The sequence below is a fragment of the Pygocentrus nattereri genome, chromosome 15 (assembly GCF_015220715.1).
Source record: "Pygocentrus nattereri isolate fPygNat1 chromosome 15, fPygNat1.pri, whole genome shotgun sequence".
Taxonomy (NCBI): Eukaryota; Metazoa; Chordata; class Actinopteri; order Characiformes; family Serrasalmidae; genus Pygocentrus; species Pygocentrus nattereri.
The window spans coordinates 13,705,680-14,230,948 of NC_051225.1; the positions used below are offsets into that span (position 1 = coordinate 13,705,680).

At 40.8% G+C, this 525,269-nt stretch overlaps 4 protein-coding genes and 1 long non-coding RNA gene across 16 annotated transcripts; 3 read left to right on the forward strand and 2 right to left on the reverse strand.

The window, feature by feature from the left end:
- Positions 1–62,128: 62,128 nt before the first annotated feature.
- Positions 62,129–65,655, forward strand: zgc:162592 (uncharacterized protein LOC561993 homolog). Its single transcript, XM_017707233.1, has 2 exons — positions 62,129–63,065; positions 64,738–65,655. The coding sequence occupies exons 1-2, from the start codon at positions 62,264–62,266 to the stop codon at positions 65,028–65,030; spliced, it is 1,095 nt and encodes a 364-aa protein (XP_017562722.1). The 5' UTR covers positions 62,129–62,263; the 3' UTR covers positions 65,031–65,655.
- A 12,976-nt stretch (positions 65,656–78,631) lies between these two features.
- LOC108433018 lies at positions 78,632–79,453 on the reverse strand. 2 transcript variants are annotated; one of them, XR_001858266.1, is made up of 3 exons: positions 79,420–79,453; positions 79,200–79,326; positions 78,632–78,920 (listed from the first exon to the last, which is right to left on the reverse strand). It is a non-coding gene; the product is annotated as an uncharacterized LOC108433018 (long non-coding RNA). The 2 variants fall into 2 exon arrangements; XR_001858265.1 differs by having other exon boundaries at positions 79,200–79,446.
- A 20,470-nt stretch (positions 79,454–99,923) lies between these two features.
- Positions 99,924–106,784, forward strand: LOC108433019 (cytochrome b5). The gene is made up of 5 exons (XM_017707234.2): positions 99,924–100,228; positions 103,128–103,256; positions 104,504–104,530; positions 105,859–105,890; positions 105,993–106,784. The coding sequence occupies exons 1-5, from the start codon at positions 100,025–100,027 to the stop codon at positions 106,081–106,083; spliced, it is 483 nt and encodes a 160-aa protein (XP_017562723.1). The 5' UTR covers positions 99,924–100,024; the 3' UTR covers positions 106,084–106,784.
- Positions 106,785–112,838: 6,054 nt separating this feature from the next.
- dhx38 (DEAH (Asp-Glu-Ala-His) box polypeptide 38) lies at positions 112,839–138,625 on the forward strand. Of its 9 annotated transcripts, none has more exons than XM_017707306.2 (29): positions 112,839–112,989; positions 113,089–113,157; positions 114,418–114,496; positions 114,628–115,013; positions 116,940–117,160; positions 119,813–119,974; positions 120,075–120,237; positions 120,461–120,579; positions 121,575–121,651; positions 121,775–121,930; positions 122,043–122,204; positions 122,763–122,870; positions 123,074–123,192; positions 125,210–125,347; positions 125,453–125,639; positions 126,172–126,357; positions 126,571–126,711; positions 126,813–126,923; positions 127,082–127,198; positions 127,289–127,396; positions 127,518–127,630; positions 129,217–129,425; positions 131,054–131,208; positions 131,372–131,527; positions 132,316–132,450; positions 132,561–132,686; positions 134,104–134,199; positions 134,298–134,419; positions 137,153–138,625. In XM_017707306.2, exons 4-29 carry the CDS (start codon positions 114,685–114,687, stop codon positions 137,232–137,234), a joined length of 3,798 nt encoding a protein of 1,265 aa, XP_017562795.1. In that variant the 5' UTR covers positions 112,839–112,989; positions 113,089–113,157; positions 114,418–114,496; positions 114,628–114,684; the 3' UTR covers positions 137,235–138,625. The 9 variants fall into 9 exon arrangements, with proteins under 9 accessions (XP_017562795.1, XP_017562797.1, XP_017562798.1 ...); XM_017707308.2 differs by having other exon boundaries at positions 114,659–115,013; XM_017707309.2 differs by lacking the exon at positions 114,418–114,496.
- A 14,121-nt stretch (positions 138,626–152,746) lies between these two features.
- On the reverse strand, positions 152,747–471,668 carry LOC108433047 (trichohyalin). Of its 3 annotated transcripts, XM_017707312.2 has the most exons (40): positions 471,497–471,668; positions 464,961–465,048; positions 463,668–463,809; positions 422,227–422,298; positions 401,458–401,556; positions 372,667–372,813; positions 367,945–368,028; positions 304,007–304,057; positions 300,486–300,569; positions 298,475–298,621; positions 290,162–290,245; positions 286,996–287,166; positions 278,293–278,367; positions 236,739–236,885; positions 235,714–235,803; positions 232,174–232,236; positions 225,689–225,910; positions 224,173–224,352; positions 222,359–222,451; positions 219,494–219,619; positions 218,163–218,246; positions 213,078–213,245; positions 207,130–207,351; positions 205,382–205,612; positions 203,313–203,543; positions 194,167–194,289; positions 192,012–192,117; positions 187,790–187,947; positions 187,332–187,578; positions 182,690–182,879; positions 177,398–177,551; positions 177,030–177,197; positions 174,764–174,931; positions 172,906–173,052; positions 166,606–166,773; positions 164,562–164,734; positions 163,058–163,132; positions 161,365–161,458; positions 161,172–161,245; positions 152,747–153,639 (listed from the first exon to the last, which is right to left on the reverse strand). In XM_017707312.2, exons 5-40 carry the CDS (start codon positions 401,530–401,532, stop codon positions 153,558–153,560), a joined length of 4,902 nt encoding a protein of 1,633 aa, XP_017562801.1. In that variant the 5' UTR covers positions 401,533–401,556; positions 422,227–422,298; positions 463,668–463,809; positions 464,961–465,048; positions 471,497–471,668; the 3' UTR covers positions 152,747–153,557. The 3 variants fall into 3 exon arrangements, with proteins under 3 accessions (XP_017562801.1, XP_017562805.1, XP_017562803.1); XM_017707316.2 differs by lacking the exon at positions 278,293–278,367; XM_017707314.2 differs by lacking the exons at positions 463,668–463,809; positions 464,961–465,048; positions 471,497–471,668 and adding an exon at positions 422,703–422,926.
- Positions 471,669–525,269: the final 53,601 nt, after the last annotated feature.

Here is a 525,269-nt window from a genome sequence, read left to right on the forward strand (position 1 = left end):
CTGTTGATCAGATGCTTTTTGGGTGGCAGATCACACTCACCACAGCACTGGTACTGATATTGTAGCATATGTTGCGCTAGTATAAGTGTATCAGACACAGGAGTGTCACAACCCGAATGTTAAGAATGTTAAGAGCTATTTTGCCAAGTTTCAACCAAAATCAAACCACCTTGGGAGCCACAACATTTCATGTCCATTTTATTGAAGTAACATTTCAACATCATTTAGAACGATGTGTTAGAAAGACATGTTAGAAAGATGTGCTAAAACGATGTGTTAGAAAGACACGTTAGAAAGATGCGTTAGAACAAAGCGTTAGAATGATGTTAGAATGACGCGTTATAACGACATGTTAGAAAGATGCGTTTGAAAGACATGTTAGAATGAGGTGTTAGAAAGACGTGTTAGAACAAAGCGTTAGAAAGATGTGTTAGAACGACATGTTAGAAAGACCCGTTAGAAAGACGTGTTAGACAACGCATTAGAAAGACACGTTAGAACCACATGTTAGAAAGGTGCATTAGAAAGACATGTTAGAACAATGTATTAGAAAGATGTGTTAGAATGACATGTTAGAACGACATGTTCGAAGGATGCGTTAGTACGACATGTTAGAAAGATGTGTTAGAACGACATGTTAGAAAGATGCGATAGAAAGACATGTTAGAACAATGCATTAGAAAGATGTGTTAGAATGACATGTTAGAACGACATGTTAGAAAGATGCGATAGAAAGACATGTTAGAACGACGAATTAGAAAGACATGTTAGAATGATGCGTTAGAAAACGTGTTAGAACGACACATTAGAACGACACGTTAGAAAGACGTGTTAGAATGACATGTTAGAAAGATGCATTAGAAAGACGCGTTAGAAAGACGTGCTAGAAAGACATGTTAGAACGACGCGTTAGAATGACATGTTAGAACGATGTGTTAGAAAGACGCTTTAGAAAGATGTGTTAGAACGACATTTTAGAACGGCGTATTAGAAAGATGTGTTAAAACGACGTGTTAGAACGACATGTTAGAACGACGTGTTAGAACAATCAGCAGAGCTTTATTAAAAGGCAAAGGAGGATTATTTGATTATTATCTTGTCACATGCAGTGGCTCTGACCACTGAGAACGGGCTAAAGCATGGCTAACACAGCCTGCTTTAGCAGCTGTACTACAGTCCCTAATTGTACACCTGCAAGGTGGAGCCACAAGCTGTTTTTAATAAACTGGCCAATGAACTTCTGATAACAATCTACTTCACATTTACACAAACACGTTATGAATAATGCAGGACAACTTGGACACTGTTTTCTTTGAGCTGTGTTCATTAAAACTACATTGGCAAACAGCACATCAATCAGCCACATGGCTTTGAGATAAAAACACCTCCATCAGCGTCTTGGCAAAACGGTGTAATAACCAGCGATTTCATTTCAACATTTGCTCTTTATTTTCCAATGACGTAGATTAATGGAAGCATTCTGCCAAAGGGAAGAAAACTGCATGAAAAAAGAGAAAAACAGTCTGAAATAGCATTTTCAATTCGTTTGTGGAGTCCTCTGTGCTCTGACATTTTGGATGATTGACAAATGGCGATATGATGAAGGCTGAGGCTTACAGACAGAGCCTCAGAGATCTCTCAGCCTGAGAGATAGAGAACAAAACTGCTCAAGGCATCTTGCGTTCAGGGCTTAAACAACGTTTAGTGTGAGCACCAGGACTGTTAATAAATCTTACCGTTAATAACCTCACAAAGTGTCAAACGTCAAGTAAGACATTGTAACAAAATGGTCATAATTCATTTTGTTTCGGCACTTTTAACACTCGATGAACTCCAATTCCCAGAGCCCTCTGGGAGAACACATAACTGTGACATCATCCCAGTCAAGTTAATGACAATATGATTCTCCGGATTACTGACTCTGTTCACCTGTTATTTGTGATCTGGTTAGGTTAGCGAGGCTTTAGTCGTAGTTATTTGTGAGATACTGTGTTCTGTCCAGAGCAACTGAGCGTTATATCCCATGTATGTATTCGGTTCCGGTTCTGACTTTTATTCTCTGTGTTTTGGCTTTGCCTTTTTGCCTGTTTCCATTTGGATTTGGTTGCCTGATTTTGATTGTTATGCTTGTCTATTTTTGTATTTTATATTTGTTGGATTTGATCTTTGCCAGTTTACGATGATTTTGGATAAGAACGGGCTTTCACACGGAGCACACGGGAACGTTTTAAGCTGCACCAGACTGCTCTTGCTAAAGTCCAGCTTGCTACCTCACACGAACTAACGCACTTTAAGTGCTGTTTCAGACGGTTTCGGGGCTAGTTTCGGTCGAGGGGGCGTGGCAAACCCCCTCACGTACACACTACCACTGTCTGCGAGGCTCGGGGGCGGGGCTCGCGGCATATAAAGGCAGTCTGGTCGCGCTGATCTCCTAACACGCTAACAGCTGTTTGCAATTTACACTCCTATTTACCACGCCCAGTCGCTGAGGCGTCAGCCGTTGTGTGAAGACCTAACTCGGGTAAAGACCTGCGAGTCTACCTGCCTCCCAAAATGTGCTTCCAACACATGCCCGTTATCTGCTGTATGCACAGAAGGCGCAAAATAACACACAGGCGCCAGAACCATTCTAACTTAAGGCCACTACGGCAAACCACGCCCACTGCTGCCTCATTCTCAGTTGGGCTGTGGAACTGCCAGTCAGCCGTTAACAAAGCTGACTTTATCGCCTCTTATGCCAATCATTTATCATTACAACTACTGGCTCTGACTGAAACCTGGATTAAACCAGAAAACACTGCTACTCCGGCGGCACTATCAAACAATTATTCTTTCTCTCATACCTCTCGTCCCTCAGGAAGAGGAGGCGGGACTGCCCTATTGATTGCAAATGGCTTGAAACACACGCCACTGCTACCAACAAATACATACACCTCTTTTGAATATCATGCCACGCTGGTTAATACTCCAGCTAAACTTGGCATTATTGTCATCTATCGTCCTCCTGGACAAATAGGCGAGTTTACAAATGAACTTGATATGCTGCTTTCTTCTATCCCAGATCAAGACTGTCCCATGCTTATTCTAGGTGATATGAACATCCACCTTGACAGTCCGTGCTCCACAGACTTCATATCCCTCATGCACTCTTTCGATCTGGAGCAGGTTCCAAGCCCTCCGACTCATAACGCTGGTAAAAATCTGGATTTAATTTTTACTCACAACTGTGACCCCTCTGCACCTCTCGGATCACTATTTCATACAACTCAATGTTTGTATTGAGAAAAAACCAAAAGCTGCTCCAACTATGGTCTCGTTCCGCCGCAAACTTAGACACCTCTCGGCCGACCAGTACTCCTCACTGGTCACTGATAATATTCCTCCACCAGGCTCATTTTCATCACTCAATGTAAATGATGCCACTGATGCACTCTGCTCTACGCTAAGCTCATGTCTGGACAACCTCTGTCCCCTAACTACTAGAGTCATGCGCTCAAATAAACCACAGCCATGGCTTAAAAATGATACAGTCAGGGAACTGCGCTCCAGGCTCCGGGCTGCTGAAAGAAAACGGCGGGAAAAACATATACATGCAGACCTAAAGAACTACCAACTGCTCCTGGCTTCGTTCTCAACCTGCCTCACTACTGCAAAAGCTGAATTCTATCACAGCAAAATCAACTCTCTCACTGACTCCCGGAAACTATTTGCAACGTTTAATATGTTGCTCAATCCTCCACCTCCACCTCCGGCTACCTGCCTTACAGCCGAAGCCCTTGCCTCTTTTTTCACTGGAAAAGTGGCGGCCATAAGCAGCCAGTTCACTGATGCAACGTGTAGCGGTCGTACTACATGCTCTGCTCCTCTGTATCCCTCGACCAAAGGTGCCATCTTCTCCTCGTTTACTCCTCTCACTGAGAGCGAGGCACTGACTCTTGTAACATGTAGCCGTCCTACTACATGTCCACTTGATCAGATTCCTACCGACCTACTACAAACCATTGCACCTGCTATCATCCCAGCTATCACACACACCATCAATGCCTCCATAACTACAGGTGTGTTTCCAACTGTCTTTAAACAAGCCCAAGTCACACCATTGCTTAAAAAGCCTTCTCGCAACCCTGCGCAGGTTGATAACTACAGGCCAGTCTCACTACTACCCTTTCTTTAAAAACTATAGAAAGAGCAGTCTACAGTCAGGTCTCTGGCTTCCTCTCCCAGAATGACCTCCTGGACCAAAATCAATCAGGTTTTAAAAAAGGGCACTCCACTGAAACGGCTCTTTTATCTGTGATTGAGGCATTAAAAACTGCCAGAGCTGCAGGACAGTCCTCAGTACTCATTCTGCTGGACCTCTCAGCCGCTTTTGACACAGTCAATCATGAATTTCTCCTATCTACTCTATCAAACATGGGTATCTCAGACAATGCGCTACTATGGTTCAGATCGTACCTCACTGGGCGCTCATTCAAGGTGTCGTGGCATGGAGAGCTCTCCTCAGCCCACTCGCTATCCACTGGGGTTCCCCAGGGATCGGTACTGGGACCCCTTCTCTTTTCTATTTACACCACCTCTCTAGGCCGGGTTATCCGCTCACATGGCTTCTCGTACCATTGCTATGCTGACGACACCCAGCTCTTTCTGTCATTCCCGCCTGATGACCCGTCGATCTCTGTGCGGATATCGCAGTGCCTCTCTGACATATCCGCATGGATGAAGGAACACCACCTTCAACTAAACCTGTCCAAGTCTGAACTTCTGGTTATACCAGCTAAACAATCCATTCAACACAACTTCACCATAACCATCGACTCACTCTCACTCTCCCCGACAAAGGTTGCTAGGAACCTGGGGGTTATGGTAGATGACCAACTCTCCTTTACGCACCATGTTGCCTCGGTGGTTCGGTCCTGCCACTTTGCGCTGTATAACATCAGACAGATACGGCCGTTTCTAACACAACAAGCCACCCAACTCTTGGTACAAGCAGTGGTCAGCTCACGCCTCGACTACTACAATGCCATACTAACGGGCCTCCCGGCCTGTGTTGTAAAACCACTGAAGATGGTTCAGAATGCTGCAGCGTGTCTGGTCTTTAACCAACCAAAACGGGCGCATGTCACCCCACTGCTCATTGAGCTCCACTGGTTACCGGTTGCTGCTCGTATCAAATTTAAAATTCTTACGATTGCCTACAAGGTGTTAACAGAGCAGGCTCCTTCCTACCTGCACTCACTCCTAAAGGCTTACAGCACCGCCCGGCCGCTGCGATCCTCCAATGAACGTCGCTTAGCTTTGCCAAACATTCACACAAAGCAATCAAGACTGTTCTCATACTTGATTCCCAAATGGTGGAACAAGCTACCTTCCACTGTCAGAGCAGGGGCGTCCCTCGCTATTTTTAAGAAACTCCTGAAGACAGAGCTCTTCAGGGAGCACTTACTCTAATCGCCTCTTGCAATCTAACCACTACCAACCTCATCTCCTTCTTGCCCTCCTTCCCTTCTCTACCCCGCTATTACCCTTTGGCCTCCTTTAAGGCCTGACTATGTTTGTTCTATGTACCTCATTATTTGTAAGTCGCTTTGGATAAAAGCATCTGCTAAATGTAATGTAATGTAATGTAATGGATGATAAACTGATGGTAAAACTTCTTTAGCTCTTTTTATCTCTGAGCATCTGGCTGATTCTGTCCTGTTACACACTTGTGTATTTGAAAGAGCTCTGTTCTGATTGGCTACCCTGTAGAGTACAACAGTGTTTTAGGGCCACTGTTAATAAAAATAAAAATAGTGTACTTTGAGAATAAAATTTTTACATTTCAAGAAAAAAGTCATAATATTTTGAGAATTAAGTTGTAATATTTTGAGAAAAAAAGAGTTGTAATATTTTGAGAATAAAGTGGGGCTTACTGTAGGGTGGCTAACTGTAGGGGGGCTACCATAACGCGTTGGGGTCTCGGTTGCTGTCCTGACGCAGGAGCTCCACTCACTCCTGTCTCCTTGTCGATCATTTTGATCTTCATCCTCACTGTCTGTGAAACTTCATGCCCTCTTTAAATGGGGGTAGATGTAGCCCCCGATAGCTGTGTAGACTGCCCTGCCTGAGGGTCTCCTTCAACAACACAGACAGACAGTTTCCTCTGAGCCCGCCTGGCTCTTTATTCTAGATAAACACAGTATCCTGCTCAGTCAGTATGAAAGTATAACTCCACCAACTTAATTCTTGAAATATTATAATGTACGGTGCTTTTCTTGAAATATTACAACTTTATCTAGTCTACTATTTTTATTTTTAATAAAATAAAGTGACTCTAAAATGTCATAGTATAGTGTCTCATTCAAAAAAGCAGTCCAGGCTGAAACACTCTTTTATTACTTCAGGATGAATGGGCAGGGCTGAATGGCTGTAGGCTCAATATGCAAATACACTGTATAATCATGGGTAATAATATCGAGTTTGTCCCTCTTTGCTGCAGTAACAGCCTTTGTTCTTCTGGGAAGGCTTTACACTAGCTGCGTGGGCATTGCTGTGAGGATTTGATTGTGTTTGGCCACAAGAGCCTTAGTGAGATCAGTTACTGATGTTACTTCTGGATCACAAATGCCACTCCATGTCATACCAAAGATACTGGATGGAGCTCCATAACTCCAGAGAATCCAGTTCCACTGCTCCACAGCCCAATGTTGGGGGCTTAATACACCATTAGCTTAGCGATAAAAACTACTAGAATTCCACAGGGATTTTAGCAGTAGGTAGCCTGATCACAGAGGTGGATTTTTCCTCATGTTTTTACTCAGTTGACATGAAAGCCCAGCACTATTAGTCACTGTTTGCCACTGATGTACATGTGATGCACTTGAAGGATGCTGGTCAGGGCATTAATAGTGAGTTTGGGGCACATATTAGGGACGTATTTCTATATTGTGCTCTATTGAAACAAAGTTAGGTTAGTTCATCATTTATGTTGAACAGACTCTCTCAAAATTTTATGTTCCTGCGCTGACGTTGAACCGTGTGCTGCACTGGGTCGGTATGACCAACAGATCAAAACAAGCTGAAAACAAAGTGACCGCTGAGCCCTGATTGTTCATCTTGCTTTGCGCTTCTTTCATTTTGACAGGTTATGTTTTTATACGCACAGAAACCAAAAGGAATGACAGATTTCTCAAAATGTAGTGGAGGAAAAAGTCAGATATTAGACTTTGAAAGTAAAAAGTTGCCCAAAATGGAAAAACATCAGTACAGATACAGGAAAAAAAATAAATACAGAAACTAATTACATTTATTCAGTTACCGTCCACCTGTAAATAACAAATATGAAATATGTACAGTGTTGAAGTGATTCAGGTCAAGAGAGATAAAAAACTTTCTATATAAGCACAGTTGCATTGCAAAAAACTGCAAAAGTTTTGCAGAAAATAAAGGAGGAATATATGAGAAAAGGTTATTGATAACACTGTCAAAAGGTATGCCATCTATCATGTTTTGGTGGTATCTAATGAACTTGTAATGAGTGTATTTATTCATATTGTTTCTTGCCTCCAGAAAGCCATTCATTACTCCAACATGTCCTAGTTTCTGTTGTCTCCTGCTCAGATCTCTCTCCATCTTCTTCTTCTTTCGGCTGCTCCCTTTAGGGGTCGCAACAGCGCATCATCTCCCTCCGTCTTGCCCTATCCACTGCCTCCTCTACTTTTACACCAACCATATCCATGTCCACCTTCACTACATCCATAAACCTTCTCTGAGGTCTACCTCTTCTCCTTCTACCCGGCAGCTCCATCTCCAACATTCTTTGACCAATATATTCACTATTCCTCCTCAGCACATGTCCAAACCATCTCAACCTGGCCTCTCTGGCTTTATCTCCAAACTGCTCCACCTTCACTGTCCCTCTGATCTGCTCATTTCTAATCTTGTCCAGCCTTGTCACTCCCAACGAAAATCTCAGCATCTTCATCTCCGCCACCTCCAGCTCAGCCTCCTGTCTTTTAGACAGAGCCACAGTCTCCAAACCATACATCATAGCAGGACGCACTACTGTCTTGTAAACCTTCCCTTTCACTCTTGCTGCTATCCTTCTGTCACACATCAGCCCTGACATCTGTCTCCACCCACTCCATCCTGTCTGCACCTTCTTCTTCACCTCTTTTCTACACTGTCCATTGCTCTGGATGGTTGACCCAAGATATTTGAAGTCATCCACCTTCACAACCTCTACTCCTTGCATCTTCACCTTTCCACCTGCCTCCCTCTCATTCACACACATGTATTCCGTCTCATCTCTACTGACCTTCATTCCTCTCCTCTCCTCTCCAGTGCAAACCTCCACCTCTCCAGATTCTCTTCCACCTGCTCTCTACTCTCACCACAGATTACAATGTCATCTGCAAACATCATGATCCATGGAGCTTCCTGCCTGACCTCATCTGTCAACCTTTCCATCACCATTGCAAACAAGAAGGGGCTCAAAGCTGAACCCTGATGTAACCCTACCTTCACCTTGAAACCATTTGTCACTCCAACTGCACACCTCACCACTGTCTCACTATCCTCATACATGTCCTGCACCACCCTAACATACTTTTCAGCTACACCTGACTTCCTCATACAGTACCACAGTTCCTGTCTTGGCACCCTATCATATGCCTTCTCTAGATCCACAAAGACACAATGTAGCTTCTTCTGACCTTCTCTGTACTTCTCTACCAACACTCTCAATGCAAAAATTGCATCTGTGTTACTCTTTCTTCAGATCTCTCTCCATACTGATCTCTATCAGACACTAAACCAGAGACAAAGCAAAACACATAATTGTTTGATTCATGACTGTACAAATGTTCTACACCACCACATTCGGTGTTTAAATAGTGGTAGAATTGTGTTTAATGTGTTTTGGGCAGATGTTCAAACCTGGTGAATGTGTGTGTTAAGAGGCAGAGTGGATCAGTGCTTTCAGCGCTTTTTAAGGGCTTTTATTACAAATTGGCAGGAGGAAATTTTTACCACTACCCACCACCCACTGCAGAGTCAAAGGTCAGCTCACAAACAGAAACCTGTTAGCCACAGAGAGGCTGTCACTGTCAGCAAGAGGAAGGACACATATAACCTACACACACATACATATACAAACCAGGGGTGCAGAACTTGGATATCACAACCAATAGTCTTAGCAATTCTTTAGAAAATTATTTAATCCAAAATGTCACCATGTTTTGATTCTTTTGGTGTGACTCAGAATTATTTTTAAAAACATACAATATTTAAAAAAAACATACATTTTCCTGTGCAGCCCCAAAATTGTGGAACTGTCTTCTGACCTCTGTTCAGGACTCAGACACACTCTCCACATTTAAAACTAGACTCAAAACTAATCTGGTTGCATGAGCATTTTGCTGATATCAATTGTTTTGCACTATTACTCTCTCATCTCTCTCCATAAACTGACCTGTCCTGTTAATCAATGTCTCTCTCTCTCTCTCTCTCTCTCTCTCTCTCTCTCTCTCTCTCTCTCTCTCTCTCCCTCCCTATATTTGAGTCCCTGAGCAACACTTTGCCTGAGTCACCACATGGGAGCCAACCATGCTGCTAGAGTCACCAGATCTTCATCACTGTTGGCTGATTCAAACTTAAAAAGCACTGTAAAAATCTTTTTTAAAAAAAATTGAAAATACAAAGCAGCTGCAGCTTTTTAACTCACATTTTTAGGGCTGCATCTCAGTCAGTACCACAAGCAGTTTGAGTTGAGTTTACTTGTGAAGTGTATCAGGCTTGATAAAATGTTATATATGATATTGATATGATATTGGGCTCTAATATACATGTAGCTGTTTGCTGTTTGAAAGTACTATGAGAAGGCTCCATATGTTTCAACGGAGCCCTGGCTGAAAAGATAAGGCTCTATGTGTGTCAACGGAGCCCGAGCGAGGGGGCCCTAGTTTCAGGTCCCAGGAGAGAGTTGGGCTTCTCTGTCTTTCTAGAAGCTGAGGCCATAATAACAAAAACCAGATGTAAGCCATACCATAAGATGTTTTCACATGTTAATGTATGGATTTTGCGTTATGTGTGTGCGTAAATTTTGTTTAAAAAGCTGAAGCATCTTGGACTTGAGGGAGATACCACATTGGCTTCTGGGTCTCTGCAACAAGGGCTTTAAGCGCTATCTTTAATTTGAAATAAAGTTGTTCATGTTTAAAATCAGATAGTGTCTACAGAGCTTTCGTCATCCCACCTACACAACTGAGAATAAACAACACTTGCTTCATTATAAACCAAAACTTCATAAATTTCCGTTAGATCTTTCCTCACTGACCCACAGTTGAGGTTCATTGTTTTTCTGTCCATTTTCAAAATCTTTGTCCACATGAACAGCATTTTGAAAAACCTCTACATTCACACGAGAACATAAAAAAATGACTCAAAAACATTTGCATAAACATGCCAGCCCAGCAGACATAATACCCCATTTAATTAGATGTCACTCCTCAAGAAGAAGCCTGTATGCAAGCACACTGTACAAAATACAGAGCATGCCACAAAGGTAAAGCAAATATTTTCTAACATCATGATGATGATGGGTGTTACAATCACTGTGGACTTTGACCTGCAGGCCGTCAAACCTCCGCAATTTGATTCAGAGTCTGATTTGTGCTGGAAAAAATAAAAATTTTAAAAATGGAAAAAACTACCACTAGTTGTGGGGCTGTTTATTTTGCTACATTATGTTATACTTCCTACTCTTGAACTCCTGACCGCAGGTGGTTGTGGCATGACTGGGATTTGAACTAATGATCTATTGATGATCATGCAGTTCGACAGTTGTGCCACTCCAGAGCCACAATATTACTCAAAAATACACATTTCAGCACATTTCACTGCTCTTTATCTGACCACAGACAATGCTGTCTGTCTGAGCTGATTTCCTAAATCTTTTCATTCTTTCTTGAGTTTTACTCTCAGAATTAAAGGAACTGTCACCAGGGTGGGACCCTCAAGGGTCCATCTCAGTACCTTTAGTCAGGGAACATAACTGAACCATAATCCACTGAAATTATATGTTCTAAGCTGTACTGACTCCAGACACCCCATCTTGTCTTCAGGTTTTTATTTTACTGCTCTGTTTTAAAACATTTGGTTATGAAAGGGTACAAATACCAACTTTTCACCTGGAAAAACTGATTTAAAGTTCACAATCAGACCTTAAAACCACTGTAGAACCTTTGAGTGAACATGTACACTGTTTGTACCTTGATGAACGAAAAATGTACCTGAACAGAACCTTTATTTCTTAGAGCGTAGAGTGCTGCACCCATCTAACTCATGCAGCTTTAGCAGGTCCCGAGTTTCAATCCTGACAACACCACACTCTTCCTAAAGAACAATCTCAATGTCCAGTCTTTCGTGGACTTGCAGACTTATACATGTTTCCAAGAAAGTCCTCAGGACAGGACAGCCATCTTTCCAAGTCATTTTGCACCATTTTTTTACACACAATGTAAAGAACAACAGGCATTTTCAAATTATGTCAGTAACTGAAAAATGACAAAAATGGAGTTACGAGGTTTTCTTCCAACAGCAGTGATTTATTGACAAATGAAGAAGGTCTTCCAAAATAATATTCAAATTTTTATGTCAGTGTCAAGCATAGAAGTAGCTCAAGCTTAAGTCCCCTCATTGGCCTTTTTTATGTACTTGCAGATCTGTGGTCTTGCAGATGCTGGACGTATCATCAGGACACTGTAAGATTTATCTCAAGTGATCCCACAGCCCTCAGTGGCTGGAAGTCCAAGAAAGCATAACTGGCCTCACTCTCTCTTGGTGGGTATGAAGGCCTCCCCTTCCCCCACCACTGGCAGGTCAAAAAGATGCAGTGGCTGGCCTCAAATGATTCAGAGGAAGCATATGCTAGTCTTCACCCTCCAGCTTGGTAGCATCTTGTGTTTGGGTTGGACGTGTAGGTGGGCAGAACAGGCGATTACTAAGTCTAGGAGAAAATTGGTTTTAAAACATAACAAAAATGTCACATAGCATTGACCTGAAGTCTCTGAGACTGGATGCCAAGTCTCTGGAGATGCCCTTAGCCTTATGTCATAGGAGAAGTCCTAATCGGGAACTAGCAATAAACAAACTGAGGGGGAAGCAAAGATCAAAGAAAAATGTGAGGATTTTCAGCTTATCATGAGCCAGCATTCTCAATGCTTGTTTTTTAAGCTGAACTTACACTGGGTATGGGGGTCTGCACCTGGAAGTTGCAAACAGAGGTTAAATGTCACAACAGCTGTCCGGTGCCTATGTCATTGCTAAGAAACATGGGCATCCCAGCTTGTTTGAAGCTCCATATATTGAGGAGCACATTGGACATTGTTTTGTTCAGACTGATTCATCCTAGAGAGAGATATTACAGAATATTCAGAGCCTCTTTCGAGTGAATCTCCCTGTATTATAAATCAGTCATAATGGATTCCAATATTTCAATTCTGAATTGCCACCTTCAGATTAATGTATCACACTATATGAATGTATGAATACACACGTATACTTCTGCACGATCACTGCTTCATACCCTCTGAAGGACAAAGGCTTCAGTTAAGCTTGCATGAAGACAACTGAAGCTCATCTGTGGAAAACATAATCTTTTCTGAATCACTCTGCCCATTTCAACGCTGAAGTCAGTGAAGATTTGTGCTTTCATTTAGCTGCTGAGTTGTGGTCTTTTAATGGGTACATTGCCTGAGACTGCCTCAGACTGCCTGAGCACGCTGTGGGCTGTATGTTCCCTCATTCACAGTATAATTACCTAAAAATCCCCAAGAGACTGCACTGATGCGCTGTATCAAAATGAGCAGAGTGAACGAAAACAATCCAATCTACAAGCAAATGTGGATAAATCAGTAAAAAGCAGATGGACTGGCCTTTTCTCTCTCCAAAACAGCTTTCTTATCTTGAAATGCTGTTATAAACAAGCGACAATTTTAAAGGAAACTGGATTATTCTTCAAAAGAAGAGAACCACTGTGAGGTGCGCTATGGCCACCGACATAGCTTCAGCTTTCAGCTTCCCTCGGTTTTCTCAACAGGAAATTATGTCCAGACCCATAAAAAGAAATGACTCATCAAAACACATTAGTTTCATCTAAAGTTTACAGCAGGCTTTGTGTTTTTTGAACACTGGCTTTGAGGATGAAAGGATTCCTAATGTCAGTTTTGATACAACCAGAAGGTTGTGGGATCAAATCCCAGAATGTGGTTAAGTAGCAATATGACACATTTCTCTTAATGAATAAAGTACTTTCAAACACCTTTGAGACAACTGTTTATGAACACCATCTGCAATACTCTTGCAATACTGCAAGTTTGAATTATAGATATTCCTTGTTCTTGTCCCAAAAAGTTTTGTCTTTTTTCTCTGGAAGACACTGGTAATCAAATTACATTGGGCCAAAAGAGGCAGCTGTTGTTTCATGTAGTTATAGTCAGCAATGCCATGTTTTTGTGTGTTTGTTAGCTGCCAAATGTTTGAGGGTCAAGAGGGCTGGGGTCATGAACCCCATTTTCAAATGGTCAGAGAGGCTGAAAAACAGTGCAGACCACTGCCAACAGTTTACTGCTGTTGAGCCTGCATACTCTGAGGAGTATGAGTGAACTCAGTCTTGCACATCATAAACAACATAAGCTGGATTGTCTACTGAATTGATCGTCCTGCTCAACTGGCTCAGAGTCAGAGCTGAACACACATTTCCAACTTTTAACTGATCTTATTTTGTGCTGAATGACTTTAATTTAAGTGACTGTAATAAAGAGAACATTCAATTTTGTCACTACCAAAACAGTCATATTGCTCTCAAAACTTTACCAAATGTTTCAGCAGTGACCATTTCAGGCATTTTATCTAGTACATTCAATACACGACTAGCAAACACAGCTTTGAACACACAGAAATTCATAATATTTCACATTAAAACACAAAAACAATGGGAATTTGTTTAAATGTAAAAATTAGAGTGTATTTAGCTTATGACTATCTCAGTCAATGCCTTGAGTTTATCCTTGTAAATATCTGATCTATTTTTTTTTTTTACCCTGGGAAAGCAGTTAGGGTTAGGGTTAATTAACTAGGGTTAACTAATTCAACAGAATAGTTCATATACAGTGTAGTCCAAACGTCAGAGACCACAGATGAAAATCCATCAATGTTGTATTCTTTTCTTTCTAACAAAGCAAAATATATGTATTTAATATGATATTTTTTCATTACAAATTATATCAGCTTAACAATTTGAGTGAATTTGTTTTAATGTTTAAATGAATTTCATCATTTTTTAGTATTTGGTGTGTCCTTCTTTTCCTTTTCTGAGAGCATGCACTCGAGCTGCCATGGCCACCATAATCTGGGCAAAAGCCTCTGATGAGCAGATCAAATCCACCTGAGAGTTGTCTGAACACGACCCTGTTAAAGATTTTCTCTGAGGTAGATTTTTAAAAATACTTTAATGCAGCTTTCGTCACTCACAGTGTGAAACCACAGAATGCTTATTTTTCCTCTAAATATGTAAGAACCTTCCAGACTGAGACTGAAACATAGCTTCCATTCCCAACCTACCTGAAAACATTAAATGTTTTTTAGTCATTCTAGTGACCTTAGTATTAAACTATGTAGCAACACTGTTATTCTTATGTCCAGATCTTTTATCCACAAACGTAAGCAGAGTGATAAAAGATCACCATGTCTTCTTTTATCATTTCAAGACTATATGGTTGCTATGCATTGTTTGTATAAGAAACTGGGACTTAAATTGGTGAATATGTAAAATGAGATTATTAGTTAATGTTTTTGTACCCCCCCCAGTGTTATTATTTGTCCATGTAATATACAGAGAGATTCACTCGAAAATATTCTGTAATAACTCGAACAAGCTGGTACCCCTTCATATGTACCCCTTCATGGAAATCACTTCCAGCATCGCATGTAATTCAATCGATTACACATACATGAAGATATGTAGCATAATTTTTTGTTCAAATTGGTTCATCCTAATGGGAGTTACAACAGATAATTCAGGGCCTCTTTCAAGTGAATCTCCCTGCATAAAAAATAATATTAAAATTACTAGAATTTGAAAAGAAATCTGGCCCACTTTGTACAAACACTTTGACATGGTCTAAATTTGTACATTTAATTTTTTTGTCATGTATTCTGATCATACAAGATTAAGCATTTACAGGATTTTTCTAAAATATTTATCACAGCATGCAGAGAAATCCTTGGGAAAACAGGTAAACCAGAGCATCTCACTGTCCTAATGAGGAACCTCTACACTGATCAAAAAGCCAGTCATGACAGAAAGTGGACAAACAAACTAGCTCGACATCGGCAAAGGAGAAAGACAAGGCTGCCCATTATCACCATACTTCAATTTGTGTGCTGAACATATAATGAGGGAAGCAGGACTGGAGGTAGATGACAGAGGATTCAAGATAGTTGAAATAAACAGCAATAATCTTTGCTACGTATAAGACACGACACTCATAGTCAAAAGAGTGAAAAGATGAAACTTCAGCTCAATACGAAGAAAACAAAGACTGCTAACTTCACCATTGATGGTGAAACTGTAGAAGCCGTGGAAAGCTTTTGTTTACTTGGATGAATTATTAACAACAAAAGATCCAGCAGTCAAGAAAAACAACACAAGGTTAGCGCTCAGTAGCAAGGATGAAGGAGCTTGAAAGGACCTTCAAACGTAACATCCCTACAAAGATCAGAATTGCCCAGCTAGGGCTTTTCTGTGGTTCCTTATGGCTGTGAAAGCTGGATATTGCTGGGAAGCTGAATACAATAAAAAGTTGGCTTTGTATTTTGGTGTGGGTGAAGACTTTTGAAGGTACCTTGGATGGCAAAACCAATTAAATTAACCCTCTCCTCCCACTCAAAGCTTAGAAAACCAAACCGAAGCTATTATTTCAGACATACTATGAGAAGAACCAATTCACTGGAAAAGACAATTATGTTTGGAACAGCTGAAGGTACAACCTCACTTCCAAAAAAGTTGGGATGCTGTGCAAAATGTAAATAAAAACAAAATGCTATATTTAAATGATATGCAAATCATTTAAACTCTGTATTTCCCTGAAAATAGTACAAAGACAGCATATTAAATGTTGAAACTGAAAAATGTATTGTTTATTGAAAAACATTTGCCCATTTTGAATTTGATGCCAACAAAACATTCCAAAAAAGTTGGGACACAAAAAAAGTGTCCTATGGTCTAACGAACCAACATTTGAAATTCTTTTTGAAAATCATGCACACTGTCCTCCGTGCTAAAGACGGTGCACAGTTCAAAAGCCAGTATTCATGACTGTATATTGATGATATATATAGTGCATGTGGCATGGGTGATATGCACATCTGTGAAGGCAACATTAATCTGAACAATGTATACATTTTCACAACATATGCTGCCATCCAGACGATGTCTTTTTCAGGGAAGGCCTTGATTATTTCAGGAAGACAATGTCAAACCACGTATTGCTCGTATTAAAACAGCGTGGCTCTGTACTAGAAGAGTCCAGGCGGTAAACTGACCTGCCTGCAGTCCAGACCTTTCCCCCACTGAAAACATTTTGTGTATTATGAAATGAAAAACATGGCAAATAAGTCCCTGAACTGTTGAGCAGCTGAAATCCTTTATTAAACAAGAATGAGAAAACATTTCACTTTCAAAACTACAGCAGTGTCTCCACAGTTCCCAAATGCTTTTAAAAGAAGAGGTGATGAAACACAGTTTTGTTTGGAACATGTTGTTGGCATCAATTCAAAATGTGCATATATTTTTCAACAAACAATAGAATTTCTCAGTTTCAACATTTGTTGTCTTTATAGTATTTGGTAATGTGGTATATGTATATTTGTACATCACTGCATCCTATTTTTAATTACATTCTGCACAGGGTCCCAACTTTTTTGGAAAAGGGGTTGTAAAAGAGGAAGCGATGGCAAGCAAAAAGGCCATTATAAAAAGATTGTGTAAGCACAAAGAACATCATGGACTTTATGAATTGACAAATCTGCCCAGAGCAGAAATCATTAGCAACTTCTCACCTCCGAGTTTAAACTCGGAGCCTGGGCTAATTGGCCATGGCAGGTACTGTGATCCACATTTCGAGGCAGTTCTGTAGAGAAGTTGGCCACAAACAAGTCTGTGTCATTAGCCACAGTGAGAGGCCAGCATAAGGAGGTTATGAGGAGATCTATGTCAACACTCTGCCTGTCCCAACCAGCATCAGAGGGGGTCTCCTGTCACTTCGCAGAGTGAGGATAAAGGCAAGCCTGACCTTTGTGCAGCAATCAGTCACAGGACTGTTTTAAGGGCTTCTGGTCCATCAAGCTGGCCAGTTGAAGGTAAATGATTGTCTTTGGCCTGAGAGAATGTAATGATTACCACTTCGCTCTCTCCACAACCATTAGAGAGGACTCTTAATTAGAATATGGACTCCAGCAAATGATAACAGGTCCCTAACACTGTGGGAAATCTCAGGTGGAGGTGCCTAATGATCTAGGAGTGAGAATTCTTCTTAGAACAGGACCACACCACTCTCACCCTTCTGTAGTACCTTACCAGGTCATTTTATACTCACACATTTTACGGACTCACGCAGAGGTGGGCCTAGTTATGCTCGGCTGCTTAATAAGAACGCATATATTTCTAGGCAAATAGGAAAATTCTAGCTGGAAAAGGATCTTGGGGTACTTCAAACACATCCTTGAGATTTGAAGCTGCACTCATGCAGGCAATAATGTGTTACCTTAACATGAATGGGTATTTTATCTTCTCTGAGAGTCAGCTCTGAGATCTGAAGGGCCTGTCAGCTTTGGGCAGTGGGAACAGAAAAAAGGGAATAAGGAGGAGGGAATAATTCAGCTCTCCCTCCCGCCAGCCTGAGAGATGAGGGCATGATAGATCAGATCTGTGTGTGTGTGGGCATGTATTGAGCTCTGTGAGAGGACAAAATGTCCACAGCACTCTTCATAAATGGTTCTAGGATGGAAAGTTATACGATAAACCTTCAATTGTCTTATAGCCTTTACATTATGTAGAGGTTCTTTAAACTTTAAAAAGGTTCTTCACACTTACATGTCTCATTTAAAACAACGGTAATTTAAGGAAACCATCCACTGATTGGTTCTTTAGGGAAGAAAAAGTGGGTCTTTTATGGCAGTGTTTCCTAACCTGGTCCTCAGGTCCCCCAGATGGTCCACATTTTTCCTTCATCCCCATGAGTTGAAAGTCTGGGGGAACAGAGTTTAAATGTAATGGAAAACACACACACACACACACACACACACACACACATATTCTAAGCAACTAATCCTTCTGGAAAACTAATGGAAACTAATGCAAGACAAGTATTTGGAATACCTATTCAGAGCACAGAAGTCTGTATTCAGTCCAAGATGCATTTTGGAAAGGCACATCCAGAATACGGAGGGAGAACACTTTAAAAGAAACATCAGTGCTTGTTTAACTTTCTTAAAATCAGCACACAATGTGTAGCAAACATGCTCATTAAAGAAATGAACTCAACAAATGTCTTCCTTACAAACACTGAAGTTCCTGCTAAAGCCTGAGTAGACTGATAAACCAATGTGATGAGCCAGTTATAAATCACAGCGTTATTAAGGTCTTTTGAGGGATGATCAAATTAAACTGTCTTCGGGATCACTGTTGTACTGCAGGGTCTCTCATCTTGTGGGCCACGGACAACCTTTGGGCCACAAAGCACCCTTGAGTGGTCTGCGTGACTGTACTCAGAGGGAGGCAGTAGTTCATAGTGGGGTGGTGACGTCACTTATGTCATAAAACATAAGTGGACAAAAGATAAACTTAAACCTAATAATTCAAGATCAAAGAATCAGACATTTCCAAATAATAACTATAATATAAACATTAATAGAGACGAATACATAAAAACATTGCAGTTGCAGGCTAATTGCAGGCAACCTTGTTCTGTGCAGACCTATGAAGCATTTTTCTTTAGTTCGCTCTGTTTTGATGTGTGTGAACGTTCCACCCACATTTGGTTCTGCATCAAACAGCTCAACGGGTACGGCAAAAACCCAGGCCGCTTCTATTGATTCATCAATAGAGCCTTTTTTCTTCTTCTTCTTCTAGCAGCATGTCAGTGATGTACTGTCAGTAGAATGTGCCTATTTTCATGCTTGACTCTGTACAGACTCATTTTGTTTCAAAAGACCGCAGCTCCTCCCCCCTGACAAATGTATGTTTTTTTAACACACTTTCTTTTTGGCAACACTTTACTGTACAGTTCTGGCCACAAGGATAACCCTAACCCTAACCCTAATACTTACATAGGCTTGTCATGACAATGGACATAGCCCTACATGAATGTTTATAAATGCTTATTCCAATAAACGTGATTTATATTTACATTTACATTTATGGCATTTGGCAGAGACTCTTATCCAGAATGACTTACAACTTGATCATTTTTACACAGGTAGGCCAAGGTAGTATTAGGAGTCTTGCCCAAGGACTCTCATTGGTAGAGTATAGGGTGCTTGCCCTGCTGGGGGCTTGAACCTAAGTTTACAGCATAGTCGTCTGTCGTGAAGGCTACTTTAGCTAACTTTGATCAAAATTGACAAACCTGCTAGAATAAGCATTTATAAACATTCATGTAGGGTTATGTCAGTTATGTCACTTAACAAGCTTATGTAGATGTCATATAGCCTTACGAACAATATCCTCAGGTTTTCAGTGTAAGTAATTAAGAAAACTTAATTTGATTAAGTTAATTTGATCAAAAAATGATTTTAGTTTAATAGTCAAAAACAGGGGGGCCTTGGGTTGAAAAGATTGAGGACCCTTGTGGTTGACACTGATGGGGACATATGGCTGGTCCCCACGAGGAGTAATGCTTTTGTATATGTAGCTTAAATGTAAACAAGTAAAATACCAAAAAGAATTAATTTGGTCCCTGAGGCTGAGTTTAAGGATAGATTAGCTGTAACACAGCAGCATTTGAAGAAGTTTAACAGGAACATCCCACAAAGACAGAAATACAAACGTGTGTGTGTGTTGAACGCATGTGCAGGCTGAACTCTGAGGCCAATGTGTTGGCTGCTAAACACGTCGGCAGCTGTGTTGCTCAATGTCTCCTGAGTGTTGTCACTCTAACTAGATAACATCTCACTCTGTCGCTCCATTTTCCATTCTCGTGTCAGCAGTACAGACAGTAGGCAAGCCTGGAGAAACTGTGCAGACATTTCACCACCATCACAAGCAACGTGGAGGCAAAATATTGATCCTCCTGATTAATTTTTCAGCTACAAAGCGCAAATAAACTCAATCTCATCCAACTAGACGGTGTAAAGACACAGTTTGTATTAAACATCTCATGATTCTGCATAATTCTACCAAGTGGAAGAGAACACAGTCTTGTTTTAAGCGAATCAAGGCAGAAAGCGTCCGTTTGCGTCTGGAACAGGTGGGTGGGCGAATGCTGGTGGCTCAGCCATGTTGTCTGAGCAGCCGTTTCAAAGTGTGAGCAGAGTTTGGTGTGTACACAGCAATGAGCCTGATAGTGAGCATTCCTCCTTCACATGTGTAGGGCTTAATAAGTGTGAGCGTGGCTGCTGTGACGGCAGCCAGGAAGCAAAATTCCAACAGATTAGCCGTGCAGGCACCAGCTTAAATCAACAGTGGCAAAGCCGGAACAGGAGGCACTAGCTTGGTGGAAAATATGGAGGAGAAGCAGAGGCCCAGTAGGAGACAGAATGTGCTCAGCAGCAATGACATGTGTCTTGTGAGATGCTTCTGCAGTGGTCCATGTGATTTTTAAAACGGGTAACCTTAACAACCTCAACCTTGTCTCCTGTCTGTCAGTCACAGGATTCATTTTAAATAATTAATATAATCTTTTATGGGCACATATAGTGGAAAACAGAGTTTTCAGTATCTTTGTTTTAGCCCTCAGGTTTTTTTTTGCATATATTCTAAAAATTTGCCTTTGAGGGCACTCGCATAATATATATTCTGTTGTCAGAAGAAAACCTCGTATGGTAACTTTACAGGATAAGCAAACCTTTAAATTTTACAGGATAAGCAAACTTTAATTTTAATGTAAATCAATGGAACCAGAAGTTTTTTTTGGGACATTTTTCATTGTTAAATTTACCTACAATGTAAAGAGCAACAGGGATTTTCAAATTGTCAAAAACTGAAAGACGTCAGTAATGGGGATACGAAGTTTTCTTCTGACAACAGTGAGATAAGTGTTCAGAACAATCTCAGCTCTCTTTATAATGAGGCCATTTTGACCTGGAGCACCCTGTAAAGAGAAAATTAGGCCTGAAAGCTGAAAAAAATTAATCTGGTTTTAGAAATGATTAATATTGCTTGTGATGTAGTTTAGAAATGTAGTTCTCATATGGACAAATTGTTTTGGTGCTTGAAATTGGTTTACAAATGTACTAGGCTCACAAAAGTAGTGTAATATATGAATAAAATAGTAGATAAATAGAGAACCCTGGAAAGGCCATGAGCTGTTGCTATAATTTTATAAATTGTTGTCTTGAGATAACGAGTTAATCATCTTGTTATTTTAAGACCTTTGTAACTTATTGATTAACTGTTATCTCAAGATAACAATCCAGAAAATAACTACCCCAGTGTGTCTCCATACCTCTGTACATAAATGTTATCCTCGTCATTACTTTCCAAAACCGCTGCAGCAGCTGCAAACGTCTTTACACACCCCTCGCATCTATGTAGGAGGTGACTGAGTGAAAAAATAAGAAGTTTGATGTTACGGGTCAGTCCTTAGTGATTTCCCGAGTGTCTCAGTTTCATGCACAATATAGACCAGGGGTGTTTAATTAAAATTCAGTAAGGTCCAGTTAGAGAAAATTTCCTCAAGCGAAGGTCTGGTTACATCATGACTCAGTGCCATATACTGTTTAGTACAATTCAGTCACATTTCAACAATAATTGTCGGTTTTCTCTTTTTAGAGCATGACATGTGAAATAATCTGTCTCACTTTCTTCTCTGACTGCTGTTTCTCGTCAGTCACTCAAGTCTCACTGCTTATCATAATGCACAGATTTGATTGGCTGAATAGCGATTGGTCTGCAAGTTTCCTGGGCCGCTAAATCATTACATCGTAAAGTTACACTGATGAAAATAGGACTACCCCTTCAAAATTAAATAATTCTCCATAGTTTATCAGTTACAGGTCTAGGTCCGCAAAGGACACCGCCTGGGTCCGGACTCAGACCGTAGTCCACCTACAGTGGGGAAAAAAAGTATTTAGTCAGTCACCAATTGGGCAAGTTCTCCCACTTAAAAAGATGAGAGAGGCCTGTAATTGACATCATAGGTAGACCTCAACTATGAGAGAGAAAATGAGGAAAAAAATTCAGAAAATCACATTGTCTGATTTTTAAAGAATTTATTTGCAAATAATGGTGGAAAATAAGTATTTGGTCAATAACAAAAGTTCATCTCAATACTTTGTTATATATCCTTTGTTGGCAATGACAGAGGTCAAATGTTTTCTGTAAATCTTTACAAGTTTGGCACACACCGTTGCTGGTATGTTGGCCCATTCCTCCATGCGGATCTCCTCTAGAGCAGTGATGTTTTGGGGCTGTCGGCGGGCAGACTCCAAAAGTTTTCTATGGGGTTGAGATCTGGAGACTGGCTAGGCCACTCCAGGACCTTGAAATGCTTCTTACGAAGCCACTCCTTTGTTGCCCTGGCAGTCTTTTTGGGATCATTGTCATGCTGAAAGACCCAGCCACGTTTCATCTTCAATGCCCTTGCTGATGGAAGGAGGTTTGCACTCAAAATCTCACAATACATGGCCCCATTCATTCTTTCATGTACACGGACCAGTCGTCCTGGTCCCTTTGCAGAGAAACAGCCCCAAAGCATGATGTTGCTACCCCCATGCTTTACAGTTGGTATGTTGTTCTTTGGATGCAACTCAGTTGTGTAACGAGTTGTGTTTGTACCAAACAGTTCTACTTTGGTTTCATCTGACCATATGACATTCTCCCAATACTCTTCCGGAACATCCAAATGCTCTCTAGCAAACTTCAGACGCGCCCGGATATGTGCTGGCTTAAGCAGGGGGACACGTCTGGCACTGCAAGATCTGAGTCCCTGGCAGCGTAGTGTATTACTGACAGTAGCCTTTGTAACGTTGGTCCCAGCTCTCTGCAGGTCATTCACTAGGTCCCCCTGTGAGGTTCTTTGATTTCTGCTCACCGTTCTTGTAATCATTTTGACCCCACGGGCTGAGATCTTGCGAGGAACCCCTGATCGAGGGAGATTAGCAGTGGTCTTGTAGGCCTTCCATTTTCTGATTATTGCTCCCATAGTAGATTTCTTCACACCAAGCTGTGAAGTCTTCCCAGCCTGGTGCAGGTCTACAATCTTGTTTCTGGTGTCCTTCAACAGCTCTTTGGTCTTCACCATAGTGGAGTTTGGATTCTGACTGTTTGAGGTTGTGGGCAGGTATCTTTTATACAGATAATGAGGTCAAACAGGTGCCATTAATACAGGTAATGAGTGGAGGACAGAAGAGCTTCTTAAAGAAGAAGTTACAGGTCTGTGACAGCCAGAAATCTTGCTTGTTTGTAGGTGACCAAATACTTATTTCCACCACTATGTCTCTCATAGTTGAGGTCTACCTATGATGTCAACTACAGGCCTCTCTCATCTTTTTAAGTGGGAGAACTTGCACAATTGGTGACTAACTAAATACTTTTTTTTCCCCACTGTATTTGTGACCTCTGATATAGACAGACACACGAATATACCCATCACAGGTGAGAGGCAGATGACAGACACACGAATCCAACAGCGAGAGGCAGCTGGCATGTGTCTCAGCTTGTCTTGATTGGTTCATAACTCTGGATTATGTATGATCTCGCAAAGTGATGGAATTGAAAGGGCGACTCTACAGATTCAGGAACTGTTTGAATTGTATATCTGCACACTATTATTGCAAATATATTCATATAAAAACACAGGAACATCTCCTTTGACTCATTTAAATAAGAGTTGTAATAAGTATGTATTAGAAACATATTTCTAGAGTATCAAACTATATTCACTATTCAGTCCATATATGGAAACTAAGCAACAAACAACCTGTTCTGGATTTGTGATGTTGCAAAATGTAATGCTGGGGAGCAAGGAGGCGGATGCATATGCAGAAATAAGCGACTTTTATTCAGGGCAAACACAAGGTCGTAGTCAAGACAGTCCAGGTTCAGATATCCAACACGAAGCGTATGAGAGTCAGACATGATGAAATCTCAAAACAGACAAACCAATCCAATAGAACAGTACAAACAAAGCACATCAAACATTACAAACAAATACCAGCGACAACCAGTGGCAAAAACAGGGCTTAAATAATCACAGGGTAAATGAGGGACAGGTGGAAACAATGAGGGGTAAAGTCATTAAACGAGGGGGCTGTACTAAAAACCAAAACAACAGGAATACATGGACAGGACTGGGAGGGGCCAATCGTGACACAAAAAATTTACATCTATTCATCCATTCAGGTTACAGAGGTTTAGCACCACTTGTTCATGCTAAAGTTACAAGGAGTGTTTTTAGCCCACATTGTTTATTAAATAAGGCCCTATAAAGAACAGCCAATCAGAATAGCTTATTTACATATATCAGCCTTAAGGGCACAGTCTGTTGAAATCTAAGGGATAAAGAAATGATGGAAAATAAAAAATGAAGACACATATAAAATGAAGACACATAAAAACACATAGACACACAGAAATTGTTATAAACAGACCCCGGGTCAGGGGGAGTAGGATAAGAGCCTTTTAATAGTCTAGAATTTTAATAGTCTAGAACTTTACATTTTGAATATTTGCTGTGGTTTGCTGTGGCCATCAATACTTGTTAGATACAGTGGGCTAGATTCATAAACCTCAGTGTTAACCAGCCCACAGCATACAAAATGTGCAGCAGTGATTAAGTCCTATTCATAAAGTCACAGTGGCAGTGGCCAGCATGCAGTCCTTCCTCTCCCCTGCTGTATTTTCACATGATTTCGGAAAACCTTCCGTTTCTTATATTATCAGCTTAGTTCTGTTTGTTATTTTGGCACATGTTCTTCTCTGAAGTCATCCTTCCCATCCAGTTTAGTCTTCTGTCCGAACGTTTAAGACAATTAAAAAAAAAAGAACATGAGCTGGCTGTCCCTAGATGGGCTTTCCAGCTATGCTAACGCTTGAACCTTGAGGCTTCTAGGGACACAGTATGGTAATAAAATTATGTTTCGGTTTCCATAATTAGTTTTTACTTCACTGGATGTTTGTTTTTCTAAAAGCTAATTTAATAAATGTTAATCAATTATAGCATTTTTGGATGAACTCGACGTTCATGATAATTTCACGCTGTTGAGATTCATAAACATTTGGGGTGATATTTCTGTACAAAATTTTTAAAAAGCCATAGGAGAACGAGGCTGCAGAGGCTGCACACGAGCCGAATAATGTGCACTTTTCACGGTGAGCTCAAACATATTCTGGGTGATGAGCCCAGCTGTCAGTCAGTGAAGCTTCATGTTGTCTCCTGTGATGCTGGCGAAGATGAAACTGATCCTCCAGGAGTGACTGGTGTTCGTTTACCTCTGGATGAAGCAAGATGAAGCTTTGTTCTTTTGCTCATGCGGGTCAGTTTAGGAGCTGATCTGTTCAGACTAATGAGTTGCATACAGATCACATTTAAAAGATCATGTAAACAGCCAAACACAAAAAAAAACGGATTTGGTGAATTGGCCACTTTTACCTGCTGTGTGACCTAGCTAGTGAGTGGTAATTGGCTATGACTAAATTCCGATGGGGAAACCATAAATAAAATACTCCATTTTTGACTTGATTCCACAGGCATGTGTCGTATCTCGACACTTGTTCGATCACCTAGCTTAAGTTCTATCCATGGTTTGTAAAATAAAACGAATTCAATTTGTTGAAAGAATTAAAAAGAATCAAACAAACTAAGAAACGAGTAGACTAAGAAATACGAGAAGACTCTTCAGAATTCAGAAGTGCAGGTCCTTTATTTCTTGAGCATGGAGAATGTTTTCCAAAGGCCGTTGGACGACACACCCAAATATACAGAATTTGTACACATGTTTTATACCCTCGGTGAAGGTGGGGTGACATCGCCCCACCTCTTTTTTGTCATCTCCTTCACAAAACCACCATTATATTCAAATTGACCTTCATATGTCTTATCAAATAGGGTCTTGTGTGAACCATTATCTCCAAGTCTTGTCCGAATTCTTTTTTAAAAAAAACATTGTGCCCAGCACATGCTGGTACTTTTCCATCTCGGCTTTTTGGCCTTGAAAGGTTCACAAGTTCACTCAAAAGCATCTGTCCTCTCTCTTACGCCATACTGAGGTTATTTTAGGGCACTTATTCCAATGTGCTTAGGCCTTATTTATGATCTAGCCTGTGTAATACATGGCATTTTAATTTTGAGAATCTTTAATTTACATCACATGATAAGGATTTGTGGGGCACATATTTGTAGACCACTGCCCTCGCTTTCCCTCTTCCATCAGGTGCCAGTTGGGTGCTGTGCTTCAGCTTGTTAAAATGGAAAGATAACAAGCCGCCGGCCTGCGACTGTCACAGCACTCTGATTACCAGCCAAGCATTTTCATGCTCATCACTGATTAGCAAGAGGCTTTCCATACCTGACAGTGGCTGTTAGCCCAAGAGCCATATACCCACATTATAGCCTGTTAAATCACACACCTAACACTATAGATAACACAATTAGCAAATTATATTGTCTGATTGTTTGCAATTACAATCCCTTGTTCTATCCTCTGTATAATAATGGTTTTATAAAATTTGACAGGTAAAATCCTGAGTGTTGATTAAACAAAGGAGAAAATGACTCATTAGCCAGTTTATACACACGCAGGTAATTTGCACTGGATCGACAGCACACACAGCTCAGTCTAAGCATGTTAACATACTCGAGATGTTAGGGCTGAAAGATTCATTGATTTTATATTAAAATCACAATATAAAAGGGTGGTTTTCAATCACAGGAGCTGCAATTACCATTATAGTCTACATTATCAACTGCATTGTCTAAACAAGGGTGGAAATTTAATCTAATAACGTGGAGCTCATGAAATGTCTGTAATTCAGCCAGACGAATCAGCAACCTAACACGTACATGCTGCGTACATGACAACATAACCACAGCTAACTGGCAGCCTGACATGCTACATTCAGTGTTCAAGCATCAAGTCAGGAAAATATCTACGCTGGTGTTTTTGGCCATAAACAGGCCTAGATCTTTAATTTATGGAAAACAATCACAATTTAAATTGCAGTCACAATATTATAAACCACACTTGCAATTCAGCCCCAGAGATTCTTTCCCGATACCATCACTAAAACATTGTGCGTTGGCCGATACTTATATTGAGCTGATACATCTTCGTTAAAACCTACTAAGTTTTAAAATAATTTTTTTTAATTGAAGCACTTAACTTAAGACCCATGTGTCAAACACCAGGCCTGCAGGCCAAATCAGGCCCAGCACACAATCCGCGAAATTATTTTAATTCTCTATTCTTAATAGCCAACTGTGATGGACTGGTGACCTGGCCAGGGTGTATCCTACCTTTCACCCAATGACAGCTGGGATAGGCTCCAGCACCCCCGCGACCCAGAAGGAGAAGCGGCTTAGAAGATGTGTGTATGTATTCTTATTAGTCGTTTTTATCCTGAGATGCACTACAGTCCCCAGCATGCACTGCAACACTGTGCATTCTGACCACCAACAACAATCTATGGGCCGGTTCCACAAAAACATGCCTGGTGTCTAGTTGAAGCAAATAGGCAGTTTAAAAAATATACCTAAAACAATTTATTTTAATTTAGAATTATTTTTATTTATTTATTTATTTTGTGCCTGTTTTGCTGTTGCAGTTTTGGTATATTTTGAATAAACAATAGCCAGTTCAGGTCATGGCAAAATGTTCAGTAAAAATGATATAAAACACAGCTGGCCCACAGACTTCCTGAGATGTTTCAATAGGGCCCTTTTATTAGTCAAGTTCGATACCCTTGACTAAAGATCAGCATCTACATCCACCATGCTCAACACTCTGTTACACCACAGGAAGAAACACACAGCTAACCCCTTAGTGTAGATGTTACCATGACAAGAAGCATCACATAAGGTCCAGTCAGAGTGAGATGAGCAGCAGTGAGCAGTGCTTGTGTTTTTAATTACTTTAAAATGATGTCAGACTCAGCAAAAACGTCCTTCACATGTTCTTATTAAAGAAGGCTGAGAGGAAGACATCGTGTTCTGAGACACATGAGCTGGACATCCATCCCACCACCGTCTTTTACAGATCAGAGCATAAACTTTGTCTCCTCTGCAGACCAGTTTCTGCTCCATCATGTTGAACGGTATAAACTTTCACTATGACGTGATGCACATGCAGAACGGACTTAAACTTTCCAATAGGGAATGTAATTAGATACAGGCGTTTACACGGATATTATTCTTCTATTTAACAGAATATTTACAGGATTACCCACCTCGTTCAATCGGATAGAAACTGTATTCCAAATGGCCTCAATCAGACTTATTTGCTTTGATGGAGCCATTAGTTGGATTGTTAATGGATTATCAGACTGCATGTAAATGTGGCTATTGTAATTTATTGGTTGGATATATTTGTCATAATATTGGATCCAATTCATTTTATCCCCCTTCAATATCCGATCCAGCATTTTCTAACATAGAAAGAAATAACAAAGAATTTCCAGGGCTCTATATTCAGCTCCTTATATAATAAATTGAGGAGACCGATGACAAGGATCCCAAGGTCATGTCAGGGTCTTGAGTTCATCAAAGGTCACATAGGGAAGAAAGAGGGAATGAGGAGCAGTTCTTTTAATGGTAATAATAATGCATGTTGCCTTAGTTAGCCTAGTTTTAGAGAGCTAATTAGCTAGTTGAGCAAACTTCATAATTCAAACCATTTTTTGAAAAGTGAATTACAACATGAAGCTGCTGAATAATTGCTTTAGTGCCCTTCTTTTTGTTACCTTGATAAATAGCAAGTTAGCAGAATAAAGTAACTTACTTGAGGTGCTAATACAGATATCAGAGATAATTGTTGAAGGGTTAACAATGATGTTTAAAAACACTCCTGGGATATGGGGTAGATCTCATTTAGGATGTGCTCCAAGTTTCCACTGTTAGCACAGTTTTGTTTTGCATTGTTAATACTGTGATGTTGAAATGAAATTATGCTTGAAAACATTTAAATGCTGTCCGGCACTGAATTACTGCTCATTCATGTTCACTGAAATGCAGTGGTGGGCAGTAACTAAGTAAGTGTAATTAGTTTCTGTACTTAAGTAGTTTTTTGTGTATCTGTACTGAGGTTTTTCCATTTTAGGTGACTTTTTACTTTCACTCCACTACATTTCAAAGTCTGACTTTTTTTTTGTTTTGACCTGTTGGTCATACCAACCCAGTGCAGCACACGGTTCAACATCAGCGCAGCAGTGTAAAATTCTGGGAGAGTCTGTTCAACATAAATGATGAACTAACCTAACTTTGTGTAAATAGAGCACAATATAGAAATATGTCCACATATGCAGTCGTGACTGACGCAGCTTTTTTCTGAATTTATATAAACACCATTTCATTTTATAGTAAATTAGTTTGGGCTGGTTTATGTTTATGAACAGAGACCTACAGATCAACATAGTACAGGAACTCATTTGTGATCCTGAGTTTAAAGCCAGTTTTTCTTAAACTTAAACTTGGAACTAAGTTGTAAATAAATCTTAAACTGAAACTTTGCTTGTGTGTAAAAAGTGATTTCAGAGCCACTCGGTTCTCCCTGATGGAAACTGTTTACCTTCAGTGTTTTGTGCTTATGATCATTTTAATAAACATCAGCGTCACTAATTAATGACATTCTATTAAAAGCCTGGTTTACCAAGAGAGACACTGGAGGATTTTCACCTACAATGAGTTCATGAAGCCAGTCTTGTTGAGACATTAGAGCCGTAATTAATCTTTTAGTACTTTTACTTTTGAAACTTAAGTACATTTGAAGATAAATACTTTTATACTTTTACTCAAGTGGAGGTCTAAAGGGAGGAACTTCTACTTTTACTGGAGTAATATTTTACCTTGGGTGTCTCTACTTTAACTCAAGTATGTGGTTTGTGTACTTCATCCAGAGTGTATGCTGCCTTCTGCCCAATGACTGCTGGGATAGGCTCCAGCCCCCGCCCAAGGCTCACAGAAGGATAAGCGGCAGAAGATGTGTGTGTACTGAAACTATACAATCAGAATATGGATGTAACTCTAAATTCCATGCAGAAGAAATACATGTATGATTGAGGCAACATGGGAACACAGATTTTTCCATAAAAATTCCCATGAAACTGTTTCCAAAATTAAAGAGCGAACGCAGGAATGAGGAACATAGAACTCTGGGAATGCAAGGCCCTGGGCACATAAGAATGACCAGACTTTGGACTTCACAAACCTGGCCACTTACCATAGGTTACATGTGATTTTCCATGTCCTACACCTCTCCTCTTGTGCCTTTGATTTAGGAAAATGGCAAAATTTCATTTCCCTCACCAAACTCTCAGGATTCCAGGTATATGATTCACAAGTTCCCCATAGACAAAGCTGCAGCATACCATGCCTAGTTACAGTTGCTAAGTTACAACTCGTCAATCAGTGTTTAGCTAATCAGTACTCTTACAGAAGGCACTCATAGACAGCTTGGAAAAATGAGTACTCCTTAATCAAGCTCCTCATATGTGAGAATGATATGATACCTTTTTGCCCCCTTTTTTCAAGTGCCCTCTACCTAGTTCGACGATATGGACACACTGGGTCTGTACAGGACTGCTATCAAAATTGACCACTTATGAAGGACTTGAGGATGCCTAACACACATTGCGCACAAAAAGAAGGGCTTCAGCACCTCATTTTATACCAGCAAGCTAGTTGTTTCTAATAAAGTGGCCACAAGTGCTTGTGTATCTGCTCACGCTCAAGTGTAATTACCCTCTTTTAATCCATCTGTGAGATAAAATCACTCTGTACATTTACGATCATAGCGAAACCATCGCTTCAATTAAGCTCTTTGCATTTCACTAATGGGCCCACCTACATGAGGATCCTAAGTGCTGATAAAAGAAACAGAATAATGATCTGAATGTGCCTCCATCTCATTGGGACTCTCTCTCTCTCTGTCTCTTTTTCTCACGCTCACACAAAGTGCATCTTATTTGCTTATTACAGAGACCCGGTGGGCTTTAACGTCATTCTGATTTCTCCAAAAAAGGCAAAACAACAAAACCACACTCTGATAATAAAGCCCTGCAGCGCACCTGCTGTTCAGACACAACATGTACAGGAGTTGTGGTCGTGCATCATGTCTACTGCTTCTAAAAGAAGCCAACATCAACATGCAGGACCAAAGGCCAAGCAGCATGGTGCGGCAGTGGACGTCTTGCTGCCGATCGATAAAAAGAGAAGCGGAGTTTGTATGCACTCGCGGCTCTCTGAATAACATTTTCAAAGCTCCAGGGGCCGATGCACTACCATCAAGGCCTTTCTCGCTTGCCAAGTAATGGCAGTTTTGAAAAAGATTATGCACCCACTCTTTCCTTTTTCCTAAGATGAAGGCCTTGAGCTTTTATTTGACGTTGCTGCGTTACACGATCCATGCGTCAGTTCCTTCAGCTTGCCCTCCCTCTCTCCCCTTTGTTTTTAAGCGAGACATGAGGTTCAGATACATACAGCGATCAGGCATCAGAAACCCTGTTTCTACGATCAGTGTCTATTTAATCAGCTCCACTTACTATATAGGTGCACTTTGCAGTTCTACAGTTACAGACTGTAGTCCATCTGTTTCTCTGATACTTTGTTTGCTTTTACCCTGTTCTTCAGTGGACAGGACCCCCATGGACCCTCACAGAGCAGATAATATTTGGGTGATGGGTCACTACAGTAACACTGACATGTTGGTTGTGTGCTAGTGTGTGTTGCGCTGGACTGAGTGGATCAGACACAGCAGTGCTGCTGGAGTTTTAAAACACCTCAGTATCATTGCTGGACTAAGAATAGTCCACCAACCAAAAATTTCCAACCAACAGCGTCCTGTGGGCAGCATCCTGTGACAACTGATGAAGGACTAGAGGATCAACACAAACTGTGCAGCAGCAGATGAGCTATCGTCTCTGACTTTACATCTACAAGGTGGAACGACAAGGTAGGAGTGTCTAATAGAGTGGAAAGTGAGTGGACACAGTCCACTCCAGTTTAAAAACTCCAGCAGCAATGCTGTGTCTGATCCACTCATACCTGCACAACACACACTAACACACCACCGCCATGTCAGTGTCACTGCAGTGCTGAGAATGATCCACTGCCCAAATAGTACCTGCTCTGTGAGGGTCCATGGGGGTCCTGACCACTGAAGAACAGGGTAAAAGGGGGCTAACAAAGTATCAGAGAAACAGATGGACTACAATCTGTAACTGTAGAGCTACAAAGTGCACCTATATAGTAAGTGGAGCTGATAAAATGGACAATGAGCATAGAAACAAGGAGGTAGTCATAATGTTATGCTGGATCGGTGTGTACAGGAAACACAGTGAGTCATAACATTGGAAGCCATGGTTCTATAGTTTTAATGTCATAGTGATGGGATAGAGGGCAGCAGAGGCCAGGTTGCCTTGTTATTAAGCCTCCACTGCTGCATGTTGACCAAGAGCCTTGTCCTCCAGCACTGGACGAAAGCAAGGAATTCTGCTATAGACACGTCCAGTCTAGGCTACTTCGCTCCTGGCATTTGAATACGAATGTGCCAGGTGGAAAAGCAGTGTTTATTCGCACTGCAGAGGGCCTTGCCTTTCAACATATTGCAACATATTCGGCTGGCTGGCCTCTTGTCCACTCATACTGCTTAATATTTCCCAGCAATGAGACAGACAGTCTCATGGACATCTTCTGAATCAGATTTCCTCCCACTGATGCCCCACCGTGGCCCATGTCCTCTATGAAAATATGTAATGTATTAATGTTTATTTTATTCGAACTCACTGGTTGTGAAAGTGTTGAGTACATGCTTTGAGTTGAATGATCCTTGCACAGTCTTCTCAGGGTGACTGTTCTCAGTTCTGCTGTGCTCTAGCCCTTCACTATGGGGGTCAGTTTTGGACCACAGGACAGCTGTCAGCTGGGACGTTTTGGTTGGCACACTAAATTCAGAAAAAAAAAACTCCAAAAAGGCAACTTTACAGGAGAAAGGATGGAAGTAAGTGGAGAAAGTATTCAGTGAACGTAATGTAGAAAAATAAGACATGACAAAAATAGAGATATAAAGTTTTGTCCCAAAAGCAGAAATGTACAGATTCCATGTAGGTTTTTCAAATGTTTAATATTTTAACATTATATTATACAGACACGCCTTCTAAGCCGCTTCTCCTTCTGGGTTGCCATGGGAGCTGGAGCCTATCCCAGGTGACATCGGTAGGAAGGAAGAATACACCCTGGATAGGTCGCCGGTCCATCACAGGGCAGACAAACAGACATACACTTTCACACACACACCTAGGGGCAATTTAGTATGTCCAATTGGCCTGACTGCATGTCTTTGGACTGTGGGAGGAAACCCACGCAGACACGGGGAGAACATGCACACAGAAAGGATCCTGGTCACCTGGCCGGGGAATCAAACCCAGGCCTTTCTTGCTGTGAAGCAACAACGCTACCCACCGCGCTCCACCATTACATTATATTTAGTCAATAAAATACTTAAATACAAATTTAAAAGGAAAAATATGAATTGAATTAATTCTATATTGTGTAAAAATCTGCCTGTTCTCTGACTGACTAAGGGGGTGGGCTAAGTGTAACCTTCTAAATGGCCAACTTTTGCCCATAGGCCACACTTTAAGCAGACCTGGTCTAATCTGATCTTTGCCTTTTCATAGATAACACTGTAGAACTTCAGTGAGACATACTGAGCTGCCAGTTAAGTCTACAATTAAATTACTTTTACTTAATAAAATTACTTTTACATTTTTAGTATGTGCACATTGCAACATTCTGGACTGATATGTTCAGATTTTTTTCAAAACGATTATTTTACAATATTTAATATTCAAATCTAGTTTTATTGACCTCCCTGATGATGTTGCTACTGGCTACTATATTATGCAGTAACATCTTTGATGTACATGGTGGCACAAAATGATATATCTATTGTTTATTGTGGAAAACCCTTTTATACTTGATTTCAAATTTTCAAATTTTCATAATTTGTAACATGCACATTGCATCCATTCATTAGAGTTTTGAATGCTATTTCTGTTAATGGTGATTTAAACCCAGAAACAGTGCTGTGCTGCTGGTAAAGCAAAGCATTTCCATGATAGTTTTGTTTTCAGGCAGTTGCAAGTGAAAATGCTCATGGTTTTGACAGCATCTCACTCAACAAGTAACAAGTAGCAGAAAACAGTCAGACAAGTACTGTCTTCCTGGCAACTGCCAAACCCAGAATCGTCCATCGGACTGCTAGATGGAGAAGCGTGATTGGTAACTCCAGAGAACACGTCTCCACTGCTCTAGAGTCCAGTGGCGGCGCTTTACACCACTGCATTTGACGCTTTGCGTTGCGCTTTGTGATGTAAGGTTTGGATGCAGCTGCTCGTCCAAGGAAACCCATTCCATGAAGCTCTCTACGCTGTTCGTGAGCTGATCTGAAGGCCACATGAAGTTTGGAGGTCTGTAGTGACTGACTCTGCAGAAAGTTGGTGACCACACTATGCGCCTCAGCATCTGCTGACCCCGCTCTGTCATTTTACGTGGCCTACCACTTCGTGGCTGAGTTACTGTTGTTCCCAATCGCTTCCACTTTGTTATAATCCCACTGACAGTTGACTGTGGAATATTTAGTAGTGAGGAAATTTCACGACTGAACTTGTTGCACAGGTGGCGTCCGATCACGGTACCACGCTGGAATTCACTGAGCTCCTGAGAGCGACCCATTTATTCACTAATGTTTGTAGAAGCAGTCTGCAGGCCTAGGTGCTTGGGCTTATACACCTGTGGCCATGGAAGTGATGTGAACACTTGAATTCAATGATTTGGATGGGTGACTGAATACTTTTGGAAATACAGTGTACATCATAAGCAGCTTAGTGGGTAAATTTTTAAAAAGGCACTCATGTCTGAAAATCTTATCCACCATGTTGGTCAGTCAGCTATAAACAAAGCCATTCACACTGATTGGTCATAGCATGTATTTCAGGAAATTCTGGTTAAGGGCCTCTTCTGAGTTTGCGTCAAAGCGGTCCTCAGCATGTGCAGCATTAAGGGCTCATGAGCTCCCCTTCGAACAACAAAATGAGACATGACCTTGTGATCTTACTGGGCATATGCAATCAGGGACTAATTGTGCAGGCCTAAAGTGTGTGTGCACAGTTTGGTGGTATGTTCACACAGGCAGATGGATCACTTACAAACAGGAATGTGACCCTTCAAGGGAGAAAGAGAGGATCTGAGCAAAAAATCAGGGTTGAGCTTAAATGCTTGTAATGTGAACTTAGCCAGTCACTAACACAAATATGAACAGTCCAGGCAGAAGATCAAAAAATCAGAAGTGAGCATCAAAGGTTGTAGCCAATGTGAATGCAGAGCCCATGTGAATCAGTCCTTGACGGTAGTCACTTCCTCCACAGGCAGTAAACACTGCAGCAGCATTTGGTGACATGCCAACGTGTGTTTTTATTTTTTCATACCTAGCCGCAAAGGGCCCTTATTAATTTTTAATAATTGTTATTCTCAACAAAGAGACGGCGAGACCGCGCCAGCTATTCTTACAGCTCCCAGTGAAAGTACATTAATGAGGTGCAAATGAGCTGTTCTGTTATGCCGTCAGCGATGGCAAAATAATTTCAATATAGTGGTGTAAATCCACAAGGGGACTTGGGACGGCGTTTAAGTGAATTTCAAAAATCCCTGCACAGGGGGAGCCGCTTATGCCCAGGCCAGCAGCACAGGAAATGTGACATGAGGCAATTAGGCAAATGATCCTCCCTGCCTGGGTGTAGTTTGCGCTGTTTATTCAAAGTCTTGAAACAGTTCTGGGCTGACAGAGGCTGAAAGTGGGGAGCTTTCTGATAAGGGGGAGGTCACAGGGCTTGTACTGAATGGAGATTACATCGGCGGCATGGGCAAGCTGCTTTCCTGCGCACCAGCAAGAACATGGAGATTCTCCACAGGTGGAGGTGCCTAATAGAGCCTCATTACTGTGGCTGACAGCACTCATGGGCCTGGAGATTAGAAGTTGTAGCAGAGCCCATTACAGAGATGCTGCTTTTGATCTCCCAGCACGGTCTGTGGGACCTGTGATAAACCCGCATAATAACGGCTGCACTTTCAACTCTACAAATCAGCAGGAAGCTGCTGGTACCAGTGTTCAGTGAGCCGTCAACAGTGGCGCACAGTTAATAAAATAAATAAACAGTAAATAAAAATAGAATAAATAAACAAGCCAGCTTCTCTTTAACACTATATTTCAGAAATATCAGGTTATTATGAAAAGGATGCACAAATACATAACCTACTTTTTTTAAAAAAGGAGTCACATCATGGAGAACCAAACTTTGCGATATTTTGAAATAAAACAGTTTGCTATACACTGATCAGCCATAACATTATGACCACTTTGTAGTTCTACAGTTACAGACTGTAGTCCATCTGTTTCTCTGATACAGTTACCCCCTTTCACCCTGTTCTTCAGTGGTTAGGACCCCAATGGACCCTCACAGAGCAGATACTATTTGGGTAGTGGATCATTCTCAGCACTGGTGGTGTATTAGTGTGTGTTGTGCTGGTCTGAATGGATCAGATACAGCAGTGCTGCTGGAGTTTTTAAACACTGTGTCCACTCACCGTCCACTCTGTTAGACACTCCTACCTTGTCAGTCCACCTTGTAGCTGTAAATTCAGAGACAACAGCTCATCAAAGCTGTAGTTTGTAGTTCTACAAACTACAGTCTGTAACTGTAGAACTACAAAGTGCACCAATATAGTAAGTGGAGCTGATAAAATGGACAATGAGCATAGAAACAAGGAGGTGGTCATAATGTCTGATCGGTGTAAAAGAAGCTCCTTTAATATGGGAAAGAATCGGCAGAATACAACCCATGAAAATTCATGCCTCTGCATTTATACTGTCGTTATGTACACACAGAGCATCTGTTATGTGCACACACAGCACATAAGCTGAAGCTCACGGTTTCAAGTTTCCTCACACAGGTGTCCTCCAGACTCATGGCTGGGAGGTGGATTTCTCTCGAATGTTCTGAATCTCGGCAGTCATGGGCGCTGCGGATAGGTCTGCCCATGACTCTGGGCAAGTATGCTCACTGCCTCCTAGTGTGTGTGTGTGCTCACTAGTGTGTATGTGGTGTTTCACTGCACGGATGGGTTAAATGCGGAGGTGAAAATTCTCCGTTGTGGGACTAATAAGGGTCTCTAAATCAAGAAACACTGATTTAAAGATGGAAAAGATTGCAACGATGCTTCGCTGAACCCCGTGAGGAGACACAAAGTCACCGCGTAGGTTGTGACTGAATGATATGTAAGATGAAGTTGCAGGTTGAAGATACGATGACTCTGAAATGGTGAGTGATTTATTTACAAACGTGCAAGACATAAAAAAGAAAAACTGCAAATGAAAATAAACGGTAGTTAAAATGTTCACCGGACTCAATGGCAGTACAGGTAAGTATATTTAGTCCTAGATTGCAAAGCCACCGAATTATCCTTCGGGCTTGTTCTACTCAGCTGCCTCTCAGTCTCAGGCGAGTACCATCGAGCTAGTCTCTCTTATTGAACCTTTCCACCACCTCTTATAAGCTTAGCCCTGCCCCTGCATCACCTGAGCCAAACCATTCCACTCCGCAGGAGTGTTTCTGTCCTCTCAGATTGGGTTAAAACAGAGGTAAATAAACTCACAATCAATGTCATAAGGCTTCAGTGTGTTTAAAAGATGTTTAATACAGTGCCTACATTTATTAACCTGTGTTACTCTGTTTTCTGGGACCTATGTTGGAGACATCACCACCTCCATGAGCTAGCCGTGGGCCCTCCGGCACACTCATGAGTGAGCTCCGCCTGCTCTGCCTCCCTTTTGCTGACTCTGCTAGGAAAGAGACAACAGGTGAATACTACAGGTAGGTATTCTGGTAAGTATCACACACATACACACTCTTTGGTGATGGGCAATGTGTTTGCCTCATAACAAAGATTGTCTACTCAATACAGACATACTTCCACAACCGATTAGTTAAACAGCTATTTCCTATTATAGGCTGATTTTTAAAGTAGTCTGCATTTGTGGCATTGAATTACTAAGAACCTTCACAGTGCTGAAACATAAGACTCACATCAACCATAATTCAGACAATGTGCATTCAAAACGTTTTTTTTTTTTCTAATTACATCAGCGATAATGTGCACTATCGGTTTGAAAAATGCAGCTCTTTGATCCATCTGCATCACTATCTCTCTCCTGCAAATAGTTGCTCTGAAGCCGTCTGGAAAGTAGCGCAAGACTCATATTTCACAAAATCTCAGCTCTGTCACTCTTACAGTATGATCTGATTAATTTCCCCATTAGGGCAAGAACATAAGTGACAAATTAGAGACAGGAAGACCATGAAACGATGGCTTTAGTGTCATCACAAGGAAAGGAAATAAAATCTTTGACTGATTTCATTCACACCATGACCACAAAAATATTAATGGCTTGACTCCGTCTTGTGCGTTGAGTCATCACACTCCTTCCCCTCTCATTTATCTTTAACTGAAGCACCGTTGATACAAATTTCTGAATGCTTCAAATTGACCATATCAGTGTTATTTCATTTGCAGAGCAAACTGCATGTTTAAATCACTGAACCACAACACATTCTTTCAGAAGAGGACATTTTATCACATATATTCTGTAGCTGGCTGACTTAAGCCCCATTTAAGGTGGATTCGTTTTACCAGAGGGGGTCCGGTACTGTAATTTGTGCATGATTTGACTGTCCAATTTGTACAGGATAAAGGATCTGTGTAATTTCCCCAAATTACCCCAATGGAAATATCATCACACAAGCGTTTACATCAGCATTATATGACAGGCACCATGCATCCGAACAAAAATATGTAGTGCAGCTGAATGGTAAATATGGTGCCATATAAACCCAAAATGCTACACTAGTTGAGGGAGGAGACTTTATATCTCATTTCATTGGGACAACTTCTTGCATAAGGTCATTTCATTTTCCTTCCCTGGATATACTCTAATTTGTATATACTAAAAACTATAATTTGAGTTATTACTAAATGAAAGAAATTCTTGATTTTAATCCAGTACAAATCTGTACTGTAAATCAGTACAAAGTACTGAAATATCCATAGTTTTTATCTACTGCTAACTAATCATTAATTAATAAATTAATAAATAACTAATAATCCCAGAGCAAATTACTTTAATTCATAAAATTCTGAGCTCCTTCAATAATAGTCATCCTGTTCAAATGGACCTTTCGATAAACAAATCCTGGTGATGTCAGCACTTCTGTTTTTGGTGGAGACCAGGAGACGAGACTAATTTTAAAATGGTGCTTGACATGGCACGGTTCCTTCATCATTCATCTCAAAACAGGACTACTGTAATCTGCGACATTTTTGCTCATGGTCTAAGACAGGGGTGCTCAATCCTGGTACTAGGGATCTACCACCTAACAGAGTTCAGCCCCAACCCTAATCTAACACACAAGGCAATGACGGCCTTCAGGAGACTCTGAAAATGGAGCCAGGTGTGTTGGATCTGAACAGGGTGGTAGATCTCTTGGACCAGGAGGGAGCATCCCTGTGAATTTAAATAGACACTAAAAAAACACTAGACACTAATGGTAAAAATCAAGCAAGCAAGCAAAATTTATTTATATAGTGCTTTTTACAACAGGTGTTGTCACAAAGCAGCTTTACAAAACAATCAGTATTACAGAGAGAAGAGAAAAGAGGGGAAAAGAAAATCCGGGTCCGAGCCCCCATGAGCAAGCCAGCAGCGACGGTGGCAAGGAAAAACTCCCTAAAGAGGAAGAAACCTTGAGAGGAACCAAGAAGGGGAACCCATCCTCCTAAGGTCGACACCAGATAGCAAACATTATTAGTATGAAGTATTATAGTAAAGTGGGAAAGAAAAGATCTGAGGGTGAGGACTGCACAGCGTCGTAAAGCAAGAAGCTCAGTGGTGGTCAAACCGGTCCAGAAGGCTGGTGAGCAGCGGCACCAATCAAGGCAGAAGAGGCAACAGCATCAGACGCACAGAACACTGGCTGCAGCGTTCTGGACTAGCTGAAGCTTGTTAAGGCTTTTGCTGGGACATCCAGACAGCAGGGCATTACAATAATCTAGCCTTGAAGTAATGAATGCATGAACTAGCTTTTCTGCATCCTGTAGGGATAATGCATTTCTTAATTTAGCGATATTGTGGAGATGCAGGAAGGCTGTTCAAGTGATATTAGTTATATGTGTGTCGAAGGACAGATCAGGGTCTATCACAACACTTCTTCTCTGCAATTTCCCCCTAGGATCAATAAAGGAATCTGAATCTGAATCTGAATCTGAAGATTTTTAACAGATAATTTTGATGCAACTTAGAGATTGTTAAGTGTTAAGTTAGACAGTTTGTTTCTAGCTAATTTTGAACCAAGAAGCAGGACCTCTGTTTTATCTGAGTTAAGTAGCAGAAAATTTCTTGACATCCAATCTTTTATGTCTTTTATACAGTCCTCAATCTTGCCAAGTTTAATTTTATCATCCGGTTTGCTTAATATATATAACTGGGTGTCATCGGCATAGCAGTGGAAATTTATGCTGTGTTTACTGATAATGGTGCCTAATGGTAGTATATATATCGTGAATAATATAGGTCCTAAAACAGAGCCTTGTGGAATACCATACATTACTTTTGTAAGAACAGGTGATTCACCCTTTACATTAACAAACTGATAGCGATCAGTGAGGTAGGACCTGAACCAGGAAAGAGCTGTTCCTGTTACCCCTACAAGGTTTTCTAGTCTATAGTAGGATAGAGTGGTCTATTGTGTCAAATGCTGCACTAAGATCAAGGAGGACTAGCAGAGACACATTTCCTTGGTCCATGAATAATAAAAGATCATCATCAGTTTTTGGGATGTATCCAAGAGTAAGAGAGGAGTTTATTATTGGTTGGTTATTTCTGGTAAGATTTCCTTGAGTAGACCTGTAGGAATTGGGTCCAAAATACAGGTAGATGGTTTTGCAGAAGAAACTATTTTAACTAGTTAATTTTCTTGAAGTAATGTAAATGATTCCAGCCTATCTGCAGTGACTGTAATATTCTCAGGGTCGTGACTGGAATTATAAGCCAGCAGGTTTGTGGAGTTTAACTGTGTGTTCAGAATTTTCTGTCTAATTTTTTCGATTTTATCACTAAAGAAATTCAGCTATAGGCTAATGGCAGATTAAGTAATGGTCTGAGACGGCTGTGCTCTGGGGGAGAACAGCTAAGTTAACTATGTCTACACCAAAGGTCAGTATTAAGTCTTTTATAATTTGGGTGAATCCCATGGAGTCTATGATAGACATGTCGTGAGGGTTGTCAATGTGGATATTAAAATCTCTGACAATTAATATTTTGCTTGAAAATGTTATTAGGCTTGATAGAAACTCAGAGAATTCTTGTAAGAACTGAGAATACGGACCGCATGGCCTGTAAATTGTAATTAATAAAAATGAATTTTTATTTGTTCCTTGCTCAAGTATATTAAGTAAAAGAACTTCAAAAGAAGAAAATATAGGTCCTACTTTCTGGCTCACGCCTAAAGCTTTAGTATGGATGGTTGCTATACCTCCACCCCGGCCGCTTAAACGATGGCAATGTGCATAGCTGTAGCCTGTGGGAGTGGCTTCATTTAGACTAAGGTACTCATCGGGTCTAATCCACGTTTCTGTGAGGCACAGAGCATCAAAATCATGGTCTGTAATAATTTCATTTACAATAATGGCTTTAGATGTCAGGGATCTAATGTTAAGCAGTCCTAGTTTTAGACCAAAGGTGCGGTCATTGTAAACTGGTGTAACTGGTCTGATATGAATGAGGTTACTAAGGCAAACGTTTCGAGGCTTTTTGATGTGTTGTTTTATTCAAGGGAACAGACACAGTCTCAATTGTATTTACACAATAAGCATTTGTAGAAGTGCTAGCAATCGGCTTATTTCTAGCAGTAACACTAGCATGATGAGCAGTAACGTTTCTATTTTTGCTGCTACTTACCGCTTTGAAGTCAGCGGATGGCCCTCTCGATGTTCCATGAGAGGACGACGGATCCCAGAGGACTAGGGTGAAGCCCATCTCTCCAGTAGAGCGCTGGCTGCTCCCAAAACGAGGACCAGTTGTCCACTTAGCCCAAACCGTTGCAGGCGCACCACACTCCTGGCCTGCAGCGCGAAGAGCCTGCTGAACCACTGACGGTCCAGCCGGGCCAACTCAGAGCTCAGGGCCTGGAGACCTCGGTCCAGGGAAGACACCATGTTGAAAGGGCTGAGGAGAACCTGTGTAGGAGAAGAGAAATAGAAAGAGAGAGGGAGAAAACAAAAAGAGGGAAAAGGCGTGAGGTGTGAGGGGTTAGCGGTCTGAAAGTGTTAATTATTGAAGTGAAAGTTGAACGCTGCTCAATCTGAAGTTCTAAGCTGTGGTGCTTTCTGTCACTTGCAGTGACGTGATCATTAATCAAAAATAAACAGTGATCAAAAATAAACATTAATTGTAGAAAAATAAAATAATAAAAAATAATATAAATGTAAGAGGTCCTGAAATGAACAGAAGGCACATACAGATTATGGTCTGTGGGTATAAATAGTGCAAATAGAAACAGTAGTGCAGTTAGAATGAGCTTATCGAACAGTTAAAGTGATGGGTGTGCAACAGTCCCTGAGAATGTCAGAGTTCAGTGTTGGGGGTCAGGAACCGGTGTTTTGGTCCAAACTTTGTGTGTGGGGGGCAGAAGGGGTTCAGTCCATATTAATGAAGACATAAAGAACAAAAAAAGTCACAAAAGGCATGTTGATTTTCACTTTCCCTAAATGGACACGAACAGACAGAGAGTAAAGCCAATCATCCCTATTTCAAGCCTTCGCTAGTTGGTGTTCAGTGCCAGGAGTTGCAGCTCTGATCTGGTAAACATGCTTCTAATGTGATACACGAGCTAAGGCACTCTATTACAGCACTAACCTAAATCGTTTTCAGACCTACCTTGGTCAGTGTGGACCTATTAAACTTTTTCTTTAGTTCGGTCTTTAGCGTTCACTCCATCCGTAATCAAGTCCACACCAAACAACTGAACCGCATTTCTTCACAAAAGAATTCAACACTAGAGCAAGTTCATCACATCAGCACTGTACTGTCTGCATAATCTGCCTGTTTCCTCTTGTGATACACATAGATGATAATCATCTCTATTTTCCTCAACAGAGCATTTGCTTCCCTGCTAAAGTAGTGCAGACTTCAGAAACTTAGGGTTTGAAAACAGCCTGATGCTCTTTAGAGTTGTTAGTTAGCCGAGTTTGACGAATTCTGTTCAAGAATAGTTTTAAAGAGACAAGTTTTTAGCATGACAATAAGTTTTCCCCACAGCTTTTGGAGGTGTGACTTTCCAGGTAAGAATTCCTAGCAGGTGACATTTCTTTTTTTTAAGTCAGAGGTCAGAAATTTGGAGTTACAAGCTTCAGTTAAACACAGCAAAAGCGACTTGGACGATAATGTAGTTGCAATTTGACAAGAATGTTTATGAATGAACAAGAATGAAACTGTTCAAATGTGCAAATTTTATTATATAACCAAAAAAACATCTGAGCCACTTATCCTTCTGGGTCGCTGGGGGGAGCTGGAGCCTATGGTAAAAAAATAAATGTGTACATTTTATTTTCAGCAGGTCTATCGTGGTGCTGGGGAACATGTATGTACTAGACAGGCCAGCATGCTGGGAAGGCTCAATCTCACATTTTCAGACTTTTCCACTGACCTAAAGTTATCTGGAAGCCTTCAATAATGCATAATTCATTGTTTGACACAATGCAACACGATCCATATGTATTTTTCTGTTTAACTTCGCTCTTTCATGTGGAAAAGAGGTTGATCTGTTGGAAACATGGGCCGACACTATCCCTGTTCACTCGCCTTTTAATGAATCATTATGAAAGTTTAATGCAAAGGACCTGCAGGCATTGTCCCGAAGAAGCTTGCGAGTGCAATGTAGCCTTTTTAAATTAGTATTCTTATTATTTTTAACTATCTCTCCCCACCCCCACCTTATCCTTCCCACGCTCATTGCGGAAAACATATGATTCTCATGGGCAAGGTGAAAGCACGAAGTGAATAGCAGCTCTTTGGAGGTCTGCCCACAGCTCTTCTATCTCCATTTCCCTTTCTCCCTCTTACAAACCAACAAAGTGCCGCATCTATGAGGGTTGAAGCACCCTTAGCGGTCTGACCGTTATGCAGTCCAGAGATATCAGTGAATGCAACAGGGCTCTTCTCTCCAAACACTAAGGAGGTGAGGTAAAGGGTTAAAAATCAATGTTATGGCACTGTCAGTCTTTCCAGCGAGAGGGAGAACATTTAATGGCAGTCAATAGCCCCTGCTGTTTCGCAGCCTTTCTGCAGAGACGAGCTCTGGTTATGTAACACTGAATTAATTTTTTTCTCTCCTTTGTTTGTTCACTGATAAAATTCTGTCCTGTGCCTTTTTGTCAGACTTTGAGAAAAAAGGCAAGTTACAGAACTGTCGAGATAAACTTGCCATCAGAGCTGCTATGAATTTGGTGATTGTCCTCAAACTGTTACTGAACACAGTAGTCGGACTGAAGTTTGTGAAGATAGCAGAAACTATACTATCTTCCTATATGACTTTCTGAAATAGAAAGGACCACATAGGAAATCACAGCAATACTGAAAGCATATATTAGATAAAGGCCTATTCAAGCTGCATTTATTTCATTTCAGGAAGTGCTATAATTTAATCTATTACCAAGAAGACCTGGAACTTTAGAGTTAGGATTATATGCAAGAGGATTTTATACAACAGTTATACGCAAGCTGGTTGGTTGAGAAACGTTCTAACCGTGCTGTTATTTCGCCATAACATCAGAGCTGGTTTATGAGTCTGACCACTTCTTATTAACCCAGTTTTATCAGAAACAGGACTGCTAAACAGCAGAGGGTGCCCACAAGCGAGTCCTCAATAAATGGGAGTAAATGGAGCTCAACGGCTAAAAATGAAGAGTTGAAATAGCTTCTAATCATTTGACCAGAATGTTTACTTAATTTTAGAAAGTAGAAGGATGTATTTCACTAAAAACAAAGAAACCTTACCGATATATTTCCCTTTTTCTACAGCCAACGGGCAGCAGGAGGCAGGTATTACTGCCAGAGCGTGATGACTGATTGCCGAGCGGAGCAGCTCATTGGCTTTTAGCCAAAAGTTTAAAAGCTCTTGAAAATATAACCGCTGTGTTAAAATGTTTTATGCTGCTCTGTGTTCAGGAAATGATTGCATTCTTTTACATTAAAAATGTTTAAGCCTTTATTAACTATAATTTTGCTCAAATGTTCCCTAGCAACCCATTCATTTTGGACTCGCTCAAGAGTGCCCTCTACCCGGAAGACAGAGAGTGGGAATTCTCTCTACAAGTTCTCTGATAACAGCACAGGTCTTTCACAGACACTATCACTCCGCTGAGACGCCGTTGCCAAGCAACGACTTTGATGGCTGTAGAAGACGCTCAAACCATCTGAACTGTTTTTACTTCTTACTTTGCCATAAACAGGAAACGGACACTTAAGATCACATTTGACCGACAGACGATTTGGTCCGTCTCTGAAGATGAGACAACACTAAATTCCCAAACTACCAGTTGGTCTGTGTGGAGCTGGAGAGGGAATTGCCGGTTGTGCAGTGAGTGGGCGGAGCTCGTTGCTCTGATGTAGCAACAATCTGCTCGTTAAGGAACTATAATATGGAGGAAGGAACTAAACATTAAAACACATTAAATTAAAATAATCTACTGATCAAATATTCAATATGCAGTGTCAATATCTCCCTTGTCAATGTAGTTCTGTTTGAATTGACCTCACAGTGATGTAATAGCAAATAACAATAAATAACAATAACAAAATCTGTTAACAGATGTATTGCACGCTGTTATTGTTATAGACTTTTGCACCAGTTGAGTGCAGCAGTAGCACGGCTTGCGCTCAATCTTCCTAACTTCACTCATGTCACTCCACTGCTGCGCTGCCTTCATTGGCTTCACTGTAGCTGCATGCATCATATTTTAAAACCCTTATGCTCACAAAGCCAAAAATGTACCAGCCCCTCCTTGATAGAAATGGTCAAAGATTGAACTGTACCTCAAGACCTTCAAGCTTCGAGTACAGCTCAGCTTAACCCGCCATCCTTCAAGACGCCTGGAAGACAAGCATCAAGACTTTTCTCTGTCCTGTAGCTCAGGTTGTGGAATGAACTCCCACTGGCTGTCTGAACAGCAGAGTCTCTCAGTCTTCAAACACAGACAGAAGACTATCTCTTTACACAGCACTTAAATGAGCACTGAGTAAATTACTCATTGAAATGCACTGCATGTCTAATTCTGTATCTTTTCTTTAGGCATCAACATGGGCTTTTGTTTTCTAGTAGTATCTGAGCTCAGGAGTAGCTTTCTCTCTAACCTATTCTCTAACCTCTGAGTTGAGAGCAAAGCACTTTTGTAAGTCGCTCTGGAGACGAGCGTCTGCTAAATGCTGTAAATGTAAATTGAGCAATGGTGAAGAGTTACATTTCATTTTTTAATTTTGGGGAAATTACACAGAAGCCTTATCCCATAATAATCACCCAGTCATATCCTATACAAATTACATTACATAACCTCCTCCCATTAAATTCAACTCGCACTGACCCACATCTTGAAAACATGCATTTAGCAAACTATACAGTACTGTGCAAAAGTCAGAGACCACCCCCCCGTTTTTTCATTTCCAGTCAAAATGGATATGAAGTACTAGTTATCCATTTTTCAGAAGATATTTTGAGGAGATCAGATTTAAGATCCACCTGCACACAAAAGGGAAAAGTCAAAGGAAAGTAAGTGGAAAAAAAGTGAAGTATAAAGGGAAAATGGGACTGCTAATACTCCTAATACTAATAGCTAATACTTCTTTTGGTACACTGGTACATAAACAGGCATTTTCAAATTATATATATATATATATATATATATATATATATATATATATATATATATATATATAATGTGTGTGTGTCATAGGTTTCTGTCCTGCTAGGTCTGACCCGGTCAACTGTAAGTGGAAATGGAAGCATCTAGGAGCAACAACAGCTCAGCCATGAAGCTGTAAACCTCACAAACACTCAGAGCAGGGTCATCAAGCACTTAATGATACAGCACATAAATATAGCCCATCAGTCACAACAGAGTTGCTAACCACCTCTTGAAGCAGGATCAACACAAAAATGGTGCAATGGGAGCTTCCTGAAAACCTGGCTTTTGAACTTTAGCTGGGAACAATCTGCATGGTGCTTTTCTTCTGTGGCCCAGAGAACATATGGTCCATTATTTCCATTAATAATCTGGAAGGTTGAATGGTCAGACCACAGTACATTTCAGCCATTCATTAGTCCATTTCAGATGAGCTCAAGTCCAGAGAAGCAGGTTCCAGTTCTGATGAACAGTATCTATTGACAGCATTTTGTTTTCCTAAGGTATTCCCAAACCCATATGGTGATATCCATCACAAAAACATGCCTGTTTCAATGCTGTGCTGTTTAAGGACATTCAGTTAAAATTTTACGTACCTAATAAATTGGCCAGTGAGACTGTGTGTCCTGTTCTGTCCATATATATGTCACCTTTCCAGTGCTACTAGTAAAAGCAGTGTGAAAATTGTACCATACATTATACAAAATGACTGATGGACTCACTGTGTTCCTAACCTACAGCTTTTAAGCTAATTTGACATATTTATTGTAAACATTGATTATGTAACAGTGAAAATGACATCAATTTCCTGCAGGAGCGATTTAAAGCGAGTAGTTTGTGAGACATTATAGGTGAAGGTTAAAAATATCCAGAGGGACACAGGTGTCCATTTGCAGAGAGGAGGCAGCTGGGAACAGCCGCCGACATCCCCCTGAGTTCACAAACAAACAGTTATTTAAGAGATTAAATAAAACCACACACACACACACATATACCCAGAAAGCATGACGGATGGGTAGACAGATGGATGAGGCGATGGATGAGGCTGAAAAGAGACAGCGAGAACAAAACGGAGACATCATTTTATGTCTTGTTTGATGTGTTTCATGATTGGCGGGATTGAAAAGCTTCTTTACAAAAGAGGATTTGCGACAATTGGACTTCACCAAATTCTAAATTGTTTGTCTATCCTCAAATTCTGGAGTGCTAATCTCTGTAAACTGTGTGCACTGAACAAGGCTGCTTTGAAAAGTATTAGTTCTGATCATGAAAACAAATAAAAAGAAACTGAAAAAGAAAGCAGGGTCAGCAACCCCATTGGATTTCTCTGTGATCCGCTGGGGGTGCCTGTCAGAGTGGTTTTCTTATAGTCAGAGCTGTCAGTCAGCATGTGTCATGCAGAGAGCACAAAGCTGGTAAACTCATAGTGTAATAATGAAAGCTTGCATTAGTCGTTTCTTCATATCTCTTCATACCACCAAGGCGGCTGCTATCTCTCTTCAGTGACTGAGTGTGTCAGGGTTCCTGGCCACTTGGGAAATAGATAGAAAAAGAGAAGCAACCTTATTGCAAATATTTGTAATGTGTTTAGGGTAACAAGCATGCATATTATCACTCAAATGCATGTAGACTAGACAGATAAACACACAGGCTCCCTCTAAACAACCTAGGATACTGGAATAAGATATGACCTCAGCACTTTACTCCAGCACTTACTGACTCTGAGATACTGATACTGAGTTTTTTTTTGTTTAAAATTTATATAATAACTATGCCTATATAATAACTGTTGCAACCTAATCTTATACTGTCGCCCCAAAAAAGTATTTGGATGTGTGTACCACAGTGTACTGTTTATGTTCCAAGTCCCTACAGTCCATATATGGAAACTAAACGGAAAAAAAGCCTGTGTTGAATCCATTCTATCTGGGATGTCACAAGAAAAAGCTTTTTTACTTACACAACATTTCCAAAAGTATTCAGTCACCCATCTAAATTGCTGAATTCAGGTGTGCCAATCACTTCCATGGCCACAGGTGTATAAAACCAAGCAGTTAGGCCTGCAGACTACTTCTACACACATTAGTAAAAGAATGGGTCGCTCTCAGGAGCTCAGTGAATTCCAGCGTGGTACCGTGATCGGACGCCACCTGTGCAACAAGTCCAGTCATGAAATTTCCTCACTACTAAATATTCCACAGTCAACTGTCAGTGGTATTATAACAAAGTCGAAGTTATTGGGAACAACAGCAACTCAGCCACGAAGTGGTAGATCACGTGAAATGACAGCACAGGGTCAGCAAATGCTGAGGCTCATAGTGCGCAAAGGTCGCCAAACTTCTGTGGCCTTCAGATTAGCTCAAGAACAGCTTAGAGAGCTTCATGGAATGGGTTTCCATGGCCAAGCAGCTGCATCCAAGCCTTACAACACCAAGCGCAATGCAAAGCATGGAATGCAGTGGTGTAAAGTGCCACCACTGGACTCTAGAGCAGTGGAGGCGTGTTCTCTGGAGTTACCAATCACACGTCTCCATCTAGCAGTCCGATGGACGAGTCTGGGTTTGGCAGTTGCCAGGAGAACGGTACTTGTCTGACTGCATTGTGCCAAGTGTAAAATTTGGTGGAGGGGGGATTACAGTGTGAGGTTATTTCTCAGGAGTTGGGCTCCGCCCCTTAGTTCCAGTGAAAGGAACTCTTAATGCTTCAGCACCAAGACATTTTGGACAATTTCATGCTCCCAACTGTGGGAACAGTTTGGGGACGGCCCCTTCCTGTTCCGATATGACTGCGCACCATGGATGAGCTCCAAAACACATTCCTGCAACATCTCTGAAATGGGTAACTTTACATAAAAAGGAAAACTATTCTTTTAATAGACATCTCTTTTTAGACCATTGTGACTGTTCCGGTTATGAAATTTTGAGAAAATACAAATGTTTCACTTTTGCTTTACAATCATGATCAAAGTTGTAAAACTCATGAGTACCATTCAGTTGACACACTCAGTAAATACAATACTAATCAATACAGAAGAAGGACCAGTTGCAGGTTTGAATCCCAGTGGAGCCATGTGCTCGTCTCTCATCAGTGTCTGCAAAAACATCCTGGGAAGAGGCGTATCCAGCATTTGCATTTTGATGGCACTGATCTTGATGCTGATGGACCCAGTGGGAACTAAATTCTGCAAAATGCTTGAAATAAAGACAGTCAGACTAATGAGACAGAGCTTTGAAAAAGGATGCTGAACACTGATGGTCTCTAAGGACACATCTAAAGAGATTCCAAGGTTAAGTGTCATTGTCAGAGAAGCATTACAGCAAAGAAGGATGTCAGGAAATAACAGCAAATTATGACATTACCCAGATTTGCACCCTATAATCTGAAATTAATTCCTCAAGACAACACAAGAATGTTTAATAAGGTTGTTAAAATCCCTTCTCCAACAAAGACAGTTTCAAGTTCGGGTCCTCTGCAGATAATTGCATGCATCCAGATGGTAGATTTTAGCAGTCATAATCAAAGTAGTCCCATGGCCAGTGGGTGAGGAATGACATAAAATGTGTGTGTACTTGTTGGCGAAGGGTTGCATGAAAACAGGAGAACATTACCAGCACAAAATACAAGCTATAGCAGAAAAAACATGCAGAGCCTCCTTTACTGGGCCTTTCTAAATTGTGGAAATATTGATGAGTCCCTCTTGGTGCCATTTTGTCTAAAAATAGGTGGTGGCACTGTGAGAAGTAATTGCAGGCACAAATTGTTCCATCATTCTTTCATCTTGATGCAAGCGCAATCAGTGCATCCACTGGAAATCCCAGCACTCCCTATCTACATGACAACAGATGCATTTGTGTTCAGCTTTCAAATAATGCTTCATGGCATGAGTACAAGTACATCTGGAGTGGTATTTTGAAAGAGGGCTGTGCAGAAGTGGTGCATATCTCAGAATGGGCTCAGGTTGGATATCTCAAAGCTGCCAATCGAACCTGTATTTCCTTTTTTTATCAAGTGCAGTTATATCTTCAAAAAAAAAAAACACAGCACAGGGCTCAGAGGTGTATGTCCTGGAGATAGTCCATGGATTTTAGCATGCTCTCATTGTCCATAAGTAGTTCCTCAGGGATTGATAACCAGATTGTTCCATAAACATAAATGAATTGAATATACATGTTTCACAGTACTTTTGAATACATTTATTTGTGTATACTTACATACAGAGGGAACTGTTTCATTTAAACATCTGTTGAAAACAAATATGTGATTACTGAGGACCATTTAGTCAAGAATTCATCTGATCTTAATTGTAGCCCCACAGTTATACTTTCCATATAGTAAACATTCTTAACCTTTTCCCTCCAGTGCATTGCCGTGGGGGGCTGAGGCCTCAGCCATAAAACCGTAATCATCTATTTAGCAATTAGTAGAAGGGCTCTCAGTAATAATGTATTATTATTATTTCCTACATTTTCTGGTAATATTCCTAATAAAAAACAAGATGGTTCTAAGGGCAGTTCTATATTTAGGCATTTTTTAATTTCAATTTGTATGTTTTGCCAGTATTCTGATAACTTCAGACAGTCCCAAAATATGTGTGTATGGTCTTCTACCAGGCCGCAGTCCCTCCAGCACTGATCCGACGTACCACTAAATTTTGATATGACAAGAGGAGTCCTGAAAAATCTCATCTTAACTTTCCATTCGAATTCCTTCCAAGTTGGGCTGCTAGTTGTTCGAAATCCCTCTCTGCATGATGATTCCCACTTTTTGTCAGAAATGATGGTGTTCATCTCCAATTCCCATTTTTCTTTAATGTCCAAACTATTATCCACTAAATGTCCTTGTAATATCTTATATATATATGTGATATAATCTTCTTTTTAATTGTCCCTTTAATTGTTAACAAAAAATTGTTCTATTTTGGATGGAGGCTTACATAATTTATCCCATTCTCTATGTGTCTGTAAGTAATGCCTCAACTGCAGGTATCTGAATAAGTCATGGGCTGGAAGATTATATTTATGTTGAATCTGCTCAAAGGACATCAGGTTACCTCCTTCAAATAATTGACCATACATGATTAAGCCTTTTTCTTTCCATCTTTTAAACCCTATTTCTAGCTGAGATGGAAGAAAATCACTGTTATGTGCAATCTTCATGGTTCTAGATATTGACATAGGGAGTTTAAGATTTTTTTCTCACATTTGACCATATCTTTAAAGTATTTTTTGCCCATTGATTACTAATTTTATTTACTCTCCAAGTTTTCTGATTCATAAATGGGATTGTATCCAAGTACATAGTTAGGCAATCTCTCTGTTCCATCTCCACCCATATGGCATCTTTATCTTGGGATATCCAAGCAACCATTGATCTTAGCTGGGCCGCCCAGTAATATTTTTTCAAGTTAGGTAAATCTACCCCACCATGTTCCTTTGAACATAATAATCTTTTATATTTGATTCTGGGTCTTTTGTTCTGCCATACTAATTTAGATAACCATTTATTTATGTTTTTAAATGTAGAAGTAGGGACTTCTACGGGTAGAGATTGGAACAGAAAGAGCAGTCTTGGTAGTATGTTCATTCGTATCGTCTCCACTCGTCCTATTAAAGACAAGGGAAGAATTTCCCATCTTCCAATGTCAGTTTTTATTGCACCCATTAGTTTCCCATAGTTGGCCTTATACAGTTGTGATAAATCAGAAGTAATAACAATTCCTAGGTATCTGAACCCTTGACTCGACCAATGGAAATCAAATCTTCTACTTAGTTGTGCTGGCCAGTGCCCCACCAACATCATTGCTCTGATTTTGATTGGTTAGTTTGGTAACCGGAATGCTCTCCATACTCTTTTAAGTTTCATATCAGTGCAGGGACTGAGGAAATTGGATCAGTGATATACGTCAGAACATCGGGTCTTTCCCTTCTTTGTGAATCACTGATATAATGGCCTCTGACCACGTATTTGGTGGGTCGTTTTTGGACAGAGCGTAATTGAAGACTTTAACTAACACAAGTACTAAAACATCCATAAAGCATTTATAAAACTCCCCATGGAGACCATCTGTGCCTGGAGATTAGTTATTTTTTCCATTTTTTATGGCTTCACGTATTTCTGTTTGTGTAATGTCTGATATCATTTGCGATGCTTCTTCATCTGACAATGAAGGTAGATGTAAACTGTTAAGAAAGGCATCAAGTTCATCATTAGTTGTTTTTGATTTAGGCTCTTCGTATAAATGTCTGTAGAATGATGCAAAGGCGTCCGCAATATGCTTTGGGTGAGAGAGAATTTTTTTTGATATAGGATGAACAATCTTAGGAACTGGCCTGGGCTTTACCGGAGTTGAAAAGCTAACCGGCGACTGGCTCTGTTCCGCATCTCATAGTATCTCTGTTTGGAGAATCTTAGAGCTCCTTCTGCTTTATATGTGAGGAGCGTATCCAAGGCCTTCCTAATTTCTTTTAATTCTAACAAAATATTGTGTGCTCCTGTAGTTTTATGTTCAATTTCTAATTGCTGTATTTTATTTTCTAGTTTCGTTTGCTCTTCCAGTCTTATTTTTTTTAGTCTTGATGCTATCTGAATCATTTTACCCCTTATGACCGCTTTAGCTCCTCCCCATAAAATTGATGGGGTTACCTCCCCATTATCATTTATCGTAAAATATTCTTGTAAAGTCTGTTTCAACTTTTGCACTACTTCTGTGTTAGTCAATAATGAGACATTTAATCTCCAATATTTAAAAAAAAATGTCTTTACCTAGATCTATATTCAACACAATAGGGGCATGATCACTCAGTGTTATCGGTTCGATATGGCAATCTCTTACTTTATATATATGTTGTTGGGAAATACAAAAGAAGTCTATCCTAGAATAACTATTATGAACATTAGAAAAAAAACTGAAATCCATCCTTTTAGAATTCTTAAATCTCCATGGGTCAACTAGTCCTAATTGCGAAATCATATTGTTAAGTGTCTTGGTTTTTTTAGTTTGAGGTCCTCTCTCTGTTGGTGTTCTATCTAATCTGCCATCTTGTACAGCATTAAAGTCTCCTCCTACTACTATCATGCCCTTAGCATTGTCAGCAGATACATTTGCAATTTCCTCAAAAAAGTTGTGATCATTTTCGTTTGGGGCATACAAGTTTATAATGGAGACCTCCACCTCCCCTATTGTGCCTACCACCATGACAGATCTCCCCAATTTATCCTCAATAATTTTTTCTAAAGAGAAGGCCAGTGTCTTGTTAATTAAAATTGCAACTCCTCTTTTTTTACCAAATGAAGCACCTTGTACTTGGCTCACCCATTCTCTTCTTAAGTTTTTATGCTCTCCCTCTGACAAGTGAGTTTCCTGTAATAATGCAACTGAGCATTGTAGTTTCTTTAACTGCCTATATATCTTTTTCCTTTTAATAGGATGATTCAATCCATGGACATTATAAGTAACTATGGTCAGGTTATTCATTTGAATCTCGCAAAGTGTTAATATTATCCCACATTTTTGTTTTCAATCCGGACCTCCATTTCAACCCAATGCACCTGTGAAGTATTTGAGCACAACTTGCGACTGCACATCTGTTGCAATCAAACGTAGTGGAAAAACAAAAAACAAACTTTCTACATAAGAAAAAATAAGAACTGACTTCCAAACACCCAACACCCACTCTCCGGGGAGACACACGCAGTGCTACCGCAACTAACTTACAGCAAGTATGCTGTGTTCCAAGTTGCCTATATACTACAATAAAATAAAATAAAATAAAATTATCTTGCCTACATCCTCTGGAGAGAAGCCCTTAAATTGTTGTTACATTTTTTTTCCCTTCCTATACATAAACCAGCCAAATTTAACATTTTGTTACAACAAAAACAGAACCAGCACTCCTGTAAGGCGGGTATATAACCATCGCCATCTGAGTTTCCTGCCTACCTACTTACAGCTGTTTACTATTCATGTTCACCTCAAACGAAAATCCGCAAATCGGCATTCGTCAATGTTGATATGCCTGCTCTGCTTGATGTTGATGCCAAGACCGAAGAATTACGCAATAACTCCCTCTGAAGATTCTCCCGATCATCCACCTTGACATGAATTCCCATCTCCTTAAGAGTGGGTGCCGCATCTGCAAGGGTCGTGAAGGTCTTCACTCTGGAGTCCAAATGGACTTTTAGCTGGGCAGGGAACGGCGACTGGGCTTTCACTTTTTTCTCTTTGAGTTGTTTTATTACCTCCCGCATCTGCTTGCGTTTCTTTTGTACATCCGGCGTGTAGTCCTGATCGAAGAAGATCTTCTGTATATCACTCCTCGCTTTTTCCAGGCTTGTTGGAGTATCATTTCCTTAACTCTATAGTCAGAAAACCTGACAATAATGGATCTTGGAGGGGCGGAATCATTTGGTTTCATGGTCAACGAGCGATGTCCTCGCTCCACGCATAAGTCCAATTCTTCCGGTAGTTCAAAAGAGGTACGCATCAAGTTGGTTATGAAATTAATCGTATCACTTCTTTCCTCACCCTCTTTCACTCCATAGATGCGCAAATTGTTCCTTCTTGCTCTAGACTCAAGGTCTTCACACTTGGCCGATAGTTTAGCTTCTCTGTGAAGGAGATAGCGAATGGCTCTCTCATGTCACTTTATCCCTTTTATTTAGTACATGAGTACTTTATCCTCCGTACAACTCACTCTCTGCTCCACATTCACTACTTCTTGTTCTACTTTTGTCGTACGTTCCAGAACATCACAGAGGGTGGACTCCACCCTGGATAAGGTGGTTTTCGTGTCTTGAGAGGCCTCTGTGTGTTCCTTCCCTAGGTTGCGCAGTTCTGTGAGGACTGTCGCCATATTTTCTTCAGTGCCTGTCTCGCCGGTGTGTGAAGACGTGGCTATGTGGTCTCGTTTATCTTCCTTTTTGTTCACCTTGCCTTTCTTTTCGGTGTCTTTTTTAAAGTAGACATTGCAGATTTCGCTTTTATCAGTTTAAACTGGTTAATTAAACATGAAAAATGGTATGGCTAGTATTTTTAAGGGTTTCTTTCCACAACCAAAAAACGTCAAACGGCTACTCCTGTCATGACGTCACCGGAAGCCCCGAACCTTTATCTTCACACTACAGTTAACATACACCAGGCAGAACATTATGACCACCTCCTTGTTTCTACACTCATTGTCCATTTTATCAGCTCCACTTTCTATCTAGGTGCACTTTGTAGTTCTACAGTTACAGACTGTAGTCCATCTGTTTCTCTGATACTTTGTTAGCCCCCTTTTACCCTGTTCTTCAGTGGTCAGGACCCCCATGAACCCTCACAGAGAAGGTACTATTTGGGTGGTGGATCATTCTCAGCATTGCAGTAACACTGATGTGGTGGTGGTGGTGTGTTAGTGTGTGTTGCGCTGGTTTGAGTGGATCAGACACATCTGATCGGTGTATATCAGAGCTTGAATCTACCGTTGTTGCAGTACAACTGTAGCCTACTGTTCCATGTCATGGAGGAGGTCACATACAACACCGACTGCACTTAAGCTTCCTACTCTTTTCAAAGCTAATTATCAAGGATATTGTTGTACAGCTTAACTGGACAAGCCTGGACTGCCTAGCCAACCATTAACAGGCTATTCAATGGAGAACAAACTGAAAACCACCTGTGATGTATGCTCTTGTCAGAGTTCTAATGAAGATGTCCCCACAGACCCACCCAGCACACGGCCAGAATGTAGAGATGGCCTAATGTTTCAGCCATCCACACCACAACCCCCCCTAATAGACTAACCCTTATGGGGTTTGTGCAGATGAGCTCAGGTGTCTCACAACTGATCCTCTCTCATTAAATAATACCATGGATAGGCATGAGTGTACTCCAGCTCATACCTGATAGAATATAATCAGCACACTGCACAGAAGACATCTAGTGCTCTTTTTATAAGACAAGTAAAATCGAATAAGCCCTCTGAAGTCATGTCAGCCTGCATACATAAGGAACTCAGGGTCTAAGCAGTTTTTCTCTATAGAAAAATGAATGCTGGTTTTAAAAAAACACTGCTTTCACATCACAAAACAGGTACGTTGTGCCACACATTTTTTTGCAGATGCCACTGCATCCTCTGAATTACAAGGTTGGTGAAGAGATGAAACATGAAATGTGGCTACATGCAAACTAGCGCTGCTGCACACCAAACTGATATAACAAGACTGGCAACCTCACCAAAATATCCCACACAAAACAGCAAGTTTCATTAACTCTGGCAGTATCAGTCTACAGTTTGAAACTGGCTTTATTATACACACGATCAGATATAACGTTACTATTTGGATGGTGGATCATTCTCAGCTCTTCAGTAACACTGACGTGGTGGTGGTGTCTTAGTGTGTGTTGTGCTGGTACAAGTGGATCAGACACAGCAGTTGTGTGCCTAAGCACCTAGTGGAGTCTGAGCCAGATTTCTTCATTTCCCACAATGTCTATTCATGTTATAATCCCTACACTAATGTGTGGACTTTCCCTTTCCACTTTCCATCTATTATAGTGAAATAAAACATGATTAGCAGATGCTTAGAATTGCCTGTTGGGTGTTTCCTCAGTAATTTCAGTGTGCCATCAAGTTTCCTATGTCCTGTCTTTAATCTGGTTATAACCCTTCCTTCCTTTCTGCAAAGCACCCACCACCTACATTTAGCTGATATTATATAAACGCCTCCTGTTCTGATTACTGTCCCAAGTGTCCTAACATCTCTTCAGCACCAGTGTCTGTATTAGTATTTTAGCCTCACTCCTACTTCGCTGAACTTCCCATGTAAGGCCTTGTTTAAAGCCTTCTGTCGCATGCTCATTAACCTCTTCCTTTCACACCACTATGTGCAGAAATCCATTAAAAATGAACTGAAGTATCTGAATTTTGTAGTTCAATCACTGAGTGCACTTGCATGCACTTAATGATTCGGTAAGTGCCAAAAAAAAAAGATTTTGTCAGTAACCTGTTCAGTGCATTTATGTGCACTTTCATCAGTATAACAGGATAATGGGAAAACTCTGGGTCTACATAAGTCAGGCAATAATCGGATTTCCAGTAAACAAATAAGATTTTGCAAACCTAATGTGATGATGTGGCTTTTTAAAAAAAAAACACTGAATCACTTTAATGGAAAATATGAATATACATCATATAGAACATGATGAATATTTAAATCCTTAATTTCGTCAAGCATGTAGTTGGTTTCAGATTCGTGCCAAAAGTGTTTTGTTGCTCTCTTGCTGGTGCTGTGTTAAAGTCCCAGGAACACAATAACATATTGAAAATGTGTGTATGATAATAAACTTGAGTTTTATATTAAACATCCAGCAAAGCTTGAATGAAATATAAGATATGAATATGACAAAACATGGCTTAAAAACTGGTTATCAGACATATCCGAGAACTACACTATATATCCAAAAGCATTGGCACAAGTGCCTTCACACACATATGAACTTGAGCAATGTCCCTTTCTTAATCCACAGGGTTTAATATGATGTTAGCCCACCTTGTGCAGCTATAAAAGCTTTAGCTCTTGTGGGAAGGCTTTCCACAAGCGTTAGGAGGGTGTTTATGGGAATTTTTGACCGTTCTTCCAGAAGCACATTTGTGAGGTCAGACACTGATGTTGGACGAGAAGGCCTGGCTTGCAGTCTCTGCTCTAATTCATCCCAAAGGTGTTCTGTCGGGTTGAGGTCAGGAGTTTGTGCAGGCCAGTCAAGTTCTTCCACACCAAACTCGCTCATCCACGTCTTTATGGACCTTTCTTTGTTTAAAGCCATCATATATACAGTCATATTGGAGCAGGAAGGAGCCGTCCCCAAACTGTTCCCACAAAATTGGAAGCATGAAATTGTCCAAAGTCTCTTGGTCTACTTAAGCATTAGGAATTCCTTTCACTGAAACTAAGCAGCCGAGCCCAACTCCAGAAAAACAACCCCACACCATAATCCCTCCTCCACCAAACTTTTCACTTGGCACAAAGCAGTCAGTCAAGTACCGTTCTCCTGGCAACCACCAAACAGAGACTCGTCCATCATCGATTGCCAGACAGAGAAGCGTGATTAGTCACTCCAGAGAACACGTCTCCACTGCTCTAGACTCCGCTTTACACCACTGTATTCCACGCTTTGCATTGTGCTTGGTGTTGTAAGGCTTGGATGCAGCTGCTCAGCCATGGAAACCCATTCCATGAAGCTCTACGCTGTTCTTGAGCTGATCCGAAGGCCACAGAAGTTTGGAGGTCTGTAGTGATTGACTCTGCTCTGTCATTTTATGTGATCTACCACTTCATGGCTGAGTTGCTGTTGTTCCCAGTCACTTCCACTTTGTTATGATACCACTGACAGGTGACTGTGGAATATTTAGTATTGAGGAAATTTCACAACTGGACTTGCACAGGTGGCATCCTATCACGGTACCATGCTGGAATTCACTGAGTTCATGAGAGCGACCCATTCTTTCACTAATGTGTGTAGAAGCAGTCTGCAGGCTTAGGTGCTTGGTTTTATACACCTGTGACCATGGAAGTGATAGGAATTCAATGTTTTGCAAGGTTGAGCAAAAATATAGTGTATGTGGGCATGGCTAATGAGCTTGATTGACAACACTGTTCAACATTCCTAGTCTGCTCTGCTCCTCACACAGAACTAAAATCATTATCAAGCTTCATGTGATGGTAGCCAGACGAAAAAAAGTCACAGACCAACAGACGCGCAGACAGACAGCCAGAAGACGAATAAACAAGTGGATGGATGAAGTAATGCATGAATGAAGAAACAGACATACGAACAATGTTCACGTATAGATAACAAATGAACAGGCAAAAGGCAGCTACAGACAGGCATACCAGTTTACTAGCTTTTGGATCTGTTGGGTTAGCTTTAGCTCACTAAGTTTCTCTGAATCAAATTGTTGTGTGGGCGGGGCAAGAGAGATCAGCCTTGTGATTGGTCAGGAGAGTGCTTATGGAAGCATTACCCAAGATTAGATCCACCCAGTTTACAATGAGTGGAGAGAAATATAGTGAAATATATTAGTCATTTATTGGTCACTGGAACATTGGGCCTCATTCACTAATGTCTTCCCACATTTTTTATTGAGAAAAAATGTCTACGTCAGATTCATGACGTGTTCTTAAACAACAGAACAGTCCTCGCCTTTGTGCACTTGAGTGAGTGTAGATTCTGTTCTTAACTAAGAACAAATCCCAAATAAGAAAACACTGGGAAATATCAGAATCTTCATAAAAACTCCATAAGTGGGTTTTAAAGAGAACTTTCTTCTCAACAACGGTTGCTGAATGAGGCATACTATTCAGAGGATATACTTAGTACATGGTTACTGTACACCTGCCAGAGCAAGATTAGAAAGAAAACAGATTTATGCTTTCTTGGTATTTAAATGCTGCTTGCTGTTTTTGGGACAGTACTGTTTTCACTCATGTGCAGACTGAGAAAAATGAAAGAAATCAGACTAAGGGTACACATGCTTTAAAAACCTAACCCATGAGCTCAAATCTACCTCCCATTATCAGGCGTCTAGAGCTTAATCTGGTCTAAGGAATCAAAGCATGCTCTTTAAACCACTTCAATAATCATATAAATGATTAGCTGAAATCTGTTGATGATCAGATTATAAAATGCATATGAAAGCATGCATTGTTTCCTAGATTTACAAAACAAGTGACTTCATCCACCAACCTTTCTTAAGCAGAAATTTACTTCCACAGTTTTCAAGAAGATTCTGACGTTCACCAATGTTTTATTTGGGATTTGCTCTCTACACACACTCAAAAGCACAGAGACGAGAACAGTTCAGGAACACATCATGAATCTGATGTAGACTTTTTCTTAGGATCTTGATCAAGAACATATTCACCAGGGTATATTTTGGTTTATCTGTCTGAATTTTCATGACCAAATCATAAGGCAAATTATTCAGTGACTGCATGAAACAAATTTTTATTTCTTGTAAAAACTCCCTCAAATGAACAGAAAATGTTTTATGATCTACACATATGCTTACAATTTACTGCTGGAAGGAAAAAATATCACTCTTTGTATTATTTTCTAAAAATCATTTTTACAGAGCAGATCACTGAAGAGACGGTTTATAGTTTATAGCCCAGATTTGTGGAAAAATGGGTCGACTTTCAGCAGAAAAACAAACTGAGATCAGCTTCTTTTATTATAAGGGTTCAAAATAACATCACCATCTATCTGACTGGAGAGAAGACAGTTACAGCCTCGACGCCCAGCTTCTGAATGTAGCTTATGAAATATGAAAGTTATGAAGTAAACAATATGACGGAGTGCATTCTGGAACCACCGGTGGTCTACTGGTTAAAAAAACTTAGGAAGATATCGGAGAATGAGGCCCATTGATCTGTCTAACATGAGATCATCTGCAATCAAAACGGATTATTATCTCTTCCACACACCAAAGCCATTAAGATTACTGCCATTTCTAATGTGTTAGGGGTTAATTGTCTCTTTGCCCTCATGTCCACCCAAAAAGGCCAATTTGAGCCACGTGACTTGCCGTAGGCAGCCATGCTACACTGAATTGGACGGTTGTGTCATATGACCCTTCGCTTGATTGGTCTCAGGTGCGATGACTCGCGTTCTCCTTATACTATAGTGTTCATGGTGGCGCGTCGTTTGCCTTAAATCTGTGTTTTATTTCCCGTCTAAGGTCTCAAGTCTCGGTTTAATCGTCATGGACGCCACCAGCACTTCACTTCTTCGCTTTTAAAGGGCCACCATGTCTGAAACGAGCAACGGCTCATTTCCAGGCGACGGGTACAACCTAGACGTGCTCAGGCAGCTGGAAGCCCACCGGCCCATCAAAATGGCAATTATACTAGCGCTGGGGGTCATGATCACGCTGGGAAACGTGGCCGTGGTAATGGTGATCTCCTCAGCGGTGCCTGGCTGGTCTAGAAACTCCCGGTACTTCTTACTCTCTCTAACCGGGGCGGACTCCGCCTTCGGCCTCGTCGTCATGCCCCTGAACCTGTGCGTTAGCCTCGTGAAGGACTACAACGACGGGCCGGACTCGTTCTGCCATATGGTGGCGTTTTTCAACGCCGCCGTGTACTCGACGTGCATGTACACGCTGGCGAGCATCAGCCTGGAGCGCTACGTGGCCGTTTTCTACCCGCTCCAGTACGCCAGCCTACTGAACCGCAGGCGGGCGCTGTTGCTCATCGCGCTGGCCTGGGGCCTCCCACCAGTGCTGCTCGCGCCCGTCACGTGGCCGAAGGGCATCATCGAGGTCCGCTTCTCCGCCGCGTCGCTCGTCTGCAACCCGACCTACTCGAGCAACGTGGCCTACTCGCTCGCGCTCACCGCCTTTATCTTCTTCCCCTGCTCGGCCATCATGACCTTCTGCAACCTCAGGCTGTGGGCGGCTGCCAAGAGGCAGCGGCTGAAGATGAAGATGATGAGGATGAGGAGCCGCGCGGGCGGGAACGGGCCCGACGTGGCGTCGCGCGTTCTCGTCCCCGTGATGACCGTGTACTACACTTGCTGGACGCCGTGTATGGTCATCTTGATTTATAATGGTGAGTTTCGATGAGGCGGTTATAAGGGCTTCTAAGCTTCAGAGTAATTCAGTCAGTGAGCTGTAAAGCCACGCAGTGTGGTTTGATGTGAAATGGTCCTTTGTGGAGAAACTAAAGTGTCTGAAATCCTAATCAAATCATGTTTATTGTCGCATCACATTTGCACAGGTGTGAAGGTGAGTGAAGGTTTTGGGAGTGTAGCCCACTTGTAGAATGTTTTAATTTTTTTTCAGTTCTTGACATGATTTGAAAATGCCGGTTGTCTTTTACCTCGTGTGTAAATCTCGTGGTGAATGGACCAACAGAAACGGCCCAAAATGACTTGGGAAGACGTCTGGTTCCATTGTATCCTTGCATTCAAAGTAGTGTTTTACTTCCGACGGAGGTTTTCTTCCAACAACAGCGATAACCAACCAATGAGCTGATTGGCTGAGAGGCGTTCTAACTGTGCTGATATTTCACCATAACATCACAGGTTTTTCACCAACACTCACTCTGCTGAGACGCTGTTGCTAAGCAACGACTTTGACAGCTGTAGGAGACGCTCAAGCTATTTGAACGTTTTTACTTCTTACTTTGCCACAAACAGAAAATGGACACTTAAGATCACATTTGACCGACAGCCGATTTGGTCAGACTCTGAAGATGAGACGACACTAAATTCCCAAACTGTCAGTTGGTCTGTGTGGAGCTGGAGGATGAACTGCCAGCTGTGCTGCAAGTGGGCGAAGTTTGTTACTCTGACGTAGCACCAAGCTGCTCATTAAGAAACTGAACATTAAAACATATTAAACGCCGCATTCATGGCCCGGTTTATTCATTGCTTACTTTATTTATTTAACTGTTGTATTAACACACTCTGAGTGTTCTATTGCTTTATCACCAATAACATCACGGCTGTGATGATCTATGGAGACCAAATCACAGCTGTGATGTTTTGTGATCACGCACTCCCTCTCGTCTTCTACTGCTTTTTCTCCTTTAAACACGCAGTACTAACATTACTGTATGTACTTCTTTTTTGTGATGACCGGTACTTTTTTTTTCTTGTCTTCAGTGTTATTTATAAACTGTTCGGATCAGATTTTTTTTTTGTTGTCCTTTCTGAATAATCTGGTTGACCACAGTACAGCATGTTTGAGATAGATGTGTAAGTTGACATAACCATGCTATTAAAAATGCATACAAATAGTGTGGATTTGTACAAATTGTATGCTATATATATTTGCTGTTAAAGTTGCAGTAAATGATTTTGGAAAAATTATTTGAACTCAATAGCTGAACTCAATAATATTACACCCTTCCCTTCAGTGCTCCTCAGAAGCTCTTGTATCTCCAAAATGGTAACTTTACAGGAGAAGGGGAAAAAAACGGACTTTGCTTCTAATGCAAGTCAGTGGAACCGGATGTCACTCGCAACCCAATCCCCCCCACACACCCAGTCATTTTGTCTCGGTTATTTTATTCCATTCATAAAGAAATTTACATACATAAGGACAACGGGTATCTTCAAATTGTCAAAAATTAGAAAATGACAAGTAGAGATACAAGGTTTTCTTCCAACAGCAGCAATGTTATCATCTTTCCCTGCATATTCCTGCTCCTATATTTTCCAATGATTTATGTGCATCTCTATAACCCAGTAATTTACTCTTGTCATTTTATTTCTCAGCGACATCGGGCAGTGGTGTACCGGAGTGGGTAGAGTTTGTTGCTGTGTGGCTACCAACCTCCAATGGCTTCCTCAACTGTATCTTTTACTTCTGGATTAATAAAAGTTTCAGGAGGAAATTCCACATGCTTCTCCACAAGCTCTGTCTAGGACTTTGCCCCAGTGCGGAAAAGATACTTGGGTGCATTTCTGCAGCGCCTGTATGGAATAACAACAACTCTCTGAGCGAGCGATCGTCCAGCGTGTCTTCCACATGTACTTTGCTCACGATCGCTGCAGAGACCTACATCTGACATTCAGGTCAAAATGGCATCCAGGTGCCATGCATGCATTTATGAAGGTGATTTGCTATGCTTATGGGTCGTGAGCACATTCTGCAGGGCACTGACATGGAAAGGGTCAAGCTTTAGGTTTATGTTCGTTAAATATCCAACATTCTTCACTCTGTGTTGCATACTTTTAGCTCATGGGCAGCTTGTGCCTTTTTACCTTCACTGCGCCTATTGAACTAGATTCAGTCCTGCTTTGTTAGATTTTGTCTTTTATTTAGTGTTATTTTTTAAGTCCAGCTTTCCAAGCAGTTTGAAACACTTTGTCAACTTTTGTTTTACAGTCTTATTCTCTTAATATTGTCACCTATTGTAAAAATTACGCAGCAGTGCATCTGTTTTCCCTCCTCTGTTTGGCTTTAATGCCTTATGAAAGGCATGTTCTCTCGCCTTTCCTTATCAATGTCAACATCTAGCAGTTCAGAAAGGTTAACCTTTTAAATTCCAGTACTACGGTTTATGCAGACAGAATGTAATTAGGCACTTACATCACATGAAGGTCAGCTCGGCTATGTCTGTTGTTGGAAAGTAGTTCTCTTTTCTTTTCCTCTGTCTAAAGCGACTCTGCCAGGCCCATGCGTCCGCGATCCATCCCTTTGATTTACTCTGCGTTTGCTTTTGTGATTGTATAGATCGCTGGGAAAGCATTTTTCTGGAATGTCTTGTGTAAAGTAATGAAATTGTTGTAAAATTGTAAAATATATTTTTAATATTTTTGTCAGCACTTGTTGCCTTTCTAGAAAAGAAAAAAGATGGAAGGCATGTCACAATGTACAAAACTAATAGGGGTTGCTGAAAGTTTTTTTTTTTTTTTTTTTTTTTTTTTTTTTTTTTTGGGTTGTTTGGTAAAATGTGTAAAATATTTTTGTAAATAATTTGTGTTTGTAAAAAGGATCCTGTTAAATGTTGGTGGTGAAAGTTTGTGTTTGTATTTGTAAAATAAAGCTTGAAAGCCCTTGTATTAAATTTAGCAAAGAAAATGAGTAGCATGTCACGGTCATTTGTTTGGTAGATGCACCGATCAGGCATAACATTATGAGCACCTCCTTGTTTCTGTGCTCATTGTCCATTTTATCAGCTCCACTTACTGTATAGGTACACTTTGTAGTTCTACAGTTAGACTGTAGTCCATCAGTTTCTTTGATACTTTGTTTGTTAATGCTGAACAATATATACATGTTTTGGCAACATATGCTGCCATCCAGACAACGTCTTTTTCAGGGAAGGCCTTGATTATTTCAGCAAGACAATGTAAATCCACATTCTGCATGTATTTCAACAGCATTGCTCCATAGTAGAAGTCAGGGCACTAAACATCTGGACTGCAGGCAGGTCAGTTACCACTGAAAACGTTTTATGCGTTATGAAATGAAAAATATGGCAAATGAGACCCCGAAGAACAGGAAAACCTTTCATTTTCAGAACTACAACAGTGTCTCCTCAGTTCCCAAGTGCTTACAGAGTGTTGTTACCAGAAGAGGTGATGAAACACAGTGATAAGCACTTTTTTTAACATGTTATTGGCATCAAATTCAAAATGGGCATATTTAAAAAAATCAATACAATTTCTCAGTTTCAACATTTGATATGTTGATTTTGTAGTATTTTCCTTTAAAATATAGCTTACGTTATTCGCATGTCATTGCATCTGAGTGGATCTGACACAGCAGTGCTGCTGGAATTTTTTAAACACCTCAGTGTCACTGCTGGACTGAGAATAGTCCACCAACCAAAAACATCCAGCCAACAAGTCAAGTCCTGTGACCACTGATGAAGGACTAGAGGATGACCAACACAAACTGTGCAGCAGCAGATGAGCTATCGTCTCTGACTTCACATCTAGGTGGACTGACAAGGTAGGAGTGTCTACTTGAGTGGACACGGTGTTTCAAAAATCCAGCAGTGCTGCTGTGTCTGATTGACTTGCACCAGCGCAACACACACCAACAACACCACCACGTCAGTGTTACTGCAGCGGCGAGAATGAACCACCACCCAAACAGTACCTGCTTTGTGAGGTTCCGGGGTGGTCCTATCCATGGAAGAACTGGGTAAAGTGGGGGGCTAACAAAGTATCAGAGAAACAGATGGACTACAGTCTGTAACTGTAGAACTACAAAGTGCTCCTATATAGTAAGTGGAGCTGATAAAATGGACAATGAGCATAGAAACAAGGAGGTGGTCATAATGTTATGCCTGATTGGTGTATAATAATAAAGCACATTTCATGTTGTATCATGAATATTAGTAAAACATTAGAAAGACATGAATGCCACAGTCTAAATGAAGTAACAGCCCTGTTACCATCAAGGTAAGAAAACGAGCCAAACTTCTCTAGGCATGTACCAGATATAAACAGATGTATTTTTAATCTAGATCCCACTCACTGACCTCGTTACTCTACAGTTTAGATCAAGGATGTCCAGTTTTATCCACAAACGGCCAGTGTGGCTGCAGGAGTATAGAAACAAGGTGGTCATAAGGTTATGCCTGGTCGGTATATACAGTACTGTGGAAAAAGTCAAAGCAAAATAAGTAGGAAAGCAGGGGGGTGGTGGAAAAAATTGGGCTGAACAACTGCATGACATGGTAGACCATCAAAGCTGCCAGCATCAGATAAAAAGCGCTTATAGCTTTCAGCCCTGTGAAATGGGAGAAAAGCAAACTCCACTTGCTTCAGATCTGAAAATTCAATCATCTATCAGTTCACAGTGATCTATAAACCTAGATAAATCTTATGGGTTTAACTGAAATTTGAGTACTTTTGCTGTAATGAAGAGGTTGCACCGTGCAGACTAAGGACGACTCAGTGCTGTTATAAGAGGATGTGTAGCCTGTCGTCCTTACTAATAAAAGGAAATCAAAGAAGCTGCTGGTGTTCTCAGTGATGGACTAGGAACATCATTGAAATTGTTTAGGATTACTTGGATCCTAAAAAGCACAAGATGTAACCAACTTCCAAGACTGAGCTTTGGAGGTGTGGAAGCATATTCCATGTACAGGGTGATTCAAAAAGGTTAATCCGATTTCAAAGTGCCTTATTTTTTACAACCATTAGGCCTCTAGGAACCAATCATAATCCAACTGAAAGAGGGGGTCATAGAGTGTCAGTGAAAGATGGCTCCCTTCAGTCTGAGATGAGATGAGACCCCTGAGCAGAAAGCGTTCTCCGCTTCAGTAAGAGTGAATCCGTCATAAGCGCGATTTTCTTAGGCAGAGTGTTCATCGTTGGTTCCAAAACACTGGATGATCTGAGCACTGAAAAAGCCGTGAGTGCAGTGATGCCCAACATGCTCAATCCAGTATGAATGAATGGATGAATTTGACTATGGCGTTGATGTTGCCTGTACAGCTGGAGGAGGTTCATACTGAGTCCTTGTAAAATCACATAAACTTTATGCTCAGTCAAACCATTTACAGTTTACTGCATTGATCCGCAAAAATGTATGAGTGAAATATACATTTTGAAATCAGATGAATCTTTTTGAATCACTCCGTATATTTCTTCAGATAAACTGAAAGCACGTCTCTGAAAAATTATGGAAGCTGTAAAGGCAAAGAGTAGACATTAAATACTGAAAGATTCTGATTTAGTTGTCAAGGCTTCTGAGTAATTTTGTTATACACTTTGTTGCCTGTAGTTAATCACCGTTTGACTGTAAGTCAGATAAACAAAGGATGGACTTTATCTTTATCTTGTCACAATCCTGACTTGTGCAGCTTTCATTGGCTGATTGACATTTCAATATACCCAAAGGCCAGAGGCTGTACGCCATCAGACCACATCTGTTAAGATGAGGGAACATACCAGAGAAAACACATATTAATCACTTTCCTATCATCTAAGGCCTGAATGCAATATTACAACCTGCACAAATGTATTCTGGGTGCTTATTTTCTGGTATCTGGCATCTCTGTGAGATCTAATATCTGTGCCTCATGCTATCAGCTCAGAGCCATCATAGAGACGTTCTGGAGATGACAGCCTGGCGGGAGCTGCTTGCGTGTCAGACGAAATATCGCCCTTTCTTCGCACTGCTGAGGAGCGAAACGCATGAGCACTCAGACGTGTGGCCAACACCTCCAGAGCTGTGAGAGGCTGTTTTTGCAGGCCAGGAAAACCCTAGCAGAGCACACACAACTCAGGCTGCAGGAGATATCAGCTCTAAACCAGAAGGTTTGGAAAAGAGAGCTTAACATGTTGATGTTTTATTGGGAACTTGCACATCAACTAAATATGTTTGATTCAAAGCAGGTGCAGAACATAGAATAGAGGGATTTTTTAACCTACAGATAGGGTCAGCATTCATTGATTACCTTCTCAAGGTAAGTAGCAGTGATTATTCTGAATCTCCTACTGTAGGACACGCCCATTCTAGGTTTCTAAAGCATTTATTCCCCGGCTGTTCTACTAAGGACTCTTATTGTGAAGACAGGTCAGTCTAGCGCTGACCAACCTGTTAGAGACAACCCTACTTATGTGCGGCGTAACTGTGTCCAATAACAGCTACGTAAAGCACCACATGCAAAAGCTCTTTTAATAGCAGTAAATGCCACACAATGCATAAATTTTGCCGTGTTTACTTTGTTCATTTTTCTGTGCTTGTTTACTTATATGTGGTTAACCCTTACCCAACAAGAAATATATTAGTTATTTTAAAAATTTAATTAGCAATAAACAGCCTCAGGGTGGCACTGTAGAAAACTGGTTTTCCCAGTTGGTCCTGCATAGTCCAGCGACTGCATTTGTACTCAGGATGCCTTTGAAACTTTACAATATGCTGTAGCATACACCATTCAAACATAACATTATGGTTTTTAAACACTGTGTCCACTCACTGTCCACTCTATTAGATATGCTTACCTTGTCAGTCTAATTTATCGATGTAAAGTCAGAGACGACAGCTCATCTGCTGCACAGATTGTGTTGGCCATCCTCTAGACCTTCATCAGTGGTCACAGGACGCTGCCCACAGGATGCTGTTGGCTGGATGATTTCGGTTGGTGGACTACTCTCAGTCCAGCAGTGACACTGAGGTGTTTAAAAAATTCCAGCAGCACTGCTGTGTCAGATCCACTCAGATGCAATGACATACAAATAATGTAAGCTATATTTTAAAGGAAAATACTACAAAATCAACATATCAAATGTTGAAACTGAGAAATTGTATTGTTTTTTAAAAATATATGCCTATTTTGAATTTGATGCCAATAACATGTTAAAAAAAAGTGCTTATCACTGTGTTTCATCACCTCTTCTGTTAACAACACTCTTTAAGCACTTGGGAACTGAGGAGACACTGTTGTAGGTCTGAAAATGAAAGGTTTTCCTGTTCTTCGGGGTCTCATTTGCCATATTTTTCATTTCATAACGCATAAAACATTTTCAGTGGTAACATCTGGACTGCAGGCAGGTCAGTTTAGTGCCCGGATTCTTCTACTATGGAGCAATGCTGTTGAAATGCATGCAGAATGTGGATTTACATTGTCTTGCTGAAATAATCACGGCCTTCCCTGAAAAAGACGTTGTCTGGATGGCAGCATATGTTGCCAAAACATGTACATATCGTTCAGCATTAATGGAGCCTTCACAGATGTGCCAGTCACCCATGCCATGTGCATTAATGCCCCCTACACCATCATGAATACTGGCTTTTGAACTGTACGTTGATAACAACAAGCTGAGTGGTCTTTAGCCCAAAGGACACAGTGTCCATGATTTCTAAAAAGAATTTAAAATGTTTATTTGTCAGACCACAGGACATTTTTCCACTTCCCCTCGGTCCATTTTAAATGAGCTCAGGCCCAGAGAAGGTGGCAGCGTTTCTGAATCCTGTTTTTATTTGGTTTCTTTTTTGTGTTTTATAGTTTTAACTTGCATTTATGGATAAACTGTTTTTACAGACAGTGGTTTTCAGAATTGTTTCTGAACCCATGCAGTGATTTTCTCTACAGAATCATGTCTATTTTTAATGTAGTGCCGTCTGAGATCCCAAAGCTCACAGCCAGCAAATACTTTTTATTTTGGCCGTGTTCCTTACAAACAGATTTCTCCAGACTTTCTGAATCTTCTTATGAAAATATTATTATGTACTGTAGACGATGAAAAGCAGAAGTTCTTTGCTATTTTACATTGAAACTTTATTCTTGAATTGTCACCCATCCAGTCTTTCACAGAGTGGTGAACCCCTTTCTTTAGTGAACTTTACCAGCCTTTTGCTGCCCTCATCCCAAATTTTTGGATCGTGTTGTTGGCATCAAATGGGCATTTATTTTTCCAAAAACAATCAAATTTTTCAGTTTCAACATTTGACATGTTGTCTTTGCTATTTTCGATGACATACACCATTTAAACAAATTGCACATCGTTGCATTTTGTTTTTATATACATTTTGCACAGCGTCCCAACTTTTCTGGACATGGGCTTGTAGTCATCAGGCCCTAGTTTAAACATAACTGCATTGTTATTTATGGTACAGTATTAATATGATTTATATCATAAACACAATGACCTGTCAGTACTATGTTCCTTAGTTTATGTAATTAAAATGTTTAAAATCTTGGAGTCTTAACAGAGAATTCAGTTGATGTATGCACTCATTAGTGTGTGTATGTCAGGTGTTTTACAACAGCTTTGACTGTGGCTCAGCCAATCAGATTTCAGGATTGTAAATGTTTACATTAAATAACAGATATTTTAGGCTTGTTAGTTTACAGTAATTGTCAACTAATGATGGTCTGCTGTCTAATGATAGTCCAGAGTCTTTTAAAGGCTATGCATGATCTGTCAGTGTTAAGTCTATTATGAATAAACAAATAAATAAGTAAAATTACTCATTCAAATGTCTGCTGGATCAGTCTACTATTGAGACATCCAATAGTGACAGTTCTGTAGTTTATAGCTTACAGTTATTTTACAATTCCAGTTTTCTGGGTAACACAGGCCTACATAGTACCAGAAGGTGTACTTTACCAGCATGTTTACTTGCTTTCTGCTTACAATATTTTGCTATTTAAATATTTTGTTTCTCATTTACACAAGCACAGTGACAATAAGCCAGTATGACAGATGAAAATAAGTGAAGCCATGCTTTAATGTCACCCAGTGCCCTTTGCAAAATGGGCCATCCCGTGTGGTCAAAAAGACACAGACACTGCAGCACACGTAATCGCTCTCACACTCTGTTACGGCTTCTCAGGCCCACTGCCATGCAGTGCAGTGTGCATTATGAAGGCTTGGGGAGCAGTATCAAAGAGTTGCAGGGAAGGCTGATGAATTCAGCTCTCTTTTTTGGTCTCTATAATGGAAGAACGGGAAGAGATAAAGTCTCGGAGCCTGAGCTAAATCCTATTACTCTGGTCATATGAGACCAACTTCCCAGCCTCCTAGAAGGTTATGATTGGACTTAAGACTATTCAGCACAGGTCCTTGAGCTTTGGCTAAATGGGTTTGGAGATAAATCTTGTGGGTCAAACAGAAATTTGAGCACTTTTACCTCTTTTGCTGTAGTGAAGAGGTTACACAGTGCAGACTTTATAAGATTCAGGAAAGCAGCCGTTGTAATGCACACTGCTCATAAAGATAAAGGTGCCAGAGGGAACCAAGAAGGGTTCTAGGTAGTGATACCTTTGGAGAACCACTTTGGAGTACCTAAAGAACATGTATATGAGATGTGTAAGGTGAAGAATGTTTAAAAAGTTTAAATACCCACTATACCAGGGGTGTCATACTAAATGAGCCAGAGGGCCATATTAGAAAATCTCAACAAAGAGAAAAAAAAAGTTTTTATTAGATTTTTTAATTAATGTTGTGCTGTCAAGTCAAGTCAAAGTTTATTTATAAAGTGCTTTTTACATCAGGTGTTGTCACAAAGCAGCTTTACAAAAAAACCCCATGAGCATCGCCAATGGTGACAGTGGCAAGAAAAATCTCCCTAGGAAGAGCAAGAGGAAGAAACCTCGAGAGGAACCAAGACTCAAAAGGGGAATCCTCCTCTGGTGACACCAGACAGCAAACAGCATTAGCATAAAATATGATACTACATGCTGTGACCCAAACTGGCCATTGTTTATTCAAAATGCGCAAAAACTTCAATATTTAAATACAAACACTGGTAGTAGACTGAAATATTACATAAATACTTGAAATATGAAAACTTTAAATGTCCCCAGGAGCTCAGTCTTTTAGACCTACCTATTTGCCTGGAACAGACACCTAATCTTCGCTCATCAAGGCTTAGGCACAGTTTCTGAGCTGCTGAGCTGACGTTAAGTGTCTATATTGGTGGAACCGGAGCTGAAATGCAGTTAGTGTGTTCGGTGATTTGACTGGTATGGAATTGTGGTGGTTGGTATAGTGTAGTGGGTAACGCCTCTGCCTTTTACGCTGTAAACTGGGGTTCAATTCCCCCCTTGGACAAGCACATACACTATACCAATAAGAGTCCTTGGGCAAGACTCTTAACACTACCTTCGCCTACCTGTGCAAAATGATCAAATTGTAAGGCTCTCTGGGTAAAAGCGTCTGCCAAATGCCATAAATGTAAACAAATTGTCTCAAACTGAGGTTTCACTACTGTCCCATAGGCTGTTGTTGGGGTAGGACAGTTGGAGTAATCATAACATTGCAGTGCATGCTGGGAACTGTAGTGTAGTGCACTGTAAAACAAGCTAACATTAATAAAAAATGTAAATACATCTATGGGCCAGATAGGATTGTGTGGGTTTTGTGTTTGACACATGGGCTCTACACTCTCAGAAAAAAATATTTAACTGTCACCGAGGTGGTACATCTTCAGTGGCTTTAGTCAGGGAGCATAACTGTGCTATTTTCCATTGCAGATGAATTTTAAGCTGTGTTAACTCCACACATCCTGTCTCGCCTCCAGCCTTTTTTATTTTATTGTTCTATTTTTAAAAATTGGGTTATGAACTGGTACAAATACATATCTTTGCCCTAGGAAAAACTTATTTAAGGTTCACAATTAGACCTAAAAACCGCTGTTGTACATTTGAGGGTACATTTATATTATCTGTACCTTGATGATGAAGTTATGTTCCTATATTAATATGTCTAAGTCAATAACTATTTAGGCATTTTGAAGCAACACTCAGATATAAAGGCTCCTAAATGGTTCTTGGCCTGGACTACATTCTATAACGGGTGTAGAAGCTTTACATTATGATTGTACTTGTACTACATAGTTAGTAATCAATGTGCTGTGCAGGTACATTTTTCATTCATTAAGGTACAAACAACGTAAATGTTCCCTCAAAGGTACAGCAGCGGTTTTAAGGTCCAATTGTGAGCCTTAAATCAGTTTTTCCAGGTGAAAAGTTCATATTTATACCTTTATATTATTGAAGAGCAGTAAAATAAAAGCCTGGAGACGAGACGGGGTGTGTGGAGTCAGTACATCTTAGAAAATATAATTTCAGTGAATTATGGTTCAGTTATGTTCCCTGACTAAAGGTACTGAGATGTTCCATCCACTGAAAGATGGTTCTTCTATGGGATTGCTCCAAAGAACCCTTTTTGGCTCCTCTTTTTCAGAGTATGCTTATGAATGAGTGCACTCAAAAAATATTTAAGCCCAAAAGTTAAAACTTATGTATTTTAATTACATGTCAATTTTCCATTCAGTGTAAATTCATTAATCTGATGGTAAAAATGGTTTTATAATGTATGTTTCTCCATCATGTTCAATAAACCTCAATGAATTAAATAACATTTAAATTAGAAGTAGGATTGTAGTATTTATGTAATTCGTTTACATAACATATATTTATGAAGAGTTAATAGCACCTTCTGTATTAACAACACAGTTACTTAGACTATGTAAATGTTTTAAATGACAAAACATATTAAATTCACACACATTTACTGTCATCCAAACTGTATTAAACAGTGTTTGCTGAGGCTCATTACAGACCCATGTAAACTTTAAAGTGTAAAGTGAAATAAATAAAGATAAGTTTATAGATTTCAGCTCAAATTCCTTGGTTTAGAATAACTAATCACTCAAAATTGAGTTACTAATTAAAGTAAATATTTCTGTGCACAACATTTCTATTGAGGTGCAGCTCTCTTGCTAACCATCATGGCAGTTAGCCAGCTAACACTATCAGTCACTGTGTAATGCTGGGGAGCGAGAAGGTGGATGCATACGCTGAGATAAGTGACTTTTATTGAGGGCAAATCCAGGGTCGTGGTCATGACAGTCCAGGTTCATAGAGCCAACGCAAAGATATTGGGGTGCAGACATGGCAAACAAACACAGAACCTCAAACAAGAACCAAACAACACGAGAATACAATACAATACATAAATACAAACAACAATTCAAACATCAAACAAAGACCAACAAAACAAAGGGCAAAGCACAGGGCTTGAATACAACACAGGGATGACGAGGGACAGGTGAAAACAATCAGGGGTGGAGTCCATAAACAAGGGGGCTGGACTAAAAACCAAAACAAAGAAAACATGTTTGTTGAACCAAAACAGCACAAACACATGGACAGGACTGGGAGGGGCCAATCGTGACACACTGCATGCCACGGTAACATGTCGAGGTCACATACAGCTACAAAAACCATGAACTCTTGATTTCAATATTAATGGAATACAACTTTATATACAGCTTCACAATAAATCACTGCCTTTGTTTATTTAATCTACCTTTTGTACCCGTTACCATGACAGCAGACCTAGCAAGGATGCTAGCTAGCTAGTTCGCTGCTGTTTGTCTAGGGTTTCTCTCAAAATAAGCAAAATGAAACATTAATATTTGGTCAAAAACATTAAAAATAGAGATTAGGTTCATGTGCATCGCTGTTTCATTGCAGTTGCACTGAATAACAAAGGATGGCAGGAGATTGTAAAAATAAAAAGAGCCATTTCAAGTCCACCATGCCGGCTGAAGCAGTTTCCGGGCTGATGATCCATTTCCTGTTACTACTGCACATCAGCATGGCCTCCTAACAAGGTTTAGTGGAAAAATCTAAAAGGTCTTAAACTATTTAATTAAATCAGTTTTGGATTCGTCCAAATTGAATTTAATTGAAATGAATATAAATAATTAGCGTATATTTTTATGTTTTTAAAATAAGTTTTATTTGAAATTTGTGCTTAATGTTGGTGATGGCCATAAATTTTTGTGTGTAGGGGCTGTTATAAAAGTGTCACCTGTTCACCTGTTTTGGTATGGAAAACCTAAGTTGTTCAGTCAGAAAACATGCTTTTGATGTACTAAGTCCAACATTCAACACTCTAGTAGCTACAGAATTGTTATTGCCATGCCGTGACTGCACAGAGGATGTCTAACAATGAAATCTGCATATAATGATGGTACACAGCAGTGCTGCACTGGAGAATGTGTTTCAACTGCTCTTGGTGGAGGTTCGTTTAAGACTTCTACTTGATGCACCATGGCAGCCTCTTTCTGCAGGCCCTTGTTTTCCTTATAATGCTGTTATCCGGTGGTGGACAGTAACAAAGTAAATGTAATTAGTTTCTGTACTTAAGTAGTTTTTTCCTGCATCTGTACTAAAATTTTTACTTTCACTCCACTACATTTCAAACTCAAATATCTGACTTTTTCCTCCACTACATTTTGAGAAATCTGTCGTTCCTTTTGGTTTCTGTGTGTATAAATATGTAACATGTCAAAACAAAAGAAGCACAAAACAAGAGCACCAATCAGAGCACAGCGGTCACTTTGTTTTGAACTTGTTTTGACCTGTTGGTCATACCGACCCAGTGCAGCACACGGTTCAAGGTCAGCGCAGCAGTGTAAAATTTTGGGAGAGTCTGTTCAACATAAATGATGAACTAACCTAACTTTGTGTGAATAGAGCACAATATAGAAATATGTCCACATATGCAGTCGTGACTGACGCAGCTTTTTTATGAATTTATACAAACACCATTTCATTTTATAGTAAATTAGTTTGGGCTGGTTTATGTTTATGAACAGAGACCTACAGATCAACATAGTAAAGGAGCTCATTTGTGATCCTGAGTTTAAAGCCAGTTTTTATTAAACTTAAACTTGTAAATAATTTGTAAATAAATCTTAAACTGAAACTTTGCTTGTGTATAAAAAGTGATTTTAGAGCCACTCGGTTCTTCCTGATGGAAACTGCTTACCTTCAGTGTTTTGTGCTTATGATCATTTTAATAAACATCAGCGTCACTAATTAATGACATTCTATTAAAAGCCTGGTTTACCAAGAGAGACGCTGGAGGACTTTCACTTACAATGAGTTCATGAAGCCAGTCTTGTTATAAAAATGACAAGTGAGCAATGAGGCGTGAAACAGCTCACATTCCTCCACAAAGGCCACCGCACTGACATAAAATGGACAGCACTGCAGTTTTCTTCCTTTCAATAAATTTGTTTACAACTGTCCCAATAAGCTCTGAAAAGGACTTACTGTCCTATAAACACAGAGTTTTATGACATTTTATAAAATGTCCTTTGAGGCTTTTCACTATTGTTATCATGATGCATCATTAGAAATAATGGAGCCATCAAACACAGGGAGGCTTTAATCTGACATACAGTTTAAGATAAATCTAACAGGTCAAACAGAAACCAGAGCACTTTTAGGACTTTTGTTGTAGTGAAGAAGTTACATTGATATCTACACCAATTAGGCATAACATGACCACCTCCTTGTTTCTACACTCATTGTCCATTTTATCAGCTCCACTTACTATATAGGTGCACTTTGTAGTTCTACAGTTACAGACTGTAGTCCATCTGTTCCTCTGATACATTCTTAGCCCCCTTTTACCCTGTTCTTCAGTATTTAGGACCCCCATGGACACACACAGAGCAGGTGCTATTTGGGTGGTGGATCATTCTCAGCACTGCAGTAACACTGACGTGGTGGTGGTGTGTTAGTGTGTGTTGTGCTGATAGTCTGTAACTGTAGAACTACAAAGTGCACCGATATAGTAAGTGGAGCTGATAATGTCATTCAGTCAGAAGACATTTTTAATGCAATCAGCACAACATTCAAAACTCCTATCACAACAGCAGGTCTACAATTTTTATGCAACTCCACACAGTGACAACGACAACACAGAGAATGTCTAATGAGCAAATGTGCATGTCATAATATGGGGCGCTGCAGTGTTGGATTGGTGAATGTATTTCAAATCCTGCTGGCTGGATCATCTGAGTTTCAATCAGAGCTACCCAATACACTATGTTTAAGAGCTAATAACATGTAAGTTTATTGCTGTGGTCAGAAGAAAACCTTGCATCTCCAAAATAGTAACTTTACAGGAGAAGGAAAAAACCTACTTCACTTTTAATCTAATTCAATGGAGTTTTTCCAAGTCATTTTGGGCCATTCCTTTGGGTCCATTCTTCCTGAAATTTACACACAATATAAAGAGCAACAGGTATTTTCAAATTATACCAAAAACTAAAAAAGTTTTTTTTGCTCCAACAACATGATTGGTTCATATGATTGGAACATATGATGCTTCATTATCAAGTGGGACAGTCAAGCAAGCTGTTATATGGACCCAGGAGTCAGACGAACGCAGATAAGAAGGCAAACTAGGTTTAATAACAGGAGCAAAGATCAGGGTCAAAAACAGGCGAGGGTCAAATACCAAAAAAAACAGGCAACCCAAATCCAAGGAGAAGACAAAAATCATAGTCAATGAACAATCCAAAAGGGTCCAAGTTCAGAAACACAAAACCAGTTGGTGAAGGTTGTTCTGCCTTCACTGTGCGTCTGCGTACACAGCTATGCAGACAGCTTAACACTCTTCCTTAAGTGACCAAGACACGTGGTGGAGTCTTTAAGTGTTTTAATGGAAGAGGTGTAAAACTAGGAAAAAAATAAAAACCAGGAAACATGACTTTCAGTTCCAACATATAAATAAATGAACCACTTATCATGTAAAGCAAAAGATATCAACTGAATTGGCTGTGGGGTTGTTACAATACACTACAGTCAAGTTGAGGTATCACAAACACCAAAACACAGAAGCTAACAGTGGCTGACTAGCATAAATCCACAGATCAAACTATGCTATAAAACAAAAACAGCTAGCAAACAGAAGGCACAAAAAGTCTACAAAAAAGGTCCAATTAACTAAATACTCACAGATAATGCCTGAACAACAAGAAATAAAGATTGAGTTTTGACTGCTGTTTGCAAGCTCCTCCATGTTGCTCAGAATGCTGCCCAGTGTCACTGCAGGAACTGCACCACTAGGGGGGCAGTACCAATGCTAAGCATGAGTCAGAACAAAGGTACAAAAAGGGTGAGATCCAAAGGCAAAGTCAAAGAAACAAAGATAGGGTCATAACAAAGAATCACAGACATGAAAGAACACTCAGTATGCTCAGTCAGAAACAATACTTCACACTGACTCTATCTACAGCTCAGACTTAAATACTAACTAAGTAGGTCATCCTGAACAGGTGTGTTGAGTCAGTAATCAGGAGACTGTGAACGCTGGTAGTGAAGAAGGTGATTGCCTCGAGTCTTACCGCACAGCTCAGCGTCTCTGTCTGCACAGAAGCACAACAGGCCATTGACCTGAACGGTTAAGTCCGGAGTGGAGCTTATCATCCATGTCTCCGTCAAAATGAAAACACAGCAGTCCCTGAACTCACGCTAAGGGTGCCTCAAAGAGGCTAAAGGTGCCTACTCAAAGAAAATCCTCAATCATTTTCAAAACATTGCTGACAGACGGAGCATGTGGCAAGGCATCCAGGCCATCACCAACTACAAGTCACCTCGACCTGCTTGTGACAGTGATGCCTGCCTTCCAGACATGCTTAACAAATTCTATGCTCGGTTTGAGGCACAGAACGGCACAACAGTTATGAAAACCACACCTCCTCTAAGTGAACAGGTACTGTGTCTGTCCACTGCTGATGTGCGGAGAACTCTACACAGAGTCAACCCATGAAAAGCACCAGGATCCGACAACATACCAGCAGAGTGACCGGCTTGACCACCTTTGAACTTCTTGCTGTACAACGCTGTGCAGTCTTCACCCTCAGATGCTGCTGCTGCTGTTAAAATAATCTAATTAACCACCTGTTTTTCACGCTTTGTACTATACTTTACACTAACGCTGTTTGCTGTCTGCTGTCAACCAGAGGAGGATGGGTTCCCTTTCTTAGTCTTGGTTCCTCTCAAACACATAATCAAATTTACTGACAACACGACTGTGGTGGGTCTGATCAGCAAGAATGACGAGTCAGCATACAGAGAGGAGGTGCAGCGTCTAACAGACTGGTGCGGAGCCAACAACCTGTCTCTGAATGTAGACAAAACTAAAGAGATCGTTGTTGACTTCCGAAGAGTGCGTGGTGACCACCCCCCACTGAACATCACTGGCTCTGCTGTGGAAATTGTCAGGAGCACCAAGTTCCTTGGTGTCCACATCACAGATAACCTCACCAGCAGTGCCTCTACTTCCTTCTTACTTTTTTCACTGCTGCCATCTGACAGAAGGTACCAGAGCATCTGTGCCACCACTGCCAGACTCTGCAACAGCAGTTGTTTATTTAGTAGTAGAGTTATTAGTAGAGTTATTGCTTTATTACTCAAGCAATCAGGTTTTTAAACTCACAAGGACTGAGTTAACCCCTAACCCCCCCTCCCCCCTCCCCCCCTAGACATACTCTTTTGATGCTCTACTTGTAGTATCAGGAACATTGCTGCTACACTGTTTAGTTGTGTTTTCACTGTTTTACTCAGGTTTTTCTACCTCAGTAACTGCTGTGTTTATGTATGTCATCTGACTGCGTGACTCACAGATCACAGCATATTAAATATCTCTGCACCTTATTCTCACTACCTCATGTCCAGAATGAGTGCTGTGTTGGTGCCGCACTGTCCTGTCTGTGTACTGTGTCTAATGTCTGTTTAATTTATTGTATTTATTGTTCTCGTTTAATTTTTTGTTTGCACACTATGTCTGCACGTTCACACTTTGTACATTTTGTTCCTTGTTGCACCGTGTTGTTCCTGGAGGAAAGTAATTTCACTCCACTGTGTACTTGTACATAGATGGAATGACAATAAAAGCCTCTTGACTTGACTGTGGCGACAGTGGCAAGGAAAAAGAGCAAGAGGAAGAAACCTTGAGAGGAACCAAGACTAAGAAAGGGAACCCATCCTCCTCTGGTTGACACCAGACAGCAAACAGCGTTAGTGTATAGTACAAAGCGTGAAAAACAGGTGGTTAATTAGATTCCTTTAACAGCAGCAGCAGCATCTGAGGGTGAAGACTGCACAGCGTTGTACAGCAAGAAGTTCAAAGGTGGTCAAGCCGGTCCAGAGGGCTGGCGAGCAGTGGCACTCAATCAAGGCAGATGAAGCAACAGCATCAGACACACAGGGTGGGCAGCTGTTCAGCAAGGCAAAGAAGGAAAACAAAGAGAGTTAGTTCTGTAATGAGTGACTGATTAACAGAGCAGCAGAGACTCTGGCAGGTCTAGATTTGACCGTGAAGACTAATCACCAAAGGCTTGACTGTACAAGTAAGTTTTTAGCCTAGACTTAAAAACTGAGGCTGTGTCTGAGTCCTGAACATTAAGGAAGATTATTCCAAAGCTGGGGGGCTTTGTATGAGAAAGCTCTCCCCCCTGATGTAACTTTATTAATTCTAGGTACCAGTAGTAAGCCAGCACCTTGTGATCTAAGTAGGCGTGATGGTTCATAGTAGGAGAGAAGTTCATTCAGGTACTGAGGGGCGAGTCCGTTTAGAGCTTTATAAGTCAATAATAGAATTTTATAATCAATGCGAAATTTAACTGGTAACCAGTGTAGGGTTCATAAAACTGGGCTGATATGGTCAAACTTTCGGGTTCTTGTGAGGACTCTGGCTGCAGCTTTCTGGACTAGCTGAAGCCTGTTAAAGCTTTTGCTGGAACATCCAGACTGCAGGGCATTACAGTAATCTAGCCTAGAAGTAATAAATGCATGAAGTAACTTTTCTGCTTCCTGTAGAGAGAATGCATTTCTTAATTTAGCAATATTGTGGAGATGCAGGAAGGCTATTCTAGTAATATTAGTTATATGTGTGTTGAAGGACAGATCAGGGTCTATCACGACACCCAGATTTTTAACAGATGAGCTTGATGCAACTGAGAGATTGTTAAGTTTGTAAACTTAAATTGTTAAGTTTAAGTGTTGAGTTAGACAGTTTGATTCTAGCTGCTTTTGGACCAAGAAGTAGAACCTCTGTTTTATCTGAGTTGAGTAGGAGAAAGTTACGTGACAGTCTTTTGTGTCTTTTACACAGTCCTCAATCTTGCTACGTTTAATTTTATCATCCGGTTTGCTTGATATATATAACTGAGTGTCATCAGCATAGCAGTGGAAATTTATGCCGTATTTACTAATAATGGTGCCCAGTGGTAGCATATTGTGGCATGCGCCCACAATTTATATTGTGAATAATATTGGTCCTAAAATAGTCCCTTGTGGAACACCATACTTTACTCTTGCAAGGACAGATGATTCACTGCTTACATTAACAAACTGATACCGACCAGTGAGGTAGCACCTGAACCAGAAAAGAGCAATGCCTGTTACCCCTACAAGGTTTTCTAGTCTATCTAGTAAGATACCATGGTCTATTGTGTCAAATGCAGCAATAAGATCAAGGAGGACTAGCAAAGACACATTTCCTTTGTCAGAGAATAATAAAAGATCATTTACAATTTTTATTAATGCTGCTATAGGCTAATGGCATCTGGGGTTCAGTAACTGTTTTGTTCTCTGTTATTTTAGAAATTGTGCTAAATAGTAGTCTTGGATTATTCTTATTGTTTTCAATGAGAGAGGACAGATAGGCTGAGTGTGCTGTAGCAAGTGTTCTTCTATAGTCTATAAGGCTCTCCTTCCAGGCAGACTGGAACACTTCTAGTTCAGTCAGATACCATTTTCGCTCTAGTTGTCTGGCAGTCTGTTTTAAAGCTCAAGTATGACCGTTATACCAAGGGGCAAGTTTTTTTTGCCATACTATTTTACTTTTTAATGGAGTCACACTCTCTAGAGTAGATTGAAAAGTATCCTCTAAGAACTTGGCCATAATATCTAATTTGGTGGAATTAGAATGACAGCTGACAGAAGCTGATAATTGCAGAAGGTTTCTGATAAATCTACCAGCTGTGGAGCAAGTTATAGTACACTTAATATGATAACATGGTGATGAACGCACATTACCTACATTGAGATTAAGGAATGATCTGAGACTGCTGTGCTCTGGGGTAGAACGACATTCAAAACACTGCCATTATGGTGCAACCATTAGAAATCACAGAAGGAAGTCTTATTCTGAGTTAAAGAACCCAAAATGGAGACAGTTTAACATTGGTACATCCTCATCAGAACAAACAATGCAGTCACTAATTGCTTAGCTGACTCTTCCATTGTGAGTTAATCAGTTCCTGGACAGCAAACGTTCCATAAAAACAATTTTTCACCTCATTTTATTTGGTAGGCAGAAAAAAACACCTACCTCCAATGAGTTTTTAAAACAGGTTTTTGGAAAGCTTATGATTTATGACTTTTGACATTAAATGACTAAAGGAACCGGAGTTGCACCCCTTTTTTTTATCATAGTTGCTTTTTCTTTTCTTTTTCTCAAGGCAAGTTCAAAGGGTGGACTGGCTTAATTGCCACTGGAGGTATGCTTTTGGAGATCTGGGGAAGAGCTGTTCATCATTGTTTCTAATGATGAACAGCTTTTTGCTTAACCTTGCTTCTGGATAGTTTCAGTGACAGGACACCATCATTCACTGCTGCTTAAGAGAGGATTCAACTCTTTCTGTTGGTTTTGTTTCATGACAAAAAAAGGTGGCAGATATAGGAGCATTTTCTTACTTTCCCATGTAGGCCACTATAGGGGGACATGTGATAGATTTACTTGCATTTGTTTGTGATTTTGAGGTACCATCATGCCAGCCATGTCTGGTTTCTTTTTCACTCTGGCCTTTCAGCCCGCTTCAAGCAAACTCAATAGATATGAAAATCACTGTTTAAGTGCTATTAGATTTAGCCTTTACAATCTGAATAATATTCTACAGTATTGTACACTGAGGAACCTAATTCAACCTTTCTTTAGCCCACCAGAGTTTTATGATATTCTTCAGATTTTTAAAAAATTGTTAATTCCTACCATGTCTTAGCATGTGTTACCTAACATTTGTGGACAGCTCATGCAACATTTCTTAATAAATATGAAGCAAGGCTGTCACTAGAGTATTCTGTTTTTATATTTTAAAGGCCAAACAATAAAAATGGGCTTAACTGAACAGCAACATGCTATGCCAAGTATTCCACAGCTAAATTTCCTTCAGGATCAATAAAGTGTCTGTCTGTCTGTCTGTCTGTCTGTCTGTGTGGGAATGTTAAGGGGATTTCTTCCATTTTGGTAGTGTTGGCGTGAGCATGGGTTTCACCTTACAAAAATCGGATCAGACTCCAAGAGCCAGGCGCACACTTGAGCACTTTTATTTTCAAGTAGAGATGATACAAGTAGAAAAAACAAAAACAAACACTGAGCAAAAAGAAAATAAATAAACCAAATAAATTCAGAACTGATCGGCCTGCGCCAATCCGTGCAGTTCTGGCTGGTCTCCACCGGCATCCAGCAGCCAGCTAGTGTCGGTGGCCGCAAGGCCACTTAGACACGACCATTGTCCTCCCCCAAAGGAAAGGAGAAAAAAAAACTAAGAAAGAAAAATCCCCCTTATAAACCTCTAGCCCCACCCCAAACATTAGCATGATCCATTCCCGGGCTAGCAGGGGTTACAACATACAAAACACACACAACATAACACGATGGCCATCTTACACAAATAACAATAACAACAACAACACTACACAATCATGATATCTATCTATCTATCTTCAGTGCTTCATGTGTTATAAAGGCTCTATGTAGGTAGCTTTCAATAAAAGTGTTACCAAACTAAGGTGACAGATGCTTATTCTATTTATAACATCAGATCCAAGTAATGGAACTACAACCCCAGGTCCAATGAAGTTGGGACGTTGTGTAAAACATAAATAAAAACAGTATACGATGATTTGCAAATCCTTTTCAACCTATATTCAATTGAATACACTACAAAGACAAGATATTTAATGTTCAAATGGATAAACTTTATTGTTTTTTGCAAATATTCACTCATTTTGAATTTGATGCCTGCAACACATTTCAAAGAAGTTGGGACAGGGGCAACAAAAGACTGGGAAAGTTGAGGAATGCTCAAAAAAACACGTCTTTGGAACATTCCACAGGTGAACAGGTTAATTGGAAACAGGTTTGTGTCATGATTGGGTATAATGGGAGCATCCCTGAAAGGCTGTCATTCACAAGCAAGGATGGGGCGAGGTTCACCACTTTGTGAACAACTGCGTGAGCAAATAGTCCAACAGTCTAAGAACAACGTTTCTCAATGTGCATTTCATCGTCTACAGTCCATAATATCATCAAAAGATTCAGAGAATTGGGAGAAATCTCTGCAAGCAAGCAGCAAGGCAGAAAACCAACATTGAATGCCTGTGACCTTCGATCCCTCAGGTGGCACTGCATTAAAAACCGACATCATTCTGTAACGGATATTATCACATGGGCTCAGGAAAACTTCAGAAAACCATTGTCAGTGAACACAGTTTGTCGCTCCATCTACAAGTGCAAGTTAAAACTCTGCGATGCAAAGCGAAAGCCACATATCAACAACACCCAGAAACACCACCGGCTTCTCTGGGCCCGAGCTCATCTGAGATGGACTGACGTAAAGTGGAAAAGTGTCCTGTGGTCTAACGAGTCACATTTCGTTTTTGGAAATCATGGACATCGTGTCCTCCAGGCCAAAGAGGAAAAGGACTGTCTGGATTGTTATCAGCGCAAAGTTCAAAAGCCAGCATCTCTGATGGTATGGGGTTGTGTTAGTGCCCATGGCATGTGTAACTTGCACATCTGTGAAGGCACCATTAATGCTGAAAGGTACATACAAGTTTTGGAGCAACATATGCTGCCATCCAAGCAACGTCTTTTTCAGGGACGTCCCTGCTTATTTCAGCAAGACAATGCCAAGCCACTGATGTAAATTAAAGATTCCCAAAATTAAAATATCTTGTATTATGCAGGATAAAAATAAGGTACAATATGGCCTAGCACATTGGAGCAAGTGCCCTAAAACAAGCTTCCTTAGTAGGGCGTAAGAGGAAAGAAAAAACACTTTTTAGGAGGCGAGTGAACTTATGAACTTCTCAAGGCCGAATGGCCAAGATGGAAAAACACCAGAAATCATGCTAGGGTGTGTTAGGATGTGCCTGGTACAATGTCTTTTTTAAAAAAATGATACAGACCGGACTTGGAGATAATGGTTTCCACATGATTCCATATGTTAGATGAATGGACAACAATTTGGACATAATGGTGGTGTCATGAGATTAGGAGATAACAAAAAATGGGCAGGGTGACACCACCCCATCCTTACTGAGGGTATAAATTATGTGTACAAACCCTGTATCTGTGTGAGTGTTGCCCGAGACATTCTCCATACTCAAAGAAGAATAAATGACCTGCACTTCTGAAATCCAAAGTCTTCTCATATTTTTTAGTTTTTCTAAGCCGCTTCTCCATCAGAGTCGTGGGGGGGTGCTGGAGCCTATCCCAGCAGTCTTCGGGTGGAAGGCAGGATACACCCTGGACAGGTCGCCAGTCCATCGCAGGGCAGACAGAACGACAGTTGCTCACACACTCACACCCAGGGGCAATTTAGCATGTCTAATTGGCCTGATTGCATGTCTTTGGACTGTGGGAGGAAACCGGAGAACCCGGAGGAAACCCACACAGACACAGGGAGAACATGCAAACTCCACACAGAGAGGACCCTGGTCGTCCCGGGCGGGGAATCGAACCCAGGCCCTCCTTGCTGTGAGGCGACAGCGCTACCCACCACGCCACCGTGCCACCCAGTCCTTTAGTTTCCTTCAACAAATAGTTAAATTCGTTTTATTTTATCAACCATAAATAATACCTAGGCTTAGTAGTCGAATAAGTGTCGAGCGACGATATAGGTTGAAAAGGATTTGCAAATCATCATATTCTGTTTTTATTTATGTTTTACACAACGTCCCAACTTCATTGGAATTGGGGTTGTATTAAGGCACTGGCCTGTTTGAGAACAGTAGATATCAGTTCTATATATTTCTACTGCAGTTAATACAAAGTACTTTTGCCTTTGATACTTAAGTAAATATACTTATAGTGAGTTGTTTTGTCTGTTGTCATTGTAGACTAGACTACAATGACCTTTTCTTCATAAAACATCTTTCATCATCTTGAGATTACTGGCATAAGCAGTTCATAAATGTTCAAACATTTCTTACTAAATACTTTGTTTTAATGCTTATGTATGTGTTATGAAGTCTATATGTAGGTAGCCTTCAAATAAAGTGTTTCCTTGAGTTTATAGGCCCTTATATCAATATAATGTCATTTACTTAATAAAACCTCTTGTCATCTTGCGATTAATGGCATAAGCTGTTCATAATTACTGAAGTATTGCTTTTATTCAGTGCTGATGCCTGTGAAATCCTCATGCAGGTTAGCTTTAAATAATAAAATGTTACCATGATATTAATATCAATGCTCTACTGTTCATGTCTGTAGCCGTTAGCACGTTCATGCTAACATTTTGCCCTTTCCTAGCCATTCCAGTTTCACAGCCTGCGCAATGGACAGCCGGTTGCTGTCACTCCTTGAGTGTGCTTATGAGTCATGCTCCATTCAAACAGTCAATATCCCAAGCAGTCCAGCATTCAGTACCATCAGTAAAAGCCTGTCCACATGTCTTATCTTTGCACGCTCTGCTGCTACGGGCATATCAAGGGCCTGCTGACAGTAATCACAAACAGAAACGAAGGAGAACCAGGGATGGAGGAGGAGAGTGAGAGAGTACCAAAAGAGCAAATTGTAAGATGCCAATGTCTGGACGGTGAAGAAATACAAGGTATTCATACGAGACCGTAGCGCCGATTAAATGGTTCCAGCGACCAAAGCTTAACAGAATGCATTATTATGCATTAGCATTTGGATACAATTGTGGAACCGCATAATGATTCATTCCCTCTTAGAATGATCATAATGCGCCACTCCATATGGCACTGGGAGAAGAGAGAGAGAGAGAGAGAGAGAGAGTGAAAATCGCCACCTAATTTACTGTGTAAACACATCCAGCTGTCAGAGTATCGAAGATGCCTGTCACAAAAGGCACTATAATGGTTCAGAATTGAACCAATGCAGATGTGTATTTAAGGAACATAACCTGAGAGACTCTGTGTTATACAGTGATAAGCCTCCCTGACTTGCCTTGAACTTCCACTCTCAACTGAATATGATTTCTTCTTAATGTGCTTTGTTTGCTTTTGCACCATATCGTCTACTTTGTGCGTTTGTCTGAGTCGTGGGCTGGAGGTTAGGAAACCAGCCGACTGGAAAGTTGCCGGTTCGATCCCCTTGGCTGGCAGTCTATGACTGAAGTGCCCTTGAGCAATGCACCTAACCCCCAATTGCTCCCTGGGCACCGTGGATAGGGTTGCCCACTGCTCCGGGCAAGTGTGCTCACTGCCCCCTAGTGTGTGTGTTCACTAGTGTGCATGTATGTGGGTGTTTCACTGCACAGATGGGTTAAATGCAGAGGTCTAATTTCACAGTGTGCAAACACAGTGACAAATGGTTGTTAATTCTAATTTTAATTCCAACCTTCACTGATCAGTCGGTGCTCGTACCTCGGAGACGGGTGCATATATTAGTCTGCTGGTTTGAATATTAAATCTAAAGCACAAAATTTATTTGTTAGTGGCTCGGTTTGCTCAGAGCATCACTGAGACATGGGATTTCAGAGTAGCTGAGACAGTTCATGTTGCTTCATGTTGACACAAGCTGTGCTGAGTCGTACTGCCATCTAGAGCTAGGCCCTGCTGACACACTGACAATCGAACAGTTCACAGTTTTCTAAAACATGCACAACTAAGAAATGAAATGTAATCGAGAGGTAGAAAAGGGGGTTTGCATGTGGCTAAATAGGCCTTTTAGTGATAATTAACAAAGCTGTAGTTAGCAATACTGAAAAAGGAGTCATAGTGACACAAGCAGAGACAGATGTTTGCACCCCTGACCAAATTACATATTTGGTTGATTTTTTTACTTTTTAGGAATTGCCAATTGATGAGAAAGTGTATTAAATTCTCTGACTCTTCAAACCTTGGCCTAACACTCAACAAATCCACTCTTCTCTAAGCAGCTGGCTGAGGACCAGAATGATCTTGAATGCAGGCCAGAAAGGCAATGCAAAGCCCCCATATGACATCAATGGATCTGCAGGAAGGGTTAACAGACACAGAAGCGGTGGTACATCGTTTCACGATGCAGCCGTGTTTGCACAGCTGAGAAAGGGGTGTTATTAAGTACGTACTTACAAAGGTGTCTAAACCTTTGCATATGTCACAATTAATATTTTCTTTTCTTCTCTTGTTCAAGTCAATCAAATAAAATGTTTACTACTTTATCTTCAAACTGGATTTGTGTGTGTGTGTTTGTGTGTATATGTATATATACTATATAGGTCCACTTTGTAGTTCTACAGTTACAGACTGTAGTCCATCTGTTTCTCTCATACTTTGTGAGCCTCCTTTAACCTTGTTCTTCAGTGGTTAGGACCCCCATGGACCCTCACAGAGCAGGTACTATTTGGGTGGCGGATCATTGTCAGCACTAGAGTAACACACTAGAGACGTGGTGGTGGTGTGTTTGTGTGTGTTGTACTGGTACGAGTAGACTTAGAAGTGCTGCTACTGCACAGTTTGTGTTGGTCATCCTCTAATCCTTCATCAGTGATCAGAAGATACTACCCACAAGACGCAGTTGGATGGATATTTTTGGTTGGTGGACTGTTCTCAGTCCAGCAGTGACACTGAGGTGTTTAAAACCTCCAGCAGCACTGCTGTGTCTGATCCACTCGTACCAGCACAACACACGTCAGTGTTACTGCAGCGCTGAGAATGATCCACCACCCAAATAGTACCTGCTCTGTGAGGGTCCATGGGGGTCTAAAGAACAGGGGAAAAGGGGGCTAACAAACAGAGGGACTACAGTCTGTAACTGTAGAACTACAAAGTGCACCTACAGTATATGTAAGTGGAGCTGATAAAATGGACAATGAGTGTAGAAACAAAGAGGTTGTCATAATGTTATGCCTGACTGGTGTATATCTATATCTGCTATCTGTAAAGTTATTACAATATATGCCTGAACTGACACACTAAAACCTATGCATTTACAATGTGAAAGTTCTGACAATTTCACAATTCCAATATACTTGTAACACCACTGTAAAATATGCTGATGAAGCCACCTCAGTCTGCTTTAAATAACCCCAAATGATTAGCAAATGCATACATTATAATCAGAAAATCAGTTCACACATTTGCAAATTCGGATAATTTAATTCATTGTTTGTTTTTCCACCCTCACCATTGGTAAGGACACGTCTGGTTTATTCCACTTGCTCAGTGTTGCTCTGCGTCAAATGCTGAGTGTGAACATGCCTTCCTTCCGTCCATTATTAGGTGAGTGGGTGGTCTGTCTTTTATTCTTCTATTCTAAACCAAGCTTGACAAGAACATCAAATATAAGTGCGAGATAGATCCACAAAGGAAATGACCAAACTTGTTATGAAACATGTTACGTGCACATTTAAAGGACAGTTTTAACTACACTATATTTCCAAAAGTATTCACTCACCCATACAAATCATTGAGATCAGGTGTTCCAATCACTTTCATGGCCACAGGTGTATAAAACCAAGCACCTAGTCCTGCAAACTGCTTCTACAAACATTAGTGAAAGAATGGGTCAGGAGCTCAGTAAATTCCAGCATGGTACCGTTATAGGATGCCACCTGTGCAACAAGTCCTGTCATGAAATTTCCTCACTACTAAATATTCCACAGTCAACTGTCAGTGGCATTATAACAAAGTGAAAGCGATTGGGAATGACAGCAACTCAGCCACGAAGTGGTCGGCCATGTAAAATGATAGCGTGGGGTCAGGGAATGCTGAGGCGCATAGTGCGCAGAGGTCACCAACTTTCTGCAGAGTCAATCGCTACAGACCTCCAAACTTCATGTGGCCTTCAGATCAGCTCAAGAACAGCATAGAGAGGCCGAGCAGCTGCATCCAAGCAAAATGCAAAGTGTGGAATACAGTGGTGAAAAGCGCTGCCACTGGACTCTAGAGCAGTGGAGACATGTTCTTGGAGTGACGAATTATGCTTCTCAAACCGGCAATCTGATGGACGAGTCTGGGTTTGGCGGTTGCCAGGAGAACGGTACTTGTCTGACTGCATTGTGCCAAGTGTAAAGTTTGGTGGAGGGGGGATTATGGTGTGGGGTTGTTTTTCAGGAGTTGGGCTCGGCCCCTTAGTTCCAGTGAAAGGAACTCTTACTGCTTCATCATGTAGAGATTTTGGACAAATTCATGCTCCCAACTTTGTGGGAACAGTTTGGGGACGGCCCCTTCCTGTTCTGTGCACTAGTGCACAAAGCAAGGTCCATAAAGACGTGGATGAGCGAGTTTAGTGTGGAAGAACTTGACTGGCCTGCACAGAGTCCTGACCTCGACCCAATAGAACACCTTTGAGATGAATTAGAGCGGAGACAGCGAGTCAGCCCTTCTCGTCCAACATCAGTGTCTAACCTCACAAATGCGCTTCTGGAAGAACGGTCAAAAATTCCCATAAACACATTCCTACACAATGCCTTGTGGAAAGCCTTCCCAGAAGAGTTGAAGCTGTTATCACTGCAAAGGGTGGGCTGACATCATATTAAACCCTGTGGATTAAGAATGGGATGTCACTCAAGTTCATATGCATGTGAAGGCAGATGACCGAATACTTTTGGCAATGTAGTGTATCTTTGTCCATGCCAAATCACCCCTATGGAGAAGAACTGAAATGCAGTCATTACAGAAGCCAAGCGTGAAATGCCACACACACATGACATGTCTAGTGACAAGCTCTGTACATGCCAAAATGAAAAGCCTATTCCAGTGTTTTCATGTGACAAACAGCACATAAAGATGTGCATTTGTCAATCATTTGTGTTAGAATGAAATACCTCCTGGAAATGTATGTATTGGTTTCCACTGTGCAGTACTATGTGTTCATTTCTTTTCAGGTTTTCCACTGTAATGCGTGCATTTCGATTTGCCATGAATTCCTCTGCATAAAAAACACACATTACACACATACACACACACATCATCTAAACTGTTCATCCTTCTGGATTGCGGGGGGTGCTGCAGCCTATCCCAGCTGTCATTATACGGAAGGCAGGATACACTCTGGACAGGTCGCCAGTCCATCGCAGGGCAGACAGACAGACATATACATTCACACACACTCTCGCACCTAGAGGCAGTTTAGCATATCCAATTATTCTGACTGCATGTCTTTGGACTTTGGGAGGACACCGGAGTACCCAGAGGAAAGGACCCTGGTCGCCCGGCTGGGGAATTGAACCTGGGCCAACACTAAACTAATATAATTAAATTTAACCTGTATTGATTTTTTGACAAGGTACAATGTACCAAAGTAAATTTACCAAAATCCTGGTCCCTTTTCCCAGAGAGCAAACCAATGTGAAAGAAAACATTCCATAAGAATACATAAACAAAAAGACAAACCAAATGGACTCAATGGAGAACTCATTCCCTTATGGGCTGCTCTTATTAGTGGAGTTATGATCCAAACAGCACAAATCCAAAAATTTCCAAGTGAGATGAAGTTGAGGCAGTCTGATCATACAGAGGTGAGCCCCATGAGCCAATGACCAAACATTAAAGGAGAAATCCACTAGGTTAATCTCTGAAATGTAAACAAAGTCTTTCAGACTCGTTTGATGTGATGCTTCTTTACAATAGTAGTGATTGGAATCAGGGGTCGCCATGACTACAGCGCAAATATACAGTGGTGGACAGTAACTAAGTAAATGTAATTTGTTTCTGTACTTAAGTAATTTTTTCATCTGTACTTTTAGATACATGAAAAAGTACTTCTACTTCGTATACTTTTGAAGGCAAATACTTTTGTGGAGGTCTAAAGGGAGGAATTTCTACTTTTACTGGAGTAATATTGTACTTTTGGTATCTCTACTTTAACTCAAGCACATGGTTGGTGTACTTTGTCCACCACTGCAAATATAGCGATTTTATTTACTATCCAAAACCATCAGTGAACCTACACATACCTCCTGAGTTTTTATATGCAATGTTGTTGATGATATAATCAGCATAAATCTTAAAAAAAATTGGGGGTTTTTTTGGAGATTATGTTTGCCTTATAAGGCCCTGCATGACATCTCTGCCATGGATGGATATTAAAAAACACACTTTATGCTGAGAGTTTATCTTAAAACTACTGTAAAACGAGGTCTTGGCATCAGGCAGTGTATTCATAACCATTTCATGTAATGACTTTCTGTGAGGAAGCTTTTAGAGGCATTAAACTCTTCAAACATTTGGTTCTTATCACCACCATTGTAAACAATTCTGGCTGTAAATTTCTTTAGAACAAAGCATTTTATTTCAAACCACTCTGATAATAACTAATAATCTGATGATAACAACTAATATATAGGAAATATATATGCAGATATTTTGGGGGAAAAAACATGGGATTCTCCTTTAATAGTCAAAGATCTGGAAAATTAGGCCAGAACTGTTGAAAGAGTTTTTTTGTTTTGTTTTGTTTTGTTTTTTTTTTGGTACATCGAGGGAACAGGCAGGCACAAATTATAATTACGGCAAAAATGGGGGAGGGGGAGAAAAAATCAATAACAATAATAAAGTGGGGGGGGTGGTTCTACATCTGGTCAGAGATTAGTCCTTATGTTGAGTCTTTTGTTTTACTATTAAGAAAATGGTCCCATTTACTCCAAAGTTTAGAAGACCTTTCCTTCTGTAGCCTCAAAGATAGGGTTATGCGTTCAAGAGTTGAAACGCTGTGTGTCATTCTAGGTTAGGAGGTCTAGTAGAAGTTTCCAAAATCAAAACCTTCAGTGTTATTTTTGTCTTTTCTTGCTTTTGGACTGAACACTGCTGGCTTAATTATTCCACCTGCTTAGCCTTGCAACTCAGGCTTTCCGTCAAACACTGGGTGTGAACGCTCCTTCCTTCCGCTCTTATTAGACGAGTGGGTGGTGTATCTTTTTTCCAGCCATTCTAAATCAAGCTTGATGAGGCCATATAATTAGATCAGTGTCATCAAAAATAAAGACTTATGTTTGTTGGAGTGGAGGCCCAGCTGTGAGAGAACAGGGCTGAAGAGCTGCTGTAACTGAAACAGAAAGTCTGAATAGGGGAGAAAAGCATGACATGATAAAGTCATCAGCGATAAGTGAAAATCAAACTTAGAGCAGCCCATTTCAGAATGGGAGCTCTACATGAGACCGGAAAATGCTTGGCAGCATGTTGCTCGGCCATACTGCCTTACACAAATAGAGTTTTCTTCAGAGGTTCTGTAGAGCTATTAGCTCTAATTGGGCAGCAAGGTTTTGCAGTGGGTAGCGCTGTCGCCTCAGCAAGAAGGGCTTGGGTTCGATTCCCCGGCCGGGTGACCAGAGTCCTTTCTCTGTGGAGTTTGCATGTTCTCCCTGTGTTTGCGTGGGTTTCCTCCCACAGTCCAAAGACATGCAGTCAGGCCAGCTGGACAGGGTAAATTGTCCCTAGGTGTGAATGAATGAGTCTGTCTGCCCTGCAATGGACTGGTGACCTGTTCAGGGTGTATCCTGCCTTCTGCCCGATGACAGCTGAGAGCTTAGAAGAGTTGTGAGTTCTAAATGTTCTATAGAACAATTTTGTGCTTAAATGGTACAATTTTGTGGTAAAGGGTGTATGTTTTTTCTATTATTGTTACAACATCATGCTTTTAACAATAGTTTTATGTGGAACCATTTCTTGTTCATTTGTAGAATGATTTCACTGCAAAGAACCATTTCATCATGAAATGGCTCTATGTAGAACTCATGGTTCTAAATACCATGGGTTTACTAAGAAACCTCTGAAGAACCATCTTCTTTATGCATGTACATTTAGGCTATGTTCACATTACCAGGCTGGAAAAAGGCACAAATCCGATTTTTTGCCCTAATGAGCCTCAGATCTGATGTTTTCAGGGCAAATCTGATCTTTTCAAATCCAACCTGAGCCAATTTCATATGTGGTCCTAGATGGGAAACATATCCGATTCGTGGCCATGTGACCTTAATGTGATGCACGGAATTCATGCACTTTTTTCCACTGTGCCTACATTCAGTGTTACTGTGAGGAAGACTCTCCAGACTGATTAGAATCCATAATCCCATTTACTCCAAAACATAAAAACCAGAATCAGAGTCAAAAAACAGTCTGAAGGTCAAAACACTAGAAACATTCAAAACCAGCAAAAGCACCAAAGGGAGATTCAGAAGCGTCAAAGAGCACAGAAAAAGGTCAAGGCAAGCCAAAAACATCAACAATGAGGAGACAAGGCTTGATATGCAGGTAAACTGGCAATACTTTGCACTGATCCAGTGTATTGAAGGTCCTTAAATAAGCAGTATGTCAGTATTCAAGTGAGGCAGACCTGTGGTGACGAGGACAGGTATTACACCTGACAGTTACCATGGCAGCAGCGCCGAACAGAAGTTAAAGCCTGTAAACGGTGAAAAAGCAGCTCATCTCACATTTTTCTCCTTCATCGGGCTCTAATAATGAAGCTGAGAGCTGATCAGAGTTAATGATCTTCTCAGCGAAGCTCGTTTTGCTCATTAGTTTGTGCTGATGATGCAGTGATTCATTCACGCGACGTTACTGAGTTGGATGAGCTCATGCGGGTCATTTCACAAACATCAGGTTTGTTCACATTAATGGCAGAATTGAGTCACGTACCTAAACGAGTGTAAACAATTGTGTCAGAGAGATCGGATTTGAGCAAGAGATCTAATTTGAGCAATGAAGCTTGTAATGTGAACTTAACTGTAGTCATGGTGATGGTCATTCTGGCTCTTTTGAGCAGCTCAGTTGGCTCAACTCACAAGTAGCTCAATCCTTTGACAGCTTCATTCAGTAGCACTGCCAAAATTAGCCAGGTAATGAATACTTTATACAACAGTTAGTTCCAGCCATGCAACCTGATTGGTTGAGAAGCGATCTATCCGCGCTGTTATTTCACCATAACATCACATTTTTTCACAAATACTATCACTCTGCTGAGACGCTGTTGCTAAGCAATGACTTTGACAGCTGTAGGAGTTGCTCAAACCATTTGAACGTCTTTATTTCTTACATTGCCACAAACAGAAAATGGACAATTTTAAGATCACATTTGACGACAGCCGATTTGGTCAGACTCTAAAGATGAGGCTACACTAAATTCCCAAACTGTCGTCACTGAGCAGCTTTTCAGTCGGCAGCTGTGACAGAAAAATGTAATGGAGTTTTTAAACACTCTGTCCACTCACTGTACACTCTATTAGACACTCCCACCTTGTCAGTCCACCTCATCTGCTACTACACAGTTTGTGTTGGTCACAGGACACTGTTGACTGGATACTTTTGACTCATGCTATAATGTATTGTCTTAATTTAGACTTTTAAAATAACTTCACATCAGTTGTAAATGCCAAATAACGAAGTAACTGAGACCTACAGTGCAGAGCTGAACACCTGCTTATCTCCAGCTGAAAATCTATGCTTGAAGAGTGTGTGCACAGTGCCATCTTCTGTCACTTTTTGGAATCTCACAATAGTTTGCAAATCTATTGATAGACCCCCAAGTGGTTTTGCTAAGCGGGTATGGAACAGCCTACTGCTGCTGCCTATCAGCTCAGCCCACAGGGCTCTCTTTCTTTATCTCCACTAGATGTAGCATGATGATACTTGCAGGAGGGTCATCGCTGCTGTTCGTCAGAAGGCCTACTACAGATGTTTGTGTAAGATTAAGATTTAGAGACCCTTATTAGTCCCACAACAGGGAAATTCCAGCTCCGCATTTAATCCATCTGTGAAGTGAAACGCCACATACACACTAGTGAGCACACACTAGGGGGCAGTGAGCACACTTGCCTGGAGTGGTGGGCACCTGGGTTAGGCATCTTGCTCAAGAACACCTCAGTCATGTAAGGTCAGCTCTGGTGATCAAACCAGCAACCTCCCAGTCACAGGGCTGGTTCCCTAACCTCCAGCCCATGACTGCCCCACAGCGGGAACCCAACTATGTTTTATTTTATTATTATTATTATGTGAAAATAATGTACACATTTGAGTTAAGGAGACTCAGTAGATTTACTTTTTTAGATTACAGCAATAAAAATATAGTATAAGTATGCCACTGTTGTCAGCACAAAACCTCGTATCTCTAAAATGGTACCTTTACCTTTACAGGGGAAGGAAAAAACATACTTTACTTTTAATGTAAGTCAGTGGAACCAGATGGTTTTCCTGATTTTCTAAGCCGCTTCTCCATCAGGGTTGCAGGGGGTGCTGGAGCCTATCCCAGCAGTCATCGGGCAGAATGCAGGATACACCCTGGACAGGTCACCCGTCCATCGCAGGGCAGACAAACAGACACAGATAGACACTCACACCCAGGGGCAATTTAGCATGTCCAATTGACCTGACTGCATGTCTGGAAACCATAGAACCCGCAGACACAGGGAGAACATGCAAACTTCACACAGAGAGGACCCCAGTCACCCGGCCAGGGAATCAAACCCAGGCCCTCCTCGCTGGGAGGCGACAGCACTACCCACCGCACCACCGTTTTTGTCCGCTTTTGTCACTACAGTGTTAACAAAGCTAACCTTGGAATTGATGTTGTTATTTCAGAAACAGGGCTAGCATCAGTTTATAATAAACATATAAAAAATTAGACACTTGCCACTTGCATGAAATTAATAGATTTACAGTTTATAATACACCAATCAGGCATGATTATGATCACCTCCTTGTTTCTATGCTCCACTTACTATATAGGTGCACTTTGTAGTTCTATACAGTTACAGACTGTAGTCCATCTGTTTCTCTGATACTTTGTTAGCCCCCTTTTACCCTGTTCTTCAGTGGTCAGGACCCCCCCGTGGACCCTTACAGAACAGGTACTATTTGGGTGGTGGATCATTCTCAGCACTGCAGTGACACTGACATGGTGGTGGTGTGTTAGTGTGTGTTGTGCTGGTCTGAGTGGGTCAGACACAGCAGTGCTGGTGGAGTTTTTAAACACTGTGTCCACTCACTGTCCACTCTATTAGACACTCCTGCCTTGTCAGTCCACCTTGTAGAGTGTAAAGTCATAGATGATAGCTCATCTGCTGCTGCACAGTTTGTGTTGGTCATCCTCTAGTCCTTCATCAGTGCATGTCTTTAATTAGTGACGCTGATGTTTATTAAAATGATCATAAGCACAAAACATTGAAGGTAAACAGTTTCCATCAGGAAGAACTGAGTGGCTCTGAAATCACTTTTTACAAACAAGCAAAGTTTCAGTTTAAGATTTATTTACAACTTAGATACAAGTTTAAGTTTAATAAAAACTGGCTTTAAACTCAGGATCACAAATTTCCTTTACTATGTTGATCTGTAGGTCTCTGTTCATAAACATAAAAAGGCCCAAACTAATTTACTATAAAATGGTGTTTGTATAAATTCAGAAAAAAGCTGCGTCAGTCACGACTGCATATGTGTCCATATTTCTATATTGTGCTCTATTTACACAAAGTTAGGTTAGTTCATCATTTATGTTGAACAGACTCTCCCAAAATTTTACACTGCTGCGCTGATGTTGAACCGTGTGCTGCACTGGGTCGGTATGACCAACAGGTCAGAACAAGCTCAAAACAAAGTGACCGCTGTGCCCTGATTGGTGTTTTTGCTTTGCGCTTCTTTTGTTTTGACATGTTACGTTTTTATACACACAGAAACCAAAAGGAACGACAGATTTCTCAAAATGTAGTGGAGGAAAAAGTCAGATATTAGACTTTGAGATGTAGTGGAGTGAAAGTAAAAAGTCGCTTAAAATGGAAAAATTTCAGTACAGATACATGAAAAAGCTACTTAAGTACAGAAACTAATTACATTTACTTTGTTACTGTCCACCACTGGTAATTAAGATGAAAACAAAGTCATTCAGAGGCGTGATATAAAAATGCTCCATTCTAAGAAAAAAGTACAGAGTCAAACTTTTTCACTTCTTTAGTTATAGGAACCAGAATACCTCACAAACTTATTAGACCGAAGAGCCTGGGACATTGTTTAGTGTCTTATTCTCCAGGGTATATTTTGTTTTTGTCACAGATCACAGGACACTGCCCACATGACGGTGAGGTGTTTAAAAACTCCAGCAGAACTGCTGTGTCTGATCCATTCAGACCAGCACACACACTAACTGCAGTGATGAGAATGACCACCCAAACAGTCCCTGCTCTGTGAGGGTCCATGGGGATCTTGACCACTGAAGAACAGGGTAACAAAGTATCAGAGAAACAGATGGACTACAGTCTGTAACTGTAGAACTACAAAGTGCACCTGTACAGTAAGTGGAGCTGAGAAAATGGACAGTGAGCATAGAAACGAGGCGGAGATCATGACATACTCATGACGCCTGTTTCTGTTGGGGGGGGGTCTCATGATCCTCGGCTGTTGTTTCTGATTGGATGGACTAGATGAAGACGCTCTCTCTATTGGCCGCTTAGAGGGGCAACTGTTGCGCGTGCGGTGACGTTGTGTGATCTGATTGGACGGTTCCTCGCGGCAGGTTCCAGCGAGCCCGTGGAACTCAGCCAGCGGCGCTAGCGACGGTAGCCGGAGCTGGTTAGACTCGAGTGGGCAGAAGTTGCCGAATCCGAGCCAGGATGGGGGAAGAAACGGATAGATCGGTCAAGGCGAACGACACAAGGAAGGACGGGGGGGATGGAAATCACGTATCCGAGGCGGTCCAGGAGGACAGCGATGTTAAATATTACACGCTGGAAGAGGTTCAAGCGCACAACATGAGCAAAGACACATGGCTCATCATCCACGACAAAGTTTACGACATCACGACTTTTCTAGAGGAGGTGAGGCGATGGTGTTTAAAGCTTGCCATGCTCGTCCGTTCTAGATAGGCAGAACAGCTGGGAAGAACAGCTAACAGAACCAGACGTGGGTCTTGTTGTGCTGCACTTTTGATAAGCAAAGTTAGCTAACCTAGCTAGGCTAACTTAGCTAGGCTAGCTCTTTAGGACGTTAGCGTAGGTTAGCTTAGCTTAGCTTACGTTAGCAAGTGGTTAACTGACATTATGAAACGCGGCCTGGACGTTGAACTGGTTGCTTAACTGCCTTTTGCTTAAGGACCGGTTACTTAAGTCTCTCTTACACCACAGTTAACTACATTATGTATATGTTAAATCCCACCAAACTGGGTCAGTTTTTTTGCCAGCAAAGCTGTTAATTATGGCTAATTGCTGGTCTGATATTGACAGTCAACTACTTTGCCCTCCTAACCCTCTTATTCTCCAGGGAATGTTTTGGTTTGTCCATCTGAATTTTCGTGACCTAATCGTAATGCAAATTATTCAGTAACTGCATAAATATATATTTATTTGTTTGTTTGTTTGTTTGTTAAAAGCTCCACTCAAATGACCAGAACATGTCTTTTATGATCTAGACATATTACTATATGTTTACAATTTAGTGCTGAAAGCCAGAAATCTCAGACGCTCTTTGTGTTATTTTATTAAAAATCATTTTTACAGAGCAGAGCACTGAAAAGACGCCGTCTGTTTATAGTTTATAGCCCAGATTTGTGGAAGAATGGGTCGACTTTCAGTAGAAAAACAAACTGTGAGTTCAGCTTCTTTTATTATAAGGGTTTAAAATGACATCACCATCTAATTGACTGGAAAGAAGAGTTACAGCCTCACACGACGCCCAGCTTCTGAATGTAGCTTATGAAATATGAAAGTTATAAAGAATATGACAGAGTGCATTTTGGAACCACCAGTGGACTCAAAAGATGAGCGTATATATGAACTTGTACATTAGATCGTTATCGAAATTACATTTGTCTTACACATGTTCAGTTTGGTAGACAGACTCGTGGAGTAGGAGCGTTTAGCTGTCCTTAACAGTTCATTGGAAACTGTAATTAAATGCTCAGAATTAACTGAGTACCAGTTGATATTTAAATTGCGTTCCCCACTTTCTCACCCTGAGAAAGGCCTGTGTAGCATAACAGTGAAGTGTTTTCTACATTGTTTAGGGGATTATAGATTGTTAGAGGAGCTCACTACAACACTTGTGTAATTGCCATGGGGTATGTGCTTGAAGGGTGATTTTCACAGATTTTTCAAAATTTCTGCATAATTTGTACTTGAGTTAAAGCAGAGATTCCCAAGTAAAGGGAAGTAAAGATTCTCCAGTAAAGGGAGAAGTTCCTCCCTTTAGACTTAACACTTGAGTAAAAGTGCAAAAGTATTTGCTTTCAAATGTAAAAGTATTAAAAGATTAATTATGGCTCTGATGTCCTGTTATAATTTTTATAACAAGACTGGCTTCATGAACTCATTTTAGGTGAAAATCCTCCAATGTCTCTCTTGGTAAACCAGGTTTTTAATAGAATGTCATTAATTAGTGACGCTGATGTTTATTAAAATGACTTTAGTTAGGTTGGTTCATCATTTATGTTGAATAGACTTTCCCAAAATTTTATGTTGAACCGTGTGCTGCACTGGGTCGGTATGACCAACAAGTCAGAACAAGCTCAAAACAAAGTGACCGCTGTGCCCTGATTGGTGTTTTTGCTTTGCGCTTCTTTCGTTTTGACATGTTACGTTTTTATACACACAGAAACCAAAAGGAACGACAGATTTCTCAAAATGTAGTGGAGGAAAAAGTCAGATATTAGACTTTGAGATGTAGTGGAGTGAAAGTAAAAAGTCGCTTAAAATGGAAAAATTTCAGTACAGATACATGAAAAAGCTACTTAAGTAAATAAACCAATTACATTTACTTAGTTACTGTCCACCACTGGTAATTAATGTGTAAACAAAGTCATTCAGAGGCGTGATATAAAAATGCTCCATTCTAAGAAAAAAGTACAGAGTCAAACTTTTTCACTGCATTAGTTATAGGAACCAGAATACCTCACAAACTTATCAGACCGAAGAGCCTGGGACATGCAGTTTAGCCTCTTAGTCTCCGTGGTATATTTTGCTTTTGCATCAGAGTTTACATGACCAAAATGTAAGGCAAATTCTTCAGTAACTGCATGAGATAAATGTAAATTTGTAAAAGCCCCTCAAATGAACAGAACATGTGTTTTATGATCTACACATATTACTACATGCTTACAGTTTACTGCTGAAAGCCAAAAATCTCAGACGCTCTTTGTATTATTTTATAAAAATAATTTTTACAGAGCAGATCACTGAACAAATGCCATCTGTTTATAGTTTATAACCCAGATTTGGGCAGAAATTGACTTTCAGTTGAAGAGCTTGGACAAGTTTTGAGACAGGGTTTCAGCCTATTATGTATTTTCTAAAAGACAACCTACTCAAGGAAAACTTGTTTTTCCCAACTTTTACCATAAATCCACAGTACAAATAAAACATAAGGAAGGCACATTTTTTGTTTGGCTCATGAATTTACTGGTCATTTTCGATCAAAAATAAAACTATATTCTGACATTACAACCCTGGTTCCCATCACAAGATTTTCTACAATTAACATCATCTACACATTTACATAAAAAAAACACCCTGAGTGACTTTGTTTCTATCTCACTTATCTCACAGAATTGCTGGAATTTCCAATTTAATATATTGACAAGTGGAGGAAAAAAAAAATACTGAATATGTTGGAGTCCAAAAGGTTTTATCACCTGGAGCCGCTCCCTCTGTAGGGTAATCTGATGTGAACTGATTGATTTAGCGATAAGATCTAACTTAAATCATAATATTCTTTGTTTCGCAGCATCCAGGAGGTGAAGAAGTGCTTCTGGAGCAAGCAGGCACGGATGCAACGGAGAGCTTTGAAGATGTTGGCCATTCCACAGATGCAAGAGAAATGCTCCAACAGTACTACATTGGAGAGCTGCACATGGTATTATTCCCTTCGCCCGTGTTGCTTTTCTGCTGGGGTGTTCGATATGACTGTTGTTGATAGGTGCTTTTCTGAGCATATCGCTGCTGTTGGAAGAAAATCTCGTATCTCCATTTTGGGACATCTTTCAGTTTTTTAAACAATGTGAAAATACCTGTTACCCTTTACATTGTGTGTAAATTTCATCATGAATGGACTACAAGAAATGACCCAAAATGACTGGGGGGGGGGCTCTGGTTCCATTGACGTACATTGAAAGTAAAGTGGGTGTTTTCCTTCTCCTGTAAAGATACCATTTTGGAGATACAAGGTTTTGCTCTGACAGCAGCAATATTGTCGAACTTGCCACTGCCTAAAGAAAACTGACCTCCTGCATGTCTGATTGGATTTAATGCTGCAGGTGTGTGAAATATTGAGTGAAATCATTGATTTTTTTTTTTTTTTTATCTGCTTTTTTGGTCTGAATCAATTCATCAAATCTCAGTAATGGAAATATTGTCATGTACAGTACTGTGTGAAAGTCTTAGGCACCCAAGACACATTTTCTAAATCTATTTATTTCTGTGTAGGTTTATTTGCTGAGAAGTGTTTATATTTGAATAAACAAAATGTATAGAATATGAATTAATGATTTTATATTTATAATATGTGTGTGTGTGTGTTTAACCATTTTCAAACCTCTACTCGAGGAAGCCCAGTATTATATGTAGTTAAAAAGCAACTCCTGGTTTGACCAATCAGTGCTTCAGTAAATTGTACTTATGATGTAATTGATGTTTCTCTGTGGCGGCTGTGAAGGTGTCAAGGAAAAATATGAAATATGGACCCAAGAAATTCTTGTTACTTTTTATTGTTTTTATGTTTATTTGAATTATGGGTATGACTTTATTCTAATGTATATTGTGATAAATTCACTGCTGAGGTAAATTGTTTAAAATTTGCTTAGATGCCTAAAAACCATCATGAAAACATTGAAAAGTTGTGTACAAGTACATTGTATTCAGTGAAAAGCTGGCTTATCTTATCACTGGAAAAACTTATCTCCAGAGAAAGGCTTGACTCTGCCCGTCTGCGGATGTAGTGAGACATAGACTTTGAGCATGATAAATTGGGATCCATGATACAACACGCTATAAATAAAGTATTAAATAAAATGTTTAATATTTAACCTGTCAAAACAACACTTAACAGATGCATCAGTGTGAACTATTTAACCAAAGCATTGCTTCTTTGTTCTTTTTTTTTAGAATGACAGAAAAAAAGAGGCTAAAAAGGTAAGGAAGTAACAGCGCAAAATTAACAGCATAACTTTTGTCTAGAATGGATGTGATAAACTACAGTAGACCTGTGCCCAGTGGTGGTTAATCAAGTTGATAGTAAAGGTTCTTTTATCACAACTACCAAAAAAGTTTTGTTTGTTTATTCATTTTATGCAACAACAGTATGCTCATACATATATACGCTGAACTCCACACCACTCCCCGTATGTTCGGAAGAATATTTATTACCTGTAGCATTTCCATACAACAGACTGTTTGCTGTATGTTGAATACAACACAACTGCTTACTCTAACAGTACGTAACATACCCGTATTTTGTAATATTATATGCATGTATAATATCATATAGATATATTTGTAATTGTGTATATATCATTCATATAGTTATATATTGCATAATTATCGCTGCTGTCATTTTTTTCTTCAGTTTTTGACACAGGTTGAAAGTGCCTGTCGCCTTTTACATTGTTTGCAAATTTTATGATAAATGGACCGAAAGAAACAGCCCAAAATGACTTAGAAAAAAAGTCTGGTTCCATTGACTTACATTAAAACTGAAGTATGTTTTTTCCTTTTCCTGTAAAGCATTTTGGAGATATATTGTTGTTCTCAGAAGAAAACCTCATGTTATATTTATGCCTATTATTGCACATTTACCTGTTTTGAACAGTTGCTACTATTTGCACTTGTGGTAGGTGCTAACTGCATTTCATTGTCTTGTACTGAGAACTGTATAAACACGCTTGGTTCTGTAGGCAGAAATTATGTACAAAAAGTCATTCAGGAAAATCAGGTCTCAGCTCTCGTTAATCAGGCGAAACAAATCATTACCTCACGGCCTCAATCAAAAATGCTGCAGGGAAGAAAGCAGACGCCTAAGCAGAGTGGACACAAGCTCTCAGACAGTAAAGTTCATGTGACATTCCTGTCTTTTCTTGAGTAATAACAATTTTGTGGTGAAGTTGAAGTTGACCTTATACTACAACCACAACTTCTACTGCACTGCACTGTATTATTTTCTTTCATTTGACAAACTGTTTTCTTCTGCGTCTGCTTCAGTGTGTGTAGTCGGTGGAAAATTACAGGACATAACAGTAAAACAAAGGAACCAACCCAGTTTAACCATTTTCTGTGGTTATTTTCCACATGGTCGCCTAAATAAGGGGGCTCTGTTACGGGCACAGGCCTAAAATAGAATATGTGTAGGCTAGTTGTTCGTTAAGCAGTCTTTGCTTCATCTTACATAAATTCCTTGTGTATATATACATACTTAGTTAATCCTGATGTTAACATCTCTTAACTGTTTATTTTTCATTCTCTAGGAAGTTTACATCACAACTTCAAAAGAGTCCAGGTGAGACATTGTGCATTGAAAAGCTCTGTATGTATGAATCGGTACTGTCCATCGACCAGCGCTAACTTTTCACTTGGTTTTTTTTTTTTTGTCTTTGTTCAGCTCGTGGACAACCTGGCTGATTCCTGCTGTAGCGGCTGCTGTCGTGGGCATCATGTATCGTTATTACATGCTAGAGCGCAAATCATCTTGAGCACTACTCACCAGGGCCTGGATCATCATCGCCGTTATAGCGTAGTGTTTACTGTTTAAACAGTTAAGAAAATGGTCATAGAGGTACACATTCTAGCATCAAACGTCAATTGGTTGTGTCTTTAGGTTCAGAATTTTCAGAAGACCCAGGCCAGGGGAACTTCTCTTTTCTTTTTTCTTTCTCTCTTGTCTGGAGGCCTTGATTTGTCTGTCCGATCCCTCCCCACTACACTGGACTCGCAAGATGACCCTCATTCCCCTTTTTATGCCAGCAACTCTGCAGGAAGAGTGAGGAATCCTTTTGCCAGATTTTTTTCCCTTTGTCTCTCTATTATGCAGGATTAGAGCAGGATGAACAGGCCTTGGACCGGTCAGAATGTTTAAACGCTTGCTTGGCCATAGCTTTGACAGTTTACATGCAGCACTGAATTGGAATGTGGAGCACAATGTGCCTTGTGTGCCACCTTCTGTTAGTGCTTTATTTAAGCAATAGAACACAAGAGGGAGTGTGTTATCGCAAAATAGCATCACGGCTGTGATTTGGTTGCAGGCACAAGGTGAATGTGATATTATTGACGATAACACACTCCTCGAGTGTTCGATTACTTTTATACAACAGTTAAATTAATATAGTAAGAAATTAATAAACTGGGCCGTGAATGCGGCATTTAATGTTATGTTCGCAGTTCCTTCCACCAAATTATAGTTTCTTAACAAGCAGCTTGTTGCTACACCAGAGGCTCCACCCACTCGCTGCACAGCTGGCAGTTTGTTCTCCAGCTCCTTACACTAAATTCCCAAACGGTCATCACCACTGAGCAGCTTTTCAGTCGATAAGAAGAACCTAAACAGCCTGGAATTAGCCAGAAATGAACCCAATACCATTTTCCAAACATGTCGTCTGACATGCTCAGTGGTGATGACAGTTTGGGAATTTAGTGGCGTCTCATCTTCAGAGTCGGACCAAATTGGTATCCAAAACGTTCAAATGGCTTGAGCGTCTCCTACAGCTGTCAAAGTCATTGCTTAGCAACAGCGTCTCCAGCAGAGTGATACAGTGCTGTTATTGTGCTATAACAACGTTAGAATGCATTTCAACCAATCAATTTGCGTGGCCGGAACAAACTGTTGTATAATACAAAAAATGGATTATTCTTGCAAGAGATGTTGTTGCATAGTTTGAGGTTTCAGGCTTGGTTCATACAATTATAATGTGACCGTTTTACGTCAGAGGTCAGCCGTATTGGAGACGGTGGCTAATTAGTCATTAGATTTCTCATAAGAAGAATACTCCAGTGTTTTGTAGCTCCATTTCTGTCTGGTGTATCTAAAGTGTGTCGATAACTACAGCAAGCACTTATTTTCTGTATTTAGTAAAACAATAGAAAACCCAAGGATGCAAATGCATTTAAAATAGATGCCAATGGGCAGGTGCGTTAGACATGTGGAGTCTCTTGCACATTGTGTTTTTTGGGACCATGCTTTTCTGTTCACTCGAAAGAGGCCCTGAGTATTCTGTTGTAACTCCCATTAGGATGAAGCAATCTGAACCAAAAAAATGCAAAATGCACTACGTACTATGACGTATGTGTAATCGTTTGCATTACATGCGATGCTGAACATGGTCTCCATTTTCTGCCAGACGGGGGCAAGCTGCCCAGAAGTTGCAAATGGGGGTTAAATGTGGTGACTGCTGTCCGGCGCCTACCTCAGCATTCTGACGCAGGGCCATCCTGGTTTGTTCAAAGCTCTATATACTGAGGAACACATTGCATGTTGTTTCGTTCAGACTGCTTCATCACAGTTACTAGAGAATATTCAGGGTCTCTTTCGAGCGAATCTCCCTGTACAAGAAGATTATTGTCCATTGCAGTACACTGTATGCTACAGCGGATAGAGATTAGATGGTAAAATACTTTTAACATTTTTAAAATTCCACCTTTAAATTGCCGTAGGTTCACCCAAAGGCTGTGAAACAAACAAGTAGTATGCGATTACTGTCCTTATAGACCCCAATTTAATTCATTGTGAGGATTAAAAAAAACAAGGATTCCTCACTTTCACTCAACTGTTTAGACTGAGCGGCTCTTAACTTACACAAGTACTCATCCACATCCAAGCATCAAACGAAAGCAGAACAGTTTGGGTTCAAACTTTCTAAAATTGCTTACAAGCCTGACAGTCTGAGACATTTAAATTTCACTCTTTGTTCTTACTTGGAATCGTATAGTGTGGTACCTGAGGATGTTGAAAACAATTCCAACTCAGCCCTTTTGTATTTTTGCATACATGTTTATGGAGATGTAATGATAACAATAATTTATTTGTTGGAGGAACGATTTGTGGTTTGTGTTTAATACTTGAACTGTCATGTAGTCCATAAAGTCTATATATTTCATATGATACTCTATGCATTACACATTTTTTTCCATCTCAAAATTGCGAGCACTCGTACACAGCCTCAGTCAGATGTTGCGTCTTTCCCCTTCAGCTGTTATTTGTATGCAGTGGGTTCATTTTGTCTTGTGTTGTTCATGTCTTACCTAATTCATTGTTCTTTCCAGTCCATGCAATGTTTTTTATATGATGGGGTGGTTGAATCTTTTGCTTTTATGTACGTAATCTAAGAACCTTTAATCTGGTGTAACTGCACCCTATTTAAATTCTTATTGAGACTGAAGGAGAGCTGGGAGCAAAGAGATTCCAGCAGTCTGTAATCGCTTCGGTAATGTAGTGTCCTCTAAGGTTACGATCTCTGGTCACCGTTTGACTATTAAAATCAGCCAGTTCCACCTAGTAGAATGTGTAAATAGGTGATCATCCTTCTGTACCACAAGTGTTGCTTTGCTTTGTGTAAACATGGATGTTTTCATCATTTCTATATATTTTCTTGGCTGTCTGATATATTTTGATTTAACCAGATTTGACAGAGCTGTACATGTCTTTTGAATATAGTGGGAAGAGGAAACAAACTGGTTCCATCTGGTCATAACTTGAACATTTTTTTGCTTTAAACAACTATGATCATACACAGATCAGGTGTAACATTATGAGCACCTCCTTGTTTCTACGCTCATTGTCCATTTTATCAGCTCCACTTACTATATAGGTGCACTTTGTAGTTTGTGGCCAAGTTAAAGTTGACATTATACTACAAGCACAACCTTTACAGAACTGCATTGCATTATTTTATTTGGCTATAATGAAATATTGAGTTTTAAAAGTGCGTGGGCCGTTTCTATTTTAATTGAACTGGCAAAAGGGCAGTAATGGTCATGATCTCTTAATGGAGGTCAATAGTCCCTAATGTCAGCTCAAAAAAGTCAAGGATTATTGTATTTTCACTTTCTTCCTCATCATGAAGCTGAGAAATAATAGTTTTATTTATACATAGTCCTCTATTATTGTGTTTGGCAGCCTCCTCAGCCAAATCCCCACCACCACCAATGGCCAGGCAGGCACTTACTAGAACATTCATTTCACTCTAATGAAAAGCTTTTTCTTACTTTATTTTATTCTGTGCTCCTTTACCTTTAATCCTGAATGGGGTTCTTTTACCACCTTTACCACCATGCTGAAGCAACAGATGGTTCTGTATAGGCCTCCTTTGTAGATGGATTTTCTCAGCAGTTTGTCCAAACCCTTGAGGATAAATATACAGATTTATATACATCTCTTGCACACATCCAGTTATCACATGGATTTAGTAAGTCCGTCACCGACACGCTTGATTGAGAGTGAATTGAGATTTGATTAGCATTAAGAATTGATGAGCAAGCCCAAGTGTTGGATGAATACCACTAGTTATCCCAAGGAGTCACAAGGAAAACATGATGACATACCACTACATACTGGATTGATGTCATTTGACTTTATTCTAATTTTATAGATTTTTGAGAGTTAATAAACATGCCCAGATAAGCTATAACAGTGGTTTACTAAAAACAGTAGAGTTTGAGAATGAAGAATATTTCAAGAAAAAAAGTCATAGAATTGCACCATTAAAGTGGCCTTTGCGAAGGGAATCAGCACCTTGTCGTGTTAAATGAGGGGAGCTGGAGTTGGTGGATACTTTCATATAGATTCACCTATAAAGAAACACTCAGCCTCCTGCGCATCAGCACCAGCCTGGTATTAGCGTAAGAACCGGCTGAGCAGGAAACTGTTATCTGTATCTAGAATAAAGAGCCAGACGGACTCGGAGGAAACTGTTGTTGAAGGAGAACCTCAGGCAGGGTGGTCTACACCACTATCAAGGGCTACATCTCCCCCCATTCAAAGAGAGCACGAAGTTTCACACACAGAGAGGAAGTAGATCAAAATGATTCACAGAGAGAGACAGGAGTGAGTGGAGCTCTGGCGCCAAACTGAGACCCCAACGTGTTATGGCAGCCCCCCTACAGTTAGCCCACCTTATCCTTGAAATATGACTCTTTTCTCAAAGCCTGCTATTTTTATTAACAGTGGCCCTAAAACGCCATCATAATAAATAGTTTTTTAATCTCTGAGGAGATTAGATGTAATAGTTCACCTGCATAAGGAAGGAGAAGGTCAAAAAGAAATGTGACAACACAAGAATTCCAAAAAAGGAGGTAATCAAGCTCCGTTGATAAAGTCAGCAAGTGTTTGTGTCATCAATCATCAAAAATGATTTGTCCAGACATTTTGAAGAACTGTGAGAAAGAAAAAACTCTAAAAATAAGTCTCTTGAAAAAAAAAACAATGGACGCAGTAATAAAGGCAAAGGGTGGACACAATCACAGAAACCTTCCCCTAGTGGACCTCTAAGGCCCACTGTTATGCCGGCTGTGACGTCCCTACACGTGGGAACATGCCTCAAGAAATACGATAAATTACCAAATTATTCGGTCGTCTGCCTTCACACACATGTGAACTTGAGTGACATCCCTTTCTTAATTCATAGGGTTTAATATGGTGTTGGCCCACCCTTTGCAGCTATAACAGCTTCAACTCTTCTGGGAAGGCTTTCCACAAGGGTTAGGAGTGTGTTTATGGGAATTTTTGACCGTTCTTCCTGAAGCGCATTTGTGAGGTCAGACAATGATGTTGGACGAGAAGGCCTGGCTCGGTCTCCACTCTAATTCATCCCAAAGGTGTTCTATTGGGTTGAAACTCACTCATCCATGTCTTTATGGACCTTGTTTTGTGCACTGGTGCGCAGTCATGTTGGAACAGCAAGGGGCCGTCCCCAAACTGTTCCCACAAAGTTGGGAGCACGAAATTGTCCAAAATCTCTTGCCGCATTAAGAGTTCCTTTCACTGGAACTGGAAAGGGGCCGAGCCCACATCCCCTTCTCGTCCAACATCAGTGTCTGACCTCACAAATGTGCTTTGCAAAGAATGATCTAAAATCCTCATAAACACATGCCTAAACCTTGTGGGAATCCTTACCAGAAGGGTTTTATACACCTGTGGCCATGGAAGTAAATGGAACACCTGAATTCAATGATTAGGATGAGTGGGTGAATACCTTTGGCAATATAGTGGTATGTATATGATGGTAAATGCTCATCAGTGATCGCTTGTTAAAACTGAAGGGAGAATGGATGGAAAATATAGGGAGCCACGCAGACACAGGGAGAACATGCAAACTCCACACAGAGAGGACCGGGAATTGGACCCAGGCCCCCCTTGCTGTGAGGCGACAGTGTTACCCACCACGCTACCGACCAAGTCAATATTGTTGGCTTCCAAGGGAGTTGAATGCGTTTACATAAAGTTAATAGTAATATAATACTTACAATTAATGTAACGAGTATGAATACATAATAGTATATTTGTGTATTAGTATTTACACACCGATCAGGCAGAACATTATGACCACCTCCTTGTTTCTACGCTCACTGTCCATTTTATCAGCTCCACTTACTATATAGGTGCACTTTGTAGTTCTACAGTTACAGACTGTAGTCCATCTGTTTCTCTGATACTTTGTTAGCCCCCTTTTACCCTGTTCTTCAGTGGTCAGGACCCCCATGGACCCTCACACAGCAGGTACTCTTTGGGTGGTGGATCATTCTCAGCACTGCAGTAACACTGATGTCGTGGTGTGAGAGGATCAGACACAGCAGTGCTGCTGGAGTGTTTAAACACTGTCCACTCACTGTCCACTCTATTAGACACTACCTTGTAGATGTAAAGTCAGAGACGATAGCTCATCTGCTGCTGCACAGTTTGTGCTGATCATCCTCTAGTCCTTCATCAGTGGTCACAGGACGCTGTTGGCTGGATATTTTTGGTTGGTGGACTATTCTCAGTCCAGCAGAGACACTGAGGTGTTTAAAAACTCCACCAGCACTGCTGTGTCTAATCCACTCAGACCAGCGCAACACACACTACCACACCACCACCACGTCAGTTTTACTGCAGTGCTGAGAATGATCCACCACCCAAATAGTACCTGCTCTGTGAGGGCCCATGGCGGTCCTGACCATTGAAGAACAGGGTAAAAGGGGGCTAACAAAGTATCAGAGAAACAGACGGACTACAGTCTGTAACTGTATAGAACTACAAAATGCACTTATCGGTAATCGGTTTATACTATATTAATATAGTAGTATACTGACAATAATAATAATAATGCTAATAATAATAATAAGAAAAACAAGAAGAAAATATTATTATAAAAAATGGTGACAGTAACAGTAATAAACTTTTAATAAGAATGTTTATAGGAGGTTTTAGGGGTCAAAACTCTTCTTTTGAAGTTTCGTGTTTGTGTCTGAATCCTGGGATTGCAATGGCGTCTGCCTGTACCCGCTGTTGACGTCCTCGGTGTCGTATTTTCAGAGGAATTTCCTTCACTTTCTTAAACATAGCTGTTCTTTGGCCACAGTAATGTGATCGGATTCACCGGACGGAGTTCACTGAGCACTGGAGGGAACAGGTATGACTGTTTTTGGCGTTTTAGCTGCTCTTATTTCACACTTCTGTGTTCGCGGTTAGCCGGTTTAGCTAAAACTCACAGACTCACTGTTTATTTCAGCTTTAAACGCCTCGCGGTCAACAGTGTGGCTTTAACCGGGCTGGTGTTTCTAACAGGAGTGTGAAACAGGTGTGTATGTTGGTGTAATGGTAATTGAAATGATAAAATGGGCAGTTTTGTGCGGTGCGTTAGCTAGTTAGATAGCTAGCTACTGTAGCTTCAGTGTGGCTTCTAGGGAGCAAAATGCAGAAGGAGCTGCTGCCGCTAGCTTAGCTAGTTAGCTAGTTAGCTATTAGGGTAACTGCACCAACTCCAAACTGCTTTATTCGTTTAAAATGTTTGTTAGACGCCTAACGATACGAGATTTAGTTCCAATTGACCTAAATATGCTGTCTAAATATTTTGATGAATATGTCTTAATAAGTTGCAGCGGTAGACGTTGTAAGTCTTGTAAACTGATTGAAATTAACTGAGTCCCCACTGTTCTTTTAGTTTTAGCCCCATCGGAACAGAAATAAGAATTTCAAAAGGTTTCTCATCTACAGAGGACCTCTGATATCTGTCTGTCTATCTGTTTATCTCTCTCTGTCTTTCTATCTATCTATCTATCTATCTATCTATCTATCATATAGGACATATAGGATAAAAGTATTTGACTAAAGTTCCCTTGAGCAAGACACCTAATCCCAAACTGCTCCCCGGGTGCTGTGGATAGGACTGCCCACCGCTCAGGGCAAGTGTACTCACTGACCCCAAGTGTGTGTGTGGTGCTTCACTTCACAGATGGGTTAAATGCAGAGATGAAATTTCCCTATTGAGAGACAATCTATATCTTACCGTTACTACAGCATGTAACTATAAATGTAAAGATATCTCCATTAGTACAGTGTTTCTTAATTGTGGTCCTGGTGGAAGACCAGGACCTGGTGGAAGGTGGGATAATAAGGCAGGCAAGTGAGGTGTTAGAAGAAACGCTGGTCTGTGACGGTAGTTTCAGAGGATGGACTGTTGAATGTGATCATACCAATATATTTAGAAGTGCAATTCTAAAGTTTCTCACAACAAAAAAATAATTAATTAAACCACTCTGGCTGTATTTATGCCTTACTGATTTATTTCATGCAGAAATGCGGAAACATTAGTGGCATGTCCTTTAGGAGTTTAACCTCATAGAAGCAAACTAAATCTGTGGGTGGTTACCAACCCTGCAGAAAAGGTTACAGAACACTGTCTAGGATTGTGTTGCTTTAGCTTGCTAGCAAATGTTATTGTATACTAAACTGGTGTTAAAGCTTTTATTTGATCTTTTTGTTTGGTCATTCATCTTTTCCTTGGATAAAGCCAAATAAAGACTAGCGCAGGTTAAAAATATTTCTTTCTGAATTCCAGTACTAACCTCCTTGGCGTGGTATCCAAATAGAAACTGCCATCAGACCAATGGGTTCTTCACACCTCAGTTCTAAATAGGGTAAGTTATTTCTTCCTAGATTCAGATTCCTTTATTGATCCCAGGGGGAAATTGCAGTCATCAGTTAGATCAGTCATGGTTCCCTCCAATTCTTAAAAGGACCCTGAAGCTAAATATATTTTTGCCTACAGATAAGGACCTTTATATTTTGACCTACTACAGCAAAGGACCGTATACCCTCTAGAAAGATGGAGGATGACTCCTCGCTGCATCGTCTTGAGGGCAGTGACCCAGGTGCCCAGGTTGGAGGGCTGATAGTAAAGAAGAAAAGTGCTGCAGTGGAGCAGCACGTATTCCGAGCCCCGGCACCCCGAACATCTCTCCTTGGTCTGGATCTGCTTGCTGCTCAGAAACGCAAGGAGCGGGAGGGGAAGGAGCAGCTGAACTTGGACCTTGATGACCGGAGGTCAAAGAAGTCCAAGGTGTCGTCCTATAAAGACTGGGAGGAGGGGAAAAGTGACTCCGGGTCCGATGATGATGATGAGGGGGGTAAAAGCAAGAACGGGAGAAAGGAGAGGTGAGTTCATTGAAACTTATGTTGACCGCAAAGAATTATCAGTGTCTGATTGCCACTGGCATTGCATTTTAGTCCAGTTAAGTTAATAATAATAATTAATAAAAAAAAATGTACACTCACTGGCCAGTTTATTAGGTACTGTTGTTTGTATCAGTTGTTTGTTAACACAAATAGCTAATCAGCCAATCACATGGCTGCAACTCAATGCATTTAGGCATGTTGAGGTGGTCAAGACAACTTGCTAAAGTGCAAACCGAGCATCAGAATGGGGGAAGAAAGGTGATTTAAGAGACTTTGAACGTGGCATGGTTGTTGGTGCCAGACGGGCTGATCTGAGTATTTCAGAAACTGCTGATCTACTGGGATTTTCACACAGAACCATCTCTAGGGTTTACAGAGAATGGTCCAAAAAAGAGAAAATATCCAGTGAGCGGTAGTTGTGTGGATGAAAATGCCTTGTTGATGTGAGAGGTCAGAGGAGAATGGGCAGACTGGTTCAAAATGATAGAAAGGCAGCAGTAACTCAAATAACCACTTTTTACAACCAAGGAATGCAGAGTACCCTCTCTGAATGCACAACACTTCGAACCTTGATTAAGATGGGCTACAGCAGCAGAAGACCACTCTGGGTGCCACTCCTGTCAGCTAAGAACAGGAAAACTGAGACTACAACTCGCACGGGCTCACCGAAATTGGATAATAGAAGATTGGAAAAATGTTGCCTGGTCTGATGAGTCTCAATTTCAGCTGCAACATTCAGGTGGTAGGGTCAGAATTTGTCATAAACAACATGAAAGCATGGATCCATCCTGCATTGTTCAGGCTGCTGGTGGTGGTGTAATGTGATGTGGGGGATATTTTCTTGGCACACTTTGGGCCCCTTTGGGTACCAATTGAGCATCGTTTAAATGCTGCAGCCTTCCTGAGTATTGTTGCTGACCATGTCCATCCCTTTATGACCACAGTGTACCCATCTTCTGATGGCTACTTCCAGCAGGATAATGCACCATGTCACAAAGCTCATATCATCTCAAACTGGTTTCTTGAACATGACAATGAGTTCACTGTACTCCAGTGGCCTCCACAGTCACTAGATCTCAATCCAGTAGAGCACCTTTGGGATGTGGTGGAACATGAGATTTGCATCATAGATGTGCAGCCGATAAATCTGCAGCAACTGTGTGACGCTATCCTGTGAATATGGACCAAAATCTCTGAGGAATGTTTCCAACACCTTGTTGAACGTATGCCACGAAGATGAAGGCAGTTCTGAAGGCAAAAGGGGGTCCAACTTTTTACTAGCAAGGTGTATCTAATAAAGTGGCCAGTAAGTGTATGTAGCACTTTTCATGCTGGTGGCAACTCAGTGCTTTACAGACAGGTGATAAAACATAGTTGTACAAGAAATCATTAGTATTAATTAGAATCAGAAAAAAATGAAACATCAAATTAGAAGATTAAAAACCGCGAGACGTAGAGTTTTAATTAAACGGTAATTTTAAAAGAGACGTTTTTAGTTGCTTCTTAAAAGTGAGCCCTGAGCTTGACTGTCTAATAAAAGTTGGAATTGAGTTCCACAGATTAACAGAAAGTGTCTCCCCACGTTTTCTGTATTTTACAGAGGGTGTCTGTAGAAGGCTACTATCTGCAGATCTTAGATTACTTGCCGAAACATAAACAGACAGACACTCTTTTGTACAGTGTGGCCCATAGTTTTGTACAGTGAAGTTTTTTTTCTTGTCTAACCTCTTTTATTATTTATAAGAAAATTACTCAAGCGCTGATTACAAATAAATTCGTTACAACTATGAAACTAATATGTAAATTATCTAGTTATGTGAGTGAAAAATTGTTGTGTGGGCCTACATGTTGGGTCCGATGTTGAAGATTGTGATTTAAAGAACCTGCACTAATATTTTGTTACAGCCGCAAGTACCGAATGGCTGGCTCAGAAACACCCTCCAACCCTGGAGGGGTTAGTGAAGCTTTCCGGCGAAAACATCAGCAAAGGGAAAAAGACCGTTGGGAGCATGGAGTATACGCATCATCCAAAGAGGACAAAAGCAGGGACAGAAACAGAGAAAGAAGCAAAAACACAGAGCGGGACCGGGACAGAGAAAGAGACAAAGAACGAAAAGGTGATCGGGGTGAGTGAATGCTTATAATCTTCTGAATGATGATTTTGTCAAAATAAAAAGTAAGGTTATCTTCATTTTTAACGTTTCCACTCTGGTGATTTATTCCGAATTCTGCATGAACAGGATATTTTTTGATGTTTTGATTGTTGGTGGGTGTATATGTTAGGGACGCACATTTGGAGTCTGAGGTTTTTGCTCCAAATATGATCAAGCAGTGTCGGTTTTTTTTTTTTTTTTTTTTTTTTTTGGCTGAACTGTATTGTAATTTTATCCCATAGGAAATGTGAGTCAGCTAATGCTTATGCCAGCTTTATTCCAAACAACTTTTCAAGCGATTTCACTGTCGCAGACAAATATCCAGTGTCGGAATAAAATCATCAAATTCTTGTTAGAGCTGTGTCACACTCACGTCATCTCGGTCGTTTAGTGTAAGGTGGTCAAGATGGCCATCTTAAGTCAGTCTTTTTCTCGTCTTGATGTTTTAAGTCTTGCCTAATGCAAATAGTGACATGCCGGGGAGCATGTGCGTGTTTGCACGTGATGGAGAGAGAGAGAGAGAGAGAGAGTGACAATGCACACATGAGCGCCTGAAATCTCTGTAAAAATGGCAAATCTGGTCCACTTTAATATAATAATCATATTAACTTAAAATGTAAACTGACTGCTTTAATATTTCAGGGCTTTAAGAACGGCAGTATTGAAGAATCATTGATGTGTTATTTCCTTATTTTTGCTTTCTGTTACATTGTTTTTTTTTTTTTGTTTTTTTTTATGGTTTAGCTCATAACACCGAATCAACAACGCTGAATAACTGCATTTTGTGTTGATGGTAAATCTTTATGTCAAATTTTAAAAGTAATTGCAAAGTGATTGGGTGATGATCTGTCAGAGTGTATGGCTCTACAGTGCACATAGCCCCAGATCTTTACACGCCCAGCCAACATGTCTTCCTATCTGTACCACTGTAGAGTGGGAGGAAAAGGGTTTATCTACTTGTAAATTTCCACCAGGTGCGTGATGGGGAATAATCGCTGAAATCTAGTTGCAGTCTTGTAAATAGTGACACTGCAAGATTTTTTTTTCTTTGCAAAGTCAGTCTGTGACTGAGAATTGTGACACTGTCTTTAGATGTGAGAGATGTGTGTCAGACTTCAGTCTTTTCAAAGTCTTTTTGTGTACGGTTTGCGTTAAGACAGTATCAGAGTTTTTAGTCACAGACTATGATTTTGCAGAGACTGGGGCTCTTGAAGTGTCACTATTTACAAGGCTGCAACTAGATTTTTGAGAGTATTTCCCATCATGCACCAGGTAGAAATTTACAAGCAGAGAAACCCTTTTTCCTTCTTCACTCTGTAGTACTCATGGAAAGATATGCTAGGTGGGCATATAAAGATCTGAGGCTCAGAGCAGTTCATTGGAGAACTGTATACTCTGGCAGATCATCACCCAGGATTTTTAAAAAAACAGCCCGTAAAATGTGCAGTTAATTTCTTTGTGTAGACCTTAACGGTGGGTGGAGGAAAGACATCGGGGACAGGTGTGAAGACGCAGAGCTTTCTTTTATTGCCACTTGTACACAACACAAAACACTCAGCTTTTCAGCCCACAAAATTAGTCAAAGCTCACTGGGACTTTTCAGTCCTTTCTTTTCTCTTTTTCTAGTTCAGCTCAGCTCACCTGTGCTTTGCTTTCATGCCTTCACTGGTCTCCTTCTCTTGCTGTTCTGCCACCTACTGAAGGAAGAGATGACTATAAGTGGGCTGGCAGAAACAAGGCACAGGTGAACATCATCAGCTACTTAGCCCGCTGGTTCAGCCAGACCGGCTTCTCCATCCCGCATTCGATGCTTGGCCACGCCCGTTCTCCACCTTCTTATTTAACAAATATTTACACATCAACAAAACATGTAGTGATTCAGCATTGTCTATTAGATAGTCTGAACTACACCATACAAAACTAATAAACAAAATAAGAAACCACTGCAACAGAGAACCTAAAATGGAAAAAAAAACAAAAAACATTAATGCTTCTTCAGTAATGCCGTTCCTCAAGTCCTCTACACGTTTCTTACATTACTTTTATGTTCAGTGCACCTGAAATCTTAAAACAGCCAGCTTAAATTTTTAGACTTTTTAACCAGATTTTTAATATGATTTTTGTTGTAAAGTGGATCAGATTCACCTTTTTTTTCCCCAACAGAGATTTCAGGCAGCCGTGCATGCACTCTCTCTCTTGCACATGTAGTCGCCCGCTCACACTTGTGTGCCCCTGGCATGTCAGTATTCGCATGAGCCAAGACTTAAAACGTACAATAATATTAAACGCAGTTTATTTGGTCACAGCATCAAGATGAGAAAGAGACTGACTTAAGACGGCCATACCGAACACCTTACACTAATTGACTGAGATAACGAGACCGCGACATAACCCTAGCAATATATATATAACCCTAGCAAACTGGATATTTGTCTGTGACAGTGAAATCGCTTGAAAAGTCGATTGGTGTAAGGCTGGCATAAATGCTGTAACAATGTATTTGAATGTAGCATAAGTTTGCATGAGTCACTGTGTCTTCCAAATTGGCTGCAAAGAAAGTTACAGTCAGTGTGTTTTGTTCCCTTTATAACACAATTTTTTATGTTTTTGGATGTTTGGACGCAGATGATCGAGAGCGCATCCACAGCCGGGGTTCCAGCAGCAGTCGTTCAGAGCACGGGGACGGCAGTGTACGGAGCGAGCGCTCTCAGAGGGATGGCTGGTCAGAGCGCATCAGCCGCGGGAGCCGCAGGGATGAGCCTGAAAGTCCTCGCCATAGGCCCAGAGGTCAGTTAGTCTGGGTCAGTTTGAGCACTTAACTCAAATAAACCTTCCTTTTCCTAAAATTGAAAGTAAATCCTGAATGTTTTTGGATGTGCCCACACAGATGCTCCAACACCGTCCCGCTCCAGCTGGGATGAAGATGACAGTGGCTATGCCAGCTCACGACGCTCCCACTGGGAGAGCCCCTCTCCTGCCCCTTCACACAGGGAGTCTGATCGCTCAGAGCGCAGCTATCGCTCCTCGCGTGAAAGCGAGAGGAGAGACAAGTTAGAACCTTTTTATGCATTTTAAAAGTGAAAGCGAGAGGAGAGACAAGTTAGAACCTTTTTATGCATTTTAAAAGTGAAAGCGAGAGGAGAGACAAGTTAGAACCTTTTTATGCATTTTAAAAGTGAAATCTTTAGGATGCCGAGTCTTCATATTTGTTAGAATGATGTTTTGGTCTGAATGTTCTGTTACTGTTGATTGTTACATGTGTTTGTTTCTTAGGTCAGTGAGGGCTCGTTATCCAGAGGACACTCCTCTGCCCACACCCTCTTACAAATACAACGAGTGGGCTAATGACAGGAAACATCTAGGCTCCACCCCTCGTCTCTCCAGAGGGAAAGGTATTCATCTACTTCATCTCATTGTTTGTTTGAACTTGTTTAAAGTGTGCAAAGATGAACTTGTATGTTGTTTTAGATGTGTCATATAACTAAACCTGTTACTAAATAGTTCTGTTTGTTTACTGTAATTACAAGCTAATTTGCATCATTAACATGATTGCAGAGATTTGCAGCATTGCAGCATGATTGAAGATTCTGCACCCGTTTAGTCACATGTGATGGGACCAAACTTCGACGAATTCCACAGTTTATGTTTTTGTAGATGTGAGGTCTAATGGGGGGGGGGGGGGGGGGGGGGGGGGAGTGCTGGTTGTGCAGTCTAACAGCAGCAGGAAGGAAGGACCTGCGATGGCGCTCCTTCACACAGTTGGAGTGAAGCAGCCGGTCACTAAAGGATCTGCTTAGTGCTGCCAGAGTCTCATGCATGGTGTGGGAGTTGTTCTCCAGTGTGGATGCTAGTCTGACTGACATCTTCCTGTCTCCTGCACTGGGTCAAGTGGAATAGACATGGGACCTCATTCATCAATATCTTCCTATGTTTTTTTTTTTTTTTTTTTTTTTCTTTTTCTTAAATTTGTTCTTGAAAAATGTCTTGAGGAAAAATTCAGCCTTAGATTCATGACATGTTCTGACACCTCATAACCAAGTGCACCTTTGTGCTTTTGAGTTGTGCATAGATTCTGTTCTCACTCAAGAGCAATTCCCAAGTAAAAAAATATTGGTGAATGTCAGTCTTCATCAAACTGCGTGAGTGGGTATTAATTTTTTAATAATTCTTCTTAAGGACCATTGATGAGTGAGGCCCATTGGTTAGTTAGGGTTAAACATAACCATTTGTAAGATCAAGGTTCACTATAGCAAAATATATAATAACATTATATGACCAGAATGTATAAGTAAATTCCTGTGTAATGCAAATAATTCACAGATCATTGTCAAAGTGATTATAAATTAGACATCTGTTTAATCTTTAAATGAATCCTTTCTTGCTCTAGGTAGAAGGGAAGATGGAGAGGATGGCATTACTTTTGACAATGAAGAGGAGAAAGAGCAGTGGGAGGAAGACCAGAGGGTGAGTTTGTTCCTTGAAATTTACTGAAAGTATAGAAGGTGCTTATTTAATACACATTTTAATAACCTCGCTCCCTTAATCTGTTACTATTAAGGGCTTCTTATGTAAATTCTTTGTCTACAGCAAGCCGACAGAGATTGGTACATGATGGATGAGGGCTATGATGAGTTCCACAACCCCTTGACTTCAAGCTCAGATGAGTATGTGAAGAAGAGAGAGCAGATCTTACAGAAGCAGACCCAGAAACGAATATCTGCTCAGAAAAGGCAGCTCAATGAGGTACAGTATAAGCTCTTTAGTGTTGTACAATGTGCAGACATGAGCAGATATATTATCGGAGTATGGTTATGGTTATGTTTTATGCCTTAGATGTTCTGCTTGTCATCTTCAGGACAATGAACGTTGGGAGACCAACCGAATGCTAACCAGCGGTGTGGTGCAGCGGTTGGAAGTGGATGAGGACTTTGAAGAAGACAGTGCGGCCAGAGTCCACTTACTTGTCCATAACCTAGTTCCTCCTTTCCTAGATGGCAGAATTGTCTTCACCAAGCAGGTGAGGTCGCATATTACAGCTTTCACTGGAAAAGGGCAAAGTAATCGCAACCACCAGATTCTATAGTAGCGTTCCTTTCCAGTCTTCAGCTATGTTATTGTTTTCATGAGGCGACTAAACTACCCATAACCTCTTATTGATCAGGGTATATTTTGGTTTGTCTAAATTTACATGACCAAATCGTAAGGCAAATTATTCAGTAACTGCATGAAATAAATGTAATTAAAAAAATAATTTTATGATCTACACATATTACTATATACTTACAATTTACTGCTGAAAGCCAAAAGTCTTAGATGCATTTTGTATTTTATAAAAATAATTTTTACAGAACAGATCACTGAAGAGTGTAAAATTACATAACCCATCCATTTGACTATAAAGAAGACAGGTACAGCTCTCATACAACACCCACCTTTTGAATGTAGCTTATGAAGAAATATGAAAGTTATGAAGAATATTTTGTGCGTTTTGGAACCACTGGTGGTCTCGAGTTGAAATTTTTAGTTCTTATGTTTTCTTGGAATCACTAATGAAGTCTGTCTCCCCTCTTTGCAGCCTGAGCCAGTCATTCCCGTGAAAGATCCCACCTCAGACATGGCTATCATCTCTCGCAAGGGCAGCCAGCTGGTCCGCAAACACAGAGAGCAGAAGGAGCGCAAGAAGGTGCTGTTTTTATCACTTTTCACTTCTCATTCACAGAGTTCACAGAGATATCAGTCCTACCTCCCCCAATGCATACAGATACTAACTGAAATATGTTTTTCTCAGATTATTAATATATGTCCTGATATGCTGAGACAGTGTATATGCATGTCTACGATAAATCCATTTTTCATTGGAACAACAATCCCTTTTCTGTTCCTCAGGCTCAGCACAAACACTGGGAGCTTGCTGGTACCAAACTTGGAGACATTATGGGAATTAAGAAAGAGGAAGATGGTTCTGAAGGCAAACATGTTGGAGAGGATGGTGCTGTGGACTACAGGTACGGCCCTTTTCTTCTGCTCTGATACTCCTTCTTTTCAAGTGGTAGATTTGTTTTTAAGAAGTTCCTTGTGCTACTTATTTCTAAAGGGTGCATTGGTCCGAGGGCTGCAGCTAACTACTAATTGATAGTCGAATAATCTATCGATTACTAAAAGGAGAAATCGATTATTCAGATTATGAATCACTGCGTTACCAAATAACTTTTGCCAACTAGCAAACAAGACAAAGATTTTTTTCGTATCAAAGTTTAAAACCATGGATGTGCAAAGTAGTAGCAATAAAGTATAACAAAATGAAAATAATTTTATTTTAATAATGTAAATAAACAAATCAATCTGAATTTTAATGTTAAATGTAAACTGTCTGGCATCTGTCCTCTGCTGTGTGTCTACACTCCTTTGTAACTAAATTCTACAATCACAAAGTCAGCATCTTTCCATGCTTTTGAGAGTCTTGCTCTCCTCTGAGAGCAGGTACTCCCCGCTGCAGAGGAGACGCACTCTGATGGAGCGGATGGGAAAGCAGTGAACTTTTAACTTCTAAACAGTTAAATAAACAATTTTGTGTAAACAATTTCAGTGGTAAACCTTCATCCAGCTGCCTTGTATGTCTGAGAACTGCCTCCTGAAAGGTAGGAGCCAAGCGTTCATTGAAAAGGTAGAACTGTTTGGAAACGCTGTTCTGTGTTCACCGAATTTGAACACACCAGTTAAGACGATGTTGCAATGTTTAAAAGTGTAAACATTATCCGGACAGTGAACAGAGTTGCTGTGAATAATAGTAATCTGCTTCTCTGTTCCAACTCCATTAACAATGCCAGAGAAAATCAGTCCCAATCCCATTTCTTCTTTTTACCCTTTGTTTTCAAGTGTCATCCTAACCCCTTGGAGCTGAGTTACGAAATGGGACCCAGGGGAAAAAAAACATTGCTTCATTAACAGCTACTAGCGCCTGCTCTGTATGCAACCCAGCCCGTCTTCAGATGACAGCAGAGGAGGGTAAAGTTCAGCTCCTCACTGCTGGGCTTTACTTACATTTAGGGCCTCATATGACTTCAAAGAGGGGGGGCGGTTATTTATCACCCACCCCTAATTCTTCAGTGATATGAAGCTTAAGTCAGATGTTCGCCAGCTTCTTGTTTGAATTTTCCTGTTCCACCTTAAATGGTGCAGCAGTTACATTCTGGTGCTTCAGGCGTCAGAACTGCTGGACTAAGGTGGAACGGGAAAGTTAGCTAGCCAGCTACTGAGACGTTAGCATGCTATTAGCATGCTTATTACAAAGAAAAGGACCATAATACTTTGAAATTACTTTAAACTAAGAGAAGACAGTGGTTATTGTAATTTTTTAACTGAGAAAATTCTCACATTTGTGGGTTTCTTTGGTCGCTCACACAGCCACCTTGCCAGTTTTCCTTTTTTTCCCCTCATGTAGTCCGACCCAGACGCTGTCCTATGCGGAGCTAGACCTATAACCGATAAATTGTGGAGAATTATTTAATTTCGACGGGGTGGTCCAATTTTATTCGGCATAGCTTTTCTAGCCTTTACGGTACGGCTTTAGCAGCCTGGGAGACTCACATATTTATGTTGTAAATATCACATGTGACACTACTCAGCAAATCAGATATGTGCATTTTGATGAGCACTGAGACTCATGTGAGTGTGAGTGGCACACACACCAGGGAACGACGAAGTGAGACACAACAGATGGAGAAGAAAGTGAGACAGAGGGAAGTTATTTCACATGTCTTGCTTGAGAAAAAAAAAAGAAAACTGACAAATGTAAAAAATTTGACTGAATTGTACTTTATTTGATTTGATATTCAGTTGTTGACTGTATAAGATGTTGGTATTCCTACTGGGCTACTTCAGTAAACGTTATATGGCACTGAATCATGTTGAAAGTTTGACATTATGATGTTCTGGACCTTCGCTTGAGGAAAATTTTCTGTAACTTGACCTTGTTGAATTTCAGTTAAATACCCCTGCTCTATCCTATCAATCTCTATCTAGGGCAGAGCAAAAGTTTGCTGACCACATGAAAGAGAAGAGTGAGGCCAGCAGTGAGTTTGCTAAGAAGAAGACTCTGCTGGAACAGAGACAGTTTCTCCCCATCTTCGCTGTCCGGCAACAACTACTTAACATCATCAGGTACATCATCATTTTACAGCAAAACTGAAGTCAAGTTGTAGGTGCTGCAGCTGCCTTTGTGCATTTTTATCTAATGATTCATATTTTTTGTCAAAAATTTTACAGAGACAACAGCATTGTAATAGTAGTGGGTGAGACAGGTAGTGGGAAGACAACCCAGCTCACACAGTACCTGCACGAGGACGGCTACACCAGTTACGGCATGGTGGGTTGCACACAGCCTCGCAGAGTGGCAGCTATGAGTGTGGCCAAGAGGGTCAGCGAGGAGATGGGCAGCAACCTGGGAGAGGAGGTAGGCACTATGTAATGTTGCACATTAAATTAGATTACACAGGCTTTTGTTCTATAACTTTTCTTATTAGATGTTTATCTCAAGCCATTTCACATTCATTTTATGAGTGAATACTGTCACACAGTGGATGAACTGAGAATTACACATCTTTTAGATTTAATTTAATTTTCAGTGTTCTTTTCATGATCAATGAAAATTAAATTACCCAGAACTACAATAGAATGTCTGGTTGGAGTTTTAACAGTGTGATTAAACTCTATTGATTTTGCAGTGTTAGAATAAATTATGTTCAATAAAATATATGCATTTATTTTAGTGAAAATAGAATCAGGATATTTTCAAATTGTTCCCAAAACATGTTGGTGCATTGTGTATTTTTTAAAAAACATTCTGAATTGTGGTCAAATTTGAGATTTCATGCCCCATTTAATTATTTTCTGAATTATGTCTGTGGTATCTGGTGGTCTACTGGTGCTTATAAAGACATATTTTTCTATACCTAATATAAAGACTTGTGCTGATTTATATGTAGGTTGGTTATGCTATCCGTTTTGAAGACTGTACCTCAGAGAAGACGATGATTAAGTACATGACTGATGGAATCTTGTTGCGGGAGTCTCTGCGTGAGTCCGATTTGGATCACTACAGTGCCGTCATCATGGACGAGGCTCACGAGCGTTCCCTCAACACGGATGTGCTCTTTGGCCTGCTCCGAGAGGTCAGTTTCACCATTCAGTCTGTTCTGTTCTGACCTTATCAAAGAGCATTATTCAATTTTTTTTTTTTTTCAGTCTCTCTTTTTTTTTTTTTATTCATTGTACTTTTCAGTTTAAGTTTGATCAGATTTTCCCTGTTTTTTCCCCTCCCTTTTCTCATTTTTTTTCTCTTCCTCTGTGCTTTTTTTTTTTTTTTTTTTGCTCCTTTTAAAAAGGTGGTGTCCAGGCGCTCCGACTTGAAGCTCATTGTCACATCTGCCACCATGGACTCAGACAAATTTGCGGCGTTCTTCGGAAATGTTCCCATCTTTCACATTCCTGGAAGGACGTTCCCTGTGGACATCTTGTTCAGTAAGGTAAGATGTGTTAATGGCTACTCTAGTCTCTAATGTAGTTTCCAGCATCGGAAGGAGGCTGTGTACTCATTGAGGCTAAGTAAGTGTGTATGGGTGTACAGACTCCTCAGGAGGACTATGTGGAGGCTGCAGTGAAGCAGGCTTTGCAGATCCACCTCAGCGGAATGGTGGGAGACATCCTCATCTTCATGCCTGGTCAGGAGGACATCGAGGTGAGTTTTTAGATGAGAAAAGAAAATGTCTGATGTAGAAATGGCAGAAAGGCTTAAGTGGGAAGTTACTGTGTTTTATAGCGAAGTTTTAGATGCTACAAAACTTTAGGACCGTATTTGTTAGCTGCATCAACATCAAACCCTCTGTCTTGCTGCAGGTAACGTCAGATCAGATCATAGAGCGTTTGGAAGATCTGGAGAATGCTCCTCCACTTGCAGTTCTGCCCATCTATTCCCAGCTTCCCTCAGACCTGCAGGCCAAGATTTTCCAGAAGGTATGTTAACCATTCCTGTCTGTTCACTGGAAGCTTTTGAATTGCTTAAATGACTTGTGTTTTGAATTGTATGTCTGTCTGTCGTGCTAGGCCCCGGACGGGGTGAGGAAATGCATTGTCGCTACCAACATTGCTGAGACCTCTCTGACTGTCGATGGGATCATGTTTGTTGTTGATTCTGGGTATTGCAAACTTAAGGTACATGGTTGTAGGCCTTAAAACGATTGACTCATGTTTCTTTGTGGTTGCCTACTAGAATGTAACCCTCAAAAGCATGTCATCACAACAGTAATTTGTTCCTGTTGCCCTGTTTTCATAGGTGTTCAACCCACGAATAGGTATGGATGCTCTGCAGGTTTACCCCATCAGCCAGGCCAATGCCAACCAGCGTGCTGGCAGAGCTGGGAGGACAGGACCAGGCCAGTGCTACAGGTAAACATACTCATTTCTTTCACTTAAAGGCTGATGCTAGACGTTGGCCTAATCAACACATCTTTGCTCAGGGTCCTGAGACTGATTAGACTCCATTTCAACAGGGGGAAAGTGGGAGGGTGAAAATGAAGAGAGAGCCAGGGTAAGACCAAGAAACTTAATGGCAGCCTTGATTAAAGTAGTTGTTAGCCTGTCTCGTTAAAGCCTTTCTCTTCAGTGTGACCTACAGACACTCTGGCCTCTGTAGGGGATAGTGTTTTGGCCATGCATTGGCAGAAAATGACAGAGGGAGAGAATGAAAGAAAGAATGACAGGTCACTGTGTCCTTCACCATCAAACAGCAGAAAACCAGAGCAAAACCAGTACGCCACAGCCTCACCCTCTCATTTCAGTTCAGATCAGACATGGATTGCACATTGGGAACATTCTGTTCCACTTGGGTCTCTTCACACCACTCCAAGCTTTGAAAGCAAACTGCCATGGCATTACCATTAGTGTGTCTTTGTGTGCCAGCTTCCCTCCATTTCTGGAGGCTGTAGTTCATCTCAGCTTTGCATCTTTCTACATCTCAAAGGCTCTTGCCGATTTCCACTTCGGTCTTTGTGATTTGCAAGCCTGTCCCTCATTTATAACATCCATCAACCAGCCAAGAGGGCTGCAGAAAAGAAATAAAACCATAATCTTGACAGGATTTCATGCCTGTTCATTTTGTTTACAGCAGGGAGAATGCGACTCTGAGACTTCTCCGCCAGTCTTTTTCATAGTGACCTTTTCCAAATCTGCACTCTGGTGAGCATACAGGGACAGACGGTCTCAGTAGCATACACTTGTTCATGGATGGAATTGTTTTGCATCCATATTAATGCGTCTGGCTGCTCACGAGAGCGTGCCGTTTGTGGCGTTCTGCAACTGTGAACAATCTGTTTCTGTGAACAATCAGTTTTTGTTTGGGCGCCGTAGACTGTGGGAGAGGCCTCTTAGGGAAGTCGTGTGTGCGTGAGGCTTGTGGGGTGAATCCGCACCTCAGAAGCACCTTTACAAGTGCCAGCGTCACTTCAGCTCTGCTTATGTGGGGGAGAGAAAGCATACCCACTCCTGCTGAGCTATTCAGCATAATTCACCAACTTCAGTAGGATTATCCAATAAGGTGAATGGCTGCACAAATCCTGTGTTGGCTCAGACCTATCTCTGCGTGCCAGCGAGGAGAGCTGTGTTAAGTGCTTTGGATATTTTAAGACGCTCATAAGCAGTTTGAAAATTGCTCATTGTGGGGAAGGCTTTCTTTGGCTTCTTTTTAAGGTGGGAGTGGAGTGAGTCTGAATAGAGCTGAGACTTAGCGCTCTTTCAGGCGTTACTACATTAGTCATTCCTCAGCCCCCATGCAGAGTCTTTATTTGGAACCTTTTCATTAAATGACTCAATGTCTGTCCATGTGTCTGTCTGGGCTTTTCTCAACACAACTTTTTTTTTTTTTTTTTTTTTTTTTTTCCTTTTTTTTTTTGCTTTGCTCATTTCATAAACGTCCACCCTGTTCACATATTACAAATTAACGGTCACTCCTTTATTTGGCTTCCTCTCATTCCTAGGTTATACACTCAGAGTGCCTTCAAGAATGAAATGCTGACCACCACCATTCCAGAGATTCAGCGCACAAACCTGGCTAACGTGGTGCTGTTGCTGAAGTCGCTTGGGGTGCAGGACTTGCTGCTCTTTCACTTCATGGACCCACCGCCCGAAGACAACATGCTCAATTCCATGTACCAGCTATGGATCCTGGGAGCTCTGGACAACACAGGTAAGGTGCAGTGTTAACCTCAGCACTTCCATAGTCTTAAGAGGCAAAATGAGCCACTTACTCATATAGTCACTGATATACAGATCTGTGTTTAGGCACACCTGAGGTCCCCTGGCCAAGGGACATTTATTGATTTGTGAGGGGAAAAAGACATAAATACAATTTCTTCACTATTAAAAACTATTTAATAAATGAAATTTTCTGAATATGATAATGTACAGTTATTTCTTTAACTTAAAAATAGTACTTGTGGCACCTGCATACCCTTCAAGTTTTAAAGTCTCAGAACGTACATGACTCCGTAGGACTGTTTAGGTAAAGAATGGTCATTGGGAAATAATAGTACACCGATCAGGCATAACATTATGACCTTGTTTCTACGCTCATTGTCCATTTTATCAGCTCCACTTACTATATAGGAGCACTTTGTAGTTCTACAGTTACAGACTGTAGTCCATCTTTTTCTCTGCATACTTTTCTTCAGTGGTCAGGACCCCTGTTGATCCTCACAGAGCTGGTGCTATTTGGGTGGAGGATCAAGATACAGCACTGCAGTAACACGGACGCGGTGGTGGTGTTTTAGTGTGTGCTGTGCTGGTACAAGTGGATCAAACACAGCAGTGCTGCTGGAGTTTTTAAACACTGTGTCCACTCACTGTCTTCCCTATTGAAGCGGATTAAATGGACAATGAGTGAAGAAAGAAGGAGGTGGTCATAATGTTATGCCTGATCTGTGTATATTACAATAGTAATACATTATCTGACTCTTCAGGCAGCTGGATGAGAATTTGAATTAATCTATAAAGCATCAAACCAGAGTAAACACCCAACCCAAACCCAGGCTCTGATACCACAATTATATCAGCATCCAGAATCACAAACCCACCCAAGGCAGATGCATGTTCATTTTCATTAAAAGGGACACTCTGGCCAAAATGGGGAAAGTACTCCCAGCTCACAATTTCCACTGTCGAAATGGCAGATACACTGCAACCTCTTGCTATGTGTACTGAAGAAAAATAAACAATAAGGTTTCAGTATACACATAAGTTACCTGAATAATCATTGCATGTAGCATTTATTTCTCTCCAGATGAATTATCATTAGATTTTGAAAGAAACTATATAAACTGAAAGTACTATTGTCATTATTAGCATCATGATTACAATGACTACTTAAAAATCTGAACATCAATCTCTGTTTGTACATTAGAACCTGAAACAAATGTATATGTAAACCTGACCCGGCATTATGGTGCAGCAGACTAACGTTAAGAAACTAACAATCACACAAAGGGTTTGAATGTATTGAGAATGTGACTGATAGGTGCAGCATGTCCTTGAGAATTTCTGAAGATCTGACGGAAAGTGGGATTTATCTGTATTGCCCCTGCACTGTGTTAACAGCAGATAATCTCTGATTAAAGCTTACCTGCCCAAAGTGTCTGCTCAGCTTTTCTCTGCATTTTCTCCCTAAGCTTCTTAGAGTCTGTCATGTAATCATAGAAATCTGATCTTAGAAAATTTCTTAAAAATTCTTAAACATATAGTGTATTCCTACCAAAGTTATGTGTTTTGCCCTTCTATTGCTTGTTGTGTAACTGTCACTCCCTTTTCTTTCCCTATCAGGCGCTTTGACACCCACTGGGCGGCTTATGGTGGAATTTCCTCTGGACCCAGCACTGTCCAAGATGTTGATTGTGTCTTGTGATATGGGCTGCAGTGCCGACATCCTCATCATAGTCTCTATGCTGTCTGTGCCCACCATTTTCTACAGGCCAAAGGTCTGTGCATGTCCTTAATTTGTGAAAAGAATGAGAATCTGCTAAAAGCCATAACATTTGAAGTCTCTGTCCCTGTTTCTATTCATTTGATGAACCTGCATACAATGCATCTCTTCTGTTTGATTGTCGATGTAATTAAAATGTTTTACCATGCTCCAACTAGGGCAGAGAAGAGGAGAGTGACCAGGTGAGGGAGAAGTTTGCTGTCCCTGAGAGCGATCACCTGACCTACCTCAATGTATTCCTGCAGTGGAAAAACAACAACTATTCCAGCATCTGGTGTAATGAGCACTTCATCCACACCAAGGCCATGCGCAAAGTACGGCAACATCTCAGTGTGGTTCACTGGTTCTTTAATCAGTAGCCACGGTTACATACAGTCTAATAATCCATTAATAATCAGACTAATAGCTCAATCACAATAGAATACATCCATGTATACACTTAAATCTGAATCGTCTAGTCCTATTGAGGCCGTTCGGAATACAATTTCTATCTAGTTGAATGAGATGGTTAATCCTGTAAATAAAATGTTAAATAGAAGAATAATATCAGTGTAAACGCCTGTATCTGATTACATTCCCACTCGGAAAGTTTAAGTCTGTTCTGCATGTCAGAGAGAGTTTATACCGTTCAACACAGCGGAGCAGAAACTGGTCTGCAGAGAAGATGAAGTTTATGCTCTGATCTTTAATATACAGCAGTGGGATGGACGTCAAGCTTGTGTTTAAAAAAAAAAAAAAGGACATGTGAAGTCAATTTTTGTCTGACATTTTTTAAAGCAATTAAAATCACAAGTGCGCCAATTCAAAATCATCTCACTCTGACTGGACTCGCGTGATGTTTGCTGTTATGGTAACGTTTACTCTAAGTGGTTCTCCACACATGCACATAATTTTGGATCGGATTGCTTGAAGTGAGGATGTAAACGAAGATTTTCCATCGATTGTTGAGTAGAGTGAGCACCTAGAGTAAACACCTCAGTCTTAATCTGTAATTGGAATGTATTCAAACAAATTGGCAAAAATCTTTGCATGTAAACACAGACACTGTTATTCTCGAAACTTTTCAGATTAACTAGACATGTTGTGTACCTCTTTGTTGCAGGTGAGGGAAGTGCGAGCACAGCTCAAAGACATCATGGTGCAGCAGAAAATGAACCTGACTTCTTGTGGCTCTGACTGGGATGTGATCAGGAAGTGCATATGTGCAGCCTATTTCCACCAGGCTGCAAAGCTGAAGGTACACAACCAAATTCTGCCATCTGAGGAAAATCACTGTTGCATGTAAGCGGGAGTGCCGTGTAGCATTTGAGTGCCTGCATTGACTGTGTAAAATGTGTGTCTCTATAGGGTATCGGAGAGTATGTGAACGTACGAACAGGGATGCCTTGTCACCTTCATCCCACCAGCTCTCTCTTTGGCATGGGCTACACCCCTGACTATATCACCTACCATGAGCTGGTCATGACCACCAAGGTACTGTGCATCATCTCTCTCTTACTCAGTGTCTTTTGCAGCTCTGTGGTCTGTGTAAATGTTGTGTAAAGGGTTTTTTCTTCTTCTTTACTACTACCAGAGCCGTTACGAATCAGGTGTGAAACTCAGTGATCATCTCCTTCAGCAATGCTGAGTCAGAGTCTCATTCACAGACTTTTAAATGCACTCTCCATGGTGTTGAAAACATAGTGGTGACCCTGACACTTGATTTGCTATAAAGCTAAAGGAGAAAGGAAACAGCTGAATAAATGTTGTCCTCCTCAGATTCCGGCTTAGTGCGCTGTTGCTGATGATTCTGCATATTTATACTTTACCTTATTTAAATAGTGCTCTTTATGCTTTAAAATGCAGCTCAAAGTGCTTAACAAACACACCAACACCATGTCAGTGTTACTGCAGTGTTAAGAATGATCCACCATTAGTTGGACCTTCTGAGGAGGACCTGAAGGCAACGATGCAGTTATATGCAAAAGTTTAGGCACCCTGATCAAATTATGGTTTGTTGATTAAGTAAAAAACATGGACACATTCTCTACAGAGGACACACTTCTGCCCATTTTAATTAACAATTACTGTTTATTTGCTGAATTTGACTAATTTGCTTAATAAAGAAAGCTTTCTAGCTATCTGGCTTCCTTCTGCTTTTGTCCAGAAATGTGTGCTGTGTCAGTGCTGCACTGTCCTGTGTCAAATGTCTCTAATTTATTGTATTTATTATATTGTGTCTAGTTTAATTTTTTGTTTGCACAGTATGTCTGCACGTTCGCACTTTGTACTTTTTGTTACTTGTCGCTCCGTGTTGTTCCTGGAGGAACGTAATTTCACTCCACTGTGTACTTGTACATAGACGGAATGACAATAAAAGCCTTTTGACTTGACTTGATTAGGCCCACAATGGGGACATTTTATCTCTGCTTTTTTTTAACCAATGCGCAGTGAAGCATCACATAAACACTAGTGAACACACACATTAGGGTGCAGTGAGCACACTTGCCCAGAGTGGGCAGCCCTATTGTACAGCTTGTTCCCTAACCTTCAGCCCATGAATGCCCCATGACTGTGAGGGGAGAACATCTCTAACTGCTCAGGTCTCAGGTATCTGTCCCAAAGTAGTTATAGTTTTTCCAATCCTTCCACCTTCAAGATACATCATCAGAGCCATTGCCTAAGGGACTATACAATCATCTAGACTCACCACTGTAAGATGTGAGTAAGCCAGTTTATAAAAGATGAAGTGGTTGATCATTTTTTCCCCATTTTGGCCGGAGTTTCCCTTTTAATGAAAATGAACATGCATGTGTCTTGGGTGGGTTTGAAATTCTGGATGCTGTGGTATCAGAGCCTGGGTTTGGGTTGGGTTTTTGCTCTGGTTTGATGCTTTATGTCCATGTTGCAGGAGTACATGCAGTGTGTGACAGCAGTAGATGGTGAATGGTTGGCGGAGTTGGGCCCGATGTTCTACAGCATCAAACACGCAGGCAAAAGCAGACAGGTAAGACACGGTCATTAGGTTTACATGCTTTTTCCACATACTTGGCTTTCTGTTGAACATCCCTCTGAAATAGACTTGCCTCTCTCTCCCTCTCTCAGGAGAACCGGCGGAGAGCCAAGGAGGAAATCTCCAACATGGAGGAGGAGATGTCGCTGGCCGAACAGCAGCTGCGTGCACGGAAAGAGGAGCAGGAGAGGAAAAACAACGTTGGCAGTGCGAGGTACTGCTCTAACTTCAGTAATACAGTAATGGCGCACTCATGCGTCTGCATGTGGAAGAGGATTTACAATCAGTTCCTCGCTCTTTAAAGCCGCTGTTCATGCTTTCTCACAAAACCTTAATCATCCCATTTGGGAAATAGTCAGAAGTCTGCTGTGCTGAAATACTAATGTTGCAATTTTGGGAAGACTATTATCACCCCCCCCTTCCTCGAGCCCTCCTTTGCTTAGTCTCTCAGTCTGCCTCATCTCTCTCTCTCTCTCCTCGCCAGCCGTTCTTCTTGTCACCTCAATGATGAGCTTTTCTCACCTCTTGTCTCCACTGCAGAGGAAAAGAAATAATATTGACTCTTTGCTGACCCCCATTACTGTAGCAATTTAAATGGTGCCCATGCAGACAAGACAGTGCTGCCTTAATTTTCAGATTAATCCGAGAAATTAATTTCGCACACATCTGCCAGATCCACAAAAGAAAGAGATGGGTGCTGTAAAATAACTCATTATTAATTAATCAGTACATTTATCTCTAGATCAAAGCTTTTCTCTGGCTGACTGTTGAGTAGACATTCTGATGATCATATTTATGTATTGAGGTTTGATTTCCATGACTGGGAGATGTGATAATTAACAGGGTGGTCGTTTTCTCAGTCTTGGATGTCTTGATGATGTTTTAGATAAGTTATAACCATCGAGTCTGAAACAGAACACAGGCCAACTTAAATGTCCTCATTTTTACCACCGCATACATTGGTTACTGTTAATGTGGTGTGTAAGGAACAGGAAATAAGCTTAGAATTTTCTCTTAATGTTCACCTGAAAACTTACCTTGTCAGTTTATGTGGTCACTATTACACACAATTAATCATGTCATAGCAATAATATGATTAATTATTTCTCAATACTTTTTTGAGCTCAAACTTTTATCCAATCACTGCATTATTTCTGCAGCAAACATGTAAATCTGTGAAGAGCTTTTAAAATGAAGTGTGCGGCTTCTGTGCTATGTGGCAGGAAGCCGCAGTCTCCGACGCTTTTGTTTTTGCTGTTCACTGTATCTTTTAAATGTCACCTGCATTTCTTTCAAAATCTCTTCGAACACAGAACGGCTGTGACAAATGTCTTTTGTTTTATTTGTACAGAAACATCAGCTTAAATATTTGAGTCTCAGCAGCGCAAAATTATGGCTTATGTCGAGTTCACATGAATTCAGATCTGGCTGTTCATACTGAGGCACATTGCCGTAGATCGGATTTCAGCACCACATATGAAAGCGTCTCAAATCAGAATCAGTGTGTTTATCTGTTCACATATGAAGAAAAAGATTGGATTTGGGCCACTTTCACCTGCTGTGTGAACAATTTTCTGTGTCTTTTGCAAGTAGTTGCCTGCTTTGTGTGCTGGACTTTGTGCTGGACTGTGTACTGGACTGTGTGCTCTTTACAGCCATATGAATGGTGGATAAAAAATAAATTCACGGCATATCTTTACAAGATATTAAGTAGTTCTGTTTGAAGCACTTAGTAGCTTTTAAGCTAGTTATCCTGACGTGTTGGCCGAATCTTACTGAATTGTTTCCCGGCTGCCCTTACGCCTCACATTTGAACACCAGTCTGTCGTTGTTTATTTGCTTGTCAGTCAAATGTACGTTTACTGTCAAAGTTGGCAGTTCTGGACCCATTTAATGCCAGGAGTCTTGCTTGTAAGTGTTATGGATAACATGCTCACATTGCCAACAAACATTTCAGCTAAAGACAGTGCTAAGAGGTGCACTTAATTTTCCTGTTTGCTTTGACAGAATCTAACTAGGCTACATTTAAAGCAAGAAAATAAGATTAATAAGAAAAAGATTTGATTCATGTTGACTGTAACCTTACTTGGGTTTGTAAAATCAGAAAATGATTAACCCTGTAAACAAGGAAGCATGCATAACCAAAATGTATATGCACTTATGAAGTTTTGAACAATACAAGTAGTTGTCTGTAGGACATAGAGGTGGTGGTGGTGGCCCACTGGATAAAATAGCTGGTGTTACAGAGGGCAGGGCGGTTGGCTGGTTTTGTGCATTGGATCTGGGTGACCTGTACAGAGCAGTAATTAAAGATGATAGATCACTCTGCCACCCATGTCAGACCTGTGCAGGTCCCTACTGAGACAAACTGTCCTTTTCTGTCTCCTTTAGCCTTCCCACCACTGTTTACTCTCCTCTTTGCCCATCATTCTCAAGGTTTTTTTTTTCTTCTCAAATTAAACTGATCTTTGCTTTGAAAGTGTAGCCACAGCAGACTGTTCTACATCATACACCGATCAGGCATATCATTACGACCATTTACATTTACAAGGTGGACTGACAAGGTAGACGTATATAATGGAGTGGACAGTGAGTGGACACAGTGTTAAAGCACTGTTGTGTCTTGATTGTTGTTCTTTTAATGTATTACCAATAGAAGATTATGAGTAATATCAAGCATTTTGGGGTCATTCAGTTAAGGGGATTTTATTATAGTATAGGGGACATCTTATACTATACCTTTCTGGCACTGAGCTACTACCCTAAGTATTTTTGTGGTAGTGTCAGTGGGCAGTTTGCGGGAAAATGCCAACATTCATAATTCAGTTCACAAGTCAAAGTCTTTCTTCTATGCTCATTGGTATTATGATACCATTGGTTCCATTTTGATGGGCTTACAAACGCATAGTTCAGACATTTTTTTCTCTCTTCATTTTTTTCTTTACAGGTCAATAAAGATCTGCACTCCGGGCAGAAAGGAAGATGTGCCCATGACTCCAAAGCGGACTCCTGCACGTTTTGGCCTTTAGGTCAGCATGTGTGTCAACACAGTCAAGCATGTCATCTACTGATTTCAGAGATGGAAGAAAAGAAATCCTTTTCCCTGAACACTGAACATGCATTTCCCTGCTCAGGCCAGCAGTAGGAGCACTTGTATAAGGGATATAAGAGAAAAGGACTCTTGGATAGTAATGTTTTAATGCAGTTCTCTTTTTCTCGCTTTCCTTTTTGTTTTGTCTTTTCTTTTTAAACCATACACGAAGATTTCGTTTCATAAAGATGTTGTTTCTTGTCAGAGTCTTCAGGTTCAATGTAATTCTGTTCGAATCTTGTTTGAAATGTTTTTTTTTTTTTTTTTTAAACAAAAAAAGCAACAACAAAAAAAAATGTCATTTCTGGAAGTGATGTTTATTAGACACTGTGCTGAGTATGTCCAGTTAAGTAAAGTGTGGGGTCCCCTGGGGTTTATAAGTGTTCATACTTAATCACTCAGCAATCTGGTCTGTGCACTAGAAATGATCAGCACCAGCAGTTCTGGATTTCACAGGACTGCAAATCTTTGAAAGGGTCCATAGTGAAGAGTCTAGTTGCCAAATGCTTTCTTGTCTTTAGAAGCTGTAAATATTAAAAGCGTCAAACTATCTGTTTTTAAAGTCTTCCTGTGTTCACTCCCCTCTAATGTTGCATTCTTTGTATTATAGGTCCACCACTTGAGGGAATAATACATTGAGGGCTTTCATGATGGAGCTATTTTGTTGATGTTCATGCAAAGCAGTAATTTTAAAATATAAAAAATATGATTTTATGTCAGAGCAAGAACGGCGCAAAATTTGTCCAACTCAAATTTTGCACTTTCTCTATTGCATAATGTTGCCTCATTTTCCTCACTGTACAATAACGTCCATATTTAAAGACAACGACCGGGTTAACTGTAAAGGCTACAGTTGGCGTATGTCAATAAAGGCATGTTTCTGCTCATACTGTCTCTTATTGGGCAATTTTAAACCTCTTTTTAACGTTCAGTATCATGTTTTTTTTTTTTGTTGTTGTTTATGATTTTTTGCAGAAATGTGTTTGTTGCCTAGAAGCAGCAATGTGGGATGGATTTGATGAGTCACAAGCCATTTCAGGGCTCATGGCTGTATATCAGTTTTCCCGTTGTTGCATAATGTTGCCTCGAGACAACACCCCAAAATTACTCCTGCTCACATAATTTAAAAAATGTTTTGGTATTTCATAATCACGTTCATTTTATGCAAGCAAAGTGAATCGATTGATTTATTTGTTTATTTTTGCGCAGTAGAGGGTTAGCAAAACAAACTTTTATAAATGTAGTAGGTGCTTTAACTCACTATATCGGTGAACTGTATGGAACCACGTGGTAACACTGTAATGCACTGAAAATAAAGGGAGAACAATGTCTTGCTGAACATACACCAAAGTCATTTCAGTATATCAGAAAGCATGATTTGACATGGAATTATTTCATGATTACATCATTATTGTTAAAATATATTGTAATAATGTTGTGGATGATCTTACATTTGCTATCCTGTCTGGCAAGCTGGAACTTTCTGTGGAAATTGTTGATAAAGTATGTAAAAACTGGTCAGTGACAGTTATTCATGCTGACAAATGTTTGGAAGAAGAATCTCAGACGTGAATTTCTGGTGAAAATGTTTTAGGAGCTCTGCTGTTTCCCTCAGAGTAATTTAATAACATTTTCAAAATTCTTAACTCATAACATTCGGTTAAACACACTGTGTACTGCAAAAACACAGTTTTATAGTTACATATGGGTCATAATACAGAAACGTCCACTTTTCTGTCTCTCCATAGGAGTCACTAGTGTTACGCATCCTCATTAGTCTTCTTCTTCTTCTTCTTCTTCTTTCGACTGCTCCCTTTAGGGGTCGCCCCAGCGGATCATCTGCCTCCATCTTGCCCTCTCCACTGCCTCCTCTACTTTCACACCAACCATCTCCATGTCCACCTTCACTACATCCATAAACCTTCTCTGAGGTCTACCTCTTCTCCTTCTACCCGGCAGCTCCATCTCCAACATTCTTTGCCCAATATATCCACTATTCCTCCTCAACACATGTCCAAACCATCTCAACCTGGCCTCTCTGGCTTTATCTCCAAACTGCTCCACCTTCACTGTCCCTCTGATCTGCTCATTTCTAATCTTGTCCATCCTTGTCACTCCCAACAAAAATCTCAGTATCTTCATCTCCGCCACCTCCAGCTCAGCCTCCTGTCTTTTAGACAGAGCCACAGTCTCCAAACCATACATTATAGCAGGACACACTACTGTCTTGTAAACCTTCCCTTTCACTCTTGCTGCTATCCTTCTGTCACACATCAGCCCTGACATCCGTCTCCACCCACTCCATCCTGCCTGCACCCTCTTCTTCACCTCTTCCTTCACTGTCCATTGCTCTGGATGGTTGACCCAAGATATTTGAAATCACATTTACGACCTCTACTCCTTGCATCTTCACCTTTCCACCTGCCTCCCTCTCATTCACATCCTCATTGGTGTTGCACATAAAAGAAACACCAGAGACATTTTAATTAAAAAAATAATTTTACAAACTGGCTGTGATGGTGAATCACATGCTGTCAATCATAGACTCTCCACTAAAATATGTCATTTATTCCAATTGTGTTCTATTTTTTCCACAATGACCTCCACAATAAGTCAGTTACACCAGTGACTTCAGCTAAAAGCTTCATATGAAATCATGAGCTAAATGAGAAAATCTCTGAGAACTAAAAGACACAGTGGACTCACCATGTGCTTTCTTAGGATCTATGAAGAAAAACAGGGAAAAGGAAGTTGAGTGATGTTTCTTCCAAATATAGCCTCAGCCTTTACACATGACTGGGGACATGCTTTTCTGTGGTGCTTGGAGTTCTAGATGAGTGATTTAAAAACCAATATCGCTAAATTGAGGCTCAAGAAGGTGTAACTGTTAACACTTTTATTTTAAAATGTAAACTCTAGTTGTGACCCTAACATGTTTTTCAAGTGTAATATAGCTGTAAACGCTAAGGACACAAAAATGGACGTTTCTGTAGAATGACCCAACAATGCAGACACTACTCAAATGCACAGCAATGATTAGATGACATTGCCTGTAGGATTATTGTCAACTTTGAGGAAAGATGTGCAGATCTTTCCTGCAGGTGGTCTGTCTGTATGTCCATCTGCTCATCTTGTTGAGAACTTTAAACCTTTTTTAAAATTAAAAATATGATTTGGCAACACTTTCAATGAATGTCACATTTGTAAGCATCTATAAACTTATTCATAGCATGTTATAATGTGTTCATAAGGCATCATAAACATGGCTATAAATATTTATAAATGTGCATTATACTTAGTAAAATTTACTAAGATAAGCGTACTTAAAGTTAAAGCCTCCTCCAGTGTTGAGTGAAGTATTTACTGAAGGATTTACTGAAACACTAAAATTATTTATACACAGTAAAGCTCATTACAGGCTTCAAATGTCAGAGTTTAAACTAGTGCTACCATCAGTGTTTTACCCAATGTGGGAAAGTCAATGTACACTACTGGTAATGTTCACCACCGTTAGCCTGGCACTGACTTAACACTGCATATCCAATAGAATGCTAGGAAATGAGCATTACTGTACTGTACTGTACTGTTACAGAGTGAATGGTTCTAGCGCTTGATGTTAGAACCAGTGAAGGAACAAATTATAATGACAGCCCCTCCCGCTCCAGGCCTTCACTCCACAGTGACTTCCCACTCAGTGTGATGTCAGAGGCTGCACAACGCCCTCCAGGCTGGGACTGACTTTACTGGCACTGACAGTATAACATGTTATTAACACTACTCATAGTGCATTATTTTAACAATTAATAACCAGCATGGCTATAAAGTGTAATTCATTTTCATATATATTTATTTATATGAATGCATTCTAACATGTTATGAATGTGTCTATATATGCTTACAAACGTGACATTCATAGAAAGTGCTAGTGATGATTTCTATAAATAAATACACATTGAATGTGCCGATTACTGGATTCAATGAGAGAACTCTAATATTCTCCATTTTTGCGAGCACTCCTGCATGTTCACTCACACAAAACACTGGAACTAATTCAATTAACTCACCACAGCCAAGCAATTTTCAATCAGGGGCTGATCAGCCAGAAAGGTGGGCTGACATTTTCTAATTATAATGATGATCAATGATCCTCGTTGGTAAAACAAAGCCACGTCCTTTCCTCTCCAAATGCTACCGTTCGCCCGCATTGTGTGTGCGTCTTCCAGGATTTGTATTCATCTTATAAGCGGACAGCTCACTGAGAGAGGAGGCCAATGATGCATTAATGATTAAAAACATTAATGAGCTGAGTGTTGATGTGACAGAGCCAGACTGGAGGCCAGCTTAAGTCTCATTACAAAAAGCATCAGTGTTTTGATCTCATTGGCTGTGTATTTGAAGTAAACTATGCCACCATTTTATGGTTACCAAGTGATCAGGTTTCTGAACTATGTTGCCTCTGGTTTTAATTAATGTAAACCTTTGCTAGATCCATGTCTCCCACCTGATCAGGGGGCTTTCCTTCATTCACAGCTCTGCAGACACTGGCAGAAGCTCACTGAAGACACCTGTTAAAAAACAAAATGTTTATTCACACTTACCAGCACTAAAGTACTGAGATTATGATAATATGATTAAGATGATTTATCCCACCTTGTCTGAAGAGTGTACAATATTCCACATATGACATCAGACATTTAGAAAGAATGAAGTGACCTCAACTGTCCAGTGGTGAATTTCAGATACTGCTTATTTCTTTGGAAACTGGCCCAAGGTCAAGGCTGGTTCCTAGTCCAGTGCTGTTTTCTACTGCCTGCATGATTGTAATATGTTTTTTATTTAGTGATGCATGCCACGGTTGTCGGGATAAAACACTGTATTTCCAAAATGGTAACTTTACAGGAGAAAGGAAACTTTTTTTACTTTAAATTTAATGTAAGTCAATGGAACCAGACATCTATAAAAGGTGTTCTGACAGTAGCGATATGAAAATATGGATGGAGAGAAAACTTTATCAAGTTCTCCTTCTAATGATCATCTTATGAAGGCAAAATCATCTACTGCACAAACTTACCTGGGCCAGATCTGGTATTGGCTGACATTTTGAAATCCCTCTGCTGAGTGGCAGAGCCAGCCGTCACCTTTAGGGATGATTTCTGCTGAAGGTCTTTGTAATGATGAAAAAAATTAAAGCAGCCTGGATGTCACAGGGATGGGAGTGACTGGATTAAGAGTAAAAGCATACTTCTGCACCCCTCACAGCTGTTCACTCTACAGTATACTCTGGCACAGACACTTTGAGGGACCATGGGATTCTGTTCCCATTGACAGAAAACTAGGAATTCCAATACGGAATTGCTAGGGCGATAATGGATAATTAACACGTTGTTTCGACTGAAATTTTTGCACAATACATTTTTGTTTGATTTGCAAATAAGCTGCTCTTTTAACATGTTCTCATGTTGAAGAACCAGATGTCTGACCTCTTTTGGTCAGAGTTTCTAATCTGTTTAGTCCAAAGAAGGAAACCCAGAAAGACTGAAGGCTTCAATGAGTTTATCATGTTTGGTACCAGCTAAAAAACCCTTCATAAACACACTGTATTCATGCTAAACAATAAGTTTTGATACGACTAAGCGAGTGACGTTAACCGAGTTATCAGATCATTAGTATTTAGCTTCATTTAAGGCAGTGTCTCTTTAGTGAAAATAGCTTTAACTCCGTCTAATAAATCAATACTACATCACCCTAAAACACTAGTGCTAGCTGATATAGCGTAGTGGACAACATCGTGGGGCACATTATGAAGTGCAAAATATGATGAATAAGGCCCTGTATGATCAGCCAGCTGAAAACGTACAGGGCCCCAAAATTTTTTTTAGGTAAAAATCTGGTGTGCACCATCCATCCATTATCTTCTGCTTCCCCAGGGTTCGGGTCGCGGGGGCAGCATCCTAAGCAATGAGGCCCAGACCTCCCTTTCCCCAGCCATTTCCACTTTGAGGAGCTCAGGGCGGAGCCTTGCCACCAAGGAGCTTCTTAACTACCTTAGCAACTTCGGCCTCAGTAATGGACAAGCCTATTCCCATGTCCCCAGACTCAGCCTCCTCACTGGAGAACGTGTCGGTGGGATTGAGAAGGTCCTCAAAGTATTCCTTTCACTGCCCAATGACGTCTTCAGTCGAAGTCAGCCGCACACCATCTCCACTATATACAGTGCTAGTGGCACACTGCTTTCCCCTTCTGAGTCCCCTTATCTCTCAACCTTGCGCACCAACTCAGACTCCTTCCCCACCAGTAAGGTAACATTCCAAGTTCCAAAAGCCAGTTTCAGCAACTGAGGATCAGAACGCCAAGGCCCACGCCTTCGGACACTGCCCGATCTACAAAGCACCAAACCCCTACTACTGCCCCTTCCATTGGTGGTGGGTCGATGGGAGGGGGGACTCATGTAACTCCATGGGCTGGGCCTGGCCGGGCACCAGACACTCGCTGGTGAGCCCCTCCCCAGGCCTGGCTCCAGGGTGGGGCCCCGCTAACCCTGTTCCGGGCAGGGTACACAAGTTCTGTTTTTGTCTTTTCATAGGGGTTATTATGGATCACACTTTGTCTGGTCACCTAGGACCAGTTTGCAATGGGAGACCCTACCAGGAGCTTTTGCTCCAGACAACATAGCTCCTAGGATCATTCAAGCATGCGAACCCCTCCACCACGATAAGGTGGTGATCTATGGAGAGGTGGTGTGCACCAGTGTAGATATATTTCTTCTCCTTCTTAGAAATGTATATATATTTTTTGTAATTAAAGTCTATATGGGGGCTATGCATCTAAAATTTTCACTCACTTTCCACCTGTGTAAATGTGATGTGACAAACGTGATTTGATTTGATACTATCTGGTGAGCACCCTAACTATGAAGTCATCAGCAGATGGAGTAACGCAGTGAGCACCCATTACTTTCAAGTATCTATCTATCTATCTATCTATCTATCTATCTATCTATCTATCTATCTATCTATCTATCTATCTACCTACCTACCTACCTACCTACCTACCTACAGTACTATGTGAAAGTCTTAGGCACCCAAGACACATTTTCAAAATCGATTTATTTGTGTAGTTTGCGTTTATTTGCTGAGAAAAGTGTTAATATTTGAATAAACAAAATTCATAGAATATTAATTAATAATGATTATATATGTGTATATACACTCACTGGCCACTTCATTAGGTACACCTGTTCAGTTGCTTGTTAACACAAATAGCTAATCAGCCAATCACATGGCCACAACTCAATGCATTTAGGCTTGTAGAGGTGGTCAAGACAACTTGCTGAAGTGCAAACTGAGCAACAGAATGGGGGAAGAAAGGTGATTTAAGTGACTTTGAATGTGGTGTGGTTGTTGGTGCCAGACGGGCTGATCTGAGTATTTCAGAAACTGCTGATCTACTGGGATTTTCACGCACAACCATCTCCAGGGTTTACAGAGAACGGTACGAAAAAGAAAATATCCAGCAAGCGGCAGTTGTGTGGACGAAAATGCCTTGTTGATGTGAGAGGTCAGAGGAGAATGGGCAGACTGGTTCGAGATGATAGAAAGGCAGCAGGAACTCAAATAACCAACCAAAATCTCTGAGGAACGTTTCCAACACCTTGTTGAAAGTATGCCACGAAGAATTAAGGCAGTTCTGAAGACAAAAGGGAGTCCAACCTCTTACTAGCAGGTGTACCTAATAAAGTGGCCAGTGAGTGTATGTAGCATATGTATGTGTGTGTGTGTGTGTGTGTATATATATATATATATATATATATATTTTTTTTTTTTCAAAAATAAATAATAAATAGTGAATTTTAACCATTTTCAAACCTCTCCTCGAGGAAGCCCAGTATGATATGTAGCTAAAGAGAAACTCCTGGTTTGACTGGGGCTGGATCGCTGGGTGTCTTCAGTCCTTAAAACATATTTTAAGTGTTGTGAAAAGGAAAGATGCAGTGGTACCAAACTTTTTTGGTACTTCACTGCTTTCTGTTTGTATTGGCTTTTGACAAACTGTCCCAGCTTGTTTGGAATTGGGTTTGTAACATTAGGAATCTTGTCTAGAGGCTCTAATTTTTATAGAGGCATGTGCACCACTACAGTAAAATGAAACACAGGACCCCTGCGTCCCTCTGCATCAAAGCTCAAGGCTACCTATGACTTTGCTGTTCTGAGGGACACACGACTCGCTTCCATTACAAACCTAATAAGAGCACAAATAAGATTAATGAGAAAAACAAAGTGCCAGCTGCACTTTTAATTAACCCCAGCTCTGTAATGGTGTTCTGATAAAGACAATGAGAGGAGCAGAGCCCTTCTCCTTTTGCACTTCACTGTTTGTCGCCTCTCTCACTTTCAATAATAAACGTCCTTCTGGGACCTAATTACATCCCATGTCTACATCTGGATGGTGGAGACAGAACTTGAGCCTGTGCTCATCCCACATGTCCCCTGCCTGTCCCTGCTGACCACAGCTTTCGCTTGACAGAATATCAGAGAACCTTCCCACACTGCCTCCCCACAGCACAGTCCACTGCTCATCATACCACAGCACTGAAAAATGTTACAGTGAGCAAAACAATCAGTCTCACTTTAAAGTAAAACTAATTGTGCATATTTACAGTTACAAACTACATGTACATAAAGTGAAATGTGTAAAACCACACTACACATACTGTGTGTGCTCCATGCAGTGTGGTCTTTACCAGAGGTGGACAGTAATGAAGTAAATGTAATTGGCTACTGTATTTAAATAGTTTTTTCCTGTGTCTGTACTGAAGTTTTCCCATTTTGGGCGACTTTTTACTTTCACTCCACTACATTTTGAGAAATCTGTCGTTCCTTTTGGTTTCTGTGTGTATAAAAACATAACTTGTCAAAACGAAAGAAGCGCAAAGCAGGAACACCAATCAGGGCACAGCGGTCACTTTGTTTTGAGCTTGTTTTGACCTGTTGGTCATACCGACCCAGTGCAGCACACGGTTCAATGTCAGCGCAGCAGCGTAAAATTTTGGGAGGGTCTGTTCAACATAAATGATGAACTAACCTAACTTTGTGTAAATAGAGCACAATATAGAAATATGGACACATATGCAGTCGTGACGCGGCTTTTTTCTGAATTTCTACAAACACCATTTCATTTTATAGTAAATTAGTTTGGGCTGGTTTATGTTCATGAACAGAGACCTACAGATCAACATAGTAAAGGAAACTCATTTGTGATCCTGAGTTTAAAGCCAGTTTTTATTAAACTTAAACTTGTATCTAAGTTGTAAATAAATCTTAAACTGAAACTTTGCTTGTTTGTAAAAAGTGATTTCAGAGCCACTCGGTTCTTCCTGATAGAAACTGTTTACCTTCAGTGTTTTGTGCTTATGATCATTTTAATAAACATCAGCGTCACTAATTAATGACATTCTTATTATGTTTTTTAAGCCTGATGACAGATTAAAGAAAATAGAGGACTGTGTAAAAGACATGAAATGCTGGATGTTACGCAACTTCCTCCTGCTAAACAGTAACAAAACAGAGGTTCTCCTTCTGGGTCCTAAATTGACAAGAAATAAATTACCAGATTTAATTTTAAATCTCACTGACTTTCCAGTCACACCTGGCTCAGCAGCAAAAAATCTTGGCGTCATACTTGATTCAGACTTATCATTCGATCAACACATAGGCAGCATCACTAGAACAGCTTTTCTACATCTTCACAACATTGCCAAGATAAGCCCTGTCCCTGCGTGATGCGGAAACACTAGTACATGCTTTTATTACTTCCAAGTTAGACTAATGTAATGCGCTACTGTCAGGATGTACAAGCAGGAATCTAAGAAAACTTCAACTAGTCCAAAACGCCGCAGCCAGGGTCCTCACTAAAACTAGAACATTTGATCATATCAGTCCAGTGCTTTCATTGGCTGCCTGTTAAATTCCATATTGATTATAAAATTCTTTTATTGATGTATAAAGCCCTACATGGTCTCGCTCCTGAGTATCTTCAAGACCTTATTTCCCATCACGACCACTCAGATCACAGAGCGCTGGCTTATTAATAGTTCCTAGAATTCAGAAGGTTTCATCTGGGGGAAGAGCTTTTTCTTATAAAGCCCCCAAACTCTGGAATGATCTTCCAGAAACTGTTCGGGACTCAGACACAGTCTCAATCTTTAAGACTAGGCTGAAAACTCACTTGTTCAGTTTAGCTTTTGGTAGCTAATGTTCCCCCTTATATAAAGGCAGCAGATCCAGGGGTCCATGGACACAGGGAATTATAGTAAACTGAGACTCTGGTGTTGTCGTCCCGCTGCTCGCACGCGGTCACTCGGGTTTGTGGATGGTGGAGCGGAGGGATGCCAAACTGTTTGAGTGCTCCCATGTGTCCTTCTGGTTCTCTCCTTTTAGTTAAGCTGTCATAGTCAGATCAGCCGGAGTCGTTAGCCACATTCTGGAAATGTTCACATTCCCTGTTTTATGTACAAACAGACAGAATAAAACTAATTCCCACGCCCCAGCTGCCACCACCTGCCTTGGACTAGCTGCCCACCCTACACTCATGTTCTCATAGACTCCTAGCTATTACTACTACTAATACTACTGCTATTAATATTAACAGTCTAATCACTTGTAGGTAGTTTGACCAGAGGAGGATGGGTCCCCCCTAGTGAGCCTGGTTCCTTCCAAGGTTTCTTCCTCAGCTCTGAGGGAGTTTTTCCTTGCCTCTGTCACCCCTGGCTTGCTCATCTGGGGTTTTTTTTGTTAAAATTCTGTCTTTTCTGGAATTCTGTGAAGCTGCTTTGTGACAACATCCATTGTAAAAAGCGCTATACAAATAAATTTGATTTGATTTGATATTAATAGACTGGTTTACCAAGAGAGACACTGGAGTATTTTCACATAAAATGAGTTCATGAAGCGAGTCTTGTTATGAAAATGATAACAGGACATTACAGCCATAATGAATCTTTTAGGACTTTTATTTTCTATACTTAAGTACATTTGAGAGCAAATACTTTAGTAGTTTTTACTTTAGTGGAGGTCTAAAGGGAGGAACTTCTACTTTTACTGGAGTAATATTTTACATTGGGTGTCTCTACTTTAACTCAAGTACATGGTTTGTGAACTTTGTCCACCACTGATCTTAACTAGCTCTCAACTGACCAGTTCTGAAGATAGCATAAATAGCTTACAGGCTAAAAGATTCCTTTAGCAATATTCAGAGCAAGGCTTTCAGCTGGCATATTTATGGAAGAATTGTGTAAAAGATGTAAAACAAAGTTAAGAATGTTAATTGTTTTACAAAATTCAAATATCCTTGTATCCAGTAGAGCTGCTATAAGTAGTATTAAATCCAGCATGGAGAAGTAAATGTAAACCTCAGTTAGCTTTGCGCTAATGTAATATAGCAGAGACATTATACAGGAGGAGACAGGTCAATGGTTGGAAAATGACTCGGAGAGCTCACAACACTCAACATCTGTTTATGGAGGTCCCACATTTCAAGTAAAAAAGCCAATCAGCTTTCTGGTTACACCACAAGCAGGAAAAGCTCCCCCTCAGTTCTGCAAGTGTAGTAATCAGCCTGAAAAAAAACCTGAAAAACATTTTTTATGCTTTATTAGAGCCACACACTATAAACCATTTCTGAGATCTGTACTAGTGATTTTAAATATCTGCAAGTTCAAGTTTTTAGATCTCTCCCTGTTAAAAAGATGAAGACTGCCCTTGTATGACTGGAATAACTGGCAGCATGGACAAGGTGGTCACAGAAGGGACAGACTTCCTATAAGGACTTTGAATAAAGTGTTTTTAATCGAGGCCCTGGTGAAAATCAGGATTATGTTACAAAAAATGGATAAAACTAAATATTTTCATTAATGCATGATTTTAAGAAAGATTAGAAAACATCAAATTCTTTTAAAAAAATAACCTAAACCTAAACTAAATCAACAATCTCTATGGGCAACGATCGCCTTCAGTGCTGGAGCTGTGATTTCAGTATTACATCCTATATATCGTATTTTGTTGTTTTTCAGTTTTTGACATAAATTGAAAATGCCTGTTGCTCTTTACATTGTACATACATTTCATGAAGTATGGACCAAAAGAAATGACCCAAAATGACCTGGAAAGATGTCTGGTTCCACTGACTTACATTGAAAGTAATGTATGTTTTTTTCTTTCTCCTCTGAAGTTACCATTTTTGAGATATGAGGTTATCTTCTGACAACAGCACATATTCAAATGTTTTGTTGTTTTTACAAGTGAAAATAAATGAATTAACATTTCCTCGACAACAGAGGTGCTCAATCCTGGTTCTAGAGATCTACCACCGGTCGATCTCCAACCCAAATCCAGATGCGTTTGAATGTTAGAGCCAGGTGTCCATCCATCCATTATCCAAGCCGCTTCTCCCTCAGGGTCGCAGGGGGGTGCTGGAGCCTATCCCAGCAGTCATCGGGCGGAAGGCAGGACACACCCTGGACAGGTCACCAGTCCATCGCAGGGCAGTAGAGCCAGGTGTGTTCCATCTTAATTCTCTAGGATCAAGACTGGACAGCCTTGCTCTACAGAGAACAATGTTAAATATGGCTTTTTTTCACAAACTTTTGTGCACAATTTCTAATTGTTGAGTTTAACCTATTGGAAAAAATAAAACATGAAAAATAAAATGCTTTGCACAGGCCACATTTGATATTTTTCTTTTTTTACCAATGTATTAAATGAATCAGATTAACAGTAATTGTTTATTAAAATTCTTCAAAAAGACTTCAAAAATCATCCAATCATATGTCCAGGGACAGGGACCTATTATTCAGCAACTACACAGACTACACTACAAACTAGCTGAGCAATTATAGAATAACAAAAGTTTATTTATTTAAATCCTGGCCATTTATCATTTTATAAAACTGTTTTTATGAAGCTCTTATTGTCATGTGCTGCTTTCTATTTTATTAGCAAGTTCATAACACACAGTAAAAGTTCTGGACAAACTGGAGGATTTGACCTGATTTTCTTAATAAATGCTGTAGTAGTGTGTATAGTGACAAGTTTGTTTTAGTTGAGGGGGCCCAGGTTCTCAAAAAACACTGGCAAGGGGGCCTGAGGAGGACAAATTATAAACCCTTTTACTTTAAACGTCTTCAACTCCTTGAGACCACCGATGGTTCCAAAACGCACTTTGTCATATTCTTTACGAAATACATTTCATATTTCATAATCTATATTCAGAATCTGGGCGTCGTATGAGGCTGTAACTTTCTTCTTTCCAGTAAATTAGATGGTGATGTCATTTTAAACCCTTATTATAAAGAAGCTGAACTTCGCTTTCTGCTGAAAGTCGACCAATTTTTTCACAAATCTGGGCTACAAACTACAAACAGACGGCGTCTCTTCAGTGATCTGCTCTGTAAAAAATACTTTATAACACAAAAACAAAAAAGCGACAATAATTTACAGTTATTTCATGCAGTAACTGAATAATTTACCTTACGATTTGGGCATGTAAATTCAGATGGACAAATCAATATACAGCTTTGAGCATGAGTGGTTAAAGCTTTATGAATTCAGGCCACGATCACTAGAACTAGCAGGAGCTTCCTGCTATTTTGTTGAGCTGCTGGATTTTTGATCCAGAACTCTCAGCACACATTCACACCTTTCACCATCATGACCACTAAAATACTATACAACAACCAATACTGGGACTGGCCAGCCCAGGACAGAGACAGCCCCACCAGCACACCTCACTAATGAGCAATGAGGCCCTTATCTCGTACTCTCAGTAAGGGGGTATTCATTTAATGTAAAAAAAAAAAAAAACTAAACAAAAAAAACAACATAAAATACTGACTGCTGTTTTGGACCTTACCGGACTCTGTGATGACATAGCTTGGTCATCTTTTCACACATGATGTACACTCTGAAATGGATGTTGTTTGGAGAAAGACCTCTGCTCTGTTTTCTGACTCGTCTCATTTAAAACTGAAATAAGATCCAAACACGTCTCACAAAACACACAACACTGCTCCTCAAAGCCAGGCTATTTTTCTTAATTACCTGCCTTAATTAAGCATGAATGTGGCATATAATTATTACTTATATGCTGATTGAGGCACTAGTAGTGCAAAAGAATGCCAGTTACGCTGGAATTACCCTTAAAACCTGTGCCTGGGGAAATTTAGGGCATTAATAACAATTATTGGCTTTCTTTAGTTTTCACAGACACCTTAAGTGTTGGGTATTGACTGTTGTGCTGTTGAGAATGTTGCCTATTGATTTTGCCGGAGCAGCAAGATGGTCTTCTCATCCTGTAAGGCCAAGATTAAGGCTCGCACGCTTCCACACATCGAGCAGCTGGGGCTCAGTTTCACTGCCTGAGAGTGCAAAGAACTGCCGCTACACCCACCACAGCACTGCACACAGGGATGGACATGGTTAGCACAGCTACTAGATCTTATGGTTTGGATAAAAGCATTATTAGCACACGTATATACAGTACTGTGTGATAGTTTTAGGCATCTAAGCTAATTTTTCAACAATTTACCTCAGCAGTGAGTTTATCACAATATACATTAGAATAAAGTCATATACATAATTCAAATAAACATAAAAACAATAAAAAGTAACAAGAATTTCTTGGGTCCATATTTTTCCTTGACCCCTTCACAGCCACCATAGAGACTTGTTAATATCATCAATTACATCATGAGCACAATTTACTGAAGCACTGATTGGTCAAAGGAGAGGTTTGAAAATGGTTAAACACACTAACATCCAGAAAATCACTATTTATTATTTATATAATCATTATTAATTAATATTCTATAAATTTAGTTTATTCAAATATTAACACGTATCTCAGTAAATAAACTCATGCAACACAAATAAATAGATTTTGAAAATGTGTCTTGGGTGCCTAAGACTTTTGCACAGTACTGTATGACTGATGAAAACTGCTCTGAAGAAATATGTCAACTGTTTTCTATTTGACACTTTGCAAAATGTCATACTACCTTTAGTAATGGTGGCTACATTCGCCAAACTTTCAGAAGATCTGGTAGCATCTGTAGCATTTGTGCTAACAGACTAAACAGTTCAGTCATACAAAAGAAAATGCAGTAGCGTGTATGAAGACACACAAAAAAGCAGACGTTTGACATCCGACTTTACAGGAGAAGTAGAAAAATGACTTTACTTTTAATGTAAGTCAATCAAGCCAGACCTTTTCCCCCAAAGTCATTTTGGGCCATTTCATTTGGTTCATTCGGTTCATTCCTCATGAAATCTATACACCATGTAAGGGATGACAAGCATTTTCGAATTATGTCAAAACTGAAAAATTATTATTTTTTCCCAACAGCAGCCATATTTTCATGTTGAGGAATGAAACAAAAACAGCACCATCCTTCAGAAGATCAGGGAAACTACATGTTCCTCAGTTACACCTTTCCATCATTTCTTGATCTAAAAACACAGAATAGGTCAATTATAATTCTGCCAACAATGCAATTGTGAATTACTTTATTTCACAAATATGCCATCGTATTTAAGTAAACAAAAAAAACTATTTTTCCAAATGCATTCATGAATTTATCTCTGTAGAGAACAAATAAAAGCCAGCGGTGAAGATCACTGTTGTGCTTAGTAAAAATATTCACTAAAATTATTTTAAGAAAACGCTTCAAGTTTTGACCCAAACTTAAAATCTCATCACAGTTATCAGTCACACAGAAACTACTGCTACAGGAGCTGCTTTAACTTCTTTTCATTTCCCATTCTTCATTTATCTTGGAGTAAAGGTTGTATCATTTACAGTCAATTAAAAACGATACATCACGTTCAGTCGCAAACACAAATGCTTTAATATCTAAACGGGCAACATGTATTACATTAAGGTATTATTTATGAAAACAACTATTCAAGTTCAACAGGGACATACAAATCTTTGGGCATAAATAAATAATTTCATAATATACATTCAAAACTTTGTATAATGTATTGTTTAATATTTCAGAAAAGGAGTGTTTTTTTAAAGATGAGTTCCTAAGTGTCAGAGAAGATCCCTGAGATTATGCAAAGATTACTGCAGGCTCCATCCCAGCTGTGTCAGTATCTCCATGTCCAGCAGAGCCTGTGAAGGGTTCTCCTCTCCAGCGCCCTGCGTGCAACTCTGCGGGCCACCTCAGCAGCGAACGAGGGCTCAGGCACTGTCCGGCATTCGCGGGTCAGCTGAGGTCCAGGTTTATGGCCAGAGGCCTCTTTTTGCTTGGGTTCTCCCTCTGGCTGAAGACCTCTCTGGAGACCGATCTAGGACATGGCAAGAACATTTGAACCCACTGAAGGAGCGCATTATACTAATATAGAAGAGAAAGCTTATTTAGCCACCTGATCTATAAGCTTCATCTATAGATCTTTACTGCAGGTCAGCAATATCACAAACAAAAAAACATCACATTGCCCATACTTACCACTTATTTCACACAATGATTTTTTCCTCTTCAGGATTTAAACTCTCTAGTCTCCCAACAATAATGTAAAATTCTTCCATTTAAAAGCTTCATCTAAAATCCATTCATCTGATTTAAATTTGTCCAGAAAGCTTAATGTAAGGTCATCCATCATGATGCATTATCAATTATATAACCATCATTCCTTCAACACACAAACCACCACCCACTACAGCTTAAGCCTCCTTTCTTTTGTTTTTACTGGTTCAAAGATGCATATTAAAAAAAAAAAAACAAGTTATATAAGCAACTTCTTTAGATTGTCAACTATTTTGCTTTCCTTCTGAATTTTTTGTTTGCAAACAACATTTGTGAGAATTTGCTTGTGTAGGTTTCCTCTCTTTTAATAATCCACACAAAAGTGAATTGTGGAGAATATTCATACTCAAACATGAGCAAAATAATGAGCAAAATAGTTGAGTCCAGGAAAGCATGACTGGTCTTGCTCTCTCAGGATGGGAAGGATGGCCTTCCCTCTTCCCCCATTACTAGCATAATGCTAGTCATCTAGATGTAGCATCTGTTAGTAAGTAACTGGTAGTTGGCATTCTCCTCCAAGCATGTAGATCTCTAATGACTTTGTGTTAGTGGCAACAATGCGCTGGCTTCACAAGATTTCAGAGCTTAACCCTCCCAGCTTGGTAGTATCACATAATAGGAGAGGACCTATACTATATGGCCAAAAGAATGTGGACACCATCACATCCATACAAGTTTTGTTGATCATCCCATTCCAAATCCTTAGGCTTTAATAGAGAAGTTAGGCCCCTCTTTGCATCTTTAACAGCCTTCACTCTTCCAAGAAGGCTTTCCACAAAATTGTGTGGCTCGCAGTCAACGTTCCAATTCATTCCAAAGGTGTTGTAAGAGGTTAAGGCCAGGGCTCTGTTCAGGCCACTGGAGTTTCTCCACACAAAACTCATTAAAACGTTATTATGAATTTTGCTTTACGCTGTGGGGCTCATTTATGTTAGTACAGAAAAAGGCCTTCCCCAAAGTCTTTCCACAAAGTCTGTCTATATATGCTGTTGCAATATCATTACGATAACACACAACCTCGAGTGTTCTACTGCTTTTATACAACACTTAAATAAAGTAAGAAATTAATAAACTGGGGCGTGAACGCGGCATTTAATATGTTTTAATGTTTGCAGTTCCTTCTGCCAAATTATAGTTCCTTAAAAAGCAACTTGTTCCTACGTTAGAGTAACGAGCTCCGCCCACTTGCTGCTCAGCCAGTACTTCATTCTCAAGCTCCACACAGACCAACTGACAGTTTGGGAATGTGGCGTAGTCTCATTTTCAGAGTCTGATCAAATCGGCTTTCGGTCAAATGTGATCTTAAAAGTGTCCGTATTCTGTTTGTGGTAAACTAAGAAGTAAAAACGTTCAAATAGCTTGAGCGTCTCCTACAGCTGTCAAAGTCGTTTCTTAGCAACAGCGTCTCAGCGGAGTGATACAGTGTTTGTGAAAAACCCGTGTGAAATAGCATAGTTAGAATGCCTCTCAACCAATCAGCTTGCGTGGCTGGAACTAACTGTTGTATAAATCGCTCTAGCTGATGCTTGGACCTGTGCATAGTGATCACAGACTTGTGTGCAGCTGAACGGCCATGGAAACTCATTTCATGAAGCTCCTGATGCTCTGTTCTTGTGTTGACTTGTGGCAAAAGAGGCATCCTATGACAGTGCCATGTTTAAAGTCTTCAGTACAAACAGTTCTACTCTCAGGTTCTTTGGAGATTACATGGCTACGTACTTGTTTTTTTTAACTGTTAGCAATGGAGAAGTGTCCACTTACTTGTGGCCATGCAGTGTAGCTAGTGGGTGGAATAGCTGGTTAGTGTAAATGGGTGGACTAAATTCAGGAAAAACAGCCTTAAATTCCCCCCAAAAAATCTATTGTTCCTTAGTTCTTTTTTCCAAACATGGGTGAATAACATCTGTCCATCATATCTGATTACATCACCCTACTTCCCATCCATAAAAATAATCATATTGTCATATGGACCAATACTAAGCTCCACACATTATCAAAACTCAAGCTCATATATTCTGTCCATAGTAATTCTGTTGTCCATTCCTACATTAGCAACAAAATTAATGGTGCATGCCACTACAGCTGGACGTGACCATTAGCTTCATGTTGGCCTAACCTTTATTGTCCTGTCGTCATGTCCAGCACCGGCTGGCTCCTCTCCTAGCTTGCTCCTCCTCTCTACCTCCCTGCAGTACACTGTATCTCTGGGAGCAGACAAGGCCACATTACCACTGGGTGCAAATGGAGAAGGTCAAAGGTCATTTCCAAAGGTCTATGCCAGCTTCTTTAGGTTTAATGAGCTCTCTCTAGCACAGCCTGCTCATCAGGATTTTTTCCTCTTGGAAAGGAAAATCCAGCTTATTAACAAAACTAAGCATAATTTTCTTTGGCCCTGAAGGTCTCAGGCTGCATGTAAATTTCTCCTCTCATTTAAAAGAGAGAGAAAAAAGCCCTAAACCGTCACAGTCTCTTGTTTCTGAACTTGTCATCCTATCTGGCAGCTTTGCATACACAAAGGCCTTGTTGGATACTCCAGCGGCCTCGCTAATGCATGCCCTTTTGTGCCGCTTAATTCCGCTGAGATAAACAGGTTCCTGTATGCAAAATTATTCACTCGCACAGAATTAGCCAGAGAAGCAATCAGAAGTATGAATAACAATCCGCAGCGGTACACATTATAACTTTTGAGCGGGAGAATAAGGCGGCCTTGGATACCTAGGGAAGTGAGCTTATCAAATAAAGCTTGATAAATGTGCCCCGAATGAAATGAGTCAATCATTTTAATGTGCGCGAGGAGCCCTGAGGAGAATAAATAAGCAATCGCCACATCACGCAGAGAGAGCAAATGAGCATGCTGCACAATTAGGCAGGGTCACATTGGCACCGAGCTGCAAATGCACTAACGAGCTCCGCATCCATCAGAGAGGGAGAGGGAGAGGGAGAGAGAGGGAGAGGGAGAGAGAGGGAGAGAGAGAGAGAGAGAGAGAGAGAGAGAGAGAGAGAGAGAGAGAGAGGGAGGGGGGAGAGTACAACAGGAAAAATTTAAAAAGGAAAGAAAGAAAGAAAGAAAGAAAAGCAGAGACAGACAGAAAGAGAAAATGAGAGGGTGGGGAAAAATGAGGCGGAGAAAAAAAACAGCAACAGGAAAAAAAATCTGAAAGAAAGCTAATGCAAAAGAAACAAGCAAGAAAAAGAAAACATCCATAGAAGTATCAAGCAAAGAAAGAAAGACTGAAAAACAGCAAGCAAGTAAAACAAACAAGAAAGCAAGAAAGAGGAAGAAAGAAAGAAAGAAAGAGAAGGGAGAGGAAAAGGAAAGAAAATAGAACGATAAACAAACAAAGGAAAAGTGAGAAAGACACAGAAAGAAAGACAATGACAGATTTAGACAAGGAGAGAAAAAGCAATGGACAGAAAACGAGAGAACAAAACAGATGAGTGAGGGAGGGACATGAAGAGAAAAAGAGGGGGATAGGGTGAAAAAGAGGGAAATGGGTCAACTCAAGGTTTTCTGTAAATGCTGATTTAAATAAAGTAAGCCTTTAAAAAGCCTTTAAAAAGTCAAAGAGATGAAGCAGGACCACAGCAGGACATGCATGCGAGAGTCCAGCACACGCTCAGTCCCTGAGCGGCCGGGAGGTGCACTGACATGCAGGCATGGCGGCCAGACAGCCTGACAGGCCCCTGTGGCACGAGCTTTCAAAGGCAAGTCAAAGTTATTAAGTATTCAATCACATAAAAGGAGGTGAAGGCGTGAAAGGTTGCGGACCAAAGCACTTTTGCTCCAGTGCATTAAAAGCTGCCCGGCTGCTCCAGCCCTGCGTGAAAAGAAATAGATTGCCTCCCAGGAAGATGGCTGCTGAGTTCTGCCCCCTCTCTTTATTCCCCCTCCCTTTAATAACAGCAATCTGCTGTGAAAATCTAATCCCAAGTACCATTTACGCCGCATCTAGATAACTTCTGCTTGGAAAAGCGTACAATATGAATATTTCATTCCCTGATATCCAAATAAACATGGCAGGCTTTCTATCAGTCAGGGGACGCTGCAGCAAGTGAACTGGAAACAGCAAAGTGCTAATGAATAGCGAGGTTTCGGGAAAAGTGTGCCTTGTGAAAGCAATGTTCTTTTATTTCTCTTTAAAAATGAGCGCATTAGGGAAAAAGTGCCCGCAGCTCAAGAAAACAGTGATAAAACATCCCGATGATGCTTATGAAGAAACATAAAGCGATACGGCGTTTACCTCTCCGCTTCGGAATACGCTGTCAGAAAATCCATTCTGGACGGAGGAACTGTATCCATTATTACTCACTATCGTCAGTAATGTTCTTCATTTCCGAAAATCTGAAGCACTACATTTAAAAACTGCACTCAAACCACACAACAGTCTTCTCTCAATGTGAGGGGACAGGGGTGCAACCAAACTTTATTTTTTTGGTGCAACTGAACAAAAAAAGTCATATCAACCCCAACACTATATATTGTGTTCAGCTGTGCACTGTAATCTGTTGGAACCATTGCATGTAGACTACAATTATAGATATGAAGTCTGGGGTATTAAACAGAGTTCCGGTCCTAAAATCTGATTAGCTGCATTCAAAGCCATTGTAAAATACTTCATATATGCACAGCTATGGCTGTCTCATAACAACTGAATTCTGTATTAAAATACTAAAAGTTTCTGTGCTGTGAATGGACAGTCATACTGCTCTCATGGACCACTGAGTGTACTGACAGATAAATTAAAAACTAGCAAGTTCTTTTTTTAAAAAACACCAGGCTTAACGTAGCTGGTTAAACTTGCAAAAAGACAGCTAACAGACTAATTCATATTCCATGTTATGATGCTGTTTTAAGCCACTTGAGGCCACACATTACAGTGGCTTTACCACACCTAATATGGGGGTTAATCACTGATGTTTGTGTCATGCCAAAGAACACAATCACAGCGATGCATGGCCTCTAATGGCTTATGGCCTTGTTGTACTACTGTTCTGATATGTAGAAAAGCATTCTACATATATATATATATAACACGCTTAATTTTGTGATTTATTGCTTACTTATACAGCATTTATTATAAAGCATATATCTGAAACAATGGGGTTTCAATGTTTAATTTTCACTTTATTTTGCCAAACCATCTTGTACTGTTGCTTAATTACAGTGTGTTTTTTTAAGTTTTATTTTAAAATGTTAGCATTTACGATAAAACCTAAAAAAAGTTCAGAATGTCATTGGCTTGAATCGTTGCACATCGAGACAGAATGCATATCGCTGCTGTCAGAAAAAAAAACAATTTTTGATTTTTGACGTAATTTTAAAATGCCTGTTGCCCTTTACATTGTGTGTAAATTTCATGATGAATGGACCAAAAGAAAGATACTTGGAGAAAAGTCTGGTTTCCTTGACTTTCATTAAAAGTAAAGCAGATTTTTTCCTTCTCCTGTAAAGTTATCATTTTAGTGATATGAGGTTTTCTTCCAACAACAGCGACATGTAAAAGGTGTAATTCAAAGCACTGATAACGATTCTTGTGTGTCACAGGCAATGATCTTGGGACTGCTCTTGGCTCCCATGTGTGCCATAAAGAAACTAAATTTGAGATCAGAACGTTCCTCTTACTCTTCACTTCACTGCTGGCCCACCCATGCCATTCCATTCCACATCAACTTGTTTGTATTTACTCCTTCGTCTCTCCCTCTTGAGCCACTTACAGGCCTGCAGGCTTTCTGCATGTCCTGGAACATTAGCTGAGCTTCATTTAGTTACACAGTCGAAGCAAACGGACCGAGCGTGTGTGTTTCCTTTCCAGTGGTCCCTGCTTATCTGGCCTCTCTCACTCTCGTTTTCTCTCTCTCTCTCTCTCTCACACACACACACACACACCCACACACACAAACACGCTCCCTGGGTGATTAGTCAAGAGAACCATGGTCTCTGGGGCAATTATGCACTCACTGCTCCAGAAGCCCTTCCTGTCAACTTCTCTTTGCCTGAAACTCTGCAAATAGTGGAACTCACTAAAGTACAGTAAAGTGCAGCACTTTCTGAGCAGGTCAGTGACTCCAGCACTGACATCCACACGGCTAAGACTGCATGTTCTGATGGTGGGGTGGAAGCAGGTTGGTGTGTGAATGGTTTAATGTGAATGGAAGACAGGGGGTGATGGCAGCAGTCACTGAACCTGGCAGTGGGTCATAAGAACAAACATAGAGGGGAGACTGGAGGGCCTCATAAGAAGAGTCAACATAGCCTGGCTGATTGAGCTGATTCTCCACGCTGCCTGTGCCAAAAAGTTCCCTCAAACTTTCCCTTTGCAATTTCACATTGGAAAATCATATCACACCCTATTAGAGAAGATAAGCCTTCGCCCGCAGAGGCAGCTCATTGAGAGGACAGGCCTTATGGAATGAGGTGGCTAAAAGCGACACAGAGACCCTCTGTAACTAGCAGACACCTTTTCACTAAGGCTGATAGAAATATCATCCCGATCTCATTAGCCGTCCTGGTTATCACTTAGGAGGAGAGTGGGTGAGAACGATGAAGATGGGATTGAGGGAGTATGATATATATATATAGAGAGAGAGAGAGAGAGAGTTCTCATGGACATGTCAGAGGCTGGCAGGGCAGCTCTTTACTCCAGGAGCACAAAGTCTTTCAATGTAGGGAATGAGTTATGGTTATTCAAATATCTGCACTTCGGAAATGGACAGACTATGTGTTCAGATGACGCCTTTTAAATACACATCTCATGCTTAAAAAGAATAATGATGGGCTTCTAGAGTTGGGTTAAAGGGCCAATAAAAGCTACCTTATATAAAGTTATAACATTCGCTATCTTTCGCAATCTGCTCACATAGGCACAACACTAGAAGTGAATTGCTGCCCTCTTCATGTGAAATTGTTAACTCACTCTAGGTTGAATGTCACTTTGAAAATGTAAACAAAAAAACTGAAATGTCTGTTGATTTTTATGGTTGACATCCTCATATTATGCAGTGTGTGAAACTGCACTGTGTTTTTGACATACTGCCCACCCCCCACAATGCACATGCAATGCATCAGAATCAAGGTCCATGGAACAAAGGTTCTTTGAGCTGTATATTTGAGCCACAGCATCTCCCTGCAGCTCCTGGTAGAATTCTGTGATGTGTTTTGTACTTTACTATGCATAGACACACCTCCCTGCTGCTGTGCAGACCTGCTGATGGATATGAACACTGTCTGAAATGTGCAGATACCTTTTCAAAATTCAGAATATTCAGAAGCATCATGCTGGCATCTGTACTCACAACACAGAGGGCTGGTGGTTGGGCAGTTGAGCCAAGGTGTTCCTCTGGTCACTCGTACTCTGTGGTTGAAAGGCCTGCAACAAACCCGACTAGTCAAAACACTTGCGACCTTTCCATGAACTGCTCAGCACTGTGGATAAGTGTTCTTCGCTGCTCAGTGGAGTAAATCTTAAGGTAGATTCTGTAAACGCACCTTCTCCCTCTCCACCTCTATCCTTCGCTCATCCAGCTCTGCCTTCAGCGTCCGGATCTCCGCCTGCATCTTCTCCACGTTCTCTTGCAGGTGACTGGAAAAAGAGAGAACCTATTTCTTTATTGCACATTCTTTTTATTTCAATGTAGAGTTAAAACAGCTGGGTAAAACCCATAGATCAGCGAGACAAGTTCAGCAGCTCCGGTGGCTGATTATAGCTCTGCTGCTCACTAAACATTTCCAAGTGAAAGTTTAAGGTATGTCTTGACTAAGGTGGCATTTAGTGAGGTAAATTAATGCATTTATCGAGTTTTTATATGATGTCTTCTTTGCATGGTAGAATGTTAACCTGCATTTGTGGATGCAGCAACAAACTGTGTGAATCATGTCTGTATTCAATGTAATGCCGTCTAAGGGATCACAGCTAGCTAGTACTGGTTATCAGCCTAGTCCTTTGCATACAGAGATTTCTCCAGATTCTCGGAATCTTTTAATGTTATTATGTACCATAGATGATGGAATCTCGAAGTTCTTCGCTATTTTACGTTGAGAAACATAACTGTTACAATCTTTCACAGAGTGGTGAACCCCTGTCTCATCTTTGCTGCTGAAAGACTCCAATCATGTTACTGACCTGTCGCCAAGTAACCTCATTAGTTGTGAGTTATTCCAACAAATTCAAAATGAGCATATATTTTTCAAAAAACAATTCCTTGGTTTCAACATTTAATATGCTGTCTTTGTATCATTTTGATTAAATATAGAGTTTAAATGTTTTCACATTGTTGCATTCTGTTTTTATTTGCATTTTGTTACAGTGTCACTTCCCTTGGAAACAGTGTTATAAAACCACGAACACTTTTTGTCCTGACAGTACTGTTTATGCTATTTACATTCTGTTTTCAATAAAATGGAAATGAAACTAAATGTATACACTGCTTAATATTTGTAAGATTTACAGGTATGACTGTGTGTATGAGTGAGTGATGGTAGGAATGCATGTTTTATCTTATTTTACTTGATTTTATTTTACTGTATTACTGCATGTAAATGTTTGTCTGATGTTGTGCAATGTGAGCTCCTGTAACCAAAACTAAATTGCTTGTATATGTAAGCACATATGATTATGAACTCCTTTTTTGTAAAATACCCTCAAATTTCAGTCTGGAATGGCAAGAAATGCCCAATCCTAAACTAGTTGTCATTACAGCCAAAATGTTTTCATGTTTGGTGGAACATGTAAATGCTTTGATTCACCTAAACCCCCTCAGAAATTCTAAGGTTGGTCACAACTAGAGGAGGAATGACCTGATCCCAGGTATCAGTATCGGTCCAATGTTATAAGAAAATCATAGCAGTTTGAGCACAACCGCCTTCTTTTAGATGCAGAGTAGTTTTAAAAAAAGAAATATCGGACCAGTATCAGCATCAGCCGATTCTCCAAGTTTCACACATCGGCAAAGAAAAAATGGTACCGTGCCATCACTACTTACAACACAGTAAACAAAAAAAGACTGTAGAGTTGGTAAAGGCTCATTTGCACACTGCAGCCTTCTGTGATACTGCATTGCAAATGCCAATATCATGCTAACAATTCACAAACACTAAGTAAGCTTTGATACACTGTGCCACTTTAATATTCACACACTCATACACAGAGTAGGTCTCCGATGAAAGTATTCCCAGGGCTTACTCTTTTTCGGCTGTGAGATGGATAATCTTCTTGCTCTGGTCTTTGATTTTCAGTCCAAGCTTCTCATTAGTCTGCCTGGAAAAGGAAGCAGAGTAAATCTGTTACAGTGCAGTGCGTTATGCAGGCCTGCTGTAGCCCCCAGTACCCTGGCCATATATTAGGGGCAACAGAAAGTAGAAAAATATTAATATATTTGAGTGACAACAACATATTAGAAGAACAGGCAGTGATTCAGGTTCAGAATTAGCCAAGTGTGCAGCAGCTGTGTAAATCTAATTAAACTATTTTATTAGACAAGAATGAAGTACAAAAATAACATATAATAATTAGGTAATAATGAATAGATTATTATGAAGTTTATTTTTTAATTTGAAATGGAGATTTTTTTTGGTGAAAAAATATACTTTTATTATATTTAGTTATAAGTAAGGACCGAGCAATATTCAAATACTTAATACTGCTTCTGATTTTAGGAGCTAAAATGAAAATAACCAGTAATATCGGCCGATATTCTTTTATTATATTTTTATTTTAATTTTGTACCCAATAGCTGTAGTTAAACAGTGCTTTACTGGCAGATATAGTTGTCAGTTCAACTATCACACTTCTCAAACTCAAACGACAGAAACTCACAGTCTCACATAGCACAAATACTATATTAAAATATAAATAAGCACTGGGGGGGAGACTAGCCATATTTGTTTGGTGTTTAATTTTCTGTTAATTATCTCTTATTTTTCTTATTTGTCTTCAGTTCTTCTCATAAAAAAGGCTTTTTGGTTATAACAAGTTATTATCTTACTAAAGGTAGGACACATTTTACAAGTTTTTGTTCAATTTCATCAGTTCAGCCTGCATCAGGTGAAGTAGGCGGTGCCCCATATTAGGTTCCAAGTAGTACAACTAATTAAGGCTTCAGTCCATTATCAGTAGACTGTGAGATCAAATCCTTGCAATGCTGCAAACAAAGTCTGTTATTATCATGGATTTAAATACCCTAACACCAACCCTAACACCAGCAGAGACTTTCGCCTCTTGTTGCCCAGATAGCTGGTCGAGCGTATCGTTTCACAGTGACAGAGATAAAGCACTTACTATGCTGCTCAATGCTCAATTCCTATTGGTAATTACCCCATCACTTTGACCCTTATTTGCATAAAGTTAAACACTGCTAAACTTTATTGTGTCGCTGACTCTGCCCACTTCATGTTGCCAACATTTGCGCTGCCTCCTGTCACCGGAAATCCCCAGCTCTCATTGAAAATGAGCGACCTCCAGCCGCTTTGTCGCATTGCGCTGCTACTGGCATGAATGCAGGATAACATAAAAATCAGTACACTTGAATCGTCACCTGCAGATGCATTTTATACCCCTAATGTGCAGGTGCAAGTGGTTCCCTGCCTCACTGATATATAGCATAAATGATACAGAATATATGATGTGAAAATCATAAGGTGTATGTGTACACCACAGGACTATTTTCCCACTGGATATGTGATCTTACTTTTGCTCCTTCACCCACTGGTTTACATTGGTCACCACCAACTCGCTCTCTCGGTGCAGGCGGGAGCTGTCACAGCGAGCATCACCCAAAGCCTGCCTCAGCACCTCCACCTCAGCCACAGCTGCACTATATTGCTGCTCTATGGAGTCCATTTGTGAGTGTAAGGCCTCCACCTGCAGAGAGACAGAGTGGTAAATATGACAGGAGGAGAAAAATCCGTTTGAAACCATGTAATATAATTGAAATAATCCAGCTGTGTGAGCATAATGTGTGTGAGTGTGTGTGTGTTTGTATGATGGCTGCACAATATGTAAAAAAATATGAGCATAGCAAATACTGCTACGTACTATGATATGCCTTGCAATGTACAGAAAATACATTGGTATGCCAAAATAATTATGATCAATATCAGAACATCCACAAAAACACAAATGTGGAACAGTGACTTGTCATAATGTTCACTTATACAGTAAAAAACATACTGTGCAAAAGTCAGAGACCACCCTTTACTTGTTTCATTTCCAGTCAAAACAGTCAAAGTAGAAGCTTTTCAATTTATCTAGAGATATTTATGAGGAAAGTAGATAATCCACTTGCAACAGAAAAACAGGAGCTTCCAAAACTGGACTTCAAAGAAATTTGGGCTCCTTACAACTGTGCAAGACCTGGCGCCCCACCAAAGCTGTCAGAATTAGATTCACAGCACTTGATGCCTTCATCTTTGAGAGAGGAGAAAATCACAGCGTTTCAGATCCAGAAGTGTTTCTGTCCATCATTCCACTGTGAGAACATGAAATTATGATGCTGTCAAGAAGAACCTCACTGAGAAAAGCAAATAGATAAAAAAAAGAATATTTGCACTAGAACAACATAGGACTACGGAAGTCTAGAGCGACCATGTGGCAGATATCATTTTTTATTGTTATTTTGAGATAACAAGATAATCCAGAAAATTATAGTAACAGCTCATGGCTTCTTTGATACAGAGCCCTGCTTGTCACATCCTGTGTAAATAAAAAATTCCATGGCCACAATTTAGAAATGCCTGCAGACTGTTTGTACAAACATTAGTGAAAGAATGGGTCACTCTCAGGAGCTCAGTGAAGTCCAGCCATGAAATTTCCTCATTACTAAATATTCCACAGTCAACTGTCAGTGGTATTATAACAAAGTGGAAGCGATTGGGAACGACAGCAACTCAGCCACGAAGTGGTCAGCCACGTAAAATGACAGAGCAGGCTCAGCGGATGCTGAGGCGCATAGTGCACAGAGGTCACCAACTTTCTGCAGAGTCAATCACTACAGACCTCCAAACTTCATGTGGCACTAGATTAGCTCAAGAACAGTCTGGGTTTGGCAGTTGCCAGGAGAATGGTAATTGTCTGACTGCACTGTGCCAAGTGTAAAGTTTGGTGGAGGGGGGATTATGGTGTGGGGTTGTTTTTTAGGAGTTGGGCTTGGCCCCTTAGTTCCAGTGAAAGGAACTCTTAATGCTTCAGCACCAAGAGATTTTGGACAATTTCATGCTCCCAACTTTGTGGGAACAGTTTGGGAATGGCCCTTCCTGCTCCAATATGACTGTGCACCAGTGCACAAAGCAAGGTCAACGAAGACATGGATGAGCGAGTTTGGTGTAGAAGAACTTGACTGGCCTACACAGAGTCCTGACCTCAACCCGACAGAACACCTTTAGGATGAAATAGATCAGAGACTGCAAGCCAGGCCTTCTCGTCCAACATCAGTGTCTGACCTCAAATATGCGCTTCTGGAAGAATGGTCAAAAATTCCTATAAACACACTCCTAAACCTTGTGGAAAGCCTTCCCAGAAGAGTTGAAGCTGTTATAGCTGCAAAGGGTGGGCCAACATCATATTAAACCCTATGGATTAAGAATGGGATGTCACTCAAGTTCATATGTGTATTAAGGCAGACAAGTGAATGCTTCTGGCAGTATAGCGTAAGTATTGCAAAGGCCAATATCATGATAAAGTATAACAAATAATATATTGTGCAGCCCTTTTATGCATGTGTGTGTATGGATGACCTGAGCTACTTTTGAGTGGTAGTTCTCTCTGAGGGAGGCGATCTCCACCCTCAGTACCAAGACCTCTTCATCTCTGCACTGCAGAGAGGCTAGCTGCTGCTGGCCCCAGAGCTGAGAACGGGCCAGCTGGGCGCTCAGCTCTGCCAGGCGTCCCTCAAACATTCGAGCCTGGAGGACGAAAAATAAAAAAGTAAGCAGGACTATGACCAATTTCACACCATACATCGTGTTAAAGGACCCATATAGTGAACAACTACAACTCCAATTCCAAAGAAGTTGGGACACTGTGTAAAATGCAAATAAATGTAAAGAAAATGTAAATAAATGTAAAGAAAAAGAGAATGCAATTGAATTGTGCCCTGATGACAAGCTGGATGGCCCCTCTGAGTTGTTTTCAAAAAGAATTTAAAATTTTGATTCATCTGACAATGGAACAGTTTCCCATTTTGCCTCAGTCCATTTTAAATGAGCTTTGGCCCAGAGAAGACGGCAGTGTTTCTCGATCACTGCATGATACAGCTTTCACTTGCATTTGTGTATTGCACGGCAGACAACGGTGTTTTGGAAGTTTTCCTGAGCCCATGCAGTGATTTCCTGTACATGCCTGTTTTTAATACAGTGCCGTCGGAGGGCCCAAAGATCACAAGTATCTAATATTGACCGTCCCTTGCATACAGAGATTTCTCCAGATTCTCTGACTCTTTTGATGATATTATGTACTGTACATGGTGGGAAATCCTTCTTCACATTTTTATGCTGAGGAACATTTTTCTGAAATTGTCCCCAATTTTTAGATGCAGTTTTTTGCAGGTTGGTGAACCTCTGCCCTTCTTTGCTTCTGAGAGACACTGCCTCTTTAAATATCAGTCATGTGAGTATAAAATTGGCTCCTCCAGCTGTTTTATTAATACCACTTACCTTTCCAACCTTTTGCTGCTCGAATCCGAACTTTACTGAGATGCGTTGCTGCCATCAAGCTCTAAATAAGTTAACGCTTTTCATAAAATGGTAAAATGTCTCACTTTCAAGATCTAATATGTGTTCTATGCTCTATTGTGTATAAAATGGGTCTATGAGATTTGTAAATCACTGCATTCTGTTTTTTATTTACATTTATTCACATTTTACACAGCATTTCAACCTTTTTGGAATTGGGGTTGTAAATTTTCCTCACTTTTGTAGAGTTTGCTATAGTGTGTGTAAACATTGTCAAATCATATTGCTCACTAATAGACTACACAGTCCATAAATGGAAGCTGCAAGAATGTTTTGAAATCATCAGTTTTTTTATGTCACAAAACTAATCCCTTTATATTTATGCATTTTATCAGCAATTTAGCTCCATTCATTCATGTTGTAGTTATAAATAATGTTTCAAGGTTGACTGCATTTCAAATAAGTTCATTTACATACATCAGTCTGAAAGGCACAGTAACAAGAACAGCCTGTTTAATTGCAAGGGATAAAGAGAGGATTGAAATTGTGATAAAAGAAAAAAATCATGACTTTCTTGTAAATAAAACAACATAAATATCATAAGTGGTCTTCAGAAAAAAAACAGTACAGGTCTTACTTTTCAAGAAATAAGTTATGTGATAAGTTGTGTGATGGGGTTGTAATGAAACACATTATTCCTATAGCACATTACATATCTTAATATCTTGATAGAAATTGTTATTTTAGGGGCTGAAGTTAGGTTAGACTAAGTTATACTCCTTATGCTTTATCCAAAGAACCTATTTCTTTACCTTTTTTGTTCTATATAATACATCATTGTTATATAGAATACCATCTGTCAGTTACTGTGATATTTTTAACTGATCACAATTACATTTAATTGGCAAATGAACAATACATCTACATCATCTTACTCTCATCTTATGTTCGCTAAAGATGACTTTTATATAACCGTGTGGTTAGTGCTGATTTAAATGAAAAGAGAGAGATAATAGAGTCATAGCTAGTTAGGTGTGCCTGTGTGTGAGAGAGCTAGCGTGGGAGAACATTGAGAATGTCTCACATCACCACAATGACCTTTACACAAGCCCTGAGCACATTTAATGCAGAGCAGAGCCAATAAAGGTAATGAAAAAAGTAAAGGCAATTAAAGTGGTGAGAGAAAGAGTGTGAGAGAGATGGTAGAGTGAGCAGGTTAGGAGACAGAAGTGCAGAAAAACAGACAAAAACACACAAAAGCACTGTACATGTACACAAATAGATGACCATCACATACCTGCTTCACAGGGGACTTAAAAAGCACTGTGCAAAATCAGAGAATTTCCCGTCAAAACAGCTCCACACCAATCAGGCAGAACATTATGACCACCTCCATGTCTCTACTCTCATTGTCCATTTTATCAGCTCCACTTACTATATAGGTGCACTTTGTAGTTCTACAGTTACAGACTGTAGTCCATCTGTTTCTCTGATACTTTGTTAGCCCCATTTTACCCTGTTCTTCAGTGGTCAGGTCCCCCATGGACCCTCACAGAGCAAGTACTATTTGAGTGGTGGATCATTCTCAGCACTGCAGTAACACTGATGTAGTGGTGGTGTGTTAGTGTGTGTTGTGCTGGTACGAGTGGATCAGAAATGGCAGTGCTTGCATTTTCTGCTTCATACAATCCAATGGATCCTAAACACAAACAGCAAGGTTGAGGTCTGGACTCTGGGGTGGACATTGTTCAGGGAACACCAGCAGATTTTATTTTGTCTGTTTTCTTTTCTCAGTAACAACGTCTTGACAGCTACACATTCTTTCAGTGCTGTGGCATTTCAATCCTAAAATGATATCGCAGAAGGCTGCAACATGGAAATGAGACCACATTTTCGTTTGTTGAACTGCCCATTAAAATAGCCATTAGAGAACGGCCATTTCATTATTTAGTGTGCCTTTACCTTTATTAGAGCTTTTATTCTTTGTGGGAGACTTAATTTCAGATTTTTAAAGAAATCTGCAGGGATGTTTTTTGACACCTGTTCAGTCTTTGAATTGGTTGCATTTTCTGCTTTTCACAATTCAAGTTCAGTGATGTTGAGGTCTGGACTCTGGGGCAGCCACACCAGTCTCTTTCTTTGATTAGCGTATCTTAAACTCTCCTCAACAATATACATACTCCACAAAGTCCACAGAGTTTCAGTGTTCTTTCTCTTTTTTTGTCCATTTCCTTTTCTCAGTAAGGGCTTCTTCCCAGCTACACATCCTTTCAGAACCCGGTGTCAAGTTGTTTCGCACAGTGGAAGGAAGTAAGAGTAGAGCTTGATTTTCTCCTCTCTCTCAAAGATAAAAGTGTTAAGTACTGCTTATGTGGTGGGGACCGTTTCGGTCGTCGACCATTTTCTCATTTTCTCTTAATATTTTTAAAACTCTAGTAACTCCCTCCTATAGTGGGTAACACCTCTGCCTTCTACGCTGTAGACCGGGGCTCAGTCCTTGGGCAAGACTCCGAACACTACCTTCCCTACCTGTGTAAAATGATCAAATTGTATGTTGCTGTGCGTAAGAGTGTCTGCCAAACACCATAAAATACCACAAAATATATCTTTTGAAAAATGAATAACTTGTACTTATTGGCTGTTTTCACTGGTAACTAAAGAAATGATAACTAGTTTGACTTTTGCACAGTAGTGGATATGACATACACACTGCAAAAATAAAAGTACCATGCAACAACATAGAGAAACACAAATGGTGCCACCCTCCTCTCTTCATGCTGGTCCACCCCAAATCCTCCTACTTGCTTCATTCCACACAACCAGTCGGGAATCATTACCAGGCTTGCTGTGATACAGCTGCAGCAGAGCTATTATTTTTAAAAGACAGAACTGAAAACAGACAACTGACACACGGCACAGTGCACACAAACCCAGGAATAATCATTAATCCGGCAGTTCGGGATGAGAGAACAGACTGTGGATGGTTGGGAAGTGGTTGTGGGGGGAGGTAAGGCTATTTACACTTCATTTTTTAGCCTGGAGAGTTTTCTGACCACAGTCTGACAAGCCTGCTTTTCCTAAACCAACAGAAGGGGGACAGCGCTCACTAGTATTTAGCACTGACAGGGGGATGATGTAGAGTCTGAGAATGAGCGAGAGGGCTGCACTGACTACCACCGCCACACTCTAATCAGTGTACTTTACCACATACTTAGGCTGAATGTCCAGCAACAGCTGCGAAGATGGAATGTACTGTAAATCACTTCATTCAATTCAGTTTTAGTTATACAGTGTTGTTAATAACAGGCATCAATAACAATGAGGAACAAACAGAGAGGAATCCAGAGCCAAAAGGGGAACGCATCCTCCTCTGGACTGCAATGGAGAGTGAAGTTACAATACAAGAAATTCTCTGTTCAAAAATACACTATATTGCTGAAAGTATTCACTGACCCATCCAGATAATTGAATTCAGGTGTTCCAATCACTTCCATGGTCACAGGTGTATAAACCAAGCAACTAGGCCTGCAGACTGCTTCTACAAACATTAGTGAAAGAATGGGCCGCTCTCAGGAGCTCAGTGAATTCCAGCATGGTATCGTGATAGGATGACACCTGTGTAACAAGTCCAGTCGGAAATTTCAAGTCAAGTCAAGTCAAGAGGCTTTTACTGTCATTCCATCTATGTACAAGTATACAGTGGAGTGAAATTACATTCCTCCAGGAACATCACGGTGCAACAAGGAACAAAAAGTACAAAGTACGAACAAAAAAATTAAGCTAGAAACAATAAATACAAATGAAACAGACATTAGACACAGTAAACAGGACAGTGCAGCACCGACACAGCACACACTTCCTCACTACTAAATATTCCACAGTCAACTGTCAATGGAATTATAACACAGTAGAAGCGATTGGGAACGACAGCAAAAAAGTGCCACAAAGTGGTTGGCCACGTAAAATGACAGAGCAGGGTCAGCGGATGCTGAGGTGCATAGTGCACAGAGGTCACCAACTTTTTGTAGAATTAATTGCTACAGACCTCCAAACTCAATTTATATAGAACTACATTAGAAACAATCAAATATTTCTCTCTTTTTCAAACATACACCCATAGCAGCCCATCTGGAATTGTTCAGGTCAACCCAGTGGTCAGTCCATCCCTGCTTGAGACAACACTAGGTAGACGTACAGTACACCCAGAAAGCTTATTCTGATGAAATGTATCATGAACACAATAATAAACTGTCCTATTGCCCATTCCAGTGTTAGAAATGAGAAGGAGTTCAGTGCAGGGTGAAGGCTGTTACACACAGAATGTGGCGCAATAGAAAATACAAAAATGTGAAATATTTGGACGCAGTTTTCTTTTGTGATTTATAAAATGTGTTTGTTTTGGTGCAGATAACAAAACTGAACAAACAGCCAAAAGGCCTTAGAGTTATAAAAATCTTTTGCTCCCCACGGAGGCTACTTTCCATTTTAGAAAAATGAAAGGAGAATGGAGAGTTTCACCTGGTCCCTCAGGAGTGCTTTCACACTCAGCTCGGATCTCCGCAACGTTTGTGCTGCTTTTGGAGTTGCATCACCATGTGACAAAGCAGAAGACAAACTAATCCTTTTGATGTCTGTCAAAAAATTCTAGTTGCCGGAACACGGCTAATCAGTCATCTTTGATGGTTGCCATGCCAATGGCAGAGACAGCAGCGCAGAAGTGCAAAAATTGTACGGTGAATAAAATCGTGTCTCATTGTCTTTGTCTGAAAAATCCTGTTTGGTGTGCAAGATCTCATCAGTTATACACTTGATCTAATGAAGTTTCTGACCTCCAAACAAATTGCAAAAATAAATCACACTCAGTGTGTAAAGGCCTAAGGCAGGTGAACAACACCTAGGATCAGATACTCTCAAAATAGACACAGAGAAATGTATGTATGGGATGTTCTGAGAACATGCAAACACAGTAGTATGCAAAGCTTCCCACATCCTCAGAGAGGAAACTTAAATATGCCATTTCTCTACTTATTAGCTCAGTTTAACATGTTGGAAAAAAATAAAAGATCAATATAAAATGTGTCCTAACTTTTGCACAGGCCACACTTTATGTTCAATTTCTTTCCAATGTATTAGATTCAGTAAATAAACAGTAAGTGAACTTAAAAGTGGGGAGGTGTGTTCTCTTTAGATGATGTGTACTTATTTTCAATTACAAAATCAACAAAGCGTGATTTGACTATTTGTATTCTATAAATCTATTTTGGGGACATTATTCATCTGGTCAGTGTGCAGTAACATTACAACATGTGGTGCAACCACTTGTGTAGGATGCTTTGTGTGTGAGTGGTGGCTGAGTAATCTCACCTCATCTTGAGAGAGTCGGCTCTCGCTGTGCAGGTTCTGCAGCTCTGTGGTCAGCTCAGTAATCCTCTCTTGCAGTGCTGTCCTCTCTTCCGTCTGCTGGAGCAGGCGCTGCTGCAGGCGCGGCACCTCCCGACTGTGCTCGGCCAGCTACAGACACAGATGTCATGCAAAAAAGTCAGTGATAGAGTTTATGTGTAATGGGAGTAATAATGTGGGCTTCAGGCATGCACCAGCACTGTGCTCTTTTTGTGAGTGGCCTTTGCTGAGGTCAGCTCCAGTCCCTTGCGCCCTACTAGGAAGACGCACAAATGCACTACAGGCAAACAGCACAGTTCCAGTCATGCTTTTGAATTACAGTCCTTTGCAAATTTGTAAAGATGTAAAGGGCACAGATCACAAAAAAAAATTTAAAACCTTTTTTTAAAACAAAAGATCAATGTTTTTTGTAAACGGTGTTAAAATACTATTCATTCCAAATATGGAAACAGCTTCTTTTGAATTCATTATGAATGTGATGATACAAACATGCATCTATTTACATGTGAGTACCCTACTCGGCATAGGTGCACACATGCACTACAAGCAAACAGCACAGATCCAGTTACAAGCTGTTTTCCCAATTCTGGCGCTGTGCCCTTCGGAGGCTGTATTTGAAGGCCAATTGCATCACAGTGGTGTAACTAGGCTGTCCCATTCGAAGGTTCCTTCATATGCGGCTGAGAAATGTATCCTTATTTTCCATGGCAACGAAAAATCTAACTGGTGCATCCTTCGCCAGCCAACATATCCAGAGGTTCACTGCGTGCCGGCAAGGATCCGAGAACATGGCAGCAGCAGCAGCAGCAGCAGCAGCAGCAGAGGAGCGAACGGCGGCTGAGGAGACACTCAGTGTTTTGAATAGCCACTGTTAAAAATTTCAAAACATACCATTCACCCACATTCATTCCACACATGGAACAGCCCGTTTTGAATTCTTTACGATTTTGATGTCACAAACATGAATCTATTTACATATAACTGCCCATTTAGCCTAAGGCAGTTCTGCATAATCAATCAAGTGATAAGGAATGTTGCAGACCGTTTGTAGTAGAGCTATTGAAGCAGAATATGTGGGGGAACTGACTGCATCCATTTTTCAGCCCAAGCAAAACAGCAAAACAGCCCAAAATTACTAGGAAAAAAGTCTGGGTCCATTGACTTACATTAAAAGTTCTGTACAGTTCTCATTTTTTCCCCACAGCAGCAAAATATATCATAGACAAGTTGTCATGTGTGTTGTCATTATACAAGGGGTTTAAATGTCAATGGGGAAAATTACTAAATGTTCCAAACCTGATGCATTGTGTCCTACATAGATTGTTCCCCTTTAATCATGAGGTCTGCAAAGACTTAACATATGAACACTACTACATTCAAGCTAACAATTGTGCACATTGAAATGTCATTGTGAGACAGGCAACCGTACCAAAATACCCCCAGAGCCTACAGTTTGTGCATCATTTCAATCCACAGGACCCAGGAGCATTACCTTGCTTATAGCATGCATGTAGCATTATTAATATTTCAACTGAGGCATTCGGTGGAAAAATGCGCAACTGGAATATTTTTAAATATTTTTGTTTACCAAAAGATTCTGTCTACTTTTTGAACAAGGTACAAAGAAGGGCTCTCATGAAGGGATCAGCCAATTAGAATAGAAGAAATACACAGAGAAAATGGAAATGTAAAAATAAGTTATGTTTGTTTCCTGTACTTCAAAGCAGACAAGTGATATAAGTGCACTTCAAAGTACCAAATGACACAATGACAAAAATGCAAAATAAGAGCCTTTTAATACAATAAAGCTCAAGATCCTGACCTCTTGGCTGAGTTTTTGTACGTGAGTGTCTCTGCTCTCCAGCTCTCTCCTGCACTGCTGCAGCTCCTCCTGCCTGCCTGCCTCTCCCTCCTGCAGCCTGAGGGTGGTGCTCTGCAGCTCAGACACGTGCTCCTGCAGACTGCTCACCAGCTGCTCCTGCTCACTCAGCTGCATGCAGAAATCAAGACAGACAGCTGACAATCACACACGGCATATCAGCATCCTCCATCGTGGGTAACAGCAGAGGCATCAAAGCGCTAGATAAAGTTGACAAGAGCAGAAAGATGGAAGCCACTGTTGGCAGATTAGCCCAGTTGGGTGGGCAGATGAGAGATAGATTCCTTTATGCATGGCAGATATTAAACTGGGATTAAGGAGATTAACTTCCAACTGTAATTGGGCAAGAAACTTTTCATCAGATCTATTAAACTTTTTCGAGATATGGAATATGTTTAGGTTTAATTCTCAAACAGCTGAACAGTTCATAGATTGCAGTTCTTCATGCCGAAAACCCCCTCAGCATAAAGAAGAAAAAAAATATCCCATTTCTTCATGATTTATGCAGGTCTGGGTCACATTTAGCTAAATCGTTCCATGGGAGGTTTGGAAATAATTACTATGTTTTGAAGCACAAATTCAGGGGAAACTAATTGATTTTGGAGAGAACTGCTTGAGGCGGTTCACTGGAAGGGTAACAAAGTGGAACTGCTGAATCCCTGCAAAGCAAACTGATAAGAAGCCAATGCCACTGTGAATGCAAAGCGCTAATCCCCAAGTTACATCTGATTATCTTATAAAACCTTATAAATATTATTTTTAATAGTGCACTGTGTAAACTCATCACCCACTTTATTGGAAACACCTGTGCTTTCGCTCACTGGCCACTTTATGAAGTCCAGCTGCCTTACAGGTCCACTATATAGGCGGTCAGTTACAGACTGCAGCCCATCCAGTGTCTAGTCACTGACAGTTATGTGGTTATAAACTGACCACTGAAGAAGGGATAACACAAACTGTGCATGAACAGGTTGGCTCTAACTGTACAAAGGCCTGTCTCATGGAACAAGTTTAACTTGATAAATGTATAAAAATGTTCAACTCATTTTATGGCAGTGGTTAAGAACTTTTTCTGTTAACTCAGGTTTATATCTGTTGGAAGAAAACCTCGCATCTCCATTTTTATTGTTTTTCAGTTTTTGACATAATTTGAAAATACCTGTTGTCCTTGTATTGAGTGTATTTTCATGATGAATGGACCAAAAGAAACGGCCCAAAATTACTTGGGGGGAAAGGTCTGACTCCATTGACTTACATTAAACGCAAAGTTTATTTTTTCCTTCTCCTGTAAAGTTACCATTTTGGAGATACGAGTTTGTGTTCCAATAACAGTGATATACTCAAGCTATGATTAATCATAGTGTGCATGCACATCAGAGCATGATGAACAGTCAATCCTGAGACACATGAATCAAGAGGCTTATTTTTTCAAAGAATTAAAAAGACATCCTACTACTTAAACAAGATTTATAACTATAAAACACAATGCTATTACAATTGTCACCATGGTAGTATTTGTAGTATCAAAAGCTCATGGTATCTGAAAAATAGAAACACTTTTTGAAGCAACCACTGCTACCTTCTAGATATCAATTTTTGAGGGACATCCATGCTTATTTCAACATGATAAAAAGACATTCTACACATTTTTACAACAGCATGGCTACTTGATCATAGAGTGATCTGTAGATCTGTCTCACATTAAACATGGTGCATTGTAAAGTGTAAAATATGATAACCAAGGCCTGGTGCAGTTACACAGGTGAAGACTTGTATAACAGAAGAATGGCAAAAAATTGGCTTTTAAAACTGGATTGGCTGGTGCTGTCAGTCCCTGAATGACTGTTACGTGTTGTTAAAAGAACGATAAAAAAAGTGTGTATGTGTATAGAGTGTGCATTTATATAAATAAGAATAAAGTTGACAAGATAAAACATCAAATACTGTGGTTTTGAACTGTTTTCAATTTTAAGTCCAACCGAATTTACTAAATCACTTATAACTCTCTCTTTTATTGGCATTTTAAATACTGTTCCAACTTTTTGAATTTAAGGTTTGTTTCTGAGTCTCCAGAGGCTTCAAAGTTATTTGGCTAAACAAGAAATACTGCATGGTTAGACAGGCCCCTGGTGAACCTACAAGCTACCATGTGAATGTATTTATCAGCACTGATAACATAGTGCACACCTGAGTATGAGCATGAGTGTACCTGTTTTCTTGCTGTCTCCAGATCAGTCCTGAGCTGGTCTCTCTCTGCCTCCAGGCTGCTCTCTCTGTAGCTGTTGCTCTGTGCCCAGGCCAGCTGCTCCTGTTGCCTGGCCTGCTCCTGTGACAGCTCCTCTCTCAGAGCCTGCATAGTCTCAGCTTGCTCTTTCAGCTAAACCACATAGACAAAGACATAGACCTTTACACAGGGCTCCTCTGCAACAAATACAGCACTAACACAGATCAATAATGATCAATACAGTGGATCATGATCTCCCAGAAGGCTCTGAGGAGCACCCTGCTCGATAAGCTGGCCATTTAAAGCCTTGTTTCACCCGGGCAGCTTTGTTGAGGTCGGTGGGTTGCTCTTACCTGCTCCTGCAGCTGTGCAAGCGTCTCTTTGCCACTGGACAGGTCCTCCTGGAGCGCTTGGTTCTCCTGCTGCAGCCATGAGGCCTCCTGCTGGGCCTCAAGCTGAGCCTGCCTGCTGCTGCTGGCCACTACCTTATCCTGCTCCAACAGGCCCCTACCACACAGAGCTTTAAATGTAAATTCGTTCCTATACAGGCCTACAAGAATGGTCAAATATACTTTAATTTTTAATTTTCTTAAATAGCTCCTTATGGCGATGAGGGGTTGTTTTAACAGTAGCCATTACTGCTTCGCATGTTGTAGATGTAACTCTGGGACTGAAAAAGTCACGTTTTAAACATTTGTGCTTTTCAACAGGCTATATAGCATAATGGTTAAGTCACTAGCTGTACCGAAGGTCAAGTCATCCACAGGGATGTGCTGCATTCCTGACAATCTCCTTATGTTCTTCCAGCACTGCGGATGAGTAGTTTGATAAATTTTTGTCATTGCAGCCCTTAAGAATGTATTCACTGCAGAAACTCATATCGTGAAACTTCAACCTGTTAGACCAGAAGTCGGCAACATGCGGCTCTTTTGCTGCCATGTTGCAGCTCCAGAGCAGAATTAGATATTTTGGTAAAAATAAATTAATCCTCAATTGCAATAAAATAAAGCTGATCATGCCACACATTTTTAACAATAAATGGTCTTAAATGCTGGAGTTAATATAGAGCTGCTAATTCACCCTTTAACCCTGAAGGTTGCCGCGCAGACTGCTGGTCACCATATCTATGCAGACAACAATAGCTATTAGCCTAGCTTTAGCACATAATGATAAAGAGAAAGATGGTTTCCTGAAGCGTTTGATCTGCATTGAGATACTGTCAAACACTAAAAAGTTGTGAAGCTGAAGTCTGAGCTCCCTATTCCCCAGTTTCTTGTTTTCCTGTTCCACCTTAAATGGTGCCTGAGGCACCAGAGTGTAACTGCTGCAACATTTAACCACTTGAACAAGAAGCTGGCAAATGAGAAGCGGCTTTAGCCTCATAAAAAGTCAAACGATGAGAGACATTTCACAAGAAACTGTTCCATTTTGTGGACAGGTTTCCTGCTGGAGATGTGAGAAAAGCTGAGCAAAGGAAGTCTGCATTTTCGTTTATATTTTTTAGTCTATACTAGTACATTAGCACATACTGAGACATATTTACAGCAAAGATGGTAAAATGGACATAAAATGTTGTGGCTCCCAAAGTGGTTTGATTTTTTTTGAAAGGACAAAATGGCTCTTCTTAACATTTAGGTTGCCGACCTCTGTGCTAGCTACTTTCTGAGGACCGTCTATGTTACAGGTCCACTATAAATGTGTACAACATTCCAGATTATAGGTGTTGTGTGTCAGCCACACTGTAACTCATTCATTATTGCTCAGTTTCTGACCACAGGACCACTGCTGACTAGATATTATTTTGTAGGAATATCATTCAGTCAGATCACTGATCAATTGTATTTGCAAAACACAGTCATTTTCAGTCAACATAAAAATGTTAATTTGCAATACTAAAGGGGCCAATACTGCAATAAAGATTAACAAATGATAAACTGCCACTACAACAATACTGCAAGCCTGATGTTCTAATAACATAACCCATTTAAAACAAGCAAGAGAAGACAGTGCATAAGTGTATTACAGATATGACTAAGAGAGGATGTTTGATAAGTGGTCTTTCATTCATGCATATCACACTGTAGTCCTTCATAACATATAACTCCCTCTCTATGCTTAATCCTTAATTTTCATTGGAGCACAAGATCATGCAGACGCAACAAAAGCAAAGGGGAAGGATGGGGTGCTGGATATAATCAGACAAGGCAATTCTAAAGATTTAATGAGCAAGCGGTAAGGCTATTTATGAGACTTGAGGCGCTGGATGAACTCAGTGACTGCTGGATCATGAGTGATGGAATCAGAGAGGTGGCCAGAGAATGTTCACAATCAGGTAAAGCAACTAATCAAATCCCAAAGATCTCTCTCGCTCTCCTTCTGTCCTCTCTCAACTAAAAAATCAAGTCAACACCGCATTTAGAATCATTCTATACATGGGCACTCAGCTCAGACACGAAAGACTATGGAGCAGAGGTCACTAATAGGCAGACCACGGTCCAGGTCTGGACCCAGGCGCTGTCCTGTGCGGAGCTAGACCTACTGTGGAGAATTATTTAATTTCGAACGGGGTGGTCCTATTTTAATCGGCGTAACTTTTCTAGTCAATACAGTACCAGTTTAGTGACTGGAGACTCACAGACCAATTACATGTGTTGTAAATATCACACGTGATGCTACTCAGGCAATCAGATCTGTGCATTACGATGAGTACTGAAACTCCAGTGAGTGGCGCACACACAGGGGAGGGACGAGGCGAGATATAGCAGTCTTAGAAGAAAGTGAGACAGATTATTACATGTCGTACTCTAAAAAGAGAAAACTGACAATAAATGTTGTTGAAATTTGACTGAACTGTACTTTATTCGATTTGATATTCAGCTGTTGACTGTATAAGATGTTGATATACCTACTGGGCTACTTCAGTAAACAGTATATGGCACTGAATCATGATGCAAGTTAGATATTATGATGTTCCAGACCTTTGCTTGAGGATATTTTCTTTAACTGGACCTTGTAATCAAATAACCCTGCTATAGAGCGTCCTTCACTGATACTGATACAAAAACTTAACATGATAAATACAAAAGAGAGTGTGAAAGAAAGAGAGAGAGAGAGAGAGAGAGAGAGAGAGAGAGAGAGAGAGAGAGAGAGAGAGGGAGAGATTAGAACAGAAAGAGAGATAGGGAGAAAATGGAGACAGAGAGAAAGGGCGAGAGAGGGAAAAAGAGACAGAGTAAATGTGAGAGAGAGAGAGAGAGAGAGAGAGAGAGAGAGTGAGGCCAGTGAGACTGTCACCAGGTTGTAGGTGCAGAGGTGGTTATATTAGGAGGAGCAGTGTCACTTTTCACGTAGGTGGGTGTGGGAAAGTGAGCTGAGAGACCAGCTCTCTCCTGCTCACTCTCTCTGTCTCTCTCTCTAACTTCCTCTCTCTCCATTGACAAGCCGGCCACAGTAACAGCTAATCGATCCCTCACAAAATCTCCCAGCACACCCTTGGCGGGGTGATCAATATCCCTGGCAATTAGAATCCCCTATCTGCATGGCTGCAGGGACCTCGCGGTGTCTCTGCGGCCCACAAACACCCAATTTAGTCCTCGGCCTATCACTTAATTACTAAATCTCCAGTAATGCGTATTGGCAGGCGGATGGCGGCGCTTAGCGGTGGCCCCGATGGCTGACTGAACAAGAGACCTTTGGCAAGGTGCTGGTTAAGACGCTCTTCTTGCCGCCGTTTAAACATCTGATCTCACACGGGGGACATGACCCACCTGCATCCAGCCCACCCACGCACGGCAGGAAGTGGGGGGGGGGTTCTCTGGGGACATGGAGCCAAAAAACACTCACTGAACCATTAGAAGCAATGCAACACATACTGCCAGAGTGGCTACATGAGTATAGGAGTGAGCATGATACACTGAGGAGCTCCAGCACTTAACAGAGGAACTCAGTATGGTAGAGTCTTTCTGGCCATTCAGGTGAGGTGTCAGGGTGTCTGGATGAAATCTGTGCTGCGGTTTGAGCTACAGTGTGGATCCATCAGCTCATAGTGGCCCTGTTGGCTGGCTGAGAATCGAGAAGTTGGCTTAGATTGGCTGTTAAGTCTCGGCAATGGGTGACTACGTTCATTACCTAGGCTGCAGTTGCCACCTATAACTTTCTAAAACAGCCAGACAGCAATTATGTCCAGTACTATGACAGTTCAGGGCTGGCTTCTGCTTCTGGTAGAGGTATATATACACACACATATATATATATATATATATATATATATATATATATATATATATATATATATATTTCACTTCTATAGATGATTCTCTATAATGTATGTCCATGTTGTCTTATTTAGAATGCATTTAAGAAACTTAAAGAAACCCACACATTCAGTTTCTAAAAATAGCTAAAGAGGCTAAACTTCACAGTGATGGAAATGGCTGATTCAAAAAGATTAATCCAATTTCAAAATGATTTATTTCTCTTGTAAACCGTTACAGAACAATGCAGTAAACTGTAAATGGTTTAAATGTGCATAAAGTCTTTTATGTAATTTTACAACTGCTCAGTATGAACCTCCTCCAGCTGTACGGACATCAACACCATAGTCAAATTCACCCAAACTGGATTGAGCATGTCGAATGTCGCTGCACTCACGGCTCTTTCAGTGCGATTTCGGAGATGTGGAACCAGCAATGAACGCTCTGAGCTGTTGGAGCTTCTCTGCCCACGAAAATCACGCTGCACAGTTATGAAGTATTCAGTCTTATTGAAGTGGAGAACGCAGAAGGCTTTCTGCTCAGGGATCTCAGTCAGAAACTCTATGACCTCCTCTTTCATTTGGAATGTAATTGGTTCCTAGATGCCTCACAGTTGTAAAAAAATGTAGTGCTTTGAAATCTGATCTTTTTGAATCACCCTGTACTTAGATACATAGTTTGACTGAGCGTACATATGGGTCTATCTTTAAATGAAGCTTTAAATCAACACAGTACTGCACTGAGCTACGAGCAGTTTTTATATTTGCTTCAAGTTATGCATAATTTCCTCAATTTAGGAAAGAAAAATTAGAGTACTGTGCAAAAGTCTTAAGAACCTAAGCACCTTACTAATAATAGTGAATGCAAATAAACATAAATAGTAGTAAAAAATAAAAAGGATTTCTTTTTTATTCTAACCATAGTAGTAATTGATATCTTATGAGCTTGTCTGATAAACAAAGGTTTCTCCCCAACAGCACCAATCATTGCAAGAATTTGTTAAAATCCATCAGCAGCCCATCCAATTTAATGTAATGAAACACTGATTAGCCAAACAAAGTACTGGATGGTATCTCTTTTATTCCAATAATAGTGTTTTTCTAAACACATAAACACTTGCTAGCTTTAAATCAAATTTTCTTAGTCTAAAACTTTTGCACAGTGCTGCATGTCTCTTGTTGTTATCAGTCATCTCATTCAAGCAAATCAAATAAGTGCAAGAATTTCCTGCCTTCTTCCTTCACTTGTGGCAAACATGCAAATCAGATTACTCCATCCAATAAGGGTGAAACAGCACGGAATTCAGTTGCCGCTCTATATTCAATATGTGAGGGTCATATTAATGTAGATTCAATGAAAGAGGTTCAGCTCCATTGTGTGTTGGATAAATACCTGCAGTCTTGAAGTTCCTGCTCTGTTGAGTCCAGTCTCTGCTGGAGTCTCCTGAGCTCAGCCTGCAGCCTCCGCTGGCACTGCTCGGCCCGCACCACCTCGGCTACCCGCTCTGCCAGTTGCTCCTGTGCCCGCTGCTGCCCACCCTCCAGCAGGAGCACCTTTTCCTCCTGCCGTGCCAGCTCCTGGGCTGTAACATGCGCACAGAGAAAGTTCTGTTCAGCGAATTAAACTTCGTTTGCTTGTAAACTTGACTTTGACTTTGTCTATTCTAAACTAAACTATTGTCCAGAAATGTCCCTACGTTTACATTAGGGGTGTAACAGTGCATAGACTGGCATTCCAGTGCAAAATGTACACTGTGGAGATGTGACAATGAATCAAGGAGTACAGCCATTCTATAAATCATGACATTAAATGCAATTGTACAACAACATGGATGTGGAACTTCATTCAAATTCTGTTCAAAATATCTTGTTGCCAACTTTTTTGTCAAGTTGACATAATGGTGACACAGACATTAGGTTGTATCATGACTTCTGGGGTGAAATGACATTTTTAGCTCAGTACATGTCATAGTGACTTTATACTGATAACAGGATATTGCTTGCAAAGCCAAGCTGGTTGAACAAAAGGGAGCATTTTCTGTGGCTTTTAGGTAAAATGAGTTTCTTTGTACTGTTTATAAGACTGAAGTACTATCATCAGCATTATTTTACTGTGATATACAATAAGACACAAAGTCAACAGTCTTTATAACAGGATGCCTAGTGAAATATCCCTTTATAAATGCTTTAAGGTTTAGTTGTCACAACAAGCCTATGCAGGTGTTACGTAGCCTTACTGCTCTACAGCAAATTTTTTGTGGCCATTACTGGTTGCTAAAAAGAGGCTAAAAAATCTATGTTTTTTTTTTTTACCCTTTCACTGTAAGCAGACATCTCAAACCCGAATCTGAAAGGATGTATAGCTGAAAAAGCCATTACTGAAAAAAGAAGAAGAAATGTAAATCAAACAAAGGCCCAATCCCATTTCCCTACCCCTTGTTTTCGAATGTCATCTTGCCCCTTGGAACAGACTAAGGGGTAGTGGCTGAAATCTTCCCTCTGAAATGGGACCCTTAAATAAAGAAGAGCATCACTTCATTAACAGCTATGAGCGCTGCTCTGTAGGCAACTCTGCCCGTCTGCAGTGACAGCAGAGGAGGGTAAAGTTCAGCTCCTCACTGCTGGACTTTAGATTACATTTAGGGAATCATACGCCTTCAAAGAGGGGTAATTATTTATTATCACCCACCCCTAACCCTTCAGTGATATGAAGCTGAAGTCAGATATTCTCCACCTTCATTTTCCCGTTACACCTTAAATGTAGAGGTGGTTTGGATGCCTGAGGTGCCGGGACGGGAAATTGCGAGACCTCAGCAAACTACTGTGCTTGTTATAAAAAAAGGACCGTAATACATTGAAATATCATTAAACTAAGATAATACAATAGTAATCATATAATAGTCATTTTTTAACAGGAAAAACTTCTCACATTTGTGGGTTGCTTTAGCCGCTTGCTCAGCCATCTTGCCGCTTTTTCTTTTATTTTATTCTAACATTTAGTTTGAGTGTGTCTCTGAAAAACCTCCAGTTAGAGGCCCATGTGGCCCTAACACTTGACCCTACCCCTCTTTCTCAGCAAGAATTGGGACACCTTACACCTAGATGTGAACATGCAAAATGGAGGAGTAAGGGCAAAGTGGTAGGGGCAAGTGGTGAAATTGGATTGCGTATTCTCAGAACAATGGACTGACCACCCAGAGTCCAGATTGCAACATCACTGAATGTGTTTAGGATTATTTGCACTGTGTGAAGCAGAAAATGCAATCAACTTGTAATCTGAACAGAGAGAGCCTCACACTGGGGTTCTCTGGTGTCACAATCAGTCTCAGGGATGATGTGGCCGAAAAAACTTCCTTATTATTACTGTAATATTGACAGTACCATTGACATTGATCCTACTGTCGTCAATACATACTGAATTTGAGGCCTCCTCACAGAGGCCTACATTTGAGAGTGGGCTTTTGTATTAATAATAAAAGACAGCAGATGCATGTTCAGCAGACCCTCAGTCTGATTTAAAAAGATTGTGTGCTTTTTTGGCTCTAGATGTTAGAGAAAGTAGGAAACAATTAGGAGTGTGTGCATGAGTGTGTGTGTGTGTGTGTGTGTCTGAGTGTGTGTGGTATGAGAGGGAGGCTAATCTTGTCTTTGGTGGCAAGAGAGCCTTCAGGGCTAGCTTTAATAAGCTAAGGGAGCCAGTCACCTGTTTGCATGTGGCTGCATCAGCCTTAGTGGCTTGTCTTGAATGAAACAGGCCATCAGTTCAGAGCCTCAGGCCATGTCAGACACACACATTCTCACACACACACACTTTTACAACAGGCGCTAGGGAACCTGGACTGAATAGAACCGATATGGACATATTCGCAGAAGCACGTAATGGACAAAAAAACAGTCATGAGCAGAGCAGGAGTTATTATATGCTTTCATGGATGATGTGTCAAGAAACCTCCTCCATATGGATCAAAATGAACATGCTGGATGTGTAATAAAGCTGTCAGTGTTGGTCTGCAGTATAAGACCCTCTTAACACTTAGCATTAAAATGTGTGCAGCTCGCTGTCATAGTAGGGTTGTTATTAAGGCTGCACAATTACTCATCATTTTATCAACATCTGATCATCATTTTATCCACAACCAACATCTGATATAAACATCCATCATAAATACAGTACTGTGCGAAAGTCTTAGGCACTCAAGACACATTTTCAAAACCTATTTACTTGTGTAGTATGCGTTCATTTGCATCACACACACACACACACACACACACACACACACACATATATATATATATATATATATATACACAATATACAATAAATATATACAATAAATAGTGATTTTCTGGATGTTAGTGTGTTTAACCATTTTCAAACCTCTCCTCAAGGAAGCCCAGAATTATATGTAGTTAAAAAGCAGCTCCTGGTTTGATCAATCAGTGCTTCAGTAAATTGTGCTCATGATGTAATTGATGATATTAACAAGTCTCTGTGGTGGCTGTGAAGGTATCAATTAAAAATATGGACCCTTACTTTTTATTGTTTTTATGTTTATTTGAACTATGAAAATGACTTTATTCTAATGTATATTGTGATAAACTCACTGCTGAGGTAAATTGTTAAAAATATGTTTAGATGCCTAAAACTATCACACAGTACTGTATATCGATGACAGAATGGAACAATGTATAAGATTAAAGGTCTTGTTTTTGACATTGAAAGCTCTTAATGACCTGACTCCAATGTGTTATAGCCTGTCCAGACAACTTTGTCCAGCTGAGGCAGGCTTACCGCAAATGTCTGGCACCACTTACAGCCCAGCTGGTGGAAGACCATTTTCTTACACTGCTCTGAAACTCTGGAATAGCATTCCAGAGAATATTAGGAATCCACATTTGGGAGGTGTTTATAAATCCAGGCACACATGTTGTGACTCATTTTCTTCATTTGTAATTGAGCTGCTATTTCGTTTGCAATGTGTCGTTTGCAGGTAACTATGTTTTTAGCTCCATTTCATCCAGTACTTCAGTGGTCAGGACCCCTACAGGTCCCCCACAGAGCAGGCATTATTTGGGTGGTGAATCATTCTCAGCACTGCAGTAACACTAATGTGGTGGTGGCGTGTCAATGTGTCATGTGCTGGTCTGAGTGGATCAGACACAGCAGTGCACAGCAGGAGTTTTTTTAACACTGTGTCCACTCACTGTCCACTCTTTTAGACACTCCTACCTTGTCAGTCCACCTTGTAGATGTAAAGTCAGAGACGATAGCTCATCTGCTGCTCCACAGTTTGTGTTGGTCATCCTCTAGTCCTTCATCAGTGGTCACAGGACGCTGTTGACTATTCTCAGTCCAGCAGCAGCACTGATGTCTGATTCACTCGTACCAGCACAACACATACTAACACACCACCACCACATCAGTGTTACTGCAGTGTTGAGAATGACCCACCACCCAAATAGTACCTGCTCTGTGAGGGTCAATGGGGGTCCTGACCACCCCAAAACAGGGTAAAAGGGGGCTAAAAAAGTATCAGAGAAACAGATGAACTACAATCTGTAATTGTAGAACTACAGAGTGCACCTTTGTAGTAAGTGGAGCTGATAAAATGGACGAGTGCAGAAACAAGGTGTTCTTAACAGAGTGCTCAGTGAGTTTATGCTGATATTGAATAGCTTTTTGAAAAATCCAAACTAGCATATTTTTCCAGTACTTTCTTTTAGCCAAATTTACAAAAAAATAACATTGTTTGCTCTTTAATGGGCCAAACTGAAATGAAAAAAAAAAAACAAGTTATGCATTTTTATGCTATGGCATTTTGGTACAGGTGTACCAGCATCCAAATACAGCCTTACTACACAGCCCTGCTTCACAGATTGGACAAAAAATCTGGCCACTCCTGTCTTAACAAAAAAAAGGAATAAATGATTTTTCACCACATTCTGTGGGCATGAGTATGTGCCATGGGTACTATAATGACTGTGTGCAGGTACTTTGAGTTGCTGAGGTAGATTGTACACACTAATGTTCTCACCGCTCTCTCTGCAGCTAGTATGGGCCTCCTTTAGCTCGTTGCGCAGCTGGAGCAACTGTGTTTTGAGAGTAGCGCACTCGTTCTCTTTCTGCCTCCTCTCTTTCCTGGCGCTGCGGAGGTCTGCCTCCAGGACCTGCACTGCAGTGGCATGCCTCTCTGCCTCCGCCGCCCGGCTACGGATTTTGTCCCGTGCCTGCACCAGGTCAGCCTCGGACTGCCTCAGGAGCACGTCTCTTTTTTGCACGGCCTGCAAGGGCACAGCAGGGGGCAGGGTGGGGGTCAGCTGTGAAGAAGCTAACACAAGTCTATATGGCTTAAAAGACAGAGGAAATAGTTAAGACTTACTGAACTTATCAAAACCTTCAAGCAAGTGAAGTGTCTGTGTTTGCTTGTGAGCCGTAGGCAGCCTGGCAGAGTGTGTGTGTCTGACCTGTGTGTGAGAGATTGTGTGTGTTCACCTGGTCTTTCTGGGCACACTGCCTATGAGCTGCCTCTAGCTCCTCCTCGAGTCCAGCTGCCCTCTGCTTCAGAGCGTCCACCTCTGCCTGCCTGCTCTGTGCCGCACACACAGCATCTGCCTGGAGCTGCCTCACCAGCTCCTGTAGCCTCTGCACCTCTGTCCAACACACACGCATGCAAACTTGTTTTAACACAATATCAGGACACCTTGTGCAATATTTACAGTGCTGGGCAAAAGTTTTAGGCATTAAAGAACATTATTTAGTCAAATATAGACAAAATAAGCGCAAATAAACCTAAACCTAAACCTACTACAATGCTAATTTCAAAAAAGTTTGGACGCTGTGCAAAATGTAAATTAAAACAAAATGCAAGGATATGCAAAACATTTAAATCCTATATTTCATTGAAAATAGTACAAAGACAACATATCACATGTTGAAACTGAGAAGTTTTACTGCACATAATGTCATAAAAAGATTCAGAGAATTGGGACGCATCTCTGTTTGTAAGGGACGAGGCCAAAAACCAGTATTCGCTGGCCGTGATCTTTGGGCTCTCAGGCAGCACTGCATTAAAAACAGACACGATTCTGTGCTGGAAATCACTGCATGGGCTCAGAAACACTTCCGAAATCCACCGTCTGTGAACACAGTTTGTTACTGCATCCACAAATGCAAGTTAAAACTCTAAAACACAAAGAAGAAACCACTCATAAAGAGGACCCAGAAACACTGCTGTGTGGGGCGAAGTGGAAAAGTGTCCTGCGGTCCAACAAATCAAAATTTTAAATTTTGTTTTTGGAAATCATGGACACTGTGTCCCACTCAGCTTGTTATCAGTGCACACATCAAAAGCCAGTATTCATGATGGTATAGGGGTGCATTAGTGCACATGGTCAACTTTTTGGAAATGGGGTTGTAAAAAGCAAAGTCTGATTACAGTTTTCTCCTCAAAGCCCCCAGGCAGCACATGGATTTGTAAAATTCCATCACCAGCAGTCCTGATTTAATTTAATGAAGGAGTTTTTAGCCAAAACAGGTATTTGATGACAACAAATAATGCTGGGCTTTCATGAAGAGAAGTTTGGAAATGGTTAAACAAACACATCAACATACAGCCTTACGCATTAGTTTGTGCGCCCCAGTTACATTACATGTTTACTTGACTTTCTAACTAAAACCTGTTCACACATTCTCAACAGGGAACATATTTAATAAAACATAATTCATTTGTTAATGTGTTAATTTAAGTGTTAATGTGTTAAATTCAATACATTTGCGATAGATCTGCCTTTTGCATTTAACTGTACAAGGTAAGTGGAGGTAATCAAATGAGTATATGACCACTGGGTGTGAATACGCATACACGCTGCAAATAATAAGTAAAGCCATTTATCTGCACAGTGAGCACTAATACCTTTGAAAACCACCGTTAGAAAAAACACAGGTAAACAAACATTGTGTGTAAATACACTGATGTGTGTGAGAATCTTAACAGTTTCCAAATGTGTCCTCCGGAAAGCCCAGTATTCAGAGTCACCATCTAATAGCTAGTTTATCTAATCCAGTATTTCCCAACCCAGATGTCCCACAACTTCTTTCATCCCTATTTGTTGTGAGTTGGTTTGGAACAAAAATGTAGATAGTCTTGGGGGCCCATGTGGACTGGGTTGGGAACCACTGATTTAATCAATCCTTCATTAATTTAAATCAGGTTTACTGCTGAAGGAATTTAACAAATCCATGCAATAGCTGGAGAGCAGCAAGATGTTATGATGCTCTTCTAACTGTATTTCTAATAGCCCAGGCATTCTTAATATTCTCCACCTCAAGGATCACCTATTCATCTCTAGAAATCATGAACGCCAACATGAAAACACAACTTTTTTTTCTTAAAAAAATTTTGGGTAATTTTTAGCACTATGTTTGGGTGCTAACATAAATGTTTATCAACACACACACACACACACACACACACACACACACACACACACACACACACACACACACACACACACCCTCCTGGGTTGCAGGGGGTGCTGAAGCCTGTCTCAGTTCTCACTGAATGGAAGGCAGAAAACAATGTTGCAATGTTGGCAAATAGTTTTTTTGTACACCAATTGCTTGCGAGTTGGTCACTGAATCAAGTGGAAGCACTCTTTGGTGGTTTTTGGGCCTGAGGAGGAGCACCAGAGTCCGCAGTGGGCTGGTGATGCCACTTTGACAAAAAAAAGCACTGAAAAAATGATTGAAGAAAAAAAAAAAAAGAAACCCTGCTCTGACCAAAGTTTTACTGCATTTATGTTTATTGGTATGTATTTTAATATTATTTAATGTTTTACCAGCTATTTACTGCATAAGACTTTTACAAAGTACTGTATGTAACTATTACATCTCGACAACATCGCGATATAATCTGATATTGTTGATGATTGACAAGCAGCTTGATGGTGCTGGTGATGTGTAAAAGGCAATAATCACAGTTTTAATATAAGAACCGAAAACTAGAGAGAACTTACCATTAAATATCTTTCTAAATATTCTGGGAAATTGGAGTTCATATTTAACTGGGGTTCATGTTTTTTTGTTAACGACAGAGAGACAGAAAGAAAGAGAGCGAGAGAGAAGTTGGTTAAGAAGCTGCCTGTTAGTTCTCACTGCTATGCATTGTATTGCTAGCTTTACCTTCCTCAAAGCTCCTCATCTTCTACTTATTGTACTTTATGTTAAGTTTAGTGCATGGAAGTGAAAATAAATGCCAACATGCTTTGTAACGGTAACACTTTATTTGAAGGCTACCTACATAAGGGCTTCATGACGCATTCATAAGCACTGAATAATGTGTTTATGAAGCACTACTTGAACATTTATTAAGTGCTTATGTCGGTTCTCGCAACCTAACATAAGATGTTTTATGAAATAAATGACATTGTACTGACATAATATGAATAAACATTGAACATATTTACATCTTTATATCTTTTATCTTTGTATATTTAAAACACTATACATAACTATTTATGTCAGCATTCTTAAAACGACACTGTAGTGATATCATATGTGGTTTAAGAGAAGAGAAGCAAAAACAATACTTCACACATAAACTGTAAAAACAACCTTCATGTATTTATCCCTTTTGGTTCTCTGTCATAATCTACTTTCTGATGTGATATGAAATTGCATCCATCATCTTATCCATGCCATGGAGGGAAGAGGGGGTGGTTTCCAGGCATATTTCACCTGATATCAATACAATGTCATCTTAAGAATGCTGACATAGTTATGTATAGTGTGTTAAATATGTTTAGTGATGTAAATAAGTTCAATGTTTATTCTTATTATGTCAGTACAATGTCATTTATTTTATAAAACATCTTATGTCAGGTTGCGAGAACCGACATAAGCACTTAATAAATGTTCAAGTAGTGCTTCATAAACACATTATTCAGTGCTTATGAATGTGTTATGAAGCCCTTATGTAGGTAGCCTTCAAATAAAGTGTTACCTTTGTAACTTCATTCTGTGGGACGTGCTGCAGAAAAACACCCAAACTAAAGTGACTGAGTATTTACCCTAGAGTAAGTAGCTAGCTTTCTGGGAAACAGGAGCAGAAAAAGGTAATACAGAATAGTAAATGTGTAAATGTGTTGTAATGGGGCCTTTAAAAGTACATTTTAAAGAGTAAATTTCTCTCTCTGTGCTGTGATTTACTGAGTAACGTATTTTCCATCCAGCTGAAGTGTCCTAGTGGTTAGTTAAAGTATGAAAACTCTGCTATATTGGCGTTTAATATGTAAAGCACATGGGCAGGTCGGGTAAGTTGATATAACCAATAGCCATGATTTTTTAACTTGTAAAAAATATTGCACTACATGGAATAAGCTTAATGTCATGTAACTTAAAACAAAAGCTTTGCCCTTTAAGCTTCGAAAAGACCAAAACATTCTGTACCCTGTTTTTCTCGTTTTTCTAAAATGTCAGGATATTTTGTCCTGAAAATGTATAAAAACAAAACACACACACGAACCATATCCAATTAACAGAGCTTCCTTCTCTACTCCACTCCATATCCATATGAAAAAGAAACAGGGCTCAGAAGGCTGGGCTACTGAACTAGCGGTGGAAAAGCGTTTGGAAACTGCTCTGCGTGAGCTGATTAAAATCAGGGTGAGAGAAGTGAGCGAGACAGAGTGTGAGCGAGCTTCATTCACGCACTCACCCGCCAGGCTGCTGTCTTTGAGCTGCCTCTGCCTGCATGCCTCCTCTTTGAGCTGCTCCAGCTCACGGGCCCCTTGACCACAGCGCTCCAGAGTGTGGGACAGCGCCTGGGGACACAGACACACACACACGCACGCACAAGCATATTCACACACAAACACCCACAGCTGTCACACACCTGTCACACATCTGTGACTGCGCCTCGGGGGAGGAGCAGAGATGCCCCAGGCTCTGCAGAGGCGCACCTGAGGAGTGAAAATCCCCCGTTCCCCCTCACTGCCTCTGGCCCTCAGGCCATCTATCCACCTGCCTCTCCTGCTCCCTCCACACTGCCTCTCCAGCCTCATTTAGCATCCGCCGCACACATGCAGCCAGGGACATGTCCCATGCATATACACAGCCTTTTCCTGACAGGTGTCACCTCCAATCTGGCAACCTGTTCATCTGAGGCATTAACCATCTGACAAAACCGGTGCAGGTCGTCAGGCACGTGGGTTCCATCTCTTAATTACCACGGCAACCTGGAGCGCACACGTGCACGCGTCAGCACGTGACAGGACAGGTGATGCGTCAGAAGTGTGTGTAACCTGTCGTCCGTCCATCCATTTAAGTGAGACTGCGCTCTTCACAGCTACGGCTAAAACAGCGGTGGGGCGGCTGCGAATTAACTAAGTGCTAAATAAAAAAGACAAAAAAAGGAAAAAAAAAAGAATCAGACATCAGGCATGTTAGGGGCCGGAGCTAGTGCCTAACCCCCTCATTTCGGCCCATTAAAATAACGAGGTGTCATGAGGCAGTGGTTCTCTATGCTCGGGTGCTGACACCCGTCAAGACAAATCTATATTTCATGGCCACTTACAGATGTATAAATAGCCAAACGAGGTGCTCTAACCATCTATAAAACGCCACTAAAAGGTTGCCGGAAGATGGCGGGCACTGTCAGCGCACCCAACGGGTAATCAATCTGTTGGGAGCGGGCTGGCGGTGGCGGGAGAAGGGGGCACTAAATCAAAGACTATGCTAGCGTAGAGCTGGACTGACACGCTGCCACTTCAGCTGACGTGCGGCCCGCTCGACAGCCTGATGGATCGCTCCACTACAGTCCATTAAAGCCCAACGGCCGGCCGCTGTACTGCCATAACAAACAATTAGTCACCAAGGTGCTCATAGAGCCGGGCCAGGCCTGACTGGGTGAAGCTCAGGACAGACCTACGTTCTGTGTTTCACTGCTGGCAAACTGCCATCGAGAGCTAATACTGACAGGTTGTTCTACCGTATATGGATCATTCTACCGAACTGGTTCAAAGACAGAGCTGAAAACACATTTCAGACTTTTAACTGACTTAAACTTCAGACTTCCTTTTGCTTTGAGTGATCCTACAGCTTAATTATATACTACTATTAAAAGAAAAAAAAAAGATGTAACATTCCATTTTGTCACTAGTAAAACAATCATAACAAACTGAAACTTTACAAAATGTGTTTTTAATGACGATTTAACTCATTTTTTAGCGGAAATAAAGAAACTACTAACCAGTACATGACTAGCAAACACTGCTTTGAGCAGTTTAATACATATACAATAATATTATTTTTCACTGAAAAGCAAGAAAGTTTTATTTAATGTGATGTTCAGTCCTGACAATTCTTGATGTTCTACACTGAGTTTTAGACTTTGAGACACATTTACTCCAAAACTGTGGGATCTAACTGCTCACCATGTGGGAAGCAGCTTCACTTCGTGCTCTAAAATGCAGGGGCATGGCTGAAATAAGGCTCCGTATATGGACTAAAACTCTGTCTAGGTAGTGAAAATCTTTAATCTTCTAAAACTTCACCAAACCATACAAACATACAAAACCAAGTATGTTATTTTCACAAGTGTAAATTTAGGGGTTAGGGCTTGGGTCAGACTCCTCCCAATAGAAAGTACCCTATAAATGATGATGTCATATGTTTTCAGCTTATTACCATCTCAATAAATGGATTTTATTAACATCGTATCATCACCCTTGTAAATATCTGTGGTATGAACACATTTATTTATTTATTTACTTCTTTTAACTTTGGTTGAAGTAATTCAGCAGAAAAGTCCAGAGACAAAGCTCTGATCAGAACTACAGAGACCAGAAATAATGTGTAGACATTCTGTTCACCTGTTCTAGTTCCTGGATGTGTGATAGCTGGGATTCGTAGTCCGAATCGGAATGGATGTGAGTAGCTCTGTATACAGAGAAATCAGATTGGAGCTTCACCACGGCCTCCTCCTGCTCCTCCACCTGGAAATGCACACACATTTTTCTTATATATCAGGATGTGAGCCAGTATGCACGACACATCGTGCTGGAACACAGGACTCATTGCATGACTACCAGATCAGGCCATTATGGGAAAGAAAAAGTGCAGTTATTAGTCTATCAACAACTGAATATTTCAATATATGCAAACTCCAATTACTCCAATTATTATTATTTCTCCTTTTGCAAGATGTTCTCATTTGGCTTCACTTGTTTATTTAATGCCCTTGGGCCACAGTTTTCGCTGCCCTAGATGTCAGTCTGTTTGACGGAGAGTATCATTTGTGTCTGAGGCAATCAGGTGAAGCAGTGACCACTCACAGTGAGCCATGTGCTTACTTTGCATTTTATTCTTGTTTAATTACTTCTTATTTATGAAGATGTTTGTATACTGTTGTCTGTAGATGCCACATGTTTATATGCTTAGCTATGAATTGCTCCTTGAGGACTAATAAAGTTTGTTCAATTCAATTCAGTCCAGTCCAGTCCGGTCCAGTCCAATCCAACTAAATTCAATTGAATTCAGTTCAATTCAGTCCAGTCCAGTCCAGTCCAATTCAGTTCAGTTCAGTTCAGTTCAGTTCAGTTCAGTTCAGTCCAATGCAGTTCAGTCCTGTCCAGCTAAATTCAATTCAATTCCAGTTGAATTCAGTCCAGTCCTGTCTAATTCAGTTCAGTTCAGTTCAGTCCAGTCCAGTCCAATTCAGTTCAGTCCAGTCCAATTCAATTCACTTCAGCTCAATTCAGTTTATGCTTATTTTATTTCCAGTTATATATACTTATTCAGTTATATATTCCAGTAAAAATGAACTAGGTACAGTTACACAATATATACTCCGAATTCAACATTTCGAAAAAGCAGATTCACTTCATGCATGCTCACACTGACTGTCCACAGGTCACGCCCTAATTCAGGTCTTGCTAAAATGAGGTGGAGTTGAACACTGAGAACACATATTTCCACCTGTCAGGAGTCCTGGTGCTAATCCAGGCCCAAAAATAGCTAAAATGGGCTGTGGATTTGAGCATGAGGTACTGTGCTGTGTGCATGCTGTTTGTCTCTATCTCTCCGCTGTGCGTGAGGCGTTTGCTAATGCCAGTAAAGTTCCTCCGTCTCCCTGAGATAAATCAGTCCAAGGGAACGGTGTCAGGAATAATCTCCCCTGCGTTTCTACGTGCTTAGTCAGGACTTTACGGAGCTTGTGTGCATATGAAACATTCCTAAATGGGTTCCAGCTTTATGAAGATAATATATCTGTCAGTGGCCTGCTTTCATTATACTTCAGTGTTTGTTGCCTTTGTTGTGTGATGCTGGGGCAGAGAAAGAGTAGACAACTCCGAGCACGGAAGACAGAGAGGGAGGAGGAGAGATTCATAAAGACAAGGTCTAAGTGAGATGAAGACTGATCGGGCTTTCTTACTGATGAGCCATATTGTTTCTGAACACAGTCAGAGTGATCAGCTTATTAGACCTCAGTCCCTCTCGCTTTCTATTCAAGGTATCTATTCTAAGTATTAGTGAGCAGATACAGTTACATGGAAAATTTGGTCATCCCTGATCAAATTAGGTCTTATTGATTTTGTTAGAGAAAATAAGTTGACACATCCTTTACAGGGAAAAAAGTGAACAAACTTTAAGTTGGCTAACCCAGGCGGTCTCTAAGGCGTGGCTAGGCCAATTGATAATGAATGTAGGAGAATAAGACTTCAGCGTTATATAAGCATTTATGTAAGTAGAATGACTCAGGACATTGAGCATTCATCAGTTTATTCCACTGTACTAACACTGCTGTACTGAGTCAGGTTGGTTCATGTTTCTAGCACAAAAGTTGTAGAAGCAGTAGCATTGTAGATGTTTGACTGCAGAATAATAACAACTTAATTCTAACAAATGTATTACACAGATGGCTTCCACTTATTTAATGAGATTAACATACTGGAAAAAATATATCACATAAAACATATATAATGTGCCATAACTCTTGCACAGGCTACATTTCATGATTTATTTTTTTCTCCCAATATGATTATTTCAACAAAAGTTGCATTCCAAAGTCCAGGCTGCAGCCTAGGTAGGCCACATTTCTCAGACCGCTATGTCACAGAAGGACGTTCCAAAGTGAAGGTCCCTTCGTATACAGCCTAGAAATGCAGCCTATGTTCAGAGTGATTTCAACAATGCATCAAATGTATAATTGCAGTCCTTCGGTTACCAACAGCTCAGTTCTGACAAACAACGCAAGGAGGGGGGGGCACAGTACATAAAAATGGAGCCGTTGGAGCAGGGCTTGTTTTACAATGTAAGTTTTTCACGTCCTTGAATTCATCTTCAGGTAATAAAGTGTAAATGATTGATTAATTACAGTCCCAAGTCCAAAAAAGTTGGAATGCTGTGCAAAATGTAATATAAATAAAAAACAGAATGCAGTGATTTACAAATCTCACAGAACCATTTTATACACAATAGAGCACAGAACACATATCAGACGTTGAAAGTGAAACATTTTCCCATTTTATGAAAAACATGAACTCATTTAGAACTTCATGGCAGCAACACATCTCAGAAAAGTTGGTACAGGGGCAAAAGGCTGGAAAAGTAAGCGCTACAAAAAAAACAAACATCTGGAGGAGCCATTTTTTAACTCTCTCACATGACTGAGTATAAAACGAGCATTTTAGAGAGGCAGTGTCTCAGGTTCACCAACCTGTGAAAAACTGCATTTAAAAATTGTGGACTAGTGTCAAAAAAATGTTCCTTGACATAAAATTGCGAAGACTTTGAATTTCCCACCATGCACAGTACATAATATCATCAAAAGATTCAGAGAATCTGGAGAAATCCCTGTACACAAGGAACAAGACTGACGGTCAATACTGGATGCTCGTGATCTTCAGGACCCCAGGTGGCACTGCATTAAAAACAGGGAGTTGGGGTCATAAAGCAACTCCTGCACCACTGCTGTGTCTGATCCACTCCTACCAGCACAACACATACTAACACACCACCACCATGTCAGTGTTACTGCAGTGCTGAGACTGATCCTATATAGTAAGTGGAACTGATTAAATGGACAATGAGTGTAGAAACAATGATTCATAATGTGGTCATAATGTTATGGCTGATCGGTGTATATGAGATTCTAATCAGAAGTATTTGTATATATCTAGTCTATCGTATGCATATTAGCTACCACAGCAACAAACACCAGTTCCCTCACAAGTCCTGAGCCATAATTACAAGAGGTGGGAATTGTGTATTAAAATGTGCAAAGTGTGTTTCTTTAGTTGATGTGTTAATTTATTTTCCCTTACAAAATCAACAAAACATGTCATTTGACCAGGGGTGCACAAATCTTAAAACTTTACTTTTTAACTTTTTTTTCCCTATTGTTTGTGTTATTCTTATATTTTCTATTTTTTCTATTTTCTTCTAAGATTATATTAAGATTATATTTGGTGAATGGAGGAACAGCACACTGTTCTGCTGTGCATATGACTATAAAACTCTTGACTCTTGAAACTTTAACACATTTCTGCAATATCTGCTAGTATTAAGATCCTGTGGATATTCTTGTGCTGGAGAAAATCCCCCAGATAAAGCACTGATATTTAGTGGCATGTTTATAAACCAGCAGACGCCTCTGATGTGATTAAAACAGTTCACTCAGCCATTCGTCTGGAGCCTGCTGAGCTGAAGGTTTCCTCCCACTCACTTCTATTTCAGCAATACAGACTGAACACAAACAAAAATCATGAACAACAAATACAAATAAAAAGCCAATCAAGTCAAACCTTTAGTATAAGGACAACACAAACAAAACCATTTTATGATGAGAATCAATAAATGAGCTTATTAAACCAACAAATTGCTAGAAACGTGTGTATTTATATTTCAGCTCTTTGGAGTTTCATACGTTGAGCTATTTGAGAAACTCTGTATTGCTCTGTAATCAACAAAGGAGCAGGAGTTCTGTACCTCACTCTTTACTTTTGTGCACTCTATCACTTCCATTCTCTCAGTCCAGTTAGAACTAATGAGTTACAACTGTGCCCTCCCAACAACAGCGGTCACTGACATTTTATTCCCCTTCAAAAAGAGACTAACATTCACAACTACCCAACTTAACTAGCCAAACACATGCGCTTCTAACATGACTAAAGGAGATCTTTTCAATGAGGTTAGATATTATGACCATTTACTTGTCACTTCATAATAAGGAAATAGGGAAAATAAGAGTTGCATTATTAACAGGTATAGAGAAAATTCTCTCAACAATCAAGATCTGGTAGACCACCGAAACTGTCTGCCTCAGGAACAGGAGAAAACCAATCTTCACTCTTACTTAAGATCTAAAAAACCCACAGGTGTTTCTGTCCATCCTTCCACTGTGAGAAGATGATGGAGCGCCATGTGTCTGAAAGCATGTCTAGCTGTCAGGAAGGAGTAACTTTTTGAAGGAAAAAGGCAAAAAAAAAGAAAATCTGCACTAGAACAAAACCAGGACGCAGCGTCAGGTTACATGAACTGATGGGTCTAGATGGGATTTTGTAACCAACATCTAAGACTGAACTTTAGAAAGTTAAAAGAAGCATAATTTTTTTTTTTTACAGATTTCTTTGAAAACTGAAAGCAAGTCTCCCTAAAAGAATGGACGCTGTGATGAAGGTAAACAGTGGACACACTAAATGTTGTGAGGCTTCTGTTAAAGATACACTGTACTGCCAAAGTGTTTACTCGTCTGCCGTCACACGCATATGAACTGAATTGACACCCCATTCTTAATCCATAGGGTTTAATATGATGTCGACTCACACTCTGCAGCTATATCAGCTTAAACTCTTCGGGGAAGGCTTTCCATAAGGTTTTAGGTGTGTGTTTATGGGAATTTTTGACCATTCTTCCAGAAGCGCATTTGTGAGGTCAGTCAGAGCAGCGTGATTCATCACTCCAGAGAGCACGTCTCCACTGCTCTAGAGTCCAGTGGTGGCACTTTATACCACTGCATTCGACGCTTATCATTGTGCTTGGTGATGTAAGGCTTGGATGCTGTTGCTCGGCCATGGAAGCCCACTCCATGAAGCTCTCTACGCTGTTCTTGAGCTGATGAAGTTTGGAGGTCTGTAGTGATTGACTCTGCAGAAAGTTGGTGACCTCTGCGCACTATGCGCCTCAGCATCTGCTGATCCCACTCTGTCATTTTACGTGGCCGACCACTTCGTGGCTGAGTTGCTGTCGTTCCCAATCGCTTCCACTTTGTTATAATCCCACTTGTTGACTGTGGAATATTTAGTAGCAAGGAAATTTCACAACTGGACTTGTAGCACAGATGGCATCCGATCATAGTACCACGCCTGAATTCACTAAGCTCCTGAGAGCGACCCATTCTTTCACTAATGTTTGTAGAAGTAGTCTGCAGGCCTAGGGGCTTGATTTTATACATCTGTGGCCATGAAAGTGATTCAAACAGCTGAATTCAATGATTTGGAAGGGTGACTGAATACTTTTGGAAATATAGTGTATGTTTTCAGCCTTTTTCCTGCCTGAAAAAATTAAGAACTTGTACTTAATGGCTGTTTTGACTAGAAATTAAATGCATGAAAAGGTGGTCTATAACTTTGGTTTAGTACTGTGGATCAGTTAATAAACCCTTGAAATCAGCAACTGCACTGGCCACAGAAAGTTTCACAATGGTCAGTAGTTCTTAAGGGGCCTGGACACCACTTAAAGAAGAGCAGGCATGTTAGGGGGTAAAGACAAGAGCCAAGAACAAACATCTTATGGTATGCGCAATGGCGCTCATGTGGTGAGGGCCTGACTGAAGACAGCAGGATCAATAGAGCATGTGTGTTAGTGAGAGGCTGGGGGGCTCCAAATGGAGCGATATCCCTGTTGGTGGGGGACAGGTGATGGAGGGGAACAGGGAAGCTCTGTGAGAGGTACAGGCCGGGACAGAGGCCGGCTAAGAGGCATCACACACAGCTCTGCACTGTCAGGCGAATGTGGCTACCCCGCTGCGGCACACACCGGACCTGTCCCCTTCACCGCTGTGACCACTGGCCATTATTTCAACAAGACAGGGCCAGCCCAGCAGGGCTTTCCACTTTACGCTTGGCATGTGTGGTACTGCTGCTTCCCACTATGTGTATCTGTGTAAAGCCAAACAACTTCAACTCCACTTAAACATCAATCTCTGCGTCTCAAAGAGTGCCACAAGTAATCCAGAGCCTCTCAAACAGCTACAAATCAATAAGAACTTCAGCTCCCAGAATCCCACAGGAGAGACCATCACTGCTCACCTGCAAAGCCTCTCTCATCACATTACTGACCCTGAATCAGAGAGAACACTCACTGATGCATCCAGTGCAAACTCACTCTCATGTCCTCATGACATGCCACTGCATTTATCAGCTGTTAACACTTCAGGTTAAGACTTTAAGACACTCAGGGCCAAATGTACATACAAGCGAATGCTCTGTTTAAAACAGGGTTCGAATAAAGGGGGAAGTTGGAGGGTCCCAGACATCCCCTGAAAGTAAAGAGATCTTCTCGCAAAACTTGTGAGTGAGGAGGGATCCCACATCTTTTCCTTGAATAAATTTTTTTTTCATATTATTTTTCATATTATTTCCATTCTTTTTATATTTTCATCATCTTCAACATTAGAGTCTTCCGTCTAGATCAGGGGTGGCCAAAGTCCAGCCTGCGAACAGGTTTTGATTGGCTCATGGTTTCTGATTTAGAATGTGTTATAGGTGGCCTGCCAGCCAATTTACAATTTGTTGCAGTTTATCCTTTTAATTAAAGGTGGCATTTAATTTAGTCAAAACTGCAGCCATAAAGCACAAACTTACCATTGAAAACCAGCAATTTTGGCAAATTTCAGTACTTTTTGATCGAGAGCCACAGCAAATGCAGGTGCCTCATATGTCAAAGGACTGTAATAAATTTAAGATCAACAGACATGAAACGAAGCATGGACATTAAAATTAATATTCAGAGGAGGTGAGGGCTGAGACACTACAGCAACTACAGTCCACTCTCAGAGTCTCAGAGTCATTCATTTTTCATTAGAGCACAAATATCTTATCAGAGCAAATACAGTAGTTCAGTACTGTAACATTAACCCTGTAGGCCAAACAAAAATGTGGCTATTTATGCTGTTTAATCTGCTATTCTTGTTTAATCAAATGATTTCTGAATGTTGTTGTTGCATTTATTTGATATGAACATGATCTAACAAAACTGAAAATATATATATTTTTAATTAGTTTCTCTCACAAATTCTATTTTTGAACAAGTAAACACTAAAATAGTAGCTTCCATAATTAGTCATGTTGTATTACGCTGATTTAACAAAGCAAATTATTTGTTATGTGTGGTTACCAGTGGTGGACGAAGTACACAAACCATGTACTTGAGTTAAAGTAGAGACACCCAAGGTAAAATATTACTTCACTAAAAATAGAGGTTCCTCCCTTTAGACCTCCACTTGAGTAAAAGTACTAAAGTATTTACCTTCAAATGTACTTAAGTATCAAAAGTAAAAGTACTAAAAGATTAATTATGGCTTTATGTCCTGTTATCATTTTTATAACAAGACTGGCTTCATGAACTCATTTTAGGTGAAAATCCTCCAGTGTCTCTCTTGGTAAACCAGTCCTTTAATAGAATGTCATTAATTAGTGACGCTGATGTTTATTAAAATGATCATAAGCACAAAACACTGAAGGCAAACAGTTTCTATCAGGAAGAACCGAGTGGCTCTGAAATCACTTTTTACAAACAAGCAAAGTTTCAGTTTAAGATTTATTTACAACTTAGTTCCAAGTTTAAGTTTAATAAAAACTGGCTTTAAACTCAGGATCACAAATTTCCTTTACTATGTTGATCTGTAGGTCCCAAACTAATTTACTATAAAATGAAATGGTGTTTGTATAAATTCAGAAAAAAGCCGCGTCAGTCACGACTGCATATGTGGACATATTTCTATATTGTGCTCTATTTACACAAAGTTAGGTTAGTTCATCATTTATGTTGAATTGACTCTCCCAAAATTTTACACTGTTGCACTGACGTTGAACCGTGTGCTGCACTGGGTCGGTATGACCAACAGGTCAAAACAAGCTCAAAACAAAGTGACCGCTGTGCCCTGATTGGTGTTCTTGCTTTGCGCTTCTTTCATTTTGTTTATTACGTTTTTATACACACAGAAACCAAAGGGAACGACAGATTTCTCAAAATGTAGTGGAGGAAAATGTCAGATATTAGACTTTGAAATGTAGTGGAGTGAAAGTAAAAAGTCGCCCAGAATGGAAAAACTGGATACACAAAAAAACTACAGTACAGAAACTAATTACATTTACTCAGTTACTGTCCACCACTGTCAGTTACTGATCCAAAATGCTCTGAATGAGCAATCCAACAATAAAGGAAGCCTTGTGAATTTTTCATACAGTAATAATAAACATGGTAGAAAGCTTTGATTCGATGCACTGATACATTTCACTGTGACTCCTCTGGTGTTTAAGGGGTCATTCCCAAATTCTCAAAATAGATTGCCAGCAAGACACTCAGTTCAAAGACGTGCTCTACACAGTTGTGTTTTTCACATTTTGAATTGTTTGTAAATAATATTTTGGCCCTCAGGTATTGAGACATGGTCTAATTCATACAGTAACAGCACAATCTAGGGCACCATGCTATATCGCTCTGGTTTCAAACTGAAGAACAGCATAAACTGAGTACATCACAAACTGATTAGAGGCAGCAATGAACACAGAGAAAATAAATGCAGTAAGCAGCCATGTCATTATTTTAAATAATATTCATTATTTAATTTAAACTCCAATATGCTGTGGTAGAGAGCTACAATAAAAATAACTTGGTGGATTTCCAAATATTTATGATCCTGACTGTACGAATCACATTAAAATCACCACATTCATTCTTCAGATCCTCACAGAAGGCTGTGTGAGGACAGTGTTAGCTGCTGAGTGTGGCTGACCTGTCTGCGCAGGGCTGTGGTGTTGTCCCGTAGCGTGCTGATGACCAGCTCACACTCCTGTGCGTGTGCACGGCTGATCTCCAGCTCCCTCTGCGTATCTCTCAGCCGCTGGCTCAGGGCGGCCAGGGCCTCGTCTCCGCTCTCCAACTGAGCACAGCGCGCCTTCACATCTCCCCGCAGAGCCACGGCCTCCGCCTGCAGACGCAGCACCTGCTCCTCACGCTCTGCCGCCTGACCACACAGACACAGTGTTAAGAAACACTATCTGTAAGAGTCATGCTGTGCTAGACTTCGGTTCTGACACTCATTCAATGCCGTCACACTTAAAATTAGTTGTAAGTCAGGTGTCTCATAACCTGCCCTGCAGGGCCACAGCAGAGCAGTTCAGATTTCTACATTTACATTCAACTCACCAGCTAATTCACAGGGCACTGTGTCGAATTTATAGTGTCAGAAGAGGGAAAACACTAAAGTCAACAGGAGCACTCACTTCTGGAGGAAAACCTTGTATGTCCATTTTTTTGTTTTTTAGTTTTTGACATAATTTCAAAATTACTGTTACCCTTTACATTATGTCTAAATTTCAATGAGAATGGACCAAAAGAAACGGGCCAAAATTACTTGGAAAAATGTCTGGTTCCAGTGATTACATTAAAAGTAAAGTAGGTTTTTTTCCTTCTTCTGTAAAGTTACCATTTTGGAGATATGAGGTTTTCTTCCGACAACAGCAAAATATTGGTAAAGTTTATTAGGGGATTTGCCCCTAATAAAAGTCGCTTATCTCAGCCTATGCATCCACCTCCTCACTCCTCGCCACAATAACTAACATTGGTCACTCTCAGAACAAACCCATTATTATTTTTTTCATTTCTGAGACTTATAACAGATAAATAAAAACAGTGTTGCGTGCTAAATAGTGAACTCATATTCATCTATACTTTTCTCTAATTTATCTTCCTTGTTCCTTGTCCATCAGTCATCATTATACCTGCCAGTTTCATCAGATATGCAAATTCATCAGATATAACAGGTCACTTTTGCCATTTTATGTATGTGTTATAACTGCTTATTAATGATTTTTAAGATGTTTGTGACTTAATTAATATCTATTAAAAACTAATTTCAAACCAGGACAGCAAAACCTTTAAATAAACCCCCTTTCCTGGACACACTGGGATTGGACTTGGACTCCTATTGTTTCATTAACAGAAAAGTGACTCTATAATTATTAAGGCTGTAAAACAAAACAAAAAAATTTTAGTTGTGATTTTTCACATGGTATGATTTGATTAAATTTGATCCTAAAGAAAGATTTTTTTCCAAAAAAGGAAAAAACTGCTTAAGCAGTGTGTTTTGTTATAGTTTGTTATAGCTGAGTGGATTACATGTTTCAATAATTTAACATAATTTTATTATTTGAACACAGGATTCACATGAACTGAACATGAAAAATCACCTGATTTCCATAGAGCGAGTTTCCAATTTTCATTACTGATATCAAGTGAGAGCAACAGTGACTGCATGTTCTAACCAACGACTGTATATTACATATATCACAAATGCAGTTAATGGCTCAAATTCCTCTGAAATTGTAGCCCTCTCTTAGTGTGCTGCTTGTTATTGCATAGGAAAATGCCACAAGCATTTTCAAGAAGGTATTGCTTTAAAAACTGTATTTCAATGAGAGGGATACAATCAAAGTTGATCAGCTATAAACAGCTGGAGCTGAGCCTGCACTACTATGGATAACTTAGGGTCATACTAGAAAAAAACTTTTTATTTTAAATTTGCTAATGTGTTATTAGTGTTATTAACACTTTAACTTCAACAGCCCTAATAATTATTGCATAAGAGATATTAATATTTTTCAAAATACCTCACACATCAGAAACTCTATGTCCAAAACAGTAGTGGCTTAGTATCCGTCGCTTAATAACCTGCTTCTTTTCTGCAGACTGCTAGGCTATTTCTTAGCATCATTACCAGAACAGATATACTGTAAACCACTGCTAGCTGTTCAAAACTGTGTCCTAATGATTTTCATACTATGCAGGTTCAAAGTGCCTGACCTGTGTCCTGGCGTCCTTCAGGTCCTCCTCTTGACTGTGCAGGGTACTCTCCAGCTCGGCTACCTTACTCAGGCAGGCCTGATATTTGTGTTTGTAGAGCTCTATGGAGTCACTGAGCAACTGCAGTCTGGACTCAGCGTCTGAGGTGACTCTCTGAGCCTCCTGCAGATCAGCCTTCAGCCGGCGTAGCTCAGAGTCCTGACCACGCAGGGATGCTTCCCTACCGGAGGCCTGGAAATGACAAAACACCAAGCATACACATATATGTAGCCTAATGAAACATCAAACCAAATTTACAAGATTATTTAACTAATTGGTGGGCATTGAGATCATTTTATCTGATAAATGTCTAATTCCTCTGGAAGATCATTGTTCTTGTTTTAAGCATTTTTTCTTGAAACAAGTACATTTATTTGCCAAATGAATGAGACACTTTCACTTGATAAAAAGTTACATTCTGTTGTTCAGTTGACTGGACTTGCTTATGTGGGTTCTGGGAATGTATGAATGTATGACCGTTACATATACAAATAGGTCAAAAGCTTGTCACATAGCTAAATAACTGTAGTAGCAGTCTTTTTGAATATTGAATACAATATTGTCTGTATGTTTGTCACATTTCAAAGACGTCATCTCTCACCTTTGTGTATATGCAGTAATGTACAAATGTCAGAGACCACCTTTCATTTATTTAATTTTGTGTTATTTACTATCAGAAAAAAGCAAAAAAAAAAAAAAAAACATATTTAGCAGAAAATTACACTAAAAAACATCCACAATCTGTCACCAGTGCAGCTTCCATTCTTTTTGGGGAAACTTGCTTTCAGTTTTTTAAAGAAATCTGCATATTTCTTTTTCCACTCCTATAAAGTTCAGCCTTTGAACGTTGGTTGCCTACAGCCATCCGTGGGCAAGAGTCCAAGAGAGCCTCGCTCTCTGGGTGGGTAGAATGGCCCCCATCTCCCCCCCATTACTCAGCATGATGCTGGTCAGTAAAGGTGTCTGTTAGCAGACATAACAGATCTGGTGGTTGGCGCTTTCCTCCAAATGTGTTTGGCTGTTGTTCTAAAAGATGCGGTGGCGCTTTACAGGCCTGTGCTAGGCTTCGCCCCCCTAGCACTGGTGGTATTGAGTGACTGGAGTAGTCCTAACTACTGGGTGGAACTGTATATGATTAAGTTGGGGAGTAAACAGGGGAAAGAATGCAAAAAAAAGAAGAATTTGGTTGCATTTTCTGCTTCTCACGACCCAAATAATCCCAGTCTATTGTTCTGAACACCAGCAGCTTCTCCCATTTGCAAATTTTCTTCTATTTCTTTAACAGCTTCTTGACAGCTACACATCCTTTCAGACCCATAGCACTGAGTCACAGTGGAAGGATGGACAAAAACACATGTGGATGTTTTCAGATCTGAAGCAGCTTGATTTTCTCCTCTCTCTCAAAGATGAAAGCTATTTTATATAAGTACCGTTTATCTAATGTTGACAGTTTTGATGACCTACCAGGTCTTACATGGTTGTTTTCACTTCCAATTTATCTTTTGAACCCCATTTTTTTGTTTATTCCTCTTTCTTTGTGCAATTATACCTGGATATCATCAGACATCTCTCCATGCAAATGAGAAGATTTATTTATTTAAGTCAAGCTATGATGAGGTTCTTGGATCTTTCTGTGTATTTTGTTTTATAAGTTTAATAAATTTTAGAAGCTGCTCTGGACGAATAAACGTGGATGTAGCCAGGTTCACCTGCTCCTCGGCATCTCTCTGCTGCTTGTGAGATGTCTCCAGCTCTCTGTGCAGGTGCTCCAGGCTGGTTCTGTGCTGCTGGAGGCGAGTCTGGGCCTCCTGCAGCTCCTTCCTCAGCCGCTGCGCTTCCTCCTCCCGGTCCTCCCTCTGGCTGTGCGCCTCCTGCTGCCACTGCTGCACCTCCCCAAGGAGCTCACAGAGCTTCGTCCGCTGGCCCTCACACTGAAACACAGCCGGGCAGCACATTCAGAGAGACTAACGCAGACTACAGGTCTTCAGCACAGACACGGCCTGCATATAATTAAACACATTCAGACAGTGATACATGAACGAGCACTTGCATGGATGATAGAAGTGCTCAATAGCACAGAGAGAAGTCTGCTCACTCCCTGAAGTGCGGCTGTGGCAGTTTAATGACAGCAGCTCTACATTAGATTATTAGCCTCCAGAGAACAATATTCCAGATGGGATAATATTATTTTTTCCCCTGGCTGATGATGCATTACAAAAATATAAAGCAGTGTAACAGATGTCTCACAGGGTGAAAATAATAAATCACACTGGCTTGTACACACAAACACACACACACACACACACACACACACACACACACACACACACACACACACACACACGTGTGCCAACAGACACACACACACAGACTCGAAATATTGGCTTTGTGATTTAACTTCTCGTGTGATTTATTTGGCTTGTTGAGGACCCTGCGTGGAGCCCCCTCTTTGTTTCTGCTGCAGAGAGAGTGAGAGAGTAAGCGAGGAATAGATTGGTCCACATTTACCTTGCAAGCATCATTAAGAGCACTGCACTAATTGTGTTGTTTTAAAAGACTGAAATCTGATAATGACTCCATTAGTGACTCCATTGCACTGATGTCTCTCAGGGGCTGTACTGAGAGAGGAGCACTGTGGTGGGCTTAACTGACTACAGAGTGAGAGAGAGAGGGAGAGGGAGAGGGAGAGGGAGAGGGAGGGGGGGGGACAACAACAATCAGGCAGAATGAATCAAATGCGATGTGAGACAGTGGCAGAGTGAGAAATAAAGGAGATAAAAGAAGATACAAGCAGTCAGTGAGAGAAAGGGAATGAGGAAGAAGAGTGAAAAAGGAAAAAGACAGAGAAAGAGTGAGAAAAAGAAGATGAATAGAGAGAAAGTACTAGAGTGAAAAAGGAAGGAAGAAAAATAGAGCGAAAGAGAACGGGAAAAGAGAAGAGTACGAAAGGAGACAGAAAAGAATGTGAGGAAGAGTAATAAAAGTGAGAGAGAGAGGAAGAAAGAAAGGAAAGAGAAAGGCTGAGAATAACAGAAGAGAGAAATAGAGAAGAGAGAGGAAGAGGGAAAGAGAAAGAAAGAAAAAGGGAGAAAGAAAGAAAGATAGAGTGAGACGAACAGAATGAATAACATGAGATGTAAGACGATGCGAGAGAGGGAGAAAGAGAGAAAAAGAAGAGATAAGAGATAGATACAAGCACAGAGACAGAGAAAGAATGAGAGTAAAGAAGAAAGGGGAAAGAGAAAGACAGAGAGAGAATGAAAGAACAGAGAGAGAGAATGAGGAAAGAATGATAAAGGAGAAAGAGAAGAGAGAGAGGAAGACAGGGAGAAAAGCAAGAGAGAGAGGGGAAAAGGCTGAGGAAAGAAAAGAGGGCGAAAGAAGAAAAAGGGAGAGAATGACAGAAGAGAGAGAGAAGAGTGAGAAGAAGAGTGAAAGAAAGAAAAGAAAGAGATATAAGCACACCAACAGAGACAGAGAGTGAAAGATAAGATATAATAAGACAAAAAGTAATAGAGAGTGAGAGAGGAAGAGTGAAAGGAAAGAGAGAGAAAGAGAGAATGAAGAAAGAATGAGAAAGGAGAAAGAGAAGAGAGAGAGGAAGACAGAGTGAGAAAAGAGAGAGATGGAAAAAAGACTGAGGAAAGGAAAGGGAGCGAGAGAAGAGACAGAAAGGGAGAGAACGACAGAAGAGAGAAAGAGAAAAAAGAAGAGATAGAAAAGATAGATACAAGCACACAGACACAGAGACAAAGAGAATGGCAGTGAGGACGAAGGGTGAAAGAAAGAGACAGAGAGAGAGAGTGAAAGGTAAATAGAGAAAAGGCAACAGAGAGCTAGACAGGAAGAAAGAAAGAATAGAGAGAGAGAGAGAATGAAGACAGAATGAGATAGGAGAAGAGAGGAGGACAGACAGAGAGAGAGAGAGAGAGACTAATCCATATTACAGCAGCGTGCTGCATGGCTGCATACATTACCGCATCAATCAGTGCTAAGCTGCAGTGTAATTTTCTAACTCCCCATTTCTCTCCCAACCTCATCACACAGACAACACCCCACGGCTATTTCTGATGAGATTCAGTGCCTGAGAGAGAAGGAGGGAGGAGGGGTGGGTTACACAGAGAGAGAGAGAGAGAGAGAGAGAGAGAGAGAGAATGGAATGGAAAGAATAGTGGGTAAAGTGTTTACGAATCTCATCCTCCCTCTCTCTCCTTCCTTCTCTCTCTCTCTCTCTCCTCACTCTGCTCCACCACTGATTAATTTCCAACTAGATCGCTTGGCCAGCAGAATTATTAGCATAAAATTTCCATGGATCAGGCTCTGCAATGAAACCCCTTCATCAAGTTGCTTGTCAAACATAAAAATTTCAAATCTCATTTTGTTTCTAATATCATTTTCATACTGAGGAGGGGAGAAGCAGAGGGAGCTGCTGACAGAATGGATGGAGGAAAAAAGGGGTGCAGAGGAGGGAAGGAGAAGTGAGAGAGAGAGAGAGAGAGAGAGAGAGAGAGAGGGGTTGCTGTTATGCACTGGATAAACCGAGTCATCAATCAAAATTAAAGGGCTGCTAGTTGGTTTACAAAAGTGTCAAACGGCTGCTGAAGGAGGACCAGTGATTCTGAACCGTGCCTGAGGTGCTCAGAGGGCTGTGATTATCAGTTATATTAGCAATTGATTAGTTAACCAATTAATTATTGTGAAAATTAGTCAAGTAATTCGTTTTTTTTTAAAGAAGGGCCAAACACTAAAAATCATGTTACGAGGGCAAGGGTCCTCAAACACATGATGCTTAAATAGTAGATCGGGCATCACAGTTAACACTCACTCTACTATCGGTCTCTACACCAAGATGCTTTTGGGAAACTGGACCCTAACCTGGAACAAACACACAGCCTATCAAAGATTCCAAAATACTGTGCTACAAAAAGGACTATGACCGGAAAACATGGCAAAAAACTGCCAACATACAAGTGTGTCTTTGAGGCTGGGAGATTCATTCGAAAGAGGCCCCAAATGTTCTGTAATAACTCTCGCTAGTATGAAGCAATCGGAGCAAAAAAAATGTCCAATGTGGTCCTCAGTATATGGAGCTTCAAACAAGCCGGGATGCCCCTGCGTTGGAGTGACAGCCGTTGCAATGTTTAACCTCTTTAATGGTTGCCGATATGCTTAGGAACTTGGAGCACAGCATTGAAATGTGTCTAGCAGTAAATAGTGATCACTTCCAGCATCTCATGTAATGCAATTGATTACACACGTCAAGATATGTAGCAGATTTTTTTTGGTTCAGACTGGTTCATCCTAACGGGAGTTACAGCAGAATATTCAGGGCCTCTTTCGAGTGAATCTCCCTGTATAAGGCCTCATCCGCACATATCTGGATATTTTTAAAAAACAGTTCTTCCCTCTGTTTTGAAAAAAATCTTTGTCCACACCAGCAGTGTTTAAGAAAGTCTCTATGTCCACATGTGAATGTTAAAATAACTCAAAAATGCTTGCACGAGCATACCAGCGCTGCTTTAGCAGCTGGAGACTCGCAGACCAATCGCATGCGTTGTAAATATCACACGTGACGCTACTCAGCCAATCAGATCGTTTCAGAGCATTATGATGAACACTGAGACTCGAGTGAGTGGCGTCACACGGGAGGAATGTGGTGAGAGTACAGTAGCCAGAGAAGAAAGTGAGTCAGAGGGAAGTTATTTCACATGCCGTGATCTAAAAAGAGAAAACTGACAGTAAATGTTGATGAAATATGACTGAACTGGGCTTTATTTGATTTGATATTTAGCTGTTGACTGTATAAGATGTTGATATTTCTGCTAGGCTACTTCAGTAAACAGTATATGACACTGAATCATGATGCAACTTAGATGTTCTGATGACGTTCTGGATCTTTTGAGGAAATTTTCTGTAACTCGCTCATTTCACACAGATTCAAAGTCCTATTTTTGCTTCGAAATAAAAGCTTAAATAAGCAAAATAACACCTACCACTGATCGTGGAGTTTACATTGCCATGGCTACACCACTGTTGCTGAAGTGTCCACTCAGTTCTGATCAGGAAGAGGAGCTGAGATTTTTTTTTTAGCTTTTCACCCCATTTGAATTGTGGTGTTGGGATTTATTTATGTTCTGACTTTGGTTAATGATGATCAAGTCACCGATCTTTAGAATCATAGAGATATTTTTAACAGGTGGAGTCGAGGCGAAGCCCCATCTACAAAAACTGGGCACAGTACATTCTGACGCTTGCGCCCTACGGTTTAATGAAAAAGCAAAACCGAATTAAACTATAAACATGATTATGACGACAGAATCACTCAAGCAGAAACAACCCAGAGTTTTGAGAACACTCTATCCTGAGTTTTCAAAATCTTTATCCTAAAGAATGTTTTCAAAAACTGCAGCTTTCAGTAAACAAATGCGAACTAATAATCATTAAATGTGGATGAAAGGCCAAAATATATATAGTTAGAAGTGAAGGTTCTGTTCAGGTACATTTTTCGTTCATCAAGCTGCAAACAATGTAAATGTTCCCTCAAAGGTACAGCAGCGGTTTTAAGGTCTGATTATGAACCTTCAATCAGTTTTTCCAGGTGAAAAGTTCGTATTTGTACCTTTTCATAACTGAACGTTTTAAAACAGAGCAGTAGAATAAAAGCCTGGAGGTGAGACGGGGTGTGTGGAGTCAGTACAGCTTAGAACATATCATTTCAACGGATTATGGTTCAGTTATGTTCCCTGACTAAAGGTACTGAGATGTACCCTTGAATGTTCCACCCCAGTGACAAGAGGGGCACTACCCCAGTGATAGTTTAGTACCAGATACGTGCGGTCGGGGCCTGAGATGGACCAATAAGAGTGCTTCAAATATGCATTATCATCGTGCAACTGAGAAAGTACATTTTAAATCATTTTTGCAATCGAGCAACAGTTTAATTGAGTGTAAACTCACCAAACCCTGTTTATACCCTTTTAAAATCAAGGAATCCTCACGTTTCTGAGCATAACACCACCAGTGACAAGCCACAACCCACAACACACATCTGTCACTGTTCACGCACTCCATCTCAGGCAACTCAAAAACTGAGCCTGACAGTCTCTGTCAGCTACCGCAATAAATAACCATAAATATCACCTCAATACCCATATGTGAAACGCTTTCATATACATAAGCATGCACACACAAAACAGCCTTTAATTATGAAAAATAGCGCTGCTTTGTGAGAAGAGGGGGGGGGCATTGTTTAGTTTTAATAAGGATACTGAATCGATGCGATTGAATCAATTTCGTCTAATTAAAAAACACTATATTGTGAAACAATCAAGGTACATAAACAAGATTAAAATAAATGAAGGAACTGGGCCATGAGCAAGGAGCTCCTAATTAAATGAAGTTAATTGGAATTTCATGGCTATGTGTGGTTTGCTAATGCTGTGAACATGAGTGTGCGCGAGGTAGTCTGATCACTGGAGACCGTCTATTCTAAATATCCTCCAGCTACACTCACACACACGCCACACAGCACGACTCAACAGGAGCGGGACTGCTTGAACATGGCACCATTAGCATACTGTTCTGCAGAATTAACTGCTCTGTTCAGCCAGGTTTGGAGGGTTGAGGGATGGTGGGGTACATCCCAGTGTGGTTTCACCTTCGTAAGGAGGTCATCGTTTTCCAACTGGAGCTGGACATTTCTGTGTTTCTCCCTCTCCAGCTCCTCCTCTCTCTGGTTCAGGAGCTTCTGTATTCTTCTCACCTCCTTCTGTAGGGCCACAAGCTCCTCACCTTTAGACTTTACCTCCTCAACCTGCCCTGCAAGCTACACACAGACACACACACACATATGCATGTATAAATAACCAATTAAATAAACTTGATTTATACCTATTTTGCACAGGGGTTATTCACTCGGTGGCCACTTTATTAGAAACACCTACCTTTTACTTCCACTCACCAGCCACTGAGGTCCACCTACCTCAGGAGTGGGAAGTTGATGTCCATTCCCGTGTGCACCAACTAAACTTGGTAATTAGCTGATGACATGAAGCAGGTAAGACTTGAGTAGGAAAGTTACCAAACTGTGCAGGAATCTGCCCCCCAGGACTGGAGTTTCCCACCCCTGGCCTACTTTATAGGAGCACAATATAGATGCAGACTTACAGATTGTAAGACACTGATCCTGCTCCCTTCCTGCAGAATTCAGCTCCAGCCTTCATCTAACTCAGTCTAACTCAATCTGACCTGATCCAGTAAATTAATTGGACTGATGAGCTGGATCAGGTGTATTTAATTAGGGTAAGAAAGTGGAAAGTGAACTCCTCAGGAGAGCAGATCTCAAGGACCAGGGTCGGTGACCACAGCTGTAGTCCATCTGTTGTGTTGTTTCTCTAACCCATTCATCACTGGTCAGTTTCTGACCACATGACTGCTGCTGACCAGATATTATTTTGTGGACTTTTCTCAGTAAATCAGTGACACTGACATAGTAGTGGCATGGTAGCATGTGTGGAACTGGTGGCAGCAGTGTTGCTGAGGTTTCTCCATCAGCATTACGGTATGTGAGATTGGCTCACCAACCAAAAATATTCAGCCAAGAGTCGCTCAGTGGTCAGAAACTGTCCTCTGAGGAAGAGCAGCTGGGGTGTACACTGCAGGACACTTCAGATGTCAAATGTAGGACAGTTCACCAATCACCAAGAGAACATTTCTGACTGATGAACTCTGTTAATGCACTGGTAAAATTAAAAAGTGTTACTGAGTTTCAAAAGACCTTAACCAACATCCAGAAAGGCCTTTCGGGAAGCTCACATACACACAGATCCCCAGCTCCAACAATGACAGGGGAGCAATGCTGGAGAAAAGCAGCAGCCAACCCATGAGGAGCAAGGCGATAAGACTATTTGTCGTTGTACACTGTTGTCCACAGATGTGGAGTCTTTTTGCTGCAGTGCAAATTTACACCAACATTCTGACCACCTCCTTGTTTCTACGCTCATTGTCCATTTTATCAGCTCCACTTACTATATAGTTGCACTTTGTAGCTCTACAGTTACAGACTGTAGTCCATCTGTTTCTCTGATACTTTGTCAGCCCCCTTTTACCCTCTTTGTATTTGCTAAATATTTTGAAACTTAAAATTTTACTTATTTGATTTGAAACATCTGGCACAAATTTAGGAAATCAGGAAGACTGACATTGAGGAAATCTCTTAGTCTACCACTCCGTTAGGGAGATGTAGAACACATCAAAAACGGTGAGAAGTAAGCTGATATTAAAACACGTGTGAAAACATCCTCTAATTTCCATACAAATGTCGCCGGTTTCTTATGCTCAGCTTGAGATGGGGCACCATAAATAGAATAAATATGAAATAATATTTACTTCTATGCACTAGATGATGCCTCACACATTCTCATGCACGTGCACACAGCCACAAAGAACCTTTAATGTTCTCCGAGACGTGATCACTTAACAGGATTAATTACAGCATGATTCTACGCAAGTGTGAAATTAAACCACTGCGTATAATTACAGCCAACACAGTGAGCAAACAATAGCCTTCAGGAGCAGGTGGGCGTGCAGGGACGAGGGAACTCAGCAGATATCAGAGCCCACTGTAGCCTTGCATCAACAGCTGTATGCACAAGACCCAGCTGGTTCCCTAGAACAGGGGTGTCCGATTTTACCTGCAGGGCTGGCATGGCTGCAGGAGCCCACATGATCAGTTGTTTGAAGACTGAGACCAACTGATGAAATTTGATTTGATTTAGCTGGTTTGGAATGAAAACCGGCGGCCATGCCTGTCCTTCGAGAGTAAGGATAGTTTGGATTTGTTCGTTATTGTTTTCAATAAATTGATAAAATTATGTTTTAGAGAAAAATGAATTTTTATAGTGCTTTTTTTAGACTTTATGGTGCTATGGTACGATTGCACATTGTTGCCAAATGACAACAATTTACCAAGTAACACACTGATTTTTAGAATTTTCTTAAAGGGTTAAAGTAGAGGGTTAAATATGACTAGTGCATAATTTCTATTTATTTGCTAAGTTTAACACAGTGGAAAAAGGAAAAAAAAAACATTGAAATATTAAATGTATCATAACTTTTGCACATAGGAACATAAATTCAGCAAATAGATTAATTGTTAATTAAAATGTGGAGAGTGGATGTGTTAACTTAAGCCCCACATACACCAATCAGTCATAACATTATGACCACCTGCTTGTTTCTATGCTCATTGTCCATTTGAGCAGCTCCACTCCATCTGTTTCTCTGATACTTTGTTAGCCCTATTTTACCCTGATTCTTCAGTGGTCAGGACACCCACGGACCCTCACAGAGCAGGTACTATTTGGGTATACTCAGCACTGCAGTAACACTGATGTGGTGGTGGTGTGTTAGTGTGTGTTGTGCTGGTACGAGTGGATCAGACACAACAGTGCTCCTGGTGTTTTGAAACACCTCAGTATCACCGCTGGACGGAGAATAGTCCACCAACCAAAAATATCCAGCCAACAGCGTCCTGTGGGCAGCATTCCTATGACCACTGATGAAGGACTAGAGGACGAGCAACACAAACTGTGCAGCAGCAGATGAGCTATCGTCTGACTTTACATCTACAAGGTGGATTGACAAGGTAGGAGTGTCTAATAGAGTGGACAGTGAGTGGACACAGTGTTTAAAAACTCCAGCAGCACTGTTGTGTCTGAGAATGACCCAACACCCAAATAGTACCTGCTCTGTGTGGGTCCATGGGGGTCCTGACCACTGAAATACAGGGTAAATTAAATCAAGGTGGACCCCAGGACCAGATTGTTAATTTTAAGAATAGTGATGACAAAAGTGACAAACGAAGACAACAAAGCAAAGTATATGTTATATAATAGTTAACTGCAAAGTATATGCTTCTTAGTGTTTCTTGTAAGGGTGTAACAACATACTGTATCATACTGTCTCATAACATGTCTGTAAGCTCATTGCTGGTGTGTTAATACTGACTTGTGGCAAAGGTGGCATCCTATGACTGTATGACCTGTAAAGTCACTGCCCTCTTCAGTATGAACAGATCTACTGCCAGTGTGTGTCTATGGAGACTGCATGGCTTTGTGCTTGATTTTATACACCTGTTAGCAAAGCGCATGTCTAAAACATTTGAACTCAATAATTAGCAGGGTTGTCCACATACTACCATGTACTGTATAGTAAACAATGATAGACAGACAGATATGTTGATACTAAAATGAATGGCAGTAAATAATGAAATGTGTTGCATTCAAGTTGCACAAAATGATGTTGCATGCAACTCACATCATGCAACAAAGTGCTTAAAAATGTTACTGTGTACAGCCAGCCTTACAGATACTGGAACATCACAAATTAGTCAGAATCCCATAAATGCATTAGCACAGTGTAAGCAGCACATCGGTTCATTGACTTTATAAATACAAACTTAAATGATGTGATATTAATATTGTGATATTAAATTTTATCAATTAAATTTGATCACCTAGCACTGATCTGAATGTTGAATCGTTCCCCAAACTCTTTCACTGTTCCCCACTGCCCAAAGTTTTCAAGAGCACACAAGAGAAGCAATAAACTCATCCTGCCACGCTCCCTCCACCCATTGCTCACTCTCTCTCTCTCTCTCACTCTCTCTCTCCTCATCTATCTCTATCTCTTCACCCGTCGGCTCAGATTAAAATGACATCTCCCTATGAGTCTCAGGAAAAGCCACATAAAGCAATTACTAACAAGGCTGATGCCCCCCCCTCTCCACTTTGTGTAGGTGGGGGAGTAGGAGGAGTGTGAGGGGGGCTTGCTGTGCCCTTCAGCAAAAATGAATTTTCCAATTGCAGTTAGTTCTGCCATGAATAAATAAACAAATGAATAATTGAGAGGGCGACATAAATAAATAACATCACAAACATTTCACTGGCACTCATAAGTATTCCGCAGATAACTGGAGCTGCATGCTAATGATAAAAACAGATCGTGGGAGCAGGTTCCTTTGCATTATTCACCGTTCCCTCACAAAAAAAAGAAGGAGCGAGAGGAAAAAAAAAAAAATATATATATATATATATATACATAAAAAATATCTCTCAAGGAACTCAAAACATCTACTCAGTGTTGAAGTGACAGGGCTGTCCCATTTATAATGCGCAAGGACACTCAGGCAAACAAATAAGTGACCAGTCAGAGATGAATAAATAAACCAGTACTGGCTCTCTGCTGCTTGAATTGATAGGTGATGCAAAAGTTTAGCTTAGAACTCAGGGAGGAGAGAGGTGAGGCGAGGCACGTGGCCTATCTTTATTCCTGAGTATGTGCATGTGTAGTGCGAGAGCTGGACCTGCAGTACCCTTGATCTTGCCCTTACTCAGGCCTGCTGAGGCCTTCAAAAGCCCTGGAGAGTTACAGCTAATGCTTTCGGGTGAAAGAATGAAGGGATGAGGCATCACTTTACTCGGCCTTTCACCTGCTTCACGGTACAAATACATACATGTACAGTGAATTTCAAAGCTGTCAACAAGATGCAGGCGTGCTTACAAGGACTCTCTACCTTCCACTGCTCGCTTGTATGTCTCATTTGCAGTGAGTCCTCTCAAAATGAACGAGAGGCTTGCTTGTGTAGAATTCTCATGCCGACAGTCTCACTAATGGACCAACACAGAGGTCCACATGTGCTGTTGAGGACAAGTGTGCTGTTGTAATTATCAAAGGCACCCACCTCGTCTTGTTTAGAGGTCAGATGTTCCTGAGCAGAGCTCAGCTGCGCACTCAGCCTCAGCATAGTTTCATCCTTGCTGGACACCTAAAGTACAAAAATAGGACCTTCTAGATCACTGTAAACCATATGGCTCCAGCTGCAGATAATTAAGCCAGCACTTCATATATAGAAATGTTTTCTGAAATTAAATGAAAGGTCATTATGCTGCTGGTCAAAAGTTTAGAATCACTGTCAAGAACAGTATAACATAGTATGAAATGTGCAAACACACATTATAAACATGTTTCTAATATAGAACATGTCCAAAAGAATCCAGACACCGCTTCTAATTAGTAGACTTTAAGGCACACTCATTGCTCATGCTGTTGTTAAACTGTGCACACACTTGTTGTTTTATTTGCACAGAACCTCTCATCTGTTTGTGCAAATTACCCTTAGCTTAGCACTATCAAACTACTAGAATCCTTTGAAGGTTAGCAATATCGTTGAGGTGGCTTTTTTCCTCTTGGTCTAACTGACTTCTGCGATTTAAGCCCAAATTAAAGGAGCAGCTCTAACGCCACAACAGTCCACTTTTGATGCTAAAGCCGTGGAATCGTGGTTTTGTAGCGACGAAGCATCTTTGAATACCTTTGGGATGAGTTGGAGTTGCTTTTGCCATCCAGAACTAGTCGTCCAACATCAGTACCGTACTTCACTAATGCTCCTGTGGTTGAATTCAATCAGATCCTCACAGCAATGTTCCACCATCTAGTTTAAAGCCTTCACATAAAAGTAGAGGCTGTCACTGCAGCAAAGATGGACCAAACTCCCTATTAATACAGCTTATTTCTGAAGAAATGCTGGACAAAAAGGTGTCTGCAAACTTTTGGATATACAGTGCCAATTTCCTGGACTGTCCTGAACTACATTTTCCTTTCAGTTTACAATCTCCATTCACAATGCTGTGTATTTCAGGACTAGGCTTAATCCCTGATGGTGAAACCCAAAGTGCATTACACTAATACTGTACGACTTGATACGTTTGGGTACAAATGACGTTTAATTTGTCCATAATGACTGGCAGAGTCGAACAAGTGTATAATACTGAGAAATGAAGTAAATGAACAACTTCAATGTCTTGTACAAAAGATCTTGAGACAGATAACATCCCAAGAAATACTATATACTACTATACGAATTGTCTTTATATTGTATGATATACTGTTCTTGTTCTTAAAACATTTGATATAATAAATCACAGTCTATTATAACTGGGGGCAAACTGCAAACTTGGACGAAGGGTGTTTGTAACAGGTAGCAGTGCGTGTTAAAGTGTGACATGGTGGCACCTCTTGCTGTGCTGTCCGGTACTTCTCTGTGAGCAGGACGAGCTGGGAGGTCAGCTTGTCCCTCTGCTCCTTCGCCTGCTGCAGATCAGCCCTCAGCCTGGATACAGACGCCTCCTTCTCCACCAACTGCAGAAACATGGAAACATACAGGCATAGAGGAAACACACAGCCCATATAGTACTATCAGCCTATTATTCAACAGAACTGGGCTTGTATTAAAATGCAGTATTACAGTGCTACTCTTGTTTCATTGTTAAGTACAGGCTGGAAACAAAAGGGTTAAATTCTTAAAACACCCAGTGGAAAACCAGCCATTAGATATAATTAGGAAGTAATAGGGAAATCAACCAATCATCAATATATGATGAACTGTCTGTCACAGGCTTCAAGTGAAACCTAGTAATCTAGAACCGCCATTTCACCTAAGCAGTTACTTTCTGCCCTATTTAGGCATCTGAATGTAACTGCTGCAGCATTGAAGGTGGAACAGAACATCTGAAAGCCTCATCTGAAAGCGTTCATGCGGATCACCGATAGCTTAGCACTACCAAAACTACTAGAATGCTGTAGGGTTGCTAGAAGAAGTTAGCATTCCCCATGTTTTGACGTTTAAGCCCAAATTAAAGGAGCAGCTCTAACACCACTGCAGTCCACTACAATTCAAAGTAAAATATCCTACTTTTCACTCCACAAATGTGTCACATTTCACTACTCAAAAGTGGGAAAACACAGTTTTTTTAAACATCCATAAAATATGATGCACTTCCAAACCAAAGCAAACCACAGCTCACCTCTCCCTAAATGCTTGGCTTGACCCTTGTGTGGCGTTCAGGTCTGTGGGACCCGTTTTCAATGCTTACCAAAAGAAAACATGATGTGATTTATTATTATTCAACCTCAACATTCCTTGGCCTTTGCTGATGTTCTGTGAAGAACATTTTTAATGTGTTCATACAGTTCACCCCACTGTCTGATTGTAACTCAGCTACTTTAACCTCTTATTCTCCAGGCTATATTTTGGTTTGTCCATCTGAATTTTCATGACCAAATCATAAGGCAAATTATTCAGTAACTGTATGAAATAAATGTCATTTTTTATTTAATCATTTAATCTTAATGCAATCAATTTTTTTAAAGGTTCCCCTCAAATGCACAGAACATGTTTTATGATCTACACATATTACTATATGATTACAATTTACTACTGAAAGCCAGAAATCTCAGATGCTCTTTGTGTTTTTTATTAAAAATCATTTTTACAGAGCAGATCACTGAAGAGACGCTGTCTGTTTATAGTTTATAGCCCAGATTTGTGGAAAAACGGGTCGACTTTCAGCAGAAAAACAAACTGAGATCAGCTTCTTTTATTATAAGGGTTTAAAATGACATCACCATCTCTGGCTATAGGCAGGAGGTGGAACGCCTAGAGAGTTGGTGCAGTGAGAACAATCTCTGCATCAACGTGAAGAAGACAAAGGAGATGATTGTGGATTTCAGAAGGGGCAACACCATCCCTCCCCTCCCCCTACACATCGGAGGATCTGCAGTGGAAGTGGTCTCCAGTTATAGGTACTTGGGTGTACACCTAAGTAACAACCTTATGTGGAGTAATAACACTTCCAGCCTGATCAGGAAGGCACATCAGCGCCTCTACTTCCTCAGAAGGCTGAGGCGTGCTGGACTCGGGAGCTCAGTCCTCACCTCATTTTACAGATGTGTGGTGGAGAGCGTTCTGTGCTCCAGCATCACCGTATGGCACAGAAGCTGCTCTGTGGCAGAAAGGAAAGCTCTGCAGAGGGAGGTGAAGGCTGCACAGAGCCACCACCATGGACATTTACACCTCCAAATGCAGGAAAAGGGCCACTGGCATCATGAAGGACCCCACTCACCCAGTACACACACTTTTTGTTCCGCTCCACTCAGGTAGGAGGTTGCGGAACATTAAGAGCAAAACTAACAGACTGAGGAACAGCTTCTTCCCTGAAGCCGTAAGACTACTCAATTGCAATTAGACAATCACTGCAATGGCACTTCATGTCCTCTTATTTATTGCTGCTGTACTGAATTAGTGCCTCCACTATATCACCCCTACACATGTCACTTTATACATTACCAGTATTAAGATGTACACGTTCTACCTCATACTCATACTGCTGTGGTCCATGCTGCTGTTATTTGTCCACCCCCTTTATATGCACCTTCTATTTATTGTTTATTGTTTATTACATTGGGAGTTAACTGGACCGTGAGTACAATGTTTCGTTCCACCTCATGTACCACATGTGATGTGAATGACAATAAAGCCTTATCTTATCTCATCTTATCTTATCTCATCTTATCTTATCTCATCTCATCTTATTTGACAGGAAAGAAGAGTTACAGCCTCATACGACGCCCAGCTTCTGAATGTAGCTTATGAAATATAAACAATTGATCTAACTGCTCACCACGTGGTCATGACGGACAGGTATGCAGCCTCACTTCCTGCTCTAAAATAATAGTGTTTTGGTAGTGACATGAAGATGTGGGAGAACTTTTTTTTTAAAGTTTTTAAGTCGTTTCATTTATAATTAAACTCAACTTCATTTTAAAGGAAGTGAAATATTAAAAAAAATTAAAAAGTAATTTAAATAATTGTTTTTACAAGTTAAAATGTAGGGTTTAGTGTTTGGGACAGTCACTTCCCAAAAGAAAGTACCCTATAAATGATGATTTTGTATATACAGTATTTATGTTGTCAGTTATTATACTGGGTTTAAATATATCATTATATAATCTTTGTAAATAGTTGAGGTGTGAAAATGTATGGAAACAGGCCTAGTGAAGCACTGCTTATTGTTATGTTGCACTGGGTGATAAACCTACCTGGGAGTAGCAGGTTGTATACTGGCACTGCAGCTGGGTCAGCTCAGCTTTCAGTTCAGTCACTCTCTGCTCCTGTCCTGCTCTCAGGGCCTCCTGTACAAAACATCCTGCTATCACCATCTGCAACCAGGCTTCTTAAAGCACAAAGCTTTGCACATTGCCTCCTTTAAGACACCTAACACAACTCATCATGTAAAAACTAAAATGAAGTGCTACGAACAAAATCCATTGCAGAGCAAAAAAAAAAAAAAATCCTGTGCACATCATCTCGAGAAAAATATTTTAAAAAAGCCTTTATTAACACATAGCAATCAGTGGTGGATGAAGAACACAAACCACGTACTTAAGTTAAAGTAGAGGCACTGAAGGTAAAATATTACTCCAGTAAAAGTAGAAGTTCCTCCCTTTAGACCTCCACTTGAGTAAAAGTACTAAACTATTTACCTTCAAATGTACTGAAGTATGAAAAGTAAAAGTACTAAAAGATTAATTATGGCTCTGATGTCCTGTTATCATTTTTATAACAAGACTGGCTTCATGAACTCATTTTAGGTGAAAATCCTCCAGTGTCTCTCTTGGTAAACCAGGCTTTTAATAGAATGTCATTAATTAGTGACGCTGATGTTTATTAAAATGATCATAAGCACAAAACACTGAAGGTAAACAGTTTCCATCAGGTAGAACCGAGTGGCTCTGAAATCACTTTTTACAAACAAGTAAAGTTTCAGTTTAAGATTTATTTACAACTTAGTTCCAAGTTTAAGTTTAATAAAAACTGGCTTTAAACTCAGGATCACAATGAGTTCCTTTACTATGTTGATCTGTAGGTCTCTGTTCATAAACATAAACCAGCCCAAACTAATTTACTATAAAATGAAATGTTGTTTGTATAAATTCAGAAAAAAGCTGCGTCAGTCACGACTGCATATGTGGACATATTTCTATATTGTGCTCTATTTACACAAAGTTAGGTTAGTTCATCATTTATGTTGAATAGACTCTCCCAAAATTTTACGCTGCTGCGCTGACCTTGAACCGTGTGCTGCACTGGGTCGGAATGACCAACAGGTCAAAACAAGCTCAAAACAAAGTGACCGCTGTGCCCTGATTGGTGTTCTTGCTTTGTGCTTCTTTCGTTTTGACATGTTATGTTTTTATACACACAGAAACCAAAAGGAGTGACAGATTTCTCAAAATGTAGTGGAGGAAAAAGTCAGATATTAGACTTTGAAATGTAGTGGAGTGAAAGTAAAAAGACGCCCAGAATGAACTTCAGTACAGAAACTAATTACATTTACTTAGTTACTGTCCACCACTGATGGTAATGTATATAAAAATGTGCCGGTGCGTTCCGGGCTGCTCAGGCCTTCATGAGGACACAAGACATGGCAGAACGATGCCATTTCTTATATCTACATATTACTGCAAAGTTGAGATCAACATCTATCTATCCATCTATCTATATTATATATATCTGTAACATCTATCTATCTATTCTTACAGTTAGGCATTACACAATTTAAAGAAACATATATATATATATATATATATATATACACACACATATGTATACATATATATATATATATATATATATATATTTTTTATCTTAAAGATTTTTACAGACTACTGTTATCCTTTTTGTTTAGCTTTGTACTTTATTTGTATTTTATTTTTTATTTTCTGATCATTTTATTTTCCTCCCATTTTTTTCCTCCTGTTGCGTGCTTCTGTTTTTGTTTCTCAGTTTTAATATTTGATTTAAAAAAAAAAAAAACTACTAGAAACACACTGAAAGTGTCTAGCACTCTTACTTGTTCCCTAAGGGTTCTCTGGCAGCTCTGGAGCTCGCTGCTCACTTCTTGCAGATCATTCTGGCAGGCCGTAAGCTGCTGGCGTAGGTCAGTAGCCTCCTGGTCTCGAGCATGTGCTTCCTGTCTCAGAACATCCTCCTCGAGGGTCAAAGCGGTCAGCCTCTCTTCGCGCTCGCTGAGCTATTGGACACAAGACAGGCATCAGAAAAAGTCCCGTCCAATCAAAATGAGTGTCATCCATTTGGCCGATCAGCTACAGATGTGATAAAAAGGAAAGCCGTAATGGAAAGGCAGAGCAATCCACGGACAATAGAGAATAGAGAAATGGAAAATCTCTCGTATTAAAGAAATCATTCGCCACTTTTTTATGATCACAATAGCAGAGCAAGATGCTCTGTCCATTTCGTTTCCACGATGTACTGTGTATATAGGGGCAATTTGTCACTTTAAGGAAATGGTTCCCATTTTTAGGGAGCCGGCTCCAGCCCATCTCCCATTTAACGGCAAATTGGATAATACGGGTTCCTACCACCATTGGCTGTCGTTATTTGGGCTCGCAGAAAATGATTGCGGATTACACATAATTATCCGTTAAACTATCCCTCTGCCGTGTTTTTGCAATCATAATAATCCAATGTCACTTAAAATAAGATGGGCACGGGGCATGTATGAAAGACGAAAAAATAGCCTAATCACATTTCCTGCATTAGAGAGCTCATAAAGCAGAACAGTTAAGGCGAAAGCACGGGGTCTCATTGAGTACTTATAAAAATGGGGTCTAGTGTACTGGTGGTTGGGGTCATGTGGAGTTTACATGAGAATTCCAAGTTTAACCAGCACACAAGTGCACCAAGTTCCGGACCAAAAGCTCCTGGGCTGGACTGAGGTTTACCACAAACTCATCCAGACACACGCACACCCACATCCACCCTGGGATGCCTAAGAGTTTTCACTCCACAAACCAAACACTAAATTATTTATCCACCTTTATACATCCAACTGATTTTATGGGTTAGATGCTTCACCACAAACCTCTTTTTAAAGTCTTGGGGAAAAAACTCAAAGCGAACCATCACAGAGCATCCTGCGATTGTCAGCAAAGGCAGAGTAAACAGAAACCCAGACCTATTGAGACAACAACCAAAGCTCTCAGCTCTGGCTGTATTCCCCACTGCAGACCATCAAGGAGAGCTGCTAATGTGCCAGCTAAGCACAAAATGTTAATTAACAACACTGAGCTCATATGCATTTTAACGTGAAAGGGAGAGGGGGTCGGGGGTGGGTGGGAACAAATTTCCTGTGCAGGTCTGATTGCACAGCATTGTGAAGCTGGCCTTAATGAGCCTCCAGTGAGCTGAAGTGAGGGAGACTGACCGTGCTCTCCTGACCCCTCCTCATCCACCATGTCCTCCACTCTCCCTCATTTATCTTATGCTCTGCTATGCTCTCTTTCCCTTTTTTTTTTAATTTCACAGGCTCTGCTGCTATTCTCCTCTCAGTGTCCTCCTTTCCTCACCGTAGCTTGCAGCGCGTCAAGCTTGTCCTTCAGGCAGCAGCTCGTCTCCTGCTGGACATTCAGGCTGTGCTGGGCTTCTTGCAACTGAGCCTGCATCTGCTTCAGTCTCTCCGTGGAGGAGCGCTCCCGATCCCTCCACTCCCACACCTCCCTCTGCCGCTCCTGCCTGACCCGTTCCAGCTCCTTCTTTAGCTCCATGGCCCGAGCCTCTGCCCAGCTCACCTACACACACACACACACACACACACACACACACACATAATTATATGCTCAGTGTACGCATCAGTACCATCAGAGGCCACCCTTCATTTTAAAATTTACATTCAAATAATTACAATAATTACAAGTAATATTTTTAAATATAGATATTTTTACAACATAATCCACTTGCATAAAGAAAGGGAAAGTCAAAGGAAAATAAGTGGTAAAAACAGAAGTGTCTAAAACTAGTTAAGAAATGTACTGTGGGGGAGAAAGAGGTGGGCGATAAGGCAAAAATGTAATGCCAAGACACTTCAAGAAGTTTTCCCAATACACAATTTGTCCAGATATATACTTCTCCTGTCAGCTGATAAATTGGAAAAGACAAAGTAGTTCCACATTAAAAAAATACTATAAAAAAACTCTGAATATAATAATTTACCTTGAACTTTTCATATACTGTGCTGCACTAAATCCAGTCAAACAGCACTTATTATACTCTCTGCAATCAAACATGCAAACCGGAAGTGTTTTTAAATACTGACAATATCCACAGATTACTCAGAAATCCATATGACGACATATTGTGGTGTAATTAAATATGATAACAATAGATACGGTCATATTACTCAACCCAAAGGGGTTTCTTTCAAACTATTGAGATGTCACCACTAAAAAAGGAAATAAACAAAAAAGAAGAAAATGTGTAAATCAAATAAAGAAGCTGTTGGTCTACTCAGAGCCACCCCAGACTGGATGGACACCCCAGAGTCCAGACCTCAACACCACTGAATGTGTGTGGGAGCTTGTGAGTCATGAAAGGCAACCAAACTGAACTTTGGAGGGGTGGAAAAGAATCTCTGCATTTTGTGTTAAATGTTTTCTGATTACCCATGGTGGTGCAGTGGGTAGTGCTTCCATCTCACAACAAGAAGGGCCTGGGTTTCCCAGGCCGGGTGACCTGGGTCCTTTCTGTGTGGAATTTGCATGTTTTCTCCGTGTCTGCATGGGATTCCTCCCACAGTCCAGAGACATGCAGTCAGGCCAACTGGACATAAATTGCCTAAATTGCCCCTAGGTGTGAGCGATCGTGGATGTATCCTGCCTTCCGCCCGATGACAGCTGGGATAGACTCCAGCACCCCCCGCAACCCAGAAGGAGAAGCGGCTTAGAAGATGTGTTTCTGCTTTTTTACTGATACTGAAAAGTGAAAAACTTGTGCTTCAAGGATGTTTCAACTGGAAATTAATTACAGGGTACAGGTCTCCGACTTTTGCACAGTGCAATTATACATATGGACTGAGACTGCAGTCAATAAATGGGCTGCTGAGTGTGTGTGTGTGTGTGTGTGTGTGTGTGTGTGTGTGTATGTATGTATGTATGTATATATATATATATATATATATATATATATATATATATATATATATATATATATATATGGATAGATACGCACACACACACACACACACACACACAGAAATGACTCATATCACCTGCATACTGTAGAAACCAGTTCTCAGTTTAAAAGCTTCTCAGTGAGGGTCACCTTTCATAGCACTTACTAAAGTGACCACATGCGTTCTATTCATCACCATCAATAAAACAGCTCTTTGACTCTATTCAAGACTCACAGTGGCAGCTTAAAACTCTCATAATCATGTACAGTTGGGACAAGTACAACATTAGAGACATACAGTAGAAGACCATACGGACACTCATGGTCCATACATTTACTCAGCCACCACAGTTAATGTTAAAAGCCCCATGACATGGCAGGTATACTTTTCAAAACCTCTCTAAGCCTGTCACACAGACACATACTGACCTTACATTAGTGCTGGGCAGTACTGATGAAATTCAATATCTTGATTTTTTAAAATATATATCCGATGATATGTTTGTCTTACTAACGTAACAATAAATAGTCATACATTATAAAAAGTGCTGATACTCAGAAATGCTAAAAGAGTGACAAGCTAGGCAAGTCGTACACACCTGACATAGTTTGTTTGGATTGTTTCTGGTCTGCCCTGTTTTGCTTTAAATCACACTAAAGGAAGTGTAACACAGTATCGTAAATACAGGGTGATGGAAAAAGATTCTTCTGATTTCAAAGCTCCATATTTTTACAACCATTAGGCCTCTAGGAACCAATCACCATCCAACTGAAAGAGGAAGTCAGAGTTTCTGACTGTTAGTGAAAGATGGCTCCCTTCAATCTGAGAGGAGATGAGACCCCTGAGCAGAAAGCCTTCTGCGTTCTCCACTTCAATAAGAGTGAATCCATCATAACTGTGCAGTGTGATTTTCATGGGCAGAGAACTTCCAACAGCTCAGGGCGTTCGGCACTGATTCCACAGCACTGGATGAACTGGATGAAAGAGCTGTGAGCGACAGCCGACATGCTCAATCCAGAGTGGGATGAATTTGACTATGGTGTTGATGTCGTCCGTACAGCTGGAGGAGGTTCACACTGAGACCTTGTAAAATTACATAATAAACTTTATGCTCATTTAAACCATTTACAGTTCACTGCATTGATGTGTAACGATTTACAAGTGAAATAAATAATTTTGAAATTGGATTAATCTTTTTGAATCACCTGTATTAACATGACAGAAACCATATTTACTGAAAGACTACTTACTATATATTTACTATTTATGCACACAACTGCCGCTCACTGGATATTTTCTCTTTTTCGGACCGTTCTCTGTAAACCCTGGAGATGGTTGTGTGTGAAAATCCCAGTAGATCAGCAGTTTCTGAAATACTCAGACCAGCCCGTCTGGCACCAACAACCACGCCACGTTCAAAGTCTCTTAAATCACCTTTCTTCCCCCATTCTGATGCTCGGTCTGCACTTCAGCAAGTTGTCTTGACCACCTCTACATGCCTAAATGCATTGATTTGCAGCCATGTGATTGGCTGATTAGCTATTTGTGTTAACAAGCAATTTAACAGGTGTACCTAATAAAGTAGCCGGTGAGTGTATTTTGAATACTGTTATTTTGAAACAATGTAAAGCATCAAGTAAATGGGCTGCATTGTGGTGAAGTTTGTTTAATTAATCAACACAGATGAAACTGAAAATCACTATTGTTGAGCGACATCAATATCACTATATCTGTATAGACAATCCATCGTCCAGTTTTCAGTGCTGGTCACGGTGTCTGCGATTGATACCGTCTGCTAGACAAATTCTGTTCAAATATTCAAGCTAACATTACTCAGAAACAACACTGTGGTATCTGTGGTGGCTGTAAATAAAACTATGCTAAAGAAATATATTTGTTATCTTTTTTGTAAACACCATTTTATATTCATAATGGCTGTTCTTAACATAAAGTCAAGTGTATAGAAGGTTTCTCAGCATGCACTGACACTTGTAAAAGATCACATAAATGCATAATCACAGTATGTAGACAAAGCAGCTCCTATTGTAGCATAGCTCTAAATTACAGGTGTTTTTTTGGTCCGTCCTTTGATTACAGGCTACCTGACTTTTATTAGCCTAGCCCAGCTGTTAGCTACATAAACAACATCATAACCTTTTATATTCTTGATAAAATACAGTTCAAAGTCATGCTCTGGCAGCAATTTAAACTAAACAGCTACCAAAGATGAATTATTGAACCTCAATAGCGTCAGTAACTAAATAGCAGATCGGTTAAACGTTGGCAGTGTGCTATATATTACAGAACATCCTCAGAGCTCAGCATCAGGTTTCAGACATCAGATAAAACATTAGCTGTGTCTCAAAGCCAAGTATGCAGCCAAGGACGGCTGTGTTCCTCAGTGCCACTGAAGGCTGTCCTGTTTTGTATGATCCTTTGAAAGCCCAGTCACCCAAAATCCTTCCCATGCAGCTCAAAAAAATTGAAAAATGACCTGCATGTGTTCAAATACCAGTGCTATAAAGGTCTCTCCTACCTCGACTGTAGCCTTCACTATTCTCATCCATACGCAGAACAGTTGGGGGAATGTGTCGCCACATGGGTTACAAGGTTACCTGGATTTTGGTTGAATATTTTACTGGACATTGTTTCCAAGAGCATTTAACTGTATCAGTCTTGCAGAGATTTTACTGGTCAAACACAGGGATTAACAAGCAAACCCCGCACCCAGCAATACCTCACGTTAAACACTAAAGCCTTATAAGAGCCGCGGCCAAGTCTTCAATCTACTGTCGGGTTCAGTTCCTTCATCAGCGCTCCCCCACGGACGCTCAAACAAAACACCCAGAGGGCTTTTAATGAGTTTTCACAGAAAGTGACTTAAAAAGGCAGCTTGTTCTTTACGAACCGACAAGCTCCTACGGTGACAGGACTGGCACATAAAAGTCCATGCGAGCAAAATGAAGGAGTGTAAGTTAAGTGTGAAAATATACTGCGGCGTAGACCCTCGGCAGAGGCCTCTATTAATCAAGCTGTCCGCACTTTGTTTTGAGAGTAATCTTGTCCAACCACCAGAGAAGCACTCAGCGGTAAGTGGCGATTGGCTGGCCTTTGATGGTGCTACTTTATGGCATCCCAAAGCACAGTCAGGCCTCACTGGAAAAACACTCCGGCTAGGAGCTCTGAGCTGGGCCTAGGGTTACTCAACACACACACACACACAGAGGAAGAGGGCAGGTCCATACTGCCTGAAATACCTGTGCAGGCTTTTTCTCCCTGTAGCTGTCTCTCTTTTCTCACTTCCTCACCCCCCAGTAATATAGTCCTGGATAACACTGAAAGTTTTTATTACACTTCCTAAACATGAAAGGTTTAAACATTACACTTGTTATTATATTTTATGGTCATTTATTAGCGTTGATGGTCCATCATATTTAAAGCTGTGTGGTAAATAACAGGTTTCAGAGTTAACAGGACATCACATTCACTGAACAAAATGTTCAGTAAAAAGGAACAATGCTTCATTTACATAGAGACCCCCTAGTTTCTTGGCCCAAACTTTCATTTGTAAAAATACCTATAGTCTCAACTATAATTCACTTCTTCATGCTAAACACAATTTGCTGCCAGTGTAAAATATCAGTTGGTGAGTAGTTCCACTTCTTTCTTGCCAATTTTGCAAATGTGCATAATAACTTTAAATTAAAAAAAAAGAAGGAAAAAAAGACCAAAACATTGGCAAGGGCAAAGACTACAGGTTGGTAGTGTAAATGACCGTGAAAACCCATTTCAGTCAATCGGCTGCACACAAGCCTTAAATCAATGTAAAGCAGATCACTGCAGTGGAAATGTGTTCTCTGGAGTGATGAATCATGCTTCACTATCTTTCAGTCTGATGTGTGAATCTAGGCTTGCCAGGATGCCAGGAGAATAGTCCTTACCGGAATGTGGAGTGCCAACAGCCAAGTTTGGTGGAGGAGGGATAATGGGCTGGGGCTGTTTTTCAGGGTTTGGGGGAGTTCCAGGGAAGGGTAATGTTAATGCTATAGTTCACAAAGTCAATTTACTCATTTATATGCTTTGTAGCAAAAGGGGAAAACCCTGCTTTGTTCTAGTATGGCTGAGCACCAGTGCACAAATCATAGTCCACAAAGACATGGTGTGACAAGTTTGGCTCACAAATGCTCTTTTGCCTAAACAGGCACAAATTGCCATAGATACTTTCCAAAATCTTGTGGAAAATCTTTTAGGCCTTCCCAGAAGAGCGAAGGGGATGCAACTCCACATTAATACTCATAGTTTTGGAACAGGGCATTCAACAAGCTCATATAGGCATGATGGTCAGGTGTTCACATACTTTTAATCGTATAGTTTTTATGAACTGTATAATTTTTGGGTAACATTTTTAAAAAGCCTGTGACCTACAAAGTCTAAATCTAAAGCTTACTGTAACCTGGAGAAGTACCATGGCTTGTCTCAATAGAACAAAGCATCTTTTGTTTTTTCTCTCTTTCTTTAAATTTAAATATATGTCTATCATACACTCCTCCTCACTCTCCAGAATGGTCCCAGCTATCTAACTAGCCACACTAACAGTCTGCACAGTCAGCTAATAGGTTCCCGCCCCATTCTGACACTCACAGAAACACTAAGACAAGCTCAGGGGCTGGCAGATCCACACAGACAAAAAGTATCAATCTCAACATTGTTGAAGAAAGACGTGACTCTTGGTAGAGGCAGACGTGTCTCTGGTGCTCTACTCTACACCTTATTCAAACCACAGTGAGGATGTGACGTGCACTTAATCGCAGATAAACAGGGCTCAGTGATGGCACTCAGAGACTAACACAAGCTAATAGGCAGAGGGCAAAGAGGGCAAGAGACCTTGTCCTTGAGCTGCTGCTGTTCCTCTCTCAGACTCTCCAGCTCCTCCACCTGGCTGCCTTCCTGAAAAAGAGAGAGAGAGAGAGAGAGAGAGAGAGAGAGAGAGAGAGAGAGAGGATGAGAATGCACTGGTTTATGAAAATGCACCAACTCTGTTCTCAAGTTGTATTTAGTAACCGTGCATGATTGCTGTCTTTTTAATAACTCAAGGCCGATACACAGCCTGTGTATTGTATATTGTAGCTGTATGCTATACAAATTGTTAACTGTTATCATGATATCGGCCTTTGCAACTCAGACAATGCTGATTTATAGTACCATTTATAGTATGGTGCCATTAAGTACAAATTATTCCAGAGATATTTCTGAGGAGATTACATATAGATAATCAAATTTGGACAAGGAAGGGAGTCAAAGGAAAATAAGTGAAAAGATCAGGAGCTGCCATAATAGATACAGAGAAAACGGGACGCTCCAATAGTTTTTTGCTGCAAAGCGGCTCGCTTATTTCCAGTACCGCTGTCTGTTTTTGTGTTACGCTTCCAGGTTCTCCTCCCTTGCCTAGCACGCTCCAGGACTCCATTTCCCTTAATTCCAGTCCAGATGACGTCATCAATTCCTCCAGTCACGCGCAACTGCCTCATTCTTAGTCACCTGATTTCTAATTCAATTCACCTGTGCTTGTAATAGTCTCAGAACTTAAATAGTCCTTGGTTTTTTCTCCTCTTTGTGAGGTATTGCCAATTTCTTGGACTACTGAGCAGTATTTCTTTGACTGTTTGATTGTTTGACTTGTGCCTTGAACCTTTTGCCCACTTTCTGGATGTTGCTCTTTTGGATTTGCCCTTCTGCTCTGTTTGCCTGTATGTTTCAGTTATTCTAGTTTTTGGACTACGATATTGGACTGCGAGATGCAGAAAATGCAAACGACTTCTAAGACTAAACTTTGGAGGTGTGTAAATATCTCTGCCTTCCTGAAAAGCATGTCTGCTGGTGATGAATCTTGGCTTTCATAACAATCAACAGATTTTTACCATGTCATCAAGGGTTAACCACCATGTTTGTAATGTTACAAAACCCACTAAACACCACCAAACACTGTTTTGGCTACTGTGGGTCATACATAGGTAGTGACAGTTCTAGAGGTGTTACTCTACCACGTGTCACAGTGTGAAGCCCTTCTGGAACTGGATAAGACAAACAACTGATCTCCATAGCACCTCAGGAATAGTGATGTTATTTCTGGAAAAAACCTAACGAGGTATGAAATGTGAGTGGCGTGACGAAACAGGGCTGAGCTCAGCACGCACACACACGTGGCCTTAAAGTTGGAGTGTTTATTGGCTAGGAGCTGACATTCTGCTCAAGGGAGCTCCCTGTCTACTCAACATGGCCGAATGAATTAGAATCAAGCCGTGTTTGCCCTCTGTGGTAAACAGGAGTTATTGAACAGGTGGAGTGGAACGGGGAGGCAATAAAAAAGTGACTTTCTGAGAGAGATTAACAGAGTGAGCAGGCTTCTGTGAGAGAACCGTGTTATGTGCGTGAGCACATGATGGAAAGGCTCTCATCCACGTCCTCTCTCTGGTCCACACTGAGCCACTGGTAAGTGCATGTTGGGACAATTTAACCTACTTTCGTTCAAACATGCATATAAATACCTCAATCCAACATTAAGCAGTAGTTAATCAAAGGTTTGAGTTGGGAATATGAAAAACATTATGTCATGATACTATAAGGAACTCTGACTCAATAGACATCACCAATATATTATTATATTACAGGGAGATTCACTCGAAAGAGGCCCCGAATATTCTGTTGTAACCCCCGTTAGGATGAAACAATCCGAACCAAAAAAAATGCTACATATTGCAGCTTGATGTTTGTGTGTAATCAATTACATTACGTGTGATACTGGAACTGATCTCCGTTTTCTGCACATGAAGGGGCACAAAAAACTCTTTAACTTAGTAGAGATGTTTCTTTTTTAAAAAGTAAAAGGACATTTCAGAAAAATAGGCCTCTGAACACTAAACTACAAATACATAAATATACTGAAACTGTCAATATATACAGTGATATACATTTTGGGCTATAATGCCCATCAGTACTTCACACTATAATCTACATATGAATTGCAGTAAGTGTGAGATAAATGAATTAAATAGCCCTGACACAGGTAAATCAGACAAGATGAGGGCTGAGTATCGTTCAAAATCTTTCCATGCAGATAATAACAGAGAAACCATAACCTTAACTTTGAAACCGATTCCTGAATTTGTTCTCAACACCTTCTTTTCAAATTACACAATGAAAGTAGGTGTGGCTTAAACCAGAAACGAGTGTGTTGTACAAACCTGTTCACAAAAAAGTTAGGATGCTGTGCAAAATGTAAACACAAACAGAATGTAATTATATGTAAATCATTTAAACCCTATATTTAATTGAAAATGGTACAAAGACAACATATCAGTTGCTGAAACTGAGAAATGTTACTGTTTCTTGAAAAATATACGTCCCAACCTTTTTGGAACATGTTGCATGTTTTTTTCCCCCAAAAACAACATAATTTCTCAGTTTCAACATTTGATATTTTGTCTTCATACTGTTTTCAATTAATTACCGGATTTAAATCATTTGCATATTATTGCATTCTATTTTAATTTGCATTTGGCACAGCGTCCCAAATTTTGACCATGGTTGATCACTGACAAATTAAGAAGTGCTGACAATATCAGCAATGCTCTGCATTTAGTCCATACCATAAAAGTAGTGAATTTCAAAGCCCAAGACACTCTTCACTTGAGCCATTCACAATTGGGGGATGTAACAACAGTACTGTAGTACAACCACTCTTATAGCTACATCAAGTGGTGTTCCTGTCTGGATGGGGAATCGAACCCTGCATCTTCTATGTGTGGAGTGATGTTACCCGCTCTGCTATTTATTTGCAAACGAAATCCTTATCTATATGGTAGTGATTATTAGCTGTAATTCCGATATCAGTACCATACAAAAATATATATAAATTTTTTCTATTAATCTACAAATTATGTATGGGCCGCTCATACATTGTGTACCTGTAGTGTGAACTTGCATGACCACAGGTCAGGGAGATGGAATGTTCTCACGGAAGTCACCTCTTTTGTTTGGCTTAGAAGTGACTCGTAATTGTGTATGCTTGACCCTACTTTCATTTGAACATGTGTACAAATATCTTAAGCTCCTGTCCAAGATTTTTTTTTCCATGAAAGGGTGCTTTATGTGTCACAGAGAACGCTGTCCTGTTTAACAGTCCCCTGCTAGATCAGGGTCATTTGAGCCAAGGCCTTACAGTCCTGTGCTTTAGAGTTTGCTGTCCATTGAGAAAAGTACTAGGAGCTTTGGAAGCGCTCTGAATGCCTGTGAAAATGAGTTTACGCTGCAAGTGCACAGCGGCCGAAGAAGCGTCCACAGGTTTTTGTACATGAAACGCTTCAATGGGCAGTTTTCCTTTCGTGCGTGTGAGGGGCTATTAAGAATGTAGTTGACCTTACTGACCTCTCTCTCCTTTTCCAGCAATGCCAGCGTCCTGTCAACCTCTCTTTGGAGCTCATCAATCTGGACCTCTTTCAGACGCTGCTCTTCCGCCTACATGCACACATACACAGAGAGAGATAGAGAAGCAGGCGAAGGTGAGACACATTGGGAGAGAAGGCGTTGTTAAAAGTGTCAAGCGGATGCCTTTGCATAATGCATATCACACCTTTGAAATGATCCATTAGCAGTCGGTGGCGTGGGAAAGCACTAAATAAGCTGACTTGACTCCATAGAAAAGACACAATATCCTCTTGTGCAGCAGCCAATCCCCTCATCTCCACCTCTCTCTCGCTTACTTTCTTTTCTTTCTCATTCAGAGTGAGAGAAGGAAAGCCATTTAGACCCAGGAGGGCCTGTATGAGTCAGACTCAGGCCTTGTAATGTGAGGGGAGCTTCGCACCATTTTCTCCCCTCCCCTCCTCTGAGACACTGATTTATAATTTTAATATCTCTAATTTCCAGTGCAGTGCCCTCTTTACAAATGCCATTTTCCAATTTATGTCAAACTGCGTGACCATTTTTCTTAATACGGCTTGTGACAAGCTCGGCGGATATGCAATTCAGATGGGGTGTCCTGCAGGCGGGGGCTCAGCCATGTCAGCCTGTTTGTGTGTTTATCTTTATCAGCGCCCTGCCTCATGTTTCAGGGATGGGTGTGGGTTTCAAAATCAGACAAGGCACATTTTGTGAAACCCAGAGGGGAGAATATGGCTTTGCTGACTAAAATGGCTAAAGGGAAGAAAAAATAATTATCCTATAAATTTCATAATTACACTTCCCATAATAAGAGCTATGATGGCGCGAACGATAATCTATTAAAATATGCATTACCATTAAAAGCAAAGAATGGAACAAGGGCTGGCTTTTGTGGTTGTTATATGAATATTTATGTTAATTAAAACAAGGCTTTCCATTTGTGCTGTGCTATATCTTACAGACTAATGGGGTAGACGAGCTTGCGACGGTGGTGCAGGTAGAGTTCTTACCCTGAGGGTGGCGCTGTGGAGTTCCTGTCTGGTTCTGTTGAGCTGTTCCTGCAGGGAAAGCTTCTCTCTCTGCCACTCCCGCTCTCGCACCTGCAGCTCGCTGTGGGACTTCTGGAGGCTCTGAAGCTCCGTACTGTGCTCCTGCAACTGCAACACAAACACAAATCTTGCTATTCTTCAACTTTTACTGAGTATGGGATCAATCAGTGAGGAGCTCTAGTACCTCTGTTACGCTCTAGGAATAGAGCCCCATCCCACCCATCCTGAGGTCAAGTCTTGACCTCGGAAATTTCAGAAGCTATTTCAATCATGAGATTTATTGTTAAAACACATTCTGATAATGCTGTAGCCTTGCCAGAGGTGTAGCGATGGATATCAGAGGCCCACCCAATCAAACTGGGATGGAATACTGATTAATCTGCCTATTTTAAAATGTTGAAATTTAATTTGTTTTCTGTGAGCAGTGCCAACGTATTATGGCCAAAAATAATTAGGCTCTCGACTAAGCCTTGCCTTATTTTCCCCAACCCTGTAATCACTGCTTATCAACCGTTGCTATCTGTCATTGCCTCGAGCCATCAGTTCATTATCAGCACCCGTCATGTTTGTAACTAGCATGAGAAATTCAGTTTCATGAGGGTTTTATGAGATTCAAAGTTAATCCAGCGACGAAATACACACTCAGCAGTGACTGGCTCTCGGCTAACCTCAGAACAGCTCTGGTTTGGCCACAGAGTTAACTGCCCACTGTGGTTATCTCTGTGCTCCCCAGAGTGACTTGACTTCTAGATGTTCAGGTATGCATACACACACAAACACACACACACACACACACACTATAGGCCAATATACAACATAGCTATAAAAATGTGCGCGTTTATGAGAGTTACTAACAGATTATGCATGCAAAATATAAACCCTTTATTTGTTTTTTATTTGGATGACTTTTTAGTTGGATATTGTAGCGTTTAGATAAAGTTTCATCAGAAGCTGCATTGTGTAAGCATGAGAAAGTTCACTGTTAACTAGGAAACGGATGGCAAAATATTATGTAACAGAGCTAATATCTATGTACAGGGTGAGTCAAAAGTCACAGGACACCATTTTATTTTATTTATTTTATTACTGACTTTTATCTCTGGGGTCATCTCAAACAAATTGTGTATGCTGAGAAAATCCACAACAAACACCACCTTCAGCACCGCATCGTGGGGTCTTGTGACAGCATCAAAAATAAAATAAGATAAAATGGTGTCCTATGACTTTTGACTCACTCTGTACATTAGACTGCATTTTGTCTCATTAACTGTATGAGCAGCCTACGTTCTCATTAGCTGGAGTTTGGTAGAGACAGACTTTTAGCAGAGAGTAAAGGAAATAAAATAAATGTGAAACTGATTTAGTACATATAGGTTTAATATGCGTTTTGAGTTGAAAAATATGCATGTAAATACATAGTTCAATGATTAACTAAATAAAACTAAATAGGGTAACTGGAGTCAAATCAGTTTATGGGAAAGTAATTCATGGAAGAATGAAAAGATGGGAAAGAAACAGATGAAAGGAAAAGGTATTTAACAATTATTTAAGAGTTAAAAAAAGCAGATTTCTAAATTTGGTTAAAAGAATTTACAGTTAGTATAATATGCTTATTGGCAGTTAGTCTGTTCACTAAGTGATGTGGGACACGTTCTAAAATGTTGATCTTAGTTAAGGTCCTGGCTGTGGGGGGACATTTTCCTGCTGCATTTTGGGTCCACTTGTCCCCCCCTTTAGTCCTTGTCCTGCTTTGCTGGAATGAAAACCTGCAGCTAAACCAGCCCTTTATGAATAAGATGAGACATTCTTAATTCAATGTGTAATCTAGAGTTTGTATTTTTTTGCAGAAATTGCTACCTGACATTGCCTCAAGCATTCAGTTCACTAAGAGCACACCCATCATGTTCATAACTAGCATGAGGAATTCAGGTTTATTGAATTCTATTCAATGCAAATAAATAGCAAAACTGTTTAAAATGGACATCACTACTTATCATGAAGAATTTCTGAGCAAGCAACCAGAAGCAGACGTTTTTGCCAGGCGTATAAACACAGTTCATCTAGATATGCTTTATAGTAAAATGCAACTAGGAAAGTGAGAGGAAGACCACGCCTGACACTTCTTCCTTTCCATCCAACTTCCTATAAACATCCACCTCTACTTTCCATGTCCTGTGATGAAATTTTAACATCCCACCTCCCCACTTCTACCCTGTTCCTCACTCCATCACCTTTCTAACAAAAAAATCAGAGGCTCCACAGAGGCTCTACAGTCTCTCCTCATAATACGGTTTAAGGCACGAACTGAACTGAAATCACTCCGAGGTGCCACTTTACATCTGGTGCTTTGGTTCTTCTGCTGCTATAGGTATTCTAGGCCTGTAACGTTCTGGCTCTTAGCTGAGTGAGAGTGTGTGTGCGTGGTGGATGAGCGCACTGCAGTCTGTGCTCTGTGCACATTTATCAGCAGCTTGCTGACAGGCCTTTGCGAGGTGGACCAGGCCTGAGCAAGGCCTCTGCTGACTCTTAATGATGCCTGCACGCTCTTTAATGAGGAGCAGAGGCCAGCCTGGGTGACGGAGAGCAGAGGAGAGCCAAGGCTGGCTAAGCCAAACCCAGCACCCTAATGCTAATCCATCCCAACCCTTGTCATGATGTAGCCCCTGCCCTGTGTACTTTAGTGTATTCACCGCTCTAACACACCTGTCCAACTAATCTAATTAACAAGGCCTTCCCGAGTTTAAACGAGTGTGTTAGATCAGGAAAGAAGTACTACAAAGATATGGCAAAAAATATGGCATGATGATACACAATGGTCCTTATTCTGCAAAGTTGTGTTCAGCAAAATCTGACCATAAAATGAGTGCACCCAAATTTTGACAGTTTTGTTAATTATCAATTTCCTTTTTGGTGCATTTAAATTTCAGGGTAATTAATTTGTGGTTAACTAACCAAAAGTGTTAGCACGATCATCCATAATAACAATAATCAAAATAACAAAGAAGAAATAGCAATAACACTAATAATTTTCATGCATGGCAATCCAGAAAAAGTGGATATATCCATTTTACATATACACTGATATAAACAAACGCTGCTAGATTTATTACACTCCCTAACTGCACATATGGAAATGTATACAACAGCATGAGTAGCGCTGTGTGGAGTTTGCATGTTCTCCCCGTGTCTGTGTGGGTTTCCTCCGGGGTTCTCCGGTTTCCTCCCACAGTCCAAAGACATGCAGTCAGGCCAATTGGACATGCTACATTGCCCCTAGGTGTGAGTGTGTGAGTGACTGTGTCTGTCTGTCTGCCCTGCGATGGGCTGGCGACCTGTCCAGGGTGTATCCTGCCTTCCGCCCGAAGACCCTGACGGAGAAGCGGCTTAGAAAATGGATGGATGGATGGATACTGTACAATTGTACATTAGAAATAGTAAAGTACTAGTGTATATTGTGTAGACACACTATATTGCCAAAAGTATTTGCTCATCTGCCTTCACACGCATATGCTATGCTCATGAACTTGAGTGACATCCCATTCTAAATCCATAGGGTTTAATATAATGTTAATAATAATGTTGGCCCACCCTCTGCAGCTATAACAGCTTCAATTCTTCTGGGAAGGCTTTCCACAAGGTTTAGGAGTGTGTTTATGGGAATTGTTGACCATTCTTCCAGAAGTGCCTTTGTGAGGTCAGACACTGATGTTGGACAAGAAGGCCTGGATCACAGTCTCCGCTCTAATTCATCCCAAAGCTGTTCTGTCAGGTTGAGGTCAGGACTCTGTGCAGGCCAGTCAAGTTCTTCCACATCAAACTCGCTCATCCATGTCTTTATGGACCTTGCTTTGTGCACTGGTGCACAGTCATGTTGGAACAGGAAGGGGCTGTCCCCAAACTGTTCCCACAAAGTTGGGAGCATGGAATTGTAAGATAATATAAGATATTCGCATCACATGTGATACATGAGGTGGAATGAAACATTGTACTCACAGTCCAGTTAACTCCCAAAGTAACATAAATAGAAGGTGCAAATAAAGGGTGCAAATAACAGCAGCATGAACCACAGCAACATGAGTACGAGGTAGAAGCTGTACATCTTAATACTGATAATGTATAAAGTGACATGTATAAAGTGACGTGTAGTGGTGATATAGTGGAAGCACTGATTCAGTACAGCAGCAGAGATAAATAAGTGGACATGAAGTGCCATTGCGGTGACGTCTAATTGCAATTGAGTAGTCTTACGGCTTCAGGGAAGAAGCTGTTCCTCAGTCTGGTTGTTTTACTCTTAATGCTCCGCAACCTCCTACCTGAAGGGAGAGGGACAAAAAGTGTGTGTACTGGGTGAGTGGGGTGCTTCATGATGCCAGTGGCCCTTTTCCTGCATCTGGAAGTGTAAATGTCCATGGTGGTGGGAAGGCTGACTCCAACAGTCCTCTGTGCAGCCTTCACCTCCCTCTGCAGAGCTTTCCGTTCTGCCACAGAGCAGCTTCCGTGCCATACAGTGATGCTGGAGCACAGAACGCTCTCCACCACACATCTGTAAAATGAGGTGAGGACTGAGCTCCCGAGTCCAGCATGCCTCAACCTTCTGAGGAAGTAGAGGCGCTGATGTGCCTTCCTGATCAGGCTGGAAGTGTTATTACTCCAGGTAAGGTTGTTACTTAGGTGTACACCCAAGTACCTATAACTGGAGACTTCCACTGCAGATCCTCCGATGTGTAGGGGGAGGGGAGGGATGGTGTTGCCCCTTCTGAAATCCACAATCATCTCCTTTGTCTTCTTCACGTTGATGCAGAGATTGTTCTCAATGCACCAACTCTCCAGGCGTTCCACCTCCTGCCTATAGCCAGACTCATCACTATTTGTGATGCATCCAACCACTGCCGTATCGTCCGCAAACTTTACAATATGACAGCCAGGATGGACGGCTGAGCAGTCATATGTGAGCAGTGTAAACAGGAGGGGGCTCAGCACACAGTCCTGAGGGGAGCCGGTGCTGAGGATGATGGTGGAGGAGGAGATGTTGTGGATCCTCACAGACTGCGACCTGTTAGTCAGGAAGTCCAGGACCCAATTGCAGAGAGAGGTGCTCAGTCCAAGTGTATGGAGTTTGTAAGCCAGGGTCTGGGAAATCATGGTGTTAAAGGCAGATGTGAAGTCCACAAACAGCATACGGACGTAAGAATCCTTACTCTCTAGGTGGGTGAGGGCAGTGTGGACCACAAAGGAAATGGCATCCTCTGTGGATCGTTTTTTCCTGTACGCATACTGATGTGGATCCCCAGTGATGCCAATTTTGACTTTGATGTGGATCATAACCAGTTCTTCAAAGCACTTTGTGACTATCGGGGTGAGGGCTACTGGCTGATAGTCATTCAGTTCTGTCACTGTGGAGCTCTTGGGGACTGGGATGATGGTGGCGGGCAGGTGGGGATAACTGTCTGGATTAAAGAGGAGTTGAAGATGTCTGTCAGCACCTCAGAGAGTTGGTCTGCACAGCACTTCTTGTCCAAAATGTCTTGGTCTACTGAAGCATTAAGAGTTCCTTTCACTGGAACTAAGGGGCCGAGCCAAACTCCTGAAGAACAACCCACACCATAATCCCTCCTCCACCAAACTTTACACTTTGCACAATGCAGTCAGACAAGTACTGTTCTGCTGGCAACCGCCAAACCCAGAATCATCCATTGGATTGCCAGATGGAGAAGCATGACTGGTCACTCCAGAGAATACGTCTCCACTGCTCTAGAGTCCAGTGCTTTACACCACTGCATTCAACGCTTTGCATTACGCTGAAGGCCACGTGATGTTTAGAGGTCTATAGTGATTGACTCTGCAGAAAGCTGGTGACCTCTGTGCACTATGCGCCTCGGCATCCGCTGACCCCACGCTGTCATTTTATATGGCCGACCACTTCATGGCTGGTTGCTGTCGTTCCCAATCACTTCCACTTTGTTATAATACCACTGACAGTTGACTGTGGAATATTTAATAGCAAGGAAATTTCACAATTGGACAGGTGGGGTCCTATCACGGTACCACACTGGAATTTACTGAGCTCCTGAGAGCGACCCATTCTTTCACTAATGTTTGTAAAAGTAGTCTGCAGGCCTAGGGGCTTGGTTTTATACACATGTGGCCATGGAAGTGATTGGAACACCTGAATTCGATAATTTGGATGGGTGACTGAATACTTTTGGCAATATAGTGCAATAGGGGAATATACCTCTATTATATATATATTTTTTTAATATATACCTCTTATATATATATATATATATATATATATATATATATATATATATATATATATATATATATATATATATATATATATATATAGATAGATAGATAGATAGATAGATATGTAATTAAATTCCACAAGGGGACTACGCACCTAAGATTTTAACTCACCTTGCATCTGTGTAAATGTGATGTGACAATAAACGTGATTTGATTTGATTTGACTGTGCTTTTGTTTTACAGAGGCTACTACTGACACCACCCAAAAAATAAACAATACAAAACAAAGCTAGTGCAGAAGCATCTCATACATTGCAATAATACCACATTAAATATGTTATTTCAGGACAGTAACCACATTTCTGTCTTAGGTGCTTTGTTTATGTCATATTTCATTCTTTCAGTCATTGTAATTTCAACACTATAAAGTTTGGTCAGTAGGGGGAGCACTGCACTCAGATCTCAATCCAAACTCCACCAATGAGCACAGCTGTTGGCCTCCTTGCAGCTGAATAATGTCATTTTTATTCAGTGCATGAAATCAAGTGCTATCGTACCAGCACCTTTACATATTATTTACAATGAGCACCCCCTAATTTATTCAGATGTTTTTTATGCAAATTTGATGAATAAGGGCTATTACATATCTTGATATTTAGTGTTTTTAAGGTTTGCCAACAAGTTTGAATGTACCAACAATCAGATTTCTTAATAGGACTCATAATATGCACCAAGAAAGTCAGTGGTGCATATTCATCTTAAATACAGAAAGCATTTTTACCTTGTATTTTGTACCTTCCAGTGATTGCTCTTTGAACAATTAAAAAGTATATTTAATATGAATACCTTTTTAATGTTTAGACTGAATAACACTCTTGCTCTAAACAGGCAACAGGCAAGGAAAAGCCCACGGTGTCCCAGCATAGATAAGTACAGCTCACCACAATCCAGTATGGCTCAAGATGGATGAGCTTTGTCCAGCATAGCCCAGCACTGCTCAACACAGTCCATCATGGTTTAGCATAGTCCAGAATGGCTCAGCTTGGCTCAACATGGCTTAACATGGTCCAGCATGGTCCAAGACAACCCAGTATGACTCAACATGGCTTGATACGGACCAGCATAAATAGCTTAACATGGCTTAGAGGGGTCCTGCATGGCCCAGCATTGTACAAAACAGTCCAGCACAGCTTAGCACAGTTTAGTCTGGCCCACTATGGCCAAGCCTATATCCCCCCCCATCTAGCATAGCCCAGCAGAAGACTTGCGGCAGGAAGTACAGGCAGAACTTGCCTTGTTGCTTCTCTCCTGATCTCCACCTGCAGCGAGGCAGCTATTGACCTTCACTGAGCTCCACTCCCGCCACCGCTTGTTCCTTTTTTTCCGTCGGCGTAACAGAAAAAAAGAAGGGTAAAAATAACAGGAACAAGTTGTCGGAAATGAAATTTCAATTCATCCAGTCCCTTTATACACTGGCGCAGGGAGCTCGGCGAGGAGAGGGGAGGGGATCAATAGTGTTTAGACAGCAGAGCAGATTTTCTAAGCGCCGGATCAATAGGAAAGAGAGAGGGAAAAATACCCCGGCTTTTCTTTGGGTGTTGTAGTAAATACGAACAAATCAGTGGCCTTAGGCTAAATGGATTGACCAGCTGTTTCCGACTCCTGTGCTGTAAATAAAGATCTATTGGGAAGGCTCTGACGGAGACCCAGAGGGGAGAGAGGTGTGGAGAGACTGCCACTGTGCCTGAGCCTGTCTCCAGCAAACACAGGCACATGTACACACCTGCACGCTGAACCAGGTGTGGGAGAAAAAAAGGCAAATGTGAAGAACCAGCATCTGGCAAAGTTATAGAGCAGGAATCTCGTGTAATTCCTGTCTTATCATATGATTAACATGTGAGCTTTCAGTCTGAACAGGACAGTCAATTTTAAAGTTTTTATCAAACACCACCATCATCACCACTCATTCATTAAAACCATGGTAAAATTAACAATATCCCAGAAAACAGTCTTTATAGACCCTTTTAACTTCCTTTGTTCGTTGACAAGTACTTGTCATTACACGATAAGAATCCAGAGTTTCAGCACAGGGTTTCAGTGCCCTCAACTCTCTCCAGCCCTCTTCATCTAAGAAAGCAATTAAATGAGACCTCATTGTTTAGGAGTGATCATTGAAATGACTGATTTTGGGTCAGCTTCCCAACATAAGACTAAGCCTTTAAAACTTTAATGTCAGTAGTGATTTAACAAACTCCTTTATTTGAAGTCACAAACTAAAGATATCTCAAAAATTCGCTTTCTTCAAACACCTGATATCATATCATTTACCATCATTTCAAAAAACTAACTCTAAAAATGAAACTACATAAAAAATTAAACTATTATTTTTTGGACAATCATAACTAAACTAGTTAATGCAGCCTCAAAACTACCAAAAACTAAACTGAAATCAAGAAACAAATGAAACCATCCCTAATGGCTGGTTTTTATATATATATTTTTTTTGAAATTATGATAAATTATATATCAGGTGTTTGAAGAAAGCAAAGTTTTTAGATATCTTTAGTTTGTGGCACAGTAGTCATAATAGTCCACAATGAATTTACTTCCAATGTCTTTTATCAATAAACCAAATGGAGGCGGTTCAGTAAGTAAACTGAAGGCTCTCATTCACTGCGCATGTTTGGAGCACATGACGCTGCTGCCCCTCATCTGCGATAAAATGCGCAGATACGTTAAAATAAGTGTGCAAATGTGTGCAACATAGCGCGAAAGTCCTGGTTCAACGATAAGAATGGACGAAACTCCTCGGCAATAAAAGCGGTGACAGAGTTTGTTGTTCACTGGTTCACTTCGTCTTGCCCGAGTTGGGTGGAAGCTCTGACGTCGCTTGCTCGATGCTCCTCTGGTTGGCTGCAAATATGGGTTTCGCCTTCAGCTTTATAGAAGCCAATGTGCTTCCATGCGCAAGCTCAAGGGTCGGCAAAATGCGGCTATTTTACTCACCAAACTAAGTTTTAACAGTAGGTTAAATGGTCTTAAACGCTGGAGTTAATGTAGCGTATAACTGCCAGTTCACCTAGCGAGTAGCTAATGAAAAGGCAAAGAGAAAGATCTGAGATGAACATCCATAATTTGGAAACAAATATGTTTATAATCACTCCTGTTTTTCTGATACGTTTAATCTGCAACGAGGAACTGTTAAACACTAAAACCGTGAAGCCGAAGTCGCTTCTCATTCACCAGCTTATTTGAATTTACCCGTTCCACCTTAAATGGTGCAGCAGTTACGTTCTGGCACCTCAGGCACCATTTAAGGTGGAACGGGAAAATCTGAGCAAGAAGCTGGCGACTGAGAAGCTACTTCAGCCTCGTAAAATGCAGGACATTGAGAGGCATTTTACAGTAAACTGTTCTACTTTTGTGGAAAGGTTTCCAGCTGGAGATGCGAGAAAAGCGGCTGAGCAGCTTAAAGCAGAGCAAAGACTGCGTTGTTGTTTATATTATATTTTAGCCTGTACTAGCACATTAGCACTTGTTGGTTCTAAGACTGGAAGAGTTGAAGTGGCAGCAGGCAGCACAACAATTAAAAAGTGGGCAAATTAAATACTGATAGATTTTGATATGCCTGTCGGAGGAATCTGTGTAATTTTCTGCTTAATATGTGTTTCCTACTTTTTTCTGACACTATAAAATGACAAATTTATTAAGACCTGTTTTATCTGATGAATAAACAAAAGGGTGGTCTCAGTTTTTTTGCCCAGTACTGCAGAGGGTCACTACAGTTAACTAAAACTATTACTAGCATTCAAGCAAATTACCATTACATGAAAACTAGCAGTGAAAAAATGTGTTTCGTAACTGTAAAATTAAAAATAAATGACTTCTCAAAAACAAGAAACTTAAATCAACAGTAATGTACTACTAATTAAAACTAATTAAAAGGAAACAGAATTACTGAGACAGTAAACTTCAGCTGTTGGGTTTTTTTCAGTGCATGAATAAGAGTTTAGGAGTGGATCTCTTGTGTTTGGCTGTCGTTCAGCTGAGGCTGAGGCCGAGCTGAGCTCAGTCTACTGTTGCCTTTATTTTATTCTGTCCTCTTCGAACACCTACTATTACATCGATCCTCATAATTTCAAAAAACTAAACCTAAAACTGAAACTACATAAAAAATAAGCTAAATTATTTTTTGGACAATCAGAACAAAACTAAACTAATTAATGCACCTCCAAAACTAAAATAAAAAGTACTGACAATCTCAAAACGTATAGCAAACCTTGTACTGCGCATTACTGATGAGACCTGAGGTCAGGTTTGTGATAATTCCTCCTAATAAATATGAGTCACTGTGTGATTTTCCAGGTCACAGCTCCAGCTGTGCGGTGAGCAAAGTAGCTAAATGAGACGGCAGAACTTGATCACTTCACTAACTTTGCTCTAATTACTGCCGAGCTCTGCGGGCAGCCGAGAGCCGCTGGAGCGCTGTGAGCGTGATGTATAGAGCCACTCAAAGGCCTTAGCCAAAATAAAAACACCTCACTCGGGCTAAAACAATAAAGAGCAGCGCCGACTCGCTCCAAACCACAACATTCATCAATAAAACACTCTCCAACATTCATCAATAAAAGGCAGAGAATTATGGGAATAAAAGCATGGACTCTGTTATTGAGGTGCTCAGCAGGACAGAGTGGGGGCTCTGCCCATATTTGGCGAGAGTGACAGTTCTTGAGAAAGTGCCGCAGTGGTCACTCCAGCTCAGGAGCCCATCTGTTACACACACACACACACACCTACACACACACACAGCAAAGTGATTTATAATTGCCCTCATTCTGACACTGTTAGTGAGGATGGCAGTGACATGAAAACACTGCACTGTGTGTCTGAACTGACTGTGTTTGGGTTAAGCCCTCGGTTACACACACACCCACCACACACACACTCAGAGAAACACAGTTTGGAGTGCTGTGGAACACCACAGTGCCAAAGTGTAACGACACAAAAGTTCCACAATGCAAAATGCAATACATGTTCCAAGAAAATACACGCAAACATTCATCATTCATTTTTTCATTTATAAAATAAAATAAAATAAAATGAATGGCTGCGTCTATTTTATTTTATTTTATTTTATTTTATTTTTGAGTCCAATTGCTAAAATACCAAAACATTTTGCCCCTGATAAAAGCTCAGTTAACATAAATAAGCCATTTTGTAGGAAATTAAAATAAGCTGAAGTCGAAACAAAGAGTAAATTATCATTTGTAGCACAAGGGAGTTTCTTTTAGGAGTATCACGGAGTCTTTTTATAGGTGCAACAATCAACACATTTTATAGCTGATTTTATAGCCAATTTCTTTCTAATGTTTCGACTGATTTTTATTAGCTTGCTTTTTTTATTTCAACAGCCGAAGCTCACATTGAAGCTAAGGGAACGCTTGCAACACACAAACACATGAAAGTTATTATGTAAGTAATATTATGTGCTCTTAGTGGAAAAAACTGCTGTGTTAAATTCTTGAACTAGAAGGACTGACGTATTTAAATAAACATGAAATTAAACAAAGTGTAAAGGTAAGAGGCAACTGGCTATTTGGCGCAATGACTTCATGGATAATTATGCAATGACAAATTTGGTAGGGGTGCAGCAGCAGCAGCATCCAAATACGGTGTGAGTGCACTCACCTGACTTACGCCATAAAATTGCAACACAGGTTGGCCGAGATAATAAGATAATACATCGTTCGACTGTGTTTAAGTTCACTCTGTTTAATAGAGCAGTTGGCACCATTCCATTTACGTCTGTATGTCTGATAGCACCATTTTCATAGCTTAAAATCGAAGTGTATTCAACTCACAGGGTGCATTCAGTGTTCTCCCCAAATGTTTTAAGCTGGGTGGTAGACCCTTGGAAGGTATCACACGGTATCATCGCACACAAATATAGTGAATACACTAACTTCTACATTCTCTATCGATTTGTTTTTAAAACAGAGTTCAAGTCAATTTGAACTGCGTAAGTTCACTTACAGTCAGTACATTCATATTAGAAGAAATCATACATGATTAAACTCCTGAATGCTAGAAAGCAAACATTAGGCTGCCAATTACAGACCAATATCTATCCCAGCCAAGCACATCCGTGTGGATGGGCAGGTCACCTGGCTTATTTTATCATAGGGAAGACATGCACTGTAACACCCCTCTAATTACCTGTATGTCATTAAATTTTATATATAAATAAAAGTCCAACTCTAAACCTGACCCTAATCACCACGTAATTTGCCTTGTACTTCATTATGTTTCTTGGGGTCCACTGGTAACATTTTCGTGGTTTATGTACTAAAAGCAGTGGTCATTCATTTTACCTGACCGTTCTCCAACCATCATCACTTAGAATCAAATACATTTGAACCTTGAATCAAATACATTGTTTTTGTTACCTTTTATGACTGTTAGATGTAAATTACCTTGGTTCCGCTTGGTTGTTTTGTATTATGCCCATTTCAAAAAGCAGGCCAGGCTAAAAAACAATATTTATAACTTGAATATAACGGAAATGGGCAGAGCAAAACTGCTGTAAGCTCAAAAGGTGGATATGTGAATGTGTAGGTTTTCATGACATCACAAAAACAGTCATTTTGAAAAGGACTCTTTTTGCATCTTATGTTTCACAAGTGGCCTGTATGGACTGGGGCGTGAACAGAACCACAGATTTCCTATAAAAGCTCTTTACCACACTGAAACGTTTTCTTTTCTTTTCTTAGAAATTCATGACATTTTTTCCTTAATGTACAAAAACAAACACACACACATACACACACACCTACTACACAAATAGTTTTGCCATAGTCACTGCAGCTCAACTGAATCAGAATGTCCTCCCAGGTACATTGCCTTAATGACACGTCCTTCTTTTACAAAAGAGTGGGGACACAAACAGAGCCGGAGAGAGAAAGCGAGAGAGAGATAAAGCTTATATAAAGATAAAGCTGTTACCACTGTGCCTGTGCCATGTCAAAAAGTAGCACCCTGCTACAAGCGACACCCCTCCTTGTGCCCTCCATAAACAACCGATGAATGCCAGCCTTGTATTCACAAACTGCTATTAAATATTTACATCACTTCCCGTTAATTCAGGCTTTTCCTGAACCCCTTCCTATGTTTTTTGCCGTAATAGGATTGTTTTGAAATATTAAAAGTGTTCGTCTTAACAAACAGCGAGGCTGGGAACAAAAGCCGCTCAGCATTTCTCCCCGCCAGCTTACTGAACACCACCCCCCCCCCAGAAGACAAGAGCCCGAAGTAGGGGTCCAGACTGTGGTGCTAGAACGGCGAGTCTGCCACTCCCGAGACGTCAAAGCCTAAGTGAAGTTGACTGATTATGGTGTCAGGCTTCTTTCAGTGCACCTGCTCCTGGGCTCTGTTTGATGCCAGGTGTCAAAAAAGCAAGCCTTCTCTCGCTGCCTCCTCTCTAAAAAACCTGCACCCTCTCTTTAGTTAGGCCCATGTTTTATTCATAGGAGAGAATTTTTAGGCTTCGATTTAGATTCATGAAAACTCCCGCAGCAGGACTATTACTCATGAGAAGTAATTCCAGAGTCAGGGTCTAATTAATTTGCCAAGATTAGAATCAAACTACTCTTTATTCCCTCCCCCAGCACACTGGGTGGGGGAGTATACTTTCTATAGCATTCGCTATGAAACAAAGCATGCTGGTTCTGGCCGCTGCTACTAAAATTGAAAATGATGATTTTTTTTCAAATATCTCTGACTATCATAAGATATTTTAAGATTTAAATGTGTATTAATAAAGTTAATAAAGCTGAGTAAAACAATGTCTCATAAACCTGATCTAGCTTGTTTTCACTGGACTGTTTAATCCTATTCTGTTTCATTTAAAGTTGCACCAAAGCATTATAGATTTCAAGAAAGGAAACTCTGTTTTTAGTTAGTTTAGTATTTTAGTTTATGTATTTAATGGCTGATACACAACAGTTAAGGCTCTTTAAGGCTGATGTAAAAAGTGTCTGGTTCTGCTGTTATATATACTCTACTAGAACATGATCCACTATAGCTGAAAATACATACATGTATATTTAGTTTGTGTCACAAACTAGGGCGTCACATCAGTCAATTTAACATTAAATAATAAGCACTGAAAAAAATCAATGTGCATTCAACAATAAAACAAGCCTCATGCATCTTTTATACAGTGATAGAAACACGGTAACAGACAAAAACGGACAAGTTCTACTGTGCACAATGAGGACATGCATGTACCGTAACTGCACTGGTGGTATATTAAGATTAAGAGACCCTTATTAGTCCCACAACAGGGAAATTTCACCTCCACATTAAACCTATCTGTGCACTGAAACACCACATACACACTAGTGTACACACACACTCTAGGGGCAGTGAGCACACTTGCCCAGAGCAGTGGGCAGCCCTATCTGCAGCTCCAGGGGAGCAGTTGGGGGTTAGGTGTCTTGCTCAAGGGCACTTCAGTTACGTACTGTCGGCTCAGGGGATTGAACCAGCAACCTCCCGGTCACAGGGCTGGTTCCCTAACCTCCAGCCCATGAATATGAATATGAGTATATCCAAACGAAGTAAAGGGGCCAGTGATAAAATCTCTGAATGAACAAAGATGAAAATCGTAGATTTTTATTTATTCTGGCACAAAATCTTTCTGAAGAAGAAAACACAAGAGCAGGAATACAAGGCATCAATCAAAATCTAAGATTTGTCACTCACTTTGTTTTTCTGCTCTGATCTGATTTTTTTTGTTGGGCAATATGACATTTATCGATGTTGTGATAAATTACATCACAGTATGTCACAACATGCTTTTCTGAGCATACTGTGGATATCGTCAGCCTTAGGAACCTTCTCAGTTGTATGTTTGAGCATAATTTGTTCTGCTCAATTTGATTTAGTGCAGCAAAGTATGTGAAATTTTGTATCCAAATCACCAGATTCATAGTTTTTGACTGTAATTTTTAAATGCGGCACTACTCTGTCAATTCCAACTAATCAGACGACAGAAAAACGTATGTATTGTGAAAATGTCTTAAAGCAGAACTACATAGTTAAAACTGAAAGGAGCAGCATTACTGAGCTGAGAGGAAACAGCAGTTTCAGAGATGTCGAGTGAGATTTTACAGGAGTTTTTTTGAACCATGTAACATGTCTTTACATGTTCAGGTCACACACACAGGCCAAAAAAAGAAGGTTCAGCTCGATGTTCAGGTTGCAAATGCAGGATTAACATCATACTGATAAGGATATGATGACAGTAGTTGATAATGCACTCACATCCTCAGTGTCCAGGAGAAATCCGAACGTGATCCATTCACCAAAAACACGTCAGTGAAAGGTTAAGTGTCTAGTACCACATATGAAGTGGCTCAAATCTGACTTGAAAAGATCAGATCTGTCACATTAAGACATTAAGACATACAATCTCATTTGTCCTGCACTGATGCTGGTAATAGCATAAATCAGGCATCACTGAATTTTATCATTACTCTGATTAAACTAATCGGTCTAACTTTAAATGGATGGCCCTGAATAGGTTACCTATAGATGAACAATGTATTACCAAATTCTCTGTTGAAAGTCTGTTGCTTCTCAACAGTGTTGAGATTTATCAATGCGTTAAACTCAGGATCAGGATGAAATTAGGGTTAGGTTTGGGTCAAGGTTTAGGGTTGGGGTAAAATCAGGTAAACTTAATAGATAATTAGTACAATGGAAGTTACATGCAAGATCAGCATCTATGAAGCATTTACAGTGGGTTATCTGAATAGAGTGTCACCAACAAATCAATAATAAGTGCTTATTGATCCACACTGTGCTCTGTACTTGTTTGTAAACCCATTGATGAGGGATTTAAAGGCCACTGCTGAAGTTTCAGACTGAATCGCCAATAAGGGAATTGGGTTGACTGGGTTAACCATGTTTTTGTTATTAAACCAATGCTGCCAAAAATGAAAAATTAACTTTTGGGTTGGGTCACACCAAGAACAATATACATTTATAGATTATATACTGGCAGGTACTAAAATATCCCTATTATAAACTACACTGAAGGCTTCTACAGCCCCTGTACATCTTCAAATATGGCATTGCGCTTCCTCTCCTGCCCCCATCATTGGGCAGCTCAGACCAGACAGGGACAGAATGCGTGTATTCCTGGCCTGGACGTTGGGTTCTAATGCACAACTCTGGGCACTCTAGCAGGCGCCAGCCCCAGGCTATTCTCTAAGTGGTCTTTACTTGGAGAACTCAGGTGGCCTCTAGGGGGCCCAGATGAGTGGTGGAGGGGAACGGGGTGTGGGGGGAAGTGGGGGTTGTGTGGTGAGGCTGGGGCTAGCAGTCCCACACAAGCCTCTGAATAATATATCCATACATCATCAAGGCCGTGTCAGAGGGTGATTCACGGCAGAGGACTGGCCCGAACCACTGTGGTATTAGCTTTAATAATGCAGGCCGGGGTGAGGCGCTTACTCTTTCCTGACAAATATGGGCAAATCAATTAATTCCACTGACATTCTGCCCCCTCAAAGCCTCCACTATAAATTCCATGTGGCCCTGGTGTTCATGTTTTTTTGCCCCCCTCCCCCCAAAAAATGGAGGGCAAATGTAAGAGTCAAACCCTTCCTTTCGGGCTCTAATTTCCGAAACACTCAACAGGCAGCCGCATTTGTTATTACTGTAAACTTCATTTTAAAATGTTATAGGGCCTCCAAAGCAGAGCAGGAGGACAAATGAGTCCTTGTAAGGTTTTCGTTAACTGTGTGTTCTGCTTACAATAATGTTCTCTCTATGTTATGACTGCTGAAATCAACAGCCAGAGGCGTCAATCCCCAAGCCGGCCAGGCCCGCACCTGCAGCACGGCTCCTAGGGCAAAAGACGCCCAAGATTCAGAGAAGCAGATCTGTTTGGCCTTTTGTGGGGAAAATGGAAAATATAAGGAGATGGTGACCCAATTAAAAGTGCATAAAGGGTTTCTGTTGCGGTCACACTAACGATGATGCTGAAAATTCTGTCATAGGTGTAATGAAATGTATCTTGCTTATCTTTCTTTTCCCCTCCACCCATCTCTTGTCTGTCAGTGCACGGTTCATAAATATTGTCTTATCATTATCATCATCGCTTTTTTTTTTTTTTTGCCCTGATACGCTGGAAAATTCTGAGGCAATTACCAAAGTGACAGGTGAAACGGGAGCACGGCGCACGCGAAATGAACGGTTGCCATGGAAACCAGGCCAGATAAGCAGCTCGCGTGCATGCCTGTCACGTGACCTCTACAAGATGAAGGAAGCTTAAACGCAGAGCCCTAGGACTTGCTGTCGCCCTGGTCACCTGGCTGAATTTATTTGCTATTTCTGTCCAAAGGTCAGTCAGCAATGAGTGAGTGAGAGGTGGATGTTTGGGGCTGGGGGGTGGGGTGGGGGGGGGCACTCTTATCCCCTCCAAAAAACAGGGCAGTGTAGCCAGAAAAAGGGCTGAGGGAAGAAATACTGAAAGATATACTCCTCTAGCAGGCAGATTTACAATGTACAGGAATAATCTGCATCTTAAACACTTGCAGCCATTAATCCAGCCGTGTGCAGAGAAAGGTGTAAATCAGTGTGGGAACAGAGAGATACAACCCCCCCCAACCGCTGTGTGCATGCACATGACACACACACACACACACACACACACACACACACACACACACGCTCATCTTTCAGTTCAACCTACTAATGAGCCCACTGCCAAAAGTCTGAACCTAGATGTTTAATTTGCCTATTACGTCTCAAACTCATACGCTTCTACAAACTTTGGGGAGAAAAAAAAGCACTCTCCCTGGAAGTAAAGTTTCTTGTCGGTTCCCCCTAAAGTCACTAGGGTGGTACCTAAAAAGGTTCCTCTTCAGTACCTTTAGTTAAGGAACATAATTGGAACATTAAGGAACATTGGAATTACATTTTAAGCTCCAAACACACACTGATTTCAATACCCTTAAAAACATGGTGCTTCAAGGGTTTTTAGTAAAGGAAATGGTTCTATCTAGAATGGGTTCTTCAGATTGATGGAGAATGTGCTGTAAATGGTTCTATACAGAACCTATTTGAAAATGCTTCCACATAGCACCCAAAAAGGCTTTTTCTATTGTTAGGGTGTCAAGCTATAACAACAGACAAACTCCTTTTGGTGTTACTTAGAACCCTTTTAAAAAAGGTTCTACATAGAACTGTCTGTAGCACATTCATGCACATTTTCCATCAATCTGAACAACAATGGTTCCTACGTACAACCATTTTCTTTGCTAAAGGACCCTTGAAACACTTTAAGAGTGTGCATCAAAACATCAGGGTATAAAAAAGTACAAATAGGCACCTTTTCTCAGGGAAAATTATGTAATCTATGTAATGAACTTTAAGACCATGGTTGAACCTTTGAGGTCTGTACAGTGGTGGAACCAAAGTGTACCCATACAGTACGTTTTTTAAACTGTGTAGACTTGATTAAGTTTCAAACAAGCAAATTTAGGGTTGCCACAACTGTTCAATCAAAATAAAAACAATCAATTACATTCTCAGTGAACTGGCTTAGTGATTAGTCTGCAACCAGAATGATAAACAGATCATCTGCAGGTCATTATCAAGTTGTGTTTAGCTGATTCTCCACACAAGGGGTGCTATTTTCAGTCTTTAAAGGCTCTACACAGTGTGTTATTGTCCCATTCAGCCCATTTCTAATGTTTAGCCTGATTGCTTGTTTAATGGCCAAAATTGTAGATTATTCAACTACTAATGTCATTGACACCGACTGAGAGCCCTGATGTGGCACTGGAAGACCCTGAGGTATCTATACAAATGGACAAAAGCACTAAAGGCCTTGTCCAAAACTAAAGAAGCAAACTTTGGATACCAAATATGTCTTGGATGATTGGCTACAAATGAGGCTGAAAGGACCCAGCAGGGACTTTCAGGCCTCTAAAGAATTCCTAATGTTTTGATGAAATAGAAAAATACATGTCTATGATTTTAAGTTCATTTTATTTAAAATAATAATCTTGCTTGCTGTATTCAAACTCTGCAAGTATTGTACAACTATTATTATTCTACTAGCTGTATCTACACAGATACCACAGAATACTTTTTAATCTGGCATTTCAATAATAAAACAATTTTATTTCCAACTAAAAGTAATAAATTCTTGAAATACCCACTGAAAAACTGTATAATCAGTATTTTTGTCTCAGTCGTATGTAGGTAGACATAGCCAGACAAGCTCCAGGAGCTGAACAGAACTGTCAGATTAACCACCGACATAATTAGGGACAGACATTGAAATGAACCAATTTCATGAGAGAAAATGCTTCTCTAGGTATTCAGGAAGTCCTAGATATGTCACTGACTGTGAAAATGTGTAGTGAAACCAGGTTTCAGTGAGTTGTTTGGAAATGAAAATCAGTAGCAGCAGCTCTGAGCCAGAACTCTTTACTGAAAGACACTGCAAAACTGCAGCAAACAAATATAAAATATATGTTCACGTTTGTTAGAAGCTTCAAATAAAACATGGGATGCTTTTTGACAAGCACCAAATGTTTGCGTTTAATCCAGAAGGTCCAAATAGCAATGGCATAGTCCCACAGGGCTACAGCATAACTCAGCATTGTTGTTGAGGAGGTGTTTTCCCTTGTTTTCGGCCAAGTTTTGAATCCTAGGACTTCAGTTTGTCCATAAATTTCAAAACAGTCACGGCACGATGTGAAGTGAGCTGAACGCTGTGTAAACTACCACTTTAAATGATAGACGGTCTATGCTGACTGCTATTTGCAATGCAGAGAAGCTACGCCAGGTATGTAAAAAGAGAGGGTTCAAGTCATGTTCGGAGCGAGCCATTATGCCTCCTCTCATGTAAGCACTGCCATTAACATGGCACTTACAATGCACTAGTGCTGGAGACTGCAGATCTCAGCTACTGCTCGACATGCACACATATACATTTCAACAGACATGGCACGCACAGCCGCTGTTGTGCCGTCATTTCACTTTAACACAGCATAACAGGTGCAGAGTCAGACGAACCAACTGATGACACGATCTTCAACCCCGGAGTCGAAGCAAACAGTCAGAGGTGACAGCAAAGACATTAGCCCAAAGCACGAGCTCTCCTCTCGCAAAATTACTGATTAGCACTGATTCGGAAACAAAACCATGCCAGTGTTGATGCTGACGTGAAGGGCAAGGCTGAAAATAGCTATATGAATATATAAGCGACTTAAAAAACAGAAAGTAATGAATGTATGAGAGCGAAAAAAAAAATCATCCCGGAAAAGCAATTACGGATCTAATCAGAGCTTTCTGCATGAAAGGTACGGCTCTCCTATCTCGCTCACATTTGCATCATAACACAGCGTGCAATATTAATTTCCGAGTTTACTGCTTATTGGAAGTGCAAAGTATGAAAAGCCATTAAGGCTGCAAATGGGAAGGCAATTTGCTGTCACACGGATTCGGCTCTATTAAAGAGAAAAATCTTGTTAACCATTTGGAATTAGAGTCATTTGGTGAGGAGCATTCTGCAGCAGTCCACTGAAATAAGTAATTATGGTCGGCTTCTCCTTCTCCGTCCGTCTCGCGCTCCCTTTCATTGTGCGAGGCGAGGGGGGGTGGATTTGGGGGGAGGGGGAGTGGGGTCAGGGTTGGAGGGTGTCGGGGGGTGAGGAAGTGGATGCAGAGGCAATTAAAGTTGCTATCTGTTTGGCTAATGCTGGCGCACGAGCATGAACAGACGCGCTCTTCCACACAGCCTGAGGGTCAGTGAAAAAAAAAGCAAGTCCAGAATCCAGCTAGTGGACCAGCTCTTCTCCAGCCAGCCTGCTTTCAATCCAGTGTTAGACATTTTCAGGATACGCAATATGTGCGCAATATGCAAAATGCACTAAATCCATTTAAACAGAACTAATTATGCTCTCCTTTAAATCAAACTTTAAGTATTGCGTGTCATATGTTCAGGAAATCATATTGTGTATCACAATATTAAAATATATTAAGATATTGATAACATACTGTCATCATCCACAACATATTTCCACAATAAGAGATGAAATGTGATAGGCCAGAGGTTGCTAATCATTTGCGTCTGCAGCCCACATGAACAACAACAACAACACCGTTTGGAAACCACAACAAGATTCAACCCACCCAATCGTTTTTTCCGACTCAGCTAAAAAGAGTGAAAGGCTGTTTGGCTGCTACCGAGCCCTGGATGCAAATGGAGTTCTGGTTTAAATACATACTCACTATGTTTAGCCTCCCAATGACGGCATACATGGTCAGGTTTCAAAGACCTTGACAATTAATTAATTTGACAAGACCTTCGTCTTCAGTTCTCTGGCATATGAAGTCTCAGTTTTCTCAGACTGAGATAAGGTCTCAGGATAGTCCTTTAAAAATAAAATTAAAATTAAAAAGTGTTTAGCTTTTTTGTTGCTTACAATCAGTATCCCAGATAGAGATTAAGCCTAATCCCAGGCTTATATTAAGAATTTCGCGCAGGAAGAAGAAGCTAAGCTTAATCCCTGACCAAGAAACCGACACACAGAGGTTTTATTTATTTATTTTCCTTTTAAAATGTATTTATTGTTTCTTTAAAAGGCTTCATAATCTTTATTTATCCATTAAAAAGAAATTTTGGAAGCTTGTGCTTGATTTTTTATGTCCTCTGGAGTGTAACTTACAGTATTCAACCTACACTGTATACATTATTATTGAACAAATTAACAATTATTCATGTGAGAATTATTCCACACTTTTGAATGGAAATATATATACTCTGAATACTTAATTGTCAAAATATTTGGCAGTTTTTATGAGATTACTAATATAATTGGTAATGGCAGCTCTAATTAACATGTATATGAAGATCCATTATAGTAAGTTTAACTATATGTGGAAACTTCGATCTTTGATACTGAAGCTTCTACCTTATTTTTGACTTTTTCATTATGACTATGGGATGACACCAGCAAAGATGTAGCTATGAAGCTACTAACTATATTTCTGACTTATAAACAAGTTTTCTCCTTTATAATCTCAACAAATGGTGAAAAGACAAACTGATGAGCCAGTGATTGCAGCAACAGCTGCAATAACAACCTAACTCTACTGATAACAACACATGTTACTTATACAGCACTTTTCAAGTACACAAAAATATTTTCAAATGAAACCAAAATCTGGCCCGGTCAACTCTGAAATTCCAAAAAAAAATATTACTCGGAAAATCAGGTGTCGGAATCTCCCAGGTTTAAGCCCATAAACTAGGGTGGAGAGACAGAGAGAGAGAGAGAAAGAGAGAGAGGGGATTTATGAAGGCTCTGTTGCTGAGATGCAGGGATGTGTTTTATGGTGGGACCTGCAGGGCCTATTAAGGCGCTCTGAGCCGACCGCAGCTATCGATCGGCAGTGCCGGGCCGGGCCAGGCCTGCCTAGTTAAAAACCTTGCGTATGTGTGTAGGGAAATGAAAACAGGGCCTTGGTGTGCAATCAACTGTGTGTGAATGGAATGAGGAGGCCAAGGAGAAAAAGAGAAAGAGGAGTTAATGTATATCTGAAGCCAGCCATGCTTAGCTGCTTAACACAGAATCTGTTTTCTTAAAAAAGGACAGTATTGCACAGAGAGAGAGAGAGCGAGAGAGAGAGAGAGAGAGAGAGAGAGAGAGAGAGATTGTTGTTGGGACAGTAAGTGAGTTATGAGAGTATATGCTCTCATATCACACTCACACTCAGTCACACACACACAAGCCCATATCAACCTGAATGTATGAAACCTGAATGTAGGCCAAAACTTTCTGATCTGACCCAAACCACAGTACTCTGTTCTGACCCGAGTTCAAACCCGACCTGAGCCCAACAAAATTCTCTCCAAACTTAAGTCCAAAACTGACCCAAGCTCATCAAAGTTCTGCCAGAAACTGACCCGCCCACCATCACCCAAAGTGCCAAATAAAACCTGATATTTCTAAAGACTGTGCTGGTTAAATTACTGCGTAGCGACAATTTTAGTTGTCATTAGTTCAACAACGCATAATAAAAAACAATGTGAAATAATTTTAAAATCCGTTTTGTCTTTTAATACTGTCTACTCCTTGAGCAGCCGTCATGCGTGGCTCAGCAGCCCCGAAATCCTCCCACTGAAGCAGCCCATGACAAGGCAAATACAGCTAGCAGAGAGAGGAGCTTTTCAAACAGGGTTTCCAAAGGAAAGTGTAACATGGTAGAAGGGTTGTAGGGGGCTGGTGGGGTAGTAAACCATCACTAAACTGGGGTTTAAAAGATGTCTTGTCAGAGCATGACCCCCCACTGATCACCTAAGCACCTCTCCCTCGCCCTTCTCTCATTACCACACACCTCTCCCATCATTAAGACGTTTCCAGCAGGATTAATTGAAAGACAGATTAAAAATAAATTAAGAAAAATGCGCGGGGGGAAAGCAGGCACGCACTTCATAAATCACGAAGTGAAAGGCAAGGAGCCGGCTCCCTATAATTAACTGCAGACTATTTATTTTATCCTGACGGTATAAATTAGAATTCAGACACGCTGATTATATTAGGTGTGTCTGTCATGCGGAACTGCTGCAGGATGTGCAGAATATTTTAAGCATACAAAGAGCAGCAGAGAATGAGAGAGAGAGAGAGAGAGAGGGAGGGGGAGAGAGAGAAGGAGAGGGGGCAAAGCAAGGAGAGAGAAAGCAGGAGGGCAAAAATACACAAGCGGAAGGAGCGAGGCGACAGGAGAAACGCGCATCTCCATAAATGAACATGATGTGGCATTCTTTAATTAACAAATGAACATACAAAAGCAATTGCTTTAATGAAGGCTTGGATGTTGTATCGACTGTCTAAGATAATCCAGGCCAGTCTGGGTTGGTGGTGTCCAGTGCTGGTCCTGAAGTGGCCCTGTCCTACATATTCTGAAGTTTTCCCTCATCAAACTAATCGGACTGATAGGAATGGACACTTCATTCATAGTAGCCTGCAATCATCCTAGAACGTCTCTGAAACAGTGTTAAACAGTAATACATACGTGTACAACATAGAACCCAGCCAGTAAAGGGTTTTGTGGCCAACACTGATTTTAAGGAGCTAGAACTAATTTTACTGGGTGATATGATTCTATATTTAAATATTTGACTCCAATAGATTCGTTAAACACTGCTTACTGCCAGATGTTTGTCAGTTCTTAATGATCACATTTCGTAAGCTTAAATAAACAGCAGAAGCTCACTGTACACTTTTAGTAATAAAGTTTCTGCGCAGGTACTTTTTTGGTTCATCAAGGTACAGTGTAAATGTGCCCTCAAAAGGTGCAGCAGTGGGTTTTAAGGTCTGATTGTGAACCTTAAATAAGCTTTTACAGGCGAAAAGTCCGTATTTGTACATTTTCATAACTGAATGTTTTAAAACAGTAGAATAAAAGCCTGGAGGCGAGACGGGGTGTGTGGAGTCAGTACAGCTTAGAACATATCAGAGAGAATGACTCCTATGGAGCTCCACACTGGCACCGTCTCAGCTTTCGTCTAACCATCAAGAGAGCGTGAGATCCAATCTTGGTGATGCCGTGACCTAGAACCGTTTAATTCCACAAATTCTGCAGTCTACTCAGATTCCAGATCCAAGTAATATGAATCAACTGAGTCAATTCCAAACGAATGTTTTGAATCTTGATTTTTAAATCAGGGTATAAGCTCCATCTTCCCATACACATTTACGAGGAAATCTGACTTAGCAGGAAAGGTTGGGGATGTTGGGGGTATTTTCAGACCCTCAGCGCTATTGTGACTAAAGAAAATAGAGTAACTCTTAATACATTATCTTATGGGGGATTTTTACCAATGGCAATAAAATCATGGGTCACTACTATGAGCTCATTTTATCAGGCACCTGATATCAGTCAGGTTCTAGTACAAGATTCACCTGTACATTATAAGAATTACAATTACTGACTAACTTAACCAGAAATCATGTCATATGGAAACATTTACTTCAGCAATCAAACACACCCACAGTATCAAGTCTCTGGTAGATGTTTTGTAAATTTTGTACATCTTTATAGATTTTCCCAATATACTAGAATTCTACTACAGTTAAATCCAACTTGATCCCACCGACAATAAGAAGTTTTGGTTCTGAACCAGAACTGAGCCTGACAAAATTCTTTCCCAATTAGACCCAAACTGGTCCACCACCAACCGTAGCACCTGCTAATTACTTTAGGGACAATGTTGTGTTACCTGCTTGCTACAATAGATTATGAATAAACAAAGTACATGAACAGTCTAATTATCAGCTGTGCAAAATTATCCAAATTTTTTTGTGAGTGAATCCCGACAAACACAGACAAATGATGTCCGAACCCATCCAGACCAAAAAGTGAAAACCTGACCTTGCTGAACTTTAATGGGTCCTCTGGAGAAGGTGAAACATTCAAATGCAGCGGCCAGAAACCACTGTTCTGTTTGTTGGTTAATCTCAGTGTGTGCCAGCCAGCTCCCGTGTTAGAGTGGTGGCCATACACTGCCTCCTCGTGGGCGCTGCGCCCAGGCTGGCACTGGGCCAGACCCTCTCTTTCACACTATGCGCTTACACACTCTACAATCAGCACATGCAGGGCACCCAACATCTGTGCCACATACCACAACAGGAGCCAACCTTTAGAGAGACACTAAGCATATACAAAGATTGGCAAGTCAGGAATAAACCTGTCAATAGTGCATTTTCATTCGATGGATATTTTAGGGGGCGGGGGGAAACATTTTAACGTCAAATGTTTGTCAATGTAGGATATGGAAATGGATTTTGTAGGTCATATTTTATATACACTATGTCCAAAAATATGCAGACACACCTTCTAAACAGTCGATTTAGTCATGTTGAGGTGTACCCACTGCTGACATGCATTTAAGCGCAGACAGCTTCTAAAAGTTCTGGAGAAAAGTGCTCAATAATCTTGATAGAATGCAACCCTCTTGAGCAGCTGCACATAAGGCTAAGGTCACCATGGCCAATCCCAAGTGTCAGCAAGAGGAGTATAAAGGCCTCCAGCATTGGGCTGTGGAACAGCATTCACTGAAGTGATGGAGCTCCATCCACTATCTCTGGAAAGCGTCCAGAAAAGGCTACATGTTACTACGTGGGACCTGCTCAAACGGCCTAAGCTGTGTAAATATACATTCACATGCAAAAGTTTCAGTATCAAAGACAAATGACGTTTCGTTGATTTGCTAAGTGAAAAGTTTCCACACCCTCTACAGAGAATAAATGAAAATCATTTGTCTGCAGATGTTAGTGCACAATTTCTATTTATTTGCTAAGTTTAACATGTTGAATATAACACATAATGTTTCGTGCTCAGTGCACTGCCGCTTTGTATGTTTTGCTTATTTGTTTACACTAATAGTGCACATTGCACAATGCGCTATCATGCATTACCTTTATTGTTTTGTTTATTGTTTAGTATATTTTATTCTATTATATATTTTACAGCAATACTCTGCTTCTGTTCATTTTGCTCTTATTTGCCCTTCACTGCTGCAATAGCAGAATTTCCCTCTGGTATTGATGAAGTGATCTGTCTGTCTGTCTGTCTGTCTATCTATCTAAAAGATGCCATAACTTTTACACACATTTTTTCCCATATGTAAAGCTCAGCAAATAAACAGCAACTTTTCTAATCACCCAAATTTGTATTTATAAAATTTCCCAGTATAAGGTTATAATGTCTTAGAAGCTTAAGGTGCAGAAATTGCAACTCACATGAAATTTGAGATGGAAACATCTCAAACCCAACTCTTTTAACTCATGTGACAACTTTTTAAAGGAAATGCCATCACTGTGTAAAGCACTGTTGTGGGTAAAAGAGAGCTTGATGAAAACAAACTGCTGGGCAACAAAAATTCTTTTAACATTTTTTTTTTGCTAACAATTTGTGCAGAAAGTCAGTGGAAATGTAGCTCATCCGTTTGCCAAACTGAAAAAAAAGCACAAGTCTAATCTGGAACAAAAAATAGCAGTGATTTGAATTTAGAGCGAAGGCTTTTAAACAATAGTGTACAATGCCAGTGGCCTGGCCCAGCACTGGCTTAAGTGTGATGTTATTCTCCAGCGAGTGAGAGGAAAAGGGCAGTCACTTAAATGTGTGTGAGTGCTGCTGTCCCCACGGCCATACACAGAAATATGAGTCTCTGTGGAGGAGAGGCGCTAGACAAGAGGAGGACACAACACACACTCTCTTACACTTACTTTACTGGCTGCAGAGCTCTGCTGGGTGGAAACATGGCCTACTGATCTTATGGGGTGTTTGATAGACTCTTACACTCTCTCTCTCTCCCACATACACAACCACGAAGCCATATCCAGTGGCTTTTGAGTGTCTCCATAAAGCCCATGTGTCCAGCCATTCCAGTTTAAGGACAGAATGTGCAGGGGGCATCACTCGCGTGTGCAGCGACCCAATGAGAAAGCCCACCCAAAGCCATAATAAACCACCCCATCGCATCCTGCTATAGTCTCAGGACTTCAGAGGGGCTTTCAGTCCCTCTGCTGAAAAATAGGCTGAATACTGATTGCAGCCTCTGCTGAAATTCTGAAATTACTTGGATTACAATCTCGTTAGAATAAAGGAACATTTTTCAACCTAATCTCCATCTGCCACATGTGCAACGGTCAATTACCATTAACAGTAAATTCAATGCATCTCCCTATACTTAGTTAAAGGACATACCTATTAGCTCTAAACCTCCAGCTGCTCATGTGTGTTCTGAATAAACTGGCTTTCTGTTTCTGAGGAGATCACCGTCTGTGTTGAGCACAAGGCATTAAAGTTAAAAATTGTGTCATTGTCTTATAAAATTACCATTTCAAAGATTTCTCACAAGGTATGATGCATAGCATCTCAGCGTTGTCTAAACAAACTCATCTCATAACTCAAACTCTTAAACAAACACATCTCTAAAAAGGTATAATATTAAATTATATGTTATGTTAAAGTACCTATTTATATTAGTCCATGCATTATTGAAATTTGAAAAAATGGAAATGGCAGCTTGAGTTTTTAAATGATGTCAGAAATAGACAGCATGGTCTTGTTCTGACAGCGATGACACATGATTTTACAATACGCAGTGCCAAAGTCTCAACAAACCTGTGGGCTAGAGAAAAGTGTTTTTATTACATCTTTAATTAATATTGTGCTGTAACAAAAACTGGATATTCTTCATTCAAAATATGTAAAAACCTCAACAGTAAAATACAGACACTTGTAGTAGACCATGAAATATTACATGGACACTTAAAATATTCTAAATGTAAATGTCCTCAGGAGCTCAGACTTTAAACCTACCTATCTGCTTGAACTGGACACCTGATCTTCTCTTTTCTGCAGGTTCATTAAGACTTGGGCTGCTGAGCTAATATTTAGTGTTTATTACAAAGCAGCAGGAATGCATTTTGGTGATATGACTGGTGTGGAAAAGTGTAGAATTGTGTAGAATTGAGGTGTAACCACTGTCCCATAGACTGTTGCTGAGTACAAGAGTCAGAGCACATTGCATTGCAGTGCATGCTGATGACTGTAGTGTAGCACATTGTGAAACAGGCTAATATTAATAGAAAATTATCATTCTTTTGTGAGCCAGATGGGATTTGGGCCTTGTATTTGACATTCATGGCCTTCAGTTCAATCCAAAAATCTCTTTTATTACAATACTAATGTCCGCTAGCACCAGACTGAAGGTGGTATGTTAACAATTAGCAAACATTTTTTGTGACTAATAGAGTGGACAGTGATTGGACACTGAGTGTCTGGGTGTTTAACAATTCAGGGAGCACTGCTATGCCTGATCAACTCGTACCAGCACAACACACACTAACACACCACCACTATGTGTCACTGCAGTGCTGAGAATGGTCCACCACCCAAATAATATCTGCTCTGTGTCTATGGTGGTCCTGATCATTAAAGAACAGGGAAAAGGCTTAACATTTAGGCAGAAAAGCAAACAGAACTTGCAGAACTACAAAGCGCATTCATTACAGTAAGTGGAGCTGATAAAATGTACAATGAGTGTAGATATATATATATATATATATATATATATACACATACATACATACATACATACACACACACTGGCCACTTCATTAAGTACACCTGTTCGGTTGCTTGTTAACACAAATAGCAATCAGCCAATCACATGGCAGCAACTCAATGCATTTAGGCATGTAGAGGTGGTCAAGACAACTTGCTGAAGTGCAGACCGAGCATCAGAATGGGGGAAGAAAGGTGATTTAAGTGACTTTGAATGTGGTGTGGTTGTTGGTGCCAGACGGGCTGGTCTGAGTATTTCAGAAACTGCTGATCTACTGGGATTTTCACACACAACCATCTCCAGGGTTTACAGAGAACGGTACGAAAAAGAGAAAATATCCAGTGAGCGGCAGTTGTGTGGACGAAAATGCCTTGTTGATGTGAGAGGTCAGAGGAGAACGGGCAGACTGGTTCGAGATGATAGAAAGGCAGCAGGAACTCAAATAACCAACCAAAATCTCTGAGGAATGTTTCCATCTCGTTGAAACTATGCCACGAGGAATTAAGGCAGTTCTGAAGACAAAAGGGGTTCCAACCTTTTACTAGCAAGGTGTACCTAATAAAGTGGCCAGTGAGTGTATATACATATAGATTTTTCCAGCACTTAACACACAACAGCTAGGTCAAGATCAGCAATCTACGTGAACGCATGCCTGAGGAATAATATTCAGTGGCTACAAAGTGGGTTGTGATTTCTATTCCCAATCTGCTTATTTGGAGCAAAAACCAGTCGATTAAAAGCCGCGTGCGACTTCCACTTGAGCGGAAATGAGCGGCACAAACAAATACCCTTGACAACTTTGGACAGCGACCTATTAAGAGAGCTCCCTCCATTCTGGGAGTGTTTTTGTGTGTGTGTGTGCGCGTGTGTGTGTGTGCGCGTGTGTGTGTGTGCGTGTGTGATGTCGCCTCAAAGGAGACGCATTCTCTTCCCCTCACTCACACACACCTCCAGAAACAGGAGAGGAAATCCATCTCAGAAAGCATGACACGTCTCATGAAAGAGAAAGGAAGAGGCTGGCTGCTCTCGTCCTCGTCCTCATTCCCCCTTGCAGCTGGTGCATTAAGTCAGTCCCTCTGAAGACGGGCCGTCTTAAAACAAACCCCACGGCTTAGATAATCAATGACAAAAACAGACACGCTGGACCAAAGGCTTTTTTATGCTCCCATTTACTTCTAAGAAAGAGAGATGGAGCAAAGTAAAAAAAAAAGAAAAATGTAAAAAAAGAAAAAAAAAAACGCATCAACTTTATCATTCGTTTTTTTTTCTCTGTGCTTGGTCAAGGCCTCACAGAGGGAGACTGGAAGACACAGGACAGACGGAGAGGTAGGATAACACACTTGGAGCCTGCAGTTTCATGGTCCACACAAAGCCCTGTGGCAATTTCAGGGCACCAGTTAAAGTGTGTGTGTGTGTGTGTGTGTGTGTGTGTGTGTGTGTGTGTGTGTGTGTGTGTGTTTGTGTACGTATGCATTCAGTTCGTCAAAGCTTAGCACTCCAAGGGTCATCCGAAATGCAGGATGTGATGTGCTCTCAGCAGGGACAATCAGCAACCAAATCAAAATCAGTGCCGTTACACCGCCAACTGACAGCTGCCCAGCCGGAGTGGGCTTTCCACAGAGCCTGTCTGGAAGCTCTCAGTCAAAACACCCTGTGTGAAACTGAAACATATTGCTATACGTTTGTTAGTAATGGTGTATGTAACTAGGGGTGAGTGATGTGGCAAAAAACACAATACTGTGCAAAAGTCAAAGACTACATTTCACATATTCAATTTCCAAAGAAAACAGAAGCACACGCCATGTCAGAAGATATTTCAGAGCAGATTAGATAAAAGATACCCATTTGTCAAGTCAAAAGACATTGTACTGAGAAAATGGGAATGATCTGGTAGATCACCAAAACTGCCACCATCAGATCACCGACAGCTCTCATCTTGGAGAGAAAATCAAGCTCCTCTCTTGCTTCAGATCCGAAAGAATGTATAGGTGTTTCTGTCCATCTTAACACTGTGAGAAGACAACCCAACACTGTGGGTCTGAAAGGATGTGTAGCTGTCAAGAAGCTGGTACTGAGAAAAGGAAATCAAACAAAGAAGCTGCTGATGTTCTCAGAACAATGGACTGACCACAGACCTCAACATCATAATGTGACTATTTGGATCGTGAGCAGAGGAAAATGCAACCAAAGTCTAAGACTGATCTTTGGAGGTGTGGAAAAATCCCTGCAGATTTCTTTGAAAAACTAAAAGCAAGTCTCTTAAAATGAACAGAAGCTATAAAATCGAAGGATGTGTGGCCTGTGACTTTGTAACAGTACTGTATATATTATGACACTTTTAGAGACATTTTACATACACTATATGTACCAAAATATTTCATTTAGATGACATTTGATAAGTTGGAATGGATAAAAAACACCAACAGTTCAACAGTGATGATACCCATGATACACTGAGAAAAGCGTATTGTTACATAATGTATCGTTATAACAATAAAATCATTGTAATGCCCACACCAGGATGTAACAATACACATCTTTTCAGATTTGATACCAACTTCAGTTCAAGACTCCACTCAGTTTTTGATATTTTATGTTAAAAAATGTCTCTTACCCTATACAGCCCCAATTACATACCACACAGCGTGGTTTAAAACATTTTTTCCCCCCAAAGCCTGCCAAGGTAGCTCCCCTTCCACATTGGCCTAACATCCTGCACCTAGATGCTGAGTTCTGGTCCTTAACAGTGGCCTGTATTCCTGTAGTGGCCTGTAGTGATCCAGGATCTGCTCCTGTTGACTAAATCAGCCTAAATAAAAAATAAATCTGGTAGATTTGCAGCAGAAGAGGCTTGTAGAGGCTTGATGAATATGGGACAGTGGTTTCCACCAATAACAGTCAATGAGAGACCCTCGGAGGAGTCTAAAGGTGTACGAGCAATGCAGTTTTAAACACAGCTGCAAATGGTACATTTTTGATACTGTACTGAAATTAGTACAATCTTAACTGTCAATACATTCAACATAGAATATATTGCGCTACACTTTCAATGCGTTTCTTATTGGGCCTCATTTCCAGGCACCGCATTTCAAGTCTTATTTTTCCAGCTTCAGTGGAAAGCTCTGTATTTGGTGGGCACATGGCTCACATCCTATTCGTCCACTCATATACACAGCTGGGCCCCCTTTTCCCTCCTCAAAGCCGGTGGAACACTAGTAAATCAGTCCTGCAGAAAATAAACACACACTTATTATTACGTTCTACGCCCAGTGCTGTAATGGATTGTGGGGGGCCGGTGTGAAAGCACAGCGCAGCAGTGGGGTGCGGGAGCGGCGGTGAAAAATGGGAGAGGTGCGGGTCTCTGCGGAACGAACGGAGGGGGGATATATAGTGCAGCAAAGCGGGGTGGGTTTGGTGGGGGGAAAGGACTGATCACACCTTCACATTTCGGCTCTAGAACACAGAGAAAGAGCCAGTGTTAGTCTCTTATGAGTGCCACTGGCTTTGCCTTCGTGGTGAAACCAGCCCCTGTTAAACGGCTAGCTGTTCTGATGGTCAGTATCTTGTAGCGTATGTAAATACAGTGTGTTCTATTTGGTTTAACTGGATTATTACAACCGATTCTACAGTTGTATGAAAAAGTCTGAGTACATGTATTGATATATATGTTGATTTTCGAAGTGAAAATAAGTGCACAAGCTTCAAGAGAACACACTTTTAAATAAAGTTACTTCTTATTTGTGGAAAAAATGAAACACAAAATGTGGTTTGTGTAACGTTTAGGCCACAATTTACATTTTATGTTCTTTCCCTTAGTACATTAAACTCAGTAATCAGAAACACTAAAGCCCTCAAATGTGCACATATTCAAGCATGTCGTCTGTAGAGGCTGGATTCTGCCTTTTAATAGTAGAACTTATTTTCACTTAGAAAGTCAGTATTGTCAGTTGACCAGGAGTGTTCAAACTTTTGCATATGACTGTAGAAATATTAACACTTTCTGGTTTCAAATGTAAACATCTTCTGCAAATCTAGCTTTATGTATATTGTCTACTATGTAAATAGTTCCCCTGACCAAATTTGCTTATTCAGTCCCCTTTTAAAAAATGATTTTACATGCAGCGAATCAAATTGTGCTAAGATCTGTACTGTATCATATTCTAATGACTCTGAATCAAATTGAATCTTGAGGTCAGAGATAAATGCCCCTAGAAGGAGAGTATGAAAGTGCTGCTCTTTGGAGAGGAGTTAAAAAAGAAGAAGAGGGAAAAAAACAGCAAAACAAAACATACCACCACCGCCGCTGCTGAGGTGGTTGCTGAGTTACACTTACAGCACACACCTTGTCACAGACAAAGCAAATCATACAGCCATCATGTGAGCGACAAGCCCCCCTAACTCTCTCTCTCTCTCTCTCCCTCTCGTTCTTACATCCTCCTCCTCCCTCACAGCCCCGGAAAGCAAGAGGAACCTGCAGTTCCGCCAACAGCCATTAGGTGTCTCTCTTTCACTGTGCATGGCCTACCGTGTTTGCTCCCGCCCACTTGAGCCCCTCCCCTAGAGAGAGCAGAGGAAAAAAAACCTCCCCGTCCCCCACATAATATATACACCATCATTTGAAAATGGCAGCTTTTTGAAAATTCACCTTGATTATCAGACATTAAAAGTGACTTCTCCAGCGCTGAGTGTCTGGCTGGGGGGATGGCTGCAGACAGCAGAACAATGCGGCGGGGCTCCGAATCAACGCCTCGCCGGGCTGTGCAGCCAGGGAAGGGGAGGCAGCCCTTTGTTCTCTCCCACATCCAATTATTTTTAACGTGTGCCTCTTTTCACAACAACAAGAGAGAATTTAATTTTAATGCACTCTGGAAAAAAAGGAAAAGGAGGGAGAAAATAAACCCTGCATCTCTTCTTGCGGGGGGGTGGGGGGTTGCAGTGGATGCATGGGTTAAGGACAGTGGGATTCATGGCTCAAGATTGAAAATGCAACCTAACAACAATCCGACACGAACCGCAATGCTCCAGTCCCGTTAGACCTTTCCATCATAGGAAAACAACAGCTATACTGTGGCATAGCTTAATCTGGCATGCTTTAGCATAAGCAGCAGTGGTCATTGTGGTTGAAATGGCAGCTAAAAAACAGCCCTAATCAAATTTTAACATAGTATACAATACTGCTAGTCCTTTCCATCATCAGAAAAACTCCAGATCAATAGTCATAGTGTGGCATGGCTACGTTTTGTATGCAATAGCATCAGCATCGATAGCAGTGGCTCAATGTGGTCGAACCTACAGCCCTAAACAAACCCTAAGGAGTCAACACTCCTGCTAGTCCCTTCCATAATGACAACAAGTAGAAAACATTAGCTACAGTGTGGCACAGCTAAACTAGGTATGCATTAGCATTGATAGTCATGACTTAAACCTGCTAAAACTACCATCTAAAATCAACCCTACCTTTATATACACTCCTTTTAATCTTTACAAGAACCTTTACATAGGCTCTAGTCTTGTTAGATCCTCCATCATCAGAAACAACAGCTATACTGTGGCGTAGTTAAACTTGGTGTGCATTATCATTAATACTGGCTCAAAAACAGCTCCAACCAAATCCTAACATGTTCTACACTCCTGTTAGTCCTTTCCATCATCAGAAAACATGAAAAAGAATTGCTGTAGCGTGGCATGGCTAAATTTGCTACGCCTTAGTATCAACTGTTGGCTCAAGATGGTTGAAACTACTGCCTAAAACAACCCTACATGAACCCTTACATAGGCTCTAGTCCTGTTAGACCCTTCTATAACCACAAGGCAGTAGCTATATTGAGAAACAGCTCAATTTGGGATGCATTACTGTTAAAAGTAGTGGCATAAGATGATTGATATTGCAGCTAAAATGTATTTTAATGTAGTCTACACTAATTCTAATCTTTTCCACTATCAGAAAAAGCGCAAAACAACTGATATAGTGTGGCACAGCTAATTTTGTGATGCATTAGCATCTTAGGTTCAAGTTAAACTAGTTAAAACAACTCTATTTATGTTATCTTTATGTAGTCATGCTAGTCCCTTCCATCATCAGAAACAGCAGCTACACTGTGGCATATCAAAACTTAGTATTTACTACCACTATTATCTGCACTGGGAGCAAATGAATATATACATGCAGCAACCATGGGAAAAAAAAAATCCACAATAAAAATGCTCAAGATTCCTGATATTGCAGCCAAAAACAGCCCGAATCAAACTCTAACACTGCCTTTTCATCAGTCCTTTCTATGATCAGAAACAGTGTAAAAAATAGCTAAAGTGAGGCATAGCTACATTTGATCAAGGCTAAACAGTTGTGTCTCACGACGGTTGAAACTGCAACTCAAAATAACCCAAAGCACACTTCATCTAGTCCAGCTTGACTTTTCCATCATCAGAGGCAACAGCTATGTAGTGGTATAGCTAAATGTGCCAAGTATTAGCACTAGCCTTACTAGTAGGAGCTCAAAATGGTTGGAACTGCAACCTATAATAACCCAAATGCTTACATGGCCCTGCTAGTCTCAGCCATCATCGGAAACAGCTACACTGTGGTGTAACTAAACTGGCTATGTATCTGCAGAAGCATTAGCGATAGTATATTAGCTCAGGAGTGTTACTACTGCAACCTAAAATCAACCCTAAGCAAACCCTAAAGTAGTCTGCCCTCCTGTTAGTCCTTTCAATGGTCAGAAAAGGTGCCACACAGTAATTATAGCATGGCTCAGCTAAATTTGTTGTGTATTAGCATCAATGGTAATGACAAAAGACGGTTGAAACTGCAACCTAAAAACAATCATACACAAACCCTCATGTAGGTTCTAGCCCTGTTAGACCTTCCTATAAATGGAAAACAACAGCAATACTGTAGCATAGCTACATTTGGTATGAATTGCTATGAATCATAGTGGCTCAAGATTGATATAGTGTGGCACAGCTAATTTTGGGATGGTTCAAGTTAAACTGGTTAAAACAACTCTACGCAAATCCTTATGTAGTCATGCTAGTGCCTTCCATCATCAGAAGCAATGGTTACACTGTGGCATAGCAAAAACTTAGTATTCACTACCATCATCATCTGTACTGGAGGTAAAATAAAATATATACATACAGCAACCATGAAAAAAAACAATAAAAATGCTCAAGATTCCTGATAAAATGGGTTTGAAAATAGGAAGGTAGAGGGCTCTTGTTGGAAAGTATGCGTCCAAATATTTTTCTAATTGGACAAGCACTTCATCTTGCTGTCAGAGAGGCAGTAAAAATGCGCATGGTTCCCAGAAGACAGGAGCAGCTCCACGGCTGGCCTTTTATTACTGCGCCGTTGTGCGTCTGATATATGCTCCAACTCTAACCTTTCATCAGAGCCTCAAGACGCTCACCTCGCAGCCAACAAACACTGTGAAGGGGCTTGCTTGCATGCAGCGATGTGCACGAATGTACCGCGGCACAAAATATTCACCCACAAAGCCAAAACACACAGTATGATTCACAATGCTTCCAGTCCAACATACACTATTTAAACCAGCCTAATTGAACCTGCATCAAGTATATGTTTGCAGCATATTGCAATCCCAACATATGTCCTTTGCAGCATGACTCGCATTAGCCTACTGCTGCATATTTGAGCAGTAATATGTGAGTAGCAGCAGCTCCCCACGTCAAACCTGCAGGAGAGGTTAAATTAGAAGCTGCTCTGTTCTCACTGCGGCTGTAGCCCATCGTAGCTGCAGCACGGCCAATTTACTCTGCAGTATGAAATGATTGTTTTTTTTCTTATCAGCACCGAGGCAGCTTCGAGAATAGTGAGAATTCACAATGAAAAGCCCTTCGTCTTTGTCCTCAGGAGCAGAAAATTCACACACACACACACACACACACACGCACACACACACACACAGAGGCACACACTAAATTAAATCCCCCAGTCCTAAGGCAGACAACTAACTGCTGGTGTGTGAGGCTCGCTCTGCGGCACGGCAAAAGCAATTCTCTGGAGATGGCGAAATTAAAGGGCAGAATCCAGCCTGTTTATGGCCCACACGCCCGTTCTCCTCTCAATCAAATGTTTTATTAGCAATCATTCTGCACTTGCCAGGCCCTAGCACTCCTTGGCTGGAGGGTGGTGGGAGGAGGGGTGGTCAAGCTGGGAGGGGGGCACACATTAGTAGCAATAGGACGCTGCTCAGGTACCCACTGCACCTCTATTACTGAGCCGTCCAGACCCAATTATCCTCACCTGGAGCTGGACTCTCCATTAACCCCCATAAGAGCTCCACTAGCCAGCCATCCTCTGCAAGCACCAGTGGACAGTAGACCGTATGCCGGGAAAATACGTGCACAGACAGACAGAGGCTGGGCAAAGAGCCACCAAGACACTGCAGCTTTTATTTGCAATGAGTAGCCTTTCAAAACAATCTTGAGCTTCCCCGGCTTGTCAGCATGTTTATGCAACAACTGTTAGTTTGAATGAAAGAGTGCAAATGGAATTTGTATCAGGCTTTTCATTCCTTTATGTTCTCTACAGCTGAACTCTAGCTGAGGTTTTACCGGGTGCAGAGTGTGGAGGAGAGCAGGAGCTATTCACCTGAGCTGCTAGAAGAAGAAAGGCGGGATGTGGTGGAGAGAAGAGTCGATAGGAAGAGAAGGAAGTATGGTGTGATGGGTCAGTGCTTGCAAACTCATTAGTTAAAACGTTTTTAGCTTATACACCTATCAGGCATAACATTATGACCACCTCCTTGTTTCTATGCTCATTGTCCATTTTATCAGCTCCACTTACTCTAGAGGTGCACTTTGTAGTTCTACAGTTACAGACTGTAGTCCATCTGTTTCTCTGATACTTTGTTAGCCCCCTTTTACCCTGTTCTTCAGTGGTCAGGACCCCCATGGACCCTCACAGAGCAGGTACTATTTGGATGGTGGATCATTCTCAGCACTGCAATAACACTGATGTGGGGGTGGGATTGTGTGTTGCGCTGGTCTGAGTGGATCAGACATCAAAACAGTAGCATCATACAAAGGTTTGACACTTTAAAATCCATGTGTCAAACACAAGGGGTGCAGGCCAGATCAGGCCTGCTACACAATCTATTAAACAATTTAATTTACTATTAATATCAGCGGGCGGCGCCTCACAGCGAGGAGGGCCTGGGTTTGATTCCCTGGCCGGGCGACCGGGGTCCTCTCTGTGTGGAGTTTGCATGTTCTCCCTGTGTCTGCGTGGGTTTCCTCCGGGTTCTCCGGTTTCCTCCCACAGTCCAAAGACATGCAGTCAGGCCAATTGGACGTGCTAAATTGCCCCTAGGTGTGAGTGTGTGAGTGACTGTCTGTGTCTGTCTGTCTGCCCTGCGATGGACTGGCGACCCATCCAGGGTGTATCCTGCCTTCCGCCCGAAGACTGCTGGGATAGGCTCCAGCATCCCCCCGCGACCCTGACGGAGAAGCGGCTTAGAAAATGGATGGATGGATGGATGGATGGATTAATATCAGCCCGTTTCACAGTGTGCTGCACTACAGTCCCCAGCATTCAATGCAATGTGCTCTGAGTCTCCTTCACCAAACACAACAGTATGGGACAATATAAATCAATATAAACACAAAACATCAGCTTAGCAGCTCAGAAATGGAGCCCAAGTCTTAATGAACCTGCAGCAAAGAGAAGTGTCCAGTCCAAGCAGATAGGTAGGTTTAAAGACTGAGCTGAACATTTACATTTAGAATATTTTAATATGTAATATTTCAAGGTCTCCTGCAAGTGTCTGTATTTTACTGTTGAGGTTTGTACATATTTTGAATAAACAATGGGCAGTTTGGATTACAGCACAACATTCATTAAAAATTAAATAAATACATTTATTCTCTAGCCCACAAATTTGATGAGATTTTGTAATACAGAGTATATTTTGGTATGTTCATCTGAATTTTCATGAAATCATAAGGCAAATTATTCAGTAACTGCAAGAAATAATACACATTTTTATTTTATTTTTTTGTAAAAAAAAACCATCAAATTAATAGAAAATGTGTTTTATGATCTACACATACCGCTGTACACTTACAATTTACTGCTGAAAGCTAAAAATCTCAAATGCTCTTTGTATTATTTTATAAAAGTCATTTTTACAGAGTTTATCACTGAAGAGACGCCGTCTGCTTATAGTTTATAGGCCAGATTTGGGGAAAATGGGTCGACAAAAAAAACTGTACATTCAGCTTCTTATATTATAAGGGTTTAAAATGACATCACCATCTATTTGACTGGAAAGAAGACAGTTACAGCCTCATTCGAAGCCCACCTTCTAAATGTAGCTTATGAAATATGAAAGTTATGAAAATATAATTAAGTGTATTTTCAAACCACCGGTGGTTCCAAGGAGTTCAAGAAGCTACAACACCTGGTGCAGATATTACGAAGTAAGACAAAAAATGACAAAATCTGCTGGGATATAAAATGGTGAAAGTTGAGTTTATCTTTTAAAAATCCAGATCATTGAATATATAATGGGTCAGTTTCCTAGACAGGGTTTAAACCTAATTCTAGACTACATTTTATAGCCCAGCCAAGTTTTGCGGCTGATGCTGATCCTGATTTTAGGGGCCTAAAAATTCTGACAAATTTTTGCTAAACAGTATCTTACTGAAGAATATGATTGTCAGTTCTTGATTCTCACCCCTTTTAAACCAAATTAAACCCATTTTTAATTAATTAAACCCATTTTGGTTTCTATTTATCATCTTTAACTCTTCTTATATAACTTTCTTTTGTTATTATTATTGTGATACTAGGTTTTGTATTTCATATGTCTTTGTAAGGCTTACTATGATGATGTTTTGTGTTCAGGTTCACCAGGTTCACCACAGGGAATATCTCATAGTGAACTGCCCAATAGCACAACTGTGTAAAGTTTTGCCCTCATTAAGTCTCAATCCAACTCAGGTGTAGACAATTTCAGAGCATAACATATTATGCGCCCTTTAAATCTCACAGGATGTGGTGCTTACATTCAACAGCCATGGGCTCAACTAAGCAGTTGACTGAGGATCTTAAACTAAAGATAACTCTTTACAAAGCAAGAGAAGAAATGAAAGTTAAAGAGAAGTGTAAAACTTCAAGACAAGATATGGAAGATGCTTACAGACTGGCCAGGCATGCAAAGCATAACCCCCACATCACTGACAAAGAGCAACAGAAAGATTTCACCGGTAAGGGAACAGTGATGCACTGGGCCACTATGCAGTTCTGCAGCATCTAAATCTACGTGGAAGAGTCATTAGAAGGTAACATTAACCATAATCCAAAAACAGAAGTCAATGTCTGAAGTATGCAAACTACACTTGAGGCATTTTAGAACCAAGTGCTATGGTCTACAGAAAAAAATTCTTAGGACACAATGGCCAAAGGAATGTTTGGATAAAAAAAATAAAAATCTTACAAACAGTAAAACAAAGCAGTGGATCTGTTACACGCTGGGGTTGTGTGGTGGATTCTACTGCAATAGTAAATCCTGGATGGTAATATTTCATAATCAGTGAAGAAATGGCGTTGGACCTGGGACCATCAAAAAGAAAATAAAGTCAAAAAAATAAAAGTCACACCTTTGCAAATATGGAGTAATGTCACTCAAATTAAATGAAAATGTTTTTTGAAATTAAAAAGCTTATACAGTCATACACTCCCTGAAACATGACATTCTGTTGATTGTCTAAGTGAAAACACATCTACTTGTCTACACAGAAGACACTTAAATATGACTTTCCTTCTGTCAAATTTAGTGCACAATTTCTATTTATTTGAGTTTTACATACTGGGAAAAATAAAACAGATCAGATCTATTTTTTTCTAATATTTTAAATTCACCAAATAAACAAACGTTTGTTCCCTGTAGAGGTTGGTACATATTTTCATTTAGAAAATCAAGAAAAAACATTATTTGACGCACATGACTATGCTCACACGTTCAATTCCAGACGACTGGAAGTTGTGATTCGGTGCTGTAATGATTTCCTGACTTCAGGAAACCAAATGATGAGAAGCATCTGAATGCACCACTAGAGTGGAACTGCACCTACCGCCAAACTGACATGGCTGTGCTGGGCCTTCAGTCCCACCACTGCTTCCTGCAGCTCTTCTATCTGTTCATCTGCCTACACACACATACACACACACACACACACACACACACACACGATAGGATGATTTAAACAGTGAATGTTGACCATCAAACAAAAACATTTCCAAGGTCAGAGAATAACCAGAACAAAGATGGTGGTTCAGAACAAATAAAGCAGAGAGAAAATGGCTGCTCTGTTTGCTCATAATGAGAAGTGTAGGTGGGGAATAGAAATGGTGTGTGTGTGTGTGTGTATGTGTGTGTGTGTCCTGCTCTGTACGCTTCTCATGTCCGCTGTCAGTAATCTGCTCCTGAGCCAGCACTGCTGGGATTAAGAGCAGACAGGAGATAGAGGATATATGCGTCATTAAAGCACAGCACACTACAACACACACACACACACACACACACACACACACACACACACACACACACACACACACGACAAAGTTAACAAAGGTGACACACACCAAACACCAAGGAGTGCATATTTGTGTGCATATACACCAGAATTTGAAATTACCTGTCATATTGACAATTGCTGTTATTTCAGTCATTAATCAGTTACAGATAAAAATATTTTAGGTCCAGAAGGTATCACAATCAAAATGGAATGTTCATTAAATTACATTATATGTTATTAAATGACAAATGATATACAATAATTATACAATACGGAAATTTCACTTGAAAGAGGCCCTGAATATTCTGTAATAACTCTCTCTAGTGTGAAGCAATCTGTACAAAACTATGTGCAACGTGCTCATCAGTATATGGAGCTTCGAAAAAGCCCAGACGCCCCTGTGTCAGAGGGATGAGGTAAGGGCCAGACAGCCATCATGAAGGTTCACCCTAACCGCAGTTACAACAGAATATCCGGGGCCTCTTTTGAGTGAATCTCCTTGTATAATATAAAAACATACAATAATAGGACATAAACATCTGGAAAAAAACAAAGGGACCTCTTAAGTTCAGTCTGAGAAGTTGGTTACACTTTTCTTTTTCTCATGATCCATATATTCCTAAACACATTGAGTGATGCTGAGGTCTGGACACAGGGATGGTCAGTCCATTGTTCTGAGAACACCAGGAGTCTTTTTGTTTGATTTGCAATAAAAAAATATATACAAAGTCACCATTTATAGGGTGCTTTCTGTTGGGACAGCCAAACCTAACCCCTTAATTTACACTTGTGAAAACAATTCTCACATTTGTTTTCAATGTTTTTCGATTTAAAAAAAATCTTTAAAAGTGAAGTTGAAAGATTTAGATTTGTCATGTGCTTAATTTTTAAATAAGAAAACGAAATGTCAAAAGTGCAGTCACTACTGAAACAAAAGAGGTTTTAATTTAAAAGTGAAGTCTTATTTTAGACACACACCTGCATTTTAGAGCAGGAAATGAGGCTGCATCCCTGTCCCTCGTGGCCACATGGCAAAGTTAGATCCCAAGTAAATGTGTCCCAAAATCTGAAAATCAGTGTGGAACATTAAGAATTGTCACTACTGAAAGACATATTTTCTCCAATTAGGTAAACTATATTTGTGTTCAATGAAAAATCTAATAATTTATGCATGTACAACTGTTTAAAGCTGTGTTTGCTAGTCATGTTTGCTAAAACTGCCACGACTGAAAAATATTTGGTCAATTTTAAGTGTGGTGACTGTTTTGTTAGTGACAAAATGAAATGTTCACTCATCTCTGTCAATAAACACCATTAAGGTACAGGGTCATTCAAAGCTAAAGGATTTTTGTCTAAAGTTGAAGACAGCTAAAAGTCCAAAAACTTCCATAAAACGTCCATAAACCAAGCCTCTGGTAAGTAATAACACAGCGTCAGCAGGAACTTCATTTCAGGGCTAAAATCAAGAATAAAACTTCAAAATCAAGGCTATTCAGCATGTGTGACTGGAGTGGTGCTAATACATGGCAGTAATAGAGGTCTGTGCAGGAGGCTTATTTAAGCGTCAGACCCGCTTCAAAAATTACAGTTGGACTTTGGAATCAAACTGTGCGCTGCGGTTTAAAATAAATGAAATGGCTACTGAGCACAAAAGAAGGACCTGCCAGATTCTTGGTAGCTGAAAGGAACTTTAAAGTTGAAACTTAAAATAACTGGTGTCTAAACAGAGTGACCAAGGCACAGAGGATAAAGGGGGTACATGAGCCATCACTCATTGCATTGGTGCTGGGTGACACATTGAAACATTGGTGGTTGTTACATAGGACTGGATAACAAGGTAAACAGGAAAACACTTATTGTTCACAGTTTGACATCAGGATTTCATTTTGATAATTTAGTATGTGTTTTAGTAGCTTTTTTCAAGTAAACAAGTAAACTTGTTCAGCATTGCTATTTTAGTTGAAAGACGTGTGCACTAATGTAGCTCACTTGTTTGAAAGATTTATGCTGTGAAGTAAGCTGTTCACTAACAACATTGGTGGAAAGATGGAAAGTAACAAATTGCATTTACTCTTGTTACAGTTTTTCCCCCAATGGGACTTTTTGGAGTACTTTTACTTGACTTCATTTTTAATAAAGTCCCTTATTTTGCTACTTTAATCGATAATAACATCAACATTATATAATGATAACGTTATAGACTATTATACAACAGTTAGTTTCGGCTACGCAAGCTGATTGGTTGAGAGGCATTCTAGCCGTAATGTGATGCTGCCATAACATTAAGGTTTTTTCATAAACACTATCATTCTGCTGAGATGCTGTTGCTAAGCAATGACTGACAGCTGTAGGAGACACTCAAGCCATTTGAACATTTTTACTTCTTACTATGCCACAAACAGAAAATGGATGCTTGTAAGATCACATTTGACCGATGGCCAATTTGGTCCGGCTCTGAAGATGAGACGACACTAAATTCCCAAACTGTCATCACCACTGAGCAGCTTTTCAGTCGGCAGCTGTGACACAAGAACAGCTAAACAACCTGGAATCAGCCAGAAATGAACCCAATACCATTCGCCAAACTAAACGGGCTGTAAGATGCTTTACAGACTGGCTGGAACAAAACAACATTAATACTGATCAAAAAACGGACAAAACTGTGCTGAACTTGATATTGCAGCAGTTTTATGGCTCAGTCTGAACTTGGTGTGAGTGGGTGGAGCTCTTTACTCTTTACTCTGATGTAGCAACAAGCTGCTTGTTAAGGATTAAGGATAATTTGGCGGATGAAACTGCAAACATTAAAATATATTAAACGCCGCGTTCACGGCCCAGTTTATTAATTTCTTACTTTATTTCTTGAACTGTTGTATTAAAGTAATAGAACACTCGAGTAGTGTGTTATCACCAATAACATCATGGCAGTGATGAGAAGAGAACATTACCAGCACACACAAGAAATTTACTTTATTCAAATGGTCTTCTTCATTTATTCAAACGAACAAAAGAAAATGTAATATTAAGCTGCCAAACACGCTTCCCGAAACCTGCCGAAATCTCCGCCTTCCACAACTCTGCGGCAGCAGCAGAGAGCTTACTGGCTAGCTTACCGTGGACAAACAGGTACTATGTGCTTTTCACTTTGAGAATATCATTGCAGCTATATATTAAAGTTGAAAGCTGTTGCTAGGTTTTAAGTACCTGTTAGGTAGTGACTAGTTAACGTAGGTGTGAGTCACGCGGTTTACCCATATGAAATATGGTTCTGTCGCAGTTCTGGGCGTAAATGGTAATATAAGGTTGTGAGATTCAGGAAATATGTTCTAATACAGCTTTCCCAAAAACTCTGGACAATAATTCTGTCATGCTATAATTTATTTGGAATCCTTGCTTCGTAAGTTTTGCACATTCCTGAAGTACAACCGATTTCCAAAAAAATCAGGACGCTGTGCAGAATATAAATAAAAATAGAATGTAATAATATACAAATCATGTAAACCATATTTTTAAAGGAGAATACTACAAAAACAAAATGCGTGTTTTTCATTTCAAAATGTGCCAAATGTTATCAGTGGTGAACAAATCTGGACTGCAGGCAGGTCAGTTTAGCACCTGGACCCATTTAATGCGGAGCCATTCTGTTGTAATACGTGCAGAATGTGGTTTGTCTTGCTGAAAAAATCAAGGCCTTTTCTGAAAAAGACGTTGTCTGGATGTCAGCATATATTGCCAAAACATGACTATATCATTCAGCGTTAATGGTGCCTTCACTGATAATGCCCCCTATACCTTAATGAATACTGGCCTTTGAACTGTGCACTGATATCAAGCTGAGTGGGCCTTAGCCTGGAGAACACAGTGTGCTTGATTTCCAAAAAGAATTGTAAATGTTGCTTTCTCGGGCCACAGGACACTTTTCCACTTCCCCTCAGGCCATTTTAAATGAGCTCAGGGCCAGATAAGGCAGCGTTTCTGGGTTCTGTTTGTATAGTTTCTTTTTGGCATTTTCGAGTTTTACTTTGCATTTGTGGATGCAGCAACAAACTGTTTTCCTCTGCAGAATCATATCCAGTGCAGCCTGAGGGCCCAAAGATCACTGCCAGCAAATACTGTGTTTTGGCCATGTCCCTTACATACAGAGATTTCTCCAGATTCTCTGAGTCTTTTAATGTTATTATGTACCGTAGACGTGAAAAGCAGAAGTTCTTTGTTATTTTATGCCAAGAAACGTTATTCTTAAACTGTTGTACTATTTGATCGTGAAGTCTTTCACAGAAGGGTGAACCCCTCCTCATTTTTACTTCTGAAAGACTAAGCCACTCTGAGATGCTATTTTTTTGTTGCTGACCTGTTGTCAATGAACCACCAGGTGTTTTTTTTTTACCACAACGCAACTTTATCAACCTTTTATAGCCACTGTTCCAGCTTTTTTGGAACATGTTGCTGGCATCCAATTCCTAACTAGGCAAATATTTTTCAAAAAACAATAAAATTTCTCAATTACAACATTTGATATGTTCTCTTTATATTATTTTCAATTAAATATAGGGTTTAAACGATTTGCACGCCACTGTATTTTGTTTTTGCACAACATACCATTTTTTTTGGAAATGGGGTTGTATAATATTGGATATTTATAATATTACATATTTCTTTTGGCATTCTTAGTTTAGACACTGCATGACAGCATTATTCCACCAACAATCTCCAGAAAGCCAGACTTATATATATATATATATATATATATATATACAAAGCAAAACTGTCTGAGTTCCTCACACAGTTCTCTCAGGCTGCTACCTGAAGGACATCTTAGGACACAGGCACTTTTTTGCCAAACAGCATCCATAAATACCGGTACTTTTATATGAGAAACTACAAACATTTGAACTTATTATCTAGAAGGTCTTTCAGCATAACTTGAGCTAAATGAGCGGATCTGAACTGCCTGAAATGAAGTACGCTGAGCGGCACCACTGCATGAAGATTCTTTTCACTGCTCAGTATTAGAGCACAATGGATTTGAAATATGAGGTTAAAGTGCAGAACGTTGACTGCAATTTGTGGCATTTGCTTCTGTATTGGCTGAATAATATAGTATTTCTAGCCATTCACACACACACACACACACACACACACACACACACACACACACACACACACACACACACACACACACACACATGCAGTACTGTGCGAAGGTTTTTAGGCATCTAAGCAAATTTTTAAAAAGTTTACCTTAGCAGTGAGTTTATCACAGTATACATTAGATTAAAGTCACATTCATAATTCAAATAAACATAAAAACAATAAAAAGTAACAAGAATTTCTTGGGTCCATATTTTTCCTTGACACCTTCACAGCCACCACAGAGACTTGTAAATATAATCAATTACATCATGAGCACAATTTACTGAAGCACTGATTGGACAAACCAGGAGTTGCTTTTTAACTACATAGGTTTGAAAATAGTTAAACACACTAACATCCAGAAAATCAATCAGGTTTTTAAACACCTCAGTGTCACTGCAGTCCACCAACCAAACCTTAACAGACCAAGTGTGAGTACCAGTACATGTTTTTAGTACCCATATATCATAACCTACTTAGAATTAAGCAGTAGTTACTGTAAATGAGTGCAATATATCTCAATAATTAAATCATTAAAATCTAGCTGATTTTAAATGAAGTACTCTAGTTATCTATGTTACATTAATTACCTTGGATCAAGTAGCGTTTTAATTGAGGAGACTGGGATTTGTCCACATCAGTAAAGCGTTTCTGTACAGCTGTAAGTAAAGTACATTTCATAGTTTTGATCCCATACTCCTCAGCTGTCTTTAAACAACAGTCTCTGTAGAACAGTGACAGCAGGATTCACATCCAAGGCTAATGCATCTGAGGAGGCCACGTTTTGAGTTTTACGTCTTGTTGGAGTATTTTTTTGGCTGGTTGCACTATAGTTGAATGTCCATTAAAGACAGGAATATATTTTTGCAACTGATGACTGTGTGCTTGACAAAGAATGAAAAAACACCTGCTCTGTAAGAAAGTTCATTTCCCACTGTTATACATATTTACTCTATGACTGTGATCTCTGTGTTCTGCATTTTTAAAAACTCAATTTAAAAATTCAGATTGTCCACTGAAAACACAGGCTTTCTCAGCACTTAGCAGCTTAGCTTAGTATGTCACAAAAGAATTTGAAGCTATCGCAGTCCAATATTCTGAAATATGCTAATGAGAGCCAGGCATCTGTCAAGGTTTGCAAGAGGCAATATAAGCCTGTCCTGCAGATGCAAAACCAGGAGAGAGAGAACTTGTTGCTTGTTGCTACGGAGCTTATTTGAGCCATGTTTTGGTTTTTAGAGCAGGAGGTGAGACTAAATACCTGTCCAAAAAGTCTGAAAATCAGTGTATAGCATTAAGAAGTGTCACCATGAAAACACATATTTCCTGCAGCAAACTTTTTATGTTTTAATGAAAAATGTTGTGTATACAACTGTTCAAAGCTGTGTTGGCATGTCAAGCACTTGTTTCTGGTTTTTAGTTATGCATTAAAAAGCTAGAAAAATCATCAATACTAAAACAGTCACTGCTGAAATAATCACTACTGAAACTGGTACATTTTCATAGGCATTAACACAGTTTTGGTAGTAACAAATTGGAATGTTCAAAGATTTATTTAAATAAAATAAACATAGGTTGATCATAAGGTCACTTAAAGGAAAATGATTTTAGTCTAACCTCCAAATCAGTTAAAAATTCTATCTATGTTTTGACCAATTCACTATAATAACCTATAAATCTGCTTTTGTGTGTGGAGTTGCTTAAGCTACTTTTAATTCATATCCTTGTTAGCACTAACATTAACTTAGTGAGAAGGCTAAAGGCTTAAGCACCAGCAAATCCAGCTGTACTGAGGCAAGTTAAGAGGATAAAGACTCAAATCTGAGCCAGTGAAGTCTAGTGACTTGTGCCAAAGCGACACGAAGAAAACCTTTCTGACTATTAAGGCTACACTGGGAGCTTTGTTTCTGCTCTGTCTCAACAGTTCAACCTGATTGTATGCAGGGTAGTGGAGGGAAGGGGTGGGGTTTAGACACTGGGCAGCAAGGAGTGTTTACAATTTGCATAACCATGCATATTCTTACTGAGTGTTGAGGTTAAACTCCTTGAGACCAGGAGTGCTTCCAAAACACATATCGTCATATTCTTTTCTTCATAACACAACTTGCACCATTTTGTATCCCAGCAGATTTTGTCATTTTTTTGTCATCTAAACTTTGTAATATCTCTGCACCAGGTGTTGTAGCCTCTTCAACTCCTTGAGACCACTGGTGGTTCCAAAACGCACTTCGTCATATTCTTTATAACTTTCATATTTCATAAGCTACATTCAGAAGGTGGGTGTTGTAGGAGGCTGTAACTCTTCTTTCCAGTCAAATAGATGGTGATGTCATTTTAAATCCTTATAATAAAAGAAGTTGAACTTTCTACTGAAAGTTGAGCCATTTTTCTACAAATCTGGGCTATAAAGTATAAACACATGGCATCTTTTCAGTGATCTGCTTGTTTTTTAATAAAACAATACAAAGAGCGTTTGAAATTTTTGACTTTCAGCAGTAAATTGTAAACAGAGCAATGTGCGCATATCATAAAACAAATGTTCTGTTCATTTGAAGGGAGCTTTTACAAGAAATAAATAAAAATTTGTTTAATGCAGTTACTGAATAATTTGCCTTATGATTCGGCCATGGAAATTCATATGGACAAACCAAAATATACCCTGGAGAATAAGAGGTTAAAGGATGTTCCTTAGCAGTTTCTTAGGCATAACAAAAATACATAAAATATTTAATAATTTATTATTCAATGTGATTTTTTTCTTTACAGTTACTTTAAGCTGCTCTGTGTCTCTAAAAAATCTCTAGTGAAACTGCAGCTTGACTGATGAAACTGCAGTGATTATTTGAAAGTGTCCCTAAAAACGTTAGCATGCATGTTTAATATTTCCATATACCAAGTTACCGAATACCAGCGCATATCTAGCTGGAACACAGAACAATTACTGTATTGCTGTATTTAACTGAGTATAGTGATACAGTATTGTTCTGTATTGTCTATTCCTTCAAGCACAACACAGTGTGCTTCAACATAGTTGAAAATCCATGTTCTTAAATCTTATTGGTTGGGATTCTTATGGACATCAGCATGTGCTCTGTGATGTAAATGTAAACAACAAACAGTTCCTACCCTCTTCTGAACAGCCTGTGTCCTGTCCTGGCACTCACTGAGCTGGGCCTTGGTTTTGGACAGCTCTGACTCCAGCTCTCTGCACTGCCTCTGAGCCTCCTGTGCCTTCTCGGTCCCTTTCTGCAGCACTGCTGATCGCAGGGAGCACAGTTCTGCGCTGAGCCTCTCCACCTACAGGGCGGCAACACAGAGAAGACTTCTAAGGAGACAGAACAGAGACGGACACATGCATACCTGATACTGACCCTGGTCGGAGGTCAAGTCTTGGCAATCAACTTGGTGCAGCACTCATTTCCCAGCTATAATCAGAGCTCTTTCAGATAGTCCTGCTCTCCTCTAACCCGCCCTTCAGCTACATCGTATCACACAACTCCCACAGGAATCACACCACCTCTGCACAAATCTATCACCTGACGTGTTCATGTGAGGGGAGAATGGAGCTAAACCTACCACATAAACACACACACACACACACACACACACACACACACACACACTTACTTATATAAATGATTAATTTTTCAAGGCAAAAAATCAGGAATGATGTATTTAAAAGAAAATTACACAGAAGCCTCAATAACTAAATATAACACCACATTTTATATTTTTCCACATCTACAAAATTCAGTCATAGAAGCTGGTTGCATTTTCTGCTTCTTACAATCCAAGTAATTCTAAACACACTAAATGATGTTGAGGTCTGGACTCTAAAGTGGTCAGTCCATTGTCAGTCCATCCACACTGGCAGGTTCTTAGCTTAATTTGAAATGTTCTTCGTTTTTATCTGTTTCCTTTTTCTCAGTAAAGGCTTCTTGACAGCAACACCTGCTTTTGGATTAATAGTGTTGAGCTGTCTTCTCACAGTGGAAGGATGGCAGAGCTTGATGTTCTTATATCTTCCAGAGATGAAACACTTACATCAAGTTTTGGAAAAACTATTTTACTTTTACTTTCTCCTTCAAGTGATTTATGAAATCTAATTTCTTGAAAACTAAATCTAAAAATATGTAAATAAAATCAGAAAAATCTAACTTGCTCTTAAATGTTTTGACTGAAAAGTGACGAAGTACTGCAGAGTACTACACACGCACACACACACGCACGCGCGCGCGCACGCACACACACACACACACACACACACACACACACACACACACACACACACACACCAAGGGCTGACCAATCTATCAAACTATCAGATAACAGTGTCTAACACTATGGTTCTATGGACTACATGGTACACATCAATATTGCTCTGAAGCTGCTTCTTGTGAATTTGATTAAATTCATATTTACAATCTACATTACAACTCAAGCTGAAAATTACCATTTGACATTTTTCAATGTTTTTATGTAGATTCAAATGTTACAAACAACTAACCAAAAGATATACTAGTTTTATTCAATAATTTGTGCACTCCATGAATAGAGAAGCTATTAAATGATAAATAATATAATTATTAATAAAGGTGGAAATAAAGGTAAATTTTCTTTTATCAAGGTACAAACAGCGTAAATGTTCCCTCAAAAGTTCTACGGTGGTTTTAAGGTCTGATTGTGAACCTTAAATCAGTTTTTCCAGGTGAAAACCTTGAATATGTAGCTTTTCATAAGCAAATGTTTTAAAACAGAACAGTAGAATAAAAGCCTGGAGGCGAGACGGGATGTGTGGAGTCAGTAAAATATCATTTCAGTGAATTATGGGTCAGTTATGATCCCTGACTAAAGTTACTGAGATGGACCCTTGAGGGTCCCACCCCAATGACAGTTTAGTACCTTATTTCTGAAAGTGTAGATATTCATTTTGTTATAATTTTTGATATTCATTACACATGCACATTCAAAACTTTGGCCAATAAATGAGAAAAATCACTCATTTCTGAAAATTTGAATGGCTTCCTGTTTTCATGTTCTTCATTTAAAGTTTGTAGTTTATGGAAAAGTTTACAGAAAAACAGACTGAATCCAGAACAAAAACGTCCAACCTAACCTTTGTAACTGGCCTTACATGCTAAAACTCAGGAATAAATATTTGTGAAAACAGGATTAAGAAAACTCTGTTCCAACACTATAATATATATATATATATATATATATATATATATTTTTTTTTTTCTTCTACATTTTCAAAAATAAAGTGTTTCTTCTGATTAAGCTCTTTATGTCTGTTTGTCATGTGAAAATTGAAAACTACTGTCATTTGACTCTTTATGGTTTAATTAAATAATAATTACTCATCAGAATATATATAATAATTCATCGGCCAATAATATGACCCCTTAAAATCAGTATCAGTAACAAAACATTTTCAGGTCTTCACACACACATTTACACACACTTATTATACAACACATTTTATACAAACCGACGGCACTAAGACTGTAGATCAGATGTGTCAAACCCGACGAGTAAAAGAGGCGTATTTAAAAATCTCATCAAATCTGTGAGCCAATAGAGGAAAAAACTTTTTTATCTCATCTATAATTGATGTTGTGCTGTAACCCAAACTGCCCACTGTTTATTCAAAATATGCAAACACCTCAACAAAATACACTGAGCTGATATTTAGCGTTATATTGATTACAAAGCAGCAGAAATGCATTTTGCTGATATGTCTGGTGTGGAATTGTGTAGAATTTATGTGAAACCGCTGTCCCATAGACTGCTGTTGGGGTAGGAGAGTCAGAGCACATTATGTTGCAGTGCATGCTGGGGACTGTAGTGCAGTACATTGTGAAATGGGCTAATATTAATAGAGGACTGAAATACTTTTGCGGGCCAGATAGGATTGTGTGCTGGGCCTGATTTGGACCCTTGTGTTTGGAACATGGGCTGTAGATGTTCTATAATAAGCCAGTCCAGTAGACACCAAGAAAAAAATCCTTAGAATTCATCTGTGAAATGTTCAAGTGCCAGTTGTGGTATAAACAGACATATCTAGAGGTACATGAGCATAAGCAGCAAAGATGTCTAGACAGTAATAGCTTTAAATACTTCATGATGGCCTTGCTTTTGTGTGAGGTATGCTTCATGTTGGCAATGCAATACAGAGGGAAAATCAGCAACAGGTAGACATTTCAGTGTGGTTTTAGATTCTGATGAGCAGCAGTGGAAGGTTCTGCACGTGAGTTAGATGTTCTGGACTATAGCAGTTGAAGTGCAGTACCTCAGCTGCTTGGAGACATTTAAATCCCAGCAGAGCTTCATTCTCACTCTCCACCTGCACCAGCCGCCCTTTCACTTCGCTCAGCTACAAGACAAAGAAGAGACAGAACATCACATAAACACACTTCACTGCAAAGGATTTTCACTCAACAGCTACTAGCAATAAAGAACACATCACAATCAAGCATCTCAATAACAGTTCTTGAGCACTTCTGCTTTAGAGCTGACACTGAGGTACCCATTACAGCCAAACACTGCTTTTTTTTCTTCGCCAGAATTGTTTTCTGAAAAAATACGCTCAGTCTTGGGTTTCAGATGGCTAAAGACAACATGATAATGAACTGATGTTAAGAGAACTAGTGGAGAACTAGAGAGAACTCATTTAAGTTATTTATAATAAGCAGCTTGCTAAAATATGAAATAATGTTTTTTACAAAACAATACATTGTTGACTGTTATGTAACGGTACAGGATACTTCTCACCATCTCCGCTGCAGGTTTCCTAGAGTATCCTAGACATACGATCTGAGGAAATATCTAAGCGTTTTTGGTACAGCTTAACTGTTACGATCGTTCAGCTATGCTATAAGCTCATGATAGAATGACACATCAAGCCCACAGCATTTATAGCTGATTTCCAGAACATTCCATTTAAAAACAGAAAACAATTAGTGCTTTTGCTTGTAAAGCATGTCGACATGCGTTTGAATGTGCGTGTTGAGCAGACTGAAGTTTTACCACAATCTGGCACGCAATTTGCTTCAAAGAACATACAGCCAACAGGAGCTCACAAATGCACTTCTTTTCCTCCATTTTTCTCCCCCATGTAGTTACATCCAATTACACCCACTAGTCAGGACTCCCTTAGTCACACAATGCCACCTGCGCTAGGTACAGATACAAGCTTCCTCCGAATCATCTTTTCAAACTACCCTTAAAGCTTGGAGGAGAACGCTAAGCGCCAATTCTGTTACTTCAGTTAACAGACCCCTGCACTGGCTAGCACTGATGGGGATAGGAGGGGCCATCCTACCAACCCAGAGAGTCCCAGCCACAGATACACCCCCGGGAATTGAACTAGCGATCCCCTGTTTATAGGGCCAATGCTTTGGACTGATTCACACACACTGCTTCTATGTGGCGTGAGAGACACAAAGTCTTGCTCTTCATTTCGGCGCCCATGGTACAAGTTAAAACAAGGTTTTATAAAGGTGAAATAGCTTATTAAAAGAAGCCGATGAGTTACTTGATATTCCATTATTTAATACGATTTTCATTTAATTTATTATTCCTAAAAAGCATGTAAGTTAAAAACAGTAAGTTTTAGCTGTAGGTGATGGTGTATGTGCAGGGTGGTAGGTAGGGGAGATCTAACTGATAAACACCTCTGTTATATATATATATATATTTTTTTTTTGCCACATTAGCATGTCTGACTGGACCCCTTCTTTCACATCTATAGGTAACACTATTTAAAAGCTTGCTTCTTAACATTTAACCCTTGTGTGGTGTTGATGTGTTGGTTACTCAGTGGTCTGGTCGACCCACCACATTATTGTTTTTTAAATCAATACAGCCATAACAATTTATGTAAAAATACCAGATGTTTAAAATATTATATTATAGCATTAAAATATCCTTTAGCCGCTGTAACCAGTCAGCAGCCTGTCCATGTTGTCCACTCTCTCACTCTCACACACACACATACAATAACAGCAGGCCATGTAGGAGGAGAACAGAGTGAAGGACACAGCACTTCCACACTTTTACTACCCACAGGTTTAACCAACACCAACTGCGTAATATACATGTGAAGGCCAAAGAATCCTAGGTTGAAGTAATAATAAATCTCATCAATTTTCTTTTGGTAAACACTGAAAATGAGTCCCACAGACCTGAACACCACACAAGGGTTAAATTAGCAAGCAACAAAGAATGTCCCAGTACATAGAAACATATCATTATGATCAAACTTAGAAATGTGATATGAAACTTCTGTGTTTTTCTGCGAATTAATTACAAACTAAGTTATATATGAATTAGTAAATAATAAACAAGCATTCCTGGAATGTCTTTATGTGGCATCTTAATTCTTGCTAATAAACAAATTTCATACTGAACAAACATGCTAGTAAATGGTCACGTTTCATAAATTGCAGATGTCATTTACAGAGGAATTCCACCCATTTTTCAAACTTACTGCAGAATTAATCGCAGTGTATACACCTCTAATCCAACGTTTCTTTCAAGTCAAGCATACTAAAGGGTTATTTGTCCCTCTTTGCTGATAGTAACAGTCTCTACTCCTCTGGTCAGACTTTGCACTAGATGCTGGAACACTGCTGAGAGGAAATGATTGCATTCAATCACAAGAGCATTAGTGAGGTCAGACATTGATGTTGAATGGCTACTTCTGGATCACAATCGCCAATCCAGCTCATCTGAAACCTTATTTGATGCTGCCCCATCACTCCAGAGTGCACAGTTACACTGCTCCATATTGGACATAGTGACCTTCGACTCATGTGGCTGCTCCAGAGCATCCCATTTCATTGGCAATGTTTATTTTATACAAGCTGTGAATGCGTAATTGAATGTCTGAATGCACCTGAAAGTAGCTGAATTCACTAAATAGAAGGAGTACCTAGATACTTTTGGACATACAGAGTAATGCAGAGTGGTGATAGGAATCGGTGTCATGATGTCTATAATGCCATTCTAAATGACCAGTGAGCTTCCACACGTCTTCTGAGTTTTTATATATAATGTTGATAATGGTAGAATTATGGTAAAACTGTAAATAAAAATAAAAACACAGTTTTCTTTGGGAACTATTTTGCCCTAAAATACCCCTCCACCATGAATGGTTTGAAAAATATATGTTTCAGGCCAAAACCTTCTCTCAAAACTACCATAGAACAATGTCTCAGATATCAGGTAATGCATTTGTAATAATTTTGCTTAATACTTTTCTGTGAGGGGTCATTTTCTGCGCAATTAAATGGCTGAGATGTAATCAAAGTGATTCACAGTAGTTGACTGTGAAATCTGGCATTCTAGAGAAACTTGACAGCTCAAATGTCTTTACAGTGGTGATGATAGAAACAAGCAGCCCCAGTATCTATAACACAAATATATTCTTTTAATTTACTATTCAGAACAAGCAGTGAAGTGCATGCCTTTAAGTTTTCATGTAATGTTGTTGTCGATAAAATAGTAATAAGTCTGGGAAAATATGTTGTCTTTGGGAACTATTTAACTGTGCAATGCCCTACATGTACATTTCTGCTATGGATGGATTTTTAAAAATATGTTTTAGGCCAAAACCTTCTCAAAACTATCATAAAACAATATATTCATAACCATTTCATTTTAGAGTAATTAACGTTTTGGACGTTTGGTTCCTCTCACCCCCCACTGTAAACAATTATGTCTGTAAGTTTCTCTAAAACACAGCATTTCACACCAAACTACTCTGAATGGCTTTGTTTACATCAAAATTGTGTAATTATGCAGACATTTTGAAACATCAATGAAAATCGCCTTTAAGGCTTTGGATGTCTGGTTCCTATACCTACTACTGTAAACAATTCTGATTCAGTAGAATTCCCCTTTAAACTCAAATGAAGTCAGGTACATACTTAAACGAGACATTTTTAGTAAAGGTTATGGTTCTACTTAGAACTTCTAGATAGAAATATTTCATGCTTAGATGGTTCTTCACATGGTGAAATGGTTCTTCAGCAGAATGCTTCTGGTGCGATGCAAAACTGTTTTCAAAAAGTTGTATATAAAACCATACATGGCACATCTGAAGAACCGTTTATCCATGCAAAGTACTTCATAGTATAATATGAGGGTACATACATACATATACATATATATACCCATCCAAATAATTGAATTCAGGTGTTCCAATCACTTCCATGACCACAGGTGTATAAAACCAAGCCCCTAGGCCTACAGCCTGCTTCTACAAACATTAGTGAAAGAATGGGTCGCTCTCAGGAACTCAGTGAATTCCAGCGTGGTACCGTTATAGGATACGACCTGTGCAACAGTTCCAGTAATGAAATTTCCTTGCTACTAAATATTCCACAGTCAACTGTCAGTGGTATCATAACAAAGTGGAAGCGATTGGGAACGACAGCAACTCAGTCACGAAGTGGTCAGCCACGTAAAATGACAACACAGGGTCAGCGGATGCTGAGGCACATAGTGTGCAGAGATCACCAACTTTCTGCAGAGTCAATCGCTACAGACCTCCAAATTTCATGTGGCCTTCAGATGAGCTCAAGAACAGCGTAGAGAGCTTCATGAAATGGGTTTCCATGGCTGAGCAGCTGCATCCAAGCCTTACATCACCAAGCACAATGCAAAAAGTCAAATGCAGTGGTGTAAAGCGCCGCCACTGGACTCTAGAGCAGTGGACTGACCAATCACGCCTCTCCGTCTGGCAATTCAAAGGACGAGTCTGGGTTTGGTGGTAACGGTACTTGTCTGACTGCATTGTGCCAAAGTGTAAAGTTTGGTGGAGGGGGGATTATGGTGTGGGGTTGTTTTTCAGGAGTTGGGTTCGGCCCCTTAGTTCCAGTGAAAGGAACTCTTAATGGTTCAGTCAACCAAGACATTTTGGACAATTTCATGTTCTTAACTTTGTGGGAACAGTTTGGGGACGGCCCCTTCCTGTTCCAACATGACTGCTCACCAGTGAACAAAGCAAGGTCTATAAAGACATGGATAAGCAAATTTGGTGTGGAAGGCTGGCCTGCACAGAGTTCTGACCTCAACCCCATAGAACGCCTTTGGGATGAATTATAGCGGATACTGCGAGTTAGGCCTTCTCGTCCAAAGTCAGTGTCTGACCTCTCAAATACGCTTCTCGATGAATGTTCAAAAATTCCCATAAATACACTCCTAACCCTTGTGGAAAGCCTTCCCAGAAGATTTGAAGCTGTTATAGCTGCAAAGGGTGGGCCAATATCATATTAAACCCTATGGATTAAGAATGGGACGTCACTCAAGTTCATATATGTGTGAAGGCAGATGAGTAAATACTTTTGACAATATAGTGTGTGTGTGTGTGTGTCTGTGTGTGTGTGTGTCTGTGTATATATTTCCGTTTCTCTGCGAGACAGAAAAGGTTGACCTCAGTGAGCTGTGCACTCCTCACAGCTTTAATGAGGGCTGGACAGACTCGGCTCAGCTGAATTACTTTTCACTGTCCCTCACCACGGACCTCTCTCTCTCTCTTCTCACACAAGTCTGCCATGAAGCCTAGCGACAGGTGACACAGCCACTGCTGAGAGACAGCGCTGGCCCAGCCTCTGATTGGTCAGCAGTTTGTCTCAGAAAGGGAGGGTTAGTGATTTTCAAGCTGTAGTTCAGCAAATCTTAACCAGCTCCCAGCTCCAGCCTCAGGCTGCCTCTATCGTCTTGTTTATGTATTGGACTGGTTCTCGTTTGTTAGACATGCATGTTTACTTTTTTATACCTGTCAAATAGCTGGCAATGTCTGAGCCTACGATTCATTTTGTCTGTCACATAGTCGCCAGTGGTCCAACAATAATCCGACAGACTTGCTACTTGAACATTGGCTTCTCTTGCCAGTGTGCCTCGGCTGAAAGACGGCTCCAGTAAAACACAGTAAACAGAGACATCCTGCCTGGACTCATAATCTCCTGCCATAGCCAGGAAAACTCCAGCCTTGTGCAAGTTTGTATGCAGGGGAAGGCACACCTGTCTCAACTCTCACCCCAGCAATTAGACTGCAAAAGCCATCTGCTAAGCACATGTCCCTCATTTTGAGGCTCAAAGCAAGGGCTACCATATCCAGTCCAAGAGCACTGCAGTATTCCTGGTGAATAGGCCTATATAATGTATATAATATAGGAATCCAGGTTACCTACTACACGGCCTGATCAGATATCACATTATCTTTGAATTAAAAGAAGCAGATCATCTGTGACACTGCCTCAGAATCTGCTTTGCTAACTTACAGGACCTGGTAATATCCTTTGAAAGGCTCTGTGAAAGGAGTTTGACCTAAACCAGGTTTCTTCAGTCTTTATGAAAAGGTAGATTTAATAACAGAAACACAGCACTTCATAGTACACAGTAGTATATGTGAAAAAGCATTGAGTAGTATCAGACACATAACGCCCAGATGGACATATGTGGGCCTCTTGTGTGGTTGGCACTAGTTACCTAAACAGATGTTATGCCATAAATATTCTTCCCCAATTACTTTACCACAATCCGTATTCTCTGTGACCCAGATTTTGAGAGTTAGTAATAAAACTGAAGCTGAACATTGCAACTTTGAGTCCCGATCCAACCAGGTCTGACTGCTAAATGTGAAACTTAAACTTTGACCCAATCCCATTTCACCCCTCGCCCCTACCACTGAGCCCTTAACCCTCTGTTTTGAACATTCAAGTCTAGGGGTGTGGTGTCCCGATTTTTGTTGAGATAGAGGGGTAGAGTGAACTGTTAGGGCTACATGGCCCTTCAAACAGAGGTTTTTCAGAGACTCCAAACAGAGTGTTATGAGAAAAAAAGAGAAACTGGCAAGATGGCTGAACAAGAGACTAAATAAACCCACAAATGTGAGACTTTTCTCAGTTAAAAATTGACAATAATCACTGCTTTATCTTAGGTTAATGTCGTTTCAGTGTATTTTGGTCATTTTTCTTCATAACAAGCATAAAAAATTCACTAGTATCCTGCTAATGTCTCGGTAGCTAGCTGGCTAACTTTCCCACTCCACCTTAAATAGTCCAGCAGTTCTGATGCCTGAAGCGCCAGAATGTAACTGCTACACCATTTAAGGTGGATTCTAACAAGAAGCTGGTGAAAATCTGACTTCAGCTTCATATCACTAAAGAATTAGCGGGGGGTGATAATAAATAATTGCCCCCCTCTTTGAAGGCATATGATGCTCTAAATGTAACTAAAGCCCAGCAGTGAGGAGCTGAACTTTACCCTCCTCTGCTGTCCCTGCAGGCTGGCAGGGTCACCTACAGAGCAGCGTTACTAGCTGTTAATGAAGTGCAGATGTTTTTATTTGAGGGTACCATTTCGTAGGGCAAGATTTCAACCACTACCCCTTGTTGCTCAGTTACAAGGGATTAGGGTGACACTCGAAAAACAAGGGGCAGGAGTAAAAAGAAGAAACGGGATTGGGCGTTGATCTCATGCACTAATAGAAATGTCACAGACAAGGTTTTACATCTCTTTGCTTTGTTACTGAAGGCTAATCGAAGAGTTGATCGACTAGCTACTAGCAGCTGAGGAACAACCGCCTCCACAGTAAATGAGTCACTGCAGAGACGACGTACCTGCTATCATAGGTCTAAATGTTAACACTATAGCAAGCTCTACACTGTAAATGACCAGTGTACTTCGTATCTGACGTGGTGACAAGGTCATGATGAATGTCTTCCATTACAGGGCTGAACAATTAACCATTTTATTTATCGAAATCACAATATGAACAAGTGAAAGTTGAATTATAACCCACTCTGAATTATATCTTGAAGTGTGGTCTTAGGTTTTAAGTGGGGAAATTTGGCCCAACAACACAGAGCTCATGAACTGGCAGTCTAGCACATTACACTCACCCTTAAATTTGAAAGAAAATCTTTTTAAATATTTGTAATTTATGGAAAATGATCACAAATTGCAATCACCATACTGGTAAGAAATATCACAATTAGGTATTTTACTCAAATTGCAACAGACAAAAGTACAAAGTACAAAAAAATGTACATACATTTAAATATGTTCTACATAAAAAAATCACTGATCAGAAAAACCCAAGAAGTTGTAAAAGAAAAAAGGGCCTTGCATCCTGATTGGGCCCCAGCAGGCTCAGGTTGTGTACTGGACCTATAGTTTAATAATACATTGAAATCATTTTTTGTTTTTTTGCATGAAAAAAATGTGACAATGTGCATCACAGAGATGGCCAATTTCAGCTGCGTTCTATAAATGATGATATCTAGGGAATAGCATCATTTAAACACCAAAAGGTTGCAATCAGGTCATACCAGCAAGTTCCAAGTCATACAAAATGTCCCCAGCTCCAACAACATGGATGCAGTCATCATTTTTGAAATATCATGAGAATATCATTTGAATCAAATCAAAATCATGAGGGTTTCATTACAACCCTAATAGATTAGGATCCATGACTGCACACAAATGAAGTCTTTCCAAGAGCATAGAGAAAAGAGAGTGAGAGAGAGAGAGAGAGAGAGAGAGAGAGAGAATGAAGGCCTGAGCAGCCTGGGCCTGGCAGTGATTCCCTTACCTGAGCCTGCAGCTGGTGAGCCTGCTGTGCTGCACCCTGGAGGTCCCTGCGGAGCTGCTGGTGGCGGCTGTGTCCTCGCTGGAGCTCCTGTTGGCTCTCCTGTAGCTCTCTCTGCAGCTCCCACAGCCTCTGTTCCTGGACATCCAGCTATCGAACCACAAAAGGAGGCAGGGCGCAGAGGAAGAGAAAAATCAATCCACTACAAAGAGCCTGGCTGCAATCGCCTTCTATGGCTCCAGCCCCAAAAGCACAGCCACCGAGCTCACATCCTGACAGTCCAGCCAGAGCCCCTGACCAGCTCGGCTCCCACCTACCCCACGCCCCGGCCATCCAGGGTGGCTTCGCACTGAATAAATAAGCAAAAATCAATCCTTCTTAACCAAATGTGAAAAGCATTTACGCCCATTGTTCGACTAGAGATGCAAAGCGCCGCTTAACAGAGTGAAGCACCCGCTTTTGGGCGAAACTGAGAGATATTTGACAAATATTAAGACAACAACAAACAGAAAATCAAATAATTCTGCTATGTTGTAAATACACAGACATGGCTCGCAGGATTCTGACCTTTATGAAAGTACAAAAGCGCTCATTGAAAAGCGGAAGCTTCATAAAGTAAGCAAGCATTAAGGCCCACGCTGGAAAAAAATGAATAAATAATGAATAATTAACATCACATTGTCACCATAGAGAGAGCATGAGAGAGAAAGAGGGAGGGAGCGTGGAGATGAGGGGAGGAGGGGGGGGGGGCAGCGGTGAGGAAAGAAGAAAAAGGAAGGATGGCAGACCCCTGGTACCGGTTCAGCCCAGTGGCTTCCCTTGTCTTCTGGTTTTCAGACGTCGCTTTGCTGTCGCATAACGAAAAGGCACTTATCCCAAAAAAACAAAGGCCCGGGAACATTCCACCCAGCGATCAATTAATCAGCCGCGTTCATTAGAGGCCCAGGAGTAATCCACATATTCACCTCAATCACCTAAATCAAGCTCGCTCCCCCGCTTTCATCTCCACTGCTGATTGCGCTCTGTTGACAAGCAAGGCAAAAAGCGCCTTCTACTTCCCATCTTCCTCTTGGCGTCCTGCTTAAATTCCTGCAGGATTCGGGACTTCAAAAATGAGAAAGGAAGAGGAAGCTTTTTTTTTTCTTTTTTGCGGTTAATCCTAAATAAAAAAAAATCCCAGCTCATCTCTTTCGGTCTGGTTTTCGGTGTGCGATCCGAGCCGATAACCCTGCTCTTTCTTTCTTTCCCTTACAATCGCTCGCTCTCTCTCTCCATTCTCCCCTCCTAAACTGATCAATACTTCATTTAAATCATGACATTAGCACACTACTGGAAAAAGCGCAGAGAAAGAATACTCAAAAACTGCTCTTTCTAATGGTGGACAGGAAGACGTGAAAAGGGCTGCTTGTGATTAGTGGGAATGTTTCTTTGATTTTTTTTTTTGTTTTGTTTTATTAGACTTAAAAACGAGTAGGGTGGGAAAATGTATGCGCGAGTTCAGGAGTGGCATCATTGTTTTGATTTTGACTCCCCAGCCGCTGCCTGATCAATACTGCATTTGAATCCTGACGGAGGGGCACTGGTACAATATGTCCTGTCGCGAAATGAAATGCAAACACCGCTGTCGCCGCAATCAACACAAATTTCAGACGTTTACGGACGCGGTACTAAGCCACGGCGAACAATGTTCCACTTCACCCAGACCCTCGTGTTTGCCTTTGCACTTCAGTGCATAATTGTGCAATATAAATGCCCCCTCACGCATTCATTTATTCATGCAATTTACAATGAGTGCAATCAATACAGTGCTATGCAAAACGATGCTACACGCATGCCGGCATGAAGGCAATCAGACAGGAGGAGGAGGAGAAGGAAAAGAAAGGAAGATAATTTCCTGTGGCTCATTAGCATAAGTGAGGGAGAGAGAGAGAGAGAGAGAGAAAGAGGGAGGAGAACAGAAAGAGTGAGACGAAGAGGCTAATCTTCCTGACGGTCATTAGTGAAGTGGATTTACCTGAGCACTCTGGGCGTCGCGGGCCTGGTGAGAGAGCAGCAGGTCTCTCCGGAGCTTCTGGATGCTCGCATCCCGACGACACAACTGCCGGCCACGGTTTTTCCAGTGCCAAAAAATGGGGGACGAATGGAGCCGAAGTAGGAGAGAGGGGCAGAGAGAGGGAAGCAAACGAGAGACAGAGGGCGTGAGGTGGTTTTAGAAGGAAACAGAGAGGGAGAGAGAGTCAATCACCCCACTAACGGGCTCACATATTGTCGGGTGCCAATGTCAACCAATGAGCAATTAGGCAGACAAAACTAAAGTTATTGATCGGGGTCTCTGGCTCTCTTTTTCAAGGCTAACTAGCCTAGCTGTGTATGTGTGTGTGTGTGCAATGGCTGTAGGCAGAGAGCAGGAGGGGGATGGACAAGCAGGGCAGCTCTCTCTCTGGGCCTGTAGCACCGAGGAGGGGACTGGTCATTACCATTTAGCCTGCTATTGATCTGCCTGCCAAATGACCATTCACACCATACGGCCTTTCATTATCATACAAACACACAAAAGCACGTGGCTGTATTACTATAACTTCCATTAAACTGTTTGCTCATAGTCACAAACCACTGTGTTTCATATTAGCCTAACGATTGTTGGTGTTCTGTGGTCATAAAGTCAGTTTATATATGGGAAGTATCAATCTGATGGCTACAGAATGGCCAGAAAGGTTCTGATCAGTTAATGTGAGTTACATTACTATGTAGAGATGGTATATCGGTACTAGGCTGATATCAGCAGAACATGCTGGACTGGATACCGAAAGGAATAAAAGAATTGGATCCGATTCCGTAACAAATCTAGCCTGAAACAGCACACATTCACATTGTGTGATGTGACATTGTTGACTGTGTTTTTTTTTTATCTTTTGAGTATTTGAGTAGTTTGACCATGACAGCCTAATTATAGATGCTCATCTTATGTATAGTGCTTCAATCAAAAATTCATTTTAAAGCACAGTAAGTTTTAAAGAAGAAATACTGAGAAATTTCTGGAACAGTGGTTCCCAATCAGATGTGTTAGATTAGGAAAAATCACCAACATATGCAGGGACAAGAGCTGGACATATTAGGTCTGGAAGATCTTCCATCTTGTATAGCATCTAGTTGTAGTCACACATACAATGCCCTGATGAAATTACACATCCTCTACAGAGATCAAAGTTAAATTCATTTATCAGGCAGTCTGACGGATGAATCTAGGTTTGGTGAATGCCAAGAGAACACTACCTAGTGGAATGCACAGTGCCAACAGTAAAGTTTGGTGGAGGAGGGATAATGATCCGGTGCTGTTTAGAGGGTTTGGGCCCCTTAGTTGCAGTGAAAGCTACTGTTAATGTTACAGCTCACAAAGACATTTTAGACAATTCTATGGCTCCAACTTTGTGGAAATAGTTTGTGGAAGGCCATTTCTGGTTTCAGTATGACTGTGCTCCTGTGCACAAAGCAAATTTCATAAAGACATGATTTGACATGAAAGAACTTCAATGGCCTACACAAACCTCAACTGCACTAAACAACCTTTGGGATGAACTGAAATGTTGCTTCTCCAGGCTTCTCATTCAAAATCACTGCCGGTCCTCACAAATGCTTTTTTTGACTGAACAGGCAAAAATTCCCAACACATTCTAAAATGTTGTGGAAAGACCTCCCAGAAGAGGCTGTTATAGTTGTAAAGGGGCAGGCAAACAGGTGTGATGATCAGGTGTCCACATACTTTCAGCCAGTACTAGCGCTTTTCAGTGCTTAGTAAACCTCAGAAAAAGAAGATATTGTAATATGCACTAAATATTGTGTAAGTACACTGCTCAAAAAATAAAGGGAACGCTTAAACAACACAATATAACTCCAAGTAGATCAAACTTCTGTGAAATCAAACTGTCCACTTAGGAAGCAACACTGATTGACAATCAATTTCATGTACTGTTGTGCAAATGGAACAGACAACAGGTGGAAATTATTGGCAATTAGCAAGACACACTCAATAAAGGAGTGGTTCTGCAGGTGGGGACCACAGACCACTTCTCAGTACCTTCTGCTTTCTGGCTGATGTTTTGGTCACTTTTGAATGTTGGTGGTGCTTTCACACTCGTGGTAGCATGAGACGGACTCTACAACCCACACAAGTGGCTCAGGTAGTGCAGCTCATCCAGAATGGCACATCAATGCGAGCTGTGGCAAGAAGGTTTGCTGTGTCTGTCAGCGTAGTGTCCAGAGGCTGGAGGCGCTACCAGGAGACAGGCCAGTACACCAGGAGACGTGGAGGAGGCCGTAGGAGGGCAACAACCCAGCAGCAGGACCGCTACCTCCGCCTTTGTGCAAGGAGGAACAGGAGGAGCACTGCCAGAGCCCTGCAAAATGACCTCCAGCAGGCCACAAATGTGCATGTGTCTGCACAAACGGTTAGAAACCGACTCCATGAGGATGGTATGAGGGCCCGACGTCCACAGATGGGGGTTGTGCTCACAGCCCAACACCGTGCAGGACTGCTTGGCATTTGCCAGAGAACACCAGGATTGGCAAATTCGCCACTGGCGCCCTGTGCTCTTCACAGATGAAAGCAGGTTCACACTGAGCACATGTGACAGACGTGACAGAGTCTGGAGACTGCGTGTGGAGAGCGATCTGCTGCCTGCAACATCCTTCAGCATGACCGGTTTGGCAGTGGGTCAGTAATGGTGTGGGGTGGCATTTCTTTGGAGGGCCGCACAGCCCTCCATGTGCTCGCCAGAGGTAGCCTGACTGCCATTAGGTACCGAGATGAGATCCTCAGACCCCTTGTGAGACCATATGCTGGTGCAGTTGGCCCTGAGTTCCTCTTAATGCAGGACAATGCTAGACCTCATGTGGCTGGAGTGTGTCAGCAGTTCCTGCAAGATGAAGGCATTGAAGCTATGGACTGGCCCGCCCGTTCCCCAGACCTGAATCCTGATTGAGCACATCTGGGACATCATGTCTCGCTCCATCCACCAACGCCACTGTTGCACCACAGACTGTCCAGGAGTTGTGGATGCTTTAGTCCAGGTCTGGGAAGGAGATCCCTCAGGAGACCATCCGCCACCTCATCAGGAGCATGCCCAGGCGTTGTAGGGAGGTCATACAGGCACGTGGAGGCCACACACAATACTGAGCCTCATTTTGACTTGTTTTAAGGACATTACATCAAAGTTGGATCAGCCTGTCGTGTGTTTTTCCACTTTAATTTTGTGTGTGACTCCAAATCCAGGCCTTCATTCGTTAATAAATTTGATTTCCATTGATGATTTTTGTGTGATTTTGTTGTCAGCACATTCAACTTTGTACAGAACAAAGTATTCAATGAGAATATTTCATTCATTCAGATCTAGGATGTGTTATTTGAGTGTTCCCTTTATTTTTTTGAGCAGTGTATTATTTTTTGCCATATTATCCACTCTACATATGACCTCTGATTTTAATGCTTTGTATAAACAAACCTGTGTATGTATTTTTGTTGGTGTATTGCGATAGTACCTCACTCTTCAAGATCTCTAGTCCTCTTCCCTCTGGAAGATCACTGGTCATCTACAGAAGACAACAATGCAAGCAATTAAAATGGTGGTGAATTCATCTTTCAATGCAGGAGAAACAGACCAACCGTATTCATCATTATACACGCACCCCAGGTCAACAGATAATCCAGAAGACAGACAAACAGTTGAGAACAGAGTGGTGGTCTGCTATAAGTAGGTCACTTCATCTGAGGGGTGGAAAAAATGGACTATGAGAGCCTATGAGTAACCAAGACACGTGTCTTTTATAAGAATTTCTTCATTTTGAAGGTAGAAAGTTCATAAATGCTGGTGCAAAGTGGTGATGAGGCCACCTGATCCCTACACCATGTCCGCCAGCCTACATTAATGTCTCTGGAGAACAGTTAGCTAATGCTGATTGCCTTTAACCCTGCGTACAATGACAGACATGGCCTCAGCCCCCCTCCACTCCGGCAAGCTCAATTATTCCCTCACCTCCCACGGCCAAGGACGTTCTGAAAGCACACAATCAAGAAGCCGAGCCTGCAGAACAGCACTCCATTAAAAAGGTGAGGAAAGTACATTAAGAACTAAGCTATTTTTGCTGCTGATGATGGAAATGGAAGGCGGGCCCAAGCACTCCTTGATCAAATCATCGCTATTGTGATGCTTGCTACCAACGCAGAGGCTAATGGTAAACATACAAATTAGCCCAAAAGGCAGATCAAGTGCAGGTTTTGAATGCGAGTGCTGTTGTGCATGGCTTGCTGTGTCTCAGGCACGGCATCCTTTGGTGTTTTTGAAAATCAATGGTGATATTTCCAGAGAGGCAGGCACGATAATGAAAGGTAGGGGTAATAAAAACCCGGCGCGGTGATTGCTCATTCCAAGCAGCTTCAAGCAGACCCCCGCGTCAGAAGGACACCTTTAATATTCTGACTTTTTCACGTCACTCCCGACTAAATCCCTAGCAACCACCATAGCAACGCACTCCGACTCCGACGTGAAATGCATGGCAAGTTACGCGCGCCATCAGAAAGAGGCTGGGTAGGTGAGAGAGAGAGAAGGATAAAGAAAGAAAGAGAGGGCGCAGAAACACCTCAAGGAATGTGGAAAACAAGTCTAATGTATGCTCATATCACTGATCACAAGCAAAACACAGACAGAAACGTCTGCCATGGAAAACGGCCACTGTCAAACTATAGCCCATTTAGACCAAACCATGCATTTATAACACAGGACAAATCAGCGTTACGCCACAACAGCAGGTAAACAATGTAGGTCGTGCTGCACTGAAAATGATTTCGCTTATTTTATAGATTTTGGAAAAACAGAAAGCTTGTTTTCATTTTTCTTTTCCTTCTCAAGTCCATAACCTCACGACTTTTTTGTCATATAATCATCACCACACATTTCACTGCAGGGTTTAATAAAGAAGCATTCACTTTTATGTTTTTTTTCCTGCTGCGCATTTAAGAACATGTACATGACGAACATGACTGTACAGTTCTAGCTCATTTCCCACCTGCTAGAGAGACAGCTGGAAGTGTCCACAATGAATGACTAAATGGCCTTTTTGGGCATTTGATGTCACTCTAAAGCTTCTAATCTGGCTATTTAGCTACCTTGCTTGCTGGATCACCTTATTGGCTGATAAGAAATACTGTGCAGTTCTCACATGCACTTACTTAAACATCTACCTTTACAGAGAATCAAACAAAGCTTCATTTTTTAGGGCGTTAAAATATGAGCGAAAACACTGATTAAATGGCTGCTGGCATAAATGCTAATAGTGTTAGCTTCCTATAGCTTATGTTGTCTTATGTCAAACTCTCCACAAAGTGGTTATATTAAACATAGCTATCAACACATCAAATGCCATCCTAGTTTAGCCTTTGATACTCTTAATTATATATAAGCTTAAGTATAGCCAATCATTATCTTGCAGACATTTGGATGTGGTCAATATCATTAATTTTCCTACTATAACAGCATCTCAGTATTAGATGATATAAACGTTTGCATATATACACCCCCCAAAATTCCAATGAACAGATCATTCTCAGCACTGCAGTAACACTGATGTGGTGGTGTGTTAGTGTTTGTTGTGCTGGTCTGAATGGATCAGACATGTCAGCTCTGCTGGAGTTTGTAAACACCTCAGTGTCACAGCTGGACTGAGAATAGTCCACCAACCAAAAATATCCAGCCAACAGCGTCCTGTGGGCAGCATCCTGTGACCATTGATGAAGGACTAGAGGATGATCAACACAAACTGTGCAGCAGCAGATGAGCTATCGTCTCTGACTTTACATCTACAAGGTGGGACGACAAGGTAGGCATGTCTAATAGAGTGGACAAAGAGTGGACACAGTGTTAAAAAAAAACTCCAGCCGCACTGCTGTGTCTGATCCACTCAGACCAGCACAACACACACTAACACATCACCACCACGTCAGTGTTACTGCAGTGCTGAGAATGATCCACCACTCAAATAGTACCTGCTCTGTGAGGGTCCACGGGGGTCCTGACCATTGAAGAACAGGGTAACGGGGGGCTAACAAAGTATCAGAGAAACAGATGGACTACAGTCTGTAACTGCAGAACTACAAAGTGCAGCTATATAGTAAGTGGAGCTGATAAAATGGACAATGAGCATAGAAACAAGGAGGTGCTCATAATGTTATGCCTGATTGGTTCATTGTCCATGCACTAGACGTAAACATGCTTCTCTTTGTCCTTCTACAACGTAGGGAGCACTTGGTTTGGATGGCTGCCATGTGGGCAAAGGGAGAACATGACAGGAAGCATGTCGACTGGTCAAAGAAAACAAAAATGATCCTAAGATCCAAAACTGGGACCGACTACAGGTGGGCCCCACCCCCACGTCCACACAAGAGTTTTGTGGAGAATGGTAATGACCTCTAAGTGAGCCTCTTCCCCAGGAAATTTCAGCTTTTCCTCCTCGCATCTGCTTTCCTAGTCTTTGGGATCCCGGCTCTCAGAAGCTGATGAGTTCAGTCAAACTTCATTAAGTTTATAGCCGCAGCCCAGTGCTCCCTGGTGGCAGGCTGTGTGGAATGAGTCCATCGCCTGGCAGACAGCGCTTTACTGCTCCATCTCACAGGTGGAGAGCGGGGCACTCTCTATCTCTGTCACTACCCCACCCCCCTCCTCCTTCTCCCCTCTCTCTCCCTGCAGCACTTGCTCGCTCTCTTGCTTTCTCCCTCCGGGGTCAGCGGGGCGAGGGGTCTCCGTTCTGTTCATCATTCTCCGATCGGGCTGCAATAAATCCAGGGGAAATGCATTTATGAATGCATTCATGTGACTGGGAAATCCATCTTGGGCCGCTGTCAGCATAGAGGAAAGAGGAAGCTGATGCTAAAGGGGTGGGGGAGGAAGGCGCTGTCCACCCAGCACGGACATGTCCTGCTTCTGGCTGTGTGTCGGCCTCTAGCTAACGACGCTCAGTGCCGTCGGCCATTTTCTATTTCTGCAGCCTGCATCAGTGGCCATTTTCTACAGCAGATGCAAACAAGCTCATTTAGGCTGGCATATGGTCTAAATTCCTCCAGACCAGAGGAGTCGCAGACTTTAGCCTACGCCTCTTAGCCACGAAAACGATGCTAGGCTAGACCGAGCCAGAAGTGCATTAAGATCACTGAAGCATCGTTCTGAGTCCAGAGAGGAGAACTCTGAGCCATCCAGCGAGTATTTATTACGAGTCGTGGCAGGGCTACACTGGCTGAGGTGCTGGGAGTAGCTATTAAACAGCTCCGGGGCTGACCCCTGGTTTTAAGCGTCTGGGGATCTGACAGGCGAGGCTGCAGGGGCCACCATAAATGGATTTCTTAAAGTTTCAGTCCCACTGGGGTGAGTCTAAAGCAAGGTTGTAGAAGAACAGCGAAATAACTTACATACATCTTCTGTGCTACCTCAGGATAGCACGGCATTTCTGCACAAGTGACAACCCGGAAAAATGCCTGGACAGGAATGAATCGGATTTAGCGCATGTGCATTAGCACATTTTATCATTTAGCAACTCTGAGTTCTCTGAGGTTATTTAGGGTTAAATGCCTTGCTGAAGTGGTCAATGTCAGTAACCTCATGACCTCTTGAGCCATTGGAAAGTTGGGGTACCATCAGATTGTCTGAACATCACTGGTTTAATCACGTCATATGCATATCACATTCAATTTATTCAGACGAAAAAAACAGACATGATCTTACATGTAGCGGAACATTCAACGTCAAATTCAACGGGAAGGCGATGGAGGAGGCAGGAATAACTAAAATCCTTGAGAAGTAGCAACTGTAACTGTACTTCTTTTTGGTTCACTGCGATGTCCTTGAGTATTCCTCTCCCTTAATACTTTTTACCTTAGGGTAACACTTTACTGTAGGGTTCTGCTCATAAGGCTACATGACACCTACATAAGTTTGTCATGACAACTGACATAACCTTACATAACTGTTTACAATTACTCCAATAGGCATCATCTGTCATAGACTATTTTAGCGAACTTTGATCAAAAATACCAAATGTAAATTTATTACTGAACAACGCATATTGGAACAAGCATTTATAAACATGCATGTACAGTTATGTCAGTTGTCATGACAAGCTTATGTAGGTGTTTATAAAGCCTTATGCCCTACAATAAAGTGTTACCTACTTTAGCTTAACTAGGTTTCAAAAGAAAAATCTGCTCTTTCTATTCACTACATTTCCAAACTGCTGGGCTTGTTACTTTATATTTTTATTTATCTTTTCTTTTTTGAAATCAGGCAAAAAAGGCACCACACCAAACACCAAACTGTTACCAAATCGAAACATTATGCATTCGGGTCTAACATAAACCTTTGTTTGTGCATAAGGTCATGACTGTATATGTCTAATTAATGAACACTCAGTAAAGAACAGTGAAAAATGTAAAAATTTAATTGGAAACTGTTTAATTAAATGCTTCTACTTTTTTACTTTAAGCACAAAAAATGCTGTCTTATGTTTTCATGCCACTACCAAAACAGAGAGTTTTACTCCAACGCTGGGGCCTTATTTAGCCACATCCACTTAAGTACAGGACGTGAGACTGGGTCCTTGTCCGTCATGGCCACACGGCGAACAGTTATATCATACTGTTTTGAAGTAAATGTGCCCAAAATGTCTAAAGATCAGTGTGTAACATTAAGAACGGTCATTACTGAAACACATATTTATGCAATTAATAGACTCTTGTCACTGCAGAGACCCAGAAAAAAGGAACAGAGTTGAACGCAGAACTCTGTGCCATTCAATGCAATACAATAACAAACAGTACAATACAATAAACTACAATATACAGTGAGGAACAATAAAAATAAGTGCAGCTTATAATTCAGTGCTCATTTAAGTGCTGTGTAAAGAGATGAGTCTCTATTATTAAAACTCAAATTTTTAATAATATAAACAAAATTAAGGTAAATTAGGGTCATTCAAAGTGAAAGGAGTTTAGTCTAAAATCCAAGTAAAAGTAAAATGGGTTCTGAGCTCTGACTTTGCACTAACTCAGTAGAATGATCCAAATAGGGCTGTTGTCGTGGTTGGGATAGTGTAGTGGTTAACACCTCTGCCTTCTACACTGTAGACTGGGGTTCAACCTGTGCAAACACCCTACACTATACCAATAAGCGTCCTTGGGCAAGACTCCTAACACCGCCTTGGCCTACCTATGTAAAAATAATCAAATTGTAAGTCGCTCTGGATAAGAGCGTCAGCCAAATGCTGTAAATGTAAATGAACAAAACCTTGTATCTTCAATATTACAACTTTACTGGAGAGGGAAAAAAACCTTCTTTACTTTTAATGTAAGTCTATGGAACCAGATTTTTTTCTACGCCATTTTTGGCCGTTTCTTTTGATCCATTCATCATGAAATTTATAGACAATGTAAAGCGCGACAGGCATGTTCAAATCATGTCAAAGACTGAAAAACACCAATAATGGAGATACGAGATTTTGTCCTGACAGCAGCAATATATTTCTTGTAACATAAATAATTTGATTTTGAACTTGACATTTAAACTGCTCTGTATTTTACTCAACTATTCTTGGTCTTTGACGAGTAACTTGTACTCTGAACTTTAGCAATTCGGAAAAGTGAAATGTACGCCTATCTATTTTTGAAGCTGTTATTTATTCCAATTTTACCTCCACGTCCGTCCTAAATCTGAGTCACCAGCCAAAGAAACATTAAACATGCTAAGCTAGTTCACTTGCTGTGTGAAACGACAAGGAACTCTATAAGAGGGCGTAGAGCAGAAAGCACTTAAAGGCCTCTCCTGATTCAGCTCTACGCCGCACAGCTTTAAGATTAATTAATGGAGCTCACAATACAGGATTATGCTGACCGGATTATTATTCACAACAATGAGGCACCCACTCCCAATTACATGTTGTCAGGACCTTGGCTTTTGAATTGTGTTGGCTATAGACATAGACACAAATGCAAGCTCGCACATACTTCTGCTAAATGCCATACAACCCCTAAGCAGCAACAAAGCCTTGCTCCTTCCTGGCATCCTACTGAGTAAGACTGGTACCTTTTATATGAAAGTACAATAAGGGAAGTTTTTGGTACTTTGGGTTATATTTTAAAAAACAGCCTTGCATTTCATCTCCCCCTTCACTGCCGTAGCAGGAAGTCCATTAGCCGAGCTGAACCCAGAAGCTTGCGTCTTCGTTCGGCTCGACTTCCTCACAACAATCTCTAACTGTCTGCAGGCTGATCAGGCCAGTCTAGCATTTTTTGGGGCAGCTCAAAATCAAATTAGCCGAAGCAATGTTAATTCTGAGCAGCATTTCATTAAAATGGGGAAAAGATAATCGGCGCCAAAAGACTCCATGTCCTTCGGCCTAATCTAATAAGGCCGTGTTTTGTTTGTTTTAATCACGTTTAAGCAGCCAAAAGGGAGGAACATGACTGAGGCATGTAGACACTGACATTTCTTCCTCTATTGGCCATCTACTGTCCTCAGGTCAGCTGTAATGACATGGAGGACATCTCCATCCTTACCTATCACCCCCAATAGGTGATGCCACAGCCCTAATTAGGCCAGGCCACGATCCAAGAAAAGCCATGAAGGCTTAAGCCTGGTGTGCAAGTCCGAGTCTTGAGTCTTTAATACAGTTATTTTAATTTAACCTCATTAGTAGCTGCATGAATTGTATTGTACATAAATGAAATCAACTGAAAACCTGTCAGATTTGACACAGTTTCATACAACTAGCTTTTCTTTATAGAAAGACTTTCCGGCAGAAAGAGAAAACTGACATGCTACACAAAGTAATTGCAGTGTTGAAGGGAAAGAGGCACGTACTTTATAGAGCATATACACTAGCTAGCTAGCATGCGCAATAGATAATCCAGCAACAATTGGCAAATTTCAAAGGAATGTCATCTGCAACATTTTAAATCTTCAGCTTTAATAACACACTAGCTGGAATATTTGCTTTCCAAACTACGTACAAACCAATTGTTTCGTGCTGTTTTGTGGCTTTTCTTTTAAATCCCGCATTTACGGAATGTAGTGTCTTATTCTGCACATAAAACTGAATGGGCAGTCATGAGCTGGAGGTTAGGGGACCAGCCCTGTGACCGGAAGGTTGCTGTATCGATCCCCTCAGCTGAGAGTCCATGACTGAAGTGTCTTTGAGCAAGACACCTAGGGCTGCCCAGTGCTCCGGGCAAGTGTGCTCACTGCCCCTTAGTGTGTGTTCACTAGTGTGCATGTATGTGGGTGTTTCACTGCATGGATGGGTTAAATGTGGAGGTCTAATTCCACAGTGTGCAAAACACAGTTGGCAAAATGCTTCTAATTTTCTAATGTTTTTTTTTTCCTGTAATGAAAGACTTGTTTCTTGAAGTTGAAATGCTTTTTATGTATATTTTTAATATATTTTATCATATTTTAACCCCTAATTCTCCAGGGTATATTTTGGTTTGTCTATCTGAATTTTCAATGACCAAATCATAGGACAAAATTTTTAAATGTTATTTATTTATTTATTTTTGGTAAAAGCTCCCCTCAAATGAACAGAACATGTGTTTTATAATTACACATATTACTATATGCTTACAATGTACTGCTGAAAGACAAAAATCTCAGATGCTCTTTGTATTTTTTTAGCCCAGATTTGGGGAAAAATGGGTCGACTTTCAGTAGAAAACAAACTGTGAGTTCAGCTTCTTTTATTATAAGGGTTTAAAATGACATCATCTTCTATTTGACTGGAAAGAAGACATTACGGCCTCATAGCATAGCTGAATGTAGCTTATGAAATATGAAAGTTATGAAGAATATGATGAAGTGCGTTTTGGAACCACTGGTGGTCTCAAGGAGTTGAAAAGGTTAAAATGTTTACTGATGGCTTTAAAGAAGTGGATCCCTACGTCAAAACCTATGTCAAAAACCATCCAGGAGATGGTGATGTCAGTAAGAATCCTATGTCTCGCAACACAGTCGAGCACAGTTTGATTATGTGCTAATGTAGAAATGCGGCAACCCAACATTCCGTCCTTTCAACAAAAATCAAACCACCTTGGGAGCCACATTTTAAGTCCATTTTACCATCTTGGCTGAAAATATGTCTCAGTATGTGCTACTAGCACAGGCTGAAAATATAATCTAAACAAAAATGCAGACTGTGCTCTGCTTTAAGGCTTAGGTCAGCTATAGCTGCTTTTCTCACATCTCCAGCAGGCAACTTTTCCACAAAAGTAGAACAGTTTCTCGTAAAATGTTTTTTAGCGTTTGACTTATTACGAGGCCAGAGTCAGCTTGACATTGCCAGCTTAAATTTCCCGTTCCACCTTAAATGGTGCCTGAGATGCCAAAATGTAACTGCTGCACCTTTTAAGGTGGAACGGGAAAATTCAAATGAGTATCTGACTTCAGCCTTGTGACTTTTTAGGGTTTGTCAGTTTCTCGAGGCAGATAAAACATATCAGGAAACCAGCTGGGGTGACTATAAGTGCAAATATGTCCATTTGTCTCTAATTATTGATGTTTGTCTTAAATCTCTCTCTTTGCCTTTTCATTAGCTACTAGCTAGGCGAGACTTGTCTGTGTTGCTATGGTGACCAGAAGTCAACCTTTTCAGGGTGAAAGGGTGAATTAGCAGTTATAGTCTGCTTTAACTCCAGGGTTTAAGACCATTCAAGGTTAAAACTGTGTTGAACGATCAGCAGAGCTTTATTTTACTGCAAACGAGGATTATTTTATTTTTACCTACAAATCTGATTCTGCTGCATGGCCATGACAGGGCAGTAAAAGAGCCACGTATTGCTGACCCGTCTTAAAGGAATGCAATCCTGAGTTTCCCAACATATTTACAAGGCTGTTTAAAAGTACATTAGTCCTCTCTTTCCCTCTCTCAGTCCTCTTTCACATCATGGCTATTATCGTATTTTATGTATCTTCATTGGGTTACTTGTCAATAATGTCTGATAATCTGATAATATCGCATTATTGAGTCTAGTTTAGACGGATCATTTAAGAGTAAATCCGAGTTAAGAATCAGTCAATACGTGTCTCTAGTCCGAGTCGCTGACTCAAGCCCCCATCTCTGGCAGATACTGATACAGTGCTCTACTGCCAAACAAACCCATTGATTGCTTATGTACAAATTTACTGCGCAACCTGGGTTGGCAGCCACATTGCAAGTGTTACAGCCTGTATTTTTGCTTTGCGTAGCATTTCTTAGGTAATTTTGCTCTTGTGCAGACATTTATGATGTGTATTTATATATAATATGCACATTTATGATGTGTATTTATATTAGATGCCCATTTATGATGTGTATATTATTTATATTGTGCTGTAAAAAAGTGTAGGTAGCTGAATCAGGGAAAAGTTGAGATGAGTGAAAAATCTTCATAAGATTTTCCTCTGCAGTTTTAAAGGGGAGGGCTTGTTTTAGGGGAGGAAAGAATAGTAAAACTATTAATTCTTTATCAGCAGAGTGATTGCTTGAACGGACTCAAACAGTCGTGTCAAGGCTTAGTGTCGCTCTGCTTTGGCTCCTCATTCTGCGGGTTCAATCTCTGCCGTGTCATCTCCGCGCACATGTATAAGGGGCTGGGCTCTTGATTATCTCCTAGCCTTTTTCTAGCGCTTTCCACTGCCGCATGCTCCAATGTATTAACTGAAATGAGGTGGCAGTCCAGGTCGCCCCCTCCTCTCCTTTCCCTCCCTCGCTCCTTCCCTGTGCCTGCCTGCTCTCCTACTGCTGTTAATCAGTGACCAGTAGCCCCCCCCTCCGCCGCACCGGGCCGCATACATTAGCATTCATCAGTGCTCCATACCCTCCCCCTGCTCCCCTGCTACAGACAAACAAAAGGTTACACCTCTCCTCTGGCCTTTTCTCTCCAGCTCTTTTTTCTGTCTCTCTGTCTTTTTCTGTTTCTTCTTCTTGAATCCCCATGAATCCTGCTATCTTATCAAGCTTGGACAGACGAGACAAATACTTTAATGTGGGTGTCCGTGAGCGGCTCTGGCCGGCACGGGCCACCGGATAAATCATACATGAGCCAGCGTGAGCACTGTTATCATAATCGCGCCATTCTCACTCACTAATACCATGAGCTGCAAACTCCAGCGTTCTTCATCTAATATTGATAAATGTGTAACTACACAAAGCACAGTGTGTACACATGCTGTGTGTGTGTGTGTGTGTGACATACGTGAGTCGGGATAGGAGGGATTAAAATACAGTATTACATGAAAATAGGAAGAATCCTCAGCTGTTCGGGGGGGGGGGGGGGGGAGAAAGGGGGAGTAAGTGAGAAGGAGAGAGAGGAAGGGAGGTAGAGAGAGAGAAAGGGAAGAAAGAAAGAGGGACAGAGAGTCAGAGAGGGGAAAGAGAAGAGATTTGAACAACTAGCAGGAGAAATAGAAGAGAAAAAGGGAGTAAGAGAGAGGAAGAAAGGAGAGAGAAAGAGTCAGAGATAGGGAGAATGAGGAGGGAGAGGGAGAGAGAAAGGGGGAGAGGAAGGGAGGGAGACATGGGAGGGAGAGAGAGAAATACAGAAAGAGTTGGGGAGAGGAACAGAGAAAGAGAGGAAGGCTGAGAGGGAAAAAGCGAGAGAAAGAGAGAAAGGTAGAGAGGGAGAGGGGAGAGAGAGAAAGATAGATCTGAGATAGAGAGGGTGAGGGAGGGAGAGAGAAAAAAGTCAGAGGGGGGAAGGGAAGAGATGTAAACAACTAGCAGGGAGAAACAAGAAAAAGAAAGCAAAGAGGAAAAGAAAAACGAGAAAGATGGAGAAAGAGTGGAGGATAGAAAGAGAGAGAGAGACAGAGAGGGGAAAAAGGAAGAGATATAAACAACTAAGAGGAGAAAGTGGGGGAGAAAAATAAGAGAAAAAGAAAGTGAAGAAGAGAAAGAAAAAGAAACACATACAGAAGGAGGAAAAGGGAAGCAACTAATTGGAAAGAAAAACAGGAAAGAAAGAAAGGGAACAGTGGAAGGAGGCAAGAGGGAGGAATACAAGAGAATGAAAAAGCAAATAAGAGAAAGTGAGAAAAGAGTAAGGAGAAAAGGGATGAGCTATGAAGGGGAGGAATATAAGAAAAAGAGAAATAAAAAAGGAGAGAGATAGAGAGAGTGGTAGAGAAAGAGCGAAGAGGAAGACGTGTTTGATACTAGGTGAACAGAAGAAAGAACGCAAAGTGAAAGAGGATAAAGGGCAGAAATAAAAGCAGAGAGGAGAATAAGAGAATGAATGATTGAGCGTAAGGGAGGGTTGTGTGAGTAACTGGGAAGCAAGAAGAAGAAACGCGAGTGAGAGAGGGAGAAAGAGGAGAGGGGAGAGATGGAGAGAGAGAGGGGAGAGAGGGAGAGAGAAGAGAGGGAGAATGAGAGAGAGGAGAGAGAGAGAGAGGGAGAAAGAAAGAGAGAGAGTGTATTAGAGACTGTCAGTATAAAACGCTGATGTAGAGCATATCGCTCCTACTCTTACTTCATCTCCCTCCCCTGTGAACAGGAGGAAATTACTGAAAAGAAAGAAAGTAAAAAACACAGCATCACTTCATTCTTGTGCTCCCTAAGTTTAATTGCTTAATGCATCCCTTACTGGTGCACCACTCGCAGCCCCACTCTCTCTCTCTCTCTCTCCTCTCTCTCTCTCTCTCTCTCTCTCTCTCTCTCTCCTTGTCTCTCTCTCTCCCTCTCCTTCTCTCTCTCTCTCTCACTCTCCTCTCTCTCTCCTTCTCTCTCTCCGTTTCTCTGTCCTTCTCTCTCTCTCTCTCTCCCTATCTTTTTCTCTCTCTCTTACTCTTTCTCTCTCTTTCTCTCTCCTTCTCTCTCTCTCCCTCTCCTTCTCTCTCTCTTTCCCTCTCTCTCTTTCCCTCTTTCTCTCTCACTCTCCCTATCTCTTTCTCTTTCTCTCTCCTCACTCTCTCCCTCTCATTCTCTCTTTCCCTCTCTTTCTCTCCCTCATTCTCTCTCTTTCCCTCTCTCTCTCTCCTTCTCTCTCTCTTTCCCTCTTTCTCTCTCTCCCCCTCTCTCTTTCTTTCTCTCTCTTACTCTCCCTCTCCCCCTCCCTCTCTCTTTCTCTCTCCTTCTCTTTCTCTCACTCTCCCTATCTCTTTCTCTCTCTCACTCTCCCTCTCTCTTTCTCTCTCATTCTCACTCTCTCCCTCTCATTCTCTCTCTCTCTCCTTCTCTCTCTCTTTCCCTCTCTTTCTCTCTCACTCTCTCCCTCATTCTCTCTCTTTCCCTCTCTCGCTCTCCTTCTCTCTCTCTTTCCCTCTTTCTCTCTCACTCTCCCTCTCTCTTTCTTTCTCTCTCTCTTACTCTCCATCTCCCCCTCCCTCTCTCTTTCTCTCTCCTTCTCTTTCTCTCACTCTCCCTATCTCTTTCTCTCTCTCTCACTCTCCCTCTCTCTTTCTCTCTCATTCTCACTCTCTCCCTCTCATTCTCTCTCTCTCTCTCCTTCTCTTTCTCTTTCCCTCTCTTTGTCTCTCACTCTCCCTATCTCTTTCTCTCTCTCTCACTGTCCCTCTCTCTTTCTCTCATTCTCACTCTCTCCCTCCATCCCTCTCTCCTTCTCTCTCTCTTTCTCTCTCACTCTCCCTATCTCTTTCTCTCTCTCTCTTTCTTTCTCTCTCTCTTACTCTCCCTCTCCTTCTTTCTCTCTCCTTCTCTTTCTCTCTCACTCTCCCTATCTCTTTCTCTCTCTCACTCTCCCTCTCTCATTCGTTTCTTCTTCTTGCTTCCCAGTTACTCACACAACCCTCCCTTACGCTCACTCATTCATTCTCTTATTGTCCTCTCTACTTTTATTTCTGCCCTCTATCCTCTTTCTCTTTCTCTCCTCTCTCTTTCCCTCTCTCTCTCTTTCCTGCTTTTTCTCTCTCTTACTCTACCTCTCTCTTTCTCTCTCCTTCTCTATCTCTTTCCCTCTCTTTCTCTTTCTCTCACTCTCCCTATCTCTTTCTCTTTCTTTCTCTCTCTCTTACTCTCCCTCTCCCCCCTCTCTCTTTCTCCTTCTCTTTCTCTCACTCGCCCTCTCTCCCTCTCATTCTCTCTCTTTCCCTCTCTTTCTCTCTCACTCGCCCTCTCTCCCTCTCATTCTCTCTCTTTCCCTCTCTTTCTCTCTCACTCTCCCTATCTCTTTCTCTCTCTTTCTCTCTCACTCTCCCTATCTCTTTCTCTCTCTTTCTTTCTCTCTCTCTCTCTTACTCTCCCTCTCTCTTTCTCTCTCACTCTCCCTCTCTCTTTCTCTCTCACTCTCCCTCTCTTTCTCTCTCACTCTCCCTCTCTCTTTCTCTCTCACTCTCCCTCTCTTTCTCTCTCTCACACTCCCTCTCTTTCTCTCTCATTCTCTCTCTTTCCCTCTCTACTTCTCTCTCTCCCTATCTCTTTCTCTGTCTCTCTCTTACTCTCCCTCTCCCCCCTCCCTCTCTTTCTTTCTCTCTCTTTCACTCTCACTCTCACCCTCCCTCTCTCCCTCTCATTCTCTCTCTCTCCTTCTCTCTCTTTCCCTCTCATTCTCTCTCACTCTCCCTATCTCTTTCTCTCTCACTCTCCCTATCTCTTTCTCTCTCATTCTCACTCTCTCCCTCTCCTTCTCTCTCTTTCCCTCTCTACCTCTCTCTCTCCCTATCTCTTTCTCTGTCTCTCTCTTACTCTCCCCCTCTCCCCCCTCCCTCTCTTTCTTTCTCTCTCTCTTACTCTCCCCCTCCCTCTCTCTCTTTCACTCTCACTCTCCCTCTCCCCCTCCCTCTCTCTTTCTCTCTCACTCTCCATATCTCTTTCTCTCTCTCACTCTCCCTCTCCCTCTCTTTCTCTCTCATTCTCTCTCTTTCCCTCTCTCTCACTCTCCCTCTCTCCCTCTCATTCTCTCTCTTTCCCTCTCTTTCTCTCTCACTCTCCCTATCTCTTTCTCTCTCTTTCTCTCTCACTCTCCCTATCTCTTTCTCTCTCTCTTTCTTTCTCTCTCTCTCTCTTACTCTCCCTCTCTCTTTCTCTCTCACTCTCCCTCTCTCTTTCTCTCTCACTCTCCCTCTCTTTCTCTCTCACTCTCCCTCTCTCTTTCTCTCTCACTCTCCCTCTCTCTTTCTCTCTCACTCTCCCTCTCTTTCTCTCTCTCACACTCCCTCTCTTTCTCTCTCATTCTCTCTCTTTCCCTCTCTACTTCTCTCTCTCCCTATCTCTTTCTCTGTCTCTCTCTTACTCTCCCTCTCCCCCCTCCCTCTCTTTCTTTCTCTCTCTTTCACTCTCACTCTCACCCTCCCTCTCTCCCTCTCATTCTCTCTCTCTCCTTCTCTCTCTTTCCCTCTCATTCTCTCTCACTCTCCCTATCTCTTTCTCTCTCACTCCCTCTCTCTTTCTCTCATTCTCACTCTCTCCCTCTCCTTCTCTCTCTTTCCCTCTCTACCTCTCTCTCTCCCTATCTCTTTCTCTGTCTCTCTCTTACTCTCCCCCTCTCCCCCCTCCCTCTCTTTCTTTCTCTCTCTCTTACTCTCCCCCTCCCTCTCTCTCTTTCACTCTCACTCTCCCTCTCCCCCTCCCTCTCTCTTTCTCTCTCACTCTCCATATCTCTTTCTCTCTCTCACTCTCCCTCTCCCTCTCTTTCTCTCTCACTCTCCCTCTCTCTTTCTCTCTCTCTCACTCTCCCTCTCTCTCTCTCACTCTCCCTCTCTCTCTCTCACTCTCCCTATCTCTTTCTCTCTCTCACTCTCCCCCTCCCTCTCTCTCTCTCTCACTCTCCCTCTCTCTTTCTCTCTCTCTCACTCTCCCTCTCTCTTACTCTCCCTCTCTCTTTCTCTCTCTCTCACTCTCCCTATCTCTTTCTCTCTCTCTCACTCTCCCTATCTCTTTCTCTCTCTCACTCTCCCTATCTCTTTCTCTCTCTCTCACTCTCCCTCTCTCCCCCCTCTCTCCCTTTCTGTTTCCCTCTCTTTCTCTCTCACTCTCCCTATTTTATTTCTTTCTCTCTCTCTCTCTTACTCTCCCTCTCCCCCTCCCTCTCTCTTTCTCTCTCACTCTCCCCCTCCCTCTCTCTTTCTCTCTCTCTCACTCTCCCTCTCTCTTACTCTCCCTCTCTCACTCTCCCTCTCTCTTACTCTCCCTCTCTCTTACTCTCCCTCTCTCACTCTCCCTCTCTCTTACTCTCCCTCTCTCTTTCTCTCTCTCTCACTCTCCCTATCTCTTTCTCTCTCTCTCACTCTCCCTATCTCTTTCTCTCTCTCACTCTCCCTATCTCTTTCTCTCTCTCTCACTCTCCCTCTCTCCCCCCTCTCTCCCTTTCTGTTTCCCTCTCTTTCTCTCTCACTCTCCCTATTTTATTTCTTTCTCTCTCTCTCTCTTACTCTCCCTCTCCCCCTCCCTCTCTCTTTCTCTCTCACTCTCCCTATCTCTTTCTCTCTCTCCCACTCTCCCTCTCTCCCCTCACTCTCCCTCTCTCTTTCTCTCTCCTTCTTTTTCTCTCACTCTCCCTATCTCTTTCTCTCTCTCACTCTCCCCCTCCCTCTCTCTTTCTCTCTCTCTCACTCTCCCTCTCTCTTACTCTCCCTCTCTCTTTCTCTCTCTCTCACTCTCCCTATCTCTTTCTCTCTCTCTCACTCTCCCTATCTCTTTCTCTCTCTCACACTCTCCCTATCTCTTTCTCTCTCTCACACTCTCCCTATCTCTTTCTCTCTCTCTCACTCTCCCTATCTCTTTCTCTCTCTCACTCTCCCTATCTCTTTCTCTCTCTCTCACTCTCCCTATCTCTTTCTCTCTCTCTCACTCTCCCTATCTCTTTCTCTCTCTCACTCTCCCTATCTCTTTCTCTCTCTCTCACTCTCCCTATCTCTTTCTCTCTCTCTCACTCTCCCTATCTCTTTCTCTCTCTCTCACTCTCCCTATCTCTTTCTCTCTCTCACTCTCCCTATCTCTTTCTCTCTCTCTCACTCTCCCTCTCTCCCCCCTCTCTCCCTTTCTGTTTCCCTCTCTTTCTCTCTCACTCTCCCTATTTTATTTCTTTCTCTCTCTCTCTCTCTTACTCTCCCTCTCCCCCTCCCTCTCTCTTTCTCTCTCACTCTCCCTATCTCTTTCTCTCTCTCCCACTCTCCCTCTCTCCCTCTCTTTCTCTCTTTCTCTCTCTCTCACTCTCCCTATCTCTTTCTCTCTCTCTCACTCTCCCTCTCCCCCCTCCCTCTCTTTCTCTCTCTCTCTCTTACTCTCCCTCTCCCCCCTCCCTGTCTCTTTTTCTCTCCTTCTCTTTCTCTCTCTCTCCCCCCTCCCTGTCTCTTTCTCTCTCACTCTCCCCCACTCTCCCTCTCTTTCCCTCTCCCCCTCCCTCTCTTTCTTTCTCTCTCTCTTACTCTCCCTCTCCCCCCTCCCTCCCTCTCTTTCTTTCTCTCTCTCTTACTCTCACTCTCCCTCTCTCCCTCTCTTTCTCTCTCTCCCTCTCTTTCTTTCTCTCTCTCTAACTCTCCCTCTCCCCCCTCCCTGTCTCTTTTTCTCTCCTTCTCTTTCTCTCTCACTCTCCCCCTCCCTGTCTCTTTATCTCTCCTTCTGTTTCTCTCTCACTCTCCCTATCTCTTTCTCTCTCTCTCACTCTCCCTATCTCTTTCTCTCTCTCACTCTCCCTCTCTCTTTCTCTCTCTCTCACTCTCCCTCTCTCCCCCCTCTCTCCCTTTCTGTTTCCCTCTCTTTCTCTCTCACTCTCCCTATTTTATTTCTTTCTCTCTCTCTCTCTCTTACTCTCCCTCTCCCCCTCCCTCTCTCTTTCTCTCTCACTCTCCCTATCTCTTTCTCTCTCTCCCACTCTCCCTCTCTCCCCACTCTCTCCCTCTCTTTCTCTCTTTCTCTCTCTCTCACTCTCCCTATCTCTTTCTCTCTCTCTCACTCTCCCTCTCCCCCCTCCCTCTCTTTCTCTCTCTCTCTCTTACTCTCCCTCTCCCCCCTCCCTCTCTTTCTTTCTCTCTCTCTTACTCTCACTCTCCCTCTCTCCCTCTCTTTCTCTCTCTCCCTCTCCCCCCTCCCTCTCTTTCTTTCTCTCTCTCTTACTCTCCCTCTCCCCCCTCCCTGTCTCTTTTTCTCTCCTTCTCTTTCTCTCTCTCTCCCCCCTCCCTGTCTCTTTCTCTCTCACTCTCCCCCACTCTCCCTCTCTTTCTCTCTCTCCCTCTCCCCCTCCCTCTCTTTCTTTCTCTCTCTCTTACTCTCCCTCTCCCCCCCTCCCTCCCTCTCTTTCTTTCTCTCTCTCTTACTCTCACTCTCCCTCTCTCCCTCTCTTTCTCTCTCTCCCTCTCTTTCTTTCTCTCTCTCTAACTCTCCCTCTCCCCCCTCCCTGTCTCTTTTTCTCTCCTTCTCTTTCTCTCTCACTCTCCCCCTCCCTGTCTCTTTATCTCTCCTTCTGTTTCTCTCTCACTCTCCCCCCTCCCTGTCTCTTTCTCTCTCACTCTCCCTATCTCTTTCTCTCTCTCTCACTTTCCCTATCTCTTTCTCACTCTCCCTCTCTTTCTCTCTTTCTTTCTCTCTCTCTTACTCTCCCTCTCCCCCTCCCTGTCTCTTTTTCTCGCCTTCTCTTTCACTCTCACTCTCCCCCTCCCTGTCTCTTTCTCTCTCCTTCTCTTTCTCTCTCACTCTCCCTATCTCTTTCTCTCTCTCTCTCTCCCTCTCTCACTCTCCCTCTCTTTCTCTCTCTCTCTCCCTCTCTCACTCTCCCTCTCTTTCTCTCTCACTCTCCCTCTCTCTCCCTCTCCCTCTCTTTCTCTCTCACTCTCCCTATCTCTTTCTCTCTCTCTCACTCTCCCCCCCTCCCTGTCTCTTTTTCTCTCCTTCTCTTTCACTCTCACTCTCCCCCCTCCCTGTCTCTTTCTCTCTCCTTCTCTTTCTCTCTCACTCTCCCTCTTTCTCTCTCACTCTCCCTCTCTTTCTCTCTCACTCTCCCTATCTCTTTCTCTCTCTCTCACTCTCCCCCCTCCCTGTCTCTTTCTCTCTCCTTCTCTTTCTCTCTCACTCTCCCTCTCTTTCTCTCTCACTCTCCCTCTCTTTCTCTCTCACTCTCCCTATCTCTTTCTCTCTCTCTCACTCTCCCCCCTCCCTGTCTCTTTTTCTCTCCTTCTCTTTCACTCTCACTCTCCCCCCTCCCTGTCTCTTTCTCTCTCCTTCTCTTTCTCTCTCACTCTCCCTATCTCTTTCTCTCTCTCTCACTCTCCCTATCTCTTTCTCTCTCTCTCACTCTCCCTCTCTTTCTCTCTCACTCTCCCTCTCTTTCTCTCTCACTCTCCCTATCTCTTTCTCTCTCTCTTTCTTTCTCTCTCTCTCACTCTCCCTCTCCCCCTCCCTCTCTCTTTCTTTCTTTCTCTCTCTCTTACTCTCCCTCTCCCCCCCTCCCTCTCTCTTTCTCTCTCCTTCTCTTTCTCTCTCACTCTCCCTATCTCTTTCTCTCTCTCACTCTCCCTCTCCCCCCCCCCCCCTCCCTGTCTCTTTCTCTCTCCTTCTCTTTCTCTCTCACTCTCCCTATCTCTTTCTCTCTCTCTCTCTCCCTCTCTCACTCTCCCTCTCTTTCTCTCTCTCTCTCTCTCTCCCTCTCTCACTCTCCCTCTCTTTCTCTCTCACTCTCCCTCTCTCTCACTCTCCCTCTCTTTCTCTCTCACTCTCCCTATCTCTTTCTCTCTCTCTCACTCTCCCCCCTCCCTGTCTCTTTTTCTCTCCTTCTCTTTCACTCTCACTCTCCCCCCTCCCTGTCTCTTTCTCTCTCCTTCTCTTTCTCTCTCACTCTCCCTCTCTTTCTCTCTCACTCTCCCTCTCTTTCTCTCTCACTCTCCCTATCTCTTTCTCTCTCTCTCACTCTCCCCCCTCCCTGTCTCTTTCTCTCTCCTTCTCTTTCTCTCTCACTCTCCCTCTCTTTCTCTCTCACTCTCCCTCTCTTTCTCTCTCACTCTCCCTATCTCTTTCTCTCTCTCTCACTCTCCCCCTCCCTGTCTCTTTTTCTCTCCTTCTCTTTCACTCTCACTCTCCCCCCTCCCTGTCTCTTTCTCTCTCCTTCTCTTTCTCTCTCACTCTCCCTATCTCTTTCTCTCTCTCTCACTCTCCCTATCTCTTTCTCTCTCTCTCACTCTCCCTCTCTTTCTCTCTCACTCTCCCTCTCTTTCTCTCTCACTCTCCCTCTCTTTCTCTCTCACTCTCCCTATCTCTTTCTCTCTCTCTTTCTTTCTCTCTCTCTCACTCTCCCTCTCCCCCCTCTCTCTCTTTCTATCTTTCTCTCTCTCTTACTCTCCCTCTCCCCCCTCCCTCTCTCTTTCTCTCTCCTTCTCTTTCTCTCTCACTCTCCCTATCTCTTTCTCTCTCTCACTCTCCCTCTCTCCCCCCTCTCTCCCTCTCTCTTTCTCTCTCCTTCTCACTCTCTCCCTCTCCTTCTCTCTCTCTTTCCCCCTCTCTCTCTCCTCTCTTTCCCTCTCTCTCTTTCTTGCTTTCTCTCTTTTTCTTTCTCTCTCTCTCTCACTCTTTCTCTCACTCTCACTCTCTTTCTCTCTCACTCTCCCTATCTCTTTCTCTCTCTCTTTCTTTCTCTCTCTCTCACTCTCCCTCTCCCCCCTCTCTCTCTTTCTTTCTCTCTCTCTTACTCTCCCTCTCCCCCTCCCTCTCTCTTTCTCTCTCCTTCTCTTTCTCTCTCACTCTCCCTATCTCTTTCTCTCTCTCACTCTCCCTCTCTCCCCCCTCTCTCCCTCTCTTTCTCTCTCCTTCTCACTCTCTCCCTCTTTCCCTCTCTCTCTCTCTCCTCTCTTTCCCTCTCTCTCTTTCTTGCTTTCTCTCTTTTTCTTTCTCTCTCTCTCTCTCTCTCACTCTTTCTCTCACTCTCACTCTCCCCCCTCTCTCTCTCTCACTCTCTCTCTCTCTCTCTCACTCCCTCTCTCTGCTAAGCTCTCTGCTTTACTGCTTATAGGTAATTAAACACAAGCCTGCACATGTGGTAAGAAATGGCACTCAGACACATCCGAGCTCAGAATATTCACCACTGATATTAATGCGTATGACTGAAATGTGTGTCTGTTTGCGTGTGTGTGTGTCTGCATGTCTGCGTGTATGTGTGTGTGTGTGTGTGTGTGTGTACTTGCTCTCTCTAAATCTACCAAAAAGAGGGCAGAGCTGCATGGCAGAAGAAAAATGAGGCTTGTTCATCCAAACAAGCCAATCCCCTTAATACCCATATCCCCCAGCGTGAGGCCAGAAATACCTCCCCAGCCCCGTGCACAACAAACAACCAAAAATAATAACAATAATAAGGAGGGGAGTCAGGAATGACTCAAAAAAAACAAGGCCAAGCAAATGCGACCTGATATGCTGGGTTATAGCAGCTGGATCCCACCACAGACAAGACACTTTAAGGCAGGGGTGTCAACTCAACCAGTAAAAGGGCTGTATTAAAAATCTCATTTAATCTGCGGGTGAGAGGAAAACATTTGTTTATTTCATCTTTAATTGATGTTGTGCTGTAACCCAAACTGCCCACTGTTTATTCAAAATATGTAAAAACCTCAACAGTAAAATACAGACACTTGTAGTAGACCATGAAATATCACATGGACACTTGAAATATTCTAAATGTAAATGTCCTCAGAAGCTCAGTCTTTAAACCTACCTATCTGCTTGAACTGGACACCTGATCTTCTCTTTGCTGCACGTTCATTAAGACTTGGGCTGCTGAGCTAATATTTAGTGTTTGTATTGATTACAAAGCAGCAGAAATGCATTTTGGTGATATGTCTGGTGTGGAATTGTGCAGAATTCTGTAGAATTGAGATATAACCGCAGTCCCATAGACTGCAGTTGGGGTAAGAGAGTCAGAGCTCACTATGTTGCAATGCATGCTGGGGACTGTAGTGCAGCACATTGTGAAATGGTCTAATATTAATAGAAGATCAAAATGCTTTTGTGGGCTGGATGGGATTGTGTGGTGGGCCTGATCTGGATCACGGGCCTTGAGATTGACACATAGGCTACGGTCCAACTTATAAAAACTTACACAAACAAAATATCATGATGCATATTGTGTGTCAAGAAAACGTCCTGAATTATTGTAAGGATATTTTTTGCTGTGTTGACCACCTCTAGCCACACCCACTTCTGTAATCTTGTAATTTACATAATAATACTATATTTTATATCATATAATGGTATAAAAGTCGAAGCACTGCCATTGTTAATGGTATCGGTATCAGCACTGAAACATTCTGGTTCTGGGTGACCTATAAACATCCACAAATAGCAACTTGCGAACACTAAACACAAGGTCAAAGTGATCTAAAGTGAAACCAATCATGTGCTGCTCACACTGCTGTATCAGTCAGGGTTTTGTATGAAATGTAGCAAAAAGTATGATACCAGCAAGCAAAGGAATATGCTATTATGAATTCATACACAGATGAACGTGCACACACACACACACACACACACACACACACACACACACACAAACAAACATATATACTGGTGCACATTTTATTCAGAGAGGAGGTCCTTCCTGACAGCAGCTCCAGGAGAGGCTATTATGAAGCTGGAGCCCAGCGTCCGCGCCAGAGCAGCCGAGCACAATAAAAATTCCTCTTCTTTAATTAACTTTTATGGCTGCCGAAGAGGACACGCTGACACCTGTCTTACGCTGGGCTGCAGCTTATTACATTCCCCCCACTCAGCTCGCTGTAGGCGTCTCGGTGCGTGTGTGTATGTGTGTATCTGCTGAAAAGGGAGTGAAGGATGTTTTTTTTGGGGGGGGGGGGGGGGGGGGGTGCGCGCGCTTGTATCTAGTTTCTAGAAAGCAGTAATAAAGGAAGAGTACTCTGTGTTTTGGACACAAGAGTGGGCTGATCATACAACCAGTGAGTTTGGTGCCATCCTGTCACAATCCGTGGACGTCCAGCTAGAGAAGACATCAAATTATTTTTAAAAATAAAAACTCAAAATAATTCCCTCAACCTTTTTTTTGTCCTTGTTGATAGCTACTGATATTGTAAATAACTTCTGTTTCTCTGTTTTCGTTCATGTTTGTATATATTAATTGCTTGGTAATAATGTCAGTTATAACACAGAGAAAGAGACAGAAATAAGACGGATATGTGTGTGTGTGTGTGTGTGTGTGTGTGTGTGTGTGTGTGTGTGTGTGTGTGTATGAGGCCTTCAGTTTGGGACATAAGCATCAAAATGCCAACAAATGAAGAAGCTTGTAAAAGCTATATGTTTCATATGAAGCTTGTAACATATACATTTTAACATGAATGTTAAATGTTTCAGTGACTCCCTTAGTAAACAGAGTTATGGTTGAACTCTAAAGTCTAAAGAAATGAACCAATCAGGCTACAGTTTGTAGTCACGGTTAGTGACGTACCTAGAAATTCCAGAAGGCCTAAAGTGATGATGAAACTGGTCTCATTGACTGAAAATGCACACAATTGTTTGATTACACTTTCTTGGCACTTAGTCTAACAGGGGTGCCCAAACTTCTTGTTTGCTTCTTGCAAATGACATACTGAAAACACAGAAGTGAAAAACTATGTTTTCTCTTTTTTCTTTGGGCAGGAGCTTTCTACCAGGCTAAATGAAACCTGCCAACTATCTGCCGACTACACTTTGGGCAGCCCTGAAAGCCTAACTCAGGGGTAAACACGTGGCTCTTTTACTGTCCTGATGCGGCAGACTTAGATTAGTAGGTAAAAATAAAATAATCGTCCTTTGCAGTAAAATAAAGCTCTGCTGTTCGTTCAACAGAGTTTTGATAATAAATGATCTTAAACAATGGAGATAATGTAGAACTGCTAATTCACCCTTCAACCCTGGAGGTTGGCGTACAGACAAAAATCTCGCCCAGCTGGCTGGTAGCTAACAAAACGTAAATTCGATAATTTGTTGACAAATGGACTTATTTGCACTTATAGTCACTCCAGCTGGTTTCCTGATATGTTTAATCTGCACCAAGAAACTGTCAAATATTAAAAAGTAGTGAGGCTGAAGTTCTGAACTTTCGTTATCAGCTTCTTGTTCAGATTTTTCCGTTCCAGCTTAAACGTTGCTGCAGTGACATTTATAGATGGAAGAGCTTCCATCAAGAAGCTGGTGAACGAGAAGCGACTTCAGCCTCATAATATTAGAATGTTAAGAGACATTTTACAATAAACTGTTCTACTTTTGAAAGTTTCCTGCTGGAGATGCAAGAAAAGCGACTACAGCTGAGCTAAAACTTTGAGCAGAGCAAAGTAAGACTGTGTTTTTGTTTATATTTGTTTTTTAGTCTATTCTAGTACAACAGCACATACTGAGACACGTTTACAGCCAAGATGTTAAAACTGACATCGAAAGTTTGCGGCTCCCAAGGTGGTTTGATTTTTGTTAAAAAGATAAAATAACTCTTAGGCGCTTGAGCACATTACTCAAAGCCATTCATATTGACAATATGTTTTTCTTTGTAACATCATATCATTAAAACAAGAAATAGAAGGAAGCAAAGACAGAAACATATATTCAATTATATATACAGAAAGAGACACAGAGAAAGAGAGTGAGAGAGACAGACGCAAGAACAGCCACAGCTTCAGGTTCCTGACTTTTCTCCTCTCTGACCGTGGCTTTGACTGTCTGTCTCCATGCTGGTGGAGCCGCCGCCCACCTCTTCCCTCTCTGCTGTGAACTGTGTTTGCTCAGTATCACATCACACTGTAGTTTAAGCTCATGATGCAGGGCCAAACATTCATTATATCACCACCATTCGCCACCTACACGCGCGGCTGAAAGCGACGGCGCTTGCAGTCTATGTGCAGATTGGCTTGTCTAAAAATACTGCACTGAAGCCCAGGGTCATTTCCAGCTGAAAGATTCTCCGCGCTCTCAGCGGACTGTAATTAGCGTTGCTCAGTTAGCGCCAGCACCCAGCCATCTCTCGCTTCACCAACAAAAGGAAGCTTGATTTGATCAAGATGTGAAACACAAGCCTGCTGGCTATTGCGGATATTAGTCTACGAAAGGTACCATTTGGTGGGCTTTTTTCTTTTTTTGAAATTATTTTTTTTTAGCTGGAGGAAAAGGTGAGGAACACTTTTTCATCTAGTTTTCAACACCTCTAAGTCTAAGGGCAGAAATAAGAGGAAATAAAATCTGTGACCTCATGACTGGACCTGAAGGAAGCGTGCTGTCGGTCTCCCAGTACTCGGACAAAGGCCTAACAGCTTAACGGGCAGTCCTGCGATGGATACTCTGCTGCAGTGTTATTTTGCTGGCCTTGGATCTTCTGATAGTCCTCTGAGCTTCTAAACCCACTTAGAACTTTACGTCCCTGGTTTATTTTGCCTTTATCTGGCCACAGGGTGAAAAAAAGCCAAAAAAGTGCTGTCATTCATGTCCCATTGCTGACCGGAGTGAAATCTTTGGCCTGATCACCTCAAATGAAATCAAATGTGGGGAGCTGTTACTAAAACAACACTCATTTTCTACCCAGAACGCAGGGATAAGTATTTTATAGTTTTCAGAAGGGGAATTCGCACGCAGTTAGTTCACACTGCTTTCCCCAACCCTTTATAGTTGAGATACTCTTCTGAATTCCGAGAACTCCTCTTAGTTCGTGTTAATCCCAGAGAGACGCAAGCTCCACAAAAACGCTATTTCACACTTCAAATGAGATTACTATTCCTTGTGAAACACCCATTATACAGCTTATGTTCATCAGATGCTGTAGGTGCAGCTGTGCTGTTTGAAAGTCTGAGAATGTTGCTCTTTTGCTGGAGTTAGCATGTCAAAAACAAACAGTATTTTGCTGCTGTCGGCAACAAAACCTTGTATCTCCATTTTTATCAATTTTCAGTTTTTGGCGTAGTTTGAAAAAGCCTGTTGCTCTTTACTTTGTATGTAAATTCAATGATCAATGGACCAAAAAAGACTCAAAATTACATTAAAAGTGAAGCAGGTGTTATCCTTCTCCTGTACAGTTAGCATTTTGGAGATAAGAGGTTTTGTTCCGACAGCAGCGATATGTAATATGAGGTTCTCCTTAGCCTTGCTTGAACTCTCAAAGCGAGGAACTCCTCAGTTCAGGATGAAAGACCAGTATTAGGGCTGTTCAAGGCATATTTAAATGGACTGGCATCCGGCATATTAAGCCCTATCCCACTCTGAACCTTTGTTAAGCCTGTTTCCCTCCACTGTTTTCTGTTTACACCCCTGTCACTTCGGTGATATTACACAAAACCTACAGCACTGAGGCATGTATCAGAATTTAATAAGCAGTTTAAATGTCTGTATTATGGAAATAGTAAAAAAAGCTACCTGTAATATCTGCACACTGGTAAAAACATCCAAACTGGACAAATCTAAAAATGTGTGTGACAGTACTGTGGAAATGTTTTAGGCACCTGAGAACATAGGATTTAACAAGCTATTTATCAGGTCAGTAAGGATACTTGCTCAGAAAAAAAACTCATGTTAGAATAACTATGTAATATTAATACAATAAATAGTGATTCTTTGTATGTCAGTGTTAATTTAACCATTTCAAACATTTCCATTACACAGTCTGGGGGAGATGAAGTCAGGATCCAAACATTTGTTCTTCTAACTAGACCACAATATATCAAACACTTTTTTTAAAACACAAAGTCCTCCACTTTTTTCTGCATTAATATTTGTTCTCATTTATGTGAATGTTCTATGTAGGATTAACAATCAAAAACACACTTATTACTGAGAACTAGCGGCCAAGTGCACTTAAAGCTGAGAGAAAGGCGTCCTTTGAGCGTTTGATAGCGGCCTAAAACATAAAAGCAGTGCATCCTTGCTTTTAGAAGAAAAAACAAGTATCTCTAAGATGGCAGTTTTATTCCAAGCAATTTTTCGAGCATCTCTATTGGTCCATTCACCGCAACATTTCCACACAATATAAATGACAGCTGCTGCACCTAATGCAGGAAAATAAAACCAGGAAAAAATTAACATATATTTTGAACAGTGACAGAATTTCAGACACCATAAAATGGTTATTTTAAAAACGTAGTCTAAACAAAATGTATCAGTTCAGAGTGTTAGACTATGCATATGGCTGCAGTCAGAAGAAAACCTCATATCTCTAAAATGGTAACTTTACAGGAAAAGGAAAAAACTTTTACTGTACTTTAATGTAAGTCAATGGAACCAGACATCTCTCCAAGTAATTTTGGTCCATTCATCATGAAATTTACACACAATGTAAAGGGCATCGGGACTCAAATTATGTTAAAAACTAAAAAAAAACTAGAAAAATGGACATACGAGGTTTTGCTCCGACAGCAGCGATATACTAAACAGTACTGTAATCTCCAGCCTAGCATGTCTTACCTCAACTGGACTGGTTCTGCTCATTTTATTGCTCTTGAAATGTGCACTACACAGCTGTCCCAACCTGAATACAGCCCAAAAATTTCCAACCGAGTCCACCCTGACCCGCATCACTGTGTTTCGAGCCCAAACTTGAACTGAGCCCCACAAAATTCTGTCCAAACCCAACCCGACCTGAATCATGTTTTTGAGTCTGGAACTTAAAGAAGCTCAACAAAATTTGGGTAAGTCCATCATCATCTAAAGTGCCAAATTAAACGTTATATTTCTCGTATTAGCGCTGGTTAAACTGGCACGTAGTGAAAGTAATAGCACCCATTTGATCATATAGAATATACAATAATGGTATCATGAAAGAATCATTTTTTCCAATATAAAGTTTAATTCTGCTTTAACTCATTTTTCATCCTGCAATGTTTTCAAACATTTCAAAAGTTTTAGTCTAGACAAATTTTGCGTACTGCCTTGTTCTCACACTGTGCTGTGCTGATAGAGCAGAACATTAACTTTCACCTGCTTAATCCTAAAAACTCCACTTCTTTACACACAACATATACTAAGCATATAACAAAAATATTCATGGCCAAAGAAGTTAATCGTCCTGTGAATCTGACCCAAACCTGACACATTTGGAAAATGTGTCTCAGACAAATTTCAAGTTTGTTTAAGAACATGAACATGAGAACATAGATGACCCCTTTCTTTCTTGACCCTTGTTATCAGAATGAATTCAGGTGTTCCCCAGGAGACAGAGCTGAAAGATTAATCATTTTTATATAGAAATTGACGCAGTGTTTAAAAATATAATACGTTGTCAGCAATGATATCTTAACAAATTTAACATGGAAAAAAATAATGAACCCAGAACTTGTAAGCTGCCTGTAGCTCAGTTTAGACCTATCAGATGCAACAAAACACCTATGTTCTGTACATACTGATCAGGCAAAACATCATGACCACCTCCTTATTTCTTTGCTCATTGTCCATTTTATCATCTCCACTTATTATATAGGTGCACGTTGTAGTTCTACAGTTACAGACTGTATCTGTTTCTCTGATACTTTGTTAGCCCCCTTCAGTGGTCAGGGTCCCCTCACAGAGCAGGTACTATTTGTGTGGTGGATCATTCTCAGCACTGCAGTAACACTGACGTGGTGGTGGTGTGTTAGTGTGTGCTGCACTGGTCTGAGTGGATCAGACACAGCAGTGCTGCTGGAGTTTGTGCACATATAGTAAGTGGAGCTGAGAAAATGGACAATGAGTGTAGAAACGAGGAGGTGGTCATAATGTTATGCCTGATCGGTATATGCAACATCACAAACATCACTAACTGGTAGTCTGACACACTCCGTGTTCCAGCCTCATGACAGAAATTAATTTATAGAACATTACTGCATTTAAATCTGAATCTCAATATTGGTCAGAAAAATTGCGATTAGACATTTTCCCCCATCGTCTCCATAGGCTCTGCGTTCTCCTGCCTATTAACTCCTAGCCAGTTAATGTCAGAGGACTGAGTAGAGCTGGTCAAGAACCTCATGCAAACCAGAGAAGAACCTTCTGTGTGAGACAAAGTAGTTCACAGCGCTGGGCCTTTTTTTAGGCAACTGAAGTTTTTCATGTGCCTATCCTGGCTGTAGATAATTTAGGTGATCTGAGGTGGAAAAGTACAAGACGGCTGGAGGATTTTCCAGATAGGCTAGCACTCCAGCTCCAGTGAAGTGGTTAGGCTGAGCTGAGTGTGTGCTAGCTGGAGCCGTATGGGTACACAGTTCAGCCTCGGTGCTAAGTGGAAAAAGCAGCGGTGGGGCCAGCTATTGACTTCCTTTATTGATTTTGGCAAAGGAGTCTAGTACTTAAAAATCACAACAACTTTTAATCCAACGTGATGATTGTGGCAGCCTCTCCAACCCCTCCTGCATGTGACTGAAATCAGTGCAGAGCAGCTGCAGAGGCTTAGAATAAAGTGGCCGCCACCGACAGCATGGAATGACATCCAAAGCCTTCACCATGAGCCTAGTCCATACATTACCTTGCAGAAAAGACAAAAAAGAAAAACTAACCATAAGGCCGGTTCATATTGGCCCATATTCATCAAAGCTGTGCAAAAAAGAGCGCAGATTTGACAGATTTCTATGATGAACTGCTCTGCGTCTGATTCATGAAACTTTCGTACGATTTAAGCAACCAGATTCTGTGCGTGAAATCAAGCGCCGACCCAACAGACCTCATTTATATGTCATTTACATTAAAAGCACACACTAAATCTTGCAGATATTTCAGTATGGAGCCAAGCAGCATTCAGTGGGTCATGAGCCAATGGCTGAGATTATAGGCAGTGTTTGAGTTCAAGTAGCGAGTGCACTGCTCCCTCTACTGACCTAGCTTTATAGTGATAAAATTACCACGACTGGAAAGAATAAAATGTGAAATAAACTAAACATCTTAATAGAATGATGTGATCATTTCAAATCAGACATTTTAAAGGTGGTTAAACTATTATTCTCAAATTTACACACAATCTTACCAGACATGAGCTTGATCGTACAGGTACAACAACGATGAAACTGATGAAAAACAAATCTATCAGTGAGATCTGTGTGCACATTTGTCCAAACCTAACTTCGATGCAACAGAGCTTTTTAGTCATTTTTCTGAAGAGATTTACCTAAATTTTAATCCGTTTTTCAATCCAAATTGGTTGTGTTAGACAGGAAATCCTTTCCAGTGTGCTGCACTTTTTTTTATTAGTATGTGCTTTTTTTACTGCGTATACTAATAAAGCATAAACTCCAATGAGATACATTAAAATCACACGCTTTAGTATCATGCATAATGTAGAAGCATAATGTACAGTGTTTTGATCTTTCTGGCCTTGTAGCTGGAGAGAATAGCGTTTGAAGGCCAAACCTCAGCAATTAGTACTTTTCTCCGCACAGAATCAATACATGCATTCCAACCCCAGTGTAACATTTTTAACAAATGTAAAAAGATTAATTCTGTTTCTTTTACATCGGTTATAGGTAGATTTACTGTATAAATTAAAGCACCACTACACACAGCACAAGAAAACTAATCTAATGACAGGCAGCGTACTGTTACTACACTCCAACATAGTATGAAGAAAGCAATGATATTAACCAGTAACAGAGACTTCAAATTAATATTTTTCAGCTGATGGGACCCAACATCAGCAATTGGGATTCTATGACTATGAACAAATGTGGTGTTTGTGCCATGATGTTTTCAACATGTAAAACTGTTCAACTAGAAAAGAAAACCGGAAAAAAGCTATTCCTTATATTTGGGCCTGAAGTGGTCATCTGAAGGAGACGCATGGTCTCTTGCACTTCACTGACGCTGAGCTTACACGTCACATTTGGTGAATTCGGGGTAAAACTCACTTCATACTTTGCCGGCAAAAACTTCCATCCATCCCAAAAAGTGGATAATTTCCAGGAGTGATTATCTGGCCCCTTCGGTGGCAAATAAGTTCAATTTAGTCTTTTTATGTGATTTATGCTGAGCTTTGCTGCCTCGTTATTCTGCTTCCACACCCTCTCGCTCTTGCTGACCTTCCAGTCCCAGACACCTTTTCCGGAACCTTCCATCAGGCCCGAAGAGTTTGGCTCTGAACTCTGGGCCACGTTTCCTGCTCTCCTGGCCCGGTGGAGCACCAGCAGGACCAGAGCGTTTATGGGTCCTGATGCTCCGATGAGTAATGGAGAAAGCGCTTAACTACATTTGATGCCTATTAAGGGGGAAGGCGCAAGTTAAAAGCATCCTGGGCAATGAAGGTTCTGAAGAGGCATGGCTCTTGGCCTGGCCTGCCTAATGGCCAGAGATGAGCAATCAGAGGTGGTGGGAGGTATGCAATGGGGTGGGGGGGGGTTGGCGAACAGCAGTATTGCCGCAGGAACCCCCCCATCCTCAAATCTACCTGATGTAAATATTTCACTGCAGCATAGCATGCTTTACTGCCACGAAGGGGGGAGAGAGAGAGAGAGAGAGAGAGAGAGAGAGAAAGTGTATGTGCGACTTTAATACTAAAGGTAGGGTGGGGGTGGCTGGGGTGTTCTGCCGTGGCTCATTACCACAGCCTGTCGCTCTTGCACACAGTTTTACACACACACACACACACACACACACACACACACACACACACACACACACACACACACAAACACGACAGCCTCTCGGAAATGAATTCCATTGTCACCCGGCGTCAACTCGCAAGAGAATTGGAACGAGTGGCCGTGTCCATGTGACTATCTGTCTCATGCCTTCTTCCTCCGCCACTGCAGCACCTCCATTTTGCTGCAGGGAGATTTGCTACAGTGTCTGGCTGATGAATAATAAAACATGATTGCTTTGCTTGGGAGGAGAGGGGAAAAAAACAACTCACAAACAAGCTGTTTATACACACCGTACTCCAGGTGCAATGATACAAACTTCTAAACAGCAACATCATATGTTATTATATATATATATATATATATATATATATATATATATATATATATATATATATATATATATATATGATCATAGTTAAACTGCTGAAACAAAACCGCAGCGCTGTGTGTCAATTAACACAAACAAGTCACTGACCTAACCCTAACCCTAACCCTAACCCTAAATTGGAACTTAAAACTATTCTGTCTGCATCTCTGTCCCTCATGGCCACATGATGAGCAGCTAGATCCCATTGTTTTAACCTCTTCAACTCCTTGAGACCACCGGTGGTTCCAAAATGCACTCATCTTCACTTCGTATGAGGCTGTAATTCTTCTTTCCAGTCAAATAGACGGTCATTTTAAACCCTTATAATAAAACGAAGCTGAACTCAGTTTGTTTTCTCCTGAAAGTCGACCCATTTTTCCACAAATCTGGGCTATAAACTATAAACAGATGGCGTCTCTTCAGTGATCTGCTCTGTAGAAATGACTTTTATAAAATAATACAAAGCGCGTCTGAGATTTTTGGCTTTCAGCAGTAAATTGTAAGCATAAAGTAATATGTGTGATCATAAAACACATCTAGGAACCAATCACAATCCAACTGAAAGAGGGAGTCATAGAGTTTCTGAGTGTCAGTAGAAGATGGCTCCCTTCAGTCTGAGAGGAGAGGAGACCCCTGAGCAGAAAACGTTCTGCGTTCTCCACTTCAATAAGAATGAATCCGTCATAACTGTGCAGCGTGATTTTCGTGGGCAGTGAAGCTCCAACAGCTCAAAGCGTTCATTGCTGGTTCCACAGCACTGGATGATCTCCGAAATTGCACTGAAAGAGCCGTGAGTGCAGCGACAGCCAACATGCTCAATCCAGTATGGGATGAATTTGACTGCTGGTGTTGATGTTGCCTGTACAGCTGGAGGGATTCAGACTGAGACCTTTACCAATCACATAATAAACTTTATGCTCATTTAAACCATTTATAGTTTACTGTGTTGTTCTCTAATGAATTACAAGTGAAATAAATCATTTTGAAATCAGATGAATCTTTTTGAATCGTACAATTATTATTGTACTCTTGTTATTGCGTGGAATCGACTCAATTCCCATCATCAAACAGCCCTACTGCTATGTAATCAAAGTACCATTAGCGTGGTTGAATTTAGAATTTGCGCTCAATTCCAAGCTATCTTAGCATTATTAGCTACAGCAACAGTTTTGTAGTATATCATATAGCAAATATAAACTCCATTCATCAGGTTGAATAAGATTTTAACCAGCAGTCTGTAAAGTTTGTCCAACCCTACAACATTTGCTATAAAAGAACACATTTGTCTATTGATAGGTCAATTGTCTTAGAAGACAAGCCCATTTAAATACACACAGAGGCTATTTTTGTAGATAAAAAAGCACAATGGATGTGTGTCTTACTTTCATGATCATCTTATTCAGGAATATCATGGAGTTTCTTTAAAAATGGTGAAAACCATTCAATTAGTATCAGCAAGTCTGATCAAATTTAGCTGAAATTTATAAAACCATATCCTTGTAACACAATTACCCCACATACATAAACACGGGCATCTGCATTAGTGGAACAACTGACTGTCATAACACCATTAATAGCAAGTGTCTACAGCCAAACATCCTAAAGCCAGACGTGGAGTAAAGGGTGAATTTAAAGCGGAGTGCGGAGGATGATGTATGTATGGTTTTGGATGTGTGTAGCAGTAGGGTTGGGCTATATTGATGCAGAAGGCTGCTGGGGGAGCTGGGTAATGCATCAGGGCTTATAGTGCGGAGCGTATGGACCTATGAGTCATGGCGGAGCAGAGAGAGAGTTGAGCCTCCACTGGGACTCCGATAAGGGTGAACGAGTCCTCAGGTCTTCACATGCCAAACTGAGAAATAGAGGCACATCTTTAAAAGCACCGTCACCGAATTCACTCCCCTGAACAAATATATCTCTCGTCTCCTTCCTGCGACACGGGGCAGGACGCCACAAATCAAGCATGCCGGAGCTTAAGTATGGATGGAAGAGTGAGAAAAAGGGAAGTGCTAACTGATTAGAGAGCAATCTCTGTTCTTTATCTTATATCCATTACCCTGACACTCTCAGTGCTACTGTATGATCTGGCTTTATTCTACTGACTTTCAGCATTTATGTGTACATAATTAAGTTGTTAAAACAGTAATTCAGAGTGGTTTGATGTGACGAACTATAGAGAACTTTCTTTACAGTGGTGGTGATAGGAATCAGGGCTCACAGTGTCTACAATGCAAATATAGCCATTTTATTTACTATTGAAAATGACCAGGAAACCTATATGTCTTCGGAGTTGTATATTTAATGTTTTCAGTAGTAAAATAGTAATAAATGCAAAAAAACAAAAAGCATGTACCTCCCACATAAGAAAATATACATAAACATAAGAAAATAAACATAAGAAAATATGTTATTTATTCTTTGACAAGTAATGTAAACCTACAATTCATCCAATATACATATTAACCATAAGATTCACATCACACATAGTACAATGTTTTCTTATGCGCCTTATAGATTTCAGTGTGCGTACAGACTGTCCTCCTAATACTATTTATGGCTCTCTCCATTCATTCTGGCATTGTACCATCGTATAATATTTCTGTCAAGAAATAATTAACACACTTTCCCACCTCTTACACTGCCAACTCTGTCAGGCTTTGTGTTTATTAGGCAGCCTGTATCACCGACCACCCAGCAACCACTAAAAGAGAATATAAATAGCTTCGATAACGGCCAAGAAGAGCATTTTGCTTAACTGGAAAAACAAAAAATATTATGGACAGACCTCATCCTGTATATTTAATCAGAAAAAATACAGCTTCAGCTAAGCAACAATTGCACATGGCGCCGGCTCTATCTAATGGTCGACAAAAGCAGCTGCGTACAGCCCTGCGGCCACCAGGGGGCCCCATAACAACCTTTGGGTTATTGATGTGTCATTATGTTATCCACACCTTGCATGAACATGTGTTTTGTGTCCGGATTGTATCTGGAGATACCCTGGAGGCCGGATTCTATTTACACTAAAATGTGTCCAGAGTTTGAGCACATGAGATCTGACTGTACTTTTCCTTTGAAAGGCACATCAACACATATGTAGTTTCTGTTTTATCTTTGGGTCAACTTGGACACAATAACTGTCCAGAACGTAAGAAGGCTCTTGGTTTGGGGTCATTTCAGCCACACTTAATTATAATTGTATAAAAATGCATGTACCAAAAATGCATTCCGTCTACACTTGTGTTGCATTAAATGCAGTTGAGATCTGTCTCTGACCACCACCAAATGTGGTTTAAGTGGTCTGATTGTAACACGTTCACAGTGAGGGTCTCCTTTGGGTGTTTACAAATGGCTTTTCACCTGGTCAAGTGAAATCAGAACGTGATCCGATTAGCTAAAACGCATGTTGATGCAACGTGTAAAAAGACCACGAGATACTCAAATGAGGGGAAAAAAGCAACTGGTTAATCAAGTCTTTATGTATCTGCAAAAACCCACAGCAGCTGGAGGTTTGGGCATACCAGTGTTTAGGCGCTATTACAGGGCTGCAAACGATAGGGTGCTCACTCAATGGGGGACTCCAGGAGTCCAGGAAGGCACTACTGGACAGCTCCCCGTTATGGTTAAGAATGGGAGTTAGCAAGAAAAAACCTCCCTCTGTATCTTGCTTTTTCCAAGGTAAAGTCACCTGCAAGGGTGTTTGGTAACAATGTTGTTTTAAGGGATTTACTGAGGGGAACATTACCAGCTGCATTTACACCATCACAAACTGATGAAGTCTTTCTTTTAGCAATCTCTACATAGATAACAAGTTCGCTGCTTTCTCTCAACTTCAGAGTAAATTCAATCGGCCTTAATCACACTGCTTTGTTATGAATTATGTTCAGTAAAATGATGCTCAGTTTATAACTAAATCAAACAGTGAGATACTTAATGGTCTCTTTCTTTCATGTCTTGTCTTTAGACATTTAGCTTCTCATTTCTTTTCTGCCTTCACTCATTCTGCCAGCTCCAATCATGATGAAGAAGCTTGGAACACTGTGCTAAACAAAAAACTCCAATGAATTTTGGGAGAAAGACTTTACAAGAGTTCATAACAATTTAGTTACATACAGCCTCTAATACTCCAAAAGTAGATTAAGTAAAATGAGTCCAGATTTCCACAGAGCAGAGGGATCCCTTTCACATCTATTCTGGTTTAACATTTTCAGTGTTGCTTTGATGCGGCAACTGTACCCTCCATTGAAAAACATATGGTTGCTATGACAATTGTTGCTATGATTTCAGCAAAAAAGGTAATACCCCCAAACTGGAGATTTAAGAGTGTATTGGGATCTTTCCTAAATGCTCTAGAACAGACAGAAGCTCATATCACCACTACTGTAATCACCCTTCAAACCCGAGGAATGTTTAAACTTTCATTTTCCCTCTGTTCTTTATTCCTGCTCTTTCTTGTGTATATTAAATCTATAAAAACTGAATATTAAAGCAATCAGGCACAAGAGGCTATGCATTACTGCAATTTTATCACAGAAAAGGTGTCCTAAGGCACAGCATTTGGAGTGTGTAATCCATTCAAGTGACATTTGTAATGTTGTTTTAGGTTTATTATCATACCGTAAGTGCTTTAATTCAAGCCTGTGATATTAATGATGGAGTTGTTTAGGCTGTTGGCTCTTTTAGCCTGTTAGCTAGCTGACCAGCCTAGTCCAAGTTAAAAACATAAGTTGCCAGCCCCTCAGTTTAAACAAAAAACAGGTTCCTACTTCAGTACACTCAGTGATCCATGCAAGTAGCATGAGAGTCAAAGATTATTCCATTAACAGCACAAGGGTTTTTCTTGTGCCATGGCACAGAACATCGCGGGCTGGATGTTAGGGAACTAACCCTGCAACCAGAAGGTCGCCGGTTCGATCCTTTGAGCCGACAATCTGTGACTGAAGCGTCCTTGAGCAAGGCACCTAATCTCCAGGTGCTGTGAATAGGGCTGCCCACCGCTCCGGGCAAGTGTGCTCACTGCCCCCTAGAGGGTGTCTTCACTATTGTGTATGTGGTGTTTCACTGCACAGCTGGGTTAGATTGTAGAGGTGAAATTTCCCTGTTGTGGGACTAAAAAGGGTCATTTAATCTCAATTGTCTCTCAGCAATGGCTAGTGGGCATGATCAGACGATGGTTTGTTGCACATCATCTCAAAAGCCTAACTGGCTGCACAGACGAGGACACATACAGTACTCCGACCTTCCGTGGATCCAGAACACAAACAATCTCCATCAACCTGAAACTGTCTGTTATCATTCAGAATCAGGCCAGGAATACAGACCTTCTATTGAGCGTGCCTGAGATAGCAGAGCAGCAGGTGACGCCGTTGCCTGATTCAGTTACTTCACAAGCACTCATTTCTCTGTCGAAACCACAGGGAGCGACACAGAAAACCATGTACAGCAAACATGGGCAAATCAGTCACTGCTGTATGAGGTATGAAGATGTGCCGGGGGTGGCACCGAGATGGAGGCAGCGTGAGATGGCGATACGGGGTGATGAAGGGAGTTGGAGAAGGGCCAGATGTTGGAGAAAGGATCAGAGGGGAGAGGAGGGTACACATGCTGTTGAGGGGTGAGGAGATGAGGAAGAGAAATGAGGTCATTATGTATATTGCTAGCAATTCAAACTCTCACACATTCCATCTAAGATCCCATCATCTGTCAAATTGGGAAAGCGACAGGGATGCATCTCAGAGAGAGAGAGGAGCAGGGACAGGCACAGAGAGCTCATCAAAATACAATCACGTCCACAGCTAGACCGTCCACACACATCTCACCCTCCCTCACACTGTCACACACATTCCCACACTTAGAGGACGGCCACAAATCAAGGGACATTTTACAAAACCTCAGTGTGTCCTAAAATGTGTGCAGCAACCAGTGGTAGACCGTAACAAAGTAAATATAATTTGTTTCTGTACTTAAGCAGTTTTTTCGTGTATCTGTACTAGTTTTTTCATACTTTCACTCCACTACATTTCAAAGTCAAATAGCTTAAGAAATCTGTCGTTCCTTTTTTTTTATGTGTGTATAAAAACGGAATATGCTCAAAGCAAGAACACCAATCAGGGCACAGCGGTCACTTTGTTTTGAGCTTGGTTTGGCCTCATACCGACCCAGTGCAGCACACGGTTCAACGTCAGCACAGCAGCGTAAAATTTTGGGAGAGTCTGTTCAACATAAATGATGAACTAACCTAACTTTGTGTAAATAGAGCACAATATAGAAATATGTCCACATATGCAGTCGTGACTGACGCAGCTTTTTTCTGAATTTATATAAACACCATTTCATTTTATAGTGAATTAGTTTGGGCTGGTTTATGTTTATGAACAGAGACCTACAGATCAACATAGTAAAGGAAACTCATTTGTGATCCTGAGTTTAAAGCCAGTTTTTATTAAACTTAAACTTGTAACTAAGTTGTAAATAAATCTTAAACTTTGCTTGTTTGTAAAAAGTGATTTCAGAGCCACTCAGTTCTACCTGATGGAAACTGTTTACCTTCAGTGTTTTGTTCTTATGATCATTTTAATAAACATCAGCGTCACTAATTAATGACATTCTATTAAAAGACTGGTTTACCAACAGAGACACTGGAGGATTTTCACCTGAAATGAGTTCATGAAGCCAGAATTGTTATAAAAATGATAACAGGACATTAGAGCCATAATTAATCTTTTAGTCCTTTTACTTTTGATACTTAAGTACATTTGAAGGTAAATACTTTAGTACTTTTACTCAAGTGGAGGTCTAAAGGGAGGAACTTCTACTTTTACTGGAGTAATATTTTACCTTGGGTGTCTCTACTTTAACTCAAGTACATGGTTTGTGTACTTTGTCCACCACTGGTAACAACTACGGTCTCAAACAGCTAACATTTCAACTTCAAGAGGAAGTCCAGATTGTCCTTGATTTTGGATTGATTTTGGACATGTTCATGAATTTGTCAAGGCTGGGTTAAAATTTAATGTAGGTAATCCTTTTTACTCATCTCCCACTTTTCATGGATTTTGGTCTGTATTTTACAACTCACTTTACGTGTAATGTGGGCTTTTCATGTAGATCTATTCTAAGATTCTTTAAACTAAAGGGATATGACACTGATTGTCCAACAACTAAATGGTTGTGAGATGTAAAAATGTTCCATTCTAAAGAAATGACAGAAACTTGCTATGACAGAATAGTTCACAGTGGTGATCATAGGAATCAGATGTCTCAATAGTTTAATGCCTCTAAAAGCTCCCACACAGAAAGTTAACACATGAAATGGTTTTGGAAAAGCTGATTGTTGCCAGAGACATTGATTCATAATGGTTTTGGAATAAGCTTTTGGTCAGCACTGTGGGCAGCAGTCGTCTAGATGAAGACACTCTCAGAGTTTAGTTGGATCATTCCACTGAGACAGTTCAAAAAGTTGAAAACATATTTCAGACGACTTTGAACTGACTTGGAGTTAAGACTAAAATCCTTTTGTTTCAAAGGTACGTTAATTACATTCATTATAAGTAGATGATTTCATTTTTACCACTTCCAAAACAATCACATGAAAGGCCTCCAAAATTTTACTGTAATTTTGGGCATAACTCAAAAACACAGCCAGTACATGACCAGCAAACACAGCTTTGAACAGTTTTACACACATAAAATCATCATATTTCTCATTTAAAAAGTCAATTAATAGCAGAAAATGTGTGTTTTAGTAATGACAATTCTTAAGGTTACACATTTCGGTTCAGACAGGTTCAGATTTTGGGACCCATTTACTTCAAAATAAAGGGATCTAACTGCTCACAATGTGGCCATGATGGACAGGAACACAACCTCACTTTCCACTTTAAATGCAGGAGTGCAGCAAAAAAAGCTCTGCCTATGGAGCAAACATTTTGGGAGTGACATGAAAACGTGGAAAGGCTTTTTTTTTTTAAATAATATTTTTAGGTAAAAATTAAACTCATGATAGATCTAAATCATTCAGCTTCACTGAATACAGATTCAGATTTGTATTGAATTGATAAGTGTATTGGGAAAAAAACCTTTAACTTAATTAAAAAAAAAACTGAACATTTTATGATTTTTTACTGTGGGACATTAATTTGGTAGAATGTGTCAGGCTCCAACAGCATTCAGATGCTCACAGACCACGCTTAGGTCTCTTCTTCTTCTTTCAGCAGCTCCCTTTAGGGGTCGCCACAGCGGATCATCTGCCTCCATCTTGCCCTATCCACTGCCTCCTCTACTTTCACACCAACCATCTCCATGTCCACCTTCACTACATCCATAAACCTTCTCTGAGGTCTACCTCTTCTCCTTCTACCCGGCAGCTCCCTCTCCAACATCCTTTGCCCAATATATCCACTATTCCTCCTCAACACATGTCCAAACCATCTCAACCTGGCCTCTCTGGCTTTATCTCCAAACTGCTCCACCTTCACTGTCCCTCTGATCTGCTCATGTCTAATCTTGTCCAGCCTTGTCACTGCCAACGAAAATCTCAGCATCTTCATCTCCACCACCTCCAGCTCAGCCTCCTGTCTTTTAGACAGAGCCACAGTCTCCAAACCATACATCATAGCAGGATGCACTACTGTCTTGTAAACCTTCCCTTTCACTCTTGCTGCTATCCTTCTGTCACACATCAGCCCCGACACCCGTCTCCACCCACTCCATCCTGCCTGCACCCTCTTCTTCACCTCTTTTCTACACTGTCCATTGCTCTGGATGGTTGACCCAAGATATTTGAAGTCATCCACCTTTACGACCTCTACTCCTTGCATCTTCAACAGACCGGGCTTAGGTAAAAAGGGTTTATTAAAAAAGGAGAGTCTGAAATCAAAGTCAGCCAGTCCAAGGTCAAAAGCCAGTAACCATGAGGAGAGTCCAAAAAGCAATGTCCAAAAAAAAATGAAAACAGGGTCAAACCAGAAATCACAACAGTACTGAGAGGGCAAGACAAAAAGGCAAGGTCAAAAAAACAAAAAACACAAAGCAAGGTTCATACACAATATGGCAAACAGACAAATGGAAGTCTCAGTAAGGCTCTGATAACCAATGCAATACTTCACAATGAGCTAAACTAAAGCCCAGGCTTACATACTAAGCTAACAGGTAACCATAACGAGGAACAGGTTTGAGTGATCAGTAGTCAGGTGAGGCAGAACGTTTTGAGAGTCATGTGAGGGAGGTTGGTGGTCAGGTAATCAGGAGTGGGTTTCTGGGTAATGGAGTCCGGAGGCAGGGACGCAAAGACAGCGGGACCAGAGTGAAGCGTGACAGAATGGTGCAGTAATGACTTATAGCAACAGAAAAACTATATCGGACAAGACTCCAGAAAAAGTACTACACCTAATGCTACAAGATAATACACAAGGTGACACCAACAAACCATTTTTACAATGACGTGTGAATAAAAAACAAAGACACGCAATATACCATCCACCAAGGATATGGCTTTGCTTGCTACTAAATTATAAAGTTTGAAAAATGAGACAGCACAACCTTGCTTGAGTCTAGTGACTATATATTGTATTAAGAGGTTCACAGGCATGCAGAAATTACAACTACTTGTATTTAACTTAGGAAATAATCACTTGTTTCCCATCAGACTGATTAAACCAGTGCACAGAAGCAGCAATAAAAGGTTTTCTGAGAGCTATACTGATTTTAGTCAAATATTGTATTGTATCCTCTCAGTTTTAGCATGCAGTTTACAGATAGTGTGTAAGACCCTGTAAGAAGAGCATTCAAGAGTAAGACTAACAAACACAGCCTAAACTCTTCTGAAATGCATATCTCAAATGCAGCCTTAGCCACTAGCACCTCTTAGCAAGCTTTTAACAACTCCTGTGGTTGGTGTAGTATAGTGGGGTAACACCATTGCCTTCTACGCTGTAGACTGGGGTTCACCCTACAGTATACCAATAAGAGTCCTTGGACAAGAATCCAAACAGTACCTTCACCTTACTGTGTAAAATGATCAAATTGTAAGTCGCTCTGGATAAGAGCGTCTGCCAAATGCCGTAAATGTAAATGTAACAAAATGGTTTTCAATGAGGCCTTCAATACTCTCATTACTTTGTTCACCTTTCTTTTCACTATTATCAACATTTCACATAACTCAAAGGACACATGTAGGGTGATTGTTCATTTTGAATAGTAAAATGGCTATACTAGAACTGTAGCATTGCAACCCCTGGTTCCCATCACCAACATAAAGATATCAGAGCAGATATGAAAGCATCTCATTTCAAAACAACCTCAACAAATGAACTGTACAGAAATTTTGGAAAATCAGTGGATTACATAGATAGTGGAGGCAGATGATCCACTGTGGCGACCCCTAAAGGGAGCAGTCGAAAGAAGAAGAAGGTGGATTACATAGATAGGTAGGTAGATGGATGGACGGATGATGGATGGATGGATGGATGGATGGATGGATGGATGGATGGATAGACAGACAGACAGATACTTTACTGATCCTGAAGGAAATTTAGCAGCCAGTATCAGTCACACAACAGGGGACATTTATAATAATAAGGGAGATACAATATAAAAAGAATGCAAAAGAAAGCAATAATGAATGTACAAGGAGGCGCAAGTAACAGCAAATAATGACAATACTGTACTGAATAAATATGTGCAAATATCAGTACTGATTATTCACCAAAATAGGCATTAAAATGACAGATGTACCCAAGCTGGACGTTGGACGTTGTTTATTTAGTTTATATACACAGTTGGTTTAAATTTCAGGCATGATTAGTTCAAGAGTCAGCGAGAATTCAGAGGAACACAGAGGCACATGAAAGCGAAATTGGTGTACAGGTACCTATAGGTACCCGAAGAACCTCCAACAGGATCCTGGCTCTACTGATTGTGGTCATGGGTGAACAGGCATGGTCAGCAAGCCCTGTGGTCTGTGCTTAATCCCAACTCATATCTACTCAACTGGTGTCCAGTACGTAATTGTGTCTACCTGGCTCTCTCAAAGCCATTCAAAGGCTGGGACAGGTCTCTCCACCCCATCTAATCTCTTCTGCCTCAAAGAGAGTCAAGGTAGGAGAAGATTAGCTTGAGCTTAGGTGTCTGGCTGATAATGTTAGTGACTGTTAGTGATGTTAGCATTAATGTTGCATGCTCACTCACCACCTCCATCCAGCTTCATGTAAGGTGCAGCATCTAAATTTTTTTTTCTTTGTCTGTCAAGAGTAGTACATTTCATACCTGTATGGCTATTCGTTACTTCTGAAATGCCGCCAGGGCTCTAACCGGATGGAGAACAAAGGGAATGTCTGCCAAGAGCTAGCTGTTTCAACGCTGCAATCAAACACTCTGACTTCACAGGGCAGGAAAGGAGACGAGGCTGAGGAGCTCCTGCAGATTAACGAACACCAGCCTGATTCACAAACCCTGTTTCTTAATCATACACGCGCAGTACGAATAAAAACACTGCCTACGTCTAAAAAGGCAAGCAAACAGCATGAGCGTGAGACTCTTCAGTGTCTGTCATCATCATTTGCATTTGCATTTATTGTGTTTGTCTTGCTGCAGAAGGCTGACAGGCAGGGTGAAGCGTCAGGAAGCTACAAAAGACAAAAGGAGAATTTGGGGTAAGAGAAAAATAAGGAGTATTATACTTAAATAAAGCAAAAGCAAGAATAAAAGAAATCCTAAGGGAAAAGTATCTACATAGACAGAATCTGTGATTGTAGTGTCTTCAAATGCAGCTTTTAAACGTCTTTTAAATCAATAAGCATCTTCAGTACTTGGGCAGTACTTGTGGGAGACAGATAAATTAATGAGCAGCAAACTAACAAAAGCAACAGCAAGGTGGAAACCTCCAGTTTCTTTTGAGAGCCTCAGCAAAGCGTTATACAGTAGAGGAGCATGCATGTCCTGGCACCCCTCAGCATGCAGCCAGTGGCATCTAGCTAGATCGCAGCAGAGCAGACGGGGAAGCACTGCAGCAAGCAGAATAGCGTTGCTGAGCTTGCATGCTGTGTGTACCCTGAGCAAGCACCAGCAGCCAAGACCATACTGCAAAACCCAGCCAGTGGGGAAATGGAAGCCGGCCAGGAGAGTTGGCAGCAGCAGCCAAGCTTGGGTCAACTGCACCTCGGGGCAGTCACCAGTGTTGAGGCCGAGACAGAGAGTCAGGGCTCCTGCATGCACGATGCCCTCATCAGCATCGACCGCACAGTGGACAGTGGGGAAAGCAGAGGGCTGCTGAGAAAAGTGCTGTGACTCCTGTCGTCATCAGCGGCAGAGCCGGACTTGATGTGTTGATCTGTGAGGAGTCCTGCTGTGCTCAGGAGGAGCAAGCGCACTGTGGTGTTTATGCTGCCCAGAACTCCAGGTGTCAGAAGGGGTGTGAAGGGGCATGGTACGCAGAGCTGTGCCTCACCGCCAAAAGGACATTAAATATTGTTTGTGCTGTTAATGTTGTTCCTCTTTGGTTTAAAGGTGTGTACATGTTTATTGTGCAATTTGTGCAGTTGGGTTGGTTAGTTAGAATGGGTTTGTATCTACTGTAGAGTGGAGAGCTATGGCTGGTACTGACCTTGCCTGCCATCCTGGCTGTCTGCTGGTGTGAATAAAGAGCACTTCTTGTAGCAGAATGTGAGCCCTGAATTATTGAGTTAAGGAATTAGTGAAAGTAATAAATCTAATCAGATGAATCTTATTCTGTCCAGTCACACAGCCTTTAAAAATGCACTGCAAATTAAAAAAATTAAAATCTTTCTTTAGCCTCAAAATTGAGGAAATAACGCGTATCTGATTAACTGCTATAAACTACACAAAAGCTAGCAAGCACAAAGAGCCAAAGGCATCGCTATCAGGAGAAAGAGTGTCATGTTTACCTGCTGGCATTGAAAACAATTAATTCCAAGCAACAGATGGCATGCGGCTGTTTAAACGTTGCCATGGTGATAGCATCTGTCAAAAATGCATTTTAAATGTTTTCTATTATGTCGCTTTTATTAACTGTGAGTGGAAAAAAGTGGTGAGAATTCAAGAAAAAAAATACTTTTGCTCATAACAAGATTATATTTCTAAAATTTTCTTTAGCATGGTATCGTTTTTTTTTTTAATGGTAAGAAATAAACAGGAGTCTGGCTTCCAAGAGGGGTGGCTAGTGCCACACAGGCTCCCCTCATAGCTGCACTATTGATTGAAATATATAGTTACACCTCTATATATACACACACACACAGATATATGCAGTACACACAAACAGACATACACACACATACACAACGATCAGGCATAACATTATGACTCCTTGTTTCTATGCTCAGTGTAAATTTTATCAGCTCCTCTTACTATATAGGTGCACTTTGTAGCTCTACAGTTACAGACTGTAGTCCATCTGTTTCTCTGATACTTTGTTACCCCCTTTAACCCTGATCTTCAGTGGTCAGGACCCCCATGGACCCTCACAGAGCAGGTACTATTTGGGGGGTGGATCATTCTAAGCACTGCAGTAACACTGATGTGGTGGTGGTGTGTTAGTGTGTGTTGTGCTGGTCTGAGTGGATCAGACACAGCCATGCTCCTGGAGTTTGTAAACACCTCAGTGTCACTGCAGGACTGAGAATAGTCCGCCAACCAAAAATATCCAGCCAACAGCGTCCAGTGGGCAGCGTCCTGTGACCACTGATAAAGGACTAGAGGATGACCAACACAAACTGTGCAGCAGCAGATGAGCTATCGTCTCTGACTTTACATCTACAAGGTGGAACGACAAGGTAGGAGTGTCCAATAGACTGGACAGTGAGTGGACACAGTGTTTAAAAACTCCAGCAGCACTGCTGTGTCTGATCCACTCATACCAGCACAACACACACTAACACACCACCACCACCACATCAGTGTTACTGCAGTGCTGTGATCCATCACCCAAATAGTACCTGCTCTGTGAGGGTCTATGGGGGTCCTGACCACTGAAGAACAGAGTGACAATGAGCGTAGAAACAAGGAGGTGGTCAGAATGTTATGCCCGATTGGTGTGTATGTATACACACACACACACACACACACACACACACATAATAGAATCTGTGTCTTCCTACTTGAGAGACCATTTATTCAAACGGTCAACTAAAATTGCTGATATTGAGGAATCGAGACGGCGGTTTTACACTGATGTTTGAGTGATCATGACAGGCCTTGATATGTTCTTGTTATACAGACTCACGTCCCACTGAGCTAGAAATAGCAAGTGTAGCATGACTCAGTGACATCAGTCACAAGTAAAGCTAAACAAAGAAGAGCTTTAAAATAAGAAACATGTTTGCGCATGACTAACCGGCTCTACATAAGGTTTGAAGTTTACAGCCGCAATCATCTCACGCATGGCATGGCCGGCATTAAGGGCTTGAACAGCACTCCAAAACGGAGTGTTTGTTGACTGCATCGTGTTTGCTCACTCTCATCCCCTTCATTCAGAGCCGCAACTCAGGGCTGAAGTGGCTGATATGTGACGAGATGTCATGCGTTGGTTTAGTCATGTAAGAGAATATCAAAAATTACAGAGCAGCGCTGACTTACACACTCACTCGCTCACTCACACTCACTTTCTTCTCCACCGTGACACAGCGAGGTACTATTAGAGTCACTTGACTCCAGTCGCATGGAAGCGTGTGTAGTATTCACAGGCCTCATGGGGTCTGGAGCGTTTACCTTGAGCCTAACCTGAAGCATGAAGGAGATCGTCACACACCTATCAGAGTCATAAAAGTGCCTTCAAACTGCCATCAAACTCCACTTTAACAGCCATTAAACTGCCCCTGTGGTTGTGTTACCATAAATCGCTGGCACATTGGAATACACCCACACATTTACATTCACTTTTTAGACATCAATGGCTTCACTGGATCTCTCCAAAGCATCTACCTCTACAAAACTCGCTCCAAAACAAAAAGTTAAAGTGAGCGGTTTTGGAGTTTACTCTTGAAGAGGAAGGCTTGTTTGCAAAAGGCGTGTGACACTGTGAGAGAGCTGCTGAGGCCGAATCTACTGCTTTCTTCCACGAGGAGCCTGCCAGAGAACACAACCTCTCCTGCTGTCGCATGCATTTATGCATAAGCTGCCTGTCCAAAGTGTGGAGACATTTCGTTTTTTAAAACATTTCAATATAAATACGCATATTTCTTTGTCGCATCGTACTAATGTAAAATATTGCAAACGAAACAGGTGTATTTTGAGGAAACCCTCAAACGAATAAATATTTATGGCAATATTTGTCACAGTGCTACCTTGGTAGTAATGATATACCCCACACATTTAATTTCATTATTATGATGTCAGCGCTCAAACCTTTTAGCTGATTAAACCATTGTTGTGCTTTTAACAGTAGTTTGGAAAAGTGTCAAATCATCATCACCATAAATACCTCAAGAATTAGTAAGCAGCTGTTATACACAAAACATTTATCATTTATTTCTTACTTAAAAAAGTAACAATGAACATTAAACTTGAATATTTAAATGAAAGCCATTACGTACAAGATATTTTTTTGTCAGCATCATGAAATAAAGCAGAGAATATATTAACAGAACAAAACTGAAGCCTTAAGAACGTTCTATTACATTTTCTAATCAAATCATTTTTTTCTGTGTCCATTTACTGTGTCGACTCTTTGCCTTTATTACAGCTTCCATTCCGTTCGGGAGACTCTTTTATTTTAGATTTTTCCACATCTGCAAAGTTCAGTCTCAGAAGTTGGTTATATTTATTTGCTTCTTAAGTAATTCCAAACATTTTTCACTGATTCTGTACTCCTATTCAGTGATTCAGTCCATTGTTCTGAACCAAAGCAAATCTTCTTTGCTCAATTTGCAGTACTTCCTTTTCTCAATAACAGCTTCTTAACAGTGACCCATCCTTTCTGACTCAAGTTCTCTTCTCATGGTGGCAGGAAATTGGCCAGGTTTTCAGATTTAGAAATATACTACAGCACACTGGAGCTGAGAGGTTGAACAGACTGCTGAGGGTGAAGAATCAAACTGCTGGGTGTGAGCCAGCATGCTCTGCAAATGCAAATGCAGCCACTTCAGAGGTGGATTTCACTTACGGAGAGAGAGGTGACACGGGTGTGTGTGCATATATTGGTGCGAGCGTGTAGGGAGCTAGTAGATTCAGCAAACGTGTGAAATATATACATTCTCCCATAGCTCTAACCTTGAGGGGGTGTGTGACCTTGCTAGTAGGACCACCACGGGAATAAAGGACCAGTCGAATGGCCTTTGCTGGTCTAACTCTCCCAGTGGAGCTTACACACACATGTACGTAGGGAACATACGCGCGTGTACATACTTTCGGCCGCGCTCTCGGCTCTCCACACTGTTTGCAGGCTTGGAAATTGCTTTAATAATTTACAGAGTTAATTTCCTGACCAGGCGCAGAGCAGTGCAGTTCAAACATGGATGTGTTAGTGTGCGTTGGTGTGTGTGGTCCCTGGTGCAGAGCGCTGAGTGAGGTACATGAATAGAGAAGTAAGTGTGTATGTGTGATTTTAGCTTGAGCTCTCACAGGCTGTGCAGTATTGACTGGCCTGAGAGGAAGGAGACTCCTGTGTAAACTTTTGTGGAAGTTCAATACTAGAAGCTCCATGTAAGTCAGGTAAAAGCAAGTCGGTCTTTCTGTTACTGCAGGTAAAGATCACACGGCAGCTGTGGGCAGCATTTTCTGATTCACAGCTGCCCTCATATTAGAACTTCAGTTCTGCAGTTCAGCTTCAAATTTTAAAACTCTTTCTAAAAGTCTTAGCAGCCAGATCTTGGCTCTTGATGGACCTACGAATAAATATAATTCAGGGTGACTTAAAGCAGTGAGGCTTTTTGGTAAAGTGAATGAAACTAGAAAGGTTTACCTTGAAAAGCATGCCAAAAAGGCCAAACCAGACAATCTGCATTAAAAACAACTCTTCTAGACAAAATGTCAAACATAAACATCTTTTATCAAATCTTTTATGTTTTTATAGCCACTTGGGAAGAGTGGCGGGAACTGGTTTGAAAGAATGGTCAGCCACTAACACTGCCCTCATAATATCTTTAGTAATTTTACACCAGCTCTCACCTTCTGACAAGTCTGAAGACTGTAATTTGATCTTAATGAGTTTCAGAATTTAACTGACCATTTTATTAACTTAGTCATAACACATTTATACCATGAATGTGAATATTGTCAAGATTGACATGATTGATGACACTTTATATTGAGGGTCCTTTTTAGATGAAACAGACACTCAACAGACTCGCAGTCACATGTCAGAAACGTGACATGGGTTGAAGATAAGATTACGGTTAGAATTAGGGCCAGGGTGAGGGTTAGGATTAGGTTTTGGGTTGAAGTACAGGTTAGGATTAGGATTAGGGCCAGGGTGAGGGTAGAATTAACGTTGAGGATAGGGTTAAGTTTTGGGTTAAGGTTAGAATTAGGATTGGGGCCAGTGTGAGGGTTAGAATTAAGGTGAGGTTTAGGATTAGGGCCAAGGTGAATCAAATGAAAAACATCAAGATATTTACTTCAGTGTATTCAGACGCTTCATTACTGCTACTTCACTGATATGTTGTTAATGTGTTACTGAGATTATAACAGGTTGTAACTACCATTCCTTTTCAAATGTGTTCATTGTGGAAAATATTATCTAAAATAATTAATTCTGTGCTCTTTGCTCCTGTAGAAGCCTGATCCGGCCTGTAATCTCACACTTTATGTCGGAATCCATTCAAAGAAACCGTTTCGACAAGACAGAATAACTTTCTTTTTCAGCTTGCTAATATTAGTAAGACTTGATATAGATGAACTAGCTAAGAATATGAGTGTGAAGAGATGCAAATCAAAATGTTACACGCTTATGTAAAGATGAAAACATTTTCCCTAAATATCATAATACTGAATGCACAGAATTTACATTCAAGCTGGGTCAGCAGTTAGCAGAGAACACAATCTGCAAAGGCAAATCTGCACACTTACCAGCAAAAATCTCAGTTCAGCCCATCATGGACTGGGTAATCATTTGGGGAGGGGAGGGGGGCAAGTTTCAGCTCTGCAAATCATAGACAGTGACCTTGGAAGAAAGTCAGGTTATTTGAGGGAAAAGAGAGACGATATTAATAATAATAGAGAAATTAATAAGACGTTGCGGCAGCCCAAGGGCTTGGTGTATGAGGGGACGGAATCTTTGGGTAGGTGGGGGTGTGAAATGGAGTGTGTATATGTGTGTGGGGGGGGGTGTAAGTGCATGATTTCCTTGGCGGCAGTGCGGCAGCCTGCGCTGTCACACGTCAAAGCGGGAGCGAATCAAAGCAAAGCTCTTTTGATGAATATAAAGCAGAGAGTCCTGCTGAGAAGCACTCTCACTCTAATCACGCAGCCGTGGCCGGCGAAAGCCCCCCCGGACCCCACCCGAATGAAAGCCGAGGGGGAACGGTGTATGTGTTGGGGGGTGGGGGGGGGGGGGGGACGCCAAGCACAGACAATCACAACAAAGGCTTGCTTTAGAACAGCAATAAACATGCAGCTCCTCCAGAGGGTTCAGACTGTGAGTGGGGTGGTGGGAGTGGGGCGGGGGGGACACAGCATGGCCAAATGCACCACGAACAGATTTTTAGCCCTAAATAGACAACACACACCCTCTAGCTCATACACTCGACAACAAAACACAGACAGCCTCTCTTTAAATAATAGCCGCCGCGTGCTCACACACACATATGGCGTAGGCAGTGAAACAAAAGAGGGGTTAAGGCTTTGTGTGAAATCGTGATTCTACCAGCAATCAGTGCAGGACTGAGCTGTGATGGGAAGATATCTGTCTATAAATATTACCATTAAACATATTCCAATGTTTAAAGTACAAGAACAAAAAGAAACTGGAGAAACATTCATGAAGTTTCAGATGATTGGGTGATTGCAAGATAAGGTGCCTTTTAGCCTTTTCCCCCACATTAACCTTTTCAACTCCTTTAGACCACCGGTGGTTCCAAAACACATTCAGTCATATTCTTCATAACTTTCATATTCCATAAGCTACATTCAGAAGGTGGGCATCGTATGAGGCTGTTAACTCTTCTTTCCAGTCAAATAATCATTTTAAACCCTTATAATAAAAGAAGCTGAACTCACAGTTTGTTGAACTGAAAGTCGACCCATATTTCCACAAACTATGAACAGACGGCGAGTCTTCAGTGCTCTGCTCTGTAAAAGTGATTTTTCTAAAATAATACAAAGTGTCTGAGATTTCTGGCTTTCAACACTAAATTGTAAGCATATTGTAATATATGTAGATCATAAAACATGTTCTGTTAATTTGAGGGGAGCTTTTGCTAAATAAATAAATAAAAATGTGCATTTATTTCATGCAGCTACTGAAGAATTTGCTTTATGATTTGGTCATGAAATTTATGATGGACAAACCAAAATATACCGTAGAGAATAAGAATTTAAGAAAACATGCATAAACTGTTCAAATGTTCAAAAATGTGTTAATCTGTTTTTTAAACTAGGCTTATTTACTGACAGGGCTTAATCCATCAAAACCCATGGCTTATTACATACTAAGTCTTACTCAGTAACTACACAAGACTGCAGTGTGACGAGCTGAGCTGTTCTCAGGTTGTAGAAGTGTGTAGTGAAACTTTAGGGCGGTGGGTTTCGGCCCTTTAAGGCGTTAAATGAGCAACAGGAGTGAAAGTAAGTGTTCACAGTAACTAGGCTGAGTTTTTTAGCAAATACACAAAGTGTGGTTAGCTAGTATCCTTGCTAACGGCCTGAGGACATTAAGTACATTCTAATGATTAAATTCAAAACACGATTTTACCAAAAGTCTCTCAGAGGGATGGAGCACTCTTGAAATTGCTAAGATATTGGGGCATGATCACAGAACCATCAAACGTTTTGTTGCAAATAGTCAACAGGGTCACAAGAAACGTGCTGAGAAAAAAAGATGCAAATTAACTGCCAAGGATTTGAGAAGAATCAAGCGTGAAGCTACCAGGAACCCATTATCTTCCAGTTCTGTCATATTCCAGAACTGCAACCTAGCTGGAGTATCAAGAAGTACAAGATGTACAAGATGTTCAGCGCTCAGAGACGTGGCCAAGGTAAGAAAGGCTGAAACCCGACCACCACTGAACAAGACACATAAGCTGAAGTGTCTAGACTGGTCCAAGAAATATCTGAAGACAGATTTTTCAAAGGTTTTATGGACCTCATTTTATGAAATGAGAGTGACTCTTGACGGACCAGATGGATGGGCCCGTGGCTGGATCAGTAACGGGACAGAGCTCACTTCAAGTCAGACGCCAGCAAGGTGGAGGTGGGGTACTGATATGGGCTGGTATTATTAAAGATGAGCTGGTTGGACCTTTTCGGGTTGGAGATGGGCTCAAAATCAACTCCAAAGCCTACTGCCAGTTTTTAGAAGACACTTTCTTTAAGCAGTGGTCCAGGAAGAATCTGCAAAAGACAATGATTTTTATGCAGGACATGCTCCATCACATGTCCCCAAGTACTCCTCTGCATGGCTCGCCAGTAAAGGCATTAAATATGAAAAACTTATGACGTGGCCCCCTTCCTCACCTGACCTGAACCCAACTGAGAACTTGTGGGCAATTCTTAAACGGGAGATTTACAGTGAAGGAAAACAGGACACCTCTCTGAACAGGGTCTGGGAGGCTGTGGTGGCTGCTGCACAAAAAGTTGATCGTCAACAGATCAAGAAACTGACAGTCTCCATGAATGGAAGGCTTATCACTGTTATTGAAAAGAAGGGTGGCTGTATTGGTCACAATTTTTTTTTTATATGTCAGAAATGTTCATTGGAAAGCTTTGAGTTGTTTGTTTATAATTCTCACTTGAACAGATGAAAATAAAAAAGTCAGTTGGGAAAATGTTTGTTTTTCATTTAGCTGCGTAATAATTCTGCGCAATAATAGTTGCCCAATAAATGTGCACATATAGATATTCTCCTAAGAAAGCCAAAACTTCACTTTAACTTTCTTAAACATTCATGTTTGAGTTTTATTAACATTTTGGATTAACTGAGAGCACTGTAGTTGGTCATTAATAAAAATAATCCTCAAAAATAAGACTTGCCTAATAATTGTGCACACAGTGTAGATGTAAGCAAAGGTTTCACAAAATTACACATTTTCTTGATTGACAAATTTATTATGCTATTTTTCTGCATGTAGATGCACAATTTCTTTCTTTGTAAGTTTCACACATTGAAAAAAACATAAAATGTAAAATTCGATAACTTCTACTCAGGCCAAACTCTTTATTAAACTGTGCAGAAGTGTGTTCTCTGCAGAGGACGTGTACTGTGTCAATAAAACATCATTTAACTTCTTGCATATTACTGTAATTTATGCTAGTTTTACAATTAACTTTATGGGCCATTTTTTAGTTTAATATTCATCACAATTTGCAAAAAAACAATTTGTGATTCACAATATTTTCATCATATTAACATTTTGTAAACTCGATAATATAATAATCTTGTTATTTGGAGCAAAGAAGCTCGAGGTTTTTTTCCATGTAAGTGCTGTTCTCTGCAGTGTCGCTGCATGTTCTTTCATTTGCGGGGAAAACGAGATCCATTCGGCTCCTCCTTGTGCCATTAGCTCACCATTTAATTTACCCCTGCTCTTTCAAAGACAGGGTCAGAGGCACAACAGCCCTTCACCGGTGAGTGAGTGCACGTGCGTCTGTGTGTGTATGTGTGTATATTTTTCTGTGAGCGTGTCCAGGTGCTTCGGTGGGCCCTCTTCAACATCCCCTTTTGCCGGTGAGCTAAGAGGGAGGTTGCGCGAATGCCACTGTACACGCTCGCGCTGAGCTGAAAGCACTTCACTTGTATCTTGACCTCATGTTTCAGCGCTGACCCCTGTACAGACCCCCAGCAATGAGCACAGGCCTCTATGGCTCTCCATGCCCCCTTTAAGCACTTGTGCATCACGTGCCCCGTCTGTTACGGCTCTCTGGACAACATTTGCCTTGGACATTCCCACCCAGGCCCGTGGTCCTGAAAGTGACACATGGCGTGGGTGTTGCCAGCCTGTCACCTCCTGCCCGCTGAAGTATGAGGCAATTTCCTGTGGGCGACGTTTGGTTGAGAGAGGAGAGAGAGAGAGAAAGTGTGTAGATTGGAAGGTTGCACGTCCAAACGCGAGCCCCACTGCTCTCTTTGATACTGTCAGGGAAGAGTAATGGCTTTCTACAGCCGGCACCACTACCAAACTAATGTTGTGTGACTTTGGCTCTCCTTTCCAACGCGTTCCCACTACAGTGAGGGCCTGATCGAAGGGAGGGGAGAGATGAGAAGGCAAGCAAAGTGGGGAGGCTGAAGACAAGGGAAAGGATCCCTACTGCCCCTAAGGCAGCTGGGATATACCCACAGAGCGGGAGGAAAGATCAAGCAGCATGAAACAGTTACCACTAGCAGCAGTACAGGGATAAAAATCCAAAAGCCCAGGCGGGAAACCCCTCTGTGGCCAGTTACATGTAGCTTTTCGCTACTACTGACTGGATCATGGCCTATAGCCAATAAACACAGCCAGTGTAAGAACAGCCAATGCACCATACACCAGTATGTGTCTCCTCTAAGCTAAAAGCACTTCACTTCACATCATGTTAGTGGTGGGCAGCCAAAAAGTACACTGATCAGGCATAACATTATGACCACTTGGTTCTACATTCATTGTCCATTTTATCAGCTCCACTTACTATATAGGTGCACTTTGTAGTTCTAAAGTTACAGACTGTAGTCCATCTGTTTCTCTGATAGCCCCTTCTTATGCTGTTCTTTAGTGGTCAGGACCCCCATGAACCCTGACAAAAGAGGTACTATTTGGGTGATGGCTCATTCTCAGCACTGCATTAACACTGATGTGGTGGTGTGGTAGTGTGTCTTGCACTGGTCTGAGTGGATCAGACACAGCAGAGCTGCTGGACTATTTTTAAACACCTCGGTGTCACTGCTGGACTGAAAATAGTCCAGCCAACGGCATCCTGTGGGCAGTGTCCTGTGACCACTGATGAAGGACTAGAGGATGGCCAACATAAACTGTGCAGCAGCAGATGAGCTATCGCCTTTGACTTCACATCTACAAGGTGGAACGACAAGGTAGGAGTGTCTAACAGAGTGGACAGTAAGTGAACATATTCGAGCCTCGTTGCTCATCATAATGCACCGATTGGATTGGCTGAGTAGCACCACATGTGATTGGTCTTTGAAGTTTCCCGGGCCGCTAAACCGGTACCATAATGACTAGAAATGTTACACAAATTAAAACTGGACCATCCCGTGGAAATGAAATAATTCTCCATAGTGTATCAGTTGTCCACATAGGACAGCGTCTGGGTCCGGACTCGGACCTCGGTGTGCCTCTTAGTGACCTCTGCTCTACACATTCCTCACAACACCAGAAGCAGGGGGAAAATGACTTTTTGCAGTCAGTTTAAGCCGATTAAAATAAGCACTCACACTTCATTTCATAGATACTGTTCACATCTGGGAGGAGAGCTTGCTGCCAGTTAGAAACAGAAAGTAGCCTAGTGAGGTACTTTAAATGTTCAAAAGTTGTGAATCATTGCCTTGTCAATGTTTTACAAATCAGTCATTACAATCATTAGCAGCTCTGTTCATTGTTCTGAACACAAACATCTCTTCTTTTTATAACAGCTTCCTACAAATTAGCTGAAACAAGGGAGGCACATTCTGACTAATTTTGACATTCCAGTATCCATAAGAATTCACAAAGGGATATCTGATTAACTACAGGGAAGAAAAAAACAATGCAAAATAAATAAATAAATGTTCCCGCATGTTATTTGTCAGAGAAATGCGTTTCTTTTGTTTCTCAATCGAGGAGAAATGGCAAAAATATCTCATGAGACTTCAAAAGATGTACAACATGCCACAATATTTAGCTTTTCTGATATCAATTTTCTGAAAGCAGTTTGCTCATGTTCAAGCACTTGTGTTTTGGAGTATAACACAAAATACACACTCACAAATTCAAACAACCCACTGTGCTTCCCTGATTTGCTGGCCTGTATATCTCACATATATCCCAACAGTGATTCCAAACTTTTGAACTGTAATCCTAAGCTTCTAAACAGTGATGCAGTAATACAGGGAGAGTCACTCGAAAAAATACTCTGTATTATACAACAGTTACTTCCAGCCACACAAGCTGATTGGCTGAGAGGCGTTCTAACTGTGCTAATATTTTGCCAAAACATCATTTTTTTCACAAACACTGTATCCCTCCTCTGAGATGCCGTTGCTAAGCAATGAGTTTGATGAGTTTGTACTTCTTACTTTGCCACAAACAGAAAACGGATACTTTTAAGATTATATTTGTCCGACAGCCGATTTGGTCCGACTCTGAAGATGAGATGACACTAAATTCCCAAACTGTCGTCACCACTGAGCAGCTTTTCAGTCGGCAGCTGTGACAGAAGAACCTAAACAACCTGGAATCAGCCAGAAATGAACCAAAACACCATTCGCCAAACGTGTAAATTGATTTTCAGAGTCTGACCAATAAAGCCATAAAACTGCCGCAATAAAAAACAGAAATGCTGCTCAGTGGTGACGACAGTTTGGGAATTTAGTGTAAGGAGCTGGAGAACAAACTGCCAGTTGTGCAGTGAGTGGGCGGAGCTCGTTAGTCTGATGTAGCAACAAGCTGCTTGTTAAGGAACAATAATTTGGCAGTCACATTGTTTAACCTCCGTTTGCAACTTCCGGGTGTGTACCCCTGTACCCCTGTTCATGTGTCTGGCGGAAAAACGAAAAACAGTCCCAACATCACACATAATGCAATCGATTAAACATACATCAAGATATGTAGCATATTTTTTTGTTTCAGATCACTTCATCCTAACGGGACTTACAAGAGAATATTCAGGGCCTCTTTCGAGTGAATCTCCCTGTAGTTTTATATATAGTTAAACTCTTTACAGATTTACTAACAAAGTAAAAATTCTATTATTTTCACACGCTCTCTATAAATTTGGCCTGCGAGCCTGCAATGATTACTGAAGCAGCTTTTAGGATTCCCAGTGACTGGACGGTCATAAACCTCTGGGAAACAACCCACGTCTCATCACTGCATAACACAATCAGGCTCTCATCTCTGAAACTATGTGAATAATTACTCCCTGACTCGCTGCATCTGTCCACCAGAAATCCAATAACTGACAGAGAAAAGTCATCTCATTATCTCTGAGCAATCTTCCTATTAAAGTCAAACAAAGAAAACTTCATAACTCTTTTTCCAAGTGGCCGCCTTCGCTACCCACTTGAACTCTTTGCTGTTCTCTGCTATAGATGCAACAGCAATCTACCCCCATCCAGAACTTACACAGCAATTACACAAAATTAGAGCCTGATTAAAATTGCACAATATTACAATTCATTAGAGTTAATTGACTCCCAGTGTTGTGGGGCCCACTGCCAGATGTAAGGAGATGTCAAGAGATAGTTGGCCCCTCACATGAGCACTGGAGAGGACAGTGCGGTGATTGTCTTCTCCTGAGTTCCGCAGAATTAGCTTCAACGGAACAAGAAGCACATCTGCTGCTAGCACAGCTCCACTCCACAGCTCCTAAAGCTCCTGCCTTCCAATACAGCAATCACCTTCTTCATTATCTCCACATCTCTTCTGTTTCTGTACATTCTTACAGTCCTGTTGAAACTTTGTCTTTTCTGAAATTCTGTAAAGCTGCTTTGTGACAACATCCGTTGTAAAAAGTGCTATACAAATAAATTTGATTTGATTTGATCTCTGATGAATGTGCTAGAGTGGGTTTCCATCTCAGATACAATCTTTCACGAGTGTGATTTTCATACTGCAAAAGAAGTATAATAACATACATGCCACTACTATGTTCATACCACTGCTGTGCTCAGAAGAGTTCACTATCCAAACAGCATCTGATCAATGGTGTTCTTATGGTGGGGTGTGATAAAGCGTGTCTCTGACCCGCCAATATGCTGTAGTGGGGGGCACACTCTATGGGTAATGCCGGGTGATTAGTCTGAGGACCTGGAAAAAGTTTGGCTTTCACAAGAGTTCTTCTTCTCCCCATCACCTATACTTACACCTCAACATTCACAGCTATTTACATATTTACAATCGTGCGCACTCAAAGTGAAAAACACAATGAAAAAAACTCTCTCTAGTCTCTACAACTAGACGACATAGATCAATGACTGCAAAATCATCCAGATCACCAACATTCATTAACATTGCATCAACTGAGCTGTACCCCCCGGTAATGCTGCTTATATATGAGTAGCTCTTTCCCTAGAATAAATAAACTTACTGGCCTGAGGTAATACCAGAGCTCTGAATATTGAAATATATTTACGTGCAAAAGTAATTATATTCATATTCTCCACTTTATAGTCAAATAATCTATCGATTACTGAAATGAATAATCGATTATTCAGATTATGAATCATTACCAAATAAATTTTATGTAGCTATTAGTTTTTAAATTCAGCTTGAGGTTGTTTTATGCATGGGCTAACTAACAATGAAGTACAGATGACAGTATAGATGAATAACATTCAAGAATTCACTGTTTTAATGTTTAATGTCAAAATTTATAACCAAGGATGTGCAAAGTAGCAGCAATAAAATATAACAAAACTAAATTTTTCCTTTAATCGACTAATTTGAAAAATGAACTATCTAAATTTAAATGTTAAATGTAAACAGTGCAGTGCTCTGTGCTCTGCTGTCTGTCTGCACTCTTTTAAAACTGAATTCTACAATCAGAGATCTTTACTGAAACGGAAGAAAGTCAGCATCTCTCTGTGCTCTTGTGAGAGTCTCGCTCTTCTCTGAGAGTGGATACTCCCCGCTGCAGAGGAGACGTCCTGTGACGGAGAGGAGGGGAAAGTTGTGAACGTTTGTGGCAAACTTCTCTATGAACAGTTCAATTTGAATGATTTTGTGTAAACGCTTCAATTCATCTGTAACCCTTTGTCCAGCTGCCCTGTATGGTCACAGAGAACTACCTCCTTAGTGAGTGGTGCTAAAGGTTTGTGGAAAACAGAAAACTCTTTGTAATCGCTCTCCTGTGTTTGGCGAGTTTGACTGCACGGTGGCCTCGGCGTTAAGACGACGATGCGGTGTTTAAAAGTGTAAGTGTTATCTGGAAAGTGAACAGGGTCGCTGTGAATAATTGTTACTTGCTTCTCTGCTTTAACTCCATTAACGATTCCAGAGAACAGCATTTTGAAATATAAATCTTACAGCTCGGCTCAGAAAATGAAGTAGGATAGAATTTAACATTAATATTAGCCAACTAGCTCGCTAGAACAACTACTGCTGCTAGCACAACTACTATACTTCAATCACTACACTAATGAGTGCACTTCTACTGCTATATGTGCTATTTTTACACACTATTTAGTGAGCTAGTATGCGGTTTGGGACGCACGTATTTAACTGAGATGAATCATCTTCATCCAGTGAGCTGACAAGGTTCCTCTTCAGAAGCTCCAGTATGGAGGAGGTGTTCCCATAGCCAGCGAAGCTCAGCTATACAAATAACACACCCGACAACTGAGTTTAGCTCCCACACCTTTTTGAGGCAGCCATCGCGCTGTTACCTCTTGAATACTAAATTAGTTGGCAACTAATTTGGTCGTCGATTTTAGTTGAATAAGTCGAATAATCGTTGCAGCCCTACTCCACTTACTGTTCATGTTCACACTCATTTACAATTCCAGAGTACATATTAATGATTAATGATGGACTCATCCAGGTAAGTAAAGCTCCGGTGAACCCATTCAGTTCTCTTTTTAGTCCTTAAAGGCAAGGATGACCAGTCCACAAGTAAGTACAGGTAAGTATATAGAATCAGTCTTTGCTTTGTTATGTGTAAGGAGTACCTTATATCATAACAGGGGGACTTTCCCACAGCTGTATAGAATACTTCAGAATAGTTGTGATGGCTAAAGACTGAATACACTGTTCTAAATGTATCGCTGCTGTCAGAAGAAAACCTTGTATGTCCATTTTTCTCATTTTTGACATAATTTGAAATTACCTGTTATCCCTTACATTGTGAGTAAATGTCATGATGAATAGACCAAAAGAAACGGCCCACAATGACTTGGAAAAAATTCTCCACTGACTTACATTAAAAGTACAGTAGGTTTTTTCCTTCTCCTGTAAAGTTACCATTTTGGAGATATGAGCTTTTCGTCCGACAACAACGATATTCAGAATACACACAGAATACATTTTGAATACATCTTGGTAAGGCACATAAGCAAAACACTAATTCTTCACTGGTGGGCCGTTTCCTAATGTGTTTTATCTGTTAATACATTCCACGAAAAAGAGGCTTAAATTTCTTACAAAGCTCTTCGCTCATGAACTCATATCCCAATAACAAAATCTTGCAAATTTGTTTATAAACTGGGTAGCTATGGGATTTTCAGCTAATGTCATGCATCATCATGCCTTGAAACACATGCAGGAGTCCAGTGCGACACAGATGCTAAGCTTATTACTCCTAAACATGGCCACTACTGAGGAAACATTGTCCACTATAAAGGTTAGTTTAATCACCATTTAATGAAAAAGAGTTCAGAAGCTTTAAGACGGGGTCGGCAACATGTGGCTCTGGAGCTGCATGTGGCTCGTTTACTGCCCTGTTCTGGCTCCACAGCAGAATTTGATTTGTAGGTAAAAATAAAATAATCCCCCTTTTCAGTTTTATAAAGCTCTGCTGATCATCAGACACAGTTTTAGCAATTAATGGTATTAATCACTAGAGTTAGTGCAGTCTATAACTGCTAACCTCAGCAACCCAGACAAGAATCTCGCATAGCTAGTAGCTAAGAAAAAAGCCAAGAAAGGGATTTAAGCCAGACATTGATAATTCTGAGTCGAATGGACTTTTGTGTTTATAAGCATTCAGCTGGTTTACTGATATATTTAATCAGCAACAAAAGAAGCGACTTCAGCCTCGGAAAAAGTCAAAATTTGAGAGACAATTCACAAGAAATGAATCTACTTTTGAGGAAACGTTTCCTGCCGGAGAGGTGAGAAAAGTGACTACCACTCAGCTAAAGCTTAAAGCAGAGCAAAGTAAGTCTTTAGCTGATACTAATACATTAGCACATACTGAGACACACTTACAGACAAGATGATTTTTTAAATTAAAGGACAAAATGACTTCTTAACATTTGGGTTGCGACCCCTGCTTAGTAGCAAAGAAACCACTTGCTGAGTTCATCTTGTGAGGGCGTCTAACGAGAGTGTTTGCTATACACCACGCACCGCTTTTAAGACATTCATGGTGTTTTTTTTTTTAAGATTGTAGTTTTACATATTATTTGGGTAAGTATTCAGAAAAGTACTGTCCTACAAATGTTAGCAGTAACTGTATCCTGAATTCTGTCTTTTCTAAATGGAACTTGGACTTGTTACTTCATTTCTGAATTCTGAATATGTGTTCCAAATATCTGCAGTGCATTACATCCCAACCTGGCCTGTTGATCGATGAGATAAAAGATAACAAAGCAGGTAACTGTGCTTAGCAATATACAGTGATTTGGAAGTCTTACAGCTTGTCCCAACAGAAACCGGATGTGATGTGGCGTCACATCACATCCCAAACCTGTCAGGATGCCTACAAAGGAAATGTCAATCAGCACCTCAAGTCAACAAATTAAACAAAAAGTTCTGTAAACAAATTACAGAACCATCAGCTAACAGCTTCAATTACAAATTGGGAGTGTCTTGTTTTTGTAACATTTTGTAACATGTTTACATGCAAAGCCAGTAGCTCATAGCATACAACAAAAAACAAATGACTACCTCACACTTTCAGAACTCTAGCAATTGCCTTATAAAAAATAGAAAATCAGAAGCAAAAATTAAAACGGGGCACTCACTCAAAGCAGTGCGTCACACTGCACCCTGACGCACGTGGCTGGCGTGGACAGCGTTATTGATTGTAATGAGAGAATTCTGGTTTAGTCATTGTCACTTCCTTGCAATGATTGTCAAAACCCTTTTATATCAACAGGAAGTGTGTTGTTGCCAGTAATTAAGTAGATTAAACCCAATTAAAAATGAAAATTAGGATTTTAGGTCATTTACATGTTGGTTAGAAGAATACAGTTTTGGTTCCTGATTTCTTGATGCATTCATTTCTGTTCATTCTATGGATTTGTAAAAATTCCATCAGGCACTTTGAATTGAATTCCATCCAATTCAATGGTGTCGCTTTACGGCACTTGATTTGATGCTTTGCATGATGTAAGGCTTGGATGCAGCTGCTCGGCCATGGAAACCCATTCCATGAAGCTCTCTACGCTGTTCTTGAGCTGATCTGAAGACCACATGAAGTTTGGAGGTCTGTAGTGATTGATTCTGCAGAAAGTTGGTGACCTCTGCACACTATGCACCTCAGCATCTGCTGACCTTGCTCTGTCATTTTACATGGCCGACCACTTCATGGCTGAGTTGCTGTCGTTCTCAATCGCTTCCACTTTGTTATGATACAACTGATAGTTGATTGTGGAATATTTAGTAGTGAAGAAATTTCATCACTGGACTTCCATAGGTGTAATCCTATCACGGGACCACGCTGGAATTCACTGAGCTCCTGAGAGCGACCCATTCTTTCACTAAGAGGCCTAGGTGCTTCATTTTATACACCTGTGGCCATGGAAGTGATTGGAACACCTGAATTCAATGATTTGAATGGATGGCTATACTTTAGTAAATATGAAGCATGAATGCTTGAATGAAGCATGACATCATTCAAATTTTCAACGCGCAGATGCGGCCCATGTACAGTGTATATATGTGTATATACAGTGTATATACAGTGTATATACAGTGTAATATGTGCTATATTTAATATTCATATGTCATGAAGTTGACAGTGTCCTAACACATGGATAAATATCCCCCACATGTGGAGCAGAGTAGGAGATTTTCCCCACTTGATTCTTCAGCGTACATGTGCCTGTACTGTTCGTATTGAGCCTGCGAAGTTCTGGCAAAAGAGAAAGTGTAGCTGCTAAAGGAACAGCATGGAGGTCACAGATTATAAAATAAGGCATGAGCTATTGCAGTCATTTCATATACTTCTTGGATTTATTTATACTGTTAAACACATAAACCTTATCAGAAACGTTGAAAATCACTTTATAAGCAGCCTATTGTTGTCTATTAGATGTGGGATTTACTGTTGATTCTTTTGAGTGTTGTTAGCACAAGCTAGCAGTGCTGTATAATCACATTGTATGCCAAATCTACTTTAAACAAGGGTATGTAAAGCTCAAAACATGCATACAAGTACCATATTCCTTTTTACATATCGCTGTCCTCGTAAGAAATCCTTGTATCTCTTAAATCCTCGAACTTTACAGGAGAAGGAAAAAAATACTTTACTGCAAATGTAAGTCAAGTAAATGAATCCATCTATAAAGGTTTGATTTTGAGATTGCTTCTCAGTATTACTGAATGAGAATGAGGTCATTAGCCTGCTACCTGCAGTCCTCAACAACCAGTCATGTTCAAATGGCAGTTCTTCATTTGGTTGCATTTTATGCATAAGGATTTCAGCAATAATGACTAATACTTTCAGTGTATTTTGATCAAATTTAATAACAAGTACATGAACTTTAGTATTTAGCATTTTTAAAAATAAATACATTTGGCAGACACATTTATCCAGATATTTTTGATCTTTTTTACTCAGGTAGGCTAAGGTGGTATTAGGAGTCTTTCCCAAGGGCTTTATTGGTATAGTGCAGGGTGTTTAACAAAACAGGGATTGAACCCCAGTCTACATGTCTAGATGGCAGAGGTGTTACCCACTGTACTATACCCACCAAATACTAAAGTCCTGGCCATTTATAAAGTCAATGAAGGATTGTTGATTTTTTTTTTTGCTTGTTTATTTGTATTTATTCTAAAGACAGTTCGATTTAAAAAAAAAAATTTCTCCCCAATTTAGTCATCCCCAATTCCACCCACTAGTCAGTGGATGCCCCCCAATCCCACTAATCCACTAATCAAACAATCCCCCCCGATTGTTTTATTTTTTTAATTTAAATATTTGCTACCCACATAAATGGCATCACATATCATTTTATTAGATGCCTAGATTGCACAGTACTGTATTTGAAATCACAAAGAGGTAAAAATGCACTCTGTACTCTTTATTAGAAAAGAAATCCATTTAAAAACTTCATTTATAAATTATAGTGGAAATTTCTGGGGAAAAAAAAAACAGGAAATACTTCAGTGAAGTACCTCAGGAAACAACAGGATGTCTTCTTCTATGTAAGCAGTTAAAGTAAGAGCAAGCCAGACGCTTTCTCTCCATAACAGAACAGTACCTATTAATTTATCTCAGAATTAACTCGCAAATTCACTGAAGTACATTATGTTCTTAAAAACCACTCTGGCTTTGGTTTCCTGGTTGATAAAGCTAGAATTCACATAACGGAAATGAACAACAAATACCCACACCCACACACCAAATAGATGTTTGATGGTACTCACATCCCTGTGCGGGTCGCTATTCTTCACCTCTCTTTCAGTGGCCTCGCGTCGAAGCTGAGCTGTCGTCTCTGCTGAGCCCTGCAACTAAACACAAACACTACAAGTCATTTAGCAGAACAGGTACATTCGTACAAATCATAAACAAATACTAATCATTTTCTTCCTCAAACAAAACATCATATAGTCAAAGTCCTTATTTATGTTTCAATATTTACGTCTCCTTTCATCTATTTCTGCAGTGGAGGAGAGCCGGTACCGCAGGCTGGGCATACTCGTGTTTCAATCAGACACTGATTCCTGTGAATGACCTCTTCAATCAAGACCTGACATTTCACCGTATCATTCAGTGTGAGAGGGAATATTGCTGTGAAAATCCTAAGTTGATTGAATGGCCCAGACTATGCCTTTTATCCCGGAGTCATTTCTGCTCTCATATATAAGCCCTCAAAGGAAAAGCCAAAGAGATGCTCAACAGACTAAATTAGGAACTACAATACTATGCTAAAATAGGTTGGGTCAGTGAGGGCAAAGAGGGTACAGAGCTACAAATAATACAGCGCACAGGATTCATTTTGAGGTTGCTGTACCTTGGAAGATTTTGGGGATTTTAAAGAATGAAATATGAACAGAGAGAGAGATAAGATGTCTGTGTCATTTCGTTTACAGTGTTTAAAGCAATGATAATCTCCTGACAATACAGCCACAGACACTAGCAACCAGACACACCTTGATGGAAAGGCTCAGTGATAAATGTGGCCACGATGTGACTCGGATGTGATCGATCATCCATGTTTGGTGTCCAAGTTTGCTTATGTACTTTGACACGAGTGGTGGACGAAGTACACAAACAAAGCAGAGACACCCAAGGTAAAATATTACTCCAGTAAAAGTGGAAGTTCCTCCCTTTAGACTTCCACTTGAGTAAAAGTACTAAAGTATTTGCCTTCAAATGTACTTAAGTATCAAAAGTAAAAGTACTAAAAGATTAATTATGGCTCTGATGTCCTGTTATCATTTTTATAACAAGACTGGCTTCATGAACTCATTTTAGGTGAAAATCCTCCAGTGTCTCTCTTGGTAAACCAGGCTTTTAATAGAATGTCATTAATTAGTGATGCTGATGTTTATTAAAATGATCATAAGCACAAAACACTGAAGGTAAACAGTTTCCATCAGGTAGAACCGAGTGGCTCTGAAATCACTTTTTACAAACAAGCAAAGTTTCAGTTTAAGATTTATTTACAACTTACATATCATATATGATATGCTACATATGCTAGCAAGGAAAACGTTGATGGGAATGATGTAACATGCCAGTCCTGCCACTAAAAGCTGTAACATTCACCGAAAGCAGATACACGACTAAAGAAATTGTCCACGGTATATTTTACTGTATCATTTACTGGCCTTTTTAAATGATGCATAGCAGTTAGTTTCTTCTGCTGTTGTTTCCTTTCAACTTCCATCGGGTCAGACACATGCCCAAAGGATTACAAGCCTGTGAACGCTGTGGATGTGTCTTTGAAATCTGTCCTGGATGATGTAGCAGTCTAGAAATGCAGCCAACCTGGACTGCAGCCTAGCTTATGGAACACAGCTTTTATGTGTCTGATATAAATACCATTATTAAGGGGCCATGATGTTACCAGCTGATATAACTGCATGTTTTGATTTGAAGCTTTAAGTGTTTATGCGGATGGTTCTAGTTAAAGTGCTTTACTGACTGATACGACCATCTCCTACCAACTGTGTTAAATATAGCTATGTTCTAAGTGGCCATGTTTCTTAAACTCAAACAAACAGCCAAACATCACATTCTTAGGCTACATTTATACAGCAGGTAGAAGTGACCCAGATCTGATTTTCTCACCAAATCCAATCATTTGTTTGGCTGTTCACAGTATCTTTTTAAAGTGACCTGTATTCGCATGCGCAAAAGAACAATGCATCAAGTGGCTCGTCCAAAGGTAAACAATCATGATGACTAGCGAACATCTGTCGCTCCCAGAGCTTCAGTTTTGTCTTGGCCTGAATGTGTTCGAGTTCACCGTAAAAAGGGCACGTTATTCGGCCATGGCCACTTTTTTGGTTCATGTCCTTAGATTCTTTAAACTGTTTGATGCTGCAGGCTCAATCTCCTCCAGCTTCGTTCCCACTGCAGTTAATGCAGTGCGCATCATATATATTGCAGTTCAACCCTCAAACTACTATGATAGAATAGAGAAATCCAGTCGTCTGCCTGCTGGTGTCTGAATACTGCAATATGCTCTGACATGGATGTGTTAGATGTGATGGCAGTAAGGTGGTGTGATCCATCACTGATGTACCGAACCAGCTAATGTTTGCTGTTCTTATTAAGCTGACGTTGTTGAGAAACTAAAGAGTTTAGCACTTGTAACCAGGTAGCTGAGCACTCGTCATCACCAGACAGCTACAAACACTCAGTTTTTTTCTTAAATTATGAATTGCAAAAATTGCAGCCGTGTTTTCCAGCTGGTTAAACTAGCTGACCAGAAACTTTCTCCCACTGTCTCAAGACAGATCTGTAAAATGTTCCACTGTTTGGTCAGTGTTTATGTTCTGACTGTTTAGTTTAAACAGCAATTAACCACAAAGCAAAAATCCACCTTTAAACTTGAAAGAAATAGTGATTTGACATTTATGTAATATGTATAGATATCTACTGATATTAATTTTTTTATTGTGATCATTTTTTGGCCACATCACCCAGCCCTACATCATGCTAATGGTGGTGAATTTTACTATGTATAGCAGCACTCTAGATCAGGGGTTCTCAACCTTTTCCACCCCAAGGCCCACCTGTGTATAACTACAAAGCATAGCAGCCCACAGGTACACTAAACTGCTTTAAATACTGCTTTATTTTTCTTTTCATAAATGCTGACACTAAAAACCTGACAATGAGCTCCTGGAAAAGATCAAATCGACCTATTCTGGTTATCAGTACATTTGCAAAGTTTGCAGGTATGTAAAAAACATGAAACATTAAAAAAAACACACACACACATGGTTGTAGTGATGTCAAAAAGGGGATAAAAGGAAAAAATATTGAAACGTACCAGGTAGACGTGATTTGGTGCTTGAAAGATGTCTCTCTAGCTTTGAATGTTTTTGTGATTCAGTTGAAATAAACCTCACTCTATTCACTGGGCTTTTGGATTAGCGTCATCACAATCGACAATAATGATAAATCTTATCTGATACCGGCTCATCTGGTTTATCAGTTTAAGTTTAACCACTCAGGTTGCTGATGCTCGACCAAATATATGCTCCTCAATCCATGTTGAAATCAAACCCATCTCGTCTCTATTACTTTATAGCTTATCTATTGTTTTTAACAGCAGCTCATATTGAGAGTCTGTAAAGAGTCGTTATGTCGACTGGACGGTGCAGTTGAGAAGGAAAGTGACCACTGTTGATTAACTCCATCATTTGATCACAGTGCATGCTTTTATCAGAAGTGAACTGAACAGGGTTCGGTTTGAAGCAGACCTAGTCCCCCGCGTTTCTGCCGGACCTGTTCAGCTCTTTGATGCGGTCCCGAATACGAGTGCAGTGTTCACACGTGTCAAAACAGAGCAAACAAAAGAAAAAAGTGTGAAAAGTCCAAAGAAACTTCTCCATCTCTGGCTGGCTGTCCCCATCACGAGCCTGCGGCTGCGCTGTCTCAGACTTATGACATTTAATTAGCCCACCACTGCAATGTTTTTATTTGTATGTCTCTGAAAATGTTTCTTAGATTTTCAGTTACTGAGTTAATCATTTTTCCACTTATGTTTTTATGAATTACAGTGATGTTATCGGCGCAAATTACTGCCTCCCCCTGAGGCTCACAGACCACTAGATAAAGGAGGTCAAATGCAACGACTAAAAGGGCCTTTTAAAATATCTCAACTGAGTTTTTATATCATTTTTACTTAACATTTTGCGAGGACCGGGGCGAGCCACTGTTTGTTCAAAATATACCAAAACTGCAACAGCAAAATAGGCATTAAATACTTATTCAAACCTAAAAATACATTTTTAGGTAGGTTTTTAAAAACTGCCTATTTGCTTGAACTAGACACCAGAAATCTATTCTTGGGAGAAAGGGGTTCAGAACGCACACTATGTTGCAGTGCATGCTGGGGACTGTAGTGCATCTCAGGGTGAAACAGGCTAATAAGTAATAATTTGTGGGCTGAATACGACTGTGTCTTGGGCCTGATCGGCCTGTAGGCCTAGTAATTGACACATGAGCACTAGAGGGTGCACTGGTGGTCTGCAGCCCACAGGTTGAGAAACGCTGCTCTAAATTAAACACAGACATTTAAAGCTCACAACAGACATTTCAGTAACATTCTTTAGTTTGGAAACTGGTTGCTCATGTTTTTGGCAATATCAGTGAATACAGTCCATACTGAAGCCGGACTTTTGCTTACACCTTTGTCCTTTTTTACAACTGACACGATGTCATACAGTGTCAGAAGCAACACCAGCAAATCTATTTGAAAGTCAAGTGTTGGGTGATTTAGACATGCACTAATGCTCTTTGGTGAAATGCAAGCTTCCAATACTTGTTAGCTACATTAGCCTCATAGATCCAAAGCTTCAGACCCAAACATCTTGGCTGATCAACTACATTAAGGGAAATTGTGTAAATTACAATTTTGGCTGAACTATTTCTAACTCAGTACATGTTACAGCTCCTTGGTGCATTACCTCTTCTGTGAGCTCCTTCACCTTAGCCTCCAGCTGGATGAGCTGCTGGAGCTGGCTGAGTTTGTCCTGGTCCTTCAGGGACATTTCTTGGTGGAGCTCTGTGATTATATCCTGCAGCTCCTGGATCTGAGCCTCATACTCCTCCACCTGCCAAAGAGCAAGCACTCATTAACACATCAATGACTCCAAGCTCATGTGTTTTACTCAGTCCTTTGCAAAAGTCAGAGACCACCCTTTCATTTATTTAAAACAGCCAATGAGTTATTCATTTTTACAAGTTATTCTTTCAGTGTTGGGGAAAAAAAAGCACAAAACATATATTTTAAAAATTCTGCAGATGCCTCAATAAATAAACATATTTATTTCAGTATATAATGACGTCTGGGCTCTGGGGCGGCCAGTCCATTGCTCTGACATTATTGGCAAAACCACAGCAATGTAGAACATTTTCCTTCTGTCTTTATCTTTCCCCCTCAATCTTTATTCTTCTAATCATAGATATGCATACCTAGATGACACGTTGAGTCCAACCAGGCACATCAGTGGCGCCACCATTTTAGGGTGGTCAACATCACTGCTGGACTGCATTCAGTACCATTACAGAGCGGCAGTTTAAGAAAGATACTGTCCAAAATGACACTATTTCAAGAATATTGCCCTCAGAAAGAGGGATAGAATTATATAAAGGAGGGAACGCAGTGATCCAGGCTCATGTTTGTGTGATGTTTAATGTTTGTGTGATGTATATGTAGATATGGCTGTGTGGTTGGTGAGGCACAGAGAATCTGCTGATGTTGTTTTCCTCTGGTATTATATTAAGCTTATTTCATTAAATAGTCCTTACACTCCTTAATCCGTGCAGATATTTAGAATAGACCACAAACTTATTATTCCTGAAGTTAGGTTCTTATTTGCCAGCTTCTGGTTCGCATTTTCCCGTTCCAATAGTGCAGCTTCAGGCGCCAGAAAGCGACTGCACCGTTTAAGGTGGAATGGGAAAACTCAAACAAGAAGCTGGCGAATTGGAAGCCAACGTAGCTTCGTCCTTCTGTATATAAAGATTCTGTTTAAAGTGATTCACACATTTATGGATTTGCTGATTGTGTTTTTACCAGAGTGCTAAACTCACATCGGGTGCAGACTGAATACTTTCCTGCTGGTCCGGATAGATAATTTGCCCGATCAGTTATTAAAGAAATAAAAGCTACTGAGAGCAGATCCGCGCAGCCTAGATTAATCTGTGTCTGATGATTATAACAAAACAGACTTGGTGAAAATAGGTTGAGTAATAAGGAAGTTGTGGCCGATTTAAATCTGGGACTTATCGTCTCTCAATACACCTCAATTTGTTCACAAGTGAATCTCGACCCCTCCAACATGGCGGCTGCGCAGATGTATTGCCTCACGTAGAGAACGACAGGCCACGCGGCATTTAGGTATGTATATCTATGGTTTTAATTATTTCAAATATTTACGCTTTAGCTTCCTGTGTTTATGCTAAATAAATTTGAGGGTCAAGAACAAAACTTTTTTTTTGAGCTCAGGCATGTCATTGTACCCAAATATGAGTAACATTTGAAAAGCTAATTTGCTTATTTATAATCCAACATTCTAATTTAATATTTGATTTTTTTCAAATTTTGAACATTCAAATAGTCACAAATATTCTTTATATTATGTGCATATTGTTTACCAAACAAAAGAACTAAAAGAATTTAGTCCAGCACTTTAACCAAATCTACAGGGAGGTAAATCAAACTGGATCATAATCAATATTAATTATGCTATGAAATAATCACCTTACTAAAAACAAAGTGACTTTCATTTAGTACTTACTAGCAGTAAAGCACTATCTTACTTAAATCGAATGGCTGTTTCTGCTCTACTCAATACTCAACGATCAGAACCATAATGTACTCATGTTTGTTCCAGAGCACCCGGATTCCCTGAGTGAATATTTGGCAGATGATGTAAAATGGCAGCCCATCCGAGAGGGCTTTGACGCACTCCTGACAGAAGTCACCTATCAATTGTGTGGACATGGTTGTCAGGGGAGAGACTGCTGCAATGGTGCTTGTAAGTGAACCGGAGGCATTGTCTGAATCCATTTTCTATAGCTAAATTGGCCTCTGCAATTGCGGGTCACGGTATAAGAGAGAGGGAGGTCAATCACACAGAGGCGGTTACAACACGAAACAACAGGCTTCAGCTAAGAAGCATGGCAGATCACACATGCTTGATCCAGGCTGGTTGAGAACACAATTGGCAGGCCTATATAAAAGAACCAGCCTATTAAAATGAGGCTACACATTAAGCCATGCAATTTTCTAAAAGAGCAATGCGCTCTCCAGATCAGCATGTGGTACAGGAAAAAAAAAAAAGCAGGTACTTGTTAGAGACCATCTTGGTGGTTGAACACGATACACGTTTTTAATTAAGGCGTATTATCTGCCCTTCTAGAATGAGATGTGATACAGTAGGCTTATAAAATCAATTTCTTCTAAAAGCCGAACTGAACTTCCATTTTAATTAAACTTTTGATGCCGATAATAGACCATTACATTGCGGTAATGAACCAAGGATCTCCTGTGTCAAATGTCAGCCATTTTAATCAAGATCTAATTGTTTTTGGATTACTTTATCATATCTTCAATAGATGCTAAGCCGCTGATTCTGCAGCATAATATCCAACAGATTTGATAGAATACAAGCAGGAAAAAAGAAACCTTTCCTCTCCATCCAAATGCACAAATATGAAAAATACTTTGCTATGTTAACTTTAGTTTGATTGTCAGTGGTAAAGTTAAGTTGTGTCAAGTCAAAGTTTATTTATAAGAGGCTTTTTACAAAAGGTGTTGTCACAAAGCAGCTTTACAGAAAAATCTGGGTGCGAGCCTGAAAACCCCTGAAGAGCAAGAGGAAGAAACCTGGAGAGGAACCAAAACTCAGAAGGGGAACCCATCCTCCTCTGGTCGACACCGGACAGCAAAATATTATAATATAATATATATTATAATATTTATATAATATAATAATATAATAGTATAAAATATTATAGTAGAAAACAGGAAAACAGGCGGAACAGTGGTTAATTAGACTAGTTTGAGTTTATGCTGCAGCAGGACCATCAGGAGGCTCAGTTTATGAGGGTGAGGTTTGCACAGTGTTGTACAGCGTGAAGCTCAATGGCGGTCAAAACGGTCCAGAAGGCTGGCGGGCAGTGGGCACCCGATGAACTGTCCATTAATGAAGGCTCAAGATAAAAAATCGACACTTTTACTCTGACAGTCTGAGTCCTCCGTCACAACACTTAGGTTACTCTTTTCAACTTGTTTCTTCAGTCGACTTCACCTTGACGAATCACCTTGACTGGTGGAGTCCATTTGTGGCATTGCTCGAGTCTATTATCATCCACACTAGTCCGTAAGGCCTCGGTACCGGCTGTGTCTGAGCAGATATGCTGAGCTACATTGAGCTTAGAAGAAAGTGTGACTCTGAGCATGTACTCTGGGTTACATATTCATTTTATGAATTCAAGTTTTATTATTTTATTTTATGAAATCACTATCGTAACCATTTAGGTCACCATATGCTTTTCTGAGCACAATGTGAGATTTCAGCTGAAATTAATGTAGAACTGTGGTTTACTTTTTTAGGTGACAGCACTGGTGTTTCACAAAAAAAATTGCATCATGTAAAAGAAGTCATTTTTAAACATGTTTTAATCTTCAAAATTTTTCATGTTAGATGTTAGACAGAGGCTGTCTCAGAGGAGCTAATGAGCTAAAACTGCAGATATCAGATATCACCTATTGGTGGGGGTTCACCAATAGGTGGCGCTAATTGAAAGAGGTGAAAAATCAGAGCCAGGAAAAAAAAACAGGAAAACTAAGTATGACAGCAGCTTAAAGAAGCCAGGAACTACACATTCACCACAGAACATGTTCAATTTCAATCACTAGTCACTCGACTTTTGCTCGCTCAGACCTTATTTTTCATCATCTAACTGCGTTACTTGTTTTAGCAGCTGCTCGCAGAACTGACGTTAATCTAGCCGATCAGACTAAAGATCCGAACACCACAAAACAGGTTTACTTTCCTGTTGTTCTCCCTTCAGCACCAGTCCAGTTGTTCGACTTCACTCCCTCAGACTTTAATATTATCTAATTTTGTGTTTGTGATTAAGTTACTCAGAATCAAACGTTCTGTGGTGAGCAGAGCTGTTGATATGCTAACTAAGCTAATGCTAACCAGCTCCTTTCCCCTGTCTCTCCCAGCACTGTTTAACATTTGGCAATAGTATCAGGTTTGACATACTGCATGTGGGTATTACCCCCTCAAACTCCTGGCCCCGCCCCCTCAGTAACACCGTTGGAGTTATTATATTATATCATAACCATTATGTTATATTATATATTTTCCTTGTCTTTCAAAATGTAATGAATATCTGAATACCTGAATAGTGATTTCAGTCACAGTTAGCAGAGTACTCGAGGAACAAGCACTTGAGTACCCGTGCACATTCCTAGTGCATATTTCTTTAAAAAGAGACCGGCTCCCAGGTTGCATAGCTATGGCCCTGTTTAATTGGTGATGTGCAGTGTGTGAATGTTAAATGAAAAATAATCCCTCAATTTTAATATAATTTTTTGAATGTGACATTGTTAGTGAACGTTGTCTGTTCAAACTTATCGAACGTAAGAAAAAAGTTGGTATTTGTACCTTTTCATAACTGAATGTTTTAAAGCAGAGCAATAAAATAAAAGCCTGGAGGTAAGATGGAGTGTGTGGAGTCAGTACAGCGTAGAAAATATAATTTCAGTAGATTATGGTTCAGTTATGTTCCCTGACTAAAGGTACTGAGATGGACCCTTGAGGGTTCCACCCCAGTGAGTACAGGGGCACTGACCCAGTGACCGTTTCACACCTTTTTTCTGAGTGTAACAGCTACCAAATGCACAGATACCATACTGTTGCTGGTCATAAATAAACAAAATAATGAAATAGTTAAATTTATGGGAATATTTGCAAATGGATATATCTATAGATTTATTTTCACAAATGAGTTCAGATGCCAGACCAAGCTACTAATCCAAATGTGGGCACTTTGTACAGTAGCAAGTAAATAACCACATAACGTTAGAAATGTAAGGAAGCAAGTAAGCTTCAGTGTAAGCTGCTTGTAACGCAGTTTGGCTGAGTACTGATGCAGGTTTGAGATGTTTTTGAGATTTGACTCACACAGCCCCTTTATTTTTTAGCTTATGAGTCATTCTATGGAAAAGTCCATTTTTGTGTGCCTAGCGTTACAGATGAATTACACTTGAAAAACATGTTAGGGTTACAATTTATTTATATCTTAAAATAAAAAATATATATTTTATCAATTGCACCTTCTCAATTTAGCAATATTGGTTTTTAAATAAATTATTTAGAATTCCAAGCACCACAGAAGAGCTCATCCTTACAGCCATGTCTTGATGTAAAAACATGTTTTTCTGCAACTTTAACTGCAATAATCCTCACATGACTATGAAATATGTGATTTAATTGACATAAATAAATTAAATGCCAAATAAATATAAAATATATATATATAATGAAAGTCGTGGTCCCCAAGAGTCGTGTCACTGGTGTTACCTTATAGAAAAAATCATATAGAAGACTTAATTTTACCTGTTTTCTGAGGATCTATGAAGAAAGGCACATGGTGAGTCCACTGTGTCATTTAGTTCTCAGAGATTTTCTCATTTAGTTCACAATTTCATATGAAGCTTTTAGCTAAAGTCACTGGTGTGACCAACTTTATTCTGAGGTAATTGTGAAAAAATGGAATACAGATGGATTAAATGATATATTTTAGTGGATGTTCTATGACTGACAGCATGTGGTTTGATGCTCTGTAGCCATTTTTCATCAAAAATGTCTCTGGTGTTACCTTTATTATGTGTAACACAGATGACAATCAGTAACACCAGTGACTCCTATGGAGAGATAAAAAGTGAACATTTCTGTAGAATGACCCTTATAATGACAAGCGGACATCGTTGGTGTGGGGACCTTGTAGAAAAACTATTTCCAAAAATATGTGAACATAAGCCTAGATACCTTTTTAGCAAACATCTAATGACCCCTTAGGTTGAAAACACTGTGAACACTTGAAGATGCCTGATATGTATACTAAGCACCCAGCTGTGGATTTAAGAGACATTTTACAGACTTAGAAAAATGATCTTCAAGTTTTATAGTATTATATTTGTACCATATTGCTCAGCTCTAGTACAAAGCTTTTAAATAGCTCATATAATGGAAAATGAACATTCTTTTCTTAAAATAAAAGATGTCAAAACATACATTCAAAACATACCACTCACTTCCCAACCTAATACCAATATACTTTTAGATAATCTCTACTGGACCAGTCGTCATGCAGTGGTCAGACCACTCATCATGCAATGGTCTGCTGTGGTCAAGTAACGTATAAAAATAAAATAATAAACTTTTCAGTCAAAAATACTATAACTCAATTTGTACTGTTCAGACGTTATGGGATATTTATATATTTTTGTTATTTTCATTACGTTCATTATGGCAAATAAACAGAAAATGGGCAATGAAATAGAAAATCTGACCAGGGGTATTCAAATTTTTGCAAACAGCTATATATGGTGTTGATAAGACAGCAATAATATTGCAGATACAAAACAGTCTGTTTAATTCTGAGGAATAAAGTTGGAAAACAGTGACATAAATATTGTTTATGACTGTTTTTGGTAAATGAAATCACATAAATGCCATACATGGGCCTTAGGTTAAAATACATATAAGAACAATGTAGGATATGGCTACTTAAAAAAAAGAAGAAGAGGAAATAAAATATAAGAAAGGGAGGACTGCAGCCTGAAGAGTTCCACCAAGTGGTGCAGGGTGCTGCTGAGGCTCAAGGGTTGGAGCTCCATTCCAGCACCATGCAGCAGTGAGGGCTCTATTCTGGGGCAGAACGGGCTACAGCCCAGGGTGTTTGAGTGTGTTTCCAGCAGACCTCTGCTTAACCCTGCTGAGAGAACAAAGAGAAGAGGAGGGCTGGGTAAAGGCCAGGCCTCCCAGCGTCCTCTCTCAGGTGTTTTGAACATACATGTGGGAGCAGCACGCTCCCTCTAAAGCCCCCCTGGCCTCCTCTAAGCCAGGGGCCAGCTTTCAACCTCTCTGTTTGTTCACTCTGACCACAGGATCAAGGCCTATACTTTTGCTATTTTTTTTTCTGCCACTGCTGCAAACAAACTCCTTTTTTGGTGTTGCACGTGGAGCTGAGGGGCATCCCAGTCCAGCACTCGCCGGCCCCTAGCCGTGCATATGCGCCCAGCCCATTGCCTCCATTAAAAGAGCTATTACCCACCCCTCATTACGCCTGCCCTGATGCTAAAACCACAGCTCTGAGCAGAGCCAAGCTCGCCAACACTTGTGCACCTTCACATTAGGGGTCTCTTTGATCTCTCACCTCTCGGCCAACACAGTCATGGCAAGACTCCTAAATGAGCCACTTCGGCTCTGAAAAATCCACACAACATCAAGCAGGGCTGGGAATATATGCAGATTCGCCAAGCTGTGCTCTCTAAAAGGAGAATAATGCAAAGTCCTTGATATAATTAACCAAAACAAGCCACAGACAGGCAGGGCCTCAACAGCACATTGAGAAGGAGACGGGAAAAAAAAGAGAGAAAAGATAAGTGCCTGTATCTCAAAGAAATCAGGACTCGCCGGATAAATGCAGTGCATTTCATCTGGTGATTTCTGTAAAAGGTTCTTTGTTATCTCCAGGCACAGAGAAAGGACTCCTACTGACTTGATCTTCAGAGGTTTGGATCACGTCATTAGCATGCTAATTGCGACCTCATCCACGGAGCTGAAAAGGACTGAAAAAATGGAAGGGGAGGGGGGAGGAAAAAAAAAAAACACATGCACCATACAGAACACATGCAGAGTGGTGCTTTGTCCTGCCTCACATAAATAGGCCAGCTATTGGATTCTATAAAAAAAAATCAAAAATAAAAAATCTTCTCAGCCTTGCAACCAACAAAGTAAAGGCTGCAGCATGTCTGCCCGAATCAAAACGCATTTCCAGTGCCAGAGCAGCTGCTCTCCCTGTGTAGTCAAGGCCATTTCCTCAGCCTTTTCCAATTCGCCATTATTTATCACAGGTGAGCCTCCTAATGGCCTCCCACCACAAGCCCACACCCCCACACATACACTGAAACACAGATCAGTCACACAGCTGCTTCAACTGAAACTGACTGCATGAACCATTTCCTCCATCATAATGTTATTGAATTGTATTGGTGGACAGTAACGAAGTAAATGTAATTAGTTTCTGTACTCAAGTAGTTTTTTCGTGACTTTTTACTTTCACTCCACTACATCAAATATCAGTCTAATATCTGACTTTTTCCTCCACTACATTTTGAGAAATCTGTCGTTCCTTTTGGTTTCTGTGTGTATAAATATGTAACATGTCAAAACGAAAGAAGCGCAAAGCAAGAACACCAATCAGGGCACAGCGGTCACTGTTTTGACCTTGTTTTGATCTGTTGACACAGCTCAACATCAGCGCAGCGGCGTAAGATTTTGGGAGAGTCTATTCAACATAAATATATATAGATATATGTATAGATACATATAGAAATATGTCCACATATGCAGTCGTGACTGACACGTCTTTTTTCTGAATTTCTACAAACACCATTTCATTTTATAGTAAATTATTTTGGGCTGCTTTATGTTTATGAACAGAGACCTACAGATCAACATAGTACAGGAAGCTCATTTGTTATCCTGAGTTTAAAGCCAGTTTTTTATTAAACTTAAACTTGGAACTAAGTTGTAAATAAATCTTAAACTGAAACTTTGCTTGTTTGTAAAAAGTGATTTCAGAGCCACTCGGTTCTTCCTGATGGAAACTGTTTACCTTCAGTGTTTTGTGCTTATGATCATTTTAATAAACATCAGCATCACTAATTAATGACATTCTATTAAAAGACTGGTTTACCAAGAGAGACGCTGGAGGATTTTCACCTAAAATGAGTTCATAAAGCCAGTCTTGTTATAAAAATGATAACAGGACATCAGAGCCATAATTAATCGTTTAGTACTTATACTTTTGATACTTAAGGCCATTTGAAAGTAAATACTTTAGTACTTTTACTCAAGTGGAGGTCTAAAGGGAGGAATTCTGCTTTTACTGAAGTAATATTTTACCTTGGGTGTTTCTGCTTTAACTCAAGCACATGGTTTGTGTACTTCGTCCACCACTGTTAATTTTTAAGAGATATTTAACACAAAATTACAGGAGCCTCAACAACTAAACAAAATAATTTTTCAGTATTTTGTATTTTTGGGAGACTTACTTTTAGTTTTTGAAAGAAACCTGCAGGAATATTTTTCCATATCTCCAAAGTTCAGTCATAGAAGTTGGTCACATTTTCTGCTTCTCAAGATGCAAATAATCCCAATTTGCTTTGCTTTGTTTAATTTCCTTTTGCCAGTACCAGATTCCTGACAGCTAAACATCCTTTAAGACTCAGTGTTGAAACACAGAAACACCTATGGATCTGAAACAAGAGTGGAGTTTGATTTTTTTCCTCCCTCTCAACAACATTGTTTATCTGATGGTGACAGTTTTTGTGGTCTCCCAAAACCTGCCTGGTTGTAAGATATCCCACTCATGCTTTCTCACTGTTTGGCCCAGTACCATTTCACCCCTTGGCCCTACCACTTAGCCTTAGCCCTCTGTTTTGCATGTTCTAGGGGTAGGGCGTCCCAATTTTTGTTGAGATAAGAGGGGCAGGGTGAAGTGTTTGGGCTACATGGCCCTCCAAACAGAGGTTTTTCAGAGGGAAACAGTGTTATGAGAAAAAAAACTAACTTGGCAAGATGACTGAGACCAAAGAAACCCACAAATGTGAGAACTTTCTCTGTTAAAAATTACAATAACCATTGTTTTTTCTTAGTGTATTGTTGTTTCAGTGTATTTTGGTCATTTTCTTCATAGCAAGCATAAAAAATCACTAACAGCATGCTAATGTCTTTCCCTTCTTATGCAATTAGATTATCAGGATTATTTTTATATATTTTTATTTTTTATATCTCCACAGAAACTTCTTATGAAAAATAAACAACTTGTACATAACAGCTGTGTTGACTAGGCATTTAAACAAAAAAAGAAGGCAAACCTTTAAAGCTGGGATAAATTAGCATTTTTATCGTAATAGCGCTTAATGTCCATGTTGTTTTTATCAAGCAGATCGAATGCTAAACTGTTTTTAATGAATTAAATGAAGCACTTACTTTCATTTTTCCAGCACTGTCTCTGAGCGGCACTCAGCATCTCTCTATTACTGCATTAAACCAGATCCTCATTTGCTTACATTATTATTCATGTTCCAATTTTTAAAAAATGTCGATTTACTTACGATCCTGAGGTGATAATTTAGGCCTGTAGTTTTTAGTGCTAACTGAATCATAAGCCTGCACTACTTGTTAGCTCCATTAGCCTCACAGCTCTTGTGCAAAACTAAACTCTCGGCCAATGGACAACACTGAAGCATGAAAAGTGTGTAATTTGATTTTTTTGCGCTGTTGTTTTAATGATGAAGACTGTTGTTTTAAAAAGTTTTAATAATGAAGAATGTTGGCTTAGCATCAGCTGCAGATTTGAAAATGTTTTATAACCTCCCCTGCAACACGGAAAAGGGAGGGCTTCTTTTTGCTTGGACAGACTCGGCTCAGCTGCGTGGAGAGTGTAGTGCAGGAGGAAACAAACAGGGCTCCAGTCTTATCTGCAAGACTGTCATCTCTTTTTCCCGGCCCTGCCAGCAGTGTACACACAGCAACGATCTTTAGGAGGTCCACAGAGCACCGGGCTTAGTGCCAGTGAGCTGTATCTGCCTGCAGTCCCCCAAGCGTCAGCCCCACGCAAACACAAATGCCAGAGGCCACTCCTTTTCTTCAGTAAGAAATCAAAATGATAATGACTCCTTATTAAAAATTCTATTTGGAAACTTGCTCATAGGCTACATCAAAAGGTGCTGACATGGTGGGGTTCGGGAGGGTGCAATAGGGGCTCAATGATGACCCACATCAAAGTGTCAGAGCTAGGAGGGTTTGGGGTGTGTGTTTGGGGGGGGGGTGGAAGAGGTGGGTGACTGCACGGCGCATGTGTTCTGGGGGGCTGTTTTGGGATGTCAAAATGAAAATATACCCACCACAATTTTTGCTAATGCCTTGACACTGAGACACGGGTTATTTGCCACCAAAAAAGCACTCTGCCTCTATGAGATCATTCGATGCAGTGGACACAGTTTCAGCGAATTACAAATGATAGCCTGGCCCGGGGAAAAAAAAAAAAAAGCATGCAGAAAAAAAAGGAAATAAAGGAAATAATCAAATAAATCCTCTAGTGGACCATTAATGAATGTGTGCGGCACCTGAGCACTTCAGGAGGCGATCAGGCAGCGGGGATTAGCTAAAATTGGGACGGCCACGCACCGAGCTCCATTCTGCCCCAGGTACGGTCAACCTTTTAACGGCGCGTCGTTATCCGATAGCCGTCCAGCACCCACTTCAGCGCTTTCCCTGTTTAAAACCATTCCCAGCAAAACCCTTTCACACGGGCCCTATTACAGCGCCTCTCCAGTCTGATTCATCCCACCATTAATTTGAGGCGAGCTTATTTAGGGAGGATGACTGATGCTGGGCCACTGGCCGCTCAAGGCCAAAGCCAAATAACAAATTTACGGTGTTTGGAGCCATTTTAGCGGAGCCTCCACAGCTGCTCTTACACTAAAGAGTTCATTGTGTAGTTCCAAGTGAACAGTGAGAGGGTTTAAAAAAAAAAAAAAAAGAGAGAGAGAGAGAGAGAGAGAAAGACTGGTCACCAGGGACTGGTCATCTCCTCAGTTCATTATGTTGGAAGTGCCCATAATTGAGGGGATCTAGGCACCAGTACCTGAGGTGATAGAATAACCCACACTTAACATTTTGCTGTGGTCAATATAGTTATCTACACCGATCAGGCATAACATTATGTCCTTGTCTCTAAGCTGATTGTCCATTTATCAGCTCCACTTACTATATAGGTGCACTTTGTAGTTCTACAGTTACAGACTGTAGTCCATCTGTTTCTCTGATACTTTGTCAGCCTCCTTTTACCCTGTTATTCTCTAGTCAGGACATCCATGGACCCTCACAGAGCAGGTACTATTTGGGTGGTGGATCATTCTCAGCACTGCAGTGACACTGACAAGATGGTGGTGTGGTAGTGTGTGTTGCACAGGTACAAGTGGATCAGACACAGCAGTGCTGCTGGAGTTTTTAATACCTCAGTGTCACTGCTGGACTGAGAATAGTCCACCAACCACAAATATCTAGCCAACAGCGTCCTGGTACCACTGATGAAGGACTAGAGGATGATTAGCTCATACTGTACAGCAGAAGATGAGCTATCATATCTGATTTTATATCTACAATGTGGACCAACACAAGTGCGTCTAATACAGTAGACAATGAGTGGACACAGTGTTTAAAAACTAAAGCAGCACTGCTGTGTCTGATCCACTCAACACGCACTAACACACCATCACCACACCAGTGTTACTGCAGTGCTGAGAATGAGGTGGATTCTCAAGGAGGTGGCCACAATGTTATGCCTGATTGATATATATCATATGTACATGACTAAATAATATATATCAACCACTTAACCTAAAACTATCAATTCAGTGGCAATTAATGACAAATATTTCTTTCCAGAGTATCATCCAAATGCAAAACCAGATACTATATATTCTGAGGTGGATGAGTCTCAGTAGCAAACAGGAGAACAGTTTGAGAACAAGTGAATGCAGTTCTCTGCACCCCAAACACATCCCCCACCAACACATCACAGCACCCCAATACACATATGCACACACACTCACTATACCCGCTACACATTTTTCAATTTTCAATTTTCAATAGTGCATTATAATCATATACATTTTTATAATCAAAATCCGATCCACTTAGGGTTTCTGCAACATTAGAAACTCAACAGAGTTTCTGCCTGATGTGTAATACAAAAAGGTGCACACTTCATCTAAGTTTCATTTCATTAGCTATTCTATGAATTTCCAATTAGGCTAAGGACAAAAAAAGGGCTGAACATTAGAGGCCTTTCATCACACTAGATGAGCAGCTCCTGCTTAGGTATTCCATACTGTAGGTCCTCAGACACACGGACAGCACCAGAGCAGAGAGCGAGACGAGGCAGGGCATTGTCTGGGAGAGAAAGCATCCCAAACACGAGCGGCCCAGGGCTGCTTTCCACGGCGCTCCATTAAGAAGCAGCGGAAGCTGGAGATAATGAGATCCGGCGCTGCCCGCACCTGGACAGAGAACGAGGGAGGAACAGGTCTCCTTGTATCCAAACACTTCATGTATCCCCCCCTATATCTTCCCTCCCACCCTCTCCTTCTCTTTCTCTGGCTCAAACTGTCGAAACAAAAGCAGCCCGCCTCTGATTATTAATGCATTTCAAAGCAGACGTCATTATTTTTTCAGGCCATTTTCTGTTTCAAAAAATGTACAGAAAAAAAGCCTTTATGGTCGTCCCAGGGGTCCAGCCGCTTCCCTTTCCCTCTGATCTTATTAGCATCCTATCTCCCGCTGCCTGCTGGCCAAAATGCATTGCTATGCACTTTCTGCCTCTCTGACCCCTCTGTGGATGGAATTCATTTGGCTCTTTTCCCTCCTCGCTTTCTTTACCTTTATTTGGCTTAAGCAGGCAGTCACTGTTACTGCTGGCTACAGTTATTACAGATAAACGCTATTAAAGAAACATAGCCAGTGCAAACAGATGATGGACACAATAGTGGGGGATAAAGAAAGAGTCAACTGATCAAGCAGTTTTACAGCACATACCAGAACATTCATGTATGCCTAAATCTAATTTGCTGTTCTTTGTGTTTTTGTTCCAAGTCTCCTCTACCTAAATGCAAAAGTAACTAAACTGTCTCTATCATAAATCCTTAAAACACTTTAACATAAAAAAGAAAGTCAAACTTTGTAAGAGATGCTTATGTCATTAAGAGAGAAGAAAGCAAGCTAAAAACATAACAGAAAAACCCAGAGAGCAGCAATAAGACAGCACAGAAACTCTACCATGTCCACCAATACATTTCTGCTGTCCACATCCTGCAGGGTATTTAACATCCTTCAAAATTATTAATAATCATATTAATATGTAGTTTGGCCACTGCTTAGAGGAGCTCTACAGCAAAACAGATGGGAACAGGCCTTACTCTAGCTGCATCCAAACACAATAGCACTTTAGAGGGTCCCTTAGTGGCACAACTATAGAAGAAATCGTCTGGAGATGGCAAGTTTTCTGGCAAAGCCACAGCCATGAGAGGCCTAGGCTATGTTTACATAGCAGATAAAAGTGGCCCAAATCAGAGTTTTTCATCAAATCCATTTTTTTGGCTGTTCACATTATCTTTTAAGTGTGATCTGTATGCGACACATTAGTCTGAACACATCAGCTCCTAAACTGACCTGCATGAGGAAAAGAACAGAGCTTCACATTGCTTCATCTAGAGGTAAGCAATCACGACTGCCATCGAACGCCTGTCGCTCCCAGAGCTTTCAATTTCATCTTCACCAGCATCACAGGAGCCATCATGAAGCTTCACTGACTGACAGCTTTGCTCATCACATAGAATGTGTTCAAGCTTGCGGTAAAAATGCCGCAGTCACTTCTTCAGTTCGTGTCCTCGGATTCTTTCAATTCTGCTTTCAGACTTTTAACTATTAATTGACGCTGCAGCCTCACTCTCCTATGGCTGTGTTCAAACATTTCTTCAAAATCTCTTCAAACATGGAGCGGTTTGGATAAGTCTCTAATTTTTTGGTACACAAATATCAGCCTAAATGTTTATGAGCCTCAGCAGGGAGAAATGATGACGAATGTTGGATTAGCGTAAAAGCTGCATGAATTCCGAATTGGCTGTTCACATTGCCGCGACCTGTCCAGGGTGTATCCTGCCTTCCGCCCGAAGACTGCTGGGATAGGCTCCAGCACCCCCCCGTGACCCTGACGGAGAAGCGGCTTAGAAAATGGATGGATGGATGGACATTGCCGCATATCAGATACAGATCGGATTTCAGTACCACATATGAAAGCATCTCAAATTGGAACTGAAATTGTCAGATTTAATGTGTTTTTTACTCTTTCCACTGACACAGAGATAACACAGCTGTGTCACAAATGAAAAAGTTCGGATTTTGTCCACTTTTACCTGCTGTGTGAACAGAGCCCTACACACCAGAACTGGCCTCGCTCTCTTTGGGTGGGCAATGTGGCTCTCCCTCTCTCCCCATTCGCTCAGAGCAGTGCTAGCCAATCTGAGCATCTGTAAGCTAATGTAACAGAATTAACAGCTAGTTTAACAGCCAACTTTCTCCTATTGAGCTGTTCACTGACACTGTATTACCAACAGAGGAAGCACATGGTGGCATTCACCCTCCCAGCATGGGGGCACTGTGTGATGGGGGAGACCTGGCAGGCACCTAGTGGCTGGAAATGGTCACCATTGAAATTGGGAAGAAATGTGGATAGCACTTTGCCACATTAAAGAGTTGCGTAAAAGCAAGGGTATCTAAATCAGGGCCCTTCATGCATGGGTACTTCAGTACTCAGTTAACTGTTCAAAGTGTCAGTATTTAAATACTGAAACCATGAACACAGAAACAACCGGAACACAGAGAAAATGTACAGACTAACTAATAACATACTCTAATTCAATAAAATGTGACTTTTTTGTTTTATCGAGACTGAAAAACAAAAACACTTTAAATGTTACGGTTTTGCTTGTATTGTATATATTGTATATGCAAATATCACACTGTGCAATTCCAAAACATGAGCTCTTAAACATCCCTTGCAAAGCATGCATTAAGGACGTGACTGAGTAATCAGCACTGCTTTACTGCTATGTCAACTATTCTAGCTGGCGTTAGCTAGGTCCAGATACAGTGGAAATATATTTCAGTAACACTTCATTTAACAGATTAATAGTAACAAATCAACACATCAGTGCAGTAGCAGTAGTGAAACATCTGAATACACTGAAGTCAATATCTTATAGATGTTCTGTTGAGCCCTGCGATGGACTGGCGACCTGTCCAGGGTGTATCCTGCCTTCCGCCCGAAGACTGCTGGGATGTTCTCCAGCGTCCCCCCGCGACCCTGACGGAGAAGCGGCTTAGAAAATGGATGGATGGATGGATGGATGTTCTGTTGATACATCACTTTATCTACATTAAGTAGATGCGTTGTTAATATGTTACTTCCATTACGCAAAACCTAACCTTACCAACCTTATCCACAACCTAACGTTGACCTTAACCTCAACCTAATATTTAATCCTAAACCTCACCCTGGTCCAAATCCTAACCCTATCCTCAACCCAAAACCTAACCCTCACATGTTTTTGGCATGTTACTGGCATGTTACCTCAGCAGACGTCTTGTGGAGACCACGTATGCCTGGCTTCAGTGAACAACATGATGTAATTTCTGAGAAAACCAATAACCGCAGATGTTGCATGGAGGCTTAGTTTGTTATGTCATGCACATGGTAGCTGGGTGAATTCCTCAGACTAAGATGCTACGCAACAACAAAAAAAAAAAGAGGTATGGCATGAAACAATGATGGATGACTTTGAGGCTTTGTTTCGCAAGAAGAATGTAGAGTGCTTTGGCAGAGACGCCAATATTTCACTGTGAAACAAGCATTTGTTAAATAAGCAATAAATAATGTTTATTCGCTAGTACTAACCAGTAGTAAACACCAAAACATACAGGTTATATTCTATTTAGGTTCACAAGACGACAAGGCTGAAGTTGGCTTTCTATTCGGCAGCTTCTTGTTCGAATTGGTGGTGGCATTCTGGACTTGCACGTTGCCATAGTTAAAACAGTGATAGAATTGTTTTCCACTAGTCATGAAACTTATTAGAAACTGTCATAGCATCACCTGCAGTTGTGGAGCGTATGCAACAGGCAAAACGAAGCCACAGAAAGCCTGTGAGCTTGTAAGTCCGTGAAGGCACTTCCGGCTTTACGCAACACTCACAAACATCATTTGAGAGTCCGTTGAGTTTGTTTCATCTAAAAATGACAACTCAAAATAAAGTGTCACCTACGTTTCTCTAAAAAATGAACATGTTGGCACATCGCCCACTGAGGAGACAATACATCAATGATTCTTCATCCTCATCCAGTGTTGGATTAGTTATCCGTGTTAGCTCTCATCTGAAGTGGCAGCGTCCATTTCATTAATATGAAAACTATCAATTTCCCTCTGCATTTTCTGAGTAATAAAAATGTTTTCTAATGTATTTGTCTGCGTGCTATTCCTGTGTTACTGACCTTAGCTTCTTAACAGCAGAGTTATCACCTATAAAAGCCTCCGGCACCATTTAATTTCAGCAGTAATATTTGCAGAAATCCTGCAGTGAACCAGAGATCCATTCGTTAAGTCTTGCACACACATGAATTTCAAAATTAGTCGGAATGCACATCCCTATTTTTTACACATCCAAAATTTAGATTACCCCAGTCGTTTTAGTTAAACAGTGCTTTACTGACTCATATCATCATCATCTGCAAATTGTCCAACATGACTTATTAGTTAACTGCCAGATTTAGGTTAGATTTGGTGGCATTTAACCATAGTGGTGTCTCGTGGCTCAGGTTTACCGGTTGAGCCTGTAATGCAGTAATAGAAGTGCGCTAGCAAACTCTGTAAAGAGCGGCAACAAGAACATGAGACCATGAAACACCAATTATGATTTTTCTAACGTACGGAGTGTGTGCTCATTATAAAATAAAAGAAGGGAGTTCAAAGCAATATTGATGTTTCATCTGTGAGATTTTCCCCAATACCAATAAATCCATGAAACCTTAATACTGACCAACCAATATATTGAGCAGGTCGTATCTGAAAATCCAATGAGTTCATTTTATATGCTACGTGAGTGAAGCCTGCTATATGATTATGCTAAAATCATTTCTTTGCCACAGAAATACTGACCTTGTTCAAGTTTGAGAGGCAAAGACAGAAGGTCAGGTTGAGAGAGAGAAATAAAGAGAGAATAGATGTGAGTGAGAAGAAGCAATGGATGAAAGGAGACAGTGATCTGCTGGTCTTGGGGCAGAGAGTCCCACGAAGGACTGTTAGGCTTGATGAGCTAGGCCAGCTGAATGATATACAGTGGTGGCCACAGGCAAGAGCTGTCCATTAGTTATGGGGTCCCTGTAATGCTCGGCTCTAGTACATTATTTTCGAATGCATCAGTCAGCGTCGTGCAGCACAGATAAATTCTAATGCCTCCCGATTTGTAATGCATACTCTCACCGCTGCCATATTACGCTGTGGGTTAGGAGGGCAGCCCGAGAGAGGGGGGAAAAATGTAATTTATTTTTCACTGCGGCCAGTATTCCTCCCATTAGCTTCAAACGTGAGATAAGTTATAGCTTTTAACGAGCGCCTTTAGCCGCCAGAGCACGCTGCGCACAATGCGCCAAGTCTGGAAAGGAGAAGTGAGGGAGGTGGGAGAGCAGGAGAGTGCGAGAGAGAGAGAGATAGCTGGAGGGCACTGATGATCCAAGAGTGTGCCCCATGTGTACGTCCTGGCACGAGAACAAACAGCAGCTCACTGCTGGGCTACAGCAACTCCACATAATTATACAAACGTACGCACACACACACACACACACACCCACACCCTGCTCCGTAACGAGATCCGGACGCATTCTCTCCTCCGACACATGCATACTGAAATGAGTTGTGGCCTGAAGTGGTGGGAGTGTGAGGAGAAAGCGCTGCTGAATTGGAAAGCCCCGAATGGTTTTGTGCAGAGCAGACCAAAGCATGACCTGTAGAGACACAGTGAGACTGAGATCGCTAACCCACTCTGGCTTAGAGCAGGCCTGCTCTTTGTAGCAGACTGGCACGATTTAGCCCTGCGCAGCCGCACTGAGACTTCCGCCTTTACCCAATCAGATGTCTGTGCTGGAGAAAGCACCAGCCCCCAGCTTTTAAAATGGTTCTGGGAAGTAGGGATGGGCAAATATGATGACCTGTCACTGTTATCGCAATAATAAAGGCAAATATGCTGCTTGTTCGATTTTGGTGGTCTTTCAGAGCAATTGTGACCGTCACACTGTTTGACTAGAAGACAAAGGACGGTCTTTTGTTCCTGCAGCATTCAAACATTTTAACAGCTTCTGAGATGACTGTGAACAATGTTTTCATTGGGGTGCCTCTCTGCGGTCATGGTGTTATAAATATACAGTGTTGTGCAAAAGTACATTGTTTAAAACATATAACATCATTATCAACATACACCAATCAGGCATAACATTATGACCACCTCCTTGTTTCTTCGCTCATTGCCCATTTTATCAGCTCCACTTACTATATAGGTGCACTTTGTAGTTCTACAGTTACAGACTGTAGTCCATCTGTTTCTCTGATACTTTGTTAGCCCCCTTTTACCCTGTTCTTCAGTGGTCAGGAGCACCATGGAACCTCACAGAGCAGGTATTATTTGGGCGGTGGGTCCTTCACAGCACTGCAGCAACACTGACATGTGTGGTGTGTTAGTGTGTGTTGTGCTGGTCTGAGTGGATCAGACACAGCAGTGCTGCTGGAGTTTTTAAACAAAATGTCGCTACTGGACTGAGAATGGTCCACCAACCAAAAATACCCAGCCAACAGCGTCCTGTGGGCAGCGTCCACACTGTGTCCACTCACTGTCCACTCTATTAGACACTCCTACCTTGTCGGTCCACCTTGTAGATGTAAAATCAGACGATAGGTCATCTGATGCTGCACAGTTTGTGTTGGTCATTCTCTAGTCCTTCATCAGTTGTCACAGGACGCTGCCCACAGGACGCTGTTGACTGGGTATTTTTGGTTGGTGGACAATTCTCAGTCCAGTAGCGACACGGTGTTAAAAAACTCCAGCAGCACTGCTGTGTCTGATCCACTCACACCAGCACAACACATACTAACACACCACCACCACGTCAGTGTCACTGCAGTGCTAAGAAGGATCCACCACCCATGGGACTCCTGACCACTGAAGAACAGGGTAAAAGGGGGTAACAAATTATCAGAGGAACAGATGGACTACAGTCTGTAACTGTAGAACTACAAAGTGCACCTATATAGTAAGTGGAGCTGATAAAATGGACAATGAGCTTAGAAACAAGGAGGTCTTCATAATATATCATGGCTGATCAGTGTATGTAGACTGCTTTAGGTTAATGACTCTCAACCTAGTCACTCTGATGTGCCCTCCTCTCTACTGAATTGGATTGGGGGAGCTGTAAGGTCTGCACTTGTCTCTGATAAACACCCCTTTCAATCAAACCACACGCACACCAGTTTTAGTCACACTGCATACATCTTGGTGTCAATTATTGACAAGTAACTAATTAGCTGCGCACTTTTTAAGCCCTTTTTTTAGTTTGTAGGGCATTTAAATATGCACAATCAATAGCCGCTTCAGTTCCCCACCATCATCTGCAGCCGTAAAGTCTTGACTCATAGTTAAAGGCATCTATCAAACGCTAATTAAGACTTTCAGCCAAATTACCACCAGCTTCAGCACACTTTTTTCCATTTCGGACGGCGCTCCTCATCTCTTCAGAAAGCATTAATCAAAAATCAATTAACTTTTTTAGTGAAAATGTTCCACATCTTTGCATTAATATCAAACCGCTTTACTGCCCCACTGTGCTAGAAAGACGGACTTGGAGAAGAAGAGTACATGCTAGTGTGTCTTTACATTAATATCAAACCTCTTTATACCTCACTGTGCTAGAAAGATGGACTTGGAGAAGAAGAGTACATGCTAGTGTGTCTTTACATTAATATCAAACCTCTTTATACCTCACAGTGCTAAAAAAGATGGACTTGGAGATGAAGAGTACATGCTAGTGTGTCTTTACATTAATATCAAACCTCTTTATACCTCACAGTGCTAAAAAAGATGGACTTGGAGATGAAGAGTACATGCTAGTGTGTTTTTACATTAATATCAAACCTCTTTATACCTCACAGTGCTAAAAAAGATGGACTTGGAGATGAAGAGTACATGCTAGTGTGTCTTTACATTAATATCAAACCTCTTTATACCTCACAGTGCTAAAAAGATGGACTTGGAGATGAAGAGTACATGCTAGTGTGTCTTTACATTAATATCAAACCTCTTTATACCTCACAGTGCTAAAAAAGATGGACTTGGAGATGAAGAGTACATGCTAGTGTGTCTTTACATTAATATCAAACCTCTTTATACCTCACAGTGCTAAAAAAGATGGACTTGGAGATGAAGAGTACATGCTAGTGTGTCTTTACATTAATATCAAACCTCTTTATACCTCACAGTGCTAAAAAAGATGGACTTGGAGATGAAGAGTACATGCTAGTGTGTTTTTACATTAATATCAAACCTCTTTATACCTCACTGTGCTAAAAAGATGGACTTGGAGATGAAGAGTACATGCTAGTGTGTCTTTACATTAATATCAAACCTCTTTATACCTCTCTGTGCTAAAAAAGATGGACTTGGAGATGAAGAGTACATGCTAGTGTGTCTTTACATTAATATCAAACCTTTTTATACCTCACAGTGCTAAAAAAGATGGACATGGAGATGAAGAGTACATGCTAGTGTGTTTTTACATTAATATCAAACCTCTTTATACCTCACTGTGCTAAAAAAGATGGACTTGGAGATGAAGAGTACATGCTAGTGTGTCTTTACATTAATATCAAACCTCTTATACCTCACAGTGCTAAAAAAGATGGACTTGGAGATGAAGAGTACATGCTAGTGTGTCTTTACATTAATATCAAACCTCTTTATACCTCACAGTGCTAGAAAAGATGGACTTGGAGATGAAGAGTACATGCTAGTGTGTCTTTACATTAATATCAAACCTCTTTATACCTCACAGTGCTAAAAAAGATGGACATGGAGATGAAGAGTACATGCTAGTGTGTTTTTACATTAATATCAAACCTCTTTATACCTCACAGTGCTAAAAAAGATGGACTTGGAGATGAAGAGTACATGCTAGTGTGTCTTTACATTAATATCAAACCTCTTTATACCTCACAGTGCTAAAAAAGATGGACTTGGAGATGAAGAGTACATGCTAGTGTGTTTTTACATTAATATCAAACCTCTTTATACCTCACAGTGCTAAAAAAGATGGACTTGGAGATGAAGAGTACATGCTAGTGTGTCTTTACATTAATATCAAACCTCTTTATACCTCACAGTGCTAAAAAAGATGGACTTGGAGATGAAGAGTACATGCTAGTGTGTCTTTACATTAATATCAAACCTCTTTATACCTCACAGTGCTAAAAAAGATGGACTTGGAGATGAAGAGTACATGCTAAGTGTGTCTTTACATTAATATCAAACCTCTTTATACCTCACAGTGCTAAAAAAGATGGACTTGGAGAAGAAGAGTACATGCTAGTGTGTCTTTACATTAATATCAAACCTCTTTATACCTCACAGTGCTAGAAAAGATGGACTTGGAGATGAAGAGTACATGCTAGTGTGTCTTTACATTAATATCAAACCTCTTTATACCTCTCTGTGCTAAAAAAGATGGACTTGGAGAAGAAGAGTACATGCTAGTGTGTCTTTACATTAATATCAAACCTCTTTATACCTCACTGTGCTAGAAAAGATGGACTTGGAGATGAAGAGTACATGCTAGTGTGTCTTTACATTAATATCAAACCTCTTTATACCTCACAGTGCTAAAAAAGATGGACTTGGAGAAGAAGAGTACATGCTAGTGTGTCTTTACATTAATATCAAACCTCTTTATACCTCACAGTGCTAAAAAAGATGGACTTGGAGAAGAAGAGTACATGCTAGTGTGTCTTTACATTAATATCAAACCTCTTTATACCTCACAGTGCTAAAAAAGATGGACTTGGAGATGAAGAGTACATGCTAGTGTGTCTTTACATTAATATCAAACCTCTTTATACATCACAGTGCTAAAAAAGATGGACTTGGAGATGAAGAGTACATGCTAGTGTGTTTTTACATTAATATCAAACCTCTTTATACCTCACTGTGCTAAAAAAGATGGACTTGGAGATGAAGAGTACATGCTAGTGTGTCTTTACATTAATATCAAACCTCTTTATACCTCTCTGTGCTAAAAAAGATGGACTTGGAGATGAAGAGTACATGCTAGTGTGTCTTTACATTAATATCAAACCTTTTTATACCTCACAGTGCTAAAAAAGATGGACATGGAGATGAAGAGTACATGCTAGTGTGTTTTTACATTAATATCAAACCTTTTTATACCTCACAGTGCTAAAAAAGATGGACTTGGAGATGAAGAGTACATGCTAGTGTGTTTTTACATTAATATCAAACCTCTTTATACCTCACTGTGCTAAAAAAGATGGACTTGGAGATGAAGAGTACATGCTAGTGTGTCTTTACATTAATATCAAACCTCTTTATACCTCACAGTGCTAAAAAAGATGGACATGGAGATGAAGAGTACATGCTAGTGTGTCTTTACATTAATATCAAACCTCTTTATACCTCACAGTGCTAAAAAAGATGGACATGGAGATGAAGAGTACATGCTAGTGTGTTTTTACATTAATATCAAACCTCTTTATACCTCACAGTGCTAAAAAAGATGGACTTGGAGATGAAGAGTACATGCTAGTGTGTCTTTACATTAATATCAAACCTCTTTATACCTCACAGTGCTAAAAAAGATGGACTTGGAGATGAAGAGTACATGCTAGTGTGTCTTTACATTAATATCAAACCTCTTTATACCTCTCTGTGCTAAAAAAGATGGACTTGGAGATGAAGAGTACATGCTAGTGTGTTTTTACATTAATATCAAACCTCTTTATACCTCACAGTGCTAAAAAAGATGGACTTGGAGATGAAGAGTACATGCTAGTGTGTCTTTACATTAATATCAAACCTCTTTATACCTCTCTGTGCTAAAAAAGATGGACTTGGAGATGAAGAGTACATGCTAGTGTGTCTTTACATTAATATCAAACCTCTTTATACCTCACTGTGCTAGAAAAGATGGACTTGGAGATGAAGAGTACATGCTAGTGTGTCTTTACATTAATATCAAACCTCTTTATACCTCACAGTGCTAAAAAAGATGGACTTGGAGATGAAGAGTACATGCTAATGTGTCTTTACATTAATATCAAACCTCTTTATACCTCACAGTGCTAAAAAAGATGGACTTGGAGAAGAAGAGTACATGCTAGTGTGTCTTTACATTAATATCAAACCTCTTTATACCTCACAGTGCTAAAAAGATGGACTTGGAGAAGAAGAGTACATGCTAGTGTGTCTTTACATTAATATCAAACCTCTTTATACCTCACTGTGCTAGAAAAGATGGACTTGGAGATGAAGAGTACATGCTAGTGTGTTTTTACATTAATATCAAACCTCTTTATACCTCACAGTGCTAAAAAAGATGGACTTGGAGATGAAGAGTACATGCTAGTGTGTCTTTACATTAATATCAAACCTCTTTATACCTCTCTGTGCTAAAAAAGATGGACTTGGAGATGAAGAGTACATGCTAGTGTGTCTTTACATTAATATTAAACCTCTTTATACCTCACTGTGCTAAAAAGATGGACTTGGAGATGAAGAGTACATGCTAGTGTGTCTTTACATTAATATCAAACCTCTTTATACCTCACTGTGCTAAAAAAGATGGACTTGGAGATGAAGAGTACATGCTAGTGTGTCTTTACATTAATATCAAACCTCTTTATACCTCACAGTGCTAAAAAAGATGGACTTGGAGATGAAGAGTACATGCTAGTGTGTCTTTACATTAATATCAAACCTCTTTATACCTCACAGTGCTAAAAAAGATGGACTTGGAGAAGAAGAGTACATGCTAGTGTGTCTTTACATTAATATCAAACCTCTTTATACCTCACTGTGCTAGAAAAGATGGACTTGGAGATGAAGAGTACATGCTAGTGTGTCTTTACATTAATATCAAACCTCTTTATACCTCACAGTGCTAAAAAAGATGGACTTGGAGAAGAAGAGTACATGCTAGTGTGTCTTTACATTAATATCAAACCTCTTTATACCTCACTGTGCTAGAAAAGATGGACTTGGAGATGAAGAGCACATGCTAGTGTGTCTTTACATTAATATCAAACCTCTTTATACCTCACAGTGCTAAAAAAGATGGACTTGGAGATGAAGAGTACATGCTAGTGTGTTTTTACATTAATATCAAACCTCTTTATACCTCTCTGTGCTAAAAAAGATGGACTTGGAGATGAAGAGTACATGCTAGTGTGTCTTTACATTAATATCAAACCTCTTTATACCTCACTGTGCTAAAAAAGATGGACTTGGAGATGAAGAGTACATGCTAGTGTGTCTTTACATTAATATCAAACCTCTTTATACCTCACTGTGCTAGAAAAGATGGACTTGGAGATGAAGAGTACATGCTAGTGTGTCTTTACATTAATATCAAACCTCTTTATACCTCACAGTGCTAAAAAAGATGGACATGGAGATGAAGAGTACATGCTAGTGTGTTTTTACATTAATATCAAACCTCTTTATACCACACAGTGCTAAAAAAGATGGACTTGGAGATGAAGAGTACATGCTAGTGTGTCTTTACATTAATATCAAACCTCTTTATACCTCACTGTGCTAGAAAAGATGGACTTGGAGATGAAGAGTACATGCTAGTGTGTCTTTACATTAATATCAAACCTCTTTATACCTCACAGTGCTAAAAAAGATGGACTTGGAGATGAAGAGTACATGCTAGTGTGTCTTTACATTAATATCAAACCTCTTTATACCTCACAGTGCTAAAAAAGATGGACTTGGAGATGAAGAGTACATGCTAGTGTGTTTCTACATTAATATCAAACCTCTTTATACCTCACAGTGCTAAAAAAGATGGACTTGGAGATGAAGAGTACATGCTAATGTGTCTTTACATTAATATCAAACCTCTTTATACCTCACAGTGCTAAAAAAGATGGACTTGGAGAAGAAGAGTACATGCTAGTGTGTCTTTACATTAATATCAAACCTCTTTATACCTCACTGTGCTAAAAAAGATGGACTTGGAGATGAAGAGTACATGCTAGTGTGTCTTTACATTAATATCAAACCTCTTTATACCTCACAGTGCTAAAAAAGATGGACTTGGAGATGAAGAGTACATGCTAGTGTGTCTTTACATTAATATCAAACCTCTTTATACCTCACAGTGCTAAAAAAGATGGACTTGGAGATGAAGAGTACATGCTAATGTGTCTTTACATTAATATCAAACCTCTTTATACCTCACAGTGCTAAAAAAGATGGACTTGGAGATGAAGAGTACATGCTAGTGTGTCTTTACATTAATATCAAACCTCTTTATACCTCACAGTGCTAAAAAAGATGGACTTGGAGATGAAGAGTACATGCTAATGTGTCTTTACATTAATATCAAACCTCTTTATACCTCACTGTGCTAAAAAAGATGGACTTGGAGATGAAGAGTACATGCTAGTGTGTCTTTACATTAATATCAAACCTCTTTATACCTCACTGTGCTAAAAAAGATGGACTTGGAGAAGAAGAGTACATGCTAGTGTGTCTTTACATTAATATCAAACCTCTTTATACCTCACAGTGCTAAAAAAGATGGACTTGGAGATGAAGAGTACATGCTAGTGTGTCTTTACATTAATATCAAACCTCTTTATACCTCACAGTGCTAAAAAAAGATGGACTTGGAGATGAAGAGTACATGCTAGTGTGTCTTTACATTAATATCAAATCGCTTTGCTGACCCCATTGCGCATAGAAAGATGAATTTGGAGATGCAGAAAACATGCTAGGGTGAGTATAGATAAGTCCCTTGCTGTGTTTTTTTTTTCCTGCAGACTGCCCCCTCTGTGTTTGGGCTGGCCTCAGCTGCCTCCAGGCTAAACGCAGGAACACAGATGAGCTGGGCTGAGGAGTCATGTAGGCTCATCTCCCGCCTCTTCACGTGCCAGCTATGTTTACTGCACACAGGCAGTCCAGATAAATTATGGACAGCTCTCCAAGCTGCTCTTAATTACTGATCTGCCAGCCAGTGTGAATTATTCAGCCCTCTGCTTAGGTAGGCGTTTATGGCATGCAATAGTTAACATAACTGCCTAACGGAGCAGCAAACTCCCTCAGGGCATGTGCGTGAGTGTCTCAGGTTGTAAGATCACATGTGAGTGCTCTCTTTAGACTAGGCAGGTGCAGCATTGTGAGACACAAACATCAGTAATGCCATACATAAATATACCCTTACAAACTAGGACCCTTAAAAGAAAGACTAAGTACAGGGTGATTCAAAAAGGTTCATCCAACTTCAAAGTGCCATATTTTTATGCGTCTAGGAACCAATCACATTCCAATTAGAAGAGGGGGTCATAGAGTTTCTGAGTGTCAGAGGAGTGTCAGTCTGAGAGGAGATTAGACCCCTGAGCAGAAAGCGTTCTGCGTTCTCCACTTCAATAAGAGTGAATCTGTCATAACTGTGCAACATGATTTTCGTGGGCAGTGAAGCTCCAAAAGCTTAGAGTGTTTGTCGCTGGTTCCACAGCACTGGATGATCTCTCCGAAATCACACTGAAAGAGCCATGAGTGCAGCGACAGCCAACATGCTCAGTCCAGTATGGGATGAATTTGACTATGGTGTTGATGTTGTCTGTACAGCTGGAGGAGGTTCATATTGAGGTCTTGTAAAATGACATAATAAACTTTACGCTCATTTGAACCATTTGCAGTTTCTTGCATTGATCTGTAACAATTTCGGAGTGAAATAAATCACTTTGAAGGGCATTTTAACATTTTTGCTACTCATTTTACAGCAATTTTTAAAACATGCAGTATTTTAACACCCCATTGATATACATTCTATTGATGAAATGTAAATGAGGAGGGTTTAAAATTCATGTATGCAGCAAAAGAGGTGATTCATACTGATTAATTCAGTTTGTTCAACCAGTTTAGTGATTTTTCTTTGTTTAGGTATATGATGTAACATCCTACCAGTAGACTAGGAGCCTTATTATAGAAATATGCTAATTCTGAAATTTTATCTGTTTAGTCACCATGACAACTGCAGTTATGATCGAATTTCGGGCAAGAGTTCCTAAGTGCATTATCTTATCCGAGCTCCAGAAATGGTGGTTTCACCTGTAAGAGGATTTTTTTTATATCTACAGTTGAAAAATCCCACAATCTGTAAACATTCCATTCCATTTTGAATCAGCTGATACTTCAGTATTCAGCATTAGTATCATCATCATAAAACTAAAACAAAGAAAGAACCAAACAGAGACAAAACCATCGAAAACCATCTCTAGTTGCCACTAATCCTCCGCTGTTAATTTTACCCCCCTACTCATTTTTTGGTTACAAAAATAAAGTTCATGTATAATTTATTCTTTACCTCCACTCGCATTGTCTTTAAGGCGGATAGATTTACAGATACAAAAAAATAAATAAGATCTCACACAAAGATCAGTGCTGGCCTCCAATCAGTAGTGGCCACTGTTGTGAAGTGCAGCAGTGGAAACAGAGCACAGAAGGCTGCAGAGCAGCATTAACACGCTGCACTTACCTTAGCTGTAGCCTCCTGCTCAGACACAGACAGCTCTCTGAGCTGCTGCAGCAAGTCATCCTGACCGGCCTCCATCGTCCGAGTGTGATGACCAATACGCTGCAAAGAAAGAAAGATAGGTAGGTAGGACAGAAAGAGGGAGAAATGTGGCTAGGAGAGGAAGAAAACTGATGATGGATGAATTGTATTAAAGTCAGGCAAAACAGAGGCATCTGGAGCCATGCTGTTATGTGAGATGCTCATTCAGTGTCATATAACGTGGATTCATTAAGCCAGGCCTTGTGCCAGTGACTAACGACAAATGCGAGCAGCTTGATGGCCGTAAGCCGCTAAACTACCCTTATAGAGGAAAGATACTAACGGGGTCCTGGAGAACAAAATGAAAAATCGAGCTTGGCCGGATCATGGCCTTACCAACACATCACGCACCAAGGTGGCTCAAAGAGTGATCACTTATTGTCGTTTTTACTGTGATTGAATATATCTTTATATACAAAGTCAAATCAAAGAGCTGAGTGAGCTCACAGAGTGAAAGTGAGTGAGTATGTGTGGGAGAGAGAAAGAGAGGGCGAGAGAGAGGCAGTAGCCCATCACTGTTCAGCTTCAGGGATAAGGCACATGATAAGTGGACCAGCCTGAGACGAGTAAACAAATCAATCATGTGTGATAAGTGCTCTGGCTTTATCAGAGCCGGCCAAGGCATCCCACATTGGTCCTGCAAGCCTAGCACAGAATACTAACTGCAAGCAGTCCAGCAATGCGGACTCTGACGGTGACGGTGTGTACCCACATGCCAAAAACACCGGGAGCTATTTCAGTAAATCAAGCACAAACATAAGCCATTTATACTTTCCTTCCAAGAATTTGTTGACAACCGACAAGGTCTGTTTACTCTGAGTGCCATAGAGGCAATGATACTGCTGCCTGAGGTGAGCACAGCCTGCCTTCTTTAGGTCTCCTATAGGCCTCCTGTACTCATAGCCAGGGCCTGCTAGTGCTTTCAGAAGCTGTTACTCAGCCAGTACTTGCAACTTTTATGGAGGCATATCCTGAGTTGCAATAAATGTTGGGCATGTGACACACGTTAAGAGGTCAAGGGGCACAACACATGGAGGGTTTGCCTCCAGATAGGGCAGTAATTGAATCTTCTCTTATTCACTCTCAGGCCACACAAGCACTGCTGAAGTGCCAGAACCGCGTCTCCTGAAAGATTCGAATCGCTTTCAATCTTTTAGTTTTTTCCCAATTTATTACAATGCACTCTATAAAAAGGCTTTAATAGCAGAGATCAGTGACTGTCCTTAAAATGATTTGTAATGACAAAATTATTTTTGTTGCAGTCACGCTATAAAGCACCGGACATATAAAACTGCATACTGACACTTGAGACAATCATATGTAAAGATATTTATCAATTTATCTAATGCAGTAAGCATTTATTTGTTCGATACAAATAAACACAAACAAATAAATAATACACTGTGTGAATTCAATGAGTGATTTTATGAGGGTCAAGTCTCTCCTCAAGGAAGTTCAGTATTTGGAGAGGTTTATTCAAAAATGCTGCATATCCATCTGCAACAAATTTGAATATAAAGGGTTTCTGAAAAGATTCAAAGATTAGACTTCAATGGAAAACACTTTTTATTTAATAAGGTTGGTATTAATAATAATATAGCACTAATATTTCTAGTTTTGCACAGTAATATTTATTAATTTATTGTTTGAATGCCTATCAGTTGTAGTTTTAGCAGCCCAGAATGTCTCATCATACGTATAGCCACAGACCTGTTGAAAAAACATTCCAAGCGACTCCTCACAAAGATGCTTGAGAGTACACCAAGACTACTACTAGCCAAAAAAAAACAAGCTAAGAAGCTAGAATATGTGATCATATTTACAGTCACTCTGTAATTTTACATGTGTTAATTTACAGTTTAATATCTTCAGTTTTATTCTAAAATGAGTAAAGCAACTGGCTAGAAATGAATAAAATCTTTATAAGAATAGACTAAAATCAGAACTTAGTGTGTATGTATAAAATAAGCAGTGACTGAACTGTGTGTATATCTGTGATGTCACTTTCTTGTACAAAAAAAAAATCTAAGAATAATTCACTGCAGCATGATCCATCTGAATCCAAAGAATGCTGAATAATCATCTCTTAGTTATGAACAAATTCAAAAAATCTCTCTTAAATATAAACACATACATGTAGAACAGTAGAAGGGATGGGAGAAGGTTTTTAAGTCAGGGTGCGAAGATTTTAGGCAGGCTATATAAACAGCGTGACCGATGACATCATGCAATATCATTAGCTTCAGAGCATCACAACAAGCTATGATTAGCATATGACCATCTATACATATAAGTGGCGCATAAGACCACTGATACACATCCTCACCCTGCTCTTTTGCTCTGGGCGAACTTTATTCAAATGAACGGAGCAGCGACCAACCAGATTGTTCATATGTGGTATGAAAACCGACAGTCACATGGTGACAGTCTACAGTGTGAGGCAAATAATGATTAATAAAATGGAATTACGTTTTATTTTAAAACTTAAAAATAATGTAGTCAACATAACAATGAGCTGCTATGGGGCTCAAGACTGGCCTATTACTCTGCGCACACTTTCTCTCTTTGCACCGACCTCAGCCTGTTTGTGGTTTAGTGACACGCCCCCAAAGCAGATTCATCTCACTTTCATGAAAATACAGTAACTGCAGGTTTTGAAAACATATAAATGTAATATGCAAATACAAACTCAAAAACAAATGATTCTAAGTTTTCATTATTACTATTGTTTGCAATTTCAGTCCTGACATCTGGAGGTGCTGCAGCACCCGTAGCGCCCCAACTTCCCACGTCCCTGTGTAGAACAGTAAATGAGAAATTTGATGAAGAAAATGAACAGAAGACAAGCCTCAATAAATGAGAACCTTTCGAATATTTACATAGTTCAGAACTAATTATTCTGTGGGTGCAAATAAAGCACCACACAGATCCAGTGAAGTACTGTAAAAAAAAAAAACAGTGCAGGGGTTGGTTTTTTTGATTGCTGAATAACTTGAAGGTTGGTGTTCAATCCAGTCAAATAGCAGCACTTTTCCCACATGCTGATGGATGCCTACATGTTTTCAAAGCCACCAGTTGTTTAATTTGCATTTCTCCATTGCTTCTTCAGACAGTTCCTGACTTGGGAGAAGGACTGAAAAGAAATTCTAACTGACTATGACAATCAAACCAAATGGAATCCATACAGAATCAGCTATGCTAACATCTGAACTCACTGTCACACTCCGAACTCAGTACTAAACTCAATTTTACCTTACTGTGTAAAAGTCTATAATTGTTTAAATTACCACAGTAAGTGTGTTTATGCCTATAAAACCACTACATAACATTCAAAATGCACAAATAAACACAAATAGTAAAACATAACAGGAATAGTGCTCTCCAGCCATTCCAGGGATTTGTTAAATTCCTTGAGACTAATTTAATGAAGTACGTATTAGATGATTAATGTTAATGCTGTTAATGCTGGGCTTCCCTGAGCAGAAAGGGTTAAGCTCACACACATAAAATCACAAAGTGTTTATTGTTTATTTGCATTTATTCTAATACTTTTGAATAAACACAAACACATTCTTACTGCCCAGATAAATAGGTTTAAATGTCATTTCCCCTTGTAAATGTATCTCATCTTACACTGCAGATGTAGACGTTTCTATTAGCGCTCGTGCTCTAATTACCTCCATTCTGACCTGCTGGCAGAAATCATGCTGCAAGTATCTGATAACTCTGGATAAGCTGAAGTGGCCATGTGTTCCCTTGACAATATTAACATTTGAATTTGTTTAATTTCTTATGTCTCTGCTAATTATCATCATCTAATATAGGACCTATATGCTACATTTAAAGTCATGTTGTGTAAAATTAAACATAAAATATACACATTTTGATAGAAATAATCATGTTTTCACCACAAACGTTATTTTTGTAGAGACGTTGGTCCGTCTTAGACAGAACTGAGAATCTATTTAGATAATCTGAAATGAAATAGATCACGCTAATCAAATATAGGCTGTGATAGCACAAGAACAACAGCCTACACTTGGAAGCTGGCCTTGTTCTGAGCGTCATTAACAGTCGGAAATGTAGATAAGCTTCTCATTCATGGAGAAAATTTCAGACAGGCTTTACTTCTACATTCAAATCTTTTAAGGAGTGAATATGGAATTCCTAAGCTAATAAAGGCTGTAAAGGAAAAGTGAAGCTATTACGTATTTCTCATAAAGTATTCTCATATATGCAACAATAAATTTCCTTTAATTGTAGTCTACAAAAATAAGAGAATAAGAGTTTTGTTCAGACCTTCACTGTATGTATTTTGGCATCCTTAAAGGAAAACAGTAGCATGCTTTAAATTGCTTGGGTGCCTTAAAAAGTTCAAAGGAGAAAACTCAGAATGCTGCACGACTCTTCCCTCCTCCCTGAAAGCCGGCTGTGCTCTGCTGGACGTCTCAGGCCAGAATTTTGCTGAGTCAAACCAGCCTTAGCACTTGTATGACACAGCATTTAAACTACTGTTCATCCCTTCTTTTCCTCTTTTAAATCTTATGTTTTTACCTGTGTTTTTTACCTGCAGAAGAAAGTGAGCAGAAGCCTGTTGAGGTATTTTAAGGTTTTAATCTCCCTTCTTAGTTGAAGTATATTTGGAAACACTTTGTTCTCTTTGGTTTATCATCACCTTCACAAAAGTAAAGGAACAGTAAATGATGCAGATACAAAGTGGCTTTTAAACAGTTACACATAAATAGAGCAAGTAAACAGAGCAAAGACAGCTGAAGTTGTGCATAAAGTCATAGCCACGTTCTGACCACAGTTTATAAATATTTTTGGTAGCATTTTTTTTTCAACATAGTATTATTTTTCCATTTTAAAATAAATATTAAATTGTCATAAAGAATGGAATTAATTACATTTTAAACAGGATTTTTCTCAAACCACCAATCCAAGATCCCAAGGTTACAGTATTCAAAGACACTCTGCAAATATTCAACATCTCACCCGCTCATCAGCATGCAAGTGAATAATGAAATGTCTCCTCTGCATAATTAAGACGGTGGCTTAATGCCGATTTAAAAAAATTATAATTACAAAATTTAAAAAAGGCAGTGCCGTAAATTACACTGCGCCAACGTATAAGACAAACGAAGCCACGTCTTACAACGAAATTACCCGACGAATTAAGCAGACGCAGGATAATGATCTTGGTGCTTTAATTAACAGGGGCTTTAGCAAGACCTCAAAGCAAAAGACGGTGCAAAAGATGGAACTGGCATCGTGCAGTCACAAGGACAAGAACCACGGTTCCTGGTCAGAAAACGCCATCAGCGCCTTCCTGAAGCCCATGTGCTGGCACAGGCAGTTCCCAAACTGCAGCAAGCCGTTGTCAATTAGTACACAGAGGGATGCACATTGAGGCTCAAGAGGTTTGACTCCCCAATGGATGGTGCCTCAGTGACACTAGGGCACTGAAGACGGAAAGGTAGGTCCAACATCTTTGATGCCAACCCTGTCACAGTCGCGCTGTCCACAATGAGAAAATATCTCCACACACACCATATGGAACTGGCAACTCCTGGCAGTGAGAACAAAAAAGTGGACAGGATCCGCTCTGTTAAAGAAAGAGGCCTTGAGGGGGGAAAAAATCATCAAGCAAAAAATCTTACATCTCCAGGCTAGACTGAACACCACGACAGTGAGAAACCCCCTTTTTCTTCCTCCACCACGCGTTTTCTCGCCGCTTTGTCTCTGCAACAACGTGTCACATTAAGCAGAGATCAAGTATGCAAAACGGACGGGTGATTACAATAAGCCAAGCCAGCACAAAGGCAGGAGGAGGCAGGCGGCATGCAGATGGGTCGGACGGCGGGAAGTGCCCGGGCTGATGCTCTCGGTGCTGGGATGGTGCCGATGACGGTGCTGGGTAGGACGGTGCTGGCATCCGTGGGTGCCTGTGCCGAGTGTATACACGCACATGCCTTTACATTCCCTCTTGAAGCTGGCTCTCTCTCCCCCACCTCTCCTTCTCACTCTCTCTCTCTCCTTCTCCTCCTCTCTCTCAAGCCACCATCACCACTGACTCCAGAGTTACTCCAGCAGAGGAAGAAGAAACACTGCCCATTCTCCAGAGGGGTACACGCACTGAGCCAAGTGGGCAAGGCGGCGGTGGGGCAGGGCGGCAGAGAAGTTGAACCTTCCCCCAGACTGAAAAGGGGAGGGGGTGGTGGTGGTTTGAGGAAAGTGGTGGTGGTGGGGGGTGGGGGGGGGGGGGGTGGTTGACTGCATTTAAACTAGCGCCCAATTTTGCTTTCCGTGTTTGCGTTAATTAATTCGTCTGGCTGTTGTTTTTGAAAATTAGCTTCTGCCTCGGCCCCCTTTGAAGAGGGGGGAATTATGTGCCCCCTTTTCCTCCTCCCTACCACCCCCTGCAGCAGGCAGGCTTTCCCACCCAACGACAGGACATGGCCACCAGCCCTTTGTGAGGACACAGTGCAATACTTGTTTTGTATGGGAATGGTGTGTGCCTGTCGCCCCGTGCCAGCTTGGAGAGGAGGAGAGAGGAAGCGAACAGAGGGCAAAAAAAAGAATAAAAAACCTCTTTGTAAGTTATGGGAACACTCGGAGACAGACGCAGGCACTCATAAATTATACGCTTCATTTGCATATTCCTGGCATAAGACATTATGCAAATAGAAGTCAATTTGCATAATGGATTCCTCTTGTTGCCTCAGTTGCCTCATGCTCCTTTTTATTTAATAATAATAATAAAAAAAACAAAAGAGCGAGAAAAGTGGGAGGAATGCCGCATTCAACCCTACAAAGCTGTGCGCCAACACCCTGAACACATTTGCTGCTGTTGCCAGAATGCTAACTCGAACAAAATTAGCCTGAAAAAAAGAAAAGTGGAGGATTTCACTCAAAACCAATGAGACCAGAAAACCTGAGCAGCGTAATGCACAAAATAAGAGTGATAAGAGAGAGAAGAAAGAGGTCTGCTGGTACGCAAGTGTACAGTACGTGTGTGTGCGCGAGCGAGTTTCTCGCCATTAATGAATCTGTATTGCCTTTCCCATTTGCATGTTTGGCTGCCTAACTAATTAACAGCAGTGGGTAGAATCTGTTCGGGGGTGGGTGTGTGTGTGTGGGGGGGGGGGGGGGGGGGGGGGGGCTTGTTATTAAATAATTAAAAGCAGCTTGGTCTTTCGTTTTCAACCTCATAAGCTCCTCCAAACAGCGTAATACACACACAAACACACATGCACACAAACACACCAAAAAAGACGGAATGATAGAAAGCAGCAAGGGCACAATAATTATTTAATCAACTATGACAGACACTACTAATACAAGCTAATTTAGAGAAAGCTTTCGCGCGAACACTAATCACAGAAGACAAAAGATAATTAAGCGCGCAGACAACAGACACCGCGCAATTACAAAAATCGCAACGCAATTATACGCCATTGTTGTTTCAACTTTTTTCCCATGAAATAAACACTGAAGATCTCCTAAAGTCTAAACCAGACTAATTAAAAACAACTTTCTGAAATTGGAGTAAGGAGGTGACCAGAATGAGTGTGTGTCAGATTATACTGTGCAAAACAGTGAGTGGCAAAACAGAAAGAAAGCCGGAGAAGGAGGGCAAGAGAGTGAGAAAGAACGGGAGGGAGAAAGAGGGAGGAGAAGGGTATAGATAGAAAAAAGAAAGGGGGTGGGAGGTGGATGCAAGGAGGACTTTGATTATTTATAACAAAATGCCATTGCAACATCCTGCGGAGGGATCAGACAGCAAAACGTCAACTGCGATCAGCTATAGTCCAATAAGCAGCCTCAGCTCCTTCCCAGTGTGTACAAGTGGTGCAAGGGCACTCCTCTCCCAGGTCTCCTCCACTTTAACAGGAGCACCGGCTGCAAGGCTCTCTGCCAGTCCATCGGTGCCAGCGTGCAGGAGGCGAGGGGGCGAGGCGAGGCGGACAGGCGGGCGATGCCAGGGCGGGGGAAGGGCAAGGGGCGGGGAACGCGGGACAAGGGGCGCGGGGCACGGAGCTGGTGGCAGAGGAAACACGTTAAGCGCAATTCATCGGCTTTTAGAATCAATTAACCCGCATGTTAATTAATGTCAAGCTTATAGAACAAAAAGTATGGGGGTGTGGTGGGGGGTGGGTGGAGGGAGAGCTGAAAGAGACAGAGGGGAGGGTGTAAAACGAAGAGAGAGAGAGAGGGAGAAAAAGAGAGAGGAAAGGGGGTGGGCGAGCAAGAGAAACAAGCTGCGAATGCGGATGATGGCAGGGAAAAGCTGGCACAGTGCCATCCATTCAGAAGTAGCACCAAGGCAGACTGGCGTTCGTTCTCAGTCGGTAGGCGGGTAGACGTACCGAAGAAACCAAGGGACCCGCGCCATTTGGTTCAAACTGGCAAAAAAAAAAAAACAAGTTTTTTTTTTAAGCGACTGGTATATCGCCACTGTCGGACATAGGAAAGCCGGTGGGGGGGTTCTTCCCCAAACTCGAGCTCAAAGCCAATAGATAAACGAAGACGAAACCATCTGGCATGCGTGATTACTAAAGAACCGTGGATGTCAAGAACAGAATTTAAGTGCGGTTACAAGTTAAGAGGGACTGCCTGGCATCGTGGCGGGGTGGGGGAGACCTTGGGAGTTCTTCGTCGGGACAGAAGGTGATGCCAACGTAATGGATGCTGAACAGCTGAAACGCATGTCTTCGTGGGATGGAAGGGGCGCGAGGATTACAAAGACTGCATGGGCACCATCATGGAGAAAGTTGCTGTGGGTGGCGCTATCCTGAAAGTGGCAAAAGGAGGTGGGACAAAAGAAAGCACCTCCCTCCTTCGTCCTCTCTCCACTCTCTTTCCCCATGCCAGGCAGGCAGGCAGCCAGCCAGCTAGGCAGTAGACGCCATGCCAACGTCCTTGCTGCCAGCTGTGGCACGGCCGCAGAAGACGGGGCGGCTTCGCGCACCACCTTTTGCAGCGACCGTGTTTTACGGATTTGCGGCAACATCTCGTTTTTTGAGAGACGCCAGGGCAGAGGGCCAACGCGGTCCCCATGTCTATCAAACAGGATGCCAGGAACATTTGCGGTGGCATCTGTCACAGAAAGATGGAGGAGCTGCGGGGATTGTAAATGGAGACCAAGAGAAACAACAACGTGCCCGTCGCGGGTCGGTTGGCAAAGATAAGGAGAATCAAGAACAAACAAAGACAGTGGCGCGGCGTTGTTGACTAATTAAACACACAAAAGTTTATGCTGGTAATTAGCGCGACGGATTCAACGAAGGGAACGGGGTGGATTACAAACAAAATGCCAAAAAAAGACAAAACAAAACAAAAGCGGCGAGCTTCTGTATGAAAGGGGAGGGTTGTGAAGCGGGTTCCTTTTTTGTGCCAACCCCCCAGCCACCCCCCACCACCACAACCACCCACATCTCTATAACCACACAATTTTTCTCCACACAAACCTTCACCTCTTGACAAGCCGCCTGCCAGCCACAGTGGTGGGGAACATCTACCATGGGCACTGCTGCTTCAGACACTGCCAATCTACCAATCGCTTGCTTGCAGCAAGAGAGGAGGGACCAAGAAAGGACCTGAGGGACTGTGCCAAGGGCTCAACAGCAGCTGTTTACAAAAGCCACAAAAAAAGGGAAAGAGCGAAAATCAGCAAACATGGGGATGCATACTAATGAACTGCCACATAAAATTATAATCAGCCAGACAGACGGGAATTCATTTACGCTTTTCTTTCTTAACGAACCGTTAATTATTCGTTTCATTAAGATGAAAATCGCGGCTCATGTTCGGGCTGCTATGCGTGCGGATTTTGGATAGTCGAGATCAACTTTTTGAATGGTGTGGTGGGGAAAAGAGAAAAGAAAAGCAAAAAAAGACCCTGAAAGCATGAAACTCTACCTTAGCAGCAAGAATAGCTATGACAGAGAGGTAGGCAGGCAGGCAAGGGAAGCAAGCGTGTATGTGATTTATCTACATTCACAGCAATCACCAGGGAGATGAATGGCTCAGGCTGTAGTCTCTGTACATCGTCTACCAGTATGAGAGACAGGAGAGGGGGACGCCACACAGACAACTGCCATCCAAGAACTTGGTGGAAGGGCACAGAAGGCAGAGGGACAAGTCTGCGGCCACAATGCCAAACACTTTTGGGAGGCGGAACCCACCCCTTCAACCAGTCTGTAACTCCGCCAAACAGAGCAGGGGGGCTGTGGGAACATTTTCAGCACCCCACTTTTTTGCCCCCCCACCCCCACACCCTCCTTGCCACCCAATCAAGAAACTACCAAACTCCTCCCGTTCCTTTTGTTTTTGTTTCGGGGTACACCGTCCGTCACAGATGCACTACAGACAGTACCAACTGTTCCAGGGTGCCGGTCTTCGTACTTCTCAGATTCGGGGAGAGCCACAACGTTTCCCGCACGGTCTGCGGGCATCGGGCACAGAGCCAAGGACGGGCGCTGCCGGGATGGGAAGGATGGGATCATTTCGCTGAAACCCAACTGTCATTTGTTAAAACGCACGGCAACAATTAAAACGGCAATTAGCGTGGCGGATGGAGTCTCGTCAACTTATGATAATCAAGAGTGGATAGCCCAAACTTTTCCTTCCGGTTCTTCATCCTCTTGGATTTTTGTTGGACAAGGGACACGGTTGTGGAATATGAATAATTGAAGAAGTCATCCAAAGGGAGGGATTATAAGATCTTTGTGCTTCCTACACTGCCTTGGCATAACCTCTAAGATGACACAGCCAAGGCTGCCACCAGGATGGGCTGGGCAGATGGTGGCATCTTTTGGGGCATCTTCGCCACCGTCGCTTAATACGCGTTCATTATAAATACAATTAACGTTTTAATTTGCGAGTCTTGCTGTGGTTTACTTCTTTTTTTTTTCTTTTTTTTTTTTAATCTTCGCCGCGGAATATATGTGGATATTATAACCGTTTGGAGCTAATGAGGTCTGGATGATCTGCCTTTATTTTAATTCCACTAGGGATGTTAATTGCGCCTCGTCTTCATTACACAAATGGATTACAAAAAGAAGGAAAAAAAAGAGACTGTTGGCAGAGAAAAGGAGGGAGAGAGAGGGGGAGAAAGGGGGGAGACAGGAGGGAAAGAAAGGGAGAATATTTTCCTTCCCTCTCTATAAGCCAGCGTTCACATAATGCCACACTACATGCAAACAAGCAGAGAAAAGCTACTGCAATGCTTGGCAATGCTAGTCTCTTCCAAGTCCTCCCCTGGAAAACCGTGTCTGTCTCTCGTCTCTCTCCCTGCTCACTGCAGCCACATCTTTCAAATGCCAAGGAGCACAGCTTTAACTGCATGTGGATCTTACAAAACGTGGTCAAGAGAAACCCTGCCTGGAATTTAATTTCTGTCGATTGGATATTACCATCGTTATTAAAGTGATTAGTCTTCTCGTGTTATTAGGGTTGAGATTTGTTTCAGTGATGTCGTTGGCGGGCAAAGCGGAATGGAGAAGAGACAACAGGAGAGACTGTGGCGGGGCACCGGCTAATGTCCTCTGTGCTTAATCATCGTACAGCAGAATGGTTTTATGCATATTTCATTTGCATATCATTAAATCGCTAAGGCACACTGGCAACTGGCAGCGGAGAGCGGGGAGCGGCAAACGGAGGAGCACAAAGTGTAAAAAAAAAAAAAAAAAAAGGAAAGAGCGACTCATTATGCGATGGCAATCTTCAAAGCTGCGCGCCTGCTTTCCGGCAACCTGCCAATTCGTTTTAATTCAACGTTAATTAAAAAAAGTGGGTGCGCTCAACCTTTCAAACGCGGATTAATTGAACATCGTCCAATCTGAGGAGCATGAACACTTTATGCGTACAGCGAATGTGTGTAAATTACGTGGATACATTTATTGAACATATTAATAGGATAAAATTAATACTGAAGATCACTGAATAACCTGTTTTTTCCACAGAAAAAGGATTATATCTATTTTTTATGTTGTTTTTCTGAATTATTTTTTATCATCAGCGAGGATGAACTGTTTTGCACATTTTGACTAGTGGATGCTATTTATCCGAAAATTATGCTTCTGACGGAGCCTGCGGGCGTTTTATTTTTGTACCGCAATTCGGATAAAGCCGACATTTTGTTAACGAAAAGTTGAAAGGGAGCGGACGTGAGCGGGGGCTGGCACCAGGGATGGCAGGATCGGAGGGCAGCAAGCTGGGAGCTGGCGGAACAGGGCACGGGGAGAAGCGTGGGAATTGCCAGGGGCATTCTGTCACAGCCTTTCATATTGTTTCTCCATGAGAAAAGTAGAAACAAACGCACACCTCGCCCACATGTAACCCGACGCCCAATTGGCTCCCTGGCCTACGAAGCAGATTGTGTGCATAATTGATGCATATATTAGTTCGCCTGCCTGGACTCTGATTGCCTGTATTAAATCATTAGGAACGATTAATTCTTTGTTTCTGATTCAGAGTGCCCGCTGTCTCCCCCTTCTTCTGTCTGGCACACTGTCCTTTTTAGAGGAGCACAAGGGGAGCATTGTTGGCTCCTGACACACACAGAAACACACACTCAGAGTACATGCATGTACAAATTACACAGACTGTGGTCAGTCATACCCTCTCAAGCTGCTGCCTAATTAACCATGATGAATGAACAAAACAAAAGACAATGAAAAATACATTCATCTGTTAGACTATACACATTTTCTAATCCAAGTGTGGTATGAAATCTGTAATATTTACTAAACAAAAAGGTACAAAAGAAAACATACCCGAAATAAGTCCAATATCCCGTTTAAATCATTTTACTAAAATAATAAAAAAAATACATTAATTTTGTAGTACATGACGAAAAAATAGTTCTGGTAAACGCGGATATATCCAAAAACGCAGCCCCACGCGTCTAAATCCCACCCATCGCGTGCCAAATCCCCCAGGGTGCTGATTTAGAATATGCAAATGGAAAAGGGGGGTGGAGGCGCGCAATTAGCCATGTTTATGAATGCTGTAATGAGAGCCGGAGGGTGCGGGGGCGACAGGCTGGCAGAGAGAGAGCCCGGCGCGCAGCGGGTATCCGCCTGGCGCTTTGGAGCCACGATTCATGCAGATGTCGCTGTAGTTCTTCCAAAAACGCTCGCTAGAGCGGGAAAGGGAGGGGAGGTAACGAGGACCTCGTTTGGCACCACACACCTCTGCCATATGGTTTTAAAAAGCTTGCGTGCTTGTGTGTGAGGGGGGTGGAATGTATGGGAAAAGTCATGGCGGTTGTGGGGGGGAGTGGTGGGCTGGTGGGCGGGGGATGCTCAGTTAGTGTAAGTACTGGAGGGGTTAATCGCAGATCCCTGTACGGTGGAATGTTGACGTAAATAGCGCTATTCGGGCAGACTGGAGGTAAAGAAGAACTGACGAGGCGTCTGCATTCTGCTGAGCACGTCACATGGAGCAGATATTATGCAAAGTGCCTGCATTAATATGCATAAGGAGCTGCTTTATTATGCAGCCGGGCACTAAAGCAATATTGTTTGGAGCAGCAGCCGTGCTCTCGTTATAGTCAGGGAGTGTTATCTCTCCCTAAGCAAACACAGCCCTTCTTTTTCCTCTTCTCTAACCACTTTCAGAATGGTTAATTATCGCACATATCCCTAGAGCTCGATTTGAAAAGTAAAACTAAGAGCAGCTCCAGTGTGCCTGCACATTTAGCTACTGTCTCCCACAATTTGCACCATTCTCTAATGATACTGCATTTTGACAACTGGCAGATCCTCCATTGCATCCCCTCTACCCCCCAACCGGACCTCTGAAGTGGTATCACCCAGCGTTCAGACAGTTTCCTGACAAATCACATCAAACGGCACAAACACACTGTAGCAGGCTCATGGGACGCTGTGAAATATGGAGCAATAAACTATCACAGACTAAAAACCATAAAAGTGGGTTAACACGAGAGAGCAGCAAATACATCCCAAACAATCCACAAAAACATGGTGCTTGTAGCAGGCAATGCTAATTGTGTCATCAGCTGGCTAGGCTTCGCACATTTGTCGCTGATTGAAAGCGGATGTACAGAGCACGTGGCCACGTTCCCACCCAAAGAAACAAGGATCCTGTGGGGACAGACTACTGGGGATTTGCCAGTAGTTGGCAGGAGCTGCAGCCTGACTCACTGAGTCCTCCAGAAGCACTTGACCTTGTCAGGCTCCCAAAGGCGTAGGACTGCCATGTCCTCTGTTTCTACTGGAGTGACAGCTCCCTCAGTCACAGCCTCTCAACAGTTCTCCCCACCCTGGGCCAACAGTCGTCTCCAGGAGACCGAAGCATGCCGCACAGTGGGAGTCTCTGGGATGAGACACATCTTCACATTATCTGATAGCAGAGTATGATGTAACTTCTGCGAACTGCATCAAACACAGCACAAAAAGGTGTTAGATAACTATTATGGTAGCAATGATGGCAATAATTTCTGTCAACATAAATCAACTACATCTATCTAACTGAAATAGTAAGGTCTGTTCTTCTGATCTTCTTCTTCTAGGTCTAATCCCACAATGTATTACAGACTTTTATTTTAGCAACGCAAACACAATCAATGTGACATTAGTTAGGCACTTTTTACATTCCAAGTGCTATAAAATAGATGTCAAACAGGCAGCTTGGTTAAAGAAGGTTCTTCAGCTGTGTTGCAACACTGCAGACATTATATGACAAATTGTTTGCCTTTACAAACTTGTAGGTTTGCTTTTATAAAACACCATATTTGCTTTGAACAGGATATATGTTAAGTTAGTTCCATAACTGCTATATAGTTTACAAAAAAATGTTTGATATAATGCACGAGCATGTATGTGGGTCCACACGTCAATTCCTCACAACTACACAAATTACACATTAGCTTCATAGTATATGCCAAATAATTTATAGTAGTCACTGAATAGTGAGTCTTAGGATTAATAAATGCATATCTACCGTTAAAGGGGCTGAACAAATATTTCAATCGATTGACTTTAGAAATGTGCAGTTCATTGAGGTGACAATTTGAGTACATTGTCCAGAAGTCCACTCAGCTTCACGCACAGTATCCTGGATATTTCAGGCTTCTTCTCCCCCTAGCCCAGGAGTTCACAGTTTAACACAAACATTAGCAGCTCTTAAGGACACCTAGGCATGTCATATTGGCAAGCAGGGAGAGTGCTCCATGTCTCTGGTCCAACGTATCTTTAAATAGTGTTGTACTGTATATCTATACATGTTTCCATTCAGGGGTCTTCTGCTAATACCAGTGACAGCATAAGTCCCCCTATGCAAAAACACAGCACATTCAGACTATGGAGTGACCTGACCTAATGAGCTGGCACTATTAGATGGCTACAATACCTCTATTGATGTTAAAACATCAGAATCAGATCATTAGGTTGTCTAAAACATTGACACACAGTGATTGTCATGAAATTCGCTTGGAAAGGTGATCAACCCATTCTCTTCTTTCTGCAATTAAATTATGTTTTCTTAAACCTACTAAAAGTCCCCCATGGCATTTACTACATTTAAACAGTACTGAAAAACAGAAATAACTCCAGACCTGTAATGGTTAACCGGCCCCTCCTGTTCAGTTTTTCTAATGGGAAGACTGTGCAGAGAGGCTCACCAAGCAGGGGCACTCTAAGCTAACCTAAGCGTTTGCAGCACGTCAACCGCTCACCTCCTGGCCACATCACGTTTGCGGGCAGGCTGCGGACAGCCCTGCCCACTGCTGGAGCATACGGACCTCCTGCAGCACCAGCAGTGTTCTATCTCTTTAACTGCTGCCCAGGACGCATTAATTGGTTCCGGGTAATTCTATCAGATTAGTATTAATAAGCTGTCTTTGCTGTGATCGAGATGACCTGTGCTGTCTCTCTGCCTTTTCAAAAACTTGCATGAAGGTCAACTGTCAATCATTTTCGTCCAATATGATAATAAGCCTCTAAGGCCAAAAGGGGATGTTATTAGCTGCAGCTGAAACGGCTTAAAGAGAGGCTGTCATAACATGAGGGCAGCGCAGCCATGGGCCCAGCAAGATGGAGGCAGCGAACGGAAGAGTTCCCATCAGCCATCCTGTGAAAAGTGTGCGTGTGCATATGCATCTGGCTAGCATTAGGTTTAAAACTGCAAGTCCCAAATGACCAGTCATATTGAGATGATCTGTATCCTGGTCAGATGTGAGAAACTGTACAGTATATGGCATGTTTGCAAGCTTGAGCTGCTGAATATTCAGCGCCTTTGACAGGTCTCGTTTGGAATGTGGGAAACGTCCTGATGAATTAGCAGAGCAGCTGCACTAAGCGGGCCTTGTCGTGCAGGTCTCAACGTCTAAAATCCGACTGTTTTCTTGGCCTGGGCTAGCAGGAGCTGTCACAGGTGCATTAAGATGTAAAAATGTGCCTGCTGAGCTCAAAGCTGCAGCCCAGATAGCCAGGGAAGCCCCAAGACGCAACTCAGACGAGAACGGCTGAAGCTCTTCGGATTCGTGTAGGCATCACGTCACGAGCACAGGGAGCCTAGGGGCCTATCAGCCGCTGCCTCTCGTCAAGAGCAAGACGGGCTGAAAGAGGGTGAAAATGTGCAGCCTAGTGGTGAGTGATTGCGAGCGACTGCGTCTGCCTGATCGCTCCTCAGTCCCACAAGGCCTGAACCGGGCGGCTGGCAGGGGAGCCATTACACGCACGTTTCTGACAGCTCACTCTCTCATTACGGCAGCAGGCAGCATGTAGTCCCAACACTGCAACAGGACCGTGTGAGCTCAAACTCCCCCTGCCAGCCTCCCTCTCTTCTTGCTCTCCAGCAGACATGAGCGGGGTGCCTCTCCTCATGCTGGCAGCATGACGTCCCCCCACAGCACTTGTGCCCTCTCTGTTCAACTCTTACCTCTCACTGCTCTCCTTTAAGGTGCAGCTCAGCCCTCAGCAACTGCACATGCTCTAATGCTACACCGCAAAAGTTTAGAAACACTCGTTATATTAGTCATTTTTATTCTATGGAGTACAAAATATTGACTAGTAGTTTTAAATCTGTAAATCAGAGACTAAAAGGTATGTCTACTTACAAGAAAAGCAAGAATAAAGTTAACATCCATATTGCATTCAGTGTCAAAAGATAACGACAAAATCTAACTGCAAATAGTTAAAATACACCTGTACTGTAACTGTTGACTGTTCATTTTATCAGGTACACCCACCACACAGATGTAATTTGTAGGTTTATGATTACTAACCATAGCCCATCTGTTGCTGCAGCATTCATCAGCCACCCTCTACCCTGCATGTCAATGAAAAGGGACCACCAATGACCAGGTATAATAAGGTGGTGGAGCTTTATCAGGAGAGTAGTAACAGTGATGTAGTAGTGGCATGGTAGTATGTGCTACACTGTGTATTAGGCACAGCTGAAGTGTTTAACCCTTGTGTGGTGTTCAGGTCTGTGGGACCCATTTAAAATGTTTACCCAAAGAAAAAATGATGTGATTTATTATTATTTCAACTTCAGATTCTTGGTCTTTGCCCATTTTCTGTGAAGAACACATAAAATAACCCATTTTCAGTGCCTTCACTCTGTTCACCCCCACACATTTATATTACACATGCAGTGTTGTGCTGAACCCGCAGGGAATAAAAGTGTGGAGGTGTTGTGTCCTTCGCTCTGTTCTCCTCCTGCATGGCCTGCTGTTATTGTGTTTGTGTCTATGTGTGTATGTGTGTGGACGTGGACAGGCTGCTGACTGGCTACAGCTGCTAAAGGAGAACCCTACGCTGGCCACTTGTGACATTTTAAACATCTGGTATTTTTACTTTGTTATGGCTGTATTGATTTAATAAAACAATAATGCAGTGGGTCAACCAGACCACTGAGTAATAAACACATGAACACCACACATGAGTTAATTGCTAAGTACAAGCACTGGACACCTAGTTGAAAACAGGCCACCACCCAATAATATCTGGTCAGCAATAGTCCATTCCCACGGACTTAGTAGTGAGTAAAAAGTAAAACATTTACATTATGGTATAATTCAAATTACTGGTGGTTTTGTTATATATCAAGGTGTATATATATATATATTCAAATAAAAACATTTTAGGTTTAAGTAAGTATGTTAGCAGGGCCTTATAATTAGGTTTGTATAATTACGTTCCTTTACTTTTTAATAAAAATCGTTTTTAACCACCAAAGTATTTTAATTGGGTAAAACAGTAAAAACAAAATTGAATAGCATATAGATAAACGTATGTCAATATTGCTTTGTAACAGTAGCTTCATGTTACCAGCAAAAATGGTGCTAACTGTTGTTTCACGAACTTCTAAAAGGCGCCTCTTAGGCTACATTCACATAGCAGGTAAAAATGACCCAAATCTGATTTTTTTGTTTGGCTGTTTACATTATCTTTTAAATGCGACCTGCTTGAGACAGTCTGAACAGATCCTAAACTGACAAAAAAAACAATGCATCACATGGCTCACCCAGAGGTAAAAAATCACAATGGCCAGCAAATGCCAGTCGCTCCCAGAGCTCTCAGTTTCATCTTCACCAGCAATCAGAGGAGCGATTATAAAGTTCCAATGGTTGACAACTGGGCTCATGAGGCACAGTTTGTTCAAGTTTGCAGTAAAAGGGGCACGTTATTTAGCCATGGGCACTGCTTTGGTTCATGTCCTCGGATTCTTAAAAGTGATCTTTGACGCTGCAGCCGCATTCTCCTGCGGCCACGTTTGAAACGTCTTCAACCACAGAGTGGTTGCGATAAGTCACTTCTAGAATTTGGAACAGAAACATCAGTCCAAATGTGTATTAGTCTCAGCAGCACGAAATTATGACAAATGTCGAGTTGGACTGAAGTAAAATTCTGATCTGGCTGTTCAGACTAAGTCACACTGCCACAGATACACGCATCAGATTTCAGTACCACATATGGAAGCGTCTCAAATCGGAATTAAAAATGTCCGATTCAGTGTGTTTATCTTGTTCACACGGACACAGACGCATCTGTGTCACATATGAAGAAAAAGATTAGATTTGGGCCACTTTTACCTGCTGTGTGAACGTAGTCTTATTCAGCAGCCTTTTGGCCACCTTTTCATTCTACCTTAGAAAGAGCAGCAGTTAAACCTGCACAGATTCCATCATTTAAGGTGGAATGGGAAATCTGAATAAGACATTTCAGCTTCAGCCTAATTTCTCAAGTCGTTTGTCTCACACCTGAGTCAGATTACAGTCATCTTCAGATCTGTTAGTTCCGTACATATATAAAAAATTTTATATTTTAGAGCTTCCTAGCTTCTTCATTATTATTTAATACATGTAAAGCTGCACATTTGACAGGTTTTGATTGTATATAATGGTAGCAGATACTTGAAGCCCATTTAGAGCTCTGGTCCACCACACATTTGACTTAAACTCTCAGTCTGCCAGTACACAGCTCTGTGTCACTGTCTCGACATGAGAATAAGCAGGCTAATCTTTCATACAGATATGACTGCCAAAAACTGCCTGTCTGGACTCCATCCGAGTCAGCCGCTACATCTCCTCTATCACATTTGACTAGTGTGTGTTTATTCTGACACTAGCGTGTGCCAGACTCTGTCTCACATACATACATACATACATACACACACACACACACACAAAGAGGTGGTGCGGTTGAGTGAGGTGATGGGTAAGTTATCCATTGGGCTGATGTAATAAAGCAACAGTGTCCTGCTGAATCACTCAGTCTCTCTGGCCTGGGCCTGCTGCCCCAGCACTGCCTGTCACCACTCCAAATTACGTGTTCCTCAAAATTTACAGGCCTGTCAGGAGATCCCTGTCCAAGTCTCTGACCCTACCAAATTAGATCAGGCTGCGTGCTTGACAAGAGAAAGGCCGAAACGAGCCATTGGAAATGGATGCGGGGAAGCTCCGGGATACGACCTCTGTCTGCCGAGCCACATATTTGCTGCGTCCACACTTTCTCCCCTTTAAAGGGCAGTGACAGACTTAATTGGCTCGGCGGAGACCACGTCTTGCAGGCATTTTCAGCGATTTCAGGGATTCTGGTGCCATTCAAACATGGTAGCCGGCTTTAACACTGGGATCTTGCGGATGTACGGGCCAGCATCTGTAGCTGCTTAAGTGCAATATGCAGGAGGCCCACTTGAGCCCAGCTCGAATCACAAATAAAACCTCAACATAAATAAAACTACATGTACTCGGCAGAGCTGTCCCCTTTCCAAGCAAAATCTTTATAGAGCTGACATAGTTCACAATCCCGGGCCGTACACCAAAGATAGACAGAAAGAGAGTGAGAGAGAGAGTGTGTGTGTGTGTGTGAGAGTGAGCGAATGAAAAAAAAAACACATTAGATCCACACAGCTGTGGCCTTGGACTTGGAAGCCATTTAAAACTTGTGAAAAAGACTTAGAAAAACATCTGCACTCCATAATGAAGTGCATGAAAGGGATTTGCCTATTTCTGCAGGACCGGTCTACCTGTTTATGTGTGAGCTGAGAACATGGGTATTTGTTGTTGGTTCTATGGAGGGTATAGCGGAGAGGTACTTGTGAGGAGGACGAAAACAAATCATTGTATGTGCTGGTTAGGCCTCTAAAGGTGTTGATCTTGTCCGTGCATTTGCAGTGGATGCTCATCTTGTCGCTAGCTTTGCTTTTGGCACTTACCTTGGGTTTTAAGAGATTTTGGAGCAGATGTAAAATCAGCAGATGACTTTGCCTCAGAGTTTCTTCAAGTTCCTTAAGGGAGAAATAAAAGTAGAGAGGGAGAAAAAAATATGATTACTTCTATGGTTTAAAGATTATGGACATATGGACACCGCTGTGCACCAAAGGGAGTTGAATAAACTTTTCCTTCTCCACTTTGGCTGCAGGAATTAACAGTGTTTTCAGCGGGGAAGCTGAGTATTAGTGCAACTGCCGCGAGAACAAAAAGAGGAAATGTGCCTTTTACAGCTTACGCCACTTTTAGTCCTCTTTCTTTCTGCTGTTTTATGGGTTGGCTTTTGTGTCCTGGCTCTGAGGAAACGGTTCATTAAATAGGAATGCCCATTTTTCCTTTTATTTTTTAATGTGGTGCACAGGGACATTGCCCAATCTGTAGTAAGAACGAAAAGCCAGACTTCCTCCTGGCTTGGGCTCACCAGTCATGCTGGCTTCATTAGACCGCAGGATTCCAGCAGGCCTGTAGAGCTTGAATACTAGAGGTGGATGCGTGGCCAAGAGGACGAGGACGGAGAGAAGAAACACAGGGCAGGTTGAAACAAAGAGGAAGGAATGGTTCCGGAGTCAGACGATGGAGAGCGGCATGGCGAATCACAAGAGTGGGATGAGCGATGGAGAGGAGGGAGCTGAAGAGATACACCTCATTTACCTTCTGTGGACAGGCGGAGGGAAAAAGAATAGATAAACGTGGGACATGCATAGGAAAAAAGCAGGGGAAAGAAAAGAGGATGAGACGAAAGTAATCTGCAAATAACCTTTTAGGGCTGAACAGCCTTGGAGACGACCGAAGTGCCAGTTTGAACCCGAGCACAACGCTAATTCCTATCTTGCGGTGTTCCGCCCTTGCCTTGATTAAAAACAGGACCCATAAATCAATGGCAGCAGACGGAAGGCCACCCACCGCTCCCTAAGTGCCAGAGATTCACTCTGCTCTGGAACAGCTCTTGATTTGTTAATAGTGTACATAATGGCGGCCATTTTCACAAGCCACATTAAATCATATGCCACTAGCCCCGTGTGAGCATTAAAGCAAAAGAGGGGCTCAGTGATACAGAACTCCAGTCCTGATGTTTTTTTTTTTTTATACTCCCTCCAAAACTCGACTAAATTGGATTTTCCCTACACTGTTTTCTAATTTGAAACATCCATCATTTATTATTAAAGGAAGAAAAGAAAGGGAAGGCTTGCCTACGGCAGCCGACGCCCCACACCCTGCTCCGACCAACGCACATCAAATACACACACATAAGGAAGTGCTAATGTGCTCTGCCCTTCGCCTCAAACCACACTTTTTCACTCGTATCTTGAGAATTGAAGCAAAGACGGATATGTACATGGCGCTTTGAGCAAGAGGCCAGTCTAGACGTGGGGGTACATGGCCACTGGCTTCACACTGACAGAGATAGCAGAGTCTCCCCTCTCCGAAGAAGGGGGAAAAAGCCAAGGGTGGAGTACTTCCACGTGGCCTTCAGCCATCCTGTTTTGTATTATTGGGACGTGGTGGCTAAAGTGTCGCAATTAGTCCGCTCTTTTTCATGCAAATCTATTTGACAGCACAACAATCAGCCGGTTCCGCCAGCCAGGCTCTCTCTCACTGTGCTCCCACGCGCCCGCTCTGGCATTTGCCGTGGCTGCCCACATTTGCATTATTTATCATATCAGTGCAAACGTGGGGTCCCTGTGCGGCAGAGCTGCCGCTGATTAGTGTGGCATTACATATGTTAAGCACAAAGAGAGTGATTCCCTTTTCCTCATGCCCCACTGCACCACTTTGGGCTCCCAAAGAGACAACAGGGAGCTTATTAATATCCCACAGCTTCAGAAACCAAATATGGCTGAGCAGTGTCGAGAAGCAGGGAGTGAGGGGCAGGGGGGCACAGAGCAAAGTGTCAGACACTCAACTCATGTATGTATGCAAAGGACAGTGCAGAATAAACAGACCAAAGCAGCGTTCCGGTCAAGTGTCAAGTTGGGTTTGTCCACTGGTCCAGATGACGGTTTGGATCAGGGCTGGAAGGTAAAGTCTCTGCAGTCTATAGTCAATTATGTTCAAATGTATGCAGCAGTGCTGCTAGTAGGGGCAGGTGGCGCCCCCAAATAGGCAGATACATGCAACTGTGTTGGTTTTCCTGACATCACAAAAACAATGAAATCAAAAGATGCTTAGTTTTTATATACGGAACGTAAGGACTGAGGACTGAATGCTATGTATTTGAAACTTTAACAATGTCCACCTGCTACATAAAACTCATATAAAAAGCAAGGGAAGTTGGGTTTCAATGGCTTGAGCCTTTTAAACTCACTCTTTTGGTCACTACTGATGTTTAACAAAACAAGAAAATCCACATTTGATTGTGAATGAAATATGAGTTACATGTAAAGTGTACTGTGAAGAAAAAAACAATAGGCACTGATGGAAATTTCATATAAAATTCCATCCTTTCAGACTCATCAGTTCTGAGGTATTTTTCTTTATCATACTACATCTTTATTGTACTGTATTTAGTTGCTTGACATTGTGTTACTTGATAATAGTGTATTAATAATAGGAATTAAAAGCAAAAGTATATGGCAAAATAAATGTTTAATTCATGTGAAAGTATGAATTATTTCAAATGTTTGAGTTCTTAAGGGTTGTTCAAAGAGCCCATACATGTTTTTTGTATTTTAGTTTTTACTTATAACATTTATGTGGTTTTATGTATCAAAAAAGTCATAATTAATTTTTCCATGAACATTTTTTCCAACCTATTCTTATCTCTTAGATTAAAACAATGAGCTCTGTTCTGATTGGCAGCCGTAATCGTAAGTGTAAATGGCCGTAGCTAAACTGCTGAAGGCTGAATACGTGAATGTAGGCAAATTATTTGGTTCTTGTGATGTCACAAACAAATTATTCAAAATGGCCAATGAATGGTATATTTTGAAATCTTTAAACTTTAAAGTGTTCCTGTACTGGGAGCTGCTTGTCGTTCACCATTTTTCAGCTGATCATGACATCACGGGACACCGTTACACTGTTGTTCACCTCAATAACACGCACATGCATGTGCACATGCACCAACACCAAACAGGATGCACTTTGACTCACTTTTATTTCTGAATCATTTGAAATGAGTGCACAGTGCTCAAGCCACACGTTGCTGCTGGTGGGCTGTTGCTATTATAAATAGGCACCATTTGTTAATAGGAGGAGTCCCATCAAAGGACTATGTGGATTTGTGGCACTGTGATGGATGGATGCATCTTGATTATCATTAAAAAGTCATTTACAAGACAAATAGGGAGTAGCTTTTCAAATTATGGTTGCTATAAAGCAGATTTGAGGTTGGCCGAGTACTGCTGAGAACAAGTAGTCCTTTAGTTCACGCCAGCGTTTACTGATTACTGCCCACAGCAGCCTCGGGCTGGCTATGAGTGGCGTGGAGCTAACGCACTAACAAAGAGCCGTCACCATCCGTCTGCCACTGTCATCTCAGTATGAGGCAGCCAGCCTTTTAAAGCCAGAATAGCAGGTACTCAGAGGTGCTGGCGAACGCATGGAAAGACAAGATTGATTTTTACGTCTTTAACAAAGTCCTTAAGAGAGAATAGGATGGTGAAGGAGAGCTAAGCAAGAATCATCGGGAAATAACTACGTGTGATCCCTCCCTCTTTTTCCCCCTTTTCTCCAGGAGGTCACACAAATGAAAGCTGACAGAGGTAATATCGGAGGAGGGAGAAAGATGAAAAAGCGTGAGAGGGGGAGAAAAAGGATAGGCAGAAAAGGGGCTGCGAGCAAGGTCCCTGCGCCTTTAAACTTAAATCTCAATCTGGCAAAAGTTTGTTCCTTAAAAGGAAATCAGAGGGCTTAAGCTCAGGCATTGCATCCAAAATCATGAATAAACATCAGACTGCCTTGCTGAGCATACATCATACATCACAGGCCGACGCTACCTAATGGAGAAGGACTCATCGTCCTCCGACACATGAAAAGCCGGTGAAATTACCAAGCCAACCGTACAGCCGCTCGCTTTTTCAAACGGACTGTTGAGGGAAAGGGAGGGGGAGGAGGATTCTTTGACTAAAATGGCTCTCCAAGATAACCATCGCTCTGCACTGCTCGCCACCAGTGCCTGAGTAAAAGAAAAGAATCGTAATGACATTTGTGAAAATAATTAGAATACAAATACAATCTCCTCTCCTCCAGCCAGCCCCACCACCAAGCATTTTCATTTCTTACTCTCTCTCTCTCTCTCTCTCTGTCTGTTCTCGCTACTTTCTGCATGATTCCCTGCATCTTTTCTTCGGCATGTTCTGAGGTCTCCTCACATTAGGGAGTGCTTGCTTTTCCAGACTGGCCATTTAAGCATGAGAGTGCTTTATTGCAGACTCTGGAGGAGATGAAATTGCATTTACTGCAGTCGCGCTGCTCTGTTTGGGCGTGCTTTATGAGAGCGCGAGTGACGCGGTGGCTGATATGTCATGGCGAGGAAAACGGACGCCTCGTTCATGTGCTGCCGCCAAACAAAATGGACCCGTGTGCTTTGGGCCATGCTGCCCTACCTGTGACAGAAGAAAGAATCGCAAAAGAAATATATCTGAAATTTAAGTGACTCACATGAGGGCTATAGCAAGCATTGGCTCAAAGGTGTAAGCAAATCACCTCAATGACTATTCAGTATGTTGGGAAGGCGAATTCATCATCAGCAGACTAATTCTGTGCTTACGGTGCTGATATGAGTCCAAATGAAAACACTATAACACCAGTCTTAATGTTTTAATTTAATGACATATCAATATTTCATTACGGCTGTAGAATCCAGTACAGATCTATAAATAATTTAGCAGCATGGGGAACAAAACACTGACAGTAATTTAAAGCGTAAGCATGAGCACCATTTCCTGTCCTCGGCTGAAAATGCCTTGGGCAAGTTTAAGTGAAAATATATACACAGTGGATCTCTGAAAATCTATTAAGGGAAGATGGTAATTGGTGTGTGAGTGGGTTTCAGTGTGTCTATGTGGGTGGGTGGGTGTTTGTGTGCAGCATGGATACAGAGATGTATCCTGCACATCGCCAGGTATGAGAGAAGCCTCAGTGCAGCACAGTGCAGTAATTTCTTTGATCATTTTTAATGGTGGTGTATCATGTGGGTGTGCTGCTTCTGCTCTCACACACACACACACACACACACACACACACCCTGCAGGTGTCATTTCACTCCTCCAGCTCTGGGATTAGTATGCGGCAGGCAATAAAGAGCCGGGCCATTACACTGCACTGCACGCATCCATAATCTCAACACACCAGCATCATTACGTTTTCAAAAGGACGCTACCAACTCTGTCTGAGAGAGAGAGAGAGAGAGAGAGAGAGAGAGAGAGAGAGAGAGAGAGAGAGAGAGAGAGAGAGGACAGAGAATGTAATGCAGATAGCCTGAGCCACAGTACTTCAGGAATCATACATACAATGACAATAAACCAACAACAGGAAAAGCATACTAGGAAATACAGCCATGAACACTGGTAACCAGGCTTTGCAAATTCTGGCCAGTTCTCGACTGTCATCAGTTGTAAATGTTACCCAGCAAGCAGTAGTTTACTTGTTCATCATTGTTATGCCACAAATAAATGCAAATAACGCAACACATAGCGTGAAACATGCTACTTTCCCTCACCTCCCATGTAGTGAGTTATAGTCTGAGCTAAGTCAGTCCAGCCCATTGTTGAAGAAGCAGACATTAGAAATGACTGAGTTAATGAGTTAAAGGGTGAGTTGGAAGAGTGGAAAACCCAGTGTTTTAGGGTTAGCTGTTGACCATTAGCCTAGGATGGAGCCAGCTTTCCTTGTGCACCATCTAAAGCAAGGGTGGAGAACCAGGAATTAGCGGAGCCGTTGAATTAGGTGCATTTGAGTAGCAAAAAAAGCACAGTCTTCCTCCACATTGCACCATGATATAAACCAAAACCATCAGTAATCTCAATTTAACTACAACAAACCACCTACTACTATCAGCAAGCCTAAAATCAAACATGCAACCCACAAAAATATCAAACTATGATACTTTCAGTTCTGAAATCTGTTGCTTTGAAAGTCGCTTTCAAAACCACTGTAAAACACTTCGGCAAATCTGTAATAGAGTATTATATTAAAAAGGGTCCTTTGTATGAACTGTAGTACTGATAGGTAGATACACAAGCATGTATATGAAGCCCCAGAACCCTATTAAACATTCCCTACATACGATCCTGGTTAAGTTTACAACTATGTTCATGATTATATGACCAAAAACTGAACAGTTGATTGGAATATACAATGATGGGCTACTAAAAATTCTATATTCCAAAATTCATTATATTTACAACTTTATTTACAGCTCAATGCAACTCTCGAAAGCATAGCTGTCCACCCCTTTTTGCACCTCCATGAGTGATCTCCTCACACTGGCATGCATTTTGCTTGCAGATGTTTGCTTTCAATATGAAACATGGCTGTATTGGTGATATTGCCCTCTTCAATGTAGTCTGAACACCGCTCTATCTCACAGCTGTCTACAGGAACCAACTGACGATTGCACCCTCATGTATAAAGAACCTGCATACACTGTTAGAAATGAAGGTTCTGTTCAGGTACATTTTTTGTTCATCAAGGTACAAACAGGGTAAATGTTCCCTCAAAAGGTACAGCAGCGGTTTTAAGGTCTGATTATGAACTTTAAATAAGTTTTTCCAGGTGAAAAGTTTGTATTTGTACCTTTTCATAACTCAATGTTTTAAAACAGAACAATAAAATATAAGCCTGGAGACGAGACGGGGTTTGTGGAGTTCCTACTAAAGGTACTGTGATGTACTCTTGAGGGAACCAACCCAGTGACAAGAGAGGGGCTGCCCCAGTTACAGTCCCCCCCCCTTTTTTGAGAATGTACTCAAATAGGAACTTTTATTACAAATAAAATTTTAAACAATTGTTTATTCGTCGGTTAACAGGTAATCATTTGATCAATTACGTCCATAAACCAGGCACAAGTTTAGAAGCTGCGGAAGTTCAGTTCTTACGCCTAAAAGCTGCCTGGTAATGAATTACCGCTTAGAATGTGATGATCAAGTTCATGTTACCCTCTATTAGCACAGGTTTAATAGAATAAAACTTAAATGCTATTTAGTAACATCACTACATTTGGTGTCAGATAACTGCCTCTTCACAAAGTTACTGTTTTCAAGCTAAGATGTGAAATAAGTTATGTTGACACTAGGCTAGTAACTTTTGCTGAAGTGTCGGATAATTAGTATTTGTTAGTTCATCTTAAAGACTTCAGATTAACTCTCTGTGTAAACGTTACGCCACGCCACCCACTATGACTCTCCGTGGTTTCCTTGTGGGTTTAATTCAATGCAGAAACAGCAAAATGCTGAGTGGTGCACTATGGCGAACTTGTGCATTGCTGAAAGTTACAGAGTTGCAGTGCAAGTTAACACCGAACACTGGTGCCAGTGAGTCTACCTTCATTAAAAATAGCGGTTTTGAATTTTTGGATGCTGCCACTGTGCAGCAGCACTAGGGAATACATTTCAAATGGTTCTAAATACTTGGGGGTCATTACTGCATAACTGTATTATATCTCATACTGTATTATTGCGTTAGATCTCTCCCCATGTGGGACTGGAAACTCTGATAATGAAACTCTCTGTAGAGCTGAGTATTTCAGAATTATAAATGCTGCAACCCCAGAACTTTTCAGTCCATAAGGCAGCCTGTTCTAGGGGTGCGCGGTGTGAAAATGTTATAGTGAAAATTATATCACAGCACACTTTTCTGAGTATGTTATCATAATGTCCATAAGTACTTCTAGAACACTGAACAGCTGCATTAGACACAAGACTTGGATCAATCATAGAGACACATAGATAGAATGATAGACCACCCAAATACTACCTACACTGTGAGGGTCCATGAGGGTCCTGACCACTGAAGAACAGGGTAAAAGGTGGCTAACAAAGTATAAGAGAAACAGATGGACTACAGTCTGTAACTGTAGAGCTACAAAGTGCACCTATATAGTAAGTGGAGCTGATAAAATGGACAATGAGCGTAGAAACAAGGAGGTGGTCATAATGTTATGCCACGTGTTATAATCAGTGTATACAGAGTGTATAGCAGCTGCATAAACTACACAGTCACAAGTAAATGGCCAGCTTTCTTAAAAGCAGCTTAGTGTTAAGATAACCCTAACTGGTAGAGAGCGTTCGGTGTTCGCTCTATTAAGAATCATCTCTGTGCTGAGATGTTTTCAGCAAGCCTAGTCCTGACTGGTTTTCAGCCCTTTACCTTGTGCTACTGTCTTATTTTTATTTATTTATTTACCAAATGTTTGTTTTATTCTCCCGATCATTTGTAAATAGCTCATTTTTGCCCGTTTTGAATAATTGCCGCTTCTTTTCAGAATCTTTTGCTTTCATTAAAGCTTAAACTGTGTTGCTCTGTAGTAATAAGTCATAAGGCAGTTTAAAATGTTAATACATCTTTTCAAACTGTCAGAATTTCTTATGATATTCTGCTTCTTCAGCTCGCCTCTTGTTCATCTCTGCTACAGCCACACATAACTAACCCAGGACTAAAATGTTATGCTACATTATGCCAATCAATTATACCACAATACTCTTTGTGCTGCACTCAACAAATAAGAGTTTGAAATATGAGAAATATACTGCAGGATAACAATAGCCCAGGTAAGTTAGCCAAGTTATTTTCACTTTCCTACCTAATGTTAAAGTTAGATGTGTGAAAATCTGCCAGGGTAAATCACACAGAATAAATTAGGCAATGGAATATGTCATTTTTTTGCCTTCTATATGATTTATTTAAGCTAACAATGGTGTATATTCACAATGGTTTAATATATATTACTGTACATAAGTCAGAGACCACCTTTCATTTATTTAATCCCCACTCAAAACAGCCAATAAGTACAGGCTCCTCATTTTCCACTGTCAGAAAAAAATAGAAAACATGTATTTAACAGGAAATTACATACAAGCCTGAACAAATAAACATAACATAGTTTGTCAGATATTTAGCTATTATAATAATATATACTATAACAACTACCCTTTTTAGGAGACATCCGTTTTGCAAAGAAATCAGCAGGAATACTTTTGATCTCCAAAGTTCAGTCTTAGAAGTCTTAGAATTTTTTGCTTTTAATGATTCAAGTAATCCTAACACATTTAATGACGTTGAGGTCTGGACTCTGAGATTGGTAGTCCATTGTTCTGAGAACACCAGCTGCAGCTTTAGGCTGATCAGGCTGATTTTGTTCATTTTCAACATTATACACATTCTTACAGATCCACAGTATTTACATTCGCAGAAAAACTGTATTTGTTTTAATAGTTTGCCTTTCACTTCCAAAATCCATAAAACGTGACTCTGTTAATGCATGAGTGCTGAGATTACAGAAAAGAATAAAACATTTGGAAAGGCATGTGTGTGTTTCAGCAGCATTTTTGTAACACTGTTTTAAAGGGCTACATTTGGGTCACAGTGAACCTAATTTGAGAGAGAAACAGCAGTTCTCCTTTTTCTCCCATTTGCTTCATTAACCACGTTTACACGCAGCCTAATAATCTGACTACTTGCTTAATTGGAATAGAATATATCGATGTAAACACCTCAGTCAGAATAGTCTAGTCCGATTAAAGCCATTCGGAATACAATTTCTTTCCAATTGAACGAGGTGGGTAATCCTGTAAATAATCAGTTAAATAGAAGAAGAATAATCAGTGTAAACACCTGTATCTAATTACATTCCCTACCGGAAAGTCTGCTCTGTGTCTTAGTCTTTCATAGTGAAAGTTTATACCATTCAGCATGGCAGAGCAGAAACTGGTCTGCAGAGAAGACAAAGTCTGACATCATTTCAAAGCAATTAAAAACACAAGCACTGCTCACTGCTGCTCATCTCACTCTGACTGGATTAATGTGATGCTCGTTGTCACAGTAACGTCTACACAAAGTGGTTCTCTACATGTGTGCATGTAAACAGAGATTCTACATGAGATTCTTCAGAGTGAGCACAAACAACTCAGTCTTAATCTATAATCAGAATGGATTCAATCAGTTTGGCAAAAATCTTTGCATGTAAACAGTCATTGTGTTGTAGTGTCCCCCTTATTTCCCTCCCACTGCGTCTACCATGTCTCTCCAATTTCTGATAATTTCTGACAATTTCTGAAGGTTTTGTTACTCATCTAGTTTTAGGCTTTTTAAAAGGTTTTGCCCATGCCAAACTGTTCACAAACCTTAGAGAACAAAATGTCACATGTTGTGAAACAAGAAAACATGATTATATTATTCTTCAGGTTATATTCTTGCCATACTGCCAGTCTACTTAGTCTGTTTCCCAAGTGCTCCAGCAGGAGCCTTCATTACAGCTGCAGTCAGCCTCAGTTTTCTCAAATTACGAGAAACTCTGTATACTGGCAAGCAAGCTGCCTCTGCACTTAGCCTACAAGCTAAGAGGCCTTAGAGTGACTTAAACACCAGTTTAAGGCCAGTTTATGAATTTGCATAGACAGCTGAGTCTCATTTATTATTGATCGTACTAAGGTCATCCATTGCCTGCTCGTTGTGAAAGTCAGCACCCCTACTTCACTAGCCACTCTTAGCTCCTCTGATTGCCTCCGTGTGCACAGATTACAAGCCATCTTCTTTTCTTTATTTCTGAGGTAGGAAGAAAGACTGCTCACATTTTCTTTGAGTCACTCTGAGGGAGTGGAAAAATGTAAACCTGGGGTGGTGGAGTGTGCATGTGAGTAGTCGGTCAAGAAGAGCTGGCCTAGTTCATGGTCCTTGAGCGTCAAGGGAGAAGGAAGGGAGCACCAGTGGTCCTGCTGTGTTCGACAGCAGAGACCTGCTGGCTGCTGCAGGTGGAACTACTGGGTCTAAGAGCAGAGACAGCACAAAGCCCTCCACAGTGAACACCAATTGCTGACTTAATCTCTCCCTCTTAACTGAGGCACCATGCACTACATTCTTACCCAACCGAGATATCACTTGGTCTATAAAATATAAAGGGCAATAGAAAGGACACACAGATTTATCAATTTCAAAGAAATACAAACAATAAAAGATGAATATTTAGAACTGTTTTAAACTCTAATGAACATGCTGCTTTGAACTGTCACTCATTTGTGTTTTTAATGGCTTCATGCACTTGTGTGTTTACAGAGACTGCTAAGCAGGCAAGAAGCAATTACTAACCTATCACAGCAATACAAGCTTCAACTAAGCTTAACCCAAAACAGCAGCATGGTTATAAAAAACAAACATGTACTTCCATTTCCAAAAAAAGTTGGGACCCTGTGCAAAATGTAAATAAAAACAAAATGGAAATGATACGCAAATCATTTAAACCCTATATTTAATTGAAAACAGTACAAGACAACGTTAAATTTTGAAACTGAGAATTTTTATTGTTTTTTGAAAAATAATTGCCCATGTTGAAATTGATGCCAACAACATGTTCCAAAAAAGTTGGAATGAAGGCAATGAAAGGCTGGTAAAAATGTGTAATGCTGAGGAAAAACAAGCATTTGGTGGAGTCTTTCAGAAGTAAAGATGAGGAGGGGTTCACCACTCTGTGAAAGACTGCACGATCAAATGTGCAACAATTCAAAAATACCGTTTCTCAACATAAAATAGCGAAGAACTTCTGCTTTGTCTACGGTACATATTAACATTAAAAGATTCAGAGAATTTGCAGAAATCTGTATGTAAGGGACAAGGGCAAAACACAGTATTTGCTGGCCATGATCTTTGGGCCCTCAGGCTGCACTGCATTAAAAACAGACACGATTCTATAATGGAAATCACTGCATGGGCTCAGAAACACTTCGCAGAAACACTTCTTTAAAACAGTTAATCCATAAATGCAAGTTAAAACTCTAAAAAGAAAAGAAGAAATCATATAAACACACGATCCAGAAATGCTGCTACCTTCTCTGGGCCCGTGCTCAATTAAAATGGGCTGAGGGGAAGTGGAAAAGTGTCGTGTGGCCCATCTGAATTTCAACAATTTAGATTCTTTTTGGAAATCATGGACACTGTGTCCTCCAGGCTCAAGACTCTCAGCTTCTTATCAGTGCACAGTTCAAAAGTCAGTATTCATGATGGTATATAGTTCCATTATTACACACGGCATGGATTACATGCACATTTTTTGGGATGTGTTGTTAACATCAAATTCAAAATGGACATATATTTAAAATAAAAAAAAAACCAATAAAAAAATCTCAGATTCAACATTTGATATGTTGTTTTTGTAGTATTTTCCTTTAAAAATATGCTTTACGTGATTGGCTTATCACTCCATTCTCCTTTTATTTATATTCTGCACAGCTTCCCAACTTTTTTGGAAATGGAGTTGTAAAATACATGCAAATCAATCCTTTAGCATGTGGATAAGGGAAGTCCCCAAACTGTTCCCACAAAGTTGGGAGCATGAAATTGTCCAAAAACACTTGGTGATGAAGCATTAAGCATTAATTATCCTTTCACTGGAACTAAGGGGCCGAGCCAAACTCCTGAAAACAACCCCACACCATAATACCCCCTCCACCAAACTTTACACTTGGGACAATGCAGTCAGATAAGTACCATTCTCCTGGCAACCACCAAACCCAGACTTGTCCATCGGATTGACAGCTGGAGAAGCATGATTGGTCACTCCAGAGAACACGTCTCTACTGCTCTAGAGTCCAGTGGCGGTGCTTTACACCACTTCATTCAACGCTTTGCATTGCGCTTGGTGATGTAAGGCTTGGATGCAGCTGCTCCGCCATGGAAACCCATTCCATGAAGCTCTCTACACTGTTCTTGAGCTGACCTGAAGGCCACATGAAGTTTGGAGGTCTGTAGTGATTCTGCAGAAAGTTGGTGACATCTGTGCACTCTACGCCTCCGCTGACCCCGCTCTGTCGTTTTATGTGGCTGACCACTTTGTGACTGAGTTGCTGTCATTCCCAATCGCTTCCACTTTGTTATAAAACCACTGACAGTTGACTAGGGAATATTTAGTAGTGAGGAAATTTCACAACTGGATTTGTTGCACAGGTGGCATCCTTTCACTGTACCATGCTGGAATTCACTAAGCTCCTGAGAGCGACCCATTCTTTCACTAGTGTTTGTCTGCTCTTTATTTAAGTTTATGAAATTTCACATTTCATATTTGATCACAGATAATCATTTGAGTGAGTTTTATTATTGCAGTCTTTTGTTTTTTAACCATATAAAGTTATCAATAGTTACTGAATTATGTAGCTCTTTAAATATAGTAAAATTCATATGTGCCATATTCACATGTGCCGGGTTATAATTCCAACACTATATCCTAGGGGTAAGCAATATGACAAAAATATCCTAACATGATACTTAAAGACATAGTTAAAAAACTGCTATACAATATTTTCTCAAAATATGCTGTAATAAATAAACAGGATTAATTATGTTTTTTGTAATGAAACATGCAGTTGGTCAATGTGCAGCATATCCACAATATGCAAAGAAAAACTGTTTATCATGCTAAAAGAATATACACAGTGTATTTCAATATCTTGTGCCTGGATTTTGCTGATTCAATTAAAATAACTAAAAATGAATACTTGACTACTGTAATGTTCTTCTTAAATAAAAACGTCCTAAATAACTATACATCCCTTACAACTCGTACAAAATGTCGCAGCATCCTATCAAAAACTACACAGAGAGATCAGATCACTCCTGTTTTAAAAGAGCTGCACTGGCTACCTTTATAATTCAAAATAGATTTTAAAGCTGTGCTACTAGTTACTAAAGCTCAAAATGACCTTAAAGCACCACTTACATCACAGATTGTTTTATGCTCTGTTTATGTTCTGGCACGTAATTTAAGATCTGCATGTAAAGTCCTATACAAATAAAAATCATTATTATTATTTGTCTGTGGCCTCAAATTTTGAACAGTAGTGGACACAGTAGTGGCTTTTCCCCCTCGCCCTATGATGGGCAGCTTGCAATCGGTGGGTGCAAACAGTGCACAATACTGCACACTTAACTTTCCAGTAATTGTAGCACATCATGCAGGTATCGACAGCGAACTCCATCCTGCTAATATCATAGTACGATAATTAAAGACATTTTCATGATGCACACAGACACAATGCACTAACAGTGCCACATTTAAAAGCTGCACTGAACATAATCCACTTAAACAAGACTAATTACACTCCCTATTTAATAAAACAAGTACACACAGTATCCATAGTTTGTTCAGAAAGGCATACTGTTTATCACAACATTAAAATGTTGTCATACTGCTCACCTCTACTCAGAAATATGCTATTTAAACAGCTTCTGTCTTTCCGTCTGGTTTTCTTTCACACACAGGCTCCCATCGAGCACCACCGATGGGCCTAACCACTACCTGCTGCACTACCTTGCCTGTTGTGCTCTTCAGAACCCAGGCCAAAGTCCTGTCAACTATCAGTGCAGGGAAAAACATTTACCAGCACACCATTCACTAGATCAAACAGAGTAGGGGCCATCCCTCGAGATGGGGCCTTAAGTCGTCTAGTGAACCCATTACTCCAATTAGCCTCCAGAAGACGGAGAAAAACATGCTGACAATCAGGGCCAAGAGAACTAAGGACTGCTGGGTAGAACTGTGCAGTGTTCCAGTACAAATAGTTACCAAAGAACCAAAAATGGTAAAACTAACATTTTGTACAATTTAACATACCAATCTAGCTCATATTCTGATGCCCTTATGGGTCATATCATTGTTAGGGCTGTTTAATCTACTGTATGAAACCGATAAATTATTAGTGCCACAAATTTCTCCTAATAGCGTTTTCCTTTAAGCCATTCACACTAGTGCAGACTGAAGCTCAGCTACTCATGTGTGTCATGTTTCTTGACCAATTTGGCAGATGTAGCCCAGTCGCTCAAATATAGCTTTGAAGTACAATTATGCAAGAGTTGGTCATTTTTGCTCTTGGGCTTCCCCTACAATTTCAGAGTGTATTTCACTTTTACACTGTTATAACTACATCACACTGTAAGCCCCCTTCATGCACACACACATTTGCTGAAGAGCTGAAGTATACAGAATCCAACTCCCCTTCTCATGCAGACATACAGATTTTAAATGTTTCTCTCTATAAACGACCAAAATCACGAGTGTAATCTGTAGCATCCATATGCCAGCATGACGCCATGCACATGAAGGGGAGTTGATTTCTAACAGGGAGTCAACAGAAGAGAAAGAACCATGTCAAATTACAAGGTAGAATAATATTATAGGATTTTATCACATGAGGTTATTTGGCATGTGACTGACAAAGACTGACCAAACATCTTGCCATGAGATGAATTTCTTTCTTTGCATATTAGCCTGAAATGGGACTGAGGTTAGACAACCTTTTGCATCCAGAACAACTACAAAACTCCATGAGACAGGGATGCCACAGATAAGGTTACAGCCTTGTGTCAATCTCTCATAAATAACACTGGCAGGGATGAACACTCCGCTGTCGGATTTTCATCGTTTTCCCGTAAGCCGTGAGACCGTCTTGCATCCTTATCTCTTTTAGCTCTTGCCAACAAGTAAAAGCCAGTCCAAGATTTACTCTTGCTCGGTCACTCTCTCTTTCTCTCTTCCTCAAATATCTTCTTCAGTTATTTGGCAACCTCTGCCATGATATCCATACAGGGAATATGGACTGAAAAGCGTTACATAGTTCTTGTGAGAGGTTTTGTGTCGCATCCTCCAAATTTACATAGCGCTATACCAGGTAGTCCAGGCCCTGAGTGGCAATGACAGAGGCGCCATTCTCCCAATTATAAGTCAGGGTACCATCAAAATGATTTTGAAGATGTTATTTTAAGCTAAATTTTTTGCATAGTGTCGTTTTAAATGGCTTTTTTAAAGTGATAAACCCAGCACCTCCAGCAAACTACACTGGACAGTGCTCAAAGGAGACAGCAATGGTCATGGGATAAATCAACAAGCAGCAAACTAACTAACATAACTTCAGTTGAAAGTTTCAGCTCCCCTCATGACCCTGCACTGTAGCAAGAACTGAGGTTTATAAATGAGAATAAAAGCAAGGGGCTACAATCACGAGGAAATCTTGCTTGTTTATATATTATATATGATGTATACACTAATTGGTTGGAACATGCAGACACTATTGTTCTCACCGAATGTCTTTGAAGAAAACTGGAAACTGTACTCTATGCAAATAAAAAAAAAAAAGTAAAAGAATGGATTAAATTGTTTTTCTGTAATTCAGACATTTTTTCACTAACCTCAGCTCAACCGCAGGTGTCAAAATGGATAAAGGAACAAAGCAATAAAGGAACAACTGAATACAGATACAACTAGAGCTCAAATAAACAAACATTATTCTGCACCACACAAATAAGTTCTTACAACCTTAAGAAATTTGAAATGTCATTGTTTTCCAAAGGCCCATAAAATGCCTCAATGGAAGTGGTCATTAATCATATTTCAGTCTTATACTGTGGGGAACAGCATTACATCATCTCAACATCAGGTGGATGATTCCCCAAACCATTAGAAGTTGGCAGTGGAAATATGTTATGTTCCTTGGAACTGCAAGGTTTTATGCAGTTCTGTTAATAAATGTAATTTTCCATTAGAGCTGGATTTTCCATTAGAAATTCACGATACATGATAAGTCACAATATTTATTTTTCCTGACAGCCCTATATTCCATGTCATTTTATCAGTCATTTGCAGCTATTACTTTTTGCCCAAGTTATTGATTTTGGTATTGATGATCGAATGTCTATTAAACAGTATCACTGGGCATGCATCTGCCGCAAATGTGCAGGCGGGGTCAGCCGGTCTGGCTTGTGCAGAGCAGAGGCAATAGCAGGACGAGTCTGGCCCAGGCCCAGCTGAACAACAGCTGCATCCAGCGGAGCTGAAGACCGGGAGACAGCGCATTCACTCACTTGGCTTGGACTAGAGAGTTTGGGGAGCAGATTAATGAACGGTCAGAGGTTAAGGAAACATAATCCGATCTAACTCTGGCCATCTTTAAGCCGGTTCTCTCTGCTTTGCTGCTTTACTGACGCTTTTATCGCTGGGCTGCTGTGCGGAGCCCCTTGCTCTCAGCACTCCTGATATTTGGAGAGAGAATTAAGGACGAGGCGCCGCCTGGCCAGCCCCCAACATCAGGCTCCAGTCCAGAATCTTCCACCTCAGTGCAGAGAGTCAGGCCAAGTTTGTATAGACTTAGCGCATCTCTATAGACAGCTTATAGGTGCCTCACACTCATAACTGACCCTGGAAATATAACATTGAATCAAAGAATATGAAAAGGAGCACTATTCCCCACTGATTGTAATTAACTCGTTTTTGTAAGCCTGAATAAACTGCCCTGTGGCATTAACTGCAAGGCTATTCCATGAGTACCTCTTCATGCCTGAATGAAGCTACAGATCAGAACGCAACTTGTTCCTGTATTACTGTAAATGTTGGGGCTTTAAAACGGTATGCAGCAGGAGGATTTTACAGGCATATTCAACTAGTACAAAGAGCTTGGTGCTGAATAATATGCACTCAAGGCTGGCAGGCCTAACAATTCCCCAAGCACCTGGGCAAAGGATCCCACTGGCCCAATATAAGGGCTTGCTTTCTGCTGCAAATGCACACTTTCCAGACGTGGGCCTACAGTTCACTTTAATTGGCCTTTTCTACAGTGCTGGACCTTAATTACTTTGTTCCTGGATTAAAGGCCTCAGACTGTTCAGACAAGGCCAGGGTCCTAACCTTTACCAGACTGTTCTCTCTCTCTTCTCTCTCCTGTCTACTCACACACTCACATTCACAGATGAAGCGAGCATTAGGCTATGTGTATTAAAGGGAAAAAAAGCCTCGGGGTCCAGCACACGTTCCTTGCAGTGGACCACTAACCTTTCCTTTGAGGCACTCATCTTAAAAGGTCACTAAAAGATACGTAGCTGATGTAGTCGTGAGACATCTGGAATATTTTTCTATTTATGTGCATATTCCCCTCCTGTGCCAGCAACAATAACAATGTCAAAGTACAGAGTAGTCCACTTGCAGGGCTCTGCTGTTTCTTATTAAGAATGTGGGCCTTTAACTGATGCCTCTCAGGCAACTTCTGAAAGATTAGAAGCACAAGGCAAACAAAAGTCAATTTAACCATCTTCCAATGACCGCTTACACCAGGAAACCTTGACGAGCGGCTCTATTCAGAACATTGTTATTATCCTTGTTGCCTTTAAGGTCTTAAGAGAAACGAGAATCCCAATGAGCACACTCAGTGAAAAAGTGAAGGGGCATAGACCATTATTTGAGATGAATGTGTTCACGGGTCAATATTCCATATTTATTAAAAGAGAGAGAGAGAGAGAGAGAGAGAGAGAGAGAGAGAGAGAGAGAGAGAAAAAAAAGACTATTCAATTCTCTAACAAGATCGGTCTAAAAACATAATATCCACTACAAGAAATTATTCAGGACTAAAAATGTGCACGGAACCAGCCAGTATGTATGTACCATAAGTGTGTATATCATTTTACAGTTCTGTGTAACTAACGTGTTGGCCAAATACACATTATTGAGGACGTGACTTGCCGTTTTCACGTCTAAAAGGCCAGAATGTGGTGGGCACCTGTCCCCCAGGCCTTGATGGCAGCTGCTAAAGCCGGTATTGAGAAGCGACTGCAGAGAACTGAAGAGCTGAAAAGCTTAGCTTGAAAAGGTCTGGAAAGTCCTAGCCAGTTGAAGCCACTGAAAAGTGGTCAGCATAGGTTTTATTTTGGTTGCTTTATGTGAATAAAGATAGCACTGCTGCTGCAAATGCTTCCCTGTCTCCAGCATCCCCCTTGAGCCTGGGATAGCGGCGTGTTACACAGACCAAGGTCCAAACCACACTTCTTGGTTTTGTATACATTTGAGCCACATTACTTTGGTTTCACATGTCAATTTAGCGAGAGCATTAAACACACTTACACCCTGTTGTCATCACAAAAACGGGCCGCGTTTCCCTATACTTAACATTGATTGGTTTAATAGAGGAATGTGCATCAAGTTTTTTATTGGACCAAATTACAATGAAATATTTAATGTCCTCCACTGATTGTGTGCTACCACAGCTCATTTTTACTTGTCTTTTTCTTAGAATGTTTGTTTAATGGGTGACGATAGCCTGCCTTAACATCTTATAATTGGTCAGAAAGCCTGAACCACCCAAAAGAGCGTTTTCACACTGCAGATGAACCAAACCACGGTTCAGTTTGATTGAAGGTCCGGAGCAAATAAGGTAGGTTTGAAAGCACCCTGTGAAGGCAAAGAGCATGGCCAGCTTATGTTAGCCTTGATGATGTTAGCTAGGTCCAGAAAGAGTGAAAATACACGGTGATTCAAAAAGATTCATCCAATTTCAAAGTTGTTTTTACAACTGCGGGGCTCCTAGGAACGCTCCTAGGAGTGTCAGTAGAAGATGTTTCCCTTCATTCCGAGAGGAGACGAGACTCCTGAGCAGAAAGCGTTCAGCGTTCTCCACTTCAATAAGAGTGAATCTGTCATAACTGTGCAGCGTGATTTTCAGAGGCAGTGAAGCTCCAACAGCTCAGAGCATTCATTGCTGGTTCCACAGCACTGGATGATCTCCGAAATCGCACTGAAATAGCCATGAGTGCAGCGACGCCCAATATGCTCAATCCAGTATGGGATGAATTTGACTATACAGTGGGGCAAAAAAGTATTTAGTCAGCCACTGATTGTGCAAGTTATCCTACTCAGAAAGATGAGAGAGATCTGTAATTTTCATCATAGGTACACTTCAACTATGAGAGACAAAATGAAAAAAAAAATCCAGGAAATCGCATTGTAGGATTTTAAAAGAATTTATTTGTAAATTATGGTGGAAAATAAGTATTTGGTCACCCATAAACAAGCAAGAGTTCTGGCTGTCATAGACCTGTAACTTCTTCTTTAAGAAGCTCTTCTGTCCTCCACTCATTACCTGTATTAATGGCACCTGTTTGACCTCGTTATCTGTATAAAAGACACCTGTCCACAGCCTCAAACAGTCAGACTCCAAACTCAACCATGGCCAAGACCAAAGAGCTGTTGAAGGACACCAGGAAGAAAATTGTAGCCCTGCACCAGGCTGGGAAGAGTGAATCTACAATAGGCAAGCAAGTTGGTGTGAATAAATCAACTGTGGGAGCAATTGTAAGAGAATGGAAGACATACAAGACCACTGATAATCTCCCTCAATCTGGGGCCTCATGCAAGATCTCATCCTGTGGGGAACTACACAGAGGGACCTGATGAATGACCTGCAGAGAGCTGGGACCAAAGTAACAAAGGCTACCATCAGTAACACACTACGCCAAGAGGGACTCAAGTCCTGCAGTGCCAGGCGTGTCCCCCTGCTTAAGCCAGTACATGTCCAGGCCTGTCTGAAGTTTGCCAGAGAGCATATGGATGATCCAGAAGAGGACTGGAAGAACATCATGTGGTCAGATGAAACCAAAATAGAACTTTTTGGTAACAACTCAACTTGTCGTGTTTGGAAGAAGAAGAATGCTGAGTTGCATTTACAAGTGAAATAAATCAATTTAAAATAGGATGAATCTTTTAGAATCACCTGTATGTACCTTACAAACTAACATGCTGTCACGCTGTCCACCAAGGAGTCCTCCAGCTTCCAGTGTTTTACTGGTGAGCTCTAGTGTTAGCTCATAAGCTCATCTGAGAAGGCAGCCAGTCTCCCATGGCTCCCATTTTTTGAATAATAAAACATGTTTCAAAATGTATTTGCTGCTAAATAAGTGCTATAACCTAAAAAAGTGAACTTACAACACTACAGTTCAAGTTTTTGTTGTTGATGGATATTCATATCACAATTTGTCAGAATGTAAATCCCTAAGCCAGAACATCTTTGATATTTAGGGCCGTGCCCAAATGGCAATTTACAGGCTTCAAATACTTACATTCAAATACTAATATTTCTGAACATCTATGCTAATCCTCATTCTCAAAATTACTCTTGATAACAATAATATTTATGTTTCATATGTTTGTAACTGCAAGTCAAAACATAGTCAATAGGCTACAATGATGTATTAAGAGTGTATAGCAATGATAGCGCAACCATTTATTTGTAACCACAGCAAATAACAAAGAAATTGTGGACTAAAATTTGCAAAATGTCATATTTATGTTTGTTTCCTGTAGATTTCCTGAAGTTTTCACTTAGAAAATCAATAAAATGTCATTTAAACTTTTGCATACGACTGTATCAGTTATAATTTTTTATTTTCTTTTTTTACACATCAAGAATAACTGTTCTATTTAAAGGCCTTTGCTGAAGAAATGTACTGTAGTTTAGGCAACAAATGAATATTCAAGTATTCATATTATACTGTACTGGCCATGCAGCATATGTCTATATGCCAGATCAAACAAAGATTTCATATTGTTTACTCTGACTTTTAAATATTAAAATGCTTGAAAATATATTATAATAGGCCTGAAAAATATTACTATTTTGATATGCTTCTCCCCAAAAGTGTATATCTGTGTGAATATCTGTGTGAGCGCACGTCCTTCAGAAGCAGCACTCTGCTGCTCCTCCAGTGTGGCCAGCGCTGAGTGATAGACTAATCGATGTGTGGCCTAATCAGGCAGCTTAACTCTAATACCCTGGACAGGTTCACATCATTATCATATCAGGCACCACACATTTTGGGGTGACAAGGAAAAAAGGCTCAAAGATTAAAGTCAATCTTGTGGAAGGGGTCTCCACAGGTTCTAAGGCCCCATAGAGGAGATGCTTTATCTGATAGACAGTGCAAGCCAGAGCTGGATAGGAAAACACACGCAGCATCCTGCAACGAGCTGGGAGGCAGATGGTCTCAGCTGAATGTGAGAGCTTTTATGTGCCCCAACCCCAAAAACCACCTCCAACGCCGCAGTCTCACCCACTCTCCCATTAGTGGGCCTCTGGTAAGGTTTGCAGGAGTCAGGAATACAAGTCTAAGGGTAGCAGGGGGAGAGCTTATAAATCATCTATAAACGCCTTTACACAAGCTCTTTACAGGCAGTAAATGGGCCATTAAACAGGAACCAGGTTTGCTTTTGGGCTTAAAATGGCTGGTTCAAGTTAGATAGGTGTCCGTTGACCATTTCTCTCACTTACGCACACGAACACGGCCCAATACCCGTACCACTTAGGCCTTAGCCCTCTGTTTTGCGTGTTCACATCTAGGGTTAGGCTGTCCCAATTTTTGTTGAGATAGCAGGGTAGGGTGAAGTGTTAGGGTTACATGACCCTTTAAACAGAGGATTTTCAAAGACTCCAAATGGATAGCTATGAGAAAAAAGAAAAAATGGCAAGATGGCTGCATTAGCGACCAAAGAAATCTTCACAGTTAAAAATAATGATAACCACTGTTTTACTGTAGTTTAATGTGGTTTCAATGTATTAAGGTTGTTTTCTTCATAAGCATAAAAATATCACTAATAGCATGCTAATGTCTCGGTAGCTAGCTAACTTTCCCATTCCACCTTAAATAGGCTGGCAGTTCTGATGCCTGAAGCCCCAGAATGTAACTGCTGCACCATTTAAGGTGGAATGGAAAAATCTGAACAAGAAGTTGGTGAATATCTGACTGCAGCTTCATATCACTGAAGAATTAGGGGTGGGTGATGAGCAGTGAGGAGCTGAACTTTACCCTCCACTGCTGTCAGTGCAGATGAGCAGGGTCACCTACAGAACAGCGCTAGTAGCTGTTAATGAGGTAATGTTTGTTTTTTGTAACTCAGTTCTAAGCGGTTTGGGTAACACTCGAAAAGGGTGGGATTGGGCCTCTCACTCGTGCACTGTGCCTCGGACAACTAGAGCTGTTAAGTACTCAGACGCTGTGGGGCAATGTTGACTTGCTCTATGAGAACGCACTCGGTAACGCCAAGGACAACCTACCACCAATTAAACACTCACTCTAAAAAGCCCTGCGGTTTTAAACCCAACAGGCAAATAGGATGAGCTTGACATTAGCCAAGTCCTCCATCATGGAATTGGTTCTGCACTGTGTCAAAGTGCCAAATATGCAAAAATATGTGTCTGCACGGCAAAAAGTGCAGGCCTGTATTAAGAGAACTGATTCGTTTTTTGTAATTAGTGTTGTCTGTATGAGGTCAACCTTATTCAATTCTTCTGGAGATTAAATCACTGCAAGGTCTTTAGAGTCAGCAGCAGAAAGAGAGGGAACAGAGAACAGAGAATGAGCGCGAGAGACAGAGAGAAAGAGAGACACTCATGAACTCTGGTCTTGTTTGAACAATCCAGTACAAAAACAGCCATTTAAGGTTTTTTTCCCCCTGTCAAGTGTCTTAGTTCATAATTTACTATTTCTCAATTGCTGTCAGCTTACTTTATAATGTAGACTTCACACTAATGGGAAACTCTTGTGGATACTAGTCTCTCCAAACACAATGTTTTGATATCTAAATTGCCTCTCTCATTATCCTGAGAGAAGCCCAAGGTCTACATACAAAGAGTGTGAAATTAGTATTTGCAGGATCAAACTGTGACAGAACTACAGTACATCACTAAAGACTGTTGGCAATTACCTTTCAAAAGATGAACATAATGAAGCACAGCTTGAGAACAACTAAATAACAGAAGTTAATGCCTCTACGGTCTGCAGAAGCGTTAAACGGCTGAGTAGTTAATAAATAATGAGCACGTAAACGCAAAGAAATGAGCTCTTAACATGTGTATGAAGGACCATACCTGGTCCTGAAAAGAAATCAATGCTAACAGTGGATAAATGTTATGTTCAAGCCTTTTGAGGAGGTAGCTTTCGGTTTAAAAGCACATTTGAGAGTGATTATCTCCAGGTTAATGGCGGGAACAACTCAATTGTACTTACAACTAACAACTTGAAAAAAAAATCTTGGCCAGCCTGGCCCAAGCCCACAATGCCCGTGGTCATCAATGCAAGCGCACTGTCAACAGTTTCCCCCTTCTAATCGACGTGTCAATCAATGGCGAGGGTGAGTGGGGCTTTTACAGATCCCCCGAGGTGGCAGTTTGGAGCACGCTCGGTTTAACATGCCACTAGCAGAGCAGGAGTAAACAGAGAGGGATATAGACTGGAGTATTGACTCTGTGATCAATGCCATTGATCAGCCGGCTCCGGCACTTTCAGCAGCCTTGTGGAGTGCTAACACACCCTGCTTCCAGCTCAGGTGACTCCAGCGCACAGAATGGAACCTCGCACGCTCACAGAAATCCAGCTCACACACCTTCCTCTTGGACGAGACAGAGAGGAGGGCTTCAATAAAATATCTGTACTATATATCACTTGTTCATCATTATCATGATACTGGCCTAAATCAATATTGTAGACTGCAGTTTGCAAATAAGCCATAAAGCTAAATTCTGACCAAACTCTGCATTTTTAGTTGTTTTAATGAATCAAGGCTTTCATGGAAATGGAAATGATATAGGCTGAAATGATGCAGGCCAATCTATAACCACATCAAATGGTCACTAATTATTTTTACTATATATGTATACTGCAATGGAGTATGTAGTAATACAATGGCAAAAATGGTACTTTGTCCATGTTGTGCTGCCCTACACTGTTCTTTTCTAAATTCACTAAAGTTAACAATTACTACAAGAACCAGACCGATATATCACTCAGCAAATAACATCTGGCAATATTCTGACCCATATTTTTACCGGAAGCACAGAAAATTTCAGATAACGTGTTGACAACTCTTTTGGGGTGTTGCCACTGGCTCTGTGGAGCCTAAAAAACAAAATTGTATGTATAACCTATCTAGGAAGAGAACTAATAAAAAAAAAAAAAAAAAAAAAAAAAACAAGTAATTATTAGGGATGTGCGATGATATCAGAATTACATCAGTATCGGCAGATATTAAATTAAATATTAAATATCAGCATAGGACACGTTTGAATTTGAGTGATATTTCAAACCAATATTTGATGATGTATTTATTGTAGTCTGGAAGAGCAGAATGCTTAGGTGACACTGGGTTACTGTGCTAAAATATCTGATCTTTACTCATTTTACTGCGTTTATAAGCCTATTCAAATTAAAATGTTATATTTCTCTGTAATGCCTCTCTATGTAAAAGTGGTCTCAATTTCTACATTGTATAAATGTTACGGTATCAGTATCAGGTCACATTTCCCCTATTAATTCATCCCTAGGAACGAACGAAATCAGTATCAGAATTCTCTGCCTCAGCCCCAGCGCTATAATATTTTATTATCTAAGACTGACACTTTCTGTTGTTTATTTGAGTTTAACAAATGTGAATTATGAAGTGACAATCATTTGTCTGTAATTTAATTAAATCTACAATTAAAACACTTTATTTTGAGTCCTTTTAGATGAAACAAACACCAGACTCTCAGCAACATGTCATAAACATATGAGGGTTAGGATTAGATTTTGGGTTGAGATTCAGGTTAGCATTAGGATTAGGGCCAGGGTGAGGGTTAGGATTAGGTTTTGGGTTGAGGGTCAGGTTAGCATTAGGATTAGGACCAGGGTGAGGGTTAGTATTAGGTTTCGGGTTGAGGTTCAGGTAAGGAGTAGGAATAGGGTTAGGGATTTGCTCTGGGAACTACAAGCAATTTGTCACTCTGGAGGAGCCAGGTGCATGTTATGTGAAAGGTGGCTCCACCTTCCAAAAACCTGGAAACAAGTCAAAAGCCAGCTTTGTGTGCACACACGTCATGTCTCTTCGCTGGTGGTTTCTCTGTTCAAAGTTAAGGTGTTTAACACTATTTTTGCAGAGTGAATGCCCGATCTGTGGACATGTGTTCACGGTCATGACCCATCACCTCGCTTGCAGTCACCTGGGAAGCAACACCATCGAGCCACTCTCAGGGAGTCAGAGACCTGCCCCAGCACCTCGACATCCGCCCAAAGCCATTTCCTCCCCGCACAGCCCAACAGGAGCAAATCCACTCTTGGGGAGTCAGAGGCCTCCCCAGCACCTCGATGTCTGCCTGAAGCCATTTACCTCCCGCACAGACCAACAGTAGTGAATCCACTCTTGGAGAGTCAGAGGCCCACCCCAAAACATCCACCCAAAAGCCTTCTCCTAAAGGTAGATCGCCCAAGGTTCCTTACAAATTTCCAACCTCCGTGACTTTCAACAGTTTTACCTTGGGTCCAAGCCCACAAGGAAGGACAAGGAAAACGCACAACTCCGTAAGAGCCATGCCATGCGGTTCATATTTCACATGCACCACCGGCACAAGATTGACCAATTCACAAAGCTGAAGTTCCTGTATGACTTCCAACAGATCCAAGAGTAGGTACAGAGTGCTGTGTTCCATGTTCCAAGATTAACCAGATCTTTAAGCTGTGCTTTCGATCTGTTACAGGTGGCCTGTTGTCCTGTTACAACAAGGCTATAACTTGGCCTCCATAAAGAACATAATGCTCAATGCGAGAGCGTTCATAAGGCATGTAAGGACTTTCCACCCAGAGATGTCCGGCTTGAGCAATGAACAATTTGAGCATATCCTGCTACAGCTCAAAAAGCTCCAGAAGGACAACTCCCAGAGGATCAAAGCCCAGCATCAGACAGTCAAGTGGTAGAAGTGAGTATATACCATTCACCCACTCTCTCACAGCATGTATTATAATTATGGATCTTTTGCGCAATCTGTCTCATAGACTGAACCCCATGCCATTTGAGGTGGACCAGCACAAAATCAACTGTGCACATGGGAATGCCTTCCTGGCACTCCTCCTGCTAGAAGTGGACTGGCTCAAAGGCCACATAGAAGTCATTGCACTTTGGCAGGGAGTGGTGCCCACATGTGTTCCAGTTCAATGGGAAGCAGCTCTCCAAGTTGAACACCGAACTGAGCTGCATGGCATCACAACAGGATGCGTGGCCAGATCAGCTTTGGCCTAATACAGACTGCCATCTCTAACCAGGTAAGGATCCATGATCCATTAAATGTGGGTCTTTGGCTGGGCATAATCGTTTCATACTTGCCCCGTGCAGGCGAGGAAACATCTGCCTGCTGAGGAGCAAAAGCCCGACATTCAGGATGTGTTCCACGTCCGAGACCTCCACACGAAGGCCATGGAACAGGACAGCCTGGAGCTCATCGACCAGAGTATGGCAAGTGAGGATGAGGACACAGACAGCTGGTCATCCAAAGGTAAAAGCAGTGCAGAGGCCTAGCTTTAATAAAATGCTCGAAAAGAGTAACTGGTATGGTTGTCCTTTGTCCACACAGTAGCACAAAACATTCTACACAGGCTTAGTGGGAGATGAGCCAAGTCTCCCTTTTGTATCTTTCACTCCTAGGTAGTATGGTTCTTAACACATGCCCTGTGAATGGACCCATAAGGCAGATTGAGCAAGCTTCTTAACCCGAGAGAGAGCTTTTCATTCGGGGTGAGGCAGTTTCACACAGATCATAAGCTCTGTTCCCTGCATACATCCAGACACTGACCAGAGGGCAGAAAGCTCCGGTGGGCTAACGACTTCCTTCCCCCCGTAGGAAAGCAGTAAGCACCACCAGAGTACCACCGCTGAGGAGGTAAAGAGAGCTCATAAACTGTGGTCCGCTGAACCCAACGTGGTCTGCTGTTCACATGTTGGGTGGAGTTTCCCCTCCATGCCCTGGAACCTTTGTCTGAGTCACTTTTGACTTGGTGCACTGAGAAATTTGTCATTTTTCTACTTTTTTTCAGCCTCAGGCAGGCCCAGGGTTGTCCCTCACGGGCCTTGCCACCGACCCTTATTTCTCCGCAATGGAAACACCTATCCCCATGGGCCTGGTATCCTTGGAAACAGCCAGGCCTGAGCATTTGAACGACACACCTCCTTACCCCTGGGAAACCGGAGTTACAAGCTCTGGAATCCAGGGAACCGCACGTTCCCAACTTCCAGGACTAATAACTTCCAAAGCCAAAACCACAGCAAGACCCGATTTAAACTCGATAATGCTCTCCCCGGCCTGGAAGAACCACAGCAATAGCTCCACCGGAACCGGAGATCCGGGCAACAGGCTCCCAATGCAGCAGCTCCCAGTCCTCAGTGGGGAAACGTCACACTCCCACAAGTCATATACCGTTGGAAAGATCTCTATGCCCCGCTTCAAAATTCAAAGTTGGCTGTTGTCCACCCACTACCGATGCCAAGATATGGGCGGAAGTTCACAGAGCCAACAACCAAAACGTTGCCTTCCTTCCCCTTTTCTACCCCTCTCCCTTTGCTGCAGTAACATGTATTACTGATAATCTGTCAAGAGTTTATTAATCATTTATAAAGGACCACTCCAAATAGTGTTACCGAAATTATCAGTTACCATAATTTTTAGCCAATTAAAACCAATATTAGTATCAATCACAACACTTTCATATCAGTCAGACCCCCATATCTGTGAATAAAAGTCAATGCTTTCTAACAATCTGAAATCTCTAAAACATTGCATTTTGAATACAGGAGGTAGATATAAAACAGCCACGAGACACATGAGTGTGTCGAAGTGTGACCACACAAATTCTCTTGGGGTCAATGTAAGCATTCAGCATGGACTGTAGACCACGTCCACCAAGTTGTAATTGTCTCCACTGCTACTGATCCAGTTGGACATTAAAGGAGGGGCTATAGGCATCTCAATCTGTCATATAAGATTCACACAGCTACCGTGATGTCTGGCACACAAAATGGCCTCCCTGTTTGTTAGGCTGCTGGTGATAACATGCATCATCTCATTAGTCACATGCCGCCCCTGATCAGCCATGGCACGTCGGCTTACGAACGACAGCTAAGTGGCTAATTCAGCACGCCACACTCCCTTTTCCTGCGCGCCCTTTTGAGGCCGGAGAGTATAATTTGGCATGGATGGACACATAGAAATTACTGCCACTCTGGTAGGCCTGAGGTGGAAATGGAGATAAATGCGCCAGCCAGAGTGAAAGATATTCACGTTGGAAGTGGGTCTGCAGCAGGCGGACGTGGAGTGGATGTGACACCTCGTCTCGTCTGTAAACAACAGTGAAGGCTGATTTTGATGTAGGCCTCATGCAAAGCACAGCCCACCATCAGGGTGGGGAAGAGGCAGTGCTCAGCCCAGCAGCTTCAGTCAGGTAGAAATCACACGGAATTTGATCTGTAAGATGGATTTCACAATAAGATATATGGTCAAAGAAAGCACTCGAACAAAATCTCTGTTCTTTGTTACTTCTGAAGAGCACCACAAGGCCATCGTTGTGACCCTGCCTACACTCTGCCTCCTGTTCATGTTTTTGACAGGTCTGGCTGACTGAACCATAACATGACTGGGCTGCCCAGGCTTTACGACACTCTCAGCCCTTCTTGCAATTGAAATTAGTTCCACAGAGGAAGCATGGGGAGGTGTTCTACCAAAGCTCAGCTAGTTTTACTTCTACATCATAAAAAACACCATTTTCAAAAAATTTATTTCAAAAAGACTGCCTACATTTTCAGTTCATTAGGAAATGTAGCAGCACTGACATTAAAACACTTTTTTCCATGCTTATTATTTAGTAAATAATATGAATTATTTAGTAACTACTCTGAATGTAGATCGTGATAGATTTGAACATTTTCTCTCCAATATTGACTTTAAAGAGATAAAATTTTTGAGATATACAGTCATATGCAAACATTTGAACACCCTGTTAAAATGACATTCTGTTGATTTTTAAGTGAAATTAAGTAAACATCCTCTACAGGGAACACACAAACATTTTTCTGCTCATTTTGGTGAACAATTTCAGGTTAACTCTTAGAACTCTGGTAATTTGGAATGATATTTTGGTATTTTGGTAATTACACTTACAATTCTAAAGTATTAACATGAGACACACATGCAATATGTTGTTATTTTTAGGAGACCCTGGGCTACTCAGATAGGCCATTATTTGACATGTACATACCAAAAGAATTTTGACATCTTCAACTTAATGCCTGCAAAAAAAAGGACATTTTTGCTTTTATTGATCTTGAAAGTGATCACCTTGTTTTTAGAATGATTGTCTAGAGTGTCTGTGAGCTGAAAATGTCAGAGCTTTGATGTTAGTTCATTCCGTTGCTTATTATTTTGAAAAAATAAATGATTAACATAAGGTGGTCATGTTTTTATTTTTCTGTCCTGACGCATATGTAGTGCTAAAACTCTGATACACAGCAAGACAAGCTTTATTTTTCATTTCAATTTGCGTTGCAGGTTCACTATGAGCTGTTTTTAATACTTTTAATGATTTAAAACATATGTTTTAGTGCCTGTTTGTTTCGAGTGCCTGTTTGTTTCTTGTAGACTGGAACACACCCACCATCCCTGTCCCACTCTCTCATTGCTGAAACAGTGCAGAAGCACATGCAGAGCAGGTGGTCTCATGTTTTGCAATGTGTGACTGCATTTGTGCAGTTATAGTGATGACTGTCTGGACACGTTTGTGAGAAAGTAAAAAGAAAAGCAACCCAAAAACAGAAAAAGAAAAATAAGAAATGCGGTTCCAGCAATGAAAGACACAGTGTGACACTACTTCACATCCCATATTATGTTATTCAGAAGTTGTGAGAGATTTTTGGTATCATAATGCAGATGATACAGACAGTACAAACATACAAAAACTTTTTTGTGGGGTTTGAAAAGTGCTCTTTTGTAACTATGGCAAGAAATTGAAAGAAAACTTTCATATATAAGCAAATTTCCATAAGAAGCACAAGGACACTGCCCAGAAAAAAAGAGGCGTAACTTGACAACAAAAAGAAGCAAAACCTTTGACTAACTGGGGCTCCTGAACGGCGAAACCGTCTAAGCGCTGACTCTTTCATCAGGAGATCAGGGGTTTGATCCCCGGTGAGGTTTCATGACACCACAATTGGGCTTGCTCTCTCTAGGTGGGTAGGCTGGCCCTCACTCATCACAATGCCAGCCAGCGCAGGCGTATTTTTTGCCTTCCCTAGCACTGGTGATACTAAAAAATAAAATGCGTTGGGTTGTGTTCCACTTTGCCCTACTGCATACAGCAGCTCAGAGAGGTGTGGTATCACTCAGGGCGCTTACATACCAGTCAAGTAGGGTGAGAAACTATGTTATCCTGCAACCCTTCAGAATCTTTTAATAATCCTGCCTTACAGTCTTGAGTAAACACCACAAAATAAAGCTGCAAGGCAAAAGACTGATAGTGTACAACTAATCATGACAAATTAAAATAGAAAAATTAACAGTAACAGCTCTAATAAATGTGTCATAACCCAGGCAACCTTTTCTCTTTCCTCCATCACCTTCCAGTGCTCCCCCCTCCCCAATACCGACTCACTCCGTGACCCACCCATTCTAATTCACATAGGAATTCTTTTTTCTTTCACCTTTCTCACAGCGTCAATTTCAGACGATATGAAAAAGTAATATTCCCGCAATAAAGCTTGATTTACACCTCACGCCAGTCTCTCCTTCTTCCTTTTTTTTATTTGATCATTTAGTGGGGATCGTATAACTGTATATCAGACACAAATGAAATCAGGTCCCGTGCACATTAAGGCCGTGTCTAGCTGCAGCTAACATCACCGCGGCCTGCCGCCCGGACTATTCGGCAAGCCAAGGGCAGAGTCCCGTTCATTTTCAGGCCCATTTCCTCCTATGATTAGGCGATCAATCAATCCCAGCCTTCAATCTCATCAGGCAGACGGGATTATCTCCCCATCTCCCCCTCTCCTACTCTCACTCCCTCTCTCGCTCGCTCACTCTCTCTCACTCACTCACACACCCGCACAGAGCAGCGCATTAACATCAGATCAAATATCACAGAGCTCACGCAGGCTGCAACGCCAAACAGACCACAGACAGACATCTCATCATCTTCCCCCTCTTCTAATACCCCCACAGCTCCTCGGATACACACACACACACACACACACACACACACACAGACACACACACACACAAATGTGAAGGCTACTCCTAACATCACCAAGACTTACAAGACTGACAAAGAACAAGCCCTCAAATGAAATAATTTTCTTATTTTTTTCTCTTACCTTTACCCAACTATCAACAGACAATTCTATAAGCATCTTTCGGTGCTTATAACACTTTATTTGGAGGGTCCACTGGATATGCTTTGTAAAATGTTCAGTATAGATTTAAGTAACATTCAACTGAACAGTCATTAAATGCCACTGAACTTGAAGTTGAATGTAACCTAGATGATTCACTACAGATGCTTTGTAAATGCTCAGTCTGCCTTTCAATAACATTCAACTAAACACCCATTAAACTCAACTGAACTTGAAGTGTGAAGGAGTTTATTAAATCTAAACCTAAACCTAACCCTCACCTTAACCTCAATGCCAAACCTACATCTACTCCTAACTCTAATCCTAAATATAATGTTGTTGATAATCAACCGAGGAACACCAGAAAGTTTGTTAATGATTTATGTAGGTGTAGAGCTTCTGAAGGGGGACCATCCAAATAAAGTGTGACCCACCTTTTCTTATGTAAAATAACGGGCTTCTGCTAAGGAGATACTTATAAAATTTCTAGTCTGACAACAATAACTGATGGTTACCACCATCTTGTTTCTGACATGTATATCAACCGTTAATTTCACTCTCTTTGGATTTTAAAACAATACATTAAAAAAACGTTTTCTGTGCACAGTTCAGATACCACGCTTCATTTATGTAATTTCCAGTACACACAGCCATTAAGTTATTAATTTTTCAGCATGGGAGGAAACATTTAAGAGAAAATTAAAGAGAAGCCTCAACATCTAAACATAATACCATTTTTTCAGTATTTAGTGTGTCCTCCCTTTGTCTTTATCATAGCTTGCATTTTTCAAAGAAATCTGCAGAGATATTTTAAGTTCAATCTTAGAAGTTTTCTGTCATTTTCTGCTTCTCACGATCCAGGTAATCACAGTTCATTGCTCTAACACTGGCAGACTCTTTCTGTCACGGTTGGCCCCTCCCAGTCCTGTCCATGTGTTCGTGTTTTGGTTTTGTAACTCCGCCCCTGATTGTTTTCACCTGTCCCTCATTGTTCCGTGTATTTAAGCCCTGTGTTTGCCCCTTGCGTTTGCCAGTCTTTGCATCATTGTATTGGTCTTCGTTTGATGTCTCTGTTTGCTGGTTATTCTGGTTTTTGTCATGTCTGTTCCCCGATCTGTCCGCATCGGCTATATGAACCTGGATTGTTTTGACCACGACCCTGGATTTGCACTTAATAAATCTTGCTTATCTCAGCGTATGCGTCCGCCCCCTTGCTCCCCCTTACACTTTCTCTGACCTATTTCCTTTTTTTTCAGTAATGGTTTCCCACCAGCTACACATCCTTTCAGACCTATAGCATTAAGTTGCCTTCTCACAATGGAAGGATGGGCTGAAACACAGGAAGATTTTTTTCAGAACTGAAGCAATAGAGGAGCTTGACTTTCTCAAAAGTGAGTTCTGGTGGTCACCCAGGTCTCGCCCAGTTGTCAGGAGTCCAATTTTGCCTGTATCTTTTAATCTAACCACTTCAGAAACATCTGAAAAATAAATTATTTTTACATAATGGCAGTTATGACTGTTAAATAAATGAAAGGTGATCTCTGACCTTTGCACAATACTGCATGAGATGCTAAACAAAATCTACAGATTAATCACTTAATTATACACATTCATGCCACAGCTAAATCAGACAGGATATGTTAAACTTTATATTATTTTATGTTAACACTAGATAGATGAAAACAGTATTCAGAGGACACGCCTAGACACCCACAATAGCATATTTTATACTAAGGCTGTTTGATGTCCGGTATCGACCAGAGGAGGATGGGTTCCCCTTTAAAGTCTTGGTTCCTCTCAAGGTTTCTTCCTCTTGCTCTTCTTAGGGAGTTTTTCCTTGCCACTGTTGCCATTGGCGATGCTCAATGATGCTCAGACCTGGATTTTTCTGTAAAGCTGCTTTGTGACAACACCTGTTGTAAAAAGCGTTGTATAAATAAACTTTGACTCAACTTGACTGTTACTGCTTCAGAATAGAAAACATGGCTCCCGAGTGGTGCAACCGTCTAAGCATTGGTCCTGTCATCAGGAGATCGCAAGTTGAATCCCTGGTGATGCTACAGCCATCAGTAGTTGGGAGTCCAAGAGAGCACAACTGGCCTCGCTCTCTCTGGGTGGGTGGGTGGGTAGGATGCCCCCCTCCCCCCCCCCCCTCCACATCACTCAATGCAATGCTAGTCAGCGCAGGTGTCTGTTAGCTGTTAGACATAACAGATCTGGTGGTTCCAAGCGTGTTCAGCTGTCCAATGACATTGCATGAGTGGCAGTTCAAAAAGAAGCGGTGGCTGGTTTGAGTTCTGGTGGTCACCCAGGTCTTGCGCAGTTGTCAGGAGTCCAATTTGGCCTGTATCCTTTAATCTAACCACTTCAGAAACATCTGAAAAATAAATTATTTTTACATAATGATAGTTTTGACTGTTAAATAAATGAAAGCAACTAGCAAAGATACTTTCTCTAGATTGTCACGCCTCAGGCGGACGCGGACTCCATTTCCCAGACTGCTTTGGGAAACCACATGACTCTGGACAACAGCCCGTGTCACCACCAGCGCTCACAGTCCCCTGATTATTGAGTAAACACACCTGTGTATGTTGACCTACATATTTAGTATTTAAGCCAGAGCAGTAGGCAGAATCGATGCAAGATATTGTTTCTCTCTTTCTCTCTTCTCTCTTTTTCTAAGCGTTGTTTACGATTCTCTATGACTACATGTTATGACCCTATCTTCGTTTATACCGACTGTGTCTTTTCGCTATAACCTTTCGTACTTTTGCCGGCTGGTTTTGCTATTCCGAGTTTGGACTTTGAGCTCATTTTTCAACCACGATTTTGTCTACTCCTGGCTTTTTTGGACGCTTCATGTTTATTCATGAAGCGTTCATCAAAATGATTCATCATTTTGGATGTCAGCCTTTGCATGTTTTTGACCATTCTCTTTGCCTACGATATTAAACTTTGTTTACCTGATCATCCGCATTCGTCTGAACCCTGTTGCCTTGTTACATAGATAGACAAAGGACTTTTTGTAAGACGCTCTGGATAAGAGCATCTGCTAAATGCTGTAAATGATTGTAAATTAAATAAATGACAGGGAATACAGCCTCAAATTAAGTCTCCTTATTTTCTTTTATTGCCTACAGCAATTTTTAACCATCTTCATATGCAAATGAACAGTCACCACAACCTACTGTTCTACTTAAAGGCAGAGGTTGTGACTAGGTTGTTGTGAGTCGTTACTTAAGAAACTGAAGTACAAGGCTTGAAGTACATCCACTAAGTGATCCAGCCTACACTGCCCTGCAGTCTATAAGAAATCCCACAACCCAGTCTAGCGCTGTTATATTCCCACATTGCACCAGGGAGACATACTATTTATCAGCAGAGTCTATATAAAGCCTTCTGAATGTCTGAGAGGGTAAGAGAATGCAGCCTATAAAATGAGAGACCACTCTGGCCCAGCTACACTGAGGAGGGGCCCATTTCACAATGAGCAGCTCTCACCCTTGTATACACAACATTAATGGCAAGTAAGCTGCTGCTTGTAAACAGCAGAACGCCATTAACTGTGCCCGACAGGGTCACAGTGGCATGGCAGGACAGAGATGCCACAGAGGGGCATAAGAAGGGCATGTTAGGAGTCCAGAGGACAACAGTATGTTTTCGATGTGCAAACTGGGAGAAGAAGCATTACAGTGCTGCATCAAGTCCTGTAGACATCGACAAGTCTTGAACACAGTCAATTAGAGGTAGGCTGTGCATAAGCTTGGTTTAAAGGACACAGCTGAGTGCTGGCATTGCAAGTCTGAAGAGGGGGACTTTATTAATGCTATGTGGCACCGAGTTCAGGAACTTTGTATGGCGCTTTACAATTTTATTTTAAAAGTATTAGTATTAGTCAAATTCCCTTCTGGAGACCCGTAAGTGCTAGAAACAAGGGACAAACATTTAAAGACATGGATTCAAACCAGTTTGATTGGTAGGCAGGTTATACTTAGGATGTGAAAGGAAGCAGGCCCTCCATCATTTCAAGAGTGACCATGCTGTGATGGGCAAAGTAGCTGCATGTGAAAATTATCATTTAAACTGTTCAGGCGTTCGGAAGTGTACAGACATAAATCGGACAAATATTTAAGATTTTTACAGAGCTCTTAAAGATGTACCCTGGTGTGACCCACTTTGTTGTTCTTGTCATTTTTATTATTTATTGATTTATTTATTTATTTCTAAGACCTGCATTTGATTGCTTGCTCATTTATACATTTTTTATTGTTATTATTTTTTAATAATACAGTGCCTTGTACTGCACTGGATTAATGTAGGTCATGAATGTAGTACCGACACAGTTGGGGTGGGAAAGGGGAGGGTAAAGGGTGTCATGTTGTTACAAAATACAAGTATATGTGGTTTTGTATTAATCTAAAAGAAAAATCAATAAAAATGATTAATAAAAAAAAATTAGGGCTGGTCTGAATAATCTGAATACTTCAGTATTCGGTCATTATGTTGGTAATCTTTCCTTATTTATTCAGAAGTGTATCTTTTATTAACCTTTTAGACCACAGCAGAGTATTAGAAAACTCTTATGGATTGCTAACAATTAAGAGTTAGAAGCTTATTTAGCAGTTTTGGACTAAACGTTTTATCATTACATCCAGAGAACTGGAAATTACTTAACGACAGAGGTGATAACAGGATAGAAAGTGGTTGGTATAGTGTAGTGGGTAACACCACTGCCTTCTACACTGTAGACTGGGGTTCATTCCCCATCTGGGTAAGCACCCTGCACTATACCAATAAGAGTCCTTGGGCAAGACGTCTAACACTACCTTTGCCTTCCTGTGTAAACTGATCAAATTGTAAGTTGCTCTGGATAAGGACGTCTGCCAAATGCTGTAAAAATTATGTCATATGCATGTAATCCTAGCTGAAGGCTGAACACAGCCACCTATGTCACCTTCCTGTATTTCACACCTATGTCACCTTTTTCTGAGAGACTGAAGCAAGATAAGTGAAAGATGTTGAAAGAGATACCAACAATTAAACAAAGGAAAACAGCCAAACACAAATTGATCTGTTTGACTCTAGTGTAGAAAGTTGAACGGCATTCATTGAAGCTAAGCATGTCCTCAGTCACTTGTGCAGCTGCCTTGAATTTGTGAGATGAAGATATAAATAGAAATAGCAAGCTAGATAAGTGTTTGAAATATCCCTTAGTATTTGTGGAGTCTCATATTGGCTGGAAACTCCAGCGTTGGCTAACTGATAACTCACTTGCCTTGGTGGCGCTGGCAATGGCACATAGCTTCACTGGCACCAAAATGTCTGGTTTAACAATTCTTCTTTTGGAAAGGCTCTTTTCTGGTTTTGTCTTACACATCTCCTCTAGCATCTTTGGTTTTAGAAATGAGTAATAATTCACCCTTTTCACCAACCTCTTTTGAATATGGACAAGTTTTCAGATGTATACATATGCTATGGAATACTATAAACCTTTTCAGAAGTATTCTGGGCATAGTTACAGCTGCTAGGCTATGAAGGACCAGCAGGGTCAACCAATTTGCTACAGTGCCATCACGAGGTACCTCAGTGCTGCAGTTAGTTGAAAATATTAAAGACAGAAGCTCAACAAATGTGAAGTAAGCTAAACAATGAGCCTTGCCTGAATTTGTGTTTGAGTGTAGTTTTTCCACAGCAAACAGTGCAATTTTATATTAATTAATTTCATTTAATTAATTAATTTCAGGCCCCCCTATAACTTCCTGTATTTCATACCTTGGGTTTACCGATTCTTTTAAATTATGGTACGACTGAAATTCTACACTAATTTAGTAGAAAACATTGAGTCCTCAATCTGGAGATGAGACTTAAGGTGTTCGCCTATGAAAGTTGTTCCACTTTCCAGAGAACCACCTAAACTGCCTATGAAAACATATCACTAAACAAAGATTTGCTTCCTCTGTATCACTGCTGCTATCCAGTTAAAAAAATAGGAAGTATAAACGTGTAACTGAATGTAGAAACTGAAAAATTTTATTTTTGACAAAAATATAGACTGATCTAAACCAAGCATACACACTTCAGATTGTGGTTAATTATGAACGGTAAATACTATTGTTTTTATCCTCTTATTCTCCAGGGTATATTTTGTTTTTTCCATCAGAATTTTCGTAACCAAATCGTATCGCAAATTATTCAGCAACTGCATGAACCATTTTTATTTATTTATTTTTTGTAAAAGCTCCCCTCAAATTAACAGAACATGTGTTTTATGCTCACACATATCGCTTACAATTTACTGCTAAAAGGCAAAAATCTTAGATGCTCTTTGTATTATTTTACGAAGGTAATTTTTACAGAGCAGATCACTGAAGAGAGGCCGTTTGTTTATAGTTTACAGCCCAGCTTTGTGGAAAAATAGGTCGACTTTCAACAGAAAAAATTCAAAGTTCAGCTTCTTTTATTATAAGGCACTAAAATGACATTACTGTCTTTTTGACTGGAAAAGAGTTACAGCCTCATACGATGCCCACCTTCTGAATGTAGCTTATGAAATATGAATGTTATGAAGAATATGATGCATTTTGGAACCACCGGTGACAACAAGGTGTTCAAGTAGAGGTCTGTCACATGCTGTTTGGGCTAGCCTAATGTCAATGAAATTTCACGGTTTTCGCTTGTCTAGTGTCTACTGATGCTGAAATGACTGAAATGTTACTGTAAGTCAAACTAAGCTGCTTGGACCCCTATAACACTTAATTCTCCTGTTTGTGTAGCCTATGCACAGACAATAAAGCTTTTCTAATATATAACTTGGAAAAGAACTTGGAAAAGCACCTGAAGTTACCTTGTTCTCCATCTCCTTGTAAACTGCAGTACATGCAAAAATATGCTTCATGTTATTTTGATACCACACAACTCAATTCAAAGGGTTCTGCGGAGTATGACTGAGGCAACACTGCCAAGTGCGCTGTAGATCAAAAAGGATCTTCTAACATTCAGGCAAAAAAGCAGTTACAATCTGAAACTCTGCCTCCAAGCAGCACTTCTTAAAGCAAGGAGAGGACATTTATTATTTCCCGCAGCTATAAGACGCAGCAGATGAGGCCTTTTTCCCACTAAATCTTTTATCAGCTTTCATCAAACCAGGAGTTTAAAGGGGCACATCAGCCCCTATCCTCCAACAGCTAGGCCTGAAACAGAAGCACGGCCTGTCAGCCTACCCTCCACTTTCATCATTCATCAGCGCCAGGGATGAATATGAAAAATAGCACATCTTTAAATGTTGAGGAGGGAAAGAATGAATTAGTAATACATTTACATAGACCAAAAGCATGCGCAGGTAAGGAAATTACTCCACCGTGTCATAACAAATATTCTGCTCCACTCCTGCTGATGAACACTGGCTAAAAGGGAACATTGCCCAGTGATGTACAGATATTCAATAAAGGGCCACTTAATGGGCACACTCGGGTGGGGGAGAAAAAAGAAGCAACCCAAAAAGCTTTTTGATGTAAAGACACTAATTCTGTTAACAACATTGATCAAACTGTCATGCTTTCAATATTGTACAATGCCTTTTAGCACCATCCTCCGTGCTAATAAAGTTATAAAGTCTCCAAAACACTAGCTTTCATTCCCTTGTCCTTGTCAGGTCCAATCTCTCTGGACTTAGTGGTGGCAACACTGCAAGGACCACTGACTTGTATCTCCATGCCTCACTGTTATGGCATTAAATATAAACCCTTGGAATTCACCCACCCATTTGCACAAACTGGTGTGTTGCACAACGCACCAAGGCAAAATTCAGATTCAAGTTAACATATATACAATATTATAGAAGGTAAAGTAGAATAAAGATATCGCTGCTCTCAGAAGAAAACCTTGTATCTCCATTTTTGTCGTTAAGTGTTTGACATACTTTGAAAATGCCTGTTGCTCTTTACACTGTTTGTAAATTTAATAAAGAAAATTTAAATTTTAATGGAAAAAAGTCTGGTTTCATTGACTTACATTAAAGGTAAAGTAGGCTTTTTCCGTTTCCTGTAAAGTTACCATTTTGTAGTGGTGGACAGTAAAGAATTAATTACTGTAACTGTAATTCGTTACTGTCCTTAACTAGCTTTTTTCCTGTATCTGTACTAAAATTTTTACTTTCACTCCACTACTTTTCAAAGTCTAATATCTGACTTTTTCCTCCACTACATTTTGAGAAATCTGTCGTTCCTTTTGGTTTCTGTGTGTATAAAAACGTAACATGTCAAAACGAAAGAAGCGCAAAGCAAGAACACCAATCAGGGCACAGCGGTCACTTTGTTTCGAGCTTGTTCTGACCTGTTGGTCATACCGACCCAGTGCAGCACACGGTTCAACATCAGCGCAGCAGCGTAAAATTTTGGGAGAGTCTGTTCAACATAAATGATGAACTAACCTAACTTTGTGTAAATAGAGCACAATATAGAAATATGGACACATATGCAGTCGAGACTGACGCGGCTTTTTTCCGAATTTATACAAACACCATTTCATTTTATAGTAAATTAGTTTGGGCTGGTTTATGTTTATGAACAGAGACCTACAGATCAACATAGTAAAGGAAACTCATTTGTGATCCTGAGTTTAAAGCCAGTTTTTATTAAACTTAAACTTGTATCTAAGTTGTAAATAAATCTTAAACTGAAACTTTGCTTGTTTGTAAAAAGTGATTTTAGAGCCACTCGGTTCTTCCTGATGGAAACTGTTTACCTTCAGTGTTTTGTGCTTATGATCATTTTAATAAACATCAGCGTCACTAATTAATGACAATCTATTAAAAAACTGATTTACCAAGAGAGACACTGGAGGATTTTCACCTAAAATGAGTTCATGAAGCCAGTCTTGTTATAAAAATGATAACAGGACATCAGAGCCATAATTAATCTTTTAGTACTTTTACTTTTGATACTTAAGTACATTTGAAGGTAAATACTTTAGTACTTTTACTCAAGTGGAGGTCTAAAGGGAGGAATTCTGCTTTTACAGAAGTAATATTTTACCTTGGGTGTCTCTACTTTAACTTAAGGACATGGTTTGTGTTCTTTGTCCACCACTGCCATTTTGACAGTTTTTGCTCCAACAGCAGCAATATGTTTTTTTTTATACTACATGATATGGAGCATTAAACAGTGAAACGCTAATCACATCATATCACATTTTATGTTACATGTTGAAGATTAACTGATTAGCATCACAAAGAAATATGTAAAAATTAAATCTTACTTGCAAAGTGCCCACTGAGCTAGTCCCTGGCAGATGGATGCTTGGTACATCTGCTCATGGTAGAGACTTCAAAAGGTTCAGGCATCTCTGCAAACCCATATCTAACTTCAAAACCCAACATGTCCATTCTGAGACTGGTTACCTGCACATAAATATAAATAGAACAGAGCACAAAACACGTTTCTATACACCGATCAGGCATAACATTATGACCACCTCCTTGTTTCTATGCTCATCATTCTACAATTACCGAGAGTGGTCAGGACCCCCATGGAACCTCACAGAGCAGGTACTATTTGGGTGGTGGATCATTCTCAGCACTGCAGTGACACTGATGTGGTGGTGGTGTGTTAGTGTGTGTTGTGCTGGTCTGAGTGGATCAGACACAGCAGTGCTGCTGGAGTTTTAAACACCTCAGTGTCACTGCTGGACTGAGAATAGTCCACCAACCAAAAATATCCAGCCAACAGCGTCCTGTGATTCAGCAACCACTGATGAAGGACTAGAGGATGACCAATACAAACTGTGCAGCAGCAGATAAGCTATCCCCTCTGACTTTACATCTACAAGGTGGACTAACAAGGGTCCATGGGGGTCCTGACCACTGAAGAACAGAGTAAAAGGGGGCTAACAAAGTATCAGAGAAACAGATGGACTACAGTCTGTAACTGTAGAACTACAAAGTGCACCTATATAGTAAGTGGAGCTGATAAAATGGACAATGAGCGTAGAAACAAGGAGGTGGTCAGAATGTTCTGCCTGATTGGTGTCTAGCACAAAATGTAGTGGTTTTATTACATAGCAATACTATTATATCACATAGCACTGCTATTGGTGTCACAACAACAATAATAATAATATATTTTTAAAGGATAAAACATCAATAAATTTACATAAAAGTTCACAAAAAAGATTTTATTCCAAGCAATTTTGGAACTTTTATATTCTTCCAGATGTCATGCACCATTCACATCAAACCAAGTTTTTTTTGTTTTTTTTTGGAAAACGTGCAAAACTGTGACACTATGATACATCTGGAAAACGCCATAATATTGAATTTTGCCAACACCACCCAGCACTACTTCATATACTGAAAATCTCAAACATATGCTCAGATAAAGTTAGCAAAACAGAACAATAGCCTTAGCTAACAGCCAGAGGCGCTCCGATCTGCACCAGGCCTTTTCACTGCCCACGCGATAAATGGTTTTAATAACACATCACATTCCCCAAGTGTATTAGGCTCTTGTTTTTCACATGTCATCATTTCTAATTACGTGCTGCAAAACTTACGAAGGGCTCCGCCGCTTCAGATCACAATGGCTGGCTGTGTTCTCAGCAACAGCAGTAATTAATCAGAGAACCAGGCGATGCTTTCATGCTGAAGAAGAGAACATAAAAGCAATTTTACTCAAAGCCAACTTAGAAGCTTCTGTTATCAAACAGCAAAACCTGCACATTGTTAATGAAATGAAGAGTGGATATGTCTTCCAGATTGCAGATGTAAAAAAACTTGTATTGTAGGCCGTGTAAGTGGATCCACTTCAAACATACAGGATTACCGAGGTGTAGGATATTTGTTCACAGTATTTAACTGGTTTGATAAGCAAGAGAATAAAAGAAACTGTATGAATAAAGGAAGTAAGTCTACATCACACGATTAAAGCAGAAGAAGCTTTCCATCCACTTGGGATCAAAAATATCTACTTCAGATCGGTGTAGCACTTTTTAAGGACCAGCAGGGATAGCACTCTTCAAAAGGAAGAGAAAAGATCTTCTAAAAGTAAGATATAATCCAGTATACATGATCTGAAAATGTCTAATGTGACAAGTGGATTATACCACAGTCATCCTGCCCCATACAGACAGGTAACATTTTACAGATGCCTCCATTTGACACCTGTTCATCTCTAATCCACGACACAGCTTAACCAAATTTGAGGTTTCTAAAGCAACAGCTAGGCAGACAAAGATCAGTCATGGCGGGTTGGCCCTCCAGAACCAGAGCAGTGCACCCACGTTCTAAACATTTTCCTTTGCCGAAAGCAGTCATGAGCATCTATCTTGGCTTAACTTCAAATGAGATGTGTGCAGCCTGCTCGACAATCAAATGCTATGAATAAAATAATAATTCAACACTTCCAAGCAGAAATAAATTATGATAGATTATTCATCGATAGGTGGCTTAAATGACCCATATCATGGAAAACTGAACTTAATCTGTTAAAGTAAAACCTTCTTAACAAATTATAAAATAAAAAAAAAAGAAGAAGAAAATTAAAACATACCATTCACTACCCTGTTCAAACTACTCCCATAAACTGAATTACTGCATGTAGTTTAAAAAGAACAATGAACATACAGTATATTTAAGCAGTAGAACACAGAGGGGGCGTGTTATTGTGAAATAACATCACGCTGTGATTTGGTCGCCATAGATCATCATCAGCCGTGATGTTATTGGAGATAACACACTCAGAGTGTTCTATTGCTATAATACAACAGTTAAATAAAGGAAGTAATAAATGAATAAACCGGGCCGTGAACGCGGCGTTTAATATGTTTTAACGTTCAGTTCCTACCTCCAAATTATAGCTCCTTAAAGAGCAGCTTGTTGCTACGTCAGAGTAATGAGCTCCGCCCACTCGCTACACACCCGGCAGTTCATTCTCCAGCTCCACACAGACCAACTGACAGTTTGGGAATTTAGAGTCGGACAAAATCGGCTGTCGGTCAAATGTGATCTTAAAAGTGTCCGTTTTCTGTTTGTGGCAAAGTAAGAAGTAAAAACGTTCAAGTGGCTTAAGCGTCTCCTACAGCTGTCAAAGTTGTTGCTTAGCAACAGCGTCTCAGTACAGTGTTTGAGAAAAACCTTGATGTTATGGCGAAATATTAGCACAGTGGCATACATGCAGGATACTATCTTGTACAATTTGTAAACTGAATGCAGCGTGTCAGAAGCATCTGCTTTCAGAGACAGCACTGAATTACAAACTAATCCACTGTTTTGCCTGTCACATTACATCATTCACATCATCAACATTTTCTCCTCTCAATTTCTGGCAACGTGAAAAAGGACATTGTGCAATACGGAGCGGTCAATATAATACAAACAAGTATTCAATGTAATACAAACAAGAAGAATTCACTGTAATACAAACAAGAAGTATTCAGTGGACAGTCCTACCAAGGACCTTTCTCAGCTGCAGCCTAACTTTTGGTATGAATGAAGCACAATACGGAACAGCCGATCACATAAACAGCCTGTTCAATTCTAAGGAATAAAGAGAGGGTGGAAATGGTCATGTAAAAATGAAATGTGTGTGTTTTGGGGACATTCTTCTTCTTCTTCTTTCGGCTGCTCCCTTTAGGGGTCGCCACAGCGGATCATCTGCCTCCATCTTGTCCTATCCACTGCCTCCTCTACTTTCACACCAACCATCTCCATGTCCACCTTCACTACATCCATAAACCTTCTCTGAGGTCTACCTCTTCTCCTTCTACCCGGCAGCTCCATCTCCAACATTCTTTGACCAATATATCCACTATTCCTCCTCAACACATGTCCAAACCATCTCAACCTGGCCTCTCTGGCTTTATCTCCAAACTGCTCCACCTTCACTGTCCCTCTGATCTGCTCATTTCTAATCTTGTCCAGCCTTGTCACTCCCAACGAAAATCTCAGCATCTTCATCTCCACCACCTCCAGCTCAGCCTCCTGTCTTTTAGACAGAGCCACAGTCTCCAAACCATACATCATAGCAGGACGCACTACTGTCTTGTAAACCTTCCCTTTCACTCTTGCTGCTATCCTTCTGTCACACATCAGCCCTGACACCCGTCTCCACCCACTCCATCCTGTCTGCACCTTCTTCTTCACCTCTTTTCTACACTGTCCATTGCTCTGGATGGTTGACCCAAGATATTTGAAGTCATCCACCTTCACGACCTCTACTCCTTGCATCTTCACCTTTCCACCTGCCTCCCTCTCATTCACACACATGTATTCCTTCTTCTCTCTACTGACCTTCATTCCTCTCCTCTCCAGTGCAAACCTCCACCTCTCCAGATTCTCTTCCACCTGCTCTCTACTCTCAGCACAGATTACAATGTCATCTGAAAACATCATGGTCCATGGAGCCTCCTGCCTGACCTCATCTGTCAACCTTTCCATCACCATTGCAAACAAGAAGGGACTCAAAGCTGATCCCTGCTGTAACCCTACCTTCACCTTGAAACCATTTGTCACTCCAACTGCACACCTCACCACTGTCGTACTATCCTCATACATGACCCGCACCACCCTAACATACTTTTCAGCTACACCTGACTTCCTCATACAGTACCACAGTTCCTCTCTTGGCACCCTATCATATGCCTTCTCTAGATCCACAAAGACACAATGCAGCTCCTTCTGACCTTCTCTGTACTTCTCTACCAACACTCTCAATGCAAAAATTGCATCTGTGGTACTCTTTCTGGGCCTGAAACCAAACTGCTGCTCACTGATCTGAACCTCTCACCTTAGCCTTGCTTCAACAACTCTTTCCCATAACTTCATGGTGTGGCTCATCAACTTTATACCTCTGTAGTTACTGCAGCTCTGCACATCACCCTTGTTTTTAAAAATGGGGACCAGTACACTGCTTCTCCACTCATCAGGCATCCTCTCACTCTCCAGGGTTTTGTTAAACAACCTGGTTAAAAGGTCCACTGCCTTCTCTCCTAAACATCTCCATACCTCCACAGGTATGTCATCTGGACCAACTGCCTTTCCATTCTTCAGCCTTTTTAAAGCTGCCCTCACTTCCACCTTACTAATTCTCTGCACTTCCTGATCCACTATCTCTCCCCCCAGTTGTCCTCCTCTCTCTCTCATTTTCCTCATTCATTAGTTCTTCAAGGTACTCCTTCCATCTACTCAACACTCTCTGTTCACTCACTAGTACATTTCCCTCTCTATCCTTTATCGGCCTAACCTGCTGTACATCCTTTCCAGCTCTATTTCTCTGTTTAGCCAAACGATACAAGTCCTTTACTCCTTCCTTACTGTCCAGCTTTTGGTACATAAAAAACCTAAAAAGTAGACATCAGGGATAAACATTCAGGACATGGGCCCTTTAATGGAAGTGCTTCAATTAACAATAGTAGCTTACTTAAAAAAAAAGTTTGTATAAAAATTAGTTATTTTATTAGCTGCGTTTAAAATAGCAATTTTATCTATATGTTTTGTGTATAACTGCAATTTTACATAGTTTGCTCATGCACTCACATTCACGTGAGGTCCAGTCAGAGTGAGATGAGTTTTCAGTTGGCACACTTGTGTTTTTAATTGCTTTAAAACTATGGCAGGAAAACGTCCTTCATGTCCTTATTAAAGAAGACTGAGAGGAAGACATCGTGTTCTGAGACGCATAGGCTGCACGTCCGTCCCACCGCCGTCTTTTAAAGATCAGAGCATAAACTTCATCTCCTGTGCAGACCAATTTTTGCTCCTGCCATGCTGAACGTTATAAACTTTCACTATGACGCGACGCACATGCAGGACGGACTTAAACTTTCGAATAGGGAATGTAATCAGATACGGGCGTTTACATGGATATTATTCTTGTATTTAACAGTTTATTTACAGGATTACCCACCTCAATCAATCACACAGAAACTGTATTCCTACTGTATAACAGTAACTGTATAACAGCCTCACTAGTCTATTCTAATTGAGGTATTTAGATGGACGTATTCTATTCTGATTGAGCTATTAGTCGGATTATTAACAGATTATTAGGCTGCATGTAAAGTCGCTAAAGATGAATTTATTTATTTTTAACTGAGTGCACATTCAGACAAAAACTTTACATCTTAAAAACACATCAAGCCATCTAAATCATACCAGGTTTCTAGGTTTTCTAATTCATCATTCATAAAACAAGCAGAACTGGCTGTGTCTTGTTCAGAACAACAACAGGGACAGTGACAAGCCTTTAAAATTATGTCTACTGGATGTTTCTTCCTAAATAATGCCCTGAAAAGAATACTGGTTGTCATCCTTGTCATTTCCAGTTCATACAGATTTGTTTGGGGTTAGAGAGCAATGTAGAAATAAAATAATGAAAGATGACTTTTTCCAAGTTCTAAGATATAAAAAAGTAAAGTAACCCCACTACAATTTGAGAGAATATTTAGAAATCTGTAATGGATTATGTTTTAAGTAACGACCCCAAAACTGGAGGCAGGCAGTAATACTTTACATCTACTTAGTAGCATGTACTTAAAGGGGAACTCCATGTTTTTCAAAATTTTAGCATAATTTAACATAAAGTCATATAGTGTGGTATGATCTGAAATGATTCATAGTAGAGAAACTTTCTGAATCAGAATTTTTCACATCAGGAGTGATGGGAACCAGACAAAACATTCAATTTTAAGTAAAAGGAGCCCTGTTCCCACATACTTCGGGCTACAGTCACAACCTTGAAGTCGTTCTTCCCCCAATCATCAGAATAACTGAATTACAGACACAGATTAACAGAGGCTAGAATGTAGAATGACTTTATTTCCGCCTTACTCATAGATCTCTCAACTGATCTCTAACTCCTGCTATGTTATCAAGACCACATGTTTTGAATTATGATGTCTTTGTGGATAGTGGCAGGCTTTGAAGGTAAGGACTGTCAGATTGGCTAGCGTTTGCTGATTTGGTGCTTATGCAGCAAATGATGGTATAAAATTCATTTTTAAAGCCACTCATGGCAGAGAAGTGCAGAGAGGATGTTGTGAGGTAGGGGTGTCCAATCTTCTCCAGGGTCGGTATTGGCTGCAGGTTTTCAACAAAGAAGATCACCTAATGAAATGTTTGCAGACTAAAGCCGACTGATTAAACAAAGAGAATCAGGTGTGATTCAGCGGATAAGCCTGGACAACCCTGTTGTAAGGCAAAACAGCCCTTAAAAGAACCTAACATGGTCAATATTGCAAATAAAAACTCAGAAGACATTTTACTTTTGTTTTGGATAGTAAACACAATGGCTATATTTGCATTGTAGATATTGTGACTCCTGGTTCCTATCACCACCACTGTAAAGAAGGAATGAGTTTGTTTCTCTACAATGAACCATTTCACATCAAACCACTCTGACTGACTTTGCTTACATCTCAGCAATTGAATTATGGTGAAATTTTGAAGACTTTAAATTGTTCTTTAAGTGCAAATTATTTGGGTTTGCATTTCAGAGCATTTTCAATACGTATTTTTACGTTGACTCAACTGTACTTGTGAGGAAAGAAATGTACTTTTCAAATTCCTAATCCTTTCTTTGTGCTTCATTGCGTTTTATTGGCATGAATTGCTTTTCTGATGCTCACATATCTCAAACTGAAGCTTTAGCAGCGCTAGAATAGAGAAATACAGGTCCAAACAAAGTTCAACATCAATGCTGAGAGATGTTTTTTGGGCTTTTGGGCCTTTTTACTCCTAACCACGTTGTTATTATTTCTACTCGTGTCATTAATTCACTGAAGCGGTGATATTTTTAATTGAGAGTAGTTCTAGGCTACTCTACCCACCTGTTCTGCTCACCCACCATTAGGCTGTGCAACGGACGGCATCGTCTCTCGTTTGTTTTCTGTAAGATAGAACGGAATTACGCTAATTACGCTTGAAATTGTCTGTAACTCTAACCTCCGGGTAAAGGGCTGTACATTTGTTAACTGTGTTAACTTTTCAGAGAGACTCTATACCGATGAAGGGAGCTAGTTAGCTTGCTGGCTAAAAACAATGAATAAGTGGTCAAGTGGCTTAGTGAGCGCTAACTTAGCTGCTAGCTAACTACCTGTTTGCACTGAACAGCAGCACTGCATCATTTCACCCGCGTCCAGGACTCAACTGCTGCCTCGTCTCTTGCAGAGCTGCTTCTCCTTCATGCTGTGGATTTCTACAGCACTCCCATTCATTACTTGGTTCAGTTTACAAGCTCTGCCTAAAGCGCAATCTGAGTGCTGCGCTTAACGCTTGGGCAACAGTTCTAAGTACCCGCCCCATTATGTCCTTCTCCCGCCTCGCCCGCCCTCACACCGCGGCTTGATCCTGACGTACAGCACACTCAGCCAATCGCAGGGTAAAGATGCTCGCCGCGCTGCAGCAAGGACCAATCATAGTTCGCGATTGTGTCACGGTGGGAGTTGCCTTGGGCAGAGTGAGAGGCGCTGATTTCCATGGGAACCGAGCAAACAGATGAAAATGGCGGTTGAATAGCATCTCGCGAGCGGTTGTCTTGGCAACCCGAAGGCGCTGTTGAAAGCCACACTGGTTTGTTTACATGAGCTATTTATTTTTAAATGCGCCTTATATTATTATATAAATGCGGTTCATATATATATATATATATATATATATATATATATATATATATATATATATATATATATATATATATATATATATATATATTATTTTTTATTTTATTTTATTTTATTTATTTATTTATTTTTTAATATATTTATGCGGTTTATACAACAAACGTTGGCATAAAGCTGCTTTTATGGAAAACGGTGTTCAGACACTTTAAGGCCAAAATTAAAAACTTGGAAAATCCCCTCGATGTAACGTGAAGGAACTTGTTATAAACAGCTCTGAAACAAACTAACTAACTAACCAACTAATTAATAAATAAAGCCCTGGGTTGGATAAAAGCAGAAGGAAGCTACATATCTAAGGTGAATGTCATCTTGCAGCCAGTGGTGGACAGTAACTGAGCACATGTAATTAGTTTCTGTACTTAAGTAGTTTTTTTGTGCATCTGTACTGACGTTTTTCCATTTTGGGCGACTTTTTATTTTCACTCCACTACATTTCAAAGTCTAATATCTTAATTTTTTCCTCCACTACATTTTGAGAAATCTGTCATTCCTTTGGTTTCTGTGTGTATAAAAACATAACATGTCAAAACGAAAGAAGCGCAAAGCAAGAACACCAATCAGGGCACAGCGGTCACTTTGTTTTGAGCTTGTTCTGACCTGTTGGTCATACCGACCCAGTGCAGCACACGGTTCAACATCAGCGCAGCAGCAAACAAGAAGCTGGTGAATATCTGACTTCAGCTTCATATCACTGTAGAAATAGGGGTGGGCAATAATAAATAATTGCCCCTATTTGAAGGCATATGATGCTCTAAATGTAACCAGCAGCCCAGCAGTGAGGAGCTGAATTTTACCCTCTGCTGTCACTGCAGACAGGCAGGGTCACCTACAGAGCAGCGCTAGCAGCTGTTAATGAAGGGGTAGGGATAAAAGAAGAAATGGGACTGGACCTTGATCTCATTGACCAAGGTGTGGTCTGTAGCCACAAAAGGTCATTTCAAGCCTTCAAAAACTAGTAGCAGGACTTTAAAATCTGTCCTAAAAGATACAGGCAGGCTTTCTAATTGTGGGTGATGAGCTCTGTTTAGTATTTGTTAGGATGCTGCTGCATTTTGTACGAGTTTTAGAGGATGCATTGTTTTCTTAGGAAGCCCAGTGCAAAGATCATTACAGTAATCAACTCTGCTTGTAACAAATGCCGGAACAAGTTTCTCTGCATCACTCTGAGATAGAAAAGGCCGAACTGATATTTCTCAAATGACAGAAAGCTACTTTAGTGACTGCGTTTTCATGCAGAATAAAAGATCACACCAGGTTTCCTGAGCTCCTCGATTTCACTACCAAGAGGTAATATTTCAGTTTTTTAATGATTTAGTTGTAGAAAAGTTTGTGAATCTACTGAAATCTACTGAGAAATATCTGACACACAGCTGGTAAGCTTGACGTCATCAGCCCAGCTATAAAAATTAACATTATGTTTCCATATGGCCATATTATTTCACTTTTCTTTGGCTTCATGCTTCTGCTTTAATCGAGCAAGGTTTCGGCAAAGTCCGTTCAATTAAGCATAATTTCTGAATACTTTTCCCACTTCTGCTTTTCTGCTCATTAAATAGGCCTTAATAGCAGCAATGTAGCCCACATAGCTCCTAAGGGAGACTTGCTTTTAAAAGAGCTTATTTTGACCCCTCAAATTGCTCTCATATGCTAATTAAATTGATCAAGCTTTTTTTAATTGTGCTCTGGTCAGAGACTCCAGGCCATTTCAGAGACTTTATAGTAGGCTGATAAACATGCTGGTGTTGAAGGAAGCTTCTCTCGACTGTATAGTGTTAGCAGCATGCTCAGGATTTCACCTACACTTTGCTAGTTATTATCTTATCCTTGCTTTTGTACATTTGGTTAAACTCCTCTGCTGAGCCTGTCAAACACTTTAACCTCTTATTTTCCAGGGTGTATTTTGGTGTGTTCATCTGAATGTACCTGACCAAATCATATGGCAAATTATTCAGTAACTGCATGAAATAAATGTAATTTTTTTAAAAGTTCCCCTTTATGATCTACATATATTACTGTATGCTTACAATTTACTGCTGAAAGCCAAAAATCCGAGATGCTCTTTGTGTTATTTTATTAAAAATCATTTTTACAGAGCAGATCACTGAATAGATGACATCTGTTTATAATTTATATCCCAGATTTGTGGAAGAATGGGTCAACTTTCAGTAGAAAAACAAACTGAGTTCAGCTTCTTTTATTATAAGGGTTTAAAATGACATCATCTATTTGACTGGAAAGAAGAGTTACACCCTCATACGATGCCCAGCTTCTGAATGTAGCTTATGAATTATGAAAATATGAAAGTTATGAGGAACATGACGAAGTGCGTTTTGGAACCACCGGTGGTCTCAAGGAGTTGAAGACATTATTAGCTCAATCAAGTACAACATAAAACTTTGAGGGCTAGTGAGTGAAAAGAAAGGTAAAACTGGTCCTACCTCAACATCCTGAGAACTCTGAACCCAGGCTTAGAGTAACGTGTATTCCAATTTTGGGTCTGCTCCAAGCCATAGGGCTCTGAGTGAGCGCTGAGAAGCAGAAGGCAGGCTACAAATGCCATATGCCTGCTATATTATCCGATTATGGACTAGAAAGAAAAGATTTGCTTCTAGCACCAGTTTATTAGAAAGATATTTGTTTCCTGGCCTAAATCTTCTATCAGTTTGGCTGATGAATAAAACATTTCAAGCCCGATTATTATCAGATTAGAATTCTTATAATGTGCTGTGAAGAGCTCCGAGTCTGACTGGTGCAATAGAAGCTGGGCAAATGATTAAAATCTGCTTCTCCACAAATCCACGGCTTTTTTCGGCACGACTAAAGAGCAAGTAAAGATGTCAGTGCATGAAAGGGCAATATGAGAATATGGTGTCATTACAGTAATAAATTAACACAATGTGGTTTTTAGACCAGTTATAGTGAGTCTGTACACAACCAATGTACAGTAACTGCATAAAGGGCATACCAACTACCTGTAAATAGCAGGTCAGCCTATTATGCCATTATTACTGTTATTACTATGTTTTATTTTAGTATTTTGTACCATTTGTTTGATTATTTTTTTACATTTGTTCTATTAATATTTAATTAACACACTCACAAAACCCAGAAAAACAAAATATTGTACTGCATATTGTGTACGGTCTATGCCTTCCAATACTGTAACATTATATTTTTCCTTTATGCAGCACTTATAGTCAGCCTTGTTCACTTTGTCAGCTCATTTCATTGTTTAATTCAAGTTCATTATATCACATCATTTAAAATGCTCATTTACAATTTCTCATTTAAAATAATCATTTAAAAATTAATAGTTTCATTTCATAATTTATTACTGTACAACTGTACATTGGAATAGTGCAATACTAGTGTATATTGTGTATACGTGTATATTCAGATTCAATGTGTATATATAAGTGTGTATATATATATATATATATATATATATATATATATATATATATATATATATATATATATATACATTACTCTTTCTTCTTACATATTCATATATTCATATATATAATTTTTTTGTATTTAAAGTCTATAAGGGGGCTATGCACCTAAGATTTTCACTCACTTTCCACCTGTGTAAATGTGATGTGACAATAAACGTGACTTGATTTGACTACAGTCTTTTAAGTGCTTTTGCCCACCTTTAAATCATCTTTTGAGGGTTCTTTAGTAAAGAAAATGGTTCTGTACAGAACCCTGAACACTCAAAGAACCCTTTGCCTGATTAAAGTGTTCTTTGCATCATTAAATGATTCTTCAGATTGATGGAGAATGGGAGAATGTGCTGTAGATGGTTCTATGTAGAATGTCAAGCCTGTAACAACAGAAGAACCCCTTTTGGTGCTACATAGAACCCTTTTCAAAAAGGTGCTATATGGAACCTTATTAAACACACTCTCCAACAATCTGAAGAATCCCTTCATGACCATTTAATCATGCAAAGGAGTGTTTATGATTCTATACAGAACTATTTTCTCTACTAAAGCACCCTTGAAGAACAGTCTTTTTAAAGTGTGTTTAAGTGCACCTACATGATAAGTGGACTTGATACAATGAACAGTGAGTGTAGATACAAGGAGGTTTGCTTAATCAATGTACTTGTCAGCATAAAGAGACAAAGATAAGGGCTATGAGTTTGAATTGATGTAAAATATTTCATTTCTTTATGTAACCTATTAATTTTGCTTTGCATTGTGTTTCTTTCAGACGGAATACATGTGTGTGAATGAGAGGGAGGCAGGTGGAAAGGTAAAGATGCAAGGAGTAGAGGTCGTAAAGGTGGATGACTTCAAATATCTTGGGTCAACCATCCAGAGCAATGGACAGTGTAGAAAAGAGGTGAAGAAGAGGGTACAGGCAGGATGGAGTGGGTGGAGATGGGTGTCAGGGCTGATGTGTGACAGAAGGATAGCAGCAAGAGTGAAAGGGAAGGTTTACAAGACAGTAGTGCGTCCTGCTATGATGTATGGTTTGGAGACTGTGGCTCTGTCTAAAAGACAGGAGGCTGAGCTGGAGGTGGTGGAGATGAAGATGCTGAGATTTTCGTTGGGAGTGACAAGGCTGGACAAGATTAGAAATGAGCAGATCAGAGGGACAGTGAAGGTGGAGCAGTTTGGAGATAAAGCCAGAGAGGCCAAGTTGAGATGGTTTGGACATGTGTTGAGGAGGAATAGTGGATATATTGGTCAAAGAATGTTGGAGATGGAGCTGCCGGGTAGAAGGAGAAGAGGTACACCTCAGAGAAGGTTTATGGATATAGTGAAGGTGGACATGGAGATGGTTGGTGTGAAAGTAGAGGAGGCAATGGATAGGGCAAGAGGGAGGCAGATGATCTGCTGTGGCGACCCCTAAAGGGAGCAGCCAAAAGAAGAAGATTGTGTTTCTTTCAAAGCATTCATTTATGAAGTTAATCACTTATATTGCTTGTTACTACATGAAGTCATTTTGAAGGTGGAAGCTTTTATTACATTGTAAAAATGTGAAATGTGACACTCCAGTAGGATGTGGCTCAATCAGCCATGAAACTAATATTTAATTCGTATTTCAGTGTATAGCCTTTATATTGTGAACAGGCCCAGACTAATCAGAACGTAACTAAGACTGAACAGCTTTTTACATTATGTCAGTCAGGTAATCAGTGACCTGTAACCGATCACATGTTGAGAGTAATACTCCCAGCCCTGCTAGACAATCATCCTGCCCTTCATCCGTTCATCTTTCCAGCTGTCATTCCACACATCTGCTTACCGTGAACATATTATGCAAAGGAAGACTATACATCTTCATTAATAAAGATTCCAATCCACGTTTGGTTTCTTTACTCTAAACTTCTCTGTAGATGATCTTTAAAGATCAACCTCTTGTGGTTGTGATTCCTCATTCTTTACTCTGCATAAAACTGTCACAGTGCTACCAGACGATACACTGTATACACTGTGAGAGGATGGTTGTAGACAGAGCTGCCATAATACCACTATTTCTCTTCTATACAGATATGGAACATTGCTTATCAGCAAGCAAGCAAAAGCAAGCAAAATTTATTTATATAACACTTTTTACAACAGATGTTGTCACAAAGCAGCTTTACAGAACAATCAGTATTACAGAGAGAAGAGAAAAGAAGAAAGAAAATCCGGGTCCGAGCCCCCATGAGGAAGCCAGCGGTGACGGTGGCAAGGAAAAACTCCCTAAAAGAGGAAGAAACCTTGAGAGGAACCAAGACTCAGAAGGGGAACCCATCCTCCTATGGTCGACACCGGATAGCAAACATTATTAGTATGAAGTATTATAGTAAAGTGGGAAAAGAAAGATCTGAGGGTGAGGACTGCACAGCGCTGTACAGCAAGAAGCTCAGTGGTGGTCAAACCGGTCCAGAAGGCTGGTGAGCAGCGGCACCAATCAAGGCAGTAGAGGCAACAGCATCAGACGCACAGGATGGGCAGCTGATCAGCTCGGCAGAGAAAGGAAAGAAAAAACAGAGTTAGTACTGTAAAGAGTGGCTGACCACAGATTACAGTAAAACAGAGCAGTGTAGACCCCAGCAGGTCTAGACCTGACAGGGAAGACTAGTCACCAAATGCTTGACTGTACAAATAAGTTTTTAGCCTAGACTTAAAGATTGAGGCTGTGTCTGATTCCCGAACATTAGCAGGAAGATTATTCCAGAGCTGGGGGGCTTTGTATGAGAAAGCTCTCCCCCCTGATGTAACTTTATTAGTTCTAGGTACCAGTAGTAAGCCAGCACCTTGTGATCTAAGTAGGCGTGATGGTTCATAGTGGGAGAGGAGCTCACTCAGGTACTGAGGGGCGAGCCCGTTTAGAGCTTTATATGTCAGTAATATAGTTTTATAATCAATGCGAAATTTAACTGGTAACCCGTGCAGGGCTGATAAAACTGGACTAATATGGCCAAACTTCCTAGTTCTTGTGAGGACTCTGGCTGCAGCGTTCTGGACTAGCTGAAGCTTGTTAAGGCTTTTGCTGGGACATCCAGACAGCAGGGCATTACAATAATCTAGCCTAGAAGTGATAAATGCATGAACTAGCTTTTCTGCATCCTGTAGAGATAATGAATTTCTTAATTTAGCAATATTGCGGAGATGCAGGAAGGCTGTTCTAGTGATATTAGTTATATGTGTGTTGAAGGAGAGATCAGCGTCTATCATGACACCAAGATTTTTAACAGATAAGCTTGATGAAACTGAGAGATTGTTAAGTGTTAAGTTAGACAGTCTGTTTCTGGCTAATTTTGAACCAAGAAGCAGGACCTCTGTTTTATCTGAGTTAAGTAACAGAAAATTATTTGACATCCAATCTTTTATGTCTTTTATACAGTCCTCAATCTTGCCAAGTTTAATTTTATCATCCGGTTTACTTGATATATATAACTGGGTGTCATCGGCATAACAGTGGAAATTTATGCCGTGTTTACTGATAATGGTGCCTAGTGGTAGCATATATATTGTAAATAATATAGGTCCTAAAACAGAGCCTTGTGGAACACCATACATTACTTTTGCACGAACAGATGATTCACCCTTTACATTAACAAACTGATATCGATCGGTGAGGTAGGACCTGAACCAGGAAAGAGCTGTTCCTGTTACCCCTACATGGTTTTCTAGTCTATCTAGTAGGATAGAGTGGTCTATTGTGTCAAATGCTGCACTAAGATCAAGGAGGACTAACAACGACACATTTCCTTGGTCCATGAATAATAGAAGATCATTTATAATTTTTACTAATGCTGTTTCTGTACTATGATGTGGCCTAAAACCAGACTGAAATTTTTCGTGTAGATTATTCCTATGCAAATAAGGGCTTAATTGTTTTGCTACCACTTTTTCCAGGATCTTAGATATAAAGGGGAGATTTGAGATGGGTCTATAATTTGATAGTTCACAGGGATCGAGGTTAGCTTTCTTAATCAGCGGTCTAATTACTGCAAGTTTAAAAGTTTTTGGGATATATCCGAGGCTAAGAGAGGAGTTTATTATTGACAGAATAGGCTTAGTTATTTCTGGTAAGATTTCCTTGAGTAGACCTGTAGGAATTGGGTCCAGAATACAGGTCGATGGTTTTGCAGAAGAGACTATTTTGATTACTTCATTTTCTTAGAGTAATGTAAACGATTCCAGCCTATCTGGAGTGACTCTAATATTCTCAGGGTCTAGACTGGAATTATAAGTCAGCAGGTTTGTGGAATTTAACTGTGTATTCAGAATTTTCTGTCTAATTTTTTCGATTTTATCACTAAAGAAATTCATAAAATCATTGCTGCTATAGGCTGATGGCATCTGGGGTTCAGTGACTCTTTTGTTCTCTGTTAGTTTAGAAATTGTGCTAAATAGTAGTCTGGGATTGTTCTTATTGTTTTCTATGAGAGAGGAGAGATAGGCTGAGCGTGCTGAAGTAAGGGCTCTTCTATAGTCTATAAGGCTCTCCTTCCAGGCGGACTGGAAGCCTCCTGGTTTACAAAGAAGGCCTAATGGTTCATTTTTATTCAGTAGAATCATTTAAACATTAAAGTTGGTGGTGGAATGAGGAAGTCCAGAAGAGTATTCAGAAGAAGAAGGCAGGTAAGAAAAAGTGGGATAACCAGAGAGATGAAGGAAGTAGGCAGGAATACTGTGAGGCTAGTCGCATAGTGAAAAGAATGGTGGCAAAGGTAAAGGCTCAGGCCTATGATGAGCTGTATGAGAGGCTGGACAGTAAAGAAGGAGTAAAGGACTTGTATCGTTTGGCTAAACAGAGAGATAGAGCTGGAAAGGATGTACAGCAGGTTAGGCTGATAAAGGATAGAGAGGGAAATGTACTAGTGAGTGAACAGAGAGTGTTGAGTAGATGGAAGGAGTACTTTGAAGAACTAAAGAATGAGGAAAACGAGAGAGAGAGGAGGACAACGGGGGGAGAGATAGTGGATCAGGAAGTGCAGAGAATTAGTAAGGTGGAAGTGAGGGCAGCTTTAAAAAGGATGAAGAATGGAAAGGCAGTTGGTCCAGATGACATACCTGTGGAGGTATGGAGATGTTTAGGAGAGAAGGCAGTGGACCTTTTAACCAGGTTGTTTAACAAAACCCTGGAGAGTGAGAGGATGCCTGATGAGTGGAGAAGCAGTGTACTGGTCCCCATTTTTAAAAACAAGGGTGATGTGCAGAGCTGCAGTAACTACAGAGGTATAAAGTTGATGAGCCACACCATGAAGTTATGGGAAAGAGTTGTTGAAGCAAGGCTAAGGTGAGAGGTTCAGATCAGTGAGCAGCAGTTTGGTTTCATGCCCAGAAAGAGTACCACAAATGCATTTTTTGCCTTGAGAGTGTTGGTAGAGAAGTACAGAGAAGGTCAGAAGGAGCTGCATTGTGTCTTTGTGGATCTAGAGAAGGCATATGATAGGGTGCCAAGAGAGGAACTGTGGTACTGTATGAGGAAGTCAGGTGTAGCTGAAAAGTATGTTAGGGTGGTGCAGGTTATTTATGAGGATAGTGAGACAGTGGTGAGGTGTGCAGTTGGAGTGACAAATGGTTTCAAGGTGAAGGTAGGGTTACAGCAGGGATCAGCTTTGCAGATGACATTGTAATCTGTACTGAGAGTAGAGAGCAGGTGGAAGAGAATCTGGAGAGGTGGAGGTTTGCACTTTTCTTCACTGGAAACAAAGGGGTTAAGCTCTTGAAATGCCAAACGAAAAACTGGCCAATCAGTTTATTTTCTCCATAATATTTAGGCAGATACACTAAGCTGGTGCTCCCACTAGTTAGGACTTTAGAAGCCAGTATTACAGAAACTTTGTATCTTTTTGTCTTAATTTAAGATCTGAGGTCAAGATAAGATTTTTCACAAATTCGTATTACAGAAGCAAATCTTATCTTAAACTTAAGGACATTTTTTGGATATTTTGGCAAACTTAGGATGTTTCTTATGGCATCTTTTCTTATCTCAAGTTAGAAAATTCACTCAATTGACGTCGACAATCAACTGTGATGTCTGTTACCTAACAACCAACCATATGCACACTGCTAGGAATGTAAGTTAGCCAGACAGCTAACATTACCTAACATTACTGATGTAACAAGAAATTCAAACAAAACTACAATGCAATAAACTGGAAGGTGCCAATGTTGTGACAGCACTTCATTCTGTTTATCAGAGCGTCACCGCTACTATCTTCAATTCAGTCCTACCTGAAGTTGTAACGATGACCAAGCAGATAAGGTTCCAATATTAAAGTTAAAATATTTGTGTAATATGGCCCCTGGACTGAAAACGTAATGTCTTAACCACCAACATGATTAGAAACTGAAAGAGGAATCAATTATGTTTTAGCTTCTAGTGAACGGAACCAATTTTGTGAGAAAACAACTCACTAGATACATCACTGAATATAAGACATAGCCTTACCAAAGGGTTTCAGTCAGATGTTAGAACTGGAAAACAGCAGCAGCAGCTCTATGCCATGGCTTTTTACTGAGTCACTGTAAACTGCTTCTTACAAATTAAACTATATGCTAATATTTCTAATAAAGCTGCAAATAAAGCATGGAACTCTTCAAATGTTCTTGTTTAATCTAGAGCAGCCAATGCCATTATTGCATTGCCATTAGCTCGGCACTGACTTTCAGCTAGAATCCCATGTGGGCACTAGTAGTAATTAGTAATTAGCAATCTTCTAAGATTTTTTTTCCTTAGCATTTGACCATGTTTTAACATTTTGGTCTGATAGGCCCACCTCTGATAGCTATAGTTTGTGACTGGCTGATGCTCATACAGCCTGATATTCCTTCTTTAAAAATTACATCACTTTTAAATGAGCTATATTTTTTGAAGCCCTTTAGTGAAGATAAGTGTCCAACTAAACAGTCTACTACCCCACAGGAAAACATGCCCGCTTACAACATCACATCACAAAATGGTTCTTATTCATCAAAGTCAAATCTCATCATAAAATATGCGTTCACTGTTTTGTTGTAATCAATTTCAGTTTTGCTCTATCTGTACAATCAGGGACAGTCGTGGGCTGGAGGTTAGGGAACAGGCCCTGTGACCGGAAGGTTGCTGGTTCGGTCCCCAGTGCCGACTGTCCATGACTGAGGTATCCTTGAGCAAGACACCTAACCCCCAATTATTCCCCGGCTGCTGTGGATAGGGCTGCCCACCGCTCCAGGCAAGTGTGCTCACTGCCCTCTAGTGTGTGCGTTTTCACTAGTGTGTATGTGGTGTTTCACTTCAAGGATGGGTTAAATGTGGAGGTGGAATTTCCCCATTTAAATTTGAGTGTCATAGTTTCACAGCATGCACAATGGGATAAACGAATGTTATATCTATTCCATGTTCCATTTATTACACTGTTCTTTTGTTTTCTACTACTGATACCACCCAATAACACACAATGCAACACACAGCCAGCAAATAAACCAGTGTTCAAATAAAAAAATAATCGCATTATTCTACTGTATTAGAAAAAGATTATGTTTTGTTTATTTCACATTTTGTTCATTCCAAACATTGTAATTTTAATATTATAAGGTTTGGTCAGTAGGGGGAGCAGTGCACTCACTGTTTGACCTCAGACTCTGTCTACAAGCACAGTCATTGGTTAACAAGCTGCTGAATACTGCCATTCTATTGGCTCCTTAGAGGAATGATCTACATTAATTAGGGCGTGTTTCATTTAAATGATATGTACATAGGCTAGTATGCTTGCGCTTGATTTCATGCACTGACGCTGATCTATCATCTGTGCTCAAATCTTCACTTGTTTCCACCACTTATGAAAGTGCAATGAATCAGACACAGAGTAGTTTGTATGTCACTGAAGTAGGTCTAATATGTGCCCTTTTATTACACAACACTGATGAAGAAAGGCCAGTGTGAATTTGTGGTACTTCAAGATAGATTTAGATACAGGATTGGAATGGATTCCCTCCAATATCCAATATATTTTCAGCTGATAGCAGCCCAAGACCTGCATCTCTACTTGTAGATGAATAGCTCTTGAAGACAAAGCCTGAGAGATGAATCTTCATCAAAGCCACTCAAATGCAGCCTTGGCATTATGTTCAAGTCTTCATCCAAGAAGTTTCAATCAGATCAAATGCTAATGCCACTCACAGAACCTCCTGTCGTAGGTTAGTGCTGAAGGTGAAATGAAGTCATCAGGATTAATCAGAAGCCTCTGTGCAACCAAATGCCGTCCCGAGGCCCGCTAAGATTTATCTGGGCAATGAAAGTGCGTGGCCACCCAGGCCCTGTGACTCATAAGCAAAGCAAGACTTGGCAATGTCTTTGTTACAAACGGAGATTATTAAAAAGATGTCCCTCGGCAACTCATTATACCATCAGCTTGGGCCATTTCTCCCCTCTAGCCCTTTAATTAAATGGGAATTATTTGAAAAAATAAAGAAAAATCAGCAGCTATGTGACTGCCAGCTAGTCCGTCATTGTGCCAGCAGGCAGGTGCCTTATCTCAGTCATTTGTCCCCCCCACCCCCCCACCACTACTCAGAGCTCATGCTCTCCTTGACTTCTGGGCCTTTCTCTTCTCTTGTAACCCCCCTCCCCATCTCTCTCATCCCTTGCTTTTTGTGTCGCCTCGTTTAGCATTTAGCATTGTCAGGATGAGCTGCACAGGCTCTTGGTAGGTCAATGCCAACGTCAAACGGCCGTGTTCGAGTTTGAGAGTTGAGAAACATCTTCTCGAGAAACTTTGCTGCGCACTTATGAATAAAACTCGCAGTTTATCATCTCTCTTACAATCAGGAAAATTTATGAGATCCCCCCTCATTGTAGAGATACAATAGCAGTCAGGACATGTCCATTACTTGACTGATGTTATGTTTCTTTCGGCGTAATAATATCTAATTCTGCGCAAATGTAAGGATACAATGGAAGTGAGTGATTGCAACGTGAGCAGGGGACAATAATGCGGACGAGGGTAGAAAACACAATTACAGCGTGAGTAAAGCTGTGTCTGTCAGCACTAATTATGTGTTCTGTTAATGGCGCTGTTTAGAAAAATAGCCCGTAGCCTACAGAAACCATTGCGGACGGAGAAGTTAAGCAGGATATTGTCAAAGGGAATCTTTTTTTCATTATCCACAACAAAAGACAAACAGTCAAGAGGCTTTGTTGTGCAGAATATGTTCTTATTCTGTATGGCCTTTTGTCTTATTGAAAGAAGGAAATTGCTGTTACTTGGGCAAACAGAAAATAATGTCAAGGTTGTTTTTGAAAGGCTTTCCATGCGTTTTTTTTTGTTTTCCTTTGAATACTTCGGTCTTCTCTAAAGATTCATCTTTCTCTCTTTCTCTCTTTCTCTCATCGAGAGCTATTCAAAGAAGTAATAGACAAGTAAACAAGACATCTAAAAGCATTGTTGCAAGATGTCACAAAGGCCAAGAGCAAAGTATACTACTTTGAGTAGTGCAAGATTAGATGTTGTCAATTAGTTGCATTGTGCGGTTTCTTTGTAACAATGTCTTAATGATCTGTATTTCTGAAAAGTCTTTGACATTGTCAGCCACTGTTTAAAGGGCAAAGGTATGGACCTTCAGAAGAATGCAGTTTATAAAGCAGATCTTGCGAAAGCAATTATGTTTGGAGGTGGTCATGGCCATGGCGAGCACTCATGCAGTGTTAGAGCCATGCTGGCGAGCTCCATGTGTATATACCTTTCAGTGTTTAAGAGGGAGCCTATGATTCTGGAGAAAGGATTGTTGATATTTCAACTCAAAATAACAACAATAATAACAATAAAATAAATACACCTCTGCCTCTCCCACCTTCTCCTTCAGATAGCCCCCCCCCCCCAAATTCATTGACAAAGTAACAGCAATGACACAGCAAGTAACATAAGTAACTAAATTCTCGCTACAACTGCTACTGCAATTCCAACCAGTTTGGATTGGCTTTCACAAACATTAGCAATAAGGAAAAAAACAATACTGACCTATTGGTTCTGTCAAAAAGCAATAATAAGTGAATGTTACCCACCTGTCAAGCAAAACCACAAGCAACTTCATCTCTTTTCATTGCTTTCAACTCTTGGAGGTCTCTCCACCATTGAAATGCTTCATGGATATTAGCTTGACTCTTTGTCCTTGCCTGATCCAAAAACATCTTTTTCAGTACGTTTCCACTGTTCATCAGTCCATTTCAGATCAGCTTGTGCAACAACAGTGTTGCATTTGTTAATGCAGGGATAAACAATGTTTATTCATAATGGTGACACCAATAAAGCAGTTCTGTGTGGTGCAGCTGTCTAAAGCCCATGTGTCAAACACAAGGCCAAGTCTGGCCCATGGCACAATCCTATTCGGCTTGCAAAACTATTTTTTCATTAATATTAGCCCTTTTCACCATCAGGTGCAATACAATCCCCAGCATGCACTGCTAATGTGCACCCCGACCCTCTTCCTCCAAAAACAATGTGTGGGCCAGAGGTTAAACAAAAATGAACAGATGTCTAGTTCAAAATTTTAAAAACCTAGCTCCTGGGGACATTTAAATAACTGTAGATAAGATGGCTTGTGTTATATAAAACAAATGGTTTTATTTTAAAATTATCTTTGAATAGTTCAGTGCCTGTTTCGCTGTTGCAGTTTTTGCATATTTTGAAGAAATAATGTCCAGTTCAGTTCATAGATCTGTTGAGATTTTTTGATATGGCCCTTTTAGCAGTTGATTTTGACACCCCTGATCTAAACCTTGGTCCCTCATCAGGAGATTATGAGTTAGAACCCCAGTGACAGTGATCTGTGTCAAGGGGTCCAAGACTATTGGCCTCGCTTTCTCTGGGTTTGGATCAATGTAGGCTAAGCATGGGCAGTAGTTAAAAAGATGCAGTGACTGGATTTACATGACTTGGAGGAAGCATTCGTTAGCCTTCATCCTCCTAGCACTGGTAGTATCGTTGACTGACAAAGCCCCAGCTAGTGGGTGGAATTGGATGCGGCTAATATTAAGGGGAAAAATGGCAAGGAGATCAAAGGTCATGCAGTTGTAGTTTTTGGCCTTAGAGGTTTTTCCAGACTCCCTCTCCTATTCCTTTTGGTAATAATATATACTGTAGAGGTTGAAACAACTACAATCCTTGCAAATGTTCATTGAAGAACGTTGTTCTTAAATTGTTGGATTATTTGCTGATGCATTTTGGGGCAAAGAGGCAAAACTCTCCCCACCCTTGCTCCTAAAGGACTAGGCCTACCTGGATACTCCTTTTCTCCACAAGCATGATTGCATCACCTCTTTAAAAAATGTTTCTGAGCATATAACAACAGTTTAAAAGTGTCCCTATCTTAAAGAAACATGTATATTTCCAAAAGGTTGATAAGGTAAAACATTAAATGTCCTGCCTTTGTACTGTTTTAGTTTAAATACAGGTAAAAGTAGATTCAGCACATTCAGTTTTTATTTGCATTTTACCTACTGTTTAAACTTTTTCAAAATGGTTATGGACATTCTCCAATATCTGTTTTAGCAAGACTAGATTCAGCAGTGCTATGACTTTGTGGGTCAACTTGGGTTCCAAAAACTTCATTGCTCCTGGGTGTCCCCTCTGGTGCACTACCAACCTGATGTGATTGCAAGAAAAAGCCATATGTATGTTTTAATTAACATCCAAAATCAACATAAAAAACAGGGATTTATGTGAAGCTTTAGAAGAATTATAATTGTCTTCAGTAATTGGATAGGCTAGTGGGTAACACATGTACAGCCTTGTGTGTTGAAGACAGGGGTATAAATCCCTGGTCAGGCAGTATTGCCAACTTAATTCAGTTCAAACTACTGAAGTGAACTTTCGAAAAGAAAGTTAAAAAAATACACCATTCCTTCAACTACCCTTATATGGAGATTCCTGAGGTTGACATCATATTCTTGCACTGTATGGCTCTAGATAAAATCATGCATAAAAGAATTTAGAACCTTTTTTTTGGCCCTAGTAGTTCAGAGACGCCAGGCCCCTATAACATGAGCTGAAGTCACTGTTCCAATTTGCTGTTGCCCACCAACTCCTGGAAATGTCAGTCCAAACGTCCAATTGGTTTACTACCATATTAAATAGTATGATCAAAATAATAATAATAACATCACTCATGGTGTACTCAGTTGATATACTATTTTGTACAGTATGTGAGGTTTGAGATGCAGGCTAGCAACAAATAACATGTCTGTAAAAAAATGACAAATGGCTGTAAAGATATTTGTACTCTGAGATAAATCTCTCCATCTTGCTTGTTTCAATGCAGCCTATGTCACTTAAAGTTTCTTCACATAACTGTAGTGGATGAAAACTTAATTTCCTTTTTTTTCTGTCAAAATGTCATAAATGCATATCATTTGAAAAATGATTGATTGAAAACCCGGCCACTGACATAATCATGCCATAAACATATTTCTGTCACTGAACTGTCGTGACAGATTTTGTTCAGATGCCTAATAATAGACACATATCAATAAGTACGATGTGACATTCTAATTACTGGTAATGGTAACACTGGGGGCGGGCAGATCTTGCGGTTGGCGCTTTCCTCCGAGCACGTTCAGCTGTCCAGTGGCGTTGCATTAGCTGCAGTTCGAAAAGAAGTGGTGGCTGGTGGCTGCTAGCCTTCACCCTCCTAATGTTGGTGGCATCATGTGATTGGGGGAGTCCTAACTAGCAGGTGGAATTGGAAATGACCAAATTGGGGAGAAAAATCAGGTAAAAATCCTCAAAAAAAAAACAACACAGAGGGAGTGTGTTATCACAAAATTGTGTCATGGCTGTGATTTGGTCACTGTAGATCTTCACAGCCGTGATGTTATTGGTGATAACACACTCCGAGTGTTCTATTGCTTTAATACAACAGTTAAATAAATAAAGTAATAAGTTGATAAACCGGGCCGTGAACTCAACGTTTAATGTTTTAATGTTCAGTTCCTTCTGCCAAATTATAGCTCCTTAACGAGCAGCTTGTTGCTGCGTCAGAGTAACGAGCCCACTCACTGCTCAGTCTGCTGTTTGATCCGAAACTGTCATCACCACTGAGCAGCTTTTTTGGTTTTTATTGGGTTGGTTTTATGGCTCAGTCTTATTTGGTCAGTCTCTGAAGATCAGACTCCACATTTGGCGAATGGTATTGGGCTCATTTCTGGCTGATTCCAGGTTGTTTAGCTGTTTTTCTGTCACAGCTGCCGACTGAAAAGTTGCTCAGTGACGACAGTTTGGGAATTTAGTGTAGCCTCATCTTCAGAGTCTGACCAAATCGGCTGTCGGTCAAATGTGATTTTAAAAGTGTCCATTTTCTGTTTGTGGCAAAGTAATAAGTAAAAACGTTCAAATGGCTTGATCGTCTCCTACAGCTGTCAACGTCGTTGCTTAGCAACAGCATCTCAGCAGAGTGATACAATGTTTGTGAAAAACCCCTGATATTATGGCAAAATATCAGTACGGTTAAAACGCTTCTCAACCAATCAGCTTGCATGGTGGGAACTAGCTGTCGTATAATACTGAACAAAATTATAATACCTCATGAAATCATATGACATCTGCCGAGTCCAAGCCAGCAACAATTTAGGAATCTTTAAAAGTCTATACTGTGTAGCGGTTCATTACACTGTTAAACAGTTTTCTTACTCACAAATCTAATTTCCAAGATTGGTTCTTTAAAGAACCATCCATTGAGAGGTTCTTTAAAGAAGCAAAATCGCTCCAAAGAACACTACACGACATACATGAGTACAAAAACGAGAAGGCATTGTTCAGCAAGCTTGCATCATTCGGCTTTGCAGTCTATAACAACCACAACGGCCTCTATATTAAATGAAAAGAGCATTGAACATTATGGTCAGAAAGAAAGCTTGATTTAAACAAACATGAAACAGCCACACACAAAGAGATGCCCACCCTTGAGCCATCAAGGTCAAAGAAGGGCCCTCCTATCAGGGCCTGTGTGAACGAATGAGAGAAGAGTGTCTCTCTGCAGGGGCCTTCCTTCACCCAACAGAGGAGAAAGCAGGAGAACACAGAGGAGAAGGAGAGAAGAGGTGGCGAAAGTGAATTATCAATCTGCTTTACATTTGAAGGTAATTAGAATTCTTCATTTCTTCTGTGCGGGCTGGGGCAGAAAGACACCGGGCGCTTTGGGGTGACAGGTTAATTGAGGAATAATACCCTTCAGAATGATGGATTTTGGTGACTTGAGACGTCAGGATCCATTATGGGAAATTTAAATTTGCAATTAAAGTAGGAGGTGGGGTGCGAGATTCCCTCGTTTTAATTTTCCCTGCCCCAGCAGCCCCCACCACCAACTCCAGTTATTAATGCTCTGCAATAGACGGCCGGCCCCTCTATTACGCTTTTGTCTGCATCTTCATGTTTGGAGGGAAAATAAGGCTTGATTAATATTCTAACACATAAGTACAACAGCCCCGACGGCGCGGGGACACTGGTCAGCGGAGACCACGTAAGGGAAGTGACATTTCAATATGCAGATTGATTTCCCTCTTGCTTATCTCACCATCATGCGCTTGAAAACAGCAGCTGATGGGGGAAAAGCAGCTTGTTTTTTTTTTATTTGTAGTGAAATTTCAAACCACTCCTGTCAACTGCTATGGGAAGTTTGCTGTCCAAAGTTTGCTTCTGTAGTTTTACCCTGGAGCTACAATGGAGATAATGTAGATAACAATCCAAGGAAGCTTATAACTACCATTTAGCAAACTTATGCCCAATCCCATTTCTTATTTTTACCCCTATTCCTTGTTTTAGGATGACATCTTGCCACCTGGAACAGACTTATAAGGGGTACTGGTTGAAATCTTCCCTTCTGAAATGGGACCCTCAAATAAAAAGAACATCACTTCATTAACAGCTACTAGTGCTGCTCTGTAGGCAACCCTGTACGTCTGCAGTGACAGCAGAGTTCAGCTCCTCACTGCTGGGCTTTAGTTTAATTTAGGGTATCATATGCTCTCAAAAAAGGGGGCAATTATTTATTATCACCCACCACTAATTCTTCAGTGATATGAAGCTGAAGTCAGATATCTGCCAGCTTCTTGTTCTGGTTTTCCCATTCCACCTTAAATGGTGCAGCAGTTCCGACACCTGAGGTGCCAGAATGTAACCATTTAAGGTGAGAGAGAGAGAGAGAGAGAGAGAGCGAGAGACAGAGAGAGAGAGAGAGAGAGAGAGAGAGAACATGAGAGAAATAAAGAGAGACAAGGCATAACATTGTGTTCCAGCAGGAGAGGTCGTAGGGGATGGTCAGCGCGTCTCCTTCACAGCCTCACCTGTTTTCACAGCTCATCTTCTGCTGAGCGCTGAGCTCTCACAACAAGTGGTCGATGACAACACTTGTGTCCATAAATTCCATTTATAAAACGGGCTCATTTGACCGTTTGAAGGGCTAATCTCTCATACTGCCTTATTTTTAGACGTTGCTATTTCACTCATCTGAATGACGTGATTGACTCGTAACCTTACCACAGCTTTACAGCTCAATCATATAATTTATTCTGGTTCTGCTGCTAAGTGAACAGGGGATGTGTGATGCAGTGTTTAGGTGTAACATTAGCTAAACATTCTGGGTTGATTCTCAGCCTCACAACTCCTAATTAAGTCATATATCATTGCAGCAGATTTAATAAGATGAAATGAGCAGGCAAAAATCTATTACTGCAAAGCCATCCAGTAAATAGATGCTGAAACCTGAAGTAATGCGGCCTAAAACAGCTATTATCTGTATTTTGGTGGTGGGGGTGGGGGTGTTTGATCAATGTTAAGGCCTAGTGTCTCTTGATTCCAGTGTTTCCTAAACAAAACCATGCATGTACACAATCTTTCTCTTACCCCAATTGTAGATCAGCCAAGACGTGATTGGTGAAGTTTGCTTCTTTGGTTTTACACCGGAACTGTGAGGCTAATGTAGCTTACAAGCTGATACAACATGAGTTAGCATCAGGCTACAGATAAAATTCAGGGTTTGTGATGGTTGCATTGAAACTGGTGGTGGCGGCGGCGGGGATACATGAGATAATATTGGCTGGCTTGTTATGGCTGTCGAAAAAACGACATAGCTGAATTGAATTCAAACCATCAGCCAATTGTGTTTTGCACACAGAGGAATTAGACCCCTGCATTTAACCCATCCGTGGAGTGAAACACCCACTAGGGGGCAGCAAGCACACTTGCCCGGAGTGGTGGGCAGCCCTATCCATGGCACCCGGGGAGCAGTTGGGGGTTAGATGCCTTGCTCCAGGGCACTTCAATCATATACCGTCAGCCAAGGGGATCAAACCGGCAACCTTCCAGTCACAAGGATCCAGCCCATGACAGCTAATTTTATTAGTAACACTGACCTCTCCATAAAAACTCCCACATAAATGACATAAAACAGACAGCTGGAGTGAAGACATGCTGTGCATGTACAAAGTTTTCCCTCAAAAGTCTGTCACTGTAAATCAGCTTAGCCAAGCAGCTAGCCTATCAGCTAACTTCACTACTTTTTACTTGTATTATATCACATGATTGTGGTCTGTTTTCTCTAAAAAGTGGCTACACGTGGATCATTAGCTGTGTGAAGCAGACGCTACTACATTATAGGAGAACGTCTTTCTGTGTAATACCTGTATTCAGCTCATTTAATTACATATTTGTTATACAATAATCATTTGTTTACCTTTGTCATTGATAGTTTTTAATAGTCCTGTTGATAGACCAGCATGAATTCCATAGTAGTTTAAGCTGGTCTAAGCTGGTTTATGCTTTCTGGTGCTGATTTCGCTGGTCAACCAGACTGGTCATGCTGGTCGACAAACATACCAGCGTCCAAAATATAACATCTTGCTGGTTTTGCTGGTGAAAATAGAACAGATTTAAAATAGTTATGGTTAAAAATAGACAATGAAATGAAATCTCTATATTTTCAATGTATCAGAAAGAAAACATTTATATTCCTGTTAATATTGTTAGCATTATATAATAGTCTATAATAGTATAGTTGTATATAGACATCATGACAGTATAACTGTAACTGTATTATATATGATGCTCACCTAGTTTTACATTTAGACTGATTTACATGCAAATCCCTGCTGCTAGTAGTGCTAGCTACTTAGCTTATACTATACTTTTATACATGACAGTAACGTCACACAGTGTCAGAAACCACATAAACCGGTCTAAGATTACTTCAAAACTTGACATGGTTGAGTTAAGCGTTCAGCGTTTAGCTAGCCTCATAGCTCCAAAACTAAAAGAAGAACACATCAGACACCAAATACATCTTGGCTGATCAACTACATCTAAGATTTGTGAGAAACTGTGTAAATTTGGAGGTAAAGCTAATATGGGCACAGGCGTGTGAGGAGGAGAGGGAAATTCCAGCGTCGCCCTTTTCTCAGGAAAGACAATGCGACTGCCAGTGTCAGCCAATGTAGGAGCAGTGAAGCTGACAAATTGCAGAATAGCGCTCCTTAAATATTCAGGCAGTGTAGCAAGTGTGTGTGTGTGTGTGGGGGGGGTCCTGAAGAGGAGACAGATACACTGAGGGATGGCCACATGCAGAAGGAAAGAGAGAGAGAGAGAGAGAGAGAGAGAGAGAGAGAGAGAGAGAGAGAGAGAGAGAGAGAGAGGAGGCGGAGGGAGATGAGAATGCTCTGCTGCTGAGGTGTTTCAGCAGTTGATACCTGCGTGTGACAGTGACAGCATAATGAAGTGAGACAAATGCAGCTTTTATTGTCTCACATCTTCTCTAAGCCCCCCATAACCCTCCCACCCAAAATTCACTCCTGCATTTAACATCAAACACACACACACACACACACCGCATCCTGCTCGGACAGCTGGAAACAGAATTCATCCGATTCGTTCAGCTGTTTTTCTCTCTCACCCCAGTTCTTCCTTTAATACTCCCCCTCCTTTACTCTCTAACCTTCTCTTCCTCTCTCACTCTCTCTCCCTCTATCTCGCTCTCTGTCTCCCTTTTTTCTCTTTATTCAGCATATCTTTCTTGCCTGCCTTTATCCCTCTCTCTTTTTCGCGCTCCCTTTTTCTGTTTCTTGTTCTCTCTCTCTCTCTCTCTCTCTCTCGCTCTCTCTCTCTCTCTCTCCCTTTCTCTATCTTTCTCCTTCCTTTTTTCCCCAGTTCTTCTTTCTCCCTCTCTCTCTTTCCCCCTCTCTTTCTCTGTCATTCTCTCTCATTATCTTTCTCCTTCCTTTCCTTTCTTTTCTCAGTTCTTCTTTCTCCCTCTCCCTCTCTCTCCTTCTTCTCCCCTTTCTCTATCATTCTCTCCCCCTCTTTCTCCTTCTCTAATTCGTCTTTCTCATTATCTCTCTTTCTCCCTCTCCTCTCTCTCTCTCTCTTTCTATCCTTCTCTTTCTGTCTTGCTATCTTTTTTCTCATCCCCTCACTTTTCTCTTTTCTTCTGTCTGTCTCTCTTTATTACTATCTTTCTTCATCTCTCCCCTTTCTCTATCATTCTCTCTCTCTCTCTCTCTCTCTCTCTCTCTCTCTCCCTCCCACCCCTCTCCCCCTTTCTCCTTCTAACCCCCTCTTGTAATAGGATCTGCAGGAATCATTCAAAGGGTAGATATAATTTACTGCTCGTCATGCACAATGCCCCGCCTCCCCCCAGCCCCCACCCTGCATTGCCCCCTTTCTCAATCACGCAAGGTGCCCTGCGGATGAACTAATCATACTTGAAATATTATTTCTGCTTCTTATTCCTCCATTTCATGAGCAGCCTCAGTTTTATGGTGCAATAGATTTAACCCCTGCGTAGTATCACACACATGTAGGTGTGTGTGTGTGTGTGTGTGTGTGTGTGAGGGAGCCTGCTGCATGTTTATTTCTTACATTTGAGTGTGTTATGACAGGGACACGGCCTTCACTGATTTCTGTTGCACCAACAGTGTGATCTCTTCACAGACCCTTGTTTAAACCAGAGAGGAGGCAGTGCTTAAAGAAATCATTCATTACAGCATGAAATCTCACATTTCACCAGAATCAGTGCTCTAGAATGATTTGCCTTCAATACGATTCACTTTCAAAAATCTACTGAATATATAAACGTGACTGTAAGAAAAGGGTGGGCAGTACTTCCGGGTGGATAACATTACCAGTCACCATAGAAGCAGCTCAATGTACAGTGAATTCAAACATAACATATAAAACACTGGTGGTGTTTTTTTGTTGTTGTTGTTGTGGTTGAGGATGTGATGTCAAACGTGTCCAAGTATATAATGATTTCACTAATATCTGTCCTGTTTTCAGTTTTCTTAAAACTGCTATAAGTAGTAACCCAACTCAAGAAGATGGTTCTTCAAGGGTTCTTTAATAAAGGGAATGGCTCTAAGTTTTATATAGAACTATTTCATGCTTTACCATCTGTTGCATGGTGCTGCAATTACTTTATTTCAATTTGACTAATTCTACTAAAAGTTCATTTTTAATATTTATCATTAAAGCCAGTTTAGATGTGATCATTTTCGGTAAAATGGTAAAATGAATTAGTTGTCTTATGGCAACTAAATGCAAATATGCATATGCAGTGATTTTGTGCATTCAACCTATTGGACTATAGCACTAAGCTATGAGACAATGTTTACATCTTTGATTTCTTTTTAAAGCGAAAAAAAAATATTTATATTTTGTAACTTCAGATTTTGATTTTTCAGATTTTGTAACGTATTATTTGCATTATAAATTATACCACTGGAAATCATTGCTTGAACAGAAGGACATGCAATATTCCACCCAAATTATGTCAGTCCACTTTTATTACATGTTTAGTCAATAAAAATATGATGTCTTTATGACTTATTACAGGTGTGTGATTTTATTGTGAGGTTATTTTTACCATACATTCAAAATCATGTTTGAAATAATATGAATTTAACTGTTGAATATTGGCTCATACATTTCATTATGTTGGATTTGCTTAGTCTTGTTTCCAATAAAAGGATGTTTTTAGAGAAAAGCATTTTATGGTACTTTCCCAGATTTACCAACAACCCACTATTAATTTATTTTAATATTTTAACAATTTGGAATAATAAAAAACAGATGAAAACATTTTTATTATGTTTTAGTAATAATGCATGTAATGGAGGGTGAAATGATTCTTAAAACTGATTTACAACATGTTGTATGTGGTACAAAAGCTTTTTGAAAATGGTTCTACAGCACTAAACAGGGTTCTGCTATTGTTATGTCAGGCTTCTTGACTAACTAGCCATATTAGATGCTTTAGAGTGACATAAAATGACCAAAAGGACCAATAAATTGACGGCTGTGGTAACTGTAACAGCTCCAGCGATCTCCTGAGCAGGTAGAAAATGAACTAAAACTAGAAATGTGAGTTCAGTTGGTTCATGTTTGGGTCAGTTCTTGTTTTTGAATGTGGAAACACTTTAATAAAGTAAATGCTTCATCACTAAATGACAAAAATGAACCTAACAATGTCCTGAAGTGATTAACATGGGAAGATCAGATTTAAAAGCTTTAGGTTTTGACAGTAATTTGGTTAAATAAGAAAAAAAACCCTATTGTGTCAGTGCAGCGCCACCCGTGTTATCCACCTGGAATTGTGTTCTTTACTGTTGTGATGTAACGCTGATTTGCCCTACAGGAGTAAGACTGAACATTCATGACTGAATGTTAAAAGTTAAAGCCACACTCTGTAAGTTTTAGGAATTTGGGGCTTTGGAGACTTCTGTGGTGTAAATGTATAATTATAATATTGGATGTGCGTTGGACCCCTTTCCACAAGCAGATACAGGGTCCCATAAAGCCAGATAGTGCCCAAAGAAATTTTCTTCAGATTTAACACTATATTACCATTATTGGCATTACATACTGCAGTGTTCACAGTTTTTGTACAGGCCATGGTAATTTATTTCCCAGCTGTTGTCAGCCACAGCCATGCCGTACATAGGCCAGGCTTTTCTCTGCCTAGCTTACATCTCATCGCCTCAGCTCCTATAGCTCACAAATATTCCCCCCCAGGTGGTTCCTAGCCCCACCCTCTAGAATAAGAGTCTTTAGCAAAATGAATCTAGTGAATAATTGTGACTCCTGATTCCTATGATCACCACAAAAAATCTATTATTAGTTATACATTTTCACTATAATTAACCAATTCACATCTGAATTATTCACACCTCCATAAGTTAATAATGTAAAAATGTTGAAGAATGTCTTTAAGAACATTTCCCCTCCTCTATGTCTTTCCTCCTTGTTTGTATGTAATGATACTGCACCTTACACATTTTCACTGAAGGAGATGTGGTTCATATTAGCTGTTTATTCAGTTTAGCAGACTTTTCACAGAAGGGAGAGATACACACACACACACACACACACATACATATATATATATATATATATATATATATATATATATATATCCATCCATCCATCCATCCATTTTCTAAGCCGCTTCTCTCTCAGGGTCGCGGGGGGGTGCTGTAGCCTATCCCAGCAGTCTTCGGGCGGAAGGCAGGATACACCCTGGACAGGTCGCCAGTTCATCGCAGGGCTATATATATATATATATATATATATATATATATATATAGAGAGAGAGAGAGAGAGAGAGAGAGAGACAGACAGACAGAGAAGGAAGAAAGGAAATAGAGATAAAGAGAAAGAGATGGAGAGGATGAGGATAGAGAAGGAGACAGAGACAGTGAGAAAAAGAATGTAAGACAGTAAAAAACAGAAGAAAAATGAGAAAAGGAAATAGAGAGATAAAAGAGAGAGATGTAGCAGTAAAGAAGACAGGGAGAAACAATGAGTGAGAGGGCAAGGAGAGATAGAAAAAGACAGATAAGCAGAGAGACAAATGGAGAGGGGAAAAAGAGAGAAGGAAGAGACAGAGAGTGTGAGAGTGAGAGAGAGCGTGAGAGGAGACAAGTGAGAGAGTAATGAAAGAGAAAAGAAAGAGAAAGAAGCAAAGACAGCCAGAGGAGAGACAGAGAGTGAGAGAGAGAGAGAGAGAGAGAGAAAGAGAGAGAGGGAATGAGAGCAATGAGAGGGGTGGGGGGGGGTAATAGAGAGAGAGAAAGTGGCATACAGCCAGGGGAGAGAAAAAGAGAGAGAGACATGGAGAACAAGAGACAGAGCTGGGTGGGACATGGAAAGAGAGAAAGAGAGAGAGGGAGAGAGAGACATAGAGTCAGTGGGCAGAAAGAGAGAGAGAGACATGAAGAGGACTGTAGAGAGCGAAAGAGAGGCAGAGTCAGATGGGGGAGAGAGAGAGAGAGAAATAGAAAAAGAGAGAAAAAGAGACAGAACTGGGTGATGGGGGAGCAAGAGAGAGATGGAGAGAGGGTGATAGAGAGAGAGACATGAAGAGGATGATAGAGAGAAAGAGAGAGACAGAACTGGGTGGGGGAGAGAGGGGGGGGTAGAACTGGGCAATGGGGGAGCAAGACAGAGAGAGAGACAGACAGAGAGAGAGAGAGAGAGAGAGAGAGACAATGCCGGGGGGGGGGTGGATGCAGCTGGAGGTGAGACGGATGGTGTGCCAGCAGCGTTTGTGGGAAAGTGACAGAGATGGGTGTGTAATGCTATTGATCAGCACCACCCCCATTGATCTCCAGAGAGGCAGCGGTGGTCTGGATTAAGAAGAAAGTCCTTTAAACCTGTATGGGGCATTACATCATCAAAGCGCTCCCTGGGCCTCATCGGCCAAACATGGTAAACGGATTTGGAGGGAGGGAATTGACTCGATTACAGGAACATCATTTGGAGAAGTATAAATCAGCTTTATTGTTTGGATTCTGTCTGAACGCCGACTCCGGCTCGCTCCGAAACGACGCCCACACCTCCGCTTCCCTCTCTCAATATCTCTCCGTGTTCTGTTTTCTTTGAGGAGTGAAAGGTTCCCTGCTGCAAAGTTGAGTTGTTGTTTTTGAAAATAATTGGTTTAACCGAGGCTCCCGCCTCCTCGAGGGGAGAGAGGAGCTATGAAAGCGTTCTCCTGGGCCCTACTCTTACATCGCAACCAATATCGCTACTGTCTGTTTGGATTGCGCTCCATATTGCATAATACAGAGCTGCTGTTTCCTCTAAAGAGTCCTCACTTGCTTCTCTGCCGTCTATTTATGCTGCTCGTTGCATAATAAGCGGTTCCTGAATCATGCTAATTAGAGATTTTGTAGCGCTGATGCGAACACGTTTTTTTCCCTATTAATAAAAAGCGTGTAGTTGTCCACTAGCTGATGTATATTCCCTGGCCACTTTATTAGAAAGACCTACTTTCTACTTCCACTTCATGAGTTCCACCTCCCTTTAGGTCCACCATAGAGGTGTACAGTTACAGACTGTAGCCCGTCTGCTGTCATGGACACTTTGTTAGCCACCCTTTTCCGCGAGGTCAGTCCAGTTCCCAGCTGAAAAAAACAGAACAGACCAGCATGCATTCTGCGCGGGTCTAAGCTGGTCTATGCTGTCTCAGCCTGGTTCAGTGCTGGTTTAGCTGGTCACCCAGCATGCCAAAGCTGGTTGAACAGCACAGCAGCATCAAAAACACAGCATACACTGGTTTTGCTGATCAGCCATGCTGGTCAAGGCTGGTTTTTCTAGCAGGGCTCCTTCCTCTAAAAGCCCTGACCCAGCACATAAGGAGCGTATTCATCACTTAATGAGGTGAATCAGGTGTGCTTGATGAGTAAAAGCACAAATGTGCAGAGCGTGGGGTCCCTGGGGCTGGGACTGTGACTCTCTGCTCTAATGAATTCATCATTGGTCACTTTCTGACCTCACGACTGCTGTTGGCCAGATATTATTTGTGCAGCAGACCATTCTCGACACAGCTCCAATAGGGCAGGCGGCACTGATACCAGTGTATCAGGCGTAGCAGATTTGCTGGGGTTTTTACCGACACCAGGTGTTGAGAGTGGTCCATCGCTCAAAAATATCTAGACAATAGCAGCTCTGTGGTCAGAAACTGACTCCTGGTAAAGGATTAAAGCAGGGGTGCAAAGCACCTGTCTTGGAAGGTCAGTGTCCAGTAGAGTTCGGTAGATTCCCTTTTCAAATACAGCCTTTGATAGTTAGCAGATGAGTTCAATCAGGTGGGCTTGAGCAGATAAATCACCAAACAGTCCTGGACACTGGCCCTCCAGGACCGGAGTTGTGCACCCCTGGACTAGAGGATGGCTAACACAAATTGTGTATAAGCAGTCTTTAACCAGACACTATCAAGGTAGAGGTACAAGGGAGGGGTTTCTAATAATGTGGACACTGAGAATATTGTTACCATATCTTAAACTGCTGTCAACTGTTAAACAAACAAACAAACAAATAAATAAATACATATTTTTTTTAAATGTATCCATACTTTTGTCAATTTTTATAGATAACAGTATGTCAAACAATGCCAGCAACCACATAAGCAAGACTATTTGAGATTGTTGAACAGTTTGCTTTGACTTCCATTTGACATGATGTTTTAGGCCTGCAGTTGACACAATGCTAATTAGTGGGGTATATTCTTTTAAGGCTTAACCGCTTGGTCTCCAAGTTATATCTTGGTTTGTCCATCTGAATTTACATGCCCAAAATCTTAAGGCAAAATATTCAATAACTGCATGAAATAAACATTTTTATTTTATTTATTTATTTTGGTGTAAAAGCCCCTCAAATGAACAGAAAATGTGTTTTATGATCACACATATTGCTACATGCTTACAATTTACTGCTGAAAGCCAAAAATATCAGACGCTCTTTGTATTATTTTATAAAAGTCATTTTTACAGAGCAGATCACTGAAGAGACGCCGTCTGTTTATAGTTTATAGCCCAGATTTGTGGAAAAATGGGACTTTCAGTAGAAAAACAAACAAACAAAAGTTCAGCTTTTTTTATTATACAGGTTTAAAATGACATCACCATCTAATTGACTGGAAAGAAGCTTCTTAATGTACTTTATGATATATGAAAGTTATGAAGAATATGACGATGCGTTTTGGAACCTCCTTGATCTCAAGGAGTTAAAAGGTTAAACTTGTGCCAGGATCTCAATCTGGCACCTCCCAGATTAGAGTAGGGACCTTTTTAGTGGATACTTTAGTTGGACAGGTAGTGCGCAGCTTCAGAAATGATAATAAAAGCAACACCAACATTGTTTTTCACTCACAAATGAACTCTGTACTGTTGTGGTTGCTCTTCCCTCAAAAGAACTCAGTAACGCTGAGCTAAACCACTGACTGGAGCCTTCACTTTATTCACTACTCACGCATCAGAAGCTGTTTTGGGTTGAAGAAAACATCCAGTGACTTGTTGCTTAGTAAAAAGGCCCTATTGCCATAGAAGAACCCTGAAGAACCTTTCCACGAATGGCTCTTTAGGGAACGTATGAGTGTAACGAACCTTTTTAAATATAAAGAACCTCCAAATAAGAAAGACTCACCAGTACATTATGTGAAGGTTCTTTATACCTTTTAAAGGTTCTTCACACTCACATCTCATATATAAACAAGGTTCTTTAGGGACCTAAAATGGTTCTTGTATCGCATCGCTCAAAACCCCTTTGTGGCACCTTTTTTTGCTGACGCTGAGCTGTGTGTCTAATGCAGCCTTTTTTCCCCTCCGGGACCTTTTCCTCACCCCATCGACCTGCCCCATCCGTCACTTCTCCGTGTTCCAGGACCTCATCATTCACAAATTAAGCCCTGTGAGCTTCCTTTACTTATTAGCTACATTAGCCTCAAAGCTCCAGTGCCAAACTAAAGAAGCAAACTTTGGCTGATCGACTACATTTGAGGTAAAGAGGAAAACTGTCACTTTAGCTGTGTGGATCATTACTGAATAGGCGCTAAGCCCATTTTTGAACGTTTAACCGAATTAGACTTTAAACTAAAATTCCTCTGTTCATTTTATTAAATGTTTGAAGATGTCATTTTGTCTCTCCCAAAATAATCACTACACGACCGAATCTTTACCAGGTTTGTTGATTACTGTTTTAGTATTGACAATTTTAGCTCATATTGAGCCAGCACAAGACTGACAAACACAGCTTTGAACAGTTGTACACACATAAAATCATATTTTTCATTAAAATACATAAAATGTACTTAATTGCAGAAAATCTGTGTTTCGTTAGTGACAATTCTTAATGTTACACACTGACTTTCAGAATTTGGGACAAGTTTACTTAAAAAAAAGCTCTAACTGCTCACCATGAGGGACAGAGATGCAGGGTTGCAGGGCCTAAAATGCAGGGGCGTGGCTAAAATAACACTCTGCCTACAGACTAAAACTTTGTGTTTCGGGACTGACATGGCATTGTGGGACATTTTTTTTGAACAAAATTTTTTATAAAATGAAACTCACGGTGAATCTAAATCTCAACTTCACAATAAAATAAATCAGAAATTCTAAAAAATAGAAAAAAAATACAACAAAAAATTTTCAAATTTAGGGGTTTGGGACAGCCACTTCCTAATAGAAACGTCCATTTAAATGATAATTTTGTTTATATTTATTAACTTAATCTCATTTCATGTCTTGCCTTTAAATAGAACATAATTCTTGTAAACATCTAAAGTCTGAAAACTTTTCTTAAAATGTATTTATTTATTTTTCTGCAGGGCTTAATTAGCAGAATCATCCATATATGAGAAAATCTGTCCCAAAAACGCTGACTATCATACTGAGTTATGGAGTTAATGGTGAGTCAAAACTAGTGCTGTCTAGGAGCTTTTAAACACACACACACACACACACACACACACACACACATGTCTGAGTCTCTAGCTCTCTGTATCAGCTTTCTTTCTCTGGCCTGTGCACAGGTATTGACTCAGACTGCGATACAGACAGATATTGAAAGCGTGAGAGGGAGAGAGAGAGAGAGTGAGAGAGGCCGCGAATGGTGGGAAAGAGGGGGAAAAAAGGCAGAGAAGAGACAGAAGGTAGCTCTCAGTTGTTCACTTGTACTTAAGGAGTGCATTTACTTTCCATTGATTTCCAATGCTTTAGTCAATTTCCTGTCACTTTTCATTGCAAGTACATGGGATCTCAGTTTAGCTGCTTACAGGAAAAAACAGGGCGAGTCCGGAGGGGAAATGTGGGAGAGATTTCACTCAGTCTGACTGCTCTAACTCCACAAAGCCATCCTCCACAGACGCTCACGGTGGCACTGGATGGAGTTATAGCACTCTGCGGCATGTGCATGGCCTCACAAGCTGCTGAGATCTTTCAGACTCTCAGATCAGGGCTGTCACAACGATTTGATCAAACTCCATTACTCAAAAAATAGAAATCAATGAATAAAATGTCCCTCCTTGATGAATCGACAGTGACTTGCTGGCAGTTTGCATGATAATAGTAGAAGTTTAAATTCTCCTGAAATTTATCAAAACAAAATCAGCTTATTATTGGAAATAAAGCATGTTTGTAGTACATATAGGATGATATGGCAGTGCATAGTAGTAGAAATGGACTTTTATAGCAGACAATTTAGAATATGATTACAAATATATTGTTTCATCGCATAGCAATAAGCAAAATACATTTTTGGTATTTCAAATGTATTTGATAAATACATTTAATATGCACTATATTGCCAAAAGTATTCACTCACCCATCCAAATCAAATTGGATACCAAAGTGGAAACGAAGTGGTCGGCCATGTAAAATGACAGAGCGGGGTCAGTGGATGCTGAGGCGCATAGTGCGCAGAGGTCACCAACTTTCTGCAGAGTCGATCGTTACAGACCTCCAAACTTCATGTGGCTTTCAGATCAGCTCAAGAACAGTGTAGAGAGCTTCATGGAATGGGTTTCCATGGCCGAGCAGCTGCATCCAAGCCTTACAACACCAAGCACAATGCAAAGCGTGGAATGCAGTGGTGTAAAGCGCCGCCACTGGACTCTAGAGCAGAAGAGTTGAAGTTGTTATAGCTACAAAGGGTGGGCTGACATCATATTAAACCCAGTGAATTAGGAATGGGATGTCACTCAAGTTCATATGCATGTGAATGCAGACGACCAAATACTTTGGGAAATATTGTGTATATTTCTTTATACAATCTTGCATCAGTTGTCATCTGATTTTTATAGAATATATGATTAATATGACAAATAAACAAACTAACACACATACAAAGCCCACCTCCTCAAACAGAGTTTACACTACACAACACAACTACACTAATAACAATATTATAACAATATATATATATGCATATATATATATATATATATGTGTGTGTGTGGGGGTGTGTGTGTATGTATACTCGCACTCTTGTGGACTTAATGTACACATTCAGATCAAGTATTTTGTGCATTCATTTCTTTTTCTGTGGAACATGCAGTCGTATTCAAATCTTTGGCCAAGTAACAAGGTTTTTGAATTTCTACGTGAAAAAGAAACACATCCTCTACAGAGAACACACTTCTGCAATTTTAATGCACACTTGCTGTTCATTTGCTGAATTTAACATATTGGGGGAAAAATAAAACATAAAATGTGGCCTGTGCACTTTTAATACTTCATGATTTGTTTTTTTCCAACATGCTAAACAAATGAGTAGAAATTGTGTGATGAAATGTGCAGAAAATGCCCTATTTTAATTTGTTCCCTGTAGAAAATGTGTCAGCATTTGTTATATTGTTATACATTTATTTATCATCACCAAAACATGTTATTTGACCAGAAGTGTTCAAACTTTTGACTGTAGTTCATAGTGATAGCCCTACCTAGATCATGAGGGCTGGCCTTAATGAATGCCTTTCTCTTGAACATGTTTCTTTGTCCAGTCTGATATAAACACAAATAACCAGACTGACCAAAACAGGGAGGTGACCAAGCTGGAGGATCCTTTGAAAAGTGACCATCAAAGTTTTACAAACCCAATGCTGAACACATTCTCTCTCCGCTAATGTTCCAAGGAGGCCTTGACGGAGCACCGCCGCTGAACATGATGGCCACCCTGTGCTCCTTTTTAAAGATGTCTTTTTAATCAGCCCTGGCTCAACACCTCTGTTGTCCTGGGAGGGGCGAGCGAGCAGCTTTCTTCTCTCAGATGTTTCCCTTTTTTTCCCTCTTTCTTCTCTCAGTGCAGTTTTAATCAGATGCTGCTGTTGTTTCAGACTAAAAGTGGAGCGGCATTCTGTCCTGTCTTCACTCGGAACATAATCTCCTCCTCGTACCGAACATTAATCCTTCCTTATTTCTCTCTCTCTCTCTCTCTGTATCTCTATGTGCTCCGGCCTTTATTACTTCCAGGTGTGAAAAGAGCCGAGATTCGCTCGCAGGCAGATGTGTGTGAGGGGGGAAAAAAGGAAGAAGAGAAAAGAAATAACCTTTGTTTGGCATTGTGCTGTTTTTCAGAAGGAAATATTTGAAGGGGTTTAGTTCTCTGAGGAGTTGGAGGGGAGATAAATGGATGAGAAAGGGGCGAGCGGGGCTTCGGAGAGACAAATGCACGGACAGAGGAGGGCGGCGGGGTTTTACAGCCGAGCTGTCCTCGGGGTACGGCCGTTGAGCCCCATGTTAGTGTTGGACGTCACATCTATGAAGTGGTTGTCTTGGCAAAATGAACTTCCATGTGTGGACAATGTGAATATATGAATACTAAGTTAATATACACCCCCCTTTCTTCTTATGAGGCCTTAGAATAGCATAGTAAAAAGAACACAGATTTTATCATGTTGGGTCATTTCTTGGCAAGCAGTTCATCGTTTTTTATTGCTTTTGGCCGACCCATGTTTATTGTGCTATCGATTAAAGGCTAGTTTCTTCACAGATAAAAGCAAGAAGGCGAAACACAGGCACAGACTGTAAGACAGAAGAGTGCTTGTCTGTGCAGATAGAGAGAGAGAAGGGGAAGGAGAGGGAGAGCAGCGAGGGAGCTGTGATGACAGAATAAGGGGAAGCTCCGTGGGGAGCACTTGCATGGAAAGTTCCAGAGCGGACTCCTGTCCTCCGCTGTGCGTTATGAGTTTGATGACTTGTCTGTGATCACTCCCTGTACACTCCTGTTTTTACAGCCATTTCAGCACTAGCAGGGCCACTCATAATTCACCTTCATTTCTCCCTAATTCCTTCCACAGAGCAGTGTGAGAAAACCGCCGCTTACACCTCTCTATACTTCAGCTACAATAACGCAGCTGACCTACCCTTGCTTCATAGCAACTCAATAACGTAGGGTTTGTGCAAAAGAACTGGACAACATGCTCTTTTATTTTCTGTAACGCACAGACCAGAGCTACCCCAACACCAAACATAGTGAGGGGGTACGCAGGAGGACACGACATATGAGGAGAGTGGACAAACTCACATACAAAGCCCACCTCCTCGGACAGAGTTTACACTAAACAACACAACTACACTAATAACAACATTAGCAACAACAGTCCTGTTTTAATCACCCTGAGAGCCACTTTATGGCCAGACCCCTTAAGTTTCTCATGGCAGAGTGGCCCATGGCGGACACCACAATACACTCACTGAGCACTTTATTAGGAACACCTCCTTGTTTTTATACTCACTGTCCCACGGACCATATAAGAGCACTTTGTGGTTCTACGATACCCTTTCATCCTGTTCTTCAAAGGTCAGGACCCCACAGAGCAGGTATTATTTGGGTAGTGGATTATTCTCAGCACTGCAGTAACACTGATGTGGTGGAGGCATGTTAGTGTGTGTTGTGCTGGACTGACAAGGTAGGAGTGTCTAATAGAGTGGACAGTGAGTCGACACAGTATTTAAAAACTCCAGCAGGACTGCTGTGTCTGATCCACTCGTACCAGCACAACACACACTAACACACCACCACCACGTCAGTGTTACTGCAGTGCTGATAATGACCCACCACCCAAATAGTACCTGCTCTGTGAGGGTCCATAGGGGTCCTGACCACTGAAGAACAGGGTAAAAGGTGGCTAACAAAGTATCAGAGAAACAGATGGACTACAGTCTGTAACTGTAGAACTACAAAGTGCACCTATATAGTAAGTGGAGCTGATAAAATGGGCAATGAGTGTAGAACCAAGGAGGTGTTCCTAAGAAAGTGCTCTGTGAGCATATGTAACACTAACAATATGTAATTCAGTTTGCATGTTGAGTCTAATGCTACATTACTGAACTGAACAATGACTGTACATTTACACTAAATGACAGGCGACCAGTCATTTTCCTGAAAATACACGATTTGTGGCCACAATTTAGCGATAAGCAGCTGAGCTGAAATTTTCTCAACTTTATGGACAAGAACTACGACGCAGTGAAGCGACAAGGCCCCCCCATCCTCTTCTCTCTGAATGTTTTTTGACATTTTATTTTTCATCTCCTCTAAGTAGATCAGACAAAAAGGGAAGAATAAACTTGTAAACTTATAACAGTTGTTCATATTGTAAACGGGTACATTTTTCAATCATCAAGGTACAATCAGAGTGAATGTTCCCTCAAAGGTACAGCAGTGGTTTTAAAGTCCAGCTGTGAACCTTAAATAAGTTTTTCCAGGTGAAAAGTTCGTATTTGTACCTTTTAATTTTATTTGTATGTTTTAAAACAGAACAGTAGAATAAAAGCCTGGAGGTGAGACGGGGTGTGTGGAGTCAGTACAGCTGACTATTATTTCAGTGGATTATGGTTCAGTTATGTTCCCTGACTAAAGGTACTGAGATGGACCCTTGAGGGTTCCACCCCACCCGTATTTTAAGCTCGAGTTGGCTTGGTGTTTAGAGTTGCTACGTAATTGAATGTCCAGTTTAAATGTTATGCTACCGAGTTGGACTATGCTTTTGTAGCCAGGTTTAATGATAGAACTAAATAATAGCACATTCATGCTTCATGAGTCATGCTTACAGAAATTTATCAATTTAGGATGTCTGCTAATTTATCTTCACCAGAAATACAATGTGTCCCTAACATGCAGCCAAAAGCTAGGCAAACCCTCAGTGTTAATCGGTGTAGTCTTTTACACTGAGCACGCCAGAGCAAGCAGCAGCACACATTTCACTTCATTTTACTAGAAAAAGAAGTGTGTACAAACTAGTGGATCTGTGGGGCATGATGATTGGTTGTTGGGGTATTGCCCCATAAAAACATCTCCTGCCTGGCTGTATTTAATTGAAGCCAGGCAGATAGGAAATTACAGCGAATTAGCCATCATGCTATTATCTTAATTATACAATCAAGCACTCAATCTCTCCTTACTGTCTATCTTTACTTTAACATGCGTACAAAACAAACATCACATAAGGAAACGGATAACATCCTATGTATGTAGGTATGTTGACCAAAATTGAGCAGTCTAGAATTTCTCATTAGGCTGAATGCGATTTTTCTCCAGCCTTGGAAAGTTTCCACAAAAGAATTCTTTGCACATTTGTTTAGACCACTAGTGCATTTATGATAGAAGCAACTGACCCATCCATTGAGCTGAAGTTTGGTGCAACTGTTGCAAGGTTGGACAAGCTTTACACAACTTGGGCCACTTTTCCATTGAGTGTAATAAATTTGAGTTGGTGTTTAGTGTCACCAAATAATGTTTACAGTTTAAAATGCTAAGCTACCAAGCTTGACTGTGTTGTGCCAGCCAATCAAAGTCATAGTAATGAGGTCGAAATTACGACCATATTAACATCTTTTTGTTTCGATTACACTGCAAGAAAAAGTGTAAAGATGCTAAAAATTTATTATTTTAATGTGGACAGACGGCATTAATGTTAACATTTAAATGATTTGGACTTTCATGCTTTTTTCATAACTTTATTTGGATGATTTCAGACTTATGACAGACTTATTACAATTTAGTTTAGACTTATAACTTAGTTTAGCATTAATCGATAAATGTTTGGTCAATGCAACCTTCTTGAGTAAAACTTCTTGTTGGCTCTTAAATAAAGAGACAATCATGGGGGCAGACATGCACTGGAGGTCAGGGAACCAGCCTTGTGATCAGAAGGTTGCCGGTTTGATCCACAGAGCTGACAGCACATGACTGAGGTTTCCTTGAGCAAGACACCTAACCCCCAACTGCTCCCTGGGCAGTGTGGATTGGGCTGCCCACTGCTCCAGGCAAGTGTGCTCACTGCCCCTTAGTGTGTGTGTTTACTAGAGTGTATGTGGTGTTTCACTTCACGGATGGGTTAAATGCAGAGGTGAAATTTCCCCGTTGTGGGACTAATAAGGGTCTCTTAATTTAATAAATTGGAAGATCGGCCTCTTCATCATCTGGGTGTTGTCATTCTCCCCAGTCTACCTTGTCTTGTATTGACTAGATTTTATAAACATTTGTGATTCATGACAATCAGTACTGATCAAAAACCAGTGTTGAATGAGCTATGTTACTAAGTACCTATTACTTTGCAGTAATGTAGTTCTGCTGTGGCTAAATGCTATAAATGCTGCAATCTAGACTGCTCTTTCAGTGTTTAGTAAGGTGATCTGTACTGATGTTATGGTGGACATCACATTGTTACATACACTATATTTCCAAAAGTATTCACTCACCCATCCAAATAATTGAATTCAGGTGTTCCAATCACTTCCATGGCCACAGGTGTATAAAACCAAGCCCCTAGGCCTGCAGACTGCTTCTACAAACATTAGTGAAAGAATGGGTCGCTCTCAGGAGCTTAGTGAATTCCAGCGTGGTACTATGATCGGACACCACCTGTAGAAAAAGTCCAGTCGTGAAATTTCCTCACTACTAAATACTCCACAGTCAACTGTCAGTGGTATTATAACAAAGTGGAAACAATTGGGAACAACAGCAACTCAGCCACGAAGTGGTCGGCCACGTAAAATGACAGAGCTTGTCAGCGGATGCTGAGGCACATAGTGCGCAGAGGTCACCAACTTTCTGCAGAATAGTGAAAGGAACTCTTAATGCTTCAGCACCAAGAGATTTTGGACAATTTCATGCTCCCAACTTTGTGGGAACTGTTTGGGGACGGCCCCTTCCTGCTCCAACATGACAGTGCACCAGTGCACAAAGCAAAGTCCAAAAAGACATGGATGAGCGAGTTTGGTATGGAAGAACTTGACTGGCCTGCACAGAGTCCTGACCTCAACCCGATAGAACACCTTTGAGATGAATTGTCAAGAATGGTCAAAAATATAAACACACTCCTAACCCTTGTGGAAAGCCTTACTAGAAGAGCTGAAACTGTAATAGCTGCAAAGGGTGAGCTGAGATCATATTAAACCCTATGGATTAAGAATGGGATGTCACTCAAATTCATATGCGTGTGAAGGCAGACGAGCAAATACTTCTAAAAAATATAAAAAACTATAAAAAATATAGTGTACATCATTGATCATATTTCTGCAATACAATATGAATTTGTCATGTTAGTTTATCCTAATGGTGAAATCAATTTAAAATTAATTTGTGTTATATTGAGTTCGAACATCTTAAACGTAAGTCCCAAATACTCAATCACTTTAATATAATCAAAACAAATGGAGTTAGTACAATTTATTAAATGTACTTTAGTGAAAATGAGTTACTGAACTTGAAATATTTTAAGTAATCAGTTTCCTCAAATCATTTGAGTTCACTAACATTTTACAGTGTAATAGTGTGACCTTCAACACACATACAATAATAAATATAATTGAAATTATATATTATTATAAAAATGTATATTTTAACTAAAACTGAGCTGTGTGCTACAATTTCTTTGTAGAAGGAATGTGATGTTGACCAGATTTCTGTAAATGTCACGGTTGGCTCCTCCCACTACTCCATGTGCCCCTTTGTTTTGGTCTTCCATGTGCATTTGTTTTGGTATCTGTAGTCCTGCCCCTCCTTTTGTAACTCCGCCCCTAATTGTTTGCACCTGTCCCTCATTGTCCCTGTGTACTTAAGGCCTGTTTTTGCCCCTTGTATTTGCTGGTCTTTGTTTGAATCTCTGTGTTGTTTGATGTATTGGTGTTTATTCTGGTTTATGTTATGTCTGCCCCTCGATCTATCTGTGTTGACTGTCTCGACTTTGACTCTGGATTTGCCCTTAATAAATTTCTTTTTATCTCAGCGTATGCGTCCGTCTTATCGCTCCTCGTTACAGTAAAACTTGTTGAATGTTGCAACCTTAGCCACAAAAATGCATAATGGTTCAACTGCATTATCTTTTCATAATTTCTACTATTTGGTAATAAATATACAGACATATGAATCATTTATAGCATTTGCATTCATATTTGGTGATTATTTTGGTTTACATTTTTAACATTGTATCCGGATTATTCTACTGAATTGGTTCAAATTCATGAGTTAAAAACAACCCTTTTTGTGCTTTATTGTAAACTTTAGTTTAAATATACTTTATAAATAAAATGTACTTACTTACTCTTCATAGTCATAACACTACCAAAACTTCATCAAATATTTTGGTTTTGACTGTGTTTTGGTAGGGACAATTTTATTTAATTTTGGGCATAACTCAAAAAACGCTAGCCAGTACATGACTAGCAAACTCAACTTTGAACATTATGCACACATTAAATCACAATGTTTTTCAATAAAACACAAAATATTACTTAATTGAAGAAACTGTGTTTCAGTAGTGACAGTTATTAAGGCTGAACACAATTTTTTTGGGGACATCAAAACGAGATCTAACTCTAGGTTCACTCCTAGGGCCTTTCACTCTTCACTCTCACTCATCTTTGTGCACCTCATTGCTCTCTCAGGCATTTTACATGTAACAGGAATGTAGTGAACTAAAGAACTTTATTCCTGTTTTCCTGAGAGAAACACATTCATTGGAAAAGCTGCTAATCCTGCGATTTGATCATCTTAACTGAAAATTGCCATCTTATCCAGCAGACATAAGAGGCAGGGTGAAGTTCAGAAGTTCAAGTTTGAACAATTAGCTAGCAGCCTGCAAATTACACAGCAATGCAACAAAATACCTCCCAACAAAGCCCGGCTGCTTCACCTCTAATCCCATTAATGCCTTCCAAAGCTGCTCGTCTTTCCCACTTAAAAACCAGCACGCCTGTCTGTTTTCACTGCTATTACATTTAACATATTTACTATATATAGAGGGCACTGAGCCAAGGCAAGCCAAGGTATTTTTATTTTTATAGCACATTTCATTTACAGAGGGTTTTTTTTTCTCAAACTGGCAAAAATAAAAGCATAAATAGATGAAAGATTGCAAGATGAAAATAAAAATGTGTGAAGTAAAAGAAAAAAAGTTCTCTGAAAAAAAGGCTTGAAACATTCTGTGGGTAAGATTGTTTAAAATTAGTAAATCTGAATGTTTCTGCAGATGATTTGGGTTTTAAAATACACAACCAAAAAATACGGTAACACTTTATTTGGATGGTCCACCGGAGATCCTATGTAGATGCTCTGTCTGTCATTAACCGATATTGAAATCAATTAAATGCAATTGAACTTGAAGGTGTGTGCGAAAGAGTTTATTCAATTTATCCCTACTCCTAAACATAAACCTAACCACAATCTACACGTACTCCTAAACTTAAACCTAGCCACAAGGCAAAACCTACACCTACTCCTAACCCCATGCCTAACCACAAGGCAAAACCTACAACTAATCCTAAACCTAACCTTAACCAGAAGGCATAACATACACCTAATCCTAAACCTAACCCTAACCAGAAGGCAAAACTTACACCTACTCCTAAACCTGACCTTAGCCATAAGACACAACTTACACATTAATCCTAAACCTAACCCTAACCACAAGGCAAAACCTACAACTAATCCAAAACTTAACCCTAACTCCAAGGGTAAAAGCTACACCTACTCCTAAACCTAACCCTAACCACAAGGCAAAACCTACACCTAATCCTAAACCTAACCCTAACCACAAGACAAAACCTACACCTAATCCTAAACCTAACCCTAACCACAAGACAAAACCTACACCTAATCCTAAACCTTTGTCATGACCAAAACAATCACAACACTGCTGAAACTTTAGTGAGTGATTGGGTAGTGAGTAATTCGGTAGTGAGTAATTCAGTAATGAGTAATTGGGTAGTGATTGATTGGGTAGTGAGTAATTGGGTAGTGAGTAATTCAGTAATGAGTAATTGGGTAGTGATTGATTGGGTAGTGAGTAATTGGGTAGTGAGTAATTCAGTAATGAGTAATTGGGTAGTGATTGATTGGGTAGTGAGTAATTGGGTAGTGAATAATTCAGTAGTGAGTAATTGGGTAGTGAGTGATTCGGTACTGAGTAATTTGGTAGTGGGTGACTCAGTAGTGAGTAATTGGGTAGTGAGTGATTTGGTAAAGAATGATTCGGTAGTGAGTGATTCCGTAGTGAGTGATTCCGTAGGGAGTAATTCGGTAGTGAGTGTTTCCGTAGTGAGTAATTCCGTAGTGAGTGATTCCGTAGGGAGTAATTCGGTAGTGAGTGTTTCCGTAGTGAGTAATTCGGTAGTGAGTGATTCTGTAGTGAGTAATTCGATAGTGAGTAATTTCATTAAAACACAAAAAAGTTAACTTAACTGCAGAAAATATATGTTTCAATAATGACAATTCTCAATATTACACACTGACTTTCAGAATTTGGGACACATTTACTTTAAAACATTGCGATCTAACTGCTCACCATGTGGCCATGAGGGACATAGTTACAGTCTCACATCCTGCTCTGAAATACAGGGGTGTGGCTAAAATAAGCTCCACCCACTGACAAAAACTCTGTGTTTCAATAATGACACTGGAACACGGGACATCCCCTTTTTATATTAAAAATTTAACTTCACAAGGAATAAAAAAGTTCTTAAAAATATATATTTTTAAATTTTATTTTAAATTTGTTGTTAGAAATGTGCCCTGCGATCCTGCCTTCTGCCCGATGACAGCTGGGATAGGCTCCAGCACCCCCTGTGACCCAGAAGGAGAAGCGGCTTAGAAGGTGTGTGTGTGTGTGTGTGTGTGTGTGTGTGTGTGTGTGTGTGTGTGTTAAAAAAGTATTATTTCTCAAGTTGAAATTTAAGGTTTAGAGTTTAGGGCAGCCACCTTCCAATAGAAAGTACTCTATGAATGATGATTTTGCATATCACTGCTGTCAGAACAAGACCTCACATCTCCATTCTTGTTGTTTTTTAGTTTTTGACATAATTTGAAAATACCTCTTATCCTATACATTTGTGTAAATTTCATGATGAATGGAGCAACAGAAATGACCTAAAATTACTTGGAAAGATGGCTGGTTCCATTGACTTACATTAAAAGTAAAGTAGTTTTTTTCCTTCTCCTGTAAAGTTACTATTTTGGAGATACAGGGTTTTCTTCTGACAACAGCCATATATTAATATTGTATGTCTCAATTAATGCACAATTTGAACAGATCTTAACAGAATCCTTGTAAATTTTTCCTGATTAACCGTGGGAACACAGTTTGTATATAATTTGTTAGAATGCTCCATACAACTCTCATTTAAGGCTCTCTCTGCAGTACAGTGTAGCTGGGAATAAGGCGCAGGGCTGCTGCCGGAGAAGCGCAGACAGGACTGGAGCAGCAGGCAGCACAAGATGAGAGAGGAATGACAGAGAGGGGTAAAGGAGGGGTCTCAGGAAGAGGCAATTATTATAAGACATGCTGACTCCATTTTGTAATCTACAGATCCACCTTCACTTTCTGAAATGCTGGGAGGAGGCCAGGAAGACGGTGACTAACCCACCCCCTCCCCCTCCCCCCAACACACACACACACACACACACACACACACACACACACACACACACACACACACACACACCCTCCCTGCACACATGGGGGAATGGAGCAAGGCTGATTAATCTTCCAGAAATAAAACAACCAGATATTTTTTTTTACTGAGGCGCATTTGTGAGGGAGACTTCTCCACACACACAGTCTCTCTCTCCCTCTCTGTCTCTCTCGCGCTCTCTCTCTCTCTCTTTCGCATTGCTCTCCCTCATGTCGACTGGAATGACATTAGATGCCAGTGCTTGTTTGTGCTCTAATGACAAGTAACAGGGGACTGTTGTCACCATGGCAACAGCCCAGACTCAATACATCATACCTCGTTACGGTAGTCAAGCGGGGACGTTTGGTCAAAAATTAATATATCAAGGGAGGACGTTGTTGGGGGGGGGTTATGGGGGACGGTGTATATGTGCTGGATGGGGGGGGGGGCCTTGCCCTGCATTTCTTATACAGAGGTGATGACCCCCAGCATTTAAGAAAAGGTGTTCTTATTAATTTCAGGCCATACATGCACACCTGAGTGAAATTAATGAGCAGTGACCTTGGCTTGACTGTCTTATGTGTAGGGCTGTGTTCAAAATGCCTATACGGCGATGTATCAGGAGCAAGCTTCTGGCAATACACGTATCAATATCAGTGATGGCTGTATTGATGTTTCCGAGTTTACCTTTACGCAGCACTTTAACGTGAGGGTGAAAGTGATTTTGCAGGTCTGAGTGTGCAACATTTATAATAACCAGCACATTGCAAACATGCGCTGCTAATGATGGTTGGGGTTTACGTAGGAAGGAGTTCATCGTTACGTTATCGGCTGTTGTTCTGAGAGTGAATGACGTGAGTACTTCATGACGTTTTACTGCATGTATGGCTCTTGTTAGCTGTGATACATGCATCAATATCAGCGATATGAGAAAAGATGAGCTCTTGGATTATCATAGCACGTGGATAGGACACTCATTATCAGTAAGGTTAACAGTAACGTTAAACATACACAGATGCATGGACTCTGAGCAATGGTATGAACTTCGTCAACAGCTTTTCCAACAAGATGACTATAATAAGTCTGTCTGAAATGACCTGACACTTCTTTCTTGTCCTTTTCTTTTTCTAGGTAGGGTCATTCTACGTCCATTCCAGGTCGTCCATTTTTGTGTCCCTAGCGTTTACAAATATATCACACTTAAAAAATCATGTTAGGGTTACAAGTTATTTATATTTTAAAATAAAACAATAAGTAATTTTAACAACTACACCTTCTTGAGCCTCAATTTAGCAATAGTGGTTTTAAAATCAATCATCTAGAATTCCAAGATTCACAAAAATGCTCGTCCACACAGTCATGTGTAAAAGTGCAATAATCTATACATGACTATAGAATATATCAATTAAATGGCATAAAATAAACAAAGGCCCAATAAATATAAAATATATAATGAAAGTTCCCCAGGAGTTGTGTCACTGGTGTTACTGCATAATAAAAAAATCTCACACGGATGATTTCACTCGGCTTCCTTTGACCTGTTTTCTGAGGATCCATGAAGAAAAGCTCATGATGAGTCCACTGTGTCTTTCAGTTCTCAGAGATTTTCTCATTTAGCTCATGATTTCATGTGAAGCTTTTAGCTGAAGTCACTGGTGTGACCTACTTTATTCTTTTTGTGAAAAAATAGAATATAAAGGGATTAAAATATTTTTGTGGATATTCCATGATTGACAACATGTGGCTTCATGTTCTGTAGCAGTGATTTTGCAAAATGCATTTTTCATTAATAATGTCACTGGTGTTACCTTTATTATGTGTAACATCATTAATCCTGAAATGCCCAGAGCCCAAAGCTTTATTACACAATACTATAACTTAAGAATAGTTCAGCCAGTTTGCATTGAGGTCCTGTAGCTACTGAATAATAAGCCTTAATATGTAATACATTTGGGATTTTAACTAAACTTTTATCACATCTTGTTGGCAAACTAGCCAAAGCACTTTGCTCCCGAGCGCATGTCTTCAAACAAAGTATTTGAAGTGAATTTGAAAAAATTAAATTGGTTTAGTGCATCAAGCACGCCTCCAATTAAACTGTATTGAATGGAATATGAGCTAGCGATAGCATTCCGCTAACTAGCTTGCATTACTGATTGTATTCTGGACATTAAAAACACACACTGCAGGGATTTAGAGTGGTGGGTTTTATAGGGGGCATAGTCTGTGTCAGATTTTACCACAGTCCAGAACCAAAAGTCTGACCGCTTGTCCCCAGCACAAGATCACGTCTAGCTACTCCTATAAGAGCCTATAAAGACATCTTCCTATACACATCTGAAGGCCTATACAGATCTGAAGCATGGACAGGCTGAATGAGTGACCCACAGTTAGCGATTGGACAGCGCTGAGGCCCAAATAATGCCCCGTCCTCCATCCCCAGTGTCATCCTTTCATCCAGGCAGGAAACGACATCACTCCACAAACTTCACACATCTGGGTTTCCTCAGACAAATCCAAGTGCTTAACACATCCGCGCAGGGTTGGATTCCACTATACAAGAGGCAATTTTCTCGTTAAGAGATTAGCATCAGATAAGCAGGGGGGAACGAGATTAGTTTTACAGAGCATTTATCTTTGCAAGAGAGAAAACTTTTTTTTAATATTGTTTCTCTTAGGTCAAATGTGCTCCCTCACCCTGCAAATTTCATAGAAGTGGGGGAAAAATGGAAAAAGGCAAAACATGCGTCTCGGAACGCTAACGTTTCTCAGATTTGATTGACTTTTAATTGACTTTTAGCCTCAGCTCATAGCACTCTTAAAATAAGACAATGCCTCTAAGGCGCAATAAAGCACAAAAGACGTTGCTCTGATTATGAAATGATCATTTGTATGAACACATTCTGTGTCTACGCATCCACGGAGGTGCATCATTATGAGGTATTTTGCATCTCTGTGCTACAATAAGGCCGTTCTCGCTTATTGGCGTGTGATGCTTGACGTGAAACTGCTGTTTACCCTTGCGAAACAGGAAAGGGCACAGATTTACTGTTATTGAGATTCGGCCTCAAGCAGGGTGACGGTATCAGGACAGCAGCCATAGGAATAAATAGGGCAGCAGCGCACATACCCACTCACATTAGCCTAGCCAGACCTTGGCCTGCGAATCCTTCCCCGCCGGTCAATACTTATTCCATCAGGCCTCTCAGGTGCCTCCACGGTCCAAGAGGAATGGACACGAAAATGCGGTCTGGTCCAGTCAATTGGCCGATGCTGGAGCGCACTTTTCTTCTGCAAACAACCTAATTCACAAAGTAATAGGGATCTGTCTTTGAAATCCTATTTCCTTCTGCTCAAACTCTCAGCACGCTTGCTTCTGCCAGAAGTGCTTTTTACGACAATAACTCCAGATAGCGCTACGCGATTGTATGTCAAAGCGATTCTCTACACCAGGCCAGGGCTGTAATTAAAAAAAGAGATGCAGTGAAGGAAGCAGTGTTCTCGCCACCGAGCATCAAGTTTTTAATATCTGAAGTCACAGCTTTCCGTGTTTTTAAGGCTTTATTCGAAAGAGGTGCCAGCATCTCTCCTTCCTGTAATTCCAGAGTAAACACAATGTCAATATTTGATTTATACGGTCGAACCGCCGGCATGCCAAAAAGCGGAATTAAGTTTTTACCCCACAAGATAAGGAATCCTCAGCGACAGGCATTTCAATAGCCAGACCGAGTAAATCAAATGGAAATCTGCCTCGCTGCAATATCCTCCATATATTCCTTTGCAGTGATTGCTTTAGCATCTGTCAGCTTCCTGTCTGTGCACATCACAGGCATTCACAGCCCTCCCCTCCCTGTCTAGAACCATCTAGAACCTTGGCCTGTCTGTTTATGCCTGGTTTCTCTACAGGTGATGCTGTGATGAGGAACTCTGAGGGATACTATTGTTACATGTCATGTTTGCTTGGTTGGCCAGGAGTCAGGAAGTGAGCCGTGATGAGGGCCAGTTTGACCTGCACTGAAAAAGTGGTCGGGGGCCGGAGAACTCGACCGATTTTCAACTCCTGTCTCGGCATCCGCTCTTCAAATGGCTGCTTCTTCAAACCTGGCTCTGAAGGGTTAAATTATTGATGCGAAATGGCATGCTGGATCTCGTCTGGAGCCTGCTAATTAGATTGTAATTACGGCGGAGCTTTGCGAGCCTGTCTGCTCTGATTAGAAACACTTTTGCGGCCTGATCCGCCTGACCTTTCTTTTAAAACTTCAACTACTTCAGATTAACCGCAGCCACCAGGGGTAAACACTTAACAAATAGAGGTGTTTCTGGATGAGAGATAAGGCGGAAGCTCATCTGCACTGCAATACATTCACTCATCTGCGGAAACGGTGGGGGGAGGATAGAGAGAGAGAAAGAGAGGGAGAAAGACTGAGAAAGGGTCAGATGATGAGAGAGAGCAACAGATAGAGACAGAAAGTGAAAAAGGTGAAAAGAGCAAGAGTGCAGAGAGAGCAATAGAGATAGACTGATGATAAAGAAAAAAGAAAAGGAGAAACATGGAGCAAAAGGAAGAAGCAGATATAGAAGGTGAAGACAGAGACAAGGAGAAAAAGACAAGGGGACAGAATGATAAAGCAGAGAGAAAGAGTCAGCAAAGGAAAGATAAACGAAGAATGTCATGGAGGGAGAGAGAGAGAGAGAGACACGAAGAGAAAGACTGAGAAAGGGTCAGATGATGAGAGAGACAGATAAGAGTGAAAAAGATTCAGTGAGAGAGAGAGAAAGAGAGAGAGAGAGTATAAGACTGAAAAGGAGTGTGAGGAGAGAAAAAGCAGAGAGAAAGAGTCAGCAAAGGAAAGATAAACAAAGAATGTCATGGAGGGAGAGAGAGAGAGAGACACAGAGAGAAAGACTGAGAAAGGGTCATATGATGAGAGAGACAGATAAGAGTGAAAAAGATTCAGTGAGAGAGAGAGAAAGAGAGAGAGAGAGAGAGAGAGAGTATAAGACTGAAAAGGAGTGTGAGGAGAGATTGAGAGAGAGATTGTGTGTGAGAGAGAGTGTGATGATAAAGAAAGAAAGTATAGAAACACTGAGTGAGAGAAAGATGAAGACAGGGAAAGCAGAAACATAAAGAAAGAGAAGAAGAGAAAGAATGAGCAAAAGGAAGATGCAGATATAAAGAGACAGAGAAAGAAAGAAAAGTAGCGAGTAAGAGGAAGATAGAAAGTAGAGACAGGGATAGAGAGAAAATGGAATGAATGGAAAACAGTGAAAGGAAGATGAAGAAGACGGAGACAGAAAAGGAGAAATGGAGAAGGTTAAGACAGAGAAAGAGGGAGATGACAAGGAGAGAAAGACTAGGGGACAGCATGATAAAGCAGAGAGAAAGAGACAGCAAAGGAAAGATAAAGGAAGAATGTCATGGAAAGAGCAAGAGAGAGAGAGAGAGAGAGAGAGAGAGAGAGAGCACCAGGAGAAAGGGACATGGAGAAATTGAGTAAAAGACAGACAGGAAAGAAAGAAAAGAAAAACATGGAGAAATAAAAGAGAGGTAGCGCAGCAAAGAAGAGGGAAAGAGGGAAAGAGACAGTGAGAGAAAGAAGGGAAAGGTGAGAGAGAGTAAAACAGAGAGAGAAGGAGACAGAGATAGGGAGAAGTGGGGGATGACGATAGAATGATGAAAGTATAGAAAGAAAAAGAGAGGATGAGAAAGAAAGAGAGGGACAGCAAGACGGATGAGAAAGTGAGAGGGAAAGAGAGAGCATAAGGAGGAAAGAGGGAGAAAGATGAAGAGAGAGGGAGAAAGGGAGTTTGAGGATAATTGGGAAAGTGAGAGACAGCATGGGAAAACCAGAGAGACAGAGAGTGAGCAAGTGGAAACGAGAGTGTGGGAAGAGGTAGAAAGAGAGAGCATGATGAAGAAAAGAAAGAACGAGGGAGAGAGAAAGAAGAAATACAGAGCCACCGCTGGTGACATCCTGTATAATTAAAAAGTAATGCGTGGTCACGCCTTATTAACACGTGGGAACAAGATCCTAATGTGTGGCCACAACGTAGACTTATTTATACAGGATGTCACCAGCAGGCTCCGTAAGGAAGAGAGAGTGAGCTTGAGGAAGACAGAAAAAGAGAGAGAGAGAAAGCGAAAGAGAGGGAGAGAAAAGGAGAGAGTCCGAGCATGAGGAAGATAGAAAGAATGAGAACATGCAGCCAGGCGACAGAGGAGGGGATGGGGTGGGGTGTCTTCTCGTAAGATGCTGCAGCACCCTAAAAACATGCATTTATGCAATATTACATCAGACTCTGAGACAAATGGAGGAGCCGCTACATCAGTGGACCGACGTTCCAGGTGTGTGAAGTGCGGTTCTGTGAGAAAGTGTGGGGGGGTTGTTTTTTTCCTGCAATCCGTTGGAGTGAACTGCGCGCTGAGAGACAGTGCGAGACATTATGCAAGAATGTTTGGGCTGAAAAGCATCGAACGAGTCAAATCATGGAGCACAGCATGTGGTGGGGGGTGGGGGGTGTTCACCTGGGCTGAGGCCCAACCTTTTGTTTTTAAACATGAGCCAAAGAACTTTCACTGGCCTATTACTGTATAAAATCCAGATCTATCCTCACATATTTTCTATGAATTTATTATCCTGCCCGTTCTGTTCCATGAAAACGTAGAGAAGCGTAGCATAACTCACAGGCCTGCTGGCTCTACCTGTAGCACAAACAATGCAATAGAAATAGAGATGGCATGACAACACTTTTCATTTTTCTTTTCATAGTTACACGGAAAAATATATATCTCATATTGAAATAACTTTTTTTTCCTGCAGTTCTGCTGAACTTCAAAATGAGCTATTTTAACTGAAGCTCTTTACCTGTAATGGCCAAAAATGTACTTGTTTGTTTCTTATGCTAACATTAGGCTACATGTGGCTACTATGGTTAACACATGACTTACTTTGCTTTACATTGTTGCGCTACAAGCAGTTCTTTGTGATTGTTATACAGAATTTGTTAAGAAATGGATCAAATACTGGCACAGGCTATTGGATTGGATCTCTACACTGTTAGAAATGAAGGTTGCGCTCAGGTACATTTTTCATTCATCAAGGTACAAACAATGTAAATGTTCCCTCAAAGGTTCTACAGCGGTTTTAAGGTCTGATTGTGAACCTTACATTATTTTTTCCAGGTGAAAAGTTCGTATTTGTACCTTTTCATAACCAAATTTTTTTAAAACAGAGCAATAAAATAAAGGCCTGGAGGTGAGACGGGGTGTGTGGAGTCGGTACAGATTAGAACATATCATTTCAGTAGATTATGGTTCAGTTATGTTCTCTGACTAAAGGTACTGAGATGGACCCTTGAGGGTTCCACCCCCAGTGACAAGAGGGGAACTGACCCAGTGACAGTTTCACACCTTTATTTCTAAGAGAGTGTGTATATAAATGCACTTGACCTGGGGTGGGCAATATGATGATCTTTTATCGATATTGTGATAAATTATGTCACAATACCTTTTTCTGAGTGTATCAGGAATATGATCATTATTTAAAGAATGCTGACTACATATTCCATTAAAAAGTGCATGTAATTAGACCTGTTTAATTGTATTTAATGCAGAGTTTGCTTGCATGATTATTACTATTTTTATACTATTTTTAAAAATGGCACTTCAGGACCTGTTCTGTCTGTTCCAACTTATTAAATCTTAGAAAAACAAAATATCATCATGTATCATAAAAATTATATATTTTTTTCATATTGCCTACCCCCTACCCGACCTATACCTCTTCAAGACCAGACTAATTCAGTGTGCATTTGAATTTAACCAGTCTCTCTGAAAAAAATATGATAGCATATGAATGACTGCTATTGAAGAGTTCATCTAAAAGTAACAGAATTATACCAAAGCAGATGGAAGAGGCTGATAACTTTATATATATATATATATATATACACACACACACACACACACACACACACACACACACACACACACACACACACACACACATATAAGGCATCAAGCTAAAGAACAATAAAAGCTGTTTGTTGTTTAGACAGCTGTTAGTGTTAGCTGGCCAGTTAACACAGTTGGTTAATGCAGCTTCAACTTTGTAACAAAATTTGTAAACATTTCTCCATAAAATGACAAAATGAAAATACCAACCTTACATCAAAGGGGGGAGGGCTCCTTTTCAACCTTACAAAAAAGTATTTAAAGTATTGAGGTAATTAAAGTATATTATTTGATGTGATCATATGATGCATCATGACTGTTTTGTTTGGCTTTTTGATAAAAGTTATTCCACAAAGTTCAGAGACTTACAACCAGTGTGTGGTATTTCTCTGGTATTTGGGTGGGGGTGCATGTTGTCCGGCCACTCCAGTGTTGGCTGGTTACTATGTCACTCACCATAATGGTGCTGATGCTACCTGTAATGATAACAAAATGTTTGATCGAACAATTCTTCTTTCCTTCAGTTTGGGAGGTGAGCAACAGTTGACTCTTCCCAGCAGACTCATGGGAAATTGAGCAAGTTTTCAGTGTTTCAAGTTTGCTATGAAGATCCAACCGAGTAAATTAGTTAAGAATATTAAACACAGAGTCCTCGTCTGTGGCTAAAGTGGCTATAATGTCATAATAAGCTCATTTTCAGGGACCCCTCAGAATTTTGACTTTGAGACATTCAGGGGGTCCAAGAGGGGGTCCCCAGGCCCTGTATCATGCACCTTGCTTACAGCTGTTGCAGCTGTGTTTCAGGTGAGTTGTTGGACACTTTACATTATGCAGCTGCTGCAATTTGGTATTGATGCAGGCTTCAAATTTGGTATTGATGAAAGTTTCACTGTGTAAAGGCAACCTGACAACTCTCACTTTCATGGAGGTTGTTTTTCCACTTGTACTGATGCACAGAGGTTGAAGATAACGTAATTCTGAGCTCTGGTGTCTGCCTTTTGAGTTAAGTCAAATGCAGAACTATATAAAGTTAGTTAAGTGTTAAATACTATATATTACATATTATATTACATATTATATTGTGGCTCAGGTTTAATGTTCCGTCCATCAATATGACACAACATGAATTAAAATAAAAAAAGAAGTTAGGAGTTTTTGAAATGGCAGTGATGATATGTTAAGACTGACATCTGGTATAAGAAGAAAGACAAGAAAATGGAGAAAAAAGAGATGGAGGGGGTCAGATGGTGGTGTTAAGGCGGCTGTGTGTGTATGTGTGTGTGTGAGGGGCAGCCTCCCTCCCGGTCAGAGGAGCTCACACGCTGAGGAGCGTCTCTAGCACTCAGGGTGCACCTGGTCTCCATTATCTCCCCATTTCACAGCCCCGCACCCCCTAACAGGCTGGCCTGGGAACGCAGCGGCAGCGCCTTTCATCCTGCCGTCATTAGAGCTGCCAGCGCGGGGTCAGGGCCCTGAACTACGGCCGTCCAGCAGCAACACACAACAACTGACTTCGCTTAGGAGGAAAAAGAGAGGAAGAGCGGAGGGGACGAGAGAAATATTAATAAGAACAAGTCTCTGAGCAATTACTGTATTCATCCCTGAGATGGCCTGCAGACTAAAGCCCTGCAAAACCCAGAGCTGTGCTGCAAAGGATTCTGGGAGTCTTACATTTTCTGAAAGAAACCTCCTCAACATGCACTGAACCTCATGCGCACATTAGCCACACTCCCACCAACTTCTTGCGCAAAGATCATGAAAGCAATAAAATGAATGTTAAACGGTAAAAAAGTTTGTGATTTTTTCTGCTTGTTCCCATAAAACTGACTTTTAGAAATAAAAAAAGCTTTACGCAGTGATGTCACTTTTTGCAAAAAAAAAAAAAAAGTTGGGGTCCCTCCATAGGAAGATACTTGAAACGAAATCTCAAGTTGTTTGGCTCCGGTGTAGAAAGAAGTAGTTCTGGTAAGTGCGCAAAGATTTGAAATCAATATAAAACGCAGGGTTTTAGATCAAGTTACTTGAGATCGGACTTGACAGAGCACAATAATAACTGAAATACCCCAAATCTCAGAGCAGGAAACTGAAGTTTCACTGAAACCACAACCAGGACTCCAAGTCAAATTTCCATCAACGTTTACTAACAACTGGAGAGAGAGAGAGAGAGAGAGAGAGAGAGAGAGAGAGAGAGAGAGAGAGAGAGAGAGAGAGAGAGAGTGTGTGTAAGAGAGAGAGAGAGAGAGAAAGACAAAGAGAGAAAAAGAGAAAGAGAGAGAGAGACAGAAAAAGAGAGAAAGAGAGAGAGAGACAGAGAAAGAGAAAGAGAGAGAGTGAGAGAAAGAGAGGGTGAGAGAGAGAAAGAGAGAGAGATAGATAGAGAGAGAGAATAAAAAAGAGAGACAGAAAAGAGAGAAAGAGAAAGAGAGAGAAAGAGAAAGAGAGTGAGAAAGAGAGGTCGAGAGAGAGAAAGAGAGAGATAGAGAGAGAGGGAAAGAGAGAGACAGAGAAAGAGAAAGAGAGAGAGTGAGAGAAAGAGAGGGTGAGGGCGAGACAGAGAAAGAGAGAGATAGAGAGAGAGGGAAAAAGAGAGAGAGAAAGAGAGAGAGAATAAGAGAGAAAGAGAGAGAGAGAAAGAGAAAGAGGGAAAAAGAGAGAGAGAAAGAGAGAGAGTAAGAGAGAAAGAGAGAGAGAGAAAGAGAGAGAGAGAGAGAGAGAGAGAAAGTGAGAGAAAGAAAGAGAAAGACAGGGCGAGAAAAAGAAAGAGAGTGTAAGATAGAGAGAAAGAGAGAGTAAGAGAGAGAAAGAAAGAGAGAGAAAGAGAGAGAGAGAGGGTGAGAGAGAGAGACACAGAAAGAGAGAGAGAGTGAGAGAGAGTAAGAGAGATAGAAAGAGAGAGATAGAAAGAGAAAGAGAAAGAGAGAGTAAGAGAAAGAGAGAGAGAGAGAGAGAAAGTGAGAGAGAAAGAGAGACACAGAAAAAGAGAGAAAGAGAGAGAGAGAGAGAAAGAGAGATTGAGAGAGACAGAGAGAGAGAGTAAGAGAGAGAAAGAGAGAGAAAAGAGAGAGAGAGAGAGAAAGAGAGGGCGAGAG

Bases quoted from the DNA above. Each gene is read 5' to 3' on its own strand.
- zgc:162592 (XM_017707233.1), top strand. From the start codon at position 62,264: ATGTCTGAAACGAGCAACGGCTCATTTCCAGGCGACGGGTACAACCTA. The intron at 63,066-64,737 runs GTGAGTTTCGAT...TTTATTTCTCAG, and splicing joins GGTCATCTTGATTTATAATG to CGACATCGGGCAGTGGTGTA.
- LOC108433019 (XM_017707234.2), top strand. From the start codon at position 100,025: ATGGGGGAAGAAACGGATAGATCGGTCAAGGCGAACGACACAAGGAAG. The intron at 100,229-103,127 runs GTGAGGCGATGG...TTTGTTTCGCAG, and splicing joins TCACGACTTTTCTAGAGGAG to CATCCAGGAGGTGAAGAAGT. The intron at 103,257-104,503 runs GTATTATTCCCT...CTTTTTTTTTAG, and splicing joins ACATTGGAGAGCTGCACATG to AATGACAGAAAAAAAGAGGC.
- dhx38 (XM_017707306.2), top strand. From the start codon at position 114,685: ATGGAGGATGACTCCTCGCTGCATCGTCTTGAGGGCAGTGACCCAGGT. The intron at 125,348-125,452 runs GTACATCATCAT...AAAATTTTACAG, and splicing joins CAACTACTTAACATCATCAG to AGACAACAGCATTGTAATAG. The intron at 131,528-132,315 runs GTACGGCAACAT...TCTTTGTTGCAG, and splicing joins ACACCAAGGCCATGCGCAAA to GTGAGGGAAGTGCGAGCACA.
- LOC108433047 (XM_017707312.2), bottom strand. From the start codon at position 401,532: ATGGAGGCCGGTCAGGATGACTTGCTGCAGCAGCTCAGAGAGCTGTCT. The intron at 304,058-367,944 runs GTGAGTACCATC...TGTCTTCTGTAG, and splicing joins ATAGCGACCCGCACAGGGAT to ATGACCAGTGATCTTCCAGA. The intron at 194,290-203,312 runs GTCAGCCACACT...GTGCATTTCCAG, and splicing joins CCACAGCCCTGCGCAGACAG to GTGGAGGAGCAGGAGGAGGC.